This window comes from Microcebus murinus, chromosome 1 (assembly GCF_040939455.1).
Source record: "Microcebus murinus isolate Inina chromosome 1, M.murinus_Inina_mat1.0, whole genome shotgun sequence".
Lineage (NCBI taxonomy): Eukaryota > Metazoa > Chordata > Mammalia > Primates > Cheirogaleidae > Microcebus > Microcebus murinus.
In genome coordinates, this window is record NC_134104.1 from 122,236,359 (window position 1) to 122,813,074 (window position 576,716).

General features: G+C 41.1%; 2 protein-coding genes, 1 non-coding gene and 3 pseudogenes across 6 annotated transcripts; all 6 read right to left on the reverse strand.

Annotated features, from left to right (window-relative positions):
• Nucleotides 1-51,586: 51,586 nt before the first annotated feature.
• Nucleotides 51,587-110,466, reverse strand: BFSP2 (beaded filament structural protein 2). The gene is made up of 7 exons (XM_012766853.2): nucleotides 109,952-110,466; nucleotides 74,130-74,212; nucleotides 72,942-73,098; nucleotides 71,768-71,929; nucleotides 59,945-60,076; nucleotides 53,689-53,909; nucleotides 51,587-51,819 (listed from the first exon to the last, which is right to left on the reverse strand). Exons 1-7 carry the CDS (start codon nucleotides 110,438-110,440, stop codon nucleotides 51,816-51,818), a joined length of 1,248 nt encoding a protein of 415 aa, XP_012622307.1. The 5' UTR covers nucleotides 110,441-110,466; the 3' UTR covers nucleotides 51,587-51,815.
• On the reverse strand, nucleotides 59,483-59,619 carry LOC142875419 (U8 small nucleolar RNA). The gene has a single exon (XR_012922775.1). It is a non-coding gene; the product is annotated as a U8 small nucleolar RNA (small nucleolar RNA).
• LOC142874364 (AF4/FMR2 family member 4-like) lies at nucleotides 93,537-99,963 on the reverse strand (annotated as a pseudogene).
• Nucleotides 101,602-102,146, reverse strand: LOC105872669 (large ribosomal subunit protein uL23 pseudogene; annotated as a pseudogene).
• A 2,284-nt stretch (nucleotides 110,467-112,750) lies between the features above and the next one.
• Nucleotides 112,751-410,824, reverse strand: TMEM108 (transmembrane protein 108). Of its 4 annotated transcripts, none has more exons than XM_012766855.2 (6): nucleotides 410,720-410,824; nucleotides 404,259-404,376; nucleotides 260,630-260,711; nucleotides 129,609-131,015; nucleotides 119,825-119,979; nucleotides 112,764-114,730 (listed from the first exon to the last, which is right to left on the reverse strand). In XM_012766855.2, the coding sequence occupies exons 3-6, from the start codon at nucleotides 260,667-260,669 to the stop codon at nucleotides 114,608-114,610; spliced, it is 1,725 nt and encodes a 574-aa protein (XP_012622309.2). In that variant the 5' UTR covers nucleotides 260,670-260,711; nucleotides 404,259-404,376; nucleotides 410,720-410,824; the 3' UTR covers nucleotides 112,764-114,607. The 4 variants fall into 4 exon arrangements, with proteins under 4 accessions (XP_012622316.1, XP_012622315.1, XP_012622309.2 ...); XM_012766854.2 differs by having other exon boundaries at nucleotides 260,630-260,715; XM_012766862.2 differs by lacking the exon at nucleotides 129,609-131,015 and having other exon boundaries at nucleotides 112,751-114,730.
• On the reverse strand, nucleotides 276,116-276,275 carry LOC142874865 (uncharacterized; annotated as a pseudogene).
• Nucleotides 410,825-576,716: the final 165,892 nt, after the last annotated feature.

Sequence of the window (576,716 nt, forward strand, 5' to 3'; positions counted from 1 at the left end):
TATCAAAAAGAAAGACCTAGTGGACAACCTTAAGAAGCTAACCCTCAAGTAGGTGTCATGAAACCAATATACACATAATTGTGAGTTGGTTTGTTTATCCCATATATGTTTATTAGGCACTAGAAAGATGAATAAGACACAGTGCTTACTCTGAAGCCCACAAGCTGGTAGGGAAGACACATGCCCACTAGAGACATATCCATTGTCTCTAGTGCCAATACAGAGAGAAAAACACCAGTCAATCTTTATAAATAGTTTAGCTGTGTTGCAACTAATTAATATTCACTGCAACTGTTTGCTGTAGGTTTTATCATTATCACTGCCATTTTATATATGAGGCAAGAGAGACAGATAATTTATTTGCTTGAAATCAAGAAGCTTAGCATCTCATAGAAGAGAAACCAGTTCATTGTGCTCAGGTAAATGAAGGAAGCCAAAGGGAGTGACTTATGAATGAGTGTAGAAGAATTAGGACTTCAACAGGCAGAGGAAGAGGGAAGTGAATTCCAGGAAGGGGAATTATAATATGCAAATAAGTGAGGTTGTGAAAATCCAGAGCAAGTATTTCAAAAAATAACAAGTTGCTTTGGAGCATCAAAGGACAGAAAACGTGCTTCTATCTGGGAGATTCTGAAAAGGCCTTCAAGTGAATCATAAAAGATGTGGAAGAGTTCCAAGGCCAAGTTGGAATGGAAGGCATCTTAGAGGAAATAAAAAAAATACTAGAAAATCTATTAATGTGGGAAAATAAGAGACATGTTAGGCAGTGAAGGTGTAGATAAATTTTGAATGAAGAGTAGACATGGGTGGTAATTCTGAATAAGCCATGCTGTGAAAGAACTTTAAATGTCAGGAAATCTGTTTCATTTGACAGGCAGAGGTGAGATCTCAGTTGGCCTGGAGTGAAAAATCTTGAATTCTTGCAGGGACCAGGCAGGGAAGAAAAATGGTCTGGCTATAAAAACAATGAACTTGGAGGCAGCCACGTCTCACACTTAACACTCAGGAATACAGGGCCACCTGGCTAGAATCTTTGACTTTTTAAAAGAAGAAAAAAAAAATCCAGATTCTTCTTATGTGAAACGTCTTGCTTTTAAAACATTAATAATTACTCAAAAATGTGTGCAGGCTAAACAAAACTTTTCTAAGGGCTGGAAGAAGCCCGTGAATGGCCATGTGAAATGTGTGCTGTCCTCAGGCGTTTGTAGAACTTAATGGCGGTGTGGAGGAGCAGGCAGGACAGAGGTGATAGAGGATCAGAGAAAAGTCCAGCCAGAGCCTGCTGCTGCTGCAGCCTCCGTCCACCCTGACAAAGAAACCTGAGAGCATCTATCTCTGAAGTGTTTGCATTTGGAGGGAGTTGTTTTTATTTTTGCCTTTTGGAATCCTCCCTAGCACTGATTTGCAGGAGAACTTCAGATTGAACCCATGAGTTGGTTTTCACTTTTTAGGCTTCCTAACTGAAAACTCTTATATAGCCCATGCTCCTTCAATGGTGAGTTGCTTGTCCCACAGGTGAGGCCCATTATAAGCTGTGTGTGTGTTTGTGTGTGTGTGTGTGTGTGTGTGTGACAGAGAGATCTCGACAGAGAAGAGAGAGAATGAATACGAATGAGAGATCTTCATTTTGAAGAACTTTCTCAAGAATTACAGCAGATCTTCTGGCCTGAGCTTCCTGATCCTGGCAGGAGTGGACGTTCATGGACAAAGAGCCCTCTGGCTGTCACAGTCTCTGGCGGGCTACTGACTGAACTCATAATCTTGCCTGACTACCTTAGACGTGGAGATTATTAGTCAACCATGGTGGAGGGAGGAAAATGCTCCACCCTATTGGGTCTGTGGACCTTCCTGTGCTGGGGTCACAGGTGACAGAGTGGAAGACGTATCAGCACTGGCAGAGCCAGATTAGAATGTTTTATCTGCTGGTTGACTGTGAGCAAATCACCTCACCTCTCTGTGCCTCAATCCCACATCCACAAAGCATGGCCAGAAACATTCACCTCACAGGGGTATTGTGAAGATTTAGTGAGGTCATGGATGCGGAAGTGCCTGACACCTTGCTATGCAGGATCGGAGAGGAAAGACTGAGGGAAGTGGAGCTGAGGAGATGTGGATTTAAAACCTGACTCCACAGCTTCCAGTAGCAGCTACCATGAGTTCAGTAATGACTGTGTGCCAGGCTCCATGCATTATCCTTAAAAATCCTCGCACCAGCCCAGCATGGATGGAGGTGTGATCATCAGTATTACCCTCACTTTACAAATGGGGAAACTGAGACACAGAAAGGTAAAATAACTTGTCCAAGGCTTCACAGGTAAGTGGTGGAGCCAGGCTATCAGATTCCAGAGCCAATACTTTCTAGCTATGTGAACTTTCCTCAGTTTCTACAGCTATAGGATGGGGAAATCTTTGTGAAGATTAGGAATAATGTATCTAAAATGACTCTCATGGCAGTGTCTGGTATTTCAGGGATATTAACTGTTTTTACTGAATGCTCAGTGTTATGGAGTGAATTGTCTTCCCCCTAAAGATGTTGAAGTTCTGATCTCCAGTGCCTATGAAGGTGACATTATCTGGAAATGAGGTCTTTGCATCTGATTAAGATGAAGTCATTAGGGTGGGACATATGGACACAGAGACAGACATGCACACAAGGAGAATGCCATGTGAAGATGAAGAAAGAGACTGGAGTGATGCATCAACAAGCCAAAGAATGACAAAGATTGCCAGCAAAACTCCAGAAGCTAGGAGGGAGGCCTGTGGAGCAGATTCTCTCTCACAGCCCTCAGAAGGACCCAACCCTGCTGACCTCTTAATTTTGTACTTCTAGCCTCCAGAACTGTGAGAATAGATTTCTGTTATTTTTTTTTATTTTTGGAGACAGAGTCTGGCTTTGTTGCCCAGGCTAGAGTGAGTGCCATGGCGTCAGCCTAGCTCACAGCAACCTCAGACTCCTGGGCTCAAGCAATCCTTCTGTCTCAGCCTCCCGAGTAGCTGGGACTACAGGCATGCGCCACCATGCCTGGCTAACTTTTTCTATATATATATATTAGTTGTCCAATTAATTTCTTTCTATTTATAGTAGAGACGGAGGTCTCGCTCTTGCTCAGGCTGGTTTTGAACTCCTGACCTTGAGCAATCCACCCGCCTCGGCCTCCCAGAGAGCTAGGATTACAGGCGTGAGCCATCGTGCCCGGCCAGATTTCTGTTATTTTAAGCTACCTGGCTTATGGTACTTTGTTATGGCAGCCCTAGGAAACAGATATACTCAGTTCATGCTACTTATATCTTTTTTTTTGAGACAGAGTCTCACTTTGTTGCCCAGGCTAGAGTGAGTGCCGTGGCATCAGCCTAGCTCACAGCAACCTCAATCTGCTGGCTCAAGTGATCCTCCTGCCTCAGCCTCCCAAGTAGCTGGGACTACAGGCATGCGCTACCATGCCCGGCTAATTTTTTGTATATATATTTTTTAGTTGGTCAATTAATTTCTTTCTATTTATAGTAGAGACAGGGTCTTGCTCAGGCTGGTTTCGAACTCCTGACCTCGAGCAATCCGCCCGCCTCGGCCTCCCAGAGTGCTAGGATTACAGGTGTGAGCCACCACGCCCGGCTGCTACTTATATCTTAATCTACTGTGGGTCTCTGGGTGTAGAGAGCAGCATGCCCTGAGCATGCCGGGGGCTCTGCGGGTGAGCAGCCTGCAGCGTGGCTCTGCAGACAGGTCAGTCTGGATTGGCACGATGAGGTGGGACCAAGGTCAGCCTTTCCGGGTCCCACCTGCTTGCCTTGGAATAAATTCCTACTAATCTCATGCTACCCTGCATGTCTTTAAAGAAGAATGTCTTTAATAAGCTCATTCAGAAGAAAGTACTGACAAGCAAATTGTTCCTCCCAAGTGAATCAATCACATTCGAATGGTGAGATCTCAGATACATTGGCGCCTGGTTGGAAAAGATTTTGAGGTCAAGGGGCCCAGACCCCCACCTCTGCATGTCATGGAGGCCAGGCATCCTGTGTATGTTCTCTGCATGCAGATACACATGTTGGCAGACATTAGGGATCTTTGCTCCAGAGAAGCTTAGGCAAGCACCTCAGGCCTTCAGGGATATAAGGGCTCCTCGGAGAGGATTTGGAAATGGAGAGGTGAGAGGACCCAGGGGAGCCCAAGGGATTTATGGTTAAAGCTTAGAAAACAATTAGAGCTGGAATGTGCTCACCTAGCAGCAGCCGGAGGCCCCGCCCAGCACTACTCTCTAGGAACTCTAGCAGCAAAATTCCCTCAGGTTGATTTTCAGGAAAGGAAAAGAAATCTCCAAACAGGAAGATCATCACAGCTGTTTAAACAGGGTGGAGAACACGACCCATTTATGTCCACTGTTTCTGTTATCCACTGGGGCATAACCAACCACCTGTATAAGGTGTCCTTTTTTTTTTTTTTTTTTTTTGAGACAGAGTCTCGCTTTGTTGCCCAGGCTAGAGTGAGTGCCGTGGCGTCAGCCTAGCTAACAGCAACCTCAAACTCCTGGGCTCAAGCAATCCTCCTGCCTCAGCCTCCCAAGTAGCTGGGACTACAGGCATGCACCACCGTGCCCGGCTGATTTTTTCTATTTGTATTAGTTGTCCAATTAATTTCTTTCTATTTATAGTAGAGACGGAGGTCTCGCTCTTGCTCAGGCTGGTTTTGAACTCCTGACCTCGAGCGATCCGCCCACCTCGGCCTCCCAGAGTGCTAGGATTACAGGCTTGAGCCACTGAGCCCGGCCAAGGTGTCTACTCTTATTTAACAACTTACCCCAAGTTTAGAAGCTTAAAATGACAAATAGTTATTTTCTCACTCAGTTTCGGAGGGTCAGGATTCCAGGATCAGCTGAGGTGAGCAGTTCTAGTCAGAGGCTCTCCTTAGGCTGCTGTGGAGCTCCAGCTGCAACTCAGTCAGCTCAAGGCTTGCTAGGGCTGGAGGATTTGCCTCCAAGGTGGCTTGCTCATGTGGCTGTTGGTAGGAGGTCTCGTTTCTTGCTCACTGCTGTCCAGATGCCTGTTCCTCACCACATGGACCTAGGGTGAGTGACCATCCTGGTCTGTCGAGAACTGAGGGGGTTCTCAGGATGTGAGACTTTCAGTGCTAAAACCAGGAAGTCCTGGGCAATGCTGGGATGAGTTGGTCACCCCATGGGGGCCTCTCCATGGAAAGGACAGGAAGAGGGACCCAGACAGAAGCCACATGGTCTTTTACAGCCTAAACCTGGAGGTACCATACCATGTTGTATTCTACTGGCCACGCAGACCAGCCCTGCTACCAAGTGCATGGGGCCTACACAGGAGTGTGACTGTCAGGAGGTGGGGATCATTGTGACCATGTTGGAGGCTGCCTGCCACATTACCCAAAAACTCAGGTTTAAAACAACAGCCACTTTAGGATCTCTGATACCTGTGGGCTAACCAGACTCAGCCTGGTGGTTCTTTTGCTCCAACTGATGTTGCTTGAAGCCATAGTCATCTGGGGCTCGACAAGACTGAAATTCAAAATGACTCACTTGCCTGGCTGGCAGCTTGGAGCTCTGATGAGGCTGTCAGCAGGACAGTCTCAGTTCTCCTCCATGTGGCTTCTCCACGTGGAAAGGGCCGGGTTCTGAGAGGGGACATCCCAACAGCAGACATTGCAAGAGGAAGGAAACAGAAGCTGCTGGTCTTCCTGAGGCCTGAGATTCAGAAGTCCTTGAACATCTTATGATATATTCTATTGCCAGTTCAGTCACAGGCCAGCCCAGATGTAAGGGGAGGGGAAATAAATACTGCTTATATATATGAATATATAGAGGGGAAGAATTATTCAGGGCTACTGTATTCCCTAAAGATAGCACTTTGGGGTCTCTCATTGGGAAATATACAAAATTTCCTGAAATGGAGGGGTATTCCAGGCACTCTCAAATTCCTGGATCCATAACACTGGCTTTTATTTTTAAAAAATATTTTTGAAGTTTTAAAAGTTACATAAGAAACTGATGTTCAGTATACAAAAATTAGAAAACATAGACACAAGAAAGAAGCTATTATACAAATACCTAGAGATAATCACTGCTTAATTTTAGTATATAGCATCCCGGAATTTATTCTATGCACAAGTAATAATTTTACTTGACAAAAATGAAACCATTCTGTACATACTGTTTTGGAACCTGCTGTTTTCACTTAAAATTATAGGTTGAACATCTTTCCATGACAGTTAATATACAACTACATCATTAGTTTAAGGGTTGCACAGTGTTTCATTCTATACACACACACACACACACACACACACACACACACACACACACACACACACACATATATATATATATATATACACACACGCACATATATACCAGCCAAGATTCTTGATTGCAACAATTCTGGTTAACTTAATCAGCAAAAAAGAAATTTTTTGGAAGGGTATTGGATAGCTCACAGAATCTATCATATTTTTGTTTAGTGTTCCATTAGCTATTTCGGTGTAACAATTCACCAAAGATGGTAGAACAAAGCAACCACCATTTTATTATGCTTTTAAGTTCTGTAGGTCAGGAATTCTGACAGGACACAGCAGGGATGATGCCACAATGTCTGGGATCTCAGCTGGAAAACTCTAACTTAGAGTGACATGAAAGGCTGGGGCGTGGCTAGGGGGATAGAATCATCTGGAAGCTTCTTCATTCACACGTTTGGGGCCCTGGGCTGAGCTGGCACTTTTTTGACCAGGGTGCCTATACATGGTCTCTCCATGCAGCTTGGGCTCCTTTACAGCTGGGCAGTCTCTGGATTGTCTGACTTCTAACAAAGTGGCTCAGTTTTCCAGAAACTGGTATTCCAGCAAACAGGGAGGAAGCTGCGTGGCCCTTTATGGCCTCTCCTTGGAAGTCATAAAGTGTCACTTCCACCATATTGCATTGATCAAAGTGGTCATAAGTCTGCTCAGATAGGAAGGAAGGGGACATAGACTCCACTTCTCAAGGGGAGGAGAGTCAAATAATTTGTGCACACATTCTAAAAACCACCGCAGTGAGGGTAAGCTGTTGTAACAAAGAGGCCCCAACCTAGAGTGGTTTAATGAATGTAGTTTCTTTCTCTCTCACATCACAGTTCCAATGTGAACAGTCTAGGTCGCTGAGGTTGCTCTGCTCCACCAGGCACTTAAGTCTCTGCCTCTGGAATCTAGGTTCTGCTACCAACATGGCAATCTTGAAAGTTACCTGTATCTTTGTGGGCAAAGCCATAGGCAGGAATGTCTCACTCAACCAGGCTCAGCTCACATGCTTGTACCTCGCCTGCCAAGGGGCAGGGAGTGGGTATATGTGGCTTCCTCCTGTGTCTATAGTGGAAATCAGGGGTGCTTCCCTCCTACCTTAGAATTTCTCCCTAAGAGGAATGATGATTAGATGCTGGATACCCTGAAAAGCTACTAAATGCTAGCAGAATATGGATGAATCTCATCCCACCCCCTATTGTTACATATTTAGGTTGATAAGATGCTATTGATAACATGTTATTTGCACCGTTGCAAGGAACATTTTTCTACAAATATCTTCGAATGCTTGTAAGAATTTATTTTCCTTTAAGATATAATCCAAGGAGTAATGTCATAGTTTCTGATTTCTGCACCTAGTCCTATAGGATCCCATGAGAGAGTAACCTCCCTCTTCAAGTCCACATGGCAACTCAGGAATTTGTGTGAACTTTGGAGAAAGAGTAGAGAGATCCAGCATGTACTGTCAAGCTGTAATCCCAGGATGAGGTGTCAGTATGTCCCTGATCACAACCCACTCCCATTTATGAAGCACTGTGTGAGGGCTTTACATAAGCTTTCTCATTTACTCTTCATAGAAAACTCATGCAGAAGGCATTATTGTCACTTGGTGGATAGGGAAGCTGAGGTTTCAAGAGATTAAGTAACTTGTCCAAGGCCTTAGAGGCCTAGGACTGAATCCCAAATCAGTGCTTTGAATCACTTCCTCCCTCTTAGAACACTTGCTCCTGGGATACTCTTGCTCAAATCCCAGCTGCTATATTGTGGGAAGCTCAAGCCACGTGAAGAGGCTGGGTGTAGACATTTCAGTTAACAGGCCTAGCTGAGTTCCCAGCTGAGAGCCAGCATCAGTTACCAGCCACATGAATGAGCCATGTTGGACTTTTCAACCCAGCTAAGCACCTCGCTGGCTGCAGCCCAAATGACATTGCATGGAACAGAATTGCTCAGTTAAGCTCAGTCAATCCAAACAGAGCTGAGAGCTAATAAAATGGTGGTGGCTTTAAGTCACTAAGTTTTGGCAAGATGTGTTACCCAGCAGTGGCTAACTAAAACAAGGGGGAGCTACCCATTCCTGGGTGAGCCCCAGCAGGAGGGGTTCTTGCTCTGGGGGTGGGTGGAGGAGGGGACTTTCCATGGCCCTTGAGTTCAGCCCATGAGTCTGGGTCTGTGTATGCTAATTTTTCTTTTGCCTTGTCCCAGCTGGGGAAAAATTCATTGAGTCACAGGCTGGGAGAAGAAACTGTGTGTGAATGAGTTAACAGAAATCTGGGCAAGATTCCCGAAGCAAATAATGTTGATTCTCAGCACAAAGGAGGCATTGCCTAATGCTGCTTAAGCTCATATAAACAGTCATTGCTTTATGACTGATTTGCTATTTTTGAAATTTTCCAGTTTGAAAAAAGTAACCATAATAAGCATCATTAAAAAAATAATAATAATAACAGCATTTGGAAATGCGTAAACACTGTGCACAGTTCCTGAGGGGCACAAGAGGGTCCTTGTCCTTGGAGACTAGTCTTCACAGTCCTGTGGATGGGAAGTGATGCCAAGATGACCTGGAGGTAGCCCCAGTTGGCACCTGGATCCCAAAGTAAAATCCAATGCCTCCCTCCCCCTCAAGGAGCCACGGAGCTCACGGTGGCTCAGGGAGGTGGTGGCCCCTTGGCCTCTGTCAGCCCCTGTTGTTTACTCTCCCACCTCTGACCTCTCAGTCCTTTCCAGGTTAGTGGTCCTCAGATTCCAGGGCATCAAAATCATCTGGGAAGGATGTGAAAAATGCAAATTCCAGGGTTCCTCCTAACAAGATTCCCATTCTATAAGCCTGGGGCAGGGCCCCGGAATCTTCATTTTCATAAGAACCAGATGATTCTTTTTTTTATTTTTAATTTTAAATTTTTACAAGTTTTTAGATTAAAAAAATTAATTTCTCTACTTTAGAAAAAAATTTCCTTGTTTTCTTATTTAACTTTGTCCTTTGGAATCCACCGGGGACAGGTGATTCTTCATGTCAATATCATGCCATGTCTTGAGGAGCGCTGTAACCTCAGGTCTTCCCTAAAAGCACAGAATAGGGATGGGAAGAACCTTCTTCAAGCAATACTATAGCACCAGGGACCAGGCCGATCTTGGAGGGAGATGGGGGAAATGGGGTCTTCAGATTCCATGCAGGGAAGGCTCCACCAAAACCCTCTGGAGTTTCAATGGCAGTGACTTTGTTTTAGTGGAAAAAAAGAAAAGAAAAATAAAAATTAGAAAATTAAATAAAAATGTTTGGAAAAAAAAAAGAAGAGAAAACCCTCTGGAGCAAGCGATTTCTAAATTGTATTCTTGGAGCCCTACAAGGTTCCTCAGAGGTGCTGTCACCTCTAGCAGTTTTTTAAAAATCTGTTTTATTAGTGTGGGTTTCCAAGAAAGCTTTCATTAGAAGAAAATATTTGATTACTAAATGCCCTCCATGCTTAAAAAAATTTTTCGATGTTGGCAAAGATGGGTTGAAATTGGAAGCCCCTTTCATTGCTGGTGGGAACGTAAAATCACACAGACACTGTGGTGAGCAGTTTGGCAGTTCCTTATCAATTAAACACAGAATTACCACATGACCCAGCAATTCTACCCCTGGGTGTATATGCAAAAGAATGGAAAACAGGTGTTCAAACAAAAACTTGTAATGTTCATAGTAGCACTATTCACAATAGTCAGAAGATGGAAACAACCCAAATGTCCATCAACTGATGAATGGATAAACAAACATAGTATATTCCTGCAATAGAATATTATTCAGCCAGAAAAAGAAATGAAGTACTGATAGGTGCTACAGCATGGATGAACTTCACAGCACACTAAGTGGAAGAAGGCAGACACAAAAGGCTACATATTGTGTGATTCCATCTATATAAAACATCCAGGATAGGCAAATCCATGGAGACAGAAAGCCAACTAGTGATTGCCAGGGGCCGGGGGGAGGGGTTAATGGGGAGTGGGTTAATGGATATAGGGTTTCTTTTGGGGATGATTAAATGTCCTGGAAAAAATAGTGGTAATGATTGTACAACATTGTGAATGTATTCAATGTCAGTAATGGTAAATTTTAATGTATTTTACCACAATAAAAAAAAAAATCCCGACAGATTTAGAACAAGCATCTCATTTTTCACTGACAAAGAAGCTGAGGTCAGAAAAGGGAAATGACCTGGTGAGATGGCCCAGCCTGTCAGAGGTGAGGCCACAACTGCCAGACCACAGCCCACTGCAGCAGGCGGCCTCTCTTCCTCAACACCCCCGCCCCACAGCCTCCTGCCAGAAAGCCAAGTTCCAGAGCTGCAGGCCACTCCACAGTTTCTGCAGCCAGGTCCCCTGCTTCCTAGAAAAAAGGCCCACCTCGCCCACCCACAGAGCACCGGGCCAGCCTTTCTTCTGCTATCTCCACTGCCTGCTCCCTTCAAGTACGCTGAATGAAAGACAAACCCATGTCTAGCTTCATACTAAAGTCAGTCTTCCCAGGGGCCTCACCCACAGCTGCAGCTGTCTGAGCGGGTTGATAAAGTCTGGGCGGATCAGATTCCGTACATTGCAGACATTGCTCAGTTTCCCAAACTGCAACTGAGCAGATAGTCTGGAGGAGCTGGTGGTGGTCCTAGGGCTGGCTGGAATGAATTCCAGTGATCTGCATTCGTGTGCAGTTGGCTCTTCTCTCCGGCTGGAGGAACACAGCATCCGTCGCACAGTAGGTGTTTGGTAAAGACTCACTGGTGCCCGTGGTTTCTGTCTTGGGGTCATCCTGGGAATGTCTTCATTTTACTTAAAAGAGTTTGTGAAAGCCTCAGTTTTCTCAGCGCACTTGAGAATAAAAGACCCAGGATAAGCTTGAGTGAGAACCGAGTGTCATTTTATCTGGCCACTTTCTGAGATGGAATTATTCACCATTTGGGAGGTGGCAACAGCAGGGAATAACTGATTTGCATTTGTATTACATGTGAACTTTGGAGCTGGGCCTTCTGGAACGATGCCCACAGCCTCTTCCCCAGAGTCTGCTGCTTTGCTAAGGCTTGGTCTGCCCTGATCCTGACCCTTCCTTATAGCTGTTAGCTGTAGTCTCAAAACTTATCCTGGGTTTTTTTTTTTTTTTTTTTTTTTTTTTTTTGAGACAGAGTCTTGCTTTGTTGCCCAGGCTAGAGTGAGTGCCGTGGCATCAGCCTAGCTCACAGCAACCTCAAACTCCTGGCTCAAGCAATCCTCCTGCCTCAGCCTCCCAAGTAGCTGGGACTACAGGCATGCGGCACCATGCCCGGCTAGTTTTTTGTATATATTAGTTGGCCAATTAATTTCTTTCTATTTATAGTAGAGACGGGGTCTCACTCTTGCTCAGGCTGGTTTCGAACTCCTGACCTCGAGCAATCCGCCTGCCTCAGCCTCCCAAAGAGCTAGGATTACAAGCGTGAGCCACCGTGCCTGGCCTTATCCTGGGTTTTTAAAAAAGCTCATTAACATACAAAAGGGTAATCGCAGGACCCAGGAAAGCCAGCTCTCTGGAAATTTACTGAACTCAGCTGCGGAGGGACCCTGCCCCACTGAGAGGGGAAAGATGGGAATGGGGAAGGCGACATCCCCTAGTCCGGACAAGGTGACCTCCTTCTCACAGCCTGGGAAGATTACCTAACACCCCACGGAATTTGGAGATTTGCTTCACACAGCGAGGATGAATGGGGACACTACAGAGGAGCAGTGACTGCAGTTTCTAAGTTGTCATTTAGGATAAGGCATGAAAGGACAGAATTTCCACAGTGCTGTGGTTGGTGGTGAAAATTTAGAACTCCAGGTTGAGGCTGACCTTGCTGGTTGTCTGTGGTTTCACTGCTCTGTGGACAGATGCTTCATTTCCTGATGCAGGCTTTCCCAGCTGGAAAAGGTATCCCAGGACGAATAAGTTTAGGAAATGCTGCAGACTTCCCCCTCATCGGAGATTTCACAGTGTACAACTATGATCACAATGTTCTGAGAAGTCCTGCAGAAAAGAAATCTGCTTTGGTATTATTTAACCCAGCATTTCCCAAAGCTAATTGACCTAGGAACTTCTTTTCCCCCTTCATACCATACCCCACAAAAGGCAAGTTTCTAAGACTACACTTGGAAAACGCTGCCCTAATGCCCAGCAGAGCTGGTTCTGGTCCTTCATGCCCTGCAGCGTGCAGTGATGGGTTATTCAGGGAGAACACACAATATGTGGCAGAGCTAAGATTCAGGCTGAGGACTGTGGCACTCCACAGAGAATATGCCAGTATTCTCTCCTCTGTATCATGCCAGCTCACTAACAAGTTGCATTTTCATGGCACTATTTCTGGAGTGTCCGATTCTGTCCTGCTCTTGGAATCCCATTGTGTCCTTGAACATTCTCCCGTGAGGGGCTTCTCATCCTGTCTGCTCCCTCATTTCCCTTTCCCTGCCTGTGGGAGATGATGTTATTGCTCCCTATTTATCACCCCTCGCTGTATTCACATCCTTTGCCATGTAACCTTGCAGTGTTTTCTCGCTGTGAATGCCACCAGCTTCTCGATTTGGGGTTTGGTTGTACCAATGATGCCAAAGTAAATATGTTCATGTCCTGAGCTCAGGTCTCAAGAGACCTCATGTGTTTCTGCTTGCCTTTTTACACCTCTGCCGTGACCATGAGGAAAAGATATCCCCCATGGCCCACTGGTCACAGGAAGAGGATGACAGACACAAGGAGCACAGCTGCTCCCGAAAAGCTGCTCCAGACAATGTAGAGTAGCTCCTCAACCAACCCTCAGATGTATGAGTGAGCTCAGTGTAGATTGCCCAACCTCAGCTGACTCGCACAAGTAAGCTTAACAATCAGCGATGACTGTTTAAGATCCTGAGTTTTGGGATGATTTGTTATGTAGCAATAGCTGACTGATACACTCCTCACACATCCTCTTCTCTCTCTGCTGTTCTCCTTCTCTCTGCTGGTTTTTTTATCCTGAACTCTCTGACAATTAAAAAAATTATTATGAGGAACATTAACAACAGTAAGCCTGGAACACAGAAGGGAGAAAAAAGTCACCTATAATTCCAGCCCTGTAAACAGCAACTGTACTTACACATTTCTGTGTTTCCTCTTGGTCTTTGACTCTAAATATATACAGACAGTCCCTAATTTACAATGCTTCTATTTACAATTTTTCAGCTTTATTTTGGCGTGAAAGTGGTATGCATTCAATACAGTAGGCAATAAATTACATGAGATATTCAATACTTTATTATAAAATAGGCTTGTATTAGATGACTTGGCCCAACGGTAGGCTAATGTACATGTTCTGAGCATGTTTAAGTAGACTAGGTTAAGCTGTGATGTTTGGTGGGTTAGGTGTATGAAATAAATTTTTGACTTATGGTATTTTCAATTTACAATGGGATTATTGGGACATAACTCTATTATAAATTGAGGAATATCTGTATACTTTTTTTTTTTTTTGGCACTCCGCCAGGACACGAATGTATACTTTTTATATAGCAATCAAAGTGTAGATATAATTTAAAAAAAAAGATTTTATAAATTCACCCTGATCGAATGATTTTTATATCCTACTTTTATTTAGCATTACATGGAAAACATGTTCCCCATTTTTCTATGTAGTTTATTTCACTTGTAAGAATTTCTTGGGCACCCACATGTCTCAGGTGCTCAGGGCAAGGGTTCTGAGATGACCAAGGTGGCATCCTTCTCTGCCAGGGCTCACAGTCGGTGGTCAAGATAGGAGGAGAATAGAGCTCAGTGATAGATGCATCAAAATCCTCACCAGGGAAGCTTTATCTTTTCATGCTGCATAACATTCTATTGACTAGACACCTCATAATCTAACAACTGTTGTTGGATGTTTAGATTGTTTATATACATTTTTTTTCATTACAGATAAGACCACACTGAACCTTTGCATTCATATAGCTTTTTCTACCCTTTGCATCATTTTCTGGAAATGGAATGCCTCCCTGAAGATTGAATTCAGATTTACTGAGTCAACGAATGTGGCAGATTATATCTTCCAAAGATGATCACATCAAAATCTCACATCCCACATGATCTTGCCAGGGTTGCATCAAAAGGGACATCTAAACATTCCCTCCTCTGGATCCCAGGTGGGCTTGTGACTGCTTCAGTTGATGGGATACAGTGAAAGTGATATTTGTGACTTCCAAGGCCTGGTCAGAAAAGGCTGGGTAGCTGCTTGCCAGATTCTTTCTCTTGTGGTCTTTGCTCTGGGGGAAGTCAGCCATGAAGTCCAATTACCTTGAGACCACCATGCTAGACAGACCATAGATAGATGCTCCCCAACACAGCCAGATGAACTCCCAGTTAATCTCTAGCACCGATTGGCAGACACATGAGTGGGCCATCTGGGACTTCCAGCACAGCTCAGCCTTCAGATGGCTCCATCCCCAGCCCCTGAGTCCTCTCAGCCACACAGTCTTCCCCGCTGAAGCCCTAGTCATCGAGGAGCAGGGACAAGCCACCCCACTGTGTCTTGTCTGAATCTCTGACACACAGAATCCATGAACACCATAAAATGTTGTTTTAAGCTGATAAGTTTTAGAGAGATTTGTTATACAGCAATAATAAACTGGAATAAACTTATAACATTGTTATAACTCTTGGTACATTTTACAAATTTCTTTTTGTTGTCACCAACAATGTCTGAGTACACCAGTTTCAATAACACATTTTGTTGGCTTTGATCATTTTCACTTCAAAAATTGTCCATCCAGGCTGAGCGTGGTGGCTCACACCTGTAATCCTAGCACTCTGGAAGACCAAGGAAAGAGGATTGCTTGAGGTCAAGAGTGGGACCAGCCTGAGCAAGAGTGAGGCCCTGTCTCTACTAAAAATAGAAAGATTAGCTGGGCGTCGTGGTACGTGCCTATAGTCCCAGCTTCTTGGAAGGCTGAGGCAGTGGGATCGCTAGAGCCCAGGAGTTTGAGGTTGCTGTGAGCTAGGCTTATGTCACGGCACTCTACTCAGGGCAAAAAAGTGAGACTCGGTCTCAAAAAAAAAAAAAAAAAAAAATTCTCCATCCAATTGAGTGTCTTCATATCTTTCCACAAAATTTACCCTCTACCTGAGGGTAGAGGACATAAAGGACATAAGGACATAAACAAGGGACATAAACATAAAGGACAAAGGACATAAACACAGGCAATGTCTTTATATCCTTGGACATCTGGAAAATTCATTCTTCTTGGGAGAATTTTATTTCTTTTGGGTTTGAAACACAGCTCTGATACTTACTGGTTACGTAAATGTGGACCTTTGGGTCTCAGTTTCTTCATCTGTAAAATAGGATGATAATCTAGTTTTATTCCTCCTGATGTTTTCTCTTCTCTTTATTCTTCTTTCTCTCTTTTCCTCTTTCTCCCTTAATTTCTTTTCCTCTCATTTTATTTTGCCATTTTCTCACAATCCCCTGCCTCTTGTATTAATTTTTCCTCTGCCAGATCCTTAAAACTCAGCCATGGATCCTCCCTAAAGTGGCTTGAGAGACACTGATTGTTTTTTGTTTTTTGTTTTTTTTTTTGGTAACAGAGACCAGTAGAGAAGGCAGCTGCTGATTAATTTCATGTCAGCAAGGGCGTCCTGTGCTCTGCATCTAGAATAGGGCAGTTTCCAAGGTGACCGAGACTAGTGTGTGAGTATAAGGTGAGGCCCTGGAGTTATGAGCTGCAAAACTCGTAAACCACACAGGCTTCCTCTGAGCCACGCGTTGCACACGACTCGCCAAGCAATTTAACAACCGATCTGCGGCAAAGTGTTCCAGCAATATTTAATGATCAGTGCATCTATAAATAGGATCATAAAACAATTTGGATAGATGTTAATATATGGGTTCAGTCCAGGAGTGACTAAACCTTGAGTTGTTTTGACCTCAGAGAGCCATCAAAAACCTGCTGCAAGCAACAATTCCGTGGTTGTCTGCGGCAGATGTTTTGCTCCCATTTAACATGTCCTTGTGTGTGTAATTTACTAACATGGTAATAACATGCTGTTAGGCAGTTTGCAATTTACAAAGTGCCTTCACACAGGTGTTCTCATTTGATCCTTACAAGATAGGCACTATTATTGAGATTGTAGGGGGAGACAAGTAACTGCTCCCAGATATCCAGATTGGGGAGGGAGGAGGGGAGTGAGGAGAGATGATGGTGGTGGTGGTGGTGGTAGTGGTGGCAGTGGCAGTAGACTCCAGATTTGAGACAAGAACTGTGTGGCTCCCAAATCCATCTTCCTTTCTTATTCCACCAAAATCCTGATTTTTCTGGATTTTAAAAGACTTGGAACCACCAATTCCTCTCCTGTCCTCACAGGGGCCACTGGGGCCCAGCGTCCTGCTCACTCCTCTATCACTTTACATTAACAGTGGGCTTGCCAGGCGGGTGTGGTGTCTCACGCCTCTAATCCTAGCACAACCGGAGGCCAAGGCAGGTGGATCGGATCGTTTGAGCTCATGAGTTGGAGACCAGCCTGAGCAAGAGCGAGACCCCGTCTCTACCAAAAATAGAAAGAAGTTAATTGAACAGCTAAAAATATACAGAAAAAATTAGCTGGGCGTGGTGGCACATGCCTGTAGTCCCAGCTGCTCGGGAGGCTGAGGCAGAAGGATCGCTTGAGCCCAGGAATTTAAGGTTGCTGTGAGCTAGGCTAACGCCATGCCACTCTAGCCCGGGCAACAAAGTGAGACTCTGTCTCAAAAAAACAAATTAATTAAAAAATAAATAGGCTTGCCAGATTTAGCAAATAAATATATGGGACAACCAGTTCAATTTAAATTTCAGATCAACAATGAATAATAGTTTTAGTTTCAGTATTTTACTATGTTCCATCATACATTTTATCTGGTAAACCTAATTAGACATATTTTTTATTAAAAAATTCTCCCCTAAAAATAATATGGGATTCCTTATAGAAAATTATGAAAAGCCACATAAACAAAAGGAAGAGGCCGGGCACGGTGGCTCACGCCTGTAATCCTAGCTCTCTGGGAGGCCGAGGCAGGCAGATTGCTCGAGGTCAGGAGTTGGAAATCAGCCTGAGCAAGAGCGAGACGCCATCTCTACTATAAATAGAAAGAAATTAATTGGCCAACTAAAATATATAGAAAAAATTAGCCGGGCCTGGTGGTGCATGCCTGTACTCCCAGCTACTCGGGAGGCTGAGGCAGCAGGATTGCTTGAGCCCAGGAGTTTGAGGTTGCTGTGAGCTAGGCTGATGCCATGGCACTCACTCTAGCCTGGGCAACAAAGTGAGACTCTGTCTCAAAAGAAAAAAAAAAAAAAAAGGAAGAAAATAAAAATTAACTTAATTTTTACTAGCAGGCAACAACCTCTGTTGATATTTTGGATAATTTACTGTGACCTTTTTTCCATGCATATATTTATGTATGTATATTTCCTTTTTAAAAAAATAGGAAATAAGATTTACTGAATATACTACTTAAGACTTGCTTTTTTCACTCAAGAGTATATCATGAATATCTCTCTGTGTCCTCATGCATTTTGTAACATCCAAATGACTGCAAAGTCATCAATTGGAGAGCATACTGTGTTTAGCTAATTCCCTATAGTCAAGCCCTTAGGTTGTTTCCAATGATTTATTATTACAGACCTCACAGTGAACAATCTTTACTACATCTCTCTGCACATCCCTAGAATAAATTTCTGGCAGTGGAATTTCTAGATCAAAGGGTAAGCAAATTTTTAAGGTTTTTGTTATATATTGTCAAATTGTCCTCCAAAGAAGTTGTGCCAAATTATATTCTCACAAATAATATCTGAAAGTGCTCATGTCCTTGTACGTTGTCAACACTGGGAATTATTAAAAACAAAAAAAGAGAAAAATCCCACTTTGATTCTGAACCTGTCCTGATTCCAGAATCTCACTCAACCCTTTGTCCCCATACCACACTTAATGATCTCATTTCTTGCAACTGCGCCTTCTATTCTAAAAGAGAGGAGTGAATTAGATTAGGGATAGAGGTGACCACCACTGTCCCTTACACGCCCACACCAGACATCGGCCATCCGTCTTGGCATCTTTCTACTGGACTTGGACAAAGCTTTGGGCAGCTATTATTAAAGAAATTGCTCATTAGGGGAAATTTCTTCCTATAGAAGAATTTAGAAGAATAAATGAAGAAAGAATGATGGAATAGAATGACTGTGGTCATCAATGGCTGTTTATATCAGGTGTTTCTTTTCTATTTTCCATCAAAAGCAAGCTGGAGTAAGGTGTTTCTGACCAAAGAACACAATGCCATCTTTAAGTGTTCTGGCCAAAAATGCGAACCTGAATCTGATCAAGTTTCTAGATCCAGCTACCAATTTATTTATTTATTTATTTTTTCTTTTTTTAGAGGAGTACAGTGCTGGCAAAGCTACCAATTTAATAAAGAGGACAGAGAAAATGTTAAACTGCACTATGGAGATGCAATCAGCAAAAATCTGGACTGGGTGAAATTCTATAGATTAAATGACCTGCTTTCTTAAGAAATAAATAAATAAATAAATAAATAAATAAATAAATAAATAAATAAATGGAGGGGATACCTATAGATTAAAAGATAGCTAGAAGACATATCATCCAGTCACAAATGTGTGGAGCTTAGTTGGATTTTTATTTTTAAAAAAAGTTTTGAGAAAAAATCCACTTATAACATTTATGAGACAATTAGAAATGTGAACACTGACTGGATATTTGATTGTATTAAGAAATAATTATAATTTTTTAGGTGTGATAATAGTATCATAGTTTTTTTTTTCTTTTTAAAAGAGCCCTCATCAGCTGGGCATGGTGGTTCACGCCTGTAATCCTAGCACTCTGGGAGGCCAAGGCGGGTGGATTGCTTGGGGTCAGGAGTTGAAAACCAGCCTGAGCAAGAGCCAGACGCTGTCTCTACTAAAAATAGAAAGAAAATTAATTGGCCACCTAAAATATATAGAAAAAATTAGCCTGGCATGGTGGCACATGCCTGTAGTCCCAGCTACTCGGGAGGCTGAGGCAGAAGGATTGCTTGAGCCCAGGAGTTTGAGGTTGCTGTGAGCTAGGCTGACACCACGGCACTCTAGCCCAGGCAACACAGTGAGACTCTGTCTCAAAAAAAAAAAAAAAAAAAAAGAACAAAATAGAGAGCCCTTATCTATTAGAGCATTGGTTTTCAGTTTTGAGATTTTGCCCCAAAGGGGACATTTGGTGACATCTGGAGACATTTTTGGTTGTCAAACAGGGAGGAGGGAGTGTTCCTGGCATCTACTGGGCAGAGGACAGAGCTGTTGCTGAACGTCCCACAACACACAAGACTGTCCCCCGTGACAAAGAATTATTTGGCCCATAATATCAGTATCACTGCGGTGTAGAGACAATGTTTTAGAGATACATACTGAAATATTTATGGGTAAAAAGATACAATGGGTGAGATTTGCTTCAAAATAATATGTGATGGGGAAGTAGCTTGATGGGAGTGGTTGAGAGTTGTTGCTTGGGCTGGGTGGGGGGTACAGAGCTTTGTTATATTCTATCTCCTTTTAGGTAAGTTTGAAATTCTCCATAATAATAAGAAAAAAATTTTATAACCTGCCCATGAGATGAATGGCCTTCTCTAAGGACCCTCTTCAACATTCTCTGGCGACTCTGAACTTTTCCTGACCTCACTCACAGGGAAACTGTGAAGTGGGAGAAGTTTATTTTTGGTATCTTATCGCTTCCTTCCCTACCAGCAGAAGGGAGGTATACAGGCTGAGCTCCCCCAGTCTTTTTGCTCATCCTATGTCCTCATTTGCAAAACAGGGACAAACAGGACATTTGCTCACCTCATGGGGCTGCAGGGAGGCTCAGATTACATCTGGTCTAGCATTACCCAAATTGTGCTGTTTTAATCCACCTCACAGTCGTGCAGTCTTTGGTCTCAACCTGAACTAACGTCTTTTAATTTCAGTGTAACTTTAGCCACACAGAATTAGTTGAGAAGTAATCTCTTCTCTTCGGTTTTCCAGAAGAATTTGCATAGAATTGGTATCATCTCTTTCTTACGTGTTAGGTAGAATTCATATGTGAAGCCATCTGGATTTCAGTTTTTCTTTGTGGAAAGGTTTTAAACTTTAAATCAAGCCCTTTAATAGATATAGGTTTATTCACATGAATTATTTCTCCTTAAGTAAGCTTTGGTAGTTTGTGTCCTTCAAGGAATTCATCCATTTTATCTAAGTCCTCAGATTTATTGGCATAATGTTGTTCATGAATTTTCCTTAACATCCTTTTAACCTTTGTAGAATCTATAGTGATAGCACCTCTCCCATTTCTTAAGTCAGTAATTTATGTCTGAACTGAAGTCTTTTATTTATTTTTTCTTTTGAACTGAAGTCTTTTAGATGACAAAAATTCAACAGGAAGATAGGATTTCTTTGTTCACATGAGAAAAGTTGAAGTCTTGCTTTTACACATCTTTTTTTTTTCCTAGCCTCCACCAAAAATATCATCAAATTTTATGTCTTTATAGAATTGTTTCTTATATGGAATTAATGTGGCAGGCAGCTCACGGGGAGGTGAAAGGGGACGGTCAGATGGAAATCTGATTTGTATCCAGATGGTCATTATAAAAAAAGAAAGCAGAGGTGGTAGTTGCACTGGGTTTTTTTGCATTCTGGGTTAGCTTCAGAGGATCAGGGAGTTTTAATCAGGGTCACAGACACCTACATTCTGGACCCTTTCCAAACATTCAGTTAACCATTCTATCATTTTGGTAGCATGTGGCCCTAAATGATGTCCCCAAGCTTATTTACTCTCAAACTCTGGAGATTCCAACAACATTGACCAGCTCAGATAATATCCTAGGTCACTAGGATATCCTACTTTTTTCAGGAAGTGTCTGAGGGCAGTTTGAAATAGTGGGAAAACTATGGCTTTTGGAGTCAGACAGATTCAAAGTTTGGCTTTGCCATTCATTAGCTGTGAAACTAGGACAAGTTCTGAAAATTCTCTGAACTATATTTTCCTCATGTGAAAAATGGGAGATAATGAGATCTACTTTGTAGTGTTCTTGGGATGCTTAAATGAGATAGTATCTGTGTCTAACACATATTATCAAATTTGAGTGGATCTTGAAGTATGGAGATACTGGACCTGCATTCCCTGGAAACTTGTTAGAAATGTAAGTTCTTGAGCTCTACTCTAGACCTACTGAATCAGACACTCAGGGTGGGAGAGCCCAACAATCTGTGTTTTAACAAGCCCTCTGGGTGATTCTAATGACTGGACAAGTTTGAGAACCAATGGATTCACATATTCTTCAGCACATGGTAGAAGTTAAATAAATACTAGTTTTTTTCTCCCTATTTATATATATATTTTTTTGTCATCTATTCTTTCAGCTTATCCTTAGCTCTTATACTAATTAAACTCTTCAAGAGTCAAGCAGTCTCTCTCTCTCTAGCTCATCCTATTATTTTCTTTCTCTTTCCAAATTCCTGGTGAGTGTTAGCATTCGGTAGGAACTCAGAGAAGGTTAACTACATTTCTATGTGCTAAATAAGGACAGAACTGCCCTTGGCTTTCCACTGCTTTACTTATTTATTTGACTTATACAGCACCTTGGCTCAATCGGGTATCTGGAAGATGAAATGCTCAGCGTGTGCCTGGAGTGAATACCAATCTTGCTCTGATACCAGGGATGCTGGAAGTGTAATGTCTTCCTCCCAGTGTCAGCCAGACACCACTTGAACCCCAATAAACATAAAAGCCTGAGCAATGTCATAGACCATTTGGTCCTGATTAAAGAAGAGATGCAGTAAAAACTCATGAATTCGCAGCAACTGGAGTGAGTGAGAGAGGGAAGGGAAGGCCAATAAACAAATGAAAAACTTGAGTTCTTTGTTTAAAAAAGTGCAATCTTATTTGCATAGCAATTTATGGTTTAAGAAGCACCTATAGCTGGCACCAGTTTGTATAGGACTGCTGTGAAAAATGAATGCAATTCCCAGTAATATTCTAAGCATGGTGACCTTCACATTTATTAAGTAAATAATATTACTAATGATAGTAGTAATAGTAGGTGATAGGTGAAAGTTTTTTTTGATGAATGTCTAATTTAATGAATGATTAGTGGATGAATGAATGAACTATCAACTTGATCACAGAGATTTTTTTCTCAGTGTAAAAGCAAGCTTCATTATTCATTCAGTAGTGGGTGAGCCCCATAACAGCTGTCGAGGTCTGAATAGATACAGTTGAAATTAAAAAAAAATAGCTCTATTCATAATAGCCAACCCAGAAACCATCCAAATATCTAAAAAAAGGTGAATGGATAAAGAGATTGTAGTACCTCCATACAATGGAATACTATTAAGCAATAAAAGGAATGAGCTACTGTTACAAAAGCTAACTTGAATATATCTCATAATCATACTATGTGATTTCACATACGTAATATTCTAGAAGAGGCGAACCTAATCTATAGTTGGGAAGCACATCAGTGGTTACCTGAGGCCAGGATTACAGTGAGATTAATTGCAAAGGAACCTGTGGGAACCTTTCAAGGTAATGAAAAAGTTCTATAGCTTGACTGTGGAGGTCATTCCAAGAGTCTATACATTTGTTAAAATCCATTGAACTATATATTTTATTTTATTTTTTTTTTTTGTGGCAGAGTCTCACTCTGTTGCCTGGGCTAGAGTGCTGTGGCATCAGCCTAGCTCACAGCAACCTCAAACTCCTGGGCTAAAGCAATCCTCCTGCCTCAGCCTCCCGAGTAGCTGGGACTACAGGCATGTGCCACCATGCCCGGCTAATTTTTTCTATATATTTTTAGTTGGCCAATTAATTTCTTTTTATTTTTAGTAGAGACGGGGTCTTGCTCTTGCTCAGGCTGGTTTTGAACTCCTGACCTTGAGCGATCCTCCCGCCTCGGCCTCCCAGAGAGCTAGGATTACAGGCGTGAGCCACCGCACCCGGCCTGAACTATACATTTTAAATGGATAAATTTTATTGTCTGTACATTATACTTCAATAAAATAGATTAAGAAAAGAAAAAAAAGAAAAGAAAAGAAAATAGCAACTGTCTTTTCTACCACGGCCTGGAAGTCGCTTGTGGCGGCAGTGTGGGTTCAGATCCAGAGTGAGATGGAGGGAAGGCTGCAGGACCTGCACGGTCCACACTGTTGTGGCTGGAGGGGTCACACCTCATCCCCTGAGGTTCCGTTGACCAGGACTGGTCACCCTGGAGGCCAGTGCAGTGGGAGGAACGCTGCAGACCCACATGAAACTGCTCCTCCAAGCAGAGCCCATAATTCAAACTTGTTCCTCAGGATCTTGCCTGTCTTGCTCTTAAACTAAACGTTAACCTCTAATTTCAGCACCTGCCTGGCCTGTGTCCAAAATGCATTTAAATTTGATGTTGCAAGCCCCAAAGGAAGCATTCAGAGGGCCCCAGAGAATTTTAACAAGTTGTGTCACCTTGAAAGACTGTCTTACAAATTGTTTTCCAGGTTCCTGCCGTCACAGACATTCTGTGTGGCCGCCAGCCCCACTGTAGTGGAGATGCAGCGGACGGTCACCATGGAGGATGGCCCACAGTCGGGGATGTGACGTGAGGACAGACAGCATGCAGGGCTGCTTCTGTCTCCCCAGCTACCTCTGGCTATCCCTCCACCAAGATATCTTCTCAAAGAACATTTCACAATTTGATTACAAAAGCAAAATATGGTCACTTGGCTCATTTGAAGCATAGGAAAAAAACACACTTCTCTACACAAGTTAACAGAAAAACAAATAAACAAATAATACACAAAAAAATAAAAATTACTACCAACAGTGATAACCATGGATTATCATTTTGGTCTATGTTTTCTCTCCGGACACACCACACGCGCGTGCACACACACACATTTATTTAAAATAAAAACATGATCATACTGTATACATTGTTTTGTTATCTGCTTTTTCTACCACTTAACAATTTATTGGGAACATTTTCCCCATCATTAAATAGTCCCAATCAACCTCCTAATTAGTTAATTACTGCTGCATTAACAAAGAACCCCAAAGTTTCAGGATATTAAAAAAAAAAGCATTTATTCTCAGGTGTCCGGGCGTCAGTTTGGGTGACGCTGGTCCTCTGTCTCCGTCCTACCCTCCATCAGCAAGCTAGTTCTAGGATGATCTTATGATGATCAGGGACACACCCAACTGTCACACTTCAAAACTCTACTGATTTCACAGCTGCTAACATCCCACTGGCCAGAGCAAGTCCCAGGGGTGAGCCCAAAATCAAGAGACAAAGAAGACTTAGCTCATTGTGGAGGAATTGCAGAGCTACACAGCAGAGGGCATGGATGCAGGGAGAGGGGTAAAGTTAGGACCAATCACGCAATCTACAATAAACCTCGTTTTCAGTGCCAGACTCACGTGGATGTTTGCAAATTTATTTATTTGCCACTCACACAGTGCTATGTGCCAGCTACTGTTGAAAGTGCTTTAGAAATATTTAATCCTCAAAACAGGCCTGTGGGGAAGATCTTATTAACCCCATTTTACAGATGAGGAAACTCAGGCACAGAATGGTTAAACGCTTGCCTATGGTCACCCAGCTAGTGAGTGGGGGACCCAGGAAGTCTGCATCTCAAGTCCGTGCCTGTGAACACCATGCTAGGCTGCCTCTCTTACGATTTGTCCCCACTGCCCCCACTACACTGTGACAGGGACTCAGCACCCAGTGCCGTAGCTGGGCCTGTGAGCACACAGTATGTTTTTGTTGAATGAATTTAATCATTACCTCATCATGAGCTATCTGGGGTGGTTCTAGCATGGTTGGCTATTACATACTGCCATTGGCTGGATGTGTCCCCTCCAAATTTGCATGTTGAAGTCTTAATCCCCAGCGCCTCAGAATGTGAGTGTATTTGGAGAGAGGCCATTTAAAGGGGTAAGGTAAAATGAGGCCATAGGGTGGGCCGTAATCCGATCTGACTGGTGTCCTTATAAGAAGAGGGGGTTAGGACATCCACAGAGACACCAGGGGAGCCTATGCAAAGAGGGATGACGTTGAAGAGGCAGCAAGAAGCTAGCAGTCTGCAAGGCAAGAGGAGAGCCTCAGAGGGACCAGCCCTGCTGGCACTTTGATCCTGCACTACCAGCCTCCAGAACTGTGAAAAAATAAGTCTCTGTTGTTTCAGCCACCTAGTCGGTGGTACTTTGTTAGGACAGCCCTAGCAGATTAATACATACACCATGTCGTTTCCAGCACACTAGGTTTGTCTGGATGTATCGAAATTGTGCATATAGCCCTAAGTACTTGGGAGACCTTTTACAAATCCCATTTAGCCACTGCTTTGTGGGGGAGGGTATTGTTCTTAATTCGTGGAAATCGAATATCTGCTTTCTGCATAAAACTAAGTCATGTGACATCAAGGACCCCAGAATCCAAGTGTACATTCCCAACGACTCCTGAGTATGCAAGACATTCAGTGAGTGTCCAGCAAACATCTGACACAGGAATTAATAAAACTCTACTTCTTCCTTCTGCCTCAGCCAGAACTAAGGCAAAGAGCTTACCAGGGGCTCCTGGTGAGAATGGATGGCGAGAGGTGGGGCAGGGAGTCTCAGGGCCCAGACTGCTCAGAAGGAAGGAGTTCAGGCGAGAGAAAGAGACAGAAACAGAGAGAAGACCTCCTCAGTGGGAAAGGGGAGGTACTGTCAGAGAAATGACATCTTTTCCACGATGAGGGAAGAGGGAAGAAGAGCACACAGAGAAGGTTCAGGGGACCATCTGCCTTGCTTATGGGGGCAGGGGAAGGACAAACCAGGGGTCTATGACGGTTTCTGAATGACCACTTGATTTCCTTCTGCAGGTATGCTTGAATAGGCAATGCAAACGATAGGGTAGGCGTTATGGATAACATTTAGAAAATTACCATCCCTGGGCAAGGAGTTGCAGGAGGTTAGTTTTTTATTTTTTTTTGAGACAGAGTCTCACTTGTTGCCCAGGCTAGAGTGAGTGCCGTGGCGTCAGCTTAGCTCACAGCAACCTCAAACTCCTGGGCTCAAGCGATCCTCCTGCCTCAGCCTCCCGAGTAGCTGGGACTACAGGCATGCGCCACCATGCCTGGCTAATTTTTTCTATATATATTAGTTGGCCAATTAATTTCTTTCTATTTATAGTAGAGACGAGGTCTCGCTCTTGCTCAGGCTGGTTTCGAACTCCTGACCTTGAGCAATCCACCCGTCTCGGCCTCCCAGAGTGCTAGGATTACAGGCGTGAGCCACCGCGCCCGGCAGGAGGTTAGTTTTTAGCAGTGCAGAAACCTCTGACTTCTCTTTCCTCAACTGCTAACTGCTAACTAACTTATTCATTCAACAAACACTTCTTGAGTATCTGCCATGCTGGATGCTGTGCTGTGAACTGGGGTCACACTGGTGACAATACAAGGAGCACCTGTTCTCCTGGTGCTTGCATTCTAATTCTTATAAGAAGGTGAGAAAATATCAAACCTGCAAAGTTGAGAGTAAGAGTCATTGACTAGCAGCCAAGCAATTTCCCCATTCATTAATTTTCTATCTTACTGGCTCATAAAGAAATATCTGTTTAGCACCTACTCAGTGTTGGGTGCTGTTCTAGGCATTAGGAGAAGAGGCTTGAACAGGACATTGTCGTGTCATCTGAAGGCTCAAGTGTAATAAATAAGAAGACAAGTACTGCTTATGGGTTAAGGGGCAGAGATGGCAGTGACCCTGTGGTCATGTAGGGTTACTCTGGTGGCACAGGGTGGCTGTGGCAGCACAGGGCGAATGTAGTCATATAGGATGGCTGTGATAGCATGGTGTGAATGTGGTAGTATCAGGAGAATTTGACAGTATAGGAATCCTGGCAGGAAATTGTTCCCTTTGGAAGAGTCAGGGAGGGCTTCTCTGAGCAGGGGACATTTGTGCCAAGTCGTGAAGGTTGCACCTATTATACAAGAGGCACAATGTGGGTTCTATTCAAACTGGAGCTAGTTTAAGAAAAAAGGGGAATTTCCCAGGGAGCAAACAGGGACTTTCCTAGAACCAGGCAACTGGTCGCCCCAGGCCTGGAACCAGGACCTGGATAGACTCTGGGGAGGAAGGTAGAGATGTCATCTGACTCTTCAAAGTTGTGAGGTCTGTCCTTCCTCCTCTTGGCTGTCTGCTTTCTGCCTCCCTTTCTGTAGGTCAGACTTCCAGACTTTTCTATCCATGTGGAGGAAAAAAGCCCACCCACAGCTCCTGAGCTGGCCCATCTTTGAGTCAAGCAACCAGTAGAAATTGACTCATATATTACAGGCCTAGTTCTACATTCTTAGGACAAAAATTTCAATTGGCCCTCTTGAGTCAGGGTTCTCCAGAGAAACAGAACCAACAAGAGATCTCTCATTCTTTCTCTCTCGGGGATTTATTAAGTTAATTGGTTCATGTGATTATGGAGGCTAAGAAGTCCCAAGATATACTATCTGCAAGCTGGAGAACCAGGGAGCTGGTAGCATGACTCTGTCCAAGTCCAAAGGCCAGAGAAGCGGGAGTTCTGATGTCCAAGGGCAGAAGAAGTTGGGTGTCCCAGCTCCAGGAGAGAGAGAGCGAGCGAGAGGGAAAGAGGGAGACAGAGCAAATCACCTTTCCTTTGCCTTTTTGTGCTAGCTTGGCCCCCAGTGCCTGTATACCATGCAAAACCATCCATAGTATAGGGACTGCCCCAGGAGGCTATAGGTGCAGGCTTGGAGAGAGAAGGCCGTGTAGCAAGACTGGGAACCACAGGTATTTGGGCCATCTTACTTGTGCCTTCAGGACCTGTTTTGGCCGGATCACAGATATGCTGCTTCCAGTTGATAGTGGAGTGCTGCTGTGCACACCCAACTTTGTGCCTTAGTGGGTCAGATGACACCCAGTGCATGATAGGCAGTTCAGATCACTTGGTGGCCCATGGTTAAGTGTTCAGTTTCTTCTAAGGCCCAGTAGCAGGCCAAGAGCTGTTATCTGCTGTCAAAAGGAGAGTAGTTATCTGCAGATGATGGCAGGGCCTTGTTCCAAAATCCCAAAGGCCTGTGCTGTGATTCATCAGTAGGGGCCTGCCAAAGGCTCCAAATAGCATTCCTATCTGCCACTGACATCTCAAGTGCTGTTGCATCTGCTGGGTCATACGGCCCAAGTGGCAGAGCAGCATGCACAGCAGTCTGGAAATGTTGCAGACCTTTCTCCTGTTCTGGCCCCACTCAAAACTAGATGCTGCTTGGACAATTCAGTAAATGGGCCATAATAACACACCCAAATGAGGAATGTGTTGCCTCTAAAATCCAAATATGCTCACTAGATGTTGTGCCTCTTTCTTTGGTGTAGAAGGAGCCAGATACAGTAACTTACCCTTAACCTCAGAAGGGTTATTTCAGCATTCCCCATACCATTGGACCCCTAGAAATTGTACTGAGGTAAGAAACACAAATTAAAACCACAATGAGAGGGCTGGGCGTGGTGGCTCACGCCTGTAATCCTAGCTCTCTGGGAGGCCAAGGCGGGCGGATCACTCAAGGTCAGGAGTTCAAAACTAGCCTGAACAGGAGCGAGACCCCGTCTCTACTATAAATAGGAAGAAATTAATTGGCCAACTAATATATGTAGAAATAATTAGCCGGGCATGGTGGTGCATGCCTGTAGTCCCAGCTACTCGGGAGGTTGAGGCAGGAGGATTGCTTGAGCCCAGGAGTTTGAGGTTGCTGTGAGCTAGGCTGATGCCACGGCACTCACTCTAGCCTGGGCAGCAAAGCGAGACTCTGTCTCAAAAAAAAAAAAAAAAAAACAAACCACAATGAGATATCACCTTACCTCTGGCAGAATGGCCGTAATTACAAAGATGTAAAACAATAGATGTTGGTGTGGATGCAGAGAGAAAAGAAAGCTTACACACTGTTGGTGTGACTGCAAATTAGTAAAACCTCTATGGAAAATAGTATGGACATTCCTCAAAGAAATAAATATAATCTTGCCATTTGACCTAGCAATCCCACTACTGGGTATCTACCCAAAGGAAAAGAAGTCATTTTATCAAAAAGACTCCTGCATTTGAGTGTTTATTGCAGCACAATTCACAATCACAAAGATGTGGAAACCACCTAAGTGCCCATCAATTCATGAGTGGATCAACCAGATGTAGTGTGTGTGTGTGCACGTGCATGTGTGTATACACACACACACACACACACTATGGAGTACCACTCAGCCACAAAAAGGAATGAAATAACATCTTTTGCAGCAATTTGGACAGAACTAAAGACCATTACCCTAAGTGAGGTATCTCAGGAATGGAAAAACAAAAGCCACGTGTTCTCAGTAATAATTGGGAACTAACCAATGGGCACAAATGGGCATAAAGAGATGTAAAGATCATTGGAAATCAAGAAGGGAGGAGCGGGTAGAGGGGAGAGGTAAAAGCCTACCTATAGGTTCTACGAACACTACTTGGGTGATGGGCACACTAATAGCCCTGACTTAAGCATTATAAAAGCTCTCTATGTAACCAAAACATTTGGTACCCCCTTAATACTTTGAAATTTTAAAAAAGAAATTTTACAGAGGTAGAAGGCCCCTGAAGTTTAGTTAAATTTATTTCCCACTCTCTGACACACAAAGGCCTTACCAAGAAGTCTTGATTAGTGGTTACTTCTCCTTCACTAGGTCCAATCAGCATAATGTCGTCAGTGTGGTGGATCAGTGTGATATCTTGTGGAAGAGAAAGGCGATCAAGGTCCCCGTGAACTCAGTGATGACATGGGGCTGGAGAGTGGATGCACCCCTGATATTGCTGGACTTGCCAGCTGAAAGCAAAGTGCTTCTGGTGGACAGGTGGACCTATGGACAAGTATAGAGAAAAGGCATTTGCCAGATCAATAGCTGCACACCAGGCCCCAGGCTATGCGTTAATTCGCTCAAGCAAGAAACCACATCTAGCACAGCAGCTGCAATTAGAGTCTCCACTTGGTTAAGCTTACAATCCTCTGTCATTCCCCAAGGTCCATCTGTCTTCTGCACAGGCCAAATAGGAGAGGTGAATGGAAATCACCACCCCTGCATCTTTCAAATCCCTGACGGTGGCACCAATCTCTGCACCCCCCCCCCCAGGGATTCGATATTGCTTTTGATTTGCTATTGTCTTAGATAGAGCAGCTCTAATTGCTTCCATTTGGCCATTCCTGCATTAATTAATAGCCTTGCTCCACAGGTTAGTGAACCAGTGTGGGATTCTGCCAGCTGCTAAGTATGTTTATTCCAATTATGCATGCTGGAACTGGGAAATAACTACAGGACAGGTTCAGGGACCTACCTGAGCACTCCCCTGATCATCTGACCTCTGTGAGCCCCTACTCTGACTGGAGGGCCACGGTGACATTTTGGGTCTTCTGGAATCAATATCAGTTCAGAGCCTGTGTGCAGTAGTCCCTACAAGTTCTGATTCTTTCTTTTTTCACAATGCACAATTACCCTGCTAACATGCCATTGGTCCCTTTGGGGAAGGCTGGGAGAAATATTACGGTATGAATATTCAGCAGTATATCTGGGTTCTTCCTTGAGGGGACCTGGCTTCCCCTTCAGTCAAGGGGTTCTGGGTCTGTAAACTTGTCCAAGTCTAGGAATTGAATGAGGGGGTGCAGTTCTTTCTTTAGGATTTGAGTTAGACTCTTGTTGACATGGCCTGACCTGGAAGTTTCCTTCTTATATAGTTTAGGTAAGAATTTAGTAGGCTCCTATCAATTTCACTTCTAGGAACACTGTGATTAACTAGACATCGCCATAGATCTACAAGAGGCAGACTATTCTGATCATTGCTTTGGCTCTGCGGTACATTGTAATAGCTATGCCCTCTTTGCCTTTGGCAGTTGAGTGCCACCACTTGGTCCCTGTCAGCCCAGGATCTACTCACTCCCACTGCATTTAAATTTTCCAATTGAGTGGCTGTAGTTCCCACTGTATGGTCTGACGTACAGAGAAAAGCAATCACAGAGGTCTTCAGGGATGCCGGGGCTCCCCTCCCCTCACAAATCTACTTCTCAAAGTATTGGTGAAAGGTATGTCTCCTGGACCCCCCAGAGTGGGGGTGTGGGACTTCAGTGACAAGTTCACTCTAGCATTCCAATCTCCCTAAGCCTTTGCACCCTCTCCTCTACATTAAACCAGTGGAGATCAGGTATCTCTAACTTGCTCGCGGTGGGCCATCTTCCACCCACCCTACCAAACTGTTAGAGCCCTTTCTAACTCCCCAGGCTGCGACATTAAATGCAGAATCTCTGCTTGGTGGGCCCATACCAATAAATTTGGCCTGATAAAGCTTTATGTTCCTTCCTCTATTATCCCACACTCTTAATATCCCTTCCCACAAGTTTGCCGGGTTTCTGCCTGTACAGATAAGAAAACTCAAATAGTTCCTTTGGAGCAGGGTGTACCTCCTTGTGGGTCACATTTTGTACCTCACCTTTAACAGCACACTCTGTGTGAGGCTGGGAGTTCGGCTTTTGTTGTGATTCAGCCAATTGCGTGATGAGGACTTGTGTTTGATTCCAGTAATTTCAGCCCTGTGGTTATAGGACATAAGATTCTTCTTCAAGGCACACCTAGAAGTTCTTAGATCATGTGAGCATTGCTTGAGCCAGAAATTTGAACCCCTGAGCTCATCTTTTTCTTTCATCGCTTTGTCCAGTGACATTAGGAACAACCAACCAATGCCATAATATCCATGGCTATGAGGGCTAACTGTATTTTCAACCCATGATTGGCTGCATCTGATGTCGTGGAACCGGTATATCCAGAGGGCTGAGTACACGATGCCATTTTATATAAGGGACTTGAGCACCCACTGATGTTGATATCCAAGGTCCTGGGACCAATCCCCTGCAGATACTGTATTCCTTAGCTTTCCACAAATGTTCAAAAGTATCGTGTACAGAGTCAGTAAGTTCCTTGCCTAGTATAAGTGGTTGATTAGAAATATCCATTGCAGGCCGGGCGCGGTGGCTCACGCCTGTCATCCTAGCTCTCTGGGAGGCCGAGGCGGGCGGATTGCTCAAGGTCAGGAGTTCGAAACCAGCTTGAGCAAGAGCGAGACCCCGTCTCTACTATAAATAGAAAGAAATTAATTGGCCAACTAATATATATAGAAAAAATGAGCCGGGCGTGGTGGCTCATGCCTGTAGTCCCAGCTACTTGGGAGGCTGAGACAGAAGGATCACTTGAGCCCAGGAGTTTGAGGTTGCTGTGAGCTAGGCTGACGCCATGACACTCACTCTAGCCTGGGCAACAAAGCGAGACTCTGTCTCAAAAAAAAAAAAATATCCATTGCAAATATTTTGTGTATCTCTGCCTTTTTTTTTTTTTTTTTTTTGAGACAGAGTCTCACTCTGTTGTCCAGGCTAGAGTGAGTGCCGTGGTGTCAGCCTGGCTCACAGCAACCTCAGTCTCCGGGGCTCAGCGATCCTACTGCCTCAGCCTCCCGAGTAGCTGGGACTACAGGCATGCGCCACCATGCCCGGCTAATTTTTTGTATATATATATTTTAGTTGGTCAATTAATTTATTTCTATTTTTGGTAGAGACGGGGTCTCGCTCAGGCTGGTTTCGAACTCCTGACCTTGAGCAATCCGCCCGCCTCGGCCTCCCAAAGTGCTAGGATTACAGGCGTGAGCCACCACGCCCGGCCATCTCTGCCTTTTTGTTCTATCAGTCTACCCTCTCACTGGGTGAAGGTGAATCTTCCTTAGTTTCCTGATTCGAATGCTAATCTCTTCCAGAAACGCTCTCAGACACAACCAGAAATAATGCTTTACCAGCTATCTGGGTATCCTTTCATCCAGTCAAGCTGACACCTGAAATTAACCATCCACCACCCCTAGCCCAATCAGCTATGGCCGGGGGAGGGAAGGGTCACTGAGGACAAAAATGGCCACGAGGTTCCATCCTTGGAGGTGAGTGAGGCAGTTCTGGGGGCAGAGGGTGAGGTGAGCCACCCTAACACTCCGGGAAGTGCTTTCCACGGCGTGCGACAGTGAGGAGTTGATTATGACTTTTAATTTTAAGATCATTCAAGCAGTCTGGCAGCATATGAGATGAAGAGTAGCAAACACCACCACTCCCAGTCAAATGCCTAAGTCAACAAGAATAAATAAACGCAAAGAACTATATAGTAAAATATTGATAACAAATAGTAGAGGATTCAGTAATACAATCTTATGAGATTTCTGAAGTCAGCTTAAACAAGGGAGGAAGGAAAGACAGTCAAATTCAGGGAGTCACACAGAGGCCCCCTAAAAGCAGTTTGAAAGCTGGGAGTAGGAAAAGAGAAGAAAAATAGATAATAAGATCTCTCCAGGTGTGTGGACTGTAGCACAGGGGAACAGGGAAGGTCTGACATCTCCACCTATTGGAACAGGGGCCTCTGTGATCACTGTTGTTCTCTTGATCTTGTGACACACAGCTGTTTTAATCAGATAGAAACAATCAGGCAGCTTTCTCAGAGTTAGGACATTCCTTTCTTTTTCAGTTCAAGATTACCCAGAAGCTTTTGGGACTGCTGGAATGTCTGTTATGAAAATGAGAAATCCTGATGATGTTGAGGGCAGCGTTGTTACTAATACCAAGATATTAAAAGAAAGAAGAAGAAAAGAAAATCTCATAAAATATACCAAAATGTATCATTTTATTTTATATTTGTTTTTTTTACAGTAACACTATTATCGAATCATTTTATTTTATTTTAAAATGAATTTTATTAAAATATTTTAAGAATATATTTAACTTTTTCAGAGACAAGGTTTCTTGCTCTGTCGCCCAGACTGGAGTGCAGTGGCACAATCATAGCTCACTGCAGCCTCAAACTCCTGGGCTCAAGTGATCCTCCTGCCTCAGCCTCCCAAGTAGCTGGGACTACAGATATGAATGACTGCACCTGGCAGTTTAAAGACTAGATAATCATCAATTTAAAGACCAGATCACCAGAAAAAGGGAAATATAGTTATAATTTCATCCTATATTTTTATCTTTCTTCTGAAGGTATCAAAGAAAGCCAAATGTGTTATCCTTGGATTCATTTTCTTCAGGATAATGAAGGCAATGGCTGAGCTGAGACAACTAATGGGAAAGAGGGAAAAAAATAACAGACTGAGTACACAGCTGCTCCCGGATAGTTCTCAAAGTATGGTCTGAGGAGCTCCTGGGGAGAGGGGTGCTGCCCCAGGACTGTTTACAGGAATGAACACATGAGATCAAACCCCTTTTCATAACAATATTTAAGACGCTATGTGCCTTTCCCACTGTGCTTCTATTTGCACTGATGTTGCAAAAGCAATGGTGGCAGCTCAGGATGAACCAAGACAGTGACACTGACTGTCCTGTGGTTCGTGGTTATTAGATTATTTCCCATCATGCACTTGCAATAGAAAGAAATGTCACTTTCACTTAAGAATGTCTTTGATGAGCAGTAAAAGTTACTGATGCTATTAAACTGCTACTCTTGAACATCGATGTTTTTGATATTCCATGAGACAGAACGGGAAGTGCACACAAAGCACTGCTGTTGCGTACTGAAGTCCCCAGTGGTTGTCCTGGGGGAAAGCACTGGTGTGCTGGAGCTGTGAGCTGAGTGACGTTTTACTTGGAAGAATGACTAGCAGACTATCATTATTCAGGCTCGGGTACTGGGGAGACATTTTCTTGAACAAAGTGAGTCTGTCACTTCAAGGGAAACAAATGACAGTATTTGTCACCAAAGATAACACTCAAGATTTTAGGGAAACTTTATTTACCATTATGAACTTTCTATCTTTCTAATACTTTTTGTCCCCATCTTTCCAATACTTGACTTTTTTGATAATAATAGGTAGTGATATTCACAAATGTGGGATTTTTTTTTTTTTTTTTTTTTTTTTTTGAGACAGAGTCTCGCTTGTTGCCCAGGCTAGAGTGAGTGCCGTGGCGTCAGCCTAGCTCACAGCAACCTCAAACTCCTGGGCTCAAGCGATCCTCCTGCCTCAGCCTCCCAAGTAGCTGGGACTACAGGCATATGCCACCATGCCCGGGTAATTTATATATATATATATATATGTATATATATATATATTAGTTGGCCAATTAATTTCTTTCTATTTATAGTAGAGACGGGGTCTCGCTCTTGCTCAGGCTGGTTTCGAACTCCTGACCTCGAGCAATCCGCCCGCCTTGGCCTCCCAGAGTGCTAGGATTACAGGCGTGAGCCACCCTGCCCGGCCACAAATGTGGGTTTTTAAAATACCTATTGTGTAATGAAATGTGCCAACATTTGGAAAATCTGTATAACTTAGTGTACTATTTTCCAAATGACCAATGAAAGATGTTACAAAATCAGGTATGGGTAAATGATCCACCCAAAGTACAAGATAAACCACTGGATTTTAATGTAATGGAATATGAAATGCTTATTGATAACATTTCAGATTTCACATTGCAAAACTAACTTTTAAGAAACTATCACTTGTCCAGTTTAGATGTAGTCTGAAAGAAGAATATCCACAATTATCTGAAAAAGGCTGTTAAATACTCCTTCTTTTTCAACTACATACCTGTATGAGGCTAGAATCTTTTTCATGTACTTATAATAAAGCAATTTATCTCATAGGGTGAATGCAGAAGCAGATGTGAGAACCTAGCTGTCTCCTATTTTAAGCCAGACATTAAAGAGGTTTATAGGCCAGACGTGGGGGCTCACGCCTATAATCCTAACACTCTGGGAGGCCAAGGTGGGAGGACTGCTTGAGCTCAGGAGTTCAAGACCAGCCTGAGCAAGAGGGAGACCCCATCTCTACTAAATATAGAAAAACTACCCAAGCATTGTGGCTTGTGCCTTTAGTCCCAACTAATAGGGAGGCTGAGGCGAGAGGATTGCTTGAGCCCAAAAGTTTGAGGTTGTTGTGAGCTATGATGATGCCACTGCACTCTAGCTCGGGCAACAGAGACTGCCTTAAAAAAAAAAAAAAAAAGATGTTTGCAAAAATGTAATTGTTTTAAATTTTGGAAAATAGTCATTTTCTATAAAAAGGCATTATTTATATTAAAATGTAATGGTTTACTATTCTTATTCTTAAATGAATAAATATTCTTTTTTTTTAAATGAATAAATATTCTAATTTTTTTTTAGTTTTAATTTCTAGTAAGTAAATATCAATGGATATAGCCTACATAAATAAAACATTTTGGGTTCCCAAACTTTGTAAGAGTGTAAACGGGAAGTGTAAAGAGTATTGGTTTGAAACTAATAGAAGGTTATTTCCTGCTCATTTAACAGTCTGAGGTGGAAAGGTCAGCGGGCAGCTCGGCCCCACACTCTGATCAGATGCTCAGCCTTCTTCCGCGTTGTAGCTCTACTCGTTTCTAGAACCTGGCAATCTTCTGCACTCAGTTAACAGGAAGGGAAAGAGCGTGGAAGAAGCATTTGGAAAGTTCTTACAGACTGGGCCTGGAAATGGTACCCCTCCACTCCTCACACTCCACTGGCTAGAACTCACTCACGTGGCCATTCTCAGGTCCAAAGGAGGCTGGGAAAATACAGGCCAGCTGTGTGCCCAGCAAGACGAGGAAACAGACTAGGGTGAAAGGACAGCAGTTCCTAATGTGACATCCAGGTTTCTGCTACAGAGTTATTTCTTAAATTATTCCAGATCTCTCCTCAATCTATTTCTATTTGTCAATTTTATTTATTTACATACTTTAAAAACCTTTCATTTGAAATAATTATAGACCCAGAGGAAGTTGCAAAAATAGCATGAAAAGTCTGGTGTACCCTAAACTCAGCTTCCCTCAAAAGAGACACCTCATAAAGCTGTAGTACAGTAACAAAGCAGGAAATGACATGGGTACATTACTGTTAGCTAGACTACAGACCTTATTTAGTTTTCATGATTTTTTTAAACCTGCATTCATTTGTGTGTGTGTGTTTGTGTAATGTATGTTTTAATTTTTAAAAACTGTCCTATGTGTTTTAATATTTTGAGATGACTTAGATCCATTTTAGGGAGTAAGTGGGCTATAAATTATAAACAAAAGTGTCAAAGGGATTATCATTAATCCTCTTGACATGGGTAGGATGGGAAAGACTCATATTTGCAAACTTTGAGACTTGTGCAGCCTGGTGCTATAGAGCAAGCATAGGAATTGGAGACAGACATACTTGGGTTCAAATCCAGCCTCTACTTCTCCCCAGCTGAATGATTGAGGGCAGGCCACTTGACCTCTCTGAGCCTTCTCTGCCCATCTGTTGCACAATAAAGTATAGACTTCGTCTTATAGACTGCTATAAGGACAGAATGAGATCATGCACTTAGAGAATTTAGCACACTGCCTGGCACAATTATAATTAGGAGCGTTAAAGAAGTACAGGGGTGCTGGGCCTTCTCCTAGGTTATCTAGTAAATTAGTGCAGGAATTAGGGTTCTAAAACCCAGCTCCAGGAAAACAGCGCATTCAGTGAAGATGTGAGTGTAGGTACCAACCTTGTAGGGCATGAGGACCTTTTTCTAGAGTCAAAATTTCCAAGAGGCCCTCCTTCCTGCCCTTACCCATAACTGTTGCACTCATGGGCTGATACAGATAGGACCTGCAGGTGTTCGATGTGTGTGTGATTCCGTGGGATACTGAGATTAAAGCCTGAAAGGAGACTTTAATGTCATTGGGTGGAGATAGTTAAGAAAATTGAGGTTTAGAAAAGTGAAGGCTATGGCCAAAAATCACAGAGCAAACCAGACACGAAGATCAACAGAACCCAGGCCCCCTCCCTACAGGGCCTGGGCCCTTTTCACTGCACCATGATCCTCATGTCCTTAACTGTCCTTTGCCCGTCCTCTTCTTGCCTTCCCTCCTTTTTTGATCCCCACTCTGAGAGCCTAGGTTTTCTGTCTTCTTGGTCTGAACTTCTTTGATTTGAGATCTTGCCAACATTCCTTCCTGCAGGTCTTTACCCATCCATCATTCCCCAACTGCTTCGTGGTGCCCAGCGCCAGTCTGGGCGTCAGGGTAAGACTGGCTGTCAATAGGTCCCAGCGAATGAAGGTGTCATGCTACTTTTATTACCACGACTACTCCCCAAAGGTAGAAGGAAGCCATCCCCCCTCAGTGTTATTGAGAATATCTAATGATGTGTTAGAATCTTTGTTTAGGGATCGTGACATACTGCAGGCTTCAGAGTGATTTCAAATCAGCCATATAGGACGTTTATAACACATTGCCTAATCTGCCTTTGGGTCTAGTTTAGTAACCATTGTTTATCTACCTAGCCGGCTTGAAAATTATATTTTCCCTTAGCATACAGTTAAGGAAACCCAGTGAAAGGCTCACGTTTGATTAATGAAGGAGGAAACAGGCATACACAGACCTAAGAGACTGCGCTATGTCACTTCAGCCCTGGGTTCCTGGGTTTCCCGAAGCACATTTTCATGCCCCATCTTAAGAACTGCTGAGGAAGGATGGAATGTTAAGACTTCTTCAAGACAAAAACCACATAAAATCAAAGCTCTCACCACATTCTTTTCAGGAAGCAGAAAGCAGACATTTTAAAATACTAAATCAACCCCTGGCATTGTATTTCTAAAACAACAGGTTTCCTTTTCATGTTGTTTCAGTTGTTAAAGAGACAGATGAAACTGATAGCTATCTGGCTGAAAATGTTTGTGTTGGTTGATGTCCCTGCCCTGTTCTTACACCCAAGAACTTCATTCAGAAAATATTTATTAAATGGTATTTGAGTGGAGTGCTGGGTTTTTCAAGCTGCTGGCCACAATATATTGGCGGGTCATGAACTCAGTGTATTGGGCTGCAAGCAGCATTTGAAAAACCTGAAATGGAATCAAATAGAATAGAAAACGTCTGTGCAAATTATGTGTAGTAAGGTTAAATATTGTTACATGAAACTTCTGAGTCAGCTATCTATGCGGTGGATGTGCGAGTGCTTGCACGTGAGTGTTGCACTGTGCTACAAGATTTATTTTTTATTATGGGTCAACATCAAAAATGTTTGAAAAACACTAATGTAGTCATTAAGAGCATAAGGTCTGGAGTTAGACAGCATGACTTCAAATTCTGGTTCCATCACTTTCTAGCTGTAGGATTATTGGGCAGGATACTTACGCTCTCTGTGACACAGGGATTGTGACAGACCTGACCCCGGGCCAATTCACACGTTAGGCCCAGGAGGCACATGGCACGATATGATGGCCACCCATGATATCTTTAGGGGTCTACCAAAATGTTTTAATTCCTTTTAAAATTGGAAAGAAAAAAAATGAACCTTCAGTGTTGAAGAAAATGTTTTCTCACATTATAAAAAATAAATTTTATAAGGATCACAAAAATCTATGATAGTAGGAGAGGTCCACAGAGGCAAAAGTATTTAGGGCTAACGAAAGGTATAATGCAGCTATGTACTGACCTAATAGGTAGTGTGCCCAAATTGTCCCAGTTTTAAACTGAAAAGTGCAGCATCCTGAAATGGTCCCCTCAGTCCTGGGCAAACCAGGACGATTGGTCACCCTACTCATAAGGTTATTATGAGGATGAAATTAGGTGCTGTTGACAAAGCTTAGGAGATCGCCCAGCACATCAGTGTTCAATGCATGCATTAATATGTGACAGCTATGATGCTAGCCCTAGAGAATTGGATGGATAATGCACAGGCCAGCCCCTGAGAGGCAGGGGAGTACAGGGCTTGAGAGTGAACTCAGGTGCCAAACAACCCCAGTCAAATCCCAGTTCTGCTACTTATCAGCTTTGGGATTTGGGGAGAGTAACTCAACCTTTCTGTGCCTCAGATTCCTTACGTGTATCACAGGTACAATCGTAATTGTATCTATTTCACTGGAATGTTGGGAATATTCAATGAGTTGGTGCTTTTAAAGTACTTAGAACAGTGTCTAGCATCTGGCACACTGCCAGTAAATCTTAGCTACTTAAGTATATAATGATTGGGATACTGTCTTAGTCAGCTTGGGCTGCTATAACAAAGTATCATAGGCTGGGGGGCTTAAACAACAGAAACTTCTCACAGTTCTGGCGACCGGGGAAGTCCAAGATTAAGGTCTGGCAGGGTTCAGTTTCTAGTGAGGACTCTCTTTCTGGCTTGCAGGTAGCAGTCTTCTCACTGTGTCCTCCCTGGTGGAGAGAGGGAGAGAGAGGGAAAAGGAGAAAGAGAGAGAGCAAGTTCTCTGGTGTCCCTTCTTAGAAGGGCACAAATCCCATCATGAGGGCCCTGCTCTCATGACCTCATCTAAACCTGATTACCTCCCAAAGGCCCTGTCTCCCAATACCATCATACTGGGGGTAAGGGGTTCAACATATGAATTTTTGATGGTCACAGTTCAGCCTACAGCAGGTATATTCAGCTACAAGAGACAGAATAGCCCCTAAAAGGTAAAATAAATCCTAAGAACATGTTTATAAAGCAAATTGTCTGAAGGTATTTGGTTTGATTTGCTCAGCCATTTAAGGACCTGGCTTCTTTCTATCCTGCTCTGCCCCTCTTGGTACGTCTATGATAGCTGCTTCCTCGTGGTCACAAGATGGTTGCCACAACCCCAACCATCACACAACTATGTCCACAGCAGGAAGCAAGGTGTGTTGTAGCCAAAAGTGTCCTCCTCCTTGAAAAGATACTCCTTAAGTTGTTGTTCTCTTTTTAGGGAAAGGGGACACATGGTGATGTGGCTGGGGTTTTTGAAGGCACAGGATAAATGGGTGCATCTTCTTGCAGGCAACTGAAGGGTTGAGGGAGAAAAATTTAAGAAATATATCCAGCAAGTAACTTAAAATTTACTTTTATACTACACAAGCACACAGGATACTGTATTGCAAAGTAAGATAGAAGATTTGCAGGCATAACGAAGGTGAAACAGAAGGCGTCAAGGAAATTAAGAGCTTGTGGTGGGCTATGGTCCCAGGCTTCTTGAGTGCACTCAAGGACATTTTACTGTCCTCTATAATTAGGGATTTGTTGCTGGAAAAAGTTGCAAAGTCCTGGAGCAAATAAACTAGGACCCCAGGAACATACCTTAGCCCCCTGGCCCATATATTCCTTATTGGCCTGCCAGTGCCTGAGACCTCTTTGAATTAAAGAGCTTCTCTACTGGAGAGTGACCTTCTGAGGAGAATTCAAAGGAACATCAGCCATTTGTAACTTAGCATGAACTTATCAAAACATACTATGCTGGCCTGTTCTATTGTCAACTTTAGCGGCTAAACTAGGAACTACATTTCCAGAATCCTCTTTCCTGTATGGTTTCAGGTTAGAGCTGTCCAGAAGAGTAATTTGCACCACATTTGGGAGGTGGAAGAGAAGCAACGGCCGCTACTCTCAGACGGCCACCATGGTTGGCTGCAGTCACAGATGCAGAAGTGCCCCGCAGGCTCCAGCTTGCCCACACTCTGTGACCAGCTTTCCCGTCAAGTGCCCACCTCAAGACCAGCAGCAGCCCCGGGCTTACCGCGGGACGCAGGGCCCTGGACCCACAACAACGCAGGCCCTGCTTCTAAAAGACTCCTCCACCAGCTGTCCTCTGACTTTGCCAGAGGGCTGGACTTCTCACATCTAAAGGTTGCTGACTCTCTGATCTCACTTCTTTTTTCCAGCCAGCTCTCCCAGCATCGTGTAAGGTCTAATTCCAAATCCCTTATCCCAGCGCTCCTTGTAGTTCTGCTTCTCTGGATTAGCCTGGACTGATGGACATAATTTTTTTTTTTTTTTTTTTTTTGACGCTGCACTCAGCCCTGAGGAAAGAGAGGACTTGATAGAAAACAAAAGGGGGAGGTAATTTGAAAGCCCAGGCAATGTTTGAGGTGAGCCTGGCTGGGACGTGGCAATGGAAGTTGAAAGCCCAGAGAGCAGTGAGAGCCAGCAGGGGATGGCGACATTTAAGGACATGGAAACGTGAGAGAACATCAAGGGAAAAGGGATTTGTGCTTCCTGCTTTCACCAGGACCTGCCTGTAAGGACATCTTTCTTACTCATTCTCTTCTGGTTGTCGAGATGGTTTCTTGAACAATGGCTTGTGACAGTTGATGCTTTCATCCTCAAGAGAGAAACAGAATCAGAGAAAAAGTACAGAGGTAGACGCATTGGGAAGTAGAACACTGAGTACGATGAGAATCACACAGTGGATGTATTAGTCTAGATAGGACTTTTAAGAGTTTATCTTGTGGCATTGACTTTATAGAACCACGTCTTTTGTCTTATTATCCTCCTAGGACCATCGAAGAAATAGTAATAAGTAAATCTCTCCTTATTTCTGTTAAAGCTATTACCTATGCCATTGTGCATGATCCCATATACACAAAGATACATGTAAAATCTGTCCTTTGAGAGTTCAAATATGGGAAGAAATTTTGAGTCTTCTAACACTGTGGAACACATTTATTTCTAAGGCAAAAAGAAGCATGACACTTATATTATTTTCCTCTTTGCCCTGGCTGCCAGGAAACCCAGATACATTTTCTGCTCAGATGGAGAAATGTCCTTTAGTCCAAGATGATATTGTAATTTCACACTCCATTCCTTTGAGGGTCTGTAACACCCTTTGAAAGGTTTCCTTGTGGCTGCCCAAGGCAACTTTGTCTTTAATGAGTTAGCTAAAGGTTCTGCCTCTTGCCTTGACTCTTGGTTTTAGAGACACCCTAGAGAGGAAATATTTTATTTCTGATGATTGACACCGTTCCTTTCTATTCTATTTGAGGAACCAAAATGATTTTTGACCAAGAGGAAGATAAATGAGAAGGTGGAAACCACACTTCCAATTTGAACACAAATAAAATTATACTTGCACAGGTACATAAAAGATGGTTGTTTTTTGTCTGGGTGCGGTGGCTCACCCCTGTAATCCTAGCACTCTGGGAGGCCAAGGAGGGAGGATTGCTCAAGGTCAGGAGTTCGAAACCAGCCTGAGCAAGAGCAAGACCCGTCTCTACTATAAATAGAAAGAAATTAGTTGGCCAACTAATATATATAGAAAAAATTAGCCGGGCACGGTGGCACATGCCTGTAGTCCCAGCTATTCGGGAGGCTGAGGCAGTAGGATCACTTGAGCTCAGGAGATTGAGGTTGCTGTGAGCTAGGCTGATGCCATGGCGCTCACTCTAGCCTGGGCAACAAAGTGAGACTCTGTCTTAAAAAAAAAAAAAAAAAGATGGTTGTTTTTGTTATGAAATACAACTAAAATGTGGAATACCATCAGGATTTCTCATTTTTGTGGAGCTGTTTTAAAAAGCTCACTTGTTTGCTTCTAAACAGCCAATAAAATTTTTTAGAGTCATATGATGAATCTTCTTATGTGTTACCATAGAGACCGCAGCCAAGTTCTATTGGGTCTCTCAGATTATTTATTTTTAGATGATGGTCCAGTTACTCAAAAAAATTACAAAAATTATTTTCCAATTGAATTGTATGTGGGTGATTTTATTCTTTTCCATTTTTTGAAAATGTAGTTATATTGTTAGTAATTAAAATTAAATTTATAAAAAAAATTGTTATGGCAACAAACTGAATCCCCATTCATATGGTTGAAGTCCATAAATTTAATCATAACAATTCTGCCCTCAGGCTATAGAAAAGTGGATTAAAATCAACTTGTATAATTTAATTTGAAGCCCTGAAGAGAATTCAAACTGGTTCCAGATATTGTGAAAATAATGTCTTACTTTATTAGAGAATTGAAAGACCTGGGTAACCAGTCTGAAAAGGCTACAATCTATATGGTTCCAACTATATGACATTCTGGAAAAAGCAAAACTATACAGTAAAAAGATCAGTGGTTACAGAGGTTTGGGGAATGGGAAGGGATGAATATGTAGGTGGAGCACAGCAGATTTTTTGGGCAGTGAAACTATTCTGTGAGATACTGTAGTGGTAGATAATGACTGTATACATTTCTCATCACCTATAGAACAGTACAACACAAAGAATGAACCTAATGTAAATTGTAGACTTTTGCTAATAATAATATATCAATAGTGGTTCACCAATTATAACAAATGTACCACACCAATACAAGATGTTAATGATAGAAAAAACTATGTAGGAAGAAAGGGTATATGGGAACTCTCTGCATAATCTGCTCATTTTTTTCTATAAACTTAAACCTATTCTAAAAAATGAAGTCTACTAATTAAAATTCTTTTAAATATTTCAACTTAAAAATAATCTTTTGTGAGTGTGTAGCATTTTGCATTAAGCATTTGGGATAGATTTACATTTATCTACTACCTATTTATGATTGAGAATATTAATATTTGTGAAATCTGAGTGAAGTGATTAATATATATACACATATATTACTATTACTATTCTTTATTTTTTTAATTTTTGTTACTATTCTTTCAACTGTTTTATAAGCCTGAGATTATGTCAAAATAAAAAGTTAAAAAAACTCCAAAATCTTATAGCCTTATGGGATACTGAGTTAATGGTTCACAGCAATACACCCAAATCTGGTTTGTGCTACTTCAGAAATCAAGCTTTGTGTCTTTCTTCATGGTGGCTGGTGTAAAGTATAACTTGTATCTCACTTTAGACTGTCTATCCCAACAAAGCCCAGACCACACTGGACCCCTAGAGGCTTCATCCATGTGGCAGCCCCCCGTATGTTCTCAGGGTTTATCTCCTGCTCTCTGGCATGCAGGTGCTTTAATAAGGCACCTGAATGCTAGCTCTTGGGGGCTGACCAGGTCCAATTAGCATGTTGAGGACATATAAGCCTAAAATCAGCCTGGACTTCTGGGTCCCTCCAGATTACATTTTGACCAAGTTCAGGCAAGCTAACATAGCCCCGAGGCAAGACCATAACCGGGCAGGAGAAGATGGGAGAAGAAAGCATTTGCCAACACGGGTGCACCAGGTGCCAGGGGCTGTGTAGATTTGCTGCAGTAAAAATGCCACTTCTGCAATTCTTGTTGTGATTCACCTCACCAGTTGATTACTCTGTGATAATCTGTAGTCATTCTCTGTGACCTAACTGAATTGCACAGTGTCCAAACAAGTGACTTACTTGTGGATATCGTAGGAATCATCACCTTGCATCTTTCAAGTCTTTAGTGGTGGCACTAAGCTCTTGTGAGGAGCAGAGAAAAAAATTTGTAGGAAGGCTGGCACACTGTAACAGATTGATAAATGATAGCTACTATTAATATCACTGGTATTGTCATTGTTATTGTTTTAGCCAAATCAAGGTCAAAATCTACATTACCACTTTTCTTTTTGAAGTACTATACTTCATTGATCCTAATAAGTGTATCATTTCACACTTTAACCACTCTGAAATCAGGATATGATAACAGTTGATGGTATGTTATGATTGCTGTTGAGTTAGGTTAATATTGAGTTCATTCACAGAGGATTTTTCTTTCCTTTTGCCAGTCACTTGGGGCAGAGAGTGATTTATCAGTGAAACTAAAGCTTGAGGGCCATTCATTTGTGTGGCTCTTGCAAGGCTCTGAAAGGAGTGTTAGTCACAGCTTCATGTGATCTTACCTTTTTGTAAAATTGCAAGAATAAGATATTTTGTATTCCCTTTTTTCAAAGAGGGCCCCAAATTATATAAGGTTCAGGCTCTATCACTGCCAGGGAACTCATAATATTAATAATATGAGCCTACAGACAGTCCCAACTTATGACTTTTGACTTAAAATATTTTCAACTTATGATGAGTTTGTTAGGACACAACCTCATTGTAAGTTGAGGAGTATCTGTACTTTAAATAAAATTATCTAGGAGTTTTTTTTATTTCTTTTTATTTCGATTGCACAAGTAGTACCACAACTCTGCATGAGAATGAACTCAGGGCTCAAATTATCAGGGGAGATATTTCCCTTCCCCTACCCTGTGGCAAAATTGAGACAGGCAATATCTCTTGCTTGCTGTCCCACTCTTCATGTCCTGTTCTTGCCCTCTTTTCTGTATATTTCTCATATCCAGCTTTGTCTGAGACTATTAGGCTTTTCTTTGGAAAGGCTTCCTTTCTAGTGGCATATCCAGACATGGCACATCTTACAATTAATGATGCCAGAGGTTCCATGAACATAGTATATAATAGAGTACTACAGCTGGGTTGCCTGTGGAGTTTGGACAACACTGCCCCCTAGAGGTTCCTGTTTTAACCTGAGATTAGTCCCCTAACAACTACTGATAGGGAGTTTCTTAAAACTTGTGAAATGTTTGGGGACATTGAAATTAATTCCTGCTCACTTGCCTTGATTTGCATGAATCTGAGGAAGGAACAAGAATTCAGCCCAGAGGTGGGGTTCAGATCTGCCTGAGGAACTGAAGTGGTTGGGGGTCCTGATGAAGCTAGACTGAGGGAGAGCCTATGAGGCCTTGTAGAGAGAATCAGTAGGAGGAGGAGAAGAGTCCGTCAGTGTGGTCCAGCTGAGCAAGTGGTGTCTAGCTGTGAGGACATGCTAGCCACTTTTGACACAGCTCCCTCCTTCCAGAGCTTGTGTAGTTAGGAGATTAAGGAAAGAAAAAGGGTATGGCATAAAACAAAAGACCTATGCCATGGGAAGCTCCAGAGCTCTGCTAGGGGAACTGCTTCCACAAGAGCTGGTTATGAGAAGCGGCGCAGGAGAGTGGAAGGATTGCCTGAGCCAAGTAGGAGGTCTGTGAAACTGCTGGAATGCAGCTATTCTGTTTTTAGGCGGGGTCCCCCTCTGCCAGGAATTTCAGATATATTTCGAGAGGTAAATTGGTGGGAAAGCAGGACTACAAATCTGACCTCAGTTGTTTTCACAAGCTGGTCAAACCTATTGTAGATCCCATCCACCTCTACTCAACTTTTATCTGTACTGCCCAATATGGCAGCCACTGGCCACAGGTGGCTATTGAGCACTTGAAATGACTAGTGTGATTGAAGAACTGAATTTAAAATGTTATTTAATTTTAATTGACTTAAAATTTAATTCTTAAATTGAAGCAGTATGAAACATTTGTCCTGTAAAACTTATAAGAAACATTTGATAAAGTGGGTTTTTTCAGATATTGATAAATTGAGAGTTGATTTTCAGTAGATGCAGCACCTCCTTGCACACGATGGTAACAATACTGAGTGGACACAAGAGTTAATTCACTTAGCTTGGACACGTGCAGTTTTGAAACTGATATCCTTTTGCATCATAGTAAAATGAGCTCTTCTGAAAAAGATGAACCAGTTTTGTCAATATGGATGTGAATATCAGAGGAAAACAAATTTTTTGGTCCTAAATTCGATTATTGGAAAACTTTTAAGTACATTTGGAACAACTTAGGTATGTGAATCTACTTTTTCCAATTATAAGTTTTACAAAATCTAAACATAGATCAAGTATTTCTGAGGAAGGTTTACTGTCTGAATTGAGATAGGCTGTAAGAATAAAATATGAGCTAGATTTGAAGACTTAGTACAAAAAATGTAAATTATCTCATTAATAATTTTAAAATATTGATTATATGATAAGATGGTAGGATTTTGGATAAATTGAGCTAAATAAAATACATCATTAAAATTAGTTTCATCTGTTTATTTTTCTCTTTTTAAAATGTGGCTACTAGAACATTTTAAGTTATGTATGTGGTTTGCATTCTGTTTCTATTGGACAGTGCTAATCTGGATTATTTAGAGACAGGTCCACATTTTGTATAGCTCCATATTCTTGTTACTAACATGTCATTGACATGCAACAGGGTTGCACAAATATTTATTGAGGAAGAGGATTTAACCTATGAAGGAGTTTTCTACTACTCAGGGGAACTGCTAAACTAAATTCTCCAAATAATATGTAAATCCACTATTTCACTTCCCCAGGACAATTATGAGCCTACATGTTTTTCTTGCCTCTTTTCTCTTGGTCACTGGTACTAAACAATGAAAGGCTGAAACTATTGATTTCCTGCCCCTCCCCTATTGTTTTTTTCTCAAAGCACCCATACCACCACTAATTATTGTAAAGGCAGATGACATTTTGGGCTGGATGATTTTTTTTTTTTTAAAAAAAGAGGGGAGTAGTTAGCAACAACTTGTCTTAATTATCTAGTCAGGTTTGCCAAGTAGCCTTCTTAATTTAAAATTGTGAACCCCATTTATACATTTTTCCTGTCCAAGACATCAATAAGAACTTAAGCTGCAGAGAAAAACACAACAAAAACAAAAACAAAATGCCTGTGACTTGTACAAATAAATTTAGTAGTTTGTTACTTATTCCCTTTGCAAAGCCCTTTCTCTTAAAATGCAACATGGTTTTTGTGTCCATTACCAGAATGACACTGAAAGCTAGATCCCCTGTGGTGTGAACTACCTTCAACTCCCAGGAAGAGCAGGAGAAAATGGAGTATTTCCTCTTAGGCATGGCAGGAAAAATTCTGTCGACTCTGCAGCCCAGCATGTATATGCTGGGATCCATTCTGGTTCCTGCTCAACCTTTTGTTCAAAGTAACCAGTCTATATGATCCAATTAAACCAGTCACTTCAGCTGAGAAAATAGCTTGCTTTATTTCTTCACTAACCTAGCAAATTAATTTCTTGAACACGACTATGCCGTTGTGTCGGGGGAGTGAGTTTCCAGTCAAGACTGGGTAAGGACACAGTCTGGGTCACCCCGTCCCCATGTGTGTTGAGATATCCCAGCTGGAAATACTGGGCAAACCTTCTTGTGTTGCTTGAGGTCAGATGACTATGTGAGGAATATGAAAGCTAGATTCCCTGGGGTGTGAATTACCTTCCACTCACAGAAAGAGTGCTTCTGTTTGATATTAGAGCTGCCAGATAATTTTCTAGTATAAGTTGGGTCATGCAACATGTGGGACATACTTACACTAAAAAATATTCATTGTTTACCAGAAATTAAAAATAAACTGGGCATCCTGTATTTTTATTTGCTAAGTCTTATAACCCCGGATAAGATCCTAGATTTGCCCCCAAAGAGGCAACCCGTCCTCTTTCTCAAAACAAGTAAGATGATGTAAAGGTTGATCAAAGAATATCTGTGGGATATGTGGAGAAAATCAGAGAGCAGCATGGTGCTTGACGGTTTTTGCTAAACCATCTTGCTGAAAACCAGCTGAGATCAGACCCGCATGTCTATTTTCATGCCTCTGATGACAAAAGGAATTATATAAAAGGGCTGTGCAAATTGTTCTGTGCCACTTTGCTTTGCTTATCTGTTGCATTGTTGATCCTTTAATGTGCGCATCTGGACTCCCTAATAAGATTGTAAACCCACAAGAGCAGAAACTGTGTCTTCTTTTTATTGGTAACCTTAAATTCCAACAAAATGTCTGGGCACCAGCACATGCTAGAAAGTGTTATAGATGATTCTGAAGGATTTGAGGATCCTGATATACAAGAATGTTGGGTCTGACAGCCAATGGCCGTTTTAGCAATCCCATTGGGAGTTCACGCTGGGATCCAGGAGCTGGGCCAGAGGCCGGCGGAGTTTCCTGGGATGGAAATAGAGCTCGACTGTGTTATGGGAGGAGTCTACTGGGAGCCCTGCTCTGGTCTGCTCCAGAACAAATGTCTGTCCTTGACACCAATACCAGCAGCAGCCTCCCCTGCCACCTGTCAGTGAACCACTGCCAAAGCGTAATTGTACCGGGATGTTGTGACAGGAAGCCTGATTTAAACGGGGCCCTGGCGGAGTCAGGGGTCCAGCAGTGCCTTTTCATACCTGTTAATGAAGCCTCATTAGAAACAGCGAGAGCCTGTGCTGGGAACTGGAAGCACCAGTCTGCCGAGGCTCTCCCTGCCAAAAGGTGATTAACTGAATGATTTACGGCAGCTGCTCTCTGAGATGACAGCGGAGGCGGCCGAGTGTGCGCAGGCCTGCACAGCGTGCTGTCTCGTGTAAACTCAGGAGTGTGTGCAAATTCGTTCTCCCCTCCTTCCAGTGGCTGGAACGGTTTGCAGGTTCTGAAAAAACGCACAACCATTCAGACACAGAAGTTCCTCCTCCTGATGGCTGACCTTTCGGAGCCCTCACCCTCCAAGCCTCCAGCTGTGTTTAGGTTAGAGATTTAGGTCTTGGCTGGGGGGCAAAAAAAAATTAATAGTAGCAAGCAAGAAAGAAAAGGGACAGATCTCAGTGCCTGGTGCCTCCGACAGAGCTAGGCCAGCCGCACACTTTGTTTGCGGGCAGAGTCCTTGAACCCAGGTGGTTCAATTATGGGCAGCCCCATGGCGTGCAGCTACAGAGGAGATGGATGCTTTGCTGAAATGCAGTTGTAGGTGGTTTCTTGCCTATTTCTGTGCCTCAAACAACAAACCAAATTATGTGAAGGTGTTGTGCAAACTGTAAATAGCTATTCTGCCCATCTGGCTTACTAATACAAGAATTAATAAAATTTCCTTTTGGCCTTTTGGCCCTTTCAGACCAAAACAGAACACCAGTTGCAGTAATTCCAATCAGGAGACCTATTTCTTTTTACAGGTTTCCTTAAAGATAAATAAGGTTTCTTTTATTTTTGTTACCCTTGGCTATTTGGAACCTCTGGTATGGGGGGGGTCTTCAATTATGCCCATATTTGATACATGCCTCTATCTGGATTAGCAGCTCACAAAGACAAAGCTTAAGAAATTAAGGCTGGTTTTTTTTCTCTCTCTCTGTGTGGTTTTAGAGGCACTGAGACACAGGTGGTGGTTTCAATTTTAATCAGAAGGCAAGAGAGTCTTGCTTGGTAGGCGGCAGATGCATGAACTATATTTGGCTGGCCCAGGCCTTGAGAGGGCTGGGGGGAGGAGGTGGGAGGACCCTGGAAGAAAATTTTGAGGCTGCAAGTGGGGTGAGCAACCACAATCTAATTAATCCCCCACTTAGATTGAATTGGCTTAGATTGGGCTTAGATTGAAGTTCCCTTTAATCTGATTGAGAGGTGCTCTGCCAATAGCATGTGAGCTATGTCTGCACATAAATATGTATGCAGAGTTCATTAAAGAGGTCTGAATACTCTGTGATGCCTACAATTATGACACATGCAATAAAGCAGCACACTAATCCCCTCTCCAGCAAGAGTGTTGTTTTTTTGCCTCCAATTGTGGCAATCCTGCAAGTCGTGAGTGGGACTTTCGCCTGAGCAGCACTTTTACACTGATAAACCCAAGATCAGATGACCCTTGGATGGTGAAGCAGACGGTGCCACACTCAAGGACCCTTCCAGAAGCCTTCAAGAATGGCTCTGTGAGCAAAGGCCAGGCAGGCAAAGTGATATCCGTCGTGTCGCCAACGTGAGTTGAACAAAGCGGGCAGACTGGAAGATGCACACAAAGCATTTATTTTCGGGGGGCCAAGGGAGGCTGCTCAAGCTACAGACTACTCAAATTAAAGCGGAAGGACCCTCTCCACTCCAGGAAGCTCTTCAGCCCAGGCTGAATCAACTAGGGAATCCAGCAGGGGCTGAAGCTCAGAGGAAAGCCCCTCGGGCGACTTCACGGGTCAGTTGGTGAGGAAGGTAGCATTTTCTTCTTGAGAAGGGGAAATTTCTCCATCAGCTGAAAGGAAACACATATGAGAAAATCAGTAAAGACATCACAATAGCGTTGTGGGAAAGGCAGCCGTAGCATGGAAATGACAGTTTTGGGGTTTACATCCCTGTTCCATGGTTACTAGCTGTGAGACCTTGGGCAAATGGCTTAAACTCACTGAGGCTTTATTTCCTGTCTGTAAAATGGGGGTCATGATGGAGTCCTGGCAGGGTTTGGGGGAGAAATGAAGATAACAATGGGTCAGCATTTCACTGGCAATGAATTCAGTACTCATATTCTGGAAGTAAATTCAGCCTAACTCACTACTCTTTCTGTTTGTTTAAAATGACTTTGTGTATTTATTCAAAGGTCCATGGGTATCTGAAAAAAATAGCTTTGTTAGGAACATCTGGCTTTTATAATCAACAGAAATCAATTCAATAAAAAGACAGTTGGAGAGGAGCTGGATGACATATTTTCCATTTGAAAGGAGGGAGGGGTGAGGTCCCTTCCAGGCAGCTCTCCTGACTTCTGAAGAAAGCAAGAGAGGTTGTACTCTTCGAGAGAGCCAGGAGACCTGGGCTCCAGTCCCACTTCTGCTTCCCACCTCCCTGTGTGATCATGGACAAACCCTTTCCCACGCTGGGCCTTTGTACTCTCTCTCGAACCATGATGGGTTGGACGATATGATTGCTAAGTTGTCTCTTAGAGCTGCTATTCTGTTCTTTAACATATGTCAGATAGGGGACCTTGGAAGAAAATAAGAAGATATAGAAATATAATAAAAAATTGGCCAGATGCAGTGGCTCACACCTGTAATCCTAGCACTTTGGGAGGCCCAGGCAGGAGGATTGCTTGAGGTTAAGAGTTTGAGACCAGCCTGAGCAAGAGTGAGATTCCTGTCTCTACTAAAAATAGAAAAATTAGCTGGGCATGGTGGTGCACTCCTGTAGTCCCAGCAACTTGGGAGGTTTCGCCTGCCATTTCCAACCCTTCCACTGTGGAGTCTGGAGAAGCTGAAAAGCTGCTTCCTCAGTCCCCCTTGCTGATAGGTATGGTCACATGAGCAGGTTCTAGTCAATAAGACATAAGGGAAAATCCACTGGAAGGCTTCTCAAAACGTTTTTCCTCCATTGATAAAAGGAGAGAACTAGTCAAGAAAAAGCGCTTTTGTTGCTGCTTTTTTCCTCCCCTATCTACTGTCCATGAATGCAGTTGTGATGTCCCGAGCTGTAGCAGGTATTTGGCAACCATGGGGTAACAAGGATGAAGACAAAAAGCCAACATCTTTTACACTGAAAAGATGAAAAGAGCTTAGGTCCTCAATGAAATCATTGTGCAACCTATTTTGGGGACTCTTAAATAAATACGGTTTCCGCCCTTGCTACTCAAAGTGTGGTCTGTAGTTTAGGCATCACCTGGGAACTTGTTAGAAATGAACACTGGCCCCACCCCAGGCCTACTGAAGCAGAATCTGCATTTTAAAAAGATGCTTAGGGATTTTAAATGCACATTAGTTTCAGGAGCACTTGTTTATAGCCCATTAATTAGGGTTGAATTATATGCAACTGAAATTCCTAACAGCTACTGTGTCTGTCCTAGGTTTGTGTGTGTATGTATATATGTATATGGATATATACACACATGTATATACACATACATATACAATATATATTTGTACGTGAATATATATTATTTGTATGTGAATAAAAAAATTCTAGAAGGGCACAGCTAGGCTGTGGGAACGAGTGCGTGTGTGAGAGGGGGAGTGTGGGGCGATATCTCCTTTTTTTTTTTTTAAATCTTAATTGCTTCCTTAGTGTTTAGGAAAAAATAATTCTTTTTAAAGCCATGCATATGCATTCCTTTGGTAACCAAAGCGGAGTGGAGGCTTACCAGCTCTCCTCCCTGTCCAGCAGGGCGTGGTAGGACGCGACGTCCTTCTGCAGCTGGCACTTGCGCGCCAGCAGGTGCGAGCGCTGCTGCTGCTGCTGCTCCGCCTCCGCGCGGATCTCGCCCAGCTCCGCCTCCAGCCGGCCCACCACGGCGCCCAGGTTCTGCAGCTCCATGTCGTGCCAGTGCTTGGCGTCGTGCAAGGTGTTCTCCAGGCCTCGTTTCTGCAACAGAGCAAACCTGGTCCCCACCAAGGCCGACGGGCCGGGCGGGTGGAGACGGAGGTGCAGAGCAGCGGGAGGGGGGTGGGTGGGCATTAGTCTGGGGGGTCCGCTCCCCCCGGGACAAGGACCTCACCAGTCACGGACACTGACCGGGTCCGCCTCGCGAGGCTCTGTGGGGAACTAAGGAATCCTCAGGAGGTCAGACTCTGGTTTGGTCTGATTCAAGGATCTTTTTGATGGGAGGGAGGGTGAGAGAGGGAAGGAAAAAAGAGAAGAAGGGGACAGGGAGGGAGAAAAAGAACAAAGGAAGAGAGAAAGAGAGGGAGAGACGTTGAGAGAGACACAGGACGAGAGACGAGAGACGGTACGTAGGTGTTTCTTCAAGGATATCTTGCTCTCAGGGGCTTTTTCTCATGATTTCTTCACCCCCTTCCATTGCTAAAGCCGGAACCATCATTCAGGAGAAACGCTGTCTCCTCTAGCATTTTCTCAGATCACTGTTAGAATGGATGTCTCAGTCTTTACGTGCTCAGCATCTTTCTCTTTAGTGTTTTAGGAGCACATCTTTGTCAGGCCCTCTTCCTCTACTGTCCCTTCGGTGAGGCTTCTTCTCTGGGAGCCCTGCACCCGGGGTCTGCGTGGGCGGGTCTCCACCGCACTCAGGACTTCAGACATGGTCCCGAAGCCCTCGACTCCTGCACTGGTACTTCCAGCACAGGACTTCCGCCCAGCAGCTGCGGAAGCTGCCCCAGATGACAGCACTTGTATTACAGTTACACTTACTGCCCTACCTACCTGTCTCCCCATTAGACAGGAAACCTCTTCTCACCTTCCCATACACCATGCCCTGAAAACTGTAGAGTTGATCAATAAACGACTTTAAAAAACTGTTATCTGTGTTTAATAGTTTCTAATAGTTTCTATAGTTTCTAATAGACCTGCTGCTGAACTTCTTAGACCTCAAATCAAGGTATGCAGATGGGGCCTTTGGTCTCCTCCTGGACCTGTAGGCCCCTCCTACTCTGTGCTTCAGTTGGGGAACCCACATGGGAGTTAGAAACTTGAGAAAGGTGTGTCCCTGTTTCTCTTCCTTTCCTTCCAATGCAATCGTCACAACCTCTTGTATATCCTGAGCTTCCACATTCTCCAGCCACCATGGTCCAGGATCCGAAGCTTGTCGCCTCTCTCCTGGGGGGCCCTCAGCAGCCTCTCGGTGCATGTCCTGCCTCTAGTTCCTACTCTTCCTGCACTCCCTGCACAAGCAGCCACAGTGCTCTGCCTAAAGCCCAAATCTGGGCTTGTATATCCTCTACTTAAACCCACGGATAGCTCCCCAGGGCCCCGGACATGGCACACATGCCTGGCTCAGTATCTTTGTACCTTCACCCCCCCCCCATCCTATAGCAGCGTCAGCACTTCCATTCAGTCTTGGAATTTATTAGGTTCATCTTATTTCCTACACCTGTAACTTCCTTCTCCATTCCTTCCAGCACCCTCACCTGCTTCAGTCCTACTCATCCCCAAGTCCAAACTCAGGGGTCACCTCCCCCAGGAAGCCTTCCTTGAAACTCCTCTGCCCCTACCATGACCAAGCTGGGTTAGCTGCCCCTCTGTATTTCCAAGCATAGGTATACCCTTGAACTTACAAGTGGACTAAGCATGCCTTTTCCACGAGACAGTGAGACTTGGAAGGAACTGAGTCTCTGTAATTCCCATGCCCAAGTCAGGACCTGGCACAGGGTAGGTGCTTGGTATGTGCAGGTTGCCCCAGATGACAGCACTTATGTTACAGTTACACTTACTGCCCTACCTATCTGTCTCCCCATTAGACAGGAAACCTCTTCTCACCTTCCCATATACCATGCCCTGAAAACTGTAGAGTTGATCAATAAACAACTTTAAACAACTGTTATCTGTGTTTAATATTTTCTAATAGTTTTAATTATAGTTGACCTATAGTATCTGGCTTTTATATATAACACATAAAAAACAGATAAATATCTTTTTAAATTAGATTGTATCAATGAAACAAGATTCTGTACTCTGCCCTCCAGGAGGAGACTTTTGATACCCTTTTGACCACTGAGGCTGAAATGGAAGATTCTTGGTCATGACACCATTTTGAATCCCAACTGCTGTTAAGCAGGGAGAATCATATCATCTTATTCAAATCTTATTTCCATTGGATATGAGAGTGTTGAGTCAGATTCCCATCCTAGGTACATTTATAAGAAGCAAAATATAATCACTAGAAAATGAATCTAGATCAGTATCTGGTCTAGGGTTATTATTTGATTAGTGGGATGTGAAAAATCCCTCTGTAGCAGTAAGGCTGCAGAAATGGCCACCTTGGCTTTGAGAATCATTTGTTCCTACCTTTTGTGTTTTCTCTTTGTTTATAGGAAACTGGTTGGTTTGTGAATCGTTGTTGACACTAGATCTGTAACACCTGTGATTTGGAAAACCTCTTCACAGAATCATGTTTGGATGATCTGTCTGCAGTTTTTACTCCACCTTCTAGGTGAGTTCTCGTTGTGTCCTGAGGGTTCTCTTTGCTGACTTAGAACCCATGGCCCAACGGGGCATTCGTGGGAACCCCTATCAAAGGTCTTATGTGTTGTCCATCTCACTTGCTGCCCAAATCCAGCTTCCCCACCTAAGTACCTGACGTTCTGCAGAAAGAGAGGAGGCCTGGACTATAATCAGGCTACCGCTGCAGGTCTCGTAACCCTGGCCCACTCAGCAACGCAGACAGCACCAGCAAGCAAACTGAGATCACGGAAGCACACTTATTCTGCAGGTGTCTGGAAAATTGAAGGGACTTTTTTGAATTGCTAAACCCTCTGTAAAGTAAAATAGTGACCTTTTGTGACTTCTGGCCTTGAATTCCATTCCTGATTTGAGTTGACTGAACACAGAGTTCAGCAGGCCTCAAGCACCATTATTTGTGCCTGGCTTCCAATACAAACAGTGCCTTATTGGCAAAAAGGGCTGAAAGTCTTGCCAGCTCAGCTGTCTGAGGCTTATATAAGCTGCAGGGGCCTTGTGTGTGCACAGGTTGCTCTGAGAATAACAGGGATGGCTGGATGAACTTTCTGTATTTGAAAACAGTACGAGAGGTTGTTACCTAGTCTGGCTCAGTCTGTGCTCCTCACCTTGGCTGCAAGGCCCAGCGACCAAAATGTGATCTACTAGAACCAGTAGGGGACAGAGGCAGCCTGTCTTGGGTCATGATCTCAGCCAGAATGCCACTGCTCCAAAGTCTTCTGGGTAGGGGTCTGAATTCCTTTTCCATTTGTTCCATGGGGTTTAAGTGAAGTGACAAGGTGGCTGGTGATGCCAACTCAGGGTTACTATACTAGTGATTATAATAATTGTATATGATTATTAATTTTATATAATCATTAATAAATGCCATTTGACTGCTCACTCTGTGCCAGGCACTGTACCAAGGGCTTGATGTGCATTATCTAGTTAGTCACTCTTATGAGTTTATCAGGTAAATTCTAGTATGAGTCTATGGTGGATCACATTTCCAAAGGCAGCTGCAGCAATGATCTCCATTCCACAAGCTCTTTCTCAATGTGATCCTGCCAATGCCCTATCAAGGGGTGGAGCTTTCTCCTCCTCTTGAGTCTGGGCTGGTCTTGTGACTGCTTTGACCAGTATGTGGTATGAGTGATGTTCAGGGACTTTCAAGCCCTGCAGTTAAGCTCAGAGGCTACAGCCTCTAAGTTTGACTACTGTAAGACTGTCATGGTACAGGCAAGTTCAAGCTAGCTACATGGAGAGGTCATGTGTACAGAGAAAAAGAGATGCACAGCTGAGGCGCCAGATGTGTGAGTTGAAGAAGCCATTCTCAGGTGTTCCAGTCCCAGCAGATGCCACATGGAACAGAGAATTATCCCTGCTGATCTCTGCCTGAATCACAGAATGAGAGAACAAATGATTCACTGTTTTCTTAAGCCACTAAGACATCAGAGAGATAGGATAACCAAAATAGGCCCTTGCTTTACAAGTGAGAAAACGAAAGCTTTAGAGGGGGCACTCAGGCCAGGGAGTAGAGGAGCCAGGGTTCGAGATTGCAGAGTCTGAGCACCTGAGTCCACAGGCCTGCTGTGCCTGGTAGAGGGGTAGCGTCAGCGCCAGACGGTGTGGCGGGTGGAGCATTGCCAGACCCCGCCCTCGACTCTGCTCATCTCCTCCCCTCCGCATCCCACAGCAGGAGCCGGCGATCTCTCTCTCCCACCTGCCACCCCCTCACGTTCAGAGCCTCTGGTTCCTGTGGTTATATCAGCCCCTCCACTGAAGTCACATTAATTCCTTTAGGACGTGGACCATGTCTAATTAGTTTTATGTCCCCAGAGCACTTGGTAAAATTCCTAGAACATACTACGTTCTTCAAAGTGATGCTAATAGTAAGAAGAGCATGCTCACGTGCATTCTCTCATTGGCTCCTCATAGAAACATTGAGATTGGGGTGGACTATGCCTGCCATACTCACTTTGCAGAAGAGGAAACTGTGGCTTGGGGATCTGCCTGTTTACACAAGGGATAAATGAAGGAGCTGAGCCCTTGTGACTCTACTTCTCTGGATTTTTCTCCCTCAGATCCTTCTCTGACATCCCCTGGCACTCACTCAGAACCTATCATGGGCCTCATTGCAGTCCAGACCATCTTAGCTGCACAAGGATTACACAGACCAACCCCTTCACACACTTTGATTTGTGCCAACAAAACTGTGATTAGAAGAGTACAAATGACCCCCTGGGGGTGACATCTAGGAGGAACTGTGTTTGACACCTAACATAATTTCAGTCCATCCCAGAGATTACAGGGTGGATTGCTGCATTATTATTTTTATTAATTTTATCATTTAAGTATTTAATTAACAATTAATAACACGAGAGATCTGTCTGCAAAACACAGCGAGTCTGAGGAGCTTACTAGGTGTCCTAGGTTGAGTTCTCCAGAAGCAGAGCCCGAGACAGGGATGCCAGCACTTGTAAATAACTAAGGATTGCTCTCAGGAAGAGGGGGAATGAGGAAAGCAGGACGGGACAGGGGAAGGTGCTAAGCAAGGACCTGGTGTCCACTGGAATCTGGCTACAAGTGATCCCACAGAGGGCCCTGGAGCACAAGTTACACCTGTGGCCCCCAGCCCCTGGGCCATGGACCACACAGCAGGAGTGAGCAGCGGGTGAGCCAGGTAAGCTTCATCTGTGTTTACAGCCCTTCGCATGGCTGGCATCACCGCCTGAGCTCCACCTCCCGTCAGATCAGCGGAGGCATTAGATCCTGCATTATGGTGAGTTGTGTAATTATTTCATTATATATTACAATGTAATAATAGTAGAAACAAAGTGCACAATAAATATAATGTGCTTGAATCATCCAGGAACTATTCCCCCCACCCCTATCCGTGGAAAAATTGTCTTCTGTGAAACCGGTCCCTGGTGCCAAAAAGATTGAAGACCACCGATTACACGGTAGAACTGGTTCCACAGTGAAGCAAGTGGGCTGGGCTTTTATTTTTTTTTATTTTTTTATTTTTTTATTTTTTTTCAGGAAGAATCAGATAGGAGCAATCAGAGTGTTGCAGGCTCTGATTACGCAGAGACGTATAATCACGTATCATGCGAACTCCAATCATCATTTTCTCATCTGCACTCCAAAAGGAGTAACAGGTAAGGATTATCCCACCTGACGATTGGGCTGGGCTTTTAAAGCCCCATGGTGGTCAGTCATTGGCTGGCGGCTGGGGCAGGTGTCTTCTGTTTGGCCCAGGGCAATTCTGTGGAGAAGTGGGCAGCTGTGGGCATTAGCAGCCAGCACTCGCAGCAGCAGCCGCGTAAGGGGTGTTTTGGTGGGACAGCCGCTGATGCTCCTTGGGAGTCAGAAGACATTTCCGGCCTCAAAGCCCATAAGCTGTGAGACGGGAATCCCTTGCAAACCATGACCTGTATGACTAAGATTGGACAGTGGAGAGCTAAAATGAACACAGGAGATACCAGGGCTCTTTTTGGCCCACTCACCAGGGCCCGTAAGGACTCGGTCTCAGCTTGGAGGCTCTGGACTTGGCACGACGTGTTGTGCAACTCCACCCTGAGGGCAGCAGCCAGCTTCTCCTCCTGGGTCTGGGCCGTGTGGGCCACCTCCGACTGTTGCTGTGGAGAGTCAGGTCTCAGTGTGAGCAGGGATGAGCCAAGACCTGAATGCATCCTTCCTTCAAAGCCTTTCTAATCACCTCTCCACTGCCCCTACCCAGGGAAACACAGCTGTCGGATTTAAAAGCCCTTTTTTCTACAGGTCCTTTCACCAACTTGTATGCAAACATTTATTTTGAACATACGATGCCTGCAAATGGAATCGGATTCAAAAGGTTCCCTAAAGAATGTATATTAGAAAGTCTCCTTTTCTCCCTGTGTCCTAATTACCCAGTGCTTCTGTTTATAGTTTCTTATACTTCTTATACCTCCTTCCAGAGATATTTCATATGTTTACAAATAAATATGTTTCACCCCTCCCCCCAGCTTTGGTACTTAATATATCTCAGAAATTATTCTGTATTAGTATACATAAATTGAGAACTTTTTTTTTTTTTTGAGACAGAGTCTCACTCTGTTGCCCAGGTGAGTGTTGTGGCGTCAGCCTAGCTCATAGCAACCTCAAACTCCTGGTCTGAAGCAATCCTACTGCCTCAGCCTCCCGAGTACCTGGGACTATAGGTGTGCACCACCACGCCCAGCTAATTTTTCTATTTTCAGTAGAGAAAGTGTCTCACTCTTGCTCAGACTGGTCTGGAACTCCTAACCTCAAGCAATCCTCCCACCTTGGCCTCCCAGAGTGCTAGGATTACAGGTGTGAGCCACCCACCTGAGTATATTCTTTTTAACAGCTGCATAATATTGCCTTGTTTGGAAGTACTGTAGTTTATTTAGAAGTCTCTGCTGATGGACAGATTGTTTCCAGTCTTTCCCTATTACAAACAATGGTGCAAAGAATAACCTTACATCCTCATTTTTCACACAGGGAGTGTTTTTGAGGGGTAATTTCTGTAGTGGAACTTCTGATTTGAAATGGCATATATTTGTAATTTTGGTGAATGTTACCAAGTTGCCCTTTAGAAAACTTGTAACCCTTTCTGGCTCTGTAAGACAGCACCAGTCGTCCCATACCTTCCTCAAACAAGGAGGTATCCAACTTGATCTCTGTCAATCTGATAGTCCCTGATTTATTTTTTAAACCACAGTCTAGCCACAATTATGACAACAAATGCAAGGTCTGCGTTTTGAAACTTCTCTCCAGAGCAAGATGGACAGATTTGGATCCCCCTGCCAATACATTCAGGGGAGCAAGTCACTGTTACTCTTCTTTGCTGGGGAAAAGGTGAAAAAAGAGAGACCACTCCCATTTTCTTCAATGAAGTCTGATGGAATGTCCCCTAGTCCATGATATGGGAAGAAAAAAAAAAACAGTTTTCTCTTGTAGGTTGCTGGTTTTCTGGAATTACCATTTTTACCATATAGGACTACTTATTTATAGAGTAATGTAAAAAAAAAAAAATAGTCCAATCTAATGGATTGACTAAGAAATTCTAAGTCAACAGGCTCATATTTCAGTAGCAGTTCCTCCTATTCTTACTGTTTAAAGGCTTTACAGAGGCCACAAAATGACCATTAAAGGGTTTGGAGCAGCTAAAGGAGAACAGAAGCCCTGGGCTCAGCTCTGATTGGTCAGCCAATGACTTGTGTCCCTGGGCTGTCATTCAGCCACTCAGAGTCTCAGTCCCCGCCCACAGAAGGCAGATGTGAGTGAGGAAGAATGAAAATCACATAATGGCTGTGGCTTGGGGTCACTATGAGGCTGCTATCAGATTATGCACACGGACGATTTTAGAACCTTAGAAATATAAAAACATTGGTTGTATATATTTTGTATATGTAAAAAGTAATAGTAGCCAACAGACGAGTTCGTAAAAGCCACTATAAGTTAAATACTACCTATAATAACTTATATGTATTAGGCACTTACTCTGTGCCAACACCATGTCAACAGCTTTAAGTTTATTATCTCATTTAATCCTTACAACCCTATGAAGAAGATGTCACTATTACCTTCATATTATATGAGGAAACTGAGGCACAGAATGGTTGAGTTACTTGCTCAAGATCATATGGCTTTTGAAGGACAGAACCAGGATTCATGCCCAGCAGCAGACTCCAGAGCTGTGCTCTTAACAACCAGTATTTAATCCATCAACTTAAGACCGCTAAAACTGGATGTGTCTTCCCCAAAATGTAGGTGAATCACTCTGAAGTATCCTCCTTCCAAATACCCTGTTTTTTCCCTTTCTTTGGGGTTATTAAATTATATCAACTTATAATTAAGTAAATTATATTAACATGGTAATAAATACTTGAACACATCATTTACTAACTATTTTCTATGCTATTGAGGTTATTTACACCTATGGTATCTGTGTATTGGAAATGACATACAATGGTGTGTTGCTGGGCATCACAGGAGGGCCCAGCAGTCTGCATTGCAACTACCTGGTCCATGGAAGAAAAGTTCTACATAGCCACAGAAACTAACGAAACATTATCACTTGCCATGGACAGTAGATAGCTGAAAAATTAATAAAGTTATAACAAACCAATGTTATTAAATTCCAGCTACCATCGTCTACCAAGCTGCCAAATCCCAAAGCCTGCTTTCTCTTTCTTTAAGGGAAAGATTAATAAGTATAGCAGAGGTGTTAAAACCTCTGCCAGCACCAAAGACTTTCTTCTAGTTTAACATGGAAAAAGAAATTAATTTGATCACTGTAAGTTTCAGTGCCATTTAATATTGTGTCCCACACCGTCTCAAATCATCTTACCACAAGTGATACTTGCCAGTTAATTGCTTGAACTCACCTAAAAGAATTACACATTCTTCTCCAATGGATTTTAAGATTTATGATTTCTGGTTGCTATAATAACTCCATTTCTGTTTCCATTTTCAACCCAATGCCTCCAGATTTCTTCTCAGAGCTCAGATAGTAGGTGTGTGATCCTAGGCCCTGAGGACAGGAAGGTAGGACTATGTTTTGTTGCTCAGTGCGGTTGCTAAGGTATGTAATGAGATTCAAAGATGTTGGTCCCCAGACTTTGAAACCAGCTAAAGTCCTGGCTCTCCTGCACAGCAGCTGAGCCGCCTATGTTTGCACTCCATCTATATTTCTGGAGCAGGAGAGCATGTTGACATTTTGAAACACAACACAGATTTTCAAATTTCAAAAATGTTAAATTAAATTAGCATGTTATTGCACGTGAAGGATGAATGTGAGAGGAGAAAGTCAGCATGCTTCTGAGTAAGTCATAATCAAGTATTTGAGAGTCTGACTATTGGAGATACAAATGGGGGTTGGGGAAGAGAAAAAGACCATCTCGAAAGCTGACCCACCTTGCTGATTAGTATTGCCATTCCTAAAAATGCCCTTGCCGATGACCCGGCATTGGGAGAAATGCCACTTTGTAGTGTGAGGGGAAGGTGAGTGTTTAGGAGGGGGCAGAGTGTGGACAGAGAGTGATGATACTTCCTGATCTTTGAAATAGCAGGTTCCTTCTCAGCAGATCTTGTATCCAGATGAGCCCTCTGCCTCAAGTGTCTTCTGTCTTTTTCTAAGCAGTTGCTGTGCAGGTTTGAGCAAGTCACTTGGGCTCTACGGTTTTTGCAACTGACGAACAACAGCTTTCTAAGAGCATTGTTCTGCCACAGGGCACAGTTACCTGCCTTGGCTCTTAAGCACTTTTCAGATTTCACAAGATTATGCTAACCTCATAGTGTTCACTGTCATGAAGGAAGGGAAAGCCATGGCCCCCTGGGTCCCCAGGGGTTCCCAATCTTGTATCATAGAAGAATCTTTTCCCACAGGAGGGCACGGACCCATGGTTTGGAAAGATCCTGACAGAAGCCTGGCATAACTTTTAGCCTCTCAGGACAAAGGCCTCCCAACCTCACATTCCACAAGATATCACTTATTTATTCTTAAAAAGGAAAATGAATCGAGGTCCCCCATTCTTGTGATCTGTCCAGTTCAGCCTAGTAGTTAAGAGTGTTGATTCTGGGCCAGGCGCAGTGGCTCATGCCTGTAATCCTAGCACTCTGGGAGGCTGAGACGGGTGGATCGCTCAAGGTCAGGAGTTTGAAACCAGCCTGAGCAAGAGCGAGACCTGTGTTTACTATAAATAGAAAGAAATTAACTGGCCAACTAAAAATATATAGAAAAAATTAGCCGGGCATGGTGGTGCATGCCTGTAGTCCCAGCTACTCGGGAGGCTGAGGGAGGAGGATGGCTTGAGCCCAGGAGTTGGAGGTTGCTGTGAGCTAGGCTAATGCCATGGCACTCTAGCCCAGGCAACAGAGTGAGACTCTGTCTCAAAAAAAAAAAAAAAAAAAAAAAAGAGTGTTGATTCTGGAGCCAGAATGTGTGATTTGAATCCCAGCTTTGCTACTTTCTAAGTGTGTGCTTTGGGGCCAGTTACCTAACCTCTCTGAGCCTTAATTTCCTACTTTATAAATGGATAAAAATCACAATACCTATCTCATGTTGGGAAGATAAAATGAAAATATACCTGTCAGGTGCTTGGCTTTTGGAAAGTGCTCTGTTCTCATGGCACATCTTGTTCTGCCTCGTAGGAGGGTGGTTTTTCCATCCATTTCCTCCCTCCTCCTACCCCCTGCCCAACTTCCACACTAGACTGCAGGTCTTGTGTGCAGGATCAACTTCTCACCTACCCTACTCCTCGGTACCTAACATGGCTCATTACACCCAGAACATGCTCAACAACATTTATGGAAGGTCTACAATGTGGGCCAGGCCCATGCCAGGGACTAGAGAAGAAAAGGAGGGATCTACCAGGCATGGAATTAGATCAAACCTCCATGTCATTAGGAGGACCATGCTATCATTACTGTAACAGTTGTAAGTCATTTTATGGTCACGCGGTGTCATGTTGTTGAGCTAAGGATAGCTTTTGACAGGCAGCACACACGCTCCTGACCTCCCCCAGCCAGATGTAGGATTTATTTGAGAGAAGGCTGGATGCCGTCCAGTCTGCACCAGTGACACAGGCACTGCTTAGCGAGAATTAAAAAGAAGTGCATGGCTCACTTGGTGAAGCTTCAACACTGGCAGAATCGCTGGCCTGGCTAGCCTAGGCCAAGTTTCTCCTTGAGTTTACTCAAGAACTGCCTGGCTCCTGAAACTGCTCTCTTTTGGGTGTAGGGTCAGTTCCCAGGCTCTGTCAAAGTGGCCAAAGACAAAACAGAAGAGCAAATGGCTTCCTGGACTTGTTGCCCCCTTGGTCATGAGTAAGCTTACCCTCTTGATAAGGGCAGCAGAAGAGGCTCGGCAGTGAGTCTAATTCCGAAGGGAAAAATAGATTCTTCTTCTTAAAGTAGTTATTTGGGAAGTCTAAATCATAGTATTTTTGTTCTGGTTTATTAAGATCATTCCGTTCCTAAGAAGAGGGGACTCCTTTGCTTTGTCTCATTCTAGGAGACTGAGTGTAGAATATGGTCCACACTGTCTTAATTCCTCAGGGATGTGGGTTGTTTCATCTTTATGAATCTACTATTTTAGAAGTAGGGTCCCTACAACTTTTATGGGAAGGATCTATTAAAGAATATCTAAAATATGCTTTTAGTTTTGTAGAATCAGATAGCCAGGGATGGGCATTTTTTGAAGCCAGGAACTTTGTGTCCAGAGCATCAAGGCAGAGCCTTGCACCTGGTTTGTGCTTGAAAAATGGATTTTGAATGAATGAGTGAGTGGAGATTCCTTGGTAGAAGGTGTAAGAAGGAGGTTTCAGTGTTGGGCAATCCCCTGTATAGATACCTAGATATTGGTTGTCAACCAGATGTAGCTTTGAAAACAACATGGAAGATAACGGCTCGAGAGTCTCTACAGTCAGAGCAAAGAACAGGCAGAGACTAGCCGGTACCTACCTCAATGAGGGGGTCTTTTTATTTTCTCTTGGAAAAACTACTCTGATTCTCCCCACTCTTCTCTGAGCCGTACCAACTGGTTGGTATATGATACTGCAATATACAACTATAGGAACCAAATACTGGCTCACCTGGCTCCTGTAATAACCCTTCCTCATTAGCTAACAATATTTTTTGAGTTAGCTGAAACTACAATAAATGAAGTAAAAAGACAAGTGATAAACTAGGAACATATGTGCAACTTAAATCACAGAGAAAGGACTAATTTCTCTGATATACAAAAAAAAGCTTTTAAAAATCAGTAATAAAAAGTCCAAAGCCTAAAATGCCACAAGTTCTCACTTGTAAGTGGGAGCTGGGCTATGGATATGCATGGTTATACAGAGTGTTATAATGGACATTTGAGACTCGGAGGTGGGAAGGAGGGTAAGGCATGAAAAATTACCTATTGGATGCAATGTATGTTATTTGGGTGATGAGTACACTAAAAACCCAGATTTCACACTATACAATTCATCCATGTGACAAAGAGCCATTTATAACCTCCTAAATCTATTGAAATAAAATTTAAATAATTGAATTGAATTGAATTGAAAAAATACACTAAAAAAGTCCAAAGCCTAATAAAAAATGGGTGAAAGATCTGATAATATACATGAAAGCAAATAGGTATGAAATCCAGCATGTAAAAAGATGTTCCACATTCCTTTTGAGAAATGCAAAATAGAACTACACTGTGAAACCATTCTTTACCTATAATATTGGCAAAGATCACAAAATGTGAGAACTCACAGTACTGGTGAGGATTTGGGGAAATGAACTCTCCCAGTTGGCTAACATGGCCTCATCACAGCCGGCCATCCTGCACTCTGGAGTCTGAGTAGCAGAAACTCATTTTAATCTGATTTCATATATCTTGGAAAATATTGACTCTTCTTGGTAAAAGCAAGCACAGAAAAGGCACAGGCAGAGAAGCCTATGTAAAATATTTGCCTTTACAGGGCAAATTATTATTTTTAAGTATGGATGACATGGAGACATATTATCCAAGGTTTCTAGTCTCCTTGTGGGTAAGTCTAGAACTACGCTGTCCAATAAGGTAGCCACAAGTCATATGTAGCTACTTAAATAAAAATTAGATAAAATTCAAATTCCAGTTCCTCAGCCACATTTCAAGTGCTGTATAAGCCCAGGTGGCCAGTAGCTATCATAGTGGATTGCAGTGTAGATTACAGACGATTTCCATTATCGCAGATATTTCCAATAGATGACTATGCTTTAGCCAATCTCAGATATCTCTTCTAGCTCTAAGACTGTCAACAACCAGAAGCCTCACAATTCATTTCAATCTATTCTCCTCTATTTGTTCTTAATAGTTTCCACTATCTGTCATCTTGACTGTTTAAGGCATGATGGTTACAGCTCAGATAAAGTTCCTGAGTGCAGATGCCTCACAGTGACCTGAGGCCTACTGTCAGAGCAGGTATCACAGGAGTCATCTGTTTGTTCTGAAGTCCTTGGCCCCTGGGGACTATTAATACAGACGGAGTTCTCCCCCAGCCTTTGGGTACTGCACACTCTTCCAGCTGCAGTGAGCGAGGGATGGAAAAAAGAAGCTTCAGGGAATCAGGGTGTGGACTCCGCTTTGGGCAAAAGGGAATGGAAGGAACATCTCAGAGAGAAGTTTAAGAAGACAAAAAAGAGCTTGCTTTGCTGGGAACCAACTGCAGACCAGGCTTAGGGTGACAGAGCAAAGACCTCTCAGTGCACAGGCTGAGAAATTGGACAAGGAAGAGGGGACCTGTACCCCCTGGAGGAAGTAGCCTGAGAACAGAACTGTCTGCCTGGCAGAGGAGGCTAAATGGCAGGAGGTGGGGGTGGGCACAGTTTTAGCCTCTGCCTCAATACTGGGGAGCTGGTGTGGTAGGCAGGATCCTAAGGTGGCCTCTGTGATCTCTGCCCTCTGGCGTTATGCCAGTGATTAGGTTATGTTAGGTGACAAGGACAAGGGGATTTTCGAACAGATAATTGTGGTTCCAAATCAGTTAATTTTGAGTTGATCAAAAGGGGAGTACCCAGGTGGGCTGGACTCAATCAGATAAAAGGCTTAAAAAGGTAGCTCTTCTGCTGGCATGGGAGGAGCAAACAGCCAGCATGTAAACTGCCTGTGGACGGGGCTGGCAGCCGCGAAGTGAGGGCCTCTGTTCCATGACTGCAAGGAATTGAATCCTGCTGCAAACTGGAGTAAACACCTAAGATGAGAATGCAGCCCTGACTGATACCTTGATCGCAGCATTGTGAGACCCTGAGCAGGGGTCATCTTACAGTGCGTAATTGTATGCACTAGACTTTTACATGATTGGCCCTGCAGTAGGTTTGTTTACACTGCATCACCACAACACACGAGGAATGACTTTACAATGCCTAAGAATTCCTAGGTGGTAGGAATTTTTCAGCTCCGTTATAAGCTTTATGGGACCACCATCCTATATGTGGTTCATTGTTGACCAAAACATCATTATGCAGAGCATGAGCGAACTGCAAACGAAGTGGCTTAAAGCAGCATATGTCTATGTTGTCACAGTTGCCATGGCTCGGGAGGAGTCCAGACACAGTTTACCAAGTCCCCTGCTCAGGGTCTCACAATGCTGCGATCAAGGTATCAGTCAGGGCTGCATTCTCATCTTCGGTGTTTACTCCAGTTTGCGGCAGGAAAATCGAGATGAGTTGTAGCAGATGCCAATGGCACCACCTTTATCCCTCAGGCTTTCACACTTTAGAGCTCCCCAGTTTCTCACTGCTGATTCTGCATCTTTTTGCCTGAAAGTTTCTCTGAAGCCTTAGAAAGGTTACTCTGATAGCAGATGTTGGAAGACTGATGGGAGATGGTGTTAATATCCCAGCTCCCTCGCCTTTCCTCTCTCCTGAATTCTGAACCATTTCTCAGGATTTCCTTGGGTTTGCGCTCCAGCCTCCCACAGTGCTGGCTGGTTTGATAATGCATTTTTTGTTGGTTGCCTTCTCTGCTTCTCCTCTACTAGTATCTTGCTGGTTCCCCCCTCCCCCAAATTCCAAGTAAACTACCTTCACTGCAGCATTTATCTCAGGATCTGCTTCTGGGGGGACCTAAACTAAGACATAAATTAATCATGTTAATTAATTTTCAGCCTCCCTGGTCTGAAAGGTAATTAAATGCATGTTTTCATCTCTTTACAAAAGCTTTTGAAAGCAGTGTGCACTAAGCCGTTTCACGATTACACTTTGCCGCCAAGAAACCGCCAAGAGATGCTCAGAATGGGCAAATGTCAGCCCCTGAGGGCACAACTGCAACTGACAAAACTATTTATTGGAGGAATCCTGGCTGTCAGTTCTGATCTCTGTTGATGATCAGAGGAATTCACTCATTCTGCAAATATTTTCTGAGCACTGTCTCTCTGTAAGAGGCCAGGGCAGCATTGACCAAACTAAAACAAATACTGTCTGTTTTCTCTGAGATGTAGCTTTCAGATTGCTCTATTAAAAAAACACTAATGAATCTGTTCAGAATTAATGTTTGAGTTACTGTTGGGCTAGGGTAATTCTCAAAGGGGTAAGGGGTGAATAATAATGACCAGTTTTTTTTTTCTTTTTCAAACTATGCAGGATTTATTTCTGCATAGAAATAAATAAAATTAATTATAATGGCCCGCCCTTTCCCAAATAAACAATCCCTACAGTGTGGTGTACACCTTGGGAGTGTTAGGGCAGGAGCAAGTTTGCAAGCTGCTGGCCGCTGGGATTTAGACTTGGGAGCAGAGCCAGGGGAGAAACGAAGCGGCCCAATGCAGAGGAAAGGTCCCTGGACCAAAAGCCAGGAAACTTGAACTATGGAGCCACCAACGAGCTATGTGACCTTGGGAAGTCACCTGCACTCTCTGGGTCTCAGTTTCTTCAACTCTAAAGTGAGGGAATGGGACCAGATGGTCTCTGGGGTCCTTAACCATCAACATTCATGAGTCTCTTAGAAAAGAGGCAATGGACCAAAAATCAAGTCTATGGTCTGGCTTCACTTTGCCTCTGCGTTGTTCTACTTCTCACCAGATTGGGTGGGGCTCAGGGGCTTCATCTTGTTAAGTTACTAGACACTATTTGCCGTTAAAAAAAAGTGTTTGTTGTGACCTGGGTCAAGAAATTGAGGGCTAGAAAGAAAAGAAGCAATTAAAAGGGGGTGGGGGCAGAGAAATGGGGGAGTGAGAGATGATTTCTGGGCTGGAGAACATTTGGGGGGCCCAACAGCGGTGAAGACCCCACTGTTGCTATCTGGGGCACAGGGGCTGGAGGGAGCTTGGTGGGGGGAAGGACAGAAAAGGTGCTCCTGTTTTCCTTTTCATACCTTTTACAACTCTCCTGTCTCTCTAACGGGCTGCATGTGGAATCACCCAGAGAGCTTTACCAAAATCACAAAGTCCCTCCCCTCTTTCTGATTTAATTGGTCTGGGATGGGGCCCCGGTATGGGCATTTTTGAAAGTGCTCTGAAATAATTCTGCTGTGTTGCCAGGATTGCAAGCCATGGAATGGCAAACAAGAGCTCCGAGGCAGCCTTTTGCCTTTTCTGAAATATCCACCTATTTCCCCCACTCCTTCACATTTTCCTTTTTCCTCTGTTTTCATCCTCTGCCTCAAAATGCCAGTCATGCATGAGTGAGAGGTGGAGAAGAGAAGAGCAAACTCTATGCATTCTATTTTCTGGCTAATTCCTTTATTATTTATGATGGTTCATAAAAGTGGTTTTTCCTCTGTGAATGTAATTCATACCACTTTAGAAAAACTTGAGAAATACTCGAATACTGTACAAAAAAGACAAAACACCTCAAAGTGTCAGATTGGTTTATCACTCCAAGGCAACCACTAACATCATTAACATGTTAGTCTTTTCTTGCTTTTTTTCTTCCTAATCATCCCATTTCTGCTGAAATTTTAGTCTTTTGTTTCTAATGTTTTTTGATGCCTAGTATCTTTGTTTGCATTCTTTGCCCTGCTGTATTTTCCAAGGGTTGGTGAATTACAGCCTGCAGGCCAAATCCAGCTCCCCTCCTGTTCTTGTGAATAAAGTTTTATTGGAACACAGCTATGCTCATTTGTCTCCTATTGTCTACGGCCACTTTCACACTGCAGAGTTGAGTAGCTGCAACAGAAACCATCTGGCCCACAAAGCCTAACATGTTTATTATCTGACCCTTTACAGAAAAAATTTGTTGGCTCCTGGCATATACCATTCTGTACTCTCTTTTTTTCCTTATGTTACCTTATGTCATGAGCATTTTCCCTTGCTATTATAAATGCTTCATAAACATCATTTCTAGTAACTGCCTGATATTTTGTTGCACATGGCATAGTTAGGTTGTAGCATGGTCTTTCTCCCATTATTAAAGACTTGTATGTTTTTGCCCCAGTTTTTTTTTTTTTTGTACATTTCTAATGTTTTGGTGAGTATATTTGGACATAAACTATTTATATTTTCAATTATTTTACTAGGATTGTGTCCAGATTATTCAGTTGGTAGGTAAAGACATTTTAACACTCTCAATTCATATTTGCAAATCCCTTATTCAAATGCTGCATACTAGTTTGTGCTCTTCAATAACACAGTAGAGAACCTACTTCTCCACATACTTGCCAGCACTGATATACCATTTTAGCCATTTTCTGCTTTTAGACAGGTAAGTAAAAGCTATGATTTTAATTTGTGTTTCTTCTATGTCTAGTGAGACTGAACTGGTTACTACACAGTTGCATTTCTTCTTGCGTGTTGACTGTTTCCCTCTTTGCTCGGCCTCCTTCTGCAGAGGGCAGAGTGGAGGAAGCTCGCCCTGCCTCTCACCTTAGCTTGCAGCAAGGCTCCGGCCTCCACCCGGTTCTTTTCCACATCTTTCTCCCACTGAATTCTGATCGTCTCAAGGATGTCATCCAGACCGGTGCCAATGGGGACATCCATTTGTTCCAGCTCAGACCCTGCCAGCTGTTTGTACAGCACCTTCACATCCTGAAAATGACAATAGACAACCTAGGTGAGTTACAGGGGAGAAACAAATGACACAGAATTCTAGCCAGCAGAAGTCTGGTTCTGTGGGCAATATTTTTGTTGCTTCTAACTCTGCAACTGCCAAGCACTGGGCTTCACAGAGACTGGCAAAGTCCCCGATCTTCTTCCCAGTATAAGGACCCTATTCTCTTTTCCTAAGGATGCATTTTTTTTTAGGTCTGCACAAGCCCAGGCCCAAAGCAAAAATCGAAATTACTAACTAACTAAAAACAAAAAGTAAGCAATGACAGCAAGATGAATTTAGGCCTAAAGCTAGACTAGGCTGAAAGAGATTTAAAGATAACTTTGGAGTGTCTAAAGGGTTACTGCTGAAATGTAGTCTTAAATGACCAAGCTAAGAAGATCAAGAAGTAGACTTATGGTTGCTGGTTAGCTTAAGGTTGGACACAGGAAGAACTTCCTGAGGTGAGCATTGTTAAGTGAGTTTTGACTCTTTCATCAGGAAGCAGCTTAGATCTTGGATCAGACAGTGATATGTGAGGGGTGGTTTAGCATCACACAGTCTTGTGGGGAACTGGACTCCACAACTGTTAGGGTCCCCTTCAGTCCTGTCACTCAACGATCTGACCTAATTCACTAATACGCGTGTGTAAACCACAGCTTGGATCTACCCTCAGTAGTTATTTCGTTTGTGCTATACAGTGTTGAAAAAAGTATCTGACATAAAATGCTTTGAGGAGGGCATCCTCCCTCCAATTCCCTCCTTCCACCTGCTAGTGCTTAGACCTGCTGCCTTCTCTGATTCCTGTACCAGACTCGTCCCTGAAGCTAATTTAGTTTGAGACTGCTGGGGCAACCTGACCCAGTGCCAGGATTGGAAGGTATTTTACAGGCATTTTCCCAGCAGCCCCGGACAAGCATCGTCGAGAGGCTGAGATGAGCTGCCATCGCCATGTTCCGAAGCACAGGTGACAGGTGAATGAGCAACTCAGCAACCCTGGCCTCCACCTACCTCTTCATAGTTCCTTGACAGAGAGCCGAGCTCTTCTTTCAGACTTTCTATTTGACCCTCCAGATCCATTTTTGTCAAAGTAGCTTCATCAATGACTTTATACAGAGAGTTAATTTCCTCTTCTGCTGCCTTTCGAAATGGCTGCTCATTTTCAAACCTGCAGATAAAGGATCTTAATCAGCATAAACTGAAAAATATCAGATTACAGATGTTACCAATGGGCCAATTATGTGGTTGTTAGACAATGAATAGTGAAAGTCACTGCTCCAATAGCTTTGAGGGCACTGTTAATGCAGTTGTCACATGTTGATTTATTAAAATGAAAGCTGGCTGCCAACTTCTGATAACCTGGCTTCACTGCAGGGAGCATTTGAAGCACAGAGCTCTAAGGAAATCTCCTCCAGGAGTGCAGATGCAGGTTAGGGGAAGCCAGCGCCTACATCACTATCCTTTTCACAGTAGGATCCTTTAACAAACATTACTGAGAACCTGCTAAGTACCAGACTAGAATCCCAGAAGGAGGAATGTGGTTTCTATCCCCAAAGAGCCAGTGTGAAACTCCAGGACAGTGGCTGCAAACCCAAATGCCTTCAGGGGCTGACTAGGGAATGTAGGGGAGGGATCATCAGACATGAGAACACCTGGCTGCACATTAAGTCACCTAAGTAAGGTTTAAAATTGCTGAAGCCCTGGCCCCAAGGGACTCTGATTTAATTAGTGTGTAGGGCTTGTGCATTGGCATTTTTAAGTGCCCAGGTAATTCTAATATGCATGATTGAGAACCATTGCTCTAAACTAGTAGTTCTCAAAATAGAGTCCCAGGACTAGCAGGATCAGTATCCCTGGGAATTTGTTAGAAATATAAATTTTGGGTCCCTACTCCAGACCTATCGAGTCACAAACTCCAAGGGTGGGGCACAGTAGTCTGTGTTTCTGTAAGGCCCTGGGGTGATTCGGACTGCACACTAGAGTTTGAGAATCCCTGCTCTAAACCAAGTGACTGGGAAAAATCTTTGAGCTCTTGGGGCCTCATTTGTGTCTACAAGGAGGGGTTTGAGCCAGGCGATCATGCCTCTGGATTCCCCATGAGGTTGGAGGTGAGTGAGGCAGACTCCAGGACAGCATTATCTGCATTGCCCAGGAGTCTAGACGCATGGAGGGACTGTCCCCTCTGCTGTGGAGCATTACCTCTCTTTAAAGTCATCCGCACCCGCCTGGATAGTCTCCATCTGCAGCATGAGCCGGGCATTCTCCAAGACTGCCTCCCCCACCTAGAGCCATCACACACACCAAAGGAGACAAGGTCACTGGGAACGTCATGGTCACTTAACACTGTGACTTGTGTTGGGCACAGAGGCTCTGGAGAACTCACAGAACTTTTCTTATAGAAAAAAAATATATATATTTTAAAATATATATTTATTATTATATATTTTTATATATTTTTAAAAATATATATTTTATATATTATTATATATATTATTTATGTATTTAAAAAATATATATATATATATTTTTTCTTTTTCAAGATGAAGTCTCACTATGTTGCCCAGGCTGGTCTCCAACTCCTGGCCTCAAGTGATCCTCTCACCTCAGCCTCCTGAGTAGCTGGGATTACAGGTGCCAGCCACCACATTCTGCCTCGATAACAAATATTTTTAGAAGGACAATTTTAAATTGTCCATTTCCAAAAAGGTGGTGGTGGAGGGAGATAAACAATAAGGCATAAAATCTAAGTATCTTGTAAAAGTTTTTCAGAGTTGGATTTTTGGGACACAAGGACACAAAGATTATTCACAGGCAGACTTGCTCAGAGCCTCAGTCATAGTGATGACCTTTCAAGTCTCCAGGGAAGAGTTCTGGCTCCTTCAAATGAAGTGTCCCTGGCTTTCTTGGCAGCGCTTAACATTCTCTGGTCACGGGTGCCTTTGAAAAGCTGGCGAAATATCTAGATTAGTGCTATCCAGCAGAACTCCCTGGGATGATGGAAATGTTCTGTATCTGCACTGTCCAACACGGCGGCCACACGTGGCTACTGAGCACTCCATGTGGCAAGGGTGATCGAGGAACAGAAAATTTAATTTTATTTACACTTGATTGATTTAAATTTAAATAGCTGCATGTGGCTAATGGCCAGTGTGGCTCTAGAATTTGGTCCACCCTCAAAACACACATGTGAACATAAACCTTGTGTAAATAGTTTGGGGTTTCAGGGAGCCTTGAAGAGCGGTATTTCAAACTTGGCTCTCTAACCTCTCAGGATCCCCCATGGGTGGGGGTTGGGGGGTTCTCTCTTTAACTCGAGAAACTTTTTTATGTCCTATAGATACATGGCGGGATGATGGCTCTGATGGGGAAACCCAGGGAACACCTGGGTGGAGCCAGATCCCAGTTGCCCGGCTAGGGAGGAGGAAGTGGCTGTGTTGTCCCTTGTTGCAGTGTTGCACTTACTTGTTTCTTACTTGTTTCACTTCACTGAATTTCCCACTAGCAAAGCCGATCTTTTCCCCAGCCTGGCCCTGGGGCACCCGGGCCAGCACTCCCTCTCCCAGCTCTGTCTCTGACCCCAGCAATCCTGCAACTCATTCACAGTCAAGAACAAAAGGACTTACAAAAAACGCTTAAAACGGTGATTTGCATAACATCCTTCTTTGTCTCTTATAAAATTTTTATCTTAAAGTCTGTTTTGTCTGATATTTGTACAGTCACTAACTCTTTTGGTTACTGTTTGCATAGAATATCTTTTTTACATCCGTTTATTTTACTGTTATTTTTTTTTTCTTTCTGATATAATGATTTATTTCCCTTTGGGTAGATCCCAATAGTGGGATTGATGGATTGAACAGTAGATCTACTTTTAGTTCGTTCTATTATTTATTTATTTCAGGATATTATGGGGGTACAAACATTTTGGTGACATGGTATGACTTTGCCACACTCAAACCAAAGATTTACACACTGGAAAAAACAAAACAAAGAAAACAAACAAAAAAAACCCCACAGTGATTGCAACCTTCTTTTAAAGTACCAGTCCTCCTCCCCCAAATTAAAACTTACAGAAAAACCACGTTTATTCACACACACACACACACACACACACACACACACACGGACACACAAATGCAGAATTGTCCCTTGGTTCCAAGACACCCCTGCAGACACCAAAATCCACAGATACTCAAGTCCCTTACATAAAATGGTGTAGTATTTACATATAACGTATGCACATCCTCCCGTATGCTTTAAATTAGCTCCAGGTTACATGTAATACCTAATACAACGTAAAAGCTTATAAATAGTTGTTATTTATAATACTATCTTGTTTAGGAAATAATGACAAGGAGAAAAGTCAGTACATGTTTAGTATAGACACAAACATCCAACTCTTAAAAAATATTTTTGATCTGCAGTTGGTTGAATCCACACATGCGGGACCCGTGGATACCGAGGGCGACTGCTTTATACCAGCGTTCTCCAAGTGCCGGCCTGGGCCAGCAGCAGCAGCGTCACCTAGGAACTTGTGAAAAATGCAAATTCTCAGACCCTATTTCAGACGTACAAATCAGAGTCTCCGGAGGTGGGTCCCAACAATTTCTGTTTCAATGGGCTCTCCAGGGGCTTCCAATGCACGTTCAACTTTGAGAAGCACGTTACGCACACCTGCCTCCAGGCCTACCCAGCTGCCCCTCCCCGCTATTTGTAACATAGTGCTGCAGCCGGAGTCCTCTGGCCCGTGCTCAGGTGTTGCCTACATCGAGAACATGGTTTTACCCCCTCACACATCAGGCCTTGCCGCCTGAGAAATCCTTCTCCACTTTAATGCTCGTCCCAAACGTGGCTCCCTCCAGGAGGCTTTTCTATTCATTCACTCATTCATTCTTGCCTTCATTTCTTCAGCACATAATCCCTGTTTACCTCATGCCAGACTCTGTCCTGGTCGTTGTGGAACTAGCAGGTGTCACAGGGGATGAGGCAAACAAGGTAGGCAAAGGCCGTGGAGGGAAGGCCTTGAGACAACGAGAGTGACTGGAAGTCACTGAAAGGTTCTGGGCAGGGTACAGGTGTGACCTGTGTATTGCGGAGACGCCCATCAACTGCGGGACAGGAGGATCGTAGGAGGCAGGAGAGGATGCCAAGGGACCAGCCAGGAGGCTCTCGTAGTGGTCCAGAGAGTCCGTCTGATTAATGGTGGTGGCTTGAACTACTGATGTGGCTGTAGAGAAGCAGACTGGGCTGAGATGTATCTGGGGAACCGAGTAGTGGGGAGAGTGAGGACTGAGGGACAACCCTGAGGTTTTTAGCCTGAGCTGCTGCATGCATGACAGGGCCTTTTGTGATTCTCTCCCTTCCTTCTTGGGTCCTTCCTGTGTGACCACACCCACCACTGTGACGCGTCCTCCCTATCTCACCACAGCTAGCATAGACACTTTGTAGACTGTGACAGTGTTTGCTGATTCTTGAACCTAGCTCCTTCACCCGCCAGCTTGGGCCGGTCACTTAGAGTAAGTAACTCTAAGATTTGGTCTTCTCACCCATAAAATGAGGATGACAATGCACCCTTCCTCCTAGAGTAGTTGTGAGAATTAAATAAACCAACGTAAGTAAAGCACTCAGCAGACTGCCTGGCACAGAGTGAGGATGCCATGAACAGCCATTATTATTATTGTTATTTGTCTTTGCACAAAGCAGTTGTTCAATGACTGCTGAATGAATCTGATGGGTTTGCGCCGTCTGGCACGGATCCTGCTCCACTTTTCTGAATGCACAGGCAGTTGAATGAAGACTTCCATCTAGTGGCTTGATGTATATATTTTTTTCTTTCTGTTTTTCCTGTCCACAGTCATTTGAAAAGGCCTGGTCATTTGTGCTACAAGGATGAGGATTTCAACCCTTCCTATTTCTGTCTTCAAGGTGGATGTAGTTGTTAAATGAAGTAAGCTGGCAGGGGTGGATGAGAGATTTGACCATCACTGTGCTTAGAAAAAGGCAAAGACAAGCAGCATTTGAAAAAAGGTTATCATTTGGACCCAGGGGTACAATTAATGCTTTGTTTGGAGCTAAAGATATTGGCATCCTAGCAGCTAGAGCTGCAGGCCAGGGGAGGAGGTGGGCAAGGCTGGGCTCCTGGGAAATTAAACTCAGCTGGTGCAGTGGCACGATGTGACATTCCCCTGGAAACCCTTCCCACATTTATGTGACTTTCAAGGTTAGGATGGATGCTCAGCATAACTTGCTTCTAGCAATAACTGAAAGGGAATAATTATCTTTCCTTAGCACCCCAGTGACACTGCTCTTACTAAGGTGGCGAAGACCATTTCATCGCCAAGCTCAGCAGATGTGTCTCTGTGCTCATCTCCACCTGCCAGCTGCATTTATCCCAGAAAATGTCCTTTTCTCTCTCGGCTTCCAACACACCACTCTCTCCTGTACTGTCCCTACTTCATGGACCATTCTTTCTCACCAATCTCTCCTTCTCTAGGTCTTTCTTGCTTATCCGACCTCTATAAGTGTCTCAGGATTGGGTCTTGGGGCTTCTCTTTATCCCTAAGTGATCTGAGCTATTCACGTAGGTTTAAATACCATCGTCTGTGCTAATGACTTCCACGTTTGTATCTTCAGCTCCAGACTTGCATACCCACTCTCTCCTTGAGGTCTCCACTTCACTGTTTCTCAGACATCTCAAACTTAACATGTCCCAAATGGAAATCTAGATTTTTTTTCCCTCTCATATCCTCCCTTTCCCCACGTCCCCTTAATCTTCTCCATCTCTGTCAACAACCCCAACACCTACCCAGAAACCAGGGGGTCATCTTGTCCTCTCATTCTCATCTGCCACACCTAATCCAGCACTGACGCTAGTGAATTCTACCCCATGATGTATCTCAAATCTATCTACTTCTCTACACCTCTCCTGGTGTCACCCTGGTACAAGTCACCATCACGCTGTCCTTTACCATGGCAACATCCTTCTAACTCCTTGATCTGTCCTCCCCCCCTCTAATGCATCCTACATCCTATTTCCAGAGTAATCTTCTTAAACTCTCAAAATCAGATCATGTCACTGATTAAATTGAATCAAAACTCTTCAGAAGTGTCTCTTAGAATGAAACTCAAACTTCTGACAGTAGTCTTCAAGTCCTTGCATGCATGTCACTCTTCCATTGCTCACCAGGCTGTATCTGTGAGTGTCTCTGGTCTTTCTGGACCACATCTGTCTGTGTCTCTCCTGCCTCGAGGCCCTAGCACGAGCCGATTCCTCTGCCTGGCCCACTGCTCCCCTCTTCTCTGCGTGGGCAGCTCCCGCGTTCTGATGGCCTTACCTCTGCCACCTCTGCCTGGTTGCCTTTCTTTAAAACACCACAGCTTATAAGTATTATCCATTTTTATTTATTAATTACTTTCTCTGTATTTGCCACTTGAATATAACCTACTTGAGGCAGGCACTTCTTTTCTGTCTTGTTTGCTGTTCCATCCCTTGCACAGTATCTGGTACAGTAGGTATCAGTTGGATTAATGAGCCCAGCAATCCTATTTATGGAGATCTGAAGCAGGGAAGACCTGGTTCCTACCCTCAGGGAACACCTAGGTTCTTACCTAATTCCAGCCTGAGAATCACCTTCAACACTTCCCTCTCCCTCATCTCCAAGTCAAAAAACTATCAGTTCCCCATAGATGTGCCCCCAATCCATTTCCACTTCATTATCCAGCTTGGTTCAAGCCTGAATTATTATCTCTTTTCTGGTTTGGCCTGATAGTTGTTACCTGGAGACCAAATATAAGATGCCCAAGCACAGGGAGTTCAGATTATATCTGAAAGCGAACTTAGGAGAAATGTCATCAAGTGTTGGAGAAGTTCAGCCATCTCTGGAGACAGGTTGCCCCCAAGCACAGTAAGGAGAATGAAGGACAGCTGAGGGCAAAGGTTGCGTCTCACCCTGGAAGACCAGAGCAATGGACACTCCTGAGCCTCAGCTGCAAATAAGCCTGGAGCTCACCAGTAGACTGTGCTCTGGCTGAAGAAAGAATGCCTTTGTAGAAGGGCCAGATGAGCATGCAGTGAGAAGTTGGAACTGGTGGTGGGTGTTTATTTGCCATTGTTGGGCAAATAGGAACACCTTGGTCCCTAGAAGTTGTCCCCTGTCATGATGAGGACAAAGTTCCTTAGGCCCCACTTTCCCTGGAAGCCTCTCTGCCTCTCCAAGTTCTGGTTCTGGGCTCACCTGACATTCTGCCTCCAGCTACCTTGGAAACAGGAGGGCTTGCTTTGGACAGCAGTCTCCAGTGATAGACATTAAAGAGGTTTAACCGCCACTGTATATTTATAACATAGTCCTGCTTGCATATATCAGAAGAGTTTGAATGTTATGAGATGGCCCTTAAGGGCTTAATTTTCTCCAGATGTCCCCCCAAAATCCAAGTTGTGAGCACCAGGCACATCAAGATACAGTGACCCTGGGGGGCTCTGTTTGGACAGCCAGCCCATCTCCCTTTATGACATCTCTCTCTCTCTCTGCTTTCCAACCTCCCATCCTCCCCCTTTCAACTTGAATATTCAGATGCAGATTTGAATTCATGTTTTATTTAGAAACATGCTCCTGAATAAACCCTGCCATATCCTCTGCGTCCTATGAACTCTTTAGTCTCAGGTATGATGCCACTCGCAATCTGAGCCTTGCTCCTCAGTCTAGTTTTATCTCTTCCTCACTCCCTTGCCATGAACTGAATAATGTTTCTGAACAGACTCAGGTCTTTCCAGCTTCTAGACCTTGACTAATGCTGCTACCTCTGCATGTCACGACATAACCATCCCACCCCTACCTCCACATTCTCCTTTGCCAGGCGAACTCTTATCCATCCTTCAAACCTGGCTCAGGCTACACTGAGGATTCTCTGTGCTCTCCATAGCCCCTGTGAGTATATCTCAATCTCTGCAGTTGTCATGCTGTATGTTATCATCTTTTCCTATCTTTCTCCACCACTGACCTGTGTGTCCTTAGGTCAGGAACAGTCTCTCATCTCTGCCTCCCCAGCACCCAGTTCAGTGCCTGGCACATAAGTTCTCCATAAATATTTATCTATTTTTCTGAAAAGATGGAGTCTTGCTATGTTGTCCAGGCTGTTCTTGAACTCCTGACCTTAAGCAATCCTCCTGTCTCAGTCTCCCAAAGTGCTGGGATTACAGGCTTCGGCCACCACACCCGGCAATAAATCTTTGCTAACTGAGTAGATGAAGCAAGCTAGTTGAGGAAAGAAAATTAACACAAAACAGCAAATATATAAGGCAGAACATAATTAGAGGTATAAAATTAAATATAAGATGCCTAAAAGAACTCAAATTTTAGAGCTAAATCTTCTTTATAAAACCTAAAATAGTATTGGGCAGGTGGGAGGGGGGAGGGGGGCGGGTATATACATACATAGTGAGTGAGATGTGCACCATCTGGGGGATGGTCATGATGGAGACTCAGACTTTTGGGGGGAGGGGGGGAATGGGCATTTATTGAAACCTTAAAATCTGTACCCCCATAATATGCCAAAATAAAAAAAAACAACAACAACAAAAAAAACCTAAAATAGAAGCAACCAAAACAATCAAACCCAAACATTGTTTAAATCACTTACTCCGTGCCCCGGTAACCCCTTTGCAGGCATGAGCTCGTTTAATCCCAATGCCCAAGGCGAGTGGTCATACAAAATGGGCCACATCAGTCAATTCCATCATACAATGAGGAAACTGAGGCCTAGAGATTTTAAGTAACTTCTCCACAGTACTAAGTGGCTCAGCTAGAACTAAATTCATACCTGTCTGACTTCATAACCCATGTCTTTTTCCTCTTTAAAAAAATACTTTTTATTATAGAAAATTTCAATCATATATAACTATACTTAAAAGTAGAGAGAGAGACAAGAATAATCATTTCCCCCCTTCCTCCACTTCCACACTTGAAATCTCATGGCTAATTAAATCTCATGGCTAATTAAATCTCATGGCACATATCATTTGGCATATTTGTAAATATTTCAGTAGTCCTTGGCCTATTTTATAGTACTTGCATTTTAATTTAAAAATTATCAGAGGGATACATATACTTGATTTAAAAAGTTAAACAGTCCTGAAGACCTTCTAAAGAAAAACATCTTCTTATGCCCCACATCTTCCTAGTCCCCACATCCTACTCTCAGCAGTTTCATCCCTTCTTTTGTCCAGAGCCTGCCCCGCTATTTCTACATATTTCTTCATTGCTGGAGTTATCAGCCACAGACATCATTTACCGACTTCCCGGCTGACAGATGAAGATTTAGTTCACTCACACTCCACCTCCCTTTTCCTTTATTGGCTCATCTTGATCACATTAAATAATAATGCTCTGTTTCTTGTATCAATTATAGACAGTTTCTTTCTCACACACTCTATCTTATAATCACAGATGTTTTATTTTCTAAGGTCAAGAGGGAAGAAAAAAAACCAGTTTAATTACTAAACTGCTGTACGGATGCCTGTGTGAAATATACGTCTTTTCTGCTAAGAATTATGATGTAGGTGGCCCTGGTTGCAAGAAGCTGTGGGCAGATGGCCAAGTCGCTGTTTTACTTCCCAACTGAGCATCCGTGGGCCTGCGGAATGATGCCAGCTCTCTGATTACTCCTTGTTGTGCTCCCTCTCCAGGGTAGGCCTGCGGAGCCCGTGCTTGGCCAACTTGCCTTACCCCGTGTCTGAGTCGTGATTCTAACATTAAATAGCTCAGTGTCTTCTCTTATTAAGTGGAGCAACTTTATCCTGATAGTACCAGGTGCATAGTAAGCCAGACAAGTCAAACCCAAACATTTTTTTTTTTTTGAGACAGAGTCTCACTTTGTTGCCCAGGCTAGAGTGAGTGCCGTGGCATTAGCCTCGCTCACAGCAACCTCAGACTCCTGGGCTCAAGCAATCCTCCTGCCTCAGCCTCCCGAGTAGCTGGGACTACAGGCATGCGCCACCATGCCCGGCTAATTTTTTGTATATATATTTTTAGTTGGTCAATTAATTTATTTCTATTTTTGGTAGAGACGGGGTCTCGCTCAGGCTGATTTCGAACTCCTGACCTTGAGCAATCCGCCCGCCTCGGCCTCCCAAAGTGCTAGGATTACAGGCATGAGCCACCTCACCTGGCCTGGAAACTTTTTCTATCAAGGTACAGACAGGAAATATTTTAGGCTTTGTGGGCCATATGGTCTTTGTTGCAACCACACAACTCTGGCCTTATAGTGCAAAAACAGAGTGGGATTTGAACCGCCTAGAGTTAGCTCACACCTGACCTAGAGAAATTCTCCCATATGTGCATGCATGAGAAAGTTTATGCCCCCTCTTGTTTGTAATAGAAAAAATTGGAAGCCTGTCAACAGAAAAATGTATAAGCTACGGTATATACAAGGGGTCTCCAAAAAGTTCATGGAAAATGCATATTATGAAAAAACTATGTATGCATTTCAAAATGTTTTTGCACCAAAATAAACTTGTATGATCTTGTCATAACATGTCTGAACAGGATCTAGTGTGAGGCTCTAAAGAGGATAAGACATCAGCTTGAAAAGAGCTCCTATCAGAGCAAAATGAATTCCACTAAAATTGAGGCAAAAACAAACATCAATTTTATGTGAAGCTTGGTAGAAGAATGGTGAAATCATTGACTCTTTATGAGAAGCATATGGGGACAATGCCCCAAAGAAATCACCAGTTTACAAATGCATAAGTCATCCTAAAAGGGATACGATGCTGAGATGAAGCCCACAGCCATAGGATGTCCACTTCAATTTGCAAAGAAAAAATTTATCTTGTTCATGCTCTAACTGAAGAAAACCAAAATTACAGAAGGAACAATAGCTAGCATCATAGACATCTCAGTTGGTGTAGTTTACACAATTCCAACTAAAAATTAAAGTTGAGCAAAGTTTCCACTCAATGGGTGTCAAAACTGTGGTGCCCAGATCAGCTGCAGACAAGAGCAGAGCTTTCAATGTAGGTTTTAACAAGTGGTTTCAAGATTCTGAAGCATTTCTTTGAAGAATCATAACAGAAAATGAAACATGTTTTTACCCATATGATCCTGAAGATAAAGCACAATCAAAGCAATGGCTACCAAGAGGTGGAAGGCACCAAGTCAAAGCAAAAGCTGACCAGTCATGGGCAAAGGTCATGGCAACAGTTTTTTGGGGATGCTCAGGGCATTTTGCTTATTGAGTTTCTGAGTAGGGTAGGGCAAAGGCAATATATGTAACCTATACATTTGTACCCCTGTAATATGTTGAAATAAAAAATAATAAATAAATGAAAAATGGGAACTTTCTGGAGGACCAATGAATGATAACATCCGCTTATTATGAGAGTACTTTAAGAAAGTTAGCCAAAGCTTTAGCATAAAAACACCTAGGAAATCTTGACCAGAGAGTATTTATCCACTATGACAATGGTCCTGCTCATTCCTCTCATCAAATGAGGGCAGTTTTGCGAGAGAGTTTTGATGAGAGGTCATTAGGCATCCACCTTGCAGTCCTGATTTAACTCCTTCTGTCTTTTTGTTTCCTAATCTTTTTTTTTTTTTTTTTTTTTTTTGAGACAGAGTCTCACTCTGTTGCCCAGGCTAGAGTGCTGTGGCATCAGCCTAGCTCACAGCAACCTCAAACTCCTGGGCTCAAGCAATCCTCCTGCCTTAGCCTCCCAAGTAGCTGGGACTACAGGCATGCACAACCATGCCCGGCTAATTTTTTTTCTATATATGTTTAGCTGTCCAATTAACTTCTTTCTATTTTTAGTAGAGATGGGGTCTTGCTCTTGCTCAAGCTGGTCTTGAACTCCTGAGCTCAAATGATCCACCTGCCTCGGCCTCCTAGAGTGCTAGGATTACAGGTGTGAGCCATCGTGCCTGGGCGGTTTCCTAATCTTAAAAAATCTTTAAAGGGCGCTCATTTTTCTTCAGTCAATGTAAAAAAGCCTGCATTGAAATGGTTAAATTCCCAGGACCCTCAGTTCTTTAGGGATGGACTAAATGACGGGTTATCATGGCTTCCAAAAGTGTCTTGAATTTGATGGAGCTTATGTTGAGAATAAAGTTTGCATTTTTTATTTTTTACCTTGTCATTCTATTTTTCCACAAACTTTTTAAAGTCCCCTTGTGTACAATGAAATGCTACATTTATCCACATAGATAAATCTCAAAAACACAATGAGTGGGGGAAGCAAGTTGCAGAAGGAAACAGTCTGTGACGGTCAATTTCATGTGTCAACTTGGCTGGGCTACCTTGTTTGCCTGGACATTTGGCCAAACAATTTGGATGTTTCTGTGAAGGTGTTTTGGGTGAGATTAACATTTACATCAGTGGACCTTGAGTAAAGTAGATGGCCCTCCATAATGTGGGTGGGTCTCATCCAATCAGTTCCAGGATTTAATACAACCAAGACTGAGGTCTCCTGGAAAAAGTGGGATTCTGCAGCAGACGCCTTTGGGCTTGACCGTAGCTTCAGCTCTTCCCTGGGCCTCCAACCTGCCGACACCTTGATCTCGGACTGCTAACCTTCATAGTTGTGTGAGCCAATTCCCTAAAATAAATCTCTCTCTACACATTCTATGGGTTCTGTTTCTCTGGAGAACCCTGAGTAATACACAGTATAATACAATTTCATATGAAATTTAAAATTGTGCAAAATAGTCCTATAAATGGTTTATATGGGCCGGGCATGGTGGCTCACGCCTGTAATCCTAGCACTCTGGGAGGCTGAGACGGGCGGATTGCTCGAGGTCAGGAGTTTGAAACCAGCCTGAGCAAGAGCGAGACCCTGTCTCTACTAAAAATAGAAAGAAATTAATTGGCCAATGAATATATATAGAAAAAATTAGGCGGGCATGGTGGTGCATGCCTGTAGTCCCAGCTACTCGGGAGGCTGAGGCAGAAGGATTGCTTGAGCCCAGGAGTTTGAGGTTGCTGTAAGCTAGACTGACACCACGGCATTCACTCTAGCCTGGGCAACAAAGTGAGACTCTGTCTCAAAAAAAAAAAAAAAAAAAGGTTTTATATACATAGCATATATGTATATAAAACATATAATACATAGTAAAACTGGAACAACGTTCATGAGAATGATAAGCACCAAATGTAGGGCAGCTGGGACCTCTGGGGAGGGAAATTGAATCCAGGTGGAGCACAATGGGGTTTCAATTGTATGTGAAATCTTTATGTCAAAAAGGTCTGTAACAGATAACACTAAGTGTCAACAATGCCGAGTGTTCGGTACCTTTTTTCTGTGTTCAAAGTATTTTGTAATTAAGAAAAAAAAATGAGGTGGCATAAACAAAATAAACTAGGAAAAGGAAACTAGCACAGTGGCCGATGCATCCTGGGTCCCTGCAGACACAGACAGAGCCTGGCTGGGACAGGCTTGGTGGTGAAGGCCGCCAGAGACCCCCAGAGTGACGAGGGGGAGGGGCCTCCTGGGGCAGCCTGGAGAAACCGAGGCGTGGGATTCGCTGTGGACTCAGGTCGGAGGTGGGGCAGGTGGCGCGGCTCTGCAGCAGGCCCTGCGTGTTTGCCCGAAGGTGGGCCCGACTGTCCTCTGACAAGGCTTGTCTCCTGGGTGCTTGCCAAGAGGAATTTGCGCTCCTCAAAAATATGCTTGGGACTTGTTGAGGCGTAGGCCAAGTTACCACCTTTCCAGGTGTGGCTGCGGTGGCAGGTGTTGTCAGTGCTCTGACACATCCCCTTCTTAGCTGTTGCTGCCCTTAACCATTTCGTGTGCCCCAGGCCCCTGTGCATTCACTCCGGCAGCCAGCACTGTGGCTCTGGCGAGGCAGTGCCCCGGGCGCCAGGTCCTGGCCCTTCAGCTCCACTTGCCAGCTGTGGGGACAGGAGAGCCCACCTCCCGCGCTTGGCAGTGGGACAGCTCTGAGGTTCCATCTGAAGCCTGTGCCTGGCCTAAGGTCCTTCCCTTGTTTGTCCCTCCCTCCTTATCTTGCTCCCCTGCCCCCTCATAGTTTCCCCAGGGTCACTTTCGAGAGAACCTTAGACTTGGGCTCTGCTTCTTGGGAATCCAGCTTAAGACAGGTGTTCCCCTTAGCCTGTGCCCCCTCCTGGAAACCCTGCAGGGCCAGGCTGTCTGAGCCCTTGTCTGACCAGAGTGAATCTGGGTGCACAGGCTCTGGAATCCACCCACCCAAGTTAAAAATCTGTCTCTATCACTTTCTAGCTGCTGACCACGGAAAAGTTATTTAACGGCTCTGTGCCTCAGTTTCCCCATCTATAAAAAAGGGGTCATATCATACAAGTAATGGCCTCACAGGGTGGTTGTGAGCTTAAGTGAGTTAAGATGTGCAAAACCCTCAGAACAAATTCTGGCAAATAGTTAAGTGCTCAATAAGTGTCAGTTTCCTTAATCTCCACTGGAACTAAGGGACACTTACGGGCAATCAAGGAACAGATATGCTTTACACCTGAACCCAGGCTGATTTACCTAGGGCAGGGGTTAAACTTTTTAACCTTTTTAAACAGGTGCCCAATTCACTGTCCCTCAGACCGTTGGAGAGTGCACACTGTGGGCCCGGGATGAGTCAGCTGCTAAGCAGGACAGGCAGCTGTGGCAAAAACACCTGGCGGGCTGGATAAATGTCCTAGGCAGGTGGTATCTGGCCCGCGGGCCATAGTTTGAGGACACCTGACCTAGGAGAACAAGCTGTTCTCTGTGGTGCAGACACAGAAATTGAGATAAACCTCAATTTATCCCGATGGGCAATTTAGTGGATTATTGGCAGGTTGGATGTGGGTAACGCACTATTGGAAGAATTATAGAAGAATCCTCACCCTTCCTTTGCCTGAGACTCTACCCCATGCCCCAACCCCGAGCTGGCTGAGGAGCAGGGAGATGAGCTGGGACTCTATGACCCAGAATGGGCCTCTGAGAGGCAGGAGATTAGGAAGGGCAGGAAATGCTCACCCATTCCTTTGTGAATACCAGCAAGAAAGAGGGTATAGGACTCAACGTATTAGACTTGGACTGGGAAACCAAGGTTCAAGTCTGTTTTTCACCAGACACCATATTTCTCATCTCTGAGCCTCAGTTTCCTTATGTGTAAAGGGGAGGCTGTGAGGACCTAGGGGGACACAGCCAAGGGGAACCTGCCAGTTTCCTTGAGCTGCTGCACACTGGAGTCCCATCTACAATGACAAAATGAGGGTGTTGAGAATGTTGCAATTGCATAGTCACAGTTATCCTTGGAGATCCCTTGGAAGGGCTCCATCTTGGACACCCACGGTCAGGCCAGCACAGCTGGGGCTTTTCTCCAGCATTTGCATAAATTGTCCTTTCTTTAGCTGAACTGCAGATGGATAGTTGGCTTAAGCTAGGAGTCATGTTATCTGGAAAGTTCCTTGCTTGAGATGCCAGCATCATGCTCAGCATGGCATGATGCTCTCATCATGAGAGGCATGTGGGGACCAGCCTGTCTGGAGGGCGAGCGAACGCATGCCTCCCTCTCCCACCAGTACAGGGCATGTCCTCCCGGAGGAGCAGAAATGCCAGCACCACTTTCCACTTCAGTGGTGTTTCTCTCTCTCCCCCGAGCTTGCTGAAGACACATGCACATGTGATGCGGGGTGTTAGGGCAGACAGTGGGGAGCTGAGCTGGGGGACAAGCTCCCACACAGAGACGGAGGCCTCTGCAGATTTCCCCGCATGTGCTTCTAGGCTACCTCAATCAGAAATTTTATTCTAGAGTTTTAGAATGTGGAGGGTTCTTGGAGCTATAAAAGAGGAAGAATCAAGGCAGAGGTTTAGGGGCCAGTCCCAGGTCCCAGAATGGGTCCTTTGCCTTGCAGAGCCCAGCAGCAAGGACTCATGGGAAGACCACAGGCTTCCACTTGGAGGGACAGGTCTCAAACCTGTCTTTGTCACTTGGTGATCGTGTGCTGCTCTGAAAGTCTCCCTATTTGTAGGATGGGGATAAGGAAGCTTTCTCCCCTGATTGCAAGATAATTACAAGAGATGTATGTGTAACAGCATGCTCAATTGTCTGAGCTGAGGCTGCAAAGTCACTGCTCTCCTCTTACAGCATGCCAAAGCCACTTCCATCTTAGGGGAGCAGGTGTGGAGCCCATGACAGGCACGCTAGCTGGGGTCACTTGGGAGAGCAGCCTGCAAGGGATGCCATGGGGCATACGACAGGGGCAGATGCTGGGGACAGCTGAATGTGGGGCTTGTGTTTACAGATGGCCCAGCAGGGGAGTCTCAGAAGAATCCAGAAGAGTGTCCCCAAGAGAAAGCATTTGGTTTGGATTTTAACCAAATGCAGGCACTGTGATATCAACTTACAACAATATCGAGCAAAGAAGAACTTTCCTGCCCTCCTTTCCTTTCCTTTCTTCCTGCTTAGATTCCAGCTGGGTTAGAAACAGCGGCAGGGGAGTGGGGTGGGGAGAACAGCCAGAAAGAGAGATGAAGCTGACTTCAGCCCCTCCCCAGGTGTTGGGCCCAGCCTGGGAGGGGGAGAAAATGAGGGTTGATGTGTTGAATAACATATTGACTAGACGTTCTATTTACTGAAGTGAGGCTGTGTTTTGTGACTCAGGGTGAAAGTGATGGTGAAATTTTTAGTTACCAGCAAGTGATTAGAAAAATCATGGGTCCATTCATGTTTTCATCCACTACCCGCTGCGTAAGTTGCAGGGATCTCGGGCGAGGTCCCAACCAAACCAAAGCTGTGTTTATAGCCACACCCTGTGGGGTCTGACATCCATCTCACGCCCAGCACCGTGCTTGGCACCAGCGGCACTTAACAGGACCGAACCAGGGTGTGGGTCTGTGTTTTTTCATTCTGCCTAGGTCTCCCGGGCTCTGAGTCTGAGAATTTTGACTCTTTAATATTTGAGTCTGCATAGCACCTGGTGCATGGTAGACCTGCAGTCACTGCCCCATGAATGAACAGAATAAAACTGAATTCTCTGCCAGCCCCACAGTAGCTACGGTGACAAGTGCCACACTGTGAGCCTGCTGGCGAGGAAGGAGGCAGGACCAAGCGTGCCACCATCACTGAGATTCTGTACTTACATGTGACACTAATTATACCCACGGGCTGGGAAGTTGTAGCCTAATTTCTGACACTGACAAAGGCTTTTCCCACTCGTGTGTTATTCTCCTTTAAATTTCAAAGGGATTAGGGCCATGCTGGCAGGTGCAATTATCTCTCTCCTTTTTCAGAGAAGGGAGGCTGAAGCAGGGGCGATTAGGGGCCTGGGCAAAGTATTTGGAGAGCTGGGACTGGAACTCAGGACCCCTGACTCTAAACGCCAGCTCTGACCTAATCTCCAAATCAACACAAAATGCAACTGAAAGAGGAAAGGAGGGAGCATTCTTCTGTCACAAATAGAACCAGAAGAGAACAGGAACAGGCTTGCTGGCTAATATATGTAAAGTCTCAGGGTAAAGTGAAATTTTATGGTTGATTTATAATCCTCAGGAAATTAGGAGATGTCATGGAAATTCTGACATGCACGGAGCGACTTCAGTGTGGCGTGAATTCTGTGTGTCTGGCCTCCCAGGATCAAAGTGGCTTTGGCAGTGAGGAGATGATTATAGGAGCTCAGGATTTGACACAAATAGCATTTTGCGGCTGGGTGGCTACGTAGGCAAGACAGTTCCTGGAGCAGCCAGCAGGTGGTGCCACTTGTCAAGAGAACCTGGTCAGAGGTGGTAGCCTGGGACTCCCCCATCCCAAAAGGGCTCTAGGGCAACCCTGATTTGGCCTAGAAGCCACTCTGGGATTGTTGCCACCAAGTGGATGATGCTCCTGAAACACCACGGTCCACCCTTGGGTGCCACCGTGTACATACTGCTAATAATTCCTTCCTCCTGGGGTACTGCAAAGTTGGCTTGGCAGATGGTATCAGAAGGGCTGTGCAATGCATGTGGTTATTATTATTTTAATTACTACAGATAGCAATGCAAATTACTACTACAGTTTACTGGGTGCTTACCATGGCCAGGCACTATGCTAAGTGCTCTAAGTGAATTATTTGATTTAATTCCCACAACACCCCTGTGGAGTGAATATTATCCTCATTTTGTAATCAGATCATTGAAATTCAGAGAGGATAAGAGATTTGTCTTGGGTCACAAGGTCAATCAGTTTCAAAACCAGAGTTTGAACTTTGTTCTTTTGGACTCTATAGCTTGCATCATTAGCCATTGTGATATACTAGTTCAGTTTCCTTCCTTCCTTCTGTTGTTTCTTTGTGCCGTTGTGTTAGGTTTTAGGTTCGGGAATAATCAGGCCATACCTCTCTGCTGTTAGGGGTTCCCAGGGTACTGAACAGGCCAGGAAGTGCAACATAGTTGACTGGAACCATGATGGCAGTGTGTCCAAGAAGGAGAGAGAAGGCCCACATGCATTCAGCATGAGCTATAGGCAGGCACAGTCCTGGGCTGTCCAAGTTGGAAATTCCAGCTGTCCATTGGTTTAATTTCATCTCAGTTTTTGTGGACTTGGATCAGGTGTGGGCTTTGCTCTCTCTCCGTCTAGACAATTTCTCCCTCCACTGCCGTTTGGCAACACCTGGGCTATATTCTGGCAGGTGTTGAGGGTTAATAAAACTGCTGCTTCACCAATGTCGGGGCATAGGCCACCACCTGACCCTCAGGAATGAAGGAGGTGGCCACGTGGACTGAGCATTCCCGATCCCAGCCAGCCAGCTGCGCTGCCCAGGATTAGGGCACTGGGCTCGTTGGAGGCTGTCTCTTCTCTTTAGGCTCCATCCAGTGCTCAGAGATGCTAAGGAGTAGTGACAGCCTCCTCTATGGCTGGAGGCTTGGGAGATTAGAGAATTCTACCCCTCTGAGTTTACAGATGAAGAGCCTCAGAGGGCAAGGAATTTGTCTCAGGGCACACGGCCAGTCAGCAGTCCGAAGTGAAGACAGAAGAGGGAGTCAGCAGTGCTAAGTCTCTTCATGTCTACAGAGAGGGGCCCTCTCCCCGGCCTGCCAGAATAATGGAAGGCAACTGGCCTACTCCCCGTGCGTCTGCAGGGAGATGTCAGTGAGATCAATCCCTTCATTTAACAGTTGAGGGAACTGAGGTTCAGAGAGGTGGAGTAAATTGTCCAAGGTCACACAGTAACTCAGTGACAGTTACTGTGTTTCTACTGCATGAACCGTACTCTCCTGGGCTTTCTGTACTACAACTTTCCTTTCTGAATCCCAATAGCCCAAGTAGTTTGATGGATACTACTGGGATGGATTCTATGGGATCTAATTTCAAATGAAAAGGAAGTGAGGATGAATAGGTTAGATACAGAAATATAGCAATTTCTAGAACCTTTTTAAATGGCATTTGAGAAAACAGGACAAAATGTTGGAAATCAGGACTATATATAAAAAAAACACAATAGATACTGTTATGGGTTGAATTGTATACTACCCAAAAGATAAGTTGAAGTCCAACCCCCAGTACCTGTGAATGTCACCTTTGGAAATAAAATCTTTCTGCAGATGTAATCAAGTTAAGATGAGGTCATTAGAGTTGGCCTTAATCTAACGTGACTGGTGTCCTTGTGAGAAGAGGAAAATTTGGATACAGACACACACGGGGACTGAAAGCAGAGATGAGGCGGATGCATCTACGAGTCCAGCAATGCTCGGCACTGCAGCCATCGCCGGCAGCTAGGAGAGAGGCCCGGGATAGGTCCTCCCTCACACCCCTCAGAAGTTCCAACCCTGTTGTCACCTTGATTTCCAGCTTCTAGTCTCCAGGACTGTGAGCAGATAAATTTCTATTGTTTTCAGCCGTCCAATTTGTGGCACTTTGTATGACAACCCCAGGAAACCAACATAGCTACCTCTTACTAACTGATTACTTTGCTGGGCATTTCTATTTGTTGATTTAACTAATATTTATCATGCACCTACGTGCCAGGCACTGTCCTGATAGAGAAACAGCAGGAAGTAAGAGAAGATGAATTCCTCCCTTCCTGAATTATACTTCCTCGAACCCCTGGCCTGAGTGATCTTCCCGCCTCTGCCTCCCAAAGTGCTGGGATTACAGGTGTGAGCCACCACGCCCGGCAGGAAGCATACACCGTCTAGTTCATGTGCATTATTTCCCAGCTTCCTCACAACAATCCTATGCAATATGGATTACTCCCTCTCAATGTATAGATAGGGAAACTGACCCTTAGGGGGCTGGTAACGGAGCCAGGGCCTTTCTTCTGGTAAGGCTGAAGTGGGGCCCGCTTGCTTCGTTTGGCCTCAGTTTACTACCTAGATGCATGACTGCCAAGACAGACCCTGGTGAGACAGGCAGGAGCGTGGGTCCCACAGATGCAGCCCGCTCAGCGTTTGTGAGGCACACATGGGCCCTGCCTCCTAAAGTCCCAGCGCAGCCCAAGAAATTACCCCTCAGCCCCCGGACTCAAGGGTCCTGCATAGGCACGTATGAGGCGAGAGGTTCCCACATGTCAGCTCTGTCTCCACGTTCCTCCCATGTGGATGGGGAGGCTGAGGACACCTGGCAAAATCACGGCCCTGAAAGTTGGCAGCTGACAGCGAGGCTGCAGGATTCTCACCTGTGGGTATACAGAGTATCAGCGATAATCAGACAAGGTCAGTCCGTGATCTCGGTGGAAGGAGACAGAGACAAGGGCACACCGTGATGGTACCTGAACAGAGAGGCAAGGGCACTCTGAGACCACAGAACCCAACATCCCCTCTTCCAGCTAACAGATCAAGGAGGGATCCTGCTTCTTTACTAATGACAGCTTCATGCCTGCTTCTCGCCTTCTACCTCCTGGGTGAAGATTAGTAAGACCCTCAGTCACCAAATCGCCCCCCACTTCCTGATAGAGTCACACGCAGAACAGGCCTTTGCTTCCTTAAACTCCCCCCAAACCACCCAGCACGAGCCCAAACCTCATGACGAGCCCCTCCTAACTCTCTACCTGGGAGCCCCAGGTTCTCCAGGTATTTCTCTTTTGCTGCGCCAGGCTAAAAATCCTGGCTTCGTCCACCTCTAAGCATGTTCTCAGTGGCCTTTGGCTGGTGGGATTTAACAGACAGATACCTGCCTCACCCCAGACCCAGGGCCCTCGGGGGTCGGCATCTGGGGTCCCTACCACAGGGTGTGGCCTCTCGCCCCTACCACGCACTCTTAGCTCTTCCAGAAGTCCAGGAAGCCAGGTGGTGGTGGCAGGCGATCGCCCCAGAGGGGGACAGGGGTCCCGGCCCAGCTGTCTGTGGAAACCCCTGATGTGGGTCACTGTAGGCAGGGGCCTCTGCCACCCGTGCAGGCGCCACCTCCCGCGGTGGGGTGGCTGGGGGAGCTGGAGCCACGCACCGCGGGGAGTCCCTGCACTCCACTCAGATAAAGACGTTCTGCCTTGAGCGCCGACTGCTCAGCACATTTTTCTGAGCATTAAAATCACTGAAAAAGAAAAATAGAAAAACCCCACGGAGGGCTGCACCGTTCCCCGGCAGCAAAGCTATTAAACTTTCAAGTCTCAGTTCTGAGCTGCCTGACGAGCTGGAAGCCGCCCAGCTTCACGCGTCCCAGTTAAAGCAGTTAGTTCCAGTCCGAGCTGTGCTCGCGTAGGGATCAATCGCCCCGTCTGACAGTTTCTTGCAGATTAAAAGAGGCAGAGAAGGGAGAAAAAGGAGGCACATCTCGGCGTTTAAGCTCCTCACGGAGCAGGGCCTGGGCCGACTGTAGCTCTGTCTTATCAAGCAGGAGGCGCTCAACGCCCATCAAGACCCATTTACCCGTTAGGGCTCTGTGATGGGGATCACTCTGGTCTTACAAATGAGGATTTTAGTAACGTTTTAGGGATAGAAACAACATGGAACTGATACTGGCTGGAACACCAACTCAATGAGGAACTTAGTCTCTGTGTACCTCAGTTTCTTATCTGTAAAATGGGTGACCTCCTGAGATGCCCCCGGCTTCAGCTCCTTGTCTCACTTACCCCTCACAATGAGAGGAGGTGTGGTGAATTTAAAGCTGGGGATGACACCTGGGAGTGCCCTGGCAGCAGGGCTGGGGAGGGGGGAGGGAGAGGACGTAGGTGGTGGCTGGGCAGGGCAGGTGTGGGCAGTTAAATTCAGGTAGGGCACTTTGTCTTCTCCTATAATTTTGCCCAGAGCCTGCTGAAAGGGGTGCCCTTCTTACTTCGCTATTTCTGTCTCCCCACTGCAGTGTTTCCCCTAAGTCTTAGGCCCTAAGACCCATTCAGATGGTTATTCATTGGCCCCTGAAATAAATTTGTAAATAAAAACTACAAGTTGTCTTCCACAGGCAGGTCGGTTTGGGGGTGGATGTTCGAGCTCCCCGAGCACTGCTTTCTCTACCTCCTAGCACATAGATAGCTCCTTTCTGCCGAATAATGCGTGTGTGGCAGCAGCTCATTTACACATCTCGTTTACAACCAGATAAATGTGTCATTATGTGCCTTTCCCCGATGACAGCGATAAACTAGGTTTTATTCACCTAAATTGAGTCCTCAACTTCGGTGGATCAGCATGAACCCTCCGGGAGAACGCTGGGGACCTTGTATGGCTTTCTGCTTGGTACAGCTGTCCCCTCAGTGACTCCAAAGAGCTGCCACATTCGTGTCCGCACCTATACCAGCTGATAGTTTTTACAATTATTTTCATTTAGCTCTTCTGGAGAGTGTAGCCTGTTAGAAGGTCTTTCCTATTGCTCTTACAGGTGGATGTTGAATTTTTGTTGGGTTTGTGTTTTTTATTTCTTTGAGACAGAGTCTCACTCTGTTGCCTGGGCTAGAGTGCTGTGGCGTCGGCCTAGCTCACAGCAACCTCAAACTCCTGGGCTCAAGCGATCCTTCTGCCTCAGCCTCCCGAGTAGCTGGGACTACAGGCATGCACCACCATGCCTGGCTAATTTTTTTCTATATATGTTTAGTTGTCCAACTAATTTCTTTCTATTTATGGTAGAGACGGGGTCTTGCTCTTGCTCAGGGTGGTCTCGAACTCCTGACCTTGAGTGATCCTCCCGCCTCGGCCTCCCAGAGTGCTAGGATTACAGGCGTGAGCCACCTCGCCTGGCCAGGGTTTTGTTTTGAGAGGACCTGTTGAGACGTCTTTTCCTCTCCCACCAGGACGTGTCAGTAGAAGGGTTCTCCTGCTCCTGCGAGGCTCTGAGGGCTTCCCTTGCCCCAGACCTGGCAGGAATCACCCCACCCTCACCCCAGTAATAAGCCACTGGTAGGAGTTTTATTTATCATTGCATATTCTACTTGCGGGAACATCTCCTGACAGTGCAGAAGAGTGTAGAGCCCAAAGCCAGCCTCCTCCTGCCCGGCCCCCAGCCCCCCAGCCCCTTACCAGAAGCCCCCACGCCCCCACCCCTTCTGTATGCTTCCCGAGAGGGTCTGCCCTCCACTTTTTAAAAGCACGAATAGTAGCAGAGGTAGACATGGTTTTGCAGCGTGCCTTTCACTCAGCAGTACATCTTGGCACTGGTTCCATGTCAAAATCGAACACTCTGCCTTGTCCTCTCCCCACAGGGGCGGGGGTCTCCGCCACAACGCCTGGTTCTGCGCTGTCTCAGATGTCAAAGCTGCTTCCCACTCTCAGTTCTGGTCTGGAACTTCGAAGAAGTTCTCCCGCCTCTAACTGCAGGGCTCCGATTTGAAGACTTGAGCCTGTCTGGTTCTGCATTCAGCTCTCACTGCCCGGCCACTTGTGGGGCACCCAGTGAGTGCCTTGGCATGCCTTCCGCACCAGGTATGCACGTGGAGAGGTGAGAGAGAGAGAGAGAGAGAGAGAGAGAGAGAGAGAGAGAGAGAGAGAAGAGAGAAGAGAGAGAAGAGAGAGAAGAGAGAGAAGAGAGAGAAGAGAGAGAAGAGAGAGAAGAGAGAGAAGAGAGAGAAGAGAGAGAAGAGAGAGAAGAAGAGAGAAGAAGAGAGAGAAGAGAGAAGAGAGGAGACCCCGCAGAGCTGGCGCGGTAGGGAAGCCTAACCCATGCAAACTGCCCTGCAGACGACTGTGCCAGACTCCCCACCTTTGTCCATGCCGGGCCCTGATCCGAGGAGCTGGCTTCTGGCATGTTCTTTGGGACCCACATTCAGTGTCCCCCTCTGAAGGCACCCTCACTGAGAACTAATCAACACCCTGCTCTTTCTGGAAACTCCCACAGTGTGTGTAGTTGAACAACCTGTGTGTGTAGGCACAGCAGCTTGTGTTACTGCTCACTTAATGTGTGTATCTTCAGGTTTATTCAATTCCACACACTTTAATTGGGCACTGACTATGCGCCAGGCAGGTTACACACATCATTTCATTTACTACCCCTGGACCAACGCTATGAGGCAGGTCTTCTACATTTTCATTAGGAAAATTTCAAACATATATAAAAAGAAAGTCTGGTATAATGGAGCCCTGGCACCCATCACCCAGCTTCCATGATTATAAGCACATGTTCTATTTTGTGTCACTTACATCCCCATATATTTCCTCATTATTCTGAACAAATCCCAGATACTATATTATTTCTTCTTCGAATATTTCAGCATGCATTGTCAAAGTACAAGAATGCTTTAAAGAAACACCATGATCTCATCTAAAAATTAGTGCTACTTTGTTAATCATCACATATCCAGTGTTCACCTTTCCTCAATGTCTAGTGTATATATATGTGTATATATATATATATATATATATATATATACTTTTTTTTTTTTTTTTTTGAGACAGAGTCTCACTCTGTTGCCTGGGCTAGAGTGCCATGGCGTCAGCCTAGCTCACAGCAACCTCAAACTCCTGGGCTCAAGCGATTTTGCTGCCTCAGCCTCCCAAGTAGCTGGGACTATAGGCATGCACCACCATGCCCGGCTAATTTTTTCTATATATTTTTAGTTGTCTGACTAATTTCTTTCTATTTTTAGTAGAGACGGGGTCTTGCTCTTGCTCAGGCTGGTTTCGAACTCCTGACCTTGAGTGATCTGCCCGCGTTGGCCTCCCAGAGTGCTAGGATTATAGGTGTGAGCCACCGTGCCCAATCAATGTCTAGTATATTTTTAAATTGTTTGAACAGTGATTCAAACAAAGTCCATTTTAATGAGCTGAAATGTTAATTTAGTCTCTTAATTTATAGGTTTCTCCCTCCATCTCTATTCTTTCCCTTGCAATTTTTATTTGTTGAAAAAGTTGGGTCTTTTGTCCTGTAGTTTCCCAGAGGCTGGATTTTGATGGTTTCATCTCTGTGGTGTCAGTTAACACGTTCTTCTGACCTTTGTATTTTCCGTAAATTCGTGGTTTTATCTTGAGGCTTAATTATATTCGGTTACTTTTTTTTTTTTTTTTTTTTGCAAGACTACTTCATAGGGGGTGGTGTGCACTCCACCAGGAGGTACATAATGTCCCGTGGTGTCTTTTTGTGATGTTGTAGCCATTTGATGATTGTTATTCCCTAGAGCTGTGATTTTATTTTGGTTGCAGTGTGGTGATATTCTCATTCTATTTAATAATTAATACTTTTTATGGATATAAGTAAAATTTATAATTCTGTTGTCCTTTTTTGTTTGTTAGCTGGAATGCTATAAATATATATTTATATATCTATATTTATATCCATATTTATATAAATATATATTTATATATCTATAAAATATATTTCCTTGCTTCAATTATTTCTCTTTCTCACCTTTTTCTTATGTACCTATAGATCTTATAAAAAAGGCAGAAAAAAATTCTTATTTCTTTCTCATTATTTATCAGTTTTCAAAGTAATGAGTTGGTTCCTTAGTAAATTGCAAAGGTGATTAATTAGTGATTTTTTTGGTATTATCTTGAACTCATGGATTTAAACACATTTGATGTGTTTCAATCCATTGCAGTAAATATTCTTATTGATAATATTCTCTTTTTAAAATAATGGATCATGCTATTATTTTGTAACTGACTTGTCATTGCAACATTTGAAAACCGTGAATGACATCTCCAAGAGATGAAGCTAATAGATCCACTGGGGAGTCACTCACAAGTTTTTCTTTAAACTTTTTTTCACCTTTAAATGTTTACATTCTTTACTATTAAGGCAAAGAGGCAGTTCAAGCTCAATCATAATTTCACGGTCAATTGCTCCACATAGTCATGACTTAAAAAGCTGTAAATGTGTGACTTACATCCAGCACGTGGGAAGGTATTTTCAGCTTGGGGAGCTGTTCCTTGCTGCTGGTCTTCAAGTCGCATTGTTGCCATGGGATCAACTGCTGTCGTGCTCAGAGGACAGCTTGGGTTCTGTGGACTCCTATCTGTCCATGTGCCGGACATAAGCAGTGGATTTCTGTACCATCAAGCGGGACTTTGACATCAGTGAAGGTGGGAATGACTGATTTGAGTGCTGCCCACTTGAAAAGGTACACAGGAAAGAGAATCCTAGTTTGCATCAGAGTCCCGGGTGATTTGGAATGTTCCTTGCTATGGTGAGCATTCCCATGAGACTTGGAATGACTGGAGCTTAATGAAGACACAGCCTGGGTTTTCCAGGGCTGGAAGAGTGTGATTTGGAGTGTTCCGATCCATGCTGGCTTCCTGCTACTGCTCCCACTATTGCTATGTGAGTCATGGTTGTGTCTCTGGCCACCACTGTTAGTGCCACTACTGCCACCCACCTGCACTGATCTGCTGGCTACTGTGTCCTCTCGGTAAGCCTGAGGACTGTTTCTGAGACTGAAAAGTGCTGGGTGCAGGTCCTACAAGAATCCATGTGCTACTCTGATGAGAGCCTCCATGTCTCTGTTCAGAGAAATTTGGGTTAGATTTTTCTTCTGCTGTTGGTGAGACTGTGGGCTTGGGAACTGCAATAAGCTTTGGTATAGATATGTGTCCCATGAAATCCTTCATTTCATCATAGTTTCCAAGCATACTCTGAATACCACTCATCTTATCTGCTGGGAACTTCGTGTGGCTCAGCAGAGAAAGGAGAGTGGGTGGGAAGGTGTCTTTGTCCTGCTAAATCTCCTGATTCTGCCTTTCCCATTCTTTCATATGAACCATTGTCCTAGTTTTCATGGTTTATGCTGCTTATCTTGGTATCTCTTTGTCCTAAACACAGTTTCCTTGGTGTCCATGCTATGGCAGTTTGACCTTAGCTGTGCTGTTGCTCTAGATTCCACAGGGTGGGGTGTAGAAGCGTCCCGAGCACAGGAGCTTCCGTCCTCGTGGAGTTGGGGTGTGCCACCCTCCCAGCACAGGATGTGTTCTTGCACACTTTCCTGGGAACCCCAATAATGTTTTGATTTATCCTCAACCATCTTTAGTTAGTGGGAGCTTATTCAAATGGCTTTTAAGTCTTTTGACATGACTTACTACATGACTCTAGTAGTTCTTCACATAATAGCTTTCTTGCTTTCTGGTGTGACAAGGTGTTGTACACTCATTTTGTATATTCCCTATTCTCAGACCTGGATTCAGCCATCCGTCCCATTAGTAGTGAAAGATGGCTGTTAGAGAGCAAAATATGAGGCCAAAAAATGCTCATTGCCACTGGGTTGGGCATTGCTTTTAGATCACATACATCTTGAGTTTATATATCGATAATTCCAATTTAAATTCAACAAAAGAATTGTCACTAAACTTCATCAATCCTAAAACTTTATTTCCTTTCACCCATCCTGCGGTCCCCAACCCTCAGAGCCTATTAGGGACGGGGCCACAGAGCTCTCCTGCCCCTCTCACCCCAGTCTGTGGAAAATCGTCTTCCATGAAACTGGTCCCTCGTACCAAAAAGGTTGGGGACCTCTGAGTCTCACACTAAAAGTCTCAGTTCTCTATAACACAAATATAATCATTCTTTTACTTTATTCCACAGTGTACATGCATACATATGCATACACACCGATGTCAGAAAAATAATGCCATTGCTACTACCAACAACATTACCAAAAACTTAAGTTGTATTGTGTGTGTGTGTGTGTGTGTGTGTGTGTGTTTGGTTTTTTTTTTTTTTTTTTTTTTTGAGACAGAGTCTCACTTTGTTGTCCAGGCTAGAGTGAGTGCCGTGGCGTCAGGCTAGCTCACAGCAACCTCAAACTCCTGGGCTCAAGCGATCCTTCTGCCTCAGCCTCCCGAGTAGCTGGGACTAAAGGCATGCGCCACCATGCCCGGCTAATTTTTTATATACATATCAGTTGGCCAATTAATTTCTTTCTATTTATAGTAGAGACGAGTCTCGCTCTTGCTCAGGCTGGTTTTGAACTCCTGACCTTGAGCAATCCGCCCGCCTCGGCCTCCCAGAGAGCTAGGATTACAGGCGTGAGCCACCACGCCTGGCCTGTGTTTGTTTTTTGCAGTTCTCTTTCTAGTACATTCCTATCTCCACTAGGAATGTACAGTCAAATCACTATGGTTTTAAAAAAATCACTTGCAATAGTTCTTCCCTGTGTGACTATGCCATCAACTTGATGCATAGTTGGATTACTTTGTTTCCTTTTATTTTTGATTTTTAGGATTTGCTTTTTAAGATTTAATTTTGTTATATAATTCTGCAAAATATTTCCTTGGTTCCAAAGTCATCTCCACATAACGAGATAAATTAAAAAACTCTAGTGTCCGTTCCTTTCCCCTCTACTCTATTCCCTCCCTCCTAGAAGTGATCTTATAAAAACATTTATGGTTTGTCTTTTCCAGTTTTTTTTTTTTAAGGTGAGAAGATATATATATTTAGAATTAGCCAGCTGGACTTGGTTTAGATGATCCCAATTTTGTTGGCAACGTCCAAAGCATCATAATCAGGAGCCAGTCGAACATATGCCTTCTTCTCTCCATCAGGCCTGATCAGGGTGTTGACCTTGGCCACATCAATGTCATAGAGCTTCTTCACAGCCTGTTTGATCTGGTGCTTATTGGCTTTGACATCCACAATGAACACAAGTGTGTTGTTGTCTTCTATCTTCTTCATGGCAGACTCTGTGGTCAAGGGGAACTTGATGATGGCATAGTGGTCAAGCTTGTTTCTCCTGGGGGCGCTCTTCCGAGGGTATTTGGGCTGCCTCTGGAGCCTCAGTGTCTTTGGCCGCCGGAAGGTGGGTGACGTACGGATGTTCTTTTTTTTTTTTTTGTGGCTGTGGACGCCTTTTAGCACTGCCTTCTTGGCCTTCAAAGCCTTTGCTTTGGCTTCGGCTTTGGGAGGGGCAGGAGCTTCCTTCTTTGCCTTCGGCGCCATCTTGTGAAAAGGCCCATTTTTTTTAATGTAAGCAAATATATATGTATATGTTTATGTCCTTCTCTTTTCTTAGATAAATGGTAGAATGAAATACACATTCTCTCCACCTTGTCTTTTAACTCAATAACGTACCCTGGAGATCATCAGTCCACAATAGTTACAGAGCTCTTCCTCATTCTTTTTGCAGATACACCATAGTTTACCCAACTAGTCCTCTCCTGATGGGTATTTGGATTGTTTCCAGCCTTTGGTCTTACAGATAGGATTGAAGTGAACAGCTTTGTACACCTTGTTCATATTTTTATTGGTGTCTCACTGGCCGAGACTCCTAAAAGTAGTTTTGCTGGGGAAAATTACATAAATGCCTATATAATTTCTCTAGATATTGCCAAATTCTTCTCTATAGGTGCTGTAGCATTTTCTATTCCTATCAGCACTGTATGAACTTTCCTGTGTCCCTAGAGCTTCACTAATGAAATAGATCAACACACTTTTAGAGTTTTACCAATCGGATAGGTAAAAATGGTATCTCAGGTAGGTTTTTTTATTTCTCTTATTATGGGTGCAGTTGAGCCATTTTCATCTGTTTTTTGTGTCAATGGTCTATTCATATCTCTAGCCTATTTAAAAATAAAACAGCACGGTTGGCTTTTATTTTCTTTTACCTCAAATTGTAAACGTTGTTTACAGAATAGGGATATTGTACTCTGAGTTGCAAATGTTTGGTTTTGCTTCTAGTGTTATTTTACAATGTAAAATTTTAAAGCGTTTAGTAATCAAATTTATCAATATTTTTCTTTGTTGCTTTTGAATTTTGAATCATAACAAGGAAAAATTTCCCCATACCTAGGTTATGAAGGAATTCACCCATGTTTTCCACCTGTATGGTTTCCTTTTTACATTTAAATCTAGGATGAAATCTAGGGTGCAGCAAGGGATGGATCCAATTGTATTATCTTCCTTATGACTATCTAACTGTTTGAATATCACTTATTAAAAAGCCCATCCTTCCCTCCATTGGTTTCAAATGTTGCCTTTATTAATACTAAATTTCCAGGTGCAACAGAGCCTCCTATTGGATTTTCTATTCTTTTCCATGGTTGTCCAATCTTTTCATGCCAATACTAAATTGTTTTAATTATAGAGGCTTTATAATATGTTGTAATGTCTGGTGGAGCTGCCTCTTCCCTCCCTACCCGCCTCCCGCTCACTCTTCTTTCTCAGTTTTTCTTTTCTGGCTATTCTTGACTTTTTGTTCTTACAAATGAAATTTTTTTTGGGGGGAGGGTGGTGTGGTGGTCGTGGATATAAATGAAATTTATAATCAACTCATCTAGCTCTAGAAAAAAAGATGGGATTGCATTACATTTATAAATTAACTTAGGGAGAAGTGACATTTTTATGCTATTGAGTCTTTCTATTCGAGTACATAGTATTTCTTTCCATTTGTTCAAGGTTATTTTTGTGTCTTTTGGGAGGATTTTATTATCATCTAATATAGATTTTGGGCACTTCTGAAGTTTATTCAGAGGTATTTCATTTTATATTATGTAATCATAAATGAGATTTTTCTCTTCTGTTACATCTTTTTTTGTGTGTGTCTATAAACAGCATTTTTGTGTGTTTTTTGAGATGGGGTCTCACTAGTCCAATGTTGCCCACACTGGACTAGAACTCCTGGGCTCAAGCAATCCTCCCACCTTGGCCTCCTGAGTAGGTGGAACTATAGGCATGGGTCATTGTGCCCAGAAACTTTGATTTTTGATGTTTTTTAATAACCTGCTACTTTACTAAATTATTTTATTGTTTCTTGCATAGCTTTTACATTGATCTTTCTGGGCTTTCCAGAGAGATCAAAATTTTCCCTCTTCCTTTTCAATTCTTCTAACTATTATTTTCTCTGGTCTAATCACATCGACTACCACCTCTGACCAATGTTACATAGAGTAGCATCCTCTTCTCCTTTCTAATTCTGTGGAAGGCCTCTAGCAATTCCTCCTTAGAGACAGCTTGTCAGGGAACCAAACATCCTTGTTGTTCAGGTGAGAAACTGGGATGTAGAGAGATCAGTGAAGAGGGGCCGGGCGTGGTGGCTTACGCCTGTAACCCTAGCACTCTGGGAGGCTGAGGCGGGCGGATTGCTCAAGGTCAGGAGTTCGAAACCAGCCTGAGCAAGAGTGAGACCCCGTCTCTACTATAAATAGAAAGAAATTAATTGGCCAACTAATATATATAGAAAAAAATCAGCTGGGCATGGTGGCACATGCCTGTAGTCCCAACTACTCGGGAGGCTGAGGCAGGAGGATCGCTTGAGCCCAGGAAATTGAAGTTGCTGTGAGTGCTGATGCCACAGCACTCACTCTAGCCTGGGCAACAGAGTGAGACTGTCTCAAAAAAAAAAAAAAAAAAAGAGAGAGATCAGTGAAGAATTTGTTCAAGGTCATGGGTTAGTAAGTGGCAGGACCTGAGTTTGACCCCAGGGTTGCCTGGCTTCCAAATCCCCAGTCTTTGCACCACACCTCCCTGTTTTTCATCACATGGACACTCCATCCCCATCTCCCACTCCTCAACGTGGGCCTCCCATTTTAAGAGGTCTTAAGAGATTTAAGAGTGGCTGAGTGTGGTATTTGGGAAGGGCATGAAGAGAGGCCCCAAGTGACAGGCACCATTCCCCTCCCACCACCTTTTAGCAATTCTCCTTCCCAGACACACTCGACTTGGGAAACAAGAGCCCCCAGGAAACCAGAAACTGTTCTTCTTAGAAAGCAGTTCAAGTGACCACTTGCATTAACGGCCAAGGCCCAAGGGAGTAGCATCATGCCTCCTTCCTCTGTCCTTTCTTGCCTCCTATCAAGATATTTCTTCCATTCGTACACATCACTCTTTCTAAGAGGAATGAATCCCCCGAATATAGTTTTCTGTGTGTAGTTACATGTCTAGCCACGCTGTGGTGCCCCTTGTAGCGTGGCCGACAGAGTAACCGCCCCACTGGCCTGCTCTGGCCAAACAAATCGCGTTTACTAAGAAACAGACCGAGAGGCTTTGTCCTGGGGAAAGGCATCCAGGCTTTTGCAGGTACTGAGCTAGCTCCTGGTTCTGCCCTGCTCCCCTACTTTCAGGGACACCAGGTTGCGAACCAGGAACAGCAGCTCTGTTGTCTTTCTTTTTACTCATTGGGGAAGGATTAGTTCTTGTTTCTTTTGTTTTTGTTTTTTTTAAAAAACCTTCTAGGGCCACAGGTTCTTTGGGAGAGAAATTTGGCCCCGTGTGGATTTGCCTGAGTTTCTGGTTTCTGCAGAGAGTATGAGGTTTCTCTCTGCAAGGGGCAGAACAGGAGGCTGGAGCAGCAGGACAGGTAATCAAATCAGGCCCATTGTAAACGCTAGTCCTTGCCTTTCAGTAATTTTGCTTTTCCCTTTCCTCCAGCTGATCTCCTTAGCCTTATCCTTCAGAGGTGTAAGCTGCTGTTTCCCCCGCCCCCAGCCCCCAGCCTCGTGGGGACCTGGACTAACATCTGGCTCCTTAACTCAGAGCCCCCACGTTGCCATTGCCCTTCCTTCCCCAGGCAGCTTCCTCCCTGCCCCCTCCCCCTCCCCCCGCACCTCAGCTGCCTATTTTGTTCTGACACCAGGTCTCTGGGCTGTTCCTATGCCCTCTCCTTTCATCTGCAGCTCTGAGGCGCAGACTGCCTAACACCAAGCCCGTGTTTGGCCTACTTGAGGATGAAAGGGCCTGATGTTGCCACCAGAACTTGTTATTATCAGCATCATTCACGGGGCACGAAAAGTCAGGAGCACAGAGCAAGGGCCAGAGAAGGAAACCGCCACCTTCTGCCCGGGATTTGGGCTGGTGCTTGGGTCCTCCTTGGCCTCTGCGGCTGCCACCTGGGGGGGTTTCTGTCTGTTTTCACTTCTTAGCAGGAGAAGGGGCGGAGTGATATTAACACAGCTGAGAAGCAGGGGGAGAGAGGTTTGAATTGAAAAGGAACACAACATACGTAACCTAAACGTTTGTACTCCCATAATATGCTGACATTAAAAAAAAAAATGGAATGTCATATATGTGAACCCTAACTAGGACCAGCTACATAATCTGTGGGTCCCAGTGCAAAATGAAAATGTTTGGTCCCTTGTTCAAAAAGCAGAAAACAAAGCACAATTTAAGTCACTAAAATACGAAGATTTTCTCTTTCTTCTGCTGTCTCTTTCTTGACCTGCCACAGCAATTTTTCTTTACTATTTAATCTTGTACTCCCTCCGGCATGGGGACACTCATGGAGACCCTTACAGGCAGCCGGGGGCCTTGCTGCATGATTCAGAGCATGTGTGCAGCCCTCCCACTGCTGGACTGATGTGTCGTGTCCTGGTGGTGGGCACAGTGGTGGTGACTCCCAAGAGTATTACAACCTCAGTGCCACCTGTAGGTACCTGGGTCAGGGGTTGGCAAGAGGCTTGTCCTCTCCCTCTAGTTGCTGCCACCCAGGTGGGGTGAGGAGGGAAGGTCAGGGGGGGGGGCTGGGGCTCTTGGGGGCAGGGGAATGGGCCACCAAGGCCCCATCCAGGGGAGACAGAGGGGGATGGGACCATGCAGGAGCCCCTGGCCCATGCTCCATTGTCCCCCATCTGACTTCACTTACAAAACCCAAATTCAAAGATAAAACTATCAAGAATTTCAATGGCGACTGCAGAGCATTAAACCCCAGGGAGGGCCCCTATGGGACTGCACTGGTGGTGCACCCATGAAGCCCACCCTGGGCCTAAGGGTGCTGCCTTCAAGACTCCCGACTTATACAGTCACAGGGATGGAGAGGATTCCTGCCCCGCCCCACCCAGGCCAGCTTTTCTGGTTCTGTTGTGGTGTGAACCTTCCTGGCCCCCAAGTTTCTCGATGCTTTCCATGTCGTGGCTTTCTGCACAGTGACAGCAACCTTTTCCCTCCCCTTTGCCGCTCCTCCTTGTTTTTCTGAAAGCCTGTCTTTGTCTCCCCTTGGTGTGGGCAGGAGAGGCTATGGGGAGATTCCAGGGGACAGGGGCCCCCACGTCCCAGAATGGCCCCAGGTGCTGTCTGTGTTGGGGGAGGCAGAGTCTGTCTACCTCCCACCTTTCTTTCTCAAACATTTACAGAAGTGGTCACTTGCTCCGAGCTTCCCCACTGCTTGCTCCAGCTTGATCCAAGAAAGTGCCACCAAAGTGGACATCTCCCAACCTGCTGTTGGGCGATGGAGGTCCCTTTTGGATTCTCTATTGGGGGCCCAGGCTAAGGAGGAAGTTGAGTTGCTCTGTGGGTGCCCAGCCACCCTCTGGCCCATCAGGGCTCAGTTATCGCCAACTTGAGGCCTCAAGCACCATGTGGGCCCTGAGGAGGCCCAGAGGGTCTGGGGCTCACAGCAGAGGTGCCCTGGAGCTGGGCTGGCAGGGTGAGCAGGAGTCTGGCTGGCTGCAGAAAGGGGGGAGGTGAAGGGAGTGCTGTGAAGAATCTAGAGCCATGAGCCCCAGGCCAAGACGTGGGAGTGAGGGCAAAGCAAGAGAGCTCTGCGTGTCTGCATGGCTGCCTCTGGTCCCCGAGTGAGGAGACGGCAGCTCTTGGTGAGATGACTGGGTTGTGTATGTGTGTAGGTTCCTCTAGCCTTGAAGGGGGTGGCCTCAGGTGGCGATGGGCCCCTCCTGCCGCTCTGTGGGCCTGCCTGGAGAAATCATGTGTATTTCTCAGATATGCATAGTTTCCTTTTGTTCTTTCTTGATGGAATAGAGCTAATGGCTGGAAGGGGAGACTGTGCAATACAGAAATAAGAACTCCATTTTACAAATTGGTCTATTTGTGTCTTCAAGTCCATGTTTAAAAGAAAAAAAACTAAAATAGAGCTCTATTCATACCTAGGACCTCATTTATGGTCACTTAAGGGGAAAGTGACCTCATCTAGGATTCTTACCACCAGTGACAGAGGTTGAATGTCTTGGCATTGTGGCTGTACTGCTCTTGCAGTATTTTATAGCTTTTTAGTCTGTAGTCTACCCGTAGACAGGAACCATGTATTTTATTTATCTATGAATTTTCTAAGCATTTATTATATCCATTTTATAGATGAGGAAAGTGAGGCCCAGGGAAGTTGAGTAAGTTGCAGCTAGATGGAGCCAGAGCAAGTCAGTATCTATTGAGTATGGACTTAATTTAGTGGCCATATTTTTTAACCTAGAAATCGGGATGCCTGATTTCCCCTGACAAGGCTGTGTGGCATCTTGTGAGTGCAAGCAATTTCCAGCAGATGCTGATATATTAAAAATATCTAAGGACATTCTGGTGGTTGATATGGTACAAATATCTGGAATCAGGACAGCTGTGGAGAATCCTGGAGGAAGGGCTGCCTCTTAGACTTGACAGGCTTTAAGGCCCCGGGCTGTCCTAGGATGGTTCTCCCTGGAAGCCCAGACGGGTGCAAGCAGACAGCAGCACCGGGGGAAGGACAGCGTTGTACACCAGGCATCCTGTGCTGCCAGCTGGCACTGACAACAGCGACGGAGGAGCATCATGGGATGAAATGGGAGGCAGGAGGGGCGGATGGGCAGTCCCTGTGTGAATCTGCTCAGCATCCCCCAGCCACATGCAAATAAAGGTTTGTGACCTCCTCTCAGGAGCTGCATGCTGGACCCCTGCGGGCAAAGGGTGTGCGCGGGCAGTTCCCGGCTGCGCTAGACACTGATTTAGCTCACAGGGATCCCAAGGCCAGCAAGTGGGGAGAACGGGAAGGAGAGAAGCCAGCCATCCACAGAGAGACCAGCTGAGATGTGCAATGCTGGCTGGAGTCCTAGCGTTAGGACCACAGGCTGCAGGCCAGACATGATGGATGAGCTGGGAGCTCTGCAGATACCACCCTGGAAGGCAGGAAAAGCAAGGCCGACCAAGCAAGAGAGAAAGATGAAACCTCTGCATCCAGCCCTGGTCAATAAGATAACCGCTAGCTACCTGCGGCTATTTAAATTAATGCAAACTAAATAAAATAAAAAATCCAATTCCTTGTTCTCATTAGCCACATTTTGTGCTCAAGAGCCATATATAGCTAGTGGCTGCCAGATTGGACAGTGCAGATATAAGACATTTCCATCACTGTAGGAAAGTTCTATGTAAATTATCTCAAGTTCTATGTAAATTATCTCACTAATTTTTTTATATTGATTGCATGTTGAAATAATAGTTTGGATATGTAGAGTTAATAAGCTATGATGTTAACATTAACTTCACCTGTTTCCTTTTACTTACTGCAGCTAATAGCAACTTGTCAGTTACCTATGTGGCTCATATTTCTGTTGAACAGAGCTGTTATAGACGGGTATAGGAACATACCTCCATTTATTCAGTTTTTTACTACCACATTCACTTGATGGCATTCGATTGGATGATGGCCGTGAAACCCCTTTCTCAACAGTAAAGGTACCGAGGCAGCCCAGGGTCATGGGACAAGTGCGCCTTCAGAGCCAGAAAAATTCAGGTGCAAATCTCAACCCCATCATCCCCCTATTAGCTTTGAGAGCTTGGGCAAATTACATGCCTCAGTTTTCTCATCTGAAAAATGCAACCAACGGATGATCCGATACTTAGCGTTGCTTCGAATGTTACAGAAAGTCCACGTGTGGGGGCTGGCGCAGGCCCATCGTAAACCTCAGTAAAAGGTAGTGGTGGTGTTATCATCGGCATTTTTAGTATGAAAGTGTAGGAGTCAACTTGGTCAGTTTCTCCGGCCTCAGACCACTCACTACCCTACCCACTGCCTTCAGCATCCCCTCCCAGCACCCCTGCGAGGCCGTTGGGCACGGCGTGGGCACTCACCTGCTGGCAGCTGCTGGCCCAGGAGGCCCGGAGGGCGCCCCAGCCTCCCGAGCGCGTGGCCTTGCTCTCCAGGTGCATCCGCAGCTGCGTTTCCAGCTCCTGACTGACTTGCTCGAGGGCGTGCACTTTGGCCATGTATTCCACCAGGCAGCCCCCAAGGTCCTCAACAGTGGCGTGGTCCCTCTCCAAACCTGGAGTGGGCATGGTGGCCAGGCCCGAGCTCCGCAGGCCCTGCAGGAAGACGCTGCTGATGCCCAGGGCCCGGCGGGTCACCCGGGCACCCAGGCCACCTATGTTGCCACTGGGCACCGTCCCTACATAGACCCCAGGTGCTCGGATGAGGCCACTCATGGCATTGGTCCTGGAGGCTGGGGGGCTGTCCAGGGAGGATGACGACCGTGGCCCCCTGAGGGACGGCCTGCGCCTCTGGAGGGGCATGCTGGAGCTGGTGCTGATGGGCACGTCCACTGCCACTCGCCGCTCGCTCATCACCCCTCTGCCTCTGCGGTGCCCAGCGGGCTTACAGATTCCTGTGGCTTTTGGTTTCCAGCCCCAGCGTCCCTGTGGCCTGGTCACGGGCCTCTCTGGAAGCTCCCCTATCCCTGGGGCTGCTTTGTCTGCTGTCTTCCATGAGTTTCCATCATTCACTGAGCTGAAAGAGAAACAGGCCCTGCCCAGGGCTGTGTGCAGAGAGGCACTCATGCATTCTTTGAAGCAGGGTCATGTGCCCAACCTCCCGGATTTTTCTGTTGGTGGTGGGGGAGGCTGGATCAGAGCAGGTTGTGGAAGTGGATCATCGGGGCTTATGTATTTCACTGCCTAAAAGTGGGCAAGGTAGGCATCAAGCAGCCCCATTTCACAGATGAGTAAACTGAGGCTTGGGGACCTGAGTTCACAAGTGTGGTGATCACTTGCCCCAGACCTCAGATTACAAACTGGGACTCAGTCTCGGTGTTTCAAGGGCAATATCAGTGCTTTCTACATCCCTACGTGTGCTGGTGTGTCTGAATGCGTGGAGGTGAGCAGATGTCCACACAGGCAATAGAGGATGAAATGGATGTGAACCAGCCCTGGCAGGAGGCAGCCCCAGGGACCAGAGACAAACAAACCTGCCTGTTGCTTCCTTCACCCTCCCTCAGTCCTGGCAGAAGCTTCAGGTCCCTCCCTAGCTTTGCTCTCTCCCTTCCCTTGTCATCCCTGCCCTCTGACACTCTGCTAGTCATCAGCTGCTGGACATTGGCCACGTCACTTCACCCCCTGGGCCTCGCTTTGCACACGCTGGCCTGGGCTCTAACTCTCTGATGCACTAAGGAAGGGATCTTAGGCTAATTCAAGTCCCACACATGGTGGGTACCTGTTTAGTCATTCTCTGCACCTCTGCTTCCCATTTGTCAGGAAACCAATAAATAAAAATAACAGTGTTTTCCAGTAAGCTCTCTACATGTGCTCCAAGTTAGGGTTAGATGACCCCCTCTGGGTTTTAATTCCTGCTGTCAGCACCCACTAAGCCATGTCATCAAGGGCCAAACCTCAATCACTTCTCCAGGATCAGAAAGGTTCCACTGGCCCCAGGGCTGACAACATGGACCTAGAAAACCACTGTGCTGAAGTTTTACCCTGGAGCCACCAGGTAGCTAAAGCCCAGAGATGGATATTTACCCCATAATGTGGGAATACACCTTGAGCGAGCACCAAATCCACCCAGTGCTGTGAGTGACTCCCTAACTTCATCTCATTGAATTCTCAAGTCAACTGTGGGAAGTAGGCATATAGGGCTGACATGCATTCTACAACCCCAAAAGTATCACATGTCCTGTAATTGGCTATTATCCCCCTCATGTGATGAGGACCCTGAGAGCTGCAATGACTTGCCCATGGTCCCACGTCCAGAAAGTAGCACAGGTGGCATGAGAAGGCCTCTTCTGACTCCCAGTCTAGTGATTTCAGGACCCTCCTTATTGCCCACCATCCAGAGACAAGGGTACCTACCCACGGTCACACAGGTAAAGTTAAAACATCCAGGTGCCTGCTACACTATTCTGTGTGCTCTTCCTTCCTACTGATTAGGACACCACAACCCTTCCTTTTTTTTTTTTTTTTTTTTTTTAATCTTCTACCTGGTCTATTTGAGATGACACAGAAGGTACTTTGTAAACATCAGTGTTAGTTATTGCATTAACAGATTAAGGAACCAGCTAGGTCAAGCAAAGGCTGGCACTGTCCTTGTTTATTTACTCAGATGTAGCATTCTTGCTGGTGCACCCAAACGGGCCTAGGGGCCACATGGGACTGTATTATGACAACATCCTCCTAATGCACGTGATACTGACTGGGTCCCAAGTATCTATATTCTTGTGAATTCTAGGAGGTATCATCCAAGGCTGAATGAAAGTTTCAAGCTACTGGTGGAGTTGTTTGCAAAGGTGTCATGTTGAGGCACTGTTATTCTCTACAGAATGGTAATACTCAGTGGCCAGGTTGCCTTCAGATTTCTCCAAATCAAAGATATTTACTTTAAGTCCACTGAGCCTGGAGAGAGGGAGAATGAGGAGGGGATGAACTTTAATTGACACCAATGTCTCCAAAGACCTGATGAAAGATGACTCTATTTTGGAGAAATCACAAACATGTTCCAAAGGATTTGTTTTATCAAATGATAAACCACTAATCCTATTAGCTCATCATGCTCATAAGATCCAACTTACTGTTAAATCAGATTAAAAAACACAGATAGGCATAAAGTGGTGTTGCTACTGCTTAAGGAAGATTTAAACGTTAAAGTGTAAAGAATGCAAAATGTATTAGCAACTTAATCCTCTGGCTAATAAAATAAGTTTATTTATATATACATGGTAGCTGAATTCTGTGGATAAGGAAAAATAAGTCATACATCCACATATGTGTATATAACATATGTATCTTTGATTACATATATTATATATAAATTTTACTTTACAAACAGATTTCTCTCTCTATATACTCACACACATTGATATATTAAATGCAATAGCCAACAGAAATACTATGATCAGGTTTAAAAGGTCAGACAGAAACACGTTAGAAAATGAATCTCAGAGAAACATTTAACCTGCTTTGTGGGTTGAAGAGTCTTTGAAGAGAGACAACAACCAAACTCATGTTAAATAGGTTCATACGACATTGAGAACACACATTTTTGAAGGCCATCTTTTTTTTTTTTTTTAAAACAGGAAAATCCAGGAAGGAAAAAGTCATGATAAAAAAGACCACCACAACAACACAAACATATGAATCAACATTCAAGTTCAATTTCCAGTCTGACTATAAGAACATCTATATTCAAAATATACTATCAAACTATTTTTCTTTTAGAGAAAGGAAGCATCAAAGCAGTTATCATCTCTTCCTATCTATTAGGAAAAAAATAGAGAAGCAGCAGTCTCTGGAAGCCCCTCTGGTGTCTCTGAGGGCCTGACCCCTGCTGGCTGTGCTGGACGCAGTGTGGCTAGGGTGGCAGCCAGCCGGCCAGGGCCTGGGGAGCAGCGGGGGCAGACAAGGGATGATGGGAGCTGGTGGCAGGTCCACTGGCTGGTGTTGCAAGCAGGTCTGCAACGCCGAGTAGGGGTATAATGATGTCTTCTCCCAAGCTATTGCTTGGGCAATCTTGTTTTTTGTTTTTATGATTGCAGGAGGAAGTTTTCAAAAACAACAGCTCTACACCTCAAGGCTTCTTAGCGAAACATGTTCCTCAGGGGCACAATACTATTGCCTTTGGAGAAAACAAAGCTAAACCCCAATAAACATCTGATCCTTGAAGAAGGGCAAGCATTCTAAAGCTTCAGGGCTGGGATCTGAATTAAACCCTCCCCGAGAGAAAGGCCTGGGTGTTTCACGCAGATGTGGGTGTTGGAGGGGACGCAGGAATGGGCTTGGAGGGAGCGGTTTTCTGCCCGAGAAGGCAGTCCTGTTGCTAGCTTGGTGGGAACGCCCTGTTGTGTGATGATGGTAGGGGGACGTGATCTTAGGATGCCCAGATGTTCTCTGTGGATTCCTGAGGGCTGCATGCTCCTGTCCACCGTCCATAATGTGGATGGAATTAAACTTGACATCTGATGGGGCCATCGTGAGGTTCCAGGGCACTCATCCTCTGGGGTGATGACACGTCCCCCCTCTTCTTGCTCTGCACGAGTGTCTGCTGTCTTCCCCCTGGGCAGCCTAGTTCCCTTCACAGGTGTGCATACGAGAAGGGAGGGAACGGGGTCACACTGAATCAGGAGGAGCTAGAGCTTTAAGAATCTCTCAAAGGCCTGTGTACTGGACCACTCTAACATTCAGCTTCTACAGGAGGTCAGTCTCTCACCCCACCTGTCTGGGGCTCCTGGGATCTCCAAGTGCTTAAGAACACTTATAAAGAGAAGCAATCAAAGCAATCAGTGCAACTGCTTTGCTTAGAAATACCTTTATTTTATAAAGCCACGGATCATTCTGTAAAGTTTTCTTTTTTTTTTTTAAACCACACTTATAAAAAAGATGTTGACAATTTTTAGGAAAAAAAAAAGCTGAAAATGTTTCTCATTAAGTCAGGGTTACACAAAGGTTATATTTATAATATATATATTTGTATATTTATAATTTAGAGACGAAAAATAGGGAATGGCAAAGCGAAGGCTGCTGCAGTTAGATCTCGGATACTTGGTCATTTCCCACAAACAGTGTTTCTTGACAGAAGGGGTTAACGAGGACCATCCCGGTGTCTCTGTAGTCCCCGTTGGCAGGGGAGCGGGGCTCTGAGAGCTGGTCCTGGGGGAGAGAGGGAGGAGACGGAGTGAGCTGGAGAAGGCTCAAGAAGTGGCTGTTCTTCAAGACATGTACACACGGGGACATTTATTTCAGCATCGATCGCTTGGCACACATGCCCATCACCCCACTGCCAGTGCTGAGGGGCACGGCCCTGTCGGCTGCACTTTCAGATTTTTATAGCAGCTTCCAACAGAGGTTTCCTGCGTAGCTTTCCAGAGATGGTACTGCTTTCCTCGTCAAAGTCAGAGGGGGCTCGCCAGGCACAGCACACACTGTGCACGGCTCACAGCCCTACTCCAAAAGACTCAGGCCACTTGGACCCCAGGCTCTACCTCCTGCCTCTTTCACACAGACCTCTGGGCAACTTCTCTGCTCTTCCTTTCTTAACATACTCAGGGCTTGCCCACAGCTTTCCCTTCCTGCCACCTACCTGTGAGAATCTGAGAGACCTGTCAGAGTCTTCAAGGGCAAATTCTTCCCCCTCTTGAATCCTCCTAGAGCCTGGTCAAAATTATTGCCCCATTTCCTGTAGCACTAGAAGTACTGAGCTCAACAGATCTAAATTTGTGTGTGATTGGACAATCGGTGGTAAGTGGAAAATTCAGTCTGTATACTTAACCCCAGGAACAGAAAAGCCTAGAAATAGGCAATCCACTGCCCGGAAGGTCATCTGAATGGCTTTGGCAGGGTTTTTGGTCTCAACTACCAATGACTGCGAGCATTTGTGGGCCACTGAATGGCTGTACTCAGATTTAGGCCTCGTTACTAATTTAGAAACACCAACAAAAAAGTCATAGCTTGTTCAAATTAAAATACCTAACTTCTCAGAACTTCCAGATCATTTCAGGGCAAGGCCTAGGTATACTGGCTTATGCCAGAAGTTGATTTTCAAACAGAACATGCTCAATAGATACTTTCTGAGGAGTACTCACTATTCTATGAATTATAAGGTAATAAAGGAAGACATTCTATTGTTTTCCAAAGACAAGCATGCCCTTTACCGTCTGGAATGAGCTGAGTACCCATCAGAGGGGTGGACAAGGGGCCAGCATCTGACTAAGGAGACTAGGGCAGTGCCTGCACAGGGGACAGAAACCCCTTTTCTCCACTGTGCTTGGGGGTGAGCAGTGGATGAGAATTTTGGAGGTTGAGATTTGGATTGTTGCTTTACAGTTTTCACAAAGCAAGTATTCACCGAGGTGAACCATGTGGGTATGTTTCACGGACTAAAAGATAAAAATGGAGAAAGTTATCCAGGAAATAACCAAGGCAAAAAAGAAGAAAAAAGGGGAGGAGGAGAAGGAGAGGGAAGAAGAGGAGGAGGAAGAATGAGGGGAGGCGGCGGCAAAAGAACGAGGGGAGGAAGAGAAGGACGAGGGAAAAAGAAGAAAGAATGGAAGGTCTCCAGGCACCATCTGGGCACCACAATTTTGCCTGTACAGCCCGGATTTGTGTTTGCTGCACATTAGCACGGAAGGGGGGTCGGGCCCCAGAGGAACTTGCTTAGGCAAAGCGTTTGGGGGTCTCCAAAGTTGGCAGCTAAAGGGCAGGTGTCCCGAGTGCGTGTCCCGAGAGGACTTGGAACACGGCGGAACGTGCCCTAGGGCCTAACGACCACTCTGTGTAGGGCCGGCAGTGCGCGCATGCCCAGCTGTCTTCACCCTGGCTCTGGGCCTGCATTTTCCCTCAAATGCCGTGAGCCCAGAGAGTCAGAACAAACTGTAATGTTACCCTACACAAAGCAGAATGAAGGGACTGCTGGGAGGGAAACAGCAATAAAGCCCACTCTAAAGCCAAAGCGAGCTGGGCGCTGCGGTTCTACGCACCCCCCTGCTCCTGGCTGGCTGGGGCGGCCGGCCCTTCTGTCCAGGGCCCGGGCTCGTGCTGGACGGTGGCCCTGGTGCTGTGTGCTGGAATGACTAACTGGAATATTCTACAAACCAGGGCCTTTCTTACAGCACTGCCCTTTGGCTTTGGTTTTCATTTGCCAATCTGTAGAGAGAGCATGAGAAACCTAGAGCTCAGGTATTTACAGCCCATAGTCACAGCTGGGCCAGCCCCTTTGCCAAGTCACACATTTTTTCACTCACTACAGCAGTTCTCAGGAGCACTTGTTGCCATGCCAAATGTGCCCAGGCCACACTGACGGTTGATGCTTCCTGACTCTGGCCCCTCTGTTGCCCTGGGGTAAAATGATTTTGTTGAGCATTGATGGTGTTAGGCCCTGGGCTGGGCGATGGGTACCTTGTGGTGAATGAAACTTATAGTTCGTTTGCTAGACATTCACCAAGGGCCCACCAGGTACCAGGCGCTGTTCTAGGTGCTGAGAATAGAGCAGTGAACACAAGACACCATGCTCCAGTCCTCACGCGGCTTTTGTCCCAGCAGGAGGGCCAGACCACAAACCAGTCAACCCAGAGACAAGGATGCGATGTCAGGTGGTGAGAAGCACTTTGAAGACCAATAAGGCAGGGAAATAGACAGAGAACAAAGGCGGAGTCTAATCAATACAGGGCAGTCAGGGAAGGCTTCCTGGAGGAGGGGACATTTGAACAGAGACCCAAAGGAAGTGAGGGAGGAGGGCGTCCAGGAGAAAAGCATTCCAGATAGGCACGAGGCAAAGCCCACGGGGGCAGGGAGCAAGCTTCCTGTGCAGGGGGAAGAGCAAAGAGGCCTGTGTGGCTTGAGTGTGGGATCGCTGGGAAGTATGGTGGGGTCAGGAGGTGGGCAGGGGCCAGCTCGTGCAGGGCGTGGGGAGGGGAGTGGATTTTACTCAAGGGTGAGGAGAGGAGCCATTTGAGAGCTGAGTCACGGCTTCTCTGGGGCCCGGCCTTGAAGAGATCATCTGGCTACTGCGTGGGGGTCAGACTGCAGGAGGCGAGACGGGCGTGGGAGCCCTGTCTTCAGAGGCCGTCGCAGCAGTCATGATGTGACAGATGAGGGCGGCCTGGGTGGGGAACAGCGGTGCAGGCTTGTCCTTAGGAAGAGCGGGTGAGATTTGCCAACAGACGGGACGTGTGTGAGAGGGAAAGGCTCTGGCAGTGACATCTACGTGAGGGACGCAGGTGAGGTGCTGGGGTTGGGGATGGGGAGGGAAAAATAGGGTTCAGTCCTGGGCGTGTTGACTTCGAGAGCCCTATTAGACACATGCAGCGCGTGTCAGAGCCAGAGCGCCTGGGTACGAGAGTCTTGAGCTAGGGCAGCCGCCGAGGCTCCAGGGTTTGGAGTCGGCAGTGCAGAGGTGATATTTAAGCCACGGGACTAGGTCGAAAGAGAAGAAAAGTGGTGGCAGGACTGAGGCTGGGCACTCCAGGGAAGAGAGGTTGGGAGAAGGAGAAGGAACCAGAAACAGAGGTGGAGAAGGATCTGCAGGAGGTGGCAGGGAAGCAGAGAGAATGGGGTCTCTGCTGCCCACGAGGAGTGAAGAAACACCGTGGGGAGGAAAGGATGGATGTGCCAATGCTCCCGACACAAGGACCAAGGTGAGTGCTCAGGACTGGCCACTGGCTTAGCAATGTGGAAAGGACAGGTTACTCTACTGAAGTGACTTCAGACCAGCAGCCACACGATCACAGCTCTCGTAAGCGCCGTGATGAGCACGCACAGCGAGCTGAGACCATGTGACAGGACAGCCGAGCCCAGCCTGGCAGGTGGGGGGAGGCATCCCGGAGGAAGTGACACTTAGACCGGCCCTGGATGATGGGTAGGAGTCACTGAGGCGAACGGTGAAGAGGCTGGTGGGCAGGGACAGGAGACAGCGCAGGAGAGGAAGAGCTCATGCACAGGCCTGGAATGGGTGAGACCTGGCGCCGTGAAGGAACAGAAAGAAACCCCGTATGGCTGCAGTTAGCAAAAGAGGGAGAGGCTGCAAAGCTGGGCTGGGTCTAGGTCCACCTCGAAGGTCCTGTGAAAGACTTTGAACTTAGAGCAACGGGAAGCTATCGAAGGGTCCCGAGCACAGGAGCGATGTGAAAAGCGCCCTGGCTGCTTCGGGAGGGTCTGCAGGGAAGCTGGGGCTTGCACCTCCACAGGGGCTCTCCTCAGTCTCGCTGCCTGCACCCAGACACCTGCCAGCTTTCTCCTGGGCCACCTCAATGGCATTCTAGTTGACCCACCTATTTTTAGTCTGGTTTTCTGTCTGTCCTTCCATCCATTCATCCATCTATCAAACCACCCTTCCTTTCCTCCCTTATCCATCTGCTGCTCTCACATAGAGTGCTTTTCCCAGGCCATCAACACACTCCTTCTAAAACTGACCATCGAAACTTTCACTGACCCTCTGCTGCTCAAAACTAAAGTCCAAACTCCATAAAGCCCCACTCGGGGCTGTGCCGAATCTGGCCTTCATCCTGCTTTCCTGCTGCACCCTGGCCCCTGCCTATCCCCAGCATGGGAATGGGCAGAGCGTGGACCCTGTGGTCAGAGTCCCGGGCTCTGAGCTCAGTGCTCTCCTGGGCCAACCTGGTGTCTTGGGCAAACACTCCCTGACCCAGTGTATCCTCTCTCCTTCCTGGGCTACACCCAGCACACACGCCCATTCACTCAGGCTGTTTCCTTGTTGAGGCGCCTGTTAAATCCATTTATCCTTCCTAGCACGTCCCTGGGGAAGGCTTTCCTCCCCTGGGTGTCCACAACTCTTTGTCTATACCTTGTTCTTGTGTTTCCGCTAATTTGTTCTGTTTTTGCGTGATGCTGGGCTTTGTTCCCCTAGCACATCTTGGAACCCGAGCCTCTTGGGAGCAAGCTCTCATCTTCGTAGTCCCCCGAGAGTGCCTGCCACAGAACAGGTCCTCACTGAGTATTTGTTGATTGACTTATTCCCAGAAACCAAGAGTGCCAGGAACAGTGCTTCCCAAACTGTAACGTGCAGAGACCACGCAGGATTCTTGCTAAAATGCAGATCCTGGCTCAGCAGGGCTGGGCGGGGCCCACAAGCTCTTGGTGTCACCTATATTGCTGGTCCACAGGCCACATGTCGAGGACAGGGGCACTCAGAAATGAGCAGATGCCCTGTGGCTCTTTGAGGCCAGCGTCTTTCCCTACAGTGGGGCCAGCACTTCCAGGGGACCCCTAGGAAGCTGTGGGGCTCCTTACCTCGGAGGTCTCGAGGGACTGGATCTCCCTGGGCAGCTCCACGGCGTGCCTGTTGAAGTAGTCCATAGTGATGGCGTTGTTCCAGTAGCTCAGGTTGTTCTCTGGGTTGGCTGTCTTCTTCTTCCTCCTCAAGCAGCACACGGTCAGCAGGACGGCTGCAGGGAGAGTCCGAGTCAGAGAGAAGGAGAGGTGCAGGTGTTGGGGAGATGGGATGACAAAAAAGGCCCCCTGCTTTCATGAGCGTCTATCCTAGTGTAAGTGTGGAGGAGCACAGACAGGTCCAGGGGTCCTCAAACTTTTTAAACAGGGGGCCAGTTCACTGTCCCTAGGGCTGTTGGACAGTGCGGCGCACATTCCACCCATGTGCACTGTGGGCCCCGGACGAGTCGGCTGCTAAGCAGGATAGGCAGCGGGGACAAAAACACCTGGCAGGCAGGATAAATGTCCTCGGCGGGCCGCATGTGGCCCATGGGCCATAGTTTGAGGACGCCTGGGTTAGATGATAAGCAAGCAGTCAACAAAATGAATAAAAAAGTAAATGCAGAGCATGATAACTGTTAGACGAAAATGAAACAGGGTGAAGTGAAAGAGGCAATGAGGACCTTGGGGAGGGAGCTCTGCAGAGGCATCCTTGGAGCAGAGCCTGGAATTCGGGAAGGAGCCGCTGTGGGCAGGGTGGGCAGCGTGTTCCGCTAGGGAGAACAACATGCACCAGGGCCTCAGGTGGGGACAAGCTGGGTGTGTGGGAGGAGAAGGGGACGGAGCAGCACTTGGACTGGAGTGACTGTCAGGGAGTGAGGAGGCTGCATCCAGAGGGCTCGGGGCTTGGTGCAATCTGGTGATGCCCATGGATTCTACAGTGCTGCTCACAAGTTTGCACCAGAAAAGGCCTTGCTTGGCTGCAGAGTGGCGTGTGGGCTGGAGCTACACCGCCTGAATGATGAGCACAGTTCTCACTTGGGGTGGAAGCATGGCGGACAGGGGCAGGTGGAGTGAACTTTACAAAACCAGCCTTTGACTTCCATAGAAGGCCTTGAAGGCAGAGGCTCGCAGAGCAAAATCACAGGGTAGAGGTCTTAGATCCTGGTGAGACAGCTTCTCTGGCATCATCATCATCATCATCATCATCATCATCATCAGAAAACTGTGCTAACAGTTACATAGGACTTACTTCCTAGGCATGATTCCAAGCATATTAGATGTATCAATTCATTTAATTCTCCATTGAACCCCATAAGGCCAGTTATATTTTACAGATAGGAAAACTGAGGCTCAGAGAGGTAAACTGACATGCCCAAGAGCAAATCCAGACATCTGGACTCCGAAGTGTGTGCTCTTACTCATCCACGATTCTTCCCTAGACTGATGCAAAAGCCCACCCTGCACAGGGGCCTGGTCAGGCCCGCACAGCCGGCCCGAGCACTGTGTGACATGTGACCCCGGGATGCCCAGGGCCCAGGAGGAGGGAGTATGTCTGGATTATGTTGCCGAGCCAGGTGTGAGCAGAGCAGCTGGGACATGTCAACTGCAAAGGCCTCTGAGGTTAGAGAGGTAGGGTGGCCTATCTGGGCACACACTACAGAGGGGTGATGTAATGACAATGGTGACAGAAGTCCTCCTGGGGAGAAGCCAGTAAGTGAGGACCGAGTATGTCCTGCCCTCGGTTCACCATCATCAGAGCCTCCAGGGATGGGGGAGCTAAAACTCTGGGCCTGAGGTGGACAGGGCCACTCCTAACATCCTGGCAGTGCCACCATCTCTGTGCTGGGGAGTGGAGGCCCAGGTGACCTGTCCAGAGAGGCCAGCACTGGGGGGGGGGTGCATGCCAGGGCGTGGGCAGCTGCACTAGCTACCACCTGTACAGGCTGAGACCTCAGAGCCCACAGCCCAGAGCCCAGGCCCTGTGGGCCGACGGAGGAGCCCGTAGCTTTCCCTGCAGCTGCCAGCCTTGTGGGCCTCTCAACCTGGAAAGGCCTTCGGATAAGGTCAATAGGGTAAGTTTCCATTTGGGTGAACTTGCCCAAGGCCATGCAGCCATGCTTTGATCAAAAACATTTTCAATTTGCTTATCATTCTTCCAGACCCCTCTTAAAAACCTTTAAAACACAGAGGAGATTTCTGAATGTTTGGGCTAACAGGGGTTTTAGAGATTAGCTGGTGCGGAACTTTTCAAATGTTTGGGTCTCCTCCTCTCCTTCTCCGTCCTCCAGTGAGAGAGGAGGGAAGGGGTGAGAAGGGAGCTGCAGTGCTTGGCCTGAAAGCTGCTAATTCCGGCCACCGCCTTCTTCTACAGAGGAGAAACTTGGCCCACAGTGCCCGGCTGACTCCCCACAGGTCTCGGGTGTGTGAGTGGCAGGGCTGGGACAAGATCCCAAGTCCCTGCTTTCCTTTTCTGCTGTCTCTATTCTTCACTGGCACACCTTTCGCCCTGCTTCTGGAACTGGGATGTGAAACAGCCTGGGGGAATTGTCGCTGGCGACACAAGCCGCACAGAGAAGGAGGCATTTGGGAAGTGGGCAAAGTGCTGTTTCCCAGTTTAGTACCGGTGGAGTTAGAGCTGTGGTGGGGGACTGTCAGGGACATTTCCCACATTGGGACAAACAGAGTGACTCTCCAAGTATCAGCTTGTAGGGACACATCCCATCGTGCCCCGCAAAACACTGTCACAGATGCAAAACATGGGCTGGCAGGGGAGAAAATATTTGTGAGCCCTATCTGTAGAGTTTGCACACTTCTCTAAGATAGAAAGAAATTTGTGTCTCTGAGCTATTGAGCAGTTACAAGCAAACAGAATTAAAGGGACAGATGTGGTCTTAGGCATTGGCCAGTCAAGATGGTGATAGGAACATAGAATTTAGAATCATAATCCATATGATAATCTATTACTTGCATGACCTGAGTAAGTTACTAAATCTTTCTCAGCCTTAGCTTCCTCTGGGGAAAGACTAAATGCAATTGCGCATGCGCCAGCACTTTGACTAGTCCCAGGCGCACGGGAGGTGCTGAACCAAATCAGTCCCTGTCGCTATCCTACATTCTTATTCTACAAAGTGGAGCATGGAAACCCAGAGGTGAACTTGCCCAAGGCCATGCGGCTAACCTGGGCTGGCAGAGCTTGCAGAATCCAAGTCCCCAGACGCCCAGTTCAGCGCTCCAACAGCCACAGTGCCCTGGCTCCAAAGCCTGCGCCTGTTTAGAATGCCAGACGCGGGGATCCTGCCCTGCGGGAAGGGCTGGCACCGTTGCAGGATGGCCTGGGAGTTGGAACAGGCAGTTCTGTTCCATGCCTTCTCCCCTCACGTGTTGTTAGTGCTCCTGGCATGATTATTTCTCCCAGGGAGAGCCCAGTGCTTCTCAAGTGCCATTTCATTTATTCACCAGCAGCCAGCCTGGCTATAGCGACAGCACGGGCCTGGAGTCAAAAGATCTGGGTTCATGCTATGGCTCTGCCTACCTGGTAAGTCACTTTGTCTCTGATTAATATGGACTTCATAGGGTTGTAGAGAGAATTAAAGAGATCATGGATGCAGAATGCCAAGCACAATGTCTGGCATACAGTGGGTGTTTAACTTATGAAAGTTCTCCCTTTGTTCTCCCAGAATCTTCTACAAGATTCTATAAAGAAAAATTGGGTGACACGACTGTCAGGTGGCTCCAGGCCAGAGCTCCAGTTGGGGTTTAGACGTTCGCTAATTTTGGTGGCCTGACCATTCATCCAAGAAAGAAAAGTACAAACCAGACTTATGGAGTCTCTACTGTATTCTCAGCACTGACTCAGGCACTTTGCAGGCTGGTCTAACCCACACAGTAACTGTCCGAGGAAGGTGCTGTTACTATTCCCATGTATAGAGGAGGTAACGGAAGGTCACAGAAGTTAGTAACATTGATCTTGATCACCACATACTGCAACTTGCCCCCAGGTCTCAGTGACCTTCAAGCTGATGACTACTGTCCTATGTTGTCCTGAACACTGGAGGGGACGTACACGAGGAATGTCAAACACAAGGTGTTAGCCACTCCCTTTCCCATTTAGTCGAGAAGCTTCTACTGCTCTGTTTCTCCTAGTGCGACAGCCATCAAGGCTCTAGGGGAGGGGAGTGGGGTCCCTATTTCTTTGAGTTTAAAAACAGGACTGGGAATTAGGCAAGCTCTCTTGCCTTTCCAGGAACGTCAGCGGGAAATCATCCATGGTTCGTCAGCTGTGCGACGGGAAGAAGGGTTGCTGATTTTAAGATGGAGGCTTTGGGTTCTGCGCTCACATTCTGGGATGCTTTCAGGTGATGGCACCTGCTGTGTGATGAGAAGTGGAAATGAAGCCCTACAGGTCCCCTGGGGCCAAACACCTGCTGAAATTGCTTCTCCCTGGCCGGTTTGAGCACGCATTGCAAATCCTAACAACAAGATGAATAACAATCACTGTTCGATCACTGCCATTTATGGAGCACCTTTTCCGTGGCAGACACTGAGGTAAGACCTAAAGCGCATCATCTCTGATTTTTACAAGTCTTGGAGGTAGGTGTTGCAGCCACGCAGACGCCCCACTCAGACCTCCTGCTGCACGGAGCGCAGCACATGGACAGTCCTGCTGCCACCCCTGGCCAAGGCTGTTTCCCAGGCTGCGCCCAGCCATGACTGACATGGCAGGGGCACTAGCGCAGGCCTATTCCTGTGGGACTCAGGACTCCTCTAATGGCTCAAGGACTGCTATTGGCCTGGCAGAAACATTCTCAGAACTGCACTGTGGTCCAAGACTCTTCCCACCCAATCTTCCTTCCTGCCTCCTCTCCTTTCATGGCCTGCACTGCAGTCTGGGGCTTGCTCTGCCTACTCCAGTTCCTCCCTGAACATTTTACAGGTGTTTCCCCAATAATTCTCTCGCATGCCTAATCCTGTCTCAGTGCCTGCCTCTTGAATGGAACTAACACAGTAGACATCGGTCCCATTTTGCAGATGGGAAAACACTGAATAAATGGTTAAGTAGCTTGTGGTTTAAGTCCCACAGCCAAAGAGTGGCAAGAGCTGGGGTTATGTGCAGGTGTGTTTGATTCCACATGCTAAGTCTTTCTAGCACACAGGTGTGGCAGCAGGACTGTCCATGTGCTGCGCGCCATGCAACAGGAGGTCTGAGTGGGGCATCTGCGTGGCTGCAACACCTACCTCCAAGACTTGGCTTCCTCTCTTGTGACCCACGAGGGTTAACGTTAGATAAACTGGAGAGGACAGAGAGCAATGACACATTATACTTGGCCCCTTTGTTTTATAGATGAAAAACCTGAGACCGGTGAGGGGAAGGATTAGTCTGGGGGTGCCAACCTGAGGGGTGAGCCAGGGCTGTGGACAGTCATTTCCCTCCTTTGGAGGTTGAGGGAGGCCAGGAGGGGGCCTCAGGACATGGAAGGACAACAGGCCGGACACAAGGCCAACGGCATGGTGAAACCAGGCTGGGGCCTTAGTCTGGTGCCCCAGCCTGGCAGGTGGGAATGTGCCTGCAGAAGCCCAAGGAAGTTCTCAACAGGGGCTGCTGGCCAGGAAGCTCAGGGAAGAGCTGTCAGGGCGTGGGTGTGACACCAGCGTGGCCGGCGTGCATCCCCTGGACAGCCTGGCCTGCCCTGAGCATCTTCCCCTCCACCTCTCCCAGCTCCATGAGCCCCAAGGTGATAACTCCCCGGCTGCACTGCCTTCTGGTCGCAATCTCTTCTTTTCACTGGCAAGAGCCACTCTGATCCAGGTTTTCTTATATAACAATTACAAACCCAGTTAGAGGCTGTGAGTGAAAAGGCACACGTCCACATTCAGATCTAATCTTCACTGAAGAACTGTTAATAACACAGCCAAGAACTACCGGGCACAATGGTACGTGATCTCTTTGGATGCTGCACTGATGCTCCAGCTCTGGAAGCCAGGCTGCTCTGGCTGCTCTGAACCTGGACACTTGAGGCCAGGTTCCCCAGGCCAGGTGTACACGGACCCTTAAGTGTCCAGGTTCAGAGGGGCTTAACCTGATTCCAGCAGGCTGACCTGGGGTTGGTGATGACAAACATCTGCAGCTGGCCTGTTTCCTGACCTCACTTCCAGACAGCTCGTCTTCTCACAGGGAGGATGGGTGAAGACATTCTCAAGAAAGGACATGACACATAACAGACACGCAAAGGAGCCTAGCAGTGCCTCAAAACTGACATGCCTGTGAAAACCCAGAGCACTGACAATGGCAAGTGAGGGCCATTCAGCGCTGGGCCCAAAGGCTTCTGGCAAGGGCGGTGGGCTGTGTGTGTCCTGACGGTGGCAGCAGAGACCAGCTCAGGAGCCACCCAGCTCCCCTGCCCTGAGTGTGGCCTGGATCCAATCAATCTCAGTCTCAGCACATCTGAAGCTGCGTGTGGCTGCGAGTGTCTGGCAGGGCTCAGGAGACAAAGCTTTTCTCCCTGGCACACATATATCCTTCTGGCCACTGGGTTGGGCTCGTGATCTGGAAAGGCAGGCGAACTGATGCCCTCCTTCCATGCTTAGGCCTGGGACCCACTGTGCTCACCCCCTGCTTCCACCCGGAGCAGAGGAAATGCCCCTGCCCAGTACCCTGGGCCATCTGAACTCTGGCTTCTGGTGGCTGCGCAAAGCAGGGCAGGAGCCAGTGCTGGTCTGAAAAGCCAGATAGGAGGAAACCGATGCATGCACTTTGCTACCAGCTCAGATAATCTGAAATAGCTGGAAACTGGCAAAGAATGACTTCCTTCTTTGAGGTCTGTAGAGTAGTTTTAGAATAAATGGAGCTATTGAGAAATTCTGAAACAAGGGGACCTTAGACCTGAAAGAGGTCCGCTGGCCTGATGACTAGAGTGGGGCTGGGTTGTGGGAATAGCCCAAACAGATAGGATATTTACTGAGAGTGCACAGGGCTCTAAAGCTGGACAATCTTCTCCCTTAATGTCCCCCTCATCAGGGCCTTCACAGGGTTGGAGATGGCCTCACAGGAGTCAGGGCCATGACTGAGGACAGGGAGGTGATGTGGAGGCAGCCAGGGCTGAGGTGGGAGTGAAGGCTACGGAGCCTCCCTGCAGATGGTTGGAAATGCAAGACAGACTGCAAAGGGGGTGGGTGTGCGGTTCCCAAGGGGCTACGAGTCTCTTTTGAACACAAACTCGTATCTTTCTTTAGAAAGTAATATGTTCCATCCCCAGCACCTGAAGACTTCTTTCAGGGTGCCAGAAGCATTCCTGAGGGGCAGTTCCAGGCTGTGTCCTTGCTCCTGTCTTGGCTGACATTTTTATGCATGGTTCAGGCAGCCCATGGGCTTTCCAGCAAGGTCTGATCTAATTTCAGACTCATACACAGCAGAAGGGCTGGGGGAGGAGTCGTCATCCCTCTAGAATTGCAAAACCCAGGTGGGTGTGTCCTGTGGGGGCACAGGCTCTCCAGCCCAGGCAGAGGGAGGCACAGGTGCTAGCAGTTGGGGAGGGAGCCGCATCACCCATCTCTGAGTCTCTAAGGCTGGGCAGAGTGCCTGGCACACAGTGGGCACTCGGGAAATAGTGCATTCAATCAAACAGATCTTGCACCACCAGATCTGGGCTGTGACTGGGGCCCTGGGCAAGTCACCTCTCCTGGCAACTCATTCCCCAACATGTAAGGTGTGGATGACAGCCAGAGCCATCCTGGCACCTTGGCAGTGTGTTTGCTTGTTTCTGTTTTTATTTTATTTTTCTGGCCGGTCTGTTTTAAGAATAGAATGATAAAAAATAATGGGCACTTACTTTGTAAACCAGAGCATCCAAGACACGTATTGAGAATTGGAAAATTAGAAAGCTTGTCTCTACTATGGTTAGTTCTCAAGTATGACCATATTAATAACTCATTGGCTAACAGTGCTACATTTTCTCATTATCATTCTTCTGTTTTAGAAGTGGGAAATCATGGTTTCAAGAATATACATGTGTTTCCATGACAGACAATAAAGCTGCTTTCATTAAGAATGAAATATGCAATTTGCAAACATTTTCACTTTTCCAGAATTGGGTCCTTACGTAAAAGCAGGGCACCTACCCTTGACAGGGAAAGTTTGCTTTGCTTATCAACCTGAAGGAGACAGAAAGCTGGGAGAGGTGGCTCCTGGAATGAGTCCAGATTCCAGGTTTAAAAAGATCTTGGAGTATAAGGCTAAGTGGAAATCATGGTTCATGTTAAAAGTCATAAACCTCTGGCACTAAGCACCATGGCATTAGGAAAGGCTGGGAGACTTAGCTTGACAGCCTTCCTGGTTGGACACCTTTGGGGCTTTATTCCTCTTGAGATCAGGGCAAGCCCGTGGTGTGACTTGAAACCAGCACAACCAACAGAGTCGATGCCGGCATCAGCTGCCTGGATGTGAACAAAGTGTCCACCATCACTCCCTCTGCTGAGACCAGGCATGTGTGGAATGCTGTGCTTCCTTCTAGGGACAAAGTGCAGGTTCCCAGGGGAGGCGGATGGGCCAGGCCCAGGGCAATGCAGCCCTGTGAAGACGACTTGGACAGACAGGGATGGGCAGCTTGGACAAAGGGAAGATCGCCCTCCGGAGCTATTTCAAATGTTCAAGGGGGTTGTCAGATGGACTTGTTCTGTGTGGCTTCAGATGACATGGCTTAGGACCACAGAGTGGGAATTATAAGGAGGCAAATTTCAGGCCCCCAAGAGAGCTGGGTGAGAGCCCAGAGGGTCAAAGGATAATGCGCTGTCAAAAGAGTAGGAGTCCGGAGATGGGGGGTGTCACCCCTAGAAGGGATCAAGGAATGGCCGGGTGATAACCATTTGGGGGTGGGCTGAGAACAGTACGGATTCCTGCGAGGTTATCAGAGAAACTCTAAGAATTGAGGAAAGAACACTCCGGCAAGACGTGAAGAAAGCCCTGAGGTTCTGAGATGCTCTGTCCAGTCTCTATGGAGACGGCAGGGAGAACACCCCCAAGTCCTCACGCACAGAGGGACAGGCGGCAGCAAGGACGTGCTTATGGCCTTGGGGGAGCAAAAATAATGGCTGTATTCCGCTCACACCACCTATGAACAAATAGGGCGAGAGTGGAGAGTTGCTAAAATTCACATAACTCTCAAGCCTTAATTTAGCTGCAAAAACTATGTTTTTGTCAAGATTAATAGAACTCCTTCCCCCCATATGAAAACATTATCTCCTCTTCTTTCTTGGGGGAAGAGAGAGACAGAAGGAGACAAGAAGAGGGGGCAGAGGAGAGAAAAGACAAGAAAGAAGGCAGAAGAGAAGCAGGAGAGGAAGGTGAGGGCTGTGCTAGTTGGAGGCTGTAAATTTGGAAGCGTCAACGGTCGCCCACGGTGTCTTGGTGACAGGTCGCTAGAGGCATTGGCAGGCTACTCTTGAGGCAGGCTGGTGGCAAGACAAGAGCCCTGGGCTGGAAGATAGCTGCTAGGAGCTCGCGTCCCAGCCCTGCCTCTCACTAACTCTGGCATCCTGGGGCAGCCACAGCATTGCTAGCTTGGCATTTCTTTCTGCAAAATGCGTGGTTGAATTAGGTGGCCTGTGAGGTCCTCCCCAGCTCTTGGGAGTTGTGGCTTCATCATCACTGGGCATTCAAGCCATGGCCTGGCAGAGCTGAGGACTAGGGACAAGGATAACCTATGATCCTTTGTCCTGCTACCTGGTTTCCTGGGGTTCTGGGAATTGTTTTAGCCCACTTGGTGGGGGCTGCCCAAATCTTGGGCAGAGGAATCCTGGGGCTGGGCCGGTTGATGTGGCAGAGGAGAGGAAGCAGGGAAGGGAGCAGTGGGAAGAGGGAAGCACTTACAGCAGGAGGAGATGGGCACACTGATGGCCAGGATCACCCAGGCGATGTCCATCTTGCTCAGGCAGATGGTGGCCCTGTGCTGGGGTTTGTCCCCTTCGGCCACATGGGAGATGTTCCCTGCTGTTCCAGGCTTCCAGGTTCCGGCGGGGACCAGGCGGTTGAGGAAGTTCCCTGTGGCTGTGGACACCACTGTGGAGAGAGGACTGGGCACCCTGTCGGTCATGGGGAGGGTGGCCACAGCCTCCTCCCTGGCTCGAGAAACAGTGCTTTCTGAGACCCCGGGGGGGTGGGCTGGAGCCCACAGGGTCGTGGATGCTCCCTGAGGAATCCCCTGGGAAGGGGCTGAGACACTGGCATCGAAGGCAGCCCGGGTGGGCCCCGTGGCAGCTGTGAAGGCCCCAGCACTGGCAGACAGAGGGCTGCTGGTGCTAGGGGTGACAGTAGGCCATGAGTCACTGGGGCTGGGGCTGCCCTGCGGGTGGTCACGGGGGCGCTGAGAAGGCACTGGGTCAGGTCGTGGACTGGCAGGGGCACCTGAGGCTGCTGTGGTGTCCAGTTCCCCTCCTTGGCTGGTGACAGTGGAACCACCCCCTGGGGCTGCTCTGTGAAGGCCTGTCTTGTCCTCTGCAGGCACCAGGGTGGTAGGGGGTGGTGCCCACGAGGTACTGCTGGGTGCCGTGGTTGCGATCACTGTCCGGGGCTGCGGTGAAGAGGAGTAGCCCCAGAGCGGGGTCCTGGGGGTGAGGGCAGAGGGCTCTGGCTCCACGGACCCTGTGAAGTTGCCCTTGTAGATCTGAAAGATTTTCCCCAGGGGCCGCTTCTGCCCTAGATGCGTGGAGCTCTGATTTCGTGCCCGCTGGCCTTCCTTCCTGCCAGAGTGGCCACCGGGGGCTGGTGGGACAGGGCGAGATGAACTCCCAGCCCCCTTTCGGGAAGAGCCGGGGGGCCTGGGGGGCCTGCGCGTGGCAGCCCTTGGGGGTGCTGTGGTGGGGCGGCTGGTGGCTCCCGATGGTTTTGCCAGCAGGATGGTGGGGGTGGCCTCTCCTGGCGGGCGGCCCTCTGAGCGGGAGGATGTGGTTGTCAGGACAGCTGGAGGGGGGCCCGTGGGCAGGGGGCTTTCAGAACGGAGGGTGGTTGCTGTTGCCACGGTGGTGGAGAGGGAGTCTGTAGGAGGGTGCCCATCTGGACGGGGTGTCGTTGTTGCCATGGGAGCAGTGGCCTGTGCGGAGGGTCCATCGGGATAGGGGGTCAGCGTCGCCACGGAGGAGTGTCTGGTAGAGCTGTGGGGTGCTGTCGCCATGGTGCCTGGGGGAGTGCCTGAGGGGAGGACCTGAAGAGATTCCCTGGGAGATGGTTCCTGGATGGCAAATGCCAGAGCTTCGGTCAGTGCCAAGATCAGGAGGAAGCCTTGAGAGGGAGAAGAGAGAACAGATGAAATACCTGGGGAGCAGCTTGTAGCTTGGGCCTTCCTTACCCATGACCTTGGGAAGCCCTGGGAACTCCCGAGGTCCATGCTGGAGCTGAACGCTCAGTTGGAAAGAACCATACGTGGAGCTGGGGCAGATCTGTCTGTCAGGTGGGTGCTACCCAACACCTGTCGGGGAGAGAAACCAGCACAGGGGAAGGAAGCAGAGCAGCTACCCAGCCAGCCAGCCTGTCCTTTCCCGCATGCTCCTGAAGTGCTGACAACCCCCCCCCCCCCGTCCCCCCCAGGGCAGCTTCTCAGAAGGGGCTGGAGCTGGGCGTGCAGAAATAGGCTCGTGGCCTCCACATCTGCCTCTTCTTTTGCAGCCATGGAGCGGCCAAGGCCACCTTGCCCATAGGGAAGCCTGCAGCTTTGTGTGAGCCACCAGAGCTGACCAACCCCTGTGCCCTTTTCTGAATTTCCCGTCTATAAACCGGACAGAGGTGCAAGTGGACAGAGGTGCAAGTGGCCTGTTCCTTCAGGCCCATTCACCAAACAATTAGAGAGGATCTACCCTCTCCTTGACCTTGGAGGACACAAAAATGAACAGGCCAATCTCCAGCCGTGCACGAGCTTGCACACATCCACAAACAATCCTAAAATAAGACACAGATGTCTCAGTGCCATAGGAGAGTGACAGGCAGGAGGGGACAGGGGTCCAGAGAAGGGCAACCAGATCTGGAGCCCAAAATGCACTTAGCACAGTCTGGAAGGGGAGATGCAACCTGTAAACACCAGCTGGTATTATGTCATTATTATCACCTGCTTTTCCTATGCCACTCATGCGGCTGAACTCTCTGTGGAAAGTCGTCATTGGTGATACCTAGCCTTTTTAGTAGAAAGAGCCCTTTTGAACATGAAAAAACATGGATTTTGCATGATAGTTAAGTGTGTACTTTTAGTTCATTGAGAAAATGCACAAGGACAAAAGCCTCTAAGTTTTAATACATTTCTAAATATGCATGGATTTTATTAATCACAACAGCGGGTGCCTATATTGAAAAACAGTGCCTCATACAAACATGAGATGTAGGCTGTATTCAGATTGTAGACTGTAAGACTGGGTGTTTCCTGACAACATGTGAGTTGGGAAGAGCTGGTCTCTATAGGTGAGATGAGCCAGACTAAGGCCTGATTCTGAGCCGTAAACGCCTCCTTGTTCACACAAACCCCCTTGTCAGTCTCAGGCCTTTCCTTCAGCCTGCTCCGGGCCCCCAGACTATACATAGAGAGCTCTGGCTCCATCTGATAACACTCTCAGAGCCTCTGGCCCTGTCAGATTCCAGCAGGACAAAGGCCCAAGGCAGGGGCCCTGGCTGTGATGTGCATGTGTCTGATGGGGAAGGCAAGGGCCGGGGGAGATTCTGGGAAGCAGAGAGAGGGAAATCTCCTGGTGGCCTTTGACACAAGGCCCAGGAGAGGATCACATTAGGTGTGTGGCAGGGCTGTGGGGTGGACAAGTGTCCCCCTTACCCTGCACTTCCAAATAGTAGGTGGGAGGAAGGGGAGGGACTTCAGATTTTTGTTTTGTTTTGTTGTTACTTTTTTTTTTTGAGACAGAGTCTCACTCTCTTGCCTGGGTTAGAGTGCTGTGGCGTCAGCCTAGCTCACAGCAACCTCAAACTCCTGGGCTCAAGCAATCCTCCTGCCTCAGTCTCCCAAGTAGCTGGGATTACAGGCATGTGCCACCATGCCCGGCTAATTTTTTCTATATATTTTTAGTTGGCCAATTAATTTCTTTCTATTTTTAGTAGAGATGGGGTCTCGCTCTTGCTCAGGCTGGTTTCAAACTTCTGACCTTGAGTGATCTGCTGGCCTCGGCCTCCCAGAGTGCTAGGATTACAGGTGTGAGCCACCCTGCCTGGCTGGGACTTCAGATTGAACAGAGGCAGTAGTACCCACCACCACTAGGACCAATGATTTCCTCTAAAGAACCTCTTTTTTCTAAGTTTGCATTCACAATCTAAACCATATAGCAACAGTATCTGCTTATTCAAATCAATCCTAAAAACTGTTCACTGAATACCTGCTGTATGTAGCCCAGGCCTTCATGCTCAATTTAATCCTCAGGATCACTCAGTGGTGTAGCACATTGAGGTTCAGGGAGATTAGATAACATGCAGAAAGTCACACTGTAGCAGAAGTATGTGAGACCAGGGCTGTTCCTAAAATGCACGCTTTTTCTGGTCAACCACCATCAATGGTGCAGAAGGAGGAAGAAGAGCAGTAAGTTGCCTCCACAGAAGAAACCATGTGCTGCTGTGCTCTGCGGTCAGCGGTTGGGCCAGCTCCCTGCCGCAGCTTAATACTACAGGGACAATCTATTCTTAGGGCTGCTGCTGGTGACTTCCAGTGTTTTGAGGAACATTCCCTTCTAAGTCTCTGTTTGGCTCACAAGTGCCTTGGTCAATATAAGTGTTGTTAGGGACTGAATTGAGCTCCCTCAAACTCCTATGTTGGAGCTCCAACCCCTAGTACCTCAGAATATGACTGTATTTGGAGGTAAGAACTTCAAAGAGGTGATTACAGTAAGACAAGGCAAATAGGGTGGGCCTTAACCCAATCTGACTGGTGTTCTCAGAAGAGGACATCAGGACATACAGAGACTCTGGGGCGTGTATACACAGGCACAACCACATGGAGACGAAGCAGCAAGAGCATGCTGCTGCAAGCCAAGGAGAGGGCCCAGGGGAATCCTTCCTTCCTGGCACCTTGATCTTGGACTTCCCAGGATGCATAACTGTGAGAAATGGGTTTTAAGCCACCCAGCCTGTGGTACTCTGTTATGGCAGCCCTAACAAACGATACACATGTCTTATAGTAGAGATAATCTGAAAAAGGAGGGAGGGAGACAGGGCTTTTGTACAGGTGGTTTATAGTGGGAAGTGATCCAAAAGGTCAGCTGTGGGGGCCTGAGATGAGTGGAACAGGGAAACCAATTTGCTCATAGCAGGACAGGTTATGAGCTGCTGCAGGTAGGCACCTCCAACTCCCATGGACCTCCCAGGAGCTGAGCAGGCTGTACCTCGAATTGCCTGAAAGGGGCACTTATGCAGAGGCTCCCATCCCTAATGGTCAGGGGCTGCCCCCTGGGTGCTCACCCCACTACCTTTCCTGGCTGCCAGGAGTAGTGCTTGGTTGGTCAGAGAAGCCCTGGGCCAAGGGGCTGCCTGCCTGTGCCCAGCTGGTGGCAGCTGCAACAGCTGGAGTTAAAATTAAGGGCCCAGGGATTCCTGGGGTTGAGCAGCAGATTGTCAGATACAGTCAGAGACTGGAGACCAAGGACACAGCAATCCTTTGGCAGCAACATCAAGAGCAACACAAAGCTTTAGGAGAGACACTGACTGACCGCAGGGACAGGCCCTTGGGTGGGAGCTACCCCAGCCTCTAGGAGAACTTCCGCAGCACTCTAGAGGCAGAGGGGTTAGTACAGACTGGTCTTTAAAATACACAGGGAAAGAAATTCCTCTGACTTTCCCATCATCAGAACTCCAGGGGCTAATGCTCCCAGCCAGGAAGTCTATGACCAGAATCCTCGGTGCAGTAAGACGTACAGTGTAAGTAAATATGTTTGTCCTGCTGCTGCTTTCTTTGTTTGTTGGTTTAGTTGCCAGCATCCCCTGAAGTTATTTTTGTCTCTAGGAGGGCTGTAGAGTTACCTCTCAGCCCTTTCCTCTCAGACTTCAGAGCAGATCTTTGGTATGATGCATGGGCACTGCCATCCTGGGTTCCAAGGGTTTTCACCTGGAGGGTGACATTTAGATGCCACAAGGAGAGGGGACCTAGAGCTCATCTAATCATAATCCCCTTATTTCATAGGGGGGCAATGGAAGAAGGGAAGTGACTTGCCTAAGAACCCTCAGCTAGTTGGGGACACAGCCTGGACCACAGCCATTATTTCAAAGCAACTTTTCATTTTTCTCATAAAAATCACTACAATGCGGCACCATCTAAACACCACCTTCAATTTCTACTGTCACCTTCAATATGGGAATCAGACGAGTTTACCTCCTCTCCTCTTTCGCACAAAAGGTTAACAACTGAATGTGATGCATACTGTCACAATAAACACGCAAGGCCTTCAACCCAGGGCTTCCCTAATATGCAAATGTTCATTCAAAGCTCTTTGTGCTGGCCTGCACATTCCCCCTCCCCACAATCTGGGGCTCCTGCCTCTTTGCATATTATTTGCATTGATTTGCATAATGGACTCTGGAGCCTCTAATTCCAAATATGTAAGAGAGACTAAAACTAAAATCTAGCTTGACGAGCTTGAAGTATGGAACCGATTTTTAAAACATGCTGGAATAAAGACAAGCGTGTATGTGGAGTGGAAACCCACGGATTGATGGGTGCCCAGATGTCACGGGAAGGCCGCCTCCTACCAAAATTCCAATGCATACGTGATCCCAAGACCCGAGGGAAGGAAAGGCCCTCCTGCTTCTGTGTATTTGGTTGGCTGCCCACAGTCCATATTGGGCATGACATCTACATCTGGCAAAGGCGAGGAGGGAATTGGTGAAGGGAGAAATAGCTAATATGTACCATGAACTGCTGGAAGGGCTAAGCCTGTGCTGACACATTTAATCCTCATAGCAATCTGATGAGGCAAGTACTGTTATTAGCTCCCTGCTGCAGTTGAGGAAGAGAAGCACAGAGAAGTACAGGAACCTGCCCATGGTCACACAGCTGGGGAATGGCAAGCTTCCATCTGATCCCTGGCGGCTTGGCTCCAGAGTCTACACTCTCAGCACTTCACTCATTGCTCTGCTCTGCCCAACCTCCCAGGATGCTCTGCACATTCAAAAGCAGTGATTCACAGCTTTGGGGAATTGATTTTTCTATTGTTCTTTTCTTGACTTTTCTTCTCTCATACATGTTTTCTTCTATTGCTATTCCAGGGCTCTGTATGACACATCTGATGTTCTTTCAACAATTTAGTTAACTTCATTTTGCAAGTAACTGGGGGGAGCTTGCAGCAGTACAATAAAAGAACTGAAAAACCCTGCTTTAATTCTCTCCTCTTCCTCAATCCTGACAGCTCATGCACACCATTGTTTGAGAGAAGAAAAATTATATATATAAAGTTTCTTCTAAAATTGCTTACACACACACACACGATATACTTGTTACTGGATAATTTGTATAAACAGAATTTTATTTCATTTCCTAGTGATTTTAAATATCATCTTCTTATAAGTAGGTCTTCCTTCCCCATTAATCTAGGTTTCTTCTGTAAGATATTTTGCCCATTGCCATTTTAAACCCTTGTGACAATTAATCACAGGAGTCTGAGAAGTCTTCTGAGCCATCCTCTGCCACTAAGCAAGGTGGCAGCTGGGCCATCCCAGATGCCTGGTGTGGTGATTTAAAATTGTTTCTGTAAGTTCTCCAATACTCCTCCCACCAAGAGGGAGAGTCTATTTCCCCATCCTCTGTACATAGTGGGGCTTTGTGATTGCCTTGATGAACACAATGAAGCAAAGGTGACACCACATGCCTTCCCAGGCAAGGGTAGAAAAGATCATGCAGTTTCTGCAGGTTTCTCTTGGAGGCTTTCGGCTCCCATGTAGAAATGCCAGCTCCCTTGAGGAGGCCCCATGGAGAGACCTCATGGTGAGAGACGGGAGCACCTGAGCAGCTGTCCCAGGCCCAGCCAGGCACTAGACACGAGAGTAAACAATCCTCCAATATGACCCCGGCCCTGGGCACTATTTGATGGAAAGCACACAAGAGACTCCAAGTGAGAGCCACCTAGCTGAGCCCAGTTGACCTTAAGATTTGTGAGCAAAATAAATTATTTTAACTGCTTTATGCCACTGTTTTTGTTCCTTGAGTTTTTTTTTTTAATCCATAGATAACTGAAACCCTTAGGAATTTATCTTCTGCATCTGATATCTCAACAACAAAAGGAAAGAGTATTTACAGCATACCAAATGTGGCCATCAAGTCTGTTTTCTACATGGGCAATAACATACAACCATAGCTTTTCTAATTTCAAGATTATTGCTCTTCAATTGGAAGGGATGCTAGGACTCTTGGTATCTAACTTGTTCACTTTACAGATGAGAAGGCTGAGGCCCAACAAAGTGAAATGGCTTATCCTGGCCACACAGATACATAGGGTTAGGGACAAGGAGGGACCCAGGCCAACTCATTGCCCAGCTAATCCAACTGATGTTTCAAACTCAGTGTTCTTTTTATATTCACTGTGACTTCAGTATTCTAATGTGCTTCATCCTCTGAACTTCAATGATTTCTTTTATTTTAAAGATCAAATATAAACTCCTAATCACTTGGAACATGGTTTCCCTTAATCAGAAATAAATACGCATCATTGACTTCAGGGTGAGCTGGGTGACTAATTTTAAGAGGCAACCCATGCCTGTGGCCTTGCTTCTTTAGGAAACCAAGGAGTTTGGGGTGCAACTCTTTGCTGTTTTCCTTCCTACAGGCTGCCACATTTCAAATGTTCCCTCTTACCAAGTTCTGCTGGAGACACGTCTCGTATCACAGGGCTGCAGGACGGAAGGTTCAGGTCAGTGCTTTGAACTAACCGTGATCATCACCCGGTGGGTTTCAGAAATGTCTGAGATGACTGGTTCCACAGCTAGACCGACAAGGTCCATGACTTCACTGGGAATCATTTCCCAGAATATAATCTCCTGAACATGTGCCAGCAAGAAAGCCATGTGAGATGGGCCTGTGTGCCCCAGACACACCTATGGCCTCCAGCCAACATGCATTCGCCTTGTGCTGGAGGCTGACAGATCAGATCTTCCTAATGAAAGCATGTACAGACATGTGAACACACACGCATGTGTGCTCACATATATATATACACTGACACAGAGCACAGGTCCTTTCCTGGAATTAAGAAACAGGCAAGAATGATAAATTTGCAGCTTGGGTCCCCCCCATCATTTTCATGCTAACATATGGTTAAGTCATTTGTCCAAGGTCAAAAGGACTGCTGTGTAGCAGTACCAGGATTTAAAGCTAGGTTTCTCTGACCCTGGCTGCCCAAGAGACCCTGGAGACTGAGAAGCCAGCTGCCATGCTTCCTCCTCAGAAGCTTACGTAGCCCAGGGAAGGGCCCATGTGGAAAGGAACTGAGGCTCCTGGCCTTTAGTCCTAGCTGAACTTCCAGATGACAGGCAGTACCAACGTGTTAGCTGTGCGAGTGAGCCATCTAGAAAGTGGATAGATCTTCCAGCCCATCAACAAGAAGCATTTACATAACATTTTCTTTTTAAGAGGCAGGGTCTTGCTCTGTTGCCCAGGCTGGAGCATAGTGGCATCATTACATCGTTATAGCTCACTGCAACTTCGAACTCCTGGGCTCAAACAATCTTCTTGCCTCAGCCTCCCTAGTAGCTGGGACTACAGGCATGCACCACCATGCCTAGCTAATTTTTAAAAATATTTTTTGTAGAGATAGGGTCTCGCTATGTTGTTCCAGTTGGTCTTGAACTCCTGGCCTCAAGTGATCCTCCCACCTTGGCCCCCCAAAGTGCTGGGGTTACAGGCATGAGCCACCACGCCAGGCTGATTATTATTGATTTTAGGCTATAAATTTTGGTGTAGTTTGTTAGGCAGCAGCAGTAACTAGAATATCGCCCATATAGAAGTGAAATCAAAGCTCTTTCAGTGACTATTTTGGATTTAGACATCAGGGTTTTTTTTTTTTAGTGCTGGAGCTCAGCAGTCTGATTTTGACTTGGGTTTCCTTATTGTCCTTTCCTGACCAGACTCAGGGAAAGAAAAACACCCCAATTCCAGGCCCTTCCTATAGCATGATGATTTCTCTGATTGACAGCCACAGGTTCACCCCCAGGAAGAAAGGAACGCATGCAAGCTAAGATGGCCATGAAGCTTCCTGGCACACACTTTATGGGCTTGGGGAACAGATGGGATAGAGCTGGAGGCTGGGCCATGGTGCCAGCGTATCGAGGACATGGCCATTGCCCTCAAGGAGCTGCTATTCTAGGCTATTCTAGAAGGGAATAAAGTCAGCTGTGGCAGGGGCACAAACTCACACACTAAGTTCTCTCAAAGACTTTTCCAAAACAAAAATGAGAGTCAGAATTAGACAGATGAAAAGGTCAACTCAGCCTCTAATAAAATAACAGAGTCATTAATATTCAGGGAATATCTCTCTGACATCATGGGAAAGAACACAAATGCACCAGTTCAGACTGCCTTGTACCCTCCTAAACTAAAAAGAGGCGGCTCATAAAAAGTGCTGCATGTTTTATAGTAGAGAACCTGACAAACACTGTGCTAGCCAGGTGATCAAGGGAAGCACCAACAGGGATACAGTCATGTTGATACTATGTCCCTTGGCATGAGAATGGTACTTTATTTCTGCAGTTCTTCCCTCTCCCCTCAAACCTATAACCCCAGTATAATCATAAGAAAAACATCAGAAAAACCCCAGTTGAGGGACATTTAGACATCAAAAGGTCATCAAAAATCAGGAAAGTCTGAGAAACTGTTACAGCCCAGAGGAGTCTAAGGAGACACGATGACTAAATGCAAAGTGGTACCCTGGATGAGACCCTAGAACAGGTAAAAAGGACATTAAGCTAAACTGAGGGGAATCTGAATAAAGTATATACTCCAGTAAGAATAATGTATCAATATTGGCTCATTAATTGCGACAAATGTACCACAGTAATGTAAGATATTAATAACAAAGGAAACTGGGTACAAAGTATCTAGGTATCAAGGCATCTCTGTATTACCTTTGTAGCTTTTCTATATATTTAATAAATCTACTCTAAAATTTAAAACAATATTTTCAGAAAAAGGCCCACCCAGGACAGACAGCAAGGACAACGTGGAGGCTATCCCGCGGGGTGGGTTCTAGAAGGCGCATGACTGAAGTGGGGTTTGTAGACAACTTTCCCAGCAACCTGCATGAGACCATGTGTCCATAGGTGGGGACATGCAGATGGCAGTTGGTGGGGGGATAAGGCCTTTCCTTTCCTCTTGCCAGCTTCGGCCTCAGGTCTCTCTTAATCTAGTGGGTAGGTTCTGATCCAATGTATCCACTGATGTGTTTTGAAGCCTACTTAGAGAGAGAGAGAGAGGAGGGAAGATTCCATGACTGGCACTGCATCTGTCCATATTCCCCCGATTCTCACCTTTTTAGTATTCTCATTCAAAGTGTGGACTTTGGAGGTGAAATGGTCAGGGAGACTAATAACAGCCTGAACACAGTTTTTAACCTGTTCAAATCTGGTTGAGGAATCAGAGTAAATGCCACCCATGTAATATAAACAGCCGCCACTTTCTTGACCAAGCTGGCTGAGTGAAAATCAAAGCCTATTCATTGTTATCATAGAGGTAGATTGCCCTGTGTTTCAACATGGAGGCCATATAAAGTGTTGGACGTGGACACCTCCATCCATCCTAAATTTCTGCCCATACTCCTTTCCTGCTAGGTGACGACGCATTCATCTGCAAAATCCAACTTCACTGACACCTAGTCTTGGCAGAGTCAAGGTCCTGCAGACGGTGGCTCCCTGCCCAGTGCTCCTAGGGTACTCTGTCCCCAATCATATTGTGACTCTTCTCCCCAGAGACCTTCAATAGAGGACACAGTGGGAAGGCCACGGACCTGGGGTCAGGGGGATTTGGGTTCAATCCTGGTTCTGTAAGTTCCTAGCTGTGGACTTCAGGCAAATGAGCTAAGCTTTGTTTTTCTCAGCTGTATAATATAACAGTGCCTTACTGCAGGGTGCTTTCAGGAGTGGGAATAAGATGAAGATGCATGGAGGGCCCCACACGGTGCCTGGCATTCAACGGGTGGTAGCTCTCATTTTAGTTTCTAAACTAAACTTATAGGACACTCCCCTGGGGCTGTGAGCCTTTTGAGTTGAGCCGTCTGGAGCCCCAGAACTTAGTTCACCACCTGACACATAACGAGAGCACAGTAATGCTTTTCAGACAACGTGAGAATGAAAGAAGACTTAAATAATTCCGCACACTCGCGTTACTGGCAGCTGAATGCTCACCACAAAATTAGAGAGGTTTGTTTCTTTGAAGACAGTGTCAACAGAAGAAAGTGGTAAATAATGTCGATTCTGTGACACAACAGTTCAGGGTGTGCGTGTGTGTGCACGTGTGTATTTATCTTGTTTTTCCTTTGCTTGTTTCAGCTATTAACATTAATTGCTTCAAACAAGCACATATCCCACAAGCCAGAGGCAGGAGAAGGGTGAGCTGGAAGCCGCTTGCTGCTGCAGATCTGCTCTGGACACTCTCTCCTGTAGTTGCCCCCACTGTGGTGAGCGCCACTTCTTACTACCTAAGCCTCCCGCCTGCGTTTCTTTCCAAAGTTCTAATGGGTGGCGTGAGAGCGTTTCCAAGATTTGGATTTACAGAGACAAGTCCCAGGTTTTGCTGGTTCAGACTTATGCTTTCGGAAAGTTTTGATGGGAACAGTAGGAAGTAGGACAAAGTGGAGGAGTTTTTGCTGGGGGGCGGCTGATAGGGCAGCCCCAAGACAGGACAGGCCCATGTGTTGTCTCCAGAACGCCTGGCTCCTGTAAACCCAACACGCAATCCCAGAGCCTGCAGCCCACAGTTTGGGGTATGACCCAACAGGCTCCTCAGCGAGCCTAACAGGACCTTTGGGACTGCCAGGGAACCCCGTGGAGAGTCCAGGGACCTGCCCAAAGAGGCTGAGGTACCCGACTTGAACACAGCAGCGTCTGTGTACAACTAGCCATACAATCTCTAAAGCCAGAGGAGAAGAAAAAGATACAAAGTCCTGTCCTGATCATGCCTGAGAATCACTTCCTAAAAAGAGCACTGGGGGCTTTTGACCTGACATCCTCCTGGGTGTGCTGACAGTGTAAAGTGTCCTCTCAGCACAAAACAGCTTGCTGAGGAGGGAGGAGAAGAGGCTGCAGCTAGTGGCTAGCAGGGAGGACAGTGAAGGGGGAGGGGGGGAGAGGGCAGGGCAGAGCCCACTGGGGAGGGGCTCATCTCCAAGAAGGGGTCTGCTCCCGACTCCTGAGCCCCTGTGGCTTCCTCTGTAGAGTCCTGAAAGGCTGCTTGGTATTCTCGCTGGCTTCCTGGCGGGTGGCTGCAGGGCTGTCTGGCCCCGCTCTCCTCGGTTGCCAAAGGTTCACTGCCTGCTCCAGTTTGCCTGGAACAAAATAGCTCAGGCAACACAGCTGTGCATCCTTGTGAAATTGCCTAATTTCCCATTTCAAGGCAGGCTGCCCATACCCCAAGGTATAATTTAGGTTTCGGGCATGAGTTGGATTTCACAATTGAATTCTGAAACTCAGTCCTCTAGCCAGGCGTCCTCAAACTACGGCCTGCGGGCCACATGCAGCCCACCGAGGATATTTACCTGGCCCGCCCGGTGTTTTTGACGCCACTGCCTGTCCTGCTTAGCAGCTGACTCGCCCCGGGCCCACAGTGCGCATGTGTGGAATGTGCGCCGCACTCTCCAACGGCCCTCCAATGGTCTGAGGGACAGTGAACTGGCCCCCTGTTTAAAAAGTTTGAGGACCCCTGTCTAGGCGGTACATGCTTTTCCTCCCCTGCTCCCTCCTCCACTATCCACCCCTCCCCACTATCAGTACTGATACTCCCACAAATGCTAAATTTCCACTTACTTAGCACCTACTATGTGCCACACACTGTACTAAGCAATCTCTGTATAGCATCTTAATCTTCACAAACCCTATGATGCAGAAAAGAACAAACCTTCACCCATATCCTCACAGGACCTTTATGATTATAAGGTACCCAAACTCCACCTCTTTATTATTCTCTTTTGGGTATAGATCTGCGGATTTAGGTACCTGTGTGATTAACTGTGAATTTGAAGATAGCTTTCTGGTGAAAAAACAAATAAGACCATCTTGTCCACATAAAACAGGGGAACAAAAACGACATACACAGAACAAGGAGAGAACAATGGAAGAGGATCTATAATTCAGGACCATGTTAGATGGAATAGATTTTAGTGTAGCAGCTTGTCAGGGAGCCTAAGAAAGCTGGAGGAACCCAGGAAGGCTTCCTGGAGGAGAGGAAAGCTGAGTCCTTCTATTACCACTCTGTCATTTGTTCATTTCTTCATTCACATATTCAACAAACATTTATTGAAGGCTGAGTGTGGCTTTGTGTTTCCAAGATAAATTAATATCCTGATTTCAGCCAGGGAGGTGGCTGTTATTACCTCGTTTCCCACCATGAGCAATAAAATGCATATTGGCAGGGAAAATTCTGGCAAATTCTGAAAAAGGTAAGTTTATCCATGGGCAGAAAATCTTTACAGTGTGCTATGTTCAGAATAGGAACATACATTTAAAAAGCATCTACTATACTTGTAAGTATTTTACTCCTGCAAACTGATTTCACACAGCAACTTTTGTGAGGTGAGTCTCATTCCCTAAAACCGAGATTCAGAGATGTTAAGAGATTTATTCAAGGTGGAGCTATGATGCACACCTAAGTACATTCATATTTTTCTCTCCTCTCTTTTCCTCTTTCTATTTTCAGCCATAGGTGCTGCCAGCTGCAAACTCCTTTAGTAGTAATGCTTGATTACTTCTGCTTCTGGTGAGCTCAGCACCTGATCAAAAGGCTCCTGGCTTCAGCAGTCCTCGGAGAAGAAAAAAGGATGACCTTGCAGAGTCAGGCTTTCCAGGGCCGTTCCATTCTGGTCTGACCTCCACTCTAGGCACTAGTTCAAACCCTGCTTCTGAGATGAACCCAAGAAAATAAGATCAGGGTAAAAACTGGAGCACATCCCTTGAAAAACCGTAACCTCCAGGATAAGCCTGAAGGTGGCATGAGCTTAAAAGAGCTTGCTTGACTTTGTCGTTCTGTGTCTGAGTTGTTTCACTTAAGATAATGGCCTCTAGTTCCATCCATGTTGCTGCAAAAGACATGATTTCATTCTTTTTGACAGTTGAATAGTATTCCATTGTATATGTGTGTGTGTGTGTGTATATATATATATATATATATATATATATATATATATACACATACACCCCATATTTTCTTTAACCAATCTTCTGTTGATAGACACTTTGGTTGATTCCACATCTTTGCTATTGTGAATAGTGCTGCAACCAACTTGCAGACACACCCTCCTCAGTAATTGAAGGGTTGCTGCCCTATCTCCTAGGTAGGAGGAGGAGGGAAAGGGATTCCTTGCTTCTGAGATTTGCTTAGCTGGTCCTCCCTTACCCAGCCATAGCTCCCAACAACCCAGATACTCGAGGCACATCGATAACACCCCTCCCCCCCAATGTATATCCTGTGTCCTCTTTCTTCTCTTTCCTAAGGAGTGTGGAGAGAAAACACTGGAATCAGAGCTAGGTATAAATCCACTCACTAGCTCTATTACCTGGTGTCAGTTTCCCAGATAAGCTAGCTAGGTTGGGATTCTGTCCAGTGCTTTCCATTCACCATGGTGTCTTCTCTTTGGTTCTTTTAGATTTTGCATTGAGCTGACACAATGGACGCTGCCCCTGCTGTCCGTCACCTGGCTTCCTCCCCCAACCCCCCGACAACGAGGCTCTCCTTCCATAGCCACTGGAGTGTTGGCAGCTGAGGGTACATGGCTGAGCTTGCCTCCAGGAATGGCCCTGGGATGAAGAGAGCTGCCTTGCTCAAGGTTACACCCCCTTCCTGGGAAACCTGTATCCAAGGACTGGTTTGTGCGGGGTTAAAAGTACTGCAGGTGACTTAAAAGAGCTTGCTTGACTCAGTTTGGGAGGACTGTGAAGGGCCATCCCAGCTTCAGAGTTCCCCATAGAACTCCTTGGCTAAGGCCTTGGTGTGACTGCAACTTCTCCCCCTGCCTAACCCTGCCTTCCTTACTCTCCTAAAGGTGTTGATTTTGGGAGCAATTCTGGGACCAAAACCTCCTATATGCAAATTTCCAGTTCTAGTCTGCTTCCTGGGAACCAGGTCTGCAGCAGATGGTATGCAATCAATGCTTATGGTGAGAGGATGGTTATTCCTTTTTGTCTTACTCTCCTGGATTCCTTCCATCTCATTCAGCACCCCTTCAAAGATTCACCCCCTTTACCCTAGGCTTCCTTGATGTACCCCTTCCTGGTTCTGGTCGCCCTAATCATAAATGCCACGCTAACAGATGGTATGCAAGGCTTTTATTCTTGCCATTGTGTATTTTCTCACATCTTTCCATTAGCCTGGAAACTCCTTATGAATAGGCAATTTCAAATTTAATTTTAAAATATTCCTTCTCACCCAGTCATATATAGTGATGGTTGGTGGCACTTAATCCTACTGGCTAAACACGCTTGACAAATTCCTTATTGCTGCCCCACCTTCCTCTCTTACTATTTAATTCAGTCAGCACACACTGGCTGTCCTGTCTGAGCTAGAAACTGTGCTATGGGGACACACAAAGAAATGTTCTCTCCCTACCATCCAGGGACTGGTAAAGGGGGTGAGCCCAGGCTGGACTGCCAAGGTTCAAACCTCCCTCTCCCACTCAGTGATCCGGAGCAAGTTATTTAAGTTCTCCAAGCCTTAGTTTCCTTATCTTTAAAATGGGAATAATAAGAGTATTATTATTATAATCCTATTATCATCCACCTCATAGGATTTATTATTTATTAATTTTTTTATTGTGAGGATTAAAGGAGGTACACTGTAAGCATTATTTAAGTCTGCATTGTCCACTATAGTAGCCACTAGCCACATGCAGCTACTGAGCACTCTAAATGTAGTTACATGCTGTGAGTATAAAATGCATACTGAATTTCCTCCGCCACTTTTAGAAATTTGTATATATTCATGGGGTACAAGTACAATTTACTATTAAATACATTGATACATTACATCGTGGTAAAGTCAGGGCCTTCAGCATATCCACCAATGAAGTAATGCGCATGGTACCCACTAAGCAACCTTCCATCATCCAACCCCCTCTCACTCCCCAACCCCTGCAAATCTCCATCATCCATCATTCCACACTCTTTGTCCATGTATACCTAGTATTTGGCTCCCACTTGTGAGAACGTGTTATTTGTCGTTCTGTGTCTGAGTTGTTTCACTTAAGATAATGGCCTCTAGTTCCATCCATGTTGCTGCAAAAGACATGATTTCATTCTTTTTGACAGTTGAATAGTATTCCATTGTGTATGTGTGTGTGTGTGTATATATATACATATATATATACATTTTCTTTAACCAATCTTCTGTTGATAGACACTTTGGTTGATTCCACATCTTTGCTATTGTGAATAGTGCTGCAATAAACATATGAGTGCAGGTATCTTTTTATATATTGATTTATTTTCCTTTTTGAACAGCTAGGACTACAGGTGCATGCCGCCATGCCTGGCTAATGAAAACAATTTATTTTTTGAGTGGAGATGGGGTCTTGCTATGCTGCCCAGGCTGGTCTCGAGCTTTTGGCCTCAAGTGATCTTCCCACCTTGGCCTCCTAAAGTTCTAGGATTATAGGCATTAGCCACCATGCATGGGTGGGGAGTGGGCTCTGTGGCTGGTGAGTGCATCGGAGGAGGCTTCCTGGAGCTGAAAGAAGAGACGGGCAGTAGTGGGCAGGTGAGACATGTTCCTTTACTGTTGGGGGAAATGCACCCACAGTGAAAGCATGGCCGAGAACATGGCGAGTACTTACATATGGCTCCGAACAATAGTGGCAACATGCCATGGGAAAGCGCGATCACATGGGTTCACACAGGAGATAACACCTTGGGTGCACAACCGTGCTGACTCATGCCTCCCTGGAAGGCCGGCGGAAGACATGCTGGCAATTACTTTAGTTTGGCCTAAGAAACCTACTGCCCATACAAATGAATTTCCCTTACAGCATGGCCTCCAATTTTGAAAACTAGTATAAAAAATATAGAATGTTCCATTAATGAATTTTTGTATTGATTATCTGTTGAAATGATAATATTTTAGATATGTTGGGCTAAATATATTCTTAAAATTAATTTTACTTTTTTTTTAATGTGGCTACTATACAAATTGAAATTATATGTATGGCTCATATTATAATTTCTATTGGACAGTGCCGATCTAGGTCTTTGCTATAAAAATAATAACGAAAAGCAAAATGTAAGAACTACCACCATAGAGGTACATACACTGCCAGAAGGGCCGCTCTAAGTGTGGACGACCAGCAGCAGCACCACCTGGGAATCTGTTAGGAAGGCAGAGTGTTAGGCCCCCCTTCCAGATTGAATTAGCAACTCTGAAGAAAGGCCCGGCAGTCTCTGTTTTAAAAAAGACTCCAGGTGATTCTGATCTGACCAAAGTTTACAAGGTACTGCCCTAGGGGAGTACAGAGGAATCAGTGACCAGTCTAGGTAGAGGAGGGGACCATGTCATCCACCACACTGGTGACGGAGAAGACGGAGGGCAGGGGAGGCCACACAGAAATGGTCCAGGCATTTAGTAAGTTTGACATAAAAATAGTCAGAGGGGCCCACAGCAAATCTCCATCCCACTCGGCTTGGCTCCTCCAGATGCTCTTTTCTGGAAACAATGCCCTCTGGCCTGGTTGGGTCCCCTGCCCTTCGCACCTTTTTCATCTAAAGCGTGCCAAGAACAAATGGAATCTAAATGGTGTGCCTTTAGTGGGATTAATTTGCATTTCTACAGCATGACCTCCATAGGCGTGTGCGCTATTCCCGGTGATGTGCTCACCACCAGCTGGACGTGGTGCAGACCGGCAGCCCAGGTTCAGAGTAGAGTGCACGAGGAAAGCAGCAAGAGCTCAGCAGCCAGCCCGTGACAAGTGGGTCGGCTTCTAAATAGAGCCACTTCCTGAGAGCACATAAGCCAGGGTTAGGGTTAGCAGTGGCTGCAGAGATCCCTTCCTGTTAGGAGAAGGTTCTACACTAACTCTATGATTTTGCACTTTGGATTTATGGTCTTCATTTTCTTTGGGGCTCCTACCAAATGGATGCCTTCCAGTAGATGAAGCCCAAATTTTGCCGTTGGTCTTCATAGAGAGGGACATGAGTCCAAAGAAGCCTCTGCATTATGGCGTGGGTATGACACATTGTGACTCAAGGGACTTGGTAAGCTCAGGCCCTATTTCTTTCCCTGGGGGAACGGGCCGGGATAGCTGGGAAGAAGGGGCTCCATGGGACATCATCACTGTGGAGGACACTGTGGGTACAGAACAAACCCATCCTCTGACAGAAGCCTGTCTTTGCTCTCTGCCCTCCCCACCCTCTGCCCTCCCCACCCTCTGCCCCAGGTTCCTTTTTATTTAAAGCTTGTGTACTCGCAGCCATCTTTGCTCATAATGACGGTATCACCCCTATGCACTGTGAATTATGCTGCAGAACTTCTGGGCCAGCAGCAAGGTTTCTCTTATACTGTTTTCTGTAAATACGAATAGCCTTGGGTCTGGGGCCCTCATCCCCCCCACAGCAGGAAGGGCGAGCATCACAACATCAGCAGTGACAGCCGCGTCAGGTTTGCTGGCAACAACACTAACAATATTAATTATAGAAGTGATAGTTACAGTGGGGGTGGTGGTTAAGAATGGTCAAATATTCAGCTGTCAGTAGTGCCAAAAGAAAAAAAAAAGACAAAAAAAAAAAGCATAGTCAAATAGATATCATTTATTTGGTCCTACTATGTTCCATGTGGTGCTGTGTTAAGTACTTTCCTACTATCCCAGATTATATTTTCCAAATATGACTGTGCCAAAATAGCTCATCCCACAGGTTCTTTTAATAATGTGATGTTGATTGAGAGGTGGGGTCTGTGTTCCCTCCCCTTGCATCTGGGCAGGCCTGTGACTCTGGCAGAAGTGACTCAATGACTTCCAAGGATAGGCCATGAAAGACAATGTATAATAAGTCCAGCCATCCTGGAGCTACCACACACAGATGGAAGGAGATGCCCAAGGAGTCCCAGCTGTCCAAGCCCCCAGCTGTATGAATCTTCCCAGCAGCAACTGCCAGACATGTGAGTGGGCAAAAACCTTCAGGTGACTTCAGCCTAGTTGAGCTGAGTGAAGCAGAGATGATCTAGCCCCTCTAAATCCTGCCCAAATCGCAGGTTTTCTAACAAAATAAATGGTTTCATTGTTATAAAATGCTAATTTTTGGGCTGGTTTTGTTACACAGTGATAGTAAATGGAACTCCTACATGATGTCATTAATCCACATGGTAATCTTTCAAAGCAGGCATTATGGCTATCTTACAGATGAGGAAATATGCAAGGGGTTAAGTAATTTGCCTGAGATTTCACAGCTGACATGTGGCAGAGTTGAGCTGCAAGCCCAGGACTGTCTTGCTCTGAGCACAGGATCTTGGAGTCACACCTTACCTCGCTTGGCCACTACAACGGGGTCTGTGGCCCTGCCTAAGAATGTCTGTTAGATTACACATGAATTCACATGGACATCTGTAAGCAGAAATGACCACTAGGTCTTTTCATATGTCATCCTTAAAGGTCTGCAGATAAGGCTGATTCCTATGCCTGATATGAAAAGACATTTGACCTTGAAGTGGGAATGGGAACAAAGGATGCTGGTGGCCTTGAACTTGCATGAAGGCTGTGATGTCCTAGAACTCAGGAGGACTTTTAGAGGTTGGCTTGTTTTTTTTTTCTTTTTTAACCATCCATAATATTATTTTTTAAAGAAATATGTTCTAAGAGTCAAAAGGCTTCTTCACTGTCTTACTCTGGAGTCCAATTAGTTTGTAGGCTGGAGATAGCCCATTTAGGATAATATTTCAGGGATACAGAAAAGTCAGATATGATGCTTACATTTCACCAGCTGGTACACCCCAAATTACTTGGGGGCTGCACTTGGAATGGGCAAACGGAGAGAATACCATCAGAGACAGTGCACAGTAAGTGGGAGGAATGGTCACCAGCCTCACTTTTGGTGGATGGGACCTTCAACCAGGCGGAGCAGGTTCGTTCCTGCAGAGCTGGTTTCCAGACCAGCTCCCCCAGCTGGCTTGGCTAAACACAGAACAGATGCAGTAAGGGTCTGCTCATTTCTCTCTATTCTTCTGGGGTTTTCCACACTTTAGGGCAGACTTATCCTATCTGCAATCATACTGGAGGCCTGACTTGACCCATCTTCTAATTACTGAATATTCCTTCCTCTTTCATTGCTCCTTTTTTAGTGACTCAGGGAGTCATTTGTTCCTTTCTTTTTAAAATTAACTTTATTGATGTATAACTTATATGCAATAAAATTCACCATAAGTGCACATATTGGTGAGTTTTAACACAAATGTATACACTTTTGTAGCCACTACCATAATCAAGACACAGAACACTTCCACCTCTCTATAAAGTTCCCTTGTGTCTCTTTGTAGTCTAATCTCCCCAGCTCCCACTCCAAGCAAGGGATCTGATTTCTATCACTATAGGTATATTTTTTCTGTTCTAGATTTTCAAGTAAGTGGCATGAAATAGAATCATTTGTGTCTGGCTTTCATTAAGCATAACATCTGTGAAATTTATCCATTTGCCAGATGAATCAGTGGTTAATTTCTTTTTATTGCTGTCTAGTATTCCATTACATGGATTTTTTTCCCCTCCCCTAATTTGTATATTTATTCATCTGATGATAAACATTTGGGTTGTTTCCAGTTTAGGGCTATGATGAATAAAGCTGCTGTAAACATTTGTTTACATGTCTTTGTGTGGACATATGTTTTCATTTATCTTGGGTAAATACCTAGAGATGGAACTGCTGGGACATATGGTAAATGTTTATTTAACTTTGTTAAAAACTGCCAAACTGTTTCCCAAAGTGGTTAACCATTTTACATTTTTGTCTTAAAATTTAATTATGTTGGTCAACAGGTTGATTAATTGATTGTTTAGGTAATAAAGTATATTGGCATAATCCAAAAGTCATAATGCAGAAAATAAATACAGTGCAATGTCTTTCAGCGCCAACCCACCTGAAGGTGAGCAGTGTTACCAGTTCCTCAAGGACTGAAACATTCACAAGCAAACAATTACCTACCGTTTCCTTCTCTCACTTTTTACACAGATGAGTGTGTCCTGGACATACCTTGCTTTTCTCACTTAACAATATATCTTGGGTATTTTTAAAGAGTCATTTCCCAAAGTGTGTTCTGAGGAACTCTACTCATCACACTCTGTACCTATAAGAAAAGGGTTCCCAAATTAACTTGGGAAAATGCTGCATACTGTGGCTACCTCTTAGAAATTGATAATACACTTCAGCTTATTAAAGCCTCTAAGAATTCCTGGGATCAAAAAATCAGAGCTTCCAAAATTATTTGACTGGAGAATTTTTCTTTGTAGCAATAATGAGAATTCTGCAGAATACTCTCAGAGAAGCACTTATGTAGATGAAGAATGAACAAACTTTTTCTGTAAAGGGCCAGATAGTAAACATTTTAGGCTTGTGGATATGGTCTTGGTTGCAATTACAGTACTCAATTCTGCCATTGTAGGGTGAGAGCAGCTGCAGACAAGATGTAAATGAATGGATGTGGCTGTTTCAATAAAACTTTATTTACAAAAAGTGGTAGCAGATTGTAGTTTGCTAACTCCTGATCCAGAGTATGGCAGGACTTGGAAGGTTTCTGTTAATGTTTTTTTTTTTTTATTTTCTTTTGGTGAGACAGGATCTCTCTGTCACCCAGACTGGAGTGCAGTAGCATCATCATAGCTCACTGCAACCTCCAACTCCCAGGCTCAAGCAATCCTCCTGGCTCAGTTATCCAAGTAGCTAGGACAGCAGGTATGCATCACCATGATTAGCTAATTTTTAAAAATTATTTCTTGTAGAGATGGGGTCTCACCATGTTGCCCAGGCTAACCTGGAGCTCCTGGCCTCAAGCAATCCTCCCACCTTAGCCTCCCAAAGTGCTGATATTACAGGTGTGAACCACTGCCCCTGGCCCCCATTAAGCTTTGAAAGTGTTTTCCAAATTAGGGGGAAGGTATCCTGGAGCAAAGGCTGGGGAAAATAAAAACTGCCAAGAACTGAATGAACAACTGCTCAATCTGAAACCACCTGCCTACTCTCTTCTCCTCTCTGTCCCCTCTATCCCCCTCTATGCCCAGAAGGTCCACCTAGAGCACTGGAAAAGGGCATCCATACTTCGCATGGTCATGCTCTATTTGATTAAATAAATGTCCCATGACTAAGTGGAGGCTTTTGGATTCTGGGCTTCAGCACCCCCATCTGTAAGACCACAGATTTCTTTTTTTATTTCAGGGTATTATGAGGGTACAAACATTTTGGTTACATGTTATGACTTTGCCACACTCAAACCATGGTTTGAGGTGTGCCCCTTCCCCTTACAACGCTCACCACTTCCACCAGTTGTGAGTCTACCTGCTCCCAACCCCCAATCCATAAAGAATATTACTACCATAGTAATAAAAGACATTCTATAATAAAGACATCTGCACTCGAATGTTTATGGCAGCACAATTCACTATTGCAAGGATGTGGAGACAACCCAATTGCCCATCAATCCAGAGTGGATTAATAAAATATGGTATATGTATGCAAAGACCAGCAACTTCTTGACAGATTCCTCCTTCTAGGATTTGATGAAATCTTTGTCCATGTCAGAACCATATGAGGATGAGTGAGCTTGTGGCCAGAAAAGTGCTAGACATATGTAATTCTGGGAGTGAATTTTATAAGTTTTATCATTTAACAGTTGGGCCATAGATATGATAGTTAGCTAAGGAAATTTTAGCTCTTCTGTTTTAAGCACCATATTTCATCAAATATAAGATGCAACACACTATTGTTTTATGTGCCAGTGAGAAAAAAAGCTGCCAATTAAACTACAACACAATGCTTTCTTACATTTACAATTCTTAGTCTATGCTTATTGAAAGAGCTCTCTTAGACATCTAGACAGTTTTATCATACACCCTGCTGCCTTTAGTTACTGCATATGGTGCATGACTGCCAATTCTTTCACAAAACACCCAGTTTCAAGTGCTTTGTGAGTGTCTTCTTTTCTTTGGTCCCTCTTCTTCTACCCATTCCTATGGAATGGAGACCATCCTTATAATCACGGACATTTGTTCCATAAATAGCAAACTTCTGCCCTGCACTCTGCTTCACCCTTCTGCACACACAACTTTTTGTTTCAATGCTGAGTCACAGCGAATCTCTGTGAAGACTTTTAAAATAGCAGTTAGATACACATAGTGCCAATGACACATTTGCCTCAAATCGAGAGATGATGAGGTGAACAACTACAACTGACATTTGTTCATACATGGGCAATGGTAACTACCACCCAAGTGTGGTCTGGCTGACAGACCATAAGATGCCCCCTGGTTTCAGAGATAGTAAAAGGAACAGAGGTTTCTCTAACATAAACCTAGATGAATATGTGTGATTAATTTAAAAAAAGTTCTAATGGTGAACTTTAGGAGGTAAAGAAAAAATTTGTTGCCTCAAAGCAAACATTTTTCTTCTTCACAACCATTCCCAAATGCTCTACTGTGACATTCAGATACTTCTGGCTGAGTATCTGTGTGCTGAAAGTCACCTGGCTGAAAACAGGTCTAACCACGGAATTCTCACAGGGGCTAACTTGGTAAGATCCACAAAACTGTATCTTCATCCTTGCCTGCCCTCCCCACTGCCCTCCCGTGAGCTCAAGAAAGGATCTTATGGTTTACATAATGAATTATGTATGAGGGTATGAAATGCTGATCATTTTAAAGTAAGAAAATCAGAAGTGAACTACAGCTAGTATTTTTAAACATGTGCTTAGCACATATGCCAAGGGAATGTGTAAGGGAAAAAGCCAAATTAGGAATTTATATCCATTTTAAAAAATGGTTATATGACATTTAAAGTAAGATGTGACAAGCTCCTGCTACCAGTTAAGGATGCTGCCTGGCTCCGTAAGCCGCTCTCTGAGCTGGGCTTGCCAGATTCTGTCTGGTGGGGTGGGTGGTGCAGGGATCTGGTGAAGGGTGGGTACACACTGCAGTGGCAGCAAGAGCACCCTGCTATATGGTGGGCCTCTCCTCTTGTCATGGATCTCGTGTCTTTCTCCTTTTGAGGTTCAGGTCTAACTCCAAACCCATGTTCTTTCCATCCCATGCTGATTAACAGAGGTGCTGCTAGAATCCAATATAAAAACCCTAATATTTCTGTTCCATATAACTTATTGTCACAAACAAGCTTCCTGGCAAAGATTCCTTAGTGATGGGGCTGAGTGATTTGATGTTCTGGATGCCAGTTCGCCTTCCTGGGCTCTTGTAACATGGCTGAAGTCTCAGATGCCTGGCCAAACCCATGCGAATCTGAATCTTCAGGTGTGTCCCCCAGCTGGGCAATGCCCCTGTCTCAGAGCTTCACTGGCAGACACCTGATGTGGTATATGCCACACTCTTACCATAGATGTGGAGGCCTGAGATGACAGAGTTGGTCTGTGCTGTACACCTGTCATACTTTCAAAAAGGCTTCAAGATAGAACAGGTACAAACGTAAGTCTTGTAACATAAAAACTGAGATTGAGATTGGAGGAATAGAAGACTAAAATTAGCTGGGGCAGAGGTGGAAACAAATGCAACAAGGAGAAGCAAGAGCCACCTGTGAAATTCACATTGCTCTCCCTGCCTCCTGTCCTTTCATTGCTAAGCAACCTTAAAGGAGGCAAGCAAATCAATGGACACAAGCAAGCTGATGCTTCTCTAGGATGACAAGGAACACAATTTGGGAGATTATGTGCCTGCCTGGTGTTTATGAAGGAAAGTTTGGGCCAATGGGCAGTATGATTAAATTGGATAGCAGGCAAGACACAACTCTGTTCATTTTCTGAAAGGGAGAGCCTGAACAAAGAGATTAGGGAAGATACAGAGGTTCTTGGCTGGTTCCTAAAGTCTCCATGTGTGAAGTTTAGGATGTGATTATTTCTTTCCACTGGATCATCTTTCTCCCAATTCAAATCTTATACCTTCCTCATGTACAGAGCATGGAGGTGATAGAGTTGGGGCAGAGCATGTGCCCTCTTTAAGTTAGAGTAAGGTCCTAATTTATGGGGGCAGAGATGGGTGGCGGCACAATGCCAAAAGTTGATGCAGGAATCCTTAGCATGGGTGGCTGGCTTCCATTTGCCTATGGATAGAACCTTTCTGGTATCTGAAGTCATGCTGGACCCTTGTTATGCCACTGCTCTTGTAGGCTCAGATCTTACGTCTTCACTCTGGAAGAATTAAGATGACATATGCTTCCATTTAAGGAATGCATGCACAGAACAGGCTCTCCTGACTCTTAAGACAAAATCAGCATCAGTTTGTTCTCCATATCTTCACCTACATGGGGACTGAACTGGGTGGGTGAAGGCAGCATTATTAATATCCTGACATCCCTGAACAACACCTTTGTCTCCAGCTTTCCAGTATTCGGAAGAGGTTCCCCTCTACCCCCAGCATGTCATTCTGCTGCTCAAACTCTTGTTGGCTTCCTTCAGTTTAAGGAGGACTTTCAAGATCAAGATTACAAATGTGGCTAAGTGGCTGTGACATTATAAGAAATATATATTTGGTCTCTGTCTGGTTTCTTGGCATACAGCTTATTTTAGTATGTTAATGAGATGACTGGTGGCTGGGGGGTCCTGGATAGAGTCAGGATGGGGGCTGGTTGCCAGGGGAACCGACCAAGTGATTAGAGGATTGGAACTTTCAGCCCCACCCCCTGTTCTCCGGGGAGGGGCGGATAAGGGCTGGAGGTTGAGTTCACGGCTAATGGCCAATGATTTATCCCACCATGCCTAAGTAATGAAGACTCTATAAAAACTCAGAAGGATAGGGTTCAGAGAGCTTCTGGATTGCTGAACACAGAGGTGCTGGGAGGGTGGTGCACCCAGAAAGGCCATGGAAGCTCTGCGCCCCTTCCCCTGTACCTTGCTCTAATGCATCTCTTCTATCTGGCTCTTCCTGAGTTGTATCCTTTTATAACAAACCAATAAGCTAGTAAGTAAATGGTTTTCCTGAATTCTGTAAGCTTTTCTAGAAAATTATTAAACCTGAGGAGGAGGTTGTGGAAACCTCCAATTTTTTTTTTTTTTTTTTTTTTTTTTTTTTTTTTTTTTTGAGACGGTGTCCCACTTCTTGCCTGGGCTAGAGTGCCGTGGTGTCAGCCTAGCTCACAGCAACCTCAAACTCCTGGGCTCAGGCGATCCTCCTGCCTCAGCCTCCTGAGAAGCTGGGACTATAGGCATGTGCCACCATGCCTGGCTAATTTTTTCTATATATTTTTAGTTGTCCAGTTAATTTCTTTCTATTTTTTTTTAGTAGAGACAGGGTCTTGCTCTTGCTTGGGCTTGTCTTGAACTCCTGAGCTCAAACGTTCCACCCGCCTTGGCCTCCCAGAGTGCTAGGATTACAGGTGCCAGCCACCGCGCCCGACCCTGAAACCTCCAGTTTATAGCCAGGCAACGGCACAGGTGACAACCTGGATGTGTGACTGGCACCTGAAGTGCAGTCTTACGGTACTGAGCTCTTATACCTGTGAGATCTGATGCTATTGCTGGGTAAATAGAGTCAAGATAGAGTTAAATTATAGGATATCCAGTTAGTGCTTGGAAAGTTGGAGGATTGGTTATGGTCGGGAAGAACCCCACATATTTGGTGTCAGAAGTGCTCTGTGTTGAGTGTGAGCATAGAGAAAAACAATTTGTTTTTTTCTACTAGTGGCAGAGCTGAAACTTGAATGTTTCTAACTCTGTTCCTGGAGCATTGTAGCTTCTCACCGTGCATCAGCCTCCCCAATATTTTCCTCTATTTGCCTTATAATTTAATGTTTTACATTTAACTATGTAGTAGATGTTGTGTGCCACTCAGATCCTCTCTTCAAGATTGAGGCTTCCATGTCCCACCTTCTTGGCTGCTGATGGCTCACTGCTGAATTCCTCTCCTGGAAATCTCCCTGGGCCAGAGGGAGCTGTCTCACCCAAGACTATGTCCCTCCAAGGTGAACCCCACATTTGACCACTGGTTGATGTCAGGGCACAAAAACCCTTGTTTCCATTTAGGGTAACTTTGAAGGACCATCCCAGCTCTCCAGCTCCCCAGCTCCCTTGGAGTCAGCTGAGCTCTCTATATTAAGAGTTTGGCAGCTGGGCCACCCCCTCTGGTCTGCCCTGCTTCACCCTGACTCCCAGTGCACTCAGTGCCAAATGTCTCAGAGTATAACTCCCCCTCCAGCTTCCCTGGGGAACTTAAGGCAAACAGTTCAATCTGTTGGTAACATACTTTGATATACTGTGTGTGATGAAGCTCTAACTTATTTTTTCCAAATAATTCTCCTAATACCATTTACTGACTTCACCTTTCCCTAAATGTTGAACTGCTAGCTTTATTATATTAAAAAATTTTAAATATAATAAAATTATTATAAGTAGACACTATTTCTGGGCTACTTAGTCTGTTGCCTTAATCTGTCCTCTTCTTGTACCTGTAATACAATATTTTAATTAGCATTACTTCATGATATGTTTTGATATTTGGCAGAGAAGATGCAACCACTTCTCATTACTCTTATTTTTCAAAAAATGTCTTTACTACTCTTTCCTGTTTATACTTCCAGATAAACTTTGGACTCATTTTCTATGGGTTAATAAAAAACTCCAATATTAGAATTTTGATTTGGATATCATTTAGGCTATTTATAATTAATTTGGGAAATCTTTGCTATACTAAAACTTCCCCTGAGATAGACTATGATATCTTTATTTATTTATTCACATTTTCTTTTATGCCTCTCAGTGAAGTTCTATAGTTTTTATTATGTCTTGGTCATTTGGTTAAATTTGGGCTTTTTCTGTGTTGCAATTAGGAAATTGTTTTTCTTTTCTACCATTCACTGCTGGTATACAGGAGAACTATGTAGGTTCTTATTAACTTATTTTAGTGAGTTATAATTTAGATATAGATCAGGAACAAGGCTATTCTCTCTCACCACTTCTATTCAGTATCATACTGGAAGATCTAGCTAATGTAACAAGGCAAGATAATGATATAAAAGGTATACTGATTGAGAAGGAATAAGTAAAAATGTCTTTGTTTGCAGATGACATGATTGTCAGTGTAGAAAATCTTAAAGAACTGACAAAAATCAAAAAAATCCTGGAACTAATAAGCAAGGTTAATATACAAAAATCAATTGCTTTTCTATATACCAGAAATGAAAAATTGGAATTTTAAATTATAAACACAGTACCATTTACATTGGTGTGGAAGGAAGGAAGGGAGGGAGGGAGGGAGGGAGGGAGGGAGGAAGGAAGGAAGGAAGGAAGGAAGGAAGGAAGGAAGGAAGGAAGGAAGGAAGGAAGGAAACTTAGGTATAAATCTGACAAAATATGTACTAGATCTATATGGGGAGAATGACAAAATTCTGATGAAAGAAATCAAAGAATATCTAAACAAATGGAGGTATTCCATGTTCAAGGATAAGACAACTCAATATTGTTAAGATGTCAGTTCTTTCCAACTTGATCTATAGAGTCAACAAAATTCCAATCAAAATCTCAAAGCAAGTTATTTTGTGGATATTGAAAAACTGATTGTAGAGTTTATATGGAAAGGCCAAAGACCAATAGCCAACATAGTACTGAAGAGGAACAAAATCAGAGGACTGATGCTGTCCAACTTTGAGATTTACTATAAAGCTATAGTAGTCAAGACGGTGTGGTATTGGTGAAAGAACAGACAAACTTATCAATGAAACAGGATAGAGACTCACACAGAAACAGACCCATACAAATATAGTCCAACAAATCTTTGACAAAGGAGCAAAGGAAATTCAATGGAGAAAGGACTGTTTTTTCAACAAATGGTGCTGGAATAACCGGACATCCACATGCAAAAAACTAAATCTAGACACAGACTTTAAATCTCACAAAAATTAACTCAACATGGGATATAGACCTAAATTTAAAATGTAAAACTATAAAACTTGTAACATAGAATAAAATCTAGGTGACCCTGGGTTTGGTGATGAGTTTTTAGACACAACACAAAAAGCGTGACCTATGAAGGAAAATAATGATTAACGGGACTTAATTAAAGTTAAAATTTATGCACTGAGAAATCCACTGTTAAGAAAATATAAAAACAAGCTACAGACTGGGCAAAAATATTTGCACATACCTGATAAAGGACTTATGTCCAAAATATACAAGTAACTCTTAAAACTCAGTAAGAATAACCCAATTAAAATATGGGCAAAAGATATGATCAGATAACTCACCAGTGAAGATATACAAATGGCCAATAAGCATATGAAAAGATGTCCAACATCATATGTCATTAGGGAACTGCCAATTAAAACAATAATGAGATACCACTACACATCTATTAGAATGGGTAAAATACCCCACATGGATAATACAAAATGCTAATGAGGATATGAAGGAACAGGAACTCTCATTCATTGCTGACAGGAATGCAAAATGGTACAGCCACTTTAGAAGATAGTTTGGCTGTTTCTTAAAAAGTTAAACATAGCCTTACTGTATGATCTAGTAATTATGCTCTTAGGTATTTACCCGAGTTGAAAACTTATGTTCACATAAAAACCTACACATGAATGCTTATAGCAGCTGCATCCATAATTATCAAAAACTGGAAGCAACCAAGATATCCTTCAATAGGTGAATGAACACAGAAACTGTGGTATATCCATATAATGAAATATTATTCAGTGATAAAAAGAAATGAGTTATATCAAAGCACAAAAAAAAATGGAAGAGCCTTAAACACATTTTGCTAAGTAGAAGAAACCAGTCTGAAAAGGCTACATACCGTATGATTCCAATTTACATACAGTAAAATTCATGTATCTTAAATGTTGATTATACATCTGTTAATTAGCACTCCAATCAAGATAAGAACATCTCCACCCCCTCGCCCCCCCCCGAAACTTTATAGTCCGTTTTAGGCAATATTCTCCCTCAGAATAACCACTGCTCTATCACCAGAGTTTAGTTTTGCCTGTTCTTGAAACTCATATACATAGAAAGAATCATTTGCTATTATTTTGTTTGTATGTTGACTTTGTAACTGTATACTTTGCTAATGTCTCTTGTTAGTTCTCGTGGTTTTAGGATTTTTCCAGAAAACAATGATGTTCCTAAAAATAATAATTGTATGTTACTCTTTTATAAATTTGCAACTCATTTTTATTTTACAACTTACTGCATGATTTAAATGTCTAGAATTGTTAAAGTTATCTAACTGATGGTGGTGGATATCCTTCTTTTGATGGGAGTAACTATACATGATAATAGCTATTATTGATAAGAAAATACCCTTTCACATTTAATTAGCTAAGAGCTTTTTTTCTTCCCAAAGGAGTGGATATTAAAATATTTCCAAATAATTTCTCTGTAACTTTTTGAAATGCTCATTCAACTGACCTCATGATCTATATTAATGGCAATTCATGGATTAATAGCAATCCATCTTGCATTCTTAGAATAAATCTCATTTGATACTGATGTATGTAATTTGGTAAAATTTTGTTTCAGATTATTGTATCTCCATTTATGATTAAGATTGGGCTGTAAGTTTGGTGTGTATATATGTGTAGGTGTATGTGTGTATATTTTAAGATTCCAGGTTAGGTTTTGGTAACTGGGTTACATGAGCTATATAATACAAATTGAGATGCTTGAAATGTTTTCTGTGGTCTAGGCCACTTAATATACATGCGAAATATTTGTTCCTTAAACTTTTCTCTTTAGCCTCCTTATAAATAGTAAAGACCCCTTTTTGGAGATAATTCTTTGACAACTTAGAAACTTAAAAATCCGACTACTTAAAAATACCTTCCATGCTTATAGTTCTATTCAATTCTTTATATAATTTTGGTTATTTAAATTCTTTTTCCAGAAAATTGTAAATTGTGTTAAAATTTTTAGGGTAGACATATAATACAAAGTATAGTACAAACTGTAGCCTGATTTAAAAATTTCATCTGTTACATACTTTTACCTTTCTTTTTTTTTTTTTTTTTTTTTTTTTTTTTTGAGACAGAGTCTCACTTTGTTGCCCAGGCTAGAGTGAGTGCCGTGGCATCAGCCTAGCTCACAGCAACCTCAAACTCCTGGGCTGGAGTGATCCTTCTGCCTCAGCCTCCCAGGTAGCTGGGACTACAGGCATGCGCCACCATGCCCGGCTAATTTTTTCTATATATATTAGTTGGCCAATTAATTTCTTTCTATTTATAGTAGAGACGGGGTCTCGCTCTTGCTCAGGCTGGTTTTGAACTCCTGACCTTGAGCAATCCGCCCGCCTCGGCCTCCCAAGAGCTAGGATTACAGGCGTGAGCCACAGCACCCGGCCACTTTTACCTTTCTTAATAGACTCATAAAAGGCACACATTTTATTTTTTTCAATCAACTCCTGAATATATTCATAAATGTGACTTTTTCTAATTTCTGATTATATGCCCCTTTTATTTTCCTCTTCATGTCTTCTTTATATTTATTTTTTTCTTTTGATTTTTTGAGCTGAATTCTTAGGTAATTTATCTTCATTTTTCCTTATTAAATGATGAAAGCTTTGTCTGAGTTGAACTTTAAGAATTTTTGCTTTTGCATTCAGAATTTATTATCAATCCACCTTCCTTCAACCTTTATATATGCGTTGACTATTTCTAATATTTTAATCATCTTTCATCCATAAGTTTTGACATGTAATTTTTGAACTCCTGACCTTGAGCTATCCTCCGGCCTCGGCCTCCCAGAGTGCTAGGATTACAGGCATGAGCCACCCCGCCCGGCCCTGATATGTAATTTTTGAACTGGTGTTATTTTCTGTGAAATCTATATTTGAACTTTTCATTTTGTCTATTATCTAACATTTAATTTGGGGAGGTTTGTTTTAATACCCAAATAGCTTTGAGAATTTGGTTTAATTTTTAATTTTTTATTTCTAACCCCAGTTTTTACTGCACTAAGGGGAAGATTTATGTTTTTGCATTTGAAGTTTTTAAAAACTCTTTTAGTTCAGCATAGAATTTCTTTTTTAAATAAATGATCCATGGATATTTGAAAAGAAGATTATATCATCTGTAGGGTACAAAGTTTGACATATAGCTATGGAATGAACCTTATTAGGCATATTTCAACTGTATATTTTTGGAATAATTTTAGACTTATAGAAATATTGTAAAGATAGTACAGGGAATTTTTGTATACCTTTCACTCAATTTCTCCTAAAGTTAACAAAGCTATAATACAGTTGTCAAAACTAAGAAATTAACATTGGTAATTATAGACTTCATTCATATCTCACCAGTTTCTACTAATGTCATTTTTATGTTCTAAGATCAAATCTAGGATATCTCATTGCATTTAGTCATCTTTTCTCCTTAGTGTCTTGAGGTTTCTAACTTTTAAAAAAATGCTTGTCTTTTATGACCTTGAGAGTTTTGAAGAGTACTGGTCAGGTACTCAATTTGGATTTGTCTGATTTTTTTTCGTGACTAGACTAGAGATATGGATATTTAGAAAGAATCCCATGGAGATGAACTGCACTTCTCACTTCATCATAGGGGCACATGATATCAACATAACTTATCACTGTGATATGAAATTGATCACTTGGCTAAGATCTAAGTTTTTCTAGTATATAGTTTCTATTTTTACTGTTCCATACTATTTTACAGAAGCAAGTCACTAAGTCCAGACCACACTCAAGGGGAGAGGAATTAAGCTCTACCTTTTGAACTATAGTTTTCTTCAAAAATATTGTCATTTTTTTATAAGGATGACTTGTCATTTCTAGCCTATTTATTTATTCAATAACTCATTTATATAAGTGTGAACTATATAAATGTATACATTTATATAATACACATTATATTATATATTATTAATATATTAATATACTAACATCACAATAATACAGTATAGCACATGTTGTAATATGTGCTATATATATAATAAACATTTATTATATATACATTTATATTATATAAAGTGCATATACAACAAACACACATTTATTTTATACTTTGGGTTATAATCTGTTATTCCATTATTTTTTTTTGTTCAATTTTTCTCACCCGTGGCTATTGAGGGTTTTTTCAGGTTGGCTCCTAATTCCCTTTGAAATATTCCCAAACTTTCTTTGGCGCTATAAGATGCTGCAGGCTCATGTTGGATTTCTCTTGCTTAAGTCCTGGAATCAGCCACGTTCTAAAGAGCTCTCACTGTTTTTACTGAAGGAGGGTATTAGAAACCCAAATCTGGGCTCCAGGTATGGTTGATGCTACTGGGCTAACACTGCTTCTAGGCCCTCTCAGTGAACAGTGCTAAAAATGTATGTATATATACTTACCTACGCAACATACATATATGTATCTATCTGTATATATCAAAATAAACCATCCCTGTATACTGCTATCTCAGATTCGAATCCAGCACTAGAAGCTTCACTGTAGTTTTTCTCTTTTGGCTTGTTTATAACTTCTTATCTGACAATGAGAATCCTACCTCCCATTAGCTACTTTGTTCAACCTTAGAATACATCAACATATTTTCAAATTAATGAACCATGGGGGTGGGCAGAGCAAGATGGCTGATGAGAAACACCACCAGACAGAGTGTCTCTGCAGAAAAGACAGATTCTCAGAAAATTAGAAGAAGTAAGCAGACTAGCATACATCAAAGGAGGGTCAGAAGGAGGGTACCTGAGACCACGGGAGGAGGTTGTGGAGAAGAACTGGAAGCAGAGACCTCTTGAGTAGCCTAGAGACCAGCGGCAAGGCTAGGTGGAGCAGTTAACTTTACCCTCCCTTGCATCTCAGACTGCTGGTGAGCTCCCCAGCGGCTGGAGAGACCTGCGGACACCAGCCCAGAGATGGCCACTGCCAGTGAGCAGTAAGCCTGTAGTGGATGCTACACCAGGCTCCCAACTCCTTAGGGGCACCTCTGCATGAAGAGCCGAACCAGTGGTGCCGCAGGCGCCATATTGCCTCATTCTCCCCTCCCCTGTCTCTATCCGCAGCTGCTGAGAGAGATAATATAGCCACCAGCGGGAGGCACCTCCAGGGAACGGGACCTTCCTTTTTAGGGTCCTTCAGCTGACTGAGGGGTACTCAGACTGTGAGCTCCCTACTCGCCAGCCCTCCAAGGTGCTGCTGTCATGATGATCTCAGGAGAACAGGGCAGACCCTGAGGCTGAGAGACATAGACCCAGCTTGGGCTCCCCATGGGTGAATTGGGACTGGAACTCCTCTCCCTGGTGGGGATATAGTTTGAACTTTGGGGCCCAGAGGTCAGACCTGCAGACCAGATCCCATGCACCCAGGTCTCACATTGCCTGGGGCACAGAAGGGATATACGTGAACAGCCTACTGAGGTGTGTGTGCCTTCAGGGGCAGATCAGCGTCCTAGAGGGCAACCCTCCTCCCAAAAGGAGGCCATGCACCCAGCCCAGGTGGTGTTCCTGCACAGGGAACCTCCCGGTTGGCATCACAGCCAGGGGAGGCCCGGTGGTGTGAGGTCTGGCCTGCTGGCAGAGGCCTAGGAGAAGATGCGGAGTTGGGGAGGGTGGAAAGCAGTGGGACCTGCTCCAGACTTCGGGTCTCAAATGACCCTATCCCCACACACAGACTTTCTGACTGAGTGGGGGCCATTCCAGCTTCTCTCTGACAGCTTTTCCTGGAAGCAGAAAACAGAACTTTGACACCTGCTAATGGCATTGGTGGTGCCTGAGGGCAGGCTTACACAACCCAGCTCTGCCCAGACTCACTCCTAGACCAGCCCTCACTGAGAGGGAGAAAAGGACACACCTGGATGTCCCAGGGCCCAACTGACCACCTGAGGCACTAGAGTGCCTCTCCAGAGGAATAATAGCTGGTCACAGGACACAAAAATAACAGTGTAGCCTGTTCCTCTGAGCAAGTGCCACCTACTGACAGGGAGGATATCCTGCACACCCTTTTCAAGGCACCTACTGACTCATCCTACAGGGTGTGGTCGAATCTCACCCACAAAAACCACCTACTGGCTCAGAGACTAAACAAGGTATGTCAATACCCAAAGAAAAACCTAAAGGCAAAAAGCAATAACTGATCCAGATGGGAAGAAATCAGCAAAGGAACTCCAGAAATATGAAGAACCAAATGGAAACCATACCCCCAAAGAGGAGCATCAGCCCCTTAGAAATGGGCATCAACCAAAATCAGGCAATCAAAATGACAGAAGAGGAATTTCAAATGTGGATCATAAGAAAATTCAACTATCTGCAAGAACAACTGGATAACCACCATAAAAAAAACACACACAAAAAACCTCCAGGACCTTAAACAAAAATTCACTATAGAAATTGAAACAATGAAGAAAAGTTTAACTGAACTCCTGGAAATGAAGAATCAATTCAGGGAACTACAAAACACAGTGGAAAGCCTCAAGAACAGGGTAGATCAAACAGAAGAAAGAATCTCAGAGATTGAAGATAACACCTTCCAATTAAATAAATCAGTCACAGAGATAGAACAGAGAAACAAGAGAAAAGAGCAAAGCCTACAAGAGATATGGGATTATGTGAAGAAACCTAATGTGAGGGTCATAGGGTTACCAGAAGGGAAAGAAGACAACACTCAAGGGTTGGATAAGCTATTTGAAGATATAATAGAGGAAAATTGCCCAGGCTTTGCTAAAAATCTCGATATACAAGTTCAAAAAACTCAGAGGACCCCTGGGAGATTCAATGCAAACAGGAAGACGTCATGACATGCAGTCATCAGACAGACCAAAATATCAACTAAAGAGGCCCTTCTATGAGCTGTAAGGTGAAGGAAGCAAGTTACATACAAAGGAAAGCCAATCCGAATAACAGCAGAATTCTCTACTGAAACTTTACAAGCAAGGAGAGACTGGGGCCTCATTGTCACTCTTCTGAAACAATACAATGCCCAGCCTAGAATCTTATTCCCTGCAAAACTAAGTTTTGTATATGAAGGAGAAATCAAGACATTCTCAGATAAGCAAAGACTGAGGGAATTCACCAAGATAAGACCAGCTCTTCAAGAAGTACTCAAAACAGTGTTACCCACGGATCAGCACAATAAACACTCACGAATGTAAATCTACTCAAAAGCTAAAGATCAAAGCCCAGAAACCACAATAGCTCAAGAGAGAAAACAAAGCAACAAAGTTCAACCCAACACAATGAACAGAAATCTGCCCCACCTATCAGTTATCTCAATAAATGTGAATGGCTTGACTCCCCACTCAAGAGACATAGGCTGGCCAAATGGATAAAAAAACACAAGCCAAGTATCTGCTGCCTTCAGGAAACACATCTAACCTTCAAGGATGCATATAAACTAAAGGTAATGGGGTGGAGAACAATATTTCAAGCAAACGGAAGCCAAAAGAAAGCTGGTGTGGCAGTGCTGATTACAGATAACTTAGTTTTTAAATCAACAAAAGTAATAAAAGACAAAGAAGGTCACTATATAATGGTGAAGGGTACAGTTCAACAAGAAGACATAACAATTCTAAAAATATATGTACCCAATCTTGGTGCACCCAGATTCATAAAGCAAACTCTACTTGAGCTAAACAAATGGATAAACAACAACACCATAATAGTTGGAGACTTTAACACCCCACTGACAGCACAGGACAGATCCTCCAAACAGAAAATCAACAAATAAATAATGGACTTAAGTGGAACTCTAAAACTAATGGGCCTGACTGACATTTACAGGACATTCTACCCCAAAACCACTGAGTATATGTTCTTCTCATCAGCTCATGGGTCATTCTCTAAGATTGACCATATCCTAGGACACAAAGCATGTCTCAAACAATTTAAAAAAATAGAAATTATTCCATGTATTTTTTTGGATCACAGTGGAATAAAAGTAGAAATTAACCCTAACAGGAACCCTAATTTCTACACAAAGTCATGGAAACTAAACAACCTTCTGCTGCATGATCACTTCATAAACGAGGAAATCAAGCCGGGCATGGTGGCGCATGCCTGTAGTCCCAGCTACTCGGGAGGCTGAGGCAGTAGGATCACTGAGCCCCGGAGATTGAGGTTGCTGTGAGCCAGGCTGACGCCACGGCACTCACTCTAGCCTGGGCAACAAAGTGAGACTCTGTCTCAAAAAAAAGAAAAAAAAAAAAAGAAAAAAAAAAACGAGGAAATCAAGATGGAAATCAAAAGATTCTTTGAACTAAATGACAAAGGAGACACAAGTTATCAAAACGTGTGGGACATAGCTAAAGCAGTCCTAAGAGGAAAGTTTATTTCCATAAATGCCTACATCCAAAAGTCTAAAAGATCACAAATAGACAACCTAATGAATTGTCTCAAAGAGCTAGAAAAAGAACAGACCAACCCCAAACCCAGCAGAAGAAGTGAAATCATTAAGATCAAATCAGAACTAAATGAAATTGACAACAGGGAAACCATACAGAAGATTAACAAAACAAAAAGATGGTTCTTTGAAAAAATAAACAAAATTGACACACCTTTGGCTAGACTAATGAAAAGCAGTAAAGAAAACTCTCTAATTAGCTCCATCAGGATCAATAAAGGAGAAATTACAACGGATGCCACAGAAATACAAGAAATAATTTATGAATACTACAAAAACCTCTATGCACACAAACTGGAAAATGTGGAGGAAATGGACAATTTCTTAGAAACACGCAGCCTCCCTAGGCTCAACCAGGAAGAAACAGAATGCCTGAACAAACCAATATCAAGTACTGAAATTGAAACAGCGATAAGAAACCTTCCTAAAAAGAAAAGTCCTGGACCAGATGGTTTCACACCCGAATTTTACCACACCTATAAGGAAGAACTGGTGCCTATCCTGCAGAAATTATTCCATAACATCGAGAAGGATGGAATTCTCTCCAACACATTTTATGAAGCCAACATAACCCTGATATCAAACCCAAGAAAGGATGCAACAAGAAAAGAAAACTATAGACCAATATCCCTTATGAATATAGATGCAAAAATTCTCAACAAAATCCTAGCCAATTGAATCCAGGTGCTTGTCAAGAAAATAATCAATTACAACCAAGTGGGCTTCATCCCAGGGATGAAGGGATGGTTCAACATATGCAATTTTATAAATGTAATTCACCATATAAACAGAAGGAAAAACAAAGACCATATGATCCTCTCAATAGACGCAGAAAAAGCATTTGACAAAATTCAACACCCTTTTATGATAAGAACGTTCAACAAAATAAGCATAGATGGGGCTTACCTAAAAATGATACAAGCCATATATGACAAACCCACAGCCAATATCATACTGAATGTGGAAAAATTGAAAGCATTCCCATTTAGAACTGGAACAAGACAAGATTGCCTACTATCTCCACTTCTATTCAACATAGTGCTGGAAGTCCTGGCTACAGCAATCAGAAAAGAGAGAGGAATTAAGGGCATCCAAATGGGAGCAAAAGAGATCAAACTCTCACTCTTTGCTGATTACATGATATTATACCTAGAAAACTCCAAGGATTCAACCAAGAGACTCCTTGAACTGATAAATGAATTTGGTAAAGTCTCAGGATACAAAATCGATACACAGAAATCAGGGGCATTCATATACGCCAACAACAGTAAAAGTCAGAACCAAATCAAAGACTCAATTCCCTTCCAAATAGCAACAAAGAAAATAAAGTACCTTGGAATATATTTAACTAAGGAGGTAAAAGACCTCTACAGGGAGAACTATGAAACACTGAAGAAGAAAATAGCAGAGGACGTAAACAGATAGAAGAATATACCATGCTCATGGGTGAGCAGAATCAACATTGTTAAAATGTCTATACTACCCAAAGTGACCTACAGAGTCAATGGAATCCCTATCAAAATACCATTATCATTTTTCACAGATATAGAAAAAATAATTTTATGCTTCGTATGGAACCAGAGAAGACCCTGTATAGCAAAATCAATCTTAGCAATGAAAACAAAATAGGAGGTATCAATCTACCAGACTTCAAACTATACTACAAGGCTATAGCCATTAAAACATTTTTTAATTGGCACAAGAACAGGGGCATTGACCAGTGGAACAGAACAGAGAACCCAGATATAAAACCATCCTTTTCTGTTCATATAATTTCTTTTTCTTTTTGGATCCGGCTTCTTTCCACTCAAGATTTATTCATGTCTGCACAAATCAGCAAGTTGTTCACTTCACTTTTATTGTTAGTAGGATTCCACTACATGGTTGTACATGGTTTATTAATTGACCTGCTGATGCCCATCTTAGTTCTTCCCAGTTGGGGGTATTACGAATAAAGTTGCTGTAAGCTATAAACATCCACATATAGGTTTTTGTGTGAGCATGTATTTTCAATTTACTTGGATAAACACCAAATAGTGAGATTGCTAAATTGAAAAATATATATAAATTCAAGTGTATAATAAAGTTCTACTCCGTCCTTAAAGTGATTGTACCATCATTCCTTCCCACCCACAATGAATTTGACTTCCTGTTGCTCCACATTCTCACCAGCATTTGGTGTTGTCAATGTTTTAGCCATACTAACAGTTGTGCAGTGGTATCTCATTTTGGTTTAATGTCCATTTCCCTAATGACAAATAGTATTGGACATTTTTTTCATATGCTTAATTGCCATCTATATATCTTCTGGAAGTACCTGTTCATATCTTTTGGACATTTTTATTGACATATAATAATTGTATATATTTATGGCATACAGAGTGATATTTCAATACATATATACAATGTGTAACAATCAAATCAGGGTAATTGGCATATTTATCACCTCAAATATCTATTATCTCTTTGTGTTAGGGATATTCAAAATCCTCTTCTAAATATTTGAAAATATACAATAAATTATTGTTAACTATAGCCATACTATAATGCTATAGAACACTGGAACCTATTCCTCCTGTCCAGCTGTAATTTTGTATCCATTAGCCAACCTCTACCTAGCCTTCCCTCCCTTCTCCCCTTCCAACCATTTGGTAGTCACAATTCTGCTCACTACTTCTACAAGATCAACTGTTTTAGTTCCCACATGAATGAAAACATGTGGTATTTCTTTTTGTGCCTGGCTTATTTTGCTAAACATGATGTCCACCAGGCTTATCCATGTTGCTGCAAATGACAGGATTTCATCTTTTTTATGGCTGAAGATTATTCCATTATGTATATGTATCACAATTTCTTTATCAAATCCTATTTATTTTTGACTCTATGATTTACTGAAGACTAAATATGGTATGCTAAGTTTTTCTTTTACAAGAATTATGAATTTTTTTCACATTTTATCATCTAATAATCTTTGCTCTCACTGTATTTCTGTGCTATATTATAGTACATTACACATTCATTGTGGATTGAAACTTCTATCAAACCATCCTTTTTATCAAAAGCTTTTTTCTCTTCAGTTTAACAAATATTAATATTGCCACTACTGTGTTGTTCTCTTATTTGCTTTTTTGATTTAAAAATATATTTCTATTTTCTTTTTGTTTGATTTTTCTCTATCCTTGTATTTGTAAATCTTTCCTATCATTTTGTTTTAGATGAATGGAGCACATGGGTATACTTTGGATAAAAGTCTTTGTCATGTAATAGAGGACTTTAATCCACTTACATTTATTGACATTAATATTGTTAGGTATTATTTCTCCATCTTGCTTTATAATTTTTATTCTGTTGCTTGTTTTGCTGTTGTCATTATTTTGATGCTTCCTTGTTTCTTTGTTTTTAAAATATATGTACTTTCACTTTCCTATGAGAACTACATTTCTATAAGTATTCATACCAAATATAAAACTATGAATCTCTTCCTTACCCTTTCATCAATCCTATGTAAAATAAGAAATTTATTAAGCTCATAGGCCTCACCCACTTCTGTTTCTAAACAATTTTTAAAATTAGTTTATTTTTTAATGGACTGTAGTAGACAAGGATCTGTTTCTAAACAACTGTGCTTATTTAAACAATCTGTTCTAAACAACTACCAGTGAAAATATCAATTGTTCCTCATTAGTCTACTATTTGAATTTTCTAACTAGCCTGGTGCCAGGAACACTGTGTATCAGTTATGCTTAAAATGTAATTTAAAAATAAAACTGCTTGAGGACAAATCAGAAATGATCAGATTTAATACTTTAATTACCACAAGAGATCGTGGGCACAGTTTCCACATCCTACTTCCCTTCTCTGTTATAGACTTGAAGGAGTAAGTCAGATCCCCTCACTATAGCTTCAGACCTGACCCAAGGAATGGGGAAGAATGACACCAAGAACTCTTCCTCTCAAAGGAACCGTAACCCCTCAACCCTTTCTCATCTCCTCCTGCCAGGTGGATCCAGTCACTGTCCTCCTGGCTGATGCCATGTCCATGACTTTGCTCTGGCTACTTTCCTATATCCATAATGACCTTTTCTATCCACCCACTTTTTCACAGCTCAGCTGAAATTTCACTCTTTTTCCCGACAATTTCCTTCTCTTAAATGGCCAGAGAAGTGAGGGTTGTTAGTTTGCTTATTTAATTTCATTTCTTATTTTATAATAACTATTTATGTGTGTCAAGTGTCTCCTCAATTTGTCTATGAGATCCTTCAGGGAAGAAACGATGTCTTATCTTGAGATCATGGAATTTCTGGATTTCATAGTTGGGAAGATTCTTAAAATTCATCCTAGGTTGAGGATCAGGTAGACAGGGGTTACAGTACCAGATCTGATTCTAACTCAATGACTCTGAGAAATTCACTTCCTTTCTTTAGAACTGCAAAATGGGGAGGAGCTCTAAACTCACTTATAAAGTTAACATTCTGTGACTCTACAGTAAGACTAATTGTCATTTTACAAAGGAGGAATTGACGCACAGCCCAGAGAGAGAAAATGACTTTTTCAAATTCACAGAGTTGATTAATGGCCAAAATATACTTTGAAATTCAATGTCCCATCCCCAGATTGCTGGGAGTTCTTTCGGAATGCCTCTTGACTTTCTCTCAAAGCACCACCTAGTAACCTTGTTAAGGATAGATGCTCAATGAAAGCACATGGATTGACTTAGTAGGAAACTAAACTCTCCAGAAAGATGCAGTTGACCCAAAACTTTGAATATCTTTTATTTTTCAAACTTTCTTTTTAAACAAAATTGTATAGTTCTCTATTTTAACTTCTAAGCAATGATTCCTTTTATGTCATGGCAAAGGTTAGGTCTCTTTCCTCTCTGTTAAAAAAAGATCTTATTCTTGACTTTGGAATGGTCTGCAAAGCTCTATGGGCCTTTACATTTTTTTTGATTCTCCACACATCCCACAAGAAAGAAAATTTATAGCAGAGGCATATTAATCTCTTTGGGCCTTTGTTTCTGTATCTGTAGGCAAAAGGTATGGAAATAAATCTTCTCTAAAGGTCTTTCTGGCTCTGTTTTGTTTATTTATTTATTGGAATGAAGGGATAGGGAATAGATATATTTTTGAATGAAGGGGCAGGAAATAGATAAGCAGAGTAAGGAAGGTAAAAAAAATAGTCTGTGACATGGCTTACATACAGTTTATTTTGGAGAGTGATTTCAGAAAATAGGTATGGAGACTGGAAAGAATGAAAAAGGGAAGGAGGGTGTAGAATGTACTCCACTGTCCTTCACAGGGACAGAAGAGGGAGACTTGATCCACTGATTCCTTCCCTCATTGGTCAAAGGTTGCCTGCCTTGTAGGATGTTAACCTGCTCACATGTCAGAAGTGTGTCTTCTAGAAGAATGGAACTAGCAAATAAGCTTGTAACTCAAGCTTGGGTTACATGGATGGGAGGGAGGGGTTCACTGATTTTCTAAAATTATAGGTAACATTCTGTATGTATGTAGCCATTACATATTTCTGGGAAAAGGATACAGAGTAGGGCTGGCCAATATTTTCTGTAAAGGTCTAGATAGTAAATATTTTGGACTTATGGGCCAGATGGTCTCTACTGCAAAGAGCCTACCAAGCTTATGTGGTAGCAGCCATAGACAATACATAAAAGAATGGGCATGGCTGTCTTCCAATAAAACTATTTACAGCAACAGGAGGTAGGCTGGGTTTGGCTCATGGACCATAGCTTGCTGACCCCAGGTACAGAGCAGCACTATTCACAAGAACTTTCTGTGATAATGAAAATGTTCTGTATTTGTACTGTCTAATACGGCAGCCACTAGCCACATGTGGCTATTGAGCACCTGATGTGAGAAGCTGAGTTTTTAAATTTATATTTAATTGCCAGTAGAGTAGCTACTATACTGTACAATGCAGGTCTAGAACTTTTGTCATAGAACTAGAGGTGTGGCTTTGACAAAACAGCCCCAGGCTCCCCTGAGAAGAGAACCTAACCCTACAAGAAGAGGCACCGCCCATCATACAGCTCTCTAGGGCCTTGCTGTCATGGTGTAGTCATTTAATCCTGGCCTCAGATGGGGTCATGATGGATTAGTGTCAGAGATTCGGGAGACGGCCGATTCTACGACAAACCCTCCAGAATATGATACTTGGAGCACTACAGGAGATAAACTCTCTTGCTCTTTCTCAATTTATCTTCCTGAAGTAGTTTGGAAGATTGACATAAATGGTTATCCACTTTCTTTATGGTTCCTTGGTTATTCACAGCATGTGAATAATTGGCTTAAAGGATGGGAGGAAGACTGAATCTAGGCAATGGTAATTGCTAAAATAGAATGGTTTTAACGTGTACTGGTTTTCCCCCCATCTTCAGAAATGTCTTGAAATACACCAGCACCTGGTTCTAGATTTAAGCTTAGGAATATATGCATTTTCCGATAAGGCTAATTACCATAGCATCAGAAGGATCTTGTTCTAATACTATTTCATCTGTTTGCCTGCAGCGAGTGGGCAAGTTGAGATGGACCTCTCTGTGCTTCATTATTGGTGTCTCCTGCCACATGTTATAACTCTCCCAGCCTTCCCTGTTTGGTGAGCATCTTAACCAACCTCTAGAACCAGCCTTTAAGGTGGACACAGATGTGTCAATTTGTATTTGATGTCTGGATTCCAGGGAGTTCTCTGTTGGCAATTTTATTCATGGCTGCAGCAAGAGTCCTATAGAGACTTTTCCAGATATTCAGCATCCCCCTTCAACGCAGTTCCTCTCAGTTCTCTAGGTTGAACCTGAAGCTCCCTCAAACCTCTAGGAGATAAGATAAAGCCATTTTCCTTCTTCAAACACTGTCTTTCTCAATACAGGGAGTGGCTATTCTATGGCAAATTGTAAGCCTGGCTCCTTCTAAGAATCCTGACTCAGCCAGGAAGATCATGACGCAAAGCCTCCAGCCAGGAAATTGAATTCAATCAAAGTATCAGCACATATTTTTGACAAAAAGTGACTTCTGGTCTGGCCTCTTGGGGGTTAAGACCGCTCCATCCTCCATCACTACAATTCCCTTGACAAATATTAATAGATTTCTTCTTCTGAGTTCTTGAGATTTAATTAGGTTTATCCCCAGGGAAGTATATGTATCACTGAACACAGGGAGCCATGCTTGGGGGAAACCAGAAGAAAAAGAAATGATAATCAGTGTGGATCCTTGGGGGGGCCCAGTGGATATGTAGCTTGCAGCTTACAAATGGCACTGATATGGTAACTAAGGTCAGATTCTACATGCCTTATATGCTCCCCAGAGGGTTCTGAGCAGCTAAGAAATGCAATGTTTTGGCTGTTCAGCCTATATACTGCAGTCTGCACTGAATGTTTTATTGTTGGTTTTAGCAAACACAGAACCACTTGCGTAGTTTCTATGCCTGTATTAGAATGCTCTATCAGAGGAGTGTTCCCCTAGGATGCTAAATTGGCTCAGCAGTGGAAGAGATCTATTAAGTCTGGAACAAATCCATATCTAGGATTTCTTTATTCTGGTGTTTTTTTCATTACTGATGAGACATTTAATAACAGTGAACATCTCCAAATAAACCAACAACCCACGCTAATGCCAGTATCTTCCTGTTAGTAAAATGCTTTTCTAGCCTGTAGTCTGATTTCTTTTAGGTCTACTTTGATTCTTCCAGTTTTAAGGGCTGAGAGACATGTGCACAACTGTTTCTTTTAACTTTTTATTACAGTCAAATGCAAACCTAGGCCGGGCGCTGTGGCTCACGCCTGTAATCCTAGCTCTTGGGAGGCCGAGGCGGGCGGATTGCTCAAGGTCAGGAGTTCAAAACCAGCCTGAGCAAGAGCGAGACCCCGTCTCTACTATAAATAGAAAGAAATTAATTGGCCAACTGATATATATATAAAAAAATTAGCCGGGCATGGTGGCGCATGCCTGTAGTCCCAGCTACTCGGGAGGCTGAGGCAGAAGGATCACTCAAGCCCAGGAGATTGAGGTTGCTGTGAGCTAGGCTGACGCCACGGCACTCACTCTAGCCTGGACAACAAAGTGAGACTCTGTCTCAAAAAAAAAAAAAAAAAAAATGCAAACCTAAATATAGCATTATGAGCCTTCCATGTGCCAATAATGATCAGTTCCTGGCTAGTCTTGTCTCATCTAAACCCCCATCCACTTCTCTCCTATGTTGTTTTGAGATAAATTCTAGCATGTAACTATTTTTTAGGGACCCTGCTTGTCCCCCTTCCCTGATATGTGATGCTGTCTACTTCCTGCCTCTAATGTTTTATTTTGAAGTGAACTCCAACCATCATATTTTTTAGGATCCCCTTCTTCCCCTTAGCCTGATACACTTTTTAAAAAAAATTTTCATTCCTCTTTCTGCCCTTTGTGAACAAATGATATGCTTTGTTATAAAGGTATGTATTCATTAGTTTCCATAGAATTGAATACATTAAAAAAGGTGTTATTTGGTCTGCAGGGGAAATATGAGTTAGAATCCAGCAAGGCCCAACAAAGCCAGCTCCATCTTCTAGAAAGGGCTGAATATAGTTAGAGAAGACACAAACATTTTATTTTAGCAAAAGCAACGCAACTACACCACCACAAAAAAAAAAAAAAAAAAAAGGAAAAAAATACAAGATATATTCTGTCTGATCAGATACTTTGCTGTAAAAACCAGATGGTTTTACTACCCAAGATTTTCTCCTATGTCATTCTAGAAAAGGATTTCCCCAATAAAACTAACTATAATCCACATATCAAATGAAACATATTCTCATATTCTCTCCCACACCCACACATCTACTTACCTCCCCTTAACTACTGTTTTCCTCCTGCTTAACCTTTTCAGATGGAGAATTTAGATTTAGAGGAGAGCTTCCTTTCCATCTCTGCCCCCTCCAGGGAACCTGGAGCTGCTCTCCATAGCAACTGGCAGAGACAGGCCACCGCGCCGCAGGCTTCCACAGGGGAAGCTGCAGCCACCAGAGAGGAAGCTTCTTATCTATCTAAAGGCAACTTGCTTATTTTAAACTCCTTCACGTTGTTGTGACAGGTTTTTTCCAAAAGCAAAAACCCGCCAGATGCAAAGGATGAAAAAAGAGGAGGAAACTCATTCCTTAGAGAACCCATATTACATCTCGCCCAGCATCGAGTTCCTGGGTGTGTGGAATTTTAGAGATGATCCTTTCTATAGAGGTAGACAGAATGTAGCTACGACTGGCCCACAGCCCTTCTCCCAGGGAATCCTGATCACAGCCGGGAAGCATGTTTAATCAGAAATTATGGGCTGGGAGCGGTGGCTCACGCCTGTAATCCTAGCACTCTGGGAGGCCGAGACGGGGGATCACTTGAGGTCAGCGGTTCGAAACCAGCCTGAGCAAGAGCAAGACTCCGTCTCTACTATAAATAGAAAAGAAATTAATTGGCCAACTAATATATATAGAAAAAATTAGCCGAGTATGGTGGCGCATGCCTGTAGTCCCAGCTACTCGGGAGGCTGAGACAACAGGATTGCTTGAGCCCAGGAGTTTGAGGTTGCTGTGAGCTAGGTGGACGCCATGGCACTCACTCTAGCCTGGGCAACAAAGTGAGACTCTGTCTAAAAACAAACAAACAAAAAAGAAATTATGTGTTCACTGCACAGTGCAGTTTCAGGTGAAGGCTGAACAGGGAGGGCCCTGGGCCTTCACTTTGCAATTGGTTTTTTCTCCACACTTGAGGCCCTTGAGTGCCTGCAGGCTGTGATAAGAATTATTGAAACTTTTTCTTTGCCTTCAAAAAATAAATAAATAAAAGGGAGGCTAACCAAGCAAAGGGAAGGGTGAGTAAAATCTCTTCCAAAAGTTGTTCCTATGTGATTAGCAAAGTTCCTCGGGTAGAACCTACAGGGCCAAGGAGCTGCTGGAGGTTGGGTTTCTGCCACTTCCAGGATTTTCCTCCTTTTCACTGGAGCCTTTCTTCGAGGCCTGAAATCTTCTCCGCAGAGACAAGACCCAGCAAAACTCTGCCAGTCACCCGCCAGGTTGTCACAGGCTCTAGACAGCAATGAACTCGTGTTGTGATGTGTCACCTGTTTAGGGAATCATATTTATCTTTCTCTGCAAAGAGCTCCAACCTCATTTTCCAGATTCCTTCTCTGACTCTAGTGATACAGACTTGAAAAATGCTCCCAGGCACTAGGCAATAGTGGGGGTGCTACTGTTTTTTAAAGCAGACACCCTCCTTCCCCCCACACCCACCACACACACCATGTGCCTGAATTGAACACAGGAATGGGATTTTCACAAAGTACTAGTGTTGTCACAAACACTCCTAGATTTGTTCACTTAATAATTTCTCAAACACCTACTATATTCCACGCACCATACCAGATTCTGAAAATGGTTAAAACAATCCTGACATCCTTAGCAACCTGAGCAGGGTGGAGACACACATACAGATAAATAAACACCACCACGGTGTAACAGGGTCAAAACGGAGGCATGGATTTAGCACAATGAGACTGAAAAGAGAGCAGTGAACAATACCCTATAACCATCTTCCTTCTTAAGTCCTTCCAACCACTCCCAATTATTTGGGGGAGCCTGTGGCATAGAAGGTTCAGAAAGCATTGTTCAGGGTTCATTCCTATATTATTAACACATCTAGCCTATCACAAACTTGGAAACTAAAAGTTAAAAAAAAATGGGGTTTCACCGTCCACTGCTCTCTGGGGGTGGCCTCTGCAGCTGTCTGATATTCTGACAGCATGAGATGAGGGGAAGGTGGGGTTAGGAAAAATCCACCTCTGCTATCTGCCTGGCAATGTCTGATAACATTGTGCTCACCCTGTTTGGGCAGAAACAATCAAAGAGTCCTTCTGCTTCTCACAGGGTGACAGAGAGGAAAGACACCCTGCTGGACAAGGCGGGGGACACCAGACAGCATGCAGGCCACTGAGGGCTCCCACACTTGCGTAAATTACAGAAACAGGAAAACTAATGAAATTACAGGAGTTTCTATTTATCCCTTCCAGACTTTCAGACTTTCAGCCATACCTCCCTGAATGCACCCGAACTTGTGTAACAGGCTTTTAAAGCCAGGTGACAAGCTTATAGAGTTTTTTCCAATGCCACCTCATTTTCTTGTGGTTAGAAGGTCATAGCACGATCTTACACTCAGGCACAAATGATTAATCCTTTATTAGGTGCACACCATTGTCCTAAACAGTTTCTTCCTAACCTCATGATATTAGGATTCAAAATGATAAACAGAAGAGTCCCCTGTATGGGAAAGCACATATCCATCTGCTGTTTTGAATGCAGGTTTGAATTTCCCCAGGACTGGCACTGCTAGATTCCAACATGACACACTAGCATGAGCGCAGAGACGAATGAATGGAACTAAACAGAAAACCCCAAAAGATGAAAAATTGGTCTATGACAAAGGTGGTATTAAGAAAAGAAGAAAAATTTTTCAACAAATGGTATTGGGACAACTAGCTCAGTATGTAGAAAAAATAAACTGAGATACATATTTTATGCCATATACCTGTTATGCCTGCCTCCCCTCCTTGCCTGCCCTTCTTTCATTGAATCTCATTGCTCTTCTTTTTTAAAATTCTGTGAGCTCTTCTCTTGCATTTGCTTGTCCTGACAGACTTTAGAATCCTTTTGATCCCTACCCCAAACATATCCACAGAAATGGGCCTTACTTCTGGTTTTTCCTTTCAGGCTGGTGAGATCCCTACCTCTGAGCCTCTGCGGCCTTGAACTTCAGAGATGAAGTAGCGGAACCACGACAAGGACAGAGAAGATGTAAACGCTCATCCACTGACCTTGGCACCAGTCTGGGGAGGAAGCACCTCTTCAAACACTTCAGTGGAAGCAACAGCCCTCAGGCCCTTCTGCCGGTGGACATTTGCCGGGAGGACTCTAGCACTATTCAGGATTCACCTGGCAGCAGTACAAATTGATGCAGTTCTGGCACTGGCGGGTACCGTGGGGGAAAGTCAGTCCTAATGTGCAGTCAGGCCCACCTGGATAATTGGCACGGACACACCTGTGTGTTCATAACAACCTTGGCGCCAGAGTGCCCAGGCAAGGGACCTGAATCGACCACAAAGAAACTTGAACATGGTCAAAAAATGTGGTTTGCTTCAAAGAAGGCCCAGTGTTCTGACAGTATCAACTGGAGCTATTTTTCCTCTTGATCTTGACTCTAGTCATTCATTATAAAAACAAATTCCTTTCTCCGGGTGACTGGCATTTTTCTTCCACACAGGGACACCGCTACTTGAGTCAGCATCTTCGCACAAAGTAGACAAAAGCAACTTGCCTTTGGCAAACAGCCCCACACTTACATCCTCAGCTTGGGGACTCTCTGATCCCAAGGCCATGTTCTTCCCACATCACTATTTTGGGACCACAAGGTATGGTTCCTTCTCTTAAGGGGGATAGTCCAGTTGGGAATACAGACATCCGAAAAATGTCAGTCACTCCTGCAGAGATTGCTTCTTCCCTTCATTCATTGCTGGGCCGCAGCAGACTAGCATATATGGGAGCCCAGATTTTGGGAGGAACCTTTAACACTTATGCTATTCCATTTGATCAGCATGACAACCCATCAAGGCTCAGCTAGGTAAAGGTCTTTGCTCAAGAATGTGCAGCTACTAGTGGGTAAAGTCAGACTTCTGATAAAGACTGTTCTAATTCCAAAGACCACTTTCTTTTCATTATATCACATACCCTCCTGGGTTCCTTGGGTGAGATGGTCCTTGGGGCTGGCTGCATAAAAGCCAAAGACCTAGAACAGGAGAGTCTACCATGGGAAGGAAGTCCAATGTCTAGGTCAACTCTAGGTACCAGGGCAGCAACAGCACTAGTGTGTGTGCTTTGACCATTAGACTTGGTACTTGTCCCCAGTCTAAGGGAGGAAACAGCACCTAAGAAAGTGGCAGGTGGTCAGTACAGCTAATTCCACATTCACCTTGGTACAGATTTTTGGTTTGCTTTTATTTTTATTATAAACCTTTTTAAGCAAATACAAAACTGGAGAGAAAAGTATAATCACCCTCATGAACCCATTACCCAGCTACATTAGTGAGCAACACACAGCCAATCTTGTTTATTTATACCCTCTCCAATGCACTATTCTAAAGTTAATTCTGGATATCATATGTCTTCTGGAAATATGTTAGTATGTACCTCTAAAATGACTCTCCTTAAAAACATAACTACAATATTATTATCACATCAAAAAATTCTATAACATTATCAAATACTTTGTTGATGTTCAAATCCCCAGATATATTAATATTTCATATGTTGATTTTAAGTAGTTTGTTTGAAACAGGATCCAAATAAGGTCCAAACACTGAAATTGGTTGTTTCTTAAGCAATTTTCAATCTATAGGTTATTTTCCCTTTCTCTTTTTTTCTTGCAGTTTATTTGCAGGAAAAACCCCAGGTCATTTGTCCTTTATAATAACTCATATTTGGGATTTTGTTCAGTGCACCCTCATCTGAGAAAGATTTTTAGAGTAAAAAATGAGGTACTTATAAGAACATGGCTGGGTATAGTGGAAAATTTATAGATTCTGGAATTGGAGAGATCTGGGTTTAAATTTCTGGGCTGCATCTAACTGTACAAATTTTAGCAAGATATTTAATTTTTATTTTACAATTTCCTAATCAATAAAATGGGCTTGAAAAATGACAGTGCCTGACACATGGTGAATTCTAAGGAAAAAAAAGCTAAAGAGGTAATTATAGATGAGTCTGTGATGTCCTCGAGATGTAAACCAGTCACTGCCCCCATTTTTCCCTCCTCTGCGCCGCCACTGCAGTGGAAGGCGCCAGCGCAGTGTCTTCCAGGGGCGTTCAGTCCAAGGCAGAAGCCTCCCGTGGGGAATCTGTGGCTTTGTTTTCCTGGCACAAAAGAACACTACTTGGGTGAGTCACTTCTTAGGTTTGAAATCCAATTTGTTTCTTAATTTCCCTTGTGTCATATATCAAAGTGCCACCAGCGACCTGAGCTGTAAGAGCTTGTTTGGGACGAAGATCCCACAGTCTAACTGCTTCACTTGATAGATGCGGAAATGGCAATCCAGAGAGTGAGGCGACTTGCCTCCCGCCTCCCACGCCGGAACCCAATTCTATTCCGAAGTTAGGGCCACGGGCTGCTTTTCTCCCCCTTCTGAGTTGAAGCGCCATCCTTCAACACATCTATTCTCCTTTCTGGCTTTGGATTTTTTTTTTTTTCCCTCACTGCACATGTCCTCATCTAACATACTATATATATTTTGCTTATTTATTCCTGTTTATTAGTCTTTTCCCACTGGAATATGAGCCCCACGAGGGAAAGGACTTGATTTGTGTTGTTTGCTGCTGTGTCTCCAACTCCCAGAATGGTGCCTGGCACACAGCAGGTACTCAATTCATATTTGCTGGATTGAACTATACTAAAAATAAACCTTTTCATTTCTTGTTGTTTGGGGCATTCACACCAAATAACATCTCTAGCCAAGATGACATTAAAGGTTCAAGCAATTACTATTTGTTAATGCTCTTCAGATTTCTATTCTGCTTATTTTCAAAATTTGGTTTTGGTGTTTATGTTCCTGCCTATAATTTATGTTCTGTTTACAATCTGTTATTCTGTAAGCCATCTGGGCAATCTGTAAATCTATTAGCCACAATTTGGAGAACCTCATTTCTTAAAAAGATAATATTATTGATATCTGCCAAGATCTTGAAGATTTGGCAAAAATCTTGTTTTCTCCCGTTGGGATCATGTGTATTGCTTCCTTAGGAAAGGTGGTAAAAGCTCAGCACTTTTGCTGAGAGCCTGTCAAGCATCTTATATCAAGAGAATGGGACACCCTTTTTTAAAGCCATCATAGTAATATGGTAACAATGATATACATATTCCTTGGGGATATAAATCCCTTTCAATTTCCCTATTGTTAAATTAGATGCTTAATAAAAGGTCTGTGAATACACAGAGAATGTCAGCCCAGGAATTTGGAATGCTTTGCAGTCACTCACAGTCACATAGCTGTGGTTCACATTTGAATAAAACCTCGCCTGATAAGCTCAAAGGGATTTAAAAACCTTTCTGTCCTGGCCACACTGGCATTTTTCAGTGGTGTCCTTCTCCCCATCTATATTAAAAGAGGCTGCTGCAGACCCCTTCTTACTACAGGGAATTTGATCTCCCCAGCTCTGTCTTCTTGCTCGGTATCCAGGTTTCCCTGCTCTGTCTGTGCCAACTCACTTGGATAGTCTATCTGGCCTTTTGGTTTGGCATCTCCCCAAGACCCTGTTTTCCAGCTCTGCCCTTGGTCTTGCACACTGGAAACTGAGGGCGATGCATGTCCACTCCAGGTCTGATTCAGATCCCTGGGGGCCTTGCCAGCTGAGATCTCTTTAGATAGTAGGAAGAATCTGACACCTGGGCTCATTCTCAAAGCATTCCAGAGTTACTGATAAGGTCCAGGGTTTGGTCACATTTCTTTATCCATGAAAAAAAGGATGTTTATATATATTTTTTATCTTTCTCCTCCCCTGCTTTATAATGACAAATGGATACCCTACAAGCAGTATCTAAGGTTCAGACCTCTTCAGTTGTTAAGTACCAGGCATAGTGATGATCAAGTGATAGCTCAGCACTGTCTCAGGATAGCAATACCCTGATAACCACAGTTCCCTACATGATGGCGCTAGAGATGGAGGCTCTGCAGTGTATAGATTTGCAATGAATACCCATTTTATTTTATAGAGATTTAAAAAATGTACTTTCCTCAATTTCCATGATAAAATATACTCTTATATTATGAAGGGTATCTATAGAAAGAAGAAGATCCAAGCTGAACACCCACCGTCTCACCACCCAAAGGGAGTCCCTCAACCCTCTGGTAAGGTACCTCCAGTCTTTTTTTCTCCACAAGAATGTGGGGGCATATTTCTTTCTTATTTTTTAAGTTCTTTTCTCCTCCTCCTTCATATATGTGTATCTTTTAATTCTCCCTGTTTTGTGTAATTAATGGAATGCCTAATGAAACAGGGAGTCAAGATCAGTTGATTATTAGAAGCAATGTTTGTCTTTTTATTAATCTCTCTTTTTAAAAATTATTTCTATAGGTTATAGGAAAGGCTGCAGGGCTTTAAGTTGTCCCTGGGTCTTAGTGGTAGAGAGATATGCTTTGAGGACATGTACTAGCTAAAGCTGCAGAGTACGTATTATGTTTTTTATCTCTCTACATGAATGGATGATACCGATGTTGACTCAATTATGTATTCTTTTTTTCACTTAATGTTAATCTATAATATAAACATAAAAGTGATTGTGCGAACAAGTGCTTATAGGGTGTCCACTGTCAAAGTTGGGTCAAATTCAATTTTCATTCCCCAAAGAGCTCAAGTTACAAAATCCACCTCTTAGCTACTTCCTTGATCTTTATTTCTGAGAGACACCTAACTATTTTTGCTACAGCCACTGTAGCTGCTGGGCTTGGTGAAACTAGCACATTAGCAAGATTTCTTGCTGAGGTAGCTGTAAGGCTAGAAAGGGCAGGGGCAGTGGGGGTCATGTTGTTCATGCCTCCATCTTGACTGGCTCTTCCTCGAACCTGTATTTGGCAGCTACCAGAGATCCAAACTCTGGTGGGCCTGGGGGCTGGTGTGAGGGGTCAAGCATTTCTGCAGGAACACAGACTGGTCCAGGTCTTGTTCCATATATCCATGTGCGGTCCTCAGGGCTTTCTGGGCTTCACAAAACATTCAAGGTGATAAAAATGCTCAAAAGATTGGAGGGAGGAGGGATCCCTCCCCAGGGACCTAAAGCAGAAGTCAAATTTTAGAGTGGCTTTTCTTTCTCATAGGTCACCCTTCAATTATTGTGTGATCTTAGGCAAGTTATTGAACTGCTGGGTTCTATTTCTTCATCCATAAAAACAGGATATTAATCCATGCCTAGGCCTTCTTCAACAGGCTGTTAGGATAAGGACAATACTTGACTTCTGTCAAGCACTGCCTGTGTGCATTGCTCTAAGCATTTGATCGACATTATCTCACTTAGCTCTCACAACAACTTATTAGCAAATTTCCACCATTACTTTCATACTACAGATAGGGAAACTGAGATAAAACAAGGTTAGGCAACTTTGAGATTTTACAATCAAAAGATGGTGATGTTAAGTTTTAAACTAAGGCATTTTGGCTATATTGCTTCAAAGTAGATATTTCCAAGAGTGCTTTGAAAGGGCAAAAGGCTATGCAAATCCAGGTTGTCATTCTCACTGTTATTCCTTTTAGAGAGATTTATCAATAGTATTGAGATTTTGGAATTAGGCTGAGCCATTTCTAAGGACTGGGCTATTCCAAATCCTAAATTGCTGCTTGCACCATAGACTTTTAGGCAAAACTATCCATCTACTAATCACTAGGGTAAGGTTCCATGCTAAAGCGCCAACAGATCCCCACCAGCTACAGATCTCTGTAGGATCAGGTGGAGAAATGGCTTTAGTGTGTATATTATATTTAATAGTTCTTGAGTGACCTTGGCTTTCATATATAATGGGGATCTTATATCTTCACAGGCAAAAGTGACTTTGAGAATGGGTGTTCTGCATGAAAACCAGCTATACAACCATTCTTTCCCAAAGCATGCATGTATTTAGGAGAAGTATCAGTCTGAGAATTGGAGATGGGGCTAGAAAATTGCATTCCATCACTGAAATCACAGCTAATAATCTGGAAGTGCTTTTGAAGGCACTGATCCTTCTACTTGGTTGTGCCTTCAATTAGTATGTACATAATTTAATAACAAAGCTGTCACCCTCTCCTATTAACTGGATTTGCAATACTGATGAGAGGTGGCACACATTTTGGATTTGTCATCATCCTTCTTATTTTTCAAAGCTATCAGAAATATTTTTTTCTCCAAGTATTACTCTTTCCAATAAAGTCTGAGCCATTTATTTTCTTCTGAGCTGTTCATTTATTTTGATTTGATGGAACAGAAAAAAACTCTTAAAAATTCGTACAGGAACATAGCTCCATCCATTTATTCATGAACAAGCATGGCAGGGATCAAATCAGAGAAATCTTTGACTGGAGATATTAATAGAATAGCAGAAAGGAGTTAATCTTGTATTAGATTATAGTGGATAAGAAAACTGTCATCCAATTGGTATCAGCTTTCTCAATTCTAATCATCCATGCATTAGGGAAAATCCTTAAATACACACTGAAAAGGTCTTCAGGCTTTAATGCCATTATAAATGCTCTCTTCACAGGGGGTAGCAATTACTTGTAGTGTTTCAAGTACAGAGGCAGTTCCTTTCTATTCCAGGGACACTGAGAAAAATCTAAACATGCTGGTTCAAAAAGAAAGTCAGAGGACTTACTATAAAAGTAAGGGGAAAATGGTAATTATCCAATGGAGAAATTGAACATCACCTTTATTGGGTGATGAAAAGGAACATCAGTGAGTGGCAGATGGACATCACGTGCCTCCAGAAGTGGTGGCTTGAGAAGCACCCATCATAACCTAAGTGGTATTCTGACTTGGGAAGCACAACACAAATGGAGTCAGGGAGAAATGTCAAACAAAGAAAAAGCAAAGAACATTTATTTTAAAGATGTATTTTAAAACATTAAAAAAATTATTTAAAAAACTGTAAGTATATGTACGTTCTGAAATTTTCTGAATTTTTGAAAATGTATTTTCAAAACTCTTAATGTTATAAAAAGCAAAGAAAGACTAAAGAAGTGTTCCAGATTAAAGAGTCATGAAAACTAAGTGAATTATGTCCTGCAAGGGAGAAAGTATGTTATACAGTACATTACAACTGATAAATTGGAATACAGATAACTGATTAGATGAAAGCATGTAACAATGTTAAATCTAGTGAAGTTAGTAATTCTATGGCTATATAAGAGGACACCATTCTTGGGAGGTGCACACTGAAGTATAGGGGGTAAAAGACATGATATATGTAACTCATTCTCAAATGGCTTACAGATAATTACATACATACATGCATACATACAAAGATACTGATAAAGCAAAGGAGTGAAATGTTAACATTCAGTCAATGTGAATAATGCATAGAACAAGTACTGCATAATTCTACTTATATGAAGACTCTAGAATAGTCAAACCCATAGAATCAGAGAATAGAATGGTGGTTACAAGGGGTTTGGGGGAGGAGAAAATGGGGAGTTGCTAGTCAACAGGCATTAAGTTTCAATGATGCAAGATGAATAAGAGAGATTTGCTGTACAACATTGTGCCTTTGGTTTTCAATACTATATTGGTTAAAATTCAATTAAGAGGGTAGATCTCATATTAAATATTCTTACCACAATTTAAAAATACACATATACATGTGTTATTTGTACTATTTTTTCACCTTTTCAATAAGTTTGAAATTATATACAAATAAAAAGATGTTTTAAAAAGTCCCTCAATTAGGCAAGATGGCAATTCTCCCAAAATTGACATATAAATCTGATGCAATTCCTATAAAAACCCTAGCAGGCATTTTAGTAGAAATTGGCAAGATGACCCTAAAATTTATATGGAAATGCAAAGGACCTAGAATAAACAAAAGAAGGAAAAAGTTGAAAAAGAAAATTGGAAGACTTACAATACCTGATTTCAAACTTACTACATAATTAAGACAATGTGATGTGGCACAAGGATGGGCACATAGAACGGTGGAACTCAGAAATGAGATTCTAGAAATATACCCTTGTATTTATGGTCAATTGATTTTTGACAAAGGTATCAGGACAGTTCAATGAAGGAGGGGAAATGGTCTTTTCAACAAATGATGCTAGGACAATTGGAGACCCACATGAAAAATTAATGAACTAGATCCTTACTTCATACTATATATAAAAATTAACTCAATATGGCACATAAACATAAATGTAAAAGTTAAAACTATTGAGACTTTTACAAGAAAACATAAGAGATAATCTTTGTGACTTTAGGTTGAGCGAAGAGTTCTCAAAATTGACAACAAATGTATAACCTGTCAAGGAGAAAACTCAATAAATTGGAGTTCATTAAAATTAATATGTTTTGTGCTTCAAAAAAATACTAGCAAGAAAGTGAAAACATAAACCAGACATACAAGCTACAGGAGAAAATATGTGCATAATAAATATTTGATCAAGATCTGTATCTAGAATATATAAAGAACTCTTATATCTCAATAGTAAGAAGACAAACAGCCCAATTAAAATATAGGCAAAAGGTATGAATAGACATGTCACCAAAGAAGACATATGGATGGCAAATAAGTATATGAAAAAATGTTCAGTTAACAGTTAGTAGGAAAATGCAAATTAAAACCACAATATCTACTTCATATCCACTAGAATGGTTATATTAATAACAAAAAAGATAACATAAATATTGGTAATGATGGGGAGAAACTGCAGTATTCATATATTGCTAGTGGGAATGTAAAACAGTACACTTTGGAAAACAATTTGGCCTTAAATAGTTAAATACAAACTTGCCATACAACACTGCAATTTTACTCCTAGGAACCTATTCAATAGAAGTGAAAGCATATGTACACAGAGATAAACGTGAATGCTCATGGACAGTATTATTGCTAATAGCCTAAAAGTGGACACAGTCCAAATTCCTATCAACTGGTGAGGAACAAAATGTAGTATATCCATACAATGGAAAACTATCTCATGATGAAAAGGAATGAACTACTGATACAGGCTATAGCTATGGATGAATCTCAAAAACATTATATGCAGTGAAGAAGCCAGATATAAAAGACTACAGAATGTTTAATTCCATTTATATGAATGTCTAGGAAAGGTAAATTTATAGAAGAAAAAAAGCAGATCACTGGTTGCCAAGGGCTGGAGGTGGGAGTGAGGTGCTATAAATGGCAGAAGGAAACTTTTAGGGGTGGTAGAAATGTTGTATAACTGGACTGCAGAGAGGGTTGTACAACACACATTTATGAAAATCACTGAACTGTAAACCTGCAATATGTGAATTTTATGATATGTGATTTATGCTTCAATGAAGCTGTAAAAAAGCATAGCTAACTTTAGAAGGGAAATGCAATATAGGAGGCTTCAGACTATTCTCATACCATTGTGGCTGAATCAGAGTGTCTGTCAGTCACTGTTCTGGAGTGAGGTGACCACAGGCCTGTCATGGCATATATGGGAAAGGTGAAGAATTGAGAATTGCATGAACTCCTTTTATGCATCAGATATTATGCTGGTTACTTTTCTTACATTATCCTATTTAAACAACGTGACAGCCAATGAAATTGAGAATTATTTCTATTTTGCATGTTTGGGCTCAGAGAAGTCGTCAGCATGGCAGAACCATGACAGCATGGCTTGGTGAAGCTGGATCTCAAATCATGAGACTTACTGGAAATAACAGCTACCACATGGCTATGTTGGATTATGCAGCATGAGCCTAGGAAAAGTAAAGCCCCAGGCCAGGAATAGTTATAAAGTCAGAAACTACATTAAGAGAAAAAGACTCCAGTTTTCTGCTTAGGCAGGAGGAAATAGCAACCACATTACTATACAACCATTAAAAAAACCCACTGCAACAAAGAAATCAATTAAAATTGGATTTTTCTGATATCCCATTATGATAACAAAGTTTTTCAAAGTGAATTATCACAGGATTACATGTGATTTGATCTTCATGAATCAATCTTGGGTTAGTAAGTTAACAGTATTCATTTTAAGGGTGTATATGTGTTTTTTTTAAGGTTGAAGAACGCTTTCCTGTTTCATTAAGATTACATAATGAAAGAATGAATAATGAATAAGCAATGACCAGATTCTTTTAGTGCTTAAGTTTTTTAGTTTAGAAGAGGAATATTAGGAAGTTATTTTCAGGATACTGAATCAGCAACTTAATAAATTACACTAATTTTCTATAAATAGTGAAATGTTTAGGAAGGCACCAGAAAAGAGTTATTTATGGGAAACCTCGAGAAGGTTCATTGACTACAAGATCTGTGACCATTATGAAATTCTGGAAGATCCTAAACCTGCCCACTTACCCCATCTATTCCCCATGGGGTCCCTGACTGACATAGTTGATGCTACAGTGTATGTAGCATGTAAGTCCTCAAAAAATGGTGGTTACCACTAAAAATATGAAAAGTTTTAAAAATGACAACTCTAAATAATATATAAATATATGCAATGATTATTTTTGAGATATGTGCCACCATTCTTGGCTCTAAAGAACACCTATTTCTACAATTGGAGTTATGTTGCAAATTTGAAGATGAATGCCACAGAAAAATTCCCCATAGATTAGCTTCATTCTCAAACAGGCCTTTGGTTCTGATCATATTTCCCAGATCACTTCAGGTTTTACTAGCAGAAACCATCAAAAGCTGAAAAACAGGGCAGGGGAAATGGGATGCACCATTCCATTTACAACCCCACTTCCGAATTGGGGGTTCACCAAGAAGTAAGAGGAACATGAGGCTTAATGCTGCTCTTCTCACACCTGAGAGCAGGTATGTATGGCACATGTGTGGGGAGCACCAGCACACCCACATGTTACAGGATAACACTGAACTGGAGGGTTAATATTACCTAATGATTAGAGTAAAAACATTGTAATAGTAAATGGAGATTAGAGGAGAAAATTAAGATTTTTTAAAATTTTACATTTTTAATGAGTAGATGAACTGGAATGTCTCCAGTTCACCAACAATGTTGCTATGTACAGTTTTGCTAAGCAGTGTTTGTATGTGCACATGCATGCACATGTGTACACGTGCACTCAAGTGGTTCCATTGATGTGCAGGTTTGAGTTTCGATAAGATTATGAGCAGAGAGACATCTGGAATCACAGATCTGAGCTTCAGACAATAAAGGTGTCAAGATCATGGATTCGTTGGATTTAAGAGCCAGTTTGAGCTTTAATGCAAATAGCAAGATCATGGATTCATGGATTTACAGATTCCCCTGTTCTTTCTGCACCCTCCTTCCTCAACATTTTTTATAGCTAGGAATACTGAGGCCTAAAGATGGGGTCACACATCACATCAGAGGCAGAGGAAGGACAGGGAGCTAGGCTTCCCGTCTCCATGGTGGTTGGGTGGGTGTGCTCATGGAGCACTTCCAGAGTTGCACCCATGCTATGTGCAAATGAAGGCAAAAGGCAATAAGAAATAGGCACCAAATACGGCACCAAAAGGCAATAAGAAATAGGGTATAATGTAAAGTTTAAAACATGGTTTTACCCAAGTGTATGTATTTGTGCTGGGTTTTGAATATTAGGAATGTGGAATGAAATTCAATGAAAATGATGAAGTTAGTCAGTACAGGCTTCCAGAAACTATGAAACTGAAAATGACTGTGCAAATGGTTTTCTATTACTTATCTTTTCCCCTAATCCCATCTGAATCATCACTTTTTATCTCCTAAATATGCATTGTTAAGAATCCCCCAAAGTAATTATTAACAAGTGTGCCAGCCGGTGCTTGCAAACCATTTTACAAACACAAAAGGCTCTGCAAATGTTTATTCTCATTAATGAGACTAATTCAACAATGGCACAATATAGTACACCCAGACAATGCTTTTTAGCAATGCTCAGTGTGTGTGATAGAAAATGACATAGTTCATGCCTGAACTCTGGTTAAACCTGTGAGGTGAGCTGAGGAAAATATATTTTCCACTTTTCTGTGTTGAGACAACTAAAATAACTAGATATGAGTCCTGCACTGCTTGGAGTTATTCTTTCAAGCTTGTGTCTCATGGACAACATGGCAGAGCTGCATAAAATGCTTTAATGTTCTTTAGGTGCTAAAAGCAAATCTTAAAAGAAGAATGGCTTTTCTCGTGAAGTGAGGAACCTTGCATGGCATTAGAACTGACTGTAGACTTGCTGGCCGTGTACCTGGCATCAAATGGACAAGAGGAGGAAATCTTCTAATATTGCTCTGTAAGGTTCCCTATGTATAAGTTTCACGCTCTGTGAAAACCAGTCCCTAAAATACAGATGCCTCTTATATTATGAAACAGACAGCAGAACTTTTGTTTGTGTGTACCGGGGTCAGTATTAGCTATATTTTCTTGTTTTCTATATTCTTATGCTCTGGCATCTGGGGCCTTCTGGATCTGGATAGAAACTGCTCCTTCCAGGGTTAGATAATTCCTAGAGATGGCCAATTTGCCTGTGAACACACCTTGGATGTACAAACCAACCAATCCTGAGTTCACATCCCCACCCACCTCCTTAATCAGGCTTCTATGGTCCAGGATACATCCCCTATCCCAAAGCACCCCCAAGCTAGGTGCCTGCCAGCTAGAGACCACCCCTATAGCTCAAGCCCACTAAAATGAATTCAGACTAAACCTGTCTACCCTGCTTATCTGCCTCACTCATTCCTTCTTATGAAAACCACAATAAAGGTTCTGACCCATGCTTTCTCCATGTGTCTTCTGCTTCCTGATTGATCCCGGCGCTTCCCCAGGTGGCCCTGCATGGCAAGCCACACACCTCCTGTTTCTAGGGGTCTGTGAGTGTTAACTGCTTTCTTTATGACAGTCATTTCCATATCTGCATGTCTTATCCTACCTGATTAAAACGAATCCCAGTTACAGTTTTAAAAAAAAGGGTCCCTTACCCAATTGTATCCAGAGGCAATAAACAGGAGTAAAGGTGGTAAAGCTGATTCTTCTGAACACACCCAATTTCTTTCTTTGCCTGGGACTCTGTTGCTACGGGACTGGCTGTAGGCTGCCAGGCAACACCATCGGGTATGCTGTATATATGCCCTGGATGTTAAACTCTCTTTCAGGTCTTATTTTCTTAGGGATTCATCTTATATTCTTAAAATGTGGACAGGACTCTTCCTCCCCAAAACCAAAACAAAAGCATTCTTCCTTCTTTGAACAAGCATTTTTGAGGCTTTCAATGGCCTAACAAACGATACAGTGAGCTACGGAGCAATGGAAGGTGTGCCCCAGGGAGGCAGTCTACTGATTCTAACTACAACATTAACACATTTCATTCAGGCCTCTTTGGCTCACTGAAATTTCCCTAAACACTTAGGGGGAGAAATCAGCTATTCTTTATTTTCTTCACACTCTGACATTCCACCTTTCTCATCTCTGGTTTTCAGATTTATCACTTCAATGTGATAGGAAGACCGTTTTAATAAAATGTGCTAATGGGATATGATAATTACATTGATAATCAGGGAGAATGAGGAACAGACATAAGCTTGTTAAAACTGGGATGGTCCAGGAGAAAAGTGCCAGAAGAGTGTGTGTTGGGTTGAAGATGTAAGTTGCTCTGGCTCTCCTAAATGGAAACCATCTTCAATTTCTGATATTATCATCCTAGGCAAAGAAGAACAATGGGCTTGTGTCATACATGAGAAGAAACACAGAAGTGCCCTCTGTCATATTTAAGAAAAAGCAAAGAATTGCTCTATGAGCCACTAAGACCTCTGATGGTTTTGGCTCAACTTCACCTGAAAACCTTAAGCATGGCTTGATTGACCCAGTGGTAGACTATGGGGTACAGGGGGCATAATCTCCATGAGCTCTTCCACCCCAAGTCATCCTCTGAACAAACATACTGCAGAAGGAAAAACAAGTGCTTGCTATGCAAACATAGCTTCAAGACAAGTCCCCTGAGAACCCCCTTCCAAAAGGGCGGCCAACCCCAACCTCATCTATAGACACTCTGGAGAATAAGGCTTGACCCCCACACCAACTTCTGTCTACAGGATGTCAAAACTTCCAGGTTAAAGGAGAAGGCTAAATTCACCAACCGGCTGATTAATCTATTTGCCACTAAAGAGTTATTCTATTTTTATTTCCCCACTGAAATAAAAATAATTTTTTTTTTTTTTTGGTTTAGTGAGTGGATTTACGGCTGCCAGATTAACCAGGTGACATGAATTGAGCATTAGCTGGCTGCAAGGTGTCATCCAGCATCTGAAGTCTTCACCTTTGCTAAGCTGCGAGCTTTATAATTTCCCCTGATTATTTCTAAGTCACCTTGGCCATGAAGCAAGCATTAACAAAATCATGGAAAAATGTCTTTTCTCCCACAGTCTACATTTCCCCACTGGGAATTCATGTATGACTGTCACCTCTGTCTGTCAGCTCAAAACAGGGAGTGTGGCAGGCAGCTCCTCTGGAAACCTATCCTAAACAAATAATCCAAAAGAATGGAAAGCCACGGGCAATAGGATATTCTTTGCAGTTTTTTATAATTCTAAAAAACTATAAGCAGGATAAATATTAAGCAGCAGAAAGGTGGATACATAAAATGCCAGCATAGCATAGTGGTTATGAGCATAGATGAGCATTTATGCCAGTCTATGACATTCACTGACTGTGTGTCCTTGGGCAGGTCACCTAACCTCTCTGAGCTCGATTTCCTCGTCTGTAACATGGGCATAATAGGATTGCTATTAGTATGAAATGAGTTTATATTTATAAATATTATGAGGATGAAATGCATTAATATTTATTATAATGCATATGGACCTGATACATAGGAAGCACTGTTAAGTATTTGATAAAGAAAGTGGTACCTTTTCTAGAAGAAGAATTTTACAGCTTTTACCAAGGTTATTATTAATATCAAGGCTATAGAGCAATAAGCAACAAACAATTCTATCCAAAATGCTTACAAAAAGTCCCATGAAAATCCTATGTACACTAGGGTAAAATATAAACATGAAAATTAATCAGGAGATGAGATAAAAATAGTGTGTCAGGAGTGAGGGGAATCTTCTGTTTTTCAGACATTCTGTGTCTATCCAGCAAACTAAAGTCTTTAGTAAGTTTTTATAAGTTTTAAACAAGTTTTGGTGAAGCTTGGAGGAGGACAGTGGGAAGGGTGAGAAGAAATGTTCTACCTGGGCCCCTGGTTGGAATGAATTGCCTGGTCCTAATTGCAGAGCTGGGAGAGTTGTGTGCTTTACCTGGGAGTTAATAGAAACCTACTCATAGAGTATCTTCAAAGAGAGAGACAGAAAGAGAGAGAAGTTTCGGCAGGCAGAAGCCAGGAGGAGGGTTTAAAGTCAGTGCACTGGTACTTCCTTTCCACCTGCCCTCTGATTCGCTAGCAGTGTGGCCCATCAGGGGAGGGCGGGAGCTCCTAGCATCTTGGCCCATTAGGTGGCCAGACAAATCAAAGCATTTGAGATCTACAAGGTGGGGTTGAAATACCCTCACTTGTCAGGCACTTGTGCACCTTTAGTGAAATAAGTGACTCCAGTAATGGAAACGAGATACCAATAGCAGCATCAACGCCAACACCTACACTGTCAAGCATTCCTTCCTCTCCTTATTCTCTAATCTTGATATCTTAACAGCCTTCATCAGGAGAGCTGCTTATTCCCCAGGATAAAGCAACATGGATACAGCAGTCTGTGCCCTCTGTATTCACAGGGCTGCCCAGCCCCTAATTTTGTACTCCCTTCTTATAGTTCTTAAGGCTAGAAAGAAACCTTAGAGATCGTCTCAGCCAGAGGCTCTCCAGACTGGCCCAAAGCCTCCTGCTGGAATGGCTAAGTCAGAATCTCCTGAGGAGCCTAAATATAAAGGTCTCCAGGCCTTATGTAGTAGCAGCTCTGGGGTGGGGCCCAGGATTATGCATTTTTAATCTCTCTGCATCCCCAAGGTGAATCCTATTTATGAGCGGGACTCACAGATCATTTTTAGTGAGAGGAAACGGCTGGCCCAAAGCTTTCCTTCTTTTACCTCTCAGTCACTTTTTATTTTCTTCTCCACCTTCAACCCACTTCCTTTGTCTTCCTCTACCAGTCTCAAAATCTGTCTCTTTTTCTGAGCCAGGGTCTCATTTTAATTATAGAAATGAAAACCCCAATTGAGGGAAGGAAGGCTGACACTCTTTTTGTTACTAATAAACATGCTGGTGCTGTTCCAGCATGGCCTGATATCCTGACATCTGTCTCAGGCAGAGGGAAGTGTGCCCCCGCCATGCACACATCTGTCCTGGCAACCACAGCAGGGATGCAAATGAAACACTGAGTTAGATTCGAGTGAGCTATAAGCCTAATGAGCGTTATTAGCGTATCTGCATGCATTTAAGAAACAGCTACTGTTAGCCTGATAATGTTCTGATCTCCTTCAGAGACCAAAAGGATCTGCAATTTAAGCTCAGACCTGGACCTTGTTCTATTGTCTTGATTGGCTATGTGAAGACTAGACCCCCCCCCAAAAAAAGTGGGGATGGCTGATATCACTGGGGGGCTATCCTTCTCACTGGCTTGTACTCGCTATCCTTTTTCCTACCTAATTAACTAGGTGTTTGCTCAGATTTATACCTGAGAATTAGCTAGACACGCTTTACATTCAAACCTTGTTTCCGACAGTCATCCTGGACACCACACCCCCATGTCTGTGTCTGACCTTTCTGGTCAGCTCTCAGCCCCACTGTCCCCCATGGCCCCAAATCACCCTCGGTCTTATTCCACCTGTTCCTGACACATGGGTTACATTGGCTTAGGCACGTCCCTCCTCCAACCTGTCCATCTCCCCACAGGGAATGGAATGAACATGAAGCTCAATGAAAACATCTGATTATTGCTTTTTATTGGTGTTTTTTTTTGGCCACCTAGCAACGTGGTATTAATAGCTTAATACTTATTTGATACTTCTTGTTTAGCCTGGCTACTTGATACTTCAGATTCTGGAAACACAGGCAGAAACATGTGATTTCTTTGTGCAAAAATAGAAATCCCCATGAGAGTTCTAAGCACCTTGACTCCTGTGTGTGTAATTCCTGTTTTAACGATGCAAGTGCGATTTTATATTTAATGAAGTCAAAAAAGCAAGGGCTCTGGGGAGGGAGGGGATACTCTGTGATTTAAATCCTGACTCCACCACTTTGACAGCTTTAATGTTTGTTTCTTTTGCTTTTATTTTGCCCGCCTTTAATATTTAGCAAAGTTCTTTTGAAAATGTAAACATGGCTAAGAGAAAACCAAGAAAAAAGGGGCTTTTGTTAATATATGAACCAGAAATTAAAGGTGGATACACACTTGGGCATCAGAAATGCTAGGAACAGCAGGAATGAAAATAAGACAAAGGAGAATTTTGGGGGAAACAGTCAATTTGGACAAGAGCCCTTCTCAGTCTTAAAGTTCTATCTAGTTCTTTCATTTTAGTAAGAGAAGTTGTTCCCCTCTAGACAGCCCCATCACCCTTTGTTGGCTACAAAATGTTTTCATTCAGGGGGCCTTGGTAAACTGTGTACCCTACACCATGTGGTTTTCTCTTCTTTAGTGGGCCCAGCTGCAATACTGGTGTTGCTTATCCATCATCACCACCTTGCTGTAACTATGTTTTCCTATGTAATGACGAGGCAGAGTAGTATAACTGAATTACCCAGCAGCCAGTAGTGGCCCTGACGTTGAACACAGTATCTCCTTCCTGGCTCTCTCAGCATCCCACAGCGACTGGAGGTTGGGACATCCTGGATTCCAGGCTTGGTTTTGCCAAGGAATGCTTCCGGGCAAGTCACTACATACTTCTGCTCTTCATGTGAAAAGTAAGGGAGATTTTCTAGATAACAGTAATAATAACCACGGACCTTGACATGGGGCTTTATAGTTCATAAAATGCTTTCAGAATATTTCATTTCATGTTCACAACTTTCTAGGTAGTCAGGAGTTATCACTGACTCCAATTAGAGAAGGAAAGAGTGGGCGAAGGAGTTACCCAGTGGGCTTAAGGTCACATGGCTGCACAGGTAAGCAGGTATGGAGCCAGAACTCCGGGTTCTTAGCTTCCTGCTCTACTCACTTCTCCATCCCTCCCTCTGGAGAAGTCTCTCTCAATGGCTCCTTCCAGATCTCAAATGGTATGATTCTCAGGGTTTTAAGTAAACTCAGTCTAGATTCTGTGTCAAAAATTCTGGATAACTTACAAATCTCCAAACTTGTCCTTTTTATGAAACAAACATAAGAAAAGTGCTTATGACCTAAATGTTAATAATATCTGACATTCACATTTCAAGTCTTAAATTCATAATTTTACCATAATTTTTTGTCACAAAAATACCTAGTGGGGAAGGGATACTTCATGAATCAGTGGCAAAAGACTTCAGTCTACTTGATAAACCCCAAATGCTTCTGTCCTTAGTAACACTCCATGGATTGGTAAAATTTGATTTTAGGAAAGGAATGTACAGTATTCAGTTGGTAGCTCTGTTAGATTGAGATGACATATATTCATTTCTTTATAAAATAATCTTCGGGAAACAGTAAGGACATATGGATGCTTGAAATCTCGTAAGTCTGGAATTACCCCAATTGTGAATCAGCCAACATTGTTAAAGGAAATGGGCTGGCCTACCATTTCCTAAACTTCACCATCTCCGTAGCAGCCATTTAATAAAAGCTACTATGCACTGAGTTTTAATTAGTTTCCACCAAAAGTGGTAGGAAGTTTAAAAAATAATCAAGGAAACCAATAAAAAACACATCTCAATATTGCTGCTTGGGAATTAAATTGATCCTATCCTTCTGCAGATAAGAGAATTATCACAGGAGCCAAATCCCCCATCTCCAGAAATAATCATTATACTGGTATTCAAATTAAATTGTCCAGAAATCATATTTGAAGGTAGTAGGGAAAACATCCTGAGATGAATCATCGTGGACGATGGCTCTGTGACATAAGGCTGTGTTTTTATAGTCTTATAGTTTTCTTTAGCTTCTCAACTTTAAATTGGATTTTTTAAATAAAATAAAACAATAAACACAAAACAGTGGCTTCACTTTTTATTACTACACTCTTCTGAGAAGTTCGAAGAATTTTAGAGCCATGTTGCTATCCACTCAAAAAAAGGCCTAGAGTTGGGAGACTTCTACTGGACAATAAAACTTTCTGCTTATATTTAATACTATCGCTTATCTTCTGCCTGAAGATGCCCCATATTTTTATGAAGAGGAGAAATACAAATGCTTATCCAAAAGAGCACTTCTAGTAAATTAAATTCACTCAAACCACATCAAATAAGGCACAGAGGACCAAACACTTCAGAGAGTGGGAAATTAATATTCAGACATGACAAATCTAAGACCTTCTGCATGCTAGTCTGGTCTCTCTTTGGCAGGGGATGGCAGTGTTCCCATCTGCAGCATCTCCTCTTAGTGTACAGAAGTTGATTTCCATGTTGCCAACTGCCACTGGAAGCAATTCAAAAATTCAAGTTGGCCAATCTCTTAGCTCTTGTGTTGTACTCTGAGGTGATGATCTCTTCTTCCAACCTGAACTAGACTACATGTTATAAGAAGAGGCTTCAATATGTAAAAAAACCTCATATACACAAGATGTAGGTATGTTCTACTCCCATTTCAAAGTGGAGAAAGAGAAAATGAACTTAAACTGCACAAAGGATACTCATGCTTGATGAGTTAGTCAGCAAAATCACTCACTGTCCTTCTCAGGAAGGAACTAAAAATAGCCTAACATTTGTTAGGTGCTTGAAAGTTGGCTCTGGTTAAAGGCAGGAAGTTGGCAAGATGAACCCTTAAGATCCATTCCAATTCAGGAATGTGTATTGTGCAAATCTTTGGCTTTAAGTGTATCTAATCCAATGCTGGATGGTGTCCAAACCTCATTCATTTAATAGCCAACATTTGTCAAGGGCTTACTATGTATCAGAGCCTGTGTTAGGCTTGGGGACATATACAAAGGTGGTCTCTACCCTGGAGGAGTGTTATAAAGGCTTTCATAGGGGGTTGTGTTAAACTCAATGGGAATTCAAAGCCAGGCATGACTCCATCTGTGGACTCAGCATTGAAGAAATTTGGAGGCCAGATATTTTGATGAATGACAAATGGTTTAGATATAAACTCTATCTCAGTGAGAATTAACATTTCCTGAAAGGTACCTACTGATAAATTGATTCTTCATTGTGTCTCAGAAAAAGCAACTTGTCTTACAAGGTTGAATCATGCAAGGTTCTGTTCCTTGTTGTTCTTAAGAGATACTATGCTTGTAGTATGTAACCTTTTCCTCAAAGCTCCATTCACATAAGATCCCACTCATTACGCCTGTCTCCAGAAAGTAAAGCATGCCATTATGCCAATTTTATAGGGAGGGAAACTGAGACCTAGAGAGTGTCTCCTTCAGCCTGGTTACATGGCTTAGGTGAGAACACGCAAGTAGCATATGAAATAGACCTGGGAGCCAAGCATCACCTATTTCAAGCCCAGAGCTCTCCACAAAGCTTTGCTTTATCAAATTGATAAGTTCAGAATTCTACAGTGGGGGAGTTATGGCTAGAGCATCTGTCTGTGAAAAGAAAGAAGACCTCATTGCTTTAGAGGATGCTTGAAAAAAAACTTGATAAAAACTGTCTCCAGGGTTCCCATAGTGGGCAGGCTCAACAAAACCACACAAATCCACCACCAATTGCAGGACACTTTGGGGTGGGTTGCTCCTCTTGCCTGACATGTTTTATATGCAGTGGAGTTCCAAGTTCCAGGCATGTTTATTTCTCTTGTGATGACAATCAGTGCCAAAGCAAAGAACAAGCAGGAGGTGGCCATGGTAGGATCAAAGAAAAGCTTGGGGCCAACCTAGACCTTGGCAATGGACCTAATGAGGACTGGGCAAGGAATCCATCACTTAGTAAGGTTGAAACAACAGAACTGGAGGGTAGCTTAGCTGTGAAACCTTTATTCAAAAACATCTTATTAGGAACATTGATATTTATAAAACAGCTTCCTCCCATCCTAGTACTTTTTTTGGAGCACACAGTTGAAAAACCTTGAACTTGCCGCACACATTCCCTCGTCCTTACTGGCACATATGGTGTTTTATGTTCCACCTGTAAAAGAATTCTCTTCTTCCCCTTGCCAATCTGTTAAACTTCTACTCACCCTTCAAGATTCCCATGAAGTGTTTTCTAACAGAATCGTCTGAAGCACTTATTAAGAATCCAGACTCATAGTGATGTGGAAAATGTCGGGCGCTAGGACACGGCCGCTTGCCACCTCCCCGTGGTCCCTGTGGTTCCGCATCTCCAGGGGCCAGTGCTGCACGAGGCTGGTTAGAGGCACGCTGCTGGGGCCGCCCGTGGCTCACAGTCGCCCTGGACGCCCGTGTGCAGCCAGGACCCCGAGTGCCCACGTGCTGGCCTGTTTCCAGCCACGCTGCTTGCGTGATCCTGACTGGGTAACTTTTGAATTACACTGTTTTTGGTTGGATGTTAAAGCTTGTTGTTGATTGGATGTTAAAGCTTGTAGTTGATTGGACGCTTCTTGAGCCCTACCAAGGGTATAAAAGCAGGGGCAGAAGGGCAGGAAGGGGGAGAACATCCAGAGAACATCGAAAGACACGAAGAGAGCTGTAACACTAGGTGTGCTGAGTCTGCTGTAGAAGAATAAAGGCTGTTCTCCGACTCTTTGTGTGCCGCTTGGTTCTTTCCCCGGTCAAACGAATAAGAGCTGTAACAAAGGCTGTAACACTAGCTGTACACACTGCCGCAACAATAGACCTCATCCCAGATGTATCAAACCCAGATTTCTGTTGTTATTAAGCTACTGGGGGGAATTCAGATGTGCAGTCAAGATTGGGAACCACTGCAGATCTTGCTCTGCCTAATGGTTTTAACAAGAGATGATTTTCAGCTGGTTTAAATCTAAACTTTTTTGGAAGGAGGAGGAGGTAGTAGAGAGACAGAATCTAGGCCTGTACCTCGCCGAGAGTTGGGAGCTTAGAAAGGCCAAGACAGAAAGGAAAGGAGCTAAAATGACCCCAGGTCCCTTCAGGAATCCCGCCTCTGAGCTGTGGCTGAAGCTCTGAGTGCGATGGCTTCACTAAGGATCACATAAGCAAGATGCACACAGAAGCAAGATGCACACAGAAGCAAGATGCACACAGAAGCAAGGCAACAAACAAGCTGAGGAGGAGCACAGGACATCCAAGGGGCTTGTAATCAACAAATCTTCCCATTTTCTCTTGGGTGAGGCTAAGGGAAATCCCACAGCTTCATGAAGGTTGCAGTTATCCCATAAAAGACCTCTGCAGTGGTAATTTAAAGTTTTTTTTTTTTCTTCAGGTATTTCCATTTACATAGTTTTCAAAGGATGTCAGAAGGAGAAACAACCCACTGCTTGTTTTGACTGATAGTTCTCATTGCTATTAACATTTTTGGTATTGACTTCTGTATGTTATACATGGTTCAATTAAAAAAAAACCTCTCATGGCCCTTCACTCCCATCTTCATAAAATATCTCCATACAAAAACAAAATACTGTTAATTTGTTATTATACGAGCAGCTGGTGTTAGCACGGTGTCGATCTCATTTAAAACACCTAAGCATTTTAGCTAGTGCCATTTAGCATCTCAAGTCATGATAACATGACTTCTTATTTGCATAAAATCTTTGGGCCCTTCTTCATTTCCCGTTGCAAATGAGGTAAAGGACTGAGCTGGTGTGATTATTTATTACCTTTGTTCTCTCACACTCCAGAGTTCAGAGTCTGAATAAAGTGAGGTAATCCACAGAGAAGGAAAAAAAGTTACATGCCATTTTTCTTTTGCTTTTTCATTGGGTACTCTGACATAGGCCAGTTCTCACCAATTTTTTATTTGTTGTTTTTGGGGGTTTTTTGAGACAGAGTCTCACTTTGTTGCCCAGGCTAGAGTGCCATGGCATCAGCCTAGCTCACAGGAACCTCAAACTCCTGGGCTCAGGCAATCCTACTGCCTCAGCCTCCCAAGTAGCTGGGACTACAGGCATGCGCCACCATGCCCGGCTAAATTTTTTTCTATATATTTTTAGTTGGCCAATTAATTTCTTTCTATTTTTAGTAGAGACGGGGTCTCGCTCTTGTTCAGGCTGGTTTCAAACTCCTGACCTTGAGCGATCCGCCCGCCTTGGTCTCCCAGAGTGCTAGGATTAGAGGCGTGAGCCACCGCACGCGGCCTTTTATTTGTTGTACAATTTAATTTCAGGGCTCTGTTTGTGAATTGGTTTTTTTTTGTTTTTTTTTTTTTCATCAAGAGATAACTAAGTGGCTGGTAGTTCCTTCGCCTCTTTTAGGTCTTTACCAAATTAGGGAGGACTTCCCTGGCCACTTTGTCTAAAGTTTCACCTCCTTCCTGCCCATCATGTTTCCTGTCCCCCAACTTGCTCTTCCCCTCCTTCTCAGCACTTAATCGCAGTGCAACAGAAGGCATGTTTACTGTCAGTGCTGCTTACTGTCTCTCTTGCCCACCGGCAGCCTCGTCAGGGCAGGGAGGTTGTCTGCTCTGTTCACTGCTGTATCCCCTGTCTAGCAATAGTGCCTGGAACATGGTAAGTGTTCACCACATACTGGTTGAATGGATAAGTGAATGACCATTCTTGCTTTTAATGCGGCAGCTGAGCCAGCTTAGGGCAGAAATATTCAGATGCTCCTTGTTTTAACTTCTATATATCTTAGGCAGTATAGGATAGTGAAGGGATTCCCAAACATTTTAATTCACATGGCCCTTATGTCCAAGAAACCTAAGAATTTATGTCCTAATGACTAAGTAGCCATTTGAAAAAAAATACATATAAACTGAAAGAAAAATATTTTATTTTTACTCTTTAATATCTGCAATTATTTCCTAATGGGATATACATACCTATTGGACAATGCACAACTTCTTAAACCTCAGAATCAGATTGGACACTGCTACCTTCAGTTCTTGTTCCACAATGATTTTTCAAATAGTATTTGCTTTAAATTACCAGTGCTGAAAACCCAGCTTCCCAAAGATACAATGTCATCAAAAGGAAGGCAGTGCAATCTACTGTGGCAACTTTGAACTTAAGCTAGTTCAGAAGTTCATGTGGCATGTGACTGGTGTCAATGTTGCTGTGCTTCCATCCACATTCTAAAATATCTACAGCACTATATTCAGTTCACTGTGGTGCCCCGGGAAGCCTCGGTGCAGTTTCAGAACCACGGGTGTAGTGGCTGAATGCATGCCATTTGAAGTTGTATGGACTTGGGGACGTTTTCCCATCTATAAGAAAGAGAACATAATAGTATCTACCTCATAGTTTTTGTTTTGATTTTTATTATGGAGAAATTTCAAACCCACATAAAAGAGCACAGAAGAAAACAATGAGACCCCCACATGCCATCACCAAGCCCAAAGAATGATTAAATGCAGCCACGTCCACCCTCCCATATACGTCACTCTCCATAATTGGGACATAAATCCCAGATCTCATCTGTAAATATTCTATATATAAAACATGTAAAATTTACCATATGTAAATTATACCTCTTAGGTTTTTGGTGCAATTGAAATGAATATATGTAAAGCATTTGGCACAGTGCTGAGCATCCTGAAGTGTTAGGTGCTATAATATAAGCTCTCAACGCCTCCTCTCCGGGCATGCATCATCAGGTAGAAGGTAGCATGGCTCATGTGATCTTCCCCAATATAAAGGTATACTCATGATCACAGGGAACAGGGCTGCTGCAAATGCATGCACCACCCGTGTATTTTATTTAGCAAACATTCTCTCCACAAGGAACTTCTATTGACCCACCTTGGAAAACACATGACATTCAAAAGGCATCAGATTTTTTTTTTTTTTTTTTAAATAAACCACCAAGCCACACCAAGTTTCATCTGATTTCTTCATTCTGAGCAGAAATGTTCTCTGGTTGGGGGGAAGCTTCAGGGTACAGCTTTCTCTCTTTCCTTCTGGCACCCTCGATACAGCAGGGTTTTACTGAATTAAGTGCATCAGAATGCTGTTTATCTGTTATAGCACAATTTTGGAAGAACTAGAAAAAACCAGCTTAGGACAGGAGGTCCAACCTTCCTGAAACTACCCTGCATACACATTTGATTGTGAAGGGGCATAGGTGCTAATTTTTCCAGTTGTTCAGGTGTGAGGCATACAAATGACCGTGGAGGCAAGAAATAACTGCTTCTTTCTATTGAGGATTTCACATAATTCTCTCCCGGGGCTTAATTAAAAGTAACTTAAATCGTTCTTATCTTGGGGGTCTCTGGGTCCCTCATCCTGAACCCAGCCTAAGAATTCCCAGTAAGGAGGAATGATGATGAGAACATTAAGCAATTCTTTGACTTTTATGTCACAGTAGCAAAATTCTCAATTTAACTCTTCTGAATTTATTTGCTCTTGAACTAAGTGATTTTTCTGTGTTCAACAAAGTTGAAAAAAATTATTGACCTCTCAATATTTTGATTTTGAGAGTGTTTGGTTTACTAATCTGAGAGAAGCCCTAACTAAAATCCTTTGGGTTTCATTTAGGCCAAGGGAAAAATTTACAATTAAACCATCTATAGAAAGCATTTTCTTTTAGATAGGCATATCTTAAATTGGGATGTTGTTTTGAAATCTTGTCAACATATATGCTCTTATCACATTCATTTTATTATCTGCTATTAATATTATATCATAATTTCTAGCTAGTGTATCCCAAAGATGACAGCAATCTTATACAAAGGAGCAAAGAGAAACATTTTCTTTGGCAAACAGAATGAACTGGCTAGAAGTAACTCTATTAACCTCCATGACAATTTACAAAAGGGTAGAGACTCAATAAAATCACATTTGTCTATAGCTTGTTCAGGGAGTAGATACACTTGAGATACTGTGGTATAAAGTTGACTATTCCATGGTGCTTTGTTTAAACCCAGTTTTTACTGGGTTAATGGAATCATTGAGTGAAGTCACATATACCCATAGATAAACTCAGCCTTGATCCATTTTTTTAAAAAAGGTTTTATAAGTAAGGTTTTGGAGAATTTTAATACATATTCTTTATTAGTGATCTGTTCATTAATTCCTGAACCTTACCACTGTCTGTAGCAGGTGAATTATTAAAAATATCAAGAAACTTCTTGCGAGCCACACTCTCAATTCTAGTAGCAGCAAGGTAGTCTTTAAGGGACCTGAGCCCCTTTCTTGTCCAACTCTCCTGCCTGTTTCTAAAGCAAAGAGGACCACAGGATTTAACTGTTGGAAGTGGAAACAAAGAATACTCAAATGCAGATATTAACTAGATGCAAATCTAAGAAAAACACAGCAACAGAGAAGCAAATAGCAGAAAGAGACTACATAAAGAAAATCAATCCAATACAACGCATAGTTGGTCTGATTCCTGCTTTCCTAAGAGAAGCTTTTTTAGTTATTAAGGCCGAGGGGACCTAGTGACACGATCTGAGTGTTCACTGGGTATACAGGCATGCTCAGGACCCTTAAATGACCAAAGTTCAGAGATTTCCACCACTGCTTTGTTCCCTTTGCTGCTATCCTATTGTAGCCCGAGGCTGATATAGGCGGGAATATATGGGTCATATTTGTGAGTTCCTTATAAGATTGCTAAAAATATGGGTGTGGTAAATTAGAGATGATCACAAATTCTTTGCTATTCTTCCCAATGAGTGGTGGAGTCTAATTCCTTTCCCTCTTAAATCTGGGTGGGCCTTAGTGACTTGCTGGACCAATAGACTGCAGTTTAAGTGACTTCTCAGGCTAGATCCTAAGAAGCTTTGCAACTTTTGCTTGGCTGTCTTGGGACAGTCCTTCGGGGGGCTCTGAGCTGCCATGTATGAAAACCCACTACCCTGAGACCACTATGCAGGAGAGGCTGCACGCAGGTGCCCAGTTCACAGTCCTGGTTGAGCTTGGTCATCCGGCCATCCTTGCTAAGACACCGGCTACGTGAGTAGAGTCATCTTAGAATCTCCAGGCCAACCCATCTGCAAGCTGACCACCAGCAAGTGTTCTTAGTCAAGGATGCATGGAGCAGGAGAATCACTGAGCAGAGTCCTGACTCCACTTTCTGTACCATTAAAACATAAGATATAATAAAAGAATTGTTGTTTTAAGCTGCCAAGTTTTAGAGTGGTTTGTTCCACAGCAGCAGACAACCAGAACACCAGGTATGCTGCTTTGCAGCACCAGGGAGTAACCGCCGCTTCTAGCATTACAACTGGTCTCAGGGGGCAATGGCTGGCATAATGTTAAATGACTAGTGAACTAGTCAGTCAAGGGCTTTCAGGGTCATGGCTGGTCTGAAGGAGACCACTGAGAGCGATGATGGCTTTGTTGAAGGGAGGCATAAACTCATGAGAGGTGTTCAGAAGGGTATTCAGGAGGAATCAGTGTGTGTAAGGTTTTGCTGGAGTGTTATATAGATTACTTTAGTGATTTTGGGGGTATCAGGAGAGGGAGAGATTCAGGAAAATGATCTCTCAGCTCCCTAATTTGGACACTGAATTTTTTTTCTTCTCTTTTGGAGAACAGAGAAGGATGGAGTCATATGTAGCCAGAGAAAAAGAATATAAAATCACTGCTGTGGTTGCCCATCTGGAATAGCAACAGAGAAATGAGCAAAAGAGGAAGACATTTAGCCATATGTGGAAATCTCATGAAACTAAACACCAAGTGTTATCACAGGATAAGTGATCGTTTATTCTGGTTTGCTTGCGACAGCCCCAAGTTAAGCTTGTTATTCTTGGAATAATTGTTAAGAATGTTCTCTTTCACTCTTAAAAGTGTTTGGGTTTGGATAATAAATTATGTGCTTGCCCTATTTCTAGATGCCTGTGTGGCTCAGTAGAAGAGAGTTTTTATCACTTTATATCATCCCATTAAGACACTATAGAAGGGGTTTATTGAAAACTTGAGGGGTTCCCACTTTGGAGTAATGTTTGTCAGGTTTGATATTTCATTTATTCATTCAACAAATATTTAATGAGAATCAACTGTGTCCTTCCATATAGATGATGGAATGATAATGTAGAATTGAGAAAGTCTTTACTTGTGTACTATGACTAGAAATGTTATTGGAAGGCACACCACTGGTCCAGATAGCTCTGTAAGCTCATGCTTTGACATGCCCTCCAACCTCCAAACACACAGCAATGGCAGTTATAACACAAAAATAGAAAACTAAAAAGAAACACCTGACTCAAAAACAAGATAAACACATCCACAGGCTGGAATGGAACAGACAGGCTGAAGCACTGGGTGCCCAGCCTGGAGGCAGGCAGGGATGGTCGTCTAGCTCTGCAGGAAAAAGGGACTAAAATGACTCATGGAAGCTAGAGAATTGGGACTAGGCTCATGGCTTGAAGACTGGGGCTTAGGTGGGGCTCTTTTGCTTGTACAAGTAGAGTGAAAAAAAAAAAGTGCCATTATTAGCTATTGCTTGGGGCTATAGCTTTCTGCAATTGGAAAGTCTATAGAGGAAGAAGAACAAAGACACAGCCTGATTAGGCACTGGACCAAGCCACCCATGGGTCCTTCATAATGGGATGTTCATAATGTCTCTTTGGGGCAGGAGCTTTAACAAACCATTTAAAGACATAGTTCTAGACTGGCGTCCCAGTGAAGAATACTGAAAACCACTAAATAGGGAGGAAGGACCATACACATGTGCACAGAGAACAAGTAAACCATCTTCCACTTAAAATGAGCATAAAAATAAAAATTCCCAAACACATAAGGAAATCCAGTATCAACAACAAAATCAGTATCAGTTTTAAAATTCTAGATCTGTGTTATCCAATATGGTAGCTACTAGCCACATGGGTTATTTATATTTAAATAAAAATTAAAATCAAATGAAATTCAGGTGCTGAACAGCCTCATGTGACTGGTGGCCACCACCGTGGACTGTGCAGATATAATTTCTTTCATTGCAGAAAGTTGTATTAGACAGTATTGTACTAAATAAAATATATTTTATGGAATAGTCCAACAGGATTTTAAAATAAATGTTTATGATGCACAAAAGATAAAGTAATATTTTCCACTTGAAAAATATAAGGAATGCAAAAATACAAGGAATGCAAAAATGAGGCAAGAACAAATAAAGTTTACCAATTAGAAATGTTGGAAAACATATACTTGTTGAAATAAGAAAAATTCAATACATGGAATAAACCCTAGTGATTCAGTAATTAACAAATTAAAAGACAAAACTGAGGAATTAACCCAGGACATAGCACTAAAAGAAAAAGTAAAAAGTTCTTGCAGAAACTAGTAGAAAAGGATGGTTGTAGGCTATTCTTGGGTTGAATAAGTTAAGGTTTTATCATTAATCTGGGATTGTTGCGGCAGTGTGTACAGCTAGCGTTACAGCCCTTGTTACAGCTCTTATTCATTTGACCGGGGAAAGAACCGAGCAGCACATGAAGAGTCGGAGAACAGCCTTTATTCTTCTACAGCAGGCTCAGCACACCTAGTATTACAGCTCTACTTCGTGTCTTCCGATGTTCTCCCAATGTTCTCCCCTTCCTGCCCTTCTGCCCTTGCTTTTATACCCTTGGTAGGGCTCAAGAAGCATCCAATCAACTACAGGCTTTAACATCCAATCAGCAACAGGCTTTAACATCCAATCAACAACAAGCCTTAACATCCAACCAAAAACAGTGGAATTCAAAAACTACCCAATCAGGATCACGCAAGCAGCGTGACCGGAAACAGGCAGTGGCCTGGGGCATTCTAGCACACGGAGTCCCTGGGTCACGCAGGTGTCCGGGGTGGCTAGGTGCCGCCGCCGGTCCCAGCAGCGTGCCTCTAACTGGCCACGCACAGCACTGGCCCCCGGAGATGTGGAGCTATGGGGAGGTGGCAATCGGCTGCGACCTGGCGCTGGACATTTTCTGCATCAGGATGGTTTGAACAACAGAGGCAGCAATTGAGAAAAATGTGGAGAGAAGATATGAAAGCCATTTTTCGAAAGAAGTAAACTCAAAATGTCTGGCTGGTCACTAGGCAGCCACTGTGTAGCTGGGATTCGCATCTCAGCAGGTATGTGCTGTCACCTTTCAGGCTGCTGGGGCTAAAGGAAGCAATTCCTGCCCCATAGGAAGAGGACATTGTGTAGTGAAGGCAGCCATTTAAAGACTGAAAGAATAAGGAGAATCTGTTGCTGGTGCTTACAAACCAGTTTGCCTGTGAGAGGCAGGACAATGACATTGAGGTGCAAGGCCTAAACCATGCTGTCCCTTCAGCAAATGGTCTTTTCTATGCATATACTACTCAGGACTCGGGAAAGTGTAGACTCCCAACAGAGGGTGGGAGAGTGGAGGAAAAAGCTAACCCTGCAGAGTTGAGCATCATTCCAACCTGCTGATAGAGACTGAGAGTACCACCAGGAGAGCCTGGCAACAGAAATGGGTGGGACATGGTGTGTTCTATAGCGGGCTATATGCCTACTCTTCCAGCTGTCTGTGAGCTGATGACTTAACAGAGGAGACCAAACAGGAGGATGAGAAAGACATGGCTGGTGACAGAGGAAGCTAGCTCCTCCTCTAACCCTTAAGCACTATACAACCCCTAATAGCCCACTGGCCAAGACGACTCCCTGTCAGAATGTTTTAGAATTGTGCTGTCCAGTTTGTTAGCCACTAGGCACACGTGGCTACTACACATTTGCTACCTGGAAACACTGCACAGGTCTTTCCTCCTAATTCTCTTGATTCAGAGAAGCTATTACTGAGTTTTCTGGTACCTGAGAGGTACCAAATATATGGCATATGGATTACAATTTTGAAAAACGCAGAAAGCAACACCAGACACCACCACCCACAATTTTATCTTTCTTTGAAACTTCCGGAGTCACATTAGGAGCTTGTGGTATCTCACCGCCATTGTTACAAACATCAGTTATCAGCAGATGGTACTATAATTGCTGAAGGTGTAAGAAATTAAGCTTCATCTGGACTGACCCTATTGACAGAGCTTGAAAGGTGTTTTTGGAAGAGTTCCCTGATTTAGACTCTTATTTGTGTCATTTTCAAAAAACAGACTACAGAGGAAAGCTGCTGATTATGTGAACTTTCTGGTTGCCCAGACTCTGAAAAAAATAGCACTTTCCTGTAATTAAATTGTAAGGAGTTAATTGTAATTAAATTGCACAGTATATGAGAAAATCTGTCACTTCTCGGAATTAGCTCTGAGAATGAAACCAAAATGACAGGGTAATTAAGACCTGAAATGCAGAGGTTTTTAGATGGTTCTTGTCCAGGATGGAATGCATGGGTTTTTTTTTTTTTAATTTCCTAAAATCTTTATTATTTTCCCTCACACTGGTGGGTCAGAAAGATGACCACACCTCCATGCACAGGAGGCTGGGTTATTAATCTGGGAAAGAAAGAAATTTTTTCCCTACCTTTTGTTTATTTGCTTAAATCCAGAGGTGTGTATGAACCACCATTTTACTCTTCACAAAAAACTTATTTAAAATATATTTTAAAAAATTGCACAAATGAGTATTTATGTCTAAAATCTAAGTAATGCAGATAAGGCAAAAAAAAAAAAAAATTCTCATTTCTCTCCCTACGCCCCACCTAGTCTGGTGCCCAGAGAAAACTGTTGTTACCTATGTGTGTGTCCTTCCTGAAAGTTGTCATCTCAACCACACACATCTGCGCCTGCACTGAAAATACGTAGTTCAGGTTAACCTTAACACGAATAACACCATATTTCACATGTTGGGTTATTTTCATTTATCCGTATCTTTTGGAAAATATCCCATATTAATACTGATGAACGTTGTTCTTTTGGAACTGCCGTGCAGTGTTCCCTTAAATAGTGGTACCCTTTTAAATTAAACCATTCCTTCCCCTATTTCCACACCCCATTCATGTTTGTCCCACTTTGCACTGTTACAAACTATGCTGCAATGTACTTCACCCTTTATGAAGACAGGGACAGTAAACAACATATCCTTAACCTCACAACAAGCAGAGAACATTATGATGGGCAAATGGAAAAGCACAATAGCAAAACAAGGGCATGCTGTTCAATCAGTGCCAAACACAGGGTGTTCCTCTTTGGTGCCATCTGAAAACTTCTTGGTGATCCAAGTCTTCCATGAATGGAAGGTGAAGAAAGTTTTCTAAGTATGTCAGAGATGACGAGTCTATGCAAGGATGTAAGTAACATGATGACTGCATTAAGAAACGTGGATGTGCTGGGGGCAGGGGAAGAACATAAGTGGGACTGCGATCCTGTAACCCCCTAATCCAACAGGGAGCTCCATGGCTCTTTAAATACCACTGGGAAAACCTGGGGAGGACAGCCTTGTAAATCCGTTCGAGGCCCTTTTATTTGCTTAATTACTCCCTTACCTCAAAGAAAAGCAGCAAAAGTAGGTTGGCAGAGAGGTCTGTGGCCAAGAAAACTCAGCTGGAGCCCAAGATTAAAGTTTTCCAAACATATTCTCTGCCTTCATACATCCTTTGGGATAAACCATTCCATGATGGGGTATTCAACCCAATAATCCCAGTCTTACTACTGGAAGGAATCACAGGGATGATCACACCCACTCTCCTATTCAGTAGAGAAGGTAACCAAAGCCCAGAGAGGGCAAGTGACTTGTGCAGTGTCACAGAGCTGGTTAGTGACAGAGCCAAGACCAGGAGCAGAGACACCCTGAACCAGCCCTTTGCTGTAGTCAGCCTCGCCATCACCAGCCAGTGTGCCGGCTGCTCTGTGCTTCTGCCAAAAGTGCCACCTCTGCTCATCACTTTCTCAGCCACGTGATAAAACATTTTTAAACTAAATGTCTCTGCTCTTGGTTGCTGTGTATGGAAAAAGATGTTCAACCAGCCCTGGTTGTATCCAGCTGTCTGTGATGTCTACTGCAAGGTTAATTTTTATCTGATGCCATACTTCTGCGCACTTTTGAGGCATCGTTGTCTAGCAAAACCATACACAAATACATGCATGCATGCACCCCTGCCTACCTTTCCGAAAGAGGTTATTCATTTCCCATTAAAACAAATTCTGCAAACTCCAGCAGAATGACCAGGCCCTGGCTCTCACTTTTGCCCTTTGGTCTGACTATATTTAAACATGTGAATCCTCTGATCCCTATCCTCTTCTTTTGCCCTGGCAGTTTAAACAATTGTTTAGTCATTTCATTCAAGACTACATTTCTTTCACTATGGGTGACTCTGGTAGACTGCTGCAGTTCTTCCCTTCATAGTATTTGCGCCCCTTGCAATATGACTTTGAAGTTCTTTCCATCAAGAGGTGAAGTTTGTTTCCCCGCCCCTTGAATATGGGCTGGACTTGTCACTTGCTTTGGCCAGTAGAATATGGTAGAAGTGACAGTGTGCCAGTTCTGTGACAGAATGTCAAGAGGTCTTATGTATTTCTGGTCTTTTTTACTCTTGGACACCTGCTCAACCTCCACATGAATAAGCCTGAGCTAGCCTGCTGAGGCATGCGAGACCAGGGGTATCAGAGAGGAGCAGTCTCAAATAAGGCCATCCCGGATCAGCCATCCCTCCAATCCACTTGGAAGCTGAGCACAGAGGCATGAGTGAGCCGATGAAACCAGAAGGACCACCTTGCTGAGTCTAGCCCAGATTGCTGACTTGTAGAATTGCAAGCCAAACAAATGATGGCTGTTTTAAACCACTAAGATTTGGAGGTGGAGGTTGTTATGCAATGAAAGCTGACTGATACAGATCCATTTATTTCTGTTTCCTGAAATGTTTATCAAATTGGGACTCCCAGAGCAAAAAGACTATGTTTCCCACTTAGTTCTGTATATTATCTAGGTGAGCAACTTGATAAAAATTTAGAATAAAAATTTTCTGGAAGGGGATGGGGAAATGGGAAAGACTGATGAACATTTGATTCCTACTTTTTCCCTATACTCAGCCCGCCCCAACTTCAACAGCCTGTGATTAGGAAATAAATAGAAATACATGGGGATGTAGGGCATGCCATTAATCAATGCTAGGTTAGTAAGACAAGAAACAAAAAATTCGCTCCTTACACAAGACTGTGCAAAATATATACTAGAAAAAGTATCTAGAGACAGAGTGAAAACCCTATAATTTTCCCAACATCCTGGCTTCCCTTTTTGCCACCCTGCTTATTTGCCACTGCCTTAGGGTCTTACCTTTGAGGCTCCTGGTTCCTTCAGACAGGCAGCATCTCATCCACCCCTGCTCTAGACTCCTTAGCAGGGGAGGGGAGGAGGGAACACACCACCTAACTCCTATGGCCAGGGCTCTTTTAAGTTCTTCTTAGGCTCTAGATTCTAGCTTTTGGAGGCCCCCTTCATGCCACATTTAACATATTAAAATGTACCCACATCCTACAATTTAATATAATCTATACAGAATTCTAAAGTACAAGTTGCACTTGACTAGTTGACATAATATCTTTTTTTTGTTTTGTTTTTAGACAGAGTCTCACTCTGTTGCCCGGGCTAGAGTGCCACGGCATCAGCCTAGCTCACAGCAACCTCAAACTCCTAGGCTCAAGCGATCCTCCTGCCTCAGCCTCCTGAGTAGCTGGGACTACAGGCATGTGCCACCATGCCCTGCTAATTTTTTCTATATATTTTTAGCTGGCCAATTAATTTCTTTCTATTTTTAGTAGAGACAGGGTCTCCCTCTTGTTCAGGCTGGTCTCGAACTCCTGAGCTCAAACGATCCGCCTGCCTCAGCCTCCCAGAGTGCTAGGATTATGGGATTGAGCACCGCGCCTGGACCATTTTTAACGTCCACTAGAAAGCAGGCTGGTTTACCAGACCTTTGAAAAAGCACACTTTATAGCCTGAATAGGCAGACACTGAACAACCAAGTGGCCCCTGTGCTTTCAGCATTCTCCAGGCCATTCTGAAGCCCTAGTTTTAAGCAAGGTCCTCTTTAAGAATTACCACTTTAGGAATCAACTCAAGCATAGTGTTTTACCTCAGAGCTTCTCAAACTTCCATGTGCATATGAATGCCCTGGAGAATTTGCATATTGTAAAAATGTAAATTCTGATTCTGTATATCTGGGGTGGAGCCTGAGAGTCTGCAATTCTCATTATCTCCCCAGGGATATCAATGCTGAACTACATTTGGAGTGGCTAGGACACATGCTATATAGCCCCCTACAGTTCACCAAGAGCCCCCACATATAGTCATGCATTCCACAACGACATTTGGGTCAATGATGGACTGCACATATGACAGAAGTCTCATAAAATTATAATACCATAATTTTGTCATACCTTTTCTATGTTTAGATATGTTTAGACACACAAATACTTACCATTGTGTCACGATTTCCTACAACATTCAGTACAGTAACATGCTGTGCAGCCTAGGTGTGTAGCAGGCTATACCATCTAGGTTTTGTGCACTCTGTGTTGTTTGCACAACGATGAAATCCCCTAATGATGCATCTCTCACAATGAATCCCTGTCATTAAGTGATGTATTACTGTGCTTTATCTCATTTGATTAATTCACCAATTATACGAAGCATCGGTGTTCCCATGTCACACAGCACTACGCTTGGAGTGGCTTGCTTTAAAACCACCAGCTACTCAGTGGCAAAGCCAGCGTTCCAATCCAAGTCTTTTCACTCCCAGGTCAGCATCATTACCATTCACTCCAGCTCCAGTTTTTCTTTTTACTTTTAGCTCCCATTTCTTATGAGGTCATCTGTCTCAAGGTTAAAGTCCAGAGTTAATTTCATCCTTTCAAACCTCTGAGCCGATAACCTGACCTTGCCTCTCATGCTGTGTGGCAGCTGAGGAAGAAAAGATTTTCAAAAGCATTCTGGAAAAGGCTTGTCGTAGTTTTGTTCGAAGTGATTATGTCAGCTAGGAAACCAATCATGCTTGGAAACACTGCTCAGAGCTGCTAAATGAATAAAGTTTCCATTGGGGTTTGCAATTAGAGGGCTTCAAATGGGACAGGAGCCTGAGTCTCAGGTTCACAGACTTGATGACAGATTGCTGCTTCCTGTGCCTGATGAAAACAATAGACTCTGGAACCATTTATGGAAAAAAAGATATATTTAATGGGGGGAGGGTATACCTACTACATGCCACTCAGCCAGGGACTTTGCAAACATGTCCTCCAATGCTAACAGGAAAGCTGTGAGGTGAGTTACAGTGTCTCCATTTTACAGATTAGGAGACTGAGGATCAGCAAGGTTAAACAGCTAGGGCTCTGCAATGCCCAACTGACCGCCAGGGATGATTGAGTCTGATGTGTGGCCTTTTACACTACACCACACCCTGAAACTGAAAGTCAGTGAAGTTACAGGGCAGAAGGACCTAAAGCTGCTCTAACTTGGGCAGCTCCCAATTCAGGGAGGCAGGGGTCCGCACCTCTCCTATGGATATCCCTTTGGAACATCTGTCTCTGGATGGTCTCATGCTGCCATCTTTCTTTTTATTAAAAAAACTTATGGAAGAATTATAAGATGAGTATAATGAACTTCTGTACCCTTTATACAGATTTACCAATGGTTAACTTTTTGCCACATTTTTCTATGTGCATGCATGTGTGAGTATTATTATTATTATTTTTGGAAACATTTGGAACTATAAAATAATCTTTTACCCTTAAAAACTAGGAACAAAGGCATTCTCTTACATAGCCACAGTACAAATATGATCAGGAATTTTAACGATGACAAAACTGCTGTCTAACAAATGACCTATATTCAAATTTCACCAGTTGTTTCAATAATGTCCTTTACAGGAGCTTTTTTCCTCATTCAGGGTTCCATCCGAGATCACACAGTGCATTTGCTTGTCATGTCCTCTGGCCACCTTTAACCTGGAGCAGTTCCTCAGCCAGGCCACTGCTCTCGATCCAGCACCTCACGCATCACTGGAAAGGATGTCTCTGAAGTCTGAGGAATTCTGAGTGGACCGTGCTGAATGAATGGATATCATGCCACCCTCTCCTCAGACTGTCAAAGTTGCCACCTGCTTCTGCTGACTTTGAGATACACAGAGCCCCCATCTTTGGCAGGGAATGCTGGGAATAACACTGCTGAGAAAAGCTGAAACCCACTTTGGATGCAGGCTTGGAGCCTCTCATCCCTGCACCTGGGTGAGCCAGATGGTTTTAAAGCAGCACTTCCTCTTGGCACCTCTTAATTTCTGAGGCATTTAGAGAGGGAGTTATGCTTTCAACAAACGCCCACCACTCCCCACCCCTTATTTAAAAAACCAGAGACAGTTTCTAATTCATCCTCCTTGGTTTTCTTTCTGGAATCCTTGGTGGAGATTAAGAAGCCCCCACATCAGGGGCTCCATGATTGGTTTGTGGCTGATGAGATTTTTAAGGGCTTTAAGACAGTCAATTAAGAATGTCTACCAGATTAGCCTCTGGCTCATCAAAGTCCCCTCCTGCGATGACCTACGCCCACGTGAGGACTGCAAATGCCACCCTTGTAGCTGAATTCTTTGCCATTCTTAATTTTTGGGATTATGGAATTAAAACGCCCAAATTTCTATTCTCCTTAACCGTCCACGCTGCTTTATATGGTTTCTCTGAGCAGATGAGCTACAAGATGAGCAAGTCAGTCTTCCCTTAAAACCCCCTCAGCGGGCTCCACAAGAAGCAGTGGTCTACTTGCTGAAGCAGCTCTTACACAGTAAGCTTGCGAGGCTTAGCACATAAAATGCAGGGCACTCAGTTAGATTTGAATTTTGGGCAAACTTTATCTGAAATTCAAATGTTGTACAGGACATACTTATTAAAAATATTTTGCTATTTATCTGAACTTCAAATTTAACCAAATAGCCTATATTTTATCTGGCAATGCTAAATCTTGATGGGTTGCATGGATCACCCTTTAAACCTGGAGACAGTTGACACTGCTGAGAGTCAAAATGAGTGAGAAGACTCAATTGTCGTGCCATGTCCATGGCCAGTAACTGGACAACTGCACTGTCACATTAATGCCGGGCCAATTTTTGACAACTAAAACAACTAAGTAAATACAGAACCTGAGCTCACACAGTTTTCATGGTGCAGACTAATAATCCTTTATATGCAATTTCAAAAGCCAAAACCCTCTGAAAACAAAGTTTTTTCTGTAACTCACTGGGCAGCAACACCCAACCTCCACGATGCTATTCATTATCTCTACTTATCTCACTTAGTGTGTGCTGTCATATGCTTTCTTTTTTTTTTTTTTTTTTTTTGAGACAGAGTCTCACTTTGTTGCTCAGGCTAGAGTGAGTGCCGTGGCATCAGCCTGGCTCACAGCAACCTCAATCTCCTGGGCTCAGCGATCCTACTGCCTCAGCCTCCCAAGTAGCTGGGACTACAGGCATGCGCCACCATGCCCGGCTAATTGTTTTTTTTTTTTTTTTGTATATATATTTTTAGTTGGTCAATTAATTTCTTTCTATATTTGGGTAGAGACGGGGTCTTGCTCAGGCTGGTTTTGAACTCCTCACCTCGAGCAATCCGCCTGCCTCGGCCTCCCAGAGAGCTAGGATTACAGGCGTGAGCCACCGCGCCCGGCTTGTCATATGCTTTTTGCTACAGAAATACTTGTTTGATCATGAGGTGCTGCTCTAGATCCCCCTGGGGCATTAATATATAATAAATATTGTATTACCCTTTTAAAATATAAAACAATTCTTAATTCTGCACCTGACCAAGAGTTTCAAATAAAGGACTGCGAAAGAATAAAAATATTAATAACCAGATAAGATGTTAGGGCTGCATTGTCCAATACAGTCCATCAGCCCATCAGTCACATGTAGCTACATTGAACCCTTGAAATGCATCTAGTCTGAACTTAAATGCATCGTGTGTGCAAAATACATATTGGATTTCAGAAACTTAATATGGAAAAAGAATATTAAATATCCTTTCACATGTTGAAATATTTTTCATATACTGGGTTAAATAAAATATATTGTTAAAATTAATTTTACTTGCTTTTTAAATTTTTAATATAGCTAAAATTTAGAAAATTTTAAATGACACATGTGACTCCTCTTATATTTCCAGTGGACAGCACTGCTTTTAGAGAATACTGAAGTGAAAAACTCCCACATTCCCGTTGGAGAAACTGGATGATAAAGTGATTTGGGTCACATGGACAGTTAGCTATAGGGTCAGAGCTGAACCCTTGGTCTTCTGAACCTGGCCTAGTGCTCTCTCCATTACCCCTTGAAAAGACTTAAGGGCTGTATACTTGACATTGGAATTCTGAGACCATTTTTAGAGTATCAATGAGTATTTGTGGTTCTTTAGATGGAAGTAGGAAAATGAAGTACCGACTTGGAACCAATGGTTTCAGGCATAACAGGAGACTCAGAAAAGCCAATGAAAAAGATTAGTACACAAACCCCATTTGATGAGACATTTCTTAACAGGTCCAGAGCAATGGATTTCTTCTGAATCTCTGAGGTGAGCTGCTTTACCAGCTCTGTTGGAAATAGGTCAGGGGTAGAAAATCACACCCAGCAGGGAGGGTGGGGAATGTGTTTATGCCCCTGACTGGCAAGTGGTACACACAGAAAGGCCCACTGCCTTCAGAAAAATGACCTGTTTGACACGAAGTATTCAGTTAATAAGATCACAGTCATCGAGGGAAGACAGTCACTTGTGTGGCAATAATCACCGCTCCCCAGCAGAAGGTCATGGGAAAGGACTTCTTGCCTATCAGCACACCACTGCTTTCAGATAAATTCAGAGAGAAACAAATCTCCAAGCAGAGCAGAACAAGGAACTTCAGGGGACAAAACAAAGCCAGCAGCTAGGCGGAAGCCACCCTGGAAAAGTAGGTGCCGATCCCGTTGATGTGTCCATGCCAGGTCTGGGGAGGTCTCAGAGGCTGCTGTGCCCAGGCCAGCTGCATGCAGTAGTGGCCTGGACCTCTCCCATCAGAAGAGAAGGGAAGGTCCAGGTCAAGAGAAAGAAAGAAGAAAGTCAATGGTCAGCCACAGCTGAAGTCACAAAATGTTGTCTTGATGGAATTCATACCATATGGCCTTGATGGAAACACAGATCATCCAACAACACTAAAGTGAACAGCCGCATCCTCAGCATATGGGAATGACCAAGAATAATTTGAGATGGGTGCTGTAGCTGGGGCACCTGCTGTGCAGATAATTTCAGCTGCTTGAAAGCATGGTTAGCTGCATCCACTCATTCACACATATTAGCTAGGAAGTGTTAGGGTGGAAAACACTTGGCCCAGGAATCATACATGGGCTGGGTTTGAATTTGGACTTGATTGTGAAAAAGTTAATTAATTAATCTCTCTGAGCTAACAGTTTATAGACAAAACAATAGGCCTGGGAGAGTGGCTTTCAGGCCTTAATGAGATGTAAAACCCTCAAAGAGGAGCAATGGCATAGGTCTGTTTGGCCCTACTTTTACACCTGACCACAGTCTTCTCTCACCTCTTCTCTGCAAACCACCACCAGGGAGGCATGACAATGCACTACCTCTTGCAAATGGAAGGAATAGAGCATACTGAAATGGGGCATTCTGTAATTTAACTGATTTATGAGTCAGAAATTGCCCACTCAGCAAATTTTAAAACACAGCACATGACTAGTATTTCAAGCCCGCAGCCCAGCACTCAGGATGCACACTCCTGCAGAAGAGACTTCAGAGCGTAGGGCGAGGGACACCTTGAAGTCAGTGCCTCTTCCTACCTCAGCCCTGCCCTGAGCACTTCTTAATGTGGGGGCAAGAAAGGGAAGGAAGGTGCTGGAGGCAGGTGTGATGTGCAGTTTGGCAATCACTATAATAGCTGTAATTCTCAAGTGATGATAAAATACAAGGCTTCTGATGAACAAAGAAAGACAGTCTAATGGTCTGGACAGCACTGTGCTCAAATGATAGGAAGAAAACCCTTACATTGATTATTCATTCCATTGGACAGATAATTTTCATCCATAAGACAATATATACATATTTAATTTTTTCTACCTTTATACCTCTTTTTAGCCTAAAGTTATTAACCTGGGGTTCATGGATGGGTTAAAGGGGCTCATAAACCCATTAAAATTAAGTGCCAAGTTCCTGTGTATATGTAGGTTTCTATGAAGAGGAATTGTTTATTCAATTATCAGAGGAGTTTGTGACCCACCCCCAAAGACCCACACCATGACGAACTACTTCTGGGTAAACCATGACCACCTGGTCTCCTGGCTGCTAGTGGGGCTCTGTTTGCATTGCTCAGTGGGGTGCTTTTGACATCTGGAGCTGGGTGATTCCTCACTGGTAGGGTTGTTCTGATCAATACAATATGTTTAGCATCCCTGGTACCTGACCATTCAATGTCAGTATCACTGCCTGGTCATTATGACAAGCAAAAATGATCACACACATTTCCAGATCTACCTTAGAGGGCAGTACTTGCCCTGCTTGAGAAGATTAAGTTCGCCTTCTAGGGCTTCTCTTTCTTCACCAGGAAGGCGAGGGGGGGTGTACAAGATGACCTCTAGGAGCCCTCCAGGTCTATGATTCGGTAGTATCTCACACATCACGCTCTCAGAGTGCAACACTTGCTTCTGCTCACCCTATGTTGATGGGTGTGTGCCCCTCGGGGCACCTGTAAGGTACCATACAAATTGCAAAGAACTGAGGTTTTGTCCTAGATGTGGCCCTGTGATTAGCTACATTACTTTGTGCAGTCCTTTTGCACCCCTGGCTTTAAATTCCATCAACTGTAAATGAGTTGAGTAGATTTAGAAGGTCAGTGCCAGCTCTAAAGTGGGATGATTCTTTGCAGTAATGAACGTAGGGTTTAGGGGATTTCCTGCACCCCAAGGAAGTTCTTAGATGTCTCCTCTCAGATATAATAAGCCCTCCTTTAGAAAAAACTATGTGTGTGGTGTTCTTATAAGGCAGGTTTGGAGACAGAGGACTGAGCATGTCCTCCAACCGCCCTAAGCATCAGACAACACAAATCAGATGTCTAATGAAGAAAAAAGAAAAAGACTGTGGGAAGGGAATATCTTATTTGGCCTTATTGATGAGAATCCAGGAATCTGTATGGACTTAAGGGAAACTGAGGCACCAAGCTCAGATGTTAACCCCTCTAAGAGGCCTTCTTGAGCTTCTGAAGCAGAGTTAGGAGCTCACAATCTAATTTCAATGTATTTTTACTGATGCATTAATTTTGCCAATAGCTGTTGAACATTTGCTGGCCTGCTTCTCTCCATACTGAGCATCTGAGGTCTTTGAAGACAGAGATCATGTAGGATTCATGTTCGTCTCCTTGGTATGTGCCTAGCACAGAGCCTGACACACAGCAGGGACTTGAATGAACACAAGGAAGCAGGATAAGGGCAGCCTGTGGACTAGATCAAGCCAAGCTCAGCTTGCTTCAGGGTGGGGCTGGCTCATGACAGCCTGTAACCACAGCCTTCCCAGGAGAGTCAGAGGAACGTCTGGCATGTTAATCACTCTCTCCCTGCAAAGGAGACACTTCCTGAACTCACACACTAGCTAGGCAGGTCCTGTGAAACCAACTGAACCATGCCGCTAACTCCTGCTATATTTCTCTCTCTTGTGAACAGCATCTAATGGGCAGAAAGAACTTCTACATTTTTCTCTAGAGACTTAACACAATGTAAGAAATTATTTCCAAGCAATCATTTTGAAATACTGAACTTAAATTTTTCTATTAAAAAATGACAACCCTGTAATAGGGAAGTTTGTAGACCTTATGAGAAGTGTGAAGATATTATTCAGTGGGTAAAAATATTTTCCAATGATGATATGATGTAGTTGATTCAACTCCTCAGACAATTTTCTTCCATAGGGTTGTCAAGCACAGACTATTTTCTGGTCTTCATCCTATTTCTTCGTTTTTCCCCTTCTACAGCAGAACTCTTGACCTTCTCCCTCAAAAGCAAGCTCAGTCTTGCCTGGTTTCTGTAAGTATCTGTTGTGGCACCCTGGGGATGCTGAGGAGGGTACAGGGTAGGGGAACGGCAGGCATGGCAAGACTGGCTAGTTGTTGGGGTAGAGTTTACAAGTCCAGAGCTGGGTTGTGTGATTGTCTGAAATAACCAGAAGTGGTAAGCAAAAGAGTCACAGTAAATAGTACCTTGGGATGGTTCAAAAGCCAAAATAGTGGTTGTATCAAGAGGATGGCTTGGGGCTTCAGAACTTCAATAATTCTACCAGGAATCCCCCTGCCCAAGCTGCACCAAAGAGGGTTGGGGCTGAGGTTATGGCTCTTTTCCTGACAGAGCTGTCCACTGATTTGGGTAGCCTAGAGAACTGTGTATGTGTACCTGGAGGCATTCTGCAAACAGGCAGTCTTATAAGCAGGAGGAAGAAAATCCTGGCAGCAGAAATTGGCTTTTATGACCAAAGAAAAATCAGGCTGTAGCCACATTTGACTGCCAAGATCCTCTCAAGAGCAGAAGACGCTCATGATACCTGCCTACTTCTGGGCAGGACTCAGAAAATCCTTTCTACAGACTGGGACCAGTAGCCTCCAGTCTCCATTCACATTCCAGATCTTTCTGGGTTCACATCCTGCAGACTAGCTGTGTGACCTCGAGCAAGTCATAAAGTCAGTGTTTTACAAAGTCTCTTTATCTCTAAACAAAGATATTAAAAAATAAATAAATAGATACCAAACAGGGTCTTTAGGATCCTAAGGTCCTTTAGAATCTTAAGTCTATTCAAATAATATTTATTGAGTGCCTACTACATGCCAGGTACTTTGTATGTGCTGGGGATACAGCAGTGAACACAAAAGAGCAGAACCCCCATCCTCAGGCAGCTTGCGTTCTAGTGAAGGGAGGCAGACGGTAAAGATAACAAGTAAACAACCTCTGTAGTTGAGAAGGTGATTTGTATTATGGGATGAAATAGAGCAGAGTAAGATAAGGAGCTAAGGACCTGGGAGACTGAAGACATCTGGTGGGGTCGGGGGGAGAGTGAGGGAGAGTTACAAAATCTCTATTATCTGATTTTCTGGAATATCAAAGACTGCTTTCTAAAGTAAAATTCTGAGGAATAAAGATATGACGCCTATTAAGTTGACATAAACAAAAAGAGGAAAATAAGGTTTTTCAGTTACAAAATTTAGGCATGGCTTTAATAAAAACATCTCTTCCCCTCACTCGAGCTCACTTCTGGAGGAGGTGGATCTTATTTTTCACACTCACTAAGGGTCTGGGGTGAGAGTATTGACATGCAAGCCCTCAAAGCACAGGAGGGCTGGCACTATTGAACAGTCCCGCCACTCACACCGGGATCCTTGGGAACTCCGGAGAAGTTTATAGGCGACGGGCAGCTTAGAGATCTATGACCTAAGGCTGTGTAATTACTGGGAGCCTCAGATTTACTAGTCAGCGTGTAACCATTCTAAATGGTGCCTAACCATTCTAACTGGCGATGGTAACGTTGTATCACGTGAGAAGCCAACTACAAATGACTCATTGGAAACCGAACTATGAGGCGCTGGAATACAGGAGGGAGTCAGGCAGGAGGACCAAGGCAAAAGTCCAGTTTCCCTTTGGCTCTTCCTCTCTGGACACATCCTAGAGAAGCCATTTAATCTCTAGCAGTTCCTGGAGCCAGTGACTCTGGTGCTCTTTGAGGAGTTTAGCTAAAAGTACCTCCTTGTTTGCAGCAGAGACCTCAGTTCAATGCCTGGAGCTTAAAACTCTGGTAGGTTTTAAGTCATTAGCTATCGAAGCAGCTGAAAATGTTGCAAGAGGAAACTCTCCCTCCTAATGAATAAAGTTTTCTCACTGTGCCAATGCTTGTCTGTCAGTTCTTTGTGAGTACGCTCCTTCCTTCCTTCCTCCATCCATTCTTCCCTACTTCTGCCACCCCCAACTTTTTTCTTTTCTTTCTGTCTTTTTCTCTTTCTTTGAAGAACTGGCTAATGTATTGATCTGAGTTCTGAGATTCGGAACTAATTGATTTATATAATTTTCTTAATTGTAAAAAGTTGGATGGAAGAGGGGACAGGAAAAATCAAAGATTGACACGTGGCCCATGATGACAGATGGCAGGTGCCAGCAGGCAGACCAGGAGAACAACACAAGATGCACTTGTGCTTAGCAAGTACAGAAACCACTGGAAGATGACGACTGTTGACCATAATGCCAGCCACGATTTCCTGGCAGACATCACTGTGTGAGGCCCAGCGGTTAATTGGCTCCCACATCTAATTCCAGAAAAGACAATGCTTGGAAAGGTCATCTGGAAATCAGGACATTTTCCAGAATGTGCATTATCTCATTTCCAAATCCCTGTTTATCATATTATTCTATTTCTCATGGCTTATTTTCTGAAAAATTAGGTATCTTGTTCTTCATACTCTGAAACAAAACAAACAAGCTGGTTGGAAAATAATGTAAAGCTTTATAGCAGGGAAGAATTTAGCAGGCTTCCTCTGCTGGCAACATTTATTCACAGGGTTCCATTTACAATAAAAGAGAAAACCTTCCTGTTATTAAATCATATCACATCATTAGCAACACTGAATATCCAAAGTTCTCTGGACCCATTTTGTAGATTCTGGAAAAATGTTCACAGTGTACATTCCGATTTTGAAGGGGAGTAAATATGACCTGAGAGTCGCCCTTCTCTCCTATGTGTTTCTCAACGCTTCCATTACTAGTGATTTCTACTGCGTCCTCTACAACAGCATTTCTCAAACTTCTAGGTCCATGTGAATCAGATTCTATTCAGTATGTCTAGGCTGCAGCCTGGGATACCGCATTTTCATAAGCTCCCAGGTGATGCCAACGCTGCTTGTCATGGACCACATTTTGAGTAGCAAAGGTCTATGTTTCTACCCCCCAACTACCCTGATGTGGGCCTACATCATCTTGCTGGACTTCTGCGACAGCTAACTGGTCCTTCTGTTCCAAGCCCTTTCTCCATACCGTCTGAAAGGCCTTTCTAAAATATAAATCTGATACCATCAATTCTTGTGCTGCCTCTGCAGTGGCTCCAAGTTGTCTACAGATAAGTGTCAGCTCCTTATTGATGGCATTCAGGCTCCTTCATGACTGGGCTCTGCAGTTAGTGAACTCTTCCTGCCACTCCCCATATTAAGCTTGATGCCCTGTTGGGTAGTCAGCTGCAAGATCTCAATGATCCCCGTTTCATGTCCTTGTGCAGTCTCCTCCCGTGCTGAATAGGACTCATCTGTGTAGCCACAAGCATCGTGTGTGACTTCCAAGATTATATCATCAAAGATATTTTAGCTTTCACCTTGCCTTCTTTGGGATCACTCACTCTGGGAGAAGCCAGCTGTCATGTCATGAGGACATGTGAGCAGGTCTATCCAAAGACCCACATGGCAAGGAACCGAAGCCTCCTCTCCATAGCCATGCAAGCAAAACCTGCATTTTTAGAAGCAGGTCCTTCAGCCCCAAAGTTTCAGATAACTGCAGCTCCTGACATCTTGACCACAACCCCATGAGAGACCCTTAGTTAGAATCCTCCAGGTAAGCCACTCATGAATTGATGACCCATAGAAACTGAGATAATAAATGCTTGTTGTTAAAAGTAGTAAAAGACAAAGAGGGTCATTATATAATGGTGAAGGGCACAGTCCAACAAGAAGAGATAACAATTTTAAATATATATGCACCCAACTTAGGTGCACCCAGATTCATAAAGCAAACCTTACTGGAGCTAAGCAAATGGATTAATAGCAACTCCATAATCGCCGGAGATTTCAACACCCCACTGATGGCACGAGACAGATCCTCCAAACAGAAAATTAATAAAGAAATAATGGACTTAAACAAAACTCTAGAACAATTGGGTCTGACAGACATCTACAGAACATTCTACCCAAAATCCACTGAATATACGTTCTTCTCATCAGCTCACGGGACATTCTCTAAGATTGACCATATCCTAGGACACAAAGAAAATCTCAAGAAATTTAAAAAAATAGAAATCATACCATGTACCTTCTCAGATCACAGTGGAATAAAACTAGAAATCAACCCTAACAGAAACTCACATTTCTACACAAAAACGTGGAAATTAAACAACCTCCTACTAAATGATTACTTCGTAAATGAAGAAATCAAGACGGAAATAAAAAACTTCTATGAAGAAAATGACAATGGAGAGACAAGTTATCAACTCCTCTGGGACACAGCTAAAGCAGTTCTGAGAGGAAAGTTTATCTCCATAAATGCCTATAACCAAAAGGCAAGAAGATCACAAATAGACAATCTAATGAAACGACTCAAAGAGCTGGAAAAAGAAGAACAGACCAACCCCAAACCCAGCAGAAGAAGTGAAATCAGCAAGATCAAATCAGAACTAAACGAAATTGAAAACAGGAAAGCTATTCAGGAGATTAATAAAACAAAAAGTTGGTTCTTTGAAAAAATAAACAAGATTGACACGCCATTGGCTAAGCTAACGAAAAGCAGAAAAGAGAAATCTCTAATAAGCTCCATCAGGAATAAAAAAGGAGATATCACAACTGATCTCAAAGAGATACAAGATACAATTTATGAATACTACAAAAGTCTTTATGCACACAAACTGGAAAATGTGGAGGAAATGGACAAATTTCTAGAAACACACAGCCTCCCTAGGCTCAACCAGGAAGAAATAGATTCCCTGAACAGACCAATCTCAACAGCTGAAATAGAAACAGCAATTAAGAATCTCCCTAAAAAGAAAAGTCCCGGTCCAGATGGCTTCACACCTGAATTTTACCATACTTACAAAGAAGAACTAGTACCTATCTTGCAGAAACTATTCCACAACATCGAGAAGAACGGAAACCTCCCCGACACCTTTTATGAAGCGAATATTACTCTGATACCAAAACCAGGAAAGGATGCAACAAAAAAAGAAAACTACAGACCAATATCCCTAATGAATATAGATGCAAAAATTTTCAACAAAATCTTAGCTAACCGAATCCAGACACTTATCAAAAAAATAATCCACCACGACCAAGTGGGCTTCATCCCAGGGATGCAGGGATGGTTCAACATACGTAAATCTATAAATGCAATTCACCACATAAACAGAAGCAAAAACAAAGACCACATGATTCTTTCAATAGATGCAGAAAAAGCTTTTGACAAAATTCAACACCCTTTCATGATACGAACACTTAAGAAAATAGGCATAGAAGGGACATACCTAAAAATGATACAAGCCATATATGACAGACCCATAGCCAACATCATACTGAATGGGGAAAGATTGAAATCATTCCCACTTAGAACTGGAACCAGACAAGGCTGCCCACTATCTCCACTTCTGTTCAACATAGTGCTGGAAGTCTTGGCTACAGCAATCAGACAGGAAAATGGAATCAAAGGTATCCAAATAGGGGCAGAAGAGATCAAACTTTCACTGTTTGCTGATGATATGATATTGTATCTAGAAAACCCCAAGGATTCAACCAAGAAACTCCTGGAACTGATCAATGAATTTAGTAAAGTCTCAGGATACAAAATCAATACACAGAAATCAGAGGCATTCATATACGCCAACAACAATCTAATTGAGAACCAAATCAAAGACTCAATTCCCTTCACAATAGCAACAAAGAAATTAAAGTACCTAGGAATATATTTAACCAAAGAGGTAAAAGACCTCTACAGGGAGAACTATGAAACACTGAGGAAGGAAATAGCAGAGGATGTAAACAGATGGAAATCCATACCATGCTCGTGGATCGGCAGACTCAATATCATCAAAATGTCTATACTACCCAAACTGATCTACAGATTCAATGCAATACCTATTAAAATCCCATCAGCATTCTTCACAGATATAGAAAAAATACTTTTACGCTTCGTATGGAACCAAAGAAGACCCCGAATATCAAGAGCAATTCTAGGCAACAAAAACAAAATGGGAGGCATTAATATGCCAGATATCAAACTATACTACAAAGCTGTAGTAATTAAAACAATATGGTATTGGCACAAAAACAGGAATATTGACCAGTGGAACAGATGTGAGAATCCTGATATAAAACCATCCTCATATAGCCATCTCATCTTCGACAAAGCAGACAAAAACATACGCTGGGGAAAAGAATCCCTCTTCAATAAATGGTGCTGGGAAAACTGGATAGCCACCTGTAGAAGGCTAAAACAGGACCCACACCTTTCACCTCTCACAAAAACCAACTCACGCTGGATAACAGACTTAAACCTAAGATATGAAACTATTAGAACTCTAGAGGAAAAAGTTGGAAACACTCTCCTAGACATCGGCCTGGGCAAAGAGTTTATGAAGAAGACCCCAAAGGCAATCACAGCAGCAACAAAAATAAATAAATGGGACATGATCAAACTACAAAGCTTCTGCACAGCCAAAGAAATAGTCATGAAAGTAAACAGACAACCTACAGAATGGGAGAAAATTTTTGCATCCTATGCATCCGATAAGGGACTGATAACTAGAATATACTTAGAACTCACGAAAATTAGGAAGAAAAAATCAAATAACCCCATTAAAAAGTGGGCAAAGGACTTGAACAGAAATTTTTCTAAAGAAGACAGAAGAATGGCCAACAAACATATGAAGAAATGCTCAACATCTCTAATCATCAGGGAAATGCAAATCAAAACCACAATGAGATATCACTTAACCCCAGTGAGAATGGCCTTTATCAAAAAATCTCCAAACAATAAATGCTGGCGTGGTTGCGGAGAGAGAGGAACACTCCTACACTGCTGGTGGGACTGCAAACTAGTTCAACCTCTGTGGAAAGCAATATGGAGATACCTTAAAGCGATACAAGTGAATCTACCATTTGATCCAGCCATCCCATTGCTGGGCATCTACCCAAACGATCCAGTGACACTCTACAAAAAAGACACCTGCACTCGAATGTTTATAGCAGCACAATTCATAATTGCAAGGCTGTGGAAACAGCCCAAGTGCCCATCAATCCAAGAATGGATTAATAAAATGTGGTATATGTATACCATGGAGTACTATTCAGCTCTAAGAAACAATGGTGATATAGCACACCTTATATTTTCCTGGTTAGAGCTGGAACCCATACTACTAAGTGAAGTATCCCAAGAATGGAAAAACAAGCACCAGATATATTCTCCAGCAAACTGGTATTAACTGAGTAGCACCTAAGTGGACACATAGGTGCTACAGTAATAGGGTATTGGGCAGGTGGGAGGGGGGAGGGGGGCGGGTATATACATACATAGTGAGTGAGATGTGCACCATCTGGGGGATGGTCATGATGGAGACTCAGACTTAGGGGGAGGGGGGGAAATGGGCATTTATTGAAACCTTAAAATCTGTACCCCCATAATATACCAAAATAAAAAAAATAATTAAAAAAAAAAAAAAAAGAAATATTCCAGGCTTACCCTTTGTCCAGTGGTACAGCATTTATTGGAATTTTCAAATTTATCCCCATGTTTTTTATCTTTGAAATGAAATAAAATTTAACAGTATCAAATGTTGACAGCAAAAAAAAAAAAAAAATAAAAAATAAATAAATAAATAAATGCTTGTTGTTTTAAGCCACTAAGTTTTGGGGTAATTTTTGGTACAGTAATGGATGACCTCTCCTACACATAGTATATAGTTTCCCACATTGCTGGCCCCTCTTCTGGGTAACTCCTATTCATCCTTTGAGATGCAACTCTCTCATTGACCTCTTTCCTCCAGATTTGGGCAGATGCCTCTCCTCTGGGTGGCCATGATGCCCTGGGCATGTCTCCATTCCTGTATTTGTTACAATGTTTAGACATTATCTATTACTATATATCTGGCTGTCTCACTAGACTGTGAACTCTTTAGAGCTGGGGACTTTATCATTTTGGTATCCTCAGTGCCAATCAGAGTACCCAACACATCGTAGGCACTCACTACTGGAATAAATAAATGAATCAAGTCAATTTCCCTGGAATCATGACTCTATAGCAACTCTACGGCTTCACCTTGGAAATTCTTTAAACACCTGCCACTGACTGCTTGACTGCCATCTCACACGTGTCACCTATGATTCAATCCATTGCATGTTTCATTTCCAGTTTTGGGTCACATCACTCACTCACTGAATTACTTCAGCGGCTCTTAATCAAGAGAACATATCAGAATTACCTGTGGAGACCTAAAATATATACAGTAAGTCCTCACTTAATGTCATTGGTAGGTTCTTGGAAACTATGACTTTAAGTGAAACAATGCATAACGAAACCAATTTTTTTTCCTCATTGACATAATAAAATGACATTGAATAAAACAGTATTATCTGAGGACCTTCTGTATGTCATTTCACTTAAAGACACAGTTTCTAAGAACCTATCAACTACATTAAGGACTTATTGTATTCATATCTCTGTCTTGGGCCCAGAGATTCTGAGTCACTAGTTGAGAGGTAAGCTCTAGACATGTATATTTTTAACATCTCCATAGGTGAATTTTCATTCCCAAATTGATATTCATTGATTTGTTGTTATATAATCTATGCTCCCAAAGAACAGGAGGTTTGTAAAAACACAATTACTAAAACAAAACAATAACAAAACCCTAAAACCTCAATAGGGACATATATTAATAAGTGATAAGGGTGGGTGGGGAAAGAATATTATACCTGAAAATTTGGTTAGAGAAACTACTGCAAGTGAACATAATTTTAGAGCTTCCTTGGAGCCAAGGCAAAAAGAGATCTGAATGGATTATGTAACTCTCAACATTTGAAAGAGATAGCATGTAAGTTGTCGGTAAAGACAACCTTTGCCCTGGTATTGTATTATAAGAGGAATTGAGCTCACAGGTCTTGATATAAGAGGCATTCAACAACACAATAAATGGTATTTGATACTTTTTTTAAAAAACCAGAAAGTGAAGGAATGTTTTACATATAGCCCCTTAAAAAAAAAAAAGCCAAAGTACAATGTTAAATTCGTGAAGGTATTTCTATGGAAAGCTAAAAAATACAGTATGTAGCTTCTTTGTCATCTGTGTGGATATAAAAGAACCACAGAATCTGGAAGGGAAAACAGCATGAATATTCCATTTATTTTCAATGGTCCCAGCCAGGCTTTTTTCAGAAGCTGAACAGCAGACACCCCTTCATTCCACCTCCTTACTTGGCTGTCCAAACCTGGGATATTCTCCCACTTCAGCTCTGCTTGCCAGGGACGGCAGGTACAGAGGGAAAGCTCGGAGGTGTGGATTAAATGCCAGGAATGTTGGTTCACAAAGGCTCCCACACACACAGGGCTCAGACTCACTGCACGGGGGCCTCAGCAAATGATGGGAGGGTAGGCATATTTCATCTGCAAGCGCTACTGCTGTGAGTGCTGCAGTGTAGTGCAGGCTACAGTGGTCACACCCAAACCAACCCACGTGTTCTGTCTACCAACAGATTGGGAGCTCAAGGACGCATTTTTAAACGAATTACTTCAAAGCTTCAAGGTAGAGCATCAAGCCTGAAAGACATACAGGATGTTAGGGGCAGGAAGAAGAAGCTGTCTGGAGGGAGTAAGTTCAAAGAAGAACATGTAATCAAAAGATCCTGCCTTGCTTATGCCTGGCTATCACGATTCCCGGCAGACCCATGCCAGTCTGGTCCATCCAGGTATACCGAACTTTTGATTAACGGTCAACTGGTCAGTGGGGTATCAAACAGCCACCATCACACTCTTGGCTTTTCTTGCCAAACACAAAAGGCAGCTTTAGGTTTCTCAGAAAAGTCCTAGGACTACGGATGCAGATTGTGAGAGGTTTGGGGCCCTAGCATGATACTCTGTGCCATTCATCTTCCAAAAAACTTGCAGAAGTTGTACCAAGTTAGAGATATGACTCCAAATTCTGATTCATGTGTCGAGAGATGTTCTATCAGAGATGCCTGACAAAACATGCAATGATAGAAATATTCTATATCTCCATTCTCAAATATGGTGGCACTAGTCACCTGTAGCTATTGAGCATTTTAAATTTTACTTAATGACATTTTATTTAATTCTAATTAAATTTAAATAGTCAATATGTTTAGTGGCTATCGTATTGGACAACATAATTCTATAGGGTATGGATCAAATTCCTCCTCTGGAACTGTACATTGAAGCTCTCTTGACTTTACCTGATGGTAAGCAGTATCGCCAGGTACAGCCATCTACTCCATAGCAACCTGGTCAGGACTTGTGCCCTGACTTTGGCAGCATCCTTGGCCAAAGGCCAACTTTGAGCCTCAGGACAGAGTAACCTCCCAGTCATTCTGGGTCTCTCAGTGCTGTTAAAAACCATAGAGTCAAAAAAGCCACAGGAAATGAAGGCTGAGACACCAGGGTTAAACGTACTACCTTACATCTGAATATAAACAGCAACGGTTATATAATTAGACGTCGGCAGGCACTGTATTATTTACCTGCTGTGGTAAATAATGTGACTTGATTTTCCCAACCTCCATTTCACTCTCCTTCTAGGATGAGATATCTAAAAGCTTAAAATTATGTTTCCCAGACTCCTGTGTGCAGTAGCATTGTGGTTGTGTACCAAGGCAGAAGTGAGTGAGAAACCACTGCCTTGCTTCTACGGCTGCTGGAGGGACATGGAGATATGTGTGTTCAGAGTGGGCAACAAAGAGGCAGCTGTACTCCATGGTTCAATATCTTGGTCACCACTTTGTTGCAGTTTAGAGATGACCGTGTGGTTCTTACTGCCAGGCAGGAGCCATGACTACCCTCAGGATTGCTGCTATAGTAGAGTGTTCCCACGGTCCCTGGCTTCTATTGCCCTAGTCTTTCCAACTGTATTGGAAGCACCTGATCCCTTATATGCGATCCCTTTCTGCTCAAAATACCTTGAGTGATTTCTGATTCCTGCATGGTTTCCTAACTGACACAGCTGTATTATCTCATTTGGTCCCCTTGGCAAGCCTCTAAAGTGGCGGTCCCCAACCTTTTTGGCACCAGGAACCAGTTTCATGGAACACAATTTTTCTATGGATGGGGCAGGGGTGTGAGGAGGGGAAGGGAGGTGGAGCTCAGGCAGTGATTCCAGCATTAGGAGTGGCTATAAATACAGATGAAGCTTTGCTTACTCACCACCACTCACCTCCTGCTGTGTGCCCTTCCTCCTGTTCCTAAGTTTCATGGAAGACAAATTTCCACAGACGGGAAGGACTGGGAGCGGCAGAGCTCTGCAGCCTGGTCCCTAATAGGTTGCTGACCTATACTGGTCCACAGACCAGGGAGTTGGGGACTGCAGCTCTAGGGTAGGTAATTTCACCATTGCCTGTTTTATAGATGACCATCAAGCCTGGTTCTGCAAGTGTTTCATACACTCATGATCTCATCTTTTGTCCACAAGTCTATACCTGCTTCATGGGCTGTTTTAAATGCCAGTGCATGTGCTTAGAATATCACTGCTTCTTTTTGTGATGAATTTATACAAAGAAAGTAACAGAATATAATGGCAACTTGAAGAAGGAATGATGTTATCTTTGGTACAAAATGGTGTTGTTACCTGTGGACATAAGTTCAATCCCAAGCTAGGTGGCAGAATTCTCACTGAGAAAAATCACAGTTCCAATTACACAGAATAAACCTCTAACCACAGGTAAGTGGTACATGTGGTTCCTGCTCATGTACAATCTGGAAAAGAGAATGTAAATGGCTGAAGTAGTCTGTTACTAGCTGGGAAAACAGCCTAAAGGATAGCCTTCTTTGGACGAATCAGTGCTGTTATCTCCTTTTTGAGAGTATTTAAGCATTTTTGCCTCCAGATCCCTGATACTCCATAGCTCACCTCTGAGCTGGGCACTGATATCCCTTGTGTAGGATGAGATACTGACCACTCCAGGAAAAGACAACATAACTGCTCTGAAATAGTTTGTCTCAGGCTTGAGAGATTGAAGGAAGAAAAGAATCATTTCTAAACTGGATGTGACTTTTACAGCTGATCTCCTACCCATCTCCGTCTCAGAGTGGCTGTGTAGTCTGGAGGAGGACAGCGTGGCAGACTGACTTCTCCACTTTGCCCAAATGCCGCCTGCAAGTTTTGATTATTTGAGGACTGTATCCTTCTTACTCTTCTACTGATAACACTGGGGGCCACTTGCCTGTTTAAAAGCCCATCCTTCCAGGGGTTGGCACCAGCAATAAAATCCAATCTTTAACAAATACGATATTTGAATCTCTAAGTATTGCTTCTCCAAGAGCTTCTTTTCACCATTTCAATAGGCCAAGGAGCAAGGATGCAGTGTTCAGGGATTTGGGAAACAAATTTCACTGTTACACTTATAAGTCAGATTCTCCAAGCATTGAAATGGTTTATTTTACTTTAATTGTAATTAGGATAGAATAGAAATGCAGTAAGCAGTCCCACGCAAAGCACACCAGAATTGATAAAAGCTTTCAAAGGTAGCAAACATTGAAGTAATAACTTAGCTTTGGATGCCATAAATGTTCCCTGCTATTTGCTTGCTTATGTAGAAAATGGAATTCAGCTAATTTCTCACTTGTCACTCCGATTCCTTCCCTTTAATTTACTACCGTAGTGTTTCAATTATTTTTCTCCAAGAAATTACAAGCATTTCCAGTTCACCACACAGGCTGCCTGGCATTCTTGTAACAGCTGTGCTCTCCCCCTCACCTGGGGCAGCCTCAACAAGTCAGGGTCTTTGCAAGGGAACAGAGCAATTGGCCTTCAAAGTTTTATAAACCATCATCTGTGATCTGCAGCAAGCAGCAGAGAACTTCCAAAAACATAGAAGTCTCATTTAAGTGTTTCAAATGGAGGCTCCCATTTTCACCCCATTAGCAGGGTATTGAGGACAAAAATTTATTTTATAACCATAAATCAAGAGCCTAGTCTTCAAGAGATTTGGAAAAGGGATTCTATTTGGAATTTTTGTTAGCAGTTTTGCAAAATGACCCTTTTGCATGAAAGAAGTACAAATATAGACTGCAAGTTCTTTGAAGGCAACAACCCTATCTTTTCCTGTGTGCATCCCTAGCACCCAGTGGGGCTTGACACACAGTGAGGGTTTATTAAATAAGCTGATGAACTAATTCACAGGAATCCACAAGTATCAAAACACTCTCATCTCTAATGATAGTTAATAAGCTGAGGGAGGGGCTCACTGCTTTCTCCACACCCTGTGACTTGGTGGGCTCACAGCAACCAAAACAGTGAAGATAAAAGCTCAATGCTACCTCTCTCCCATTTTTGTTTGAACAATCTTTCTCTGTTACTATGGTAACGCCTGATACTAGGATGCTCTGTAAATGAAAGTGGGAAGGAGGAGATCATGAGATTGATGCAGTTCATAGAAAAATCTGCCCAGAGGGCAAACTCCTTGGCAATCTGCAAAGCTTGTGCATGTTCTATTTTATAATAAATTCATTTAAATAATACATGACACTATATAGAACAGACACAATATGTTGAAACATAGATCCACTGAGCCCAGGAAAACTGCATTAAGTATGAGAGTAGAAGTGAATATTTTAAGACATTTGAAAAAATACCAGATTGAATTTAGTCCATAGATAAGGCACTTTTTCATTTCAACACATAAAGGTAATAGCTGCAGAATTCTGAAGAGAAGTATATGAAACTATGCTGAGTGGAGGCTGAATATTAACCTGAGATATGACTTGCATTAATCACTGCAGTTAAGAAGGGCAGTGATAAGTGGATGAAACAAAGACATCAGTTAGTGATATTTGCCCTTGATACATACAACTTCAAGGCCGTTTATGACCAAAGCTAGAATTTGAGGCAGGTGGTGGGAAAAGAGAATGAAGTAGCTGATACTTAAACGAAGTCAGCTTTTCCAAACTAGTTTTATCCTGTGCTAGCTGTATCTTATTAAAAACTAAGCTGGGAATGCATCTGACTGCCTGAAGCAGTTGTGGTAACAACATAGAAAACCTTCTATCCTGTAGGAATTTTGTGTATGGAAGTTTGAAGAAAGCTGCTATGGTTTCTTGATTTACAGCTTCATTAAAATGTTTGGGCTTCAAATCTCCATCAACATTTATTGGAATTAACAGTTTCTTAAAATGGAAATATTCAATGACAAATTAATGTAGTTTGGATCTTGTGAGAGGGAAAAATAGAGCACTCCAAACACCCTTTCTATTCCTCCAGGAAAAGAGCAATACTTTCAGTCACTGACAGTATTTCAGTCACTGAAACATACTAGTGAGTTTCAGGAGTGCACAGGTGAGAAGAGGTAAGTGACAGCATGAAGAGTGCAATCACCGATGGACAACCAGGAAGAGTGGAGATGTCTGCTTTCTTTTCAGAAATGCCTTAAGGGAAAGTTCTAAATTATTTTTGTTGCAGAAAGACCACAACCAACCCAGAAACTCAATAATAGCTGCTGTGTCTGTTACAGACATGAAACAACTTGGTGCCCACAGAAGTCCCATTCCAAAGATGTGACTCTGAGGTGGGCTGTTTGTGAAGATTCCCATAAGGACACGAGAGTGTCAGTGTCCCAGGTAGAAATCCAACTCATCTTTTTACACTCATGACACTTAGCTACGTCTAGCAGATATTACATATTTGATGAACAAATGAAATATCTACTACTTCCAGAGAGAACTCCAATTTTTTCCTTGTGATTTTTTACTGTCCATTTATTCCAGCAATACCAGGATCTACAGATGGTACTGTTATTGCCATCAGCACTGAGGTCAAAAAAGGCTTATTTATCCCTTTATTATTAGCAAATTTGGACCTCAGACCTATCTGGTCAGGACATTTTTTTTTTACCCTGTTGACTGCCAAGGTTGATTGAACTTGCCTATCTCACTCTGTATCATCCGATCCAAGACAAGTGCTGCTGACTTCACTTTCAAGCTATTTCCTGACTCTCACACCTCCCCACCTCCATGACTACCATCCCAGTACAAGCTATCACCATCTCTCACCTGACTACTGGTAACTGGTAACCCTGCCTCCACTCCTGAACAATCAATTCTACAATCAATTCTCCACAAAGCAGCCAGTCGCCTTTTCAAAACATAAAGAATACCATGTTATTTCTTGGTTTAGAATTCTCCCCACTTAAAAGAAAACCCAAACTTCTTACTCTTGCCCCCTGCCTGCACAGCTCACCTCATCCCACCAGCTCTCTAGCCACAACTAGCCCTTTCTGTTCCCTTGATGATCCCAAGCATATCCGTACCTCAGGGCCTTTGTCCCTGCTGTCCTTCTACCTGGAACATTCTTTCCTATTCATGTTGGCAGGCTGCTTCTTGTCATTCATGTATCAGCCTAATGGCACCTACACTAAGATATGTTTCTTGACCACTCAATCAAACTAGCTACCAGTCACATGCTACCACAATAACCTCATTAATTCTCTGCATAGTAAGGTTCTTGTTCTGATGTTTTTTAAAATTTCATTATTGTCTGATTTCCCCAACTAGTTTATAAGCTCCAGGGGGTAGATATCTTATTTATCTTATTCACTATCTAGAATGATGACTGGCACACAGTAGGTACCTACTACTAGTGAAAAATGAAAACAAGACCAAAAAATAAAACAGGCTATATTTCAGCAGCTTTACAAGCAAGAAAATACTTGACTGAATGCAGGTCCCTATGCCAGGCTAGGTGCCAGGCAGAGACACTGAACACCTGGTTCAAGGTGTACACATGAGCTGCTGTGGTTGCCTTCACAACTGGCAAGAGACTCACTAATCTCTTGTGCCCACCAAACCAGTTCTTAGTCTTCTTGGTTCTGGGCTCTGTCTGCGCAAGGTATTAACCTATCTGGACCTCTGGAGAGTCTTCTGCAGACATCTACTTGTTCTGTACCAACCCAGGAACTGCCTCCTTGACCCTTTGAGCCTATTAAAAGACTGATATCTCCTGCCAGCCCCATTTCTCTGAGGCCTGTCTTGTTTGTAAAAATCATACCCACTCTCCTGATATTGGAAAACTTTCTTTGCTCCTGTGCTAAGGTGTCATCACTAGTGGCCGCTGGGTACTATCTTAGGACTCAAGGTACTTGGTTCTCCCATTGCAAAACTCGTATTTCCTTTTGAGTAACCTATTATTTCCCCTAACTGCTAATACCAAACAGATGAGTAGACACTGGGCTTGAAGTTTTAAACTTTAGCCTAATTTGCCAATTCAAGCTTTAAGATGCCATTGAATACATGACGGGTAGATTCACTAAATTCAGACAGAGAAACAATATTTCTTTAGGCTTTGTTTCTGGGGGATCAAGTTTTAAGAGAGTGATATTACAAGGTCAGGTTCAATTGTTACAAATTTCTGGACCTGCATAATTCTAAAACCATGCAACAAAGTACTGCTTTTCTAAAGATTATTATTAATACATTTGTAACCACTCAGAGATTGTTTCTTATATAACAATTCTAAGAATAAACCTTTTCTTGGCCAGGTGCCGTGGCTTATGCCTGTAATCCTAGCACTCTGGGAGGCTAAGATTGGAGGATTGCTTGAGGTCATGAGTTTGAGACCAGCCTGAGCAAGGGCAAGACCCCGTCCCTACTAAAAATAGAAAAAAATGAGCTAGCTGTGGTGGCACATGCCTATAGTGCCAGCTACTCAGGAGGCTGAGGCAAGAGGATCACTTGAGCTCGGCAGTTTTAGGTTGCTGTGAGCTAGGTTGACGCCATGGCATTCTAGCCCAGGCAACAGAGCGAGACTCTGCCTCAAAAGGAAAAAAAAAGAATAAATCTTTTCTCTTGGAAAACTTTCTTCAGGCTATGACGTATATTCACCTAGTCCTCTCTCCTTTCTTGCTTCTTCTTTCCACTCTCCCTGTCTGAATGAAGAGCTCCTTTTGCTTTACCCATAGTCTTGGGAATGGCTAAATGTCCACTGGGAGAGGGTCTGAAGAGGATGGAGAAAGGTAGTGGGAGGCAGTGGGATGCTGAAGAGAACTGAATGGTGACAGGTGCTAGGATTACAGGCATAAGCCATGGCACCTGGCCAGGAAAAGGTTTATTCTTAGAGTTGTTATATAGGAAACAATCTCTGAGTGGTTACAAACGTATTAGTAATAATCTTTAGAAAAGCAGGACTTTGTTGCATGGTTTTAGAATTGCCCAGGTCCAGAAATTTGTAACAATTGAACCTGACCTTGCAATATCACTCTCTTAAAACTTGATCCCCCAGAAACAAAGCCTAAAGAAACACACCTTTCTGCCCTGAGCTGCAGGGACTGGGATGTGAGACGGCAGCAGCTGCTGCAGAGACAAGGATGTGAGACAGGAATACCTGAAGGATCGTGGACTTCCACCACTCTGCTCCATCCACTTTTACCAAGAGGACGCAGAGCCGGGCAGCCAGCTCTGCTTGGCCAGGGCCCACCGTATGTCCTTCCAAACAGGGTCTGGAGTACCACCTAGTGTGCTTTCCTGCCTTTGCAATATGCCCTTCTTATAGCTTGATGGAAACAGTGGGGAGGTATCATCTCAGTGTGTTTGGGCTGCTATCACAAAGTACCATAGATTGGGTGGCTGGAAAACAAAAGAAATTTACTTCTCACAGTTACAGAGGCTGAAAAGCCCAAGATCAACTTACTGGCAGATTCGGGGTCTGGTGAGGGCCCACTTCCTAGTTCATAGAAGGCACTTCTCACATGGTGGGACACGTAAGGGGCTTTTCTTCCAGGGATGGGGAACCTGTGGCCTCAAGGCCACCATGTTGCCCTCCAGATCCCCAAGTGTGGCCCCTCGACTGAACCCAAACTTCACAGAACAAATCCCTTTATTAGAAGGATTGTTCTATAAAATTTGGATTCAGTCAAAAGGCTGCACACAAGATCCAGAATCCCATTTATGAGGGCTCCACCCTCATGACCTAATCACCCCCCAAAGACCCCACCTCTAAACACCACCACACTGGGGATTAAGATTTCAACACACCAATTTTGGAGGGCTATAAGCATTCAGTCTATATAGCTGGTACGAATGGTATTGTCGCCATGGACTCAGGGGCATCTGAATCCTGTCCTACCCATCAGCCTTCCCATAAGATCTCTGAGGGAGACACATGGAGCAACTCTTCCTAGACCTTTTCATATGGGGAATCATTTCCTCTGGTAAAAATTGTTTGGGCCTCTGACTTCTTCCAAACAGGCATAGCTCAGTGCTAGGCACTAAGTAGGTCACTGGCTGAAAGAAAAGTCCCTGTACTTGTCTTCCTCTACACAGGGAATTGGCTGAAGTTGACAACTAGGAATCTACTCTACCTAGTTTAGATACACAATCTAATCCCACCAGAGACTCATCCCATTCCATTTGCCCCTTTTACTCAATAACAGCTCTCAAAGAGGGGGGAAAGAGGAAAGGCATATCTGTTTTTAACTTTAGCCTAATTCATCAATTCAAACTTTATCATTGAATACATGACAAGCAGATTCACTAAATTGAGAGGGATAAACACAGTACTTCTTTCGGTCTTGTTTCAGGGTATCAACTTTTGAGAGGCAGTGATATTATGAGGTCATGTTCGGATGTTTCAAATTTCTGGACCTGAGCAATGCTTAAACCATTCAACAAAGTATTGCTTTCCTAAGGATTATTAATAATACATTTGTAACTACTCAGAGACTGGCTATAAACTTTCAGAGACTGAATGAGAATGTAATCTGTCCACAGCAACACAGATGAATCACTCTGATAAATTCTTTATGATGGTGCCTTATCTCCTGGAACTCTTGGATTGATTCCGAGCCTATAGTTAATCCTTCAATAACTCCCACAAACACCTCATTATTCATCAGATTGTGGCATCTTGGGTTGTAAAAGAGGTGCTGTTATATAAAACAGGTACTGTATAGCAGCCTCAGGCCATGAATATTAAGAGACAGCCTCAAATGAGATAATATCAATAAAGATCTGTTGCCTCTACCCAAGAAATAAACTGAACAAAGGCATGGAGTGTCTGTGCAGCCATCCTGATATCAGGGTGATGAGCACAGGCACTGTGTCCTGCTCAGCCTTCTCGACTGTTCTCCCTCACACCAAGCCATGACTTCATGGCTGTGTTCATGGCTATGACTGACTCAGTCATTTTTCTTGCTCATATTATGATTTTCTGGCTTTGGCATTAAGGTTATATTAATAGTGATTTCATAAAGTCAATTGTGGAGCACTCAACTGGTTAGTTTGGTCCATATACATGTATTGTGCTTACTGATATCTGAATTTATTTCTCCCTTGTTCTATTTATCTAAATTCTCTAGGTCTACTTTTCCTTGTCTTGATTGTCTTCCTTTGGACAGAAGTATTTTTCTTATCCCAATAGTTCTGTTCTACAGATTTGGAAGTTATGAATTCTATTTCTTTTAGTGGTTCCCTTGAAATTCTGCTATGCCTATCTAAACTTGACAATGTCTAATAAGTTGACATATTTCCCATCTCTTCAAATAAGGAATTTAAAAGACTGATTCTGTTCATCCCCTTCCCCCAATTTGAATGCTATTATTTGTCCCGTATATTTATTCAGTCTTGTTTTTCATTAACCCCACAAATTAGACATTATTATATTGTTTAATACAGAATATATTTGCTTGGATTGACTTCTATGTTTACCAGTTTCTTTGCTGGCTATTCTTACATTTAAGGCCTTCTAAGAAAAGATTTTTTCCTGAGGCATATCTTTTAGAAGTTCTGTACATGAGGCTCTATCTGTAAAAATGCTCTTCTTTTTAAAAAATGTGAAAATGTCTTTACTTTGCCCCCATACTTTAAAGATTGTTTCATTGGATCTTTAATTCCAAGTTGATAGGTATTTTCTATCAGCATTTTTAAGGCACTGTTTCAATGTATTCTGGATCCTATGGTGGCTTATTTATTTAGAGACAGGGTCTCACTCTGTTGCCCAGGCTGGAGTACAGTGGCTTGATCATTGCTCACTGTAACCTCAAACTCCTGAGCTCAAGTGATCCTCTTGCCTCGACCTTCCAAATAGCTAGGACTACAAGGAATGCACCACCAAGCCCAGCTAATTTTTAAAAATTTAGAGATGGGGTCTTGCTATGTCAGCCGGGCTGGTTTTGAACTCCTGGCCTCAAGTAATTCTCCTGCTTTGGCATCCCAAAGTGCTGGGATTACAGGCATGAGCCACTGCATCTGGAGTATAGTGGCTGTTGAGAAGTCAACCATTAGTTTAAATATTATTCCTTTATAAGGAAATTTTTTCTCTGCCTGCTTTTAAGATCATCTCTTTATTGCACTTGCATCATTTGTATAACCAGGGGTGCAGTTCTTGTTACTTATTTAGAGATAGGGTCTTGCTCTGTTACCCAGGCTGGAGTGCAGTGGCCAAATCATAGCTCACTGTAATCTTGAACTCCTAGGCTTCAAGTTATCCTCCTGCCTCAGCCTCCTGAGTAGCTAGGATTATAGGTAGGTATCACCATGGCCGGCTAATTTTTTAAATTTTTTATAAAGAGAGGGTTTCGCTATGTTGCTCAGGCTGGTCTCAAACTCCTGGGCTCAAGGGACCCTCCCACCTTAGCCTTCCAGAGTACTGGGATTATATGCGTCAACCACTATGCTCTACCTAGTGCTTGTTATTTTTCTTGAGACTCACAGTACTACTTGAATCTAAGTATGCACATCTTTCACAGATTCTAGAAAATATTATAAGCCATTATGTCTTCAAATAGTTCTTCTCCCCCATTGTTTCTATGTCTTCTTCTTGAATACCCCAACTACACCTATGTTAGGCCTTCTTATACTATCTTCCAAGTCTCAATCACTCTTCACATTTTTGACCTTCTTATTTCTCCATAATATATTCCAAGTAATTTCTTATGTTCTATGTTTTAGTACATTCTTTTAAAAAGATATTTAATCCATCTACTGAGTTTTAAGTTCTAACAGTTATTTTTAATTCTATAAGTTCTAATTGGTTCTTCTTTCAAATATAACTGGTTGATTTTGATAGTCTATTATCTCATAATTCTCCCCAATGCCATTTCTATCTTTTGTTTAAATATTTTAGCCAGTGAGATGACTTGCATTTTTCTAAAATGGCTGAAACAATATTTCTAGCTTGAAATGCCTTCTCAGAATCTTTATATATATATTACATCCTCTGCAGTGCATTTTACAGTAACTGCTTAATAAATGTTCATAAAAATTTGCTTTGGAAAAGGATAATTTTTTATATCTTTCCTCTACAAGTTTAAGACTTGGTTTATTTGACTTTTAAGGGATACACCCAGGATACAGCATAGTGCTTGTACATAGTAGGTACTCAAATATTAGTTGAATGAATAAAATTAATGCTTATCTTTGTCTATGAATTCCATTAAGTGTCTCTTTGGCTTAAAAAATGGCTAAGGATGGGCTAGAATCTTGGAGAAGTTCTCCAGCCCACTACACAACCCAGCAAAACTGCATGAATCAAAGACTGGACCTCAAATGAAGTAAAACTAACAAGCAAACATAATCTAAGGGATTCTTGTCTCAGTGATACTCTATATAATTTTTAGGCTCAATACCAAAAATATCTGCTTTAAGAGGTGAGACAGAAAGAGAAAGAAAAATGGGAGACAAAGTAAATTAGAATTGAAAAAATGGAGAATGTTTTAAAAGACATCATTATCCTAGAGTTAGAGATGTTGTTCTAAATCATTATATTTGCTATTTGGCATAATTTCCATAATAGAGTAAAAGTCCCCCAAAGCACATAGTAGTCTGAAAAACACAATAGTTTGGCATTTGATGATTTGCAAATATACTGCAAAATCCTGTTCAATAAGTACTGAGCCTGTCTCCACCAACTGCACAAGTAGACTAGCTAATATTAAAAATAGAGTTGATCCTTGAACAATGTAGGAGTTAGGGGTGCTGACCTTCTGTGCAGTTGAAAACTTACATATAACCTTTGACTCCTCCAAAACTTAATTACTAATAGTCTACTGTTAACTGGAAGCCTTACCAATTACACAAACGGTTGTTTAACACATATTTTATGTTATATATATTATATATTGTATTATTACAATAAAGGTAATGTTCTTACAAAAATCATAAGAAAAATATATTTACTAATGATTTTTAGAAGTTTAAAAGTATACATAACTACTGTATTTTACATAAACTGAAGTTTCCTTTTTCCCCCCCATATTGAGACAGGATCTTTCTCTGTCACTCAGGCTAGAGTGCAGTGTCATGATTATAGCGCACTGAAACCTTGAACTCCTGGGTTCAAGCAATCCGCTCTCAGCTCTCCAAGCAGCTGGAAATACAGGCAGGCACCATCATGTCTGGCTCATATTTCTAATTTTTGTAGAGACAGGGTCTTGCTATGTTGCTCAGGCTGGTCTTAAACTTCTGGACTCAAGTGATCTTCTAGCCTCAGTTTCCCAAAGTGCTAGAAATATAGGCATCAGTCACTAAGCTAGCTATCTCTTCTTATTAAAAAGTTTTCAAAGTGATACTGGATTCATAGAATGAGCTAGGGAGGATTCTCTCCTTCTTGATATTATGGAATAATTTCTGTAGGATAGGTACCAGTTCTTTGCGGGGCTGGTAGAATTCGGCTGTGAATCCATCTGGTCCAGGGCTTTTTGTTTGTTTGTAGATTCTTTTATTACTGCCTCAATCTCTCTTTATTGGTTTGTTCAGGATTTCTATTTCTTCTTGATTCAGGCCTGGGAGGTTGTATGTTTTCTAGGAATTTATCCATTTCCTCTAGGTTTTCTAGTTAGTGTGCACAGAAGGTTTCATAATATTCATGGACGATATTTTGTATTTCTGTGGTATCAGTTATAATGTCTCCTTTTAAATTTCTGATTGAGCTTATTTGCGTCCTTTCTCTTCTATTTCTGGTTAATCTAGCTTGTGGTCTATTAATTTTGTTTATCTTCTCAAACAACCAACTTTTTGTTTTATGGATCCTTTTCTTTTTTCTTTTTTTGGTTTGTTTCCATTTTGTTTAATTCTGCTCTGAGTTTTGTTATTTCTTTTCTTCTGCTGGCTTTTTCTTCTTTTTCTGGTTCCTTGAAATGTGCATTAGGTTGTTAATTTGTGATCTTTCTATCTTTTTAATGTAGACATTTAAGGCTGTGAACTTCCTCCTTAGCACTGCTTTTACTATATCCCATTGATTTTTTTGAAAGCTTGTATCCCCTTTGTCATTCAGTTCAAGAAATCTTTTGATTTCCATCTTAATTTCATCACTGACTCAAGGATCATTCAGCAGCAGGTTATTTCCCATGACTTTGTGTAGATTTGAGAGTTTCTCTTGGAATTGATTTCTAGTTTTATTCCACTGTGGTCTGAGAAGATACATGGTATAATTTCAATTTTGTTTGAATTTGCTAAGACTTGTTTTGTGCCCTAACATATGATCAGTCTTGGAAAATGCCCCAGTGCTGATGAGAAAACTACAACCAATATCCTTTCATGAACATAGATGCAAAAATCCTTAACAAAGTACTAGCAGACTGAATTACATAGCACATCAAAAAGATAATTCACCATGATCAAGTGGGTTTCATCCCAAGGATGCAAAAATGGTTCAACATATGCAAATAAATAAATGTGAATCATCACACAAACAGAAACAAAAACAAAGACCATATGAGTATATCAATAGATGCAGGAAAAACATTTGATAAAATCCAGCACCCTTTCGTGGTAAAAACCCTTAACAAAGTAGGCATAGAAGGAATGTACTTCAAAATGATAAAAGCCATATATGATAAACCCACAGCCAATATCTTACTGAATGGGAAGAAGTTGAAAACATTCTCCCTAAGAACTAGAATAAGACAAGGGTGCCCACTGTCACTACTTCTATTGAACAGAATATTAGAAGTCTTAGCCAAAGCAATCATGAAAGAGAAAGAAATAAAAGGCATCCAAATTAGGAAACATGAAGTCAAACTATTCCTGTGACAGTTCTGGATGACCAATTGAGGGTAGGCTTTCAGCACTGAGGACTTATGGAAAATAGCACCCAGCTCCCATGGAGAAGACACTGGAAGGAGCTCAAGAGGCAATCCTGAGATGGATTTGCATCAGGGGCCTAACGTGCACAGAAAACTGGAGTACCAAATGGAGACACTGAGGCTGAAGGCTGAGGTGGGAGAAAGGAGGTGAGTAGTCAGATATACTCACATTTACCTTAGCAGGGGTGGGAGGAGGCAACAGGGAGAGCCTCAAAGACAGCAATAGGGGGAATGGCGGTGGGCGTGGGGTTGCTGCTAAGGGACTCTGGAGGTGGCAGTAAAACACCAGCTTACATCTCTCATGCTCAGAGCATTCACTACTTCAGCTTTTTCTCTACAACCCTTTCAAAGCTTTTCTATTAATATAATTAACCATGGTGTGACATAAACAGTTTACAGGCTAACATTCTCTGCCCTTTACCACACCAGTGCAGCCCAACAGCTTGCCATGTTTACTAACTGCCTCAATTCCTTGAACTCTCTGACACACAGTGGGGCTGTCCCATTACTGTTTCTTCAGACTCAACACAAACTGTTAACGTTTCATCTGGTTCTGCAAAGATACCGTAGTTATACATGCTTCCTATCTGGCCTTTCCCACCTCTATCCTTCAGGCCCAGCTAGAATCTGTAATATACTGGATGAGGAGGCCTACCTAAAACCTCTCTCATCTTCTTGTAGCCCCTCAGTGCCCATGCAAGGATAGCAGCTTTCAATTAGTAGCAGGAGTGGGTACAGCATCATTTGAGCGCTGGATGAAGATGAATTCAAGAAACAATTAAGTGAATGTATATTGGGAACCAGATTTCTTTTCCCATCCTTTTTCACAGTTGCTATAATAATCTAAGACTTCTAAAAATACAGCCATAAGGATGGCACAACCAGAGCTTGTTAACCAAAAAATAATGAGGCTAAATGAGCTACAGATTCATCAGCTTATAAAAGGAATGGCCCACTGCCTCAATGGGTTGCAACATTTCTTTTCCTAAGTATAACCCAGCCAATATTTGACTTGAGAGCCAATACCTCTATCCTGCTACTATTTGTTTTATTTCTTTAAACAGACCCAGGGGAGAAACAAAAAGACCAACCACCAAAGCTGCTAAAACAAGAGAAGGCATATTGCAGGAGAACGGCTAGAGTTCACTGGCTAAAGCTGCAAAAATTCCAAGAAACACACACTCTTGGACCGATTCTCAATATCAGAGGGAAAAAAAGAAACAATCAGATGGTACAACTGTCTTCAGTGGGTCACAGTTTTCCAAGTACAGGGCTGTGACTTGGGTGAAATATGGAGGCTGTGGTATTATGGAAAAGATACTGGAATTGGAGTAGAAAGTCCTCAGCCCCTATTCCTAGTTCTAGCATCTTAGGTATAACACTTGGCTTTTTGGGACTGCATTTTCTTTACAGTAACATGGTGTTAAAATGATGTCTACCGACACGGTTGTCAGGATGAGTTAGTCAATGGCATATTAGATGGGAAAACACTGTAAAGCATAAAAAGCTTGTTACTGTCCATCTTCTTTGGTTGTCATGTTGGTTATGGGGACTAATCATTGCCTCTAAGTTCAGAATCAATTAAAACATACAAGAGGAGTAAGAAATAGATTAAAACATTATCTTTATTACTAGTTAAGTTAGATTTAAGAACATGGCTTGACCTGTGGCTTCTTAGTATATCCTATAATGTACTATTTTTTTTCACATTCTGTACCCGCCTTGACTATATTAATACTATAAGTTTTTGGGGTGCAGAGGCTATGTTTTATATATCTCCGTAGAGTTTCCCATAAAGCCATACCTGCAACAGGCATTCTGCCTGATAAAGAACCACCACTAACCACATGTATACTACAATTCTCTGGGTGAAGTCTCTTTCTTCACTAGCCTGGGAGCTCTTGGAGGAAAGGGCCCATGTCTTTTCATTCCCAGTGCCTAGCATAATGCCTAGCACATATTAGGTTCTCTATAAAAGTATGTTGAAAGATCACAAAAACAGAAGGGTACCAAATGGTCTGGTGCCACCCAGGGGTTTGAGGTAGGGATTTAAAGTAGGGCTTCCTTCTAAGAATCCCATTCTTCCTAGTTTATTCATTTGGGAAAGAGATCTACCTGCATATTATTGTGATTTAAGGTTTTATTTGAGACTGCTTCCTCCATGACAAACTTCAGCATCTGAGCCCCGGACATCTCAATTAGTTACTCTGCTAATGGCCTTAGCAGAGAACTGTCACTTGGTAATTAACTTAGAACCATGACAGAAGCCTGTGACATCTGATGTTTCAGAACATAGCACTGACCCTTGTTCTTCCCTCAAGAGACAAATACACCATGAAACAATTTCCTTTGCAGTTGCTGGTGGAATCAGCTCACAGCATGATACCCAGGATGAGATGGCAGCAGAGGTCTCCTGAAGGGGTGGGGGGACCTCAAAATCCTCTTCTGAAGAGGGCTCTGCAAAGGCTCTGAGAAAGCAAGCTTTCCTGTATAGATGAACTCTAGGTTTCTCCGTGGGGTGCATGCATGAGATGGGGCTCACTCGGCTGCAGCCATCAGAGCAGGGGCTGTTCAGGAGTCAGGCCCTCTGCTCTGTGTGATTTTCTGTCTTCTAAGCCCTGAGGCTACATCTCCAAGAGCCACATCTCCAGGGAAAAATACCTGGTCACACTTATTTATCATTACAATTTATAATGCACAAGAAAAGCCCATGGGACTACATCCAGGAGGAATTTCAATTACCTCTATCACCAAAAGGCACAAGACAAACTGCTTAATAATCAGCTCTTCACCAGCCACCTTCGGCGCTCAGATGGAACCCCCAGACTGGTGCTCAGAGAATGAGTCTTAGGACAGGGATTCACTGGGAAGAGGAGGAAGATGCAATAATTTGTAGTTGTAATATGATACATGAGAATGAGAACAAGATCCTAGCAATGAAAGACAGATGAAGTTTTACATAAAACATAAAGTTCAGAGAAATAGCAAGAATAGGGGAAGACATGATAATGACGGTGAGAGTAGTAATAGCCCATTTATGGCAGTGTGTTAAATGTATTAAACATGTTAACTTGTAAGTCACTAACCCAACGTGTTTAAATATTGTCTAGCACATCGTCAGTGCTGTTAACCATGACCAGGAATATGACACTCCAGCTCTGTCACCTGTGATGAGGACAGTCCATGTATTCTTATCAGAACTCTCAAGAGAGACTATGACAAAGTCAATCTCTGTGGGGTTTTGCTTGTTACCTCATCCCAGCTGGGCCTCTTTCCCTATTCAGGCCTACTCCTCTCGGTTATTTCTGGGAAGGACTTCTTAGAAGTCATTTCACAGGACTCTGTGTCTCAGGGCTCAAGGTCTGCTTCTAGGGAGCTTCCCAGGCTAAGATACTCACCACAGCAGAAATGACTATCCTGACAATATCAGACCAATTTTGGGGTGAAATATGGGATTTTTTCCCCTATGGAATTTCTATAAGTAGGCTATTTAAATAGGTATGTTTATTTTTTAGCTCAATTATTTTACACTTACTACATGTCAACATAATGATAACAAATCAATGAATTAATGTGACTGTATCTGTCCAACCTTCCTTTTTCTACCTTCAGCCTCCTTTTTGTACCTTCTACCTTTTTCTACCTATCTACTATATCATGGTGAGGGCTGCTTGGATGTGACTCCAAGCGTTCAGACAAGAAAGCTGCCCAGCTTCCTTTAAGCAGGCACTCCCTTGGTCTTGGACCTGTCCACGTTTCATCATGACCTCCAGGCCAGCAGCTGGAATCTTAACTACCACCCCTGCTCAAGTGCCCCACCCCAGAGCTTCCAACTGTCCCCTCTCATTTCATCTCCCACTGCCCTGGGAGATATCAGGGCATGACCTAGCAAGCACTTGGGGTCCTCCATCTGGGAGAATCCTGAACCCTTGCTTCTGTGCCGTTTGGGGAGAGTGGGCACACTCATTTCTTTCTCTAACCAAGGCACTTCAAAGAAAACTGCATCTTTTGATCTCAGAGGGCTCCAGGGCTCTCTCCTGAGAGAGAGAGCAGAGAGAGTATAATTAGCAGACCGAGAGCACAGAGCTTGGGCTCTGCACTGTGGGGAGATAGTTGTGTGACTTTGAGAGAAGCTCCCAGGGGATCATTAAAGCACTCAGGCTCAGTGTTAACCAGACTCACTGATCACAGGACAGGGAGTTCTCTTTCTTGCTTCCTCTCATCACACATGGCACAATCATGTTCCCAGCACTGGCACTGGTTGGCAAGGGCAGGAGACAGAACGTGTGCACCAGAGTTATGTGTGAGCATAGGAATCACATCTAGAGCTGTTCCTGCCCTGAGCACACCCTCAGTGAGCCTCTCACCTCCTCTGAAGGCCACATCCCTACAGCACTCAGTCCCCACAGACCCTTCCAGGGAGCTTCTAGATCAGCTCAGGTAACTTGTTTTTAAAACACTCAGCTCTCTATCCCTGTCCATTACAGCCTTCTCTGGTCCTGACTTTGTGGTCAAATTTCTCCAAGAAGCTGTTTAAACTCACTGGTTTTGTTTGTTCACACCCTATCTACTCCTCAACTCATACCCATCACTTAACTGAGCATCTACTCTGAACCAGGCACTATGATAAGTGCTAGATATGCTTATATTCACAACTCTATGAAGAATAGCAATACCACAGGGTAGTCAGTTGAATGGTGGTCTCCCAAAAGATACATCCACATCTTAACCCTGAAACCTATGAATGTGACTTTATTTGGAAAAATGGTCTTTGCAAATACAATTAAGCTAAGGATCTTGAGATGGGCTAATGATGGTCAAACTTATCCAAGAAGCTGTATAAACTCACTGGTTCCATTTCCTCACACCTGACTTACTTATCCAGGTGGGGCCTTATATCCAATGACAAGTATCCCTGTAAGAGGCAGAGGAAAGACACATGGAAAAGGAGAGAAGACTATGTGAAGATGGAGACAGAGACTGGAGCCATCAGAATGGAAGAGTCAAGGACGGTTTCTTCCTTAGAGCTTTCAGAAGGAGTGTGGCACACCCAACCCCTTAATTTTAACCTCTGGCTTCATGAACTGTGAGATAAAAAGAATTCTGCTGTTTTAAGCCACCAAATTTGTGATAACTTATTACAGGAGCCACAGGAAACAAATACACATACCCATGTTACAGATGGGGAACTAATGAAGACGCTCAGGAGGGAATGAGTAATGAGACTGGCCACAGCTCACAGCTGAGTGATATTCTAGTGCAGCCAGAGCAAAAGCAAGGAATTCACCTTTGAGAAGCTGCTAGAACACCTGCAGCAGATAAATGACTTTTCCTCTGGAGGAGAAAGGCTGGAAAACATCTGAGGGCAGGCGTAAAGAGAAGATAAAGCCTAGTGATGGAAATGACCCAAAGAAAGGGAAGTGGATGGAGAGGAGAAGGAGTTATGGAAGATGCTACAAAGGCAGTGTATCATAGGCTTGGGGGACTTGTTGGCTTCTAGACTAAAGTATCTCCAGTGTCCATCACATTTGTAAATGCAATGATGATTAAATATTTCAGAAAACTTTCGAAGATTTATTACAAAGCCAATACAAAGTTGCTGGAAAGAATCCCTTTTTCCATTAAAAAAAAATTCTGTTCAAATTTCCCTTTTTCAGAAAAATCTCCCAGAATTTTACCAGATCCTGACAAGCAAAACAATACTCTGGTGGATCAGCCCCCAACTCATGAGGTTTATGCATATTAATGAGCATTTTACTGAATTGAGATCTGGGTGAGGGAATATAGACTACTTTTCACATTTCACTTTTGTAAACAAGATTTGCTAAGCAATCGTGCAATATTATAACAAAAGACATAAGTTCTTTAAGGGCAGTAATAAAGCAACACCCCATATTTGGAAGGCATTTTACAACATGAAATGTTTTTATACCCTTCCCCTTTAACTCTTCCAACAATCCTCCAGGTAGATATTATACTCATCACGTACGTGTTGTAGTTGAGGAAAATGAGGCAGCTCTTGGGAGGAAGTACTCTGAGCAAAGACACATAAGTAGTAAGGAGAAGTGAGAGCTCAAAGTACATCCTTTAAATTCAAATTCTATACTCTCCCATCATATGTGTTAACAAAAGCACTTTCATATAGAAAATTGAATTTACTCATAAAAGTTAACACTTGAATTTGCATAAGTCAAGAACTCTCCTGAGTGTGAGCATGACTTCCCTCACCTACACTCTCCTGCCAACCATGTAATGGAATGTACTCAAAGTCATAAAATTGAATTTCTTTACAATATTTTATTCTTCATTCTTCACTGGCATTGTTTACAATGAGAATGTCTTATTGAGGTTTTGTTTTACCTGGATAAGAGAGTTGTTGACTTATGCAAATTTAAAATCACAACCTAAAATGTAAAAGACATTAAATCAACATGATACCTTTAAGGACCCAGTATGCCTAAACTTCCCAGGTTAACATTACATTTGAAAGTGTGACTTCCTCAAATTTTCTGTATAAATGACTTATCCCATAGAACTAAAGAGATTATTCTCCTTAAATAACATTTATAAACCTTTTCACAATGAAAAAAATCCAACTTCAGATTGTTGATCTGTGAAACAATTACCGAGCACAAAGTAAGAAAGAGGGAATTTTATAACATCAAGTTCTTGTTTTCCTTTTGCATTATAACCCCAGTCAGCCCATTCCTCATGCCCTTCTCATTCTTAAAACAACAACTTCCAGTATATCCTGAAGAGTAACACAAAACTTCAAGTTCTAACAGTTACTAATCCCACAACACATAGGAGAGATTCTTTTGGCTCCTTCCCTGACACCTTCTCTCCTTTCTCCTTCTTAACTGATTCTGGTTTTATTCCAAGATCCTCTTCCCCATACAGACCACATGATGCAGGGAAGCTGAAACCATCTCCTGCTCCAGGATAGCCTTTCATAAGTCTACAACAGTGATGCTGAATGTGTAGCCTCTGGACCAAAGCTTCAGCATCATTGGAAGCTTAGGAATATAAATTCTTGGCCTCATACCAGATCTACTGAATCAGGGACCTGGGGTGAGCCTAGTGATCCGTGTTTAAATAAGCACTCCAGGTGATTCTGTTGTATGCTAAAGTTTAGGAACCGCAGACCTAAGCCAGTGATTCTGAGCCCTTGTTGCACATTAGAATCATCTGATGGCCAGGCTCCATGCCCAGAGATTCTGATTTAATGAATCTGGGGTGGGGTCTGCTCAAGCAGATTTGTTAAATGCTCCCCAGGTGATTCTAGTGTACAGTCGGGTTTGAGAAACACTGGCAAAGCCAATCAAATTAATCCAGTCTGAAATACTGAATTGTAGGATCCATGAAACAAGTGTCTTAGAAGACACTCACTATTGTTACAGCTACTGGTGGTAGCATGAGAGAACTGCAGGTTATATTAATGAACTAGTCTTAGCTACTAAATGGACCATGTTCTCCTGAGGTAGCAGCCTCAGGAATAATGAATTCACAACGGGTGGGGGACAAATGGCCCAACAGCTGTGCAGCAGTGGAAGCATGCTCAAATCAGTATGTTTTGTACAGAAAAGGGTGAAAATAATTTGGAGACAAATTCATGGTAAGCCAGGATTTGAACTCAAGCAGTGTTAATCCAGAATCCATGGCCTTAACCATGGCTACCACACTATGACTCCCATATGACCATGACCAGGAAGTATAAAACTCAAGGAAAGACAACTTCACTGGTGAGGGAGGAGAAGGAAATGAAGATGCCATGAAGAATGATGAAGCTTCCTTCATCTCCTCATGCTATAGTATGCCCAGTATGGATACAGAATGGCAATATCCGTATGATTGCCTATAACATCTAAAAGGGCATGCATATCTTGAGTCAGCATTTGTTTGGGCCCCAAATACCATGTCAGTTATAACTGATATTAACGCTGCCTCCTCAATCTTAGGGAAAATTTCCTCTCATTTATCAGGAGAAACAAACCAAGAAGAGAAAATGCATGAGTCAACTTCAGTTAGTGATGGTCCAGCTTCTCTGATCTCTCTCTAGCCTCTAAATGGAAATTGCTTTGTTCGGTGGGGCCCACTTGGGCTGGGAGCTGGGAATACAGATGAGTTTGCTGAGCCTTGGTCTTAAGGCAGAATTCAGTGGCAGACACTCAAGGACTACATTACCCAGTTAGCCACAATCCAATCTAACAATTTTGCATTTTATCCCTACAATGTGTTTCCACATTGTAAAATGTAATTGATGGTGTGTGCTAGTTTAAGAAACATTTTTCCTTTCTTAGTGGTTCATAAAATAACAGTGTATCTTACAATTAATGGCATCTCAGATTTGATGAAATATGGTAATTAGGCAGTTATGAGTCCCATTATGATTCAAGCTCCAGATTAGACTGGAGAGAGAAGAATGGATGACGAAATGGAATATCCATGCCTCAGAAGCTGGAAGACAAGACAACAAGCACATGCACACCCATGGCTAAGTATCTTGTAAGGGATGGAATGTTAGTTGTGGGCACACTGTGAGAAGGTGTGGTGTGTGTGTGTGTGTGTGTGTGTGTGTGTGTGTGTGCAACAGAGAAAAAGACACACACACACACACACACACACACACACACACACACACACACACACACACACAAGGGAGAAGTGGGGAGAGATGAGGCTGGAGGGGTTGTCTGGGACCAGACTGTTAACAGCTTGAATGCTAACCTAAGCAATTTAGGATTGTTCTTCCAGGTCAGTGGTTCTTAAATACCCTGGCCTCATGACTTCTTAGTACTCTTAAAATTTATTAAGGACCCCTCACAAAGAGCCTTTGTTTATGTGGATTATACCTACTGATATTTACTGTATTAAAAGCAAAAGCTAAGAAACAAAAATATTAATTCATTAACAATAAAAACTCATTACATGTTAACAAATAACATTTGTAATGAAAAATAACTATGTTTTGTATATAAACAATTAGTGAGAAGGGTGGCATTCTTTTGCATTTTTATAAATCTCTTTAATGTCTGGCTTATGAAAGACAGTTGGCTCTCATAGCAGTTTCTGAATCCAATCTGTTGATATATGTTGTTTTGGTTTGAGTACAGTATATGAAAAAAAAATCTGGCTCTATAAAGATATGTAGTTGGAAAAAAAGGGCCTCACAGATTTCTTAAAAAGGTTGCAGGGATCCCTAGGGATTCTTGGACCACACTATGAGAACCGCTGCTTTTGGTAATGCACAAACCACTATAAGAATATCAGCAGATGACAGGAAGCTAATGCTAAAGTAATCTGAGGATGAACTAGAAGGAGGAGGCCTGAGAACAGGACAGCAAGCAGGAAGACTATTAAAATGGTCCAGGAAGACCAAGAACACGGGAAGCCCTTCTCTAAAGAGGAGACACTGGGGTGCAGACGTGTATGCATTCACATGTTAGAGTCTACGGGAGCCGGTATCCAAATGCATCCAGGCTAGGGCAGACAGCAAACCAAGGATGACGTCAGGCATTTTGGGTTGGAAAATCTGGGCGGATGTTAGTTAGATGGTGATGATACAAAGGTACAGATATAAGGCACAGGAAGGCCATTTCTTTTTTTTTTTTTTTTTTTTTTTTTTGAGACAGAGTCTCACTTTGTTGCCCAGGCTAGAGTGAGTGCCGTGGCGTCAGCCTAGCTCATAGCAACCTCAAACTCCTGGGCTCAAGCAATCCTGCTGCCTCAGCCTCCCAAGTAGCTGGGACTACAGGCATTCGCCACTATGCCCGGCTAATTTTTTTTTTTTGTATATATATTTTTAGTTGGCCAATTAATTTCTTTCTATTTATAGTAGAGACGGGGTCTCGCTCTTGCTCAGGCTGGTTTCGAACTCCTGACCTCGAGCAATCCGCCCGCCTCGGCCTCCCAGAGAGCTAGGATTACAGGCGTGAGCCACCGCGCCCGGCCTAGGAAGGCCATTTCTAGTATTAGCTCACCAAAGATGAAAGGAATGAGCCAGAAAGAGAAAGGATGTGAAGATTCCAGACCCATGGCACAGAGAGATCCAGACAAACAGGCTCTGGGAAGCTCACTTTTTTATACTACTGTATTCAATGCTGTTTTAAAATGATAACAAAACAGTGTTTGCATTAAGACAGTAAAACTAATCTCTTTAAAAATGCAAATACCCTCAAGAGTTAAGGAGGGAGGAGCTCCTTAATACTCCTTAACCAATAAGCACATCTTGGTATTAATTAGTCAGATTGCTTTCCATCTTAATAGAACACACGAGAACTTCAGATCACAGCCCACGGCAGGACAACTGGCCTGGGAAGGCAGCATGGTGCGGGACTTTGGGTCTAATATGGGATAAGGGGAAGCATGGAGGAAAAAGGAAAAATGTTAATCCCCATGGAATATATTACTACATGGATATTTCCAGTTTAAGAAGTAGCTGGAGAGAAGAATTAAGTCACTGGGTAGCTGGTGGGCAAGAAGGGCTAGTTAGAGTTGAAAAGGCACCAAAGACAATTTTGTCACTTTAAAGTATTTTCAAGGGCTCTACTTAGTTTCAGAGATCACATGAGAGGCATATCACCCCATCAAAAAACAGATTCCAAGAGGAAATAAATGAACTCGACTCCCAACCAGCTTCTTATTACTCCTGGAGAAGTCTAGAGAGGAAGGTGATAGGGACTTGGAGCATGTGTATGTGTGTGCAGACGTGCATACTTCAAAGCTGAGACTGAGACCTGATCTCCATGCCCCGGTAAAGATGGCAGAAGAGGGGATACAGTTCCCCTTCTGTATTCTACAGGCTAGAGGCTCAAATCCATGCCCGGAGCTCTCTTTCTCCTCCTCCACCTAAGATATGGACCTGTGGACAGTTCTCTGGACTGAGCACAGGGTTACTTCTGTGTGGTCAGCACAGACCAGAATATGCAGAGGACACATGAGTGAGCAAGAAGGATATACTAGAAATAATATAGAGCGTGATTTAAGAAATTCACATGCCTGGGGTATAGCAAATGTACAAGTTACTAAACATGATCACTTCTTAAATCAAGCAACTCTGATTTGAATAGATACTGTTATATAAAAACTTCATATTCTAACAAGATTTTAATAACATCTTAGTCTTAACAATGATTTAACACAATGATTTCCCAGCAGATAGCACCTGGGTAAAGGCCACACCTACTGACTCAGATCCCTCCCTCCCCGGCAGGGTCATGTTCTTAAGGTTTTGTGATGATGCTTCTTACTTTCCATTATTGAGTGTTTTTCTAAAAAATCGTGGTGTGGCTTGGGAAAGGCAGCCTTGATCATGTTGATTCTCTCCTCTGTAGAAAGGGGTCAATAATAATTAATGTCTTATTTTTCACAATAAAGTTGTTAGGATCATGTTATGGGAGAACACTTCATAAACAAGAAGATCCTACAGAAACATTAGTTACAGTAGAGCTCCAGGTTACCTTGTACTCATCTCTTCCAGACAGGAAGGCCAATAAGGGAACTGGCATCCATTGTAGGTTTTCTATTTGCCATGCTATCTCCTTCCTCAAGACCCCTTAGCAGTGGGGTGGTGACATCCCATTTTACATGTGGGGCTCATTGAGATTAAGTAATTTGCCTAAGGCAAGCCACTTATAGAGTGACAAAACTATGATTTGAACTGGTCTGCTATCTCAAAAAAACCAGGTATTTTTAATTGTGAGGTGGAAGGGGCAATGGCAGAGGTGACAGCTCTATGCGGGCTGGAACAGCCAGGTGGCTGACATGGACATGAGGGAAGTTGTAGCCACAGCCTGTGCCAGTGCCCATGCCAGAAGGTGAGGCTGCTTTTGTTTTTTGCTCTCACCTAACATCACTACACCAGCAGGATGCAAACTTTGCTGATCACAGGTTAGAACCCTCCCTGTCTATCCCTAAGGACAGCAGAGGGCCCACGTTGCTGATTTTTCCTGGGTATGGAGGGCACCATGGGGGGATGAAGAAAAAGGTATGTACATAGGGGTCAGAGAGACCTGGGTGCAAACCGCAGCTCCATTACTCACTGCCTGAGCACCCGGGGCCAGTCCTTACTTATTTGCCTGTGACACTTCTTCATCTTTAAGCATCTTGAAGTCGCTGGAATGCAGGCAAGCCTTAAGCAAATGCCTGTGAACATAGTGGACACTCAAGAAGGAGTTGCTTCTATGATGATGACGACGACTTATGAACAGGCTAATGTGCACTTAGTAATTAAGTTTTTTTTTTTTTTTCCACAAATACTCTGTGGTAGACTTAAGATAACTGCAAAATGTTACTACTTTTCCTTTTGAGAGGTGCAACATAATTCCTCTTCCCTTGAAGCACGGTTGGTCCTAGTGACTTCCCTGGCCAGTACAACGTGGCTAAAGCATTGTTCTGGGATTTCAAAGTTTAATTCATAAGAAGCTTTATAAGTTTTACCTTGGCATCATGATGGTGAGCTGCCACGTAAGAAGTCTGACTACCTTGAGGCTATCATGCTTTGAGGAAGCCTAAACTTGCCATGTGTGAGGGCTTCAGAGGGAGAGAGATGCTTGGCCAGACCCAGCTATTGGAGCCATTCCAGCCCAGATCCCAAACAATATGCAGCAGGGACAGTAGTCTCTGCCAAACCCTGCTCAAAGTGCAGATTCATGAGCAAAATAAATGACTGTTTTTGCTTTAAGCCACAAAATTTGGAGTAGTTTTTATGTAACAATGTATAATCAGAATGCTCAATCATGTTTTTTTTTTTTTCTAAATTGAAAATACTGAGTTATATAAAATAACATTTTAAGTTTGTGTTGACTCTTTGGTTCTCATATCTATTTTAGATATGGCAAAACCATTTTGTTTGTGGACAATGTTAATATAGGCATAACTTAACTGGCTGACCAATGACCTATATGAACTATTATGTGTGTATGCATGTCAATAATCTGGGTAGTTTCGTGAGGGCCACTACCTGTCTCCTAACCAGCAGGAAACTACCTACTCTGGCTATCTGCATTTCCCAGCAAGCTTTGCAAACAACAAGGTGTTGAGACACAGTTGATTTCTGTATTTTTCCCGATGATGTTTGAAACCTCTTCAGCATTCATAGTTGCTCAACTTAGGAACACAGACCTTGTCATAGCATAAGACTTGTCTCTGAAACATAGGAAAATTTACCCAATTTCTTTACAATAACATATTATATATTAATAACCTTAAAACATGCAAACTTTGGAGCAATCAGTGTAGGTTAAACTCAACAAATATTTTGCTGCCTCCCAAATCTATTATGCTCTTTCCTTTGCTGTTTCTCCTGCTGCAAAGCCTGCCTCCCCTTCTCTGAGGGCTCTGTGTGCATGTATGTGTATAAAATCCTATTTATCCTTTAAATGTCTCCTCTTCCATCAAGGCAGAGTTAATCATTCCTGGATGACATTGCTTCTTCAATCTGTAAAGCCTTTTCTCTAACAAAAAAGCTTATCATTAAAAAAAAAAAATTAACTAACCCACAGTCCCATAGAACACATGGAGAAAGAACATGAGAGAGTCCCCACAACTCTTGGCGACTTTCCACCAGGCTGAAACAGGCTGACGTGATATGTGTTTCAGGGATTAGAATTCAGCAGAAGAAATGAGTCAATTAAAACACCCAGCCAGAATGCTGTCTTTAGATAAAGTGCTTTGCACTGGGGGCACAACATAAACGGAATTACTAAATTTTAAGGGCTGCCTGGTGATTTGCATCTCAATCTCTATTTTATTCATTTTATTTTCTCAGCAAAAGCTAACAAGGGGCCACTCAGTCTAGGAAAGATAGGTACTTCATTTAACTAGACAATGAACTCCCAGTTTTCTAACTCCATGGTTTTGATTTGACCTGGAGTGGGCAGTGCCTATTGTCCCAGGTGGGCCAATCAAAACATCAAACCCACCAAGCGGTATTGATTTTTACATTCCTTTAGTAGCAATTCCAATCCTCAAGGATATACAGTCCCTAAACGGCAACTGGTGCTTTGTGGCACAATCTCCAAAATGCAAAGAGCAACATGCAGAAAGTTATAATGGAACACTCTTTATTTAACCACAAAAACCAAGGAGTCACATTTTCGCCACTCATTGTTTGAGAGCCATGCATAACATTTCAAGCCAAAGGTTGCAAAGTCAATGAATGGTAACAGGTTCTGTGATAAAATCCAGAAAACACAACCTACCATTTCCTCTCCACGAGAAACCTATAGGTTATACTAGATGACCACAAAACCAAGAGCAATCATGTTTTTTAACACTCATTCTCAAATTAACTACACTTAGCATGTCAACTTGGAATTATTATAATGGAGTCTGTGTTACAACTAATGTCCAAGGCAACAGAATGACTTAATGCTTGATGCTTTACCTCGATGAAGCAGAAGGAAAATTCACTGACCTTCCACACTGGACCCAGCCCTGGTCTTCCTCCTAAAAGTGTGTAAGTTTCTGACACTCAGCAAACAATAACTTTGGTGTATTTTAGGGAAAAAGATATGCAGTTTCAACTTACTTAACAGTTGGCAATAGAGGGCCTGTAAACTTCTCTTCATGGTATCATCTGGTCCTGCTTATCCTCCAGTTTATTCATGATTCTGTCTAGGAAATTGGGAGAAGAAAATTGTTACATCTGAGGAACATAATAACCGAAAGAACTCCATTCAACATGATCCTGGCAGTAAAACCTAAAATATCTGAACTTTTAAGAGAAAAAACCTTGGAATGGATATACAACAGTTTCATTTACAATGGTCTACGTTATAAAACCGCCAGTTAATCAACTGGTCAAATCCTGAAACTGTACATCCCAGTGCAGGAAACTCATGTGGGAAGCTGGCAAGTGAGAAATGGGATTCAGAACTTTTGAGTCCTCATGAATCTCTCTTGAACCTCTAGTCTTAGAAGGAGAATTAAAAAATTTCTGCTAAGGTGCTCACAAACAAAAAAAACCAAAACAGAAAGCTTGAAAATGTCCTATTTTTAAAAACTTTTCTATTATTTTCTAATTACAAGGATACTTCTAGCATGCAATATTTGAAAATATACAGAAAATATAGCTAAGGATAAACTAGAAAATACATATTACCACTAGTCTACCAAGAAGAGTTGATTATTGCTCACATTTTGAAGTACCATCTCTAGCCTTTTGGATGTGCACTTATATTGATATATTTCATTTTATGGATTATACTGATAAGGGAAACCCCATCTATTACTTGGTGCATCGGGCACCTGAGACCCCCACCCCTCATGGAAGACCCGCATCAGCATAGTACTAACCTATTACGTGGCCCAGCAACTAATCTATTACCTAGTGCATCAGCATAACACTAAACCTATTACCTGACATATCAACTAACCTACACCTGATACCCCACCCCTCAGACCACCCCAACTTAATAAAAGTGGGAAAAATCGGGTAGATAGGCTCAGAATTTGGTGGTGAGACCCCTCTGAGCAGACGGTGAATAAACTTTGATTCTCCACCTCTCCATGTGCCACTCAGTTTGTCCTCGGGACCACTTGCTATAACAATACATTTTAATTTTTCTCCCTAGCTGCAGAAACATCTTTCTGTGTTGTTACTATTACTTTACTAATTTATTTTATTAGTAATTACTAATTTATTTTAATAGTATTTATTAATTTATTTTAAATAGTATTTATTAAAACAATTATATAATCATTATAAATATAAATTTTATAGAAATATAAATATAAAAATATAAACATAAATTTATAATAATTTATTCAAATAATATAATATAAATAATAGTATTTATTTAAATAGTATTTCCTTAAGATAAATTCCTAGAAATGGAAACACAAGGACACAGTTTAAGGCTTATTAAATAAATATATTGCCAAATTGCTCTCCATTAATACAGTATATTGGAATAACCATTAGACTGTAAACTACCCAATGAAGGAAATTTATAATTTCATCTCTTCTTTGGCAAGCAGATAGGCAAATGCTCTATCCCACTGATTTAATTTGCATTTTCATGTTTATTAGTCATTTGTCTTTTAAAAACTTTTAATTTGTATCTTTAACCATTATCTAGTGGCATGCTAGTTTTTCTCATGACACCCCAAATGGAACTGCTTTATCTTAAAAAAATTTTTTTATTGAGATATAATTCATATATAAAAATTCGGTCTTTCATGTGTACAATTCAGCAGTTGGTAATATATCCAAAAGTTGTCCAACTATCACGACTACCTAATTCCAGAACATGTTCATCACTCTAAAAAGAAACCCTCATGTTCATTATCAGTCACTCCCCATTTTCCCCTCCCCCTAGACCCTGGCAACCACTAATCTATTATCTATCTCTATGGATTTGCCTCTTCTCAACAGATTATATCAACAGAATAACAATACGTAGTCTTTTGTGTGTGGCTCTTTCACTCAGCATAATGTGTGTTTTTTGTTCTTTTTTTTTTGAGAGAGAGTCCTGCTTTGTTGCCCAGGCTAGAGTGAGTGCCATGGTATCAGCCTAGCTCACAGCAACCTCAATTTCCTGGGCTTAAGCAATCTTGCTGCCTCAGCCTCCCAGGTAGCTGGAATTACAGGCATGTGCCACCATGCCTGGCTAATGTTTTCTATATATATTAGTTGGCCAATTAATTTCTATTTATAGTATAGACAGGGTCTCGCTCTTGCTCAGGCTGGTTTCGAACTCCTGACCTTGAGCAATCCACCCGCCTCGGCCTCCCAGAGTGCTAGGATTACAGGTGTGAGCCACCATCCCTGGCCCAGCATAATGTTTTTAAGGCTAATCTATGTATAACATGCTGGGGTTTTTATTTTTCTTGTTTTTTAAAGAGCCTCCCTCCCTCCCCCTCTCCCCCCTCCCCCTCTCCCTCCCTTCCCCTCCCCCTCCCTCTCTCCCCCCCTCTCTCTCCTCCCCCATTCATGGTTAGAAAGGCCTTCCTTAGTCCAGGATTATATAAGTACTTTCCTATTTTTTCTTCTGGTATTTTTTATTTCATTTGTTATATTCTAAATATTTTTATATTCTTAGATCTGTTTCTGGACTTTGTTATGTTTTATTTTTCCATTTGCTCATTCTTCCACTAGAATAATAAATGTTTAAATTAAATCTTTGGTAGAGTTATTCCTTTATTATTACTTTTCTCTTTAAGATTTGTCTTGTTCTTTGACCGTAATTTTTTTCCTCCCAAATTTACTTTAAGATCATTTTATTAAATTCCAGAAAAAAATACCATTAGAATTACAGTCAGAATTATCTCCTATTTGATTTATTTGGGAGAAATCTGATCTTATCAAAATCCAAATATGGTAAGGAAGAAAATAAATATTTTAAAACTTGTTGCTCTGGAAATCAGAAGAATCTTTTTCAGGACCTGGGAAGTGCTCTTTATTGAGGAAGGAAGTGAAATAGCTCAAATTACCCCCTCCCTCCCCCAGTGAGATTTGTATGAGTAAGAAAGAGAGAAAGAGATAGCTAAATTGCTTTTCATTATAAAACAACAGGAAGTTTGAGTTTCCAAAGTCTAAGGCTAGGACAAAGGAATTAAAGTTTCTGGAAATTGGAAATGCTGAGGAGATAAGAGAGATTGAGGGACAGGAAAAGAAAGAGACAATTCCAATGTCAAGGCGTTCCACCAAAACCCGCCCGTTTCGCTTATCCTGCTCCTAATTTGAGCAGGTACTCACAGCAGATGAGGTGATTTGGGGTCATACTTCTGATTGTTTGACTACCATGTAAATGAAGTAACTTTTGGGACATACTTCTGATTGGCTGACTACCATGTAACTGAGGTGACTTTTGTGAAAACTTGCCATTAGCTAAACTGTAACCCCCCAAAAGGTATAAAACTAAAAGAAAACGAAAAAGGGGCGCTCAGAGTTTGGTGGCAGATATGCTTCTCTGAGCCCGCCGATGAAATACAGCTGACTCTCCAACTCCCCGTGTGCCACTCGGGTTTTTCTTCGGCCAAGAGCTGTTCGCACCTGCTGGAACACCAAAAGATGGCAGCAGGTGGGATCTAAGAATAAAGTGAGGAATTCCCCACAGGGGATGCCCATGAAGTCTAAAGGTGTCTCTTATTTAATTTTTCATTGCTTCTTGTTTTATGCTGTTTATATTGAGATGCTACTTCTGTATTTCTTCTCGCCTGCAATGCTTATCACTACTAGTATTGTCAAAACCTCAGTAGAAATCTGGCACAATATAGACTTGTATTGGTGGTGTTTGACAGGGGCAAATAGAGAATACACTATGCCCCAAGCCAAGGGTGACCCAGCAAACAGAGGCAACAGCCCCAGGAGCCATAAGCAATGGTTAGTGAGTATCTATGGAGTGTTTAGGGCATGGCAAGCAATCAATAAATGTGTATTAAATAAACAATGAATGAATGATCAAGTAACAGGAAAACAGAGAAACAGTTGTAGTTTATAATAGTCAAGGGGAACATAATCACCTCAATCATCTCTGGAAATTAGGGACTTTTGAAAAAGTGATAAACTTCCCCCTATAATACATGGAATAGATCCACTTTATTCAGCTATCAAGAAACAACTGATTCTATAAATCTGGGAGAGTTGGGATGATCTGGGTTACACAGGGATCTCCCAGCCACAAGCATCATATAACTGACTATTAAAAATTAATCTTTATTTAGGTCTTTTTGTGGATTTTTGTAGTGTTTTCCTTCATATAAGTTATCCAGTCTTGTCAAATTAATTCCTAGGCATTTTATATTTATTTTTTGCCACTGAGATAGAATTTCTGTTTCCATTATATTTTCTAATTGCCTCTATATGAAAATGACTGAATTTTGTATATTAATTTTGTGACCTAACTGAATTCACTCACTGTTCTAATGATGGTTTCTCAGCTGAGTCTCTTGAGCCAATTGTGCTGCTTTGGATAGATGGCAAGCCACAATTAGATTCCATCGAAAGCCTCTTTTAAACCATATAGTAGAAAACATTAATCGCCATCAAGCCTCGTCTCTCAGGGAATTTAGGAGCTTGAAGGATGACAACTAATTTCTTGGACAAAATCCTAAAAAAGTACAGAGTTTTACAGCCAAAAGGCCTGAGTAACACAAAAGTGACCCACCAGAATCAAAGCCCACCCCTGCAGAATCAACCAACAGGTCCGCCACAGTAGTTCCAGGTTCTAGGTCTGACCCTATATACCCAGATACCAGAGCCACCACCTGCTGATCCAGGCACCAGACCAGGCTGCCAGAATACTCTAGCAGCAAACCTACCCAGGGACCATGTCAGATGGCCTCCCCAGAATGTATGAACAGACTCACTAGTAAAGGGCTTTCCCAAACAAAGCTAGTCTTCAAAGACTGGAATAAGTCCATACTTCTTCAAATGCATAAACATGAATGTATGGCCACAAAGATCAAGAACAATTGGAGAAATATGACACCACCAAAGGAACAAAATAAAACAGCAGTGATCAACTTTAAAGAAATGGAGATTTATGAACTGCCTAACAAAGAATTCAAAATAATTATGTTAAGAAAGCTCAGTGAACTTCAATAAAATGCAGGGAAACAATTCAATAAAATCAGGAAAACAATGAATGACCAAAATGAGAAATTTAGCAGAGATCAAAGTTAAAAATCACCAAACAAAACCTAATTCTGGAGCTGAAAAATACAATGAATGAAATGAAATATGCAATAGAGAGTGTCAATAGCAGAATTGGTCAAGCAGAAGAAAGAGTTTGTGAAGTTGACGTTATTTGAAAATTACAGACAGGGAGAAAAAAGAAAAAAAAGAATGAAGAAAGCTTATGAGATTTATGGGGCAGCATAGAAAGAATATTTGAATTATAGGGGTTTAAGAAAGAGAAAAGAGAGACAAAGGAACAGAAAGCTTAAAGAAATAATAGCAGAAAACTTTCCAAATCTGGGAAAGACATAAACATCCAGGAACAGGAAAGCCAAAGGCCTCCAGTGAGATCTAATACAAATGAGACCACACCAAGATATTATAATCAAATTATAATTAAAGGCCAGGAGAGAGTGGGATGATACATTCAAAGGGTTAAAGGAAAAAAACTCTGGCAATCAAGAATACCATACTCAGCAAATCTGTCCTTTTGAAATAAAGGAGAGATAAAGATCTTCCCACACAAACAAAAGCTGAGGGAGTTCATAACTACCAGACCTGTCATGTAAGAAATACTAAAGGGAGTTCTTCAAGCTTAAAGAAAAAACACCAATTAGTAACATGAAAACATATGAGAGTATAAAACGTATTGGTAAAAGTAAACATACAGTCAAATTCAGAATACTCTAATACTGTAGTGGTGGTGTGTAAATTACCTATAGATTCAGTATAAAGGTTAAAAGTCAAAATTATTAAAAATAATAATTGCTACAGTAATTTGTTAAGGGACACACAATATAAAAAATGTAAATTATGATATCAAAAATATAAAATGAAAGGAATTGGAATAAAAGTGTAGAGTTTTCTGCAAAGTTAAGTTGTTATTAGCATTAAAACGCTTGTTATAATTATAAGCTGTTTTATATAAGCCTCATAGTAACCACAAAACAAAATACTATTATAGATACATAAAAGATAAAAAAAAATTGCCCTTCATGTGTAGGGAAATACTCCCACACCTTTGGTGTTAGAAGTGTTGTGTTGAATGATATGTGAGTAGAGGGAGAAACTTTTCTTTCCTTTTACAAAGTCCTTGTCTATCAATACCTTGAATGTAAATGGATTAAATTCTCAAATAAAAAGACAGAGTGTCTACGTGGATTAAAAAACATGATCCAATTATATACTGCCTACAAGAGACTCACTTCACCCTTAAGGACACACAGATTGAAAGTGAAAAGATGGAAAAGGCTATTCCATGTAAATAGAAATAAATAGAGCAGGGCTAGCTATATTTATATCAGATAAAAAGACTTTTAGTCATAAACTGTAAAATGAGACAAAAAGAAAACTGGATATCCATTTGTAGAAAGAATTATACCCCTATCTCAGACTATACAGAAGAATAAAATCCAAATGGCTTAAAAATTTAAATATAAGACCTGAAACTGTAAAACTACTACAAGAAAACATAGTGGGAAAGTTCCATGACATTGGTCTGGGCAATGAATTTTTCAATATAACCCAAAAAACATAGGCAACAAAAGCAAATATAGACAAATATTACATCAAACTAACAAGCTTATGCACAGCGAAGGAAACTTTCAACAGAATGAAGAGAAAATCTATGGAAGAAAATGTTTATAAATCATCATTCATCTGACAAGAGGTTAATATCCACAATATATAAGAAACTCAACAGCAAGAAAACAAACAATTAAAAAATGGACAAAGGACTTGAGTTGACATTTCTCAAGAGAAGACCTGCATGTGGCCAACAGGTACATGGAAAAAAATGCTCAACATCACTAGTCATCGGGGAAATGCAAATCACACCCACAATGAGATATCACCTCACACTTGTTAGAATGGCTATCATCAAGAAGACAAAAGATAAGTGCTGGCAAAGATGTGGAGAAAAGGGAATTATACACTGTGGTGGGAATGTAAATCAGTAAAACTATTATGAAAACAGTAGGGAGGTTCCTCAAAAAATTAAAACTAGAATCACCACATGATCCAGCAATCCCACTTACTGGGTATATATCCAAAGGAAATAAAATCAGTATGTCAAAGAGATAACTGTGCTCTCATGTTCACTGCAGCAATATTTACAATAGTAAAGATATGAAATCAACCTAAGTGTCCATTAATGACTTAATGGATAAAGAAAATGTGATACACACACACACACACACACACACACATATATAAAATGGAATACTATTCAGCCATAGAAAAGAAGGAATTTATCATTTATGACAATGTGGATAAATAGGATGTTAAGTGAAATAAACCAGGCACAGAAAGACATCTGATAAGAGAAAGACAAAGACCATATAATCTCACCTATATGTGGAATCTAAAAAAGTTGAACTCATAAAAGCAAAGAGTAGAATGGTTATTTCCAAGGGCTGGGGGAAGGGGAGTTGGGGAGATGTTATCTGAAGGATACAAAGTTTCAGTTAGACAGGAGGAATAAGTTCAAGAGATCTATTGTACAACATGGTAAGTATAGTTAACAATGTATTACATCCCTGAAAATCACTAAGAATAAATTTTAAGTGTTTTCACCACAAAAATAATGTGGGGCAATGCATATGTTAATTAGTCCATGTAGCCATTCCACAATATATACATATTTCAATTCATCATGTTGTATATGATAAATACATTCAATTTTTGCCAACTGAAACTTATTTTTTAAAGATAAAAGAAAAAGGATAGGGGAAGGTGAAAACAGAGATAGTGGCAAAGCTGGGGACCTCACTGATTATTACCATAGGAGAAACAAGGGAGATGTAGGTAGCCCGGACCACCCCTTAAGGAGAATGAGCCTGATAGAAACTTGCCTCTCCCCTGGGTTCAAATGAGGCAGTCATATAACTTGCACTTAGGAGGAGCACTTCTCATTTTCATAGAACACTAAAACTGTTCCAATTAGAAATGTCTATGTAGTAGGAAAATAGCAATAAAGAACCAGATGAAAAAGTTCTATTTGATATGCAAATTGACTTGAAATGACAAGTTTATGGAGAACAAATATGGAAGAATAGCCTGGAAATCTCTGGGCGGGGGTGAGGGGAGGAAAACAAGATAGGGTTGGCAGGGACTGCTGGCCCTATCAAACATTAAAACATACTGTAAAGCCTGTATAATTTAAAACATTTGAAATTGGTACATGAAGAGACCCAATGATATGTGGAAATTTAGGATATGATAAAGGCAGCATATCAAATCCATGCAGAAAAAGAACAGTTTAACAAATGCTTAGATAATGGCTTAGCAGTACGGAAAAGGTAAAATTGCACTCATTCCAAATATCATACACCAGCATAAATTTCAAATACATCAGACATTTAAGTGTAAAAAATTAAAGTACACAAGTGCCAGAAAAAATACATGTCAATTCTTGTATTACTTGCTAGCAGAGAAGCTTTGCTAATTCTGAATCAAAATCTAAACAATAAGGAGAAAGACTGATAAACTTTATTACACAAAAAAACCCTACAATTAAAAAATATAAAGTAAAAATACAAATGAAAAACTAGAAAAATATTCAACAGGCAAAGGGTTAATATCCCTAAAATTTCCTTGTAAGTTCCACGTCAATACTTGCAAAGCTTTTGTGGTCATTTGTGGACATGAATAGAATGGTACCAATGCATACGTTCCCAGTTGAAGGGTGAAAAAGGAGATCCTCTGCCTTTTAGTTTTTAGCTCTCGTACTGTAAACAAGTGTCCTTTCCACAGGCTATGTAGTACCATTTTTTTGTTGTTGTTGCACTTTTATGCTTTTCTGTTGATTTTTCCAATAAAAATGGCTCTGAAGCATAGTGAAGTAGTCTAGTGCTCCTAAGCTCAAGGCAGCTGTGCTGTGGCTTTCAGAGAAGGTAAGTGTATTAAATGAGCTTCATTCAGGCATGAGTTATAGTGGTGTTGGTTCTGAGTTCAATGTTAATACATCAACATCTATTAAATGCAGTGTCTTTAAACAGAAAGGCACATAAAACAAGGTTATGTACTGAATAGGTAGACAAGGGACAAAAATGTTGTGGGAGGCTCACAGGAACCTAATCTTGTATTTCCCTTAGGAGAAATGGTTCCACTAATTCAGTGCTTATGGGGACTTATTAATAGACCATAACTCTGTGAATAGTAAGAATTGACTGTATTTGAATTGAGATTTAAAATATTCTGTGAGGCAAAGAATTACAATAACCAACAAGCCAGGCCAACGGTAGAGCTTGGACAAAACTGAACAATGGCTTTGCATCATCTTCTTCGGACAAGGGAGGAAGTGATTAGCTGGTGGCCAACATGCCTTAGAGTACCCTTGGGGAAAATAATTAGTGAGGAGAGGACTAGGAGAGCTGACACATAAAATATAAACCTCCCTTTGGATCCAGTTCCTTGAAGCAGGGAGGGGAGGACTGAAGTGACAACATCACAAACCTGTGAGAAAATGCAGAAAGGAACACATGCCTCTGTTTTAACGAACAGAGAAACACAAACTCCGAGAAATAAAGGTGTTTGCTCATGATCAAATCTACCAGCTAGGTGCGCTTGAGCTAGTTTCTTGGCCTCTCTGGTCCTTGAATTCCTTATTTGTAACAGGGGTGAGAATGATGCTAGGAATACCCTCTGCAAAGATTGAGACAGACATGTAAAGCACTCGGCCAGTGCCTGACACACAGTGGGTGCTCAAGGCAAATAAACAGTTATCACCTGTATATCATAGTGGAATGCAAGATATGCCGGATAGGCCAGAACTCACCAACTCTCTCTCAATTTTGCTTCCCCAAAGCCCAAAATGAATCAAAGGTTTTGGGCCATTCTCTAGATAGCCCCTCTTGTTAAATCTAGTGTCTTATTTAAATTAGATTTATAAGTTACTTTTAGGGACATAAATAAAATTTTAAGGTTCTTATTTATAACTTATACCCTCTGTCATCTTTAAAAGGAATCCAAGGAAGATTTCAATTGGATGCAACTGGTACAACAGAATTATTAACCTGTCGAAGCACAATAATGACTTCAGAAAGAGATTCAAAATAACGTGGCCGAAGGGGGAATTAATTTCACCATAAAATGGATGGGACAATACATTTCCCTAGGAGCTTCCTTGCTGCATAAATGGAAGTACATTTTTTATTTTTTTCAGAAATACACACCTTTTCTGCAACTAACTTCTAGGAAAATATTATCAGACAGATCTTTTAATAAGTATTAGCATCCCAATAGCAGTTTTATAGAATATGAATATCCTTATTGTGACTACTCCTTATCAACCCACAATAAAAACTAAAGCCGTCGTGCTAAGTAGTCATTCAGGGAAAGCATTTTGCTGAGTAGCACAGCAACATGGTGGAAGGGAAAGAACCAGGCAGGCCTACCGCTTGGTATCTATCTCTGTTATGTGACCTTGGTGAGTTACTTAATTTTTCTGGGCTTCAGCTTTCTCATCTGTAAATGGGACTGACATCTAAATCAGAGGATTGCTTAGAGAATTAAGTGAAATAAAGCACCTATTGTGTGCCTGGCACACTGTGTCTCTCTCCCTTTCTCCTGAGCTAATTGAGTACAGACAGGGTGCTTTTGGTTATTCGCGGAAAACAGAAGGAATGGATATTTGGAAGTTACAAAGGACCCAAGCTGCTTCTTGTTGTATCAGAGCAACAGATTACTTCAGGAAGCAAATGTGACGGTTTCTCAGGCTCACCTATAGCATGAATCACAAATGAATGCATGTGTCTCCAGGGCTGGGTTTGGGTTATAATGGCATTTTTAGTCAAATTCTTTGGATACAGATGATTTACATGTTAATTCAGGAATATCCTTCACTTCCATAGAGAAATAGATGTTTTCTCTCATTTTTCTTGAAAACTGTGGTATCTTTTCAAATTTTTGCACTTTTTTACAAGTGCTGTTTCACTCTCCCTGGAACTTATGATCAACAGTGTGAGCACAATTACAGTGACTGACTGTCACTGTCTCAGTTCCTGGAGTCACACATAGAGGAGTGGGGACTAGTCAACTACAAAGCAAAAGGAAATCAGGGGTCTGGGCTCCAGCCTACTATAAGTAACAAAACAAGTCTTTTCTCTTTTGTTTTTCTTAAATGAAAAATTATCTTAAAAATTTCCTCTCTTGAAAATTTATTTTCAAGAGAAACCAGAAATCCAGGCAGTTAGATGGAATCTCCCTATTTTAAAAAATGCTGGCAACTCATTCATGTGGGCCAAGATTACAAGCCAAATGGAAGAGGACTGTGTGCTTTCTGATTTATAGAGACTTTCCTAATGCATAACCTGCACGGGCACTTTTCTAGCAAGCTAAGGAGCAGAGCGCAGATCTCAGGAAAGCACCATCCTGAGGGAGGAGCCAGAGCAGATCCCGGGATTCCAAGAGTCCTCCAGCGGGGCTGGCGGGGGCCAAGGCTCTCACTCAGTACACTTTAAGGGGGGGGGAGGGGAAACACCCTCAATAGAGCTTCTTTTCTCTCTCTTCCCCTTCATATTTCCCTCTCTGAAAAATAAAAGAAAATAAAGGAGGCTGTCGGATCCACTGAGATGCTGAATTCCAAACAAAAGGGCAAAAACTGTTCATCTCCTGCTAAGGAAAAGCCTACAAAAGGGAACCAGTTAAGGTGAATTCTGCTGGAGGGCTCAGGAGTAATTGCCTGAGTGCTCCTCAAGAAGGGCAGCTGGGCTCTATTTGCATGTGTTGGGGGGGGGGGTGTTCTGCTGTCCACAGTCACTGAAGTCAGCAATGGGGTAAAAATAGTACCAGGAGTTTGACGCTTATTAGAATGGCACAGACCTCCTTCTTCCAGTATTAAAGTGTATTAAGACCATTTATCTCATTTGAGGAGACAGGAAGGTGCTTGTGTGAGGTGAAGAATATGTATCACACTTCCCTTTTTATGGTTTTGGTGTTAAAGACTGAGTATTGAGGTCAGGGAATTAAATGGTCTTGTAGAGATGCCAAATACTAAAGGAGTATGTTCTATCATTTTGACTGCACTGCTTATGAAAAAGATTATTTCTTGTCCACAGCAAACTCATTCGTTTTTCCTTTTCCAGTGCCTGAAAAACATCTTTAGAAATTGAATTTAAGGACCTAAAAAACATGTGTATTTCCTTTGGGCAGCAGGCATTTGTCCTAAAAGATATGCTGATATTTTTACAGTGGAAAGGGAGGCAAGTCCATACGAAATAGGAAAAACTCATACCAGAATGTTTAGCCTGTGGAAAGAACATTTAAACCCAAAAGGCATGCTTTAAAGAAGCAATATATTTCAGTATGAAATTATGCACAGTATCATAGTCATAAATTTTAATTTTTTTGCTACTAAGTGGTATGTTGGTAAATAAAATGTAATTTTTACATTTAACCCCAAACTATTTCCCTCCTCTTCCCCCTTCTTTAGCTCTTCTCATTCCACTAAATCTACATAAAACCTTCTTTAATTTTTGAGCTAGTATGAAGACAGTTTTAATATGCGGTTCTAAGTTTAATCTTTCAAAATACATCATTTACGTCAAGTGGTTCTACAAGATAGTCTGTTGAATATATGGCTGTAATAAAAATTATAATGAAATGAAAATATAGTAGGCAAGAAGGGTTTGGGCCAATATAAAATGGCCACAACCATCACATGAAGAGTATGGAATTCAGATCACTGTTTAGACTTGAACAGGAAAGCTTAGTCCCACAGTGAAGTTCATGATATTCGAAATACTTCTGATGAGTTTCATTTTTCTGCCTGCTATAGGGAGCATGAAAACAGTAATACATTTGACCTCACCTGTGAGGTACTTAAACAGCTTTATATGATTATGTTGATAATTCTACCTTGCTTTGATAACCAGAAGGGCTAGAATATCTGAAAATATCAAGATTGGTGATTCCTTAAGTGAGTTGATGGTCAGAATCTATTTTAAAAATAGATTTCCTAGGTTTTTCCCTTAGAATTCTAATTCCTAGGTTCTGAAAAGGGGCGATTTTAAAAGGTTCCTATTATGGCCATCACTATCAGCTAGGCTTGGAAACCAAGAACCTAATCTACCAGTTCTTAACCCTGGCTGAACATTAGAACAATGGAGGAACATACCAATGCCTGTGCCATACCCCATCCTAGATCAAAGAAGTTGGATTGCCTGAAGAAATGAAGAAAGCTTCCAAGTGATTCTACTGTACAGTTGGGTCGAGAACCAGGGATCGTTGCCCCAGCCTCAGAGAGTACTAGAACCACAGTGAGGCCAGGCCCACTTATCCTTTTTCCTGAAAGTGGCAGTTTTATGAGAGATGGAGGAAGTGGGATGATAAATGAAACCACATTTGCAAGTTATATTCAAAACAGAACGGGAGTGAGTCAGTGTTTCTTAAATATTTGGATCCACTGCCTTTCGTGCAATTCCAGTGTTAAGCACACGAGCTCTTGGTGCTCTTTCACTCAATCTCTGACTTTGATAGAGATGATCTCACTTGTCCCCGCTTTATCGGGATGTCTGGAAGAATAAGGCAACAGTGACTTGTAAGGAAGACAGATGAGGTCCAGGGAAGTGAAGACAGTGTGGGAAGCCACACGCAGACTGAGAGTTTGGCATGAGACTGAAACTACCCTCATCTCCAATTGTGGGTTCCCTGGGTGGAGTGAGTGTTCCTTTTCCTGCAGACTGCACTCACAAAAGAGACAGACAGAGGCCACAAATTCTGAGTGGGAGCAACAGGAGAGAGACTACACCAAAGGCACCCCCTTCTCTGCCAGGGACCACAGTGAACTGTACAGACAGAAGCAGGACAAGATGATACAGTCTGCACAGCAGGGAGCCAGGAGATCCATTTCTTTGAGTGCTACAACTTAACTTAAAGCACTGTGCTAGTAGCCAGAGGTTGGGGCTGAGAATAAAAACAAATGAGACATGTTCCCTGTCCTCAAGCATCTTGTAGTTTAGCAGGGGGAGATAATATCTTGTCAAAGATCATTATAGCCAGTTTTGCCCCTACTAGCTACATTAGAAAACTTATAACAAATTAGAAAATGTTTTACCCTTCTTGAGTCTCAACATCCCTACCTGTGAAACAGGTATAACACCTACATTGCAAGGTTGTTTTGAGAATAAAATTACACAACACATCCACGCAGTCCGGAACACAGTTGAAGTACAATAAACATGTCCTACCTCTTCAGAAGAATGAAAAATGATGTCTTTTAGAGAGCACCAGGACAAGGTTTTTGAAGGAGGTGGAATTTGAGTAAATCTTGAAGGTTAAGAAGGATTTTGATAGGTATAGAGGGAAAAATGCAAGGGCACAGAGGTAGGACAGTGAAGCAGTAGTTTGAGAATGAGTATAACAAACAACAGAAGATCTACTACTGGCTGCTGTAAAATTCTTCAGCAGTGCAATTTTGGATATCATGTGACTGGCTCTCCAGCTTCTGAAACAAGAGTTGGGCCAAAGTTCATATCTTCTGGGGGAAGGAAGGATATATTCAGGAGAAGATAAGTCTGAACTGGAGGCTGGGTACCCAAAGCTCAATCTTCCCAGATCAATATAATTAAATAAAAGCCTACTAACCACAAGTTAGCTGGAGAGTGCCTGTCCTGGAAGCCCCAGCCAGCTTCACGTTCCAGAATCATCCCCATCAATGTTTACACAGCAATACAAGGCCACCACTAGGTGGTGCCAAACCCAAGGTTTAAACCTGGATAGATCTGGCCCCTGCAGCTGGATCCTCAGAATCCTAGGCCAAAGGTAGGCTGGTTTTCATCATTCCATTGACTTCACAATGATGTAACCACATGGTTTACACCAGCGGTTCTCCAAATGTGGTTCCTCAGACCACATCAGCGCCCAGGAACTTGTTAGAAATAAAAGTGATCAGGCTGTACTCTAGACCCACTGCGTCAGAAACTCCAGGGGTGGGACCCGGCAACCTGTGCTTCAGTAAGCCCTCCAGGATGAGTGCTGACATTTGAGAGCCCTCCTTCACACAAGTGGATTTCTGGGCCCCATTTATTATGCTATGGCAGCGTTTTACTGTACAACTGTGACCTCGGACAAATAATTCACATCTTTGGAAGACCAATAAAATGAAGAAAGAAGCAAGCAGGAGCAGGAAGACTTATCTCCAAGGTCCCTTTCAATTGTAATAGACTATAATTCATCAGTACACCAGTGGGGGAAATGTTTACAGTTCATTAGTTCAAACAAATTGGTGGTGTTGGCATGTGTGGCTCTTGTTGAGAGCATTTAGTGTGGTGTGTTTGAATTCTAACGGCCAATTTAGAAATGTTACCCATCTCCATTATTTGACTTCTTAGGCTAGTAATGGTAATGTATGAGTAACCTTCACAAGAGGAGGGAGGATTAAAATATGGGCTTTGTGGGAAGAAAACCAACAAAATGATTGCAATGTATTTCTTGTCTCTGTTGTCATTACAGCCAACCAGTAAGAACTAGACTTTTCACCGAATTAAAATTCTAAATACAGGCAGCCAGAATTGATTTACACTTGATCTTAGCCAAAAGGCCGAGAAGTGATAGCCAGAATTGATTTAAACGATTAAATCTTGAAACAACTGCTTTCAAATAAACCTCTCATCAAGAACCTAAAATACTTGACAATGACAGCCAATACTTAAAGGTAAATCAAACATGTAAGCCATTTCTGCCTTGCAAATCGGCCCAAATGAGAGGTCTAAAACTCAGAAGTCTAAAAGTTGAAGAAAATTGAGCTATACCTCAAAGAACAAGACTGGGGATGAGCCTGGAATTTAGTAAACAATTAGCCATCTGTTTTCCAGTGCTGTCCCTACCTAAGTTCTTGACACACACTGGAACTTAGATGCAGGCTTTATCAGTTAACATGTAAATTCTGCAGAAATGTGTGTCTTGACTGCTGCTGCATCCCTTGTGCTTAGAATAAGGTCAGGCACACAACAGTCCTTCGAAATGCTGGTTAAACAAAATCCTGAATGATCCTACAAAATTGATGCAAGTGGTGCTGTCCAACAGAAATTTTCGGTGATGACAGAAATGTTCTATAAATTGTATTATACTAATACGGTAGCTTCTAACTTGTAGGTGCCTAGTGAGCACTTAAAACGTGATTAGTTTATTTGGAGAACTGAATTTTAAATTACAATTAAATTTAAAATAGTTACATGTGGTGAATGGCTACCATATTAGACAGCACAGTTAATAAAGGCTAGAGAAAATGTGTGAGCGTGTGTAGGGAGGTGGGGTGGGGACAACAAAAGAAATTAAAAACAACAATGAGTGTGTGATGCAGAAAACTTATCTGTCATTTCTGACCCTGTGAACTGGCTCATGTTAGAGCAGACTGGGTGGGCAGTGTTTCCTAGGCTCTGGATTCTTCCTGCTTTCCCTTCTACCCATTAAAGGCTGTGGCAGCAGCTGCTGAGGTAGGGAGGACTGTGTTTCAGATTCAAGGAGGAGAGTCTGCATTCCTCTCCCACCAGGGACAAGGTGGTGTTGAGCCCATGGACGTCACAGCTGGCGGGCGAGTGACTGCAGGACAGCCAGGGAAAACAAGTGCTGCAGAAGCAAAAGCACTGAGGAGCTCAGGACTCCGCTCCTGTCTGAGATTGCTTTCTGGTTCAGGCATTCATTCATTCAATTATTTTCATTCATTCAAATATTTTTTCGATGCTAAGTGCCAGCCGTGTTTTTGTGATTTTCCTTTCTGCTTTGCAAAACGAGCTGATTAAATGAGCCATTTCACCTTTACTTTTTTTTTTTTTTAAAAAAAAGATTGCCCTTTTTTCTCTACTCAAACTCGAAGAATGCTTGTCATTTATGTGGTGTAAGGTCTAAAATGAAGGCTTAGTATTATGCACCACTATGACATCTGATAAAATCAGGAGAACATCAAATGGCCTGAGCTCTCACGTTCCCTCCCCGCTCTGTTCCCATGGATGAAATCCCCCAGCCAAACAGTCTTCCTTATCAAAGGGACCAGGCACAGTTCCTGCTTATCCCTGCGTGGTGTTCCGCAGTTCCTGCCAGCCACTGGAATTACTCAAACAAGCCAATCACATACTCTTGAGGGAACCAGGGGGCATCCTATCCTCTTCATACTACCAACCTGCCTTCCATAGCCCCTGGTTATTCACACTGTTCCCAAGTGCAATCCCAGGTGGCCCTGCATGGTGTTCAGCATCCTTCTCTCTGAGCTACATGTGACTAATAAACTGCTGCTGACCTCATCTAGCCAGTGTTGGGTGCTGTGTTTGGCCACTCCACCATCCTTATAACCTGAGGGCGGGAATCCCTCCCTCACCAGTGGGATGAACTAGACGTGATTAAAACAAGTTATATATGTTTTTATAAACTCTTCATAAATAATTCATCAGTTGCTGATGAGCTGGATATCATCTATCTATATATGCTTAGGACAACCGCTACCCTTCTGAGTGTTCTCTTGTATCTTAGGGCCATGAAACCTGAAAACTACAAGTCTCAGAGGCCTTGTTGCCAGGAGTCCCATTAGATTCCACCAATCAAAGACACTTGCAGGACACTTGAAAGATGATAGGGAAAGAGAAGCCACTATTCTTCAGTAGCAGCTGTGGAACAGTGATAGATGAGAGATGAAAGGTCTTTCTAGAAGCTTCTAAGTGTCCACCAGAGAACCACCCATTTGAGTGCTATAGGAAGGTAAGGCCTTTAGTGGCTACTTACCTGTGGGCCCTTCATGTCCGAGTTTCTGAACCTGCTGCAGCCAATACCACTGCACTTTGGCTCATATCCTCTTGTCTTCGCCACTGATTTCAGCCATGATCGCCCAGTTCCATATAGCCTTCAACTCACCATTATGGCAGCATTCTACCTCAAGTGCAGGCTACACACTACCATTTTCTGTTGTAGGGTACCTCCAATGTTGCAAGTGCCATGGGAATTAGCTTGGCCCACATACATGTGTGCAGCTCAGAAATACAGGGAATTAATATCCCTGGGGGCAACTCTTGGGAGCCAATAGATAAATCCTTTTACTTTCTATACTTTGGGAGGACAATTTTGGAAGGTACTCTGCTTCTCAGCAGATACCGATAGAATCAAGCCTCTACTTTCCTAATATAGCTTCTATAACACACCTTTATCTTGGACATTCCTCTTTCCTTACTCTACTACTGCTAATCCCTGGTATCATCTCCCAAATAAACTCCCCTGCCCCAGGCTCTGCTTTGGGAGGGTCCAAGCTAACACTGTAGCCCTTTCTGATCTCATTCCTCCAACCCTTCAAATGTTGTATAAACCTTTAATTCCCTGCATTAAAATGTATGAGGCATAGAGCCTCATCCCTAGAGTGGCTTATTTTCCTGATCAAACTATGATAAATATACTGTAGTTATATAATTGTCTATATGTTACATCATTTCATTAATCTATTACTCTGAATGGAATACTGAGCATGTCTCCATTATTTTGCTGTTGTTATACATCAGTACATTGATTTCTATGGAAAACATTACTAGTTGTTTTACCAATAGCCATTCTAATTAGAAAATTAAGATTTGTGTCAGGTGATAGAGGCAAAGTCAGAAGATTTTACATCTTATCCTAGTCTTTCTTATAGGCCTAGGAGATCTTATACGTGTTAAATTTTGTGAGCCTCAGTTTGCTTACCTTTAAAGATGAGAAATAGTGTCACCTTTCAGAGATTTCTCACTGTACATATTAAATTAGATAATACATGTGGAAGTATCCTATAAAGAGGTATAATTAGGTGTCTACTCTTATTATGATTGTTTTTGGTATTCTTCCACACATAGTAAATAGAATTGTAAGTTCAAACGTGGGAAAGTTGAGGGTATGATTGAACAAGTTTGTTCTTCTAAGATTTACGATTATATAGCAGATAGTTAAATAGTTATCTATTGTCCTTTGAGATACATACACACACATACACATCGAGCATTAGTGCCCTGGGGTCAGGCACTGTATCTTACTTCATCAGTGTATATGGTAGTTATTATGCCACATCCAAATAACAAATGCTGGCATGGATGTGGAGAGAGAGGAACACTCCTACACTGCTGGTGGGACTGCAAACTAGTTCAACCTCTGTGGAAAGCAATATGGAGATACCTTAAAGCGATACAAGTGAATCTACCATTTGATCCAGCAATCCCATTGCTGGGCATCTACCCAAAAGATCCAATGACACTCTACAAAAAAGACACCTGCACTCGAATGTTTATAGCAGCACAATTCATAATTGCAAGGCTGTGAAAACAGCCCAAGTGCCCATCAAGCCAAGAATGGATTAATAAAATGTTGGTATATGTATACCATGGAGTACTATTCAGCTCTAAGAAACAATGGTGATATAGTACATCTTATATTTTCCTGGTTAGAGCTGGAACTCATACTACTAAGTGAAGTATCCCAAGAATGGAAAAACAAGCACCAGATATATTCTCCAGCAAACTGGTATTAACTGAGTAGCACCTAAGTGGACACATAGGGACTACAGTAATAGGGTATTGGGAAGGGGGGGGGAGAGGGGGGCCGGTATATACATACATAATGAGTGACATGTGCACCATCTGAGGGATGGTCATGCTGGAAACTCAGACTTGTGGGGGGAGGGGGGGGAAGGGCATTTATTGAAACCTTAAAATCTGTACCCCCATAATATGCCGAAATAAAAAAAAAACAACCAAAAAACCCAAATAGGTTTCTGTAATTAAAATTTTTTTCCATTCTTGTTATTTTGTCTACGTTGTATAGGATTAAAGAAGTTATAATTTCATAAGGTTGAATTTATAACCAGGAAGATGTGAAGCCTTTAACATCAGAAAGTTGCTCCAGGCCGGGCGCCGTAGCTCACGCCTGTAATCCTAACACTCTGGGAGGCCAAGATGGGAGGAGGATTGCTCGAGGTCAGGAGTTTGAAACCAGCCTGAGCGAGACCCCATCTCTACTAAAAATAGAAAGAAATTAGTTGACCAACTAAAAGTATATATACAAAAAATTAGCTGGGCATGGTGGTGCATGCCTGTAGTCCCAGCTACTCGGGAGGCTGAGGCAGTAGGATCGCTTGAGCCCAGGAGTTTGAGGTTGCTTTGAGCGAGACTGACGCCACGGCACTCTAGCCTGGGTGAGACTCTGTCTCAAAAAAAAAAAAAAAAGCAAGCTGCTCCACATCAGAAAGGAAGTTGGTTCCAATCCATGTTTTGTTTCACATACACCTATGTAGCCTCTCTGGCCAGTAGAGATGAAAGAACTTGGAGAAAGAATTAGTTTCCCTGATGACTGGAAAAAAATTATGGGATTTCACAATGAAAAAACATCATGGGGCTTTTACTTCCTTTTTTTGATGCTGATGAGTTTGAACATTCAGGATGTTGATTTAAAAATATATACAGCAGAAAAGGTAGCTTATTTCACTTTGTCTAATCTGGAATGAGTCTAGTCACTAGAGAAGAGATATAATTTGAAAAATTATTAATAAATTCAGAAAAGTACTCATAGCAAAACTGACATAAACATACTCTAGGAAAGTCAGAATCTCAAGAAAGTGTCCAGTGAAATTATTTAATACTTATATTACTAATTCATGGGACAGGAGGTAAGATTATTATTAATGTATTAAGTAGAGATTGATATGATTTAAGGATTAACATTCCTACTATTCCTAAGCATTTGCATTTCATTAAAGCTTATAATTAAATATTTTATAGATATGATTGATTCCAGCTAATGCTTATATTTAACCAGTTTAATAAACTCAATTTTATACAAAAAGCTTAACTATGTGAAAAAACATGATGATCTCCTTATTCTAGTTGATCAGTAATCTGAGAAATAGATCTGAAGGTATATGTTAAGGCTCTAACATGCATTTGGGCATCATGCTGCAACTGTAGGTAAAAGCAAAAGAAATTTAACATTTATTGTACAGTGACTACATGCCCAACAATATGCCAGATGGGACTGTTTTATCGATGGCTTCACATCAGACTTATAAAGTAGGCATTAGTGGTCTTGTTCATTTTGGAGAACTCAAAATTTAGGTTAATCAAGGTCATAAAGCTAGCTGGTGGCAAACCCATGATTCCAACTCAGGACTTTGCTAAGCTCACTGCCCTTCTATCAAATCATGCTGCTCCCCAACTTCTAGATAAAAACGTGCAAATTTTCCCCACACACCTAATGGGTGTGGTGTGCACCGTCTGGGGGATGGACACGCCTGAAGCTCTGACTCTGGTGGGGCAAAGGCAGTATACGTAACTTAAACATATGTACCCCCGTTATAAGTTCAAATAAAAAAATGTTAAAAATGTGCAGAATTTCTTAAAAGTTAGCTTTAAAAACCCAAATGTACCAAATGCTCCCATCATTAATAATCACACAGACTTCTAATAAATGATTTTCATTCACTGAATTATCTCTGAAGATTTATCTCTTTCGGCCCTCAAAAAAGTGGCTAAACAGAGCAACTTTTCTCTTTTTCTATACATTTCTTTTAAAATTGAGCGGGCAAGAACAAGTGCTCAAATGCCATTTTATCTCTGATTTAAAGACAAAATTTTACCTCTTCTTTAGCCTCCCACACTGGAGACTAAATCCACACATTTCTGTCCCCTTTATAATAAAGGAAATATTGCTTTGTAAAGCAATGCTCAAAACCTTTCTAGGGTTTTCTCTACTAGTTCAGGAATGTACTATATGTCCTAGACAAAGTAACACTTCAGGTAGAGATTCCTGAAAAAGACTTCTCACTAATTTTTCTACCTTTCTGCTGAAACTGACTTTTTTCCCTGAAATCTCTCTCTCGTTCTCTCACTCACTCATGCACATACACTCCACAAATTTTTCTTTTCAAAAGTCCATACAGGCCTCCTTGTGCCTAATATATCAAATTTCCTCTGCATGGTCCCATCTCATCTTTTATTGTTTCCTAACACGTTCTTCTTCCTGATGAAGCTGGCCCCATCGTCTACTTCCTTCCACGCACCCTCACACGTAAGCCCGCACGGCTCATTGTCACTTCAGCATGAATCCCCTACAGGGAATGTCCTCTTTCCTTTCCTCTGGCAATTCAAACACATTTCATTCAAGACTTTCCTCCTCCAAAACCCTTTCCTGCTGTAAATTCACCCTTAGCTTACGTCTCTCCACAAGCACACATATATTCTTCAGACTTAAAACTGCAAAATTGTAGGAGGACTTAAAGGGTATTTATTTTAACTCCCACCCTGATGCAAGAGTCCTCTCGATAACGCTGAAAACTGGCCAAAAAAAGGGGGGGGGGCGGGAATTCATCAAGGTAGTAAAGATGAAAGTTTAAATGTAAATTATTAAAAAGTACATATGTTTTTCTTTTAATTCTCCCTCTTGCCAAACCAATTTTGATCCTCTTGGTGGGAGGGGGGGAAATCACCTTAGCTGAGAATATACAGTACAAAAGATACATAAAAATTATTTCCATACCTTGCCATGCTGCAAGGTAGAAAGTAAATCTATGGAAATGTTTTATAGTCTATGGGAACTTTGTCACAATGGGCAGTGTCATGGGGCACTGAGGGATCAATCCTACCTGTAGATATAAAAAAGAGACACTACTTCTGTGGCATTCTGCTCTCTTGATTCAATTCCCCTCTCTCCACACTCCTCTTAGTTCATTTTTCTGTCTCTTCTCCCTCTTCTACCTCTTCAATGGGCATTCCTGCCTATGCTGGTCTCCACACTCTTCTTCCTCTCAACTTTCTCCCTGGGCAATTTCTTCAAACCCACATTTTAGTGACCTCTGCATTAGTGACGCCTCTGTGGACACTTTCCTGAGCTTCCCATCTGCCTGCTGGACAAGTCCTACTCCAACCTCCAACTCAATTTCTCCAAAATAACACTAAGAAACTAGTTTTAATACATATTTCAAGCACTCCTTTGAGTTCTCTTAGTAATGGACTTATTCTCTCAATAATCCAAGGTGAAACTCTTACCCTCTACATCTTATCAGGTAACAAGCCTCAGTGTATCCTTCCTTTGCTATTGTACTGGCTTCCTGACTCTCCCTCCCATGTCCAAGCATCAGTTCTTCCATCTGTCCGAGCTTGTGCAGCTTTGACCATGGGACATGCATGGATCTCAGCAAAAACAGCCAGTTGGAAAGAGCAAGAAGCAGGGGCAGGGTGGGATGGAATAGGGCCTGGAAACCAACCTGATTGGAAAGACTGGTCTTGAGAGGTTGGGGGCACTCTGGTATGTGAGCGCCACAGAGACACAGTCAAGCAGTCTGGGCACATCAGTAATCAGGTTCTAAATAACACAGTGGCAGGATCATGCTTTCACCCCATCAGTTTATTCACAGCAGGCTCCCCCCACATCCAGCAGTGGGCTGCTGTACTAGCCTCCCAGTGGTTTCCTGCCTGCTACTTTACTTTCTAAAAATCCAATCTGATCCCCACACTACTACACTTCAAATTCTTCAGTGGCTCCCCATTGGGCAATTATAAGTATGAATGTTGACCAGCTAAAAGGAGGAAGTTGGGAAGAAACTTTAATAGCCACTGCTCAATTAACAGGAGAAAATTTTCTTTCCCTGGACCACAAACTGGCAGAGTTCCAGACAGAGGTGACATCATTCCCCTAGGTCTCACAGTAAAGATGACACTGAGCAGAGCTATCGCTCATCCTTGTTGGCATGTAGCATGAGTGAGGAAGACGCTTGTGTGATTGTCATCTATTGCCACTTTGTGGCTGTTACCATAGCATAAATCAGCCTATCCTGACAGATGCAGTAGTAACTTTCATAAACATCTCTCAAAACTTCAAAAGAGAAGAGGCCTATTTCATACTAACATAGGTGAAAGTTTGCATACTAAGCAAAGATAGTGAATAGTGGGAGAGAAAACATTGGTGAATTTAAAACCTAGTCATTAAGGCTCCGGAGGGAACCGAATTGCTTCATTAAAACTGATACTCCTTTTCTGATTTTGGGCCCCTGCAAATTTTTCTTAAAAGAATCAGAAGGGTTCTTTCAAAAATATATTGCCACTTCCTCCAATTACATATTAATAAAAATGACTTAATGTTTTTGATTGTTAAGAATAAAAATGAACCAGAGTAGCACTTTTGAGACTTTTTTTCTTTGCAAAGAACTACTGCTTAATTGTAATACCAGCTCCTCCAACTCTGACCAAATCATAACATATCAGGCACCAATGGTCACAAAACATATGGAACTGTTAGTTTAGATCCTCATATAGACTTGACTGCCTCCAACACACAGCATGAGCCAATGCTCCTCCTTGTTCACAAGAGCAAGAAAGCCGATGCACACTGCAGTCTCTGAGTACTTCAAGCAGCTAGCACAGTGCCCAGCAGAGAGTATGTCACCAATAAATGTTAGGTCTCTTCTTATGCCAGCCCCCACTCTGCTTCTTTACTAAAGAAATACAGCTGGTCAGACTTACTGTCATTTTAAGGTTTAAAAATAGAGACGGCAAGTGATTTCTCCACAGCTCTACTTTTAGAGAAGCTCAGTTTTCTAGAGCAGGGTGATCCAGTGTCCTTTACAGAACTGGTTCCACTGTCTTAAGGGTTTAATGACAGAAGGAGGAGGCCATTGACTTAGCAGGAAAAGAAGATAGTAACATCCAATAGAGATTAATTTCATTAGCTCCTCCTTCCCCCCATTTCTGGGAGCCTGGCAATATTTGGAGAAATGAAACAAATGAAATTTCTCATTCTTCTACCCTTGAGATACCTCTTGAATAAAAACGAGGTTATTTTCTTGGTAGGAGAATAATACCTTTCATGGTCTAAGTATCACTTCTTGCCCTGATATAAATGAAATCAGGGTTACATAATAAAAGTCCTAAAGGCCTTCACCTGGACATCACCCCTTTGGCCCAGATGCTCTAACAAAGCCCTGTTGCCAAAGGTCACTCACATATTTGCAAAATTGCAATCCTTAAGAATAATAATTTTTAAAGATTCTTAAGAAATTCTTAAGAAAAAATAATTTCCTTTTCATGTGATATAAAGTTAAGATTTCTGTTGCCACGGAGATGAGATATTTTTTCTTGCAGTGCTGGCCTTTTCCTGGCAGATGAAGTCAGTATTATAATCAATAAGAAAGCAATATTTCATTTTCCACATTCCTCTTGGGGTACAGGATTCCAAGCAAAAGCATACAAAACCATATCTGATGGGTCCAAAATGTCCACGGATAAAAATTTCCCCTGTAGAATACTTGCATACCCAATAAAAATGCCAATCTATACCTTTACCATGCTTTGCTGAAGGATTTGCTTAAAGTTTATATATATAAGCCCAGAACTCACATGCATTTAATATAATCATTGGCTCCTATTAATTCCTTGTCAATATGGTTCTCTAATTCTTTTGGTTGCCTTTAATAAGTCCTTCATATGTCTAAGTGGCTTCTTAATCAAGAACCAACTTGAGTTAAGAATTCCTTATACCTTGAATTTTAGAATACAGTCAAGGGGCATAAATGAATCTCTTTAGAACACTGTTATGATTATCAAGTAAACTTCTGTTACTCGACATCTTGGTGACAATTTATTCTATTATCATTTAAGCTAAAATCTCTCTGGCTTTTTTTTTTTAATCATTTGGTCATCTTGAAGCCCTAGAATTCTCTCCTCCTCTCCACAGAGGAAAAGCTTGGCAGAGAGGAACAATGATTCAAACTCTTCCCAATATAACAGATGAATAGATGACACCCTCTCTTACTTCCCATGTGTATATACTGAATAGTAAGCATTCACTCTCTGTAGAACTCTACTTAAAAATATGATGACTGAAGCAGGGTCTATATTTATGTGTTTACTCTTAACAGGTGTAAAGGTCATCTCCTCCCCACCCCCTAAAGCAAATAGAATACAATGGGAACAGATGGATATGTGCCTAACCACTAGATCAGTCAAATTAGATGTGCCTTGGTGACATCACAGGTATATTATCCTAGGACTAGGACTGCATACACAGGTATGGGGTAGCAAGAGGAAAGGGAACTAAGGCAGAGTCAGTACTATGCGTTCATCAAACTTGTTTCTTCTTCTTCAGGTCACAGAGCTAAACTCCATTTCCAAAGCTCCCATGTAGCTAGGTGGAGTCATGTGACTACATTCTGTTCAATGGCCTGGACACAGAACCACCTGTCCCCATCCTGCATGGTCCTCTACTATCTTTCTCACTTCTCTGACAGGTAGATGCAGACAACCCAGTGCGGGAGTGACAGATGGCAGACCTACATTACAGAGGAACTCTGGGTTCCTAAATGTCTATATGGAACAGGACCCCTCTCTGGCTTACCCCCTTGTCAACCAGCCTTGGGCCAGGATGTGAACAATACATTTTTATGTTGAACCACTGAGATTTTGCCTCTTTGTTAAAGCAACTAGCATTACCCACCCTGACTAAAACAGGAAGCGAAATGGATCCTGAAATATTGTTCCTTCTGTGAGCTCAGTGTGCCTTAAGAAGTCAAACAGTACCCCGAACTTATCCTAAATAATTTATACTAAGATTTTTAAAGGAATTCTTGGTAGATGGACAGTGTTTATTGACCCACTGGACTCAAGGACCAAGGAAGCAATATTCTTAATAGTACAAAACTGGAATGGTGGCCAGAAACATATATAACAATTCTCCCCATATGCTTCCTAAAACACTCCATTCCTGTGAAAAAAGGGAAAAAAATAGGACCTAACATACTGCCTCTAAAAGCTGGAACTCCCAAATGTCATTTCAGGGTGGGGTAGGTGAGGACAAGGGAAGGAGAAAGGACCATCTATGGCAACCAATCTCTTTCAAATTATTCACTCATCATTTATAGGAGGAGATAATCCTACTACAGCACCACTTTTCATTTTGCAAATGTGTAGTATGCAGACTTGCCTGGCTCGATGGGAAAGGTTTCCAAGAAAATTAAATGTCAGGGCTGCTTGGCTTATTGGTTTTGTTCTCTATAAATTCCCTTTTTAATTCAGCTTTGAATAATAACATTCCTCAGTGTCAAATGTGACAAATTAGCTTCAATCTTAATGGGGTGTGAGAATCAAGAAAGGATGCGAGGACTAGCTGTGGTTTTCATCTTAGCAGGGCAGAAATGAAGAATTAAGTCTAAAAGACAGTCTTTAATGGCTCTCAGGAAAACTAGCATGTCAGGTACCAGATTTTTTTTTTTTTTTAAAGCCTACTGATTATTTATCCCTGCCTATTTCCTTTTCCAGCAACTGGTGCTCTGATATATGTAAAGCCTAAGGTAAGCTAGAAGGACACACCCTTGAAAGTGAATGGGGACTGGTTAGCCACATTGTCCTGTGAGGTCAGTCAAGACCGCTCCTATGCTAATGAGTGCTCCTATGCTAGAGAGTGACACCCTGGGAGCCCCAGGCCCAGAATTTCTCTACCCTACCTCTCAGCCCTGCAGGAGCTCCATGTCACACCATTCTGCCATATTAACTTCCTGCCTATCGTTTCTAAACACAGAAGTTGCTAGTGGTGGGGTGATGGTGAAGTTTAGGTATAGATGCAATATTTAGTCAAAAATGATTTTAATCTTTTAAAAATCTCTCTCCAGCTTACATATATTAAAATTTAAAAAAGAGAATAATCCTTGTACATACATGAATCATACTATGCTAGGCTCTCAGAGATAAAACTTTAGTCTATGTTATCTTCCTATGCAGGGTACACATAAGCATGTGGTCACAAAATTCTTTCCCAGTAGAATAAAAGAATGTTATAACTGTGAAGGGCTTAAAATAAAATATAGTGCAATTCCTTCACATTACAGTGTGAGAAGACAGGCTTGGAAAGGTTAAGTGACTTGCGCAAGGTCTGGTTCTCCGGTGTGACTGACTAAATTGATATGACAGCATGCACACATACACATACATATTCACACATGTATGGGGAGGGAGAAGAGAAATGATAAACATTAATTTGCATGCTAAACCCTCAGATGTCTGGAAGCAATATAATGATATTTAAAATATCATATCCTCAAAGCATGCATCATCCAGCAAAATTATTCTTAAAGACTTGAAGCCTAGGATTAGAAAAGCTTTTGCCAAGGTTTTATCAAAAGGAAATTTGGATTGGGAAGACTTATTTCCTTATATGTTCTTTCCAGGGATAAGTGCACAAATCACTGAAGGACACATTGCCCAGAGATTTGTCACAATATGCTCTCAGACTGACATTTCTGTTTCTACTTACAAGTAAAATGGGCTAAGTTTTAAAAACTGGGGTTTGATTCCTAAGCCTTTTCAGGATATTAAAAATTGACCCCAGCACAGTGGCTTATGCTGTGCCTTTTAAAATCAGTTTCCATTATATAGCCTTGTAGGAAGCACAGTTCAGAGGTAGGGCAGTAAGAAATAAATTATAAGCTATGTTTGTAGTAGGAATAGAACAGTAATATCAGTTCAGATAGTTTTTTTTTTAATTTTTTTTATTTTAGCATATTATGGCAGTACAAATTTTAAGGTTGTGTATAATGCCCTTATCCCCTCTACCCCCACAAGTCTGAGCTTCAAGCGTGACCATCCCCCAGATGGTGCACATCTCACTCATTATGTATGTATATACCTGTCCCCTCCTCCCCCTTCCACCTGCCCAACAAATGTAATTCCTATGTGTCTGTACCCCCATAATACGCCGAAAAAAAAAAGAAGACAGAATAATGGCTAACAAACATATGAAAAAATGCTCAACACCTCTAATCATCAGGGAAATGCAAATTTAAACTGCAATGAGATATCATTTATCTCCAGTAAGAATGGCTTTTATCGAAAAGTTCAGATGGTTTTAGGGAAGTTAACCTAGCCATTCCTCCAATACCTTGAAAGTAAGATTCAAAAATGTGCCACAAATGGATCATAAACAGTACCCAATACTGTGAAGTTATAACTAACTGTCCCTAATGAAGTGAACAATGTTGGTTCTAGAGAAAACAATGCAAAAATAAAACAAAACATAGAATATTTCCCTTGATCATGCAGAATGGGAAGGATGCGAACTCTGTTCTAGAGACTTTGTCCTCTCACAATAAGAAATGCAAGGTCCTCAATTTACTGGCCAAAGGCAGTAAAGGCACCTGTTTATTATGACAGGAAAGTTTTCCAATAGCTGGAGAAATCACTGAGCTCTTACTGATTTTCTGCTCGCTGCTCCATGGCCAAGGCCTGTAGGAGTTTTGGCTCTGTAAACCTGAAGGTGAACACACACACAGGCAGAATGTCCAGGAAGAGCTTTTTATCAACTCTCCCTTCAGCCTGCTCCCCTGTGGATTCAGGCGGCCACAGAAAGCTGGGATTAGGCTACCACACAGGTAAACAGTGCCTGAGCATGGAGCAGGTGAAGGCTGCATGGCACCGTATGTGAAATGTTTAAACAGGAGCACCTTTGGAGATAGGCGGAAGGGGAGGTATGGTAAGGGGCAGAGAGAAATGTAATCTTTAAACCAAAAGCAGCCATATGTCCATTCAATGGGGAAACAACTATTTCTAACTTGGACCCCAGTCAGGAAGTTATTTTCTCACCAAAAGTAGCTTAAAATATCTCCTCCTATTTAGTTAACTGTCAGAGCAGTCACTGCATTGAAAGAGGATGCAGATTACAGAAATATAGACAGAGCCAGAGCAACAAAGCCAAGCCAAGCCTGGTTTAAGTAGTAGAGTAAGCACCTATGATCCTGGAAAATTTGTGGCAGGAAGCAAACTTCCTTACAAATGTAATAAAGAAGATCATATTTTGAAAGCCCTTTGATGAAGGGGTGTAGTAGAAACTAGAATAAATTCCATAGACAAAGAGACACCTTATTATTTACCATCAGTGGATCAAAAATATCATGGAAAAGGACAAGTAGGAAAATCAGTGTTCCACTAAATATCCTTTTACAAATTAGCTACATACGTTTATGACTTGGTTAACTTATAGAATATATGGAGAGGGTTTGTGAAGTTAACCCACAGTACATGCAACTAAATACAATTTTTAAAATGTCACCTATAACCTGACTTTCCTTTTGAGTCCTAATCTGCTGTTGGAGAGAAAATGTCACACAATTTACACTCTTAACCAATCTCCATTTAACTGACTTGCTGAATTAATCAGGACTCCCCATTCCTTCTCTACATTTCCTGATTCCCTGGTACACTGAGAACTCACAGGTGACAGGTTTCTCTCTGGGCTGTCTCTACATTGTCTGCTTTCAAGAGTCAGTTTTGTCTCCAAGTCTATTTATGTCCATTTTATTTATTTTAATTATATAATTAAATATACTGCAAAATGCGAAAAAATGATTGAGAGAGAGTTGTCTATATGACAACTTGAATGCTTTGAACAGACTTAATTAAGGCAAGTTTCCTTTAACAATATCTTTAATTAGGTGTCCAGGCAACTGTAAAAAAATTTTTTTAATTGTAGAAATCTAAGATTCTGCACTCAAATTGCTTTGCAAGTACCTTAAAGAGTTCTTGACCTAGTAAAGAAAATACAACTAGAAACTGTAGATGAGTAGATGATACATTAGAGGGATGATTTATGTACAAAATAAGAAGCAAAACTCTAATTAGAAGACCAAATATGCAAAGAAAAGGTCTTGGCCCTGCATTGAAAGATTGCTAATGTACATTTATATTAAATTAAAATAAAATGTTTAAGATATATATACACACAAGTTATTTATGATTCTGTTTTAATCACTTTTAAAAAAATTGGTTATAATCACATCTGATGTAATAGCTTTTACTGTAAGTGTCTAATCCAGCTTAAAACTTAGTCCAGCAATTTAAGCAGTCTCATTAGAAAATATTCAGACTCCTTGATAGCCTCCCATCTTCCTAAAATGGCTAGTCCTCACAGTATCTGGAGGGGAGTCAGGGATATCAGGCCTCGTGCTGGACCTTTCATACGTACTGTCACCCACTGGTCTGCACTAATGCCCTTTGTTTCCCTGTCACCCTTCTGGCCTCTGATGGTATAGTACCAAGCTGGCTCTTTCTTTCACTTCCAGTAATGCTCCCAAGTAGGTCCGGCCGCCTCCCCTTTGCTGGCTCAGCTTTCCCTCAGCTGTGGCTGCTGAGGACCCTGACGTCTGCCGAAATATCCTCCAGCCCCAAGCCCAGTGGTCCACCCCAACATCTCTTATGATGCTGCTGCTCGCCTCAGCCGCCCTGCTGTATGGGGACTGAGCCACTCCACCCAGGCTTGAAGGGCCTTTGAACAGTGCTCCTGCCCACTCCCTGTCCCCACAAGAGTGCAAGGTCGAGTCCTGTGCTCGCGGTGCTCCCTGAATTCCTCAGTTTCCCAACACCAAAGCTCACAGAGAACTCAGGAAGTGCCCCTTGTGCCCACTTCTGTCTTTTGCCCTCTTCTCATTCCCCTTCCTCCCCATCTTCAGCCTGGCCAGCACGGAGGCAGGCCTTTCTTTCATTTTTCTCATATCATATCGTCGTATTTCCTGACTTCAATCTTCTTCACACTGTAGGAGAACCCTGTGAGACAGGCCCTGCTGACATGTCTTCTCTGTACCAAAGCAGAAGATAATATGGGAATTTAACAGGCCTTTTCACTCCTCAATGCTACTGTCTCCCCAGTCTCCTACACTGGAACAGTAAATCCACTGTGCCTTGGGAATCATGTCTCTTAGGAATAAGACTTTAGGAGAAGGGGGGAGATGTATTGATTTAATATCCATGAAAACATATTTATTTATTTTCATATCTATTCACTTATCACTTCAGAGTGAGGGTTCAAGCATCTCCAACTATGGGTTGAGCATCCGTGATCTGAAAATCTGAAGTCCAAAATGCTCCCAAATCTAAAACTTTTTGATGGTACTCCAAGGAAACACTCATTGGAGCATTTGGATTTCAGATTAAGAGTGCTTAACTGGTTATGTATATGCAAATATTCCAAAATATGAAAAAATCCAGCATCTGATTCAGTTTCTTGTCCCAAGCATTTCAGATAAGAGATACTCAACCTGTAATACTTTTGTTATTATGAAGTCTCCTCTACCTCTAGATAAAGATTAAAATCTGCTACTATTATATATAGATATCCAAACTGGGGACAGTACCGTGAAGATGCTGGTGCCAGAATGGACAAAACTAAGTTATGTGCACCTTTGGCAGAAATACCACCTTGTCAAGACATATTTTGGTGTGGGTGCTATTATTAATATTATCTAAGAGTTATTAATGTTATTACACAAGAGGTATCTTCCTTTTACTTCAGAAGGCTTTACTGGAAGGATAGATGGAGTCCATCAGAACTCTACCTGGGCCCTGTGTTTCTGGGACAAGGGAAAAATGAAGTTTGCTGGCTGGAGCAGTTTCCCAAGTACATAATGGCAAATAAAAACATCAGGCAGTGTTTAAAGCTGTACAACTATTAAAAGGAAAATGCCTTATCATGAACCTTCAAACCAACAGACATAAAAACCTCAACACGACAACAGTATTCTCCTACCTACTGATCATGGGATTTCCAAGATTCCCATCTCATGTTTTGCTTATGTTTAGATGCGCCCAGTGATAAATCCATACTGGAAACTCAAGCTGTTCTCTCCAAAGGGAGTTCCTCAGCAGGTCTTTTAAAAAAGAGCCTACTCACATTTAAGCTCAGAGAGGCTTTCTGGGGAGAAATCTAACCAATGCATTTTCCTAGATAAAAGCAAAATTTCATCTTTTACATTCTACTTAGGACTATCAGTCCTAAAGGGAAAAGTTAACCTTCTCTGACTTCAATGCAGTTTGGTTAATCGATCTACTACTGGGAGGAAAGAACTCTGCTTCCATTAAAATTAGAATGAAAAGCCAGCATGTAGAAACTATTAGATTTTGACACATTTGACAGATAATGGTACCTTGGTGGGAGATCAAGCCAGATGGGGTTGCCCAGACAGGTTGAGGACAGGCCTCAATATTGGATAGGGGAGATTTGGAGTTTAATGGCAAAGGCTACTGCTAAAGGCTCATCGTAGCTTAAAATATCTGTGACTCACTGTTCTGGGCAAAGAGATCTTTTTGAATATTTAGATCATTTCTATATCAACCATCTTCAAAGTTTCAGGGCCTAAAGCATAAGAGCTGAAGTTTAATTTTTTTTTATCACTGTCAAGCTACCTGATAACAGAATTTCCTGAGACTGGACTCAGAACTACTTTACGCTGGCTAGCTGGATAATCTTGATTCCAGTTACTGAAGTTCAAGATCAATACGGTGGTAATGAATAATCTCCCTTCATTCAATTACAATTTGTGTTTCTGTATTTAGTCTGCTGAAATCTTAATTTTCATGGAGCATAATCACTTTTTTTTCTCTCCTTAACAACCCCTATATGTTCCATTTAAACGTGCCTGAAAACATTTGTTTCTTTGCAATGGAGTCTCCTTATACGAGGGCAATCTCTGTCTGGGTCTGGGCTGTGGGAAGGCAAACTTTATTTTTTTTTTTTTTTTTTTTTTTTTTTTTTTTTTTTTTTTTTTTTTGAGACAGAGTCTCACTTTGTTGCCCAGGCTAGAGTGAGTGCCGTGGCGTCAGCCTAGCTCACAGCAACCTCAAACTCCTGGGCTCCAGTGATCCTTCTGCCTCGAAGGCAAACTTTAGTGATGAAGAAGTGACTCTAAATATTTGGTATGATTTAAAAATCATGCAGATTTGTGTCTTTAAAAGACACAGAACTAAGGAAGGGATATGTCAATTAGAGGAAAATTGTAACCCCCTTATACCCATACAAATACTTTCTTAATATGAAGAAGTAGTTCAGGGCAGTCACAGGAATAATATAGCCCCTGAGTTGTTGCTGGGGGAGGCTTCTCTCTTTTCTTATGATGAAGACAAAGAAGTCTGGATTGACGGGGCATAGGAAAGCCACTCAGCCTCTTCTCTGGGACAGGGCAACCCATCACAGATGAGCCCCTTTATACCCTTACTGACACTGGCACTATCGACTTCTTAGGGTCCTGTGTCATTAACTAGACTAAACTAAATTTCAAGCATACAATTGATCTAATATAGATTATCTTCATCTGAAGATAATTGAGAAAAGGTCACTAATTCTCCAAATAAAAGTACAAATCAAGTGCTTGTTGGAGTGAGGTTGTTCAGACAAAACTGCCCAATAGCACCAAATAATATCCTTTATTTCACACAAGATGTTCATAGCATAATCATAATGAAAGTTATTTTAAAAAATATATTTCAGGGCTTCATTTTATCTCCTTTATTATAGCTAAATGGTACCTACTGTGTCATTAGTGTCTAATTCTACCAGATCCTAATTTGTTAATGAGCTGCTCATGTGATTCAAGCAGTTTTCTAACATTTCCAGTAACTTCATGAATATTAGCCTTATAAACAGTAAGTGTTTAATAATTTCTATGATGAGAAGCAGGAAAAGGTACTGTTTAAGAGCAGGACTCTAGAGCCAGATTGCCCAGGGTCCAGTCTGGGTTCTGCCATTTGTAAACTACATGCCCTTGGGAAAATTACTTAATTCTCTGTGAGTCAGTGTCCTCATCTGGAAAATGGGAACATGGAGGTAATAGTATCTCACAAGGGTTGCTGTGAGGGTTAAATGCAAAAAACTTAAAGCAGTGTCAGGCACACAGTAAATACTATGTAGGTGTTGAATATCATTATCATCATCAAAGTCAGTAGAGAATTTTTTGTAGTAAAATTCTAGGCCTATATAAATCATGAGAACTTTTCACACCAAAAGTGGTAAATGAGACACTAAAGTAGATAAATGAGGAAACTTCTGGTTTTCTACTAGAAAATTGTGAGAATCTAGCCATTGGCATTTCTTTAAACTATTCTCTAAATGCTAAACTCTAATAAATAGGATAATTGCTAATTTATGCTTGCCTTACTTAAAACTTAGGTTTTTCCAAAGAAAAGTATAACTGAATGAAGTCCCTTCAAAACTGTAACAGAATGGACATCTATTTAACCAAATTTTATGCTATTTTTCTTGATGCCCCTATGCAGTGCTTCTCAAATCTTTTCACAGAAGAAATTCTAATAAAAGATGAGACTGAAGTAATATATATTACCCCACCTCCACCCTAATCCTACCTTCTAGAGTCTTGAGGTATAGTGGAAAGTGGCCTCTCTATGCAGAAAATTTTGAATGATGTGTTACAACATGTGTTTTCAAATATTGGATATACTTTAAATATTTTTAAAATTAAAATTTTGGTACATTTTACCAGTTTGGGTTTAACCATGTTTTAAATTATCTGTGATCTTTCATCTTTCCACCCATACCTTAGTTCAGGCATCCTCAAACTATGGCTTGAGGGCCACATGCAGCCCACCGAGGACATTTATCTGGCCGCCACTGCCTGTCCTGCTTAGCAGCCGACTCATCCTGGACCCCCAGTGCGCATGTGTGGAATGTGCGCCGCACTCTCCAATGGCCCTCCAACGGACTGAGGGACAGTGAACTGGCCCCCTGTTTAAAAAGTTTGAGGACCCCTGCCTTAGATAATTGAGAATTGGGAGATCCTAGAAGTTATATTATAGCAGGGTTTTGAGTAGGAAGCATCCTAGAAAGTTTCCTTTTTTTTTTTTTTTTTTTTTTTTTAACTAAGAACTGGAATGGTGGCCTAAAACATTTGGGGGCCTCAACTGTTTCTTTTTTATATACCATGAACCTGAGTATGCATATGTGGACAGTGTAAGTATTAGTTTTTCCATAGCAGTCATATAAACTGAGCTAAAAATGCTTAGCTTGGAATTCTTAAAAAAAAATCTGCCAGAAAGCACACATTACTATTCTTTACAACTAGATGGAAAACAACATTAACTCATTTCTTACCACAAGATTTTAAGAAAAATGCTATTTTAATAAAAATGAGAATACTGTGTGTAAAAGTTAGCCCTCTCTCATCTCTCTACTGTTAACATCAGAGCAGTATTGAAATAATGAATGCATTGTTAATGAACCCAAGAAAATAAAAAACGTTAGTATCTGATCCTGCCCTTGTTTCCAGTACATCTGCGCCGAGATGGTCTGTTGTTACTCAACCAGCTAATCACCATCTTTTGTTCCCACTACTGTGTTTTTACTCCTCGGGGCTAATCAGCGCAGCCATCTGGCATTTGATAGATAATTGCTTTTTCCAAGTCCCAAGAGCCTGAAAAGCATTTCAGGGGAAACTGAGCTAGATACATTCTTCCCAGGTAAAGCAACAAGTGGAGCCAAGGTGGAGGGAAGTTTAGAGCAATAATTTTCAACTGCAGCACAATTTCTGTCTTATGTTATAATGAACCTGTAATTTATATGGAAAATGATAGTTCTCATAACTATCCTTAGCATGGATTAGTTTATAACCTGCTTCCACTTTCCTTGGCAGCCTCATCTCCTACTAGTCCAACTGAGTCAGCACCTCCAGGGGTGAGGCTCAGAAATCTGTATGGTTCACAGGCTTTCTTAGGTAGGTGATCATAAGGCACAGTCCAGACACTGGAGATAAAATAATGACCACCACACAGTTGCTTTCCTATATAGGTAGTACTTTAGGGTTTTGTTTGTAATAATTATTTTTCTGAGTACAAAAGAAATACACGATTACTACAGAAAGCTATGAAAATACAGGAAGTCCAAAGATGAGGCAGAACCACATCATTCAATAATGACCACAGTTAATATTGCATATTGCTATGGTTTGAAGGTGTCCCCCAAAGTTCATGTGTTGGAAACTAAATCCCAGTGCAACTGTGTTGAAAGATGGGAGCTTAAGAGGTGATTAGGTCATGCAGGCACAGATGGATTAATGCCTCTATTGTGAGAGTGGGTCCCTCATAAAGGATGAGTTTGGTCCCCTTCCCTCCCTCTCATCTTTTGCCGTGGGATGATACAGCAAGAAGACCCTCATCAGGCCCCTCAACTTTGGACTTCCCAGTCTCTGAAACTGTAAGAAATAAATTTTTCTTTACTTTTACAGCAACACAAAACAGACTAAGACATACCTGCAAATACTTCATTTTCCAAAAAGTGATTGTTTGTGTGTGTGTGTGTGTATATATATATATATATATATACACACACACACACAGTCTATAGTTTCCTTTTTTCCTCCACTTGTCATCAGGAATTTTTAATGGGACATTATTTTTCTATTGATTTGTAAACTATCTTAGAGCAAATGATTTTAAAATGCTCTTCTCAGTCACCCAGAATTATCCAATGTGTAATGCATCTAAGACTGCCCAGTCCCAATCTCCCTTTGGTATTTAGTCCCTTCAATAGGATCTTGACGGCTGTCTTTTAAGCTCCAAAGGAACAAATAAGCCTTCCCAAAGCCCCCTTTCTCTATGAAAGGGTTCCATGCAGATTGTCCTCAATCCATCCCTTCTAGCCACTCTGCTCTGCTGCTCTTTTGACCTTTTCCAGAGTGATATAGAAATGTATTATATAAATAGAGATGTTTCTTTATAAGCCTGCAGCCTTCCCAGGTGTTCAATGAGAATCCAGTGGAGTTTCATATTAATTTATTTTTAATAACTACTTTATATACCTTGTGTCAATGGGTGTAATGTTTTTACACTTTGCTATTGTATGTGTATGATGGTGTAAAAAATCTGTCCCCACCAGACAATGTGCACTCTCCATCTACGCAGCTATGTATTTTTTTCAGTATGGTACCTTGGTTGGATATACTTATGCTCTCCCATGGGGACTTTAAATTATAAATGGTACTAACGTTATTTTTCAGCAAAAACGATACCTGTGTTGTGAACACTTAAAGGTCACAAAAGAAGTAACTCCCATTATCTCATTCAAGGCTCACAAGATCCCCCTAATATAGCCAGGGTTGTCGCACTTAACTGCAAGACCTTGCCACATTCAGCAATGCCCAGCACGGTGCCTGGTACACAGGACTCATGAACAGCTGAACAGTATCAGGTTAAGTGTCTTGAGTACGTCATGTGGCTAAGTTGGCAAAGAATGCTCCCGCACCCAGGACTCTCACTACAAATTCAGTGTTCCCTCTACTGTATCACACTGCCTCCTGCTGGCCACTCAGGCTCCAATACAAAGCTTTTCATTATTCCCACCAATCCACGAGCTACTGTGTATTTCTCTGTCCAGCTCAATGACTCCCCATTTATTCAAGATGTCATGCTCAGGAGACAGGTGGGACGAAGAGTGCATTAAAGCGTTAGTGTGTGTTCCATTACCCAAAGAACTAGCCTTAGATGTGGGTACTCAGTCAACCCAGGGAGAAATCCTGGCTTCATCACCTTCTTATGACTTGACACTTGCTCTTGTCTGCTGAGATTATTAAACATTTTTCTTGGTACATGGTAGAAAAAGGCACTAAATATAGTCCACGCAAAGGCAAGGCATAAGCTAATCTGACTTAAGAGACCAACCCCATTGCTAAGAAAGGGAAAAGAGTATTACAAAGAGATAACCAAACTGCAACTCTAATTGGAAGTTATAAGATAAAACCTAAGTATGGGTAGCAGGAAATATGTAAGATCCTAGCTTGGAATAGTAAGAAACCTGAAAATCAGAAACCTGAGACTGAGACATGTAGCTGTCAAGAGAACAAATCCCTTGCGTGGAATAAACTGGGGCCTTTGCCAGTGGCCTAAGCTGTGGAACACCGGGTGGCCAGTGCTGACTTTGATGCAGAGGGAGGAGAAAGACGAGAGTAGAGGGGGATGCCCCACCCAGTAGCAAAATTCTCTGAAGACTCACAGATGTAGTCCACTGAGCATCAACCATTCCACCCTTCAATGAGGCACAGGGCTGAAATATCTTCCCTCTCTCCACTGCCATCAAGGGTCCATCTATAGTTCATTGAATCTGATTTTCTGGTGTAGAAAGGTTTGGAGAATGAGAGGCAGTGTAAGTCCCTGAATGACCATCTCCAGGGCAGAGACCCAATGGCCTCACTAGGGCAAACAAGAGCATCTCTTCTTCCCCTATCCCTCCACTGTCAACCATGACAGCCATTACCACTTGCAATTCTCTGCTCTCCTCATCTCTCTTTTGTCCTAGGGTGCATGAGGAATATTTGGACAACGTACCCACCAATGGTATAAAGTTGGGTTGGTAAGCCCTGTGCCATCCCAGGAGAACATGTGCATCTCTTTTGGCTATTGCCTTCCACATTGCCCTGCCTCTTCCCCACTGGATGGAGAAGATAATGGCCTCTTTATACATCAATTTACTCTAGGAGGTTGGGGAGGAGGAAGGAAAGCAAGGCAATAAGCCAGCAGTCCATCTGGGGGAGAGGAAGGGTTTCCTGACCATCCTCTCTCTTCTGAATCTTCCTCTCCTTCATGAATATTTATGTCTGGCTCTTTCCTGTGGCACTCTCTAGGGGATGACAGCTGAAAGACTCAAGATTGTCACAGGTAAAAGCAAGGGAGAACTGACAGATGTGCGATTAGAAAGCAAGCAAGCAACATTAAACCCAGGTTCCTTGGATGCAGACCTCCTACTAAAATCTATATGGGATGGCAGAAAATCCCAGCCCTAGATGTTACTATGTCCATGTTACCTTTTGGAAACCACATTCCCAGCAAACCATTTCATATGCTGCCAGAAATAAACAGACAGAATGCAGCTGGGAGCTCTGAGCTATGCTATTCTGAAAAATCATTTAACTGCATACAAATGATAGCTCTTATACAACCGGGATCCCCCAGGGAAATAATTTCTATTCCCAACTCCTTTTATAACCTGATGAGTCAGTTGAGGTCAGCTGGTTGGAGCAGTGTACTAATGAAACCAAGGGCCCAGAAAAGATGCTCTGGCAGACCTGGAGATTTTGCAGAGCAAAGCCCTGCTTTACCCAGACCACATCCTGTAATCTTAAGGGTCTGTCTTGCAAATGTGTGCTGGACATAAGGGAGCTGAACAGAGAGCATTGATGGCTCTGGAAGTCAGAACTCACTATTGGAGGAACAATATAGAGGTAAAACTTGGCTGGGACATTCCCCTGCCTTTGGCCTGACCCCAACTTTAGGAATCAGTGTCACTGTTAGGATGGTGTAGTGAGATAATTTTTCATCTTGGTCTGCTCACACAGGCCAAATGGCATCATGTCCTCTTCTCAGTCTCAAACAGTTCCTCTTCTCTGGTTTGGTTTATAATCTGCAGTAGTTAAAATAATAAAGTGAATACATTTATTCTGAGTTAGTAAGGTCTTAAGTGAGGACCTATGGAATAAACACATGGGTTTTAATGCATGAGTTTTGCGACAGTAGAGATCTCCTTTTATCTTGGGTTCAAAGCTTCGTATTAATAGGAGGATGCCAAGAATTAATAGATTCACCTTCTGTGTATTTGGAAAAAATGCCTAACTTCCAATGCTCCCCAATTACAGCCATTTAGTATAGTCTTACTAAATTACCAAGGCAGTTTAGAATTCACCAAAATCTTTAATCAGTTTCTCTTCATTTGCTGTATGTCTAGCAGGTGTAAAACTGCCAACCTGAGTACTTCCAGCCTCACCTCCACCACCCCCAACTTCACTCTAGGTTCCAAGTACACCTGCTTGACCTGACATTTTGTTATGCCGGTTTGGAAACTGGGTTCACCACCCCCACACACCAAAAAACCTAAAAGTAACAGGAACACCTGAAGGCACCCAGCAGGCTACAGGTTTGGGGGAATAGTACTTTGGTTGGGAGTTGGCAGAGAGACAGAAACATAAACTTGGTAGAGCTTCTGTGTGTGTTGGATATGGTGAATATCAGAGATGCCAAGATAAGATTTTAACAATTTTTGTTATAGGTAAAAAAACAAAAAACATCCTCCTTCCCATTTTGAGCAGTTTCTTGAGGGAGTAAAGATGATAGTTGCTTTTAGTCATATTTTTCTGACATGTTTTTCTGTTACTTTGAACATATCACTGCATAGAATCAGGACTAAATGGGACCCTAGTTATATTAAGATTTCACCTTTTAGTTTTTATCTAATAGCTAATATTTATTGAGGACTTACCACATCATGTATTCATTCAATAACTATTAACTGAACACCTACTATGTTCTGGGCACTATTCTAGGCATTAGGGATAAAACAGAAGAGGACATGAAAGGTCCCTGCCACATAAAGCTTATTTTCTAAGGAGAGATAATGGACAGATAAACAAGAGGCATAAAGACTTGCGGGGTGGCTCCTTTAGACTGCATGATGAAAGAATCCCTCTTGGAGGAAGTTAGGCTGAGATCTGATGCTATGAAGAGGCCAGCCACATGAAGGTCAGTGGACAAGCATCTCAGGAAGCAGAAACAGCATGTGCACAAGTGCTGATGCAGGTACTTGAAGTGTTAAAACAAGGTCAGTGTGGTTGAATCAAAAGGGCAAGACTGGTACAAAACGATGGCCGAGGTGGAGACCAGAGCATGCGGGGCTGTGGCAGCTTGGGTTCTGTTCAATATGCCAATTAAGAAGTCTCTGGAGGGTTTTAAGTAAGGAAGTGACATGATAGAATTTTCATTTGTAAACAGTCTCATTGGCTACTGTGTAGAAAATTGCTTTTGGAGGTGGCTAAAAGCAGGAGGGCCAGTTATGAGACCATTACAGGGGCCTTAAGTGACAGTGTAACACTAATGTCAGATACAATCTTTGCATCAAAACCTCAAACAGTCCCCCAAAGAGGTATAGAAAATTGCACAAGGACAAGGACTTGGCATACGGACAGTGCGGGGATGACCCAGATACATGAGAAGTGGGAGGAATGGCTGGGTTGAGTGACTTGCAAAGGGCAGGTACAAAGGTCCTCAAAGCCAGAGTTTTGTTTTTTTTTTATTGCAAAATATTAATTAGGGGAGTACAAATGTTCTGCTTAAGCCAAGGCTTTTGGTGTGCCCATGACCAGAATAGTGTTCACTGCACCCAACAGGTAAGTTTTTATCTCACACCTTCTCTCCCGCCCTCCCCCCTTCTTGTATTCTCATGTCATTTGTATTGTTTTGTACCTGTGTATGTCCACCTATTAGCTCCCACTTATTAGTGAGAACACATGGTGTTTGGTTTTCCATTCCTGAGATACTTAGGATAATGGTCTCTAGTTCACTCCACATTGTTGCAAATGACTTTATTTCATTCCTTTTTATGTCAAAGCCAACAGAGGCTTGAAGGCACAGCCAGGTTAGCAGTGACAGAAAGGCATGGTCAACTGATTAGATGTACCCTAGGAGAAGCTTTATCAGTTTTTCTGTAAATGGAAAGATTTTGAGGGTGGCAGTCCAAGGTAGCTAGTTTGGCTATTCCCTATTTTAAGAAACCTGGACCCAAGGTCCAGGGCTAAAATACTTTTACCTAAGCCTGGAGGAGCAGCATTCAGCCTCTTGGGAATGAATCTCAGAGCTTGGTAACATCTAGGAAGCCAGTACGGAAATTACGCTTTGTCTGGCTCCTGATGGCAGAACAAAGAGCATCATTTAGACCCAAGGCCAACTGTTCATGTACACCTGAACAGTTAGTTCGAGAACTGGGAACACAAGCATGTTCTCAGAATCACTCGAGAGCCACTGACTAAGGACACAGCTGCTGGTTTCCCACATGATTCCACCGATGGTGTCAGTTCCTCTTCTCCTACCAGTGCTGCTTTCTAGAACGAGCTTCTCTTTCATCATGGAGGGCTGAGAGTCCCTGACCACAGCCAACACACACGAGTTCCCTATCAGACTTTGAAGCTGAGTGATACACCTGAGTGGCCTTAAAGGAAGCCCATCTAACCTAGAGGATGCCTTCTGCCTCAGACTGGCCAGAGAGCAGCCAGTCCCCTCATAAGCACACTGCAGTTCTCAACAAAGAAGGTGGCTGTGGGCCAGGCATGTTCAATTCCCGCCTCTCCCCATGCTTCTCAACATGGATTTTTACTTGCAGTGATGTCAAGAGTGAGGCCATTATATTCTGTCCATGCCTTTGTGGGGTCCTCTTAAATAAAACAGATGAAAACAGAGACCTCACAAGGAAGAAGAGTTAAAAAAAAGAAAAAGTAAAAATGGGAGCAGAATGAAAGAGTACAGTATGCACAGGGTAATGGTTAAAGGAAAGAGGAACCTAGAACTACACTCCCTGGGTTTGAATCTCACCCCTGCCACTAGCAGCTGTGTGACCTGGGTAAGTCACTAAACCTGTGACTCAGCTTCCTCATCTGCAAAATGGGGATAACAACAATACCCGCTCATAGGGTTCTGAGAAGTACGTAAGTTAACAAGACCATACGGAACAGTGCCTGGCCCAGAGCTAGAGCTACATAAGAGTTACACCATCATTATCATCATCATTGTGGGCTTCTTAAATCTGAACATAAATTTGTAATTCTGCTCTTGGAAAGAATTATACCAGAAAGATGCCAGGTAAGATATAAAAGCCCTCAAAAATCAAGCAGTCAAAGGGGTGGATCCTCTGGATCAGATGAAGGAAATTAAATTAGCCACTTTACAGCAAGGATAAAGGCAGCCAAAGAGAATGGAGAGAAAGGCACAGATGTACAAAAGTTTTAAAATACCTAAATTCCAGGGAAATGGGCTGTGGGAATTTACCTAATTTAACTAACAAAACTAGAATAAAAACTAGTTTACAGGTGGAAAACCATAAAGTATGTCATAGTGATGAGTTCTTACTCACTGTCAACTGGTATCACAAGTGATGTATAGAGCTCCTGGCACACCTCATTTAAATAGGGGGAACTGAAGGGAAAATCTATCAGAAACAGTGGGTACCTGGAGTGAAGATCTGGGGAAGACAATGAATGCAATGTTCTCCCTTTTTATTGGCAAGTCTGCATTTGTGCTGTCCTTTTCTGAGTGATTCATCACAGGCCCCAACAGATATAGCATGACTATAACACTTTCCCTTTATGGGAAAGGCTGGTGGAATTTTTACAGCCTGGTAAACATATCTACGGGCTGAGCTGTTACTCTGCTGTGTTAGCCAACTTTTCACAAGCCTTGATTAGCAGCTGGTTGACGTGAGCCAGCTATGGGAAAGGTCAACAGACAGTAACCAGGGACACCAGCCTTGCGACAGCTTTTCTCGCGATTGCCTATTTACTGAATTAATTCTCTTGCCCCCCATGCTTAAGACACTTCATTCTCTAAGTCCTGCTGGAAGAGGGACAGTGCTCTCTTATATTTCCTTCCATGAACACTGCACACACTTGGGCTCCGGAAGGGGACTGCTTGCCAAAGCATCAACAATGCTTCGCCACACATCGCAGAATTATGGGCAGTTTCTCCCCCTTTGACTTGAACATTTTTCGATTTTCTATGAAAAACATGTCACTTTTGTGATGTTGAAAATGAATGAAAAGATTTGCTTCCTTAGATCAATCTACTCCACATCTAACCAATTTCCAAGATACATGAGATACGACAGAAATAAATAGGAAGGGCAGAACTCACCTGTTTTTCTGTGCTTGTTTTTGTCCGCATCTATAAAAAGGAGTTGTCGGGACTCCCAGGACTGTTAAGAGGCTTAAAGGAGATAACCCATGTGTCCAGTACCTGGCATATGGCACATAGGCTTTGCTCCAAAAAGATGGGTTAATCTGTGCAGTCTAAAGAGTCTAAATACTCCAAAGGCCCATATTGCAATCTCCAGTGCTGGCACCAACCAGCTTTCCAACAGAGTCGTACTCTGCTAATCATTATCCAGAACAAAGGGGGACTCATTTGCCTGGCTCACACACACCTAAGGAGAGCGATATTCAGCGGGATATGTGTGAATGCTCATTCTAATTGAAGGCTTGGATCATCAGCATTAGTGACTGTTATACTGAATGCTTACGATATTCTTTAATGCAGAAAAGAGTTTCTCTAAAGTAGTTCTGTCTCAGGCACCAACCAACAGAATTTGTCATCCCGGACTTTCTTAGAAGTACTCTTATTCAGAATGCCATTCCTTGCATGGCTATCAAGCAGAGGTTCATGGTCACATGTTCTAAAATGGGTCCAATTTTCTCTAAGGGAGAAAAGTGTGTCAAAAGGTGAGTGAGAACTTAAAACTTGAGGCAGAGTTTACTTTGCACAAGATTACAGACCAAGGTATAATTTTGTTGTAGCCACTACAGACTAGTAAAGACAAAAAACCAAAAAACCAGAAAGAAATATATACAACAAAGGTGGATTGTCTTTGGTTATATTCAAAAACTCTTCCAAATATGTTATGGTTGTTATGATTTTCATAGCAATTTTGTCCTGACCAAGAAATTTCCCTTCAATTAAACTTTTAAAAACTAGAAGTAGACAGAAAAGCCCAGTTCTGTTCTTAAGATAGACACCTATTGATATGTGCAGATACCTTAAATACTTGACAGGAGAGATGAGAAAAAGACAAGACTGGTTTGAGGTTAGCAACTTTCTTTGGAAAAGTGGAGTTTAAAAAGGTAGCAAAGATATGAACAACTCCAATATGCAGCAGATGTTACCAATATAATGTATCTAGAACCCAAATATACAGGTACTGCAGTAATATTAAGGATGAATGATACACATTCAGCCAGAACATTCTAGCTAGAACATGATCTGGGCGATTATTTTGCAATAACAAACAACCTCACATCTCACTACTTTCACATGACATAGATTTATTTCTTGCTCGTGCTCTAAACTCAACATCAGTTAGGCGGACCTTTGCTCATCATGGCCACTCAAAGGGCCCCAGATAGATTAGGACTTGACATTGCTTCCATAATCGTAGTGGCAGAGAAAGAAGGGGAAAACAGTGACTCACATACATGCTCTTAAAATCTTCTACCCAGAAGTGACAAGTGTCTACATTTCATTGGCCAGAGTGAATTGGCCATACCTAACTGCAAAGGGGGCAAGGTAGTATGATTCTACTATATGTCTAAAAGGAACAGAGCTGGACATTTCTGGTGAGCATAATTAAGTGCTGTCACAAATGACGTTATCAGCCACAAAAAACGATGGTGATCCAGCACCTCTTGTATTTTCCTGGATAGAGCTAGAGTCCATTCTACTAAGTGTAGTATCACAAGAATGGAAAAATAAGCACCACATGTACTCACCATCAAGTTGGTTTTAACTGATCAACACTTAAGTGCACATATAGTAATAACATTCATTGGGTGTCAGGCAGACGGGAGTGGGGAGGAAGGGATGGGTATATACACACCTAATGGGTGTGGTGCACACTGTCTGGGGGATGGACATGCTCGAAGCTCTGACTTGGGTGGAGCAAAGGCAATATACATAACCTAAACATTTGTACCCCTGTAATATGCTAAAATAAAAAAACATGACGTTAGAAGAACTCTGCAAAATTCTTTCACATTTGTTAGCTCCTTTCTACTCCACCGTTATAATTCTGGTTCTATCAGCATTCCAATTTACAAATGAAATAACCAAAGCTCACAGAGCTTAAGTGACTTGCTTTAATTGCATAAATAGTAAATCAAACAGTTTTTGGAATTTCATATTCTAATTGTTTAGTTAAAAGGCTACTGAGGTACAGATCTTTGCACCCATAATTTGAAGTACATTCCAACTCTCTTATTTGTACTATTCGTTAAACACATTTTCTGACATTACTCATTTCTTCATATGTAAGTACTCTAACTTAGTTCTGTGCTTCCTGAAGACATTATCAAATAGTTGTTTGTGTTCTCCACAGCATCTCAGCCAATGCAGAGTAATAAAAGGCAAACTATTTGTAAATGTGTCTTGAGTAAATTGTGAGACACCTAAAGAATCACTATTTTCTGAATCTATGCTGTGCTTTAAGCATCTCAGGAGAAAGAGGTCAAGTAGAAAAAGTCTACTACTTTATTGTTAGGGAGAACTTAAGGCTGCTCCACTTGGAGATGTCCTCTAGATGCCACCTGCCTTTACAGGGACAAGGTTTTAAGATGCATGTGAAGTGTGACTTTACAGTCATGTGCTTCCCTTTTTCATCACATCACATCATGCCACACACTCCTGACAACGCATCATTCTTACTACATACAACTGGTGCAGATTTGTAGACTTCTGTTTGCCTTTGACATTAAAAGTTCCTCTCTGTGAATTCACTAAAAGTCATTTTGCCACCATAAAGTCATTTCCATAGATTTCCAAAGGCAGAAATCCTTCTGAAAACACTAGAATGAATTCAGTGCTCCCAGACAGGGGAAGACTGGAAGGCTCAAAAGCCAAGTGCTCAATTAATACCAGGCTGAATAAAAGGGAGAAGAGGTGATAATGGTGAAAGCAGTTCCCTAACAGTTTGTGTAATATGTCTCAATCTGACCACAGACTAGACTTGCCTGGGGCATGCTACTTAACTTCCTCACTTTCTTCATTATAGAAGTGGGATAATAATGGTACTTATTTCACAAGGTTGTTGTGAGGATTAAATGACAATGCATAAAAACACTTAGAAACTGCCTAATACATGGGAAGTACTCATTAAATGTTATAGTTATTACTTTCTTTTGAATTTTGCCAAATTCTTCCCCTTGAGCCATTTGAGTTCAGATATTAACATATAATGAAATTTTAGGACTGGAAGGGACTTTGGAATCTACTTGCTCCAGAGCAATTCAAGGCACTTGCCTGGGGATCACACAATTTATGATGGAGCCAAGATGGAATCTGGGTCTCCTGACTGCTAGCCTCATGTAACTTTATGTCTAGTAGGAACATCTTGTTCGGAATGGTGTTTGACACAATATCTACTTGATTTCACACAAATCAAGGTTGATTTTCTTTGGTTAGTGTTCATTGCTTCTGAAAATCCATCCATTTAAGCACACAGAACACAACCAACCCCCATCACTATTAAATTTTGGCCTGAGTACAAAAGGAAACAAGCCCAAATATTGAATCAAAGCTTTTTGCAGCCTAGAGGTAGGACTCCAGTCTGAAATTAGTTCTATTTTGCTCTCCAGCTTAATGATATTGTCAGTTGTTTTTTAATTAAGTCACCCTTAACTGCTACACTGAACAAATTTTAAGAGCTGTCGGAAATGCTTGCTGTGTTCCAATGTACTTTAAAGTGAAAAAATTTGAATCGGTTCTCTTTTAAAAGGCTTAGATAAGGGCATTTTGTAAAACAGCATAAAAGTGTTTTTCCAGGTAGTAAGGGTCTGGAAATTCCAGCATGCTTGCATGCTCTCCAGTCCTCTGAGAGTTATATTCATGACTTCCCAGCCCAAGGGAGATATGGAGGGATCATGTGACAAAAGCATTACCCAAATATATGGTGACAATTTCTAAAACAGCTATATAGATAGATTTCTTGGCCAGTGGCTCACACCTCTAATCCTAGCAATTTGGAAGGCTGAGGTAGGAGGATCACTGGAGGCCAGGAATTCAAGAGCAGCCTAGGCAATACACCAAAGCCCTGTCTCCACCAAAAATAAAGAAATTAGCCAGGCATGGTGGTACATGCCTGTAGTCCTATCTACTCAAGAGGCTGAGGTAGAAGTATCACTGGAGCCCAGGAATTCAAGACTACAATGAGCTATGATCACACCACTGCACTCCAACCTGGGTGACAGAGTAAGATCTTGTCTCTTGATAAAAAAATGAATTTCTTCCTTATATTCTTTCTTTCCAGAACCACATCATTATTCAATGTAGAGCAGGTATACCATGCGGGCTTCTCTTCTGCCGTTATGAACGTTCACCTGAGATACCTCCTCACCAAAACAGATAAAGTGAACTGGAGTCAGCATGTTGCCATTACATGGGCAAACAAAAAAGACATTGCCCCTTTCTGGGGAGGAATGCCTGGTTGAAACCGTAATGTGAATTCCCAGCAGACCAATTGTTTATAGAAGAATATGCTATTGCTGTTTCTTAGCAACCACTGTTGTTCTTCAAAGGCATTGTGGATGAAGAGCTAAATATTTTCTTCTGGCCCTTGTATCTAAAGTGTGACTTGAGATTCTGATTAAAATGAATGTCCCAATTAGCATTTTAAAAACACCCAACAGACAAAGCTTACCCATGGAGTTAAGTCAGATGCTGTTTCGGTCAATGAAAGTCTCAAACAACCAAATAAACACTTCACCACTCTCTTTGCGCAGGTCAACTGTAGATGCATACAATAGCATCTAGTCTACTCTGGTTGGTATCAACTATGACATTCAACTCTCCATTCTCTTACCCAGCCCATTTGTCTACTCTGCAAAGAGACAACTGATGTGTGAGGCACCAGGGATACAGAGAGGCTATAAAATGTTTAAACAAATAAACCTCTACTAAAAGTGATAAGATATCACAAATTTAAGACAATCTGCAATTAAAAATATTTAGGAACTCTACACAATTGCTCTATTGCAATTCAAATATAACCACAAAGTCTGTCATTGAAATACTTCATTAAATTTGGTCATAAACTATAAACCTGGTTATAATAGCCTTTTTGTTACTGTCATTTCCAGGATTAAAATCCTGACTTTAATGCCAATGATTCCCCACCCCCCAACCCCCAGGTTTCTACTAGACTCTTCTTACTGTTCAGAGGATGCCTTGGAATGTAAGTGATGAAATGACCCTACAAATAAGATTTATGCTTTATAGCAAAGTGGATTGCCATTTGATTTCCATCTGGTTTTCCCACCAAAGATCTCTGGGGTGGACTTTGGAAAGTTTTCTCAGTAATCTAATTCAGATTTAATATTGCTTATTTGTTCATGCATTTGGTAGTTTGTCCATTCGTTTGACACATATTCCTTGAGCAGCTTGGTTCCATCAACTGGGTTAGGGGCTAGTGCAACAAAACAAATACGTTCCCCACCCTCAGGCTTATAGTCCCAAAAGGGCAACAGAAAATTAGCAGCCAAATGCGACGTAGCATGTCAAGTGTGGATGACAAGGGATGGTCAATGCTAAAAGAGCACCCAGGAAGGTCCCCTTACCCAGATCCAGAAAGGGTTCAGGAAAGGCTTCCTGGAAGAAATGGTGATGAAATAGAAGAGGTGAAGGAGAAGAAAAGGATTCTGGGAAGAAAGGGTAGCAGGTACCCAGGCCGGGAAAAGAAAGGGCATAGCAAGTGGAAGAAACTGAGAAAGACTCACTTCTGATACAGCTGGGTGGGGATAATGAGGCCAGAGGAGGTAAACTAGGGCCAGATCATGAAAGCCTGTGTAAGCCAAGTGAAGCCACTTGACTTTATCTCAAAGTGTGAGAGAGTATTGCAGGGTTCTGCAGAGGAAGGTGGGAGGGAGTGTTCTTGGGCTGTGGCCGGCCCGCCTGCCATTTTGTGCATGCTGGAGTGATGTTCGCTGCACCATCAAACCGCTCTCCTCATAGATGACACCACTGTGACTCCAACTCCACTTAGAAACTGTTCCAGACATTTTACAACCACTGAATAGCTCTTCTGGTATAACACTTGTAAAATAAAAAAGTTAAGCTACCTACCCATCATGTTCTTGATCTAGAAGAGACTTTAAAGATCACACACTCTAACTATTCTCACTATTCAGGGAGATAAACAGAAGTTATAAAAAGTGAACTGTGATTTTTATGAATATGACCTCAAAAGCACAGGCAATAAAGGCAAAAATAAGCAAGTAGGACTACATCAAGCTAAAAGGCTTTGGCACAACAAGGGAAATAATCAACAAATGGAAAGACAATCTACAGAATAATTGTAAACCATAGATCTGATAAGAGGGTAATATCAAAATATATAAGGAATTCATACAACTCAATCACAAAAAAATTAACCTGATTTAAAAAACAGGCAGAGGACCTGAATAGATATTTTTCCAAAGATGATATATGAATAGTGAACATGTATGTGAAAGGGTGCTCAACGTTACTAATCATCAGGAAAATGCAAATCAAAACCACAATAATGTCACCTCACACCTGTTAGGATGGCTATTATCAAAAAGTGAAAAGATAGGGAGCGATGGTGAGGATGTGGACAAAAGGAAATCCTTGTACACTGTTGGTGGGAATGTAAATTGGTACAGCCATTATGGAAAAGAACATGGAGATTTTCCAAAACACTAAAAACAGAACTATCATATAATCCAGCAGTCTCATTTCTAGATATAAATCCAAAGGAATTGGAATCAGCATGTCAAAGAGATACCTGCACTGCCATAGTCACTGCAGCATTATTCATAATATCCAAGATATGGAAACAATCTAAGTGTCCATCAGTGGACGAATGGACAAAGATGTGGTATATATACACAATGGAATATTATTTGGCCTTTAAAAAGAAGGAAACTCTGGGTGGGTGCAGCGGCTTAAGCCTGTAGTCCTAGCACTTTGGGAGGACAAGGTGGGAGGATCACTGGAGGCCAGGAGTTGGAGGCTGCAGTGAGCTATGATGATGCCACTGTACTCTAGCCTGGGCAACAGAGTGACACCTTGTCTCGAATGAATGAATGAATGAATAAATAATAAATAAATAAAATAAAAGAAGGAAAATCCTGCCATTTGCAGCAGCACAGATGAGCCTGGAGAATGTTATGTAAAGTGAAATAATCCAGGCACAGAAAAACAAATACAGTCTCACGTGTGGAGTCTAAAGAAGATGAACTCATAGAAACAGAGTAGCATGGTGGTTGCCAAGGTCTGGGGTTGAGTAAAATAAGGGGGAAGATTTAGGGCAAAGGATACAACCTTTCAGCTATAAGATGAATAAGTTCTGGAGACCAAATGTACAGCATGGTAACAACAGTTAATATTAATAATAATATAGTATATACTTGAAATTTGCTAAGAGATCTTAAATATTCTGACCACACATGCAAAAATGGTAAGTATATGAAGTGATGCAATGTTAATTAGCTTGATCTGGTAATCACAAAGTAGCTGAATACCAAAACATCACATTGTACACCTTAAACATACAGCATTTTTGTCAATTATAGCTCAATAAAGCTGGGGGTGATGGGGAAGAAAGGTGAACTATTTTATCGGAAGGCCTGTGGGGCGCTGAAATGTTGAGCAAGGCCTAAAACCTGAGCTCCTCTTGGTCATTCCTACATGCAGCAATATCAGAAGTGAATTCTAATTTGACTGATTTAGATGTTTTCTTCTTATTATAGAAGCTAGGTTAATTTTTTTTAACCTTACCAGTATATTTGAAAGCTGAGAAGGCCCCTTGAATGATTGATTTCCATTAAGAATTTTAAGAAATATTATGATGAAGCCTTAATATTTATATTGTGAACACATAGAAGACCTTTCTTGGACTTTCTCCAGTATTAGCATCATCTAATCAAAAGCATAATGATATGATGCAAACAATATCTTCATGGAAGATAACTTTTTGTAAAAAAAAAAAAAAAAAAAAAAGAATGCCCCAAGAAACAAAAGGAAGTACACCTCCACCACCACAACAAAACCAGACTTTCTGGCTTCTAAGTTATCCTGTGCATTTCCCAACTGCCAGGAAAAACAGTTATTATACAGACTTTAATTATTGCCTTTAAAGATTCCCTGAAAGCTTATAGTCACAAACTTTTCAGGCAATATACATCCCATCAGCACAACTTAATTACTGCATCTGATGTTGAGCTTCATAACCTGGGGAAACACTGGCTAAAAATTCAGACGGGCCAAATAATGGCTCTTCTAAACTTAAAAGATCTTGACTCCTTTTAAAGTTAGGGAAACATGGGCAAATGTTAGATCCTATTTATTTTTCTTTTCTTGACTGTTTTAGACCAATTTAAAAAATTTTTCTTTTTAAGATCCTATTTTTATCTGTAATGACATCATACATATGAACTGTGCCCTGTACCTTTCCAAGACACAGTACTTAGGACTCTGTTCCACAGTTTACTCTATGAGCATGGTTGGGAAAACGGTGCCCTGTTTGCTTAAAAAACACCTATCAAAGAGCCTAACTCTGACTTTCAAAGTAAGGCATCATTATTTGAGAAATCCTTTAAAAAACAAAAACTCCCAAACCCGTATGTACTAGATATTTATTGTGTCTATTTCAATAATGTCCCAGTTTTCTCATTTTCTATTTGTTCACATATTTTAATAGAATATATAAGAATTACACTTAGAAGCAATGAGATTATAAAATGTAGATTTTTTTCTTTGTAGTGTCCATATAATAACCAGGGCAACATACATATCTGAAAGAGCATAATCACTAGTTAAGATATAAGTAAGTGCACTATGGCCCTGTGGAGTCTATAAATGCAAGTGGTGAAGAAATAGATAACGAGAAAAATGCAGAAGGGAACTTTTAAAACTTGATTTTGAAATAATTTTAGGTTTACAGAAGAGTTACAAAGGTAATACAGTATACTGCAAAGCATTCCCTTCATCCAGCTTCTCCCTAAGGCTAAGATTTTAAATAATCATGGTACAATTATTAACCAAGAAATTAACACTGGGACAATATTAACTACAGACTCTAAACTTCCCCATTTTTTCCACTAATTTTTTTTTCTTTTCCTGGATTGCATCCAGGATCTCACATTGCATTTAGTTATCATGTCTCGTAGTCTCCTACAATCCTTAATAGTTCTTCTTCATCTTCATCCTTTTATGACCTTAGCACTTTTGAAAAGTACTGGTCAGGCATTTTGTAGAACATTCCTTGACTGGGAGTTACAAAGTTTTGGAAAAATACCGCAGAGGTGAAGCATCCTTGCCACATCATACCAAGACATATGTAATACCAACATGATTATTAGTGGTGGCATGCACCTTCATCACTTGGCTGAGGTAGCATCTGCTGGGTTTCTCCGTTTCTCTAATGATTCTTTAGAAGGGAGTCACTACACTCAAAGGGAGGGAAATCATGCTTCACTTACTGAAGGGAGAAGTATTAAAGAATTCATCAACATATGTTAAAACTACCACAGTGATAACTATTTTGGGAGAGATGCTTTGAATCTATAGAAATATACCATTTCTCAAAGTTTTGCCTTAATTTTAGCATCCATCAATGGACCTTGCCTGCAGCAATTTACTGTGGTGTTCTAATGATGCTTTTCTATTTTCCTCACTTCTTCTATATTTAATAATTAGAATTCTTCCATAAGGAATACATATTCATCCTCTACATTTAGTTACATTGATATGGTCTCAAGGATATTTATTGTATTATTTGGGTTGTGATCCAATACTGTATCAATTTATTTTGTTGGCAAATTTGCTCCAGCTTTAACCATTGGAGGGTCTTTCAGATTGGGAGTGTCTTTTTGACATTTTTTTTTCTTCTTCTTCTTGAGCATTTCCTTACTTTACAAGATCTCTAGGTTCATCTTGTATTTTCCTCTCCCAACCCTAGAATCAGCCATTTCTCCAAGGAGCCCTGGTTCATTTTATTGGAAAATGATATTTAGAAACTAAGATCTTGGTACTAGGTATGCTCACTGCTCTTCAGGGATAGAACTAGAAAATATATGTGTGTATAAGAAACTAGGTATACACGGATGTCTGTATTTATTTCTGCATCTATTTATCCATATATGCATTAAAATAAACAAGAGTTCATATTGATATCTCTAACTATAGTCCAGCATCATAGGATTCATTTAACCATTCAGAGCAGGAGAATCTTAATCAGAGAAAGATTTTAATCAAAGAGAGGATTTCTCAAAGTAGGCAAGTCTTAGGTCAGACTGGAGAGGGGAAAATACTAAAATGGTTATTAACTGAGTTTCTTCAAATAAAATCTTCCCAGATTTTACTTCCCAGATTGTACTGGTGTTTTACTCCTGAGAAAACTGAGGCTCCAGAGCAGTCAAGGAAGTTGCCAGTATCTAACATGCTGGGAATAGATAAGTCTCCCTGTCCCTTGTAAAATGTTTATAACTTGGAGTATCATAGAGGAGAGGAAGCACAGCAGGTCAGGGAAACACAATGAGGAAGGCAGAGCAGGGCACGCGCTGGGGCTGGCAGGGCTCCAGCCTGGTCCAGGCAGAGCATGGGGTCTCTGCAGGGGCCACCACATTGGCTGTCTGGCCTCCCTCCTCACTGCCATGCAGCAGACTTAGGACCTACCCAGGGGTCTTAGGAGAATGATACACCTAAACCCTGCTTCTGCCTCCTTGAGTAATTGGCTTCATCTCTCTGTATCTGTTTCCTCATATATAAAACAGGATTTCAACATCATTGTCGCCACACAAGGCAAAAATAAAAAGTAAAGGAATGAAAAGATTAATGCAAACTCTTCTGCCTCACAAGCAGTTTTGCCTCTGGAGCTGTTATGAGGATAAAATTAAATGATACAGTTGAAACTGACCTATACAAACAAAGACATTTTTAAAAACAGCTCCAGATGTAGACACTGTACTTTAATATCATGGAGAGTAGGAATTGAATACATTATAAAATCTGGAAATAAGATAAATTTAAAAGATCCCATTTAAAAAAGATTCAGACTAAAGCAAGACATATTCCTAATATACAACATATCCAAAGTAGTTTTTGTGATATTAATTCCAAACACTGAACTTCCTTTCAGTTCATCCCTGAAACACAAACTCCCTGAAGATAAGCCTATGCCTCAGGTACAAGTTTTGGATTTCCCAGAGGCCAGAAGCTCTGGGGATGAACTAGTAATTCTTCTGTCCCCAAACACTTGTTTTTCTTTTCTGTGTAGTTCTTTGCTATCTATGTTACATATGACAATTTTGTCAGCATGGCTAGAGAGGTAGTATGGGCTAAAAGCACAGACCATCTGGCTTCAAATCCTGTCTATGCCACTTATTAGTTGCATAATGTTGAGCATATTCAATGTATAACCTTCAAGCCTCAGTTTCCTCATATGTAAAATCGAAAAAAATGACAACACACTGCAACTAGGGATGTTGTGAAAATAAATGGATTGACGCATGGAAAGCATTTAGAACAGTGCCTGGAACATGGTGAGAACTTAATAAGTATTAGTTATAATTACGCAATACTAATAATCTTACCAGGCAGAATTCCTAATGAGGGGGCACAGATTGTGAATTTAAAGCATTGGCAGATATTTTACCATATTTAATAACATGAGGAGAGGGGACAAGCAGAATCACACTGAGTTACTTATAAGGCCTGATTTCTAGAGTGATCTTCATGCCTGGGATGTGACTTTTAGGGAGCAGGGGAATATAGGGTGTGGGACTCTGCTCTAGGACGGCAGCTCCCTGGCCAGCCTTCTTGCTCCACCTCCTAGCACAGATCTCCTCTCTGAGCAGGGCACGTTCTCACAGTCCCCTAACAAATACACTCACCCTTGCCCCACTAGCTGAGTTGCTCGTCCCATCTCCCCTACACATGCTGAATGCTGTCCATTCTTAAATGCTACTTCCAGTCCTCAGCGCCTTTCCTGAGATCAGCCAGTCTCATACTTGCTTTTAATTGTTTTTCTTTGTATGCTGAGAAGCTGACTGTTCCACACTCAACCTTTCTACCGCATTATCCATATGTATTAGGTGTGTCCACCCAAATGAACTGTGAATTCCTTGAGGACACAGCCATATCTCACACAGGTTTCCTTTGTATCCTTTCAGCAGTGGTTCTCCATTGGGGGAGGATTCTGCCCCCAGGGGATATTTGGCAATGTCTGGAGACATTTTTGGTTGTCGTGATGGGGAAAGGGGGTGCTACTGGGATCTGGTGGGTAGAGAACAGAGATGTTGCTAAACAACCTATAATGCACAGAACAGCCCGCTCTCCTCCCCCATACCAAAGAATTATCTGGTCCAAATGTTCATTGTACCAAGGGTGAGAAACCCTTGTCAACAATACTCAGGACAGTGGAAAAATGAGATTCACTGCAATTACAATTTTTTCTATAATATCTCAATGGCCCAAGTACAAAGTCTCAACTTCTATTCGAGGGTAACACTCACTAACCCAGGGGCCCTTTCTTTTTGTTAATAGCAATAACAATCATGAAAATCAGAGGGCCTATTTTGTCTTTATATTAATATTTGGGACTTGTGGTATTGGTGCCATCCCTAGTAGCACCAGCAGCAGTGACTGTTACTATGAATAAAGACAATGACCTCACCTTAGTACCAAGAAGACCACATAGGTCAGCCCCTGCCTTCCACCTCATCCAGCTGCATGGTCCAAAGGTCTTTACCAGCAGGTTGTATCTCATGGACAGGTAGAGTTTGAGGTTGATTTTGCTACTCTTGCCCAGGTATATCAAAGGTGGCTAGAGTAGACACCTACCTATTTGCCTGCCTACCTCCTTGCAATTTCTCTTGCCAACCCTCCCACATTTGCCCAATACCTGTGAATGAGCTTTTGGTTCTGGTTCCCAACTGGGTTCTATCTAGTACCGCGCCCTGTAGAGTTCAGAACCCTTATCCTTTGCCTCGGCTCCCAGCATGCTCAGCTATCCAGGGGATGGGCCCTGCTCTCAGTATCCCAGCCACTGCCTGTCAGCCTACTTCAAACACAATAGCCCTGCTGGTATCAGAGCTATGGAACCAGTCTGACTATTAGAGATGTCTTGTGCCTACCTCCTTTAACAAGTGAGACTACCTGGCCTCACCTGCCCCCTTAGATGGTACAAAGATTTTAATCTTTTAAATAATTTTAGATTCAAAAAATATTTGAGTAATACTACTTTAGGAGTGAACTCCTATAGTCAGTACCTCTTTCCCTAATCTACTGTGGCATGCATAGCCATTTCACTGCTGAGATGGAGGCCCATGATTGGCACATAGAAAATTAGGGGGAGGGGCATATGCAAACGGTTTTAAATTTTTTAAACCACAATATATGATTGTGGAAAAATTAGAAAATAACTTTTGTCTGGAATTATGATGAGTTCCTATCCCATTCTCAGAGCTGGATTTCATTTTAATTTTCTGTCTCCTGATACTGCAATGTGTTTCCATCACTCAACTGTGATTAAAGTTCAAGACTTCTTATGGAGTACAGAAAATGGAAGAGGGTAAATGAAAGGAATAGCTTGAGATCAAAGCAATCAATTGTGCTTTTAGTTTCTATTTTGTGAGGATGCTTTTAAAAGACTCTTTGCTACTCCTTAACTGTATTCTTAGACTTTTTTCTCGAAACCAAAAATCTTGTAAATTTGTCAGAGTTATTAAAGTATAAAATTGCCCAGCAGAATGTATTCTTTCTAATCAACCTACCCACTGAATTGCTAAATTCACAGATATTCTACCATTTACAGAATAATGCCTATTGATATGATCTTTCAAAATCACCAATAGATCATGAGGGATATACATAGCATATTGTGTTCATTAAATCAGTATGGTTTAGGGCCAAGTCATGGTAAACTGCACCTGCAGGGCTCGTAAGAGATAATTGAACTGACTCAAGATGTTTACAACTACTATGATGTCCGTGTGCTAATTTGAAATCATACAACTGTAAAATGGATTTTGAAGAACATTTATAAATGCATGAAGAAAGGATAGGATTTCTGGAATAGTTGAGTAAGGAACTCAGCAAATCTTTTACCCAAAAGGCAATGATAAAACTGAGGAAAGTTGTCAAAAACAACCATTTAAAGATTCTGGAAACTGATCAAAGGCATACAACAAATTGAGAAGGATTTATTCAATAAAACCTACTGAATCTCAGAACAGTGGGAATCTGTGACATTTTAGTCAGGGGCTGCTCTCACCTCTGCCTCCTCACACCTTAGTTCCATTACCTGAAAGCCCTGCCCATCCCTAGCAGATTGGGACAACTATGAGAACTGGCAGCTCTGCTACCCTACTGGAAGGGTCTGACTGTATTTGAGACAAGGCATGCAAAACTTCATGGCAGGACACTGTCAGCAATATGAGAGATCTCAGGGGCAAACAATCAGGAAAGGCTAACAGCAGGGCTAGCCTTGGTCTTGACACTGGTTGGCACAAGCACAAAATGGCAGACCAATGAGAAATCTAATAGGGGAATCCAGGGAAGGAAGCAACCAAACAGAGACTTTCAAAGGTCCTCCTTATCGCTAAAGGTCTGCAGTGCTGCACACATGCTCAAGGCTGTGCAAGCTCAGGTGACACCAGATAGGGCTCTAAGGGAGCTACTTGTCCTTGACTGATTTTCCCCTAGTCATTGTGCATCTAGTATAGCAAATGATAACTGAATCATTTACACCTACCCGCTGTGGTCACAAATCACCTAACGTTACAGGTTATCTACATTATCTCCTTTATTACACAGATGAGAAAACCAAAGCCTCTGAGTACTTTAAGAACATAAGTTTCTAAAATGTTAGCAGAAAAATCAACAGAGGTTAGTACAAATGGCTCCTTGGGCTTTGACAAAAACATTTACCTGCAAAAAGGTGGCATAAAATTAGCAAACAAAAATTGGTCGGGTACATTTGAACTAACTGTACCAAATATACATGAACTTCCTCAATCTTTGTCCTGTATGTAGTCTCTCTTCTCTTTGTTTTACTCTTTTTTCTCTCCTGAAAAGTCTTTTAAAGGAAGAGAGAATAATATGGGCTCTCTAGGAAGTCATTCCTTATGGGTTCTCAGAAAAATAATAAACTCTACATTGAAAGAAGGTCACACCTGTTCCATGAATGGTCATTGCTCATAATTGATCCTCTCACTTTCTGTTCCTCTTATGCATAACTCCTGTCTCCTAGTCTAGCTCTTCATTTTATTTCCTTTGTGGGTGACAACCTGTGCTAAAAAAATTGTACTCTTTTGGTTGGGTACCTATAATTCCCAGGGAAAATGACCAAGACACAGACAGAAGCTCTAGTTCCAATGCCATCTAAAACTATTAACATTTACATCTGTACAACTTCTTTCCATAACAAAGAGCTACCCAGTCATGTCCTCAAGCGATCATATTGTAAATTCTGCCAGTTCAAGCAAGTGATTATGAGTTCTCTTGGAGACAACAGAATACTCCATATGAATTAAAGACTCTGTTTCCCCCTTCCCCCAAGCTTTGTAGAATGCAGGAAGCCACTTCAGGTTGGCACCAAATAAACCTGCTCCTAAGGACAATCTTTATATGTTCCTCATTTCCTGATGGCTTGACATTTGGCTCACCCTTGGCATTTAGTCAATTTTAAACCACTAGGAAAAAATAAAGAACAAATCTCTGTATTCATACAGGTGACATCTCTGCTGCTCAGAACCTTATGTAATATATCTTTGTGATAGGACAGCCAGAAATATTAACAGTTTAAAAACATCACTGATAAATGGCTTAACAGGCAGTAAAGGAAGAGTTCAAAGCAAAGAATGAATTAGGGTTTGGTCTTCAGGTGTTTTCCTTTCTTTTTTTTTCCTTCCTGAAAACAACATCTGGAGAAAGAAGGCTGGGAACCTGGGGCAGTAGTGGAAGGATGGTGTCTCTACCAAGGGAAAACAGCTGAATGAGAATAATTCATCACAGAAACCATATCTGTTCTCTCAAATGAGACAAAAACTGAAACATGCCTAATGGCAGTGTGCTATATGGATTCTGCCACCAAGTATGCCTGGGTTTGAACTGTAGTCACATGTATTTGCTCAGTGACCTTAGACAGTTTCCTCAGTCTCTCTGAATACCTATAAATTTCCTTTATTACATAATAGATTAAGGGAGACAATTTAGGAAATGCCCAGCATTGTTCATATGTGCTCACACGTCACATCACTGCATCTCGCTTTTCGCCTTACCAGTGCCATTCAGAGGCAGGTGCTAAACAGTGATAAACACTGTTTCTATGCAGATGGAGGAATACATTTTTTTACCATAACTATAATTTCTACCACCACCAACAATAGTCTTAGGACTCATTCTTCAATTTAACAACTCAGATTCTATGCTTCAGCCAGGATGATATGATTAACTTTTACTTGGCGTTTTTCTTCCCGAGTCACTCCTTTGGATCAGATATTTTTACAGCAGCTGATCCACACGGCAGGATTCTCTGGGTCAGCCATCACCAGACAAAAAGGCTAGAAATCATTTCGGATCACGATGCTGTCCCCAAATAAAACATTTCTGGTATATTTTTTTCCCCAAAAACTCCCTGCCCAGCTCCCTTTCCTCTGTCAAGAGATGTCTGGATGTGATGGGATCCTTTTTCTGCCCGAATCTAGAGCACTCCATGAAGACACCAGGTAGAAGGTGAGGCTTTGTTCAGGTTTCAGGCTGACACACCACACCTGCTGTCAAAGCTACTTTACAGCCTGGTGGGAAGACACTCCTCTCAACTCTCAGCAGTGCCCACTGCAATTATTACATGTGAGTGAATAATAAGTCATTGAATCACTGTGATGACTCATGCATCAAAAGAAAGCCCTGGTCTGAGCTCAGAGGCCAGGAGGCAGTCTCCAGGGGAGAACTGGATCTTGCCAGCTAAAAACAGCAGGAAGGAAGCATAAGCCCTGCAAATACTTTTTTAATTAAATGGAAGATTTTTCCCCTACTCTCTTCTCTTGCTCTGTCTGTCTCCCCTTCTTCCTTTTTTATCCCGTCTTGCCAGATACTCTTAGACACTCTTGGTCACATCCGTCAGCCTGAGAACAATGTTAAGGTAAAAACAGATCAAAAGCAAGACATCCCATCAATTAAGAGCAATCAAATCTCAGCAACAATAATTTTGCAAAAAAAAAAAAAAAACAGTGAAAGCAGTACTACATTTTGGATTCCTCATCTAAAATTTAATTTAAATCCAACTACCAATTACATTTTATTTATTGCTAAAAATAGATCATTTGCATCCTGGAACAGATCTATATTACCATTCAAAAAGTAAAAGAGCAGTAATGACCACAACCAAATATAATCAGAAAATGTTCTCAGCACATAGATATTCCTAATATCTTAAACATTAATTCTTCTAAAACCAACCCACCATTTGTCCTGAAAATACATCAAATATTTTTTATTACAAACTAAACTCTCCCTCTCTCCCCATAATGGCAACTTCCCTCTACCCTTAAATATGAACACATTCCTGTTCTTTCAGTCTTGCCAGTCCTCTAAGCTAGAGTCCCTGGGGTATGTCCTCCAGTCCTCTCTGCTTTAAATCTGTAATTAAGATTTTACCTTGTAAATGTCTTTTCAAACTTGTTCTCTTCTCTTCATTACCCTTGCTCTGCCTTGCTTTGGTTACTCAGCTTCTTCCCAGGTGACCATGATAACGTATGGCCCTCCATGCAGCCACACATTGTACTCTTAAAAAATGCACCTAATGATGTCACTCCTCTGCTTAAAACCTCCCCCAATTCTGTTGCATTAAATTTGGCATTTAAGGCTCTTCACAACCCACCATCTAGCTAACTTACCTCTCTAGCTCCATCTGGCACCAACCCGCGCCTAAGCTCCAGCCCACTGAGCTGATGAATGTTCCGTGAACACACTCGTAGCCTTCCCTAATTTCACATACTCTCAAGGTTGTTCCTGAGATGCCCTCCACACTCCTACACTTAGCCTCCCTTCTCTGCACTCTCACTTTATCCTAACCTCTAATTTTGTACTTCGTTTGCATTGCAATTGCATACTGTATGGGAACACACCTTATTTATCCCTGTATCACTGTTATTTATGGAGTCTGCTATTTAAAAAATAGAAGACCCACTAAAGGAAATTCTAAAGTACATACTTCAGAAAGAAAAAAAAATGATAGGAGATGGAAACCCTGAGATGGAAGAAAGTAACGAGAGAAGATAATAGTATATAGATGGGGAAAAGCAAACATTATTTAAAATTATAAAAAATGTATAATTTGTGGAGGAAAAATAGGGAAGCCAGAGAGGTGCAAGTCTTTGAATTCTGGAGCATGAGCAGCAACATACTCATTCAATAGAGACTTTTTTAAAACAGGTGCCTGTTAAGATAGTGAGAGCAGCTACACAAGGAATAGACACAAAGCATATAACCTCCAAAACGGTAGGGGAAACTTGGAGTTAAGGGGAGAAAGAACTACCAATTCAAAAGATGGCAAGAAAATGGCTGCGTGCAGTGTCGTTCATTCCTGTAATCCTAGCACTTTGGGGGGCCAAGGCAGGAGGACTGTTTGATGCCAGGGGTTCAAGACCAGCCTAAGCAAAAGTGAGACTGTCTCTACAAAAGAACAGAAAAAATTAGCCAGGTGTGGTGGTGCATGCCTGAAGTTCTAGCTACTGAGGAAGCTGAGGCAGAAGGAGTGCTTGTACCCAGGAGTTTGAGGTGGTAGTAAGCTATGATGATTACACTATACTCTAGCCTGGTGGCAGAACATGACCAAAAAAAAAAAAAAAAATTGATGTCAAGGAGAGGCAAAAAGAAATACATACAAGAGTGATAGAATACATGTAAATATTAAAAAATTAATTGCAATAAATGCAAATGAACCCAACTCTCCAATCAAAGGTAAAGATTTTTAGACTAAACAAAAATCTATGTTGCTTGTGACACATCTAAAACATGAAACAAAAATTATAAATCTGTATTATCCACTGAACAAAACTGTACATGGTAAAGGAAAAAAATAACTTCTTCCTATATTTTCACAACACTTCTGACATCCAATGTTTGGGTTTGTTTCACCCAAAGCAATTCTCCAATTCTCTGCAGACACCGAGTGTCCTATGATTCAATTCTGTTCTGACACTATCGACCTGGAGTTATTAATAGTTAAAGGGTTCAGTCCCAAAAGACTGCCCCACTTCAGATGCCAATCCCAAGCCCCAGGTTTCCACCTGCACTTCTGACCAATCAGCAGTAAATTGGGGGTTCACATGACCCCCTTTCCTCGGGTTGGATACTTTGCTAGAATGGCTCACAGAACTCATGAAGCACTTTATTTACCTTTACCAGCTTATGATAAAGGATACAATTCAGGAACAGCCAAACAGAAGGGATGCACAGGGCAAGGAAGTCAGGGTGAAGGGAGGGCCTATGTGCATGGAACTAGCACTCTCTTTTTGGGTGTGTTTCCTCCCAGCACCTCTATGTGTTCACCTACCTCGAAGCTCACTGAACTTCATAGTTTAGGGATTTTTTATGAAGGCTTCATCACATAGGCATGATCAATTGTTAACTCAATCTCCAACTCCTCTCCCCTCCCTGGAGTTTGGGAGGTGGGGCTGAAAGTTCCACTTTTTTATCATGGCTTGGTCTTTCTGATGAATAGCCCCCATCCTGGAGCTATCCAGCGGCCCACTGAGAGTTGCCTCATTATAATAAAAGCAGCTCTATCACCCAGGAGATTTCAAGGGATTTAGGAACTCTGTGACGCACTCTACTATCACCCAGGTCACCCAGAAAGTTATAAGGATTTTAGGAGTGCTGTGTCAGGAACCAAGGTCAAAGATCAAAATTAGAACAAAAGATGTTTCAAGCACTCCTAGCATTCAGGAAATTATAAAGCATTTTAGGAGCTCTGTGTCAGCAACCAGGGGCAGAAGCCATTATATATTTCTTGTGTCATACATGGCAACTTAAAAAACAGGGAAATCCATCACTAGAGGGAAAAATTGTAGTAAAACTCTCCTAGTAATTGATAGCTTCAGCAGATAAAAAAAATCAGTAAGGACAAAAATGGCTTAAACAGCATAATTAATAAGCTTTTAGATATACACAGTACTAAATGCAACAATTAGTGAAATACTAAACTCTGAAACCTGACTAAGCTATAAAAATAACCTCAAATTTCCAAGTGACAGCATACCAACATTGTTATAATGCAATTAAATATTAGAACTATATTTTAAAAAGATAACAAGAATGAATAAAATGTGGTATATTTACATAATGGACTAATACTCGGCCTTCAAACAGATGACAATCCTGTCATTTACAACAACAATGGGTGAACCTGGAGGATATTATGTTAAGTGAAATAAGCTGGGCACAGATAGGCACCATTCGATCTAATTTACACAGGCATATCTCAGAGATGTTGTGGCTTCGGTTTTAGACCACCACAATAAAGCAAATACAACAATAGTGTCACACAAATTTTTTTTATTTCTCGGTGCATATAAAAGTTTTGTTTACCCTGCACTGTAGTCTATTAAAGTATATAGTAGCATTTTGTCTAATAAAACAATGTGCATGCTTTAATTAAAAACACTTTATTGCCAAAAAATGCTAACGATCATCTAAGCCTTCAGAGAGTTGTAATCATTTTGCTGGTAAACGGTCTCGCCTCAATGCTGATGGTTGCTGATTGATCAGGGTGGTGGTTTAAGGTTGGGGTGGCTGTGGCAATGTCTTAAAATAAGACAACAATGAAGTGTGCTGCATCAATTGACTCCTCCTTTCATGAAATATTTCTCTGTAGCATGCAATGCTATTTGATAGCATTTTACCCACAAGAGAACTTCCTTCAAAATTAGAGTCAATCCTCTCAAACCCTGCCACTGCTTCTAATCTTCTAAATACTTTGTCATTTCAACAATATTCCCCTTAGCATCTTTACCAAAAGTAGATTCCATCTCAAGAAACCACTTTCTTTGCTCATTCATACAAAGCAACTTCTCACCCATTCAAGTTTGATCATGATATTGCAACAATTCAGTCACATCTTCGGGCTCCACTTCTAATTCCAGTTGTCTTGCAATTTCCATCACATCTGCAGTGACTCCCTCCACTGAAGTCTTAAACCCCTCAAAGTCATCCATGAAGGTTGGAATCAGCTTCTTCCAAATTCCTGTTAATGTTGATATTTTGGCCTCCTCCTGTGAATCATGAATGTTCTTAATGGCATCTAGAATAGCGACTCCTTTCCAAAAGCGTTTCAATTTACTTTGCCCCGATCTATCAGAGGGATCCACCATCTATGGCAGCTATAGTCTTACAAAATGTATTTCTTAAATAATAAGACTTGAAAGTCAAAATTACTCCTTGATCCATGAGAGCTGCCAAATGGATGTTGTTAGCAGGCACCAAAACAACATAAATCTCCTTGTACATTTCCATCAGAGCTTTTGGGTAACCAATGAGTAGCAATATTTTGAAAAGAATCTTTTATTTTGAGCAGCAGGTCTCCATAGTGGGCTAAAAATATTCAGTAAACTATGCTGTAAACAAATGAGCTAGTCATCTAGGCTTTGTTTTTCCACTTATAAAGCACAAAGTAGATTAAGCACCATTCTTATTGGCCCTAAGATTTTTAGAAATGGTAAATGAGCATTGGCTTCCACCTAAAGTCATGTGCTGCATTAGCCCCTAATAAAAGAGTCAGCCTTCCCTTTGAAGCTTTGCAACTAGGCATTGACTTTTCTTCCTTAACTACGAAAGTCCTAGATGGCATCTTCTTCCAATTGAAGGCTGTTTTGTCATATGGAAAATTTGTTTTGTGTAGCCATCTTCATCAATGATCTTAGCTAAATCTTCTCGATAACTTGCTGCAACTTCCATATCAGCACTTGCTGCTTCACTTTGCACTTTTATGTTACAGAGATATCTTCTTTCCTTAAACCTCATGAACCAACCTCTGCTAGCTTCAAACTTTCTTCTGCAAGCTGCCTCACCTCTCTCAGCCTTCACAGAATTGAAGGAAATTAGGGCCTTGCTCTGGATTAGGCTTTGGCTTTAGGGAATGTTGTGGCTGGTTTGATCTTCTACCCAGATGACTAAAACTTGCTCCCTATCAGCCATAAGGCTGTTTCATTTTCTTATAATTCATGTGTTCACTGGAATAGCACTTTTAATTTCCTTCACAGACTTTTCCTTTGCATTGGCAACCTGGCCAGCTGTTTGGTGCATGAGGCCTAGCTTTTGGCCAGTCTCAGCTTTTGACATGCTTTCCTCAATATGCTTTACAATTTCTAGCTTTTGATTTAAACTGAGAGATGTGCAATTCTTCCCTTCACCTGAATATTTAGAGGCCATTGTAGGGTTATTAATTGGCCTAATTTTGATATTGTTGTGCCTCAGGGGATAGGGAGGCCCAAGGAGGAGGAGAGAGATGGGGGAATGGTTGTTTAGTGGACCAGTCAGAACACACACAACATTTATCAATTAAGTTCGCTGTTCTACATGGATGCAATTCACAGTGCCACAAAACAATTACAACAGTAACATCAAAGGTCACTGATCACAGTTCAGCATAAGAAATACTGAAATAATCTGGAGTATTTCTAGAATTACCAAACTTAGACACATAGACATGAAGGGAAAACATGCTGTCGGACATACGGCACAGATAGACTTGCTCAATGCAGGGTCACCACAAACCTTCAATTTATAAACAGCACCAAATCTGTGAAGCACAATAAAGTGAAGCTCAATAAAACGAGCTTTGCCTGTACTAATTTTGTGAATTCAAGAAATGTGTCTTGAATAATCATTTCATTTCCAAAAGAGGCGGCGGCAGCTGCTATAAAATGCTGGAACAACTCCTTCAGGAAACATTCACATTTAAGTGCAATTGTCTTCACTTTTTAGTTTTAAATGGAAAGGTTTCTATGCAAAACTGTTTACATAAATATTCAGCTGTTTACCTCTGCACACAAGGTGAAGCAGAAACCTGATGTCAATTCAGGAACATTAAACAGGTATCAACTCAAAAATGATGGAAAATGTAGGGAGTCTTAACTATCCACCTCATTAGCCTAATCCACTGGTGTTTTACAAGTAATTTGTTTCTAACAGTAGGCAGAGTGACAGAAATTTGCAAATTATTTTTTGAAAAGTGTAAATTATGGGGGGTTAAATTATAATGGAATAAATTATATTCCATTTGCATGCCAATATGCTCCCTTGGGTGGGAGAGAAAGGCCCAGAGAGTCATCTGGTTGGGGCACCAGTGCATAACACACAACCTGGCTTATCTGAGTGGTAGTCTGTATTTTCCAAAAATGGTCACTGCAAGGCTCTTCCAGAAACTTTCCACTTCCCTTTCAAGAGATGGAATCTCTTTCTATTTCCACTGAACCTAAGAGGCCTTTGTTACCGCTTCATTTGACAGAATGCAGCAGAGTGATGCTGTCTGATTTCCTAGGCTGGGTCATAAAAGATAAGGTTCCTGCCTGGCTTTTTTTCTCTTGGGTCACATGCTAAGCATGGAGCTTGTATAGAAGTCTGGTTACCCTGAAGCTGTCATGCTGGAGAGTCCACAAAGAAACAGAGATGCCTGAGGAGCCCAGCTGTTCTAGTCTTCCCAGCCAGGCTCCAGACATGTGAGTGGGATAGCTTCAGATGAGTCCAGCCCCCAGCTTCTAAGCCAACCCAGCTGATGCTGAGTAGAGCAAAGATGAGTTGTCCCTGCTGAGCCCTGGCCAGATTTCTGATTCATGAGCCAAATAAACATAGTTCAACAAAAGACTAAGTTTTGGGGCAGTCTGTTAGGGAGTAAATTAACTGGAACAGTTTCCATATCCATGGGAAGGACACTGAATGCAAATGTCATCCCTTTATCCACCCAAAGGATAGAAGAGAACCACCAGCCGGAAGAGCAGAGTTTCTTAAAAACCAAAATGATGGCAAAGCATTTTACCTAAAAAGAGGTACCACCCCAAAAGTTAAATTCAATTTAGGATTCATACACATTTTGCCACTGACTAACATGCCAATTAGTGGATATGTTTATAAATTTATTATTTGCAAAAAAATTCAACATTTTTGCTTTTAATATTTTCAAAGGATCTCTGAGATGCAGGTTAACAACCTCTGCTTATCGACAAAATTTACTGAATTGCCATTACCATATCTGCCTTTCATTTTAGCCTGTTTATGTTGGTATCTACTTCATGATATCAGATCTCCTCAAATTCAGTGGAACAAAAATGAAATCCCTGGGTCTACATATTATCATCTGCTATTGAATGTTATTGGAAAGGAACCAGTTTGTAAAGCTAAATAAAATCCCTGCTCACTTATTGTGTGACCCTAGGCAAGCTACGTAACTCGGCTGAGCACTTTTAATAATCTGTTAAGTGGAAATAATACCTGTCTTGCATGGTGGTTAGAGAATTAAATGAGCTGCTATATAGAAAATACTTAGCATGCCTGGTACATAACAAGTAGTCAAGAAGTTTGCCTTGGTTGGTATCTTTGGCTTTTCTCACTGAATGACAGAAAGAGGAGTATGAAGATCCCTGGGTTTGCCACAGCTAAAAGCCGCCTTCCCAAGAAAGCCAGGACCTGCTTCTCATATGTGAGTGACGCTTCACTCTGCACACCTGACGCTTCAACACCTGCAAGTGTGCCTCCAACTTACACTGGGACTTCCACAAGAGCAGCTAACAGGGCCCTCTGTTTTGCTTTGTTTATTGCAGTTGTTTTAATGGGATTTATTTGAGCAAATATAATGTGGCATTCCAGCTACTGCTTTTTCCTTTGTTACCATGTATCTTCACCAGCAAAGAACGAATTTGGTGTTTCTTAAATAGGTCACCACTGGAAAACTTTATGCCAGAAAGCTATCTGAGCTGAATTACTGACCAATTAAATTAAGAAGGCAAAAACAGGTAACCCATGAGTTTTAGAGGTGTGGCCAGCAGCCTCGAAATATGAGCAGACAAAATGAATACTATGGGAAGAACTGGGAAGCAGCTTTCCTTCTAGATATCTGTATTTGGTTCAGGCTCAGCCTCTCAGTACATGATGAAGCTCTTTGGGACAAAGCATGTAACTGAGAACCACAGACCCACCTCCCACTTGCTATGGGATCTTAGGAAGTGACTTTCTGTGTCTTCCTCTGAGAAGATGGGGAATTAGACTAGATGATCAATCCATGTGATAACTGAGAGGCCTCAGGATCACCTGATCTAATGTTTTTTTCTTAGATTTTTTTTATTTTATCATATTATGGGGATACAAATATAGTCAAGGTTACACATATTGCCCTTGCCACCCCTCCCCACCACCCCCGCAAAGTCAGAGCTTCAAGTGTGTTCATCCTCCAGGTGGTGCTCACACTCATTATATAAGTATACACCCATCCCCTCCTCCCCCTCCCACCTGCCCACCGCCCGCCCGATAAGTTTTTTTTTATTTTTTTTGACATTTTGGTTACATTTTATATCTTTGCCTCTCCTTGAGAAGGGTTAGAGGTATGCCCCTCCCCTCCACAATGCTCAACACATCTCTAAGATGTGGGTCTACCCCTCTCCCCAGAATCCCTGGTGAACACTACCACCATTTGAGCACCATAGTGTTAATCAGTCAGTACCAATTTGATGGGGAGTAGATGTGGAGCCCATTTTCCTGATCTTGTGTTGCCTCACTTTGGATAATGGGCTTAAGCTTAATCCAGGATAGTATAAAGGGTGTTAGCTCACTGTCATTTCTTAGAATTGAGTAATATTCCACTGTGAACATATACCAAATTTTGATTATCCATTCATGAATTGATGGGCACTTGGGTTGTTTCCATGTCCTTGCAATAGTGAATTGTGCTGCCATAAACATTCCGGTGCAGATTTCTTTATAATAGAATGTCTTATTCTCTTTTGGGTAGATACCTAACAATGCTATATGAGGATGTGTAGAGACAGGAACACTCTTACACTGCTGGTGGGACTGCAAATTAGTGCAACCTTTCTGGAAAAGAATTTGGAGATATCTCAAACAGCAAGAGATAGAAATACCATTCGACCCAGCAATAGCATTGGACTGATGCTCTTGAAAGGTAAGAGGTGAGGCCCAGAGCAATTCAGTGGCTTTCCTGTTATCACAGCCCTTGCAGCCGATTGATTTGAGACTGGCATCCAGGTTTACAGGCTGTCACTGGTACTCATTCCATACAGCCTTAGCTGGCTTTGAAATGATTTGCTTCGATGGTCATGAAGAAGGGGCACAATGTGCATTTATATCCGTATTAATTTAAAATGACGCAACAGGTCAAACATGTATTTCCTAATTTCCAAGATAACTTTCTTGCCAAGGCAGGACTTGTTACTGTTTTGGACATGAGCCCATTTCTAGGCCATCAATCTCCAGACCTGGAAAAGCTATGTAAGTGCTTTTCACTTGATATATTCCAGAACACGGTAGATAAGTATTATCACTGGTGCTGTCCCTTGCAAATGTTGGGCAGGTACCCAGCAGAAAATGATGAATTTCCGTGCTCTATAAACTGGTGACAGGGTCACTATTATACCAGGTGCCAAGAAAGTTTCAGACCCAAGCAAGGTGTGGAACGAAAATTCTGGCAAGACTAAGAGGAGTCTTTACCTTCCAAGTCACTGCCTGCCCACGGACCTGCCCACCTAAGTATTTAATTCCTCCTATCTAGGGAACACAGAAGTTCTTTAAGGTTCACAGGTCTGACTAATTCACTATAGGCTGACTATATGGAAGAACCCTGATTTTCTCAGCCCAGCCACCTAGAAATCTAGAGCAAGGGGCTCTAAATTTCAAAGAAGGAATTTTTTCTTATTTAAGTAAACATAAATCAACCACAGTGACCTTGATATACATGACCTTAATTAAGAACTAAATTGGAATTTAAACATTTGAATGCTGCACTAGGGTAATAGAAATGAGAGCCAAATGTGGAAACTGAAACAATGAGAAAGATAAAGGGGGCCTCTAACCAGGAAATACACTGATGTAACAGAAACGAGCCAGCCAGAAGTCAGCACCGGGGAGCCCGAGGGAGGCAAACTGTCACTGCTGGCATGTTTTAATCTGCTGGGAAGACAATGAGGGGTGTATTTAGGAACAAGGGTGGAGATGGTATGGTCTACCAGACAGATAACTCCTTGCCAGGCAGATTATAATACAGCTTGAATGGAAATTTCCTATTAAGAGTGTAAACTCTTTGTAGTTCTACACTTAAAAAATGAGACTCTCTCGCCGTTAGATTTCTCACACAGGTCTCCCAAGCTGAGATATGTGGGAGTGGAGAAAAAGGCCAGAGGAAAGCAATCCTTCCTGTGCTGTCCAATATGGTAGCCACTCACCATATGTGGTTACTGAGTGTTTGAAATATGGCTAGTGAGACTAAGAAACTGAATTTTAAGTTTTATTTAGTTTTAATTAAAGTTAAATTTAGAAACGGACACTGTTTTTTAGTTGTTGGAAAGCTGATGTGCATGTTTGAAACAACTTGGGTATGGGAATCTACTTTTTCAACTATAAGGTTTGATCTAAATACAGGTCAAGTGTTGCCCATGAAATTTTAGTGTACAAACTGAGATGTGCTGTAAATATAAAATGTACACTAGATTTCCAAGAATTTGTATTTTAAAAAGAGTGCAAAATATCTTAATTAGTTCTATTGGTTATTATCAGCCTTTCATATCTGTGGATTCTGCATCTATAGATTTAACCAACTGTGGGTCAAAAATATTCAAAAAAATAAATGAAAAGCAATGCAACAAAAAATAATACAAATAAAAAACCAATACAGTATAACAACTATTTTCATAGCATTTACATTGTATTAGGTAGACAATTTAAAGTACATGGGAGGATGTACGTATGTTATGGGCAAACACCCAGACAATCTTATATAAAAGAATTGAGCACACACAGGGTTTGGTATATTAGGAGAGTCCTGGAACCAATCCTCTACAAATACAAAGGGACAACAGCATATGTTGAAATAATATATGTATTTTTTGAGACACAGTCTTGCTGTGACCAGGGCTAGAGTACAGTGGCATCATCATAGCTCACTGCAACCTCAAACTCCTGACCTCAAGCTATCACCCCTGCCTCAGCTTCCCAAAGTGCTAGGATTACAGGCATGAACCACTGTGCCCAGCCTGAAATAATATTTTTAATATATTGGGCAAAATATATTGCTAAAATTAATTTCATGTTTTCTCTTACTTTTTTAATGGGGCTACTAGAAAACTTAAAATTACATGTGAGGCTATATTTGAGGTTCATATTACATTTTTACTGGACAGTGCTGCTCCAGATTCTGGAGGGTCTACATAAGAATATTACTATTTTAAAAATAAATATTATAGCCAGTATATATATTTTGGCTCCTTTGTCAAAATCATACTAAGGTACACCATCTGAAAAGCCCAAGGACAGTCTGTCTTACTTGATTAAACTCTCAGTAAATTAAAATTTGGCATTTGGTTTACAAATTTGCCTAAGATTAGTTCACTGATGTCAATCAGCCAGCATGTGATCATTTCCAAAGTAAAAATGACCTTGAAGTTCCAGATCAAAGAAACTGACCGAGGGAGCAAACTCTGAAACAAAACACAGTGACCTCTAATCTGCATCCCATGGCATCCTTTGCTTCACCATGCATGACCAGAATTCAAGTATTTGAGAATAAATATCATGTCCCTTTAGTCTTCTTTTACAAGACCCAAAAAAGAAACCATATAAAAAGAAACAGTGACATATAATTTCAATATATATATTCTAAAGAAGAAACTACTTTAAATACCCTCCGAACATGAATCAAATACATGGCAAATGACAAATCTATATATACTTCCATATATACAAATTTATGCATATAAATTGATCAGTTAAAAAAGTTCCCTTAAGATTGTGACCTAAAAAGTTGAAAAACTTTACCTAAACCATATGGACTGACAACTAAGCCTGTCATTACCATCACATACACTCTAGGATCTTACACCACTTTCTACCCCCCAAAATTGTATTGAACTGTGAACAGCATCCATGCTCACACCATTTGAATAAGAGAAGGGATAGCTATCACCTCCCATTTTCAGTACTGGGTAATTGATTAATCACAGATAAGTTAAATAGCACATTCAAGGTTCAACATTTGCTAAAAACCATTTATTTCTGCTCAGACCCTGAGCTGTCATTCTGGAAGCTGCCACCAGATGCATAGGGTGCTTGTTAATGGGGCAGTAAGCTGCTGCCAGAGCATCTCTTCAAGGTCCAAAGTTTCACACAATTTGGTCAACTGTGTTTTTTTCCCCCTATAAATCAGAACTTAATATAGCAGTATAATTCATTAACAGATCTTTAATTACTACCTCTGCTTTATGAACTAAAATACATAATCTGACATAATACTTACATAAATACAAATACCTATCTTCATATTAAGTATCTTTTTCCACTAAATTGAGCTATTTTAAATCTCCACCTAATTTAAATCTGGGTTTATTCCAGAGTCTAGTTGGAATCCTTCCTGGCTTAATTCTGAATTGTAAATTCTCCAACATGTTTCAGGTCTTAAGAGTAGCACAAGAGCTCCTCATGTCATTTTCCTGACTTAATCTACTCTTTCTTCTCCCCCGTTTTTAGCTTCACATAGCATCCAAGGTCTCATCTACTTCTCCTGTGGCTTGCCTCTGCTCCACTGCCCACTCCAAGAAGAACCATAGAGATGCTGCCGCCTTGCTTTCCCCACTCTGTGGTCTTGTTGCAATCAGGAATACATTCCTATGGCAACCAACACACATCACCACCTCACTCCCCTTCCCTGAAAGTTCCTTATTTGCGTGGCAGACATTTGGCAAGGACACTGAATTACTTTAACTCGCCTAGCAATACTGTGCCGGCCCCTCTAATGGGGGTTGGCTCCCCACCTCCGCTTATCTTCTGAAACACACTAGAGCGGGCTGGCTATGGACAGGGCAGCTGCCAAGGCAGCCTCACTGCTGCTGGCCTGGAGCACATAGAGCAACTGGGCAACATGAAGCCTCCTCTGCCCCAAGGTCAAAAAAAAATTGTCCACGGGCTCAAGGCAACGGCCCGAGAGTGGACAGCTCTGAGGGGCTCACCCTGCACTAACTCCAGGGGAACTTTAGCTCTCAGAGAATCTTAGATCTCCATCCCCTCAGCTATGAGAAGAGAAGTCAAATTATCAACAGCTGCCTCCATTCAGAAAACCAGGTTTACCTACCTATAATGTTGTGTACCTTTGGACCCTCTTGTTTTTATTTAACAGGCTGGCAACCAGGTATTTTAACTTATAAATTGTTCTTTATTCATTTCGGTTATTTTGGTAACAGACACCAACACAGTCACAAAGGACTGCTGCTGCTGTCCATATTCTTTCCCTCTCAGTGAATTCTAAAGAAATACTCAAAGTGTCTATAATCTGATTTGGGTGTCCTCAAATGAAATACTTCCTCTGAAAATCCACATAGGTGGAGAAGCTAGAGCAATGACCAATTTATGGAGCTCTCAGGGTATGCTGCTGATAGGATTCCAGGTTTGAGAACAGAAGCCAACAGTGGGCGCTTGCTCCTAAAAGCAACCAGTGAGATAATCAAGGCAGGTCCTGGAGGAAAACAAAAGCTACTGGGTAAGCATTTCTACTAGCTGTGGCTAGCTGTCTTCCATAAGGAAAGCAAAGGCTCTGCTGCAAAAGGGGAGAATTGCCGATTTAGTCCAGGAATATAACCAGCAGCAGACATGGATAGACACTGCTCATCTTTTATGAGACAACTGTGTCTTGCTGGTGGGGTGCATAAGACCCACTTTCCTATCCTTGCAACTTTTGAATTTCTTCTAAAAAGACTCTTATTCACTTTCATGGCTCTTCAAGGACAAGGACAATTTTTGATTGCCAGTTCCTATTTCAATGATGACACATATAAGTGCTCAGTAAGCATATGCTGAAATGAACCTCAGATATAAGCAGCAACTAAAATGCCAATTAAAATAAGATACTAAAATAAAATAAGATACTATTTTCACCTTTTATTCTTACACACTAAAATTTTTGTCATATTCAGTACTGACAAGGGTGTGAATATGGCATTCTGATACACTGTGGATAGAAGTGTAAATTAGTGCAGTCATTTTGCAGGACAATTTGGTAGCATTTAGTGATTCTAAAAATATACTTTTTTACCAGTGATTCCCTTGCTTTTAATGTATCCTATAAATATATTTACAAAAATGCAAAAAGATATGTCCAGGAATGTTTACTGCAGCACTGTTAGCAACATGGTAAAACTAGAAAAACCTAAATGTTGATCAACAGAAGGTAAGTTAAATTATGGCAGACTAACACAATGGAATATTATTTAGCCATTAAAAATGAGGTGTATCTATATGTACTGATATGGGCAGATATCCAAGATATATTGCTAAGAAAATATATTGCGCAACAGAATCCACACATGTATAAGCAGATGTGCATTATGTATACCTATGTATGTATGTATGTGTATATATGTATGTGTGTGCTTGTATTAGAACATTTCTGGAAGGACTTGCAGAAACTTAACCATGGTTACCTTTCAGGAATGATATTTAGGAATGAGAAAATAGGAAGGAAGACTTATTTTTCAGTTCATGGCTTTTTAAAATGTTGATTTTTAAAACAAGGAATGTTCTACTCACACTTTAAAATATGTTAATTCATAATTGTATTTTGTATTATTAAATAAAAAAGTTAGCAGGTTATTTTTACCATTCAGATATTCCCGTGTAACTAATACAGGGGTCTCTAAAATCACCCACAGCTCTAGTGACAAGTGAGAAACTACAACAGTGGAAGCAGCAGCTCACATAAACTGTTTACAAAGCTTGTACTTTTGATGTGTTGGACATGGTAAATATATCAAATCTTATTAGAAATTAAGCTATCATATTAGGGTTGAATAAATTAAGATAAAAATACAGAAATGCACAAATACTCATTGTAATATACAACAAAGAAGCCCAAATAAGGACTTTTTCCTAATGCTTGAGTTTTTTTTTTTTTTTTTTTGGAGGTGAAGGGAACAGAGAAATAACTCCTGCTGCTAAATTAGAAATCATAAAGTCCCAGAAGCTCTGTACATCCATAAAAAGAAAAAAACTAATAAACTGGATCCAAGAATTCTAAATGATATTTAATCAAAGAAAAACAGAGAAAGCAGAAAATGTGTCTTTTAGGGGGAATTACTTAACCTGCAGAGGGGGACAGCTGAAGAGGAATGTCCCTTAGTCCCAGTCAACTCAATAACCACGGTATAAAATTAATTTTTTTTCAACTCCCAAAAGGTAGAAAGAATATTCCATTTAAAAAACAGAGCATTAAAGGTTCATTTCCGCATTATTCCCAGTCTCCTAAATATTCCTAATTTTTTCTTACAAACTCCAGGGAAAAAATTTCCCTTGGTACTCATTATAAAAGCCCAGAATGCTCTTGACATTGACATTTTAACTGTCTATTGTTCTCTTAACTCCAGGAAATCTCTGAAAGCCAGACATAATGACTGTTGTGATGGTTTTCACTAACAAGAAGTGAAGTTTCCTGTCAAAAGTGCTCTCTCCATTTTCATTATATGTAAAACAAGATGCTTCCATGAAGACCTTCATAGACAGATGAGTTTCTTTGAGACCCTGAAAATGTACTACAAAGGATGAAAGAATGAATCAAAATGACAGATAAATTTGTGGGAGTTTTTCCCTTTTAGCTATAGCAAACTGTGACTTATTTGCCAATTAGCACCGCTTCTTTGGTTGTAGACCTGGCTTTTTGCTCTAGAGTTGTCAAGGGCAAATTCTAGATATTAATTCAACAAAAGAACACAAAATAAATTGGGAGTTGGTCCTTACTTGGAGTACTCCAGATCCTATGAATGAAATGTGTTATATAACACTCCTCCAATAATTGTTTAAGGTTCCCAAGATTCAAAGTCTCCCACGCAGATGGAGAGGCCCACATCTTTAGCATGTCTACGGGTCAGACAAGCAGAAAGAAGGCAGCATGTTTCCTGAGGAAGAGTCCTGGACCCAACTGCTGTGCAATTCTTAACCTGCAGAGCCATGCAAAGCAGAAACCCATGCTTATTTGCCTAATTTCTTCCATATGAACAGATGGGGACGGCTGTAGCAGATCAAGTGAGATAACATTTTGACAGAGTTCAAAAATATGGGATGCATAAAGGCCTTACTATTAGCAAGAGTAAGAGTTTGTCTTTTTGAAATTGTGTTATACAAACATTCTCAGGTGACTCGGTTTCCTTAAAATGGGAACAACAACAACATTCACTTCACGGATGCTGTGAGGATTAAACAAGAGAACATATGATGAAGTGCTCTTATTAGTGTGCCTGGCATAGTCAGAGCAAATACTCAAAAGTATTAGCTGTTACCTTTGGTACAAAGCTATTTTATTTACTTTAAACTGTGGATCCCTAGTGCTAGAGAGACTCTGGATGTGACAGAATTCTAACATAAAGTGAAAAATTAGACACAAATGTAAGCAGTGATTAGCTATGTCCACAGCACCTGCCCTGTTGTAACCAGTGGCCCCATCAGGCATAAAGCAATAACCACAGGAAGATGGCTGGGATGGGACTAGGGCCAAGCACACGGTAACGTGCAATACAATAAGAATCAAAGACTGTGGACTGTGCTAATCTCTTTTAAAGGGTAAGTGGCTTGAACACTAAATGTAAGAAGTACGGGGGGGGGGGGCGGGGGCAAGGATTTCCTCTATTTTCTAGGCCTGGCTGGTCCATAGTAGGCATTCCCCAACATATTTGAAAGGTGAGTCGATGGATGGATGGGATGAACACAGGTAGTGCTTTCAATACAATCAATCCTCTTGCAGAGTTCCTGTCATATGGACTTTGTCTTTCATATAGACTATCTTTTGACATCCAAAGGAAAATTCAAAAGATGTACACGCATGCCTTACCTCATTAAGTATGCAGTGTTCACTATATCTCAAGCATGCTATAGAAGTTGTTTTATGAATATACTTTAGTTTATGAATATAGTTTAGTTTATGCAGTTATAGGAATTTAACCAAGTTTTTAGGGGAAGAAGTTGGCTTTGATCTTGGAGTGAAACCCAGTCATAGTGGAGATAACTAATTACATACTTCTCTAGTTGGTTTCTTATAGGCAATTCTTCTCTGTATCCAAACATCAGTGATGCCATGTAAGTGTCAGGACATTTTAATCTTAAACTGAAGGAAAATTGAAAATCTTGTTCAAAAGGATATAATTGTACCAGATGATACCCAAGGGATTTAGGGGCATGTGATTATAATTACAATAATGCCTTACAACAAATTTATACTGATGCAAGATATGTGTGACAATATTGAATTATGGAAAAGTTTTTAAAAAATGGAGTTTTATCAGAGTAATTCAAATTAAATGCTAATAAAATTTCACCAAGTAGAAATCCTCCTAGGACTACTTTAATGACTAGAATTACTCATAATCAGTACATAGTTAGGATGCAAATAGATGCAAGTAAGGCATTTCAAAACAGCCCTTCCTCTCAAGCAGGCTAATGTTTCCTAGCAAACTTATTTACACTACTCATTTGCTCTGTGGGTCCTTTCTTCATAGATAAAACAAAGTAAACGTCAGACTTACCCTGGAGAAATTATTAAGAACCATGAATTAATGGGGTACAAATGAACAGCATTATTGAAGAGAGAATCAGGATTCTGTCCAGTGCAGCCGACTACATCTGGATTTATTTTTAAATGAGTGTTTATACTCCACTGTTCATCCAAGTGATCACGAAAGGCACGGTCTTTGCATACAAAGCAGGAAGGAACTGATGAATGAAGTCAGTGTGCTGAATGCAGCGGGCGAGTGGGTGGAGGGGAGTGCCTGCTCATCTTCCCTCCTTTTTTTGCTGTGTTATTTTTCCCCCCTCCTATCTGGTATTCTGTGATGCACTCTGACAGCTTGTTCAAACTGAGGAGCTTAAGATGCACCTGACAACCTCTTAGACTCAGGAAAAAGCACATGTGGAAACGCTTTTTCTAGCCTGAGTATAATCAGCAGATCTCAGTGATTGGAGCCAGTACATTTTGAAAGCACATCAGAGGCTGCAAAGAATGCTGACAAACGTGACCTCGTTTGATATAACCACCTGTGACATAGGGAAGGCAGATGTCTTCATTCACAGGTACGAGAAGTTAACGACATGATCAAGGTCACACTGATAGAGCCCAACATCAACTCCAGCCTTCCTGCTCTTGGTCTGCGGTGACGTCCCCATACCACAGACCTAAGTAAATGACAAGGCTTTTTCGTACACCCTACAGCAAACTGACAACCCACTGGCATCAGATCCATTAATGTCTGTGGGAAGCAGAGTCCTGGGTAGGACAACCACTGGTGGTTCAGCTTTCAGCCTCACTGATTTCACAGGGGACTTAGGTTCTGGGACAGCCATTTTTCAGGTGTCAAATACAGTGTTATCTCGATCTGCTCCTCTACTAGTGAAGAAAAGTTTGGGGGCAACACCCAAAGTACATAACCTATTCTGAATTTTTATTTCTTAGTAAATTTGAGATGTTCATTGGAGGGGGGGGTAGGGTGGCTAGGCTGATAAAAATGAGAGGCAATTATTTAATAAAAAGTATTTTGAAAACACAAAACTTAGTACAAATGCTTACATTACTTTTAAAACTTTTTATATTCCCCTTCTTGGAAAGGATGATTGCATTTAAAGGCTTATGGTACTCTACAACTATATGTATTAACATGGGAGAGATGAGTTTTTCACTGGAGACACAGCAAACATCTGAAAAAACTATATCAGTTTAGGTTTGGGGAATTCAAAGGATTGGAAAGTCTCAAGACGGTGTTGAGATTATACCTATTGGGTAGTTACCACACCAGGATGGGCATGAAAATTTCAAAGGAGGGCTTTATACTAAGCTGGGTGTGGGAACTACTGATCCCCAGAAGCCAGACAAGCTAGAGAAAATAGTCAGATGGCTGTTAAGTCCATGCGACTCCTCCCAGAGAGGCTTAATAATAAACCCTAAAGAAGGGCAGTTTTAAAATAGCTCCCTCCCTTTCTGGCTTTATGTCAGGAAGACCACTACAGGACTTTGTGGATTGGAGAGATGCAAGTCTTACACGTGTGCTGATTACTCCAAAGAACAACTGCAACTGTTCAAGAGAAAAAGCAGCCAGCAACGTGGCTTCAAAAACATTTAGAGAATGAATGATACCTTTGATATTTTTCCAGTGTGCCCAATCCAACCTCACAAATATTCACATAGCATTTATTATGTGCAAGGCGTTGGTGGCTCCTGCCGTCTGACTCTGGATTCACAGTAAAACATGACAACTTAGCCACAGCAAATAGATACAGACACAGACACACACACACACACCCCCCTTAGCAAATGCAGTACAAGGGAACCTACAAGGTTAGCAGTGATTACCATGGCAACAATAGCCAATGGCACTCTGTGATTTTCAGGTTCTAGTGCAATGATCTGAGTCTCCCTTGGAAGGTTTCTGTTGGCTTTTGTAAGAGGCCCAGATAGACTTGCTGTCTTCCTTGGGCAGTTCTGTTTTGTCTCTGGCAGAAAGGAATGAACTCTTTATTAAGGGTTGTTCACAGTCCAGATAGAAAACAGAAGAAAGGTTCAGAACTCTTACTCACTGAGTGGCTTGCTTTTGAACAGTCATCAGAAACTCTCAACTCTAGCCTGTCAAAGCCACTAACTAGGTCATTCACATGGGATGGTTCCCTGGTACAGCAGTCTGAGATTCAACCTCACTTGTTCCATTGGGGACCAACATTTGTTTGATGCTGTATTATATTCTTAAACTATCAGCCTGTAAAATGGTCTGAATACACTTAAATGATTTCCAGTATACCAAGTCAAAATGAGTACTATTTGAATTCAATGCAAATAAATCAAAATACAGATATATTTTCCTTTGAATGCACTAGTATCTCATAGTTGACATCAAGAGGCTTAGCGAGATATGTTTTGGGTTGTGCTGAACCCAAGTCAGTTTATAATTTGACAGATTTGATGACCTGGCATTCATCCTGAGGGGAGAGTGTCTTCGAAGTAGAAGGCATCCTAGAGATAACTTAGGTTATCTTCACAACCAGGATACAAAAAGAGAACATGTAGTATGATCCTCATTTATATACATACATATATATATTTTATACATTCATATTCATAATTCATATTCATCAATACATACATGCATATAGACACATACATGCATAAAATACTAGAACTATATGTTGATGTTTTAACATTTAGTAAAATCAGAATTATAGATAATTTTATTTTTTCTGATATATTTTCTAATCTTTTAGGAGGTTGAGTTAATCAGCATCCTCAGTTTATGACAGACACATTATCTTCATTGGTTCTTGTAAGATTCTCTCTAGCTTTATTGGTCCCCACTTCTCCCCCTCATCCCTCATACAACCCTGATACAGCCATTCTCATGTGTTTAATAGGTATTTCTTTTGTGTGTGCATGTATTTTAACTTGGGAAAAAAATATTTCTGTACTGTGTCTCATTCTTTTTCTTGCTATTTTCACTCAGCACTATGCCCTTAAGATCCATCCATGTTGACAAATGTTCATATAATCAATTGCTTCTAGTTGCTGCACAGTACTATGTCTGTCCCTTCGCCAATTTTTAACTACCTATTTCTTAGTGAAGGGCACCCAAGTTACCTCCAGCTACCTCTTATCACAGTAACTTTGTGGGAATATCTCATGTCTATTATGTTGTGATACACACACACACACACCCCACCAAAGAGACTTTACACTAGGAGTGTAAGTGCTGCATCATGGGCATGTGTGTGGCCCTATATCAAACAAGTGCTGCCAAATAGCTCTTCAAAGTGATACCATCAGCTTACACTCCCACTACCAATGCACAAGGGTCCCTACAGCCCTAGAAACACTTGATATAATTGAGTGCTCTAAAATGCTATACAATGTATCATTATTGATTTAATTTGTATTTCTCTCATTACTAGTGATTTGGAGTTTTTACCCCCAATGCTCGATGGCCTTTTGAGTTTCCTCCTCCATAAACTGCCTATTCAAATCATTTGCCCAAATTTTCTACAAATAACATGTATTGCTTTCAAAATAATCCCCCATCCCCACCGGAATCAGTTGAATAAGACAAACAACAAGAAAAACCCACACATGAGAACAGATGGCAATGAATCTATCTTCTGAAAATGGCAGTGACTCTAGAATCAACAGTGGATTTGAGAATTGCACAAAAGCAATAGCAGGGATAGTGACAACCAATCATGTTATGTGAAATATACTTGCTATAGTACCTGGCATATAGATGTTCATTAAACACCACTTCTCTCCCCCCATCTTCTAAGCCAGGGTTCCTCAAACTGCAGCCCGCTGAAGACATTTATCCAGCCTGCTGGGTGTTTTTGCCACCGCTGCCTGTCCTGTTGACTCCTCCCCGGCCCACATGTGTGGAATGTGCACTGCACTCTCCAATGGCCCTCCAACTGTCTGAGGGACAGTGAACTGGCCCCATGTTTAAAAAGTTTGAGGACCCCTGTTAAGCTTATCGCAGCAAATCTATGAGAAAGGGAAAACATGCATTATTTTTCTCTTTAATATATAACAAAACTGCCAGGAGGGATGCCTTTTCTTGCCTGATCTGTGAGAGAGGGTGAACTGGTGTTAATTTCTCCCTTTCTTTTTACTGGAAGTGGAAGCTTGGAAGCAGAGAGCCTAGCCTGGCTTTGTTCCCAGCTCTTCAACTTATTAGCTGTTTAGCTTCATGAAATAAAGTCACCTCTTTGAATCTCAGTTTCCCTCCATCAAATGGGGTAATGATGATGGTATTTTCTACATGATTTTATAGCAAGGATTAAAAGATTCCCTAGAATCCATGCAGAGTAGTGCTTGATACCTAGTAAGTGCTCAGTGACTTTTAGCTGCTGTTATTATATCCAGCTTGTCTTTGGGTATAGGAATTATACTAAATTGACACTGTAAACAGTCTTTTATGAATACCTTCCAATCACATGATTTTTATAATTCATTTTGAAAGGTTAAAGGCTACATACACAACAGCAATATGAACCCTTAATATCTCAAATATTGTATTTAATTCTAAACATTTTTCATAATCCATTTTTCCCCAATTTAAGAAAAATTTTGAGGAGATAAACATCATTTGCCTGAAATTTGCTGGGATGTGTTTTCCTGTGTCCTCCTCGCATGTCTAGTAACACATCTGACTACATAAAACAAAACTGTCAGGAAATAGGCCTCCATACAAAGCAGGCTTGCACTTTTTTTCTCTATGTACAGGATTGTTCCTGTTCATATTTCTATGAGAGGTTATCAGCCAAAGAAATTCAGCAGCTGGTGGTAACTATGGCCAGACTACAAAAGTAGTCTTTTTCTCGGCTGTAAAAAAGTACAACGGAGGTGGCAGGCAGGGGAATCAAATCGGGCAGGGGTGACAAATGCTGGAGTAGAGGAGAGCTGCAACACAAGAGCTGTTGGGAATCTTAACTAAGTGGTCAAACTTACTGAGTTACAAAGATCAATACTATGCTGCAAAGGGAACAGCTAGCAGTCCTCATGTTTATGTACTTGTTAAGTTACATTATAACTAGCCAGCATCTCCTAGTCACGGTTGCTTCTGTAGGCCTCACTTTCCTTATGTTAAGATGAGCATGGGACAAAATATACTCTCCATGTTTCCTCCTATCCCTAAATTCTAGGGTTTTATAATTGATTACTAAATCTAGATTAAAAAAAAATCCTATATGCTTATATTGATACTACCACATTTACCTTAGTGGTGCAATTTATTATTTTATACCATCCTAGCAGTTATATAATTGGTGCAGTGCTCATCTCTTTGCAACCTGAATGCACACATGAGAATCTACCTGCCACATCTAATTAGAAGGTAAGGATTCCACCTGTTGAAAATAGCCAAGTGCTCCCCTCCTAGGACATCACTTTGACTATGTTTTTTCTGGACATGCTCCCTTGGGAATGTAGGTTGAAAGATAGAGTTTCTTTTTTTTTTCCTCCATGTGTATTTTCTCTTTTTCCCCAAAGTGTAACTAAAAAGGGCAGAATATCCAGAGAGCCCCAGAATTAAACATTCTGCATGCAGATCTGCTGAGAAATGTCCAGTATACATAGCCATATCCTGAAGTCAAACAAACAAGATCCTGGGAACTGCCTTGAGACCTGGAACAAATGAATATATAGATACACTTCATTAAATAATACAGAAACAACTGATTCAACAGTTGCTTCCTCAGTCAAGGAAAATAATCAGTGAGAAAATGAAAAACATCCAGCCATGGGTGACTCAGCCCCGACTTGTCTCAGCTCAAGGACAGGGGTAGGGTAAGAACACGTCATCTTGACATGGCCATTTTGATACATGGTATTATTTTTTATGTGGCCTAAAAAATAACATTTGTTTGTCTTATGGGTTTGGGGGGGGACTTTGCTTGTTACTTTGTTTTTTAATATTATTTTAAATATGACATAGAAGATAAATATGTATAAGAGTTATCTTCATATGGCTCCTCACCTCATAGATGCTCACCAGGTATTAACAAAAAGGTGGGGGCAATGTTCCACTTATCTTCTGAGAATTGACTTGCTTGTAAAGTCAATGCTGCTATGTTTGTTGTGAAAACACAAATTTGTTTCAATGCAATTGATATATTAGGGAACACTAAGTACAATGTGAATGTCATGAGTGACTTCATCCATGAGAAACACTAAGGGACTAAAGAAAACCAAACCCTGCTGAATCAAAGCAGACGCACATGCCTCTAACACCTACCAGCTACCTAGTTCACTGAGAATTCAGAGCCACTCTTCCATAACTATGGTACAACCTTCCTTCCAATTTCAGAAAACCCTCTTTCCATCACTTCACAATAACTCACAAGCTGTAATCTTTCCAATGCCTAATTTCCACAAGTTTTTTTTTTTTTAAGGAAAAGTGTCATAATTTTTAGTATTTATGTATTCTGTAAGTGTTTAACCATGTTAACAGTGTTACCATTTTTATTAGTTTTCTTTTTGTTTTAACTGATATTTTAAATGTTATGCCGCTAATCTCATTTTCCCCATAAATCCTGTGGTTTTTGTTGCACAATTTTGTATAGCATGGTAATAAGAACACTTACTGCTTTATAGCAGAACTGACTATATCTTTCTGTAACTTAAATTCTGATTTCTCCCTTAAGGCTGCAATGGTCATATTAATTTACTATCAATTGATAAAAAGATTTGGCTGCTAATCATGGACCCAATTCTGCTTCCCCCTGGAATATGCAGGTGTTGGACAGCTCTGATTGTTATAGGCCCCCTAAGTGCATTAATATTGTTTGATTAATCACTGTGTGTAAGTTGGGGTTGAGGGAAGAGGGAAGAATACTTGACTCATGTGATGATCCTTATTCTCAGCTCCAGATGGCACAGGATTTCTAACAGCTTTCTAGTAATCCTTATACATGTTATTAAATATCAAAGTTTATTATAACAGCATAGATTGGCATAACTGAGACCCCTTAGAAGCTACTGAGTTGTCACAGTTTTTAACAAATAGCTTTATTATGTTTTGCTGATAGTAAAGGTTGTACATACTCACAAAACAGAAGTAAAAAAAAAAAAAATCTAACCATGAAGCAGATTCGGGGATGGGGTAAGATTCATTGATACATTCTGCCATATTATTTGGTAATTAAAAAACAAAATCAAGTGATTTTGTATTTTCCCAGAGTCATTTTGTTCCTGGGGATATCTGCAACTAGCATTTTCCTCTTCTTATTACCATTCCCTCTGCAATCCAGCTCCTTGACTCACTATAGCCTTCAACAACAGATGCCAGAACTTGTGTCTTTATTTTGGGTCCCCCGACCCTCCGCCAGTGGAAAAAGAGCTGTTTCCTTCAGGAAAGGAAAAAAAAAACTGCATTGCTATTAATGTGGACAAAGTACATATAAACCCTCACTGCAGAATATACTTTCAAAGTCCTCAGGGCTTGTTCTTGTTTTCCAGCAGATGAATATATCAATACAGACCTGCCAACCTTCTCCTCTTCCCAGAACTATACAATGCCCTGGTATTTTCCTTTATAAGGAGGTAGTAGGTGAAGACAAGGCAAGCAAAGGCACTTTTTCCATTTACTGATGACAGTACTGATGGGTACAGCTGAAACCCAGTATAAGTTCTTAGCCACAAAACACATTTTCTTAGACTTAATGTAAGATATGATGGAAACACCAGATATATTCTCCAGCAAACTGGTATTAACTGAGTAGCACCTAAGTGGACACATAGGTACTACAGTAATAGGGTATTGGGCAGGTGGGAGGGGGGAGGGGGGCGGGTATATACATACATAATGAGTGAGATGTGCACCATCTGGGGGATGGTCATGATGGAGACTCAGACTTTTGGGGGGAGGGGGGAAATGGGCATTTATTGAAACCTTAAAATCTGTACCCCCATAATATGCAGAAATTAAAAAAAAAAAGATATGATGGAAAATCCAGCATGTGGATGGACGAATAATGTCTGTGTGTATATGTTTACTATACTTGGGTGTCTGTATGTATTCCTTGCCCTATTTGTAACTGCTTTAGGGCAGCATACAAAGATACATATTATATGATAAACACATGCAAAATATTAAAAACAAAGCAAAGAAGTGTGATATATTCATATATATGAATACACACATATGTATATTGAAGTCTCTAATTAAACAGTCTTCATAATGAGGTAAGAGGGTGGTGAAAACCCTCAGTTCACAAAGAACTTGGGAAAAGAGAAACTTACGAAAAAGATCAGGCACTGATGCCAGCGTCCTGGGTTCAAATATCACCATTTACTTCCTGGGCAAGTGATTTAAACTCTGAGTTTCAATTCCTCATAGATAATTCCTCATAGATGCTGGACCAGCACCATCACCACCACCTGGGAACTTGTTAAATGCACATCATTGGGCCCTTACTGAATCAGAAACTCTGGGAGTGGGAGCAAAACATAGATTTTAACTAACCCGCCAGCAGATTCTATTGCGCACACCAGTTTAAAAACCACATCCTGAGGAGACAGTTTTGCTTCAGCAGTTTGTATCAGTTTCAAGTATGAGTTTAGAAAAGGTTTGATTGAGTTGAAGACTCTGGGTATCCCTCTGGCCCTGTGGTGTGACCTGGACTAGCAATGGCTTCTTACCACCCTCTGGCTACGTGAGAGCAAGATGCAGGTCACCCGGCAACTTGACACTTCCTCAGACTATCACAGGTCATGGCCATTCCTGATCCAACTAGAAATGTCACACACCTTTCAGATGGAATTGAAGAAGTCATGGACAGAAAGCACTAGAGGATGCAATCCTCTCAGAATGAAAGGAGTGTAGAAAAAGAAGGAAAATAACCCATTGGAGTATGTAAACAAGGTCTCCGGTGGAAGGACTGATATAGAACTACTCCCTTCACAGAGCCAGTGTCGGCTCCTTATTTCTCCTAAGCTGTGGTTGCTGTGTGCTCAGACAGGACAAGCTGCTGCACCTGGTGACTACCTCCCCTCCCTGCCCATCCCACACTCAGGTGCAATCCTGGAAGCACCTGAGTTTGATTTTATGTAGCTCTCTCCATACCTAGGCCCCTTAATTTTCTTCACTTTTGCTTCTCTGCTGGCTCATCTGATTAGTTTCACCGATCCTCTGAGGGAAGGAAAAAAACTAGGGAAAATAATCAGGCTTGGTAAGGAAGAGATGCAATTACAGTGGAAGCTAAAATAGAGAATTTGTGATTAATTAGTGGATTTCAGTTATCCTGTAAGGGTTCTGTAAGAGTCTCTGCCTATACTTATCAATCCTGAAAAGGAAATCTATAATCACTACAAATCACAATTCCAAGTACCTTATTATATACTAATGTTGCACCAAAACTAAGGTCACGATGATTAGGCAGGAGGCTACACCCCTGCAAGATGTTAAGAAGATGCTATAAAGCATAATACTTGATTACAATTACAATTTTCAACAGAATATAAAACACACTGAATATCCATGGCATAGACTCACATGCTTATGCACCATTAATGCATGCAATAGCAGGCTTTCTAATTTTTTCTACCATACCTTTATGAGTTTTAGAAATTAAATAATTCTTACAATTACAAATGAATACTCATCTTACACAAAAACCTTAAGAAACTAAGTCAACAGATTTACTGTGTCTAATAATAGTGCATAAAATTTCCAAGGAACATCGTTGGTTGTAGTATCTGCCCTATTCCCTTTAGAAATAGTCAGCTTATCACTTTAAACTCTCCCCAGAGATATTTGGTACCTTAATTTTGATGAAGATATTCTATAAAAGGAATCACAAGTCATGGAATGTTGTAATTATATTGAAACTTAGGAAGCACCCAACCGTTCCTCACTTCAGGGGCAAAAAACTTGTAATCCAGGAGAATCCAACGACTTGCCCAGGGTCACACAGCTAGTTAGGGGCACAGTGAGAACTAGCACTCTCATCTCTGAACTCTCCAAACTTACTGTTCTTTCCATTGTATTGTTCTGCCTCTAAACTCCAAGTGAAGCCAATTAGGCATGACAGTCTCTGAGGTCACTTGCAGGACCCAAGTGTGCCCATGATATAAAAAGGTCATCTTCAGAGATACAGTTTCTATAGAAGATCTATCCGTCTGGACAAGGTTCAAGCAAAATCCAAAGATGTGAGGCTACTTTAGACCACCTTTTCTAAACCTGAATTTCATTTCACTTAAAAGAAAAGCATTCACTCCACCCAGCTCATGCTCCTGAAAAGACTGGTTTAGAGGCCATGGCTGTTCAGTGACAAGGTTCTGGTAGACCCTTAAGGTTCCAAGCCTTAAGGGTCTCAGAGACTCAGAATGCATCATCGACTTTTCTCAGGTATCCCAGCAAATCATAAGCCATCACTCTTTTGGCAACTGAGATCAAGGTCTTGCTAGCAATTAAAGCCCCTTTGTAATCTGACTCTACTGGAAGGCTGGAGAACAGAGGCTCCAGATCGGAGTTTTCCTGCTATACACTTTTCCTTGCTATGTCTGTGGTTGGCTGAAATCTAATCATCACATACTCATACACCATATACACTTCAGCCCAGTGGTAACCCACAGATTTGCCCCTGGCATTCTCTTGGAACAAGCCACTTGATCTTTCAGAGGCTCATGCTAGTCTTGTAGGAATGCTAAAAGTAGGAAGATCTCCACTAATTAAAAGAAAAAAAATACGATTCCTAGGACTGCAAAAAAAGGGCAGATACATATTTTAAGATTTTCAGACTCAAAAAAAAAAATGAGGCAGAAGTATTTGGAGGGTATTTAATTCCTTAGTGACTGCTCTCCAGGCCCAAATGATATGGAATTCAGTTAATTTGTAAATACTCCACATGCGAGACTTTCCAATAGTCTATTTTTCTAAGCACTCTACTGTGTAAAACCTTTCAGTGCTTCCTTATGCCTACAGAATAAAAAATACGGGTTTTAGACCAGTAGGAAAGTTTCTTAAAATCTGTGCAACACCACTTAAATATGATTAATTACTTACTCTTTAAAAACCCATGCTGTATTAGCTATCTATTACTGTGAACAAATTAGCCCCAAAATTTAGTGGCTTAAAACAACAATGAACATTGATTATCTCATATTTTGTGGGTCAGGAATCTGAGAGCAATTTAACTAGGTGGTTCTAGCTCAGGGTCTCCCATTGGGGTGTAGTATGTTGCTGCCCAGGACTGCAATCATTTGAAGGCTTGACTAAAACTGGAAGAGTTGGTTCCAAGATGGCTCTCACATAGCCATGCCACATGGACTTCCCCTAAAGGAATGCTTGAGTGTCCTCACAACATGGCAGCTGTTTTCCCTCAGAGCAAGAGGCCCAGTAAAGCAAGCTACAAGCTGAAATGTCTATTATGACCTAGCTTCAGAATCACACATCATTATTTCTGCAATATTCTATTGGTTATGCAGGCTAGTCCTATTCAATTTGGCAAGGAACTACACAAAGGTGTGAATATCAGTAGCTGGGGACTGGGAGGCCATCTTGGAGGCTAGCTACTATATATACACTACACTAGCCCGCCTCACTGCCTTTGATCATGCAGTTCTTTCTGCTTATCTTAACAATAATATTATAATAATATACAATAGTATTATAGCTAGAGTTGGTAGAACTGGTTTCAATCTCAGTCAGTCAATGACTGCAATCTAATTTTGAGCAAGTCCATTAGCCTTAGCTCCCACATCTGTAACAAAATTATAATCCCCATCACAAAAAGTAACTGAGTACTAAATAAAATCTGGTCCATAAAGTACTTTGCAGATTGTGAATATATACAATTATTTCTCAAAAAACCACCTGTTATTTGGAGCCTTTCTACATGTCATGTGTTTGAAGCTTCAACCTCTCAATTGGAAGTCCCAGCCTCTTCTTCTGGGATCTGACACCACTATGTGTATTCCTACATAGACTTCTTATATTCTGCATTTATTATAAGTATTTATTCAAATGACATTCACCCCTACTAGGTTATAAATTCCACAATAGCAGAATCTCCCACAGCACTATATACAGAATAGGTAATAAATGTTTGATTAACTGAACTAGCATGCCACTAGAAAGTCCTTTAACTGCCACCCAACAGAGACATGGGAGCATTTTGGTGCATATTGCCCATGGGGTACACATGCTATAACAGAGAAGATGATTGATTTTAATTCTAAATGTCAAATGCATCTTGAAGCCTGCAATAGATAAAATAGTTTGACACATTTAAAAGTTCTTGCATTCAAAAGCTGAGGTTCTAGCACAGGCGCTGGTTTTTGAGGAATACATGTCTAACCAGTTTTATCCCTCTACTTATAGAGGAGAGAAAGTCATGGGAGGTTTGGCTAAGAGTGTGACAGGCAGAATTCTAAAGATATGCACATGTGTGCGTGTATATACACATATTCCAAGTTTCCTGTCCCTTGGTTATTCGGTCAACCACTAACCTAGGTACTGTTGTGAAGAAACTTTGTTACTAATGAGTTAACATTAACACAGGGAAATTATCTGGGTGGGCTCAATGTAATAACCTGAGTTCTTAAAAGCAGAAAAGGAAGGGCAGAAGAATTAGAGAAATGCATTGGAAGAGGAAGGCAAGAAAAATGAGGCAGAAGGGGAGGTTAGAGAGATTCACAACATGAGAAGGATTCAACCTGCTGTAGCCGTCTTTGCAGATGGGGGAAGGGAGCCACGAGCCAAGGAATGAGGGCAGCCTCCAGCAGCTGAGAATGACCCTGAGCCAACAGCCAGGAAAGAATCAGGGATTTCTTGCCACAAGGCAAGAAACTGGATTCTGACAGCCACCTGGTGAGCTTGGAAGCAGGCCTTGGTTTTGACCTTGTGAAACCTAAGACAGATGTCAGCAGAGTGAAGCTGGGCTTCTGGTCTACAGAACTGTGAGATAACAAACTTAAGGTGTTTTGTGCCGATGAATATGGTAATTTGTTATGGCAGCAATAGAAAACGCACACAAGGAATAATGGTTATATGCTGTTGTGGGTTTATGAGAAGAAAATAGAGCCCTTCTCTCCCCATCCACACTCTGAGCCAAGCCCAAGTGGGTAGGGGATGAATGAATCCTCAGGGAACAAGCTCCAGGTAAGTTTAGGCAGATGCCTGGGAAATCCAGGAAAGCACCAGCTCTGAGAAAAGCTCAGCACCCAGTAGGGTCCTGAGGGGCGGAGGGGCCATGGCTGCACAGGGTGAACATGGAAATGAGTAGAGGTCTTCTTACAGGTCCTAGGGTCTCCTGTGAGGTGCCAGCCACAGAACACTGAGAAGCATCAGAAGTGGGGCAGGTGGATCAGGCTCCAGGAAACCAAAAGAACCTGTAGGACCTTGATGGAGCCCAAGAGGCAAAGGGGGTATGAAAGCTTTCATCTGTGTGCTCAGCAGGGCCAAAGACCACAGGGAACCCTTCATCTGAACAGAAATGTCATGGATATCAGAGTAACACCCACTCCCCAGAAGCTCACCCTTAGGAAGGAGGCAAAAGGAAAGAATCTCAAATCAACTGAGTGTTTATTCAAAGTAGAGATTCAGAAAAAAGCCTGAAAGTCAATGAATTTATCATAAATTGACAAGATGCAGTTTTTCTACCATTGGTGGAGATGGAGGCTCAAGAGGTGAGAAAAATTCAGTTCTAGACAAATAAGGCTTTATTTGCATATCCAAGTCTAACTGTGACTGTAACTGCCAGAGTTAGATGACATTTATTGAGCAGTTATTGTCTTCCAGGAGTCATACTTTACATGTGTTCTATAATATTTTTAATAACCCCTGAATCTTTTGTTATCTATTATCCCATTTTACAGGTAGACAAATCAAGGCTAAGAGAATAGCCCAGAATATTACAGCTGGCAAATGGTAGGTACCAGAATCAAATAGCTACCCACTAGCACTTTCCCCATCAATTCTTTGCAATGCATGCATGACATGAATGATAATATTTATAGAATCATTTTACGAATCCATCTGTGATTATACTATTAATATGGCTCACTTTTATGGACTCTTTGGTTTCACAATAGCAATAGCAACTGCTAACATATATTGAAGGCATACTGTGTGCCACGCAGTTTTAAGAGGTTCTCATGAATCATCTCAAAATTATCACTTCTTCCATTTCATATATGAGAAAGTGAGGACCTGACTTGCCTAAGGGCATAGAGCAAGAGGCAGGGCCTACATCTGAACTCAGGCACTAGGACGCCAGTCTTCATGCTGTTAACCACGAGGCTACACAATCTCCCTACCCTGAGCTACCCTTAGGACTTAGAAGTCAAGAAATGCTGCCCTGGCTGCTCAAGGCCCAGAACAGAGATTCTGACCAGGAGCATGGAGGGATGTTTATGGAAGAACACTGTCACTCATGACGAGTATGCGCATTAAGATTTAGCTGTCCCTGAAGTGATCTAACATTTCTTAACCCCGTCTCATTTCTTTTTAAGATACACCATCAATTCAGTGACAGCTAGTGAGAAAAGGAACACATTTACTATAATTCAATTCTAATTTCAGGAAGAGTAGATGTCTTAGAATATGAGATATTTATGTTTTGAGCTTATATGCCACTTGCTAACGAAATTCAAGTTCATTTATTCAATACTGTTTAAGAGCTAAGACTGTTTCACATACTAGGGAATTAGAGATAGAGGACAGGGCCTTCTGGCATCACTGGGCTCACAGTCTAATCTAGGGATACCTTAAGCAAGTAAATTACAATAAGCACTTTAACAGAAAAAAAGCACATGGTATTGAAGGAGCATACAGAAGGAACAGCTAGCTGGAAGGGGAGGGGCTGTGAAAGAGAACTTTATGGAGGAAGCCATGATGCTAGAGTTCACTTTGCAAGGATCTCAGAGTAAGCAGTAGGCTAAAGATAGGGGAGAGACCACAACATATTTAAGGAGCTGTAAACACAACAGAGACGCCTTTCACTGACCTCCAATGAACAAACTCCTGAATTAACACTCTCAATTCCTGAAAGACATGCTCACTGGCACCCATGCCAAGCTGCCTACTCTAGGCCCAGAGGCTTCTCTACGGTATGTGGGGGACTTATGCTTCCCCCAGTTGAGGGACACGCTTACCACTTATGTGGGTTCCCAACATGCTTAATACCAGTTGTGCTTGGTATTACAATTATGCATTTTAATTATGTGTTATAGGAACCAATGAAATATGAATGTGAATCAGTTATTGTTTCAATGAAAACTAGGTTGAATACTTTAGACTCAAAAAGACTAGCTGCCATAAAATTACCGTCAAATTAGGAGACAGCCATACAAGACAGGAAAGTACATCGTAACAACCTACAAGAATTCTGCCCTTGTGTTCACTCTGCTTGAAAGACTCCCAAACTGGAACTCATAAGTGTCATCTTATGGGTGTGGTTACACAAGAAAAATGATTCGGGACTCCAGTGAGTGGAACCAGATTCAAGGAAAGGGTCTTGTCCCTACATCAAAAGATTGGTGAGCAACGTCCTGCTACATGTTATAAGTTAAACATTTTAAGACATGTATCAGTTTTTATGTTGTACTATTTTAGCCAAATTTTTTAATTAAAAAATCATGCCTCAGATCAGAGGGCTTCTATCATAATTTAACAGGACTGAAGCCCAGTCTGTAGGTGAGCAAATATCTCCAAACGAGGCTGAAGAGGTCAGAACTACTCAAATCCCCAAAGTTCTGCAGACATGCGAAGACGTACGGGTTCATCCAAAGACCACAGAGGAGCCCCTGAAGTGATAAGATTCCTGTGTGAAAAAGACCATGTCAGAAACATGGAGAATACTGTGGAGAAAGTCAAGACTAGATGCTACTGAAGTAAACTAGTGGAAAAATGATGAGCCTTTAACTGAAGCTGGGATGGTGAAAGAAACAATTTATAGCAGAAGTGCCTAATGTAAACAGCACCTGGTGAGGTGGTAAGACAATGGGAGCTCTCACTCTACTCTTCTGTAGGACAATCTAGCAGAATGTTTCAAAAATCCTTAAAACTATAGGTACCTTTCACCCAGATATTCCAATTTTAGGCACTGTCCATAATACATAACTAGAACATTTCACATACATTTTTATATACAAGACTCTTCTTGTTGCTCCATTATGTATTAATATAAAAGCAAAAACTAGGAGATAACCTTAAATGTCCAAAAATAGGGCAGAGAAATTATGGTTTATCTAAATAAGGAGTATTTCACCTGAGGAAATGTTCTTAATTTAGGTAATAAAAACAGTATGATTTCAATTTTGAAAATAAAAAATTATACACACAACTGGGTACAGATACATGGATATAAACATGCAAATCAAAGCTTGAAAAGCTATTCACAGTCATTATGGTTATGATTATGATTAACAACAATTCTCTATTATGTAGGGTTACAGATTTTTTTCTTTACTGTGCTCACCAATATTTTCTACAATTAACAGATTTCTATCAGAAAAGAATTAGAAAAAAATTGCTTCCAGGTTTCCAATATGATGAAACTGATGATAGAATCAAAGTCCCAATGCTTATTTCAAGTCATGAAGAGTATTCTTTTGGAGATACTCAAAAAACCCTTAACTCTTCACCATCTTTTGGATTTAGATCATGTAGCCTATTGCCAATATGTATCCAGGCTGTACAATTTTCATTTTTGTAATACATCCTCACAAAGCAGCCCCTCTCTTTCCTTGATTTACTGGGCCTTTCTAAGATTGAATCAAACCAAAACTGGAAGGCTGAGGTATATTTGCCATTGCATTGCTATTTCTTTATAAAATGATGGGGGAGCATATTGCAGCATGTGTGTATACAGTAATGGGTATGACAACACACATCTCTTTACTAACAGATCTAGTCCTGAAAAATAATAATAAACCACCTTTCTATGTCTCTCTGGATAATTATTAAACCAATCCAAACTACAAATGAATTCTACATTGAAGTCTCATGTTCAGATAGAACAATAGAAGGTAGTAAATATAATAGATACTAATGACATCATAATAGGTAATTTTAAAACAACCCTCTCAGTGCCACCTATATGTGTATGTAATTATTAGCTGGAAAAGCAAAGTGACAAAAACTGGAGATGACAGGACATTTCCATTTTATCATGAGGAAGAACATAGTAAATCTATAAGGTAGTTTATAATTTACAAAGCAGCTTTGCATGTTATTAGCTCATTTAGTTCTTACAACGAAGATATTATCATACCATCTTTCAGGTGAAAAGAAAACTCTCTAAAGTCTATGGTATTTTCTAATTTATCTTTTCAAATGCCACCAGCATTATTTTTCTAGTTCTTTCAAAAATGACAGGTTGTGAGGGGTAGGTGGTCATGAACATGCAGAGAGTCTGCAACTGAAAATCAGCTCATAGGCTTGGCAAAAGTGCTCAGGTTAGGTTATTGTCAACAATAACCTTTGTGCCTGTACTTACAGCATAGGACCACAATAAATACATTCTGGAATCACCATAGGAAGAACACTAAAATATTAGAAAATGGTTGTGTTTTCACCACCAGAAGTCTAAACCACGAGAAATTTAATTCTTTTACTTTTTTGTCTACTCCTTAAATCTTAAGTATACTTGGAATGCATTAACCACCAAGGAACATTAAGGTTTTTCTTTGAATAAAAGATGTTGAATAAATTGATTCTTCAAATACCAAACACCACAGATGCAGAGCTATTAACCTCGAGAGACTACTTTTATAAACACACTGCATTGTGGAGACAGATCAAAGACTATTCCCTACACCCAGAATGACTCTCTACATAACTTCAGTAATATTAGGAATGGCCAATTCAACCAAGTTTTAGCATCCCTCTCCGCCATGCAAAGGGGCTGACAGGGGGAAAAAGGGAGGAGACACCTGTGGTAGAAACATAGACAACTGGCTCTCTTCCACCAAGACACCTAGACACTTCTTGGGGTCAACTCTTAAAGGTAACTTAAGCTTTGCCCTAGTTTCTTGGCTGCCATATTTGCAAACCTCTATTCTCTCGTCACAAGTCATTTATTTAGTGTCAGCTCACTCATTATACTTTGCTGGGCATGACAACAAATTATTCAGATATACTTGGTCTTCTAGAATATGAGAAATAGAATTCACAGAAAACTATACAGTGACTGACATAAAAATAGAAAACACATAAAACAAGGCTTTCAGAATTTGCATTGTTCTTTACCATCTGTCATCTCATAGGAAAGGCACAGTGCTAGGTGAGACAGAATCGTCAGAATTGTGTGTTTGGGTGAGGTGAGGCTTTTCATCATATAATCCGAAGACGTAAGAAAGCCTGTGTGGTTCATTAGTAGAGACATCCTAAGAGTCCCTCTTCAACTCCCCCATTCCATCCTCAAGAGTGAATATAAGCGAGCCTTTGAACACTGCCCCACTGTGCTCCAGGAAGACTCTATGAAAGATGTTAAGACAACACGATGTTCATTGTTTGGGAGAACCTCAGTCTTCCTTCTTGAGTGTAGCTTAGATTCACGACCAAGACAGCAAAAGTTTAAACTCTGCAGTTGAGTGGGGGATGGTACCTGACGGTAAGATTTGCCACAATTAAGTGTTCTACGGAGAATTTTTTGTTTTGTATAATAAATTAAAAGTTAATACATGTAACTCAGACCACCTTTCTACACAGGCTGAGAGGCTGTCACCTCATGGTAGATGGAACTTCCTGTCTCCAACAACATGCATCCACACATCCTAGAACACTCTTCTAGTGCATGATCTGAAAGGTAAACCATGAAAGAGCCATACTTTTGAACGTGCTATTAAGATACAAATTTCTTTTTGAGCAGCAATAAACCAGACTATCAGTCATTAATAACCTCTTCATTAATGAATCATAAATTAAGCTAGTTATCTAAAAAAGGGCCTAGGGGAATAATGAGAAAAGCAGCATTTATTTTTATTGAGGGTCTGCTACTTAAAAGCATAGCACAAAGCGGGAATACAATGAATTCATTAACTCCTTCTCTCGTTCATTTGTTCATTCATTTGCTCACTCACATTCAACAGATATACCAGATATTGGGATACAAATTATGCCCTCAGAGGGATTACAATCAGTGGAAATAATATTTATATCTACAGAAAAATAACAAATACCCTGCATTTAAAGAACAGGACCAAGTGCTACGGAAGTTAGTAGGTAGAAGAAATTAAGGCCGGATGAGAGATCAATGCGGCTCATGGACAAAGCACTTAACCTGGGTGTTGAAGGATGGTTAGAATCTGAACATGACAAGTGGGAGAGCTGGCTGGGGAACTGTCACACAGCTGCTAACCTATTGCTGGAAGGTGTCAGGTCAGCAGGAGCAAAAGGAGTCTACTGGGTGCCAGACACTGGGGGTTTGGGGGTGGAAGGAGGGAGAATAAATGATGAGGTGTGCAGAAAGGGAGAAGGGAATTCCACAAGCAAGTGGTAACTCTTGCTTTACCAGTGTGCCCAGGGCCAGGGCTGGATTTGCTTTTAGGCCTTACCCATCTGATGTCTATACAATAGCTGGTCTATGAACTACGACTCAAGCTTCTGAGACCTTGTTAACTACCCACGTGCCTGCTTCACACATCAACACCCCTAACTGTCATCACTAAGGTTATAAATGCAAATGACAGATCCTGGGTGGCCAAGGGTTGACTTCCCAGCAGTATAAAATGAAACCGGCAGAAAGAAAGTCACAGCCATCCACCAAGACATCAGTTGAGTTTCCAGTGAACTAAAAGCAGATTTCCAATTCAGAAAGATATGGTCTTAACAGTAACATGAAATGTCAGGAACAGCATAAAAATATGTTTTAAAGCAACATTAAATGTTGGGCCTTCTGTCCTTCTCTGCCCCTATCAGAATTAAGTTTCTTCCACCAAATCATGTTCATTTCCCATAATCCCACACCACTCAAAGCAGTTTTGAGTAGACAGCTATCTACAAATCACAAAATTAGAGAATGTTAACAAGTATCTTAGACATTACCTGATATGATGCTTCTATTTCATGTAAGGTGGAACTAGCTCAGAGAAATCTGTGACTTGGACATACACATTATAAAGATGGAGAACCAGTCCCAGAAGCAGATCTTCCTCAGGACTTTTTGTTTACTCGCCTTGGGCCTGAGGGACAAGCCAGGTGGGAGGCAGCTCCTACTCCCCCTACCACAAGTGCAGTGTGCCCACGGGTCCAACTTTGATCAGGGACAGTTCCAGCTCCCCACTTCAAGTGGGACATACTGACTATAACCTATGATCATACTTTGTAAAACCATGCCTTTTTTAAAAAAGGGTTAAAAATGAAAGTAACAATAATGGCCATTGCATCACAGTTGTAGAGTTACAGAGGAATAAAACATTCTAAAATTCTAAAAAGCGAGCTTTATAATACTTTAACACATTTTAAATTTCCCAACTAAAAATTATAAATTTCATATTTGACCAAAAGAAAACTTTTAAATATCACTTGGGTGAAAGAAGTGAGAGGAAAATATCAGCTGCAGTTATTAGACTCTGTAGTTTGGGAAACACTGGAGATGTTTCAGATCACTCTGGGTAGGCCAACCAATCAATGTGGGAGAATATTCTAGAAATCTGCCTTTTCATAGCTGGTTCCTTGTCAGTGTGGAACTGAAATGAAGTTGACATATCTATTGACTGTTTATAAATTCAAGTTTCAAATGATGGATTGTTTCCTCTTGGCTACCTCCTTCAACCATTTCAACAGATAGAGTGCCTCAGTTTGGTTAGAAGAGGAAAAAGCTGTAGTCTTTCTCCTAAGCTATGCCTTGCAATTCTGAAGCTCCAAGCATTACTGAATTCACCATAGACTTAGAATTTTTTTGACAATTAATATATATTGAACACATTGACTTTATTATATACTTTTGTGACAATGAATATATTCTTCAAAATCACAACCTTGAGTATACAGTATCTAAAGATGTAATAGTTTACATGTAAACAGGGACAGACCACTGAAGATTAGCAAGAACAAGTACTAAATAATGCATATTCTCAGAGAGGCTCAAAACAGGCATGATACATTCATGGTCTTTTGCTACCATGGTGGTTTTTAGAAGCTTCTTAAATAAGAGAAGTATCAGTTCATTTTCTGCCCTAAGTCAAAGCCCAACCAAACTAGGCTAGAACAGGCAATACTTTACTGTCTCTTCTCGTTCTGTCTCTTTCTCTACTGTCTCTTCCAACCTAGTTTTGTTAGGCTTTGCCCAAGGGCATAAAAATGAACTTGGTGACCATTCAGTCTTCCTCAGGCCAAAGAATTTGAATAGGGAGCTGGTGGATAAGTAGGGAGTAGTATTTAACAAAAATGCAAAGTTTTAAAGTATGACACTAATGAATTCATAAATTCATGTTAAGAAAAACTATTCTACCCATCAGATAGCTTTCTTAATGGCTCGCTAAAGCATATTATGCACCACAATCAATAAATGTCAAGGGAAGAATTAATAAGGAACAGAAAGTTATGACAGATGTGCATTAAGTAGACATAAAAGCCACTGATGTAATCAACAAATCCATAAGGATGGCTGTCCCCGAGCCTGGTTTGTGGTTAGTCATAAAGTATGATTGCTCCATTATTCGTGCTCATTGGGGAAGTCTGTTTGTGAAGAGGACTACTTTTCTGGAGTGCAGAGTAAGGCAGAATAGTAATAACTACAAGTAACAAATACATGGAAAAGTTCAATTTCTCAGGTAGTCAAAGAAATAAAAATTAAAATAAGATGTTTTAACTATAAATCCAGAAAATAATTTTTAACACTTAGTGTTGGTAAAGAACATTGATACAGAAACTTTCACATGCTTCTAGAGGAATTATAAACTGCAGCCAGCTTTTTGGAAGGATTCTAGCAATGTACAGTCTGTACATTTAACCCAATAATCTTACAGTAATTTCACCCTAAAAATTCAAAAACACTAGTCTAATGTGTCATCACCGTTGATCACCACTGTTGTTTTATAAAAGTAAAATCATCAGATAATCATTTAACAAAAGGAGGTGATAAACTCTGGGGCTGCCATGTAACAGAATACTATTCAGTCATTAAATATTCCTGTTCTCACAGAATATTTACTGATATGGTAAATTATAAAATGTGTGAAAACAGATTCGGTATGCATGCTTATGCAAAAAATGAATCATTACCTAAGAGGGAGACCATTGTTTTCCTCATCCCCGCTCCCCTCCCCAGCCCCCCGCCAATACTGTGAAGCCCCCTTCTCACTCAGCCTGGTTTCCTGGTGAGGGTCCTGCAGTCGTGGGCCCTGGGGGACCCTCAGGGAAAGGCCACCGGGAGGGAAGGGACTAAGGGCATCCTTGGGCCAACTGTCCACCTCTCTTGTCCACTGTTCTCGCCTTCCCACTTCTGTCTTCAAAAAGGCTCCTTCCCAGGATGGATTGGGTGCTAGGACAACTACTGTCCAATCCACCAGCTCTCCCTGCCCCTGTGACTTACTTCAGACATGAGAATAACTGTACAGTGTAAACTTACAAAGCGTTTTTAATGGTTGTAGATTGGAAATAAAGTATGTCATGTGAACAGCTGCTGTGAAAAAAATAGCTATGATATATCCATATACACAGTGTAATACCAATTTTATAAAACTTATATTCCTATATGCATATAAATTATATTCAAAAGAAAAATCCCGAACTTTTAACCAGCAGATTTCTCTGGATGCTGACTGCATGGGAGATTGTTGCATTCTTACAGTGCAACTTTGGAATTTCTTACAGACCAATGTGAGAATGGTAGTACATTGAATTCTCAAGCTTTATTTGGCAATATATGAATATGTCATTTCTTTATAGTGGTAGGAAATTACATATTGATGCTTATGGAAGGCTTTATCCCAAAGGCATCCTGTCCACAGCTGAGACGGGAAGAAATTCTAATGATACACGGACCTCAAGCCCCATATACTGGACCCCAACAAAATAGCAGCTATGTAATAGTTCCCTTTAAAATTAAATAGAGGAAAAAAACACTCTCCTGAAGAATTGTTATATTTATCAAGCAACAATAATGACATCACTCCCTTAAAATGCAAGAGACTTCAGAAATGCTCCCTGACAACCTTTTGCCAGGCTCTAGGTATTTTATATGAAGGACTTCAAAGAAGTTTTTTGTTTTGATTTGCATTGTTTTTTTTTAATGAGAAAGACTATAGACCACACAGTGAGAATCCATATATATGTATTTCTTTTAACGATCTCTCTCTCTTCATTTTGTAATAGGCACATGCTGCAAGTTCTCCAGAGTTTCAGTAACATATGTCTAAGACCCATTGGCCACCACCTTTCATCCCTACAGTGTTCTTCATCCTATTGGTCTCATTTTAATCTGCTACTTATACTCAACCCACACAACTGACAGAGTAAGAACTTGCCTCTAAATTCCATTAGCTGAGCCTTTCATTTTTGAGTAGTTTGATTCAGGAATATTGAACACAAGCTAAACTGACATTTAATTGAACTTGGAACTTTTACCAAATCCTGGCATACGGCCAGCCAACAAATCCATTTGCAGTCTACTCAAGATAGTAAGAACTACCTTCAGCAGGTCAGTTTATGAATGAACAAGATTTTCAACTAGACCATTAACATTTTTCCTAAGAGTCAGGAAATAAGAGACAGCTTGTGCCTCTGAACCCCATGGTCTGGTACAAATCTTGGATTAAGGAAAGGTGGACATTCATTAAGCCAGGCTCTTTCCTACTCTTGAACATCTTTCCTCTGCTTGTCAAATTCACTGCCTGTTCAGTCACTAGCCACAGGAACTGACAATCTATATTGGTGTCAACAGCCTCACCTGACCACAGAGCACCACAGGAGTCCATGAGGCACATTCAGATTAAAATGGACCAAAAACCAACTATCAAAAATGAATTTCCAGCAAAAGATATATTAACATGCATTTTTTAAACAAAAAAATAAAATTTATTTTAATTAAAAACCTCCACATTTAATGATATGTTAAAATTATAGAAAAGCTACAGAACAAACTGGCAGGTTGACTGGACAACTGACATCATTTCGGTGGTGATCCTCCCATGCGTCACCGTGCAGTGACCAGGTCCCCATGCACTGGATGACTGTTCATGTCATTTGTGGCCACAGCTCAGCCAATCCCAATGACAGAGTAAGCTTCCTCGTTGGTCCCACACTACCATCCCAAGGGATGTCGTAATGCCACAGCCCTTGGAGTCATCTACCAAACAGCTATTCAAATATCTATTATCAATCAGAAATGTCCTTAAAGAGTGATTAATGCCAATATTTATTCCAAGTCAAACATCCAAATATAGTATGAATATACTGTTTAGCACCATGAATCATTCAAAATCCTTTTTCGTGTGATGAACTGCTAGCACAGATCTATAAAAATGAAAATGAATTAGTTTAGGAGGGGAACACATTGGCCTAAGCTTTGCAACTCAAAAGAGGCAGCCCCAGCAGCAATCTTCCCCACAACTACACTTTTCAACGTTGCTCTCTTCCTACTACCCCCACCTACCCTTTCAAGGTTATCTTATGCCACCTTCACTAGAACACGCTTTCTCATCCCCAAAACTTCTTAGGCTGGCATTTATTGTCACCTATGATTTATAACAAACCAACCCTTCTCAATTTATCCACCATTACTTCTTTGTCTCATCCTTTTACCACTCCATGCTAACTCTCCTATTTAGTTTCCTAAAACATACCCTGTGCATTAGCTTTGTTCAGGTCTTGGTCTCCTCCAAAGCCCTCTCTTCTCTGCCCTTATGACTCCGCCCATTCGTGAAGGTCCAACTCACGACCTTCATATTCCCCCACATCTGCAAGGCCTCTCCTGCCTTCCTATCAATCTCATACCAACACTGCCCATCCCAGTTCACTTCTGAGGCTCGCTGGCACCACTGGTTAGCTGCTCTGGGCCTTGTCTAACAGGAACAGTTCTAGAAGATTCATCCCACAGAGTTATCACATTTCAATAGGGCAGAACAAGAGAAATGAATGGATGTGGGATGGTAAGGTATAAAGGAACTCCCAAAGGCAGTGTTCAGAACTCATCAAGGCTTCCTATCCAGTCCCAGAGACCTGGAGAGTGGGGAGGAGTTCAAGGAGATGCCCAGCAGAGTCACAGCGGGAGGGCACAAGGGAGGGGTCCAGAGAAAAGGAAGCCAGGCTGAGACACCTTCATCTCTGTCAGGACTGGCCATCTGGTGGCCAGTCACCAATGGCTGGTGACTACTTCCACCAGAAGCCAACATCCTAAAATTGAGTGAGTGTTCCTCAGGGATTCCTGAATTTCCTTTTCAAGTGGGAGTTTAAGGTTTTTGAGACAAGTCCAGGATTTCTAAGCATTTGCAGTTTTCCTTGCCATTTTCTGATTTAAAAACTACAAAGAAAGCCATTCCCTTCTTTAGTCAGAGAAGGGGGAGAGGGAATTGTTTGGTTAATCCTAGCAATGCCCAAACCACACTATAGCGGACAAGGTGTTCCACCTTCTGCTAAGAAGGTCTTTTACTGAGTTTGGGCCAATATTAATTTAGCCAAATGAAATATTTCCCATTCCTATGTCTGGTCACTGGCAGTACAGAAGCTTCAGAATCAGCAGTGAAAGCAAGACCACGTCCTGTTCACCACAGAGTGTACATCTTCTAATGGTGGAAGATGGGCTTGTTTCACATGGATAGTGTCTAAAAGAATGCTCATCTTCTAATAGTTTAAGCTCTTCAATTATTTTTTTATTTTATTTTTATTTCAGGATATTATGGGGATACAAACATTTTGGTTACCTGTTATGACTTTGCCTCACCCAAGCTAGGATTGGAGGCGTGCCCTTTCCCCCCATACAATGCTCACCACGTCCATTAGTTGTGAGTTTACCTACCCCCCATCCCCCCAACGAATATTACTACCATGTGAGCACCTTCGTGTCAATCAGTTAGTGCCAATTTGATGGCGAGTACATGTGGTGCCTATTCTTCCATTCTTGTGATACCTCACTTTGGAGGATGGGCTCAAGCTCTATCCAGGAAAATATAAGGGGTGCTAGATCACCATTGATTTTCGTAATTGAGTAGTATTCCATTATATACATATACCATATTATTATTAATACCATATTATTATATACATATACCATATTAATCCACTCATGGATTGACGGGCACTTGGGTTGTTTCCACGTCTTTGCAATTGTGAATTGTGCTGCCATAAACATTCGAGAGCAGATGTCTTTTATAGAATGTCTTTTGTTTGTATTTGTCTTACATTTAACAAAAGTGTATAGAAATGAGAGGCAGACACATATCCTGCATGTGTGAGTAAATATAAGAAGGAATTCAATAAGTATTGAACCCTCACTATGCCTCAAATCCTTTATTTACAGTGTATAGAATTGTTCATTTAGTGCTCAATCTTACAAGGTTTGCTTCACTTTACAGATGGCAAAAACAGAACAAACGAAAAACCTCAAATGCTCCAGGGATTGAGAACTAAGATGTAACTACAGACACATCTGGCACTGAACTGAATAAGTAGCTTTTCCCTCTAGCCAACGTTGGACAAGTCAAGGGGGTGCCTCCCTGGGCCACCAAGGACAGCTAACATCTGGGATGCCATCCCTTTCACTAATCCATGGACAAGGTCAGGACCTGAGAATGCTTCACATTTCTTTTCATATGCTGTCTCCTTAGTAAGCAGTATTGGTGTTTTCTTCCTTGCTCTCTTTTTTTAATGTTGCTCAGCAAAGGGAGAAATTAGTGGGAGAGCTGAATAAGAGAAAAGATGAAATTAGTAAAAATTAGAAGCCCTTGATTTAGAAAACTTATAAATTTCATTTCCAAAATAAGGATCTACTCTAAAAATATTGCTCTTGAAGACTGAAATGCTTTTTTAAAAAAATCACAAATGATACATTGATCTAACTAATGAGTTTCAAATTTTTTCAAGGGGTCCCAAAATCCATAACATAAATTACTTATACTCTTACACAAAAGAAATAGATTTAAAAAAAAAAGTAAAGCAAGAAGGTACAATATGACATCTGATCAGGATGTCATTATTACAGAATGCAAGAAAGGATTCAAAGACTAAGAGGGTTCTGCCAAAAGAACACTAGAATCTGATGAAAAGGTTTCCAGTGGCCAAATTTAGTCCAAATAATGATAATTGATTGTAACATACTGAATAGATAAAATCCCATGAGTATATAGCAATATGCATTAAAAATAAAAAAGGAAAGAAAATCTTTGTAATGCAATTATTATAATATATTCGCATGTTTTGCTATATATAGCTTGGGAATCGGTGATCTGTTTCAGTGTTCCCTTCTTATTGAATTCTTGTTTTGTTATATAATCTTTTTCCATTACAAAAGTAAAATAAGAAAGTGAATAAGCACCACAGTGGGTAAGGCCTTTGGTGGCAGAGAAAGAAATTATCCTTTAGACACCCATCATTTTTTTTGATGCTGTAAGGTGGAGGAAATAGAAGAAATGAAAAACATTCATATTTGGAATTTCAGATAAAGAGGTAAGAGACTCTTCCCCTAACTTTATATTTTCTTTGCACCATGATTTAAAAAGGCTATATTCTCTAAATGTTTACAAAGTTCAATAATTTGCAGAGTTAAGAGAAATAAATATTCCTGAAAGGAAGAAACAGTAAAAGAAGAGTCAATCCTAACAAAAGCTGAAAGGTAGAGAACTAAAGTCGTGAGGCCTCACGAGTGCTTTCTGTAGTGAAGACCACTGCATGATGTGACTGGAAACATACCAGCCTCAAGTCAGGATTCCTGGAGAAGAGTCTCAAATCTGCCACCTGCTATCTGGGTCCTGGAGAAGCCCCTTTATCCTTTATACTATGGCTTTCTTAATAAAGGAACTGGTCTTGAAGACCTTCACTCCCACTCTTTGATCCCAAGAATATTTGAACTTCTATCTCCTTATGCCGTGTGCCCCTGTGAGAATTGAATTCCCTGTGCCCCAGGTTCTTTATCTGTAAATGGGGATGTTAATGGTTCCTCACCTGGAACACTGCCTGGCCCACAGTGAACATGCCAAAATGTTAGCTGTTGTCATAACAATGAAATAATATTGTTATGACCATCACCTGTCCAAAAGCTTTTCTGAACGCTAATAATCCTTCAAGGATCAGCTCTGGTGACTTCATTACTCCAACAGGAATCACTTCTATCTGCCTCCTTTGTTTTCCTATGATGCTGTCTCTTGATAGTGCCCAAATATCCATGCCATTTCAGAATGAGATATACGCACATCTCCCCACTTCCAACCACAATGTGAGGTCATTTCTTCTCTAGAATGGGAGAGAGAAAGGAAGAATGCCTGGAATGGGTCTAACATTGATTTTTTTTCAGTGAGTAAGAGAAGCTTATCCAAAGGGAAAAATCAAGCCTTGAAAGAAAACTCAATTGACAAGAGAGCCTGGCACTCAACTTGGATAGGCAAGTCTGGTTGTGAGATTGATAGAACGTGGGTAAAGGTTGAAGCTCGGTATATGAGTTTCATGATACTGTTCTATATGATTTCATCTCGTTCAATATTTCCTAATCACTTTTTTTTAAAGAAAAAAGAATGGTTGAAAATAAAAATCTTATCTTCTGTAATACTGGGGGATACACATTGTACAGATGACCAAAAGCTCCCTAGTTGACAAGTAACCTCTTAGATGCCTTTTCTCTGTTCTCTACAACCTTGTCAATAGGTTCATCCTCAACATCTTAAGAAATTTATATGAAAGGTCTCAGCTATGAATACAGAGGGGGCAGGAAGTTTTCACAATAGATTACTAAACGCCTCCTTTTCACATCAGGTCCAGACCAGCCCCTATGCAAGAAGAGAAAGCAAAGCAATAGAATCAAGGTGAAAAAAAAAATCACCTTCATCTCCCAATTACCTGACTGTCCCGTCCCTTTGAAAGTCCCTTAGCAAACTGCAAATTGTGCTTTAAGAAAATTACATACTCCTTTATTTTAAAAAACCCAGAAATATTGTCTTTGGAATGCCCTCAGGGTTAGAACTGTCTAAAAATAAAACATTACTCCAGGGACATGAAAAGAATTGCCCAATGAATGTGACACAAAATGAATTAAACAAAACAAAGAACTATACGAGATATACTTCTTTCAAAGACGGTCACCTTTTTTTAGTCCACAGTCCTCATAATTTGGTAGGTCTGGGGACAGTATTAAGCCAGGGAGAAGTAAACTCTGAAAGGTTGGACAAAAGCAAAAACATCTAAAAAGGAACAAAGTAACTTATCCCAGGTCCTTTTCCAGCTTAATAGTCTATGTGCCAGATATGAGCAATTATCTCAGACTCCATTCATTCAACAGATTTACTCAACTCTCAGGATGTGCAAGGTGCTGGGGTTGAGGGATTGAGGGGTGGAGGAGTGAGGGGCAGCCTCCAGTGGCCTCACAAAGTGCAGTAATGGGAAGTGTGCGCAGGATACAGAGGGATCACACAGGATGCAGCCAAGCCAGGCTGAGGAGTGGAGCAGGACAGGAGAGAGGGGCTTCTCAAGTAATGCCTCACAAGGCAAAAGAGCCTGGCAGTGGAAAGCATAGACTCAGGGACAGACTGCCTGGGTTCAAATCCCAGCACCAGGGCTCAATGACCATGAGAGGGTTATTTAACCTCTGTCTCACTTTTCACACTATATATTTGGCTTTTTAAAAAGTTAGTGTTTTGAGTATTTTGTAGAAAAAGCTTAGAACAGTACTCGGCAAACAAGTGATCATATATTGTCTAAACTGGGCCATTCTGAACATGAAAGAGGGCAATACTAATAATTACACTGAGACAAAAGGAGTCAATCAGAAGTGTCCAAGGCAAATCGGGTCGCCCTATATACGTGTTCATGGTTGTTATTACTGAAGGATGTTGGCCAAGCAAAGCAGCAGAGAAAGGATGTTATGGCAGAAGGAACAATGCATGCAACAATGGAGAGGCAAGAGACACTGCAATGAGCTCAAGGAATTCAAGTTACTTTTGCCTCCCACTCCCATAGAATGAGCTTCCTTTCCTGCAGAGCACTCAGTGCAGGTTGTATAACAGTATGTACTATCATTGTGAATATATGACTAGCATTGATTTCCCCCAGTAGACTATAAGCTCCTAAGAAGCCTGGTTTTGCTCAGCAAGCTTGATTACTGGCACAACACGGGCACTCAAGTATCTGTTGGATGGTTGAAGGAACTTGGCATGCCAGAGATGAGAACATAATGCAGATTTCAGAGGTCATGAGGCATGGTGCTCAGGTGTATTTTCAAGGGAAATCCTGCCATGAGAAGTAGAGTTAGCTGACAGCTCCTAGCTGTGGGGTATCTAAGATCTGCCTTGGCTTTCAAGCTAGGGGTTTGCTCTCCTCAGGTAGTTCTAGCCAACAACTGAGCAAGGCTCACCACTCTTTACCAGTGGGGACTCCTCCATAGATGATCTTTGTGCCAAAGCTCCCTGTTGGAGGGGACAAGACTTACTCAGAGCAGCACTGCAGTCCAGGGCGCTTCCTACTCCATTTTCCATCACTCCTTCCTTTTTCAGAGGCTGCCATCACAATCTAAAGTTTCCCTGCCTGCTCCTTCTCCCTCTCCCTGCTATCTTTCACAGACTCATCTCTCAGTGAATCTCTAGCACTTCTAATGTGGTGTTGGTGTCTGCTTCCTGGAAGAACCAACCAACATGTAGGCAAAGAGACACAATGCTGAAGCATTAAACAAGAATCATTCTCAAGTATTATGCAAAGAAAGTTCAATTTTATTCTGGTCTGCTGGGAAATGAGGACAGATATATATTCCATAAAGAATAGTCTAGAGAATGGCCTGAAAGAATGGCACAATCATTGCTATGGACTGAATTGCGTCCTCCCCCTACAAATTCATATGTTGAAGCCCTAATGTGGTGGGTATTTGGAGATAGGGCCTTTGGGAGGTAATTCTGTTTAGATTAGGTCAGAGGGTGAGGACCTAGTGACAGAATGGGTGCCTCTGTAAGAAAGACACCAGAGATCTTGTTCTCTCTCCCCCTTTCTACCATGTGAGGACACATCAAGAAGGTGGCCACCTAAAAGCCAGGAAGAGAAGCCTCACCAGAACTTGCCCATGCTGGAGCCCTGATCTCAGATTTCCCACATCCAGAACTAGAAGAAATTTGTTTTCAAGCCACCCACTCTGTGGTATTTCACGATGGCAGCCCAAGCTGACTAATACAATCACCTTCTAGTGAAACATCCAGAAGAGAAATGATGAAGGCATGGACAAAGGCATGAGAACGGACAAAGCTTAACCACTGATGCTGCCACAAGATGGCTGTGTGTGGAACTGTGCAAGGAAACTGTAACTATCCCAGTTATACACCTGAGCAATTGGTGTACGGAGAAGTAGAGTAACTCACCCAAGATCACCCATCTGGCTAGTGTGAAGTCTATGTTCCTCTCATCAGACCACTCTGCACCCAGAGGAAACTTTTAAAGGACTTAACAGAGGAAGAGGATGAGTTCCATTTCACACGATGAGACCACACTTAGTGTCTACCTGGTGACTAAACTTTCACTTTTTCACATGTGAAATGGAACTAGGCATTAGGTCCTAGTATTTTGACAAAAACTGAGACAATATCCAAATACTCCATGCAAGGATGATAGTATGTCGCAATGGTGAACTGTACTGACTTTCCACTACGTAGACACTTTTCAGTCAGCATACAGCACTGAGTGCCTACTCACTGTGGCTTCAGAAGGCAAAAAATATATGAATTGAATGGAGGAAATGGACACACAGGTGAGTACCCCAATATGTGGCCATAAGAAATACAAACAGAGCTATGGGAAGATACACAAGACTAAAGAGTGCAGGGAAGGATTAGAAGGGAGAAATTATTTGAATTGGGCCTTGATGGAGGAGCAAGGATTAGACAAAGCTTCTCTTCTCTGAAGTTACCACCAAGTACAAAAGGTACCCACACATGTCCTTACATGCAGAAAATATAACAAAGATTCGAACGAATAGCTTAGTTTTAGCATCACGCTTCACACAAATTGGTTCTTTAGAAGCCCCTGGATCTAATCACAAACTAAGGAGTTCAAAATTCACCACTGCATAGTCTCAGATTCTTATTCCTACTTACTCCTTTCTACGACAATGAAAGGGTATGAATGGCCAGGACAGAAGCATTAGACAGCGGACACCCTGCCACTATGTTCTGGCTGTTGTCACAGCTCTTGGGGTTCAACAGTCCCCAACCTGGGCTCTCCTCCAGGCCTTCTTTTTGATGTGCAGGGAACCTGAGACTGCTCACGTTAGCACTAACACTATTTTATTAACCAACTACCTTGGACAAGAGGACAAATGAGTAGGTGAAGAGAATCTACTTCTGATTACATGTGGTCTTGGCCTGCAGCAAGATGACACCTCTGTAAAAGTCAGGGCTCACACCCCAAACACTGGGGTAAGGCTTCTGGTTGTACAGAGAAAGCATTCAGAGGCTCCTCTACATCTCTAGTGAGGCCCTGCCTTGGAGAGAAGGTTCACCTACCACCTCTGTCTCAGCAGGTGAGCAAGAAGGCAGCTGTAGACAAACACTCTAGCCCACTTTCAAGCTTTATGACTGTCCCATCTGTCATTCATTTCAGCATGTTACTTTTCTGGGGCCCTTCTGACAGGCAGTTCCTTACCTGATGCTGTAGACTGAATGTTTGTGTCCCCTGCAAAATTCATATGCTGAAACCCAATGTCTAATATGATGGCATTTGGATGTGGGGCCTTTGGGAGGTGATTAGATCATAAGCCCTCCTGAATAGGACTAGTGCTCTCGTAACAGAGACTCTGGAGAACACCCTTGCTCCCTTCCACCATGTGGGGACACAGCAAAAGGATAGCCAGCTATCACCAGACATTGAATCTGCTGCTGCCTTGATCTTCAACTTCCAGCCTCCAGAACGGAAAGACATAAATTTCTGTCATTTATAAGCCACCCAGGTCTATGGTATTCTGTTATAGTAAACCAAATGGACTGAAGCACCTGCAAAGTAAAGATAATGGTTGGCATCTCAACCATCCCCACAAGACTCAACGAGAGGATGTGCTTGACTCTGCTTTGGGAAAGTCCGTTCTCTGTACAGAGTGCCGGATAAATGCAGTATTTCATCTCTCCTGACCAGGGTTAAAGGCCCCTCTTTAAACATAGGGAACAAATCCAGGGGGAAAAGAAATGATTTGGTAAAATGTAATAACTAAGTATCTCTTCCCTTTCATAAATCACAGCTTTATCGGTGCCAATTCTTCTAGAGCCTATTATTTTATTTTGCAAGTTTATCTGCTCAATTTCACTGAAATTTTCTGAAAATCAAGAACTATGTCTTAAGCATCTTAATAGCTTTACACAGTTTTGAATAGAGAACTACACACAAAATAAGATTTCAGTATCTATTTTTTGGATAAATGATTTAAAAACGATCAGTCCAGTCCTTCTGCAGTTTTATCTGCAAGATCCAAGGGTGATAAAATATAATTGTGTACAAGTGAGAGAGAAGAGGAACATTTCACATTTTGTAAATGAATAATTTGGTCTTATTTAGTGCAATTATTTTGACTGAATGGATAAATTCCAATCTTAAAACTCCTCCAGTTAAACATATCTCAAATTTTAATTACTTCCTACTAAGTTGTATTTATGTTTCAGTTGATTAACCACTTAAAATTATTGAGTTGCTATCAATTAAAATAATATCACTAATAATTCTGTGGCTTTTCTGAGGGTCACAGTCGTGTAACTTGGTAATTTTTCTTGGGCCTCTGAGCCTTGCTTAATCTAACCCTAACCATTCAGCTCAGCTCTATAGGGCAGCTTTGCAGAGCATCACCTGATTGCTTCAAGGGTATGAGACACTGCTTTGTTTGGGGGTAACCTGTCTTCAAGTGCTTAAGAATTGGGTAAGGCGGCTGGAGTGATCCCTTGGTGATATGAAATGAGTGGGTATCCCAAAGAATTGAGAAGGAGGTGGTATGTGGCCTGTCATCCACAAAAAGCAACTCATGAATGTATATATGGATAGCTAAAAACAAAGACCTGAGATACAAACACACACGTAAGCTCTACAAACTCCAACACTCTTAGCCAAGATGTACAGGTGAGACTGTTTCACACCACTCCACTGCCCACTTCTGCTACATGTTTTTGTTTAGGGAGCTCTTTGTCTTCAAAAGCTGACGTTAGCTTGAATAAAAGTCTTGGTTTAGAAGACACATAAAGATTGGCAGCTTCCAGGGTAATTGCTCTGAATATCCCTAAAAGCTGCCCTGGGAGGACACTCCCCTTTTCCCTCAGAGGCAAACTAAGTCAGCCTGGGAGCAAGAGCTCAGGAATCCTACCAGGTTCCTGTTCACTCAATACACAGAAGACAGGGATTAGAGACCCTCCTTGCGTGAGCCATCTCTCCGGTACCTCTAAGCAGCAGGCAGAGGAAGCGGGCATGACTGGACAGGTAGTCACCCGGCTGCACGAATAATGGAGATGCAGGGATAATTGGGGCACAAAGAGAAAAGGTGGAGTGTTTTCATTTCTGCCCTCTCATTTTGAGAACTTTAGAAGCTGCCCTCAGAGAGAAAATGTTACCCAAACATCCTCTTGGTGATAGAGTTTGCTTTTGTTTTTGCTCAGGATTTCACAAGAGCCATCCCTTCACCCAAGGGGGAACTGTGGAGAACAGAGTGCCGACCATCCCAGGTGGGACAACTTACTGGAACCAGTGTTTCAGGACTGTGCCTTCCTGCTCTGTGCTGTAGGTGCACACAGGAAGTCTGGATGTCCTGCCTGTCCTACCCTTGCTGCCTGGCTCCTCCTCCGGGCAGAGCCCTACCTCACCTGGCTGGCTCCTAGCTAAACACCACTGCAATCACTAAAAGAAAAAAGAAAAAAATGAATAGGGAAAATAAAAAGCACAATTAAATGGGCACTTTTTCTCTATGCAAAAACTAAGTCTAAGCCTTAGATTTCAGTTTCTTAATCTTACAATTTATAAAACATCAGCTGCCTCCTTTGCTCACCCCCAGCTCAGTCCCAAATGGCCAAGCGCCCACTTGCTCACTTCTCTTGCCCTTTGTCTGAGTGTTGGTCTGGCCTAGACAAAGAATGATGAACCACACTTCCCTCCCAAACACACATCCTGGTCTCCTTGCATGGATCTTTCTGCTTCTTGTGCTCTAGTATGACCATCTCATATAAGGTATGAAGGCAGTACCCCCCAGCCCATCCTGCTCTGAATGCTGTCATTCCTGGCTCTGATGTGGCAACTTGGCCCTGGCCTTGAACTCTCTTCATCGGATTCTCCCTGGATCACCGTCTGTGACCCAGGCCTGACTCCAACCAGGCCTGTAAAGGTGGTGCAGCCCACAGAGGCTGAGCCCCTCCCCTTTGCAGAGATGAGCCGAGCAGGGCTGCCACCTACCGCCAAAGCCCTCCTATATCTCAACCTGGAAAAATGAGCATGGCTGGACGAAAGAACTGGAAAAGTAATCAGCTCTATCATTCTGGCTCTATTTGGACTAGAAAAACCCAAGGGAACAACTGGAAGCTCACAGGACATAAACCTTAGGGCAGAGTGGCTTACTTTTTATACACACTCTGCCTCTGCAGTTTTGCTGGTCCTTTCACCTCCTATCCCTTTCTGCCTCCCTGTTTGCAATCAACTGCTTCTCCCAAATACTCCCACCCCAATCTCCAGCATTATGTCACAGAAATAGGCAGTAACCTACTCCAAACTCAAGGCCCAATATCAGCTACCAGAGGAAGTCCCTGTCCCCATCTGTATCTCAGCCTCCTCCTCATATGCATAATGAGGATGGCAGTGGCATCTTTGACGCCTCAAAGTGTAAACAGACGCTAAGCTGTGAAACAACAGACACATGTAAGGGCTTATTATTACTATTACTATTATCAGTGTCATTCCAAGCCTTTATGGAAAGTTCCTTATTTTGCTTTTTTAGCTTTACGAAGGTATAATTGATATATAAAATAGCACACATTTAATGTATATATTTGAGGCGTTTGGACATATTAAAAAAATTTAAAGATCTAGGGCAGGGGCAATATTTGTAACCTTACCAATATTTGTACCTCCATAATATGATGAAATAAAAGGAAAAAAATTTCCTTCATAAAATCCAAAAAAAAAAAAAAAAAATCTAGACCCTTAAATCCTCTTTCTGCAAATCTCACAAGTCTCTCTCTCTCTGTGGCACATGCCCATGTCACCCAGAGTTACATTCCTTTGTGATCATTTCCCCCTTCCTCTGGACCGTGGGGGTCTCCCTCCAGATACTGCCCGACCCCTCCCCTAGCAATCTGTCTCACGCTTCCTCAATCCTTCCGCCTCCTTTACTAGCTGCTCCTTGGACACTGTTTAATAAAGGAACATCATTCGCTCATGGCGTCATGCCTTTGTCCGCACCCTTCAAACCATCTGTTACTTCCTCTGTGACTCACAGCTGGTACAAAGCAGGAGAAATCTCCTCATTTGCCACAACAACAAAACATAGGGTGGGCTGATTTCCCATCTTTCCCACCATCTTGCAGAGGATAAGTGAAAGGCAGGGGGGATTATGGCCAGAAAAGGAACCACTGTGGGTGTGCTAGGTAGGAGGGGTGATGAACAACAGAGACACAGTGATGGGTGGACTCCTTGAGGATCTTTACTATTCAGTAAGATTGTTTTAACTTGCTAAAAATCAGTGAAATTGCAAGAGATGCTCAAGTCCCTGGTGATTAAAGAAATGCAAATAAAAAAAAAAAAAATCAAGATTTCAATTTACACATATTAGCCTAGCAAAACTTAGAAAGTTGGATGATGCCACGCACAGCTGAAGATTTGGGGAAATAGGAAACCTTCAAGAATTGCTAGTGGAGGGACAGTCTGGTAGAGCCATTTGGGAGAGCAATCCAATACTACTTGGTGAAATTAAGCACAACCCAGCAAGTTCATTCCCATGTATGTATTCCAGAGGAATGCTGTTGACAGCAGTATTGTTTGTGGGGAAGGGAGCTGGAGCGAGTCAGAGTGAGCATCACTGGTTGGATAAATGGGTAAAATGTGGTGGATGCTCCATGGAGAAGTAGAACAAAGAAAAGCAGCGGGTTTGATGTACCCATAGCAACATGGATAGATCCAAAAATGTCAAGGCTTAGTGGATAAAAAATGAGATGATCTGTTATAATACATGGATACAAAACAATACAAATTTTATAATACACTCAAATAAAAAAGATATACAGATGGTCCCTGGCTTATGGATGGTTCCTTTTACAGTTTTTTAATTTTATGCTGCTGCAAGCCAATACATTTGACAGAAACCACACTTTAAATTTTAGATTTTGATTCAAAATTATTTATAATAATCTAACACAAAGCCTATTTTGTAATAGTTATTTTGCCTAACTGTAGGCTAATATAAGTGTTCTGAGCATTTAATGCAGGCTAGGCTGTGATGTTCAGTAGGTTAAGTGTATTAAATACATTTTTGATTTTCCATTTTATTTTTGAGACAGTCTCATTATGTCATCCTGGGCAGAGTATATTAGTGTCATCATAGCTCACTACAAGCTCAAACTCCTGGGCTCACACGACCTCCTGCCTTAGCCTCTCAAGTAGCTTGGACTACAGGTACATGCCACCACAGCAGGCTAATTTTTTTCTATTTTCGGTAGAGATGGGGTATTGCTCTTGCTCAGGGTGGTCCTGAACTCCTGACCTCAAGTGATCCTCCCTCCTCAGCCTCCCAGGGTGCTAGGATTACAGGTGTAAGCCACCACACCTGGCTGACTTTCAATATGTTTAACCTAAATTCAGGTTATGGAGACATAGCCCCATCATTAAGTCAAGAAGCATCTGTACATTAAAGCAAGTTAAAATGACTGTCTGTGGGGGAAGGAGAATCAAAGGAGGTGTGAGGGTGAAAGGAAATAAATGCTTAAGTAAATATCACCAGGGGGTCTTATATGATAAAGTGCCATGTACCAAGGAATAGAATTAACGCAACTCCCTGTACTTGTGATTTAAAACAAAACACAACAAAACAAAAACCCCTCAACTTTGGAAGACAGGTATAAGGAACTTCAAACCCCAACTCCACTACTTTCTTATAACCTGGACAATTAATCTTTATGAACCTCAGGAAATAACCCAGTTAAAACATGGGCAAAGGACCTGAATGGTTGTATCTCAAGACGTATACAAATGGCTGTTAAACAAACAAGAATCAGAGAAAACACTCCCTGCAAAGAGTTTACTGTACTCATAGCAACAAAATGCTTTCTCTGTGTGTCACTGCCAGGGACATGGGTGTTGTTTTGTTACAGAGAATGAGCTTTAAATCCGCTCTCTTTTTAACATTCTTCGGAGTTTATTATGTGTTTCTTTTATATGTGTATTCATAGAACCTGTTCACAAATTGCCTCAGAGTTCTAAGGCTTTTCCAGAGGAGAACCCACCTTGAAATGTCCTCAGCATCCCCAGCTTACCGCCCACAAGTTGAGAGGAGAGGAGGGAGGAGGTAGCAGGTTCCCTGCAGCCCTGCCACTGCTGCGGCTGAGCTGCTCAGTGCCAGAGAGGATTTGGGGGAAGCCGGTCTTGTGTTCCTGTCTTGTGTGTCCGTTCACTCCTCACTGTGAGAGTCCCCTTCTCCCACAGGGCAGGCACAGCATCTCACATACACTGGGCACTTTGAAGCTCTCTCTGAATCTGTGACTGTGTCAGGTTATCAAAATGGTTTGATCACCTGAAAAGGCGTGTGGGAAGGTTGGCAATGACCTACGATGGTTATCCTCCTGATAAGCCCCTCGATGCCCCCAGGGGGAAAAGGGAGAAGACTGTTAGGGCCTTCACCTGTACTTCCTTACCATGTAATGAGGTATGGTGGGTGGTGATGAGCCACGAGACAATGGGCACAAATTCAGCAATGGGCTTTTCTAGGAAGGTGGGAAATTAAGAAAGACATGTTAAAGGTAGGGGGAGCTGGGTAGCATAAAACAAAAAGAAATATGCTTTCCTATAAGAGGAACATTTATCCGGTTTTGTAAGTAAAAATAGGATATATTAAATCAACAAATTCAAGAGATTGTATACAGGTATACAAAATACTGTGGGGAAAGCAGACAAGATAAGGAGACTGAACACTGTACACATTTTTAGGTACATAAGAGTGAGGTGAATCCATTACAGCTGGACTTTGACCAAACAGACTGACAAGCCTAGACAGACCATGCACTGTCCTGGGCTGTAGGTGCAATGTGGTAAAGGGGAAGCCAATGCAAGTGCAGGAAGCCAGAAGGTAGGGTGGACATCACGTGGTGTCACTACTTCACCTGAAGGGCAGTTGTAGGGAGGAGTTTGGGCATTAAAGGATGAGACAGAAAGGAAGGGATTGGATTATAAATAAAAGAACTTAAAGTGAACTGAACCTCAAGTTCCTGCAGGACTGTAATGGACATGACTTGATCTTAGTCGATCTAAAAATCAATCCTCCAAATGTAGATCGCCTCAACCATTTCCTCACACTATCGCTGAAATGAAGAGCCTTGGGGGAGAGCAAGACTAAGTGCCCTTATCTTATTAGCCAGATATGCATTTGTCTAATTATTTCTTAGGTTATTTAAAAAGGAACTGCTTCTCTTACGTAAAGATCCAATGTCAAACTAAAATCAACTGTGTAACTTTATAAGACCCATAAGAAATTAATCCAGGACCATCAAAATAAGTCTGTAATCATAAATGCAGCAGTGTTATTTGTAAAGAAATTATATTGCTAGTGACGTCTAAACCAGAACTGTCAGCTCCATCCTCACGAAGATGTGAGGAGTGTGTCAGCTCACTGCTCTACTAGCTGTGCCAGCTTCAGGGAAGAAAGGTCATTCAAGGTCGCTCGCAATCTGGCAAACAGGTTTCCCTCTTACTAAATTCACCTCCCAGCCTTCTTCTGTTCTACACAGAAAGTGTTCACCATTTTATCCTGCTCAGAATACCTTCCCTCTTCCTTATTTAACTTCTCCCCATCCTTCCAGGCCCACATTGGCCCAGGAAACCCTGTCTGATTGTTTCTGTCCATTGTTCCATTCCTTTTCTGAACCCCTAACACATGCCTTTCTTTGTACAGCTCACTTAATATTTAGTACTATCAGTTTTCTTATGTGCTTCACCACCCCAAATAATTGTGAACAACTTCTAGAGGGTAGAATCCCACCTTGTATCCTCACAGGTAATGGGTGCTGTGAATGTTTATAATTGTGATTTTTTTTAAAACAATAGATTCAACCTATGTTCCTCAATCCAGTCACATATCTTAAAATTTCAACTAGATTATGTCTCTCTCCCTCTCCCCCCATATTTCAAACCCTTTATCAGCTTTCTAGTGCACTTAAGTGTGAATCTATATGCCTTACCCTGCTTAGAAGGTTCTGCAAAATCTTTCTTAATCTCTAGTCTCATCTCTTGCCACAAACCTCCAAACCAGCACACCTGTCTTCTAGCTATACCTACACTCTTACAAGTCCTAAACATGCCAGTTTCATCCTGCCTTGAGCTCCTTGCACATGCTGTTCTCTGTAGGCTTGAAATGTTGCCTTTGTCTCCACCTCCCCACAACCTTCCCTCAACACAGTGGTCACACAGCATGGCTAGGCCCTCCACATTCATGGTGTCTCAGCTAAGTTCACCTGCCTGAGAGAACTTCCTTACCCACACCACTTGCTATGGTCTGAACGTGGTCCCCCAATGTGCTGGAAACTTAATCCCTAATGCAATGTGTCGGGAGATGGGCCCCTTAAGAAGTCATTAAGTCATGAGGGCTCTGACCTCTTAAATGGATTAATGCCGTTATCTTGGGAGTGAATTAGTTGTGGAGAGAGCAGGCTCTTGATAAGAGCATGGGTTTGGCCCAATTTCCTTTCTATGTCTCATGCCCTTGCTTCTGCCTTCCTCCAAGGATGACCCTCGCCAGATGCTGGCACTACATTCTTGGACTTCCCAGTCTCTAGAACGGTAAGCCAGATAAACTTCTGTTCCTTATAAACTACCCAGTCTATTTTGTTACAACAGTACAAAGTAGACTGAGGCACCACCTGAAGTACATTTCCACATTCCTCACCATCTCAGCACCTGATGTTTCCTTCATAACACTTTGTCACATGTGTTCAGTCCCATTGGCCCTCACCACCTTCACAAGACAAAAGTCTCTAAGAGCAAAGCACTTATATTAGCACAAACCAGGTGCAGCGTCAAGTAATTGATTTATGTAAGTTAATAAATAGAAAAACCTGTAACTAAAGACATTTGAAGATGTGTTCTCAATTCATAGTGTAAGCAGGTAGTAGTATATGAACATTAGTAATTCAGAATCTAAAGCAGGTGAGTTGCAGTCAAGCTCTGGATGGTGAACATGAAGGAAAACTTCAGAGACAAGGGAGAAGCTGTCAAGAAAGTTCTAGTGGACAAAATGAACAGGAGGATTTATTTCTGGTACCAGGCTTCTGGCCTGACAATACTTTTATAAAGAATACAATCACCTACCAGATGGACACATATTAAGAAGTCAGACAGTACCTAGTATTATGAGGCTATCGAGCACAAGGGCTCTCATTACACTAGTGGGAGCATAAAGCGGTATAACCACTTGGAAAACAAGTTGGCACTATCTAGTAAAGGTAAATATGCACAGTACCTGTTGATAATTATAAAACCTAGAGAAAGTCTCATATGTATGTACCTATGTAAAATATACACAAGGGGAGCATACTAGGAGACATAAATAAGAATATCAATGGCACTGTTCATTGTTCATAAGGGAATGGATAAACAGTACCCATTCATGTACGTGAAAACGACTAAACTGTAGATAAAAACTTCAACGTGGATGAATCTCAATCAATGTTGAGCACAAGAAGCAAAGATCACAGAAAAATATGCACATTATGGATTCATTTTTGGTTAAGGATATGTAAATAGATGTTAAAACTCAACAACAGTAAACAACTGCAAATTTTAGGGTACTAGTTACACCTAGTAGACAGGGAAATGCAACTGGAAAATGACATGTTAGGGGCTCCAAAGGAAGTAGTAATATTCCAGTTTTAATAGGCAGAGGGTACACATTTTTATACCTAACATATATATTATAATTGCTCTTCTGTGTGATAAATTAACTTTTTAAATATTAACACAGATCAAACTATAGAAGAGAGAAAGTATATAGTTTGTTTTTACACTAATGATACTGTGCAGTAGGGTAGAGGCCCCTTCAAACTGCCTATGAAGCCCACAGATCCATATATGTGTCCACTCAAAAGCACAATAGCTGCAAAAGCCCCAATAGCCTGCAATTTTCTCAGCCTCATTCAAGGTTCTACTCTTAGTATTTTACCTTTTGTCTTTCTTCTTTCACTTTCACTCTTAAGTTTGAAGTTGATACATTTTATACATCTTTGTAAATCATCCTAAATCCTTTATAGAAGATGTGATATAAAATAAATGAGATATACATTAGAAATATTATGGTAACACAAAACATATAGAAGAGATTGTCTTGTAACCAGATACACACACCACTAAAGGGATGGCAGGGACCATCCCTTTACCACTAAGGAGATACCAGATGGCAATGGGAATGAAGTTGGTGGTTATCCCAGTATAACACCAATTAAATTTGAAGCTCCAGCAAAGTTCTTACTTTACAGAAAAGATGAGTGTAAGTAAATCAGTGGGAATCTCGTGAGGAATGTCATGTTTGGGCTGACAAATATAGTAAAGTAATTGGAATATAAGCACATGTGAAGAATTATGATCTCAGTAAAAACTCAAAACACACTAATGAAGCAAAGAGGAATAGATTTACATAGCTGTTATGGTTGCTTTGAATTCTTACACTTAGAGAATATATTTACTCATTACAGAAGAACCTTCAGAACAGTCTATTTCCTTGTTTATGGAACCAAAATTGCCATGCATTAATAACCACAATTATATTGAAAAATTCAGATGCGCGATTCCCGCCCACTTTAAGCTTTGATAACAGCTGAACCATGTAGAAATAGGCACATGCTGGTATTGCAATTTTCATTTTAAAATATTTTTATTCCTAAACTGCTATGTACAAATACTCATAACCACAAGAATGCCATATGGACATAATTTTTAATTTAAAAAGAACCGGCTCAGTTATAAGACAACTTGTTGAAAATAAGGTCAAGAAGCTATCAATTAAGGGCAGCGTACAAGTGCTTAATTAAGGAATATGCATCCTATGTTGAGATCCTTTCATTTTTTCAGGAGGAGAGAACCTGTTTCTAGAGCATGAAAAAGATGGGTTTCTTCTGTACTAACTAGAGGTAAAAAAAAAAAAAAAAAAAAAAAAAGTGAAAACTAGGTCAGAGTTGGGGGATTAGGCTTAAGCCATAAGGAAAAAACCAAGGTGCCACATCCCCCCTTCAAGAGCACTATGATTTTACGATTTACTAAGAAAAATTTGGTTTCCTCTATGAGGAAAAAGATGAACTGGCAAAATACAACTGCATTTAGTTAATCTGCCATTTATCTGCCACAGCTAGGAAATGCAGCATCTTGGTTAATTGAAAACTATTAACCAAGAGTTAATAGGGAGCCTCTCCACATACGGGAGTATCTCTGGCTTAGGGTGTGCGTGTGTGCGTCTACCTGCATCTGTGTATATTTTTACACATCACCACACTTTCAGATTCCACAGAATGAAAACATACACAGTACTAAAAAAAAAAAAATGCAGTGGTAATTTAATCCACTCGACAAATACACATCGAATACATCTATATTCAAGGATCACATCATTGTGGCTTTAACAGGCCATCCCAAAGAGTAAGATCATTCCCCCAAAGTTACCATGTAAAACATAAAAGGCCTTGCTCTGCCTTCTAGAAGTTTACAGCCCAGCAGGGATATGATTTCACTTTGCTATCTCAGGACTTTCAGGATCTTCCTAGGGACTGCATGATCATGATTGCACCATAGATGGGAAGAAGTTTCGGTCCTAGGACGAAAGGCCAGTAAACCAACTTTGACTGTGTTTATTAGTTACAAACTGTGCACGTGATCTCTAGAATAGATTTCTTTGTAAGGAAGGAAGAGTAACCTTTAAAACCATGGTTTCATCAACACCATCTTCCCTTGCTTTAAGCCACCTCTGAAACCTCTCCACATTCTGTAATTGTCTGTAAGAAAAATTCCTTTCTCTAACCAACCTTTATATTCAAATTTGTTCTTTCCCTTTGTTTTGAAAAGTACGATTTGTATCTAAAATTTCCCCTTATAGACTACATGGACCTTTAAAAGTGAAGTGTTAAAATAACTCAGACGTTTCATGAAATGACATTTCTGTGCAATATCCTTGTAAATGAAACAGGATTCCAGAAACAGAAATCAGAATTAAAATTAGGTCCTTTTGGCAAATCGTTCTTGAGTCTATTTATGCAAGTGTGTTTAGGGCTCAACAGACTGTGACACAGAGAATAAAGACACTAAAGACACTAGCATCTGTCCATAGGGAGACAGTAGGGACTTATCAAGGAGTTACTTTTGAATTTAAATCCAGTGCTCCCAAAGAGACACACATTTCCCTAAAATAGATCACGTAAAGGTAACTTCATGTGTTTACTTTCTTTTGGCTTGTACTATGGAATCCCTTCTGGGGGATTTCAGAAGATAGAACTGAATGTATTTTAGGTCAGTGGAAGTGATCCTTGGTTGTAGACCAGATGCCTTCCTGCAAACAGTGTCTTACTTGAGTCACACCCTATGGGGCACCATTGCCCACGGTCTGCCCTCAGACTGGCAGACATTACAGCTTCCATCTGTCCAGACACGAAAAACATGGAGAAGCAATTGGGAAGGAAAGCAGCAAGAAAGGAAGGAGGGCTCTTCGTCACAAAGTAATTGGCAGAAATATGGCACAAATGGGATGCTGTCTATGTGGTGAAATATGTGAAGTGATCCACAAAGTTGAATAAGAGAGCATTCTATAACTTCTACTGTTCCTTATACTTCCCTGGGCAGGATGAGCTCTGAGTACTTAGCATTAAGACAGCCCCTCCTCTGGCTGGGGTTAAATGGGAGTCCTGTGCACTCTGTATAAGACCTCCCCTCAAGCAGGAGTCCAGTGGGAGACCCAAAACCCTGGGTGCTGCCCTTCCCCCATCACACTCCCTATACCCATAGGCTTGGGACTATCAGGACCAATTAAATATCAGGACCAATTAAATCACACCTCTTACCCCTGTTAACAAGAGAACAAGAAGCCCATGACTCCCAGGCCACTTTTTGTCCCTCAACTTTTATTATCATATGGTCCCTTCCATTCCTTTTCCTGACCCTGTCTCCCTACCCTTCCCAAATGCCTGAACCCCTTCTCCTGTGCTTTCTGGAACAGACATACATCAGCAAGATCCCCTGTACCCCAGCTTCTTCTGACTCTTCCTTAGGGACACTGCTTGCCTGCCCCCCCCCCCAGCCTTCTTCTGTGGTTACTATTTTCTCCCGACATTCCCTGAACCTTAAGGCTTAGGGGTGGAGTGGGTGTCCTCATTGCTTCTATTTACCACATCTAGACCATTGTCCCTCCTTTCCTTTCCTGTAAAACCTTGAGCTCTGAATCACACAAAAATCAGACTGTACCACCTACTCTCCCTCATTCTGGGAAGATCAGTATTCCCGGCCCCTTGCCACTCTCCATCACTCCTACAGCCATAACTCTAACTGAACTCAGAATCCATACAGACCATCCTTGCTCTGGCTTCTCAGTCCCTGTCCTCCACCCTAATGCCAAGGTCACCCAGCAGTTCTTACCATGAAACTCCATGTTACTGTCCACCCACCACCTCTTCTGTAAGTTTCTCACCTTGGAACCCCAACTTCAGCAAATCTGACCCCAATGAGACCTGTGATCCATTGGATCCTACCACTTTCCATGGTCCCTCACCCTCCTTATGTCCAATCTCACCTCCTTAATCATTTTAAATTCCACAGTTAACTGCCATAACTACTCCCTTCCATACATGCTGAACTCTCCTCCCCAATTCCAGCAAAACCATAACCTGGTTAACTTTAACACTCCACTCATTCTCATGAGGGATCAGAGGGAGGAAAAAGCCATAACCCCTTTGAATGCTTTCACTCTAAGTCTGGAACCTCAAGTGGGCCCTTAACATTACTCAGGTTAACAGGCAAAAGTCTTCAGAAGTGTCGTTTCCAATCTTCTCCCATTCTCTTGGGTCCACAAGAACTTGATAAATCTTTGTAGAAATGACCTGACATTAAATATCACCACCATATTTTAGATTAAAACAAATTTAATTCTGTGAAAGTAAATTTTATAGGAGATCTACTTCAAATTTCTAAGTGGTATATATGTCCCGAGACTATATACCACTATGTGTCCAAAGATTTCTCTTGTCACAAATTCTTATGAGACTAAAACAGGAGAATGTATGGCAGCATATATTAAAGATTTAAGCTCACTAACCATCTTCCTTTAAACCTACCCCGATTCTTCTGACCATAGGCTTATATCCTACTGGACCAAAAGAATGTCCATTAGCTAAAGACAGATTTTTATTCTGTGTCTAAAGAAAATTAAAACGATTTTTAAAAATGGATGTTAATAGAGAACAAAGTTATCATCTCCACTTCTGTTCAACATAGTGCTGGAAGTCTTGGCTACAGCAATCAGACAGGAAAATGGAATCAAAGGTATCCAAATAGGGGAAGAAGAGATCAAACTTTCACTGTTTGCTGATGATATGATATTGTATCTAGAAAACCCCAAGGATTCAACCAAGAAACTCCTGGAACTGATCAATGAATTTAGTAAAGTCTCAGGATACAAAATCAATACACAGAAATCAGAGGCATTCATATACGCCAACAACAATCTCATTGAGAACCAAATCAAAGACTCAATTCCCTTCACAATAGCAACAAAGAAATTAAAGTACCTAGGAATATATTTAACCAAAGAGGTAAAAGACCTCTACAGGGAGAACTATGAAACACTGAGGAAGGAAATAGCAGAGGATGTAAACAGATGGAAATCCATACCATGCTCGTGGATCAGCAGACTCAATATCATCAAAATGTCTATACTACCCAAACTGATCTACAGATTCAATGCAATACCTATTAAAATCCCATCAGCATTCTTCACAGATATAGAAAAAATAATTTTACGCTTCGTATGGAACCAAAGAAGACCCCGAATATCAAGAGCAATTCTAGGCAACAAAAACAAAATGGGAGGCATTAATATGCCAGATATCAAACTATACTACAAAGCTGTAGTCATTAAAACAATATGGTATTGGCACAAAAACAGGAATATTGACCAGTGGAACAGATGTGAGAATCCTGATATAAAACCATCCTCATATAGCCATCTCATCTTTGACAAAGCAGACAAAAACATACGCTGGGGAAAAGAATCTCTCTTCAATAAATGGTGCTGGGAAAACTGGATAGCCACCTGTAGAAGGCTAAAACAGGACCCACACCTTTCACCTCTCACAAAAACCAACTCACGCTGGATAACAGACTTAAACCTAAGATATGAAACTATTAGAACTCTAGAGGAAAAAGTTGGAAACACTCTCCTAGACATCGGCCTGGGCAAAGAGTTTATGAAGAAGTCCCCAAAGGCAATCACAGCAGCAACAAAAATAAATAAATGGGACATGATCAAACTACAAAGCTTCTGCACAGCCAAAGAAATAGTCATGAAAGTAAACAGACAACCTACAGAATGGGAGAAAATTTTTGCATCCTATGCATCCGATAAGGGACTGATAACTAGAATATACTTAGAACTCACGAAAATTAGGAAGAAAAAATCAAACAACCCCATTAAAAAGTGGGCAAAAGACTTGAACAGAAATTTTTCTAAAGAAGACAGAAGAATGGCCAACAAACATATGAAGAAATGCTCAACATCTCTAATCATCAGGGAAATGCAAATCAAAACCACAATGAGATATCACTTAACCCCAGTGAGAATGGCCTTTATCAAAAAATCTCCAAACAATAAATGCTGGCGTGGTTGCGGAGAGAGAGGAACACTCCTACACTGCTGGTGGGACTGCAAACTAGTTCAACCTCTGTGGAAAGCAATATGGAGATACCTTAAAGCGATACAACTGAATCTACCATTTGATCCAGCAATCCCATTGCTGGGCATCTACCCAAATGATCCAGTGACACTCTACAAAAAAGACACCTGCACTCGAATGTTTATAGCAGCACAATTCATAATTGCAAGGCTGTGGAAACAGCCCAAGTGCCCATCAATCCAAGAATGGATTAATAAAATGTGGTATATGTACACCATGGAGTACTATTCAGCTCTAAGAAACAATGGTGATATAGCACACCTTATATTTTCCTGGTTAGAGCTGGAACCCATACTACTAAGTGAAGTATCCCAAGAATGGAAAAACAAGCACCAGATATATTCTCCAGCAAACTGGTATTAACTGAGTAGCACCTAAGTGGACACATAGGTGCTACAGTAATAGGGTATTGGGCAGGTGGGAGGGGGGAGGGGGGCGGGTATATACATACATAGTGAGTGAGATGTGCACCATCTGGGGGATGGTCATGATGGAGACTCAGACTTTTGGGGGGAGGGGGGGAAATGGGCATTTATTGAAACCTTAAAATCTGTACCCCCATAATATGCCAAAATAAAAAAAAATTAAAAAAAAACAAAAACAAAAACTCTAAAAGGCTTCCCTGGCTATTGTTTATGCATTGGGTTAACAGGCTATAATTTTCCAATGTCAAAAAAATAGTATGATTTCCTGCCAGAGGAAAACATCCACATCAGAAAAACAAAAACTGGATTAAGATATGACTAAGCATTGATTTTATTTGCAAAGCTAATAAGTGACCTTTTCTCCTAGAAAATGCATTCTATGACTCTCCAGCACTGCCACACAGAAGACTCACCATCCATGCTATCAGATTTAAACTGCAGGATTTCAGGATACCAAATGAATTGCCTATGAATAATATGTTTCCTTTTAAAAATAAGTGCCAAAACTGGTAGTAATACTCAGTTAAATGGAACTGTAGGTCTACAAACTGCCAAAGTTCTTCCTTCAGCTTGAAGCACTCACCAATTTTCCTTTCATTTTGGGGTAAACATTCAAGGTAAAGTGATAAATTTGAATATACATGCCATCATAAAATCTCCCCTTGGCAAGTATTTACATATTCTACATGACAGAGCTGTATGCCTACTTAGTAACCATATTGCCTTGGAATTATTCTGAACTTTAAGCCCCTAGGGAACAAGGCCACTCCTTTGCATTCATATCACCTAGTGTCATAATGTATATACAGTTGAATTTAACAGATGCTCTACAGATATCCAGTCCTCCTTACCCATTTAATGCTCTGCCTTAGATGATGCTACAAACACTTGGTCAGTAGCACCATGCATGTTTTAAATATCGTTGTGACTCAAGCATTACAAAAATGACCCATGTAACCTAAAACATTTGTACTGCAATATTTTGAAATTTAAAAAGAAAAAATGATATGACTGGATGAGGTCTCCGAAGATGGAGCAGCAGGGGGAAAAAAAAAAAAGAATGAAGCATCCTCGTTGTACAAACATTCAAACTACATAACAAAATGTGCAAAGAAAACTAAAAATCACTAAGATTTTATGGAATATCCCTCGTATGTTCACATATATGCATTTACCATTTTACATACATTGAGTAATATTTATGTTATGCTATGATTATACTTATTTCAACTTACCAATGTCATGGATATCTTTCCATTAAAAGCAAGAACTACTATGTCATTTTTAATAGCCATACAGTATTCCACTGTCAACATGTACATTATTTAATGACAATTCTCCTACTATTGGATATTTAGGTTACTTCTAGTTTTTTCTTGCAAACACAAACCTGTAATGAGTATCCCTGTGCATGCATCTTTTTACAACTGTGCAATTAGACAAATACTAGAAGTTGAATTACTGGGCCAAAATGTATACATATTTTTATATATATTTTGCCAGACAGCCCTTCAGAAAGGTTATAACACAGAAAAATACTAAAAATTGGGCAAATACTAAAATTTGAATTTCTGAAATTCTAGAAGGAATTTCCACCCTTATGACCTAATTACTTCCCAAAGGCCCCACCTGCAAATATTATCACATTGGATAGATATTAAAGCATATGAATTTAGGGGCAGGGGACACCAACAGTCCATACAATTATCAAAATGTAAGCTATGCCTGAAATAGCTCAGCCATGTGCCCCAGTAAAATAAAAGATCAAAGTACTATAACAATGAGTGTTTTCACAGCATCTCCACAAAACTCACAGAATAAACCCAGAGCAGGGCAGAAATATGGGTTGCAGGCCATGCTGCGTTACCCAAGCTACTGACTGACCTTGGGCAAGTCATTTCCCTTCCCTAGGTTGACAATCCTCAGCTTAAACATCACATCCTCATAAGAGCTTTCTTGGATCCTAAGGCAGCAGCTCCCCATCATGGGCTTCTGCAGCTCTCGGTAAAGCTCTCAGACTTTTAATTATTTGTCCAATGTATGTCTCTCTCCACCTGATGGTAAGCTCCATGCCTAAGCTCACATCATATCCCCTGCTCCTTACATAGTTCCGGAGGGAAGGAGGGAAGAATGAAATAAATTATGGAATCAATAAATTGATGATCAAAAAATGAGGTAGTAAACCAGATGACCTCTGTATTAAGGGCATTTCTTCCTCTTGAATTCTATAAATGCTTGTGTCTAATTAGGTTAAAGCATTTATGGATCACCTACTTTGCATGGAACCTCACACTTGGTCTATAGGGAGAAAAAGGGTAGCCAAGGATATGAGAGAATTAGGTCTTGTCCTGGCCCTTCAAAAAAAAAAAAAAAAAAAAAAATGGGTCTGGCCCTGGGAAGAAAATGCATTAAACAACTAGGACAAAGGAACAGAACAACTTTAATAAAAAACAGTGACTTCACCAGTTCTCCACATCTCCAGTGTGATGGAGAACCCAAGGAGTTACATTAAATGTTCTTTCTGATTATGAGCCTAACTCAAGGCATCTGAATGAAAATACACTACACGGAGAGGTGATCTGACTCCTCTGCAGTCACACAGCCAATTAAGTGAGACCTGAGGGAAAATAACCCAGGCCATCCCAACTCCTGGTAGTGAGGGGGAAAGGAAGCCCCTTAGATAAAAAGTGGGGCTCATGTTTCCTCAGACTGCAGGCTCTTCACTGGGTTACAAGAGGGGGAAAAGTTAGGATTCAACTCAACAAATAAACTCAGATATGACCAAATCAATCTTAAGGCAGACTGCTTTGGAGGCATGCACAATTTGGACCCTTCCAAACAAATGGTCAGTCCAGGGAGAATTAGGCAAGTAGTTACTATTATATAGTAAAATTGTAATAGCAAATAAGTGAAAGCAAAGAGAATGAGTAAGACAGATTACTGCAATGCCTTGAATGTTTGACCCCCTACCAAGTTCTTATGTTGAAGTCCTAACCCCCACTGCGATGGTATTAGGAGGTGAGGTCTTTGGGAGATAATTAGATAATGAAGGTAGAGCCCTCATAAATGGAATCAGTGCCCTTATAATCAGAGGCCAGAGAGCTAGTTTGCTCTCTTTCTGCCATATGAGGACACAATGAGACATCAGCAGTCTGCTACCTGGAACAGGGCCCTCACCAGAACCTGACCATGCTGGCACTTGATCTCAGACTTCCAGCTTCTGGACTGTGAGAAATAAGTTTTTGTTGTTTTTAAGGCACCCAGTCTTTGTTATCATAGCCCTAACTAAGCAACTACAAAGAGGAACTATTAATGCAACGAAACCCCCATATTCAGAGCTGTATGCTTCCCACCATACAGCCAATGCAAAGAATGCCAGAATAGCACATGGCATGGTCTACATCTGTAGAGGCTTCACCCTCTAACTGTGCAGACAAAATATGTAATAGAGGGGAAAAAAATTCTAGTAAGTAACAAAGACCCCCAGCCTAAGAAGCAAAGTTATGCAAACAGGGAGGCCCAGGGCAGAATTGGGAAATGGGGCTTTGCCCTTAGCACCTCTTGGTCTCCCCGTGTGGGCCTCTCCCGCTCAGGTGCATTCCTTCCCATCCCTCCCAACTGGGGAAGAGGATCTGTAGGGGCCAGAGAGTAGCCAAAGCACATAACCACCTGTCTCATAGCCAAACAAGAGACAGGAAGGGCACCCCAGACGGAAAAGATGGGGCAGAGAGAACACACCTGGCTGCAGTGGCCATTCTGACTGCTCAGCTGGGTGTGAGCACCAGCCTAAGATCTGAACTGGAACAAGGGGCAAGTCATTTCTCTCTCCTACAGAACAAACCCTTAGGCTGTGTCGATCTTGCCAAGGCAGAGCCCAAGCCCATCAGCTCTTTTTCTAAATTCTGAGAGAATAACAGAGCTTTCAGGAGTAGGGGAAAGTCTAGATTAGCAGACTTCTAGATTAGAAGAATATAGTGATGGATTTAGGGCAAAAAGCAGAGGTTTGCTTAAAAATGAAGGTGGAATAGCATACGAGACCTTATGCAAGTCAGCAAAGCAGCCATGCATGTGATCTGCCATACACCTCTCTTCCTCTTTACTTTTATGTACCCATAATTGCTAAAAAAATTTCAAAATCAATAGTGGGAAAAAAAAAAAAACAACTCAGTTTACTCAGAGGCTACATTTCTTGCTTCCTCCAACTATGAATGCTTCCAGTGAGGAACGCTGTGTGGCGGAGGCCTGCTACCTCCCCTTTGGAAAGATTGACAAGTTAGAGTATAACCCGGTCTCCATTAGTTACCAGGCTCCCCTTCTACTCTAAAACACACCCAGATGCAGGCACGCCCTTTGCCAGTGCTCATGGAGAGAAAAGGCTGGAGGCTCCTGTTGCCTGACTATAAAATCTCTCCAAAGAAATTACACAATTTTTCTGATTATGAATCAAAAAAAATCTATCTTAATTTTTTTCCAAGAGTAGTATCTGAGAAGAATATAGTGATGGATTTTTTTATACCACCAATATCCAATGGTGCTTTATATAGCTCCCTCAAGAGCCTGGGGTCAAAACAAAACCACAAAATTTAGACTTCCAGTAACAGTTCAATTAGAAACACACATGAATAGGCAAAAAAATGTGAAGAAACCAAGCAGTTGTACTCATGTCTTCTCACCAATAAACTCATGAGAAACAAATACAATGAAAATCACACATATATATGACATTACCAGCCCATGTTTAATGACATTATAAATAGATCAAAGTAGAAAAAGAATATATAGGTGAAGTTTTTCTTCCCTTGAGTATAAAAAAATTTAAAAGCCTTATTTAGGTATATGAGACAATAAGGAAAAGGGAAATGGGAGGAGTAAGATATTGAGAAGGAGCAGAAGGTAGTAGTTTGAGAAACTAAAATTTATAGACCTCACATATGGCTTAAATCATTTGAGCAAGAGGTTGAGAATTATGTTTTAAACAGAATGAACAAAAGAAACACTGATACGCTCTCAGCTGACAGCGAAGGGCAGAGCTGCAGGGAGGGCATCACCATTGTTCGACAACACTGGCAGGATTATTCATGCTAAGCGTGTTATAATTGAGGATCAATATGGGGCAGAGTCTGCTTAAATAAACTCCAAGGGCTTGTCTAGGCAACCCTGCTAATGTCATGTTACATTTTATTAAACGATGTTTAGAATAAAAAGCCCGTTTGTTGGGCCTTGAAAAACTTTGTATTTAAAGAGGTATTCTTTGTGGTCACAGCTTTTGAGCTTCGTGATAAATCTCACTTTACATGGGAGGAGACAAATGGTGAGAAAAGGAAACAGTGCTCAAGGTTGTAAAAGTTGTCATGAAACTGCTGTCAATTTCTGATGTGGGCAGATATAGCAGGATGTTCTGAGTGTCTGTGAGCATAATTTTCACAATCACAGGTAGAAGGAGACTGTATCCTTCAGGTGCTTACTAATAGGGTTAGGGTACTAGGGCCCTAACAAAGGAAGATGCAGTTAGAAGAGGTATACAAGGGGCAAGGGGAGGATGGCTAATCAAGAACTGTGATATAGGCCAGCTCTGGAATTCTCACGTCACAAACTTTACCAGCAAGCATGTATGCAGAGCACTGGGCCAGAGAGGACGAGGGCAGGAGAGTACCCCACGCATCATGCTCACAAGCATCCTGTAAGGTAGGTATTGTGATTCCCTAAAATTCCTAAAAATTTTTTAAATTTAGGCTGAGAGAAATTAACTATTTTGTCCAAAGTCACATTTCTAAAAAGTGACAGATACAGGATAGAAATGGAGATCTGGCTGCTAAGCCCAAGGTCTGTCAAAGGTACCAAATGGTCACTGAAAAGAAACAGAGCATTCTATTCAGGGAGGAGAGTATGGGACCACCAAGGGCCAGTTTGGGTAAAGGAAAAGTTTGTGCATAGAGGAGACAGAAATTCAGAAAGAAATTGGAGTCAGCCTGTGGCTAGGCTTAACGCATAGTTAAGTAACACCTTATCCTATAGCCACCTGGGAACCACAGAACTCTGGAAATAAGAGAAAGATGTAAGAAAGGAGGCAAAGGGACTACAGAACTTAAACAAGGTAACAGGGTTAATGGGAGGAAGAAAAAAAATGGAGTAGCATGTGGAGAAACACCAGAAGGAACCATAAATTAAAATCCAGAACTTTACTAATATGAATTCTGGTCTCTTAAAGTAAATTTTAAGTTCAGGGTCTCTAAATAATGTCTAACATTTAATGCCTGGCAAATATCATACTAATGCCAATAATTTAACATTTCAGAAGTAACCTAATAGGTTCTTTCCAGTGGAAAAGGAACAGTTTTGAATAGCCAGGGGCCTCACGCTCCTCCCTATCTGTCCTCTTGCTTGTCCAGGATGGACCCTCTAAAGAAAGGAGTGTGCTGATAGGAATGGGTCATGTGTGAGGACACTGCATCAGCAGGAGCTTTGCTTCTTTGAAAGGTGGAGGCCAAGATTCAATTGTGGGCTTGAGAGGGAAAGGGCTGAGAAGGCTTGCCCTTTCCTGTGGCTTACAGAGAGGACAGGGCAGCTCAGGGCTGGGGGTGATCCTAGGCCCTCAAGCATCTACACCCAAAGTCCTCCCTCTCCCCCCATGCACACGTATCACCAGGGACCTCACAGGGAGTGGCATATGGCAGGAAAGGAATCAAGGATTCAGGATCCCTGGCTCTGAGCCCTCTTTTCATAATCTCTCTATACCCTGGAGAGAGATATCTTTACTGTTGCTACAGAATCTTCACTGAGGGCTGAAAATTAATTCCTGATTCTATGCAAACAAACACAATTTTGTTTTATTTTTGTAAAAAATGTTGCATATGCACAAATTTGAGTTACTTTATCTTTAATTTATACTGTCAGATGAGTGTTTCCTTTAAAATTAAAATTGAAGATTTTAATCTTCTGGCAACATGTGGTTTTCTATATATATACACAAACCTTCCTGTTAAGAAACATGGACATATATTAAAGTTAATAGGATACATGTTTTTCCCTTCTATTTTTTTTTTAAATTCAGTAGAAGGGGGATAGGGATCTTCACAGAGTCAGAAGTAAAATTGGAGCAAACGATTTGTCTCTGGCTCTTTTTCGGCAGTCAGCAGCTGAGATGAGAGAGCTGATCCCCATCACCCTTCGGTAACAAACTACATTCTTTCCTCAATCAGCAGTTGAAGAAGCCCTGCTGAACCCCTTCTCTTCAGACTGCCTTTCAACAAAAGCTGCATCCCTCTAAGGAAATACTTATTCTCGGTATGTGGTGCCACCATGATCCAGTTACTTGAAGAGAAGTGTAAGGGCCTTAAACAAATTCAATGAAATGAAGGGCTATTTGTGCTGCCTTGGGTCACCCCACACACAGCTGTGTGGGTCCAAATGGAGCTAGGACCATCAGTCTTACCCTGACACAGAATTCTAAATAAAGATGGAGCCTTCTGCAATATCAGAATGTACTGCCTTGTAAGTCACCCTCAATCATTGGCTCAAATGAAACTAACACTCCAAGATTGGGGGAAAGTGAGCAAAACACTCTATGAAAAAATTTTAAATCCACTTTGTATGGCATTAATCTCCAAAGTGTCAACATTTAGATTAAACTTATTTTTAGAGTAATAAGCTGAGTTACTTTCCTTTGTCAGAACTGGAATCTTACAAACCCATATGTTGAACAACACTTGTCAAAGATGTCAAAATGTCTTTCAATATTTAGACAGTCACCTAACCCGTTATTCCTGTGGGATACATGGGTAGCTGATAGAATCATATTTGATAGATGTTAAAAATAAGATATCTGTATGGGAAATGCAACTCCCATTTCTGAAGCATCCAACCCAGCAGTTTCCCTACCATTCTGTACCAAGATACAGCCCGACTTCTCAAATAAAAGAATGGATTCATGCTTTCACACAATTGCTACTGAACATGTATGCTTTGTGAATAATCTTCTAATTCTTTATTATACACATAACTCAGAATATCATTTATATTGATTCCAGGAGTTAATTCAGGGTTCTAATACTATAGGGGAATATTGCTCCCTTCTAGGGGAACTGCCAGGGCCGTGGCCCTTACTAAGGCAAGTATCTCTATGCCATAGCTGTTTGGACCAGGAGAGAGCACCAGCACCTCTAAGACTGCCTAGTATAAGAGCTTTGGCCAGAAGGGATGGTAGTTACCAAAGAACTTATCATACCTTTTCTTCTTTCAGAGCTTGCTCTATATACAAGTCATCAATTAGGCTGTAGAGACGATAAAAGGAAGCAGGAACACAAGGACCCAAAGAGAGAAGCCAAAATGGGAATGCAGAGCCATGTTAATGGTCTAGAAGTAGAATATTGACTGACCAACCACTATTAGCACAGACACATTCTTGGGATACAAAGATCAAAACAATCTTCCTGCTCCTGAGTTAATGCCTGTCTCCACAAGGCCTGCCCAGACTACTTCTCTCATCCTAAAAGGCTCCTGGGATTCTTTGCAGACTTACCATATGACTGAGATTCTATTTTTTTGGTGTGTATCCTTAAATTTTCCATTTTTAAAGTAACTTGAGCCATTGTCATTCTTATGATCAAAACAGTTACATGAGCCCCATGACGAGATGTCCAAAAGTGTTCCCTTTCTCTTTGCTAACTGTAGAACAATCTCAGATCTTCTAATAGTCTACATTTAACCTCACAAATTTAGGGGCTACTTTGCCAATATTTGCAATCAAAGAGAAAGGAAATGGACAGCAAAACCTATCTTCCTCAGACTGTATTTAAATTGCTCTTGTAGCATTTTTCCTCTTAGTAGATCATTGTTACATGTACACCAGAATCTACTTTCAAGTAGATGTGGGAAGTTTAACCGCAGTAAGTCAAGAATGAAAATGCAACACCTTGTGGGAGCCTCAGTTTCTCTACTCTCTGTAGCACTGATAGCCTCCTGTGACTTCTGGGTTCTTATTGAGCCTCTAGGGACAATCTTGGAGTAGCAGAACTGGATTCTTATATTCCCAATATAATAATATCGGTTCCTAACAGTAATTCTAGCATTGAGGAAAGGTCAGACCTTTCCCCAGTGAAATGAGTCAGACCCTTAGAGAACCAGCACCTTTTCCAACTATAATTATTCCTCCCTCCACATCCCCCCAAAACCAACATAAACTCACTTCTGTAGCATTCAGTGATTCTCAATCACAGGTTATTTTGAAATGTGATGGGATAAAATGGGTTGACACAATGACTGGGTTAGAGTAATATGGGCATTTAATGAACAAGGACTAAACATCCTGTAGAGGACTGGAAAGTTCCACACAACAATGAGTCATTCTATCAAAAAGCTAACAGCACCCCCCTTGAAAAAAATGGGACCCCTCCAACATTTAGGACACAAAAAAGTGGGTAATGAAGGCAAACTGAAGAGAAGAGGACATACAAAAACCTATGGATAACAAATACTTAATGATGAGAAACCCGAAGCTTTCCCACTAAGATCAGGAACAAGGTTAGGAAGTCCCCTATCACCACTTCTTCTCGACATTGTACTAGAAGTCCTGCATAATGCAGTAAGACAAAAGAAGAGATATACAGGTTGGGAAGGAAGAAATAAAACTATCTGTTCACAGATGCCATCACCTATGCAGTGAATCAACACCTATGTAAAAGAATCAACAAGAAAACATTCTTGGAACTAATAAGCAATTATAGCAAGGTTGCAGGATACAAGGTTAATATATAAAAGTCAATTGCTTTCCTCTACACCAACAAATGAAATTTGAAATTAAAAGCACAATACCATTTACATTAGCATCTCCAAAGATGAAATACTTAGATATAAATCTAACAAAATGTGTACAAGATCCATATGAGGAAAAGTACAAAACTCTGATGAAAGAGGTCAAAGAGCTACTAAATAAATGGAGCAATGTTCCATGTTCGTGGATAGAAAAGCACGATATTGTCAAGATGTCAGTTCTTCCCAACTTGATCTACAGATTCAATAAAATCCCAATCAAAATCCCGGCAAGTTATTTTGTGGCTATCAGCAAACTTATTCTAACGTTTTTTATGGAGAGGCAAAAGACTCAGAATAGCCAACACAAAATCAAAGGAAAAGAACAAAGCTGGAAGACTAACACTACCTGACCTCAAGGTTTACTATAAAGCTACAGTAATCCAGACAGTATGGTACTAATAGAAGAATATACCAATAGATCAATGGGACAGAAAAGAGTCCACAAATATACCCAAATCAAGACATTTAACTGATCTTTAACCAAGGAATAAAGGCAATATAATGTAGCAAAGATAATCTTTTCAACAAATGGTGCTGGAACAACTGGATGTCCACACAAACACAAAAATTAATCTAGACACAGACCTTATAATACCCTTCAACTGAAGCTCAAAATGGATCACAGATCTAAATGCAAAACACAAAACTATAAAACTCCCAAGATATAACATAGGAGTGTACTTAGATGATCTTGAGTAAGGTGATGACTTTTTAGATATAACATCAAAAGTATGAAAAGAATTGATAACCTGAACTTCTAATTAAAAGTCTTCTCTCTGAAAGACAATGTCAAGAGAATGAAAAGACAACCCACACACTGCAAGAAAATATTTGCAAAAGAGACACCTAACAAAAGACTATCATGTAAAATATACAAAAGAACTCTTAAAAGTCAACAACGACTTGATTAATAAAAAAAAAAAAAAATCAGCCAAAAACTTTAACAGATACCTCATCAAAGATGATATATGGATGGCAAATACACATACGAAAAGATGTTCCATGTCATATTATCAGGAAAATGCAAATTAAAACAATGAGATAACATTATGCATCTAATAGAATGGCCAAAATCTGGAACACTGACAACACCAAATGCTGGTGTGGATATGGAGCAACAGGAACTCTGATTTATTGCTGGTGGGAATGCAAAATCACAGTGGCCATTTTTAAAGACAGTTTGGCAGCTTCTTATAAAACAAAACATGCTCTTACCATATGATGCAGCAATCATGCTCCTTGGTATTTATCCAAAGGAGTTGAGAACTTATGTCCACACAAAAACTTGCACATAGATATTCATAGCAGCTTTATTCATAATCTCCAAAGCATTAGAAGCAACCAAGGCATGCTTCAGTAGGTGAATAAGTTATTCATTGCTAAAAACAAATGAGCTATCAAATCATGAAAGACATGGAGGAAAAAAATACATACTACTAACTGAAAGAAGTCAATTTGAAAAGGCTAAATATTGTATGATTCCAATATGACATTTTGGTAAAGGCAAAATTATGGAGACAGTAAAAAGATCAGTGGTTGACAGGACTTGGAGGGTGGAGGGGAGGAAGATATGAAAAGGCAGAGCATAGAGGATTTTTAGGGCAGTGAAAATACATTGGTCCAAAACCAAAGAATGTACCACACTAAGAGTGAATCCTAATGTAAACTACGGACTTTGGGTGATGATATGTCAATGTGAGTTCATCGACTGTAACAAATGTGCCATTCTGGTGGATGTTGATAATGAGAGGCGGCTATGCATGTGTGGGAGCAGGAGGGTATATGATAAATCTATACCTCCCTCTCAATTTTGCTTGAATCTAAAACTGTTCAAACAAACAAATGAAGTCTTTTTAATAAAGAGGGAGAAAGGCAGGAAGGAAACAAGCAATACACACAATCAGAAGTCAATCAGTAGAATTAAGGCTCCTCAAGAATTAATGCTAGGCTCCCTCCACTTTCTTCCCCTCACCTCCAGCAAAATATTAATACTGACTGCCACAAGGTCCTCATTCTCATTCCCTCTACCATGCAAAACAATCTTGGGTTCAGTTAACTTTAAATTACATCTTTTAAAAATTCTGTTTATATTTCCACATTTTTTTTAACTGGAAAAATATTTTTAATAAAAAATGTTTTAATTTATTTTATTTTAGAGTATTACAGGGGTACAAATGCTTTGGTTACATAAATTGTCTTTGCACCACCTGACACATCTTTTCATTTGTTCTAATTATAATTTCTGAGCAACTAATGTTAATAGATAATATCAACCAAAAATTTTTCCATGTTGCTAAAGGGCTTAATTACCAAATCTGTGCTGTAATATGTCTGTTAGAAAATTTACTTTAGAGACTAATTCTTCAGGGGATAAACTCGGCAGAGATTAAGCTTGTGAATTAATACCCTCTTATGAAACACTTTTTTGAGCCAAGCTGGAGCTTGGAAAACAAGGAGGTGAAAATTCTCTTGCCACCTCTTCCAAACTCTTGGCAGTATCAAAAGAGACATCTTGCACAAACAAGCCTCACCACCAAGGGTCAGGGAAGAGAAAAAGCAAATAGAGACAGCTCAGCAGCCCTGGATTGAAGGACAAATATTTTGGAAGCAGAGCATTCAATAATGTAAGAGATGGACCCATGGCAGACAGATGCCACAGCAAAGTAAAAAGCTCAGCAAGATATACTCAGACTGAAAGCCTCCCTAGAATAGAAAAGCCCAAAATTCAACTCTGTTTTAAATGAGTTGAGGCCTTGTTATATTAATATTAATAACAAGAACACACTGTTACTACAACCGTGGGTTTCTAACAAACAAGGGTCTTCATAGGCAAAAGCAGTGCTGTCCAATAGAACTTTCTCTGATGGGCATGCTCTGTATCTGCACTGTCCAATACAGTAGTCATTAAGAACATGTAACTACAGACCACTTGAATGTGGCTAGTGTAAATGAAGAACTGAATTTTTATTTAGTTTTAATTAATTTAAATAGCCACATGTGACTAATGGCTACTGTATTGAGCAATGCAGGAAAAGGCTTAGACCATGGTTTGGGAAAATGATCCAAGAGGTTATCAAAGGAAACCTCATGTATATTCTGATCACCTGAAAGAATACTTTCTCAGCGTCCTCGCCACCACAAACTCACAGACACAATCTGTAAGATGGCAAAGATGGCACTACATTAGAAACCACTAGATAGTAGTGCTTCTCAAATTTTAGCATCCATCAGGATCACCTGGGGGTCTTGTTCAAACAGATTATTAGGGCCACTCCCAGAAATCTGATTCAGTAGATCTGTACATTTCTAACAAGTACAAATAATTCTGATGCTGCTGGTACAGGAGACACACTCTGAATAGCACTAGAATAAAAACTTCAGCATTCAAATACCAGCCTACTCCTACCAAAGTGGAGCTTCTTTCATTTGTCTCCTTTCTAACACTGGAGTACCACTTTCTTCATGGTACATGGAATCTTTCTCAAACATTCTTAAAAGTTTTGCTTAACATCTAGGACTATAAATGTATGACAGAATGCAAATAAATAAAGCAAACTATCTATGATGGGTTCTCCATATATTAGATCCAAGATAGAGTATATTTGTTGTAAAATTTGTGAGTCTAATAATCACAGGACCAGAAACACAGCAAGGAGTAACTCAAACCTCCCGGGACAGTTTACATCTAATCCCTGCACTGGCCCTGTTTTCAAGTTGAACTGAGGCTTTCTATTAAAATAATGTGGATTACTTCAGGTCTAGGTCAGTTATGGCCTATTTTATTATCCCAAAACATAGTACTAGAAAAGTGTTAAAAGAACACATGCCATATTAAAAGATCTTATTTATCACTCAATAGGCATATATTGAAGATAATCCCTTTCCATATTCCCAAAGAGAAAAAATAGAAATGTAAAAGGTTCTAGAATAAAAGCGTATTTCTCCAAACATTCTCTGATCTCTATTGTATTTTCTATAAAAACTGATCGAGACCAGCAGTAATTTGAGGGGATATTTTTCTTTCAGGGGCTAGTTCTTTATGTCCTTTGGTCTAATTATACATGAGTCACTTTAACATTAAAAGATTACCCTTAATCACCCAAATGCAATTTTTCTTTACTGCTCTTAGGAACAGCCTTCTTTCTGCTTCATCCACTTTTCCCTTTCTTAACTTTGCAAAGAAAAGCCTTTATCCAGAATATACTGTCATGATGAATCAGAACATGATGCTTTGAATGAACTCAGACTCTAGTACTGTTCATTGTTTCACATATCACTAACCTTTGCCGTTTTTCAAACTCCCACTGTTCCTCCATTATTGCTAACACAAAGATCAAGAGTGATCCTAGAAGTTTGGGAGAACAGGTTCTAGAAATTTGGGGGGACAGGTACTGTTTCTCAGCACTTATAGAGTCCTCAAGTAGTCACGATACTATGTACATGATTTCTTTAGGCTACTGACTTATTAATATGTGTCTTCTTTACAGGTAAGGAAAATGAAGTTAAATGATTAAAATTCAGTATCAGAGAAACTCACAACAAGATTAAATCATTGTATTCCTTCAGCAGAGGTTCTTAACCAAGGAAATTTTGCTTCCTAGGGGTCATGTGGCAATGTCTGGAGACATTTTTGATTATCACAACTGTAGGGGGAGCTACTAGCATTTGTGGGTAGAGGCCAAGGACACTGCTGAACATACTATGATATAATGCACAGAGTAGTCCACACAAGAATATCCTGACTCAAAATATCAATAGTGCAAGGTTAAGAAGCCCTGGTCCACTGGCATCTCTAGCTTTACTTTCTTTGGCACATAATCAATAAAGAATGGTTCCCTCTACAATTTAATCCTTATACAGTCTTTACACAAAAAATATGCCAGTCAAGTGCTATTTCTGTCATGCTATACTTTTTAGTTACTTTTAAAATAGAGACTATACGGGATCTCTAGAGGAAATTGAGGACAGTTAGCAAAGCCCAGCTCCTTTCTTTTAATGAAAAAGCCTGGCAAAGCTCAGATCTTTTCCTTAGCAACCTCCAGACCTGAGTCTGCACCTGGCTGCTCACCTGGACTCTTCCATCATTGACGTGCTTTGCAGCTGCCCTTTCCCTGCTTTGATTACCTCCAAGTACTCCACAGCAATAATGACATACACTTATTGGAATCTCCAAAGATCTGCATCCCCCAGTTGTCCATTTTATTCAATAAACTATACTCACTACTGACCATGTGAGGCACCTAAGGATATCAGCCTTTCTGGGTGCCCTCTGACTATGCCTTGGTAATGGAAAATTATCTAGCAAAGGTTCGACAGCATTGAGCCAAGTTGCTTAAAATAACTCTCCAGTTTTCAGCTGAGTACTTTTTTTTTAACCTCCTGTCTCTCTTTCCTAACTATCCTTAGCTCTGCTTAGATTTATATTAATCATAGCTTCAGTTATGATGTTCCTGATGCCTATATGCATCACACAAGGGGCTGCAAATAGATGAGGAGAGAATGGGCATGTGACTCCCAGAGATGCTGGATAAAATGGAATAGGCAGAACCATGTGCTTCGCTAGTTAGTGCCATTATCCACTAAACTGGGGCTTTCAACTCTAAGGAGTTATTTCCTTCATTAGAAAAAGTGATTAGTGAAGGAAAAGTGAAGCAGAGTGACCAGTGAAGAATAGAGATGGTAGGAGAGGGAAATATGAGCCAGCAGAGCTAATATGATAGGCTACAGGAAAATGATGATCAGCCCCAGTTTCCTTCTCTACAGTGCAATACAAGAAGGTTCAACAACCCCTTCTATATAAATCACATCCTATACAGATTCTCCACCAATTCCTGTGTTATTTCCATGCACAGATCCTATCTCATCACTTTGGATCATGGTTTTCTCTTTGTAATTGGATTTGCATGGTGTCTATGACTTGAATCTATAAAGGCTCTGGGAGAACAGTTCTCATTGCACTGACTCCAAGAGACTGGTGAGACAAAAGCCTCTAGGACTTGGCAAAGCCGAATAAACAACAGTAGAGAATGCCTCTGCCTTACCCTGGAGTAGAGGGTGTGGAAGCCTTCAAACCCATTCACATCCTCACAACCCATCGGCTCTGCTGCTTTTCACCGCTTGCTCACTTGCATGTTGGACACACCACCAATCAATCAGCAACTGCCAAAGACAAAAACGAATGCATCAGGCTAAACGACCAAACTTCAAGTCCCAAGCCACTCCTCAAGTGAATTTGTTAGAGTAGGCTAAGTGCTTAAATGCATAGACCCAAAGATATATAATGGCTCAAGCTCAATACAAGTTTATTTCTGGTTCCTGTTTGCATGCTGGACAGGTAGGCATGCCAGTCAGTGATGGCCTTGAGGCAGTGATCAAGGCACCCAGGCTGCCATCTTTCAAATATAATTTCCAAGGATGCCCTTAAGGGTCCTCTCCATTCCCGCCAGCTAGGAATGGAAAAACAGCATGAAGGAGCTTGCATGGGTGCTGTGTGTGTGTGTGTGTCTGTGTGTGTGTGTGTTGTTTTGTTTGTTCCTAGAAGTGGATCATGATTTTCTACTTTCACTCATTTTCTGTTGGTTGGCTAAAACCCAATCACATAGCCACACCTAATCCCATGGGCTACAGGGCAGCAAGTAGTCTCCATTGTACAAAGCTGACTCCAGACCAACCAAAGAGACACCATTAGGTTTACAAAATGCTACACCCATTTTGGATGATACACTAACACAGTAACCTTAACTACTCTGAGTCTCGGTTTCGCCATCTGTAAAATACCCTGCCTCTCTTACAGAGTCAATGTAAGACTCAAAATGAAAGAAAGCAGTACTTCTCAGACTTTAACGTGCATGCACATCCTCTATGCATCTTGAAAAAAAAAAAATACATATTCCGATTTGGTAGGTCATGGGTGAGGCCTGAGATTCTGCGTGTCTAACAAGCTCCCAGGTGATACTCATGCACCTGCCCACTGGACATGCTTTGAGCGGAAAAGAGAAAGGGTTAGAGAATACTACATAAACCACAACGTGATTTGCAGAAAAAGAATTATCCTAGCACCCACCTCCTTGACTGATTATAAATGAATTCCCAAATTCATTTTTAGGATATATTTAGCTTGAGCATCAGAATTTTATGGTCACCTGATTTCAGATCAGGAAAGAATTTAATCGGCCACTACTCTTTCCCCTTATTTTCCAAGGAAACAAACTCAGAAGTCAGTGATGCCCCTAAAATCTCATAACTTAGTAAGGCGCTAGGATTAGAACGTAGAAATTGGACTTCTTTAGTACCTAACATAATGAGTTATGCTATAAACCCAACTATAACCTTATTGCTAAAGCAAGAACATTATTCTGGCCCACCCAAAAATGTACCAGAAGGTGATATTCCAGCATGGGTCGCCATGGTACCAAACGTAGGCAAGGTGTCACGGGACACAAAGCAAGAGATTTCAAGCAAAATGTTCAAAATGCAATGATCCCCAAAGTTATGTCTCCCATGTCCAAAATGTGACTTGAACACAGGAAATAACTTCTGTATACCTTCTGTCAAAAACAAGAATTTTTATTTTAAACATATGCAAACTCTAAGTCACTCCTATTTGAGGACAGTTAGAGAACTTGGGGTTGCAAATAGAAAAGGGAAATAAAATAATTAGCTGAGGAGAAGCAGTGACTTACATGGTGAAACCTGAGTACAAGTAAAGGAATATAAAGATTTTTTTTTAAATCTCTGGCATGTAAAGTATTTTGAAATGTTCCTAACCTCCTCCACAGGTTTACTTCTGTACTCTCCTCTTCCACCATAACATCTTTAGCTCTTCAGTCAAGAACACTCTCATCCTGGCAATTTTCCAGAACTCACTCTAGAATTCTAGTCTATTTTTGTGCCATAGTCCCCTTTGGTAGTCTGTTGAAGCCTAAGCACTCCCTCCTCAGAATATTAAATGTATAAGATAAAACACATTCTATTACAAAGGAAGTGAATTATATGGAAATACTCTTCTATCCACACAGACCTTGGGGAGTCCACAGACCCAATTTCAGAACATCTGATTGGAGGATGACTCATAGGATGACGAATGTTTCTTCTTACAGGAAACACAGAAAAGTTTTAAAAACTCTAAAGACACACAGTAAAGAATCCTGCTCAGTCAGTTAATGAAGAAAAGAATGTGCTGCATAGCGAAGCCTGACCTTGAATTTCTGCCAAAACTCAAAGCAATTCATGCTGTGGCTTTAAAATCCTACATTAAGGAATCACTCAGAATTTTCTTGGCCCCAACCCTGTAGACACAGCACATTCTGTGACATGATGACAGGTGAAAAATGGCAGCATTGGAGAAAGGAAGACTGTGTAGAGTCCTGAGCTTGGCTCCCAGTCTTTCAACTAGTTCTGAGCCAATAATTAGCTCTGTTAGGCTGGTCTAGTCACTCAGCTCTAAGTTCAAACTCCCTGTCTATATATTGAGAAGGTTAAGTTAAACCATAAAGGGTTTTTTCCTACTGTGAACTGTTAGGACTCGAAGACAATACATAATCATTTTTCTGGGAAGAAATATTAGCAAGATTTCTTTTTGACCTAGCCTCTCAGAGTGAAAATACCTTCTAAATGAGAATTTTTCAGAGGCTTCAGAAATACCTTATGAAAATCACCTGATCATAGAACTTCAGACTTGGAAGAGATTTTAAGAGACACCTAACTAGTTCGCCAATCACAGAGAACAGGTGAGAAAAATAAGGTTCAGAAAGGTGAAGAGATTTATCTATGGTCACATAATGAGGTAACATTAATGGACTGTTGTGACTACCTCTATATAGAGCACCAGCAGGATTTTAGGATTCGGCCTTGGTAGTAAAAACCAGCTCATCGATTCATTTTAAGAGAGACAGAAATAAACCTCAAATAAGCCCCTCCAGAGGATGGGAAATGCACAAGGAAGCAGGTGACTGGGGTAACAGCACCCAGAGTCAAAGCTAAGGCCCTCATGATGCACTGTAACTTCCCCATCACTGGCAAATCACTCACGTTTCTCACATTTCGTGTTCTCAAAATTCATCTCAAAGAACAGTGATTAGCAGTCAAAGAATAGTTATTTCAAAAGAGGAGGATGAATGAATGAATCCTGGCTAATAAGGTCAATAAAAGCAAGCTTCAAGTTTTGGGCTATCAATACAATCTTGAAGGGTCAACATCAGCTAAGAAAATTTAAACACTTGTTGGGAATTTTCAAGTTTTAGAACAGTTCAGTGTAACTTTAACCTGTCTTCTGTGGACAGCCTTAAGATATACTTGACTACTTCGTTAGCAGTGAGAGTATTAGTAAAATTAATGCTGTCTTCAGAGCATGTAATTGCTGGCTCAGATTTAAATCACATGTACATCTCCATCACCCCACCCATGTGTGCAGACTAGCTTTACATACAAATAACTAGAAACAAAGAAGTTGTTGGAAATGTTGATGGAATGATTTGACTATCCTGTTTAATTAACCAACAGGTATGCCAAGTGCTTTTAAAGCCTTATACTGTGATGCTTAATTGTCAGTTTATTCTCTGCCTTCTCCCCTCAGAAGCACACATACGAGTGCAAAGTAATCAAAAGCCATTCCTCAATCCCCACACCACACATTATTCCTACCTTATATAAACAGTTATGGCCTTCAGAACTATTTTGACATTCTCCTGAAAGGCTGTGTGTCAGCTCCCAGTCAAAAATTTTCTAGACCCCGGGCTAATCACTGGTGGGCTTCCGCCAGCTCCAGCATGCTTCGCCTCCAGGAATTCCCAGAGGCAGCAGTGCCATCTACTGGTAGGGAGGGTACAACTTGTTTTCTGGAAGCCTGTGAGTGGCTGGAGCAAAAGACCCGAAAGAACCGCAGCCTAGATTTAGGTTTTTGTAACCCTTTCTTTTCGAGAACACATTACAAGCACAACTGATACTTACAAGCCGAGACATGCAACCTCCACAGGAGCCTCCACCGTGTGAATGGCAGGTCCTCTGGAAGCCACAGAAAACCCAGTCAGGCTAGCCAATATTGAGGCAGCGCTGCCTGGAAATGCCTCCTCAAGGCTCTAAAGGCAAGCAGAGCCCCACTGATTTAAACATTTCCTGGCTGTCCTCTTTCCCTATCAGATGATCTCACCCAGTGCCCCCCACCTGTGGCACTGTTATCCAGTTCTATCTTACAGCATGTGTCTTAAAGGAAGGAGCTCAGACCCCTCTCAACGTGAAAGCTCTTATATTTTACACAATGTGACACAGATCCTCCTCAAAGGACACTACTGCTTAGGCATGCAGGTCGGACTCTAATCTCTCTCGTTCACTCTCCATCCTCCCCGCCTGTGACCCAGGGGATAAAAAAATGACAGAAAGGAAATGATTTCATTGTTGCTTTGAAAGCAACACTAGTGGGCTTCTATTGAATCAGAGAACAAAACCTTGTCCTATAGGTCACTGAGGTATGTTGCTTCCCTCAAGATGAACTAAGCCTGCTAATCTTCCTGTTGACTGTTGCATAACCTAATCAGTGTTTCTCAACCTTTTCAAAACCCATCTCCCTTCCACAGACTAAATATAAGCATTGCAAGCCCTTTGTGTAGTTTATGTAACAAAATGACAGTTTTCTAAAAATAAAAATGTATACTTTTTAGAACTATACCACCTACCTCACCCCTCAGAATTGCCTCCTCCCCTCCACTGCATACCAGCTTAAAAAAAAAAAAAATCACTAAACAAGTTTTAAATTATTCTAATTTGTGTTCCAATCTATCAGGTGACAACCTATATTTTATTTTACTAAGGTCATCTGTAATATTCCCAATGAGCTTTTCAGCAAGTTCTTTTGCTTTCATTCATCTCAAAAAACCATCAAAAGTTGACTTACTGCAGCTCATAAACTTGTTAGGGGGATCAAATTCCGGTTTAAGTGTTTCTTTTAAAGAAAAAATTAACTTGCCTAGTAAATTGATTTCACTGGCCTGGGGTATGTATGTTTTAGATGTTTGAAATCATCTTATTTCCTAAAGAAACTTAACTGTAGGTGAGGGTAAGAGTAACAAAAGGGCTTTTAAGTAGTAACAGAACGTTTTGGAGGAGTCAGGTAGAGAGATCCTTGCCCATTTCATATCAGAATAAGTTCCGGATGAATTACACTGGAACTCCAGAATATGGGAACGTCTTTATAATGGCAGCTGAACCATTTCTTACTGATATTACCAGGTATATCCAACAAATTAACAAGTTAGTTAACTGAAAGGACCTTTTATGTTGTTTCACTGTAAGACGTACAATATGCCCTTGCTATTGCAGGTCTGGAGAAATGGAGGAGAGGCAGGGAATACCTTGCACAGTTTTACTTGCTCTTAAGCTCCTGGACACACCCTCCCCTTTTTAAAGTATGATATAAAGGCGACATCACTGTCCCCAACCCTCCAACACACACCTCTTTTGGCAGTCAAATGGTCTTTAAACACACACTTTTCAAAGAATTAAGGAGGTTTGAATAGGTTTGATTTAGATTCTGCCTTCCCTCTATCTACAGCCCATTAACATGATGAAAATAATCACCCACTTGGGCAGCCCCTTTCAAACCACAGTTTACAGGAATCACCACCCTCTCCCCTCAAAAATCTTATCTTCTAGAAGAAGAATCTCAGTGTGGTGGTCTAGTCTGCAGTTCACTGCAGGCATTTCCCTCCTCACCATTTACCAGTCATCAGTTACACTGTATCTGTAATTCCTTTTTGTAGCCTCTCATTTAGACCTGCTCCACCAGTGCCCAAGTGCTTTTTTAAAAAAATTCTTAGCCTCTTAACGAATCTCTGGATTCCTTTGGCAGGCTCAAAGCATTCAATCGCGGTGAAACTCTGGGGTGAGAGCTGGTGTGCAGGTCCAGCGGGCGAGAAGCCGCCTCCGGGCAGCGTCGGGGCTCAGTCCACTGGGGATGCCGCCCACCCGCCCGCACCAAGCCGGACGGGCTCCTCGCACAGCTGCGCTAGGAATCGGCTCGCTCGCAGCCGCCGGATTAGTTCGAGCCCCACCGGCTCACTCGGCCAAAGTGACACTACATTTCTTTTCCCTCATTCTCCCATGTGACAGGTCCCACGGCATGAAAGCCACCTCCTCCTCGGCCCAAGCTCGGGTCCAGCGCCCGTGACATCCCCGCCCCACCACCCGCACCCTTTACCTGGGGAGGGGGCTGCTGCCAGCATCCCTCCAGGCGGGAAACAAAGGCGGAGGCAAGGCTGCCAGGTGGGTAACTCCCCTCGGGCAGACCCGTCGCCGCGGTGGAGAGGATGGGGAGGTGCATCAGAGGGTAGGAAAGGGGAAACCGAGGCAACGAGGCGGGTGGCTGAGCCGGGACTGCATCCTTGCTGAAGCGGGGCTCCGCAGGCAGACGGACCCCAGACCTCCCCCTGCCCCGCCCAGCCCTGCTCAAGCCGCTCACTGGGACCCGGCACGCGAGGGACGCCAGGAGCCGCCCCGCGGCGCGGCTTACCTCTGGAGAAGCGCTCCGGCTCCCTCCGACGGCTACGGAGAAAGCCCCGTCGCTCGCGCACGCGCTCTCGCGCCTTCGCCCCTCCGGCCCCCGCGCGCGCCCCTCCGACCCGGCTCTGGCCCGCCCCGGCCCTGTCCGTCAGCGTGCACGAGAGCCAATCCGGTCGCACGGAAGGCCCAGCGCCAGTCACGTGGCCAGACCAGCCAATCACCAAATTGCCCTCGGCAGCGCCCGCTCCGATGTCCCTGGGGGGTTCGGTTGTTGCCAAGCTGAGCGGGTGCGGGGTGGGCACAAAGGGTTGAGCTCTGTTTTCTGGGGGTTGAGAGGCACTCAGTTGATCAGTAACCAGATCAATTGATTTCTCAAATTTTAATACAAGTAAGGATCACCTAGGTATCTTTTTAAACTACGGATTCTGATGCAAAGTCTGGGGTAGGTACCCAGGATTCCACGATTGTAGCAGGCTCCCAGGTGTGATGAGGATGCTCCTGGTCTGAGGACCACGCTTTGAATAGCCCCTGTCGGGAAAGGTTGGCTTTAGCCTCTGCTCCATGTTATCTGAAAGTTTTGCGACCTTTCTTGTCCTTCCTCCGGTGATGGAAAGCATTCCAATGACTGACTAAGCATGGGGCGTTCTGCGAGGCTTGTAGTTTGGGCGCCAGCTGACGGAAGGGGCGATTTCCACATTTCTCGCCCTTAGGCTGTGGAGCAGCACCTGTGCCAGTTTGGTGATCGGAGTGTAGAAACCAGAAGTGGAGAGAGAAAAGGCTCAAAGAGAACACTAGTTCTGGGTTCATCCGAAAGTATTGGGCAGGTATGACTGTGCTAGACTCTTGGCCAGAGTGGCGACACAAGTGATCCCTGCTTTCTTTCTGGAAACTTACTGTCATAGAACTACACAGGCAAGCTCAAAAAGAAGCATGTGAAAAAAAAAAAAAACATGGTCACAGCAACTTGGGCAATTCAGGTGTAAGCCAAAGAGTCCGTAAGATAGTCTGCGTTAGAGATCTTAAAAATTGTCCACATATTCTTGCCAGCAATTACACAGTCAAGTCAGGAAGCCCAATGCCTCTCCCATCTTTCAAACTTGACCTAAAGCCTTAGTGTTTTCAGACTAGGCCAGCTAGAACCTTTGTTGTTCAGCATAGCCAAGCTCTTATTGCCCAATTGTGTTACTAAGGTGATTCAAGAGTCTTAAGTGCCAAATTCTCAAACTTTCTTCTGATCAGGTATAACACTGCTTCAAGCAGTTGTCTCTCACTATTCATCAAGGTGATCAAACTGCCACTTAGAGAAAATTTCACCCTTGTCAGGGTGTCTTAGGCCTCTCTGGCTTCTCAGCCCCAGAAGTGAAGCCCACTTAACAATCTCAGACATTGTTTATCACGTTGCTCCTACCAGAGATGGCATTGTATAAAATTCAGAGTTACAGGGAACATACTGAATCTATCACAACAATGGTTCTGACTATGGCAAGAGTAAAGAAACATCTTAGCAAGGAAAATAGGATTGAAAGCATCAAAGAAAGTTTTTGCTATCATTAAACTAGTCGTTCTCAAGCCTAGCTGCAAGGTAAGTATTTAAGGAAATAGATTGTGGGGCCCTGTGCCTGGAGATCTGATTGGAATGAGGAATGGGGCCCAAACAGCTATAGGTTTACGAAGATCCACCAGTAATTTGATATGCAGCCATGCTTGAGAACACCTGAATAAGCTGCTAGATCGATGGAGTCATTCTTTAACAAGGAAAACTTAACTCTGCACCACAAATCACTAATGACATAAAAACTCTGTAAGCAGAGGAACATTTCCACATAATTTTTGAGAATTGATTTTTTAAAGGCCCAAAATAATTCATAGGTAATAAATACTTCAAAGACTATTCAGTGGAACAAATGAAAAACCTAGATTCACAACTAGGTTTGATTCCAGTCAACTTAATATTTCAAAAAGAACCCATTGCCCTTTGTCAACCATGCCAAACTGAGCAACTCTCTTGTGATAGTTTCGCTTGTTTTGTGCCCTTCGTAATGAAAACAAATTTCCAGTTGAGCATTATTAAGAGTTATTCTCTAAGGGTTTTCCCAACATGTGGAACAAAAATCACCTGAGGTACTTGTTAAAATGCAGATTCCCAAGGCCCAACCTAGAACCTCCTCCAGCCTCTCATGACAATTCTGAAGCCAGTACTGATTAAATTTAAGTACAAGTTGTACCTCCTGATATAGGATACCTACATGCAAACAAACCCTCCAGTAAAATAGCTATGCTAGTAGTTTATTATAGTTTGCCATGCTAGCTAAATAAAGGAGTTGAGTCTATTTAAAAGGGTTTCGAGTAATTCTCAAGTCTCTTTACTAGGGTTTTTCTTTTATCAAATTGTTATTTTGTGAAATGAAGTAATTAGTGCTTGAATCCTGGAAAAAACTGCAGAGTTTTTCTATGGAGTAATATTTGTTGTAGTGGGATATGACCTACTTATTAACAGTTTTTAAATTAGTGAGGTCCCCTCAGTTCTACCAACAACAACCATGTTGCTCAAAAATGACTACTTGTGATAGCAGAAATATGGAAGTCCAATGTGTGAGCCTGCAAACTGCCTTCCCTCCCTCTGACACTTTTAAAAATATATTTCACAGCATTCAAATAGGGGAGAAATTTTTCTCACCTTGTAAACTTATAGCTTTCTCTACTGGGTAAAATAAGGACAGTTTTCACTGATACTTAACTAGTACAAGTAATGTAAATTTTTAACTAGAGAAAAGTACTTATTTTTCTCTTTGTGGGTGTCATCGTTACAGAAAGAAGCAACAGAAAGGAAAGATTCTTGCATGAGGATATGAATTTGAGAAAAGATCATCCAGGCTGTCACTCATTTGCTGTTTTTCAGTCTACTTGCTTCATATATATAACCTGGCCATCCTGTCTCAGGAAATTGATATATTAGAATGTGATATGAATTAGCTCAAAAGTTTCCTACCCTCCATTCCAGAAATTGCTCAGTGAGAGATTTAGGTATGTTTGTGAAGAAAAAGATATAAACCACCCACTTGGTGGGTGGTTTGCCAAGTCCTAGAAATCCACCCATTGCTCTATTATAATCAGAGCCTCCATAGACTGCTTTATAATTGCTAATTACCTTTTTATCTCTGACAATAAATAGCTTCTCTAAACTTAATTGATTTCACTTGTGAAGACCCATAGATTACCCAAGATTTCTAGTCTCCATCTGTCATATAGATCCAGCCAGGAAAACGTTTTATATCTATGTATCTGTATTTTAATAACTGACATTTTTCCATTCAGTGTGACTACGTACAGATTTAACTTAGAGGAAATTTTCATAGAAAAGTTGGTTTTCTTTATATTCTTTATAGAGAATATATTTTTATACAATATTTCAGATTTAAGATGTATATAGATGATATATGCCCCTCTATACTCCCTCAACTTAAGAAAAAACACACTATAAATACAGTCCAAACCCCCACATACCCTTCCCAACAAGTTGATTTTTTAGATGGAGGCTTCACACTTAGCAAGCTTAGCCACAGGAGAGAGAGAATGGTTTATGGAAGGAAACACCACGTTACAGTGCATATAATAGGCAACACAAATGTCAATGGGCAAAACTCTTGTTGAATAAAATGTTTGGACACTCTGAACTGATATAAGAAAATAAGAGCTGGAAATCTCCTATGGTCCAACACCTATGCTTTATAATTACAAATTTGACAAAGAAATCAAGTAGTAACCCTTGGGGGGAAAAAAGATAATTTGGAACAGCAACGAGGTGAGGAATCAGATTTCATTCATTCAACAAACACGCTACATTATCCCTGTCTTTTAGCTCATTTTATAATAAGACAAGCTATCATAATTCAGAATAAAAAGTTTTGCTATAAGTGAGGCACATAACATAAACAAGCATATAGGAGCACCAATTCTGAATGATGTAAGGAGAGGCTTTCTGCAAGAAGTGATGCCTGAGCTGAATTCCAAAGAACTTTTAAGAGTTAACCAGTTGTCATGGACTGTTTTATGTCCCCTCCAAATTTATAAGTTGACCCTCCCCCCAAGTGTGATGGTTTTAGGAGGTGGGACATTTGGGAGGTAATTAGGATTAGATGAGGCCATAAGGATAGAGCCCTTATAAATGGGATTAGTGTCCTTATTTGTTGCTCTTGCTTTTTCACTCCTGAGCTCGGTAGGTGAAAGAATAAATAACAGCAAAAGAAATAATAACAGCGAAAAGAATAAATAACAGTGAAAGACCTGAAACACAGCATTTAGAGAGGAGGAGAGAGACCAAAATCTAGCGGAGAAAATGGCCTCTTCAGCCAAGGCCCTCCCCCTATTTATTTCCAAGAACACGTGCAAAGGGTCAGGGCTGTTTGCTAATTTCCTTAACAACTTCCATACAGGTCAGCTGTTTTCAGCTGACCTTTGCACAGAGCAAACAAGCAGCTTTGGGCAGGCATTTTCGCTTGACCCTTCATTCACCTTGCTCACGTTCTTTCCGTCCATCTATCCATCCATCCTTTCTTCTAGGCCCAGCCTCTACATTATTAAAATCACCAGAGACTTGCTTCTTCTCTCTGCTCTCTGTCTTGTAAACCATGTAAGGATACAACAAGAAGTAAGCAGTCTGCAACTCAGGAGAGGGCCCTCACCAGAACCTACTCATGGTGGCACCCTGATCTCCAGCCTCCAGACTGGCGAGAAAGAAATTTCTATTGTTCATAAGCCATCCAGTCTATGGTACTTGGTTATAGCAGTCCAAATAGACAAAGACACCAGCAAATGGCAAAAGGAAGGGTGTTCCAGGCCTAGGGAACAGCCCATACCAAAGCATAAGAGCATAGAACATGGGGAAGAGAAAGTAGTTTAATTTGACTGAGTGTGAGAGGAGAAGGAGAAAAATGATGACTGAAAAATGGGGAAAAGAGTAGAATTCAAGGATAGCAAATGCATGGTATGCCATTCTTCCATCCACCTGTACATATGGCAAACAATCAATCATGGTATTCAACTCTGTTATAGTGAATATAAGTAAAATCTAGGGTCGTATGATCTGGGTTAAAATCCCAGCCCCAACACCTATCAGCTGTGTAAACCCAATTTGCACCTTGAAAGATACTAGATAAATGATTTGTACAGTTATCTTGAAAGTGGATATAATGGCCATATGAGTATAGTAATCCCCCTTTGCCCTCAGGGAATACATTCTACATGCCTGAAACCACAGATAGTACCAGATCTTATTATATATACCATGCTTTTTCTTATACATACATACCTATCATAAAGTTTAATTTATAAATTAGGTGCAGTAAGATTAACAACAATAAAAAATAGAACAATTATAACAATATATAGTAATAAATTATGTGACTGGGCTCTCTCTTTCAGTGTCTTATAACATACTGTGGGTAACTGAAACTGCAGAAAAAGAAATCGCAGATAAGAGGGGACTACTGTACTTGTTTTTTACTGTCGTTAATGAGCTAAAGAAGTATTTGGCATGTAGACAGTGCTAAATAAATTTTAGCTATTATTAATATTATTGTCCTAAACCCAGATGTGGCCTCAGACTCCTGAAGGCACTGTTACTGGCAGCCCACTTCAACCAATCAGAATGGGCTCCCTAAGGCGAACTCCTGGAGATCTCTGGTGCCCAACAGCTCTGATTTAAAGTTCATCCTAATACCACTCGCCTATGCCAATTCTTTTCTGCATTTAAGTAAGTTTTCTATGATTAAATATTTCTCTCAGTCCCAAAACAACTCATTAAAAAAACTAGCCTCTGACAACCCTAAATATTTTCTTGAAAACTGAAAGATTATTTTCACTGATTTTTTTCTTTATAATCTTTTAATAAAACATACCATATTCTAAGTAGTTTGGACTTTTGTTCTTTAAATGCATTACTTATCACTTGCTCACACTCAAGTTGATATGCCATTTTTATGACTATATCTCATGTATTTCTGAACCATATTTCTATCAGCTTGCCATTCCTGTGAAGAAGAGCTTAGCATCCTCTACAAAGATGTAATATTGGGGCACATGGATTCTACCAAGTGATTCCCCAAAATTCTCATGACTAAGTCCTAGACTTGGAATGTCTTTTGTGTATGCATCCATTCCCACTCAAAAACACCTCTGGGATTCTCTGGTGTGAACCAGACTAGATGCTAAGGATACAGGGTCAAGCAAACAGGCATGATCCACCTAGAGAAAGTTTACTATCTCTGCCTGTCCTCCAAGTACTATGCTCTGGGCTGAAAAGCTCTGTTAGCCCAGTGGTGCCCCACCAAGATCTCCTTGTATCCCTTTTATGAGCCCCGTGCACCCATTTTCTAGCCCCTGCTCTCTTGCCTGTGATCTTCAGAGGATTACCTTCGACATTGGGCACCACTTTACCTGTATGGAAAACCAAAAATGCCTAAGAGAGTACACCACTCTGTTGCACAGCCCATAGCCAATGATTAACAGGTGTACATGTGCAAAACCCCAGCTCCTTTCCTTCAAAGTGTGACAAACTCTGAGGTATTATTTATACTACAAAGCTCCCTGCATGATCAGGCTGAGTCTGTTGCTTGAAATTCTACCCTGCTTGACTTTATGAGCTCCTCCTGAAAGCACTTTCTTTATAAATCGCTTGCACATGAATGCTTGACTCAGTGTCTGCTTCTGGGAGAACCCAATTATGACCACCCTTTGCTTATTATTAAGGTGTAGCATTTATCATACTATATTTAGGCTAAGTATGTTATATACTGTATGGTAAATTGCATGAGGATAGAGACCATGATTCATTTGTCTTTGAAACCCTCCAAACCATGACACATAGCTACAACTCCAGAAATCTCTGTTGAATTGACTTGAGCTGAAATGTCCCCGGTATGTCTCTCTCTAACATTTCCACCCCTTACCAGCCACTTCTATGATCTTATCCCCACTTCTCTGCCTCTTGATAATTCAGCTACAGGCACATAGGCCTTCTTAACTGTTTACCAAATATACCAAGTCTACTCTTGTCTCTGGCTACAACACTCTGCCCCCACCACCTTGCATCTGCAAGCCCCTCCCTCCCATACTAAATTCAGGTCTCTGCTCAGAGAATTCTCCTGCCAGAGAGGCCTTTCCCTAGTCAAATGATCCAAAGTAGCACTCCCTCCCACAGCTCCTACTCTCTAACTCAGCCTTTCTCATAGGGTTTCTTCAGAAAATGAAGCCTTACAGAAAATGACTTCAGTGACTGCTTTCTTGAGTCTCCCAAGGATGACACACAGCTGGTGTCATTCTAGCTGCATAGGAGAGAAGTTAATTCATGCTATACAAAGGGTAGCCTAGGGCATGAGAGTTGACTTCTCTGCTGGAACAGAGAAGGGCTGCTCTGAACTATTATCCTACAATTTCCCCCTTACCTCTCAACAGCAGATGGATTATTTCTTTGTTGTCTCCCTACCATTTAGAATATAAGCATATGAACTTTGGTTCTGATCCCTGCTTAATCCCAGGGTCTAGAACTGGTACATGGGAAACACTCAAAAAGTATGTGCTGAATGGATGTCGCAGGGTCCATTTGTGTTATAACTCTGAACAACTTTTCAATTGTTAAAACAGTCTATGTTACAACTTCTCCATCCAGAAATACATATATTGCAGATTACCTGAGCGGAATGGTGACAGAAAATGTTAAATGGAATTAGAAAAGATGAAAATAATCTGGCCAGATGATAATAATGAAAGGCTTTACTATCCAAACACAGAGTAGCTCTCTGCTCAATCAGGAGGAGAGATGGGGAGAAGGGGCATGTAGTGGGTGTAAATTGAGGGCTGCTTTCTAAATCCCACAAGGAAAGGAAATAGAGGGAACTTTCATCCCAAACAGGATCACAAATGCATCCAAGAGATTGCTGTGGGTGAACTAAGTAAAAACTAACAACATAATTAAATTCTACATCCTCATGGGACAGGGGAAAACCAAGAAACAAATTGCATACCCTTTAGATTTTTTAAAAATGGAAATGTGATATAGACTCTGTTTAGAAGACAATTGAAACTGAAGGACTTTAAAAAGTCAATAGCCCACAAGAAAAATCTATATACTTTTTTGTTGTTGTTTGTTTTCCATATACTGAGGAATAAACACAACAAGCATTATAGACAGGAGCTAAAACGAGAACTGCTGGAGCCATATAAATTATCAGAGAAAAAGAGGACGTATCCCCCTAAACTGGTAGTTCATGTGAAAAAAATAAAGAAACCCAATCAATTATAAATGAAGAGAATAATAACTACAACAAAAAAGACTTTAAAAGCACCTTAAAAATGTCTTCAAAGCCCATAAAAGGAGATCATTTTAATATGTCAGAGAGAAGAAGTCACTCAAAGAATAAGTGGAATACTTTGATCTTGGTGGGATAAAGGATTAGCTCAAGGATAGAGAGGGGCATATTTCACAGGCTGAATTATTTGCTTTGGAGCAAATTAAGATGTTGAAAAAATAACATAGAGACTTACTTTCCTATGAATCCCTAAAGATGGACGAGTTAGAATTACTATAGTGACCATGTACTATTTCTCAGAATACTTTACAAGGCTAAACAAAACCCATGTGGACAAACCATCAGGACTGAGAGATAGGGACCCTGTTGACTCAAACAGGTGACTTGTATCTACAGATGAGTAGCTGTCGCTCATTCCTGCCAAGGTGTTCAGAGGGACCTGAAGAAAGATAATCTCAAAGATTACTTTTGTTTTATTTATTTTATTTGTTTGAGACAGAGTCTCACTCTGTTGCCCTGGCTACAGTGAGACTTTTGTTTAAATATTCAATGATCTTAACCTCAATTATAGGCTCCATGACTTCACCCAACTTAAAATTAATGAAATGATTATTTGACCAGACTGGATAAGAATTATGTGTGGCCATGTTCTTTCTATTTTTTCTTATATCTCTTGACATTAACTATCACTTGTGAATTTATTCACCAAATTCCACTTAAAAATTGCAGCTTTAAAAGATACTGAAAGCCCAGTACATAGTAATCATTCAATTAATGTTACTTGATTTAAAATAGATTTTCCAGTAAATACAAAAAAATACAAAAACCAAAGAATTAAAATAAAATAAATTCTAGGCTGTCTGCCCTCCCCACTTATTTTCTTTCTTTTTTGTACTGAGCTCCCACCTAGAAGTCTATCAGTTATGTCAACAATAGCCCTGTGACAAAAGTTTCTAACAAGGTGCCCCAAAACATGGCACTCATATACTCCCTATAGCTATTTGTGCTTAAGAGCTCCTCCTGAGAGAATATTGAAGTAGCTAAAGCCATTCCGTTAGAAAGAGTATTCAGGTCTTCTGTTTTCAAAGAATTTTTTTTTTTTTTTAAAGAAGGCTCATTAGCCGGGCGCAGTGGCTCACGTCTGTAATCCTAGCACTCTGGGAGGCTGAGGCGGGCAGATTGCTCGAGGTCAGGAGTTCGAAACCAGCCTGAGCAAGAGCGAGACCCCGTCTCTACTATAAATAGAAAGAAATTAATTGGCCAACTAATACATATAGAAAAGATTAGCCGGGCATGGTGGCGCATGCCTGTGGTCCCAGCTACTTGGGAGGCTGAGGCAGCAGGATTGCTTGAGCCCAGGAGTTTGGGGTTGCTGTGAGCTAGGCTGACGCCATGGCACTCACTCTAGCCTGGGCAACAAAGTGAGACTGTCTCAAAAAAAAAAAAAAAAAGAAGGTTCATTTTCTCTTAGCTAGAGCCCTCTCCCCAATATTTTGATTGCCCGTCCTTCCTAAGGTTAGAGTTTGGGTTTCAAAGAGGACTCTAGACCCAGTCTTGTGCTTCAGCCAAAGATTTGGATTTCCATAGTCCAAGATCCCTCTCCTCTGTTGCCTTACCTCATAGCACACACATTTTCTATTAAAACCCCAAATTGAGACTAATGCTTCCCACCTCAGAGATATAATTAGAAATGAGCCTCAGAGAAGTACTTTACCAAATTCTGTTTGCTTCTCTAATATTAATACAATATTCAATATTCAACAGAATATATAATATTCTGTTCCAAAAATCATAGTGCCTGTTGCCAGCATTCCCACCTCCCAAGTCTGGGTTCAGTATTCAGCATCTCTTCTCTGAGCTCCCATAGCTACCTCACCCTTCCCCTAAAATGGTTTCCATCACACTGAATTGCAATTGGCTGTTCAGTGGTTCCTGACCTCCACCAGGCTCAGTTCTGTGAGGGCTGGGACCATTTCTGTCTTGCCCATCATCGTATCCTGGCCCCTAGAACAATGTCTGGTGCAGAGCAGGTGCTCAATCATTATTTGTTAAGTGAGGACAAGCTCTCATCCTCAGAATTCTCCTTCTACTTCTGTGGGCATCTCTGCTGACTCTCCTCTGAACTGGAGAATTCCCATTACTTATTAGTATTGTCTATCATTAATATTCCTTTACATTTCTTTTCCTTTCAGGGCTCTGTGTTCTCTCTGTTAATATGTGCATGTGTAAATATTTAAATTTCTTCTCAGGTTAAATTCACTTATCCATTCTCACATTTCTTTTTTTTCCCTTGCTAATTTTAGTAAGATCATCAAACCTAGATAGTACTACTTCAAATGTAAACAACTGACTCCTTGTACACATTGCCAGTGATTGTATAAATAGCCATATATCCAATAGCCATTGATGACAAAAAACATTATGATATTCTTGATATTCCATTCCTTTGCATTTTAATTTTTCTAATTCTAAGTGTAAATTCCCTTTTCTATGACTTTTGAAAATCACTATATTTCATAATCACTTACAAAATACCATGTCACTGGGTTTCAAACTTAAGTGTGCATCAGAATCACCTGGATGGCTTGTAAAAACAAAATCACTGGGCCCTACCTGTAGAGTTTCTGATCCAGCAGGTGTGGGGTGATGTGAATGTTTTTGCCTGGGGACCACACCCTAGAATCACTATACTGTGTTGTCAGTGATACAGTGTTTCATGAAAAACTAAAAAACAATATATAAAAATAATAAATAATAAAAAAATCTATGTATAAAAGTAATTACTCTCACTAAAATAAAATAAAAATTTTTTAAAGTAATTACTCTCTATAATTGGTTATGACCAAAGGTGGGACTGGAAGTCATTCCAAGATGCCAGTCCAGTATCACACAACAGCTTAAATGGTCAGCCAGATAGTGAACATCATTCAAAAGAAATATATTTTATTTCTATTAAAACTTTGTGTACCTCTGGTTATTCAAATTCAAGAAAGCTACAGTGGCCCTGGGAAAAGTTCCAGGAAGGGCATCTAGGCTGATGGAAAGCAAGAGTTCCACTGGAGAAAGGCTACCCTGTAAGGCCAAATGAAAGGGAGTAGAAGGTTTTCTCATTTCAGAATGGTAAAAGCTAAGAAGTGGGACAATCATTATCTCCAACATCACGAACAGTATGGATAGATTTATCACGCAAGTCTGAAATCCCAGAATGCAGGAGGTGAAGGTCCTTTGAAATTTGAACTTCGGGAGGTTTATGAAGAAAGTACTTCTTCATTCAATAAGCATGATATGTGGTCCTCTTAACTTCCCAGAATGATGTAAGGAAAATAAAGATAATGAAAATATATGTTGTCAAGTAGGTAAGTGATAAAACCATAAATTGCTTAAAATGGAAGAAGAATTAGTATATAGCACAGAAGTGAGGACCACCCACTTCCCATCACATGCCCCCTATTGCTGCCTTTGACAAAAGCATGTGGTAAGCATTCCTCAAGTTTTGCCTTATAACATAGTTCTAACTCTTAAAATCAGATAAGCAATCTAAGACCTTTACACTTCATGTTTCACCTCACCCTGAAATATTCCCTGCAATATAACTTTGGGACTAGTAACCAAAAATATTAAAGCTAATAACTAATAAGCCCATTTGCTTACTCACACATGCTCCAGCTTTGAGAATGCCCTCCCTGGGCATGGTAATTTAGACAACCCTGATAACCGTGTGAGTTTTGGAATACTTTTGTCACCCAGGGCTGAGGCCCAGGAAGGTAAAATGTGGCAAACAACATAGGAAAGGAAAAAAGAGTGAGAGAGATACAGACTATGGTTTAAGGCAGGGTTTATAATACCAATGCCTACATGGTGAGGCTGGTGAAGCCAAGGATTGAAGCAGGCTAAGACACACAACAGGAGGAAGCAGGGACTGTGTTGTCACTGAATTGTACCCTGTTGTTGCAATATGGTATGTAAGAGCCCTTACATCTCATGATTTTTAAAGAAATCTAGATTTTTTAATGGGAATTTATCCAGTTGTTTAAAAAAATATGTCTATGGGTCAAACAAAACATATCTGCAAATCAGATATGGCTCTTGCCTAAAGGGGTCAACTCATTTTGATCCTTCCTAAAATCTCCCAAATTCTCAGAACTGTATCACATGATCACTGCTAGGCACAAGGAAATCTGTGAAGTATAATTTTTTTTAGCAGGGTACATTTTTGCCATGAATAATATCTGGATTCTACTTGGGAGGCCACACATCCTAAGAGGAAGGAAGCCCCATGCTTTGGAAGACTAGATTTAAGAGAATTCCACAAGCCTCTACCTTTTCAGCAATTGCCTTTCTCCCTGCTCTTGAATGATCCTCAGAAGTCTCCAGATCAATCCATTGACCTGAGTACAATGTGGCTTGTACTGTTTATTTTATAAGTGCAATAAATTAAAGGAAGGACTGCAGTCACTGTGCCAAACGTGGCCGTTTTCAATATAGTGCAGGTCTGCATAAAGCAGACAAATGGGAAAGGAAAGATATGCTAAAAAATCCATTTGCACAAATGAAAACTTGAATCTCTGCTTTTGCTAAGACTTTCATGACAGGGCAGACATACTTCTGTCCCTGCCCTAGTCTCAAGACAAGCAAATGTCTGAGAAGTCATTGATTTAAATTGCTTTGGGAAATATCCTTGAAGTCAAAGCTGGATGGAGCAAGTACACATTTCTCATTTTCATGCCATTGACTATCTTATTTAAAAGAGTCAATTGTACTCATTTTAAAACCCAGTAAGAGAAGGAAGTAATTCACCAGTAATGGTGCAATGGTCATAGATGAAGATCGATTAAGGCTTCAGGACTGCCTTACCATTTTTCCAATTTTAGATTTGATGGGCTTCTCCTTAAACAACACGGGTATAATGCATCCAACAGAGACACTAGGCAGGACACAAGTTTCAATCTTTCTGTAATCTCAAGAGATCTGAATTCACTGATGATTTCACCTAGAATTCATTTTCTTCAAATTTAATAATAGTTGAGGGTAGATTACTCTAATTTTTCATTCACTGGGAAAAAAGAGAGACTACTTTTGCTTTTTATTTATTTCAAGATATTTTTAAATTTGCTTTTTAGTTTTGTGGGGATTTAAAAATTTTTTTTATTTCAGCATATTATGGGGGTACAAATGCTAAGGTTACGTATATTGCCCATGCCCCCACTCCCATTTTTTTTTTTTTTAATATCAGAATCTCTAGTCATCAAGATGTTCTAGAACTAATGATGTCTGAAGGGTCTGGCAATAGCGACACAAATCCACATTTGAACATTAAATCCCCAGTGCTGGAGTTGTTTACTCTGAGCCATGCTGACCAACTCTCCATGCGCCTTCATCTATTTCATCAAAGATGGCTGCCAGCTCGAGTAGAGCCAATATTTGTGTTTCAATCCAGCCAAGTCTCGTTGGAGTTCATCCTTCATTGCTCTTCCAGTGAGAAATGTCAAGGCCTTGCCCTATTCTGTGGTTTTAGGGAATAGCTTTTTCTTACTCTCATAATCCAGAACAGGAATCAGATGGGAATTATTTTTTTCCTTGTCAATCCAGAAGTTTTACTTATTATCACATTTGTCTCAGCAACCTATGCTGTCTTGTGAATCAATACTTAATTCAGACATTTAAACTCACAGTTCATGATATAAAATACCCTTCTGCATTGTGTTGGATAGACATTGCTTTTGGATTTGATATATGAAAAAATCCAACTCTGTGGCTTATCCAAAATTTATTTTAATCTTCTCTTGTGACAAGAAATCTGAAGGTAGGCTGGTGTGGTGGCTGTGCAAGGTCAATGTTGCAGGTCAGGTTTCCCCAGAAGGCAGACTCTGCTATGGAGACTGTATGCACAAAGTTTGTTGGGGAAAGGGAAGGCATCAGGATTGGGTAAGAGGAAGGATTTAGGCTATGGTATGGTCACAAAAAGATCTCATCCAATCATGTGGGGAGCTCTGAAGCTGTTCCTCAGAGTCTTTCTGTGTTGGGACGAGGGGACTGGCCTATATACCCCATCATCCACTGATCACTGGATGTGGGCTAACTGCTAGGGAGGGGGCATGGCCTGGGTAGGGTGTCTGTCTTCAGCTAAGGGCAATTCCCAGAGAGGTCTGACAGCTGAGGCACGTCAGCTATCAACAGTCCCAGCAGTAGAGATCAACAATTCCACCCTGAAAGGGAATTGGACAGTATGGCACAGTGCCCACCAGTTCTCAATGTCCAAGATTCCTTCAGCCTTCTGATCTGACATTCTTAGCATGTGGCTTTCATGCTCATGGCTGCTCCATGATCTCAAGATGACTTCCACCCTAGCCCTATTTCTGAACTCTGGACAGGAATAAGAAGAAGCAATAGGAGGAAGAGGTAGCACTTTTATCAGGAAAGCAACCATTATCCAGATATGTCCAGCAATCTTTCATCATGTCTTCTTGGCCAGAACTTGTTACATGGCTGCCATAGCTACAAGAGATGCCAGGAAATGTGTGTTTTAGCCAGAAACATTTCTGCCTTGACCAAAATCAGAATTTAGAGTTTTTTAAGAAAAAGAAGAACTGAGTATGGCATTAGCAACTCACAATTCTCCCAAACCATCTTATTTTCAAAAAGAATTAACTTCCTTTCTCAAGGAGTTAGTGGCTTTGTAAACCTCAAGGATTTCTTTTTTCTAATTTGTTTTCAGAAATTACTTCTCTAGCTTAATTGTGTACTGGTAGTAGTACTACTGCCTTCTGTGGTCACTGAAGGTTGGACCCCATTTTCTAATAGCTCTGTTTGTCTCAAAATAATAATTCTTAAGCTTCATTCTGACTGATTCATCACTTCTCTCTTTTGTCCTTACTAAGATATATACACACACAAACACATGATTTCACCTTGTGCTGTTGAGAGAAAATGATGATAATCCTTGTTAGATCCTCATCAGTGCTGGATCAAACTAAGGTACATCTAGAGGTAAGGGAGAAGAGAGACCATTGTCAAAATGACCACCATGAAGTCCAAGGTAGGGAATCCTACTGAAGTAGAATTGACCAGGAGTAGGGTTGTCAAATTTGGCTAATCAAAATGGAGGATGCCCAGTTAAATTTGAATTTCAGATTGACAAATAATTTTAGTATAAGTGTATCTCAAACATACCCGTGCAAATTACATGGGACATAATGATACTAAACTTTATTTTTTGTTTATCTGAAATTAGAATTTAACTGAGTATCCTGTGTTTTATCTGGCCACTCTGATTAGGGGGAATAGTGTTCACACTGCCACAGAGTCAGATACTGCTATTGTGCCCATGTCAATAGCTATTGACTCCAGACACTCCCTTGGAACTTCTCTGCAAGCCTCTAATCTAAGAACCACTGTTCAATATTTTTGGAAACTCATCAATCAATGCAGCTACATTTTTTTTAAAATTACATTTTTTATATTTCCTGGGGCACAGACCCCCTAGGTTACATGGCTAGGTTTCAAGTGGGTCTCTGAATCCTCTAACATTATGTGGATATTTTTATGCATATGACTTATGGGCATTCCTCTGGAGAGGAAGCTCATAGACTTCATCCCATTCTAAAAGGAGTTAATGACTCAAAAGAAGTTTGTTCCCAGGCAGAAAGCATGAAAGAAACATCAGACAGCTTGTTAATTTATCCTGGTTATTTAACATGGGGACAGAGGTAGAAATATCAGTCATGGAACAATTGCTTTAGAATTCTTTTAGGCAAATTTGGAGCAACTATGAGAATAAACTCTGTTTTCTTTGCCAGTCCAAAATCAATTATAGAGTTAGACATTAGTCAGGCATGTCCTCCAGCAAAGCCTCTTAATCTGGGAAATCACTCACACTTCTTTCTTAGCACCTCTGTGAGTTAGGTTTCCCTCTTTTAACTGCTGAGCTGTTTCAAAGGGTGGATATTAGAGAACACCATATTCATCTTTGGAGGGGCAGATTGAGAGGTTTTCCTGTAGTCAAGTCCTGTAGACATGACCCTGTCACTACTTTTTCTTAGTGTTTTGTTCATTCATGGTGTTTGACAGTGAAGGCCTCTAATTATAATTCTTTGCTTCTCATTTGGGCTTTGTTCTCTTCCAGGAAATGCTATGAAGTAATAAGCATAGAAATAGTCTCATTATTAATGCAAAACTGTGGAATATTCCAAACTTCATGTTCCCTTCCATTCCTAGTGCAGTGTAATGGTCTAACCATTGAAGCATTGTGCTCTTCTAACAACAGTTGTCTGAGTTTATATGCTCATAAATGACATAGTCATTGTACCATGGCAAATTGTCAGGAAAGCCTCTGGACACATCTGCAGGATTTCCCAAGAGTCCCTGGCATACCACCATTATCTACATCCCAGAGTGGAGTATGCCCAATATACTAGGAGCATTTTGAAGGAATCACATCTTATTTGACTCCCTCAAATTCCTGGACCTCGTTTAGTGCCTTGAATACAATAGAGAGCTGTAAATACTTGTTGAATAATCAAAAGGATGGATGAATAAATTAATGAATGACTACAAGCTATATAAGACCACAAGGAGCTTAGGATAGCTTGGTAGGGGCTAATAACAACCTTCCCTCTCTGGATGCAGGTTTCTCCTCTGAGAACTCAGATATAAAATTACTCCATTCCTTTCTAGCCTCTAGAAAGAAGGCAACAGATTTAAGAAATTTTATTCTACCCCAGAGGGATTTTGTTATCATTTATTTTAAATATTCTGGTGCATTGACTTGGGAAAGAGAAAAAGAAGACAGATTCTAAGATCCTAGATGCATCTTAAAAAACATAGTTTATTAGGTTCTCTAAACCAGAACTGGGAGGCAGAGAAGACTTCTAGAAGGGAGTATTTCCTAATCTGAGACCTCTCAGATGAATAGGGATTGGTAAGGTAAATGATATAATGAGTACTGGGGCAAGGGGAGAAAGATGTTCTGAGTAGAGAAACCACGTGTGTGTGCCATAGTATCAGGGCAGATGCACCGTGGCACATTTGAGACAGATCAGTCAAGGTTTATAAACCAAATTAAGTAGTACTACCCTTCAGCATGGGCAAGTTCCTATCCTCTCCCTGCCCCTCAGCTTGGGCCCATGCCTCAGAAGGCCATGTTTTGGAGAGCCTATCTCGAAATTGTCTAAGTCCCCCTCTAATGTTTCCGATCAGTTGGTCATGGCAGTGTCATTTGGTCAGGGCACTCAGAGCCCAGACTGGGATTTTCTATTTCTCTATTTCAGAGAAATAGAATCTTCTAGCCCAGGTGTGGGGTTGAACAGATGCTCAGGGAGCTCCAGGACTCACACTATGAGGTTGTCTTGGGGCTCCACAGCCAAGCCCTGATCCCAGAATCACGGTCTACCAAGCATATTGTTCCTGCTGCCAGGTAAAGTATTTTTTTTTGTATGTAATCACAAGAGATTGAGACACCAGCATTATGCTAACATGCTGGTTTTAGATGTCTCGAACTGTTTGTACAAATGGGGTCCCCACAAGAAATATTTTCCAAGGGCCTGCATAGCCTATGAGTGGCTTTGTTAAGGAATTCGGACTTTATCCTAAGAATAAGAGGAGACTTCGAACTACATTACACAAAAGGTCATTTTGTCTACATCTTTTTTGCTAAAAATTTTTATTGTAGTAAAACATAAATAACATAAAATTTACCATTATAACCATTTTTAAGTATACAGTTCAGTGGCATCAACATCAAAGTGCAGCCATTAAATCTCTCATTTGGTATAGTAGGAACTAAATAAAGCCCAGAGAGGCCACTGACTTGTCGAGGTCACACATGTGACTGGTGGAAGAGCTCTGTGTTGTGCAGTCAGTGCTTTTCCCACTTTTCCAATTCATTCATTTAATGGATAAGGAAACTGAGTCCTGAAAGGAAAAGCAACCTTGACCAAGCAAGACAGGAGTAGCGCTAGCGAGATCTCCTGACCCTTTGGCCAGCACTCTGCTTTCTCCATCTCACTGCTTCAGACTGCCCTAACTTCTCCCTTCCCCAGTTCTTTCCAGCAGAAATTTTAGGCTTCCTTGCACCAAAATGTGAGCTTCACACAGCCAATTAGCACCTAAAAATGATTTTCTAAATCAGTGCTTTGGGGGGGTGTCAAATCCACTGGCTGCAATATGTCTTCACACCAGACTTCAGTAGTTTGTCAGTTATGGATGGAAGAAACGATGTGCTGCCGTTTCCCATCGCTACTAAAGTTCCTCACGAGTTTTTGGCTGTAAATCAAGATTAAGGAATCCATAGAGTAATTTAGATTATTTCCAATGCATTATATACATTGGGATTAGTTTGCTTAAATATATGACCATTTAAGAGAGTCTGGCACATATTAGGTGATCAATAAATATTTGTTGAATTGGTGAATGCAGAATATTATTCATCAAATTTTTTCTTTCATTTTAAAAATTAAGGTATCATTTACATGTAGCACAATTCACTTTTTTCAGTGTGCAGTTCTGAGAGTTTTGACAAATGTTCAGAGTCATTTCACTGCCATCACAATCAAGCTGTGGGACGATCCAGTCATCCTTAAAATTCTCCTGTGCCCCTTGCCATCCCTGGCGACCACCTATCTGTTTTGTGTCCTTATATGTTTGCCATTGCAAGACTGTTGTATAAATGGAATCATACAGCACGAAGCCTTTTGAGTCTAGTTTATGTCACTTAGCATTATGTTTTTGAGGTTCTTCTATGTTGATGCATGTATCAATAGTTCATTGCTGTTTTCCACTGCATACAGCAGGTTCTTCAATAATGTTGTTTTGTTATAACATTGATTAGAAAAAAAAAAATTGATTCCCGGCTGAGGCCACTGTCTTTGTGGAGTTTGCATGTTTTTCTCCATGTCTGAGTAGGTTTTCTCTGAGTACTCTGGTTTCCTCCTACATCCCAAAATGTGCACATTAGGTGAGTGGCCCCTGTCTGAGTGAGTGTGTGTGTGTGAGGGTGCCCTGCGATGGAATGGCATCCTGACCAGGGTTGGGTCCCTCTTGGTGCCCTGTGCTGTTGGGATAGGCTTGGGCTTCTTAAAATCCTGAACTGAATAAGTGGCTAAATAATTATCTTACCTATTTTTCAAAAAATTTTCATAAATGTAAACATTTATTTCAATGTTTAATATTAGAAGTGTTTTTGTCTTTGTTTAGAAGTTTGGCGATGTTTTTGTGACCAGAAATATGCTGTAGGAACTTAACTTTTATTTATATCAATTAGCCTATGGCAAAATTGGCTTTGTTATGCATTGTTTTGCTTAAAGTTGCAGTTCCAAGAACCTAGGTGAGGACTTAACTGTGTTATACCATAGTTTGTTTACCCTTTCCTAAGTTGAAAGGTATTTAGGCTGTTCTAGATTTTGTTATTTGTTGAATTTCCATGTCAGTGTTTATTTGTTTAAAGGCCTGTCAGAATCTGGGACTCTAGAAAGAAGGTGTGTTCAAAACCCCTATTATTTGACATGTCTATATGATCTGTGTTGAAACTACTAAAGATATTAGAGTTGAGGCAAAGAGTAAGTCTAACTTCTTGCAAGCAAAGCGAGAGGTACAATGCAAAGCATAAACATAGATTCTGAGTGGCTTTGCATGGATCAGAGTCTGGATCTGGACTCTCACCCTGGTTCTGTTATAGAATCTTGGTGGGTGTTTGGCCTTTTTCTGGCTAACTTATGTCTTGGGAATATCCTGCCCTCATACTTATTATAAATATTGTAATAAATATTAATTTATTAAATACTTATTAATAAATAAACATACTTATTATGAGACCTGTTCCATTTTCCCAGCTTTCTTTGCAGCTCCAGCTATCACGTGACCTTGGCTCCACCAATCAAATGCAGTGCGGGAGACTTCAGTTTATATGAGAGCAAGGGGAATCTGTTTTCTGGGGAGGGTGGTGGTGAACGTGTCTGGCTTAGGAGATGGTAAGAGGAGAAAGTCTGGCACCGAAGCTCAGCATTGCCAATTTGATCCATGATCTCTGTGGTCACTAGCAACATTAGCTGAAGAGGGATCATTTGCTGCAGCTAAGAACACTACTATTTCAGCAGAAAGGACTAGCAAATGAGCCTTCTGTTACTGTTTTCTCATCTGGAAAACAGATCAAAATTCCTGACCTTTTTATGTGTAACTCTTGAAGGTGTTTTTGCCTGTATGAGACACAGTATTTTCTTTTTCGAGGATCCACCAAAGAAACTGTACTCACGTCTCATGAACTGTTGGGCTTCCCCTATAGATGCATTTTTATCTTACAGACATGAATTATGTAATCCATTTGACGGTGTTCCCTTATTTTATTGGGCTGCTAGAGAGATCAGAGGCAAATTTGAGGTCCAACTTCAGAAGTCTCATAGATCTTAAGACATGTATTTTGTCTTCCAAATGTATTTATACTCTCATTTAATTTTTCTACTTTTTTTAACCTTTATTCCTGGTTCCTTCACTCTAAAAACTTTATATGATAAAGAAAAAAATGGAACATTATCTCATCACTCAGGTAACTAAAGGATATGTGTCATTGGCTAGAAAATTAAAACTGTACAGAAAGGTATAAAACAAAAATTTCCCACCTCTTCTAGAGTCCATTTCCCCAAAGATAACCACATTTAGTTCAAGGAAAAACATGCATCTGTGAGCATGTATTTAAAATTAAGTAAATTAGAGTTGAAAGGGTGGAGAATTAAAAAAAAAATTAAAGACGTTCTCACCTCAACAATTAGAGATCATAATGGTGTTCTAAATCATAATATTTGCTATTCAGTATAATTTCTATAATAGAGTAAAAGTTCCCCAAAGCATATAGTAGTCTGAAAAACACAATTGTCTGGCATTTGATGATTTGTAAATACACTGCAAAATTCTGTTGACTAATTACTGAGGTTGTCTCTGATAACTGCATAGGTGGACTTGCTAACATTGAAGATACAGTCAACCCTTGAACAATGCAGGGGTTAGGGGTACCAACCTCCATGTAGTCAAAAATTTATGTATAAATTTTGGCTCCACCAAAACTTAACTACTAATAGCCTACCGTTGATCAGAAGCCTCACTGATAACATAAACAGTCAATTAACACATAATTTGTATATTATGTGTATTATAAGGTCTTTATCTTCATCATCTCCACATTGAAATGTGGGGAAGGCAGAGGGGGAGGTCTTGCAGGCTTAAGAGTGGCAGAGGCAGAAGAAAAGTCATAGAAATGGACCTGCACAGTTCAAACTCACTTTGTTCAATGGTCAACTGTGCATTTATTTAAATTTACACAAAAGAGATCATATTCTACATATTCTGCACCTTCTTTTTAACTAATGATGTATCTCAGAGATCTTTTAATATTTGCATATACAGAAGGAATATTTCTTTTTAAAATGTCTCCAAAGTATACTACCTTATTCAAGTATCAAAATTTACTTAACTGGTCTCCTGAATGATGAGTTTCTTTAGTTTTCTTCATTATTATAAAAATATTTGCAATAAACATTTCTAAACTTTTATTTTGATGAAAATTTGCAATAAATTCCAAGCAGTGAAATTGCTAGACAAATTGGTACAATATTTGGTAGATATTGCTAGATTGCCCTCCAAGAAACGGGCACCAATTTTCACTCCTATGTGTGTTGTATCAGCATTACCATTTCCACATATTCTCATCATCACTTGATATCATCAGTGTTTTGAATTTTTATCAGTGTGGGAAAATGGTATCTTACTCTTGCCTTGATTTTCATTTATTTAATTATATTTTTCAGAGTTTAAAAAAAAATCTTTGGACTGAATACACTTTTGGAACCCATTTCAAAATCTTGAATTAATGTGAACTATAAAAAATTCTATATATTGCATTTCTTTAAAGCACTTAAAAACCAGCTATCCTGCCCCTCTAAATTGGTAGTTATGCATACTGGCTGCATATTTGAAACACCTGGAGTGCATTTTAAAAATACCTTTGCCTGGGCCTTATCCCAGACCAGTTAAGTCAGAATCTCTTGGGGTAGGGCCTGGCCTTGATATTTTTGAAAAGTTCCCCAGGTAATTTACAAATGCAGCCAGGGCTGACAACCACCACTCTAAATGCATGATAATGGATGCTACAAATAGTAAGCTTAAGAGGTTTAAGGTTCCAGTCCTGGATGGTATCAGTTGAATGCATAAAAGCACATTTTCGAAGCTGCCTTTCTTTAAACAAGGGTCTGACATATTCATGGTGGTGAAGTGACAACCCTCTTGCTCAGTCACCATCCTCCTCCTCTGCTGTATCCCTATTGGTGCCGCCAGCATTTCAGTAAGAAATGACAAACTCACACTTTACAGGTTAATAATTGATATCACCAAATCAAAGAAAGTCACCAGCAGAATGGTGATTAATCTCTTTATGATCAAAGTTGTAAGAGCCCCTTCCTGTTCAGCTTGTGACTGTAATTGGCTCATCTTTCAGTGGTAAAAAGGAAAAGATGAACATAAAGAAGGAAAGTTACTGCTACTCCATGTGAAAGAGGCTCTTTAAAGTTTGCCTGTCTTTCTTCAGCCTCCCTGGTTCCTATGACAAGCGTGTCACAAGCTGTCATTTCATTCACTGGAGCTAAACACTGATGGATTTTTCTGCTGACTCAGCAATACCTAATAGGGGAAAAACTGCTGTGAAAACAATCCAGTTTATTGATTCAATTTGAATTTTTTATAATATCAGGAAAAGATCAGATAATCACAACAAATTCTGATTCAGGAATTCTGAAAGTATTTTCATTTAAAAATACAAAATCAGATAATGTTGAGTGGGAAAATAATTTTTTATTTTTTATTTATTTTTTTTTATTTTAGCATATTATGGGGGTACAAGTGTTAACGTTACATATATTGTCCATGCCCCCCTCCCCCCCAGTAAGAGCTTCAAGCATGTCCATCCCCCAAACGTTGCATATCTTACTCATTGTGGTTGTATATAACCATCCCCTCCTCCCCCCTCCCACCCTCCTAACACCCGATAAATGTTACTCCTATAATTCTTATTCAATTGCTTTTGATTTCCTGGTTCATACTTATTAATATTTATTTTCGTTCCATTCTCTAAAGAAAGTAGATTACATTTTCAAGCAAAAGTTGTTGATAGGCAATAATTGTAACATAGAAATCTTTTATAAATACATCAAAGAAGAGCTAAAATCTAAAAAGTTGCCACCAATTAATAAGTCAACTCTAACAATATAATTTTTGAAAAATAATATTTGTAATTTTAGCTTCTCTTTAATTGAATGAATTATGGTATGATTTAGGTACAATAAAATGCACAGGCTTAAAGTGAACAATTTTATGAGTTTTTGTGGCTGTATACACTCTTGTAACTACCACAATCAACATAAAAAACTTTTCCATCACTCTCAAGAGTACCTCATATACCTTTGCCCCTGACCTCCAGGAAACTTCTCATCTGCTTTCTATCTGTATAGATTAGTATGCGTTTTATTTTTAGGTGAATGAAATCATATAGCATGTGCACTTTTTGTGTGGCTTCTTTCGCTCAGCATAATGTCTATGAAATATACCCAGGTTGTGGCATGTGCCCAGTACTTCATTCCTTTTTGTTGCAGAGTGCTATTCCACTGTATGGATGTACTCCGGTTTGTTACCCATTCTCCTGATGATGGACTTTTGGGTAGTTTCCAGTCTTGGGCTATTAAGAATACTGCTGCTATGAGCCTTCTTGTATAGTGTTTATGTGGACATAAAGCAATCTGCTTTTAAGATGCTAATATTAGTGTACATATAGTTTAAATCCTAGTGCATATATATAGTTCTTTTGATTTGGGGTGACATTTTATAAAAATCAAGTACTATGATGTCTATGGCTCTTTACTCACCTAATTATCTCAGTCTCCAAACAAAACAACTTTCAGGTTTTGCATTCACAGCTTTACTGGCTGCCATTTACATCATGATGCACCATTTGCCTTACCACATGTGGCTATGGGAGTCCTCAACTAGTTCTCTTTCAATGAAGCCAGAATATTCTTTCTTGCCTTTCTGTCCCCGATATTAATAATGATGGGTTAACCTTTCTAGAAATCATTCCAATCATTATTCTGTCTTAAGAATGCTCAGTGGACCATATGATGCAGCAATCCCACCACCGGTATACATCCAAAGGAAATGAAATCAGCATGCTGAAGAGACATCTAAATTCCCAAGTTCTTAGTAGCATTATTTACAATAGCCAAAGTATTGAATCAACTTGAGTGTTCATCAACAGATAAATGGATAAAGAAATTGTGGTGTACCTACACAACAGAATACTATTCAGCCTTTAAAAAGAAGGAAATTCTGTCACTTGCAAAAACATGGATAAACTTGAAGGACATTATGTTAAGTGAAATAAGTAAGCCAGGTATAGAAAGACAAATACAAAAACTACATGATCTCATTTAAATGGAGAATCTACAAAAGGTGAACTCATAGAAGCATAGGGTAGAATGGTGACTACCATTCACTTAGAAGAATGGGCTCCAGCTCCATCCAGAATAATACAAGAGGTTCTAGATCATCATTGTTTTTTGTGGCTGAGTAGAACTTTATGGTATACATATACTACATTTTATTAATCCACTCATGTATTGATGGGCACTTGGGTTGTTCCACATCTTTGCCATTGTGAATTGTACTGCTATAAACATTTGAGTGCAGATGTCTTTTTTATAGAATGTTGTTTTTTCCTTTGGGTAAATATCCAGTAGTGGGATTGCTGGATCAAATAATAGTTCTACTTTTAGTTCTTTGAGGTATCTCCATACTGCTTTCCATAGAGGTTGTACTAGTTTACAGTCCACCAGCAGTGTATGAGTGTTTCTATCTCTCTGCATCCACACCAACACTTGTTGTTTGGGGACTTTTTGATAAAAGCCAATCTCATTGTAGTTAAGTGATATATCATTGTAGTTTTGATTTGCATTTCCCTGATGATTAGAGATGTTGAGCATTTTTTCATGTTTGTTGGCAATTAGTCTATCTTCTTTTGAAAAGTTTCTGTTCATGTCCTTTGCCCACATTTTAATGGGATTGTTTGATTTTTTTCTTGTTGATTTTCCTGAGTTCTATATAGATTCTAGTTATCAGCTCTTTATCAGATGTGTTTCATGCAAATATTTTTTCTCCTTCTGTAGGTTGTCTATTTGCTCTAATGATAGTGTCCTTGGCTGTGCAGAAGCTTTCTAATTTGATCAGGTCCCATTTACTTCTTTTTGTTGTTGCTGTGATTGCTTTGGGGGTATTTTTCATAAATTCTTTGCCTAGGCCAATGTCTATAAGAGTTTTTTCCAACATTTTCTTCTAGAATTCTTATGGTTTCATGCCTTAGGTTTAAGTCTGTTACCCAGCGTGAGTTGACTTTTGTGAGAAGTGAGAGGTGTAGATCCTGTTTCAGTCTTCTACTGCCACATTTATTTTATTAATATATAAATATAAAATGACTGTTGGAGTTCATTTAGTGCTGCTATAACAGAATTCCATAGATTGGGTAATTTATAATAAACAGAAACTTATTGGCTCATAGTTCTGGAGGCTGAGAGGTTTAATATCAAGCCACTGGCAGGCTTAGTGATTCTGATTCCAAGACAGTGCCTTGAATGTCACATCCTTCAGAAGGAAGCAATACTTTGTCTTTGCATATTAGAAGGTGGAAGGGCAAAGAGGCAAAAAGGGGGCTGAACTTGCCCTTTTATAATGGCATTAATCCCACACATGGGAATGAAGTGCTCATGGCCTAATCATCTCTTAAAGGTCCTATTTCTTAACATTATTACAATGGCAATTAAATTCTAACATGATTTTTGGGAGGTACAAATATTCAAACTATAACAATGACAAGCGGGCAAAGTACACTATGTCCGTGTATGCCCCATGTGTGCCCTAATACTACATAACTGTCACAACAGTCACCAATCAGACCGTCTTTATCGTCACTTTGAGCAAGCAAATGTTTACTTCTTTTATGTGAGATCTCTTTATTGACCAGTGCTCAGGTATGCTGAACCAAAATGTAGCCACAAGCCAAACTCTGATTCCTAATTTTGGATTATTGGAGCCTGTTCTTGGATGAAAGAATAAAATGACAACCATTACAAGAGTTTTGCAGCAGCAAAGGCCAGTAATGATTAAATCTCCGGAGACCTTTGATGGGCCTGGATCAAACACAGATGTATCCCATATTCAGAGAGGCCAGCAAGGGGGAAGGAGATGCTGATATCAACAACTCATTTTAGCAGAGTGTAGCAGGCCTGAAGAGACTGAGGAGGCTATTTTTAAAAGCCCTTCATTTTGTGCCTGATTTATAAGGCAGACACTAAAAATATTAATAAGAAGAAATGGTGCTGATCCATGAACATGATGAGCTTTCAAGTTCTGGAGCCACAAGGTGACAGACTGCAGTGAAGATGCTTGCATCCTTATAATATCCTGGAGGGATCCAACTTTAAAGAAGAAAACATTGGTATTTTAAATCTCAGTTTGGCATTTAACTGTGTTAAGTCATTCTGTTGCATTGGCATCACTTAGCCTTAAAAAAAAAACACACCCCAGATTGTACTACACATCATAAAAGCTTTAATATAGATTCTTTAAACCCAAAGTAAATTATGTCCTATGCAAATTATTTCCCTGATATGGGCTTTCTTCTGGGCCCTCTGATGGTAACTTGCATATAGCTATATTGAAACAGGTTGGAGGTTGATTTAAAAAAAAGATGACAGTATTATCAGGGTGAAGGAAATAGATATATGTCTAAAGTAGTGCATCACTGGAGGAAAGTTAATCAAGGAAAACAAGAGTTGGCAAACAGAGTTGTTCCTAAACCAATTTACCAAGCTAGTCTTGCCAGAAAAACCAGGTGCAGTCCTTAACTACATTACTTGGGTACACCACCAAAAATAGAAAAAACCTAAGCATGATAAAACTACTTTGGAAAAAGTTTAGCAGTGCTTAATAAAGCTGAAGATATACATACCTTAATGACCCAGCTATTCTGGTCTTAGGTATATACCCTACAGAAACAAATGCTCATATGCACCAAAAGACTTATATAAGAATGTTCACAGCAGCATTCTTTGTAATAGCCTATAACTGGAAACAACCCAAAGTCTATTAACAGGAAAATGGATAAACAAACTGTGGTATAGTCTCACAATGGAATACCATACAACAATGAAGATTTACAAACTGCAGTAACATGGATGAATCTTAATGACATAATATTGAGCAAAAATGTTAAATCCGACACACCAGAGTACGCATGGCATGATTCAGATGAACGTGAATTGGACTAGATTGTTTAGTAATACATACTTAGGTAGTAAAACTAGCAAGCAAAGCAAGGATATGAACTGCATAACAGAATGGTGAATATCCCCAGGGAAAGAAGGGCTTATCATAAGGATGGGCACACAAGAGGCTTCTCTTGCTTGACCTGGATGGAGTAACATGAATTAATTTCCCTATAATTTGTTGTTGTATGTTGATGTTTTATGCACATTTTAGTATGCTTGTCACATTTCAACATTTTTAAAAAGAAGGAAAAATGGGAATAATATATTTTGGGTTTCTTGACAAGATAATTTTTGCCCTGCACATTGTCAAGGGAATTTAACAATAAATCCATAATTGTATATCTATGTGAGTGTTTTTGAAGTTGAAACATTGTCTACTTTTAAAGTTCTCCTTGAAAATATCTGTGTACTCCTGTTTCTCTAGACAAAGTGACTTTTGTCAAACAAAAGTTAATAGATAAGAATTAGAACATAGAAATTTTGTAAAAACAAAAAAAAAGAAAGAAAAGAAAACTATTACTGTCCTTGATCCAAAGAAGAGAAATAGAAATAATTTCTGGAAGCCATCACTTGAAAGCTTTCCAAGGATTTACATTTCTACACTATAACAGGCATCCATCTGTGAGACCATGAACTCTTGCAGGTGCCCTTTTCCTTTTAGTTGATAATTCATCTCAAATCATTTCCCTCCATTACTATCTGAGCTCCCTCTGATGGACACCAAGCATGAAGAGTGCATGGGTCATTGCTGTAAGCATAGGCCTGAGAGAGGAACATTCCGATTCTGGGCCTCTTTGGGGCTGCCATCTTACTGAGTACCCACAGGCAGCATTGACTCCATGTATTCTTTTCCTCATCATTAAATTGGGGTCATAGCCTTTCCTAATCTACTTTGCTGTCTCAGCATATGGGCTCATTTTTCAAGGCCAAAAAAAAGTTTATTTCAATTAAAAATGTCTACTTTTATGGGTAGATTTTAACACATTCATGAGAGAGTGTTTTATTTTTTGGTTTGTATGTTTTTGGCATTTTAAAGGATTTTTGTTCCTGTGTTCAGTTTAAAAAATGACTTCACTAGCTCTCTCCTTTCTCCTTATGGGTAGATTTCAACACTTCCATGAAATAGCTTTGCTTTTCAGCTTCTGCTGGGTTTTTTAGCATTTTCAAGGATTTTTATTCCTTTATGCATTATTAAAGTGACTTCACTAGCTCTCCCTCTTTCTTCCTACCTGCCCTGGAATCTGGAATTAAATTTGGGGGGTGAGAGAGAGTTAGCTAGAGAGTGAGCAAGAGGAAAGGAGGTAGAAAGAGAACAGAGATGTATGGTTTTATAGATGGATGTATTTTCAACTTGAAAGTTTTGGCATAAGACACTATGAGGCCCAGAAAAAGATGTCACTTTACAACTTAAAATGAGATTTTGACTCTGAACTTTTTTCCAGTGCTATTTATTTATGCATCAAATAGAAACAGAGATACTTCTACTCCATTTCTTTTAAGATGAAAATAGTAACATCAAGCTGTGAGAGATCCAAAGGAAATAGAACTTAGTTACCCAAAATGGATTCAGAGAAATTACAGAAAAAAAACACCCTAATACTTTAATATAGACAGTTAAGATATTTGATCTATAGAAAAGCTCATGGATCAAAAACAAACAGGCCTAGCCTAGATTTTCCTCTCTATACACCACCATTTTTGAGTCATAGACATCTTTGAGGATCTAGAGAAAGTGAATGTACATAGGCAAAATGTACATAGGCAAAACATTTAACTTATACTATTGCAGGATGCACACATATGCTAAACCCCATCCACCTATAGCAGCCCTTAGGCTAAAGATCTGAAGCTTGTCTAGAATAATGCCTGACGTACTTCCAGCTGACAGGGTGCAGAGATCACGAGGCATTCCTTTTCCCCCCTGGGCACATAGGACAAGTATTTTATTAAGGCAACAGTAAGAAGGAAAGGCAGGCACCATTTTTTCAGCCTTATTTTCCACTTGTGTGAGCTGGGTTCTTCTTATTGCAAGGGACAGTCTTACTTGGTATTGCTTAAGATGTGTTCATTATGAAAATACCTGGGGAAATCTTCAAAATAGGAATCCCAACCCTGTGGCCAGCCTCACTCAGGTAAAGTGCACAGCCAAGCCTCAAGGCGACATGGCAATGGGGACTCATGGATTTGGGCCCTAGAGGTCCAAACATGGGTTCCTGCATTTTTATCTTAGTACTCTACCTACATGTGTGACTCTGCTACTCTCTCTACCTCCATTTTGTTCTGTGAGTCCATTCTTATCATCAACTCACTGACACTCTGAAGCATAGTTCAGCTGTCTAGATAGGATTGCTTCAGGTGATCGCTATACCCTGTAGACAGACTCTTTTCACTGAGCTAATTGGCTTCGACTATCTTGGACTTGGAAGAAGTGTCTCAGAATGGCAAGCCTTCAGAAGTTTGGCCTGTCCACCATTTACCCAACAATCAATCTCATCACACTATATAAAAATAACTCCAAATATATACCTGTGAAGCTAGGACTTTGTGGCAGTTATAGACAAAATGAAAATAAGATGCTGTTGCACCATGGGCCACTATGTACCACTAATAGGTCAGCAGCAAGTTTGAGACTGGAATTCATCATATGGATAGAATTTTCTGACTGTAGACTCCTGCAGACGTGAGTGCTCCACAGAATAAACTTTTTGCTGAAAAGAACTAAACAATGTTAAACAAGCTTTATTGAAAAATGTTAAAATCTTACTCTGATATCAAAAAAATGTTCACATTGGTTATTTTTTCCCCAATGGACCAACTATTTTTAACCAATAATATATAATAACTGTTTTCCTTAAAGTCAAATGTTATTCATTGAATTATACTGATTAAAGAAAAACAATATTAAATGTAACTGCAGGGAAGTTCTGTTAGATTTTTCTTCCAAGTAATATATTTACAGCAAAATTTTAAAAAGTTCTTTTGGAAAGGGAAAATTATACCTTAAATGTCCATGAGAAATGCAAAAGTTCAATTTTGACTCCTAATGATTTTGTCCAGTATTTCACAGAGTGTGTGGTGGAACAAAAGTTTTATGGGATTCTTAGAGAAAAGAGTTTTGTGATCCAGCAAGTTGAGAAACGCCACACATTTAGTCCTCATTCTGGGTATTTGTAACACTCACCAGCATATTGAAGATACTGAGAAGCCCTGAGATGAAGAAGCCTATTTAACTGTATTTAACCTACTATTTCTCATTTCCCAAATGCATTTGACCATAACTCTCCTCCCATTTTTTCCAAATGTCTATTAATTGCCCACAGAAATACTGTTCTGTGCAACAGACTTTGGGAAGTACCAATTTAGGCCAAATTGCATTTAACCCATCATTGGAAAATCGTTAACTTTAGTAAAAAAAAGTTCTATGTTGAAGGAGTATGTACAAAATGAACTAAGTTTCCTTAGATGTACATTAAAAGACTTTAAAGATAAACAACACTGTACCCACTGCTATTATCTCTACATGGTGGGTTAAAGAAATTTTTCATTTTATCCTTTTCTTTCTTCTTCTCTGTATCTTTAAAAGTAAAAGTCTTTTCCATGAACATTTGCTACTTTTGCAATGATAATAAATATTTTTTTAAAAGGAAAAATGCTTGCTGGACTTTTGGGGGAAACACCATTTAAACTATTTTTGCCTTTGGGTAGAGGTAGAAATGAGTTCAGAGGATGAAATATTTCTCTGTCTTTCCTATACTCAACCCTCTTAAGCCTGTACTTTGGCAAGTGAGGTGTAGGTGGGAAAATGATGAGATAGTAAAAAGAGTTGTTGATGCAACTATTTCTGAGTTTTTGCAACTATTCCATTGGAAGGAATGGAAATTATGGCTAACAAAAGAGACTCATATTGCTGAGATGAATGAATGATATTTACAATGTGGTTTCCCCGAGATCCTTACCAGAGGGTCAAAATACCTGTCTGGTGTCCAGAAGGGGATTTGATAGAAGAAATTAGGGCTGCCTGAGGATTAGGGCTGGCAAATGAGGGCTGGCAAATGAGGATTAACAAAGTTTCAAAGAATAATGAGCCTCTTGAAACTGTTGTTCAGGTCATTGATTTTGACTGAAAGTTATGCAGTGAGTTTACCCCAGATGTTCCTGCCACAGGTAAAACAGCTCAGGCTAAATATAACAAGCTGAAATGGACTAAAGTTCTCACAGAGCTACACGTTACAACAGTTCCAAGCCTGGCTGTATTCTGAGGGCAGTAAAGCCAGCCCTCACCGCCATCCCTGCTCTTTCCCAAGCCACAGATTCTCTGGCTTCACGCCATGCTGAGGCCAGTCCTTCCTTTGTAGTGCCCTAAGTTCTAGAACCCAGCCTGCTGGCTGTTTTTGTATAGCCCAAGAGGAAAGAATGGTTTTTATACTTTTAAAAAGTTGGAAAAGGCCGGGCGCTGTGGCTCACGCCTGTAATCCTAGCTCTTGGGAGGCCGAGGCGGGCGGATTGCTCAAGGTCAGGAGTTCAAAACCAGCCTGAGCAAGAGCGAGACCCCGTCTCTACTATAAATAGAAAGAAATTAATTGGCCAACTGATATATATATATATATATATATATATATATATATATATAAAATTAGCCGGGCATAGTGGCACATGCCTGTAGTCCCAGCTACTCGGGAGGCTGAGGCAGAAGGATCACTCGAGCCCAGGAGTTTGAGGTTGCTGTGAGCTAGGCTGACGCCACGGCACTCACTCTAGCCTGGACAACAAAGTGAGACTCTGTCTCAAAAAAAAAAAAAAAAAAAGTTGGAAAACAATCAACAGAAGAATCATATTTCATGACACATGAAAATTATATAGAATTCAATTCCAGTGTCCCTCAGGTTTTACTGGAACACAGCCATGATCATTTTTTGAACCTATTGTCTATGGCTGCTTTCATGCTATGACCAGCAGAGTTGAGTAGATGCAACAGTGACCAAGCAAGATTAATTTTATTGAACCTCACCAAATTCTGTGAGATGCCCCTAAAGACAGAGTCCCATGTCAAAAAAGTATGGAGATTATTTATGCTATATGCCCCACCTAGAGACAGCTAATGCATATTAGTTTATCAAACCTCTGAATATTACTATATTTTAAAAAAGAAGGATTGAACCCAGTGTTTCCCAACCACTTTTGAGGATGGATCGACTTTCTTCATACAACACCCACGAATGTACCTATAGACACCCCTTGAACACCTTTTGCGAAATACTGCTCTGGGTCAATTCTTTTTTCCCTGTTGGAAGATATCTGTCCTGCGTTCCATTCCTTCAGGTCCATACCTGAAAGCTGACACCTTGGAAATGAGAGAAAGCTCTTATCTCACAATCTGAACTATATTTGCCAGTTACATATTGGTATTTGGTTCTTATGGATGAGTCTTTCTCAAATACATCATGGAGATAATGCCAGACCCCTCACATATTCCTTGGCAGCGTTGTGAGGGCAAGTGAGACAACACTAAGTTTCTAATTATTAGAATATACTATCCAAATAAAAACATTATTGTCATCTCAAATAGGAAGATCGATAACAATCTGCTAGAGTCTCTTCAACTTCAGTTTTCCTCATTCAATTATTTCTGTATATTACTGCCAAACTAATTTCCTACCTTTTAAAAATTGTCAATCCTTTACTCTGTTACTCATAATTGCTCCTTATTGCTTAATGCGGTGTTTAAAATTGAGTCCTATAGAGCCATAGGGTTCCATGGAGGTGATGTGGGTCCCCTAAAGGTGAGAAGGGTAGACCTAGATCATGGGCCTTCGCTCTTTGCTTGTCTCACACGTAGGAATTTCCAAATAACATTCCATTTATAAAAGGATTCACCTTCTTAAAAATAGGTTAGAAAAACTAGTATGGCTAAGCTTATCTCTTCAGTGTGATTTTCAAATCTCCAGACCAGATTTTTATTTTCCTTATCTTTGTAATAGTTATCTTCCTTTCCAGCTGGATACTGATAAGATTGGCTTCCCAGTAGGATTGCTTAGTGCTGCAGCCATGCACTGTGCTGGGAACACCGAGCAAGGAGAAGGAAGGGAGGGGGGATTTGTGCAGGACACACAGAGTCGGAAACATAGCCCAAGATGAGGTTAGCAATCACACCTGTAGCCCAAACAGATACGCTGCTCCATTCCTCACCCAGGTACAGATCAGATTGCAAGGAGAAGCTGATGGGGGTGGGTGGGTCTGTGTGTGTGCATGGGATAGCAGAAGAGGACCATGGCATTCAAAAGAGATGTGTAACAGCAGATCCTAAATTCTGGTACAATATAGGCCATTAACCAATACCACGGTAAATGAGTTAACGCATGAAAATGACTTACAAAAGTACCTTGGACTTAGTGCTATGTGTTAAGTGTTATTAGTAGTAGTCCTATTGTTATTGTTGTCACTGATGCTATTATTATTATCATTCAATATAGGAAATGGACAAAGTAGGGTTATAGCCCCACAAAAAGAGTAAGCTGAAAAAAGACAAGATGCTAGGCCTATTTTAGCAGCTGCTTCATCTTTTTATCTTATCTCTCTGCACTGTGTTTAGTTCTTTCAAACTACTTCCCACAATTTGTAATTATATATTATTTGAGTTTTTAAAAATCTGTTTATGGTTTATTGTCTGTTTCCTCCATGTTATTTTTAAGCTCTATGGAACTAAGGATTAGGTCTATTTTATTCATAATCCTACACCCAGTGTCTAGTACAGTGCCTGGCCCAGTGGGCACCCAGTACAGAATGATGACTGACTGAATGAACGAATGAATGCTAATTGAGTATGGAGCAGGCTTCCTCCTAGGGCCACGACCTCAGTGAGAGATGTTGGAAAAAATCTTTGATGCTCAAATGTCCCAGGTAAAAAGGAGCCAGAGTGGCAGACTGAATTCCCTGGGTGCTTCAATCGTAGAATGTGGAGCAGGAGGTTATATGGCCTAGCAACAGGTGGGGCAATGAGAGGTGGTGCTAGTACTCTGGACATCTAGCTCAGGCGGCCTGTGGGGGTCCCTGGGAAAGGGTGGCAGAAGCCTGCAGGTGTCTGGGGTTTCCTTGCCAACAGATGGAAGAGAGAGGATCAAACTGATCAAACTAGGAGAGAGGATCAAACTGACAAATTTCCTCAAGATCTCCAGATAATCCTTTAAATCCTCTTCTTAACCGGTCCTTCTGCCTCTTCAATGCCCAACTCAAGCAGTACAATCTTTGCCTGTAGCCTATTCTAAACTCAAGTGCCTTCATATAAGAGATCATATTGGAACCACAGATTAGACTTTAGTTGTGTGTGTGTGTGTGTGTGTGTGTGTGTGTGTGTGATGTTTAGGAATGCTAACTAGATCCTTTATGTGATCTCGGTTCTTAATCAATTGATAAATAATAGCAAGAAGCCAACTGAAACATTAATATTTGCCTTATTGCTCATGAAGTTGGATTAAAGAAAATGGCAAGTTTCCCCACCCTTCCCCCAATCTAGGGATCCACAAAACCCTAACTTACCTGCCCAGATATTGGTGGAGAACTTGGAAGATGGTGAGCCTGCTGACTCTTCTTTCCACTTGATGACAAAAAGCACAAGCTCCAATTAACTATTGTATGATTTTTGCCTCAGGCTTTCTTTCAAGGGAGAAAAACTCAGCCCTGTCTGCATTTCTGTGCAGTGGCCCCAGCAATGAGCTATACTTTGTTCCTTGCGAGGAAAGGATGAGGCAGTGTAGAGTGAGAGATCAGAAGCAGTCCTTTAATACTTCCTCCTTCCAATGGTCAGCATGGATATTCCCTCATGAATGTAAGAGGAAAGAGTCCAGCATGTACATCTCACACACGCATACGCACACACACACACACACACACACACACGTGTCCTGATAAGCATCTGGGTTTGCCACTATTTTTCAACATCTGTGGCAGACTGCATTTTCCAAAATGGCTGCAACATTATCTCCCATCCCAGGTGCTCATTTAGAACTTAGCGTTCCTGCATGAAGACACAGGGTCTATGTCTCCTCTTTTAATCTGAGTAGGGCTTTGATCACTTCAACCAATAAAGTAGGGCAAACATGACATTCTCACTTACAAGACTAGATCATAAAAATTTCATACACTTCTATCTTGTTATTTTGGGACATTCTGTCTTGGAAAGCCAAGAGCAAAGCCTACACAGCTTATGGAGAGGCCATGTGGGAAGTAACTGAGTTCCCAGACCGACAGCCCTGGCTGAATTCCCACCTGACACAGAGCATCAACTTGCCTATCATGTGAGTGAGTCATCTTGAAATTATGTCATCCAGCCTCCTATCCATCAGACTGCCCCAGCCGATGCTGTAGAGATGAGGCAGCCTTCCTAAGCTCTGCTCAAAGTTCAGATTTGGGGGCAAAGTAAATGACTGTTGTTGTTTTAAGTCCTTACATTTTTGGGGTGGTTTGTTACACAGCAACTGATAGCTAATACAATATCTAGCCAATAGAAATCTTAAAGGCAGCAACACCAAAGATGAGCTGTGAGAATTAGGATGAGGCATCTTATGGAATAACAACATGAATGAATTTGTGTACAAAAGAATAACTCTTCTTTCCATAAAGCAGACCAACTACTGTGCAGACCACAGAAGAAAGGGGAGTGGAACTACTGCAATTAGCTTCTGTACCTGGGAACTTTGCAAAAGGAATTTCACTCTGCTAGGGATAATAGGTGAGTTGTAGAATGTCAGACCTGAGCTTAAAACTGCTTTTAAAAATTTTTTTCAGATTGCCACAGTGGGAAATCAAACCACCTTCTTCAAATACCTTGCTCTTAGTCACCAAATTCTGCCTGGACAATCAGTTCAAAAGACTAGCTGTAATTTTCAACTTGTGGGACTTGTTCTGAAAGGCCTTCAGCTCTCTCCTGGGCCATCATTTGTACATCTCTCTCCTTGGCTTTTCAAATGGTCTTTTAGAGTCCTGAAGGCTTTTGGCAGATCAAAAGAATCACAGAAATAGACAGTGAAAGCACCACCAGGGGTGGATTGGAAATGATGTGAGTGATTAGACCAAAGATGATTATTGGGAATTCCTGGAGCATCCTAAGTATATGCCCCCCCATAGACCAGAGTTTAGGGAGGCCTAGGAAAATCAAGAAGAGTCCATATTTAAGAGCTCCTCTGCATCAAATCTCAAGCAGTTTGAAGCTTCTCATCCTAATTTTGTCTCACATATGAAGCTGAGAATTCCCCCTGCCAATTCCTCCCACTTAAATCATCCTTTCTCATTTTTTTCCATATCATTTGTCAGGGAAAATGTCCAAAATCTCCTTAATAATTATCAGCATAAAAGGCTTTTTACATATTTATGTATATGTGTGTGTGTACATACACATACATACATACACACACACACTCTGGGGTGGAATTTTTGGTAAACTTTTTAATTTAAATATAACATACATATAGAAAGGTATACCTGAAGAACATATGGAATTTCACAGAAGGATATATCCATATAACCATAACTGAGATTTTTTTTTAAGTAGCATTTCTAGTACCCTAATAGCCTTCCTCACACCACCTTTCAATCATATATATCTGTTCCCCCCAAGGGTGATCAAAGGATAGAATTCTATGTCCAATACTGCCCCCTTCACAAAGCATTCCAGTTCCAGTGTGTTTCATTTTGCTCAGGGTTACACAGAGTCCTTGGCTTACCTTCTCTCTCTCTTCCTGATTTCTTCTCTTTATTCCCAGGGCATGGAATGCTTTAGATTTCCAGTGAAATTCAGTGGGGAATGATCCAGTGAGCAAAGACAAAGAATTAAGTGTCAGGGCTAGAAGGTATCATACAGATAGATTGTCTAGTTCAAATACAATTGCTCTCAATTTATACAAGAGAAAGAGGGTTACCTTTGATCACACAACTAGTTAATGAGATATCAGGTCTATATCTCTTTCTTCCCCACTGTAATACCTCTATAACACCCTTTGGATAGGTATTTCTAATGAGGAGAAGAAAAGCCAGCTACAGTAATTTTTGGTAATCTGGGACATTTACCCTCTGAAAAGAAAGCAGACTCCCATACTTTCTCAGTGGAGTCAAACCCTTTTCCATTATGACTGTATTTAAAACATTTTACCATCCCAGAACAGTTTGAGCACAATTTGACAGAGTTTATCTTTCTCATTCATTCGTTCTCTCAATCATTTAAATTTTATTCACTTACCAAATATATACCTCAAACATCTATTATGTGCTAAGTATGGATGTTTACTAAATAACAAGTGAATAAAAGAGACAGAAATCCTTGTCCTCATACATCTTACATTCTAATGGGAGAGACGGTCAAGAAATAAGACAAATAAGAAAATACATTGTGTGTTAGGTGATGATTGGTATTATGGGAAAAACAAAGCAAAGAAGTGAGGGCTGGAGGTTCAGGTGAGGCAAAGTGTTTTTTTGAAATAGGTGAGAAAAAGTCTCACTGAGGTGACATGTAATTCAATTCCTGGAAAAGGTGAAGGAGTAAACCATGCAGATATCTGGGGGGAAACCATTCTAGGCATAGGGAACAGCAAATGCAAAGGCTCTGAGATTAGACTATGTTTAGTATATTCTAGGGACAGCAAAGAGGCCAGAGTGGCTGCAGCAGATGGGGCAAAGGGGGAAGAGCAGTAAGCTAGGTGGGAGAGAGGTGACAGGGAGTCAGATTGTGCTGAGCCTTGTGTGCTACCATAACACTTATTCTTCTATTCTGAGAGCAACAGGGAGTCATTGAGGATTTGAGCCAAGGAATGCCATGATATGACTAATGACTAAATAGGATCACTCTGGTGGCTTTGTTGAAAATAGTCTTTAGAAAGGCAAGGTGGAAACAGGGATTCTTGTTAACAGGCTATTGCAAAAATGTGGGGGAAGAATCTTGGGACCAGTGGGGTTAATAATAGAGGTGGTGAGCAGTGATTGTATTTGGGATACATTTTGAAGTTAGGATCAAGGGAATTGGTTATCATAAACATGAGTGAATCTAAGTGTGGTGACTTTTTTTAAAAAGCAGCTGAAAACCCTTTGCTATGCCAATCATCTTGAGGGTCTATATCTCCTCTCATTGAATCCAGGTGAACTAGTGACTACTTTGACCAATAGATTAGTGGAAGGGATGTTAGGTGATTGTTGAGACTAGATCCTAAAGGCCATTCATTTTCTTCTTGGTCTTTGGAATGCCCACCTCCTTCCCAGAACCCAGCTTTCATGCTGTAAGAAACCTGAGCAACATGGACAGGTCAAGGTACATGTGCTCCAATTGACAGTCCCAGATGAGTCCAGCCTTTGTGTGTTTCTAGCCCAGAAACCAGGCATGGGAGTAAAGAGGCTTCCAAATGACTCCAGCCCTGAGCCATTGAAGTCTTCTTAGCTAAGACCTCAGACATCATGGAGAAGAGACAAGCATTTCCAGTATGCCCTTCTCAATTCAGCACCCACATAATCTGAGCATAACAAAATGTCTGTTGTTTAACACACTAAGTTTAGCATGTTTGTTACATGGCAAAAGATAACTAAAATACAGACTTTGAGTAGGGATACTTGCAGTACGGAATATCAAAAACAATCTCCTCAGCAAATTTACACCTAATCACATTGCTATACAAAACCTACTGGGCAGCTACCCAAAGTCTAGGGACAGAAATGGTGCCATCATTACACACGTGTAAGTGCATTAGGAATGGAAAATGGCCCTGATTCACTGTCTCCCACTTATACAAATAATAAAACCCCTGCTAACTACTCAAAAAGCCAGACTGAACAGATGCACTCAACAATCTGGTTCTTCCCTTTATTAGCATTAATTACAATCATTTTGCTTTTATTGGCTTTATTTTTATTAATATCTCCTCAGACAAGCTGAAAAAAGAGCAGAACAAATGCATTCATACATGGGCAACCTTCCACAGACTCAATGAGTCAAGTTAGGTGTGTCTCAAGCACAATTTTCTCTTTGCATATCCAGCACCTGTGCCAGTAATTGGAGGGACCAACGATTCACACATCAGTGTGAAGAGCAAGAATTCATGCATGGACTCTACATTGTCTAAAAGACTATGTTACATTTTGAGATCATGATCTTGGCTTTGACCAATAGAGTAGTAGAAGTGATATTAGGTGACCTCCAAAGCTGAGTCATAACAGCCATTCATTTTCTCACTGAACTGTGGAAGCAAGTCACTCATCAGCTTTTCTGTGTCTACCTCCTCATGCAGAAAGTAAAGAAAAACCCACTGAATGATGCCAATCAGCATTGTCTTAAGCCTTCAGGACCTAAAAGAAGATACAAGGCAACAGTTCTACAAGACATAGACTAGACTGGTTCTCTTTTTCTAGACCCTTTGTAGCTTGGTGGTTATCAAGAGCTGTGTTTTGATTGATCTGTCCATCTATCCATCCATTAAATGCTTGAATCAAGAAAAGACTCTATGCTAGGCCTTTTAGTAAAGACAAGAAATACAGAGATAAAGAAGATGACAAAATTCATTTTTCAAGGCTCAGCCTAAATACCACACTCCCTCTGTAAAGTTGTAGCAACAATGATATGTGTTCACCCAACTCATTTCATTTTCCTCCTGTGCTGTCAGGAAAACTCACTTCCCAACTTTCTGCACAGTTAAATTTGGGTCCTGTGACTGAGTCCTGAGTTAAATTTGGGTCCTGAGTTCTGGCTAATGGAAAATCTGGCAAATGTGATTTCTGCATGTCCAGCCTGACCATAAACCCTCTGGGCAGTTCTCTATACAGCCTCTTTTCCTTCTATGGTGACCTTAGAAGCTATGTGTTGAAGATAGTGAGCTCACACAATAGAAGGTGCCTGAGTCCCTCAATGACCCTGTGGAGCAGAGTCACTCTTCTGGCCACAGTGAACTGTGGCAGGATCAAACAATTACCTTTTTATTGTGTGAAGCTACTGGGATCAAGTTGTTTATTAAATTATTTACTCCCACCTCCCCAACATTTCCCATGACTAATACAAAAATTTCCTTAATTGCCAAACAGTTCAGGGTCCAATCAGGAGACAGAAATCATGCCAGTTTTGCTTTTTAATTGTGGTAAAATACACATAACAAAAATTTACCATTGTAACCATTTTAAGCATACAATTCAGAAATGTTAAGTATATTCACATTGTTGTACAATCAATCTATAGAACTTTTTCACTTGCAAAACTGAAATATATACCTATTAAACAACAACCGCCCATTTCCCCGGCCCCAACCTCTGGGAAACCACCATTCTACTTTCTGTCTCTATGAGGCTTACTGTAAATACCTCATATGAGTGGAATCATTCAATATTTGTCCTTTTGGGACTAGCTTATTTCATAGCATAATGTCCTCAAGGTTCATCCACGTTGTAACATGAGTCAGAATTGCCTCCCTTTTTAAGGTCAAATAATATTCCATCGTAGGTATATACCACATTTTGTGTATTTATTTATCCATTCATGGGACATTTGGGTTGCTGCCACATCTTGGCTATTGTGAATAGTGCTACTATAAATATGGATGTACAAATATCTCTTTGAGACTCTGCTTTCAGTTCTTTTGGATATACATGCAGAAGTAGAATTGCTGGATAATATGGACATCCTATTTTTAATTTTTTGAGAAACCACCTTACTGTTTTCCACAGTGGCTGCCATTTTACATTCCCACCAACAGTACAAAAGGTTCCAATTTCTCCACATCATTGACAACATCTCCCCAGTTTTGTTTTTTTTTTAACAAAGAATTTAACATAAAGAATGTTTAACTAGGCAACTGGAGAGGTAAAAAGGGAATACTAAGATTTCAAAGACATAGTAACTGCAGGAGGCAACTACTACCCCTAGGGCTGAGGGAACAAAGGGAAGAAGTTAGAATCATGCAAACTTAGAGGAAGATTCCCTGGGGCTGGGCCCCAGAGCTCTGAGGGATGGGCACAAGCTGGTACTGGTATCTGAGTGGTCCGCTGAGGCTGGTTCTGTGATGTTGGAGGGACTGCAAACTGCCGCTACAGGAGTGAACTGCCATTGTCAAAGTGCTGCTGCCACGGGGAAAGAGCCTTGCTGGGGCGATGCTCACAGGAACAGAAGGCAAAGCCATGAAGCCAATCACTTTCCTTTTCCAGTCTTGCAGTTTGCCTCTAGCGCCCCTATCGGCAGAGCCTAATAGGAAGCGGCTGGAAAAGCAGAAATCAAGTTTGCCATCCTAGCCTCAGCATCCAAAGTGGATTTGGAGCTGAGAGGCAATAACTTAGTAACTGGCTCCCCATGCCAAGCAGCGCCTCTCTCTGCATGGCACTCAGCACTTTGCCTGCTCTCTGTGTGGCACTTATCACTTTCCACCTTGAATCGAAGTTCTTTGGTTATGCCCTAACTCTGATTCAAACGTAAATTTCTTTAAGAGCAAGATCAGGGGCTGATTCATCTCTGTATACCTTCTGATGGCGTAGCACAACAGGTGTACATAGTTGGTATGTAATGATGTTGCCAAATGAATGAATTGGGTCACCAAATGAGTAAAATGGTGTCTATAAGGCAGCAGGAAGTGAGCACAGAGGAAGCCCAACCATGTTGCAAGTTGCTGCACGTTTGAGGATGGAATAGAATTTGGGCTAAGAGGTACTTGAAAATGCTTGTGAAAAGCAGGGTCACACCAACTTCACGGAGCTGATATGAGATTTAACCAAAGGTGTGAGGAAAGCCTGCAGTTATTTTGGTATTGGCCATTCAACTCTGGCAAGGGGACTGGTGAAGAGAGGGAGATGGCAGGCCTCTCCCTGGGCCCTCACAGGGTTTGCAGGCAGACCAGGTCTCGCCAGAGCATCTTCATTCTCTACACAGAATACTCCACACCAGTTTGGAGACTTTAAGCAGCAAAAACCGCCAGACAGCTTGGAGACTTGATAGCCCAGTTGTTATTTCTGCATAACTAATGATTCCCAGGCTTAGTGGCTATTTTATTACGTTCATGGGTTCAGTGGGTCATGAATTTAGGAAGGACACAGTAGAAATAGCTTTGCTTGCGGATGTGTAGCGTCTCACCTGGGAAAACTCAGTGGGTGGGGGAGATGTAGTGGGTGGGAGCTAGAGTGATCTAGGGACATCTTCACTGACATGTCTGATGATTGATGCTGACTATCTGCTAGATCCACAGCTGGGCTGTTGACTGGAGTGTCTACTTGTGGCCTCTCCGCATAGCCTGGACTTCCTCCCTACACCCTCACGGAAGTCATGCATCTTGCATGTGGCTCAGGGCTCCACAGCATGTATCCCAGTAGATAAGGTGGGACCTTTTGTGTTCTAGCCTCAGAGGTCACACAATGCTGCTTCCAACTGTTCTATTGGATACAGTTGAACCACAGCCTCATCCATATTTAAGGGTAGCACTTAATGGGTGTCCATATGATCAACTAAAGAAAAGCATGTGAGATGGGAAGCATTGTTATGGGCGTCTTAGGAAAACACAATCTGCTATGGCTGTTAAATCCATTCTCCATATTTTCCAGATGAGGATGCTAAGGTCCAGACAACCTGGGAAGCAGCTTGCTAAGGTCCTTATGGGCTGCCATCACAAAGTACCACAAGCCGAGTGATTTAAAACAACAGAATTCTGTTGTCTCATAGTTCTGGAGGCTAGACATCCAAAACGTGCCAGTCAAGAGACTGGGGAGAAATCATTTCTTGCCTCTTCCTTGCTTCTGGCAGTTCCCAGCAGTTCTTGGAGTTGTTTGTTGATGCATCACTCCATTCTCTGCCTAGTGTTTTCTCTCTGTGTCTCCACATCATCCTACTCCTGTATCTGTCTCTATGCTCACATTTCCCATTTTTATAAGGATACCAGTCATGTAGGATTAAGGTCCATCCTAATCACTTTTTAACTTGATTATCTATGTAAGGCCTTATTTCCAAATAAGGTCACATTCTGAGGTACTGGGGATTTAGACTTCAAATAGCTTTCTCTTTTGGGGAGCATCCTTCAGTCCATAACACCACCCTTTATGAAAACTGTGGGACAAGGATAACTTAGAGATTCATCCTGGGTAAGGCTGAGAACCACAAGCAGCAGCTATACTGAGGAATTTTCTCTGCCAGGTAACCTTGGCCAAGGCTCTGAAGGTGTTTCAAAGAGGAAAAGAGACTGAGATTGTTTGGACATACTGGACGTATGTTGCTAAAGTATTTATGACTGGGCCAAAAGTAATGCTGGGCAGTGGATGCCATCAGAGGGGTCCAAGTGATTCCAGTGGGAGATCAGACGCTGGAGCCAGTTCTCGCTCTCCCACGGTTAAAGGGTTAAACTGCAGAGGCGACTGGGCTGAGGAGAGCCACCTGGGCTGACATACTCTCCACTGACAAGCATTGGAGGAGGGTAGAGGAGATGAATAAATAGGAATCTATTCCCTTACTTCTGGCTTTGAATTTTGAAAGGTGGCTTTTTTCTCCCATCAAAACAGCGATTTGAAGCAGATAATAGAGAAAAGGTAATAGGGCCTGTGGAACCTTAACAAAGCTAAAAGGAGCCCTAGATTTGAGGAAAACTATTTTACTTTATCTATTAGTATCCTTTCCTTCAGAATTTGGAGGAATATAAAGACATGTATATTACTCACCAGTAACAACATCAGGAAAAAAGACTCAGAATTGTTACTACACACTGTGCTAAGCAATTTATACCTACCATGGCAGCTTTGCTACAGTGTTTTGCTCATATCCCTTCCATTCCTTCAGTTTGCACACCAGCTTCTCATGTAGGTTTTGCTCCTTAAAACTGCATTCTTTTTGTTGGAAGACTGACCTCAGGCTAGTAGAGCCAGCTTTTCTGGCCACAGGGGGAGTTGAAAGTGCCTGGGAATTTACATTTCCCTGGGGCAGCCTTTGCCTAATGATTTACAGTTGTGGGACAGTGAGCACCTGTAGGGGGATAAACACCACTGCCCCACCCCGACCTTCCTTCTCTTTGTTGTTATCTTCAGTCTTCTCCAGAGAAACCCTGGGGGATTGAGCCCAAGTTACTCTCCATGAGACTTGGCTTGGTATCTTACCTTTGCTTGTCCTTGTAGCCTTACCTGTCTCAGTTTCCCACTCCTCTGCTGTTTCTTCCTGATAACACATCCTAATAAATAATTTTCACACACATTCTGATTTCGGGAGGCACAAACTGAGACTCCATCTTATCTAACCTTTACAACGATGCCGATAAGGTAGGCAGGATCAGCCCCATTGCACAAAGGTGGAAACTCTGGCTTAGAGTGGGCCTGCCTCAAATCACATAAGTTGGTAGCTCTCTTGACTTTCAAAGCCATCCTCTCTCTGCTATATTATATTGCCTCAAAGATTACTTCCTTTTTCACCTCTTAACTTCTTTGGGCTTTCCTAAATTTCTTGACTTAGGAAGTCTTGCTGTTCCTGTTATTTTCCTCTTGTTAGATTGGACAAGGCTGGATTTTTACTATAACAGTGAATGGGACAGAAATGATCTTCTTCATATTTCCCTCTCGTGGCATAATGTAGTGGATTAAAAATAGCCCCAAATTCTTTAACACTCCTCCCACTGAGGGCTGGGGTATATTTGTCCTCCCTTTGAATCTGAGCTGGCTCGTGACAATTGCAACAAATGGTTTATGGCAAATGTGATCTGGGATTAGCTTTTTAAAAGACTGGCAATTTCTGTTTTAGTCTTTTGGAACCCTGAGCTTCCATGTAAGAAGAGACTGCCAGGGTATTAGGGAGCCCAGGCTTGCCAATGGAGAGGTCATGTGGAGACAGAGATATCTAGCCAGCCACCAGCCTTTTGAATGATCCCAGCTGAGGCTTCATCCATTAGGGAACAGAGATAACTCCTGCTATGCCTTGTCTGAATTCCTAACCCATAGAATCCACAGAAAAGTTTATTTTTTAATGCCACAAAAGTTTGATGCATAATAATTTTATTATGCATCAACAGACAACTGCAACACTCAGATACATTTGATGGTGCAGAAAGCATCTGGATTAGCACATAGCAACTGTCTACCACCTCTTGACATGCCCCACTCTGCCATTCCACCTACTCCTCAACTTCCTCACCCTGGTGTTGAAGTTGGGAACAGATGAACTCTTTTTGAGCAACATCCAATCATAAGCACATTCAACTTCTAATGTAACACTTGATTCAAGATGGCAGTGGGTGCTGCCATTTGGGAGCAGCTAGTTCTGGGTAAACTGAATCACTTGGGAACCAATTTCTTTCCACTATGGCTAAGCTTTGTTTTTCACTTTTTACTGTTTAGTTATTTCATAAATTATTTTTAGCTGCTATGAAGCCCTAACACTTTGGGGTGTTATGAGATGTCATATTCTTATTGTAGGAAAGGCACTACTTAAGCATTTGGTTCTGTCTTAACTTTGCCACTCTGCCACCTTGAACAAGTCACAACTTCTCTGAGCTTCCTTTTCTTGCCTCTAAAATGAATGAGATGGTTGACTTGTGAAGCATTTTATGGCCTCCTGAGGGGAACAATTTGTTCCTAGGGTTGAATATCTATGGCAGTTTGTACATACTCATATTGTAGGTCATATCACACATATTACATATGTATTTTATTCATGTTATACAGCACCAGTGCCAGAAAGCTCTGTCTTCAGAGTCATGCAGACCTGGGTTTGCCATTTACTAGCTGTGTGATATTAGACAAAATATTTACCTCTCAAATCCAGGTTTTACTTACATGTGAAATGAAGATTGTCATACCTACCTCATACAGATGCATTGAGGAAAAAGAAATAATGAAGAAAAGCAACGAATAGAGAAGTAAGCATCCCATAACTGCTTATACTGACCTCCACCACTGACACTGTCATTCAGCACTTCCTGAAATTGAGGGGGAACATATTATTTATGAAACCCCTACCATCTACACACTATATATTCTGTCACTTCTATCTTCCGGCAACTCTGTTTTATGATGAAAAAGGGAAGTTTGAAAAAATTAAGTCATTCTCTTAGGCTACCACAGATAATGGGTGGTATTTTCAGGATTCAAACTCCAATTTTCTGACTTGAAAGTGCATGATCTTTCCACTATACCATTATATTTCTCAGAATCAGAGAGAGATAGGTGTTGGTTGGTATAGAAACAAACAAAAAGGATGGGGTGTCTGACCTTTGAGTTATACTGTCTATCTGCTTAGTGGCATTGAGACCACCTTAGACAGATGGGGGCCTCTGTTCCCATTACAGATATTCTGGAATAGGGACAATCATTTGCCCACAAAACCTGACTGAGCAGCCTCTACATTCCCAGCACCATCCAACAAAGATAAATCAGTCCTTGAGTTGGTTCTCACGGAACTGCCCAGAAAAGCTTCCTTGACCTCTCTAAATTTTAAGGGAATTATTAAAAATGATTTTGTGTGTAACATCATTTTTTTGCAGCAGCATCAGAAAAGCAGTAAGTACAAAAGAAAATGAATTTCATTTTCAACTTTTAATTCATATTGGAGGATCATGGACAGACACAGAGATGGCTATCACATATGGAACAATGGTTAGAGGGCTGAAATTCCTAAATATAGAGTGAGAAGCTGGTGGCACACGCCTCTGTGAAGCCGCAGACTACTGACGCACCTGTGCCTCTGTGTCATTTCTGCTCAGCATCGTCCGCAGGCAGGTCAAAGCATCCACAGACCAGAACCCAGCAGGTTTCTGCCTGGAGGAGTTGTAAGACCCTTAGTTGAAAGATGCTAAATGTAAGTCTCTGCAAAGAACAACACTTGAATGTCAACAACTGCTACTGGCCCCAAACCATTTCCTTTCTCACCTGAGAAGGTTAAAAAAAACATCACCTGAAATATGTACTGGAGTCAGGAGCAATGTGGGAACTCCCCATCCTAAGTATATTTCCCCCCCAAGCAGATTTTATCGGCCAGAAAGGAGACATAAAGATGAGAGGCTTCTGGCTTTAATGAAAATAATACCAGAGCAAAAAAGGACACAGGAATTCAATTTTTTTTTTCTGGCTTTGGACATGTCACTGCCTCTCTGCTTCCATTTCTCACATGTGGCTTCTTGTACTTACCCATGTAGCACCTGGGGTGAGATTTAATTTTTATCCAGAGTTAGTTGAGATTCTCAGAGGGACTATAAATGGACAATGTCTTTCTTAGACCTTGATGTGTACCTCCTTTTTCAAATGATTGGACAGAAACTTTTCCAGAATTTCTAAGAGGCATGAAGGTGGAGGCATCACATGGAACTTTCAGCCCAGTCTTCAGCCCATCCCTAGAAGTTCCAGATTATTTGTGACCATGCACAGATGCTGTTTCATAGAAGACATTATGTTCTTGGCTGGGATGTTATTCACGTGGCTCCTGAGTATAATGCATTCCATTTCTGTACCCATTTTCCCAAGATGTATATAGAAGATTGGTGATAAGGGATGAAGTACTTCATGTTTCACTGATGTGCTAATGAGACCTCTTCTTGCACTGTTGATGTAAAGAGTTACAGATTTTACAGGTCGACTTTCACACACCCCTGGCCACTGTCTTCACCTCCACAACCCCTATTGAAGGAAGCGAGGATAAAAGAATTTTGCACCTGTTCATCCACCTCTTTCCTAGAATCAGAAATCCCTGAGAGGTAAGAGGGACAAGAGCAACAGGCCCTGCTCCCTGGTTTCAGTATCTACGATGGCTGATGCACTATTTCTCAAGTGTTCAGAAACAAGAGAGTTGACACGTATATAGACATGCTTCTTCCCATGCAGAATGCACATTGCTGGCAGCGAAAAACACAGTAGACTTATAAAGTACAGGAGATCTGGGCTCTGGTCTTAGCTTTTCCCAAAACTTGCTGAATAATCTGGGTCAAATTATCTAAGTGCTTGCTTTCACAAAGGTAAAATGATAAGCTGGAGATAATGAGCATAATACTGTCTCTGGCAGCATGACTAGAAGAATAGGCTGGAGGCAGATTAGGAAGGAAATTGTATATTGCTGAGAATTCTGAATCCTGTAAGTTGACAAGGAAGATGTTATCCTGTATCATTGTCATAAACAAACCCTCATCCTGGCTGTCATGGTTGTGACTCAACAAACCCTGCATCCTCTTTTTCCTCGAATGCTGTATACTCACTATATCACCTGAAAACCACAGTTCGATCTTGCCTGCCCAATGTTACCTCTGTAAATGAAATTATATTACAGCTTAAGATCCAGTCTAAGGCTGGGTGTGGTGGCTCATCCCTGTAGTCCCAGCACTTTGAGAGGCTGAGGTGGGAGGTTCAGTTGAGACCAGGAGTTCCAGGCTGCAGTGAGCTACGATGACACCACAGCACTCCAGCATGGGTGACAGAGCCAGACCCTGTATCTGAAAAAAAAAATTCAAGTCTAGAAACTTTGCAGTCCAGAGAAGATGATGAAGTAACAGGCTGTTGGCAACTTTCTCAAGACACGGTCCTGGAGGACATAATGTTATTACAGTATCAAGAGTTATTTTCATAAAACAGTATGGTAATGAAAAATAAAAACAGACAAATAGACAAGTGGAAGAACAGAGAGGGGCCTTGTGTATGTGCAAACCTCCATTTTGAAATGAATTTTTTAAGATTACAATTTATTTCTATTATTTAAACAGATGCTGTTGGGAAAATTGAGTTCATCATATAAAGTCCTTCATACTACATGAAAAAGAAAAGAAAGCAATACATAAATGCCAAAAACAACTAAAGACCTATAGGAAAACATAAAAATATACAGCTAAAACTAGTCGATAACAGTGGAGGAAGTGAGAAATAACTTAGTGTACACAGCCCCAAAATTTCAAATGATGAGAATCCCTACTTCACATTTTATAACAAAATTATGCAAAACTATGGCAGAGACTTCTCTGTGTTCTGCAAGGCCTGTTTTCTTTCTCTCCTGTTACCACATTTAAAATTCCAGACCCCTTTGCAGTTAGTTTGCTGTGTGTATGGACTAAGTCCTGGCCAGCGGAATGTGGGCAGGAGTGCTGTATGCCACCTCCACAACTGGCCCATATAAACCTCTGTAAACATTTCGCCATGTTCTTCCTCTGGGTTGTTGGAGAGAACTCCATGGACCTTAAGGAAGTCATAGACTTAGAAGGAAGAAATCTGGGTTCTTGTATATCTATGTGGAAGGCTGCCCAGCTAACATCTGCCGTGGATTATAACTTAAGTGAGAAACACTCTTAGTGTGTTGGACCACTGAGGTTTGGGGGTTTATCTGTTACAGTAGCTAGTGTTACCTTAACTGACACCAAAAATGATTTCAATAGGGGTTAAAATACAAAATTATAACTGCTCTAGAACGTAATTTACAGGAAAGATTTTATAATGTAGAGGTAGAAAAGCTTCCAAGCATGGAAAAAAAGCTAAAAAATATCCATTAAATTTGATAGATTTGATTACATATTAAAAACCTTTTAAATCAATTACTTTTCATTTATCTAATTGTTTATTATTGTGGAAAGAACACTTAACCCGAGATCTACCCTCTTAACAAATTTTTAAGTGCACAATATGGTATTATCAACTATAGGCACAATATCATACAGCAGATCTCTAGAGCCTATTCAGCTTGCAAAACTAAAGCTTTATACCTGTTGAACAGCAAATTCCCCATTTCCTCCTTCTCCCTGGCAACCACCATTCTATTTTCTATTTCTATGAGTTTGGCTATTTTAGATACCTCATATAAGTGGACTCAGGCCGTATTTGTCCTTCTGTGACTGGATGATTTCACTTAGCATAATGACTTTCAGTTTCATCTATGTTGTTACATTTTGCAGAATTTCCTTCTTTTTTAGGGATGAATAATATTGCTACACACATGCACATGCACATTTTATTTACCCATTCATCCATCAATGGACATCTAGTTTGTTTCTATATGGCTATTGGTTTTTGTGAATAATGCTGCAATGAACTTGGGAATGTGAATATCTTTTGGAGACCAATCACTAATCACTATTTATTTAGATAATAAACATTTACATTTGCCTTATAAATATAGGAAGTATACCTCTGGGCAAGCAAAAACTGTCTTTGCAGTTTAAAACAAGTCCTATATCTGAGCTACACACATATTACTCCTATTGTTGAGGTTATAATAACGGTAATTAAAAATTAAAATACAGTATTTATGCTAACTAAAGAATAAAGTATATGGAAATATTATTCATAAGTTATATGTAAATACTATTTTCAAAACATTGAGAATCATAGTATCACCAAGCTTCAATTTGAGCAAAGGTAGTCTCCTAAGTAGCAGCAGTTTCTTAAAACAATAATGAAAAATAAGTAGTTCCAAAACTATTTTTTAAAAGAGACACAAAGAGGTCCCAAGCTTTTCAGCATGGTTCTAGTGCATTTGATGTGTTTGAAAGGTGAGTTAATCTTGAACAAATCCACATCTATTTTCAGGACGTGAAGGTGGTGGGGGTGGTAGGGTGGGGAGGAATGTAGAGGTGGGGAGGGAGACATGGAAGAATAAAAAGGTCCTTTTTCCAGAAATTGTTATCTTCAATCCACTGGCAGAGATGAGTTCAGACTGGAGAAAGAGATGGGTGAACATAATCTGGTAGCACAGGTGAGACCTGAGGGGAAAGCCCACCTGTTGGTGAGGGACCACATGGGGGTTGGCTCTTGGCTTCATGCTCTGTTGGAAAAACTTCTTATGATGTGGTGACTCTTGATTGATCTTCTGGTCAATGCATCGTTCCTATAGTTTCAGCACTAACTACTCTCGCTTTGTGCATTTAGAGCTTTCTTCATCCAAGCCTTATTCTCAGGTAGTTATTTCATCCTAAACTTTTCATAGTTTTTCTCCAGGGTCCAGATTTCTGATGACTCTTTCTCTAGGCTAGGATTCTTCAAAGATGACTCCAGTTTTTCATAGTCCTTTTGAACAAGGCTAACCCTGCCCAAGGAGTTCACCTTCTTTTTTTCCCCCTGAATCAATGTGAGCAAGCTCTGGGACAAGCCGTTTTTTCCTTTCAATAAAAAGCTGGCTCTTATTTGACCTAAATATTCTGAACAAAATTGAGACCTGTGAAAAGTGTGACTCGAGCTTTCACAAGAAACTGTCAAAGTCAAAGTCCATGCTCGGGTCATCAGGCAACACAGCCACCACCTTGCACGGCTTTCCAAGGATTACTGAGAAGTAAGGCTTTGAGGAGGTTCATAGTCCCTCCATTGCACCAACACTTCCATCCCCCCCGCCCCCCGCTCAGCAGCAATGGCTGTACTAGGGCCAACATCTGCAGAGAATACTCCATAGTATTTATCTGGAACCCAAATGCCAGCCCCCTGGCCCCTGGCCACTGGGACAGACCTCCCGTGGAGTTGATAGAGAGGAGGACAGGTACAGTAATGAACTCACTTGCTCCACAGCTCTCCAGTGCTCCTTTTTCATGCTTTCTTTTTAAAAAAAATCCTTTTAAATAGAAAAAAATTCAAAATAAGGAAAAGTAGAAATATTAGTACAATGAACACTCATTTACCCACCACTTGGATTCGACATTGTTAACATTTTAACCCACTGACCCTATCCACCTCTCTCTCATTATTTAATTTTTTAGATGAACAATTTCAAACCAGCTCAAAATAAACCATAGACACTTTAGTGTGCATTTCCAAAAAAATGAGGACATTCTGCTATATAACTACATTCCCTTATGGTACTACAATGTTATTCACTTTTCAGAAGAGGAAATTTATAATTTCCTGAAAATCTTATAATGCCTGAAAATCTTTGAGGTAGGTGAGGAACCAAGCTTATTTTGGTTCCTCATACTTAGCTGAAGTATAGTGGCCCTGACACCTGGGCAAGGATCTCTTCAAGTGGCAGCTCTGAGAAAGCTTGCTGAATTGTAGGACTTACATATAAATTTTAAATTTCTGAAAGAGGAAAAAATATACCAAAAACAAAGTGAAAATACATGTGAAAAACCATATAAAGTTTATATAGTACAGTTCAAATGTTAACATTCTTAATATGTAAAAAGCTCTTCTAAATCAATAAAAAAAATGAACATCTCATCTTTAAATAGAAAAGAGTTTAGTGGTCATCTTTTCTTTTGCCAGCCTAGGATCCTTTCCTTCTTTTTTGTACAATTTTCCTTTGGGAAAATATCTTTTGGTACGTTTTTCTTTAGTTAATAGCATGGTTCTACTTTCCCTACCTCAAGAAGGAGCTTGTGACCCTTAGACACTCTGATTAGTCCAAGGGTTAGCATGTTCCTAGTGAGTCAGTCTTTTTCAGGTGCTGTAAACTATTGCATGTGCTATAAAATAAAAGGAACACCACCACTCCCCCCACCGTTTTTTGCTGGAATCACTAGCTGCAAGGTCAATGTAAACCTAGAGACATTTTTGCTACTACATGGGGAGAGTCTAAGAAAAGAGATGAGCGAGAAAGAGCAAGAGAGAGCACATGAGCAAGCAGAGGCACATGTGCGAGAAATTATGTGATTAAATAGTTTGAGGTCCTGGGTCTAGACTTGCTCAAAAGCAGATGCACCCACTTCTAGATCCAACAAATCTCTAGTTTGTTGAGATTCTGTCATTTGCAATCAGAATATGGACTAACATATTTATTGCCAGACAATAAACAACAGAAACAAAATTGTTTGGAAGTCCAATGGCCCAATTGCTAATATAGGAACAATCTCATTAGGAAAAAAATCCAAATTAAAATCAGGTATGTTTTCATATGTCATATTTTCAAAGATTAAAAAGCTTGATAAATACTGCAAAAGTATGTAAAATATGCATTTGCATAGTCAGCTAGTGAAGGAGTTACCTGATAAGTTTTCTGAAGGATAGTCTGGCAATATGTGCCAAGATTTCAGATGTGTATACTCTTACACAATAAATCTTCTCCAAGGAAGTTAGACTTAGGAAATAATTGAAAGTTTATGAAATATGTTTTTTGTGGCACTGCTAATGATAGTGAGAAATGGGAAACATCCTAATTGCCTAACAATAGACAACTGATCATATAAAATAAATCACATATAGCTGAAAAATTAAATATTGCTTATATTAAAGGTATATATGAATAGTGGGATGGGGGCAAGGGATCCTTGCTGCCACACCTGTCAATTTAATTCTTTTTGCCTTCTCTGGCTGGATTCTGCTTCCAGAAATTCTTCTCTCATTTCACTCAGACTTTCTGTTCAATGCCACGATTCACTACTTTCCAAAAGTCCCCAAGCACCCTTGCTCACCGACTCAACTCACCAACTTCTCCCTGGAAGGAGTTCTCAGCGTGCTCTGTGGTTGGGCATCTTGAGATCAGAGTCTGTTCTGTATAAAATGACTAAAAAGGTAGAAGCTTCAGCTTCTTTCCCACTGGCCTACCTCTTAACACAGGAACCATGGCATCTGACTGCCAGGGTTTGAATCTTGGCTCTGAATCATACTGGATACATAATCTTGGGGACTAACTGCTCTGTGCCTCAGTTTCTTCATCTCAAAAATGAGGACAATAACTATATCTGCCTGATTGTTTTGACAGTAAATGAATATGTATGCAAAACATTCAGCACAGCACTTGGCATGTCGTCCACCATTGATGCATGCCAACTATCATTACTTCATAGGCACACACTTGTTTGCAGAACCGGAAGGCTCATATGTCATTATGAAAATTTATTGGCAAGAGCCAGGAATCCAATGTCAAAATAGCTCAGCCAAAGAAGGCCAGCTATTGGCTTATTTAACTGGGAAGTCCAGAGGTTGAGCTCACCTTGAACCTGATTACATCCAGAGTTCAAATGATGCCTAAAAATTGGCCTCGTAAGTTTTAGAATTGTAGTTTGTGAATGTATGAAAGGGTTAAACTCAGAGTCAAGAAGTAGGGATTCAAATCCCAACCTTACCGCTTGTCAATGTGTGAATCTGGGGGAATCAATCCCTATCTTTGAGAATGTGGGGGAAATTCCCTGCATGGCACGTGAGAGTCACACCATCATATGACCATCATTTCTTTTCATCCTTGGTCAAGAGATAAATTAGCAGGCTGTGACTATCATCTAGGAAGGACATGTGGATCCATATATGTGCTTATCCCCACAAAATAAGCTCTATATCTGCTGTAAGAAAGAAGACCAGGTATTATCTATAAATCTCCCACTTAACGGTCTTTTTTGTTAGAAATCATGTTTTTGTGCTTTTTATGTTTCTATGAAAGAGCAGGGAGAAACCTGTCCTTCAATGTCCTAGGGGACATAAAAGAGTAGAGACTGGATGTCCCCAGGCACCCAGCATGTTTGCTCCTGGTGGTTGAGTACACACCGACAGTAGCTCTGACATACTCCCCCACACCCCACCCAGTATTTGAAGAAAATTCAGCTCTGCAGTTAGCAACTATTTACATGATTGGAGAAACCCACTCTCAGGCAAAGAGTTGGAAGCCCGTGTGGGAGATTTCTGGCCATTTCACAGGAAAACCTTTTGATCAGTCTCCAATCTGTCTTTTGGTGTCCTGAAATTTATGTTGTTATCATAAAGAACCCATGGGAAAAAGATGTCTCAAGACTGGCAGATCCAAATTAACTGCTATAATATTTGGTTTCTGGTCTACAGATAATACAGGTTTATCGTGGCGTTCAGACAACATAATATATGGCAAATGCTTTGTAGATTGCTAAAGGCTACACAATGTAAAAAATTGCTATTGTACTTGATTAAAAGGCATTGTAACCACAGGATGATATTTTATTTTTCTAATAATCAGTTTCTAAATTATTAAAAAGAGAAAAATAAATTAGGAGAACATAAATATATATCCTAATATATATATATATGTATATATATATACACACACATAAACATATATTCTAATTTATTTTTAACAATATATCTCCTTTAGGCTCTCAGTTTCCACCATACAATGATGTGCTGGCATAGCTTTGTGTAAATTCTACTAATAAATTTTATTTTTAAAAAACAATGATTCCACTGTGTTATATGCAGTCTAGACAATGGATATGGAGTCCAGCATGGAAGTCCAACAACATTCATCCACTAATTATGCCAAGAATTAATTTAAAAGGATAGGTAAGAAATCACAAAAGGAAAAGGGAAGCTGCATGCTTGCACACATTAGGAGTATGGTCACTGTCAGATCTCTGAGACAGGGTTGATCCTGCACATCTGCTACTTTTTTTTTTTTTTTTTTTTTTTTTGGTGCTGAGTAACAGAATATTTCCCTTCTAGCATCAACCTTCCTGTTGTCTTGCCCTGGCTGAGCATATGGTGACAAATTTTTCTGAGCACATAGGTTAGAGGCAGCAAATACCCCCACATTATTAGGCCTCTGCATCTGTAAGGTTGTGTGTACATGTGGCTCCTGAGTTAATAAATGCATGGCTCTCTTTAAGAAAGTGGTTTACAAGGATAAAATCATTGTCACCTTTAGTAATGCATGCATCTGGGTCAAAACTAACAGTGGGACTTGAAAGGCGCTTCTTAATAGTCAACAAAGTGAATCTTTTTGCAAGTTTGAGAGACTTGAGTTGTAAAATGTAAGCGGTGGAAAAGACCTCAAAGATTATCTTGTCCAACTCCCTCATAGCACTTCAGAGAGGAAGAGCAACATGCCTATGTTCACACAGCTAGTTTCTGAGACTTTGCCAGATCTGGAGGCTTCTGTCCTCTTAATTGATCACCTATTTACCTCAGAGCAGCCTAATATCAGCTAGATGATTAGCACCTACTTTCTTAAGTTTGCCTTGTGGGTCTTCTCTGGCGGATTTTGATGTCCTGTTGTTACTGCCTCTCTGGGGCCCTCCTGGCCCTGGGCCCATGGTGCCATGCTGATATGTGTTCAGATGAGTGAGTTCATTTTAATACAAACATAAGCATGCTCATTTGAATACAAGCATAACCATATGTAGTGATTTGAAGGCTGATTTGGCTAATTTATGTCATTGTTCCACTTCATCAAAGTGAATCACCAAGCGTGAATACTTGTGCATACTTGCTGCAATGAATCCTCCTAGCAGTTACACTCTGACCCAGGAAAATGGAGAGGAACATCATTGCAGCACAGTCACTCCAGAATTTTGTGCATTTCCCCCTGTGTGACACTTAGCCAGATAACTTTGTTGATATGTGTTGTTTCTGATTACTTTATCCTGCAGTTCTATCTTCTGGGTCTTTCCCTTGTGGGTGGCCATTTTTGCCATGGGCTGGTCCAGTAAAGAGAGGGAATAGATTGAGAAGGAGTGAGTAGAGGTGACCTTTGGAGAGAAACAGCACTATTTCCAGCATCGAATCTAAGGCAAGTGGATTAATTTGTAAATGGTATTTCTTGGTGGTCTACCTAAAGGAATATGTCATGCATATAGGACACATTGTATATATTCAATATTTTTTGGATCAAAGAATGAAAAAAATACAGGAGTACTTCTACCTCTGTCTACCTAAAATAAACAAAAGGGTCAGGATCCAGTTGAGTTTACCCAAGCGTGAAGTGTGAAGGGCAGCAAAGAATGGTGATCAGTTCTCTAGGTATGGGAAAAAGTGAGGAATGCTTATTTAATATAGGCAAAAACGGACGTACTGAACAGAATTACAACATTTTCTATAGAAAGGCTAATATGCAAATATAAGATTTGATTGGCTACCATTGATTAGCATCCAAAGGGATTGCTTAACATTCTGTTATAAAGAGGTAACAATCCCAAAGGTTTCTATCTCCAATGTCATTTGGTCTAGGTTTGAATAAAGAACAGGGAATCAGGCTAAATGTATAACATCTCAATACAAAGGTCAGGAAGCAACAGTTATGCACCAGAGAAGGAAAACACTTATGTTATGTGACTCAGTTTCCAGCGTCTAACTTTTCCCCTTGGTATAATAAATTTGGAAGGTCCTGAAATTTTGTTTTCACACCTCTTTTTATTGTACTTTGCAGATACTGCATTTTTTTTTTTTTTTTACAAACTAAAGGTTTGTGGCAATCCTGTGTTGAGAAAGTTGTCAGAACCATTTTTTCAATAGCACAGCTTACTTCATGTCTCTATGTTACATTTTGGTAATCTCACAATATTTCAAACTTTTTCATTATTGTATCTGTTGTGATGATCTGTGATCAGTAATCTTTGGTGTTACTATTGTAATTGTTTTGGGGCACCACAAACCACACCCATATAAGACAGCAAACTTAATAATTGTTGCATGTGTTCTGACTGCTCCACTGATCTGCTTTTCCCCTTTCTCTCTCCCTCTCCTTGGGCCTTCTTATTCTCCAAGACAAAACAATATTGAAATCAGGTCAATTAATAACCCTACAATGGCCTCTAAGTGTTGAAGTGAAGGAAGAGTAGCACATCTCTGATTTCAAAAGCTAGGCCTCTTGCACCAAGCAGTTAGCCAACTTGTGAATGCAAAGGAAAAATTCTTGAAGGAAATTCAAAGTGCTACCCCAACAAACACATCAATGTGAAAGAAAGCAAAATTACCTTATTGCTGATAGGGAGAAAGTTTGAGTGGTCTGGATAGAAGATCAAACTAACCACAACATTCCCTTAAACTGAAGCCTAATCCAGAGCAAGGCCCCACCTCTCTTCAAATCTATTAAAGCTGAGAGAGGTGAGGAAGTTGCAGAAGAAAGTTTGAAGCTAGCAGATGTTGGTTTGTGAGGTTTAAGGAAAGAAGCCATCTCAATAACATAAAAATGCAAGATGAAGCAGCAAGTGCTGATGTAGAGGCTGCAGCAAGTTATCCAGAAGATCTATCTAATTTCATTGATGGAGATGGCTACACAAAATAACAGATTTTCAGTGTTGAAAAAAGTCTTCTATTGGAAGAAGATGCCATCTACCCCTTTCACAGAGAGGAGAAGTCAATGCTTAGCTTCAGAGCTTCAAAGGATAAGCTAACTCTATTGTTAGGGGCTAATGTAGCTGGTGACTCTAAGTTTAAGCCAATGCTCATTTATCATTCTGAAACTCCTAGGACCCTTAAGAATGATGCTTAATCTATTCTGCCTGTGCTCTATCAATGAAATAACAAAGCCTGGATGACAGCACATCTGTTTACAACATGGTTTACTGAATATTTTAAGCCCACTGTGGAGATCTGCTGCTCAGAATAAAAGATTCCTTTCAAAATATTACTATTCATTGACAGAGCACCTGATCACCTAAGAGCTGTGATGGAGATGTATAAGGAGATTCGTGTTGTTTTCGTGCCAGCTAACACAACAAACATTCAGAAGTTCATGGATCCAGGAGTAATCTTGATTTTCAAGTCTTATTATTTACAACTCTGTTCTTCCTGTTGTTCAGATAAAATCCATGGAGTCATCCCAGCTCAGACGAGGACAACATTGCAGGTCATGGAAGAGCCCCAGAGTAATAGAAACCTGCACTACTGAATGGACCACAGCTGTTTGGCAAGGCAGGACCACTCACCTCTGGGATGCTACATGATAAGAAAGAAGTTCTAGGTTATATAAGCCGCTATATTTTTGGATCTCCTTGTCACAGCAGTGAACTTATCCTCTGCCCTAACTAACACAAGAGGTGAAAAACTAAGTTGTGAATGTAGAAACCATTCTTTCAAGAAGTCTGAGTATGTGGGAAGGAGAGAAATAAATGAGACTATTGCTGGAATGTTTTATTGAAAAGATTGTGAGAAAACTTGGCTCCAGGGAAAGCTGCTAAAATGCAGTCAGCTCACTGAGATGCAAGCCCATGCTCAGACATAGGAATTTGTTCAATGTCCACCAAAGGATCCAAGTCACACAGGTCTTGGGCCTAGTGTGAGGCCCAAGTGGGTCCTAGTGGGTCCACAGGAGATGGACCTAGGACAGCTTAAACAACTCAGCCTATTGACAACACCATTCCTTCTTCTGTCAATCTTTAAATAATGAATTGATGACTCAATAGTTGTTCCTGGCTATCTACAGGAAATCAGTTCCAGGATCCCTCCCTCACCCCGTGGACACCAGAATCCATGAATGTTCAAGTCCCTTATGTGCTCTTACTTGGTTATATGAGGGTGGAAGTCACTTTGAGAGCCTGAATGCCATTCGGGTCTTGGTGCTGGATGGTCCGTTGTACCTGGATAGGTAATCGGTAGGCCTTAGGAGATACAGATGGATATCCGAGTTCAGAAGTTACATCTATAATTCTCAGTAAATGTATTTTTTAGCCTGACTATGAGTACAGACAAGGGTGAAAAGGTAGAAGAACATTTAGAATTCGTATTTGAAGAGACAACACAAACCAGCTATGAGGTGGTGGAGCTTCTCCCCATGGTGAGGGTGTGACAGGTATTTCTGAATGTTTGGGGGCTTTTATCACCAAATTTAATCACACCAGCCATCAGCATAGATGATAGAAGGCTTCCTGAGGCCTGTATTGGTCAGGGTTCTCCAGAGAAACAGAGCTAGTAGGAGATACCTATGTCTATATCTTTATCTGTATCTATGGATATATACAGAGAGCTTTATTATAAGGTGTTTGTTCATGTGATTACAGAGGCTTAGAAGTCCCACAATCTGAGGTCTGCAAGTTGGAGACCCACAAAATCTGAAGTCATAATTCAGTCCCAGTTCAAAGGCCTGAGGACCAGAGCAGCCAATGGTATAAATCTCAGCCTGAGGGTTAGAGAAGATGAGATGAGCTCAAGCAGTAAGGCAGGAGAAGGGGGGTGAATTCCTTCTTCCTCCACCTTTTGTCCTGTTCAGGCCCTCAATGGAGTGGATGATGCCTACACCCACTGGGGAGGGGCAGTCTACTTCGCTGAGTTCACTGATTCAAATGCTAATCTCATCCAGAAACATCCTCACAGATACACCCAGAAACGATGTTTAATCTGGGCACCCTATGGCCAGGCAAGTTGACACATAAAAGTAACCAACACAAAGCCATTATTGTTCAATGAAGCTATGACATGGCCCAGGTTAGAGACAGATGGAGAGCAGATGAGCCTTCTGAGACCAATACTCCTTCCTCACACTTACAGCCCACAGCCACATTTACAGAAACAGGAGATTATACAGGTGGATCCATTCATTTTCAAAGGAAGATTGGCTATTTCTCCAATTACTTAATTTTCCTATGCAAAATGAAATAAAAACCTTTGCCCAGTCCAAATTGACGTGTAGACAATATACTACGTGTAGACAAAATACTCACTTATATCTAAAGTCATAGGTGAGTATTTTGCTGAAAGATGTGAAGGATTCCATGCAGGAGCCCACAGACTCACCTCGGCTCCTGTGCAGCAACAAACTCTATCAGGAGGGCACATTTACCCAAACATTTCAGCTACCCTCCCAGGACCAGGGGAAGCCCATATATGGCCCCAAGTTGACTGGCAGGTACAATTGTTAGAATTGAGTAATTCTCAAATGTTTGACCACTACCTATAATAAGAAATACATTTAAGCTTGTAAACTTATCTATATACTCATACCCTTCTACATATTTAACTGAATCAAACTTTTTATGCAACAATAATTTTTCTTACTATGTGTGATGCACTCTAACATTTTCTATTCCACTCTAGTCTATTTTTAAATTGCTGGTTGGACCCACTGATTTTACAAAATAGTAATAGAGAGGTAATAGGTAGTTTTAAAAAGATATATATTTTTTAACTTATGTAATGGATTCCTATAGCTCAGCTCATGAACAAGCCAGGGAATTTTTCTTATTGGTTTATAGACTTAGCTTCCCCTTCTTTAAAATTTATAAAATGACAGCCCTTGTCTGTGAAATTTCAAACTATCCTGTATATAACCACATGCCATTCAGTAGCCTTGCATCTGGCTGTCTTGGACCCAGCCCTGCTCACTCGGCTTTGTAGAAAGAGGACTCAGGAAATGAGAGATGAGGAAGGAGAAGGGGGTGTCAACAAGGTCAGGGAAGGCCAGAATCTGGGGGTGGAACCTAGACCTCAGGACTCAGAGGACATGCAATGCTCTTTTGGAAGGTTCTAGGGAAGAGGAGGAGAGAAAGGAAGGACAAGGAGAAGAAATATCAGAAAGAGCCAGGCATCTTCTCCCCACTCCCCTTTTTATTCTCCAGCCTTAGCAAACTGGGCTTAGAGGATCACACACCCCTCCCTTATCTCAGCCCTTCTAGGGCTCTCGTTGGAAGTTGTCTTCCTGGTTCCCTGAATCCTCACCATAGGGAGACTCCAGTGGTCTCAATGCCCCAACCCACTCTGTCTAGCTGCTGCCTTCTGTCAAGTGTGCATATCCCCCACCAAGAGGATAAAAATTTATAGACAAGGGGAGATACCTGGACTCCTGGCCTAACACTCCTTCTTCACAGGACAAAACCTTCTGACCCTTCATGACCATGAACTGTGAGCCCTCTGACTTCCCAGACCTCAACATATTAAAGACAGCATGAGGGGTTGCAGACAGCCATATGTGGATACCACAGCTGGGTATAAACCATCAGGAAAAAGCTTTAAGCACATTTAGTCCTTGAGAGAATGCAAAGAAAAAAGAACCATAGTTTTTAATATTTCAACAAAAATATGTTAAAATTAAAGTCTTGAATTAGGGTTTCAGCATCAGTTATATGGAAACTCTATAGCCATATAACATACCTCATTTGCCTACTCAGGCTAAATAAATAGATTGTTTGTATCTAGACTGATAAGAAGGAGCCGGAGGCATTTATGTTATTATGCTGTTATTATGGCCAAGGACTGAAACACCTTTTCTCAGGAAGCTCCATGCCTGAGGAAGAACCATGAAGAATTAAAGTTCTACTTGTTTTGTGGATGCACATACCCATGACCCAGATTGGAACAAAAAAGAAGAGAAAACTCTGTAAGGGAGTGACAACAAAATGGCAAACACTTGACAGGTGGGGGAAGGTGGAGGAGAAGCAATCACATCATGGAGCACTACACACCTACTGCACACACACACATACATACACACACACACACACACACACACAGAGCTATGCATACACACTTGCCAAGTGTTTAGGCCACGGGAGTAGCTCTGCTTTGCCTCTATGTCTTGGCACCTTAATATATGCACCAAAAGGGATACTATATTCTCATCTTAAACATTGATGAGCACCACATCTATCTTTTGCCTGCCCACTCCTCTCAAACTGAGAGCTTCAGGGAGGAAAGGAAGACAAAAATGATAATAGCTAGAAGATATAGTTTTTGTTTTTATTTGGAGTTTTTGTGCCAATATCCATAGTTACCTGTGTCATTTAGACTCACTTGCCAACACACTTACATAGTGGAAGTAGGATTAGCATCCTTTCCACTTATTCAACTGAAATCTCTTCTGTAGCTCTCATACAATTTGGCACTGTTATGAAAGACTGCAGTCAGAACGTGTGGCTGGGTAAGATAAGTAAGCAAGTGCTAAAGGCAATCCTTATTACTAGCATAATTCCAATCATTCATCATAATATTGTAGAAGTAAAGAGCATAAAAATTTCATCTAGAAGCAAGTGTCTGTGTCTTCAACTAGACAAAGTGAGGTCAGGTCCATTCTAGGGTCCATGGTCCATCTTATCAGGGCTCCACCATTGGTAGTAAAGGTCTTGAGTGATAGGGTACCAGGGTGATTCTAAACAGGACATGGGGCATCCAAGACATCTTTTACAATGGTATTAACAGTCAATGTTAAAGATATTACCATGGGTTGAGATTAAAAAACCTTTTCAAATCCTTTGCCAACTTCTAGAGTATCATGACTGGCAAAACTTTAGTTGGCACAAATATATTCTTATAGAAAGTAGGAGTTAGAAGAAAAACTATACAAATTACATTAATATGCATTCTTAAGTACAAAATAAACAGAAGTTCTAGAAAGCAGCCTTGTTCCAAATCAACCAGAGTTTGTGACATAAAAGATTCCTTATTGTTCAGAAAACATTGCTGTGGCTCTGTGACCTGTAGAGGCAGAAGCCCTCAGACATTTTAAGTTATGTGGATTTAGTAACTCTGTTGAGTTTTAATATCAGCCCTCTGGTTTAAAATTTAATACCTCTGTACTTGCATTCTCCTTAGTTTCAGTTTTGCAAGTCTCAGCAAAATGTTTGCATAATCCTCAGGCAAATTCACAAATTTTGGTGCTGCCAGAGAACATGATTTCTCAGCTTACTTTCCGGTCTATGAATTGAGGAGTGGAAAACAAAGAAGTCTAACTGCATAGATCCTTTCATGTAGTTTTCAGGAGAGACAGCAATATTTGTTGTCATCTATTTTTGTGGACTGAAGTAAGCTGCCCAAATGTTGGCCGGTTCCTTTATATTATTAAAATCATATATTAATAGCTACAACTCAGGACTTTTATACTTGAGGCCAAAGATCTTTTCACTATGCCCAAGGTGGAAAATTCATTTCATATTCTATGCCAAATTTGCTTTATTGGCAAGGGCTGCCAGGAACCTCTGATGAGAAGCTATGTCAGGATTTATCAGAAATAGAGTGTTATAATTGATTGGTGATGTCTTCTATGGTTAAGCGATGGTGAGTTTGATGGCAGAAAGGTAACAGAATATTTGTTGAACCTAAATAATATTCTCTTCCCTAAAAAAGTTATCTTTTCAACATAGTATCTCTAAATAACTGTCAAACTATAATTTTATTTACCAATAGCTATCCACAAACATGTTCAATTAACTCTTACTCATCCTGTAGATGAATAAGAAGTCAAACATGACTTCTTCAGGGAAGCCTCTCCTGACCATTTTTAGGTCACTTTCTGTTGTACATTGCTCATTATACTGTTTCCTTTTTTTCTCTGCTCTAACTCAGTTTGAAATACCTATGCATTAGTTTTATTACTGGGATAATGATTGTGTATTCCAACCTTCCAGGCAGTAAGCTCATGAGAACAAAGACCATTTCCTGTTTTGTTTTGTTTACCATGAATCCCCAGTGTCTATCATAGTTCCTGCATATAGTAGACAACCATTAAATATTTGCTGAATTGACATTGAGAATTGAATTGAATTGAAAAGCAGGAATTCATTTACTTTTCTCTTAAATTTCTCTGAGATACAGGCCAGGTATACTATCTTCCATTGCATATCCTTCCAGGAGACCAAGATATATGCACATGCATTTATCTGATCAGGGTTACGACCATGGAGATGTTGCAATTTGAAACCCTAAGTTTCTGAGTCTCCAGGTCTATTCTCAATTAGGGTTTCCTCCATGTCTATAATACACACATTTGTGTTGCTATCTGAAGATGTTCATTCTAAGTTATAATAAATGATAGCAAATCCAGGAAAGAAAACAAAAAGTCTTTTTATTTAAATGGATGTAATGTGGTATAGCAGAGGGAGCACTAGACTTAGATCCAACAGATCTGAATTTGTGTCCTTGCCCGCTGTTTATTAGCTCAGTAACTTTGAAAAACTAAATTTATCTCTCCAAATCAGTAAAATGAAGGAATGCTGAGTAGTTTTCAAAACTAGTTTTTGTAATGGGACCATTTCTTAACATGAAATTTCAAAAATCTCATGTAGAAGCACAACATGTAAAAGGAATAAATTAGATAATTTGCTTATTCAATAAATTGGATAATTGAATAAATTGCTCTGAGTGGAGATGTGTGCTAGAAAGTATACCTGAAATTTTGCTCATGCTACCTCTCCTGTACCTGTGCAGAAGCCCTGAAGAACATACAGGAACCCCATGTGAAAAAACATATTTTGTATTAAAATAATCATAAATTTACAGGAAGTTACAACGACAATACAAACAGATCCTACACACCTTCATCTAGCTTCTGCCGATGGGCTAATTTTTGAAAAACCATTGGCGCAAAAATGTAAATGTACTTAATGCCATTGAACTGTATACTTTAAAATGGTTAAAATGGTACATTTTATATTATGTATTTTTATTTTTTTTTATTTTTTATTTTGTGAGACAGGGTCTCACTATGTTGCCCAGGCTGGATTTGAACTCCTGGGCTCAAGGGATCCTCCTGCGTTAGTCTTCCAAGTAGCTGGGACTACAGGTATGCACCACTGTGCCTGGCTTATATATTTTTAGAATGCAATTTAAAACAATCAATAAAGGTAGAGACATAAACCAGTGGAAGACAATAGAGAATCCAGAAATAAAATCATATAGCTACAACCAACTGATTTTTGACAAATCAGAAGAAATATAAACTGAGGAAATGATGCCCTACTCAATAAATAGTGCTGGGAAAATTGGATAACCATAGGCAGAATAATGAAACAGGACCCCTATCTCTTGCCATATATAAAAATTAACTCAAGATGGACTAAAAGCCTAAATTTAAGACCTGAAACCATAAAAATTCTTGAAGAAATCATAGGAAAAACTCTTCCAGATATCAGCTGAGGAAAAGAATTTATCACTAAGACCCCAAAGGCAAATATGATAACAACAAAAATAAATAAATGGGACTTAATTAAATTAAAAATGCTTCTGCACAGCAAAGGAAATAATTGATGGAGTAAATAGACAACATACAGAAAGGGAGACAATATTTGCAAACTACATATCTGACAAAGGGCTAATGTCCAGAATCTACAAAGAACTCAAACAAATCAGCAAGAAAAGAACAAATAACCCTATTAAAAAGTGGGCAAAAGACAAGAAAATAGTTTCTTCAAAAGAAGATATACAAATGGCCAACAAACATAAGAAAAAATACTCAACATCACTAATCATCAGGAAAATGCAAATTAAAAACACAATGAGATACCAACTTACCCCTATCAGAATGGCCACTATTTAAAAATCAAAAAACAATTGATGTTGGAGTGGATGCAGTGAAAAAGGAACACTTATACACTGTTGGTGGGACTGTAAATTAGTATAACCTCTATAGAAAATGGTATGGAGATTCCTCAAAGAACTAAAAGTAGACATACCATTCAATCCAACAATCCCACTACTAGCTATCTACCCAAAGGAAAAGGAGTCATTATATCAAAAAGACACCTGTACCCAAATGTTTACAAGCAGCACAATTCACAATTGCAAAGATGTAAAATCAATATAAGTGCCCACCAATTGATGAGTGGATAAAGAAAATGTGGCATATATATACCATGGAATACTATTCAGCCATAAAAAGGAATGAAATAATGTCATTTGCAGCAACTTGGATGGGACTGGAGAACATTATCCTAAGTGAAATATCTCAGGAATGGAATAAAAACACCACATGTTCTCACTAATAAGTGGTAGCTAAATGATGGGTACACATAGTCATAAAGTGGTATAAAGGACATTGGAAACTAAGAAAGGGGGAGAGTTACAAGGGGACAAAGGATAAAAACTTAACAATTGGGTACAGTATACACTCTTCTGGTGATGGGCACACTAAAGCCCTGACTTCAGCATTTTACAATTCATCCATGTAACAAGAATACTTGGAGCACCTAATATTTTGAAATAAAAATTATTAAAATAAATAAATAAATGTAACAAAACCCCCAACCTTTTGTATCCATTGGTAGACAATTCTCCAAGGTCCATCTAGCTTCAAAATTCTATGATTGTATGAATAATAAATGTTAGGTGATCCCTATTGCATTCTAGAATCAAGGACTTTTAGAGCTTGAACATACCTTAGAAATCAGTCAGCATAAGATATATATATATATATATATATATATATATATATATATATATATATATTTCAAGTCTTCTGTTTCTCTGTGGGGCTTCTCTCTGTGATGAAGTCTGACTAGATGTTTGAATTTGGCTTCTAACAAATGTGCTTCACAGGGGTCAATTTTTTATTATTTTCTATTTTCACTTTTTTCTACTAGTAATTCCCTGTTGAATTTTTATGGTATCCAGGAGCAGGTTCTTTGGGTTTACTCAACTCATTTTGATTTATCCAATGTTGGAAGTGCACCCCTCTCCATTTGCCCCTCAAAATGGGCTTGGTGGTCTTGCCTTATAATCTTTTCCATTTCTGATAGTGTATTATGATGCTCTTTATGGATGCAACCAAGACATGTGGGCTGCACTGAGATGGCCACAGCTCAGCAAAACTCCCTTTCTTTATTCTGTTTTATATTTTTTCTTTTTAAATGTTTATACATAAAACAGTTGCATCCAATTTTACATAAATTCCATATGTGTCATCATATCATACATACTGTTTTTTTTAAATGCAATTTTTTTTGGTTCAGCTTTTCCTTTCCCCCCTCAATCTACATTTCTCCTCATAGATGCAATAGTTACCCATATTACAAACTATTGTATATACTTTCCTGTTATTTGTTATGTTTATGTATTCATAAATAAGTGACTACACATAATGTACACATATTCCTAATGTATATATAAATATACATATAGAGAGGCTTTATTATTTTGCAAAAATTGGAACATACACATCTTTTTGAATCTTGCTTTTTCTTACTTAACAATAACTCTTTCTAACAACTGTGTGACATTTTATACTGCAATGTGCTATAATTTATTCAACCATTTCTCTAGTGATGGGAAATCATATTGCTTCTACTTATTTACTTTTGGACCTCTAAAATAATGCTGCAATAAACATCCTGTACTTTCATTCCTAGGAAACAGATGCCCAGAAGAAGTATGTGTGGGTCAAAATGTATATGCATTTTCAATCTTAACACAAAGCATCAGTTTGCATCCCAACAATCCCTAAGGCAATTCATCTTCTCACCAGCCTTGTATGGTAGTGCCGTTTCCCCTTCATCCTTACCCACAATAAAGGCTTTTGTTCTTTTCAGTTTTTGCCAGTCTGAAGTGTTAATGCTATGTATTAGCTTGATAATATTTTTATATTTTCCTTGAACATTTGTATTCTCCCATTTTCCTATGGAGTTTATGTCCCTTCTTATTAATTTTTCAGAACCCCTTTTGCATTAAAATACTAATCCTTTGTCTGTTGTCTTGTTGTAAACATTTGTTCCATGTCTATTATTTGCTGGTTGACTTTGCTTATAGTATTTTTTCTGTAATTATATACCTACTCCATGTCAGGCCTTATTCTAGGTACTGAAGACCTAACAGTGAATAAAAGAGACAAAAATCCCTTCCCTCTTGGACTCATATTCTAGTGATAAAAACAGGAAATCAATCACTTAATACATAAGTATTATTTATAGTACTTTAATATTATTTTTAAAAGTTTTATGTGATCAAATATAAGTCTGACTTTTCTTATAGAATATCTAGGTTTTCAATTTTAGTTAATAAGGCCTTTCCCAACCCTTGGTTGTATATGACTCCTAGATTTTATTGCTCTTTTTGTTTTTAAAACATAACTGATATAAATGCTGCCCCAGATTAAAATCAACCAATATCTTTAGTTCTCAGAATTTTGTTGAAGTATTTCATTGTAATTACAGCAAGCCCTCCCTTTATGTTCCAATCTGCAGCTACACTTTTTCCAAATAATTTATCAAGTGTGCTACTATATATCATAATCACTAATTATAAAGTATATAACTAATTATAAAATATATTCCAACATTGGCATACAATGATTATTGTTTTATTAAGTTAATGAAATAAACCAATTCATTGTAAAAATATTTAGAAAATAAAGAAATAAAAGGAAGAAAATTTTAAAATAATCTATAGTCCCACCATTCATACACACAGAGACCTTTAAAACTCACTCTCATAAATTTTTAATTCCCTAATTTATGTAATATAAATCATTTCTATCCATTTTCACTTGACAGTAGATTTTAAGTAGTTGCTCACGTCATTATATATTCCTTTAAAAACACAATTTTGACATCTTCAAATAATATATTGCATAGATGAAATTAATCTAATTACCTATTGCTTATCCCCTAAACATCTAAGTTATTTTCATATTCTTGTTATAAAAATATTACTGTGATAAACTTCCTTAGATATAGTTCTTTGTCCACATCTCTGAATATTTTCTTAGGGTGAATTTTTGAAATTATAATGACTGAGTCAAAATCTCTGAACATTGTTAAGTTTCTTAACAAATATTACCAATTTGTCCTTTAGAAATATGGGACACAGAAATGATGCCTTTAAAATTATACTTGAGTATAGATATGTTTAGTATTTTGAAAATTTATTTTAAAACCAACCTGTGAATATTTAAATTTAGAAAAAACAAAAAGTTATTTGATTTCTCCCTCATCCTGAATCTTCACTGAACTCCCTATGTCCACTCTTCCTTGGAAATAATCATCCACCTTTTGAGTCAGTGGCTCTCAAGCTGAAGTCCAAAGATGTGCTTCAAGAAATCTGTGTACTCCTGGGTACTATATGCAAATTTGGGGTATACCTGCAAATTTGTGGGAGCTTTTATTCTAGAGATGAAATCCATATCTTTTATCAAGTTCTCAAAAGGGTTCATAATTCAGAAAAGATTAAGAACTTTATCTTCATGGTGGATATAAACAAAGCTATAATTTCAAACACTCTATAATTGGTAGGGGGAGGTAAGATATATTAAATTTCAAAGAACTTCTGCCTTTGAACTGCAGGCTATGTGAAATCCAAAATAGAGTATATGAGATAGTAATAAAATGTGTGATTAAACAGTGTGGGCACTAATTGGCAATATTTGCTTGCAGACAAATGAAGTTGGGAAAGCAGATTAGTGAAGTAGCCGTGTTTTATGAACTTGTGGTCTTTATTAAACACAGTGCCATTTACTCTCCCACTTTTGCGAAGAGCATCTTCCTCAAACTAGTACTTCAAAGCTACAGGCCTTTTTTTCTCATTTTACCTCCAACTCAGACTAATTACAAAGAAATGAATATTTTATCATCTTTCTTATGATAACCTAAGGCTATTGAATTTTGGAGTCAGAGCCATTATTTAATTTTATCCTTAAAATATACTATTAAAATGACTTTCTTCATCCATAGAAATGCACACAAATATCTGATAAAATTTCATGATATTTAAACTACGAAGCATGCTTTTCATCTAGGGAAGCAGCCACATTTTGACACAATTAAAAAGGATGAACTCCTGAGAGTCACATTGATTAGGATTCTTTCCTGTCGTCCTCTTGGTTGCTTTCTCATTAGTTTGTGCCAAAGCCCAAACTTGGCCTGAAATCTCCTCTTCTCCTTTTGTCTAAAGAAAACCACTCGCATCTCCCTGCAGCACAATAGTACCCTTGGGTGTTCTTCGGAACCACGAATGTCCTTCAACCAAATGTCAGGGCAGTGTACTGCGTTAGAGCATCTTCCTCCGTGTGCTGATGAGAATCCTCTGGGAGTTAGATTGGTGTGTCCCACAGGAAGAGCTCTGGTCCTCCTTACGCCTTTAATAAGCAATCAGCAGCTTGGAGAAGGGCAGACAGCATTCTACAAAACAAGAGCCAAAAGAAAAAAAAAATGCCAAGCATGTGGAAAATTTTCCTCATCGAGCTCAGCAAATCAAACAGCTCAGAAGCGTTTGCCTTTCACGAGCTGGGGTCCCCAGCTTCAGCTGTCATGTGACAGGATAAGAATTTACACAGGTTCTTACCAGCCTGAGTTCCATTTCATCGGCCAAATTGTGGCCAACTGAAAACAGGTCCTTTAGCTCTTGACCTCCTGTGTTTCCCCACCTCCCTTTCTGCAGTAATTCCTCGTAGAGCTCACTCTTGCAGGATAATGAAGGCCGAAGAAAAGTTACTTGACCTTTATGTTACTCTAAGAATACAAAGATATTCTTTATAGAGATAGATTAGTGGAAAATTCGACTAATGTTTCTAATTCACTACTCAAAAAAGATAATATTTCTTTACTCCTAGATGGAAAAATGATTGCATTGATGTGTTTCTACTTTTATAATAGTCACAATTTAGTTATTTATTTTGTGCCCCTTACAATGCTATGTGCTTAACATATTTTGTGTTCATTCAAACCTCACAACACTCCTGTGAGACTGGTGTTGGTGATGGTTAATTTTATGTGTCCACTTGACTGGGACAGGTGGTTACACATTATTCTGGGTGTGCCTATAAGGGTGTTTCTGGGTGAGATTAACATTTGAATCAGTAGACTGAGGAAAGCAGATTGCCATCCCCAATGTGAGCAGGCCTCACCCAATATGTTGGATGTCTGAATAGAATAACAGGCAGGGTCAGGGAGAATTTGTTCTCTGCCTGACTGTTTTCAAGCTGGAATGTCGGTATTTTCCTGTATTCAGACTGGAACTTACACCATTGACTCTCTTGGTTCTCAGGTCTTTGGACTTAGCCTGGAACTACACAACTGGTTCTCCTAGGTCTCCAGCTTATAGATAGAAGATCAAGGGACTTCTCAGCCCCCATAATCATGTGAACCAATTCCTTATAATAAATCGTATGTATATATGTCTCATATATGAGAGACATAGGACATATACATTCTATATATGTGCTGTTTCTCTGGAGAACCCTGACCAAATAAATAGTGTTTATTGTCTCTATTTTATAAATAAGAGAACTAAGCCTCCTAGAAGTTAAGGAACAGGCCCAGGTTCGTTCAGGAAGTAGCTGATCTTGGATTTAAACCTGGATCCCGTTGACATTTGAGGAAAGCTCTTAATTGCAATGGTACTGTACTGCTTTAAATATGACCTCACCTCTAGAACTGGCCTCCTATGAGGGCAACAAACTGTAATTTGTCCCTAGGTAGGATCATCTAGTAAGGAGAATTTTTTAAAAGGGTTCTAGATACAATGCTATGTAGGAATGTGTCAGTCAGGGTCCAATCATGGAAGCAGATCCCTACTAGGATGCAGAATAAGCAATTTGTTATAGGAATTTGAAGTTACACAATTGTGGGATCTGGTAAGAAGTCTCTGGAATGGGCTTGTTGCCTCTGCATCTGGTGGGCCTAACGGTGTCTACAGGTCAGTGGGCTGACAGTAGGCACTCAAAGCTGGATGTGAAGCATGGGAGAGAAGGAAAAATGAATCCACTTCTATCCCTTACCACCTCCAACTTTGATGACACAGTGATCTGCAGAAAATGCTAGCCCCTTTGCTACACTGCTGCACATGCTCTGGCTTGAGACTTGGAGAAACTGAAGGTGGAGATAAGGTGGAGCTGGAGGAGTTGCAGAGCTGGCTGTGGCCCCACATCAACAAGGGGAGGCAGCAGATTAGTGACAACATGTGCAAGCTGCAGCGGTACATGGTGTGCTATGCTGCCCTTGTTCCTTCACTTCCGCTTTCCAAATCTCATCATGCAAATTTCTCTTGTGGCCAATGCTAACCCAGAGTCACATAGGAAAGAAATTTGGGGAGATGAAATTCTAGGTTATTTAAATTAAACCAGTATGAAACCACTGCAAGGAACTATTGAAGGGAGTGTGTAATAGGAGACCTCTTCTTGGCACACACTCATACTGCCAAATTACCTTGCTCTGCTCACAATGCCTTCCCTCCCTTTGCCTTTTGCTAACAGACCCTGCAACGCTACTGACTGGGTTAATGAAACAGACTGTCCTTGACTTCATGGAGCTTATAAACTAGTTTAGACAACTCTTAGAATACAAAAATTAAATCCATATACACAGGTAACTGAAACACATTTATTATGAGTGAAATCATTTTAATTATATGTGAGTGTTAAATACTTTGGTGATCACTGATGCTTTCTATGTTCTGGGAGAATCTCCTATTCTATTCTGTGCAAAAGCCACTGAAAAAGCATCCTCAAACTTCAACCAGCTATTTGCTCAAGGTGTCATTCTGTAGATGAACATTTTCCTCTTGCATACCTCTGTTTTGAAAACATATATTGGAATCTCTAATAAAATATATGTACAGAAAATATTTCTCTGATTCTAATCAGGATTTCTTACAAGCTACTGAATGATTTTAAGCAATGAGAATGACATGGTTAGATTTGCATTTTAAAAAGACTTATATGGTGAACATAAAAGAGAAGAGCTAGAACAGGTGCAGCTGGGTGGGTTAGCCTGATATTTGTGAGAGTCTGGTATTCTGGATGAGGAAGATAATGGTGGAAATGGAGAGAGGTAGGTAGATTGCAGAGATACTTGATAAATAAAATCAGTAAAAATTAATGAATTAGGTATGTGGTGAGGGAAGAAAGAGTTTCCAAGAATGCCTTCAAGGTTCCTGGCTTGTGTGATTAGTTGCATGGAATTGTTAGTCATTGGGCTATTAAACATGTAGGTTTGTGGGGAAGATCATGAAGTCATCCATGGACTTGGTAGGATCCTAGACTGGAGAAGCTCCTGAGGCCCAGTTGGGCAGTTGTATATTCTAGACCTGGGACTTAGAAGAAAAATCTGGGGTGGAGACATAAATTCAGGAGTCAAGCATCTAGTAATAGTAAATAAAGCAATGGAAATGAATGAGTTTTATGTTTTTAAGAAAGAATATGGAGTGATTAGAGTGTAGAGCATGGTAGACATTTTTGGCCACCCTTTTATTTGGGGGGGAATTGTCCCCCAGTGGAAGCCCATTGTGTTGGATATTCTCCCATCCCACCCATAGAAGGTAGAAAGCAGGTATGAGACCTAGGCTCAGCCTATCTGATACTCCCACTCAGGACATTACTCCTTCTAGCTTGACACAAAGATGTGAGGACTTTTGAGAAATTGTTTGTAGTGGTGACAATGGCCGTGGCGAAATTCCAACCATTAGAGTGGGAAAACTATCAGTAACAATGTCCTGACCAGCATGTTCTTGTGGTGTGGTCCTGAACATGCTCTCAGCTACCTGAGCATTCATTGGATCCTCCACATTTTTTAAAGCATGTTCTTTAATCTTCCTACTGAATCTGTGAATTGTATGGTACCCTATTAAATTATTTTGCTGCTTAAGTTAAACAAAATTGGACTGTATTATTTTCAAATAAGAACCCTATTTATATAATATGTATCATACATAGGTAAAGTGCATATTCTGCTATAGAAATTAACACATTATGCTGTAATAATGTGCTTATAAATCTGCCTCTGAGATCAGGGTTTATAAAACTGTAGTTCATGCCTTCACTAGTGGATTGTGAAATCAATTTAGTGGATCACAACCAGAATTTCTTTAATAAAATAGAATAGCATATGATAGAAAATAAAAGGAAAATGATACAATAGAATAGAAGAAAAGCAGAGACTAAGTATTGTTTTCTGAAACTTTTATCTTGGTTACATGTACTGAATGTATGTACTGATTGTGATATAAACTATATTAACATGAGCCACAGAGCCCTCACTTCCTCTTAAGATACAGAAAGCATCACTCCCACCCTAACGATGAGAAAAGGCTGGGTAATCTACAAAATCCTAACTTTTCTGGAGCCCATCAGACAGGTGAGGTTATGAGGTAACCAGGTAAAATGAATTTCAAAGGGCAAAAATCCCCTCAGAAGAGAGATGAGACTCATGAACTAATTCCTCCTGGGCAGAGCATGAGAGGAAGGAAGTAAATGCAATTCAATTTTAAAAGACAAGCAAAATCAAGAAAGGGACATCTTGTGACAAGGAGGAATGTAAGTGGAAGCATTTAAATACCTGTACCTATCATTGGAAACCATGTTGCTGTGAGGTGTTTCATAAGGAGGCTACATTTTAATCAAAATTATATTATTGAAAATTTATTTTAAAATAGCATTCATAAATACCCAGGCATCAAGTGTGTTCTTCTTTATAGAACAGTTGTGTTCTTGGGAAGTTCTACATCATAAAAATTTAGTCAATTAAATCAATTTTTCCCATTGTCATCACCTAGCTATGTTTTATATCAATTTCTCACTAAACTTTAGTTGACCCTTAAGCTTCTCTGCTACCCTCCTCTCCCAAATTAATTAATCATTAAAGCAACAGGGATTTTTTTATTAAAGAGATTTTTTTTTCCTATGAAGTGAGAAACCTTTCAACAGTCAGCAATGATCTCTTAATTTATATTCTTAAAATGGAGAACATTGATTCTCTCACTTAAAAAACACTAAGTGGAACTGTTGGATAGCAATGTATTTATCCTAAACATAAATATTTATACTCTATGAGGGCTGTTCAAAAAGTAATTTATGTGACTTTTAAAGGTACTGATTTTAGTACAATGCAAAATAATTATCACAAGGATATAAGCAGTACTTCCTGTCACTTTTCCACATAAATTCTTTGCAGAGTACAACATTGATTATGATATAATGATATAGGTTATAACAAAATTATGATATAATCAATTGTTTCATTGATCGTGAAATAAAATGTAAGGATTTTAATTGCTCTCTGCTTATCTACTATTTTGCAACATCGATGGTCTCCATTTCTCCTCCAAATGTGATTTTCTCTTTCTTCAATAACTTTGCAAATCAGTCTAATTTTCCAGTCGCTTCTCCTTGATACGAGGAGAGAGCCTCAATTTTACAACACATTTCACAAGGCCTCCCAGGATCTGACTTGGCCTCCTGTTCAGTCTCACTTCTGTGTTCAGGCAGATCTCTGTAACCTACAGTCTGACACACTGAACTTCTTTTAGTACCTTGAAGAGGCCAAGATCTCTCCCTTCCAGGTCTTCTTAACTAAGTCTGGGGAAGAAGGGCCATATTGACAAGTAAGTTTAAGAAATATGGGCACCATCACTGCCCTGTACTGTTTCACAATCAAACAAAGGCAAATAAAAGACTATAAGAAACCCTTGGGCTAATGTTGTTTAACTTCAAATTTCCCAAACATATTTTTGCCATGTGTCTTCCCCCACCCAATAGCTACTCTATCCCATGGAACTGGAGTTTTGTGGTACTTAAACTTTGGGGAAAGGTGATCAAGACAGTCTGTCCTTGATGGGTTCACAAATTTTTTGGCAGCCATGGGCTCATTGCATTATACAAGAAACACTCTTAAGTTAGAGATCTGGCTCCTGGCAACTTCCTGTTTTCTCCCTTCTGCTCTTTCCTTAGAAATCCTTGACATGCCTATTCTCCCCAATCCTAGAAGGAATTCCACAGTACATCTACTAAATGAGTATATTTATGCTTGAGCAGTGAGAACAGAGATGAGAGAGTGGTTCTCCAGACATATTGCAGGCAGGTTTGATAGAGGCATTGACAAATTGGATATGGGGTAGAGGAGAAGGTGGAGTCAAAGATGACTTTAGTGGTGACTCCATTAATCAAGAAAGAAAATGGAAGGAAAGGTAGGATAAATTATTGAGTCCCACCATGCCAGGAATGGTTTTAAGTTCTGAGGATAAAGAGCAGTGAACAGAGATACAATTTTTGTTTGTTTATTTTTCCCTGTTAGGATTTCAGTGCCATGGAGTATCCAGCTAAAGCCACCTGGAAATTCCTAAATAGCCTTCAGGCAGACAGAAGCACATGAGCAATATACTGAAAATTATTCCTCAAAATTTACTTCTTGAACAATCCTCACATCTTAATAGCTCTCTCCTTATTAATGCACTCCCTCTTAATCTATTGTTAAAAAGACATATCCTTTCTGCCCTTTGGAGCTCTGTGAAACAATATAGGTTAAAGAACATGCAATGAACAGAGAGAATGGATGAGCTGTGGTTCCTGCATAAGTCTTTTCAGTCACAAGAGTAACAAAAGAAACTCACCAGCAACATAAGCAACATTTGAGTATGATATGCACACTATGAGCATTTGATATTTCCTCAGCACCTACTAGGTGTAAGACTCTGTGTTGGGTGTTTTCATGCATGCTATCTCATTCTCCCAAAGGTGCAGCATTTTCAACCCTGGAAATAATTGAAAACACATCATGGAGGTAGCCCTATTCTACCAGGGGGAAAATGTGTATTTTATAAATGAATAATAATAGACACATTACAGCCTATGAAATTCAATGTGATTTTTAAAATCAGCTTTTAAAGATGAATATAAATAAAATTTAACAAGAGGCTTACTAATTTTTTCTGTGATAAGTTGTCCTCAAGATATAGAGAAAGAAAATTACAAACTAGAAATTTGTCGCAAACTCTCAAGAGGTCTTAGTTTTCCTATGACAAGTATATTTAGTTCTTTATTTAACATGAGTTTGTTCTTGGCTTAAATTTTCAGAAATCTATATGTTACGCTCAAACCAGAAGGAGGAAGCTAAATGTAGTACATTCTATAATGAAATGGTGGGTCCAAGGGTCTTTTCTCCTGTGACATCAAGAAAGCAGATCAGCAGAAGGGAATTTTTCATTTTCTTTTTTCCTTGCCTATGTTTTATAATTTTTCTATAATGAAAATGCATTACTTTTGTAATAATGGAAAAATACAAGAAAAGAATAGAACAAAGGAATTATTTTGGTAAAATCTCTTAAAACCTCAAATATAAAGATTCACAAAAACAAGTTACTAAAAATTAATATTGATTTTTGTAATGTGATGAAACAGCCGTGCCTATGCCATGTTTGGTCTCCTTTTGCTCATTTAAGATGAAAGAGTACTTCAGGGAGAGTTTAATGTTTTAATCTACCTTGCTGTCAGCCTTCTGCACATCTTCTCAAATGGTGTTAATAAAGGTCAATTCATATATTCAAATCCATTTGGCCAGTACCTGCTCTTGATGTAAGCTTCTTGTAATTACATTTTTAAAAAAATAGCCACAAGCCTTGATAAGCATTTTTCTCGCAGAAGCAAATTAAAGATCCAGAACTCTGAATATCTAATTTACCATTTTCATGATTAATGTCAAACATCAAGATGTATAAAAACACAAAAGATCAAGCTTGCAAAAGATCAGCTGTACAAGCAGGAATCAACTAGTAAACAGACAAAATGTAGAGTATTCATACAATGAAATACTATCTAGCAATTAAATGGAATGGACTAGTGACACATGCTAGGATACAAATGAATCTTAAAAACATTGTGTTATATGAAAGAAACCAGATACAAGAGATATGTTATATGATTCTGTTGAAATGGAATTTCCAGAGAAGACAAATCGATAGAGGCTGAAACAAGATTATTGGTCTGGGTTGGCTGAGTGGTGAGGAGAATTAAAAACAATAGGCATGATTAGGGGGAGAGGCAAGATGGTGGACGAGAAACACCTCAAGCCAGAGTGTCTCTGCAAGAAGGAAAGATTTTAGATGAAAGTGAAAAAAACAAACAGGCAGACGAACATAGATCAGATGAGGGTCAGAAGGAAGGGTGCTTGAATCTATAGGAGACTCCGCGGGAAGAGGTTGTGGAGCAGAACTGGAAGGAGAAAGGCAGTGGCAGGGTCTAAACCCTGAGAGGCTTGAAGACCAGCAATAAGCATAGGTGGAGCAGTCAAATTTCCCCTCCCTTGCATCTCAGACTGCTGGTGGGCTCCTGAGCTACTGGAGAAACCTGCCAACACCAGCCCAGAGATGGCTACCTCTTACAGACAGGGCACAGGGCTCCCAGCTCCCTCAGGATACCTTCTGCCCCATAGTCCGGAGCCAATTGGTAGGTGCTACATTGTTTCATTCTCCCCTTCCCATCCCCTACCCATAGCTGTCAAGACAGATAATTTAGCCACCACCCAGAGGCATCCATAGGAACAGGACCTTTTCTTTTGGGACCCTGCAATGTACTGAGAGGTGCTTGGACTGTGAGCTCCCTACCCATTGGCCCTCCCTGGTTCTACTTGCCTGGTGACTTTAGCAGAGCGGTGCAAACCCTGAGACAGAGAGACATCGATCCAGCTTGGGAACCCTGGGGGTGACTTGAGACCAGCATTCCTCTCCCTAGTATGGTCAGAGATTGAACTGTGGGGCCCTGGGGACAGGCCTGTAGACAAGATCCTATACACTTAGGTATCCATTGCATTGCCCAGGGGCGCAGAAGGAATATTTGTGAATTAGCATACTGAGGTGTGTGTGCCTTCAGGGGCAGATCAGAGTGAGACCTAGCTGCAGTATGCTCAATGGGCACCCAACCTCCTGTGGGAGGGCTGAGCTTCCAGCTTAGTCTGTGATCCTGGGCAGGGAACCTCCCTACCTGCATCACAGTCAGAGGGAGCTCAGGTGGCTTGAGGTCCTGCCTGCCAGCAGAGCCTGGGAGAAACTGTGGGATTAGGGAGGGTGGAAAAGAGTGAGGCCCACTCCAGACTGGCAGACTGCAGGTCTCAGGCAGCTCCAACCCCACCCCCATACTTTCTGATTGACTGGGGCCACTTCAGCCCCTCACTGTCAGCTTTGCCCAGAAGCAGGGAACAGACCTTTGACCACTGATAACAGCATTTGTGGAGCTTGAGGGCAGGCTCACCCAATCCAACCCTGCCAAGCCTCACTTCCCCACCTGCCCCTGCTCAGGCAGAGAATAATGACACACCTGGAAGTCCCAGGGCCCCACCCACCACCTGAAGCACTAGAGTGCCTCTCCAGAGGACAGAGAACTGGTTATAGGACACTGGTTATAGGACACTGGTATAAAACAACATTGTAGCTTGCCCTTCCCAGCAAGCATCACCTATTGACAGGAAGGTCAATTTGTATGCCCTTTTACTGTATTTTACTGACTCACCCACAAACACCACCTACTGGCTCCGAGACTAAAGATTGCATGTCATTACCCAAACAAAAATCCAAAGGTAAGAAGCAACAGCTGCTCCAGATGTGAAGGAATCAGTGAAAGAACTCCAGAAGTATGAAGAATCAAATTGAAAGGACACCCCCAAAGGAAAACCAGATCTCTAGCAATGGATACCAACCAAATTCAGAACACTGAAATGAAAGAAAAAGAATTTTGAACATGGATTGTAAGAAAACTCAATGATATACAAGAGAAAATGGATAACCAATACAAACACACACATACAAACACACACACACACATACACACAATCCAGGATTTGGAAGAAAAATTCACTAAAGAAATTGAAATAGTAAAGAGAAATCAAACAGAACTTCTAACAATGAAGAATTTATTCAAGGAAATACAAAGCACAGTGGAAAGCCTCAAGAACAGTGTAGCTCAAACAGAAGAAGAAATCTCAGGGACTGAAGATAACACTTTTCAATTAAATAAGTCAGTCACAGAGATAGAACAGAAAATAAAAGAAAAGAGCAAAGCCTACAAGAAATGTGGGATTATGTGAAGAGGCCTAACATGAGAATTATAGATATTCCTGAGTGTGAAGAAGAAGATACACAGGGTTGGATAAGCTATTTAAAGATATTGTGGAGGAAAATTGCCCTGGCCTTGCTAGAAATCTAGATATCCAGGTAGAAAAAGTTCAAAAGACTACTGGGAGATTCATTGCAAACAGGAAGACAAGATGACACATAGTCATCAGACTGGCTAAAATAAACATGAAAGAGGCCCTCCTACAAGCTGTAAACTGAAAGAAGCAGGTAATCTACAAAGGAAAACCCATCAGATGAACTACAGAATTATCACTGAGACCTTACAAGCCAGAAGAGACTGGCGCCCCATTCTCACTCTTCTTAAACAGAATAATGCCCAGCCTAGAATCTTGTACCCTGTAAAACTAAATTTCATATATGAGGGAGAAATAAAGACCTTTTCAGACAAGCAAAGACTCAGAGAATTCATCAAGACAAGACCTGCCCTCCAGGAAGTACTCAGAACAGCATTACACACGGATCAGCACAATAAACACTCACCAGTGTAAAATCATCCAAAAGCTAAAGGTCAAAGGCCAGATACCACAATGGCTCAAGAGAGAAAATAAAGCAACAAAGATCAACTCAACAGGATGAACAGAAATCTGCCCCACTTATCAATTCTTTCAATAAATGTGAATGGCTTGAACTGCCCACTAAGAGAAACAGGCTGGAACAAATGGATAAATATACACAAGCCAAGTATTGGCTGTCTTCAGAAAACACACCTAACCCATAAGGATGCATTCAGATTCAAGATGAAGGCATGGAAAATTATTTTCATGAAAACAGAAACCAAAAGAAAGCTGATGTAGCAGTTCCAATTTCAGATAACTTAGTCTTCAACAAAAATAATGAAAGACAGAGATGATCACTATATAATGGTGAAGGATACAATTCAACAAGAAGACATAACAATTCTAAATATTTATGCACCTAATTCAGGTGCCCCCAGATTCATAAAGCAAATCCTGCTTGATCTAAACAAAATTATAAACAGCAACACCATAATGCTGGAGACTTCAACACCCCTCTGACGAAACAGGACAGATCCTCCAAGCAGAAAATAAACAAAGAAACAATGAACTTAAACAGAACTCTAGAACAAATGGGTCTGACTGACATTTACAGAACATTCTACCCAAAAGCCACTGAATATATGTTTTTTCTCATCAGCTAATAGGACATTCTTTAAGATTAACCATATCCTAGGCCACAAAACATGTCTCAACAAGTTTAAGAAAATAGAAATTATACCATGCATCTTCTCAGACCACTGTGGAATAAAATTAGAAATCAACTCCAACAGAAACTCTCACCTCTACATAAAGTCATGGAAATTAAACAACCTTCTGCTGAATAATTATTGTGTTAAGGAGGAAATTAAGATGGAAATCAAAAGATTTTTTGAACTAAATGATAAAGAAGCACAAGTTATCAAAATCTGTGAGACATAGCTAAAGTAGTCCTGAGAGGAAAATTTATATTAATAAATGCCTACATCCAAAAGATAGAAAGATTACAAATTAGCAATGTAATGAATCAATGAATCATCTCAAAGAACTGGAAAAGGATGAGCAAACCAACCATAAACCCAGCAGAAGAAAAGAAATAAGAAAGATCAGAGCAGAACTAAATAAGATTGATAACAAAAATTACATGGAAGATTAATAAAACAAAAAGTAGGTTCTTTGAAAAAATAAACAAAATTGACATTCCTCTTACTTGATTAATGAGAAGCAGAAAAGAAAGGACTCAATAAGCTCCATCAGGAATGTAAAAGGAAAAATTACAACTGATGCCACAGAAATACAAAATATCATCTATGAATGCTATAAAAACCTATATGCCATATATTTGAAAATGTGGAGGAAATGGACAAATTCTTAGAAACACACAACCTTCCTACACTCAATCAGGAATAAATAGAATTCCTATAATACCAATATCAAGTACTGACATTGAAGCAGAAAAGAAAACCTTCCTAAAAAGAAAAGTCCTGGACCAGATAGTTTCACATCTGAATTTTACAAGACCTACAAAGAACTGGTGCCTATCCTGAAGAAATTATTCCACAACGTCAAGAAGGAAGGAATCCACCCCAACATGTTTTATGAAACCAACATCACCCTGATACCAGAACCAGGAAAGAATGCAACTGCAAAAGAAAACTACAGATCAATATTCCTTATGAATATAGATGCAACAATTCTCAAGAAAATCCTAGCAAACTGAATTCAGGTGCTTATCAAAAAAATAATCCATCACGACCAAGTGGACTTCATCCTAGAGATGCAAGGATGGTTCAACATATGCAAATCTATAAATGTAATTCAACACATAAATAAAAGCAAAAACAAAGACCATATGATCCTCTCAATAGATACAGAAAAAGGATTTGACAAAATTCAGCACCCTTTTATGATAAGAACGCTTTACAAAATAGGCATAGGCAATGCTTACCTAAAAATGATACAAGCCATATATGACAAACCTGCAGCCAACATCGTACTGAATGTGGAAAAATTGAAAGCATTCCCACTTAGAACTGGAACCAGACAAGGTTATCTATCTCCAGTTCTATTCAACATAATGCTGGAAGTCCTTGCTAGAGTGATTAGACAAGAAAGCAGAATTAAGGGCATCCAAATGGGGCAGAAGAGATGAAATTCTCACTTTTTGCTGATGATATGATATTATATCTAGAAAAGCCCAAGGAGTCAACCAACAGACTACTGGAATTGATAAATAAACTTGGCAAATTTATTTTTAAAAATCATTGAAATGGACATTTGAAATGCATGATTTATACCCTGCAAAATTTACATCAATTATAAAAATTAATTAATTTTACAAATAAAAATAACTTTATAATTTACCTTTATTTTTATTCTTCTTTTTCTTGACACCTCGATTTCTGAATATATGAAACATAAAATCAATTTTACAAAGATATATTCACCCTATGAAAGAACTAGACTTGCAATTAGAATATAAGACTACAAGGGGGCAATGTATATACTGGTTACATGGTCAACCACCAGTCTTAAATTATGGATAGGATCAATAGATTGAATTCAATAAGTGCAGTGATTAAGAGCAGAGGTTGGAGTCAAGGATCAATTGTTGCTTCTGTTTACTAGCTGGATGAACTTCTAAATTTCTTAACAATATTTTATCACATACAAAGTGAAGAGTATTAACAAAATGGTGTGACCTCAGGGAATTGTCAGAATCTAATGAGATCATGTTTTAGAAACACATAAATGGGACTACATGCCATAGCTGAACATTACACCAATAATTTCCCCATTCATTACCATTTAAAAATATATAATTATTAGAAAACCACTTGAAAAACACTTTATTGAAGTAAAATATTTAAATATGGATCTTATATTTTAATCTTTAATACAGTACAGTATGTTAATTGAAAAGCATCTTTTAAAAAGACATATAGCCTTTGTTACATTAAGCCTGAATATATAAATTAAAGCTTAATCCAGCTTTGCTTTTGTCTCCATATCTAATTAGATGATTTTTCTTTTTTCACTTACTAGCTTATACCCAATTGTTTCTAGAGCTGGAATGGACAACTGCAAGATTTTAGGTAGGCATATTACCAGAAGATTCTAACTTCTCTTCCCTTGGCTATGAACACCCTAGATTATCTCTTCTATAGTTTTGAAAATGAGGGTCTAGTCTTTTCTTTTCAGCTAATAGTTACTGATTTATAGGTATCTTCCTAATATCAATTAGCAAAAGGAAGAAAATCTAGGAACAAATTAGGACAGTATCTCCTCTCCTGTGCATAGCCCTTATCTTCCCTGACCTTCTCTCTAAGCAGCAAGAAGAGAAATGTGAGCAGGGCAAACTACATCTGCACCTCAGTCAGAAGGCTGCTTCCAACAATGCAATGGGAGTCATTTTCCACTCTATTTAAAGAATAAAGAAGCCTTTTTCCTCCTGAAAGATGTCTTTTGCTGTGACTGCTCTTCCAGATACTGCCTAAAATTAAATTCAATGGTAATGTCTTCACTGCCGAAGCTACCCATGCAACTTGCAACTATTATAGTTTAGGCACAGAAGAGGCATTAAAAGGAACTTTCGAGACTATCAATTCTAATCCAATCTGTTGTTTGAGTACAAATTCCTTCCCACTAATATGTTAAAAATTTTGTGTCCATACATGTATGTCTGTATATGTGTGTAGAAAAATATTCTGGAACAGACATGGGTTATAAACAGACTTAAAGTGTTTTATAGCCACAGTGGTTTTCACTTTTATGGACTTTTGAAATACTTAGAGGGCTAATAGAACAGATTGCTGCCTCCCTCCTCTGTTCCTCCTGCTCCAGTTTCTGACTCAGCAGATTTAGGATGGAGACAGAGAATTCACATTTCTAACAGGTTCCCAGTCGCTACTGCCATTGCTGGCCAAGGGACTATACTTTGAGAACCATCATTCTAGGAGCACAACTACTCTGTCTGCTGACCCAAATTCTTATAAATGCACCATTACTAATTGTAGTATTTGAAAAAAATGATTTTCCATTGTGAATCTCCTGAATGAAGAATACCTCTGAAACCTTAACTACTCTAAGAGCTATCTTTTTTAAAAAAACAGACTTTTGTTGCCTAGGGAACAGACTGAGCCAGAAGAGATTTCTCAACCACTGTTGCCCAGTCTAAGATTTTATTTCCTACAATCCAATAAATGTCTTTAAGTAGGTCACTTCTCTTTTTCATATCTCTGCTACCTAATGTCCATACAGAAAGATATGTGTGTGTATACATATATATACACACACAGAGAGAATGTGAATATATATTTTATATGCTTGTTTTAAAATAATACAAAGTAAAAGAATTTGATTATAGATTTTTTTGTAGGAATTTAAAACAAGGTAAGAATTGACACGTTACTGATTCTCACATTTGTCCTTTGTGTGGACATTATAAAATTGCATAGGACTTTATCCATTTGCTTCTGTGCTTGTAGAGCATATATAGCAAGAAAAGTATCATCATGTAATTAACAGAATATTGTAACCTGGAACGTTCTTAGTATGGGTTTGACTGCATAGAATAGAAGTGCTTCTAAAAAATTGAGTATAAATGAACCTGGATGTCAAATTCAATTCTCTTACTGGCTCTCATTATGAAATTAAAGATAGACTCCTTTGGGGCAAAAATGGCTCTAACACATAATAAAATCATACCTGAGAATATAATAAACTCTTTAAATAGAAAAAATGGTAATTTTCTGATAAAAATAATAATAGCCCATGTGTGCCACAAATTATGAATACCAAGTAGCTAGGGTCATGCTTATGTTTAATATGCTTGCTTAAAGGTCAAAAAGAAAAAAATAACTGTCAGCCTAGCTGAAAAGAACTTCCTGGATGAAAACATCACTAAAACTTCACAAACTCCTTAACACTAAGTAGTAGGATGGTGCAAAATTTTCTTGAGTTGATTGGATTGGTAGCACTTTGTGGAAGTGGCTGGGTTTTTTAAAAAATAATCTTTTGGCATTATTTGAAATAGAGAGAAAAACTAAGCCAATGATGATAAACTATAGCAATAAATGTTGAAGAAAAAAATCTTTTGGAATCTGAGCTTCCATGTTAGAAAAGATTGCCAGGCTATCAGGGAGCCCAGGCTTCCCAATGGAGAGGTCATGTGGAGACAGAGATGTCTAGCCATAGTCTATTTATTTAAAGCCAGTAAGTCTGACAAAGTATATCAAGTCAGTTCTTTAGAATTAAAATTTGGTAGAGAATTTCCTTCAGAGGCAGTAGAGCAGAGCAACAAGACCACAGACTCACAATCAGACAGCTTAACTTCTATTCTTGGCTTTGCAACATTTCAGTTGCATGACCAGAGCCTTGCTATATCAAACCCGCAGCATTGACATCACCTGCAAGCCTGCTAGAAATGCAGAATCTTACTCTTGGCCCAGACCAACTGAATCAGAATATGCACTTTAAGAGGTACTCAAATGATTCGTAAGCACATATGTAATGGGTGCTAGGTGTACTTCCCAGTCCCCCCTCAGGACTGAGAAACTTATTCTCCTAATGGCTTCAAATATTGCCCTTCTCTGGAAAGTGCCCTTGCCTGGAGAGAGCCATTTGTCCAAGGTCACGTCCACTATTCCTAGGGAAGTTTTCATCTGATGACTAGTCAGTGTGGAAGTCCTGGTTCTCTACCCCTACTAGGAACCACTCTGAAGGACCACTCCAGCTTCAGAGCCCCTATGGTGTTGATGAAGACTATTGTTAACCTGCATTCGGTCCAAGTTCTCTTTCTGCCCAGTGTTGCTCCCTACTCTTTCCTTCTGCAGGTGTTTATCCTGAGAGACCTTCTTATTAAACTTGCTGCATACTAATCATCTCTGGATATGTTTTCTGGAGAACCCAATCTGCAACAACACTGACACTGAAGAAGCTTGAACTTCAGACATGTAAATTAATCTCTGGCTTTTTAGTTTTCTCATTTATAAAATGTGGATAATAACAGTGTCTGCCTCATGATTTTTTGAGGATTAAACTACCTATTTTTAAATTACCTAGAGCAATGACTGTCTCATATAGTGTTCCATAAGAGTTAGTCATCACTATAGAGTAGATCTGTGGATAAAAATTTATATTAATATCTGTCATGCTTAGATTCCTTGTTCAAAAAAACACTACCACTAATATGCAAAACTTAGTTTCAGTTGGGGAGGAAATCTGTTTACTTATGTACTCAATAACTTTTCAAGAGCTGGTGGGAAGAAATTGTACACATATACTAGCAGGCTATCTGAATTAGCATTGAGAATATCAAGCTGATAAAAACAAGTGGGTTACACTGTCTTCGGGACATAGACAGTGAAACTCTTATTTCCCCTTAGGCACAGAACAGTATAAAATAGAGAAGAGTCCTATGATATAAATCAAAAAGACAAAAATACACAAAAGCATTAGAATCAAATAATTTCAGAACAGAAAATAATCTTATCCATCTAGCCCAACCATTCATGCAGGAGTAGATAAATCGAGTTGCCAAAACCAATATATATATTTAAAGCTTATCTGGTTTCTCCTGTCTGCAGTTTTAATAGTGAGTGTTGATCATTCTCTCTTTCAAGAAACTAAACATAAACACATACATGTACACACACATGTGCAAAACATGCACTCAGTTTTTTGGAATTAATGCCCTTGGCCCTGGTTTTTCTACTGATTTTAGCCCCATTAATGTTTGGCTGTATGATCCAGCACTACCTTCCAGATGGTACTTCTTTGCCTCAGTCTCTGCTGTGCTCGATAAGGTCATATATTTAATGCACAATCACTACAACTCAAGCCCCCAATTAATGCAATGGTATACATCTAATCTTTGCCAGATTTGCCTCCCTAAGTAGTTTTAGGAATTATTAGGGATTATACTGGTCAGCCATCTAGATGCGAACTTCTGTCTGCTTTATGCACATTCCCCTGTCCACCCCTCTGTGGTCATATTTTAAGGGTGTCCCTCTTTCTCCACCCTCTGTACCACATGCCTATAAGTGGTGGGAAATAGGATAATATCCTTCTTTCAATTCTTCCCAGTGATGAGAGCATCTTGTTGATAACCTTTAACCAGACTTCACAGAAAGCTTGGAGATGACACAAGGTAATTTAGTTATCAAGATTATTTTTGCTGTATAAATAGAAGGTTTTGCTGTATAAATACAGCTTTTACTGTAAAAATAGAAGCTTTAAACAACCACCACTTATTATCAATAACACTTCTTTGGATCCTTATGTATCATGTAGTATCAGCTGTTAGCTGGGACTGTAGACATCTATGGTCTCAACTGAGCTTTAATGTTCAATTATATAAGAAAATTTTTTATAGAAAGCAAAACTCAAAATTAATCCCACAATTTCTACAAACAGAAGGATATTAGACCCAGGTCTTAGGGTTCAAAAGCTAGATTTTCACACCTACTTGGAATAGGAGCTGTGACTTGGGCACACATGAGGTGGGGAGACAGTACTGCATACATCTCCATGAAGGGGATCTAGAAACACTGTGCTTCCCAGCCCAGGTAAACTTGTTGTTTACCTGAGTTTCTGGGTAAAATTATTGTTTTTCTTAAGCAGTCAAAACCACAAGTCTAGGCTAAACAATTGTTAGAAAAACTAATTATAGTTTCTCTATACTCTTCATGGAGTATAGGAACCCAAAGTGGAGAAATTAATGTAAAATATGGTCTAAGACCAGTGAAACTCCAGTCATTCTCCAGCAGAAACAGATGCAGAACCATTTTGTATGGCCATTTAAAGAAATTAGAATGTTAGGGAATTTCATGAAGGATGAGTAACATTAAATGGCTCACAATGAACAATTACTAATCACAGGAGATGATGATCTGTCACAATTTCTATGATTGTAGCTACACCATTTCTCTGTCATAGTAGAAGCCACAAACAGAATTGGGCATGGAGACACTTCCCAAGACCTCAAATAATAGAATCTAAAAGAGACTATGAAAAAACATGCTTGAAATGATTAAATGAGATAAAATTTTAACATGTAACAATATAACATGACCCAATAATAAAAACAAGAGGTCAACTTGAAAATGAACACAATATGAAAAACCAAACAAGGAGAGAGCAGGAGATGGGTATAGTCACACCTAATGGGTGTGGTGCCCACTGTCTGGGGGATGGACAGACTTCAAGCTCTGACTAAGGTGATGTAAAGGCAACATATGTATCCTAAACATCTGTATTGCCATAATATGCTGAAATAAAAATAAATAAATTAAAAACAAACAAACAAACAGAATTTCTGGAAGTGAAAAATTCATTCGGTGAAATACAAAACACAGAGAAAAGTTTTAACAATAGACTAACTCAAGAAGAAGAAAGAACTTCAGAGCTCGAGGACAATTCTTTGAAATTAATCTAGTCAGACAAAAATAAGGAAAAAAATAATTAAAAGAAATCAACAGTCTTTGAGAAATATGGGATTATGTAAAACATTGAAATCTAAGAATCACAGGTATCCCTAATAGAGAAGGAGAAAAGCAAAAAGTTTTTAAAACCTATCTAAGGGAATAATGGAGGAAAACTACATTAGTCTTGCTAGAGATTTAGACATCCAGATACCATCTCAAGGAAGACCTGAAATATTCATTGTGAAAAGGATATGACCAAGACATATAGTGATCAGACTAGCCAAAGTCAAAATGAAGGAGAAAATCCTATGAACATTGAGACAAAAGCGTCAAAGAACTTATAAAAGAAAACCCATAAGATTAAGAGCAGACTTCTCAGCAGAAACTTTACAGGCCAGAAGGAATTAGAGTCCTATATTTTACCTTCTTAATCAGAATAACTGTCAGCCAAAAATTTTATAGCCTACAAAACTAAGTTTCATAAATAAAGGAGAAGTAAAGTGTTTCCCAGACAAGCAAATGCTAAGGGAATTTTTCACTACTATATTGGTTCTATAAAAAAATGTTTAAAAGTCTTCTAAACATCCAAACAAAAGGTGGATACCAGTATAAAAGCACTAAAAAGTAAAAAACTCACCGCTGTTAGAAAAATAATAACACAATGGAGAATACAAAGCATCTGGGTAACAATCAACATGACGACTGGAACAGTAGCTCACATATCAATATCAACTTTGAATGTAAATAGCCTAAATGTCCCACTTAAAACATACATATTGGTGAAATGGATTTAAAAAAAACAAATATCTGCTTCAAGAAATCCACTTAACTCATAAAAATTCTCATAGACTCAAGAGAGAGATGGAAAAAAATATTCCATGCAAAGTTTGTTTCATAAAACAAACTTTAAATCAACAATAGTTTTAAAAACACAAAGAAAGTCATTATAACAATAAAGGGATCAATTCAACAATAAGCTATAACAATCCCAAACATAAATGCACCTAATACCAGAGCACCTAGATTCATAAAACAAATACTACTAGGCCTATGAAAAGAAATAAACAGGAATAGAATAATATTGGGGGACATCAACTCTCCACTGACAGGACTAGACAAATCATGAAGGCAGAAAATCAATAAAGAAACACTTGACTAAAACTGTGATCCACAACTAATGGACCTAACAGATATGTATAGAACATTCTACCCAAAATTTGCAGAATATACATTCTTCTCATCAACACATGGAACATTTCCCAAAAGAGACCATATGTTAGGCCATGAAACAAGTCTCAATAAATTTTTAAAAATTGAAATCACACCAAGTATTTTCTCAGACCACAGTGGAACAAAACTAGAAATCAGTTCCAAGAGGAACTCTCAAAATTATACAAATACGTGAAAATTAACCAACCTGCTGCTGAATGATCTTTAGGCAAATGATGAAATCAAGATGGAAATTAAAATTTTTTGAAATTAATAATGATAGTGACACAAGTGATCAAAATCTCTGGGATATAGAAAAAGCAGTGATAACAGAGAAGTTCATAGAACTAAATACCTACATCAAAAAGACAGAAAGATCACAAATTAACAGCCTAATGTCACACATCAAGGAACTAAAAGATAAGAACAATCCAAATCAAAAGCTATCAGAAGACCAGAAATAACAAAGATCAGAGCAGAACTAAATGAAATTGAAACAAAATAATGCAAATGATTTTATGAAATGAAAAGTTGGTTCTTTGAAAAGATAAACAAAATTAATCGACCACTAGCCAGATTAACCAAGAAAAGAACAGAAAGGATTCAAATAAGCTCAATCAGAAATGAAAAGGGAGACATTTCAACTAATACCACAGAAATACAAAACATCATCTCATAGCACTATGAACACCTCTATGCATACAAACAGAAAATCTGGAGGAAATAGACAAATTCCCAGAAAAATACAACCCCCCAACTTGAATCAGGAAGAAATAGAAATCCTGAGCAGATCAATAAAGAGTAGTGATATTGAATCAGTAATAAAAAATCTCCTAAGAAAAAAATAGTTCAGGACAAGACTGATTCATGGCTGAATTCTGTCATACATACAAAGAAGGACTGGTACCAATGCTACTAAAAAATTTCCCCCAAATCTAAGAGGGAATCTAACTCATTCTATGATGCCAATATTACCTGATACCAAAGGCAGAAAAGGACACAACAAAAAAGAAAATTACATAACAATATCCCTGATGAACATGGATGTAAAAATCCTTAACAAAATACTAGCAAACTGAATTCAACATACATCAAAAAGATAATTCACTATGACCAAATGGGTTTTATCCCAGTGATGCAATTATGGTTCAACATACACAAGTCAATAAGTGTGATTCACCACATAAACAGAATTAAAAACAAAAACCCTATGATCATCTCAATAGATGCAGAAAAAAAAAAGCATTAAATAAAATCCAGTATCTCTTCATGATGAAACTCCCCAACAAACTAGACATAGAAGGAACATATCTCAAAATAACAAAGCCATATATGAGAAACCCATAGTCAACATCATACTGAATAGGGAAAAATTGAAAGCATTCTTCCTAAGAACTGCAACAAGACAAGGGTGCCCACATTCACCACTTCTCTTCATAATAGTACCAGAAGACCTAGCCAGAGCAATCAGGCAAGAGAAAGAAATAAAGGACATCCAAATTGGAAAAGAGGTCAAATTATCTCTGTTTGCTGATGATATACTCTTATACCTAGAAAACCCTAAAGACTCCCTCAAAAGACTTCTAGATTTAATAAATGAATTCATTAAAGTCTCAGGTTGCAATATCAGCATACATAAATTAGTAACACATCTATATACCAATAACAGCCAAGCTGAGAATCAAATCAAGGACTCAATACCATTTATAATAGGTATAAAGAAAATAAAATACCTAGGAATATACTTATCTAAGGAGGTGAAAGATCTCTACAAAAAGAATTGTAAAACATTGATGAAAGAAGATGAAAGAAATCATAGATGACACAAACAAATGGAAAAACATCCCGTGCTCATGGATCAGAAGAATCAATATTGTTAAAACGATCATGATCATACCATTCAAAATAATCTACAGATTCAATGCAATTCCTATCAAAATACCAATGCCATTTTTCACAGACTTAGAAAACACAATCCTAAATTCCATATAGAACCAAAAATAGCCCCAATAGCCAAAGCAATCCTAAGCAAAAGGAATAAATTTGGAGGTGTCATATTACCCAACTACAAATTATACTACAAGACTACGGTAATCAACACAGCATGGCATTGGTATAAAAGTAGACATATAAACAAATTCAACAGAATAGAGAACACAGAAATAAAACCATATAGCTACAACCAAATGACCTTCAAACACACAAACAAAATACACTTGGAAAAGGAAACTTATTCAATAAATATTGCTGGGAAAATTGGATATCCATATGCAGAAGAATGAAACTGCATCCCTATCTCTCACCATATACAAAAATTACCTGAAGATGGATTAAAGCCTTAAATGTAAAGCATGAAACCATAAAAATTGTAGTAAAAAAACTACTCTTGACATTAACCCTGGCAATAAGTTTATGTCTAAGGCCCCAAAAGCAAATGCAACAACAAAAAGAATAAATAAATGAGACTTAATTAAACTAAAAAGCTTCTGTATAGCAAAATAAATAATCAACAGAGTGCATAGACAAACTACAGAATGGGAGAAAATATTTGAAAACTATATGTTTGACAATACTCAGACTCTACAAGTAACTCAAACAACTCAGCAAGAAAAAAAACCAACCCCATTAAAAAGGAAACAAAAGTTCTAAGTATATCCTAGTTATCAGTCCCTTATCGGATGCATAGGATGCAAAAATTTTCTCCCATTCTGTAGGTTGTCTGTTTACTTTCATGACTATTTCTTTGGCTGTGCAGAAGCTTTGTAGTTTGATCATGTCCCATTTATTTATTTTTGTTTCTGCTGTGATTGCCTTTGAGGACTTCTTCATAAACTCTTTGCCCAGGCCAATGTCTAGGAAAATTAGGAAGAAAAAATCAAATAACCCCATTAAAAAGTGGGCAAAGGACTTGAACAGAAATTTTTCTAAAGAAGACAGAAGAATGGCCAACAAACATATGAAGAAATGCTCAACATCTCTAATCATCAGGGAAATGCAAATCAAAACCACAATGAGATATCACTTAACCCCAGTGAGAATGGCCTTTATAAAAAAATCTCCAAACAATAAATGCTGGCGTGGTTGTGGAGAGAGAGGAACACTCCTACACTGCTGGTGGGACTGCAAACTAGTTCAACCTCTGTGGAAAGCAATATGGAGATACCTGAAAGCGATACAAGTGAATCTACCATTTGATCCAGCAATCCCATTGCTGGGCATCTACCCAAATGATCCAATGACACTCTACAAAAAAGACACCTGCACTCGAATGTTTATAGCAGCACAATTCATAATCGCAAGGCTGTGGAAACAGCCCAAGTGCCCATCAATCCAAGAATGGATTAATAAAATGTGCTATATGTATACCATGGAGTACTATTCAGCTCTAAGAAACAATGGTGATATAGCACATCTTATATTTTCCTGGTTAGAGCTGGAACCCATACTACTAAGTGAAGTATCCCAAGAATGGAAAAACAAGCACCAGATATATTCTCCAGAAAACTGGTATTAACTGAGTAGCACCTAAGTGGACACATAGGTACTACAGTAATAGGGTATTGGGCAGGTGGGAGGGGGGAGGGGGCGGGTATATACATACATAATGAGTGAGATGTGCACCATCTGGGGGATGGTCATGATGGAGACTCAGACTTTTGGGGGGAGGGGGGGAAATGGGCATTTATTGAAACCTTAAAATCTGTACCCCCATAATATGCCGAAATAAAAAAAAAAAAAGGGAACAAAAGACATGAACATTTTTCAAAGGAAGAGATACGAATGTTCAACAAACGTGAAAAAATACTCAACATCACTAAGTATCAGGGAAATGGAAATTAAAACCACAATGAGAAACCACCTTATCCTGGTCAGAATGATCATTACTAAACAGTAAAAACAAAACAAAACACACAAAAAAACAAAAATAGATGTTGGCTGGGATGCAGTGAAAAGGGAATGCCCACACACTGTTGGTAGGTATGTGGATTAGTAAAACCTTTATGGAAAATAGTATGGAGATTTCTCAAAGAACTAAACGTAGATCTACCGTAAGATCCAGAAATCCCACTACTGTGTATCTACCCAAAGGAAAAGAAGTCATTATATCAAAAAAGACACCTGTACTCATATGTTTATAGCAGCACAATTCACAATTACAAAGATATTGGATGAAACTAAGTGCTCACCAACCAATGACTGGATAAAGAAAATGTGGTATATATATCATGGAATAATACTGAGGCATAACAAGAATGAAATAATGTCTTTTATAGTTATTCGGGTGGAACTGGAGGCCATTATCTAAGTGAAGTAACTCAGGAATGGTAAACCAAATACTGCATATTTTCACTTACAAGTGGAAGTTAAGCAATGGTTTTGTATGGTCATACAGAAAACATAATACACACTGAAGACTCAGAAGGTGAAGGGCGGGAGGGAGGTAAGAAATAAAAAATTACCTATTGGGTACAATGTACACTATTCAGATGATGGATACACTAAAAGCCCAGACTTTTTCACTATATGATTTATCCATGTAACAACAACAACAACAACAAAACCCTTGTTTCCCCTAAACCTTTTGAAACTTTAAAAAAACCCATCATGTTGTACACTATAAAAAATGTTAAAACCTTACCATTTCAAAGCATACCATGACATTATAATTTATGTCACTGAGATTTTTGTTGTTTTGGAATGATCATTTCAGTTTAGCCCTGGATACTTTATACCATTATGCTAGGAACACTTCCAGTGTAAACATATACAATTTGTTTTTAACACATTTTGCTTGGGAAACACAAATGAAATATAATAGTCATTACAGAGACTGTCTTAGTTCATTTACTAAACATGAATTCATGTCCTTAGTTGCCCTTAAAAAACAAACCAAAACCAATAAAAGAAAATAAACAAAATAGAATTGATATAAATAAAAAATGGAATCATTGAAAATAAAAACACATTAGATAATTTAAATAGCAAACTAAACAAGTAAAAAAAAATAGTAAACTGGGAAATAAATCTGGGGACTTATTCTATACCCAGGGTGCTGAATAGAGAGAAAAAAGATTAAAAAAATAAGAGAAGTTAAGAGAATGAATAAATACTAGAGAATGTTGAATAAAAGAAGAAGCCAGACCCCACAATATGTATTACATATTATACATCTAATTATATGAAGTTTAAGAACAGTCAAAATTAATCAGTGGTGATAAAAGTTAAGAAGAATGGTTACGTCTTGAGACAAAGGGCAAAATTGATTGGAAAAGGACACAAAGGAAACTACTAGTGCTTGTACGATTCTATATCGTGTTCTGGGCTGTAGTTAGTTACGTGGGTGTGTATAGGTATGTATATACAAGCACATTTTTCAAGCCTTATATATTCAGTTTATGGACTTTATGAACTTCTCTGGATGTGTCTCATACCTCAAAACAAAACAAAAAGCAACAGAGAAGTTAATATATATGGTAGATAGAATGAGAAGGTCCAAAATACACCTAAAAAGAGAGAATTGAAAGATGTAACATTAGAAGAAATTATGGAAGGCAATGTCTTATAATTGAAGAAAGACCCAAGTTTTCAGAACGAGGAAGCATACAATGTCTATAGAAGGATAAGTTTTAAAATTTAAATAAACGCCACCTAGACTTATCACAGTAAAATTACAGAATACCAAAAACAAATAAATTCTTAAAAACAATCATCAGGAGAAGAGAAATTACCTAAGAAGAAACAAGTAGCATAACATCAGATTTCTCTAGAGAGAAAATAATTTTTAGTCTGTATTCTATACTTGAGTAAACTAGCACTTAATGCTAAGGGTAAAAACTCCTTTCTAAAAGTTTTTTTTAAGGTAGAAAAAAGGAGAACTAGAATGCAAGAAAAGATGTACACCAAAGAAACTAGTAGACATATGAGTAAATCTAAATAAATAATGATTTAAAAGTAACAATCAATAATGGAGATTAAAATAAAAATTTATCAAAAATATAAGACCTCGATGATATGGCTGATTGAATTATGAGGCTCTAAATTCGAAGTGTTGAGGAGAAGGGTAGATATACTGACCAATTTAGACTTTGTTAATGCTATGGCAGGGAGAACATATTTGAAATGCATATAATTGAAAATCAATTTGTATAAAAATATAACAAGAATTATAAACTGATAATTAAGATAATCTAATAGCAAAGGGGGCAAAGGGTATGAAAAGGTAATTCACAGAGAGTGAAACCTGAATTGTCAATAAATACAGATGCTCAACTACATTATGAAATCAGGGAATGAAAAATAGAACACATAGTACATTTTCATATTCATCATATTTCTAGAAGTTTTAAAAATCTGATAAAATCAAGTAATGACTATGAATTCTTGCACACTGATTTTGGAAGTATAGATCTTTTATAGCCCTTTGGAAAGCAATTTAGTAAGATCTAATAAATTGGAAGATGCATCTACTCAATGACCCCCAATTTCAACTCCTAAATATGTACCTTTAGACTGCAGTGGTTCTCAACTAGGGTGACTCTGCCTCCCAGGGAATATGTCTAGAGGTATTTGCAGTTGGCACAACTGAAGGCTTGCTATTGACCCCCAGTGGGTGGAGCCCAGGGATGCAGCTAAATATCCTACAATGCACAGGACAGCCCCTCACAACAAAGTTAAAAATATCAATAGGGGTAAGATTGAGAAACCACACTTTAGAGAAAATTACACAAACATTCTCTCTCTCTCTCAAGAGAAAATTTCCAAGGATCTTCAGTGCAGCATTTTTGTAATTTATGAAAAATAAAAACTGGAAACAATGTAAATGTCTATCATAGGAGAATAGATAAATATACTGTGGTGTATTCATACAGTGAAATATTCTACAGCAGTTAAGATGAATAAATTAGATTTGTCAACATGATTAAAACATGAGAAGAGTTTGGAGGGACAAAAGCATGTTGCAAAAAGAAAAGAATTTATGCTGCCATTCACATAACATTCTAAAATCACAATATAATACTCTAATATATATATAATATGGGGGAGAGTTTTTTTGCCAAAATGGACACAATATTTCCCCTTCCTACATCTATCCCCATAGAAAGTCCCCTCCCATACTAAGTTTGTGACTTGCTTTGGCTAATGGGACAATAGTAAACTTGATGCAGTGGAGACTTGAAGAATGCGAGGCCACCACTTTAATCTTTCCTTCTGCTCTTGGGAACCCTCCTGAGCACAGCAATGTGACCCAGCCTGGGCCATTCTGGGGGGTGATGAGAGACACTTGGTCAAGTCATTCCTACCACTCCAGCTGACATTGAGTGAATTGCCAGACATGTTTATGAAGCCAAGCTAGGGATATACACCCAGGCCCAGAAAGAACTGCCCAAATGAGCTCCAGAATTGTGAGAAATATTACATTTGTTGTTTTAAGCCAGTAAGTTTTGGGGTGATTTGTTACCCATCAAAAGACAACTGATACAATTGTTCATGGAGAATACATATGTAGTAAAAGTCTAAAGATATGGATGGATATACTTTCACACAAACACCACTTTGGATAATAATTATTAACCTTGGGCAACAATTCTGAATAAAAACTATCTCCCTGAAATAAGGAAGAGAGTGGAAAGGAAGAAGTGAGCTTCAATTGTATCTGTAACATTTTCTTAAAAATAATTATGGAAAGGGCTTCCAGTTTCAGGCCTGACATACAAAGAGCTTGGAAGTCATCTCATTCTTATAATAAGAAAAAGCCTGAACAAATTGAAAATCAATGACTTTTCCTGTGTTCATCAGAGAAGTGAAGTTGCAAGGCACACTGCCCCCTGAAATCTAGATAGACAGGCATACAGAGAACCACAGCTGAGATCAGCTTACCTGGAATACCAGCTGCTATGTCCACCAATGGGTAGAAACATGTAACTGGTAATTTTGTGGAATTGTTAGAGGTTGAGTGTGGACTACCCCGAAAGCAATCAACACCCACGTGGCATGATTTTAGAAGGTCTCCACACTTTTGTAGGTTTTACTTCTAGTAACTCACCAGGTTCTCATGGTGGAACCAAGGAAAATGACAGCAATGTTTTAAAAGATGGGCTGGGGGAATTGGAATATATTTCAACATCTTTATCTTCTGGAAACTCTTATCTCTTGCAATTGGTTACTTTGGAAAATGGACCTTTCTGACTGACTTGATAAGCCATTGGGATATTTTTACCTCGGGATCTGAAATTAGTCTTAAGAGATCTTTCTGACATACAACCTTTTCTAACTTTGATTTGCAGTGCAAGTGTCTCCACACCTTTCAAGAAAGACCTTAATTACAAAAGCCTACATATTGTAAAGTCAATTATTTGCTCCATTTCCCAAACTCCTATGTCTGGAAACTGGGAGGAGCATAAATCTCTGAAACTTTTACTAAACTCTTCTCAGATTTTCTTTTGATAATATTGGAAATCAGACGTGTGGAGTCCACTGATTGTCGGAATGTCGTGGGAATACTAAACTAAACTGCCACCATTTTGGTTAGGTTGGCCATTAGGTAATTATTATCATCGTGTTTAAGCTAAAGGTTATCATATCTTATAAAATAGCAACCAAAAATCATGTTTATTTAGTTCTTAAGTGAGAACTAAATACCATACCATACCACCCTTAAATTATTTGCACTTTAAGAGACAGCTTTGAGTTGAATGAAGTTGACATTTGAACCCGCTTCCTTAGAGCACATTTTAAATCCCTATTACAGTTAAATGATTTATTCAATTTTTTTCCCGACAAATCAAAAATGGTAGGTAGGGTTATTTTTCTTTTTAAAGTATCTATTTTCCTTTGTAATTTTCCATAGGCAAGAATGGAATTGAAAATCTATAGCCTTGACAGTTTTAAAAATTATACATTTATTATGCCAAAGGCCAGGGAGACAACATCATAAGCAACTTGCTTTGGGTCATCTGCTAAAAATATTTTCTCCATAGAAGGTATGATATTTCTGCTGGATATTTGCAAAGGTAAATAAATACATAATCTACAATGAGATAGCTTCATTTCATGAAAACACAAATGAAACATGTATTAGCAGTAAAATAGCAAAAACAAAAATTAAAATATAACTCATTTCATTTGCTGGGGGAATTTGTGCACAGTAATTGGCATTTTTAAAACATGCTATTAGCCAAATTGAATGTATGTACAATAACCTTCCGGCTTTACTTGCTTTTGTCCTATAAAATACAGTAAACAACTGCACTCCTTGAGGTTTTGGCAATTGCTTCTTTATTCTCCATTCTCTAGAACTCAGTTAGCTAGATTTTATTTCTTATTCACATGGCCCATGTATGTTCACTTTGGAATTACTAAGAGAATATGGTTAAATTCATCTTTTATTGGGTAGTATATGAAAAATCTTGAAATGAATATGATTTCAAATCAGCCTGTCCTAATGCCAATTCACTGAAGCTACATTAGATTATAGTGGGTATTTACATCTACTTTATAAGAAAAAATGTAAATAGTGCCCGACACAGTGCTTGGTTCATATAAACACCATTCCAATAAGGTGTACAATTCATAGTACAAATGATCATCTAAGGGATATAGGATACCTACTCCTGAAGGTATCCCAATGGCTGTTATCAGGGGTTCTTCATGGGGGAAGAGAGGAGCAGAAATGAATCCTGACAGTGCTGGGTCTGGGCTCTGTAATGCAGTTAGGCTGACCTGGTGGGCTTTGTTTCCCAGGCTCCTATGTCAGTTGGTTCTGCTGATCAGAGATGCTGGTGGGAGTGTGAAGTGCAAGAGGAAGGAGAAGCCAGAGTATTTCTTCCCTCCCTCTGGGTTTCCAGCAGCTTCTGCTACGCAACTGGGTCTCCTTTATTGCTCTAGCTCCTGCTGGACAGGTCTACTATGGTTCCAGCTTCTGCCAGGCAACCCTGGCCTCTGCCTTTTCCCCTTGTCCCTCCAGCCTAAGGGTGATAGTAGCTTCCTGCCATGGCTACTCTCTAGGCTGTTTCACACTTCGGGGTTGGCTGCACAGATCTTCCGTCGCCTGTTTACAATCCCCTGCATCTGGTACAAAAACACAAAAGTTGTTTCTGTTTTCCTAGTTAGACCTGACTAACACATTGAGTTAACTTGAGAAGGTAAAAGGGATTTATTAGAAGACTGCTGGGATAGTTTACAAATTGAAGAGAGACCTAAACAAACATTACAGAATCTAGGATGGTTTTAGGAAATGCAGTACCAGGAGTCCAAGGACAATCTCTTGAGCATTGCCATCAGATAATTCAGCTTCAACTGCATTCTGCCTGTGCATATCTCCGCTGGAGATTCAAATTCCCAGAAAAGGGAATTTCGCCAGTCAAGGTTGGAGCACGGGCTTATTCTGGTGGTGGTGGTGGTGGTGGTGGTGGTGATGGTCAGGACTGAGAGAGCCAAAAGAACCCTAAAGAATGGAAATCAGAAGAGTTTGTCAGAGGATGGATGCTGGACAGACAAAATAACAGGTATTCACCACTGTAACACTGGTCTTGCCATAGTCAGATTTTGGTCCTGAATCTGATAGGCTCAAGACACTGAATTTGTGAGCACTCCAAGAATGAGTCTGTGTCACAGGAACAGACTCATTTTAATAAGGTTTGCAGAGATTGAGTCTACCAAATGGCTAGTTTTACTCATTTATAATGAAAATACAATTGTCAGAGGAACTAGATGTTTAAGATGATCTGACCCACACATTCCTTCCTTTTAGGAAAACCACATGTAAATCAAATAGTAGAAGATTCATTTGTGAGTATGAGATTAAAACAAGGGGTGTTAATTGAGAAGTGCTTCAAATAACAAATGTCTCAAATCTTGAGACATCCTGAGAGGTATCTCTCTGCTAACGAGGCTTAAGATGCTTTTACTTACTGTTGTAGGTTGGACTCTCTGGAAGCAGATGCTAAAACACTTTGGAGTGCACTATACTTATTAGGAATCAAGCCTGTGCAGGGAATGGGGAGGAAGAAGGAAGGGGAAAAGCAAGAAGGTGAGTGAACTGTAAGGCAGACCTAGCAAAGCCATGGCCCACCCAGTGAGAACTCTGGACAAGTCCTTCCCATCAGAGTCATCCAGCGCCAGACTGAGATCACCAGGTCTTTGTACCACTGCCTCACTTGGTCACTGAGTATTGCTGCCCTGGAAGAAGCTTGACCCTGAAGGAGCTAAGTGGTACTTCATCATGTTTAGCACACTCACGTGAGCATGATCTTGCCCTGGAAGCAGCACAACTCAGAGCCACTTAGCCAAAAGCCCCTATCTTCTTTTCAACAAAGCCTATGTGATCTGTCAGGTTCTGGTGCTGCTTGGATGGTGCTTCTATGTGTCCTGACAGCATTTGCCTGTTACTCTCCTTTTCAAAATGTTCCTTTCTGTTCACTCCATCTTTCTCCATAACAGAAGTGGTTTCTATTCAGAAATATCCAGTCACTTTGTACTTTTGTCACCTTGATATGACTGCTGGTTAATTGTGATTGATGTTTTGGATGTTTCCAACCCTTCCAGACACACAGGGCCAATCTGTTATTTTGCTGTCACTCATGGAAATCCATACAGTGTGGGGGGATGTCACTGCATGGACTCTGGGGACAACTTTGGTTACACTGATCCTATGTAATAGGTGTTCTTTAAATATCAATTTTTTTTATTTCCTCTTTTCCTAGTTCCTTTCTACTCTTCATATATATGATTAATAGAACACTGAAGACTGGACTAGCCCCTGTTATCAACCCTAGTTTGGCCTGATGTGCAGTGGCCCTTAGACTATGACCATATACAGGCTGGGTGCTGTGTTATACCCTTTGGATTTACTCAAACTAGAATAAATTATAAAGACAAGAAATCCTTAATATATTAAGACAAAAGAACCACAGGCAAAATTTACATATCTTAAAATAGTGGTAATGTTTGCCTTTTAAGAAACAGCCAATGACAGTGCTAGCTACTGTCAGCTCAATAAATATAGTTATTTTTTCTTCTCCATAAAATCTGCCATCAAAATCTAAGTTAAAGTTGACATGTCATTACTTGGTGAAGGCATTCTAAGAACCCCCCAGGCATGATTCACAGCCTATGGATTACAAAGGGGAAGAGGGAATTGAAAGATTCTATTCAGTTACATTCAGAAATCAAATATATATATATATATATATATATGCCCTTAAAGAAAAATATAGCCCACTTGAAGTTGAATATAAATTAACTTAAATTCTATTTTGATTCAGTCTTTTGCAAGGTAGTATCCAAGAAATATTTCTGATATTATTATTTGTCTAAGCCTGCCATCCTCCATGAACATTTATCTACTGCTCACCCTGCCTCCAAACACATTCTTTTTCTGCCTTTCCAAGACTCAAGCCCCCTGTTGTCCTCCTTTCTTCTACATTTATCTCCGTCATGACAACTCTCCTCTGTCTCTACAAGCAAACATTCTCTCCATTGAAAATTGCTTCTTGCCAGTTGGCTGTCCAAAATTGAAGCATCATAGAACAGAAAAACAGAAGGACAACATCATGATTCAATAAGCAAATGCTTAATTATTAAACAAAGTTTGGGACCCATAAAATAAAAGCACATACATATTTAATTTTTATTCACACACCACCTTATAAACACGCCATAAAAGTCTATAGAATGCCTATTTGAATGATAGATTAGGGATATGAGTTGATGTGTACGTGCAGATGCAAAGCTTATATTTTCTTGGGTATATTCAATTCTGGGAATTTATAGAGAACTGTTGTAAAGTGTTTTGATCCACTTCAATTATACTGCTTGGACAGTCAGAGCCCTTGGTTTCAGCCGTGTAAAATTTGGACTCTATTCAGTTGGCCTACATGGCAGAATAATAGAAAAAAAAAAAACTGGTCTGGGCATTTGTGGCTCACTTTTACCACCTGCCATTTCATGCAACCAAGTGTTGAAACTGCTGCGAAAAATGCATTCCCTACATGGATTTATTTTTTTTGCATTGTAGAATGATAAGCTTTCTCTTTTTTTTCTTCTTTTTTTTTCAGCTAGACTGTCTGAAGTCTTCTTTTTTATAATGAACTCGTCAGCATTTAAACTAATCAAGACAAGAAGTCAATCTGTAACACCTTGAGAAATGCCTCCAGGTTGAAGCAAATGGGGTGCTCATGACAGACTTCCTCTGTGGTAAGGTGTCCCCCCTGCCTTAGGCCATGACACATAGTGTAAGTGTGTATGTTCTGTCCATATGGTCTTGTCCTTATGCTATTTTGCTCTAGCTATGCAGAGGGAAGTAATTTCAGAGGCAACATTCAGAAGTAAATTCAATAGCCCCAATACATTTCTGAATGAAAGAGAACTCCAGTATTTCAGGAAACTCTAGGCCCTTAAATAGCCAGAATATTCAAAATACACAATGGCCATAAACTTAAAAATTGCTTGATTAATTCCTCATAAACTTCTTCTTACCATTAACAGACACTCTCTTCTGTAGGCCAGATTTCACCAGTTTGGTCATTTTCCTTTTTCTTAAACTCCCAAATCAAGTCATTTCCACATCATGCTGAGGATTCTTGCATTAATCTGAATTTATCTTTCTCAAACAGTAGGTCTCTGTTCTATCAATGCTAATCTCAGATGAGAGGAATTTTTGGAGGTGATGAAACTGTTCTATATCTTGATTGTAGTGATGTTGGTTACTCAACTACGTGTTTGTCAAAACTCATAGATCTGTGCATTCAAAGGAATGGATTTTACTGTATGTAAATTATATGTCAACAAATATGACAAATAAAAAGATGACTCTGAACATACAGTCTGATTCCATTTACGTGGATTTCTGAATCAGGCAAAACTAGTCGCTTTGGACTGGATCAATCTTTGTTGAGGACAGGGCCAGCTTTATGGGCATGCCACGTGTGTAGTGGCAGAGGGCTTAGCTCTTTGAAGGCACTCCTGTGATTGACTTCATGCTCTGCTGTCACCATCTTGAATTTCTTAATAATTTGACCTTTGAACTTGTGTTTTGTAAGTAAAATCCAATGAGGCAACAGAACATGCACCTGAGCAGGGATGATACACCAGGTATCTTTTCGTGCATGTGCAGGCTCAGGACATGAGCACAGTAAGCAACCTGAACACTGACCAGTTGGGCAGGTTGCCCAGCGCCTGCATACCTGCCTCCAGTAGTCTGGAGTGCTGTGCTACCCCAAAGCCGAAACCAGTTCTGGCCAGTTGGGGTGATGACAGCAATAGCAGCAGAAGCAGCGTGTGGTGGCAGTAGCTGTGATCCCAGGAGAGAGGTGGGGCTTCACATGGGGTTGTACTAGGACCTACATTGGGAGAACAGCTTGCAGGTCTCTCCCCAGAGCCTGTCTTTGCTATTTATGCCACTAGTTTCAGTCCATGGTTGCTGTTTTTGTTGTTGTTGTTGTTTGTTTTAGATCTCTTTATTTTTATTTCAGAATATTATGGGGGTAAAAATGTACTGGTTGCATGAATTATTTTTGTATTGCTTGAGACCAAGTTATAAGTGTGCCCATCACCCAGAAAATGTACATTGTACCCATTAGGTATGATTTCACCTCTCCTTCCCTCTCCCACCTGCTTGATTTCCACTGAGCTTTACTTCCATTTGTGCACCTCAGCACTGTTCGGTTGGTTCCAATTTAATAGTGAGTACATGTGGTGTTTGTTTTTCCATTCTTGTGATATTTAGCTTAGGAGAATGATCTCCAGATCCATCCAGATTGTTACAAAAGGTATTAATTCATTTTTTATGGCTGAGTAGTACTCCATGGTATACATATACCACATTTTGTTAATACTCATGAATTCATGGGCACTTGGGTTGATTCAACATCTTTGCAGTCATGAATTGTGCTGCAATAAAAATTTGCGTACAAGTGTCTTTTTGATAAAATGACTTTTTTTTCCTTTGGGTAAATACCCAGTAGTAGGATTGCTGGATCAAACGGTAGTTCTACTTTCAGTTCTTTGAGGAATCTCCATGCTATCTCCTGTAGAGGTCGTACTAGTTTGCAGTTTCACCATCAGTGTATCAGTGTTCCTTTCTGTCTACACCCACAACAGCATCTATTGTTTTGGGAGTTTTTTTGTAAAAGCCATTCTCACTGGGGTTAGGTGATATCTCATTATTGTTTTGATTCACATTTCTCTGAGCATTTTTTCATATGTTTATTGGCCATTAGTCTCTCTTCTTTTGAAAAACTTCCGTTCATGTCTTTTGCCCACTTTTTAAAAAATGGGATTGTTTGATTTTTGTCTTGCTGTTTTGCTTGAGTTCTTTGTATATTCTGGTTATTAGCCCTTTATCAGATGTATAGCATGCAAATATTTTCTCCCATTCTGTAGGTTGTCTATTTGCTCTGTTGATTGTTTCTTTGGCTGTGCAGAAGCTTTTTAATTTAGTCAAGTCCTATTTATTTATTTTTATTGTTGCTGTGATTGCCCTTGGGGTCTTCTTCATAAGTTCTTTGCAAAAGCTGATATCTAGAAGAGTTTTTCCAACATTTTCTTCTAGAATTCTTATGGCTTCTTGTCTTAGATTTAAGTCTGTTATCCATCTTTGGTGCTGGTGAAATTGGATAACCACATGTATTTAGGGTGGTGCAAAAGTAATTGCGGTTTCAGACCCTGAATTTTAAATCATTATAACTAGGCTCAAACACATTTTTATTAATCAAAATAGGAACCATTAAAATCAACACATTTTTGCCAATGAGAAGAAATAAGTTTGTTTATTCCTGTAGCATAAAAATCCATGTTTTGGGATTCCAAGAACTCTTGGGAAGCATTTTCTGCATCCTACTGGTGTGGAAGCATTTTCCCTGCAAAATGTTGTCAAGATGCTTGAAGAAGTGGTAGTTGGTGGTGAGGGGTCAGGTAAATATGGCAGATGAAGCAAACCCTTATAGCCCAATTTGTTCAACTTTTGAAGTGTTGGTTGTGCAACATGCGGTCAGATATTGTCGTGGAGAAGAATCAAGCCCTTTCTGTTGATCAATGCCGGCTGCAGGTGTTCCAATTTTCTCAGCATCTCATTGATTTACTGAGCATACTTCTCAGATGTAATGGTCTCACCAAGATTCAGAAAGCTGTAATGGATCAGAACAGCAGCATCCTGATCACCGGACAGTGATCAGGACTTTTTTGGTGCAAGTTTGGTTTTGGGAAGTGCTTTGGGGCATCTTCTCAGTCCAACCACTGAGCTGGTCCTCCCCGATTGTCACAGAAAATCCACTTTACATCACATGTCACAGTCTGTTCGAGAAATGTTTCATTGTTGTTGTCTACAAGAAGAGAAGATGACAATTCAACACAACAACTTTTTGGATTAGCATTCAACAATGCTAAAACCTCAATTAAAAACCTTTTGCACCAACCTTAATAGAACATTAAAACAGGATCCACATCTCTCACCACTGGTTGCTGTTTTATTTGAAGTCAGAAAAGAAAAACAGCAACACAACATCTTCAAGTATAAGTGAATCTTAAAATCAAACTTGAAACTCAACCAGACTCCAAATTTACTGGGTTCCTTTCCTGAGCATAACTTGTTGGGGATCCCAGCAGGAATCTAATCAGAAATTACATTTGACCTAGAAAAAGTTAAACCATTTATTCTTTTTCATTTGAGGATATGTGTGTGTGTGTACACAAATATGAAAGTGGCCATTTTGGCAATGATGCTAATCTCTTTTAAATTAAATTAGTGTCTATGACTATTAAACACTATTGAAAAGGCTTCTCCTTTGTATTAATAATGTCAGTGGAACAATTTTATTTTACCTCCATCAAACTCTTTATTAGCATGCCTTATGTTTTCTTCCAGCTTTCTTTCTTTCCCTGCTGTGAAGATATTTGCAAAGCACATAATTCTAGTCTGCATCAAAGAAACAATGGATTCCAGAGTCTTATAAGTATTGGGAATGAGAAGTATTCAGAGAAAAGGGGAACACTGAATTAAAAAAAATATCATGAGTAGTTGAAGGTAAACATGCAGTTCTTTCCATTTATTTATTTATTTATTTATTTATTTATTTATTTATGTTTAAGGGTCTTTTTCTGTCGCATGGGCTAGAGTGCAGAGGCATCATCATAGCTCAGTGCAACCTCAAACCACTGGGCTCAAATGATCCTCCTGCCTCAGCCTCCCGAGTAGCTGGGATTGCAGGCGTGCACCACTATGCCTGGCTCATTTTTCTATTTTTGTAGAGACAAGATCTCACTCTTGCTCAGGCTTCCCTCAAACTCCTGGCCTCAAGCAATCCCCCTGCCTCAGCTTCCCAAAGTGCTAGGATGACAGGCGTGAGGCATCACGTTTGGCCTTTCTCCATTCTTAATAGGGTTTATTCTCATAATTAAAGTTGCTTTTCTTCATTCACAAGCAAACATGGCAAAGCATAGGATAATCTTAGAAGATATGAGATTCTGGGTAAATTTTAGATAGAAAGGTACCTTCTCAGGGGTACACAATACTAACAATAACTTTATTTATACCTACAATGTCAGAAATAATGTGTGAATTTTAATGAATTGGCCGTGTATCTGTTTATTTCCATTAGCACCATGAACAAGATGCAGTTTTCAATAAGGAACATTTAAGTGTTATACTCACAACATCTAGAATACCTGTAATTTGCTAAATGTGGCACTAAATACACAACATGGCCTCTAGGGTCTTCATGTTTATGAGCATTTGCCTACATCATTCAGGACTGAAATAAACAGCCATGAAGCAGAACACTAATCCTCTAAATCATTCCATAGACGTACCTGTTTGAAAAATAACAGGATAGTTATTTTAATGGGAGCTTTGCTTTCAAGGCAGAGGGCATTCTGCCTTGAAAGAATAGTGGATTTAAAGAAGTGGAGACAGGCAAGGAGGTTGTTATTTGGACCCCGTGTGTAATCTGATTTTATAATTTTTGTCTCCCTCTGTTTTTCAGTATTCCCAAATGAGCAGCCTGAAGCTGACTGGAACACAAAATGTGGCTCTTTGCTCCAACACGTTTTTCTTTTTTTAATTTTAGGTGAGATCAAGTTGACCTATTTATATTTATGAGGCATCTGTCGCTCTGAAAATCCTGGATAAGAAAGAATGAATCAGACTATGGGAGATAGGCCAAGACTGAACTAATTTGCTGTTGCTTTCTTGGGGCCAAGAGAATACAATCTTTCTCTAGTAAGAGGAGTAAGGATTTCCCTAAAGAGAATGGTTGTTTCCCTTGTTAATAATCCTGGGATCCAGAAAGTTCAGAGGAGGAAACTTGGCAATCCTTAGAACAGGGAAGAAGAGAGAAGAAATTCCTCTTCTCTCTGGCCTTGACAGAGAGCCCTGGTGAATCTTAAAGCAGTGGGTGAGGCTGGGAGCTAACAGGATTCTGCTATTGCCTGTGGCTATGCCAGCTCCAGGGCTCATAGCACAGAAGACACCATGGAAATGCCACAAAGAAGCTTGATGGTGGATAAATTTCTGGCAAGTAGACCACTGAGTATGTGTACAAGGCTGAAGATACCTGGGATGTATTCAAATATATAGCATTATTTGCCACCATTAGCCATAGACAATGTTGCTCTAATATGTGAAGATTTATTTATCTTTATAAATAAATATTTAAATACCAGTTTCTATAGTTTCTTTAATCCAGAAATAATAGATACCCACAATCCAAAAATTTTAATGGGTCATTCCCTGCTTTGGGCAACACCCCTGGTGAGGTGTCATTTGATTCAAGACTAGATTCTGCACTGTATTCCAAGTGCCTCTTGCTTCTAAAAGGCTTACAATCTTTAAAATATTATTTATATACATTCATAGAATAGAAGAGAACATTAAAAATCAATAATTTGTGTAGGGAAATTGTTTTCCTTGTAAGTATTTTTATCCAATAGCTGTTATATGGCCATTAAAATTATTATTTCAAAGAATATTTGATAGCCTGGAAGAACATGATATATGGGAAAAAAGCAGTATACAATTTTGTATAAATAGTGTGATTCCAATTTCTAAATGAATATTATATATTTGTAGGAAAAAAAGCACTGGAAAGAAACCCAATAAATTGTTAGTGGTTCTCATTCAGTTGCACAATTAAGATAATTTTTATTTTTTCTTCATTTATTTTCAATTTGCATTTTTATTAATAAGGATGTTTTACTCTCAATACAAAAAAGTTATTCCTAAAAATATAGCTTTAAAGACTCTGAAAACTCTAAAATATATACTATGAAGTGGGGAAAGTGGGAAAAAATAAACACATGAGGAAAGATTTAGAAGGTATACTACAATTTAAATAGTAATTGGTCTTTCTCCAAAGTCATCAAATTGTTTACATTAAACATGTACAGCTTTTTGTTTGTCAATCATTTCTCAGTAAAATGGCTTAAAAAAGAAATTTCATAAAAACAAAAATAAATAGTTGTTGGATTAGGATGGCAAGATTATGGACGACTTCTTAATTCCTTTTAATGTCATTATACTTCTTTTATAATGCAAAAGCATTATATAAATAATGCTTATAAAAGCATTCTATAAAAATAACTCTCAAATGTATTCTAGTTCTGAGAAAACACTGAATTAAAAATTAAAACAATAAAAACTTAAATCTAATTGGTTAATAGCAACAAGAAAATTATAGAATTCTTTCTCTATGATAGAAACGTACAGATAATATAACCAGAAGTACTCTATGGAGACACAGTATCATGATCATGTGAGTAGGGGAAGTCGCCAGATACTAAAAGACATTAGGGGGCAGGGTGGGGAGGATGAGCCAATCCAGGCCTTGGGGCCAGCCTACCTGGGATTCAGTTCTGAACCTACTGCTTACAAGCTAAGACACCTTAAATAAAGTTACTTGATTTTCTGAGAGCTGGTTTTCTCAGAAAGCTACCTGAAAGGTAGCTATGATGACAATTGTACATGAAAGGGTTTTTAATCTGAAGCACATTTTAAAAATACGAATGGCTCTGCCATTAACTTCTATGTAGTCCCACAACTGCTAACATGCTTTGTGTAGAAGAGGTCCCCATCATTCGACAGTTGCACACAAAACTATCCACCATATCAATTATGTAAAGACTAATTTCTCAAACTTTAGGGTGACTCTACAATCCTAATTACTCCTAATCCATAATTTTAATAGACTTTAAAAAATTCAAGTGTACATGCAGAAAAGCGCCTAAATGACATATGTAGAATTCAATGAAATTTCACAAGGTGAATACACTCACGTGACCACCATTCAGATCTAAAATAAGGTCAATGGCCAGCACCTTAGGAACCACTCTCAGTGCCAGTCACTCCTCCCAGTAACTCCTCCCCTGCCTCCCTAGAGGTAACCACTATTCTGACTTTTAGCACCAGAGATTAGTTTCTCCTTTTTTGTAATGGGATCACTTTTGCTCAACTTCTTGTTTATGAGATTCATTCATGCTGTATGTAACAACTGGTTAGTCAAATAGTATTCTGTTATATGAATACAACACCATTTATTTATTCATCCTGCTATAGGTGGACGTTCAAATTGTTTCTGCCTGCATGGATAGTGCTGCTAGAAACATTCTTACATCTGTCTTTTGGTAGACAAACACGCTCAATTATCTTGGGCGTATACTAAGATGGCTAGGTTTTAGGATATACTTAAGTTCTTCTTTAGTTGATACTGTCAAATGGCTTTCCAAAGTGGCTCACATTTCACTTTTTTCTCCCCTTCCCCTAGATCCTGGAACCAGCATTCCACTTTCTGTCTCTGTGACTTTGACTACTCTAGGTATCTCATAAAAGTGGAATCATGTAGTATTTTTTCTTTTGTGACTGGTTTGATTCACTTGACATAATGTTCTCCATGTTTCATACATGTGTAGCTTTTGTCAGAATTTCTTTTCTTTTTAAGGCTGAATAATGTTCCATTGAATGAATATACTACATTTTCTTTATCCATTCATCCATCAATGGACCCTTGGGTTGTTTCCACCTTTGTGCTATTGTGAATAATGCTGCCATGAACATGAGTGTAGAAGTATACTTTTGAGTCCCGTCTTTCAATTTTTATTTTTGTATATATTTAAAAGTGAAATTGCTGTATCATATGGTAATTCTTTTTAATTTTTTTGAGGAACCACTATACTGTTTTCCATAGCAGCTGCACCATCCCACTTCATTTTAACAGTTTTTTTATTCCAAACCAAACTCAGGTCTTTCATCTAAACATCACATCCCTTTTTCAGTGACAATCCAGATTTTGTGTGTTCCAATCTTGGTTATCTGTACAATGTGGTTGAGGCAGGGAATACAGGTTAACCAGGTAGGAAACTCAGTTTCTATTTCTAGTTCTGCCACTAACTCACACACTATTAAATAAGAAACAAGAACACGCATAGGCATCCTGAAGTTCAATTAGGAAACACAGGAAGTTAGTGTGGTAAAACAAGAACATCGTTTTTTTTAATATATCAAACTTTACACATCAAATGCATGCTTTTACCTTCAAAAGAATCAGTCTAGCTAGACTGAGTCAGATTACACTATTCCTGAATAAAATCTATTTGTACCTCTCATTTTTTGTGATCTCCAGAATCTAATTTAATTATTATATATCTATTACTGCGTAAGGACCTACAGATTCAAAGAACTGAGGACTGAGAATCAAAGTAAAGCCAGAATTCTTTCCCTCAAGGAGAAATATAGTATAACAGCTACTATTTTTACACTTTTTCTACTCAGCACCTCTTCCATTCCCCTCTTCCCTTTCTAACCCACAGGGTGAGGCAACCATGAGGTGTGCAGTTCAGATCTCCTTCTACAAATCCTGCTTGGGGAATGGAGGCATGGGTGACTGACAGGCTCCAGCTGCTGCACCTTGGGATGCACCATGGAGTTCACACTAAGACTATGCTTTCCCCCAGGCTGCTTCCAGCAAATGACGGAGCATGACAGAGGTAGGACAGAGGTAGGTCTACCTCCACCTAGACAGAGGTAGGACACTCCTGCCTGACATAGTACTTTTCCAATGAGCAATCTTTTCTTCAAAATTCTTCATTGGCCCAGCCAAGGCTTTCTTAGATCTGTGCTATGGCCTGAGGTTCTTCCCACTTAGTCTTTCCTCTCTCCTCTTCTTTTACAAGTGTCATTTCTGCATCACAGTCTGAAGGCTCTCTCTGCCTACTCCTACTACCTTCAAGTTTATCTTATACTGACATTTTCCCAATAAATTTCTTGGAAATCTAATCCTGTCTTGCTATCTGCTTCCCAGAGGAGGAACTGATTCACAGGGGCAAGTTTAGAACCATAGGGAACCAATTATCATTGCTCACATTGATGGCCTCAGTGATTGGTCAAAGGGAAACCTATGGCCCCCTATAGGACCAATCAGAATGCTTTCCTGGGGATTCATCAACCTCAAACAGAATCTATTAGTGGGGGTGGAGTTCTGAGGCAGTAAGGAAATACACTCAGACTTGCCTGAGGCCATGTTCCCTGGCAGAGGACTCCTGTTTGCAATTAGAAAGAATGAGGACAAGTATTACAGAGAAACAAGAATAAGAGAAAAGTTAGGACCTGAGGGGATCTACATTCTGAATTCTGGAGACCAGCATCACTCATCATATTGGGTCATGAATCACTAAGTTTCCTGCTTGACTCAGGTTTTAATCCCTTATTTAAGAATCCTGATTATGCTACTCCCTTGGTTAACATTTTTCTATGGCTTCCATTGATTCTAGTAGGAAGCCCAAATTCCTTATATTCCAAAATTTTATTTTGAAAAATTTTCAAACCTACTGAGAATTTGCAAGAATAGTAAACTTAATACCCTTATGCCCTTTACCCATTTTCATCAATTGTTCACATTCTGCCATTTGTCTTATTGTTCTCTTTCTTTCTCTATGTACATACAAATAGTTTTTGATGAATCATTTGGGATTTAAACTAGTCACAGACATCATACTTCATTCCTAAATGTGTCAGCATATATTTCCCTAGAACAAAGGCATTCTTCTATATAACCACAATACAATGATCACATTTGGAAAATTTAATCTTGATATAATATTATCTAATACATAATCCATATTCAAATTTCTCTAATTGTCCCAACTATAAAGATAGTTACTATTGGTAGTTGTGGGTGCTATGGGCTAGATGTGTCCCCCAAATTTATCTATTGACAATCACTAATGTGATAGCATTAAGAAATGGAGCATTTAGGAGGTGATTAAGTCATGAGGGCGAAACCCTCATGAGTAGTATTAATCCCTTGTAAAAGAGGTTGAAAGGAGATCTTGCCATTCCACTGTGTGAGAGCACAAAAGGTGCCATCAATGAAACACAGAGCAAGCTTTCACCAGACACTGAATCTGCTGGCGCCTTGATCTTGAACTTCCCAGCCTCTAGAACTATAAGCAATAAAATTTCTGTTGTTTATAAATTATGCACTCTAAGGTGCTTTGTTATAGGAGCCCCAAATGGACTAAGACAGTGTATTTTTTTTTAATCCAAGATGCAGCAATCAAGGATTATATAATGCTTTTAGTTGAAATGTCTCTTCAGTTTCTTTAATTTAGAATAATTCCCCATCCTTTCTCTGTCTTTCAATATCTTAATATTTTTTAAAAGTCCAGGCAGGATGTTGGGCAGAATGTCCCTCACATTGAATTTGTCTGGTTGCATCTTCATGATTAGATTAAGATCAAACATTATCAGGAGTAAACAGATACTCCTGATGCTCTCAATGTATTTGCAAGGCTGTTTGCTGCCTGGCCCTGCCCATCTCTCTGGCCTCATCACTTACTGCTGTCCCTCTGACCTTTCAAGTGAAACTACAATTCCTCCATCCTGCCTCTCTTTTCCATCTTTCCCACACACTGCTATATCTGCCTGACACTCTCTTCTCCTGCTCTGCCCTTTGTTCACTGGAGTCATTGATACATGTATTTCTGGTTTAACCTTAAATATCACTTTATCCATGTGGCTTTCCTTGACTCCATGGAGTGGATCAACTTGCCTATGTGTTTGTCTAGTTATCTTTCCTTCTAGATAATTGGTCTTCAAAGTGTGGTCCTTAGACACCTGGGGTCCGAAGACCATTACACAGGATTTGTAAGGTCAAAACATTTTCATGATAATACTAAAGTGTTATTTACCTCTTTCACTGTATTGACATTTGCACTGACGGGATAAAAGCAATGGTAGGTAAAACTACTGGTGCCTCAGCAAAAATCAAGGTAGTGGCAACAAATTTACGATTAGTCATTGTATTGTTCTCTTATTCAATCATAGAAAAAAATACTAGTTTTACTTAAAAATGTCCTTGATTAAGCAGTAAAAATGATTAATTTTATTAAATTACTGCCCTTAAATATATTTCTGTTTAATATTCTGCGTAACAGAATGGGAAAATACACATGAAGCACTTCTGTTGCTCAATGAACATGGTGGTCGTCTCAAGGAGAAGCACTTGTGTGATTGTTTGGATTGTGAGTTGAGTTAGATGCTTTTTTCACAGAGTATCATTTTTTACTTGAGAGAACAATAGACAGTTAAACTTTGGTTATTTAGACCTGAGTATTTGGCAGACATTTTCTCAAAAATGGGCAAAGTGAGCCTATCACTTCAAGAAAAACAACTCACAGTATGCGGTGCCAATGGTAAAATTCAAACATTCAAATAAAATTTAGAATTTTGGAAAAATTATATCTGCCAGCACAAGTTTGACAGCTTCCTGTTACTTGCAGACTTTTCCTGATTTGATTAATACTGATATTAATGAAGGTGATTTTTAAATATTATATAATGAAATGTGTCAACATTTGAAAGAGCTATATAACTCAATGAATCAATGTTTTCCAAAAGAGCAATGCACATTGTTTCAAAAGCATATACAAAATCCATCAAAAGTGCAAGATAGACTAATGAATTTTAATGTAATGTTAACATATGAAAAGTTGATTGATAAAATTTCAGATTTCATGTTGCAGCTAACCTTTAAGAAATGATCACTTGTTGAGTTTTGGTATAGTAGCAAAAAAGAATTTTCACAGTTATCTGAAGAGGCTCTTAAGATACTCCTCTCTTTTCCAATTGCATATCTGGTAAGGCCAGATTTTGCTCAGATACTTCAACCAAAACAACATATTGCAATAGATTAAAGGCAGAAGCAGAGATGAGAATCCAGCTGTCTTTTATTATGTCACACACTAAAGATATTAGCAAAATTGTAAAGCATTGTCATTCTTCTTAAGATTTTGTTTTGGAAAATATAGCTATCTTTTCATAACTATACATCCTTTGTGTTTACATATAATGGGTTTCATTATGTTATCTTTAAGCGAATGAATAAATAAATATTTTTATAACTTCCTAGTTTAAATTTCTATTGCAATAATATTAATAGTTATACTCCACATAATCAAAAGCTCTTTGAGCTTATCAACAATTTTTAGAGTGTTACGGGGTCCTGAGATCAAAAAATTTAAGAAGCACTGTTTTAGACTAAAAGCTATGTGAGGGCAGAGGCTATGTCTGTCTTGTTCACTACAGACTACATGAGAGATATTTGAAAAATGGCTAGGAGTATTTGTCGAAAAAGTGACTGGCTGACCGACTGAATGAATTATACTTGAAAAGGACTTTGCAAGGCATTACAGACAGAGGTAACAGTCTGATAAAAAAAAAAAGGACCAGAATCAATAAGGATTTTCAGACAATAAGGAGCAATTATGTGTGTGTAGAGCAGACTAGCACAGTGGTGAAAACTTAGGCTCTGGATATGAAGAATCCTGAGTTCATATCCTGGCTCCAACATTTATTAACTAAATCACCTTGAGCAAATCAACCATTCTGAGCGTCAGCTTATTAGCTGTATGTACTGGTGCAACTTACTACCTCTCTGTGCCTCCATTTCCCTACCTGTAAAGTGAAAGTAAAAGCACCTAGCCCACAGCAGTAAAGCAATTAGCTCTGCGCTGTCTGGCCTGCCAGCCACAGCCACAGGTGGCTATGAGACTTCAAATGTGCCTTGTGCAGCTGAGAGACTATGTTTTTAATTCAATTCAATTTTAATTGATTGAAAATGAAATTAAAAATTCTAAATTGATACACTTTTGGCAATGTGGATGAAAATAGAAAAGGAAATTTTGGGCAGTACTTGATTTAGGTATTAGACATATTCTAAGTATGTTTGGAACAACTTGGATATGTGATCTACTGTTTTTACTGTACATTTTATGACATCTAAACACAGATCAAGTTTTTCCAATAAAAATTTAGTATCCAGATCGAGATGTGCTATTGGTATACAATATACACTAGATTTTAATGACTCAGTACCAGAAAAAAAAAAAAAGAAAGAAAAGAGTGTCATATCTCTCATTAATAATTTCTAAACTAATTACATGCTCACTGACTAAATATTTTACTAAAATAAATTTCACCTTTTTCTTTTTACTTTTAAATGTAGCTCACAAAAAAATCTAAAATTACATATGTGGTATACATTACATTTCTATTAGACAATGGCTTAGCACATTGTAAGCACTGTAAAAAGTGTTGGTGATCGTTGTTTTATTATTATCTATACTATAGAGATAACATTTTTCCTACAAAATCCTGTAAGGATAAAATGAGATATTATATGACGCTCTTAGCACAGAGTGGGGCACACAAGGGCTCAGGAAGTTGTACCTCTCACTTGTAAGTAGAGAGGCCATCGTGTGTGTGGGGACAGGTGGCAGATGACAGACTGGAAAGCTGAGTGGGGGTTGCATAATACAGAAAGTTTTGAAAATCAGGCTTAGAAGTTGGGGCTTAATTCTCTCTACAGCTGAGAGCCACTGAAGCACATGATGCAAGATGTGATTCAGAAAGATAATTCTGACAGCATGTGTCCTCAGAGGGGGGGCATGAGTTTTGAAAACAGTTCTAAGCCATTCGGAGCAAAGTCTGCTGAGTAGGTTGGGTGATCAAGCTGGGAAACGCTGTCTAGGGTCACAAACCCAGTCTCAGTTTGAGTGATGAGTCTGGTTTCACTGGGAGCTCATAATACAGCTTCACGGGCAATTCTGAAAGAGAAGCTTCACAGGCATTTTTGAAAACTGACAGACAGCATCATGGCTCAAGTAAATCGCCTTCCACTGTGACTGTTACAAAATGTGTTCATTTTGGTGTGCTTATATGATCAAGCAAATAAATGGTCTCATTACATTTTGGTTTATTTGTGTACTCCAGATAAAGGGCTCTTTGGTTACAGCTTTTGTAAGAAAAATCTCCTGATCTCAAATACCCTGATCGGTCCTCTAAGTTCCTCTTTTGTGTGAATAAGCCCACCCTTCCCTAGACAATCCCTAGGTACCTAAACAAACAAAATTGATATCCTTTAATCAGTTCTTCCCTTACATCTGGGCTAAAGAAGCCCCTGTTCTGAGTCCCACATATTAGAGGGTTCTGGGATGATCCTTCTGTTGTATTCCTCTGCATTATTGGTTATCTAATGCTACATTTTAAAAAAACCACCTCTAAACTTGGCGGCTTAAAGTGACAATAATCATTTATATGTGAGAAAATAAATTTCTTTGTATAAGCCACCCAGCCTATGGCATTTTGTTATGGTAGACTGATGCACTTGTGCACAAGGACCCTCATAGAACAAAATGGAACCAGGGAAGGGAAGTGTAGGATTGCTGAGCCACAGGTTGGGGGTCCTTTCTCGACTGCCACCCTTTTCCAGCATGAACCTTCAAGAATCTGAAAATTATAAACTCAAACCTGGCCTTCCAAGTTGTTATGAAGGCATGTATGTTAATATAACAGAATGCAATCTAATTTAATAGTTTGTTAGCTTGATGTATACCTTTTAAGTAATTACATCTATAGTAGGTAGGCAGCTTCCATTTGTGCACTTGAATTAGACCCCAAACATGTCAGGAGTGCACAAGATTTTAGTTTACAAAGTCTCTTATTCTGGGGAAGAGGAAAACTTAAGTGTGTGCTGTGTTGTACTATGATTATTGTAATGAAGACACTGAATTCCAAAAAGAGAGGTGCTATCATACATCATGCCCAATGTGGCAGCACAAATTGTGCACAGGAACTTGCTCTGCTTCAATGTGTGTTTCATACACAGAGCATTTTCCAAGACTAAGAATCTACTGTGGATATCAACTGCTCTTAAGAACACTTTACGGGGATTGCTAAAGTTCTCAAAAAGATAAGGCTATGGAATAGGCTTTGAAAAATGTTTTGTCATAGCCCATCCAGGTCCCTTTTACTGGGCCGGAGCACGCATTTCTCAGTTGCTTTGAGTGCTGGCTGCTAATAGGTCAAAGCTTGCCCTCTCTCTGCAGAATTGCCCATGGCTGACAGGAGCTAAGGCTAGCCCCTTTTTCTCAAGGTGGGACATCTTTGTGGTGTTGTGTAATGCTTTGCAGTCCAGGCACATCAGACTTTACCTGAGACCACATCTTTGTCTAGCCTCCTCCCCTGCCCTATTCTGATTCACTCCCTCCCCAAGGTTTCTCCTAAAAGAACTCTCTCAATAAATTCTGGGCACCTGAATTTAGCTATCTCAGGCTCTGCTTCTAGGAAAACTGACGTAGGATCACTGAACTTGGTAAGGTGCAAGGATCGAAAACTAATTTCTTTCATAATGGCCTCTGCAAACCCATTTTGTTGACTTTAAACTCTCCCCTAACTTCAAACTTCTCCCTTCAGTCTAACATAGGCTTGAAATCCTGCAGTGCGCAAGGGGGTCAGGGTAGGGTCGGCTTCACCATTGTTTCCCCACATCTACTCTTCCTACCCGCACCCACAGCTGGGCTGCAGGCTCCCCCAGAGAGTGAGCTGGAGCCAGAAAGGGGGCAGGAAGATGTTTCTTGATGAGTACAAGTGTAGTCTGGCACTGACGCCCACTGGCAGAAGGGACATCTAAGTAGTAAATCTTCTTCCCCTGAATTTTAAATTCGCTAGAGATACTGCCAACACACATGCACACATACACACACACACACAGGGATGGGGCAGCTTCAACTGCATTCCCTGGTGTGATGAGGCCCCTCCTAGCTGGCCATTAGCGCTCCCCCCCCCCCCCCCCCCCCGTCTACCCTCAGCTTCTGCTTGCAGTGGTACTATAGCTTCTTTCTGCCCAGGTCACCTCACCCCAGGAAAGGTGCTCTCTTGCTCTCGTGGGAAGTGTGCTTTCTGAGACCAAGCACAGCAAGATCCCTTCCCGGGGTTCCACATTTCTGCCTTCCCCTCCTTCCCTATGCATCTCTTTTTCTGCTCTAATCTCTTTACTGCCTCTCCTATAGATTTTTCCAGATGTGTATCAGGTTTCTTTCCTCACATCCCTAAATTCTGGGAGATGCAGGCTAAACTCCCTGGGTAAGTCAGTTGACACATGCTTCTCACTTGATTTAAAAAACTGATAGAGAAGGACCTCTATTCCCTAGAAAGTGGTAACTCCACGGTCTTCCAACAACTGTCTCTAAAGAAATATTAATACTTCTTCTCCCACACTTAATCTTCAACCTCCCTCACCCTGGCAGAACCAGGCTCTGGCCACCTGCTTTGCAGCATGGTTGGTCTACATAGATGATGTTCAAGCTGGTTTAGTGACGCACATTGGAATCACGAGAGCTTAATCTCTACTGTTTTCAGCTCAGAGGTCTCAGCTGAACAAACCTTTGAAATTTTAACATCCTGCTGTATATGATAATCATAGCTAAGTTTATGTCATACCTTCAATGTGTCAGTACTCTTCCAAATCCTTTTCCTGCAGCAAATCACCCTAATCCCCACCCTGCTCTGAAGGTTGGTATAATTTTCATCTTCATTCAACAGAGGTGGAAACCAAGGCATGGAAAGTCAAGCAAGCGTTGAGCTCTCAGTTGGAACACAGATGGTTGGGATCAATACACTGGCTTTAACTCACCTCCGAGTTGGTAGTTATGCCGAGGGCGACTTTGCTTTCGAGTGACCCCTAGAACAGCCAACGCTCATCCTCTGAAAAGTTCCTTGGAACATTCCACAACTTTTGCACCTGGTATATCTTTAAACGAAACTGCATGTCAGCATTTGGCACATGGAGAAAGTCACCAGCAGTTTTCCATAAGTTTTAAAAAATATTTTGGGCTGTCCTATGAAAAGTTTCTTTTTCCAGATCAGCGAGTTCTCTCGCTGACGAATGTTCCCAAACCCATATGGCTGCTGATGGTGAGAACCCAGATTCCTGACTACACAGAAAGTGGCCCTTATGCCTCTGCGACTTTGGATTGAAGAACAAAGCTGTGCCCTTGGCCTGGGCAGCTGAGAGCCTCTCTACATCAGAGAAAAACACTTTTGGCACTCCCTCCTGGCTCGTTTACTTTTGTCCAGACTCCCCTGACCTTGAGAACCTTTGTGACATTATAATGATATGAGCCAACACTATAAATGCTGCAGAAGTCCCCCAGACTTGTAGACAAGGCAGCAGACTTAGCAGATGTATAAACCAATCCCCATCCTGAATTGTGCTCCAAATAAACAAAAAGTCTGAAATATATGTATATGAATATATATGTTCAGATATATCTTAAAATTAAAAATAAATATGTATTGGACAGTAAGAAACAAAGACCACCAAATATGGTCTGGAACAAATTAGATTTATTGCTTCCCTGGCAAGGGAGAGCCACATTGCCTCACTCAGGTGTGAGTTCAGAAGAAATTACTTGGTTATGGTGAAAAGAAGGGTGCACACCAACAAGGCAAGATCCTGAGTTAAAGTCTCTGGTTGGCTCATGAAGCAGAATGTAAATTCTTTCTTTCATTGTCTATGATATTGGGAAGTCTGGTTTCAAATAAGTCCAGAATTGGTTGCCTGAACTTCCAGTGAGCCTGGGATCATTCAGTAGATGGCCTGAATGCTCAAAGCTTGGCAGAGTTTTTCTTTAATACACATGCAAACAAGAAAGGCCAGAAATTCCCAAAGGCCAGAAGCAGAGAAGGAGACTTTAGATAGCATAGTAGGTGGAAGATGGAGCTATGAAGCTCTCCAGATATGAGTCTTAGATACTTGTTAAGGGCTGAGGGCTCCATGCCTAAGCAGGAAGCAGAGTGAGAATGGTGGGCAGCCAACTAGAACAGGTCTCTGCACAATGTCAGGGCCAGAAAAACTCTGCTCCATCTGTGATCTGGGACTGAAAAGTAGCATCTGGAAGTAAGCTTTCTGACTCAAACCCCAGGCAGAAACATCACTAGTAAATAGAACCTTAGGACTGAGCAACATTGTCTAAGACCTACCTGTGCACACTTTGGGTCTGGCAGAACTAGCTACAAATCCACCCTCCATGGAGAGACCTCCAAAGCAAGGGCACCCCCAGAATTCCCAAAGAAGATGAGCTCTCTGAAGTCTACCAAATGGCAATAAGTACTGTGTTTAATGGCTCTCAGGAGGCAGGGCAGCAGGGAAGGAGTGCTTGAAATATGCAGTGTGAGGCCCTCTAAAGCTCATATATCTTATTTATTATGATAAATAAGATGGCACTCTATGCCAGGCATTGTGCCAGCTTCATAACCATTTCTTTTCTTAAAACTTCCAAACAACAACACATCCTTAACCTGGGCATGGCAGCCTTTTCTATCTGGCACTATTTGCAGAAAACTAGACAAAGTCCCATTCTTATCCTATCCTACCATCTAAGATTCATTCTTTGTGGTCTTTACAACTTTCCCATCCCCATTTGTACATGCCCCCATACTTGACTACAAACACTGGGCAATACGGTACAGTGGAAGGGGCTCTAAAATAGCAGCCCTGAGACCCTGGTTCCGGTCTGTGCACCACTATCCTGGTCTTGAGATTTTGATCAAGCTACATACCTAGGACAGTGTTCAGCACAGAGTAGATGGCCAATAAAGGATGGGGTATAATTCTCACTAATGTTATGCATTCCTGACCAAGGACTCAACGTCCATGCCACATGGCCCTTATCAATATATAAAAGCAAATGTAACACTGCTGCATTGCACAGAGAGGCACAAGCACAGCCCTTCACCAGAGAGTGCCCAGTTTCGCTCGAGACAAATCTGGATCACTCTCAGAATGCAGAGGGTGGCACAAACATTTTAACAGTTCCCCTTTTGTACCAAGTTCTGCTCACATGGGTCTGGAAGCTCTTCCCTCCCTTCTTCCTTTTCCACTGCTCCCAGTCCAGGGACCCTAGTTTGGTCACTGTGGTCACTATGCTGGCAAATTCCATTGCCTAAAGCTTTCCATCCTTCCGAGTAGTGCAGCAACAAGGCAGACTAAGCCCCCTCTTGCCAATATCAATGACTTCTCGAAGTGTAACTTTGATTCGATGTTATGCATAAAGTTCTCCTCCCCACTAGAAGAAAGGATGGAGTTAGAGAATGAAGGTCCAAGGGCAGAGAAAGTTGTCCCACCATGTAAATACTCTACTACAAATCTATAATCATTGTAGAAAGAAGTTTTCTGTGCTGATTTCTACAATTTTTACACAACTCTATTATACAAATGGGTGGCATAAAAGGCCCCTAAAATGCATCAATTTGATGTAAAATGAAGCCTTGGCTCTAATAATGATCAAATATACAATGACATGTAATAACTTTGCTTCTTGGCATTTAGCGTGAAGTGTGACTTGAAAGGCTCAAGAGCAGAATTATTAAAAAAAAAAAAAAAACATGTCTTACAGTTGCTTCAAAAGCCCTCCTAATAGATGTTGGATGCCCACTTGACTGGGATTCTGATCATAATGTTTCTCTCTCTGAAAAGTGCTTCAGAAAGCAAAGCAGATCCAATGTTTTCTGGCTTTGTCCTTTTCTGTGCCTCTAATGGTTCAAGACCCTGCTCATCCAAAGAGCAGATGAAGGCAAATAGACACCATAAACCATGGTGCTTAGCAGGCTTCCCACTTCACCAGAAACCATAGAATTAACCACCTCTTCTGGGGACTTTCTCAAAGGCACTCCTCAAAGAAACTTTAAAGCAAGCAGGGGAGAAGCCAGGGTCAAAGCTGAGACCTGAGGTTAAGGGAAGAAATAAAGGTGTGATTAGGTGGCAGGCAAAAGTGGAGACTGGAAGAAAGTTTTTCAAAGCTCTCCTTGCAATGGGAGGTTGGGGCGGGAAACACACCATAGCACACTTTAGACAGTGGATTGCATCTTTCTTCCACACCTTGATGCATCAGCAAGGGGTAGGAGGATAGAGCACCAGATTGGAGTCCCAGCTCTTCCATTTAATAGCTGGAGAACTTGGGAAAGTAACTTAGTCTTCCTGAGCTCAAATTGCTTTGTGTAGAACATGATTATCATGGCTCCTTCTAGCAATAAATTTGTAGTATTCTAATCTCCCTATTCTCTTCTCTTTAGACTTGGTTTAAAAACAATTTCCTAATTACATTCATGTTCCCTTGAAATGAAGATGTGTCATATTGCACATTATATACACTCATGAGCTTTGAGCTCATTTATTTAACTATCACAAACACATTCCAGCAACTAAGAAAAGGTTCAGTGTTTCTACTTGAATTGGTGAAAATTATCCATCTAAATGTTTAATAGGCATTTCAAACTTGGTATCTCCAAGAATCCCTCTTCCTTCCCTTTAAATATAACCCTCCTCCTTCAATGCCTGTGTCAGCCGATGGCTCCACCGTACCCACATCCCCATCGCTACAAAACGGAACCTATTGGTCTTTTGTCTCAGCCTCCACACTAGAGATGACTAAGTACTAACGACTTTACCTCCTCACTATTTCCAGACTCCTTCTCTGAGAAAGGGTGAGGGACATTTTAGCTCAGACTCTCATCTTTGCTTACCTGAGCCACTGCTGTCATCTTGCCCTCCACCAGCCCCTGTCCACAGCAACCTTTTTGAAACACCATCACCTCTTGTTCAAAACCCTTCGCTGGCTTTGCTCAGACTCTCCCCTGGAGTTCTTTGCCCTACCTGCATGTCATCTCTCTCCTGGGCCCTTCAGCAGGTTAACATCTACTCATTCTTTAAGACTCACTTCCTGCATGAAGCACTCTGCTCCCCACTCTCCTGCTAGGCTCCAGCAGGTAGCCCCACTATCCTACTACCCTGTGCATATCTGTATTATAGCACTCAGTGCCTTGAATTGCAACTGTGCCTGTCTCCCCAGCCAGGCTGTGGACACCCTGAAAACAGGGATGTGTTCTTACATCTCTGTCACCCAGCAGAACTCCTGACTCATACTAGCTACTTGAAAACTTTAATTCATTCATGTTTTCTCTGGCTGCAGAAATGCCCTTGATCTAAAGCAGAGCACGGCCACGAGCCAGTCCCCTAAGACAAACAAAGGTGGGTTGAGATGAAAGCCCAGTGCCCCAGACACATACCAGGGGCTTTGTCTGATGCTGGTATCTGCATGTGGCAGTTACTGGGTTGGGTCAAATTGATGCTAACAAACTGTGTTTGAGGCAGCCATTTCTGCTTCCAAGTGAACATTGTATATGGCAGATGCTACATTAAGGTAATTATTTTACACCAAATGTAATCAATTTCCTTATGTGCTTTCTTTCCAGCAAATGATTCTGCGTAAAGCAAAGTTTAATGTTTTGGCCTGGCTAGGAGGCTTTTCTGGGATGACAAAAGAAGTGTTCCAGAAATCTTGCCAGAAATTTCCAAATATCACTGAGTCTTCAAATATTGTACTATGTTAATCAAGTTTCATTGGCTTCCACCTACATGGTTGACTCAATTCTTTCACAAATCACCGCTGCTTTAGACCTCATTTTCTGCCTCGGCAAAATAAGAGGGATTGATGAGATTCCCTTTAAGATCCCCTTTCAGCTCTTAACTTCCCAGAATTCTTATTTATTATTTCACTTTCCTTTTGGTCTCTTGTTTTAAGTCAACTGGTGATACTGAAATTTAGCAACAAAATAAATAAATTAGGAGACTATTCTTTCTATGAAATTGATTTGTTGCCACTTATAGAATTTACCTTTAAATAAAAAATTCTCATCTATCATTTAAAATAGATTTTGATTACAAATACTTGACCTGTATACCACAAAGTAACATCTATTTGCAAGACTGGTTACATAATCTATGGGATTTAGTTCAAAATTAAGATTATGGGCCTATTGTTTTAAAATTAGTAAGAATTCAAGATAATGATAGCAGAGCATTAAACCAAGGCCGGGGCTCTTCTGAGCATGGGGCCCTGGGCAACTGCTGGCCCTGTTTATCTGTGCTGTTCTTCATATACTCATTAAGCAACAAAAATGTCTGTTAGTAGCAACTGTGCCTAAAAATTTCCCCCAAATTCTATATCCCAAGTAAATCCCACAAAAAGGAATAAAGATATTCAGAAGGAAACATATCATTAAATTTTTGGCATAATCTAAGTCCCCTTATGCTCATTCAATGAAAGAGCCCTGGGCTAGAGTTGGACATGGGTGCCTTGTCTGGCTCCACCGTTGGCTCATTGATGTGTTTGGATGATTCCCTGGACTTCCTGACCACTTGGTTGTCCCCTCTGTGAAATGAGGGACCTCATTTTTGGCACCAGGATTTTGTGAATCTTTGCTTGTTTTCTAATCAAGGGCTTGTTTCCATGGTCATATAATTATTTTTAAACTTATTATTGAAATACAACCAATTTACAGAAAAGCACTCACATAATATGTGTGCAACTCATTGGATTTTTGCAAACTGAACACATATTCCAGATCAAAATGTAGAGCATGGCCAGAATCTCAAAAGCCTATCTCACGTTCCCTTCTGGTCACAGCCCCCACTCCCATAAGGGTAACCACCATCCTGACTTTTAATACTATGTATTAAATTTTCCTGTTTGTGAACTTTAAACGAATGGAATCATATGTCTGATTTTAATTCTGTATTATGTTTTAAAATTCATCCACATGGTTTTAGATTATTCATTCTCATTGATACTGTGTTCTGTTGTATAAATATACCACAGTTGAATGACCATTCTACTAGCTACAGGTGTTTGGGTAGGTTTCACTTTTGGCTGGTAATGAAATTTTATAGTTTACTTAAAAATGCCACCATTCCTAATTCTCAAGAATTTTTTTAAGATTGAAAATTAGTTTTCTTTCTTTGATGTTATAAATAGTGAGGCTGAAATGTCCTTGTACAGGAGTTTCAAAAATCCTTGGACTCTTTCTTTAATCTTAAGTGTGAACAATGAGCAGAATTTTCCTGTTCCTCTTACAGCTCAGCTTCTGCTTGACATTTTACAACTACAGGTGAGGCTTCTTAGCCTACAGAAGAAGCAATTGTTGTCTTTGTTCATTAGAATCTGACCAAACTGTCAGATAATAACAATAATACAGAAATGGCTTCTGAGTATATCAGGAGGAAATCCTTCCCTCCAGGGCTCAGGAAGTCTGTGATAGACTAAATCAGTCCAGGAGTTAGGTGGGTGCTAGGAACAAGTCACACCTGCCAGGAGCAGCAAACACTTGGAGTCCTAGACAAAATATGGACGAGTGGGAGTGGGGGCATGTCCCCCAGACAGACAGGTGAAATATAGTCTCCAGAGATATGGGAATACGCAAAACCTGGCCACATGTCTGGAGAGCTCAGCAGAGGGTAACACATAGTTCCTCTCCAGAAGGAACTCAGCAACAGAATATACGAAAGTAGGGCATCCTTTCATGATCTGGGCAGAGGTTGATCTCAGGGAGAACTAGGAGACACCTGTTGGCTGGAAGCATAATTCCAATCCTGAAAGAATGGAAAAGCAAGAAAAGATCCAATGGACAAGTGCTGGGATTCCAGGCAGGTTACCCAGGCAAGGCCTCAGGTAGCCTCCTGGGACCTATTTGGAACCTCTCTACCAGAATCAGGCCACACTCAGAGTAGACTCAGCCTAAGATTGAACAGTGCTGTCATTCACTAATTTAATAAACAATTATTGAGCTCCTATCCATATGCCAAGCACTGTACCAGGTGATGATGGTGAACAGAACACGCACAGTAATTACATCAGTTAGGATGCTTTTGGCTTGAAGTGGCAAATACCCAACCAAAGGTGGCTTAAACAATAGAGGTTAATTAGTAATCTCACATACAAAGTCTGGAAGTAGAACGGTGTCCTGAGGTTGTCTCAATAGATCACCGTATGAGGACTCTGGTTGAACTTCTCTTCAGCTTCCCTCCTGGTTACAAAAAAGCTGCAGTGTTGAAAGTAGGAAGGAATAAAACAACTTCTCTTTGCATGCCTTTTTTTAATCTGAGAGAAAATCTTTTTCAGAAGCTTCCCAGCTGAATTCCTCCTATCACCTGGGCCAGAACTGGGTCACGTGACCATAACTAACCCAATCACTGAAAAAGGACTGGAATGAACATAAGGACTTAGACCAATCATGATGCAAATCCTATATATACTTGCCCTGCTACCCAAACAAACTCAGGGCTACATCAGCAAGGAAGACTTAGTATGGCTGTGGGTAGATCATCAAAAATATTGCTTATACCACCTAACGTCCCGCAAAAAGGCTTCTCTCACTGCCTTGGTCCCAAAATGGGTCCAAGAGTTTGGAAATCTCTTTTACTCGATGAAAACTCAGTAAGTACCCTCTCTGAGCAGGCATATGTGGGGTTTAAACTGCAACAGAGAGGTCTAACAGCTTCCATCTTTGAGCTCCGAAAAACTTCAGCCATCAAACCACCTCTTAAAGCTCCACCTGAAGAGATTTCTCCGGAAGATTCCGCCTGCTCTCTGTAACCGTGGCACCAAGTGGGTGCTACAGAAATGGCCGTTGCTTCCTTTGCCCTCAGAAGTTTGGCATGTCCTAACTTTAAGTCCTACGACTCATAGAGTTTTATTTCAGCTCTCCTTGAGTCTATTTACATTTTTGGCTTACACAACCTCCTGGGATAGTGAATTCCATATGGCTCATAGTAACCGTGTTAAGACAACACTATTTTCATCACATCTTAGAATTACCTCCTCTAAGCTCTTAAGGGGAACCTCATCTATTCTATTACTGTTCCATTTTGTAGAGACTGGCCTGAAACTCTATCACAGCTTGTTTATTCTTTAGAGATATCCTTGAAGAGTAAAAGCCCAGAATAATAACAATTGGCATTTATCAAGCAATTACTGTGTGCTAGCCAATATTCTAAGCACATTTACATGTATTAACTAATAATTTAATTGTCAAGCAATCCTGTGAGGGAGGAATCATTCTATACTTTTTTTGCAGCAAAGATACAGCAATATTAATTAACTTGCCCAATATCACATAGCTAATAAGTAGGGGAGCTTTATATCTTAATAATACCTCTCAAAAGGGACAAGGCCAGGTGCAGTGGCTCACACCTGTAATCCTAGCGCATTGGAAGGCTGAGGCAGGAGGATCAGGCTTGAGACTAGCCTGGGCAACATACCAAAACCCTGCCTCTGTAAAAATTAAAACAATTTCCTGAGAGTGGTGGTGCATGCCTATAGTCTTGCTACTCAGGAGGCTGAGGCAGGAGGATCACTGGGGCCTAGATGTTGGAGGTTGTAATGCGCTATGATCACACCACTGCACTCTAGCCCAGGCAACAGAGGGAGACATTGTCTCAAAACAAAACCCCAAACCCTGCCAAAAATTGATAAGATGTCTTCTTTGCAGAGTTTTTTTAACCTTATGACTAGTATGCACCTCAGAGGACTTGCTGGGATGAAACAAAATCACTTATTTTCTCTCTCTTTTATAAAATTAGTTAATTAATTTTTTAAATTGACAAATAAAAATTACATATATTTATCATGTACAACATGTTGTTTTGAAATATATATGCATTGTGGAATGGCTAAATTGAGCTCGTTAACATATACACTACCTCATATACTTATTTTTTATGGTAGTAACACTTAAAATCTACTCTCTTAGCAATTTTCAAGAATGCAATACATTGTCATTAACTATAATCACCATGATATACAGTAGATCTCTTGAATTTATTCCTATCTATTAATAACTGGAATTTTGTATCCTTTAACCATCATCTCACCACCACCCCCACCACCCCCAAAAAACATACTTAATAGACAAAGCCAAGCCAAGCCAAGCCCTGCATTCCTTTCCCCTTTGCCAGTTGCTAGTCCTCTCAGACTGTGGGAACATCTGTCACATTACTCAGTGAAAAATGCACACTCAGAGTCTCTCAGGCATTGTCTCTAGATGATAGAGAGGTCATCCGGGCAAAGTGGCAATTTGAGAACAGCTGTAGGATTGCATTTCCCTTCTGGTTGGTTTTCAGAATAGCTTTCCTACAAGTTCAAGGCAGACATAGCTGTTTATCTTCATTCAATCACACACCCAGTGAACTGTACTGCCTTTTGACCGACTTAGGTGCAAGTCTTGTTCAAAGTTCTTTGAGAATCAGGACCATGCCTTACTCCTGGGTCTAATAGCTCCTTCCCCTGAAACACTTGGTGAAAGAGTCTGCTTTTTGCCAGACTCACACAATGAGCCCCCTTGCACAATAAAATCTCACACAATGAGCCCCCTCGCTCCAACAAGACTGGCAGTTTTCTGAGGGCTTCTGTGGCATTTTTCTTTGGCATATAATGCATTGATGGGTATTGCCAGAACTTGGAAACCACAATAAGATATTCTTCCCAAGAACTGGGAGATAAGAGAGAAACCTAACTAGTGGCTTGCATTTGTTTGGTTTTGCTTTATCTTGTTCCTGTTGATTCATCAAGGGAGAAAGAAGCAACCCTTTCAGCAGCTCTCACTCCACCAAACTGTTGTGTTTCTAAGAAGTCCGAGCTTTTTGCACCACATGGCTACCACCACCATCACCGCCTGATGGGAAGCAGATACTTTTTATAAGAAAAATGAAGCAGCTTCGTCCCAGAGGGGAATGGTTGGAGCCTGACGCTTTGAGTTAAGGGAAAGGGAAGAAAGGGTGGCACAACCACCAGAGGGAGCTTCTCTGAGGATAGAAGGGGCACCTTAGGGCAGCAGTCCCCAACCTTTTGGGCACCAGGAACTGGTTTCATGAGAAGCAATCTTTCCGTGGACTGGGGTCAGCAGGGATGGCAAGCAATGGGGAGTGGCTGTAAATGTAGATGAAGCTTTGCTTGCTCACCTGTTGCTCACCTCCCAGTATGTGGACCAGTTAGGAACCAGTTCCTAGGAGTTGGAGACCTACCTCAGCCTTAGGGGATTTATGCAAATGGCAGACAAACCCAATGCTTCAGATGGAAGACAGCTGGGGGACATCATTGAGTCTAGGGCACTTAAGTTCCTAAAATGAGAAGAGACGTGACAGAACTTCAATCTATAAGAATCTTGTGTGGGGACATAGTGAAGAAGCTGCCATCAATTTCAGGTAACTGTAACAAAGGTGACTACCAAGAACAGAAAATTAGCATCTGTATAAACAGTATAGGATTCTTATATCACCCCAGGGAGGGTAGAAATTTGTCCTTAAAGCATTACTGGGTTGAATTTGTTACCATCCTTAGGGTATATGGTCCAAGCCAGAATAAAAATTTCATTTAGAAAAATATAAAGAAGTTTGAATTGTTTTATTTTTTAAATTAAAAATGTTAAGTTAAAAATAAATAAAAAGAGAATAATATCATGTATTTTGAATCCAGTTGCTATGGAACAAATTCATACGTACAAAAAATTAAGATTGTCCTTTGAGAGTTCAACCTAAGACCAGGAGGGGGCAAAGTACAGCCCCTGGGGCAAATCTGCCACCTGTTTTTGTCAATAAACTTTTATTGGAACATAACCATGCTCGCTCATTTACATACTATCTATTACTTTCACACTACAATGCCAGAATTGAGTAGTTGTGACAAAGACTATATGGCCCACAAAACCTAAAATATTTATTATATGGTTCTTTACAGAAAAAGTTTGCCAATTCTTGCACCAGACCAACAGAAAATAGGCGTGGGCAAGCATTCCCCCAGAAGACTCCAGATGGCTTTCCATCATCGGAACTCCCCAGAGTCTGCTTGAACAGGTGAACAGATCAGAAGATCTCTGTTTAACTTGATGAAAACACTGAATATGTATGAGGAATGGCCTTCCATCTAAATCTTTATTACTTCCTGGTTTTCAATTCTAGAAGCTTTGTCTGGAACACCAATCTATTCTTTTTTTTTTTCAGCTTTCTCATATTTGTTTTTATTTCATCATATTATGGGGGTGCAAATGCTTAGGTTATGTATATTGCCCTTGCCCTCTGCCTCAGTCAGAGCTTCAAGTGTGTCCATCCCCAAATGGTACACATCACACCCATTAGGTGTGGTTATACCCATCCCCTTCTCCCCACTCCCATCTGCCCAACACCTGATGAATGTTATTCCTGTATGTGCACAATCTATTATTTCATGCCACAGTTCTAGATCACCTCATGAACCATTTGCCTGTTTTGATTATTATTTGTCACTACTGTTGGCAGTAGTCATTGAATGCCTCTTATGTGTCAAGTACTGTGCTAAGTGCTTTACACACAGTTTTCATTTAATATTTAAAATAACCCATTGAGGCAGATGCTACTTTTCCCTACTTTGAGATGAAGAATTGGAGGCCTGTGAAAGGGTAGAGAGAAGGGCCAGGGCCATCAATCTATCAAGTAGCAGAGATAGAGTCAGACCTAGACCTGCCTGACTCTACCCACTGCTCACATGTTTAGAGCCATGTCTTTTGCATATGTCAAGATTATTTCTGCTTCTCAGTATTCACCCATGCTATAGTTAAAGTAGGGAAAAAAGTTTCTCAGTTTCTCCATTTTTCTTTTCTGTTCATAATCCAATGCTCATCTCAAACCCTATTTTCCCCCAAGAGCTCTTGTAACATTTGTGGCCATTAAAGCCAACATCTCTTAAAATCTAAATATAGACCATCTTCTACTACTCTCAAATTGCTCAATATGTGCAAATCATTCTTCCCAACCCATTTTTAAATTCTCCCAGGGGAGAAATTATTGCTTAAACCATTTTTAAAATGTGGCCACAACCACTCATTATATTATAATAATTATACATTATAAGAATTTTTATGTATTCAGGGATATCATAGAATTTATGGTGGAATTTATAAGAAGGTCTAAAGATTGACCCTCTTATTTGTTGCTGTTATTATTATCCAATTATCCATGTTGCTTTCTGGTGTAAAAATAACTTTCTCCAACTGGAAGACAAGAAAGATCAGTCAGAGTTTAATCTCATTTGTTGTCATAATCTACTTTCAGGAAGAAGTAGGACAAAAGTTTAAGTAGTCCTTTGAAACTTTCCTGCTTGGAAACAAAACTATATTTGTGTACATACACACACATACAGACACACATATACACATACACATATACATACAAAATTATCCAAATTTTATGAAAATATTTTGATATTTTACTTAGCTGGAATGGAAAACACAAAATGTTAACAGTGATTACATCTTGGTGGTAGAAATATGGCTAGTTTTTGTTTCCTTATATATCTCTTCCTGCATCTCTCAATTTTCTACAGTAAAAATATATTATTTTTATAATCAGAAATTAATAAGTGATATATTTTTTTAAATATCCCTGCTTAGTTCCAAAGAGAAATGATGGTAACTCACTGATACTTGCCTAGATTGGAGTCATGTCCTCCCTCCAACTGCACAGCTTCACTAAATATCTCGTCTCTTACTGGATGTCACAGAAATATGAGGATCCACTGGTCTTTGCATGACACACTCTTGCTTATTAATATTTATCAAAGACCCATTCAAGGCTGATCCCAGGACTCTATAATAATTAAGCTAACTAGCTGCATGGTGTCTACTGACATGGTCTAATCTCATACATTCAAGAGTGGCCAGCCAGTTCATTGTTGAAAGAAATTCACATATCAGAAAGTTACCTAGTAGACCAACTAGCCAAGGGAAAACAGAACAAAAAAGATATACTTTAATATGGGAAAGATGGAGTATAGCTGTAGACCTCAAATGATGGAGCAATTGTCTAGGTGGAGCCCATAATGGGAGGAGAGCTTTGTGGACAGTCCTGGATGTGAAGCTGTCCCTGAACCCCTAGAGACTTATAGGCCAAGCATTACAATTTTAGCCATTCTTAAAATATTATGTATAGTTTATTAGTTTTCTAAGAGAGTTTACTTGGGTTAAATGGGCAATTTTCTCTAGTCTAGGTTCATAAGGTTCTTTCTGATTTAATTTGTTCCCATTTTTCTTGTATATAAGAATATACAAGAAATGTTCCATTTACCTGTGGTGGGGTATTCAAAAGGAGATTCCATCAGGCCCACAGGTCAGGACTCTGTAGTCACAGATTCCAGAACCAGGAAACCTTAAAATATAGTATCTCAGGTCTTCTTTCTAAGAAGATCCAGCCAGAAACTGATTGAGAAAATAGTAAAACAACTTTTTGGACTTCTCACAAGAAAACCCCAAGAATGGCCTTTCCTATCCAAAGACTTTTCTAAGAGCTGACAGAACTGGCTGTTTTAAATAGATTATGGAGACTATCAACTCTTTGCAAGATATGTGTGAATATGTATTTTTTTTAAAAAAAATAGGATTTGGCAATTAACTGTGGAAAGCAGATTGAAGGGAGAAGTTAGAAGTCTAAAATCTGGAAAGATCCACTGAGTAAAAGATTCTGGCAATGAAATGCATTAGCAACTCTTAGGGACATAACAGAGGTTGTATTTCAGTTACCCATTGCTGTGCAATAAACTACCCCAAAACCTGTGGCTTAAAACAAGAGCCATTTCAACATATCTCACCATGTCGTGGGTCAGACATTAGAGCAGCACCAGGTTGGATGTTCTTTCTGTTCCATGTGGCATTCATGGAGCTTGCTGCCATCAGATGTGATGTGAGCTGGCAGAAGGGCTTGTTGGGAGGGTACGAGATGGCTTTATGCACATTTCTGGCACCTTGGTGCCTGGGTCTCACTGGAGCATCTACGTTGACCTCTGCTGCATGGAATCTCAGCATAGTTGAGCTGCTGACCTGGAAGCAAAGGGGAGAGAGAGAGAGAGAGAGAGAGAGAGTGAGAGACTCAAGCAGAAGCTGTAAGACATTCTATGACCTAGTCTCAAAAGTTCAAGAACATCATTTCTGCTTAATTGTATTTGTCAAGCAAGCCCCTAAGGTCAGCCCATATTAACGAGGGATGAGAATGAGATACCATCTCTTAATAGGAGGAGTAGCAAAGAATATACAGCCATATTTAATCTAGTATGGCCTCTCTGACCACTTCAGAGACAATTATAGCCTCCATGCAATTGATGTAATAATCCGTATCACAGGAGGTGATAACATGGTTGTTTTCAAGATGGCAAGAACAGTCTTGCTTAGATGGATGCCTCTAAGTGTTTTAAGTGATCATGCAGCCTCAAGGAGAAATGAAGGATGTTGGAGTCAGGCAGGTCTGGGTTTAACTCCCAGGTCTTCCATTGACTTGTTGAATCACTTTAAGAACTTTATTACCAATATCGGGCCACTTTCTTACCAAGAGAGTTTAATGTCCCTTGGTCTCCAGGCTAACATTTAGGTGAGAGATATCAGTCAGGTTTTTTAGAATCTTAGGAGATTTTACTGATGTCATGAGGCCTACCTCTTCATGAGAGAAAAGTTATACATGTCTCTGGGCTACCGCAAATGAATACAACTTAACCAAAGTTTGTAGGATTTTATCACAACTTTATACACACTCATCTCTGTTTCAATATCTCCCCACCTTCCATTTTATAACAACTCCTCACACTCCATCAAGAACAGTGGAGAAACCATCAGATAAGACGCCTTTGTGTTAGCTCTTAGGACTTGATAATAACTAATACCAGATTATAATCATAGACAGGTTTCCAGAAAAATCTAGGTTTTTTGAGATCTCATCACATTAAACAGACAGATAAATAACAAAATTGCCTACATCCATAAGGAAAAGGTTAAGGCAAAACCAAAAGTGAGCACTGTGATGCAGACAGAGATCCATGAGAATCTCTCTAATATGGGGACAAGGATCTGCAGAGAGATTATCCTAAAGCACAGAGAGAGTAGGGCAAATCCCCCTATTATTTTCTTTCCTTTTGTTCTCTCACTCTAGTTCCCAGGCAATCCAGCAACAGGTACATGGCAATAAAGGTATTTTACAATAACTCAGAAATTAGAACTGTAACAAGATATGAAAAAGATTTGTATGTTGAAAACTAAAATACTGATAAACGAACTTAAAGAAGAACTAAATAAATGGAGAGAGATAATGAAGATAGTAAAGATATCAGTTCTCCCCAAAAATTGGGTTGTTTGGTTTCCTATTGTTGAGTTTTGAGAGAATTTCTTTAGCACTTCTGTCAAGAATCAAATGGCTGTATTTTTAAGGGTCTATTTCTAGACTCTCTCATATGTCTGTTCCATTGGTTGATCTATGTTTCTATCCCACAGTACCACACTCTGTTGATAACTGTGGCTTTCTAATAAGTCTTGAAATTGGGTAGTATAATACCTCCAAATTTATTCTTCTTTATCAATATTTTTAGGTATTCTTTCTTTTCCTTTCCATATAAAATTTAAAATCTATTTCTATATATCTACAAAAAACACTGCTAGGATTTTGATTGGAATTAGTTAAATCTATAGATCATTTTGTGTTTCAGGCTGCATTGAATTCAGGCCAGATGATACCAGAAGGGAAAAATGATAAACCCGAATAGCCAAAGCAATCTTAAGCAAAAAGAACAAATCTGGAAGCATCACATTACATGACTTAAAATTATACTACAAGGTCATAGTGACCAAAACAGCATGGTATAGTATAAAAATAGAGACATAGACCAAGGGAATAGAATAGAGAACCCAGAAATAAAACTGTATAGCTTATGACCAACTGATCTTTTACCAAGAAGACAAAAATATACAGTGGGGGAAGGACACCCTATGCAATAAATAAATGGTTCTGGGAAAACTGGATAGCCACATGCAGAAGAATGAAACAGGACTCATATCTCTCACCACATATGAAAATTAATTCAAGGTGGATAAAAGACTCAAATGTGAGGTTTGAAACCATAAAAACTGTGGATGACATAGGAAAGACTCTTCTAGATATCAGCTACAAAAAGAACTTATAACTAAGACCCCAAAGGCAAATATAGCAACAATGAATATAAATAAATTGGACTTCATTAAATTAAAAAGCTTCTACATAGCAAAAGAAATTATCAGCAGAGTAAACAGACAACCTATAGAATGGGAGAAAATATACATAAACTATATATCCAACAAAGGCCTAATATCCAGAATCTACAAAGAACTCAAACACATTAGCAAGAAAAAAAACCAAACAACCCCATCAAAAAGTAGACAAAAGACATGAACAGAAGTTTTTCAAAAGAATATAGACAACTGGCCAAGAAACATATGATAAAATGTTCAATATCACTAATCATCAGGGAAATACAAATTAAACCCACAATGAAATACCATTTTACCCCTATCAGAATGGCTATTATTAAAAACCAATACCTATTGTAACAACCTTGATGGAACCGGAGACCATTCTTATAAGCAAAGTATCCCAAGAATGAAAAAACAAATACAACATGTACTCACTATTAAATTGGAACTAACTGATCAACACCTATGTGCATATATGGTAGTAAAACTCAACAAAAACCAAATAGGTGGAAGAGGGGAAGAAAGGATGGGGAAATTTACATCTAACAGGTAAAATGCACTTTACTTTGGTGATGGGCACACTTATAACTTTGACTCAAACTGCACAAAGGCAAAATATGTAATCAAAAAGTTTGTACTCCTGTAATACTCTGAAATAAAAAACATAAAAAATAAATTAAGTCTATTCTTATCTTTTAACATAAGTGCAATCAAGTATTTTCATATAAACATCTTTACAGATATCCTCCCTGCCTTCCTGTAATCATATCTGCCAGTATCCCATCCCTATACCTTCTCCATGGACCTCATAAATGGCTACTATAGCAGACTAGGATGGAATGGTCATCTATACATTTATTCTCTTGTTCAGACAGCATTTACTGAGCATCTCCTATTGCCATGATTTGAGCTCAACATGATACAAAGGCAATCAGCTTCCATCCTAGTCCTTGAGATGTTCACAGTCTAATTGTTGAAGGTCACAGACAATGAGATTGGTGACAAAGGCAGTGGGTGGTAGAGTCTATCACTTTAGATGTCAAAACAAACTAGTTTTCAGTTTAAACTTGGAGAGCTACAGAAAACTCCTCCAAGAAGGAAAATCCAGCAAGGAAGACTATCAAAGAGTAAAGTAAAAATGCATCTGAGAACAGGTAGAAGCTAAAAATATTAAATAAAAAAGAGCAACTTCCTTTTCTAGACGTGGTGTGATTCGCACTTGTCTTGCATGCAGAGTGTAAGTGAGGACTGTTGTGTACTTGGCAAGTGAAAATTAGTAAAATGACTTGGGTTTCTTATAAGGAAAAAAAATGATATTCTACATGAGCTTTATGAGAATAACACTATCAAGTGACTATGACTGATGAATTGTATTATTCGTCACACTGAGTTCTAGTATTACCGTAGAATTAGAAATGACTTTAGAAAATTTTGAATCTGCCCCACTTTGCTTGTTTGCTCCCAGTGAAAATGATTGTGCATTTGATATGCTTCAGATATGAATTGGAGGGCTTTCCTGGAACCCTGTCCTTTCCAGATCACTGAGCTTACTTAGACGACCGTGTTAAACAAATAGGCCTTCAAACAATAAACCCCTATAAATAAAGGTAAAGGTGAAAAGTGGGAAAGGTGAAAAATATCTATTTTCCTCTATCTGGTATTTCACATGTTGATTTGAGATGTTTGAAGACTGATCATGGCCTATGTTGAAATATTAAGAGATGAGCTAAAGACATCCTTGGAATGTATAATCCATTATTATTTACTATATTCAGCACACTTTGCAATAAATCTCAAAGAAAAAAAAACGTATTCCTCCTATCTAATTAAGGCTTTGTATGTATAAAGTATTGTATATTTCATAATCACTAAGAGAGTAAATTTCAAATACCCTCACTACAAAAAATGGTAAGTTTTGAGGTGATGGGTATGTTAATTAGCATGATGTGTAAATAATTCTTCCACATTATATTCATATATCATAACAGCACTTTGTGTCCCATAAATGTACACAACTATATATTTGTCAATTTACAGTTAAAAATTAAAAAATTACAAAAAGACCTCCTTGGACAACGTTTGAAAGTTGTTTCTACTCATAATATGTTATCCATTTTTATCCGACATCTCCACCCACCATGTTACCATACTGATTAGAGAGATAAATGGTTTTTGTAGGATGGGACTTGGAAAATTCCTGACATTTTGAAACTTATTGTTTAAAAAATCAGTAGAAATACTTTTTCTGCCCAGTTGTTATTGATTTGTGGTTGGGTCTCCATATCCTAAAGTAAAACTCAGTAGAGTTCAAAGATTATGACAAACCTGGGGTAGTTTGGTTCATCTACAGTTATGATGCTTATCCTACCAGCTGCCCTGGTCCATATACTTCCTGTTTCCTGCTAGCCTTCTCATCTTGTTCTTGCTCTAGATGAATCCAACTTTCTCAAGAGCTGCTCTCTAGTCTTATTGCCATAAAAACTTTCTGAACAAATTCTCTCCTCCTGCAAACCCCGATGGTACTCATGCATCCCAAAGCACATTATTTAGTATTTAACTGTGCAAATCAAAGATATCTCTATTAACATGTCAGATGTGATCCAATAAGGCACTTCTGCTCAGTGGGAAGAGGAAGTAACAGAGGGGGTTGGGGCTGTATTCCAGAAAGTCATAATGTCAGGAATAGCAGGTATTACAGAGCAAAAAACGTAATTATAAACTTAAATACAATATAATCCTTTACAACCATACATTTAAAAAGGTTAGTTTATATTGAATAAACCAAAGTAATGCTGTAAGGTGCTCCATCAGCCTTTACTGAGGTTCTATTCTTGGGCACCAAGGCTGCAGATGGGCCTCACTTTTAATTTGGGGTAACAATCCATTTCTTCCCCAGCTGAAATATCTAATTCCCAGCTTCTAAACCTTGAAATCCATGAAATGCACAAATGCATCAAATTAACTAAGAAATATTTTAAGATATTACTTAAGAATATCTACTAAATACCATTGCTTAGCAGCTAACAGCAATCCATTCTAAATAGTTATTGAGTGCCTCCAATGGCAAAACCCTGTGGTGGAATTTAAAAAAATGTTTAATTTACCTTTCTTGCCCTCAGGTGTTTTGCAACCCCAGAAAAGAGAATGAGAGAGCCACAAAAGGACCAGCAAATGCTGTCACTTATTAAGGAGAAGATCTGTAAGATATCAGAGGAGGGACTGGTCACTTCTGGCTGGAAAAATAGGAAATGTTTCCCCAAGGAGGTAGGTACACCTTCTATTGATATAGAAGACATAAAGACAAGGAGAACGTACATTTGGTTTAAGAACAAGATTGGCTCAACTTCACAGAATTCGGGGAAGGAATGAGTTTTAATCAGAAGGGATGTGGATAGTCCTATAGCATGAAGAGCATTAGGCCACTGAGTTTAGACTTTAGTGACCAGTTCAATGCAAGGTACAGTTTCAATAAAGAGGTGGAAACAAAAACCAACTATAAACCAATCCCAGAATCATAAAGACATATTTACAATGGGGGAGAGTCAATTCTATTTGTAGGCAGAAGGAAAGAATTTGGAGTAAGAGCAATGATAGCAATTAAATCGGTGGAAGTAAAGCAGGTTGGAATCACAATGTGCACAGGGAGGAGGAAATCCCTGCAAAGAAGCAGGTTACCTCTTCCTCTTTGTTTCTCTCTCACCTTCTCCCTCCCTCTCGCCCACCCTCCTCTCCACCTGGTTTGTTTCCTTTGTGGCACTTGTCATAATTTATAATTATCCTATCTCATTACGTATTTGTCTATGTATTTGCTCACTTGCACGTGTATTATCAACCATCCCTGAATGCACCCTCGGGGCAGGATTATGGACGGTGCCTGGCACATCAAGCAGTCTCAGTAAATCACTTGCAAATGAAGTGAAATATGAGGAAAGAAGGGGGAAAATGGAGATGCAGAAAGATGAGGTGTAGAGAAGAAAGCTGAGAGAGTGTGTTGGATTCCTTGACCTAGGAGGAGTGGCAAGGTCACTGCTGACAGTGAGAGGCCAGAGTGGGGTTGGTGATGAAAAAGTGGAAAGTGGCTGGTCAGGAGTGAAGAAGAGAGAATGAGAAGGGTGGTGAGCAGCAGCACCAGGCAGGGCCTTGGCAAAGCTGGATGGACGGCGTGACTTGGGAGTGAACCAAACTAGCAAAGCCTTTGGGACCTTCTAAAGAAATTCTTGGCAGTCTCAGTGAGGGAGAAACAAAAGTGAACGGGAGTTGCTGAGGGCTGGAGTTGGCAAGGTGAATATAACAGGACAGGGTAGTACCAACACTCCCATCCCTTATTTATGAGGTTGTGATTCCTAACACTACCAACTCGTTTAAAAAGGATATTCTCAAAAGTTTTGTTTAATAGTGCCAAGTGAAACCCTCTGTTTCAAATGTATCTGCCTGGACTCCCATCTTCCTTGTAGACACAGACCACAGTTTGATATGACAGCTATCCTTAGGGATCAAAATCTGAGCAGTCTATCTACCGGCCTGAGGAGGAGGGTGCCGGACACCGTTTCACCCACACCAGCCAGGGGACTGGGTGTGGGTGAAACAGCATAACAGCAGAACCCTCGAGCCGAGGTGGAAGGGCCCCTATCAAATTATTCTTGTTACCCCCACTGCTCTTAAGGTCGATAGAATAGTAGCGACCTGGCTACACCACTCCCACGTGAGACCTGCTAATAAAAAAGATCAGGAGCGGTGCCAGGACCGGTGGAAAGCAACTGCAGACCCGAAGAATCCTCTGAAGACCAGACTGACCCGAGTGGCGGCGACAGCCCAGGACCGCTGACACAGACTTGGACTGGGGTTGTGGCATCTAAAGATTGACTGGGTGACAAACATGGATGGGTCGCGGTGGGGGGTTGGTTATTGTGTTTTGGGGATGTTGTGTTTTTGGTCCAATGTTTTTGGGGTAGAGACCTACAGCTGTACTTACCGCCCCGAACCCCCACCAACCCCATAACCTTACATGGGTCTAAAGATTACTGTATAATGGTGTTAGTGTTCCCAAAAATAATATACCACACTGAGGAGACAATGTATGAGGGCATAGTAGGGTGAAGAGTCACCAACCTAATTTTTAAAAGAAAAAGAGAGCCCATCACAGCCATAACCCTGGCTACTCTTTTTGGCTTAGGGGCAATAGGAGCAGGAACTAGTATCTCTTCTCTGGCAATGCAGCAAAGAGGGTTTAATACTCTGAGGGCAGCTGTTGATGAAGATATTGCAAGGATAGAAGATTCAATTTCACACCTAGAAAAGTCACTAACCTCCCTATCCGAGGTAGTGCTCCAGAACCAGAGGGGGTTAGATCTAGTATTCCTCCAGTAAGGAGGACTTTGCTGCCCTCAAAGAAGAATGTTGTTTCTATGCAGACCATATGGGAGTTGTTAGAGAATCTATAGCTAAGGTCAGGGAAGGGCTTGCCCGCCGCAAACGGGAATATGAACAACAAGCAGGTTGGTTTGAGTCTTGGTTTAACAGTTCCCCCTGGTTAACAACGCTACTATCCACCCTACTAGGCCCACTCATTATGCTAATCTTAGTCCTTACTTTCACGCCATGTGTAATTAATAGACTAGTAGCTTTTGTAACGGATAAACACCGTCCAGCTACTAGTATTGCAACAACAATATCAGCAGCTACGGTCAAGTGCTATAGAACTAGAGCACCTAAGAGACCTTGAGGACGAGCAAGAGTGCTCGTCTGCTACCTAGAGAAAGGGGGGAATGTAGGGCAGAGGAATTTGTAGGACAGAGGAAGGGCAGAGGAATTCTTCTAATTGTCGGGAATTTACTTGGGTGGGGCAATGAGCTAACCACAAACCTTTGCTTCTGGTCATTGCTTGCTTGCTACACCGCTGTAAGGGGAATTATGGGATGAGGTCATTGAAGCACGGGCGACTGGCCCATCAGGCAATAGAGGGCAACCAACCCGCCAATTATTTCAAAAGGCAATAGTGGGCAACCAATCATTTTAAAGGTCAACACATGATCCATGCGTAGTCGGCTTGTGCGCAGCTTGTGCACCATGGGGATAAAAGGCATGCCGTTGTTCCGGTCGGGGTCCTTGCCTGCGAGAGTGGCCACTGCGTTAGTGCTCTGGGGCTTGGACCCTGGCTAGCCAGAAAATAAACCTCCTCTTGTGTGATTGCAAAAAAAAAAAAAAAAAAAAAAATCTGAGCAGTCACTTCAACCTCCGATTTTCTAGGGGCAGTTGGGAGACCTTGGAAGAGGGATAGGCAGAGGCAGCTGAAGAGAGGACCAGCAGTGGCACTTGTTAAAGGATGCCAGAACAAAATCAAGGGTGTATAAGCAGCTCCCAATTCTTCCAACTTCATTGCAGAAGTTCTCAAACCTTTGTATTTATCAGAGTCACCCGGGTGCTTGTTACGAACAGATCCCTGGGCCTACCCCCTCCCCCCACCCCAGAGTTTCTGATTAAGTCAGTCTGGAGTAGGACCTGAGAATTTGCATTTCTAACCTGTCCCCAGAAAATGCCTGTCTTTCCACCGTTCTAAGGCAAAAGACTGCATCTTCCTGTCTGCACAAACCCCTTCTCTTCCTGTCTTTTTATGACAGACAGAAACATTTATTGAATGACTACTATGTGTCAGGCACCATACTAATTCTCAGAGCCTGATCCAGTGTAGGCACTCAGTAAATATTTGTTGAATAAAAGAATGAATAACGAGCAAACTCCAGACATAACCCCTGTCTTTGTGGAGCTTACAGATTCATGGGATTAATTAATATAGTCATCTCATAAATAAATATACAATTAGAAACTGCGATACATGTCATGAGAACAAATTAGAGTGCTATAAGGGTAACTGGAAAAGCCTGGGCCTTGGGGTGCGTGATGAAATGGAAACCTGAAGTCACTATTGGTTTAAATTTATTTTATCAGCATGAAAATGCTGTAGGAATTATGGGTGCAGAGCTACACAGTTCATCCCACTTGCCTTCCCCCTAAATTCCACAGCACCCACCGCAGCACAAACAGTAAGTGCTCTATCACTGTTGACTGATTGATGATGTCAACCTAAATAACAGAGAGGCTTTCTAAAAGAAAAAAAATGTGGAAATAAAACACTGCAATGGGAATACCCACATCATAGCAAACTATGTGTGTATTCATGAAGTAGAGGTAAAGTAAGACAAAGATTTTAAAGGAAAAACTGAGGAGGATCACATAATTGTTTTTAAATAATTATCCTTGGCTACCAAGATCAATAACAAGGGTGACGCCAGTCCCAGGTTGGACAGGCAGCTGCTGGTAGACGTCCTTGGAAGTATTTTTGGTGTGAGATTGCAATGGCTTTTGCGTAAGATTGTGGTTTTCTCAATCTTATGTGATAGTTTTGTTATCAGGCATACAGGCATGAGAACCTCTTCATGGTTTTCTCTGGCTCTGTTTGTCAGGCTTTTTTTTTTTTTTTTGAGACAGAGTCTGGCTCTGTTGCCCAGGCTAGAGTGCCATGGCGTCAGCCTAGCTCACAGCAACCTCAAACTCCTGGGCTCAAGGGATCCTTCTGCCTCGGCCTCCTGAGTAGCTGAGACTACAGGCATGCACCACCACACCCAGCTAATTTATATATATATATAATTATTAATAAAATATAAATATATATAAATTTATATATATATATATTTTTTAGTTGTCCAGATAATTTCTTTCTATTTTTAGTAGAGATGGAGTCTTGCTCTTGCTCAGGCTGGTCTTGAACTCCTGACCTTGAGCAATCTTCCTGCCTTGGCCTCCCAGAGTGCTAGGATTACAGACATGAGCCACCCCATCCAGCCCTGTCAAGCTTTTCTTAACATGAGTGACTCCATTTCGATCCTGACAACTTTCACAATGATAAACCAGCTAGCAACTAACTGCATGGCTCTGGGCCAGTCACTGAAGCTCTTTGGGCTTTAAGCCTCTCATCTGTAAAACAAGAGGCAGGGGTTTTAGAATTGTTCTAGGACTGGGGTTCTTCACGTCAGCTGCATCACCTGGAGAGCTTTAAAAAACTGTTGCCTGTGTCCCACTCCCAGAACCTGGGGTGAAGCCTGGGAATCAGGATTTTTAAAAGTGCTAATGGGGTTCTAATGTGAAACCAATGTTGAGAGGCACTGGGCTAGGGAGTCTAGGTGATTCCTGTGATTGGTTTCAATAGCTAAGTTCTGCGATGTTAGGAGTTAAATACCCCAGAGTCATAAGTCATCGTTCTTAGTTTCCAAACCAAAATATATTCAAATTTTATCTAAGATAGGTTCTAGGTTAAATAAGCCTCCCATAATGAATCTGTGTTTCAGTATATTTACAGTTTCTCATTCTTGGGTTTATAGAGCAATTTTAGAATTTTATTCTAAAGTTAGAATAATAGAATTTTATTTAACTTGTACTCTCACTAAAATATAACATAAACTTCATCTTGACAAAAGTTCATGTCTTTTCAGAATCTGTTGGTCTTGCTGGTGGCACCTGTTACCATTTTGTTCAAGAGTTCTTAAGGGTGACTCCAAGCCAACACCAGGAAAAATGTCTGAAGAAGTGCTCTTCATTATGAAAATCTTGTTCACATCGTTTTTTATATTTAATGGAAACTAGAAACCTCTGTTTTAAAGTGTTTTTATTTTGTCTCAAACATAAGCGTATTCAGTGGGTGTCATCTTGACTTAGTTACTCAGCTACAGGTATATGATTTAAGATTGATTTGTTGCCAGTTATCTTAATCCATAGGAGAACATCTAGTTCATAATTATAATTGGCAACACTTCACCTTGATCACAGTGAACCTGCCCCACCTCCCTGCCCTTCTTTTCCTATTTTATAACATTTGTCTCCATGATCCTCTGATTTCTACCCAGTGGTTTTCTGGTAAATATTTAATAACCAGCTCTTGGAAGGTGGGGATGGGAAGCCCTGATTTTTCTAGCATTTGCCATTTTCCATGATGTAAATACTCCTCCTCCCCTGCCCACTGGGTCTATTACAACCGACCACCAGGACATCACCGAGCACAGAGTTCGGAAGAGAATGCATCATCGGCTCTCCTGAGCTGCTGCCAGCCAGTGCCAGTGCACCGCTGCTCCCTCCATGAGGCCCACCCCAGGCAGAAAAATACATAACCTGACAGTTTATTATTTGGTGTAAATTAGCACTTCCTTCCATCTCTTCCAAACCCACCTTTGCGTCTTCAGTTCCCATCAAAACATGCATTCCTGTCTCCCCAGCTCCTATCACTGGTTTCAACTGAGAAGGCTGTGATGGGCACTAAACGTAGACCCAGAAGATCTCAGATTCTTTGTCTGGATTTACACTCCGCCACCACCAAATGGGTATTTCAGTAACTCACTTAACCTCTCAGAGCTTCACTCCTTCCTTAGTGAAATAGGGATAATAATAATATCCACCTACCACAATTGTCCAGCACCGAAGAGATGTTATACATAAGCAGTGCTTTTCAAACTTGGGTGTGCAGCAGGATTAACTGGAAACTTTGTCAGAACATAAATTTCAGATGTACCCCACAACATGCACCCCCCGAGCTTCTGGCGCTTTAGGTCTGGGTGAGGCCTGAGCATCTGCATTTCCAACAAGCTCCCAGGGGATCCTGATGCTGCCTTCTAGGGACCAAAGTGCTGTGATAAAGCACTTTGTGAATCTTAAAGTGCCATGTAAACATAAAGGGTTATTAATAGAGAAGGATTGTGACCTAATGTCTCATTTGGCCCTGGGATAAATACATTTACATGAGTTCTCCAAGGAGACACAATAGTGGCTTTGACAAAGAAATGAATTCTCTGCATTTCACAACAGGATTTAAGTGGTTACACACTGAGGTTTGGGAGTACTGGGAAGGCACCTTGAAGTTTGGAATGGAGTATGACAGCACCTTCATCCCTAGGAAGTCCTTAATCCCTAGATAATGAGAATCACACATTCTATACACCGAGGACTTTGCAAGACCCCAAGGCCTCCCTTCTTCCAGTGCTTCCCAGCTGAGGGAAGGGTTCACCATGCAAATGATTCTCTGGCCAGATTCAAGTCCTGTTCATTTTATTACCTTTCTTTCTTTCTTTTTTTTTTTCATTTTATTACCTCTTGATTCCATTCTCTCTCCACTTCACTACCCACCATCACCACCCTAGAGTAAGTCTCCATCTTCTTGCAACTTGGGTACTGCAGTGGCCTCCTAATGGGCTCACCTATGTTTACCCTGGCCCTCTCTAACACATTGTCACTCTCCAGGCAAAGTGATGGTCTCAAGATGTATGAGATCATGTCCCCACCATCTCCAATGGCTTCCCCAAAGTTCTTAAGGTAGAGATAAGATTTCTGAACGTGGCCTATAGGACTCTTTTGGTGTGTGGTGGCCCCAGCTATATCCCTCTAGCCTCACATCAGACAATTCCAGCCACATTAGCACTTAGGAGGGAGATTTAAGCAGTAAGAAATGTTTCTTGCAATGTTTGCAATAGAGTCCAACCTTTAGAAGAATGAAGCACTTTGAAAAGAGGATAAAGTATATATTTAAAGGGAAACACTAGTTACAATTAGTCTGATTATTATTTTCATTGCACCAAAAACAGAAGTTCCTCACTTGGTTATCACATCTACAAGCATCACTATATATCTATAAATATCAAAGTTATAAAAGTCAGTGATAAAGTTGTTCTTAACTTTCAGGAAGGGCTCAAGGCTTTATTCACTTGGGGTACAAAGATTAGACAGGATATTTTTGATATTTGTGGTCTTGTGAGACACAAAGTTGCTTTTATTTTCCCCTCTGACTTTGTATGCAATGTGTACACTTAATTATAATGGTGGCAGGGCAAGGAGCCAGTGTTCCTTTAGCATATATTTCAGTCTGTTGTATTAATTATATCTCTTCTTCTTTCTTTTTTTTTGAGACAGAGTCTCACTCTGTTGCCTGGGCTAGAGTGCCACGGCATGAGCCTAGCTCACAGCCACCTCAAACTCCTGAGCGTAAGCAATCCTTCTGCCTCAGCCTTCTGAGCGGCTGGGACTACAGGCATGTGCCACCATGCCCGGCTAATTTTTTCTATGTAATTTTAGTTTTCCAGCCAATTTCTTTCTATTGTTAGTAGAGACAGGGTCTCACTTTTGCTGAGGCTGGTCTTGAACTCCTGAAATTGAGTGATCCTCCTGCCTCAGCCTCCCAGAGTGCTAGGATTACAAGTGTGAGCCACCACGCCTGGCCAATTGTGTCTCTTCTTTACGAGGATTTTGTACATCTCATTCCTACTGCCTGGAAGGCTCTCTTGTCTCTCTTCCCCTAGCCAACTTCTGTCTTCCCTTTAAGTTATAGCTCAGTCATTACTACAGCAAGGAAGTCTCCTCCGACTTCCAATCTAGATCAGATCTCCCTCACATAGCCTCTTATAGCTGCACCATGTGCCTCTGCCTTTGGGCATTTTCACAGATAAAGTTTGCTTTTGCTGTGTGACTTTTAAAACTTAATATCTAATTTTCCCAGTAGACTCAAGTAAACCCATATGGGAATAAACCATGTCCATCTCTGCTCCATCATTGTATCCCTGGGCCCTAGCAGAGTACATAGCATATAGAAGTTGCTCAATAAATTGAGATTTCACATTGGTTTATCATTTTGTTATCTATGAAATGGACAGAACATAGTTTTTCTCATTATTCCCATTTGACTGATGATGAAATCAAGGTTCAAAAAGGTCTAAGTGTCTTTCTACAGCCTATATGATTAACAAGCAGGGGAAAGGAAATGCAGTCCCTCCCAGCCAGGTCACAATGTCCTCTGGCTTTAAGGGCCTAATGAATCCTTCCCAGCAAAGGGTCAGGTGCATTGCAAACTCATGTAAAATATTCCAGGAAGAAGAAAAAAATGAAAGGGAGAGATGATCTTTCAGGAGCTGTTCTCAAATATCTGGCTTGGGAAATGTCATATCAGATAGTCCTCAAGACCTTGAAAAGGGCAAAGAGATGGTGAACTGAGCAATTACATAACCAATGCAAACTCTCAGATATTTTTGTTGCTGTTCTCTCTACTGAGAGATAAGCAGACATCAAAACAGACTTACTGACAATACTGCTACTTGTTTAAAGTTAGAAGTTTAAGAGTAGGCGCCTGTTTGACTTCACATAATAAAACATTAATTGAACTTCACAGTTGAAAAAAGCAAGAATATGTAATTTGCATAATGGCAAGTGTGTCAGGTCTTCAGTAAATCTTTGATATCAAGACTCAGTGCAGAGCTCCCTGGTTATAATGGCTGGAACATTTGAAGCAGTATTTTTCTCCAAGCTTCCTTTGAAAGTATCAATTCCAGTCTTAATCTTGTGGTCTCCTCTGTACTTATGGTATGTGATTTGATGGAAGAAGCACAGTATGCCCTAGTTTTGGCTTGGGCTCAGTGTCTCAAAACTCTAGTCTCTGCAATTTGTATTCACCTACAAAGCAAATGACATACACTTATGTTTAATTGCCTCCTTATGTTGCCTAGAATTTAGTTTCTGAATTGATTAGTAGTGGATGGCTCTGAGCTTATCCCACTTTAAGAAATTTTCTCTTAACCTATCCAGAGTACCACGCTGCCGTCTCTACGTCTCTGGATTGGTGGAGTGAGGGGCAAGTGAAGGAAAGTAACATCACTTTGGAGGAGTGGAGGTAAGTGCAGTGGGGGAATTGGGATGCTCCAAACAGCTGTCCAAACTCTAGGCCTGCTAGGCAAGACAATCCAAGGACATAAAGGTCCCCAAAAAGTATTACAGGGACCATAGCAGTTGTTTGGGCATGGGTGCCCCTCATCAAGTAATGGGTGAAGTGCACTTCTAAAGGACACTGGGATACAGGGGCATGAACACAGCTGGCCCATGTCTACGGGCTAAGCTCATAAAGTGCAGAGGTGTACTAAGGGTCCCATGAGGCACATGATCTCAAGGACAATTTTCCTTAAAATAACCCCAAGATGCTTGACAGTGGAGCTGCTGGTACAAGTTATACAAGGTAAGCTTTTCCAGAGGCAGCCAAAATCACCAGGGAGCAGAAAAACAGCTGAGCAAAAAATGTTCAGTACAAGTTTAGAACTTAAATGGCTTTTTTATTATTAAAGTTAAGTGTGCTCCTCAGCCACCTTCCCTGTTAACTGTGGAAACTGACTTCCTCCCAGAAATCCACATGGTTACAGTGGGGCAGCAGGGAAAGGAACCTCCTAACATAGGCCAGCAAGAGCCTTATTTTGGGATTTGGAATTGGATCTAGGAGCTTCCAGTTGCTTTAGCTCTTCTGTATTTAAGTGAGGAGATGCAAACCTGGGAGAAGCTGGCAGTGATTATTCTGCCATATGGGCTGGAAAATAGAGACAGGTGGCCTAAGCCAGGAAAGAATGAAAGGGATGCACAGAGAAAAATGGGGACATGAAACAGGGAAAATTTTCTGGTTCCCTGCAACATTCTGTTCCTGGGTTCCTGAAACTCAACTGTACCTTGATCCTGGGCTGTCTAAGACACCCTTGAATTGTTATATTCATTCAGTTTTTACCTAGGCTAATCCCAGTGGGGCCCTGTTATAGGATTCTCCTTGTCATAAGAGATGCCAAAGAAGTATGTTAATATTTATATGTGCAATAGTTATAGTACTAGTTATGGTAACCAGAATAGTAGCACGATGGAAATAAATTAAAATTTGCCAAATAAAATAGAGGCTGTTTATTCAGAGTTTGGTTTAACAAGGGAGTCAGCCACCATCACTTGTGTTTGATAAAGTCACAAAAGCAGGCAGGGGAATAGAAAACCTTTATAGTGAAAAAAGGAAAGGCTTCAGGTGTGCCCTAATTGGGAGTTGTTAGCATGGGGCTGCTAGAGGCAGGTGAAATAGAAGCTGGACATCTTATGTGCTTTGCTTGGGGAGGCTTTTTCTGGATGGTCCTGAGTGGCGGTGGGCAGGGGGAGTGTAAAAATAATAAAGTTGGCAGTTATTGATGAAGTCCTGACCCTTGTAGGAGAGGCTGATTGCTACAGGGGTTGTGGGTCAGAGTTCTGTTATCATAGATGGTCTAGAGTCATTGTTCGTTTGTATCTTTAGTCTATGAGAACACATATTCATTGAGTGCTCCCTAACGATAAAATTGACAGGTTCGTGCTGGCTGCTTGTTGGAATCACCTGGGAAGCTTTAAAAGCACTGTCCCAGACCAATTAAACCAGAATCTCTGGGAATGGAGCCCAGACCTTAGTGTTTTTAACAGTTCTCGATGAGATTCCAAAGCACAGACCTGGTTAACAAGAAAACAAATGAAGAACTGGCACGTTCTCTGATCAGGATGCTGACTGTCTCCGTTGATCTTCTTTTCTGGAAGACACATGATTGGCAAGGGCTTATAAAAATTAGGCAGACCAGTAAGACTCCAAAACCATGACATAAGGACAGTGGCTTCACCAGGCATGAAGTAGGCTCTTACTAAACGTGTGCTCTAGAATGAATGCACTTCCTAATATTTTTGTGCGTTTACAAGTTTGTTCCCTGGTGGCAAAGGTTCCATGGGGTTTTATAAAGGATATTTGGAGTATTTAAATTAATAAAAGCTGTCACTTGTTCAGCACATCCCAGGTTCTAGACATAATGCTGAGCACTTTACAAATTATCCCACAGAGCCTTGTATCTCACAAGTTTAAACTAAAGGAGATTTATCCCAGAGATACTATTTCTTCCCAAACTATAATTTTAGATAGCCTAATTATTTGATTAACAAGCATTTATTGAGCACCGATGTGCCCACACTCTTTTAGGTTTTTGGAATATAATAGTAATAGTTACAATAATAGACATGGTCTTGCTCTCGTGAAGCTTAAAGAAAAGTGTGAGAGATTAACATTAACAAAATAATCACGTGATAGACCATTAAAAATTGTATTAGGGTTTTGAAGAAAAGGTATAGAGAGCTAGTCATTGGCAAATATTTACTGTAAAGAATCAAAGTGTAAGTATTTTAGGACTGTGGGCCATATAGTCTCTGTCTCAACTACTCAACTCTGTTGTACTGCATTTTGCATTGTACTGCAAAAGCAGCCATAGAAAATACATAAATGAATATGTGTAGCAATAAAACTTTATTTATAGAAACAGGCAGTAGACTGGATTTGACCCAAGGGCCATAGTTTGCTCAGAAAAAAAAAAGAGAGAGAGAGAGAGAGAGTGAATTGACAGTGGACATTTGCTGAAAAAGTAGAATAAGAAGGCAACAGATTTCCCATTTACAGATAACTCTGCTTAGAATCTTCACCTATACATGAGAAAACTAAGGATGACAAGAACAAACCAGAAATGCTTTCTTTAAACAAAACTCTAGCTCAGTACTCTTAAAAGAAATTCTGTTGGGGGTGGAAATTCTGTAGTTCCTATGGTGGGGGGGGTTGAATGTTCAAAATATTTTCTAAAAGTTGGCGAACAAGAGATGAGATTATTTGAAGATAGAAGAGTCAGAAAGAAGGGTACAGTATTAGTTTTAAATCCCTTCTTCCTATTCATGAACCAGTTTCCAATAGTTGGATATTTCTGCAAAAAATACTCTGGAGTTTCAATAATGACACCATTGTCATTTTTGGTTTTTTAAGACTATAAAAGCTATAGCTTTTATAAAAGATCAAAAATTATTTCACATTCCATTTTTATTAATCAAGTTTTAGTCATTTATATCTACCATCAATTTATTTTTATAGTACTTTATTTCTATTAATTATATCTTCAAATAATTTATAGCAGAATAATGTATATTTAATAGCCTTTTCATAAATTAATATTTTCATTTCATTTGGGTAATAGGTTTAAATATGTTTGCATTTGAAATGTGTTAAATATTAAGTTTCTATTTTTTAATCAAATGAATTGTTAAAATAAATATTACTCATTTAACGCTTACAGGTGGGTACTAGTATTATCCCCACTTATAGATGGGGAGTCTGAAGCTCAGAGAAACTTGTCCAAGGTCACACAGTAGTAAGCGGCATGGCTGAGATTCAAAGCTAGGTTGTCTGACTCCAGAGTCCATGCTTTTAACCATTATGATATCCTGACACTTTTGAAAACTAAAATAGTGGTGTTAAAACTTGAAACAAATACTGAAATATCACCATTGTCTTTTGCTCTAGTATTGCAAATACTACATTTGAACTTAAAACCGAAGGATGGGGGGGTGGAGCAAGATGGCGGACGAATAACACTGCCAGACAGAGTGTCTCTGCAGAAAAGACAGATTCTAGCAGAAATTAGATGAAAGAAGCAAGAAAACGAGCATACAGTGGACAAGGGCCGGAAGGAGGGGTACCTGAGACCCCGGGAGACTCCGGGGAGGAGGCTGCGGAGGAGAACTGGAGGCTGAGACCACAGGAGCAGCCTGGAGACCAGCGGCAAGGGTAGGTGGATTTACTGTTTCCCCTCCCCTGCATTTGGGACAGCTGGTGGGCTCCCAAGGGGTGGAGAGACCTGCGGACATCAGCACAGAGACTGCGGCCGCTAGCCAGCGGTGAGCCTATAGCAGATGTGGCACCAGGTTCCCAACTTTCTCTGGGCACCTCCGTATGCACAGACCCGAGCCGCACAGCAGGCGCCATATTGCCTCCTCCTCCCCTCCGCCGACCCAACCCATGGCTGCCCAGAGAGACAATACAGCCACCAGCCAGAGGCACTTCCAGGGAACGGGACCTTCCCTTTTGGGACCCTACAGCTGACTCAGGGGAACTCAGACTGTGAGCTCCCTACCCACCCGCCCTCCCAGGTGCTGCTGGCATGGTATTCCCAGGAGAACGGTGCCGACTCAGACGCTGAGAGACATAGACCCAGCTTGGGCTCCCTGTGGGTGAATTGGGACCGGAACTCCTCTCCCTGGTGGGGATACATTTTGAACTCTGGGACCCAGAGGTCGGACCTGCAGACCAGATCCCCTGAACCGAGGGATAGCATTGCCCGGGGCACAGAAGGGTTATATGTGAACAGCCTACTGAGGTATGTGTGCCTCCAGGGGCAGATCGGCATCCTAGACGGCAACCTTCCTCCCAGGAGGAGGCCGTGCACTCAACCCAGGTGGCGTTCCTGTGCTGGGAACCTCCCCGCCGACATCACAGTCCCGGGAGGCCTGGTGGCTTGTGGTCTGGCCTGCTGGCAGAGGCCCAGGAGTAGCTGCGGACTTGGGGAGGGTGGAAAGAAGCGAGGCCCACTCCAGACTGCGGGTCTCAGACAGCCCCACCCCCACACCCAGACTTTCTGGCTGAACGGGACCATTCCAGCCCCGCCCTGACAGCTTTCCCTGGAAGCAGAGCACAGAACTTTGACCCCTGCTAACGGCCTGAGGGCAGGCTTACCCAACCCAGCTCCGCCCAGAACAAGAGCTGATAACAGGACACAAAATTAACAGCATAGCCTGTTCCTCCAAGCAAAAGCCACCTACTGACAGGGATGGCATCTTGCACAGCCTTTCAACGGCACCCACTGACTCAATATACAGGGAATGGTCCAATTTCACCCACAGACACCACCTAACGCCTCAGAAACTAAGCAAGGTGTGTGAATACCCAAACAATAACTTAAGGAAAGAAACAACAACTGATCGACATGGGAAGAAATCAGCGAAAGAACTCAGGAAATATGAAGAACCAAACGGAAAACACACCCCCAAAGAGGAGCACCAGCCCCCTAGAAATGGACACCGACCAAAATCAGGCAACCAATATGACAGAAGAGGAATTTCGTATGTGGATCATAAGAACACTCACCCAGCTGAAACAACAACTCAATAACCAACACAAAGAAACCACAAAAAGCCTCCAGGATATGGAAAAAGAAATAGACACAATAAAGAAAAGTTTAACTGCACTCCTGGAAATGAAGAATCAATTCAAGGAACTACAAAATACAGTGGAAAGTCTCAAGAACAGGGTAGATCAAACAGAAGAAAGAATCTCAGAGCTTGAAGATAACACCCTCCAATTAAATAAATCAGTCACAGAAATAGAGCAGAGAAACAAGAGAAAAGAGCAAAGCCTACAAGAGCTGTGGGATTATGTGAAGAAACCTAATGTGAGGGTCATAGGCTTACCAGAAGGGGAAGAAGACAACACTCAAGGGTTGAACAAGCTGTTTGAAGATATAATAGAGGAAAATTTCCCAGGCCTTGCTCAAAATCCTGATATACAAGTTCAAGAAGCTCAGAGGACCCCTGGGAGATTCAATGCAAACAGGAAGACGTCACGACATGCAGTCATCAGACTGACCAAGGTATCAACTAAAGAGGCCCTTCTAAGAGCTGTAAGACAAAAGAAGCAAGTAACATACAAGGGAAAGCCAATTCGAATAATATCAGACTTCTCTAATGAGACTTTACAAGCAAGGAGAGACTGGGGCCCCATTCTCACTCTTTTGAAACAAAACAATGCCCAGCCTAGAATATTATTCCCTGCAAAACTAAGCTTCGTATATGAAGGAGAAATAAAAACATTCTCAGACAAGCAAAGGCTCAGAGAATTCACCAAGACAAGACCAGCCCTACAAGAAGTACTTAAAACAGCGTTAAGCATGGAACATCATAATAATAACCCACGAATATAAAAACAACCAAAACCCAAAGATATTAAAGGCCACATATTACAATGGCTCAAGACAGAAATCATAGCAACAACATCCAACCCAACAGAGTGATCAGTAATCTACGATACCTATCAGTTCTCTCAATAAATGTGAATGGCTTAAACTCTCCACTCAAGAGACATAGGCTGGCTGAATGGATAAGAAAATACAGGCCAAGTATATGCTGTCTTCAGGAAACACATTTAACCTGCAAGGATGCACATAGACTAAAAATAAAAGGGTGGAGATCAATATTCCAAGCAAATAGAAGCCAAAAGAAGGCTGGTGTGGCAGTTCTAATTTCAGACGATTTAGTTTTTAAACCAACAAAAGTAGTGAAAGACAAAAAGGGTCATTATATAATGGTGAAGGGCACAGTCCAACAAGAAGAGATAACAATTTTAAATATATATGCACCCAACTTAGGTGCACCCAGATTCATAAAGCAAACCTTACTGGAGCTAAGCAAATGGATTAATAGCAACTCCATAATCGCCGGAGATTTCAACACCCCACTGATGGCATGAGACAGATCCTCCAAACAGAAAATTAATAAAGAAATAATGGACTTAAACAAAACTCTAGAACAATTGGGTCTGACTGACATTTACAGAACATTCTACCCAAAATCCACTGAATATACATTCTTCTCATCAGCTCACGGGACATTCTCTAAGATTGACCATATCCTAGGACACAAAGAAAATCTCAAGAAATTTAAACAAATAGAAATCATACCATGTACCGTCTCAGATCACATAATAAATCACAGAATAAAAGTAGAAATCTCAGATCACAGAATAAAAGTAGAAATCAACCCTAACAGAAACTCACATTTCTACACAAAAACGTGGAAATTAAACAACCTCCTACTAAATGATTACTTCATAAATGAAGAAATCAAGACGGAAATAAAAAAAATTCTATGAAGAAAACGACAATGGAGAGACAAGTTATCAACTCCTCTGGGACACAGCTAAAGCAGTTCTGAGAGGAAAGGTTATCTCCATAAATACCTATAACCAAAAGACAAAAAGATCACAAATAGACAATCTATTGAAACGACTCAAAGAGCTGGAAAAAGAAGAGCAGACCAACCCCAAACCCAGCAGAAGAAGTGAAATCAACAAGATCAAATCAGAACTAAACGAAATTGAAAACAGGGAAGCTATTCAGGAGATTAATAAAACAAAAAGTTGGTTCTTTGAAAAAATAAACAAAATTGACACACCATTGGCTAAGCTAACGAAAAGCAGAAAAGAGAAATCTCTAATAAGCTCCATCAGGAATAAAAAAGGAGATATCACAACTGATCCCAAAGAGATTCAAGATACAATTTATGAATACTACAAAAATCTTTATGCACACAAACTAGAAAATATGGAGGAAATGGACAAATTTCTAGAAACACACAGCCTCCCTAGGCTCAACCAGGAAGAAATAGATTCCCTGAACAGGCCAATCTCAACAGCTGAAATAGAAACAGCAATTAAAAATCTCCCTAAAAAGAAAAGTCCCGGTCCAGATGGCTTCACACCTGAATTTTATCATACTTACAAAGAAGAACTAGTACCTATCTTGCAGAAACTATTCCACAACATCGAGAAGAACGGAAACCTTCCTGACACCTTTTATGAAGCGAATATTACTCTGGTACCAAAACCAGGAAAGGATGCAACAAAAAAAAGAAAACTTGAACACCATAGTTTTAGGCAAAAGTAAAAATTAAAAAAAATAAATAAATAAAAATAAAAAAAGAAAACTACAGACCAATATCCCTAATGAATATAGATGCAAAAATTTTCAACAAAATCTTAGCTAATCGAATCCAGACACTTATCAAAAAAATAATCCACCACGACCAAGTGGGCTGCATCCCAGAGATGCAGGGATGGTTCAACATACGTAAATCTATAAATGCAATTCACCACATAAACAGAAGCAAAAACAAAGACCACATGATTCTTTCAATAGATGCAGAAAAAGCTTTTGACAAAATTCAACACCCTTTCATGATACGAACACTTAAGAAAATAGGCACAGAAGGGACATACTTAAAAATGATACAAGCCATATATGACAGACCCATAGCCAACATCCTACTGAATGGGGAAAAATTGAAATCATTCCCACTTAGAACTGGAACCAGACAAGGCTGCCCACTATCTCCACTTCTGTTCAACATAGTGCTGGAAGTCTTGGCTACAGCAATCAGACAGGAAAATGGAATCAAAGGTATCCAAATAGGGGCAGAAGAGATCAAACTTTCACTGTTTGCTGATGATATGATATTGGATCTAGAAAACCCCAAGGATTCAACCAAGAAACTCCTGGAACTGATCAATGAATTTAGTAAAGTCTCATGATACAAAATCAATACACAGAAATCAGAGGCATTCATATACGCCAACAACAATCTAATTGAGAACCAAATCAAAGACTCAATACCCTTCACAATAGCAACAAAGAAATTAAAGTACCTAGGAATATACTTAACCAAGGACGTAAAAGACCTCTACAGGGAGAACTATGAAACACTGAGGAAGGAAATAGCAGAGGATGTAAACAGATGGAAATCCATACCATGCTTGTGGATTAGTAGACTCAATATCATCAAAATGTCTATACTACCCAAACTTATCTACAGAATCAATTCAATACCTATTAAAATCCCATCAGCATTCTTCACAGATATAGAAAAAATAATTTTACACTTCGTATGGAACCAAAGAAGACCCCGAATATCAAGAGCAATTCTAGGCAACAAAAACAAAATGGGAGGCATTAATATGCCAGATATCAAACTATACTACAAAGCTGTAGTAATTAAATCAATATGGTATTGGTACAAAAATAGGAATATTGACCAGTGGAACAGATGTGAGAATCCGGATATAAAACCATCCTCATATAGCCATCTAATCTTTGACAAAGCAGACAAAAACATACGCTGGGGAAAAGAATCCCTTTTCAATAAATGGTGCTGGGAAAACTGGATAGCCACCTGTAGAAGGCTAAAACAGGACCCACACCTTTCACCTCTCACAAAAACCAACTCACGCTGGATAACAGACTTAAACCTAAGGTATGAAACTATTAGAACTCTAGAGGAAAAAGTTGGAAACACTCTCCTAGACATCGGCCTGGGCAAAGAGTTTATGAAGAAGTCCCCAAAGGCAATCACAGCAGCAACAAAAATAAATAAATGGGACATGATCAAACTACAAAGCTTCTGCACAGCCAAAGAAATAGTCATGAAAGTAAACAGACAACCTACAGAATGGGAGAAAATTTTTGCATCCTATGCATCCGATAAGGGACTGATAACTAGAATATACTTAGAACTCATGAAAATCAGGAAGAAAAAATCAAATAACCCCATTAAAAAGTGGGCAAAGGACTTGAACAGAAACTTTCCTAAAGAAGACAGAAGCATGGCCAACAAACATGAAAAAATGCTCAACATCTCTAATCATCAGGGAAATGCAAATCAAAACCACAATGAGATATCACTTAACCCCAGTGAGAATGGCCTTTATCAAAAAGTCTCCAAATAACAAATGCTGGCGTGGTTGCAGAGAGAGAGGAACACTCCTACGCTGGTGGTGGGACTGCAAACTAGTTCAACCTCTCTGGAAAGCAATATGGAGATACCTTAAAGCGATACAAGTGAATCTACCATTTGATCCAGCAATCCCATTGCTGGGCATCTACCCAAATGATCCAATGACACTCTACAAAAAAGACACCTGCACTCGAATGTTTATAGCAGCACAATTCATAATTGCAAGGCTGTGGAAACAGCCCAAGTGCCCATCAATCCTAGAATGGATTAATAAAATGTGGTATATGTATACCATGGAGTACTATTCAGCTCTAAGAAACAATGGTGATATAGCACATCTTATATTTTCCTGGTTAGAGCTGGAACCCATACTACTAAGTGAAGTATCCCAAGAATGGAAAAACAAGCACCAGATATATTCTCCAGCAAACTGGTATTAACTGAGTAGCACCTAAGTGGATACATAGGTACTACAGTAATAGGGTATTGGGCAGGTGGGAGGGGGGAGGAGGGCAGGTATATACATACATAATGAGTGAGATGTGCACCATCTGGGGGATGGTCATGATGGAGACTCAGACTTTTTTGGGGGGGGGAAATGGGCATTTATTGAAACCTTAAAATCTGTACCCCCATAATATGCCGAAATAAAAACAAACAAACAAACAAAAAAAAACGAAGGATGGGTAGGCATTAGCTCAATGAAAAGAGAGGGGAAGAATATTCCAGATAGGAAAATAGCAAAGGCCGTGAGACAGTGGCTACCATGGCTCACAGAAGGAACCGGAAGGAGGCTTCTAATGGCTAGTTGTCCTGCATATGTTCATAATAACCAGAAACTCTTCATTTTCTAGCTGTTTAGAAAATGTATGTGTGTGCTAAGAGCCATACTGTGGAAGGAAAATAAAACTATATTTTATATATTGATAGATCATTGATGCCTACTTTATCCTGGTGCAAGTGGATAGAAATGGAAGGCAGTCATTGGAGAGAATAAAACTTCGATGGTGAAGGGAATGGAAGTAATGGTCTGGGGGCTGGTAGAAGTAAAGGTATAAAGGAAGAGGAAGGTGATAGAAAAATGGACCATAGTAATCAGGAGACCAACAAATCCAAATCATTCACCAAAGAACAGGGCTATTGTTTTCCTGGGCTAAAAATGGGTAGAAATGGTTCTTTTTGTGCTTCCCTCAGCTCAAGGCCCCTTGCCTTTCACATACCACCTGGCCAAATGGTGTCCATGTCAAGGTCACAGAGGAAGAAAGTTCTGAGTTTAAGACCTTCATAAGCTTAGTGTTCCTTGTTAATTTACATTACCTCATGGACTCTCCTACATTCTTCGAGGATTGTCCTTCCCACAATCAGATGCCCCAGTCCCCTTTGCCCCCAGGATAAGGTCAGGCCGGTTTAGGTTGACCTGGGCTGGGGGAATGTCCTGCCTGCAGAGGTGACCTCCCATCTTCAGACAGCTTCCTTTCTAAACCTCTGCCCAGCGCCACGGCCACCCCTTCTCTCTCCATACCCCTCCCCAGCCACAGGGAAGCCGGAGACTGGCCTGGGGGCTGACATTGTGCCACCTGAGAGAACCTTCTTTGTGATTCACCTGCTCCAGTGCATTTTCATCACAGTCTGACACATACAACTTTAACCTGTTGTCAAGATGCCTCTTTGAGAGGAATGTGCTCAAAATGAGTGACTACTCCCCAAGCTCTCCCCTACACGTCCCACCACAGGTATCTCAGCCCCCAGGATAGAAGGGTTTTGCCTTCCCACCAATCAATTTAATCCCGTCTCAATCGCTGTCATAATTGTGCTTGTACTCTGACACTCCCCACCACGCTCTCCACCCCACTCACTGGCAGACAGCGCTGAGCCTTCCCACTCTTCCGCAGGGAGGGGGAGAATCTGCTCCAATCCCACAAAGGAGCCACTCCAAGCCCATACAGCATTCTCCGTTCCTCTCCTAGATACCCTTACAACACCCAAAGGATTCTGATGTCCTGTCTGATTTTTACCTTTGGATTATATCACCAAGGAGTCTGTTATACTATGGCCCCAGACAAAGTAAATATGGTGCCCAGATGTGACCAGCTAATGAATGAAAGAATGAATAAATACCATCACTCATTCATCCTTTTATTCATTCACCAAACATGCATTCAGTGTTTGCTAAACACCAGCCACTCTGCCAGCCAGAAAAGAATAATATATATATACCACCAGCCCTGAAGCTCAGCATTTAGTGAGGGACAGGCTCATAAACAGACAATAGCAATGCAATAACAATGGACTGCATGAATTTTAGATCATATCTGATACCTGGCATTAGACTTCTATTGAGGTAGATTTTAATATGTGTTTACTTTTATGGCAAGCACATTATATTCTATGTGTCTGTAAAAAATATTTAGCATCAAATATCTTGATAAATAATTTTGGGGTCTCTATACTCCCCAAAAAACTTGAAAATCTTATAATAGCAGCTAAAGATAGAACCAGCAGCCACTTAATACCCAGCCAATTTATCATGTCATGGAACAGGTGTGGGGAGAAAAACGACTGTCTGAATCAATCAGTAAAACAATCATGTTAAAAAAGAAATAATAAAGGGAGCCCACTGAGGAGGACTACACTAGCAGTTTGGTTTGGGTAATTAATAATCATAAACAAATGAGCTGAAGATTGCCAAAATTATCAAAACAATTAACCTTCTGCTAAGCAATAAGACAGCCCAAGGCAGCTCTTGGGAAGTCAGTTAAGCTGTGAGACAAATGTGACTCAAGAGGCCACCCCCAAAAGGTTTGGTTCAGAAGCTTGAGATACAGTTCTAGGAAGAGTTACAATAAACAGCTCAGTGTAGACCAGTGGTTCTGACACTTGAGCGTGCATCAGAATCCCTCGGTGGGCTTGTAAAGATGCAGACTGCTGGGTCCACCCCTAGAGTTTTAAAATCATCAGGTTGGGATAAGGCCCAAAAGTTTACTTTTAACAAGTTCCCAGATGCTGCTGAGGCTGCTGGTTGGGTACACACTTTGAGAAATGGGTTATGAGCGCTAGCTTTACACTAACACCACCTGGGGGGCTTTTCAAAACTGCTCAGTCCTTCCCAGATCAATTAAATCAGAATTGTTAGAGGTGAGCCTCTGGCTGCGGTATTTTTAAAAAATTCCTTGGGTGATTCTACTCTGTAGCTGTAGCTGAGAACCACTAGGTAGGGTATATGCCAGCAGAAAACACTAGTAACTCTCCAAATTTATGTCAAAATGATTATGTGGCAAAGAAGATAATAAAAATAAGAATCAAAGGCCTGGAAGCCTCAATAAAAAATCCCAAATGAGACCTTCAAAAACAGGGCATCCTGTTTCAAGGTGACTTTGAGGCTTCATGTGAATTCCAGGTGAAAACAATTTTAACATGTAGCCTTGCATAGGAATTTTCTCTAAATCTGATTTGCAAGGGGTGGGAGGGTACTTTGGCTTGATTTGCTGTGGAAAGAATTGTGTAACCTGGAGAAAATTAGGAAATCACCCCCCAAAATGTAAACAGCCATTAGAAAGGAGTGAATTTCCCTTTTGTTTGTGCAAAATTGCATACTTTATCTCTGTAAATGATACACTAATGCCAATGCCTGTAAACCCCCAGCCTATTCCACAGGAAGCAGCTCTACAGAAGGTTTGGGCTGTCAGTTCTTCTGGATTCTGATCATCCACATAAAAATTTAAAATATCTTAATCGCCAAATGCATATTTTACAAATTACAGTAAATGTCCAGCCTTCCTGAAAGGTTTTTGTGTCTGATTGTTAACTGATTAGAACACAATGACATTCTCAGGATTAAAAATGAACCAAGTAAAATAAAATGTTGCACAAAATAGCTTGAATCTGTTATAACTGGTTAGACTAGGAGGGGAGAAGCCGCGCTATTGAGAGCTTTCCGTATCAAGGGAGTTGTATATCAGCACTATCCAGTATGGTAGCAACTAGCCACGTGTGTAGCAAGATATGGCTAGTATGACCAAGACACTGAATTTTCAATTTTAATTGATTTTAATTGAAATTTAAGTAGCCGCCTGTGTCTAGTGGCTACCACTTTAGAAGTTGCAGAAGGATCAAAGATTGGGTTAAATCTGAGGTATCCCAATGATGTGCCTTCTGTGCAACATTTCAGAATTAACACAAGTTACTAATTTATCATTTGTCTTCTCAAAATGCGGGAGTAAAATCAGAATATACAATTCACTCCCCCCAAACTTACAAAAGAAAACTGATTATCTGAGCTTTCTGATTAGCTTAGAGTTCAGATAAAGAGGCATTTGTCATGTACTTAGCTGTCAAAAAAATTACATGGGTCATAGAATTCTGGACTTTGAAGAGACTTTATAGATTATGCAAGGTGTCCAAATCTATATTGTTTGGAAATATTTGTGGATATTTCAGGTTGTCATAAAGACCAGGAGGTACTACTGGTCAGAGGCCAGAGATTTCAAGTGTCCTGCAATGTGCTGGATAGTCACACATGAAAGAATTGTCCTGCCTCAATGCCAATCGGTCTTCCATTGAAAATGCTTTCTGTCCAACTATTTATTTTAAAAATTAAAAATTTGTCCCAGGAGATTAAGTGACCTGCCCTAGATCTCATAGCTGGTAGCGTTGCTATTCACATCCACTTCAAATGGCATCTGCAGCAAAATGTATTTCTGCTATTGCTCCCTAAGCTGCACTAGATTTTTCTGAGAGGTGAATAGATACATAGAAAAATAAAATTAAAATATTTTCATACAGTTTACCATCCTTAAACTCAGAGCAAAATTCAAAGGAAAAAAAATCTCCTACTGGGGGCTTGTGATACCCCAATAGAACTGGCACCTGACATATGTAGAGCTCTCTGCACCCCCTTTGCTACAATGCAGAGTTGAGTATCGTGACAGTGACTGTTTGACTTGCAAACCCTAAAATATTTACTACCTGGCCCTTTAAGAAAAAGTTTACCAGCCTATGACATCAATTATTACAATACTTTATAGTTGGTGCAATGATTGAAGTAAGTATCAAGAGCTTTGGGGGAACCAAGGTGTTAGTGACTAGAGGAACAAAGGAAAGCATTCCAGGAAAGTGGATACTGCAAGATAAACAGTTGAAGAATAAGGTATGTGATAGGCTGAATCGTGTCCTCTTGCCAAATTCATATGCTGAAGCCCCAGTACCTCAAAATGTGACTGTATTTGGAGATAGGGCCAATAAAGAGGTGATTAAGTTAAAATCAGGCTAGTAGTGTAGGCCATAATACAATCAGACTGGTGTCTGTATAAGAAGGGGAGTGTTAGGACACACAGAGGGACACCAGGGGTGCACGTGCCCACAGGGACAAACTTGTGACCCGGCAACAAGAGGGCAGCCATCTGCAAGCCAAGGGGAGAGACCTCAGAGGAAACCAACTCTGCTAGCACCTTGATCTTAGATTTCTAGCTTCAGAACTGTGAGCAAATAAATTTCTGTTGTTTAAGCCTCCCCGTCTGCGTTATTTGTTATTGCAGCCCTAGCGGACTAACACAGGGTGGAAGAGAATGATATTAATGCTTTAGATCAGGGAAATCAAAATGGCTGGAGCCTCGGGGACATGAAGAGCTGTGGCATTTGCAGCAAATGGTGAAAATGTGCCATTGGAGAATCGTATGTGGTAGGGGAGAAAAGATAAGATGGAAGAGGGACTATAAATGCTAAAGCATTCGTTTAATTCCCTGCACAGAGAATGAGCTTCTAGAATTTGGTTTGTAGAATGGTAATTCTGATGTTAGATGAAAAAACAGTACCAGCAAGACCAGCAGGAAAGCTTGAAATTTACAAGCAACAGATGAGGAGAACCTGAACTAAGCTACAGCCCAAGGGGTGCAAAAGGGTGAGTGGATTTAGGAGACATTTCTGAGGAAAAAGATTAAAAAGATTTTGTGGGCCAGTTGGAGGTGAAGGAAATGGTATGGCAAAACTCTGTGTGCATGAAAACCAAATCTCCACAAGCTTGAATCTGATTCTGAATCCAACTATAGACTCACTCATTCCTTGCCCAGAAATTACAGGAAATGCGATTTTAAAGCACCAAATAAACTGTGCTTAAGTTTTAAGATGAATAAAAAAATATAAAATGAGTTAACTTGAAAGAATTTATGGATAGAGAAAATCAGCTCTCATAAATTAGAGCAGAGAAAGAGATGGATGGAATGGATAGTTAAAATTAGACAGAATAATAAAAGATGGTTTAACAATACTAGTATTTTGAAAGTTTTGAATCATACGTATTTGGGCCTTACCAAGCAAACAGATGACAGCCTTAAAAATGAGCTCTGCTTTTGTGAGGATAGGTTAGAAATTTATTACTTTAATATAAATTTTGAACTGATGCCAGAGATTTAAATAATAACAGCATTGTTGCACAAAATGTGGGTGTTTTTATCCTGCATTCAAACATTTGCTCTTAGTTATGTGATGTTCTTTGAAATTGATACCCTAATTATGCAGATGTTCACTCCTCTGTGAAATGTAGCCAAAGAAGAACCAGCCCAGCCACATCCAATGCCTGAAGACATCCTCCTTTGCAGAGACCTTACTTGAAGGCCTTTAGTTCCACTGGGATAAAAAATAGAAAAATATCAGTAGTTTAAAGCAATGAAAATTTCTCTGTTGATTATGCTGCACATCCATTATGAATTGTCCATCAGCGATTCAGGCTACTAGAGTAGCCCTAATCTTCGAAGTTGCCAGTTGTCATGGCAGAGGGAAAAATGATGGAG

Bases quoted from the DNA above. Each gene is read 5' to 3' on its own strand.
- BFSP2 (XM_012766853.2), bottom strand. From the start codon at position 110,440: ATGAGCGAGCGGCGAGTGGCAGTGGACGTGCCCATCAGCACCAGCTCC. The intron at 71,930-72,941 runs GTAGGTGGAGGC...TGTCATTTTCAG, and splicing joins TGTCAAGGAACTATGAAGAG to GATGTGAAGGTGCTGTACAA. The intron at 60,077-71,767 runs GTGAGAGGCAGG...GACTCTCCACAG, and splicing joins GAGCCTTGCTGCAAGCTAAG to CAACAGTCGGAGGTGGCCCA.
- TMEM108 (XM_012766855.2), bottom strand. From the start codon at position 260,669: ATGAAGAGAAGTTTACAGGCCCTCTATTGCCAACTGTTAA. The intron at 131,016-260,629 runs GTAAGTTGAAAC...CTCCCTCTCAAG, and splicing joins CCTCTATTGCCAACTGTTAA to GCTTCCTCCTGATCTTGGCA. The intron at 114,731-119,824 runs GTAAGGAGCCCC...TCTCTCCCCCAG, and splicing joins AGTCCCTCGAGACCTCCGAG to GACCAGCTCTCAGAGCCCCG.